At 42.9% G+C, this 576,716-nt stretch overlaps 13 protein-coding genes and 4 long non-coding RNA genes across 47 annotated transcripts in view; 10 read left to right on the forward strand and 7 right to left on the reverse strand.

Annotated features, from left to right (window-relative positions):
- Positions 1-371: 371 nt before the first annotated feature.
- On the reverse strand, positions 372-1,719 carry PTRH2 (peptidyl-tRNA hydrolase 2). 4 transcript variants are annotated; one of them, XM_055796698.1, is made up of 2 exons: positions 1,586-1,719; positions 372-1,031 (listed from the first exon to the last, which is right to left on the reverse strand). In XM_055796698.1, the coding sequence occupies exon 2, from the start codon at positions 1,010-1,012 to the stop codon at positions 494-496; it is 519 nt and encodes a 172-aa protein (XP_055652673.1). In that variant the 5' UTR covers positions 1,013-1,031; positions 1,586-1,719; the 3' UTR covers positions 372-493. The 4 variants fall into 4 exon arrangements, with proteins under 4 accessions (XP_055652673.1, XP_055652674.1, XP_055652672.1 ...); XM_055796699.1 differs by having other exon boundaries at positions 372-1,027; positions 1,586-1,645; XM_055796697.1 differs by lacking the exon at positions 1,586-1,719 and adding an exon at positions 1,151-1,326 and having other exon boundaries at positions 372-1,027.
- On the forward strand, positions 1,657-72,526 carry VMP1 (vacuole membrane protein 1). 6 transcript variants are annotated; one of them, XM_055796691.1, is made up of 13 exons: positions 1,673-1,768; positions 6,123-6,251; positions 10,561-10,662; positions 13,010-13,142; positions 15,448-15,538; positions 17,792-17,902; positions 30,616-30,783; positions 35,446-35,577; positions 50,284-50,364; positions 54,206-54,322; positions 56,812-56,873; positions 68,177-68,279; positions 69,598-72,526. In XM_055796691.1, the coding sequence occupies exons 3-13, from the start codon at positions 10,587-10,589 to the stop codon at positions 69,739-69,741; spliced, it is 1,218 nt and encodes a 405-aa protein (XP_055652666.1). In that variant the 5' UTR covers positions 1,673-1,768; positions 6,123-6,251; positions 10,561-10,586; the 3' UTR covers positions 69,742-72,526. The 6 variants fall into 6 exon arrangements, with proteins under 6 accessions (XP_055652667.1, XP_055652666.1, XP_005233726.1 ...); XM_005233669.4 differs by lacking the exon at positions 1,673-1,768 and adding an exon at positions 3,398-3,417; XM_055796692.1 differs by lacking the exon at positions 6,123-6,251 and having other exon boundaries at positions 1,657-1,768.
- Positions 72,527-81,014: 8,488 nt separating this feature from the next.
- Positions 81,015-90,327, reverse strand: TUBD1 (tubulin delta 1). Of its 5 annotated transcripts, none has more exons than XR_003552939.2 (10): positions 90,175-90,327; positions 88,727-88,921; positions 87,978-88,125; positions 87,308-87,524; positions 86,533-86,764; positions 85,567-85,731; positions 84,724-84,864; positions 84,096-84,279; positions 82,360-83,090; positions 81,015-81,311 (listed from the first exon to the last, which is right to left on the reverse strand). XR_003552939.2 is itself a non-coding variant. In XM_055796689.1 (9 exons), exons 2-9 carry the CDS (start codon positions 88,896-88,898, stop codon positions 82,988-82,990), a joined length of 1,362 nt encoding a protein of 453 aa, XP_055652664.1. In that variant the 5' UTR covers positions 88,899-88,921; positions 90,106-90,260; the 3' UTR covers positions 81,015-82,987. The 5 variants fall into 5 exon arrangements, 1 of the variants encoding a protein (XP_055652664.1); XR_008745912.1 differs by having other exon boundaries at positions 90,106-90,260; XR_008745913.1 differs by lacking the exon at positions 84,096-84,279 and having other exon boundaries at positions 90,106-90,260.
- A 111-nt stretch (positions 90,328-90,438) lies between these two features.
- RPS6KB1 (ribosomal protein S6 kinase B1) lies at positions 90,439-107,259 on the forward strand. 2 transcript variants are annotated; one of them, XM_055796687.1, is made up of 15 exons: positions 90,439-90,678; positions 93,865-93,914; positions 94,986-95,106; positions 95,469-95,537; positions 95,964-96,111; positions 96,759-96,816; positions 97,829-97,929; positions 98,839-98,929; positions 99,134-99,224; positions 99,532-99,639; positions 99,941-100,003; positions 100,838-100,915; positions 102,564-102,671; positions 103,274-103,386; positions 103,947-107,259. In XM_055796687.1, exons 1-15 carry the CDS (start codon positions 90,607-90,609, stop codon positions 104,182-104,184), a joined length of 1,509 nt encoding a protein of 502 aa, XP_055652662.1. In that variant the 5' UTR covers positions 90,439-90,606; the 3' UTR covers positions 104,185-107,259. The 2 variants fall into 2 exon arrangements, with proteins under 2 accessions (XP_055652662.1, XP_055652663.1); XM_055796688.1 differs by having other exon boundaries at positions 90,466-90,701.
- Positions 107,260-110,601: 3,342 nt separating this feature from the next.
- Positions 110,602-119,794, reverse strand: RNFT1 (ring finger protein, transmembrane 1). Of its 2 annotated transcripts, none has more exons than XM_055796696.1 (9): positions 119,668-119,794; positions 117,406-117,765; positions 116,950-117,026; positions 116,245-116,345; positions 115,463-115,616; positions 113,613-113,771; positions 112,700-112,765; positions 111,755-111,856; positions 110,602-111,593 (listed from the first exon to the last, which is right to left on the reverse strand). In XM_055796696.1, the coding sequence occupies exons 2-9, from the start codon at positions 117,722-117,724 to the stop codon at positions 111,459-111,461; spliced, it is 1,113 nt and encodes a 370-aa protein (XP_055652671.1). In that variant the 5' UTR covers positions 117,725-117,765; positions 119,668-119,794; the 3' UTR covers positions 110,602-111,458. The 2 variants fall into 2 exon arrangements, with proteins under 2 accessions (XP_055652671.1, XP_055652669.1); XM_055796694.1 differs by having other exon boundaries at positions 117,352-117,765.
- Positions 119,795-120,015: 221 nt separating this feature from the next.
- LOC106112261 (uncharacterized) lies at positions 120,016-147,319 on the forward strand. Of its 2 annotated transcripts, XR_008745914.1 has the most exons (4): positions 120,016-120,601; positions 121,354-121,394; positions 144,390-144,532; positions 146,445-147,319. It is a non-coding gene; the product is annotated as an uncharacterized LOC106112261 (long non-coding RNA). The 2 variants fall into 2 exon arrangements; XR_003552932.2 differs by lacking the exon at positions 146,445-147,319 and having other exon boundaries at positions 144,390-144,863.
- Positions 128,409-137,198, reverse strand: LOC129783875 (uncharacterized). Its single transcript, XR_008745915.1, has 3 exons — positions 134,523-137,198; positions 131,215-131,424; positions 128,409-130,901 (listed from the first exon to the last, which is right to left on the reverse strand). It is a non-coding gene; the product is annotated as an uncharacterized LOC129783875 (long non-coding RNA).
- A 4,892-nt stretch (positions 147,320-152,211) lies between the features above and the next one.
- MED13 (mediator complex subunit 13) lies at positions 152,212-212,668 on the forward strand. Its single transcript, XM_027781336.2, has 30 exons — positions 152,212-153,968; positions 155,873-156,107; positions 165,958-166,126; positions 180,676-180,821; positions 181,907-182,104; positions 183,025-183,219; positions 184,173-184,335; positions 184,533-184,643; positions 186,653-187,336; positions 191,295-191,511; positions 192,461-192,545; positions 192,917-193,038; positions 194,243-194,333; positions 194,515-194,729; positions 195,281-195,477; positions 196,685-197,601; positions 199,130-199,297; positions 200,430-200,653; positions 201,219-201,408; positions 201,917-202,382; positions 203,048-203,267; positions 203,917-204,108; positions 204,253-204,476; positions 204,930-205,072; positions 205,302-205,460; positions 205,553-205,738; positions 205,928-206,076; positions 206,326-206,499; positions 207,718-207,818; positions 208,536-212,668. The coding sequence occupies exons 1-30, from the start codon at positions 153,903-153,905 to the stop codon at positions 208,666-208,668; spliced, it is 6,540 nt and encodes a 2,179-aa protein (XP_027637137.1). The 5' UTR covers positions 152,212-153,902; the 3' UTR covers positions 208,669-212,668.
- A 131-nt stretch (positions 212,669-212,799) lies between these two features.
- On the forward strand, positions 212,800-232,329 carry INTS2 (integrator complex subunit 2). Its single transcript, XM_055794113.1, has 24 exons — positions 212,800-213,126; positions 213,698-213,836; positions 214,573-214,675; positions 214,917-215,030; positions 215,725-215,855; positions 215,953-216,126; positions 216,626-216,852; positions 217,649-217,774; positions 218,272-218,343; positions 218,439-218,553; positions 219,211-219,279; positions 219,735-219,869; positions 220,360-220,536; positions 221,238-221,346; positions 222,224-222,328; positions 222,814-222,978; positions 223,168-223,369; positions 223,914-224,039; positions 225,575-225,764; positions 226,694-226,936; positions 227,964-228,071; positions 229,403-229,508; positions 229,680-229,856; positions 230,711-232,329. The coding sequence occupies exons 1-24, from the start codon at positions 212,834-212,836 to the stop codon at positions 230,878-230,880; spliced, it is 3,576 nt and encodes a 1,191-aa protein (XP_055650088.1). The 5' UTR covers positions 212,800-212,833; the 3' UTR covers positions 230,881-232,329.
- A 334-nt stretch (positions 232,330-232,663) lies between these two features.
- Positions 232,664-296,237, forward strand: BRIP1 (BRCA1 interacting helicase 1). Of its 4 annotated transcripts, XM_055794110.1 has the most exons (21): positions 232,760-232,824; positions 233,376-233,458; positions 234,288-234,416; positions 235,215-235,326; positions 235,802-235,996; positions 236,275-236,402; positions 237,276-237,413; positions 243,809-244,102; positions 244,588-244,809; positions 245,355-245,554; positions 249,062-249,194; positions 249,715-249,866; positions 250,403-250,574; positions 250,720-250,857; positions 251,305-251,466; positions 274,847-275,006; positions 275,764-275,885; positions 289,347-289,459; positions 291,826-291,908; positions 293,579-293,905; positions 294,646-296,237. In XM_055794110.1, exons 3-21 carry the CDS (start codon positions 234,324-234,326, stop codon positions 295,515-295,517), a joined length of 3,816 nt encoding a protein of 1,271 aa, XP_055650085.1. In that variant the 5' UTR covers positions 232,760-232,824; positions 233,376-233,458; positions 234,288-234,323; the 3' UTR covers positions 295,518-296,237. The 4 variants fall into 4 exon arrangements, with proteins under 4 accessions (XP_055650084.1, XP_055650085.1, XP_055650087.1 ...); XM_055794109.1 differs by lacking the exon at positions 233,376-233,458 and having other exon boundaries at positions 232,664-232,824; XM_055794112.1 differs by lacking the exon at positions 232,760-232,824 and having other exon boundaries at positions 233,334-233,458; positions 294,658-296,237.
- Positions 296,238-297,980: 1,743 nt separating this feature from the next.
- LOC129783709 (uncharacterized) lies at positions 297,981-306,288 on the forward strand. Its single transcript, XR_008745542.1, has 2 exons — positions 297,981-298,720; positions 300,888-306,288. It is a non-coding gene; the product is annotated as an uncharacterized LOC129783709 (long non-coding RNA).
- Positions 306,289-344,685: 38,397 nt separating this feature from the next.
- On the forward strand, positions 344,686-354,052 carry LOC114011145 (uncharacterized). Its single transcript, XR_003552945.2, has 3 exons — positions 344,686-346,696; positions 346,987-348,072; positions 351,833-354,052. It is a non-coding gene; the product is annotated as an uncharacterized LOC114011145 (long non-coding RNA).
- Positions 354,053-365,055: 11,003 nt separating this feature from the next.
- TBX4 (T-box transcription factor 4) lies at positions 365,056-399,373 on the reverse strand. Its single transcript, XM_055798092.1, has 8 exons — positions 399,218-399,373; positions 398,242-398,336; positions 386,251-386,370; positions 384,331-384,478; positions 371,852-372,004; positions 368,218-368,306; positions 367,447-367,688; positions 365,056-366,075 (listed from the first exon to the last, which is right to left on the reverse strand). Exons 1-8 carry the CDS (start codon positions 399,371-399,373, stop codon positions 365,453-365,455), a joined length of 1,626 nt encoding a protein of 541 aa, XP_055654067.1. The 3' UTR covers positions 365,056-365,452.
- A 29,876-nt stretch (positions 399,374-429,249) lies between these two features.
- Positions 429,250-439,499, reverse strand: TBX2 (T-box transcription factor 2). Its single transcript, XM_005233675.3, is given in 8 exon segments — positions 429,250-430,884; positions 431,767-432,380; positions 433,633-433,802; positions 433,885-433,961; positions 435,102-435,248; positions 437,685-437,924; positions 437,926-437,953; positions 438,577-439,499. Coding segments are annotated over 8 exon segments (2,088 nt in total). The 5' UTR covers positions 438,942-439,499; the 3' UTR covers positions 429,250-430,437.
- Positions 439,500-439,770: 271 nt separating this feature from the next.
- LOC129783917 (translation initiation factor IF-2-like) lies at positions 439,771-458,016 on the forward strand. Its single transcript, XM_055797257.1, has 2 exons — positions 439,771-440,280; positions 457,312-458,016. Exons 1-2 carry the CDS (start codon positions 439,853-439,855, stop codon positions 457,406-457,408), a joined length of 525 nt encoding a protein of 174 aa, XP_055653232.1. The 5' UTR covers positions 439,771-439,852; the 3' UTR covers positions 457,409-458,016.
- Positions 440,970-443,938, forward strand: LOC129783916 (collagen alpha-1(I) chain-like). Its single transcript, XM_055797256.1, has one exon. The coding sequence runs from the start codon at positions 442,590-442,592 to the stop codon at positions 443,547-443,549; it is 960 nt and encodes a 319-aa protein (XP_055653231.1). The 5' UTR covers positions 440,970-442,589; the 3' UTR covers positions 443,550-443,938.
- Positions 453,437-576,716, reverse strand: part of BCAS3 (BCAS3 microtubule associated cell migration factor) — a 370,182-nt gene continuing 246,902 nt past the window's right edge. For 2 of the 13 annotated variants that reach the window (XM_055797240.1, XM_055797241.1), the window contains 3 exons: positions 476,897-477,064; positions 470,044-470,109; positions 453,437-454,318 (listed from right to left, as the gene is read on the reverse strand). In XM_055797240.1, coding sequence (XP_055653215.1) covers positions 454,170-454,318; positions 470,044-470,109; positions 476,897-477,064 — 383 coding nt within the window. In that variant the 3' untranslated portion in view covers positions 453,437-454,169. Of the gene's footprint in view, positions 454,319-468,406; positions 468,465-470,043; positions 470,110-476,849; positions 477,065-506,128; positions 506,236-521,847; positions 521,994-566,689; positions 567,235-569,894; positions 574,035-576,716 lie in introns of those variants that run through there. The other 11 variants (XM_055797244.1, XM_055797245.1, XM_055797243.1 and 8 more) reach the window with 10 other exon arrangements.

Genomic DNA, 576,716 nt, shown 5'->3' on the forward strand with positions numbered 1-576,716 from the left:
CTGGTGGTGAAGGAAGTTGGCTACAGCCTACCCCCAGCTGTGTGGGGCAATTTTTAACTGCTTCAGCAGATCTTTTCTGAATTGAAGAACATCTCTCTCAAAAAAACCAAAACAAAACCCTGCAAGGCAGGGAGGGGGAACCTGTCGTTTTTAGCACATGGGACAAACTCCACTAATGCTTCAACTGAGTCAGTAAGCCAAAGTGCAAAATCCTTGATCAATCACACAAGTCTTAGACTGGGTTTCTTCTTACGGCTAGTAAAACTCTGCCAGTTCTACTCTCCTCATCAACTCCACTGACTGTGCCATTTTCTTTCCTACTTTAGAACACAATACAGAAGCTAGAGAAACTCATGATTTGCAAATTAAAGTCTCTTACAAAGCCTGGTTGTTTTATTTATACTGAGAGAATATATGCAAAAATCCCCAAACCTGGATTTTATCCCTTTGGTACCAATACACCCCAATGCATTCAGATTTCTTTGGTCCCTGTTCAAAAGAGTTTCAGGTGACCAGAAACTTTATCTACTACATCAGCTGGTCCCGGTCCAATACCAAGGACTGTCTGGGAGCCCGGAGCGATCTGAGTACGACCTGCATCTTGTATTAAGCTCACGGTCAGTCCGAGGTGCTTTGCTTCAGACAGGAGTTGGATCAGAGTCTCTTCATCAGGAGCTTTAAGGACCACCTTAGGCTGTCCGCAGTATTCCCACTGCTTCAGGAGTTCAGGATTTCTTCTTTGAACTTGCTTGTAGGCAGAAACAGCAGCATGGGAACACTGTGCTGCTACTTTACCCTTTCCCATCTTCAAATCGTTGCGGACAATTAGCACCATCTTGAACTCCCCAGACTCTCCCATGATGCTGGCTTCGCTCCCCAGGCTATTGACAGGAGCAGTCATTCCAGCTTTGGTCTGCCTTAAAAGTCTCCCACGGATGCCCCATCCCAGGCACATGCCACACGCGACTCCGGCAATGACACTGAGCAACCCGGGTTTGGAGAGATAATCCATGATGGATTTTGGAGACTGGCTAGGAAAGAGGGGGAATAGAGCATTTTTCAGTCTGTTAGGGTGCACCTGCTTATTTGTTAAAAATTATATTACAACTAACAAAGCATTTGTATTTTTTTTTAAAAAGTACTATTCCACCTTCACGCGCTGGGAAAGGACGTTCAGAGACAAATTTCTGGGTGCATGATCCTCTCCTTCCGCACCACAAAGTCACCGGTGACGATGCACAACCCACCGCTGACGGGCTTCAGCTCAGGAAGCCGAACCAAGATAAAAATCGCCAATTATGGGGCAGTTACACTAAAACCGGTGACAGAAACGGTAAAACGGTGAAGGGTTTTTTAATTCAATACCCAAAAGCCCCTCGAGGCCTGCTTCCCGGAGGGAGAGAGGGGCGGGGCAGCGCCGCCCCCACCCCACCCCACCCCACCGAGGCCTGCGGCAGCTCGGGCGGCCCAAGGGGTAGCGGATGCAGTGGTCGAGCCGCACTGAGGACGCTCGCACCGGAGGGAAGAGGAAGGGCCGGGCGCCGGTGGTGCCGCCGGGGGAAGCGAGGCCCGCCGCCCCGCTTACCTGCCACACGCCCGCCAGGCCGCCACCCCCGCCGCCGTCGCCCGGATGTGAGGCAGGAGGGCGGGGCGCGAGGGCGGCGCGCCGGAAGTGATGCGTCCCGTTTGGGCGGGAAGGGGCGGCCCTGGCCCCGCCTGCACTTCCGGGTTGGCGCGGGCCCAGCGGGAGCTACCGGCGCGGAGCGTGGTGAGTGCGGCGCTGCGGGCCGCGCCTGGAGCCGGGCCTGGAGCCGAGGCTGGGGCTGTGGCTGTGGCTGTCGCAGGGTCTTTCTCGGGGGGTAGGGGCCTGCGCTGCCGCCCCCTTCAGCGGCCCCTGCCCGGCTTCCTCCGTCCCGCCCCCTCAGCGCCGCCCCCGGGGCCGCTCCCCTCAGGGCCGCTCCCCTCAGGGCCGCCCCGGGGTCGCGCTCTCGGCCCCCCGGCCCCCCGGAGGCAGTGCGCTGATGGGGGTCTGCGCGCCGCGAGGCTCGGCCGCATGTTTCCGTGGGGCTCAGGGGAGCCGCGGGGCGGGCGGGAGCGGTGGCCTGGGGCACCGTGACCCAGCGGCCGCCCGCGCCGTGTTGTGGCACGTAGGGGGCGGGGGAGGCCAGGCCCGGCCGGGAGGGCTGGCTGGCGGGCGGGACGGGCGGCCTGTGGGGGAAGCGGGAGGCGACCGGGGCCGAGCGCCGGGAGGGTGAAGGGGCTGGGGGCGGGGGAGCCGTCCCCGAGCCGCTGGAGGCGCGGGTGGAAGCCCGGCGCCGGTGCGGGCCCGGCTGGGGGCGGAGGCCGTGTTGCTGCTCGTTCATCCCCCGGCCCACCGGGACCTGCGCTGCTCGAGACCTTCGCGTCACGCCGGACGAGACCCCGGGAACCTGCGGGGCCTAATCGCCCTGCTTGGGCACGGTGCCGCACGGCAGAGTGAGAAATCCATCCTTCTGGCTGCGAGGAGTCGGAGGCCGGTCCGGTGGTCTTCGCCTCTCCAGCAGAAACGTGCTGTCCTCTGCTAGCGGGCTTGCTCACCGCATCCTCTACATCCTGCCGGCCGCCCTTCTTCCCATAGTTGTGCATTCCCTTCCAGGCTTGGCTGCTTAGGCCCAAATCCATGAAGACCCTTAATGTCTCGTTTCTGTTGGCTGAAGTTAAGCATGTGCATGTCTTTCCATGGTTTTTAGTTCTCTGGCAAATGTCATCTAGTGATTACAGAAGATAATAAAGCAGTAAGGTTCCCGTTTTGTTCTGGTTTTGCCTCTTGGATGTTTGGCAAATCATGTAGGTGACCTGAGGGAAGGGGTAATAAGTTTGATAGCGGCTGTTTATCTATAAAGTGCTGTGAATCCAGGTTATCCGCTTTGAACTGCATGTATGACACCTTTTCACAGCTCTCTCCTGTCCTTATTTCCTCTGCTGTGTGTTCACCAACAAGTGGGTATCCTGCTTTAGTTGATGTTAATTATATGGGTTGAGTGCTCTGAGCCGCAGAGAGTGTGATATTACTCTTTTATACCTTGGAGCACATGTATTTCGTTTGAGTGTGGCTTTTCATACTGTTCTGCTGTTAGAACTTGTGCTCTTTAAGGTTGTTTCACCCCACTTCCTGCCAGGTAGGTTGACTGGGGGTTCTCATGCTTTATACTGTCTTACCTTATGAGAGCATATATAAGCTTGTCTTAATGCATTAATTTGCCTGTTGAAATGCGCTTCATTATGTCAGTCCTCTTTCTTTCAATCCACTATTTCTACAGCATGAGGTGGATTTTTCTTTATTCCTTAATGGTCGTAAGTGACAGTTGTAATGATGGCTTCATTCCATGTTTTCAGATGAGAGCTTGAAAAAATGTGTTCCCAGTTGTGCAAGGGGAGGTGAGCACTAATTATTAATTTGAGCTAAGCTTCTTGTCCTACTTAACAGCTGAAATCAATGGTACTTATAACTTCTGTGGGAAAGGATAGGAGGAGATTTAGTAGCTTTTAAGTGGGTAGTAGCAATGAGGAGGGTATGCTGGAAGCAAGCCTCTTAGCTGGAATTTCTGCGCTGTTTCTACCTTAAAGCTTTTTTCCTGATGTTGTCTTTGAATATCTTTTGTATGTCATGGCTGTTTCTGACTACATCTTGTGAATACCTCTCCTTAGAATGTTCTGTGTAATTAATGCATGTTTCAAGATCTGCTCTTATTTCTTAACAAGCTTTTGTTTTAAAGCAAGAAACTATTACTTCTGATCTATAGTAAGAGTAAGCCAGTGCCAGTTTTACTGGTATAATAAAATGTGACAGGAAACATACTATTATCTGCAGGTTAGAACTTTAACTTCTGTTATTTATGGAGAAGAGTGAGCTGGATGGACTTTGCTATCCTGTGAGAACAAAGGGCATGGCCCTGAAGCTGTTGCCACACCAAGCTTTTTGTATTCAACTACAGTCATGGGGCAGCACCTTGCTGTTTTAGGTGCTGCACTGACCAGATGGACCCAGGAGACAGTAAGGTGTTATTAGTGAGGCAGGCAGTTGTTCAGTGTGTTTTAAACTTGTTAAAAGAGTATTCTTTCGTACAAGGCTCAGAATTAGCCTCTGTGATTTACCTTGTACAGGCAGCGTATTCTCATTGAATGGCCGGGGCAGCCATAGTGTAACTCGAACTGGTTCCAGTTAGAGACTGTTAATGTCTATGAAAAGCAGCAGTCGTTATCTCAGGAGCATGTTTCAGCTACTGTTTTCTGTGAGGTCTGTTAGGTACTTCTGTCTGTCCCCTTTCATCAGTGCCATGCCTCTTACAGGAGAAGCACTCCGGATATAATGGTTGGGCAGGTTCAAGCATCCTCTTGTGGGGAAACCGTATCCCAGCACTTAAAAGATAGTATAAAGGCAAAGTTCCGACCAAATCTGCACTCTCCCCCAGCTGCTGGAGGAGTCGGGTGACGATTCTTCAGTTTTGTACTCCTATGTTTCTAACTCTTTGTTCTTTCCTAGTCAAATTCTAGCAGGCCATTTTTTGTGCAGGATGCGTTATCATCTTGTGACAATTCCTGTGACCTTTCTTTGTGCCTTTAGGCAGCATAGGGAGGCCGACGGAGAGCTTGCCTGCCACCTTCTGAATGCAGAATGCAGACTGAGGGCTGCGAGACAAACAGCTTGGCAGATAGTATGTGTGTGGATTTCTACAGAGGTCTCTGGAACTAAGGATGTGAAAGATGCCGTGTCTGTTTAGCCACCTGAATGTTAACTTTACAGTCGTCTTTGCAATGTGGCGTGGCCTCTCTCTTCTGTCAGTCTCTCCAAGTCATCAATTTTGGTGAAAGGGCTGCTTGGGCATACATGATGTGCCCTCCCCAAGAGGTTTGTTGTGGTGCTGATCGGCGCTGTGGTAGTACTTGTCACTGAATCCCTGTTTGAGAGAGGATGTGAAGTGCAGTGTATTAGAATGCTGTCTCGTTCAATATCTGGGTATAGTTGAGCAGGGCACTTGGGAAACCGAAGTTAGCATAGCAGCACAGCAATAGCACTGGGGAGGTCTCCTGTGATCTCCCCAGGTCACCCTCTCAGCAGCTTATTTCACCCTTTCTGATAACCTTGAAGGGGTTTTCTGGGCAGCTGGTTGAGCACCATCCCAGTCTGCAGAGGAGCAGTCTCATTCTGTGAGCTGTGATCTGCACCCCAGGCTTGCTGCCCCCTGCCAGGGTGAGGAGCACAGAACTGATCTGTGACTTGCATGGTAGCATGAGATGCTACATAATAGCAATGGATAATGTTCATGTTTCCGGTTTTCCTTCATTTTCCTTTCTTTTATTTAATTTTTTTTTTGAGGGAAGTTTTTCGGTGAGAGATCACTGCGAAGACCTGAACAATGTGGATTTTGTCTTTTCTACCATCTTCCATGTCTTTTCATCTCTGTAGTGTGCAGTGACTTTGTTGCATTGTTATAGCATGTGATTCTACTGCTGGATCTATGCAGACAACCATCAGTATTCATGTTTCACCTGAGAAGATCTGCCAAGAGAACAGTTTTAATATACGTGGCTTTAATGGCAGGGGCAGAACTTTTAGTCACCTCAAATGAAAATGTGCGGCATCCCTGACACTCATGTTACAACAATATTAAATCATTCTTTCCTTAAAGATGTCCCAAAGTCTTTTTGGGAAAATGGAAATTTTAACTCTAAATTGTAAGATGATTTTTTTGAAATGGTATTTGGCTAGGAATTGGAAAATAGGTCTGGTGTACAGAGGCATAACCCACAAAATTGAAACCTGTGGTCTTTAACTGAATTACTTTTCCCTTGAGGGATTAAACTATTTTAGTTAGAAAAACATTTTTAGTATGGGAATAAATGCACTCCTATCAAAGTGTAACCCGTTACAGCTAAATCTATGGGGATTTTAAACATCTTTCAGATGTGTCCTAATTTATTTTAATTGAATGCTTCCCATGAGTGTTAAAGGACTGGAAAAAAAAATCACACAGTTACTTTTTCTATTTTCTGTCGTCTTTTAGGAAAGTTATTAACCTTCAAGTTAGGGACTGCGTCTGTTTTGTGTATCACATGATGAACAGTATTATCTTACTCTGTAGGGACAGGAGGTTTGGAAGAGCAGTCGCTTTGGTCTTGAATGTCTGCGGAGCTGAGGACGTAGTTGTCTGTTCCACTGGCTTCAAATACTGAAGTAGTGAAGAGTGATATAGTTGTACGGAACTGAAAGGGTATGTAATGTTTCACTTTGAGACTGATCTCATCCTTTACCTAAATGTGTTCATGTGCCAGGCCGTCTTTGACTTTAGAGGGAAAGTGCTCTCCAAACTGTTACTTTGCCAAGAAACTGTTAACTTATTCCCTGTGTAAATTGTTGCTTATATGTAGAGCATTTGATGACTGAAACAAAACCGTATTACAGATGTGTAACGCTGTCTGCTTTAGTGCAATCACTTACCCACCTGTAAAAAGTCTTACTTTTTACTCTTGTGTTCATTGTAATTGAAAAACAGTGACGTAGATAAAGAAGAAGGAATGGTTATCAGGACAGTTGAGGAAAAAATAAGCAGCAGGATACTGGCAGAACTGGAGTGTTTGGCTTAAAATGCAAGAAATGACAAAAGACTGCAAATGGTGTGTTGCTAAGGTGGCTGGGAGGAAACAGCAGCAAAACGGTCTAAGCTATAAATCTGGTTCTAGCAGCTGCGTGACAAGTAACTCTGATGGAGATAAGAGTCAGGGTTCCAGGGTCTGCCTAAGTTAGAAGTGGTAAGAATTAACGATTCAAACAAAGTCTGGGAAAGCAGTGAGATCATTAAAATAGTTTTAACAGCTTCCTTGGTGTTCCAGCACATTGGAAAGGAGTCCTCAAAAGATCCTTGGTACAGAATGTGAATCCACATTGTGCTCCTCCAAGGGGGAGTGCAAGCACCCAGCTGCCTTGTCTTGAACAGTTTCCTTTTACGTAAGCACACCCAACACTTGTGTGCTTCGGCGGCCTCCCCAAGAGCTTCAGAAAGAGGACACTTTTGTCCTTTTCTCTGATTACGGAGGGCAGAGGTTGCAGTGCCTAATTTTATGTTCTCATGCTCTAATAGCTTGTGTTGCTTTGTCTCACTTACGCTGTGAAGTGCCAGTCACAGTTACCATAAGCCCTATTTGTTGACCAATTTACATTTTTGACTAGCAATAATTGTCTTTTTATACTTAATGTTATGGATTGCACTAAAGCTGAATAGTGCTTTGTGGGCTATTTGTTCAGCCCCACAAAGAAGTTCTTGTGTGAGCACAGCTCTAACAAATGATCTAAGCAACCCTGATACAAAAACTGTTCAAAGTTGTTTTTCTCACTCTTTTAAATAGTTTATTTTTATGTTTGCTGGTAACTACTTCATGTAGTAGGCAAATTTATTTTTAGATATGGACTCTGTCTTTTTCAGCGTTCATAAGAAGTAAAGTTTTGTTTAGCAGATGGAATTTAATTTCCTGTGGTGAGCTGTCATGGATTTGGTGTAGACTTGAGAATGTGGACTCAGTTAATGAGACCATTTTGGGTCAGGCCCCGACGCCAGTTAATCTCTATGGGGAGACATTAGTGCAGGCCTAGGGATTCTAACAGGTGTCAACCAGAGCAACAGATCAAAAGAGATGAGCTTTCTGGATGCACATCCTCCAGTTCCTTACGCTAAGATGCTTTAAGTATAATTAGACTTTGGTAAACCAAGGAGTTTCTTCTGAAACCTGTAAGGGTTTGGTTTCTGAGTTGCAGCCCATTTGGATTTGCCATGTGATGGGTATCAAATCTTCTGGTCAACTGTATCGTTAAATACAAGTTTTTAGAGCTTTTCTGCAAAATGGTGGAACTTTAAGACCTTCTCAACAAGGATTTGCCCTACAGAAGTGTGCAAGAGGATTATTGTCTGCTTTGCTGTAAATGTTGACTTGTGCACTTGAGGTAGCGTTACGCAAAGCTAATCCCAGATTAGTGCCTTTCCAAGCAGGGAGGGTAAAACTGGCTCTGTTAGTTGAGCTTGTGAAAGCTGTAACATGTATGTAAGCATGCACCTGAGATCCCCAGGGAGTGATGATTTTGATGTGCCAGTAAGATGTTTAATGGATTGTGGCGGAATTCAGCTCATGGAGAGGGAGGGTTGTGCACAGGCTAGATCTTGGCATCAAACATGGAGAGTGGTTTGTGTTACAGCAAATTTGCTTGCCTGAAATGTAATTAAGCTGTGAGCAGAGACCAAGCCAATGGAGACTTTAATTTTGAAGCCTCAATTTGCACAAGGAGAAAAGATGAATTTTAAAATGAGGAACATGCGACTTCCACTGAAGCTGTTGGGGTTTTAGTAGTATTTGTTACTTTTAAGCCAGCAAAACGTGACTGCAGTTCCCTAAACCAGAACCTGTTTTTTAGTGTGGCTGTGTGCACAGGGGCTGGGATGGCTTCTGCTTCCGAAGCAGCTTTCTGTGAACATCAGGCTTTCTGACTGCTGGTGCCCAGTTTAAATATTTCCCTCTGCAGTGGGAGCTTTGGTGGGGGGTGCGTGTGAATGTGCAAGAAGTGTGTGTGATATACATATGCGTGTGTGTATATAAGCTTATATTTATTACATGTGTAAATATATATTTAAAAAATAAGCTCAAGTAAGTGCAGTCGGTACAAACAAAACACTTTACTGTCGACAGGGACTTACTGTCCAGATGAAATTAGGAGATGGCTGAACATTCGATCCTTGTATCACCATAGTAACCAGCCAGTTATACTCCACGACGTACTGGGGTAACTTCACTGACTTGCAGAGTGTCAGGCTGCTATAAAACTGATCTGGGGAGAGAGAGAGGTTCATGTTTCTCTGGTGTTTGACTAACATCAGAGCAAACCCTCGGTTGCAAGTGACTGCAGAATGATGCTGTAGAGCTCCTGCTGCAGCAGGTCAGTCCTCTGTTGTCCTTGGCTGACTATGGAGCCCTTCAGTATTTTTCAGAAGCAAACTTTTGCGTAGCAGTTTTATTAATTTTCCTGGTGGTTTGGGTATTCTGGGGACCACGTTTCAATGAATAGAAACTGTAGTATGCAAGAGATGAGTTTCTGCTAGCTAGTTTAACTAGACAGATTTCTATTTCTGCGCATTTCATTTCAGGAAGGAGGTGCTGGAGGAAGAACTCCTTCCCGAGACCTTGATGCTTTTAAACTATTGGGTTTTAAATAAAACCCCTTTGATGATCAATAATTCTAGCTAGCAATTTTATCTGTGTTACAAGTAATGCATAAGGCTCGTACCTGATTAGAGGCACATCTGTCTAAAACAGACTTGTGAAACCCTGGAAATATTAAACAAATACAGTATCTGAAATATTTTAACATTTTATTTAAAACATTGACAAAATTATTGCAGTCTGAATCAAGGGGTCAGTCTCGCTCCTCTTTATCAAACCTGAGTTGCTGCATGGCTGTTATGCCTGACATAAATCAAAGGGGAAGCATTTTTTCTGTAAAACTTGAATTTCCTCCACGAGACAGTTTTATATAACCTGTCATTTTAATATTGCACTACTTTTTTTTCCAACAAAAGCAGCATATCAAAAACTGTAAATCATGTTTGCTTACAGGGAGAAATGCAATGCAAATAAGATACTTCAGCTTTGAGCGCACTCTTTTGCAAAATAAAAATTCCAGAAACTGTTTTAAGATTCAAGAGAGGATTTTTAAAGCAAGAGGTCTGACCGGCTACTTTCTTTGTGTTTGATTGCATAAGAATTGTCAGCAGTTCAGGTTTTTGGGTTTGTTTTTTTTTTTAAGAGGAAAAAAACCCACGCTCTTGCAACATTCTGGTTTATGCTGGCTTCCAATTACTGTGCTATTTACTCTCCTGGATAAGGAAAACCACAGCTGTTCTTTCGGGCTTTTTAAGGCTGACCTCACTAGAGAGGGGCTAAATGAGCAGACAGAACGTACACTTCTCAAAAAAGCTTTTCATCACAGAGTTGTTGTCCACTGAAGAGTTTACCTTTTTTTGTTCAGAGATACTAGACTGAGCAAAACACGAGATGCAATTCTGTACCTTAGTTAGCATATTGAGGGCTAATTTTTTAGGTTGTGAGGTTTTTGAGGTTTGCTAACTAACCTGGAGGCTTAGTGCCAGAATAGATGCTTCCTAATATGAGAATCAAATCTTAATGCCTCTCTCTCAGGACTGAACTGAGGTTTGTATGAAGCTCTGCTGCTTCTGGAGCCCAAACAGTGGGCTGATTGCGAGAAGGGATTGTTTAACAAGCTTTTGTTTGCTTGTTAGCAGTGAGAGAGTTTTGTCATGTGAGTGAAAAATTTAGATTTCTGTAGGTGGAAATGTTTTAATCTTTGTCATTGTGGGAGTTGAAATACTTTCTCTCTTTTAATGGCGTAATGCAGGATAACTGTGATTTGGATTTGGAGAACTGCTGGGTGTTTGCCTGTATCCTTTGACTATGGAGTAAATGGAGTCTTCATAACCTGAAATGGAGACATTGTGCTTTTTGGTTTTCTTCTGCTATCAGATCCCCATACGTGACTGATCTATGAAATGGCAGAGAATGGAACAGATTGTGACCAGAGACGCATAGGAATGATCAAAGAACAGCACAATGGAAACTTCACAGGTAAGTGGAAAATGACTTAATGTTCTCAGCTGGTCAGCTTGGTGTAAATGCTGGTAAAATGACCAGCACAATACTGAAAAGGAATTTATGTTGCTGAGCTTCATGCCCAGATAATGCAATAGGCCTTGATGCCTGAATCGATCTTGGAAGCTTCAGTCATCTCTAAATCTGAAGTCTGGAGGATTTATGTATTGTAGAGTAGAGTAGTTTTATGCTGTATATTTCCATTCCATTTTCTATTATATTCTTTTCTCCTTCCAAACTTCTTATTCTGTAGTCCATATGCATGTAAGCCCTGTAAAGCTGACTTGGGTACCAACAGGGGCTGCAAGAGGACTGAGCTCAAAAACTGAACTGTGTTGGCAAATATGTGGCTGTAGAAGTCAGGCTATACAGCCCCACCCTTTGGCACTGAAAAGTTAGTACTTGGTAATAAAAATCTGTTTTACGCTGGGAAAAATCCAGTTATTAGTTTCCCAATTTCTAGCTTTTCTGCTGACATTTAGCTTCACCATAAATTATCAGTTTTAATGATAAATTACCAACAAAACAGTTAACCACTTTATCTCCTGGCTCACCTCTTGTTTTTCTAACTGATACATCTGAAGCAGGCTCGGGTTAATGTTTAGGACTCATGAAAAATGACCTGAGAAGATTTCATGAAGAGCCTTGTGTCAGTGAATTATCTGTGTTGTGTGTGTAGTAAGTATAGGATAGAAATTACAATGATCTTAGTTTGTTTCCTGTCAGCTTTGACTGTGCCAGTTCCATATTTAATTAAGTTTTGTAACAAAGTGATTTCTCAAGTTGTATGCAGTCTTACACCATTGTCTTTTTATGACCTTCACTAAAAACAAGGTCATAAAAAACAAGATTGAAGCATTTTTATTAGACGTACGAAGTGAAAAAATAGATAATAGAAATTCATGAAGCAATGAACGTGGCAAAATTTAAAGAGGAACTGTATGTATGTATGTATGGAACAAATCAAAGCCTTTTACTTAAACGCTTAAGTCATTCTGTAATTCTGAGGGAATGTGGGTGTTATCCAGTATTTGCCATTGTAGGTTTTCTGTTAATTCATCTAAAGCAATTGATGCTTACAGCTGAAGAGTACAAAATTAGATGGACTATGTGACTGATGAGGTATGCAATTTCTATGTAAATATTAGCATCTGATAAGGCAGCATGTTTCAGTTACTGGAATAAGACTGAAATAATACATCTTGGGTTACAATATGCTGGGGATTCAGATTAGATTAATATTTTAAGTGCAACAGCTTTTTACAAATTTAAAATTTATGAACATTATTGCAATGCTTTAAATGTATGCAAAACAATAAATATGTGCAGTAAATGATGCTTAAACAAGTTTATCTGTTTGGATACAAGAGTTATTCTCATGTATTTTTTCCATTGTTCTGTGCTATTATTTTTTTCTTTTATTTCAGAATTCATTTTCTTTAAAAGTTTAAAAACTATTACCGCTCATTAGCTTGATGACCTTTGAAGGAGCCATTCTCAGCCAAAAAAACAGCTAGGATTTTTATTAGCCTTGACTAGTATTGTAAATGCAAAATAACACGTTTATTAGAAGAACCTTTGTTCTGTGCTTATAGGGTAGTGTACAGCGACTGGTGTTACAGTGGTGCTGAGCTCTGCATCACAACTGAATCGCTGCAGTTAAAAGCAACCGAATGTATAGTGTCAGTCCAGCAAGGGGCAGCGGTATATAAGCAGGTCCTTCTCATGGGAACACTTCCAATCTGGTGAGCTCGTTGTGGAGAAGCTGAACAGTGTGGCAAGTCTTAACGTGGCCTGAGGATCCTGATTGGGAGGGTAGATGCGATTATCCAGTTACACGGTGGCTGAAGTGTATAAAGAGCACGTGTAATTCAATCTAGTTCGATTGGAGAACTCTGAGAATAGCTTTGGAAGAGAACCAAATTCAGACGTTCAAAGTGAAATGTGGTCTCTGGAGTGGGCGATCGTCATGTTTGAGCCAATACATTTGCTGATTTGTAACTAGTAGTGCAATACCTTCCATAAAGGCTAATAGATATGCCAGACTTTTTTGCACCCTGGGCCAATGAGATTCTTGAATGGCCCTCAGCTACTCAGAGGAAAAAAGCCACCTTATTTCCTTTGCTGGAGGTCACCTGATTTCTGATGTGATTGGAGCAAAAGTTTTGTGATGAGTAGAAAAGATGACTGGGAGCTCACGTTAACCTCCTAAACAACAAAAAAAACCCACATCCAAACAAAAAAAAGCCAGTATATTTTTAGGTAGGATAGAATCTAAACTGGCAGCCCGTGCTTTTACATTTCTATTGTTTTTCATTTGCAGATTCTTTGTTGAGTGAACGGAAGCGAAGGGACCGAGAAGAGAGGTTGAATATTGTACTGTGGAGACAACCGCTTGTTACCTTGCAGTATTTTTTCCTGGAAACTCTAATAAACTTGAAGGAATGGACCATAAAGTAAAGATCATTTCTTTAACTTCTACTAAGCGTTCTGGGGAAACCCATGCTCTGATTCAGTAGGTCATTCTGACATCTCGCTTTCCCTGATGATTTACAACTTTAAATTTCTTCTTTCAGACAGCATACTTATTTTTGTACCTTAAAGGTGGCTACTGGAACATACCACACTTCTAGCTGTGTACTCAGACCTTCTGCCTAAATTACATAAGTATAAACACAGTAAGGTGTCAGTGGAAGAAAATTGCAAACTTCCTTTCTGAAGAGTTGAATATTCCAGTTTGAAGGAGTGGGACAGCGTTTAGGGATCCTTAAGGCAAGAGATACTGTACTTACGACTGCAGTGTTAAGTACTGATCTATTAATGTATGTGTTAGTATCGCTGAATGACCTTCAAATAGCTCAGCCAGGGCAGGGCTCAGGATGACGTGGAACTTGCAGTGATGTTTATGATGCTGCAAGGAGGACTTTGCTTCTAAGCTACGTGGTCCCTTTCACAGCAGGAAATGATTTATTAAAGCGCTTTCCCTAAGCATCATTTATGCAGTGGATAAAATGGGCTTTTATTCAGTTAGAAAATTTGTAACATCCCTACTAATGCTGAGATGCATAGCTATTTCTTAACGCACTAGGCTTGAGGGCTTGGAGTGCCAAAAGGCAAACATGAGTAAAACTGGCAGCTGAAAAAGCCAGGAGTAGCAGCTGTCCTAGCGCTTGTGTTGGTAACTGGAATCGCTTGTGTTTGGGACCGAGTTTACAATCATTTTCCCAGTGAGAAGATAGCTAGAATCACCCAAGGTGATACTAGATCCTGTCGTACTGCTGCTTTGCAGGGAGCTGAGATTGATGGTAATGGGCTACGTGCACTGACCCTTCTGGGCTAGGTGTGAGGTGCTGACACGTCAGGTCCACTGAGAGAAACTTCTGGTGTCCATTTTGATCATCTGAATTGATACGCATGAAAAATACCAGGTTTACTTATTTTACTATGTGCATTCTTTCAACCATGGTTGGGAGTTGTTTCTTTGAGAACTGCTTTATTGAGTCTCATGTTAGCCATTTCTGACAGCCTCCAAGCATTTATTTAAACCCAGCAGGAATGACATTTGAGGTCTTTAAGACAACTATTACCTGGCTTCCTAGACATAACATTTTGTTACAGATAGGACTTGTATCCTCTGCTGTGCAGCATGTTTATGTTGTCTAGCACTAGCATGACAATATCTTTCCAGAAAACAACACTGCCTATTATAAGCTATTAAGTCGAGGCCTCAGATTGACTCTTAATGATCTCCTGTGTTCCACTTGAGTGAATTGTGATTTAAATGATGACAGTCACTTGAAAAGTCAATTGTCATACCAACATAAGCAGCACAAATTATTTTAAAATTAAAGGAAAGTTGGACTGACTTTCTTCTGCTTGCTTAATATGAAGCATTTGTGACTGTTCCTGTATTGCATTTCTCCTATTTCTGTCTTTTTTTGTCTGTCAAAATAGATAAGTTACGTTCATAATTTGCTATTTCATCTCTGAGATCAACTGATGCTAGCACTTGTTTTTTTATATCATTAATGACAGTATAATAGTGTTTCCCCAAAAATAATAAATGTATTTGATAATCTAACGTGTGTGGCCACATACACATTGGGTAGTATGTGTTTGTAAGAATAAACAGGCTCAAAATTAATTGGCTATCAGATTACGTAGGAAAATGCTTTCTTCTGCTTTCTGTGGTAGCTTCCGAACACTTCAGAATTAGATAAAACGTATTTATTAAACTTTAAGCTGTTATGAGAGATAATTTCAATAGATTGGGGAACCAAAATAGTGTAAAGATTTGTTCCTCTTACTGTTACCAGCACAGTTTGAAATTAGCACTTCTGTATTCCACCCACAGCTCATCCCTTGCCCAGGGCCAGTGCAGTGCCTGCTTTGCACTTCGCTTAACCGTGGATGTTGTTGATGGCCCTGTGTTTGAGACTGTCTTGGCTGCAGAAGCTGAATAATTTGTTTTCAGATTGTGTTTGTTTTCAGGCAGTTACTTTGTTTTTCTTGATTTAAAAAAAAATAATATGCATGGCTGAACTTTGATCTCACTTGACAGTGAAGTAGAGAATTTTCCGTAAAGAATAAAGGCTCCCCAACTATATTCTTGGGAGGTTTATGCTTTTACAATAGCCAGCTTGTCAGCTGCCTTTGTCCCTGCTAACTACATCTATGCAGACCCAGTCTACAGCGATAACTAAGTTACCTCGAAATGCATGCTAAATTATGAAAAACCCTAATTGCCATTTGTCTTTTAAGATTGTGGCATCGGCGAAGTATCTTGGTGTCTTTTTTACTGACGCTTGCAGTGCTTACAGCTACGTATTACATTGAAGGAACACATCAACAGGTATGAGGTTTTCAAGTTACTTTCCTTAGTGACTAATACTTCTGTCCATGTGCTAATGTAGATGTATTGGGAATTGGATGGGTCTTCATGAAATGATAATGTGTCTTTTGAACTGCTGCTTGTGAAGGGTGTTTGTTTCTCACGTCACGACTCCTCTCTCTTGTGTGTGGATGAGTTGCATTTTAGAGGTGGGGAATGATCAGCTGTACTGTTTGATCTATTCTGTTCCATCAGTAGGTGTTCCCCTTCTCATCTGTTCCTGAATAAGCACATCTCCGGTGCTGCAGCACCCCTTCACATCTGTTAACAAGCTTTTAATAGCGGTGCAAGCTCTTCAGATCCAACCTTAACTGAGTCATGATAGAACTTGGTGGTTCCCAAGAAATGTTTCTTCTGCTTTATGGAAGGGTTTCCTGGCTAGGATAGGCGTATACCTAGACATAAAGTGGTTTCATGGTTCAAATCTGGTTCTGTGTTATTTCTCGTCGCCCTGTTGTTTTCAAATAGTTGTTTAAAAACTCTTTGTGCTTTGGTGTACATGAAGCTGATGCTTTTGCATTACTTGAAGTGAAAGCCATTGCTTAAAACGTAAGGTGATGGTGTTGTCTACACCATTCACCTCCCCATTTCTCTTTGAGTTTCAGATTTTCCTTGAGGGCAGGCAGCCCTTTTAAACCGTGTGCAGCACTTCCTTGTGTAACTGAATCATCTTACCGCTCTGACTCTGAAATCAGCAGGTTCCCAGTTTCAGAGAACTTGTTTACATCCATACTGCTGCGGTGTGTCGCAGGCTGCCTGAGGGACGTGCAGGTCTGGATCAGGAGTTCTGGCTTCCCAGGAAAAGTCTTGAAATGCAGTGAAATGAGTTGCTGCAGCTCGTGGCGTTCTTGCTCGCTCAGGCCCACACTTCAGACCTAAGCACTTACATGCGGAGCAGTTAGGCAGATGGTGAATTGGTGGCCTGTTCCTGATGGGCAAATAGCTGCTTCATTAAAAACTGCCCTGCTTGGTGGCCTTGTGAGCGTGATGCGCTCGGCATTTGCCACTAGATGGCTCTTGCAAACTGGTGCTGAGCACATGGTCCTTGAGCCTGCTGGGAACAAACCTGTGCCTCTGGGACTGGTGAGGGGAGTGTGACCTGCAGGGTCCAGACAGTGCTTGGAAGTCTCTTGTCATCACAGAATGACAGAATGGTGGGGGGTTGGAAGGGACCTCTGGAGACCATCTAGTCCAACACCCCTGTGAAAGCAGGTTCTCCTGGACCAGGTTGCACAGAATTGCGTCCAGGCGGGTTTTGAATGTCACCAGAGAAGGACACGTATCGGTGGTCTCAGTCATGTGTGCCAGCAGGTCTCTGTCCATCCCCTTTCCTTCAGAGCTCCTTACCTGAAGCCCATGTCCTGCTGGTGCCTCTGCATATCTCTGTGCCATCAATGCATTCTTGAGTATGAGCTGCTTTCTTCCAAAACCATACTCAGAATGGCAAAGTGGATTTGTGGCTTTAACTTGGCATTTTCAGGACCTTTTTACATGCTAGCGGATTGAAGCCTGGTTAAGGACTGCTAAAGGTCATCTTGGGGCTGTTGGTCCATGGGTGGTATAAAATGGCACCTCTTGGGGCTGTGATAGACGAGTTGATGACCTGGCTCGTCCTCTTAGTATTGCTTTTGTGGCACTGAGAGGGAGATACTGCTTCCCGTTTCTCCAGTGTACCCAACTGGACTTTTTATGTCCAGTATTTGCTGTGACTTTCCCATATCCCCTCATTTACATGTGCAACACGTAACTAAATTTTAATCTTTTCTTAAAGGTAACAAACCTGGTTACTCACTGGTCTGAGATAAAACATTCAGCAGCCCAGCTGAGAGTGCAGCTAGTTCTGTTTCTTTATTTAATTTGTTCAGGCAATTCCCTGAGCTGTCTGCTCACTGCTTGGGCTCCAGTAGCCACTGTCTGGGGCTTGCTGCTCACACCCAGTGTGCCGGCTCTGGATTTCCACCCCCTACTATTGAACCTGAATTTTTCGTCTATCTCCTTGGAAACTTGCTGGTTCTAAGGCACGTGGGCTTTTCTTTTGAAAGTGCGCTATTTTCTTTACGTGTCTGTGCTGTAATTCTAATAAATCACAAATAGAATTACCTGGGATTCTATTTCAGTTGTGGTAATTATCTGTGTTAGTTTGTAGTTTTAACTTTCTCCCTTAGGAGATATAACCATTCTTGTTTTTTCTTCTTTTTTTTGTGACTTTTTCAGTATGTGCGGTATATGGAGAAAAAGTTCTTCTGGTGTGCCTACTGGGTAGGATTAGGCATTCTGTCCTCTGTTGGACTTGGAACAGGTCTCCACACCTTTCTGCTCTATTTGGTAAGGAAATTTCCATACTGTGCTTTTTCTGAATTGAACATTTTAATTGTTGCATATTTTTAAATATGTAAATAAAGAATATTCTGTAAATCCTAAACATTAAGTACTTTTGAAGGAAAAGAAATACTTGGTGTAATGCTTCTGGGCTCTAGTGAATACTAGTAATATTCTACATTGTATAACCTGGTTTTGTAGTTTGTGTGCTATATGTTTATTGAGCTGTAGATACCACCCTGCTGTTAATCCTCACTTTGAAACAGTGAGTCAAAATTTGCAAGTTCTGTCCTCTAATTTAATAATTTAAATTAAACATTTTCTAGTGTGCAGCTCAGATGTTTCCATTTAAAATTTTTCAGCATACTTTTTTTAGTAGCTTAAAATGATGATTTTTCTAGCTGACACCACTGAAATAGGCAGCTCTTTTAAAGTTCAGTCTGTATTACTTTGGCTTGGAAAATAATAGCAAGAAAAATATATGTCTATGAAGATAAAATAATATCTGTTCTGAAAATTTGCATGATGTTGTTTATCTCGACTTAGGAAAGTTAGGGAAATGTTTGGGTGTGTTTTGCTTTTGGCCATTGGATTAGTTCCTTGTTTATGAAACCACTGTCCTGGATTTAAGAAAAGGATTCATGGCCACAAAATAATTAAAACCAGTTTATGCAACAAATGTCATCTTGTATTTGGAACAATTACAGATGTTTACTTTCAGAACTGCTTTAATCATTAACAATAACACAGAAAACGCTACATGAAACAAGAAACCCGTGCTTTTCTACACGGCAGGGCAGTGCCTGTGAGATCGAACGACATCGGTATGGGCTGCGTTTGCAGGAGTCTTGGACTTATTCTTAGTGCAGCTTTTTGCCTCACGACTGTGGAGGTAGAAAGCGCAGGAGAAAGGAAACTATTGCTGAACAGGAACAAGTTTATGCATGCATAGCCTTCTAGGCAAAAATACTGCTGTCAGTCTAAATGATTGGAAATGGAAATTCAGTAGAGCTGATGAACACACTGTCTAAACATTTTTATGTAACGCTGGCTTGTGCTTGGACAGCAGGGAATTGACAATGCACGGATCTTTCTGGCTTGCAGAGATGCTGCTGCTAATAGCTTAGGGACAGTAAGACACATGGGCTGGACAGAGGGAGAGTCAATTGAAATAGTCCCGAACTGAGGTGCTCTGCCTCGCTGGAGAGGCAAACCAGCATGAAGTGGGGTGTGAGCTGGAGTCAGGCTCCCAAACTCAGTCGCTGTGGGTGCTCTGCCAGCCTGCCGTGGCAGTGAAAGCGCAGCAGGGTGGGATCACCAGCTCTTCAGCAGCACAGAGAGAGGAAGGGAAAGGAAAGCAATTCCAGGTCTACTGTAGAAACCAGTTGCTCATGATTTAAATCAGCAAGTAGGAGACAATTTAAATAGTAGATTTTAATCTTATTCTGCTTTTTGTGTATTTTCTTGGGCTATCAACCAGTGAGAGTCAACTTACATTTCTGCTAACCAAACATTTCCCATTATTTAGACGTTCTCTTTGAAGCAGTTTGGAGAGCTTATCATACAATTCCTATTGTTAATTTTTACACGTTGTCTCAGAAAACCAGTAAGTAAGAAATGCACCATTTTAAACTGTATTTGCAAGTGAGTAGTGTTTCTTCGCTGTACATTGATCTGACAGGGTAGCAAGAGTGCTGTCATTTTATACCCTGCGCCACTCCAAGATGTTTTTGTCACATAAAGAAGTCTTCATAGCACAGCACCGCTTTTTTTTCTAAAAGAAGGTGGAATGAATTGACCTTTATTTCACTCTGTGTTTAAAAATCCAGATGTTTAAATAGTGGTAAATTACTTGAATAGAAAACAAATGAAATTTCATAATATATCACTTAAGTTTTCCCGTGCGGGATGTGAACCTAACGGATTTATTTAGGCCATGACCTGAGCTGACATTAAAGTAATATATATACAAAATATACTGATAAACCAATAGAAAAGTTAGAACTTATGGTGTGTTTATAGGAGGTGAACAGCCTTCTGAAGATTACAGGTGTATCGCTTAAGAAATGTAGTTTCATATTGTTAACGAAGGTATTTATTTGGAACAAAAGAGGGGAGGATTCATGTGACTTTGTTAGGAGGGGAAGACCAAACAAAGGAGATTGCACTGAATAATTAGAAGGTGATTATAGAATAAAATGCAATGAAACTGTACCACCGATAACTAATTTGTAATGCTACAGGAGAAATACCTGTTGGCTTCAAAGATATAAGGCAGGTAAGCGTGCTTCTGTTATACTGAGGGAATTCCATAAAGACAGTGTAGGAAGAAAGGGAAGCAGGGATTCGTTTTCCTCTTTTTCCTATGCAAGATTTAGTGATTAACATGAACTGTACATTCAGGTCAGTTAACCCTTTCCGGGCACCGAAGGGCTGGTCACTGGGTGGGTTCCATGTGCTCTGTGGCCTCTAGATGGCAGTGGGAGTGTAAAAACAGCGGTTTAGTGCCCGAGCAGCCTGCTGCTACTGCTGTCGGTACGGCGGCATCAGCGACACGCGTGTGTAAGGTGCCAGCAGGGTGGTAGTATGCTGCTTCACATCTCCGGGGTTTGAGCCTACACCCTGTGTGAAAGGGTGCTAGCTGAAGACTGGTGCAACTTTTAGGGGTAAATAATTTCAGAATAGTGTTCTGGATTTAACCTGTCTGGAAACGATGCAATTAGGAGCTCCACCTTTCCAAAGGAGGAGTTTTAAACTGTTTTGCTTGGTTACTTGTGCAGCAGTTGCCTCTGAAAGTAGAAATACAACAGGTTTAGCGGGGAACTTGTTGTGTTAACTTTTACATTACTGGATATCTACTTCTCATGTTCCATATACTTTACATTTCTTCATTATGGTAAAACATGTTCCTCTATTGGTTCAAAGAAATGACAAGTTACAAAACAGCAAATCCTCTTCTGCCTGAGCACCTGGATTTGCTGGCAATAGAGAATAGGCTCAGTAAGTGTTCTAAAATTGCTTTTAATTAATTGCTCATTTTAAATCTCTATGTACAGTGAGATTGTTGGGAATGCAATTACATGCTTAGAGAACAATGCCTTTGGGCCCACCCATGTGCTGCTGAGGCTTGTGCTGTTGTCTCTGCCATTAAGGGCCAAGGGGTAGAATTGATGGCATGTAGGCACCTGTTCAGACACTGTGCCTGCACTTCTTCAGCTGTGACACAGGTGCATCTTTTTCAAATATAGCCTTCCATTTACTGCATGCCACTATTTTTACATTAAACTGTTCATAAGCACAGCCTGTTAGCTGGGCAGATCTAGCAGTAGTTACGCAATAGCTGCAGTATGTGAATGACTCTGGATGCTTGCTTCCCCTTGCCTGGGTTAGCTGTTTTTCCAGTGTTGCAAACTGTCACTTGTCTGGATTCTTCAGAGAATTTCTCACAAGCCACTTTTTGGAGCAGCATGATTTCAAGTGCCAGGGGAGATCCTGGGGTTAGCTGACAGGAGAGGACTTGGAAACAGTTTGCTTAAAGTAGATTTTACAGTCTAAAGCAGTCTCAGCGTGGGGGAGATGTTACTGCGCCTGGTTAATCACATCCAATTTGGATTTTGTTGGTCACCAGAACATTCTTGCTGCATACATCTCAGTGTAGGAGAGAGAGGTCAACTTTGTTCGTTTGATAATAGGCTTTTTATTGCTATTTCTGTGATTCGGGAACTTCCTATACATTATAAGGGCTCTGAACGTTGTCTGCTGTATTGATTCCCAGTTTAATGCTGCTTCTGTAGTTGTAGCCAGCACTAAATGCAAAATTTGACATGGCTTTTTGGGAAACAATTCTCCTGCTGCAGATTGGCACTGAGCTAAGGGCTGGCACAGTGCAGATCTTCAATGCAGAAATAGGGAAGCAGGCTGCTCTTCCAAGAATCCTTTTTATTCTGACACTTTCAAAACAAGTCTTCTGGCTTATTCTCCCAGAGTCCAATAAAGGTTTTTCGCAATTCTTTAAAAACAACACTTTAAAAATAGTAATCCTGATGTGGTTCTGTAGGAAATAAAGCTATTATGATTAATGACTCTAAATACTAGTTTTAGCAGCATGGAGTTTTTTTTTTTTAGTCCTGAGATGTTTTCTATTGGTGGTATGTTACAATATAAATGGCACGAATCACCTAATTACCAAAAGAAGATGACTCAGGGTGACTCGTTGGGAATCGTTGGGAAAGTCATGCCTCTGTACATCTTGGGGAGATCTGTCTGCTGCTGTGGAGGGCCAGCAGGCAGCAGGCTCTGGTGGAGCCAGGGGCACTAGGTGGAGAGCTCGGTGGGGACCATGCCACCATTGCCATCTTCACCCGATGCTCTGCCTCGTGATTTGGTTTCAGTTCACTTCTGGCGAGTGGATTGCAACAGATGCAGCTGAGGCAAACAAAACTCCGCTTAGAATCAAAGTCTATCAAAAAGCCTTGCGCGAGAAGCGGGTGATAAACGTCCCTCCTGTGTGTATGGTCCGTTATGTCTGTAGTGGTGGGGGATGAATGGAAGCAAATTCCTTACAGGTCAAAAGTGCAGACCCAGCTTCAGCTTTTTGCATTTGCTTGTGGTTTTGTTTCTGAAATGTGGATCTCTGCTCGCTCGCTGCTAGAGCCAAGTGGAGCAACTGCTGAAAAGGTTTGCATGGGTGGCAGGGCTGCGGAGCGGCACAAACAGGAAGCGCAAGGTACAATAGGAATGTTTTGTGAGCGGAGGTCACACAGGAGTTGGAATTTTTTCAGAACTCTGATATGTGGGTTTGTCCTTTCTTCCTAGGGAGTTCTGTAGCATCGTGGAAGAGAGCACAGCAATATTTTCAGGCTATGAAAAAGAACAAAACCCTGCCTTTAAGGAGAAGTGGATTGGAAAGACAGTGTTCTTATTGACAGGGCTGGCTTTAGAGAGCCCGTTGGAGTTTATCTGGGCTCGAGGGTTCAGTGTCTGGCTTTTGTCCTGAATTGGTTCCAGGGTTTGGCTTTGGCAAGGGGTCACATTCTGGCCTCCCAAAAGTGTGGTACTTTGCTGCTGAAGTGAGTCGTGTTTTAACCCTATCTGAAGATTTAACATGCAGACGCCTTGTGTGACAATAAGCCCACTAGCTTTTTTTTTTTAAAAAAAAAAAAAAAGAAAAGAAATTGTTTATGTCAATAGTTTTACAACTCTCACAAATAAAAAGAAAAACCTTTTCCTGCCAGGACTACAGAAAACTTTTTAAAATCAAACTTAATTCCTTTTAGTTGTCTGGTTCCAGGAGTTGAGCTTGTAAGGAGACTCGTAAAATTACTGTAGCTCATCTAAAGAAGAAAAGCTCACAGAACAGGGCTTACTCCACTTACGTGAAGCAGACAGAATAATTTGGAAATTCACAGAACCTACTCTCATCTTTTTTCTCCATTTATTTACTAGTGACTTGAATACAGAGGTGTTTTCGTGGTGATTGTCAGCTCCAGGTGACAAGCTGAAAAACAAAAAATCCAGTTTTGCTCTTTCCATGTGGATCATTCAAAATAAGTGTGAGGAACTCGGAAAACTATGGGTTCTGTGTGTAAAGGAAGAAGTGAGAAACAAAAGCTGAGCTGCCTCAGCCAGGTGGGAGGGTGCAGCAGTGCTCCCCTTCCCAGCACTGAATTATTTTTAAGTGAGGTGTACATTTCCAGTCCATACTGTTCTTCAATTGACATGTAAACTTGCAAGCCTAAAACAAATGAAATTTAAAAATGTTTTTTGTTATTATCTGTGCTCGGATTACTGCTCTTGACTTGTTAAGAGAGTTGAAAGAAAAATGCATGGTGGGCACAGGAGACAGAAATTAATTCTGAAATCAGTTGGGATGGATCCTGTTTGTGTGAGGGTTGTTTGTGACTCTTACTCTCTCACTTGTGTTTCCTTCATGCCTTTAAACCTACTTCCTCCAGCTGTCCTAAGCTTTCTGCAATGAACTAGAACATCCTGGAATACTTGAATCAACATATAACTTTAAAAAAAAAAAATATCACTTTTGCTAACCATCTCTTGACAGGAACTCATGCTTCCAACTCACGTGGGCTCTGTTCTGCTTGAAACTGCAGCATTGATATGAATAATGCACTGTGATCCACTGGAAGGGTCCAATGAATTAAGCTGGACGCCGCTGCCAGATGAGTTGTGTAACCTGGGTGTTTCTTAAATCTTCTGGTGGCTTGCTTGCACTAAAAGATCTGAGATGAAAATTGTGGGGTTTTTTTCCAAGACAGAACTATTCATTTGGAGTCTTAGTCCCTCTAAGTGCACCCATTGTTGTTGTATGTGTCGGATACCGATAGATACCTGCAGAGAATACGACCAACACCTGTGGTTTAGGTTACGCTGTGGAAGAAGGGTCCCTCCAACGGCTGTGGCTCTGGCTGGGGACCGTGCACTGAGCCCCCAGCCCCCAGCCTGGCACGTTCACAGGAGCTGGAAGCGCTGGTGGTTTAGGTTCTGGGGGGCACAATCCTGGCAACTGCCAAGCAGACACCGGCGGCCCTGCTGCCCTGCTCCGAGGGTGGTGAGCTCTGCCGTAGGGGCTGGTGGGACAGCTGGAAGCAATAACCTCCCACATAGCCCCACGGAGGATTGCCGGACCTCATGAGTCAGCGCCCGGGATGGTGTGGCTGCAAGTGCCATTTATGGCTCCTGCGCTGCTGGAAGTGGTGGACATCAGAGCCTGCGGGGTTTATCTAAAGTTGGAACTGTGGCAATGAACAGCTCGTGTGAAGTGCCCCTGTCTGTGCAGGATTAGCTACCTTACTTCGACTGTTCAGAAGTCCGCAAAATATCGGCGTCATGTTAATATTTAAGCTATGTGTAGTGATTTGAACTTGCATCAAGCTGAGGAGTTAGTAAGGTGATGGGTACACTCTTCTCCTCCTTTCGAAGGCTGATGGACTTTACCTTTTAAATGCTGGCACCTTGTTTTCATTATCTGCTTTTGACTTCCTCGTCCCTGGTTCTCTCTCTCATAACTCTACCAGGAGGTCACGTTATGCTTTCTCCTCGTTTGATCCCTTGGAGTTTCTGCTTGCTTTTTTTTTATGCATAGCCTGCACTTTGTGCTTTTCATGTCACTGCTTCCTTGAACAGGTTTTAAATAATGGTAATAGTGCAAGACAATCTCTAATTGGAGATGTTCAAGCCAGTCGTCACTACTCGTGTCAATTTGAATAGATGCTGTGATTTATTCTTCAGAATTAATAAGCGGGTGGCTAGGGAAGGATAAGGAGGGAATGCTGACAGATTATATCTGTATTCTGTCAGCACCGGAGCGTAAACTTGGATTCTTTCATTTGTGCCTTTCCCTGACATGAGTCTCTCTGCTCCTATAGAAAGTAGCATGGGTACAGCCTTAAAAAACATCTGCTTTTCATGTTACTCCTCAAAGTAGCAGCGTGGCCCTGTTATGTATGCAGTGGTACCGCGTGCCTGTTCCCTGGGTGGTTCTAGTTCAGTCATATTCAGAGCTTGGGGCTCACCATTTGGAATTTCTATCAGCTCTGCGCTGGGGGGCAAGGCTTGATTGAAGTGGGAATAGAAACTTGCTAACAAACACGTGATTGTAAAATTAATACATTGCTTGAAATGCCATGACAATGTGCTAAAACTAGCCCTGCCTAACTACTTGATGGATGTCTGTGTCACTTGAGGATGCTCTAGGTATGGGATCCTTCTTCGTTCTCAGCCCCCTACTACAGCCAGCACTGCATACCAGACATTATATAGAATCACGAGACGTTTTAATCTTGTAGCACAGACAGACAGACTGAATTGACATATTTACTAGCCACCTCCAGATCAAGCTTTTCTGTTCTTAATCACAGAGCAGTTTTCTTTGTGGGTAGTTGTCCACTGCTCTTGAAGATAAAAAAGATGCTGTAACATGGTGTTACTTTCTTGAGAGGTGTAATGACTTCATAGATAAGTATGAGATGAGTCGCAGCCTGGGGCAAGGCTTGAAGGATGTTTCCCATGAGAAGCAAGCTTTTGTTTTTCCAATTTATCTTAATCAAATATAGCATGACATGTTTCCCCCCTGTGGAAGGGCCGAGTCTTGAACCCAGTACGAACAGCAGTGTATCCATGGAGGAAAACAGATTTTTAGTGCATTAAGTTCAGCAATGAGTTCAGTGTAATATTTTTCTTGCTGGCAGACATATCGCTTTTCTTTGAGAAATGTTTCTAAATTAGAGCCAGTCTAAAATTATATCTTCCCCCAAAATAAAAAGGTTAAAATTAGATGTAGTTGGTGTGCTTGTATCACTTCAGCAGGGTGGCTGTGCTGTGAAGGGGCATGTGAGAAACCAACACTTGATGTGGAGTTTGTTTATAGCTTTGTGTTCATAGTCTGGGTGCTCAGAATGATTAATAATGTGAAAATATTATTCATTTTGGATATTCAGTCACTTATGGTAAAGATTTTTCTGTTGTAAGAATTATACATATCAGCATATTTTTAAGGGGTTTAACTTCTTGATTTTTTTTTACGTGTGCTTGTCGTCTCTTTCTACTTGCACTGATGAATTTTCAGGCATAATTTATAGATTAAAAGATTATACTTTCTAGAAATTTCATACTACAGTATTTAAAATAACACTTCTAAGGATTAGCAGTGTCTATTCTAACTTGGCTGCCTTCAGTCACTGAACTAAAACTTCTCTGAAGGCCTGTGAGTTCAGGAGTTCGTTACCTTCTGCGAGACATCGGGGTCGTATAGATAGGGATTTCCAAACTCCCCTAAATTACTATTGCTAAAAAACAGATTTATGTTGAGTTGATCTTGATGACCAGATCTTGTCTTGTTTGATTTGTAAATTGTACAGATATTTCTAACAAATCGCATTCCAGCCTAACCACGGGCTCCTTCTGGTCATCGGTAGTGGCAAGCAAATGTTTCTCACTTGAGCCAGCAGAAGGTCTCTCAATTTCCTCTCTGTTAGCTCTTGTTAGTGCCTCCTGCAATTTAAAAGGTGGGGGGGGAGGGGGGGGGGGGAGGAGGGGTGAATCGTTGGAAGAAGACGAGGGAAAGACAGTTGGTGTTCAGGATCTTACATGCCTTGACTTTCAGCGACTCTTCCTGGTTTGGCAAGCAACGTGTCTACTGAATTGCCTGGGTTTAATATTTGTTGTCTGGTATGACAAGGTTTGAAGTAGTTTTGCAAATGCCCTTTTCAAAGGCAGAGCTGCACTTGGACTCGAGGAGGGATATCTTCCAGGTTTTCCTAAAGTGTTGAAATAAACTGAGCTATTGCAGAGAGGCAAAACGCTGAGTATTTACTGCAGCCCCATGCAGAGAACTGGGAGGAAAGGGTGGAGGAGGTATTATTTGTGAAGAGGATTAAAAAATTGTATGAGAATTAATCCTTCTGGCATGGGGAGGAGTACAGAGAAAACATCTGAGTGTATAGTGACTGAGATTCTCCAAAGGTGACACCTAAAGCCCATTTGAAGCTGGCTCCCTGTTCCATTCAGAGTTCAACCATCACTTTGCTAGACAGAAAGCAAAAGGGCACCTCTGTTAAGAAACACCAGTGACCCTCCCGCTCTTCCTCCCACCCCATTGCAGCCATGGTCCTGTTTAGGCAACCATTGTTTTGAGGAGCTTGGTAACCAGGCGTTGTGGAAGTATAACGCTCTGGGTAAGCTTTCAGGGCTGAGCTAGAACAAAAGCAGATGTCGGAGAAGTTGCACGCGGCCTGCCAAGCTTGGGAGCCCTTGTCCGTCTGACTAGCAGGGCAGCTGGGCTCCGCTGCCAGGGGAGGACATGGGATTGTTCTCCTTTCCCTTGGCTCGCTCAGACTAACAGTACTCCACACTTCATCACTCTAAATGAACCGTTTATACTTTATTTCTTATTCCAGTTAAAATGTGGCTTCTGTGGGTTCCATAACTCCAACTTTTTTCCATTATAGAATTGTGTACATTGCAGTGGAAGGGTTACGTTCAATTGGCGTAGCCTTCAGGTGGCTCGTTGGCCACTTACAGCTGCTTTGTGAAAGGCCTTTTTTTTTTTCTTTCCATCGGCTACTTGTAAATTTTTTCCTGTTGGAGCCATTTGTGGAGGCTGGGAGAGCTCCCTTAACAGGAGCCAATGTTTTGAGACCTTCATGCCATTTCAAGGATGGCAGCTCTGTTGAGAGAAGCTGCTCATGGTAAGAGCCTCGTGGAGCCGTCTCCCACTAGCATTTTGGCATTGCTTGCTCTCCCGAGGTTGGGCAGCCACCTTCGCTGCAGTTCGAGATGAAACGCTACTAATGCCAGCACTGAAACCTTGCAAGGGCATGGGGACCTCGTATAGTAGTGATTAAATTGGTCTTTTGCTATTAGAAAACTGAAACCAACAGTCTGCCGCCGCAGCTGGCTGTAGTCACACTGTAGTGCGGTATGTCTTCTGAATTTTGTGGAACTGAAAACCGTACTTCTTGATTGACGCACTGTATCTCACTGCCTTGGCAACAACCTGACCCTTGTTCTCAAGGGAAGGTAGGAAATGGTCATTTACAACTCAAGGGGGGGGGGGGGGGGGAGGGGGATTTCCTCCATGCAAATTTGTTATTCAGGAGAATTTTATTGCAAATTTCTGCAGGTGAAAACCATTAATTTAAGGAAGATGGCCTGAGACCCTTTTTTTTCCCCCAAGGGAGCCGTCGGGGGGTGGGGGGGGGTGGGGGGTGGGGTGGGGTGTGTGCAAGCAAGGGATGGGATTGAAGTCCCTGAATGTCAGAGTACGGTGGAGAAAGAGGTTCCCAGGTTTGCCATGAGTGTACTTTATAATTCTAGGAAAGTTTCAACTCTCTCCTTGCATTTGTTTAGATATGAAGCTGCTGGGGACAGGGATGATCTTGTGACAAGTACCAACAAGGAGCTCATTGCCACTGGGGCAGACCTATAGAGATGTCGATAGTATACATTATTAGTCACTGGTTCATTCATCCGTTCTTTATTCTCCCTTCCATATCAAAGTCACGCTCGTGTATCAATTTCTGGATCCCCGCTTTTTCAGTTCTGCTTCAATGAACTTTTTTTCTTTTTTTTTTTGTGAGCGGGACTGTGTCTCGTTTTTCATTTCGGGAAGCTACACCTATGTGTTCACATAGTCTGAAGTATGCCAGAGCACTTTGAATTAGTCTCCTGTAAAGTAACAAGGAATAAATAATTTGCTTGGTGTCAGAGCAGCTTGCCCTTTACCAGTTGCTTGCCAGAAGAATGGGTTTGTTTTCAATTGGTTACGTATGACAACAGTAGTTGGAGCTGTCATACAGAAAAATATAACCGGCGTGGGTTTTTTTCAACATCCTTATTTCACTGCCTCTAAAAAAATGACCTTATCGATGTAATTGTGCTCTGCTCTCTTCAGTGGGACCTGAAATGTTACTGAGCGAACCCGACTAAAATCTTCTTCCCAGCCAGTCTAGAAAAAGCAGCTGAGCTTCACCTTTTGTGTGAGACCTGCTGTGGAATTTCAGCCTTTAATGTGCAAATGAAGCCTGCAGGGTCCTCTGAATGTATCTCTGGCTCCTGCATTTCAAAGTGAGCTTTGGAAGCCTGGTGCAGGGGAATGGCAGTGCTGAGGTCTATTTCATTTTCCCTTGTTACCCTGTATTAAATGGAGCTTTGATTTGGTTGGGGGTATGAGGCTCCCTTCTTGGTCTAATGAAACATGACTCATTTAAAGGAAAAAAAAAGTAGAATATTGTTGACAATGTTTCCCAGCATGATGTCAAGATCCATCACATAATAAATAGCAGAAGTTAAGGTGTTTGCAATTTGTTCTGCACCTGAAGAAAGGTTTAAGTTTTATTTAAATCTGTGCTTTTATGGTAAGACTTTAGTTGAACTCAGTAGTTTTCTGTTTTTCCTCCCCCTCCCTATTTTTTTCCCCTCCTCCTTCCCTGGACAGTGTTTCCCTGACCTTTTGCCAAGTGATTTCTTTTTTAATTACAACATCTAGTGTTCAGGCCATAGATGATTTGAATTGCTTCTCACTTGTTTTGTATTAAAATAATGGCAATTCTTTCAGGTTTTTTGCATATGTAGCAGTTCAGTTCTTGAATAGATCTTTATACCAGTTGTATTTGGAGGTCTCTCCAAAAAAATCTTTTAATGTAAGATGGAGACTAGAAGTAATTCAATTAAATGACAAATAACATTTAAGGTTTTGGCTTATATTTCAAACCATTTTTTGCAAACAGCAGTAAGGTCACTTCCTTGTATATGCAGAAAATCTAACACAAATTAAGCAACTGTGTTTTGGAGAAAGTTCCAAAAGTTAAGAAGGTCCACTGTAAGATGTTGTAAAGTCCCAGTCGTAAAAAATAAAAATAAAAAAATGTAACAGAATTTAAATGCCTCCATCCTCTAAAAGCAACAGTAGGGAAAACACCTGCTCTAATAAAGCTGTAGGCTATAAATACCTTAAGGAGAACATTTTAAAGTTTTGAAAATTTTCCTCTTTTTTTTAAGAAGTAAAGATTCTTATTTCTCCCTGGCAACCTCAAGCTACTGTACAACGGCATGACATTTTACATATATAACATTATTAATGGCCAAAGTGAGAAACACTAGGTTTTAGCCTAGGCTCTTTGCATCAGGGACAAAAGTGGGCTTTTCATTTTAACTTTTGTTCTAACTAACCTAAAATGCATTTGAAATTACTTGTGTTTTTTCAGGGTCCACACATAGCATCGGTTACTCTTGCTGCATATGAATGTAACTCAGTTAATTTTCCTGAGCCTCCTTACCCGGATCAAATTATCTGCCCTGATGAGGAGACGACTGAAGGATCCATTTCTTTATGGGCCATCATCTCAAAAGTCAGGCTGGAGGCCTGCATGTGGGTAAGGTTTGGTTTATAAAACTTCAGCAATTTTAATTTACACACTTATTTTCTCTGTCCAGCAATACACAACAATTCCTGAATTAGCAAAGTAATGATGGCTTACACTGCCAACAGTAATGTCTGTATCTGCAATGTGAATAGTTGCCTTAGTGATCAGCCTTCCAGCCCTGGATAATGTTAATGTCCTTTGAGGAGAAGTAATAGGATGTTACTGGGCTATCTTTCTATCAACTGCAGCATCCGCTGCTTTTCTAAATGCTAGCAGAAAACATGTACTTCAAAGCCGTTGATGTAAAAGGTAAGTTTCAGAAAGGGTATCTGCATCCCAAATGATCATGCAGCTGTCAGGTCTTGCACTGCATGCAGTTAAGCAATAAATTTCAAAAATGTTGAGCCTGTATGTTGAGTGAAGTTGCAGTTATTTGTATGAAGGACTCTGGCTCTAATATAGCTGAAATGTTTTTCTGGGTTGCATCAATAGATTGGATTAAATAAGAGAGTGTTATGTTGCACATTTATGTATTTTATTTCTGTTTCTCTGCCTGTTTCCATTATGGCAAACTTTTCACTTAAAACAGGAAAAGTACGTTAGCTTTTAAGTGAATCACAGTCTTAGGAAACGCTGTCATTGGAACTTCCCTTGCATTTTCCTTCTCCCCCCACCACCTCTGACCCCCCCACAGCTTTTTATAGAAGTTTGATTTTTGGAGAATTTTGGTCAGATTAGATGGTTTTTTCATTACATGTAGATTATTTTGAATCACAGTTTACACAGACGCATCTGCTGTGAACTGCATGCCAAATGAACTTTATTTTACTACTGACTTCCTGTTCTAGCTGATGATTTTATTATGGAATTCTTGGTTGTCCAGTTCAAATGTAGAGACTGGAAATTCTGAAAATACATGGTATCTCATGTCTGCCCTTGTATTCCTTCTAATGATATGAAGAAGAAAAAAAAAAAATATTAAGGCAACTTGGGTCACTACAACTTTTTAAATTATCAGCAGCTGTGTTACTTAACAGAAATTCCAGTTAGGTTGTACGCATTGCAGACTGAAGTAATGTGTGGCAGTACCAAAGTCAAAATAGTGAGAAAGAAAGTGGACTTAAAGCCCTCTCAAGAAGCAAAGTACATCTTGCATTTCACTTTTTCTAATGAGAAGACAGAATTGCCGGAGTGCTTGATAAGTAGCTAAACATGCAAGTACTTTTAAGACTGTAAATATAAGATTTCTTTTTATTTTCTTCCTGTTCCCCCTCTGCTTAAGTTTGTTTAATGGGGACTAGAGTAATAAAAATGGCATTTACAATTAGGTTTCTAGGGTTGCAAAATAAAAATGTAGCTCAGCGTAAGCATCCATTGCTTAATCTTAAGCATGTAAAATAGCTGAACTATGATGAGAATTACGTAGTTTAGAAATGAGTTAATGGAGCTGCAAGCCCTGAAAGCTTGTATCCTTCTGAGCAGCCATGAGGGAGAACAAATGGTACTTTGGGTCTCTTGTTTGAGTTGTGTTTCTTGGTTCAGGCAAGGGAAAGGCCAAGGGAATAGGACCGAGCCGGAATGTTTGTATCCCACTTTTTCCCCTCTTTCTTTCTTCTCGCCTTCAAATTCACTGTCAGCTACCTTTTCACTGAACTCTGTCTCCACTAGATTTTCCCTTGGGAGCATCCTCTGTCTACCAGTGGTGTCTAGTGTAATGTTATGCTTTCTTGGAATGTTTCATGAGTACATAAACATTGCTTGCTAATTTCCTGTAAGCCAAATCAAGTTGGCAATTGCTGCTGCTTCTTCCAGTCTGTTTCTTTTGTCCTAATTCCAGTTCAGTTTTTATGGAAGCTGTTGAAGAAAATTATTTTTTATTCTGTCACACTCAAACCAAATGTCCACTTAACAGGAAAGTAACAATGACTTCCAGAAAGGGAAAATGCTGATTTTTGCAAATCAAAACCTTAGTTTTAAAAAATAAAATAAAATTTTCTGCTTTTAAACTAAAATCAGGAATATTAAGTTTAATTCCTAATCTGGGTGTGATTGAATGAGCTCACAAAATCTTTTTTTTTTTATGGGACCAGCAGCTTCTAATTAGATGTAAAATCTGAAGTTATGATAAATACTGGATAAATGAAAAAGAAAAGGAATTATTGGATGTATACAGATGTGCTGCTAATGCAACACATGGAGCCCTGTGAGGAATGGGTCCAACACCACCAACAGCCCGTTTCCTTTAGACTTGTAAAGTGAAATTATGTTGAAAGGCTCCAGCGTGAAATCTTGCCAATCTCCTTGATTATTTGGAGGGAGACAGGAGGGTGGTAGCAATATAAGTTTTCATGTGAAATGTTGAAAGCAGGTCGGTCCCAGTGGGGACTTTGCAGACCTCCGACTATAAAGCTGCCCAGACTAAGTATCCTGCAAGGTTTGAATGTGGGGATTTATCTGCACAAGGGATTTGATTCAGATCACAAAAACATCAGCGGCTGTTTCAGCCAACTTAAACCAGGTACGTTTTTTTCCAGAGATTAAAATCATTACTGTTCCCCTGCATGTCAGTGATAGCCCTTTTTGCTGATAATGAGTGTTATGAGGATTAAATATCACTGAATCTAAGGAATTATTGGGTGAAATGAAAATGATGAATTTTTCAATCACTGTAATAGTTGGCTCCACCAGTCCTGGCCTGCAGAAGGACTTTCAAAAACAATCTGCTAGGTGTATGCCAGTTTTCACAGCCTTCCATCCCACAGGGACGAGGAATTCAATAGTGCCCTACATTTTTAATGTGTTGCAGCTTTTTTTGTTTTTTTTACAAGAAATAAGGGGAAAGAATAAAAATGTTTAATTGCTCAGGATTAGCAGAACAGGCGGCCTGTGTCCTGACCAGGATAAAATCTGTTTAAAAGACTCTTTCTAGTAGAGTAATTTCCCAGTTTCCTTTTCTGAATGTATTTGTGTAAAAGAATTTTGATTAGCATTTGCCTTTCCAATTTGTTGTTAGTCCAAGGAATCTCCATGTAAAACTGGTATTCAAAGTGAAATGGTGAAAATGGACAGCTAATGATACAAAAAGCAGTTAAATGGTTACTGGGTTGGATCCCTTAATTGCTGCTTTTTTTTTTAATGCACTTAAAGAACGTATCTCCAGCAGACATGAAATCATATGATTTTTGTTGCACTTTTGAAATGTTTTGTAATAATGAGCATGTGACCTACCCAATTTAAAGAAAGTTCATGTCCAGTACACGCATGCAGCCCTCTTCCTCGGTTAATAAAATGAAGCCAAAGCAAATTGGCAGAGGCTGGAGAAGCAATGTGACTTTTTGTTCTTGCATCACCCTGAGAACATAACCTCAAGTTAATTTTTCTGAAACGTTGTTGCTACTGTTTTCAGGCTTATCTCCCCTTGTGCCAGAAATAGGCAGATTAATGAAGTTGAGCTTGTTGCACTGGTGTAATTTTTTTCTTCTGTGGAAAACAAGGGCATAAACATACGAGGCTGTGCGCTTTATATGCTTACACCAAGAATTTAACAGTTTGGGTAACTACAGAGAGCGGCGGCTTTTCAGACCACGACCTGTTGATTTGGAATAGCCACAGCAGCTGGAATTCTCCCTTGCTTGCAGCTGCATATAGAGCAGGAACAAAGGAAATTGAAAAGCTTTCACATTGCTTCAAAGGAGTGGAAAAGCATTTGTTACTCACTCTTGACCCTAAGAGAGAAAAGCCATCTGCATGTAGCTAAGTTTTAGCACTTTTCCAGTGTGGTGCCCGACTATTGTGCTATTACCTGTCCTATATTTAAACCATTCTGAGTTTAGTCCAAGTTCCTGTTTCATTAGCCTCTGTTTATCCATATGTTCAATCTTAGCTGTCTCTCTGGTTTTTTCCTTGGTTAAGCTAAAGTTGCAGTTACCCACAAGATGGAGATGAGTCATTTGATGTCCTGAGAAAACAAATATAATTTTCCTGTGGTGAGAAAGCAACGCTACTTTCATCTCGAGTTCTCTTGGCTTGCTTTATTCCATGTAAAGGAGAGAGAAGACTTGAGATCAGACTTTGCTTAACCTTATTTTCCTTGGTCATAGCTGTAGTAAAACTCGAGCCTGTTTTCTAATAAACACTTGCACAAGGTCTCATGACTGAACAAGTAAACTACGTGACGGCACCAGGGAGGAGTTCCCAGATCATTTTGAAGCCAGGGCTGTCACATGCCGGCGAATGTGTCTGGCATCATGCGGTGGGGTGAGATGGCAGCGCTGTGCTGAGTCAGGGATGGTGTCAGCGAGCGGGGCCCCCAGCCTGGCCGGCTCCCCAGCTGCAGCCTCCCCAGCACAGCTGGCCACCGGCTGCCAGCTCGGCTGGGCCCCAGGGATGCTCACGCCGTGGCGTTCTGACCTTGCAGACTGCAGCTTGGGAGCCGCTGGCTTGCAGCGTGGTGGTCTGCACTGAGAGAGGCTGTCTTGTGCTAAACAAGGGGAAGAGCAGCAGCATTCTGTTTGAAACAGTGAGGAATGGGACCTGGTGGGGAAAAGCAAACTTCTCAAAGCAGTGGTCTCATCAGTTCTAATAACCTGAAATGTCCACGGGACTGTGCATATCGCATGTTTCCTATTCAAGAATAAATACAAAAATAAATCCGAATTATTTTTTTCTCAGGGTGCTGGCACAGCCATTGGAGAGCTGCCCCCATATTTTATGGCCCGGGCGGCCCGACTCTCTGGTGCTGAACCTGATGATGAAGAGTATCAGGAATTTGAGGAGATGCTGGAACATGCAGAGACTGCACAAGTAAGAACAGTGCAAAACAACAGAATTAATAAAACAGAACAACTAGATGAAGTAAATAATCATTCCAACGAAATGGGAATGGGCCAAAAATCAGTCGATGTGAGTTCGCAAGGGGGATGGAAAAAGATCCTGCACTGGGTAGAGGTACCTCTGGTGATGGGAGGACAAGAACGCAGCTTGTTGAAGCACATACAGATAGCGCTGCCAAAGTGTTTGCTACAAATACTGCATTTATTTAGACTTCTAGCACAATAAAGGTAGGAAGAAAGTGGGCTAACAAACCAGTGGTCCAGTCGGTGCTACTCCGTGATTATGGCTGTTACAGCTGCCTTTAAAGCCTCCCTGGGCCAGGAGATGGTTTTTTAGTCTCAGCTCATCCCCTCGAGGTGACATTTGCCTGCCTTGCCACTAACACCCTCAGAGGCCAGTGCATGACCTATTCATCAGCCTGAGGAAACATACATTTTTTTTTTTTCCCCTCCCCTGATGTGAAGATGCAACCAAACTGCTCTGAATCCCTTTTTATTGCTCTTGTCATTTATTTTCTTGATGGATTAAATAGTGCTTGTGTTACAGCATTGTTTGCGACTGATGCTGTACATGAGTCAGATATTATGTTGATAATTTTTCATTCAGGTTTGGAGTTTGGATCCTGTTCATGAGTTAGTGATACTGTTTTAGAGGAAATCAAATGTTTTTTCCTCAAACTACTTGCCACTGAATTTTTCTTCTGTATTTTTCCTTCTTGTCCTGTTTTGTCTGCTACTAAGTTGAAACAGGTCATGAGACTGCTATTAAAAAACCAGCAGATGCTATTTACCATCCACTGATGTCTTTAAAATGTTCTGCCAGGGTATTTTCTTGGTATAAGTATATACTTTTTTTTTTCTCCTTTTCAAAAAATGGGTGAAGCTTTTCCATGAAAGAAAGTGGTTTGTCTGGAAATACTGAGTGCAATCTAGTAATTCTAACAGTAAACCCTGTGCTTCCCGAGAGCCTCCCCCTACTAGAAAGTTCCAAAGGGTTTTTCTGCTATTGTAAGTAGTAAATTCTTTAAACGTGCAGGGTGGGGATATCTTTGGTTTTTATCATCAGTCTTTGCTTTGCGAAGTAATCCCTAACTGTATAAAAATTAAGTCATGGAAAAAAAAAACCCCAAACCAAACAGTGAAACCCGCTGAATACATGACTTGCTAGCTGAAATGCTATCTGTGTTTACTGAAACTCTCCCAGCAAATTATATGCGTGTACAGTTGTGGGAGCAGCCAGAGTTGGTTTCCAGAAGGCACAGTAAGATTCTTGGGAAGAAAATTTTTGCTAGAGAGCATTTTGTCAGGACAGGCCAAAATATAGCTAGCTGTATTGACTGCCCTTAGTAAACGAATGGCATTGTGTAATTAATTAAGAAAAATTATGGTGTTATTTACCAGTACTTTTGATTTTATTTTCTTGGCAATTGAATTTGGATTGAAGCATGTTGTTTTGAGGATGGATGGCCAGGAAAAAGAAAAAATCTTTTTAAACTCCACTTGTGGTTTGGTTTCTATAAAACTCTTAACATGAGGCTTTGGCAATCGGATTAAATTGTATTGCAGTCATAAAACTGACAGTTCAGTTTTTTCCATTTGCTAATATGACTTCCTTTTTGCTTTTGGCTTCAATCGTGTTTTTGCTAGATGTCTGTGGGAGACAGGCCTGCCTTTTCCTATGACCTTTAGTAAATCCCAATCTTCAGCAGAGCTTATCACTCTTTGTTCTGTAATTGCTATTCATGAGCAGTTACAATGTCTATTTTTAAATTGCTCAATAACAATTTTTATTACCTACAGCAGCTTCTCCCACTCTCCCAAGTCGAAGCCTTATGCTTAAAACACGGGGGATGTGACAAGTGTCTCATGCCACAGAGACTACTACAAATGTTTGACGTCAAGTGACAGGAGCCTTCTTTTCAGTAGAAAGGTCTCGCTTCATCCTTGCCTTTTTGAAAGGCATGAAAATGGGTGTTGGATTTTGAAGAATAGCTTCCCCCTCTACTTCTGCTGAGCTGCTGTATGCCTACAAGGCAAAGCCAAATGCCTTGACGTTTCTGCGTGCGTGTGTTTTGTTTAGAAAGCTTGTCGCTGCTATTTCTCAAAAACAATGGTGATTTTGAGAAACAGATGAGGATCTTCTATGGTGAGAATAGACCACGAATATAATATCCAGCCTGAAGGATCTGTGAGGGTGAATGTGCCTGCTAGCTTGGCACTTTAAAAAAACAACCAAAAAAAGGATTAAACAACATAAAGGTTTAGTGCCCCATTCGGTGTTACACAGCATAAAATACTGTTTACTTTAAAGAGTCTGTTGATGGATTTTCTGTCCTAAATCTCAGACCTAAGTGACCTGTCTCCTTGAGCTACATTTGGAGAAAACTCATTAGCCTGCAGATGATGGGTAAGCCTGTTGTACTTTGCATTAGCATACTTGAGAAAAAGCCCCTCATTTTAAAGGAGCACTCACTTCTCCTTTCTCTGCGTCCTTGTGTGTGCACACCAGTTAGTCCTGGTTACATTATGGGAGTGTCTTGAGTTTCTCTTGCCTTGTGGCTGCTCTTGTTAAAATTCAGTGACTTTGCCCTGGAGGAGGAGTGTGGTTTACAAGCAGGGCTCTCTTTTTCATTTTCCCCTCGGAGCTCCACACAATGCAGAGCCCAGCACACTATAGGAACAGAGCAACTGGGTCTGATTCGTTAAGGCAGTATTTAAAAATTATGAATATTTGAAATGGTACCTCAGTTGCTGTTAATTCTTTTCCAGATGAATTCCAGAGCAAAGGAGTTGTGGGGTTTTTTTATCAGAGCTCCCCATTTAGCCACTGGGAGTATCTCCAGTGCTGCCGTGCAAACCAACCTCTCAATTAGGGGAAGTGAATCTACTACTTAGTGCTGGGGCAGCACATTGGTAATAATACGGTGCAGGCATACTTTTGTACAGTTTCATGTCTACACGCACGTGTGCAGGGACTCTCTTTTGCCCGTTTAATAGTTGCTGGTTGTTAAGCATTCTCATCTTGTTGCTGTCATGGGGAAACACTTAAAGCTGATGGGGGTTTCTGGTGAAAATGAAGCGTTTAATGCCAGCTTCCCTCAAGGTACTTTGTGATAATGCATAATGCGTGGGCCCTTGCTGTAGCATGGTACTGCTTGCTAAGAGGAGAAAGTACTAATATCTTTGCTGTGTATCTAATCGTTAATGGCTCTAAGTGTTTGGATTCATTAAGTGGCATATTCTTAAGAACTAATGATTTACACATCGGGCTTTGCTTCTGTGCAGCGTTGCTGCAGCCAAATTTCCATGTAAAAATATTTGCTAGTTGCCTATGTTACTATCTGCCAGGGCTGTTTGTTTATATTCCAAACTGTGCCCTCCCTCTGAAGGAGTACAAGCTTGAAAAAGGGTTAAATCGATCTAAATGCTGAGGTGCAGCAGGACTGGTTTGTAAATGATCGAGTGCCATCTGCACACTGACTGTCAGTTGTTGCTGGGACCTGTTTTTGACTCCACTGAACCTTTACTGGTTGTGGTTTGTCTGGCCATCACATGACTTCTCTGAAAATTCCCCCTCCCCTCCATTTCCAGTAAACTGTTTGAACTGGAGTGACTCAGACTGAAACCAGCTTCCCTGTAACCACAGGGCTTGTTAAAGAATTTGTCAACGTGGACTCAAGAGGGTTTGTATTAAGCTAAGCTGCAACTGCTCGGGTTTGCATTGCGTCAGGAGTTCCACCGAACAACTTCCTGCTCCGAGAGTCGCCTTCTTGTCTGCAAGGAGTTAAACTGGTGAACTTTTGCAATAGTGACAGTTAGACGGGTGTTAAATCCATCTTTCCAGCCTTTCTGAAGGGTCTGCTGCCTTGAGCTGGGTTGCTTTTCTGCATCTTCATGTGGGGTTTCTCTTTGCAGAAGCAGAACAAAGTACGCTACCACACCCAGCCATGGTTACTCGAGAACCCAGCACTGTGTTCTGACATGACACTGTGACTTCACTCAAATGGAATGATTAGGTTCAACTAGTAAGCAAAATGTTACTTAATTAGCAGTTTAAAAGAAGGTGGCCCAATTAAAAATGGATCTCTCCTGTGATTAAATTAACAGCTAGTATCTGATAAGTTCCTGCTTGAAAAGAATTCCCTGGCTGCTGGCTTGTTTAATCCAAAGGTTTTCAGGGTATTTGGGACAAGAAATAAGAAGTTCCAGCAGACCACAGGCAGGGTTTTATAAAGCAGTTATCATAAAAATGGAAGTGGCAGAGTCACATACAATAACTGGAACAGCTTTACTTTTTTTTTTTCTTCTTTCCCAGAAATAACTTGTTTAAACCCAACATCCAATTCCATTTGTAATTTCTCTTGCTCAGTCTTCCAGTCACCCCCTTCCCTCTCCGGCTTCCTCACAGGATCAGTTGTGCGGTACAAGGAGATTGCTGGTGTTTGGTCTGAGCTGCCTGATGGGTGGCCACCAGGAGGCTTGTCTTCACCCACTGCATTCCTGAAGTTTGATTGCCTGGCTTTGTTAATAGATGTAGGGGAGGTATCTTACCTCTTTTAATTAATTAAATGGAAATCCAAAACTAATCAAACCTTGAAGCTTTGCTTTAGAAACTTGCTGTGAATGCTTGATAGTGAGATGGCAGACTGACAGTGAACAGATGGTGACATGTGGTGGTTTTTTTTCCACAGAGGGTGTGTGAAGCAGTGAATGTACTAAGGAACAGCTTAGTTTTAAATTGTTCTCCAAAATTCCTGAGTTGAAATAAGCTTTGGAACGAGTCAATGAAAGCTTTAGATAAGGGAACTCCTTATAGAAGCCTTCCTGAGAGCAGAGGTAGCAAAGAGTTAATACAGGCAGAGGATGGACAATAGGAGCTATGAGTAACAACTGTGTAAGCCACCTCCTTGCTGGATTTCTTTGGACACTGGCAAGAGAATAGGGCAGTCTTGTGCCTGCATTGTTCTATTCATTTGCACACCTGCTTACAGATAAGGAAAAAACAGCAATGAGCATTACATTGCATTTGCTAATGGTAACAGAGAGATGACTTTTTCACATTCTTCTTTCAACGGCTCTTTGTGATAAGATCTGTTCCCTAAAACTCCTTTACTTGGCCCTCTGTCATTTTAATGTTTAGCAAGTAAGCATGTACATCAGAAATTAGCCACTGGAAAAATCTGGATTACTTTGCAATATTTTTGCTCAATATTAGGATACTAGCTCAGATGAATTTTTTCAGTAACAAATCTCGAACTTTACAACAGAAAGTAGCCTTTTCAGAAAGGATGCCACCAAGTTTACTGGAAATCTTGCAAGCTACATTTGCACCATCGTTGTGGAGCAGCACTTAGTCAAACTCTGCCATTGGATTTGCATGTTCTATGTGTGTTGGGAATGCTCAATGCAAGTTTCTAAGGGAAAAACTTGGTCCTAAATACTTGGGATTTCACTTCCCGCTATTCTGAGAAAGACCAATAAAAGATCAAAAGTTTGGATCAGATAAACCGCTTCAAAAATATTTTTTCAGGGGCAGCCTTCAATAACTGATAGAAATTAATTATGGTATCGTAATCAAGAAAATGGATACTTTTTTTTTTTTTGCCTCTGCTCCAGACACTGTTTAAATATCTGTGTTGTACAAGAGTCTGGTATGCAGACCACTTCTCTAAGCTGTCTGGGAACCTCTGCTACTTCCGAGGGAGAACAAGCGAGAGGTATGCTTAGCGCTGCACATCTGCTGGCTAGGCTGAGTAGGAAGCCTTGTGTGTGCAAAAGGATTCGTCAGCTGTGTTAAAGTTGTTCACTTTTATCCTACAAATTATTTTTCTGTGCGTGGGTTTTCTTCCTGAATTTATTTCTAAGTTCTTTGTGGAGGGACAGTGTATTTTTTTTTTTTTTTCAGTGCTGGTGATTTTGGCTCTGATTTGTCAGAGATTGATAAGGGTCAGTCTACTTGTCTGGTTATCAGAAATTCCTTCCTTTCTCGATGATAGTAGCTAAAGCAAAGCAGTAACTTGCTTCATTCCAGCAAGCATGAGCCCTTCCTTGTAACGTCTGGCTCTTAAACCACCCAAAAATAGAACTTGATAATTTGTAATGGATTAAAAGAAACTGACAATGTCCTGGCATTGCTCGTCACGCCAGCATAACTAGATGGGCAGCCCTGTGGCCACACACAATAACTAATTGCAGTTGTAGCTTTGAGATAAATGAGCACTCCACCGTGCAGCTGCAGTGGTATTTCAGGCAGCCGGCACACCAGTGGAGGCAATACCAGTGCACACGTTCAACTGTAGAAGCAAAAGCTGTGGAGGTCAATGGGAACCAGAGGGACAGGTTGTTGCTTTACTTCATTCTTCTCTCTGTAGGTGGCTGCTAGTATCTCCTTATGGAATCGCAGAAAAATTCATCTGGACAGGGACCTGAAGCAGTTTCTAGTCCCAGCTGTTTTGTTCAGAGCAGTGTCATCTGTGAGATCAGCTCAGGTTCTCGGGGCATTGTCAAGTGTGGTCTTGAAGCCCTCCAAGACCGGAGGCTGCACAGCCCCTCTAGGTTATCTCTTCCAAGCTGGACTGTCCTAACGGCCTTGCTGCTTCCCTGACATGCCAAACTGACAGCTCGCTTCCATGAAATAGATTGCAGGATCTGCTCACTGCCAGATCTCCAACGAGATGTGAAGAGAAAGTAGTTCTTTAGCAAGCAAAGAAATAATATGTTTTATTTCACATTTTCATGCACCACTGTGGAATTGCAAAGTGTCAAGGGGACATGTTGCTTCATGCTACTGCACAGGCGTGAACTGAGGAGCAGAGATGGCAGGGGATGTGGCTGAAAGGGCTACTGCTGTACAGGACAGATCTGATAAGACTGAAAGGACGTGCTCCTTCCTCTTCCTTCAGACGGTTTCCTTTAATTGTGTCTTATTCTTTACAAAATTTCTTACAGTGTGAAGCAAAAGGACTTCTTATGTTAAAGTCTGAGAGTTTCAGTTCTAGTTGTGGAAAATGCTGGCATTGAGAGTGCTTACTAAGTCATTGAGATCTGTAATCTGTGTTCAGTTTGGTACGTCGCTTCCAAACTTGTGTATGGTGCTGGATTGTAAGAGTCTAAAATCTTGAAACTAAAGCACCTGGGATAGAGTTTATTATGAAAAAGCATTTGCTGTTGCTTCCCCCAAGGTCTAGGGGAGAGTGAGAAGTGAGGGAAGTAAAATGTTCTTCCATTTACAGTTAGTTAATGAAATTAAGGAAATGCCTACAAGTTCCTAATGCTAATAGTTTAATCTGGAGCTGGTTGACTGAGATCCTGCTCATGTTAACGGGAGGTCTTACTTATGTATAATGAATTGGGAGTTTCACACTTTTGCTCCACAACGGGTTCAAATAAAATGACCAGGAAAGCAAAGCTTGCTGTGGGAACGAATGCTGCATTCTGTTAGGCTCTGCTCACATACAGCTTGCAAAAGGTTCAGCTCTGCACCCGGCTCCATCTATGGCTTTGTAAGTCTTTGTCTTCTAACAGCGGTTTTAAAATCTGATTATGAGGACAATAGGTTTAACTGTATTTTCTATGGAAAAACTTCAGTTTTTCTGGCACAAGAACTAGTTGTAGTTACTCATATGTCTGAGTTTACAAAGTCCCACAGATGAGCATCTTTCCAATTATCTTTGTGGATTGCAGCGTCACCCCTTAACATGCAGCCAGCCTCAAGAATTTGAGCACAAACAGATGTGGAAATAAATCTGTGCAGTCCTTTAACAATCTATATTCGGTATTCTTGCCCTAGGAAAGGCTAGTAGAAGAATTCACCTGTGTATTTGATTTCTTGTTGACTTGGGATCGGTATGTAGTACCTACTGTATGTTCATCCTTGCCTACAAATATTCTGAATAATGGTTTGAAATCTTACTAGCTTGAAGTCCTCGGGTCTCTGACGCGATCTGTTTAATAAGGTTTTGTAGGTACTGCTCTCTTGTCTTTCCACAGTTCTTTGGTAAAGCCTGTGATGTCAAGGGCCTTGTTTCACTGCTGTTCAGTCGTCTTCATATTGTACTTTTTAAAACTGTGTTTTCATTGTCAATGTGGACCGCTTGTCACTTTCCCATATGATTACCCTGTTCCTTTTCCAGTATTTAGTGTCTCAGAACACCCAGAGGTCTTGTGAAGTGAAATTTACCTCCCTCTCCAGCTTAGAATTTTAGCCAGTCCTCTTAATCTGGAATGCCTGTCCTATGCCTATTGTATGTAAATAACTTTTTATCAAACTTTGTTACTTGCTTAGATCTGCCACCTTCCCTTAGCTGCTTTCAGCAATCCTTAAAAACCTCTTTTAACTTTGTCTTTTGACAGCTCGGTTTCCAAGACAGGGCCTTTCTTTCCCGGAGTTTCAAGTGATAAGTAAGTTTAAACCGTACCTCACACACCCTCTTCTACCCAGGCATCAAGCTGGAAATATCCCCTTTTAGTTTGCCCCTTGTTTGTGTTAAGCTGGAAGGATTTTTGAGAAAGCTAGAACAGAGATCCACAGCCCTTTCCATTGGCGTTGTGATGTTGAGAGTCACCGCAGCTGATGGAGTGGGAGATCAGTACCACCGTGAACCACTGTCAAAATATTCCTGCTTGCAACTTACTGGAACCTTACTCATGAGATCTGTTACCTTTGATGTCTTGCAGGAGAGGTATGAAATGGTTTCTTTGGTCACTGAGTAATGAACTACTCACAGTGATAGGCAGTGACTATCGGCTCTATCTTGATCTCTGTTCTCCTCATCTTAACCCCGGGTTACTGTGTTGATTGTTAAACGTCATTGCTGATCTGCTCTCTGAGCGTGGAGGTATGTTGTAACCTCTCAGCCTGTAGGTAGCTCTCTGACTTCTTTAAAACTGCTCTTCTGCAGTTAATACGTTATTTCAATGAGTTAATAATTCTTCCCAGTCCTCTGAAATTCTAGAGTTCATTGCCTAACCACAAGTGGTCATTCTCCCATAAGTTGTGTTTGATTCCATTGTGCTGTAATAGAAAGCCAGAAGAAACAAAATATTGTGCAGCTCATTTTTAACATAACTCAGATTTTTACATAAAAAGGAGCACTGTCTTTGTAGGCAGCTTTTTAAATGTTAAGGAATTTATAATTTTAATAATCTGAGGCAGTAGCTTCATACATCATCTTCAATCTTTGGGGAAAAAAGTTCTCTTCAGATTATTATTTTGATAATTAGACTTTCTAGTAAGAACGTATTACAGGAATTGTAGAAATCATATTTGAATCTTGAAGGATTGTCCACTGCTTCCTCACAGTCAAGTTACACACTCGCATCAGGGGAGTCTGCTGGCACTCGGATGAGTATCTGTCTCCACAGCAACCTCGGTATTCTACTTGCTTGTAGAGGACCATCAAGGTGCAGCACGTTCCATTGAGATCTCTGGTTATGCCTCTGTATTTTTGTAAACATTCATTCACGATCCTGGTTTTTGTTAAGAGTAAGAAATGCTGTATAACCCTTCCCAAACCTTCCAGAAATTTATTTTGAATTTCTTAAAGCTACCATCTGCCAGGTGATTAATATCCTGCTTGAGCAATTGCATTGATACTCCGTCACTGACTTCCACCTGATCCTACATCAAGGCACTGGCTGTTCTTGCTAGCAGGGAGTGCATGTGCTCTGAGCTTAGGATAGAATTTCGTCTCATAGATTCCTTCCCTTCTCTACCGGCCTTCCTCTCTGTGCTATATCCACCAATATACCGATATTGCCCATATATTGGTAAAGTGCTTAAGGTATTTACAGCAGGAAAAAAAATTGTGATAGGAGTATTTCTGGGCCTTGAATCATTCAAACTCCGAATCGTATCTTTCAGAGATTGACGGCTATCATCGCTGCTGCGTGCGAGGAAGAGTTGAGTTGTGATAGGCAGTCATAGCTTGCTTGATGCTCCTAAAAACTGATAGCAACTTCATGGTAGAAAATAAACCATTACGTTACATAATCGTTATATGCCCATCTGTGCAGTCTTTCAAGCAAATACCTTCTGTCAAAGTCCTCGGGGTTGTTTCTGTGAGGACGATGGGATTCGATCCAAGGCTGATTATTCAGAGTTCCTTGGTAACCATCGGCTGGGTACTTGCGATGGATCCATCGACTCTCTTCTTTGAGACTAAGAAGAAAAGAGGCTTTGCAGTTCTGGTGCACACAATAAATTGTGCCCGTTCTCTTTTCTGATAATAAAGCAGTGTTACAGAGGGGAAAGAGTAAAAATGGGTATTTGACATTTTTTTGCTCTCGAGCTTGTTAACTAAATCTGGTGAGGTGTTCTTCATTCGAGTACAGAAGAGCTTGTGCAATGTGCTTGACAATGAAGGGAGAAAGAAGAAATATTTAATTATAAATGGAAACAAAATAAACAGGGGGGTGGGATGAAACCTAGTAGTTAAGATTGTCCATTCACTCTTTCTAGAAGGGGGGCTTTTTCCTGGGGGCAAATGGTCCATGTTAAGTTACACTCAAAACTGCACCATAGTGCATATTGAAAGGAGGAACGTTGGGCTAAATCTTACTGAGCAGCAAAACTTGTAATTTCTCTTTACTCTCCCTTTATGTTTGGAAGATTGGGAGGGTTTTTTGCTTTGCCAACATGTAAAAATGAAATGCTGGTACCAATAAAATGTCCGTTTACTGAAGGCAGATATGAAACGAATTTCTTCAAGCCACCAGCTGAGACGTGTGAATCAGTATTTCGCCACTGATCTTTTTATGCCTCTTACTTCTATTCCAGTTCTTAAGATCCGATGATTAACCCAATGAAGTAATGTTTAATCATTTAACCTTCCTTTGCCTGTATTGTAGCAGTCACAGGAAATCTATTTCCAAACAAAAAAAAAAAAAAAAACCCAAATCATCTTTGAAAGGGACATAGTGAACTAAAGGATCCTGAAATGTTATAGAGAATGAATCATATTAGCTGAGAGTCGGATCCTGTCTAGATACTTTAATTTGGGGGGAAAATGTTTTGCCTGTAAGTAGCTGAACTTTTATGTCTTTTTATTTTACTTTATTTAAATCAGTTGATTTATGAAAATTGTTTTGCTTCTATTTCAAATGCTTAAAAAAGTAGAGAAAAGATTGTTCCCTGTGCAGGCTTTATAACAGAAAAATTATATTGTGAAATAGGTAAAAGTTGTGAAACTGATGATTGTGTTCTCTGAGAAATGAAACTCTTAAGTTTTTTTTTTTTATTATTATTGCAGATGTCGCAAAGATTTGACAAACAAAACTTAAGGAAGCAACTAAACAAGTATTTCTGAGCTTGTTTTCATTAAAGTAAATGTTGTGACTGCAAATATGTAGTTTTGTTGCAGCCCTGATGTGTATATTACCATGCAAATTATTTGTAGCTATGATTGTTAGATCATAGAAAATAGGAAAAAAGATCCTTAATTTATCTCTTAGCTTATTTAGAAAGCTTGAAAAAGGAAGACAAACTAGAATTTCTTGACTGAAATTTTTAGAACTATGGCTGTGCTTTCCATAGAGTACTTTGTAATAGACAATGAATGTAAAAAAACTTGAAAGAAGAAACTGAGTAAAAATATTTTTTATTAAAAAAAAGTTATGAATTAATAAGGTGAGAAAAATTGCCCCGAAATTAGTTTGGGTTTGGGGTTTTTTTGAGGGACAGACTTGTTACACTTTTTCAACACTTTCATCATTGGTTTTATAACAAAAATTGTATGTTTTTAGCTGGAGGGAAAAAATTAGTTTGAAAGCAGCCTTGAATTTTGCAGCAGTCTGGAAATGTGGGTGAGGAAAGCTGTTTATTTTTAAGAAATTTGATGAAAAATGGTGCAATGTGCTTATACTAGGTTAATACAGTCAATCTATATGTAATTATAATAATATATTTTATTAAACCAGCTGTGCTGCAAGCATTAGTTTATAGGTCACTTGTTAGAGTTTGTTTCCAATGCCAGCTTGTGAAAATTAATACAACAGTGTATTAGCACTGCAGTCTAAGATAATGGGTAAATATGTTAAAATTGGGGTAGGAACAATTTCCACTGAAATAAATCGTGGATCTATTTTGAATAATTGGATTGTAGTGTTTTATTTTAAAGATCCTTTACAATGAGATTTATAGAGCTGTGAAAAAAATCTTTATTGCCTTATAAAAGTGAAAATATTGTTCTAACCCCATGAGCATTGTGAAATGGTGAATAAAATAGGAACTGAAAATACCATGGTCACATTCAGCTTTGTTATAGAGCACAGGGCGAGACATCTTATGAAATGCCTACTTAAGGCACTGCTTTTTCAGTTCACCTTTTCAAAGCAAAAAATCTCTTGCTGAAAGGACAGTGTTACTGTGTTAGCACACTTTTGCACTTCAAATGAATTTGTAGAGAAATTCTGAAGACATATTTGTACTTCTGTACTTGGTTAAGGAATCGGGATACCCGTTGTCTCCTTAGTGGGAGTTTTATTTCCTATGCCGATAGCTGTGTGGTCACAGTCGGCAGAGGAGTGTTGTGTCCTTTTCATTGCGTGTCCTAAATCCTCAGTGGGACTGGAGGAGTATTTTAGTGCTGACCCTCTTAGGGATCCTGTATTACCTTGTTTCAGTTTTGCGTAGTAACTTGGAAATACTCGTGAGGGAATTTTAGTTTGAGAAGGAACTGCCCTTGATGTTGCAAGATTTTTGGACTTGGTTCACTGGTAAATGATCATGTTTTGTTATTTATCACAACTTATGTCAAAATGCACTTTTTAACAGAAAAACGTGAAAAAATTTACTGTACTTGGGATGTAGGCATGTTCTAGCCCTGTTTCTGCTAACACAAGCTCAAGTGTTTGGTATCAGCCTCACTGGGAGTGGGTTTGAATCACTCACGCTTGCCGTATGTATCCCAGAAGTTAAACAGAAAAATATCAGGAATGAGTTTTCAACAGAGAGTAAATATCTCATCTGTTCCATTTTGCAGTAGGACACGCATGATCCCAAGGTGTTACTCCTGATGAAAGTTAGCAAATTCTCCCCTTACAGAATATTCTAAAGTTTTTTTTTATATTCTCCTGTGTCCCACTGTAGGATGTAGGAAATCTCATTCATTTGGCATTTTTTTTTAAGTTGAAACATTTGTATTAATTTGGGTTATTTTCTCAAACATGCAGTATAATAAATAACATTACTCTGATTTCAATAAGAATTGGTGGGGTTTTTTAATTTGAGAATTTAACTATTTTTAAAGCACTGTAATGGAGAAAAATTGCTACTTGAAAAAGGTGTGTAAAAAGATAGTAAATGGCCTTAGCACGGTTTTTTTTTTTATTAGTCATCCAGCGTAGACAGTTATGTCAGTTCTGTAGTTCAGAATTTAAATAATATGCAAGAACATTGTCAAGTAGTTGTAATTTACTTGTGTTGGTGTATAGTATTGAAGGCTTCAAGAGAATTGTAATAAAGATACAATGGCATACATTTAATTTTTCTGGATTATCTTGTAGTTGCTTTAATAATTAATGACATTCTAAATTCTGGAATTTAGAATGTCATTAATGATTAAAGCCATTCCCTTGAGAAATTTATCTGATAGTTTTGTACAAAATGTAAATCGGTGAATATTACATTGCTAGTGGAAAAATCAGCTTTTTATTGCTTAACTGTAGGTTTTTTAAAAAGAATTTGTAATCCCTTTTCAAAGTTTGCTATTACCAAAGATAGTCAGCTTTCTTTAACTACTGTTGCCAAGCCTGAATCGGTAATACTGACCCTGTGTGTAACTTTGACAGGTTTGCTTCAAAAGAATTTTATTCTCATGTAAATTCACTTCTCGCATTCAAATAAAACTGCTTGTGAGAATCCTTATTTTTTCTTTTTAAAATGTTTACTGTGTATTTGGTAAACTTTGAGACTCAGGAGTTTGTCACAAGTTTGTTTGAAAGTTTTATGGTCACAAAATAAAAGTAGGCAGCATGTTCTTAGCATGGCCTTGTAAAGAACAGCTAAGGTGTCATATGGTCTGCCACATTTGCTTTGAAAGTATTTTAGATTCAGCTCTATAGATTTAATGAATTTTACAGGTCTGTTGTAGAAAATAGCTGGAATTAGCTATTTTGATTAAGATCCTGGGTTTGAGAGAAAATATCTAAGGGTATTATATCCATATAGTATTATATAATATATATGTTTTTATATAATTATATATATAATATTTTATCCCATTATATCCTGTTCTTGTGTTTTGAGAAAGTACCTTTTTAACCCTGTAAGTGGTATTGCAGGAATTGGTTCCCTTTGCTTGTTTAAGGAATAAGGCACAAGCAGCACTGGCATTTCAAAGAGAGGGGAAATAAATACTAGAAAACCTGTTTCCATAGTAGTGTGAACTAAGTGCCACTTGCAGAGTTTTGAAAAACAAAACTCAATACATGTGGGTGGTCAGATTTTCATGCTGAGCATTGTGAATTTCTCTGCCATCCCTCTAAGCCCAGAGTTTGAAACTGGCTTTTTTTGTTTTAAAAAATCTCCCATTGCCAGTTAGAAAATCCCAAAGTATGGAGGACATTGAAATCACATACAAAGAACCATAGAGTCATTTAGGTTAGAAAAGACCTCTTTGAGGTTTTTTTGGGTAATTTTGACTTTTGCCTCATTAATGCTTCATTTTCTTGTTGGCAGGATTTTGCTTCCCGGGCTAAACTGGCTGTCCAGAACCTGGTGCAGAAGGTTGGGTTCTTCGGCATTTTGGCCTGTGCTTCAGTAAGTTCGTTTGGTTTATCATCACAAATTGCAGATCAGATGTATTGCAGTGAAATTAACGCTGTGAATTGTGACTCGGTTTTATTTGACTTTATTTGCATCTTTGTGCCCTGTTAGCTCTTTCTGTGTTCTCTGTGGTGCTTAGAGAAACGGAATGGCTGTGGGACTGGCAAGTGCAATAGCATGGAGAAACTCCAGTCCTAGATTAGTACCAAACACGTCGAATTCTGTATAAAAGCACAGCCAACAGTCATGATTGCTTCCTTCAGCTTCATCGCTGGGCTTCTTGACACTAGTTCTCCTTGGAAGATAATGAGTTTGGGATAGTGCTGTTTCCTTTTTAATCCATCAGAACAGAATGGTGCGGGAAGGGATCCCATTTTTTAAAAAGATAAAGCAATTCATTTTGTAGTGTGGTGAAACCCCATAAAAATGGGTCAGTTTACTAAAGATGCAAAAGGCCTGTTGCAGTGAGGAGGACTTACAAGAGACAGAACTAAGGCATTCTTAAAATTCAAGAAGTTTCTATGTTTCCGTTTCAGACCGGGGATGTTCCCTGCATTTGATGTTGAGGCCGTGTCTTCTCTAACGGAGGCACAGGCACGCTGCTGCTCACTGCACTGCCATAGTGGATATTTGGCAGAACAGATCTTGTGCCTGCTGACAGTTACCCTGTTGAGACCTTCCCAGCCCAGATTATTAGCTGGCAAGATACACCAAGAGCTGTGTTACTACCTATAGGTTCTGCTGGAACTGTATAATAATTTCTTTACGTGTTTATGTACTGTAGCTTACAGTGCTTGACATCTTCAAATTCAAAGGTATACGTAGACTGAAGAGCGGAAAACTACCTGCATAAATCCTCATTAGGGTATCCATCGATATTAATTGTTCTAAGTCTGATCAGGCGATATCTTTGGGTCATTAGGAACCAGAGAGAGAGAGAGAGAGAATGAGGAAGCAAGTTTGAGTCATGGCTGTATGAACTTCAAACTTTTTTTTTCTTGTATCTTTCTTACTTAGAGAGAAAAAAAGTGGCTTTTTTTCTCTCTAAGTAAGAGGTGATACAAGCATCTCCACTGATGACATTCTAGTATTTAAGTAGGATAATACTGTTGTTTTAGCTTAGAAAAATATGGGACCATTTGAGGTTTAAATGTCTTGCTGGAAGCTTAATGGGAACTGGTCAGAATGGTGTGCCTTACTCTTCCATCCCACACACAGAAGTGGGCTGTGATGCACAGAAATGCGATTACAGCGAAGAGGGGAAGTGTAGGTCCCCTATGATTCCATTCTTCCGGAATACCCACGGCCATTAACCAGCTGCTCAGCTGATGAGGTATTAATTCCACCCTTGTCTAGCATCTCTTCTAGTTTCCTAAATTGTAGAGACGACCGTGCTAACTATTTTCTCAAATGTAAGTAACTTGTGTTAGCTGGAAAGAATTAATCCGATTATAGTTGCTGACATACAACTTCTGTTTACTAATTTTGTGAACTGTCTTAATGTTTAGAGTGGAGACGTAGGTACAAGCTGTTCTTTAAATCTTTCCAGTAAGCTCTTAGGCTGCTCCTTCGCTGCCTCTGACTCATTACTCTCTAGTCCCCATCTTGTGAGCCATCGCTGCATGGGCTGTTCTCTCTGCCTTGTGCAATCCAAACAGTTTGTAGATGGCAGGGATGAGTTACTGGGGTTGCTGGACAAGGTGAAGCGTGGGTAAATGGAGAACATGAGGAAGGAGTTGGTAAACACAAGAGGTGATGTGTTAAGTCTTCGTAATTCCTGCTTAGAAACATTTGTTTAACTTCTTACCTACTTACTGTGCTGTTCTTCACCGTGCTCTGTGCTCCAGCTTCCCTCTGCTTAACTGGGCTGCCGGAGGGATGCAGAATCACGAGTCCACCACAGTCCACTTGAGGATTTGTAAATGTGTGTACAGAACAACTGCAGAGGAGCGGTAAAAAGGGTGAGGTTCAACATGGCAGAGGCAATGAGAAAGCACAGGGATCCACAGTTGGATGTGTTTGTTGCATCCGTAGGTGAGGAAGGCAGTGCCGCGTGCGTGCTCCTGCATTTGTGCGTCCCCCCATGGGCTTCAGGGCGTCTCTTGCTTGTTGCTGCTTCTCCGTATGCTAGAGGGTGTCTCCTTTACTTGCTGCCCTTGTAATTGTGATCGTACTTTCAGATTTTGAACAGTATTTTAGTGGAGTGTATTTTTTACGATTAGGGAGCTTGCTTGTGGAGTGGGAATAAGCTGCAGGTTGCTGCTGTGTGCCAAGCAGTGCCTTCTCAGTAAAAGTACAATCAAGTTGAATTTAAAACTGCGCAGATTTATCCAGTGAAGTCAACCAAATGTTATGTTGTTTAATGGCAATAAGAAAGCCATGTTACTGTCTGGAGCTTATTTCCTACCTAAAGGCAGCTCTGGGGAAGGAATAAAACAGGAATTAGCCCTGGAAGATCCTTGCTGTGACTTGTGAGAATTTGCCCTCCTGTCTTTGTGGGCTTTCTTGGCAACTCTCAGTACTGCGTGTGCGTGTTTTTTCAAAAAAAAAAAAAAAAAAAAAAGAACAAAGAGAAACCTCTCTGGCCTGCTGATGGACCCTGCTGTGGACTCGTCGAGTACCTTTGTACTGCGATATCTGTAATGTATGGGTGACATCCACGGTTACCCCTACCTGAAGTGTGCTGCTCCCTCTAAGGTGACAGTGATGCAGTAGTTAAAATGTACTCTGAACTTAGGGGAAAAAAAAACCCTTAAACCAGCCAACAGAGACCATACTTGAGACCTAGAGCAGGCTTGGCTCAGAAGAGCAAAATTATCTGGCTGTGGTATAAGTAAATAATTTACTAGCCTCCCATGCCTAAGACAGCTGTCACAGGTAAAGAATCATTTTAGCTGAAGCAGAGCATGTTTAGAGACCGTTTCGGGGCATGATTAGAGACCGTTTCAGATTTCTTCCTATGCAGGTGGTGTTGTGGGTGCTCATAAATTCGAATTGCTAGTTTATAACAGCTAAGTATAACCCTCATAAGCTTTCTCGCAGATTTCAGGTTTCCATTCAGTCAGTTGCAAGTTACTGTTTTTTAAGGTGTTTAGCAGTCTACATTCTTATTTGTTTGTGTAACAAAAGGACACAAATACTGCAGGATATTAGCCCAGTAATACACTGCTACTGTGAGTTATACATAACCCCATGTGTTTACTCAGACAGTCTGCCCTGGTACTGCATGCTTAGTGTGAAAGGTTGGAATCTGGATACTTTCTTGGTTTAATTTCAAAAATATTTTACAGATAGTATCACAATAGCAAACATCAAGCCAATGGTTTAAAAATAATAAAAAAAAACCTTTTAATTTTAAATGAAATGCATATGCTTAATAAAATCTAATCAGTGCTTTTAAACTGGATACATATGACTGTAAATGCCAGTTTTTAATGTACTTTCTCAGATGGAAATCACTGGGGATCATTTTGAACACCGGCTTCCAAGAGTGATGTGCTTGTCAGTGAGAAAATTTGATAAATCACTCAAAACGGCTTTACTGTGGTTTCAGTGCATTTCACATGGAAAACTTTTTGTTAGCTTCTTTAAAATCCAGGGGTAAGGAAGGGACCATGAGAATGGAATTGTCTGGGACACTGTCTAGCAGAATCCCAGAGACTTAAGTTATGTGGTGCGACATTAACATTTTTATAAGTATTAAGACACAAGAGTTTTGGATCAAGTTGAATAAGGGGAAAATGTTCATTTTTCAAAGCTTCAAAGTCTGTCATATTCCTATTCATCTCGGTAAATGCTGCAATTCCTGAGCTTCTCTCTCCCTTGCACTTCATAGATTCCAAACCCTCTGTTTGACCTGGCTGGGATAACATGTGGACACTTTCTGGTTCCCTTCTGGACCTTCTTTGGTGCAACCTTGATTGGGAAAGCAGTAATTAAAATGCACATCCAGGCAAGTACTACAGCTCCCTCAGGGCTCTGGGGTGAAGACTTTTTTTGGGGTTTTTTGACTGTTACACTGTGTTACTCTAATGAATTCTGGAGTCTCCCTTCCTGACCTGAAGTAATGGAAATTAATTTGGTGCAAAGGATTTACAATAAAGGATCTGCTAGGCTTCTTAGGCTCAAAACTTAGGCAACTGAATAATTTATAGCTACAAACTAATGAGCTCGCTGCCTACACCACTCAGGAAATTGGTGGTTAGCCAAGTTATTTACCTACGGTTTTTACCAGACTGACAGGACTTCGTACTCATAATGAACTTGACTTTTTGGTAACAAATACTCATTTCAAAGAGCGCTGCAACCAGCCTTTGCCAGTGAAGCGGCGCTTTTGAATGCTGCCTTTTATCTCAGTTGAGTGTGTAGAGAAAACCTTGCTCCTTTCAGGCCCTGCAGAAAGCAGGCCGAGGGCACGGCTCTGGCCATGTTGTCTGTTGCTTCCAAGCACGGTCAGCAATTTTTGGTGTCTGTGTTACCCTGAACGGGCTAGATTTCAGCCTGTGGCCAGTTTTTTCTTGCTAACTCAAAGCTTTACTGGATGTTCTGAATTTGGCCATCAGAATCTCCAGTTGCTTTCAAAACTTTTTGAGTCTCACTTTCAAAATTTTTGAGTCTCACTTTGAAAATGCATTACCGTTTTGTGCAGTGGAAGATGAAGTATTGATTCTCTGGCGATTCTTCACTGGTGGCGGGGTGGTTAGTACTAGATCATGAACTACATTCCTTTATTTGTAATGATTAGAACCAATGTTATCAGCTGGGGCTTGGTTTTTTTAGCATCTCCATAGGACTGGTGCCATGCCTGTAGCTGTATTGCTTGGAAATCTTTGCTGTTACTACATTAAAATAGCAGAAGCTATTAGTAGTATAAAATTACTCGTGTAGTACCCTCATCAAGCTGCTTTAAAATCCTTCTTTTGCCCTGAACAGAATATTTCAACCTTCAACCCTTTTTTTCCCCCCCTTTTGTATTTTTTTTTCACTTTCCCCAGTCCTGAAACAGAAAGTAACTAAAAGATCTGAATATTCCTTCATTTACTGTGATAGAACAACTTTTTCTCCACACTTAATTTTGTATTATCTGAATTTTTTTTCTTTTAAGTCTGTGTACTGTTAGAATTTGTTCTGGCAACACAGAAAAGTGGAATAGTTATTGTTTAATATTCCTTTAATGATTTCATTTGTCTTGTTTAGCTAGCAGAATGATTGTTATGTAATTTATAGTGCTCCACACTCAGATCAAATGTAAGTGGAAAAAATATTTCCCAGTGTCTTGTACAGTTGGTAAATCATCTTATTTTGTAATACATTTAGCTATTAGAATGCTTTTTTCTGCGATGCTTGATTTCAAGCATACTCTTGTGCAATAGCCTTGATTTTTGTAGTGATCTTGCTGCAATTTGGAATTTCGGAAATGTAAGAGTCATGGAAAAGGCTTTTAATGAAATCTTTCTCTAGACAGGAAGCGAGTGAGTGGTGCAGTGACCACCCTGGAACTGCTTTTAACTGGCCTCTTCCTCTGGACCACAAAATCATTTTGTGTAGTCGTAGTCACATTCCCAATTTCCAGACTGGTGAATGCAGTTCTCCTTAGCTCATGTTTAAATTGATCTAAGGAGACTGTGGGAACTGTGTGTGTGTGCGTACGCATCTACACCCAGTCTGGCTCACTCTGCAAAGGAACAAACTGTCAAATAGGACAAAAGTGGAATTAGCAAAGGCTATTTTAACAAAATTTTAGCTTATTTTATCGCTCCCTTCTTTTCTAAAACGATGGACATTTGGATTTTCTGCAACATAAGCTGTGTTAGAGAAGTTTCTCCCATTTATTTTACTTCGTTCTAAATAGTCTGTTGCATTAGAGATGGTGACAGTTAAGTTTTTTGAACAGACAGGTACCCGCTGGCTCTTACTTTGTTGTTCACCCACACGGACTAGGAGATACATTATGTAAATTTTACATATATATTTCTATTTACATAATACATATACATTAAATAATGTAAAAGATACGTTATTTTTCACTTCTGTGATCTTTAAGTACGTGCGTTTGTGTAAGGGGATGTGAATTGTTCTACACAGTGATGACTGGTTTTCCATTAAAACTTTGTTGACCGAGTAAAGTGGCATTCAGCTTCTGGGAATCTTAAAATTCACATCTGGGAGGATGCGAATGGTTAGGAACACAGGCTACAAAAACATTGCAAGAAATGAAATCTATGAGGAAATAGAATAATAAAGTAAACAGCTTTTCTCCCTCCAGCCTGTTTTTGAGGAGAGTATTGAAAAAAAAAGACCTTTAAAGAAAAGGGAAGGGAAAACTATGTGTGACTGCTGCAGAAGCTGTCTGGTTGGAAAGGAACGTGAACTGTCGTACCCCATTGTCTCTGCTTCCCTTTTGATCCCATGTTTCTCTAACTGATGTTTTCCTTCCTACAGAAACTTTTCGTTATTATAACATTCAGCAAACATATAGTGGAGCAGATGGTGTCCCTAATCGGGTGAGTAATTCTTTAATGCAGTAATACTTTCGCTTATTAAGTGGAAAAATACTGGAGGAGTCAAATTAGATGTGCTGAAAATTGTGTTTTGCTTCAAAGTGCAAGCTTTGGCCAACATGTGATTTAGGTCTTATTTGCAACTTCATTCCTCACCTCAAAGGCTTCAAGTATTTCAAGAAATGTAATAGCACCGAAGGTCAGATGGCCCAAGTGTATGGTACCAACAGTTAACTTTCACCCAGAAATATGATACAGCTCTCCCAATGCAGATTGCTAGACTTTTAGCTGCAAATAGACTGTTTTTTATAGACTTTCTTCAGTGTTGTAGTGTGACCCTATGACAAAAATGAAAGATCTGTTGTGATTTACGCAGTTCCCCAAGATGACATTAAACATCTTCAGTAATTTGAGCTATCTTACACATTTAAAATATTTAAATATCTCATAAAATGTCAGAAAGAAAAATTTGGTGTGTAGAGCTTTATCTTTTAAGTTAAAAGCTCAGTTTAAAACAAGAAAACTAAGCAAAAACCCAGCTAACAACAGTTGGGGGGCGGGCGGAGGGGGAGACAATTGAAAAAACATACTTAGATGATGGCTCCGTGGGTTTGAATGAAGATTGGATACTGATGATGAAGGGTTAGATTTTTTTCTTCATATCTACCTGTTCAGTCTTGAAATTCTGTGTAATTTTAACATCCATTAAATGTCAATATTTCCTGCCCGGTAATCCAGCAAATAAGATCGCAACAGTGCCTCTCTAACCATGCAGAAGTTTCACAAATTACTTGAGTGCAAACCAAGAATGCAACTTAATTTACATGTAGGCAACTAGATCAAATCATATGGATTTCATCAAGAAGCCATGCTTAATTGTTCAAAGTAAAAATTGTGTTCTTCAAGGGAAGGCTGCTGCCTGTTGTCAGTACATGGACCACATTCGGGTCAGGGATACAGGTTTAAAGTTTTAAATACAAGTCTTAAATAGAAAGCTTTATTGTTGTGGGGTTTGTGCTTGCTTTTTTTTTTTTTTTTTTCAAAACTAGATACCTAATGTGGATCTGTAAAATAAATTCTAAGGTGTTCCTACTTTTCCAAGGTCTTTCACTTGTTATATAGGGCAAATTGATGGATACGTTGCTATCCAAACTGTAATAATTATTTTCACATATAATCCAAAAAGCCAAAGTCCTCAAGAACAGTTTCAGGGGAGGAATGTCCGGAAATAATTCCTGTTAAAAATATGTAAACTTGAAGTAGTAATGCTATACAAAGAAAAAGGAGTGTCAGAAGAAACATTCTAGTAGGGCATTTCGCTAATGAAACAAATCCTGACTTTATTACTTCCTGATCTTCTGATTGGGTGTCTGGTTTGTAACAAACTTCAAAATTAATTTGTTGCTTTGAATATTATTTAAAAAAAGAGAAATGTGGGTACTTTTAACCATCGTTAGTTAGATTTTCTTCGTATCAATCCCACTAAACAATTTACTACTAACTTTTGATCTGCACTGCTGCTAGGTCAGGTATATTTCCAAAGATCTACTCTCCTACAAATCTTTGAGCCAAAACTAGTAGTTTTTTCCTACTTCATCTGTCTTGGAGATAATTTTGCATCAAATTACTTTGAATGCATTCACAAGACCTCTGCTGGATTCAGATTTTATTAGATGGTTGATGTCAGAGTTAAAAAATGTTCTCGGGAGACAGTAAGATTTTTGGAATGTCCCGGTATCCTTGACTTTTCTCAAGCTGTCTGCTAGCATTACCTCATCAATTTCTTCTAGAGTGGAGTATAAAACTTGTTAAACAATGGTTTGCATTAAATCCCTTATTAAATTAAAATATAGCTCTGTTTAATGGTCAGTAACTGTTTTAATCAAATTCTGTCTGACACAATGACTTAGGAGGGTTTTTTTTTTGTCTGGGATATTGCTCTTACACAATAGGAAATGTCTAAGCACAATACTTTAAAATAACGAACCTATTAATATACAGGATAACTAAAATCTAGACAGAAGATTAAGTTATGAGATAAAGTCTGAGAATATTTGATTTTATAAGCCGGAGAGAATTTCTTGATAACTACGTGAGTCTTAGTCAAAAAGCAAAAATGATTCACCTGCAGACCTTGTTTACTTCTGTTACTGGCTGCTGCTGGCATCGCATGCCAAGCCTGCCATAACCAGGCTTTTTTAATATAATTTAAGGTAATTTGATTTTAGAATTTTGTCTAGGTCTCCATTACAAAAGAATCATAAAATACTGCTTTATTTTTTATATTTTATTTTATTTTAAATATTTTTAAATTATTTATTTTACTTTAAATATTAATTAAATAATGAAAAGGCAAAGAAATTGAAATGTGGCAGGAAATTAAGAAGCTATTTACAAAAAAATTTAGAAAGCATCGGTGGTAGCAGGTAAAAACAAGAAAAAAAAGCAGGCTAAGGTGGTGGCAGCAGCAGGGCGAAGGGCAGCAGCGCTGCAGCAGTCTCCTTGGGAGGAACAGGGAGGCATGGATGGGTTTAAGAACCTGGTTAGAATGAGTCTTGAAATCAAAGCTGAAGAGGATTACAAAGACAGTGGTAGCTCACACTGGGCTGGTAATTATCAACCTGTTCTACCAGTTAATAGTTGCAAGTTGTATTGTTGCTGTCTAAAATGCCAGGAGAGGAGAACGTTTTCTCTCGGGTTGTATTACATCCAGAAGCTTTTGTGAGGAGAGACGGTGTGTGAGTTTTGTCTTGTGTTCTGTCACCAAAGAAGAATTTAACTTACTGATCATCCCTGTAAAACACTTCGACGCTGGGTTTAAGCCAAACCTAGCCCATTTAACGTTTTAATTATCATGTGTGTTGTGGGTTTCATTTTGGCTCTTAAATTTTTCCATTTAAGTTGGTTTTTTTTACCTACAGCTGCAGGATTGTTTATGAAGCCACACCAAGCACATTGCTTTTAGGCACAATTGTATTTTCTTGGAAGTGCCCGTTTGATATGTGGATTAAGAATTCCCAGAAAACTACTAAAGAAATAGTTCTCAAAGCACACACCATCCACAAAACTGTCTGCCATCAATTCTGGTTAAATGTTCAGAAAGAAAAAAAAAAATCTTAATTTTTTTCCTCTTTTTGTAGTTCAGCACACTGTTCGTATGTTGTGATAATGAGCTAATAATTTTAGAACTTCAATAGACATCTAAAAAAATCATAAACATGTTTTATATAGCATTAGACAGCACATGGCCTTCACCTCTGAAGCATCTGAACTTCAGTGGCAAGCCGTAGGGCTGCATCCCTTTTGGACAAATCCCACCCTTAGGGCACAGAGATTCCCTCTGACTATTGTTAAGTTAATGATAAACTCCTGTAGGCTGCAGAATGTCTTAATTACAGAGGCTGTGATAAGTTACTCAGAAGGGAGGCAGGCACCCTGGGAGCTGCTCATGTGATACACCAGGTATGCTAGTGCACTGCTGCTGGTAGCAAATGATGCCTTGCTGACTTTAAGAGAAGTAGAAACTAATTTATTCAGTTCATTAACCGAGTCAATAGACTAATTTGAAGTTTAAATAGAAGCCGGTCAAATGCATGTAAAAAGTCTGCATACTTCCACAGATTTTTCAAAGTTAATCAGTTAGCACCCATGTTCCGTGGGTGAGTCGTGTTAATGCGGTGAACGAACTCTGGAAATCTGCCCCCAAATCCCACTGCTTCTGGAGGGTTTCTTAACCTGGTGGCGTTTGTGGAACAATTTCCATGCTTAGCGGTTATGCAGGCCAGTTTGAATGACTGCACATCTGAAAGGAAAAATAGTTTTCTGGTAACAGGTACTTGAACCGTGTCCTTGACAAACCAGTTTACTGCTATTTATTGTGCCATAATTATTTGCTTCACAACTTCATCGTGGTTGATTCTTGTAAGGAGCTTTCAAAAAAAAGTACAATTGAAATCACGGTGACTGATGTAACCGGAAAAATTGCTTAAAGGTTGTATTTTTTTTTTTTTCCCCGAAATAATTTACTATATAGGTTTAGGTTATTTCTTTAAGTCAAGAAGCTACCGTGAGAGAAAGGGCTGCACCAGAAGTCAGTTGTCCTGGGCTGGGAAAAGCCCCTTTTATTGATTCATGTTGTGCCGTGCGATTGCCTGGGTCTGGGGGCTCCAGCAGGGTCTGAGCGCAGCACATGGCCTCTGCCAGCTCATCTCCAGGGCTTGGTGTCCCTCTGCCCTGGGCAGCGCGGCATGGACGAGTCCAGGCTCCACGTGCCAGCCGCACCTTCTGGTGGGGCGGACCTTTCCTTGGCGTGTAAGCCAGGAACTCCAGATCCTGTTAAATTGGTGTCTTCATTGAAAGATATTTCGAAAAATAGGTTCCAATCAATATTTAAAATAAAACCTGTGTAGCAGAATACAACCAAGCATGACCTGAAGTGGCTGAGAGTGGCTAACGGAGCATGACTTAAAAACCTCTTGAGCGCAGCGCTTCTGGAAGGTTACACCAATCCACCTGACGTTTTTTGGTACAATAAATCAACGGCTCTCCTCCCACAAGTATATCAGAAACCTGTGGGACTGTGCCCTCGTAATACACCCTGTACACAACAGAACAGCTCTGCACAAAAAAGGCTTTAGTGCCTTGAAAGGGACACAGATGTGGATGAAACTTGAGTAACTTTGGTGTTGAAAACCTTCCAGTGGATCACAACAGAATTAGAAGAGTTTATTTGCAAAAGGCTTGTAGGACTTAACTCTGAACAAACAAGCTGCTTCTTTTTTTTCTGAATTGTGTACAAAAATATATCTTCACAACAGAAATAGAAGTTGCCATGCAAAGAGCAATATTGAGTTAAGAACCAGCAGTTCAGAGATGTTGCAATTCCTGTTTGTGAAAGCACTGATGTTAACATAACAGAATGTCCCAAGAAAGAAAGTTTTACAGCCAGCTTGGTTAGCGTGGGTATTGGAGCGTAGCTCCAGGTAGAAATGACGTCAAACATCTAACAATTTTAGCTTAGTAATCTTTAAGTAAGATACTCTCTTTCTTCATCTCTTACAGCAAGCGAATCTGCCAAGTAGCCTTTTAACCCCCAAAACGTTTCTGTTTGTCCTGACCATGAACCAGCTTTATTTTCTGCAGTTTCAGAAGGCTGAGGGCAGATAACATCTAAGTTTCGCCGAGGCCGGTGGTAGAAGCCGAAGGCTGTGGTTGCTCCCTGTGGGCTTGGGGAACCCAGGTTTTGCTGCTGGACTCCCAGCCAGGGTCCAGGTTTGCTGCAGCATCAGCTGGGGGCCGAGGGCCACTGAGTCACCGCAGGGTCCTGGTATTGGCGGAGCCTCAGGGAAACGGATGGTTTAAATACTGTGAGAATCTTTATCAGCACAGGAAATGACAGCTCATTAAAATACTAACCGTTAAGCCTGTTTAGATCACTGTCTGGAAAAAAATTAACCATTGCAGGTTCAGATAACTTGCAGGAAGAAAGGTGCTCTGTGTAGGCAGCAAACATGGAATGCAGATTAATCAGTTTTGCTACTTGTCCAGCCACGTGAAAATATTTCCCTTGGAATCTATTTTTCAGAGGTTTATAAAACATCTAATTTCCAAAGAAGTTGATACCGTGCTGGAGCAAAACTTCCAGTTTCTTTTGAGAGAGGGGTGGCTGAAATAACCCAGTTGGGTGCCTCCTGCCAAGTGCCACACGCACGGCTTGTGAGCTGCGGGGTGGCTTTTCCTCGTGTTCTTACAGGGGAATGGAGAAATGTGAAGCTAATACAGAGAAACTCTGTGTGGGAGGAATGGGTGTTGGGTGTGATGATTTAATGGTGTTTTGCATAATTGTTTGGAAGGTGGAAGCCTTTGCTTTGGCCCTCTGGCCTAGCTATGATAGCTAGTCTGATCCAAATAAATCAATAAAAAAGGAATTGGAGGTCCTGGGAGGGGAGGCTGCAGCCCAGCACTCTTCCTCCTTCGTTTGTCACATTCTTCAGTGGTACTTGCTCCTTTTTTGTGGAAGGAGGTAATCCCTGGCCTCGGGCCATGCTCACGCCAGGGCAGCAGGGTTCTGGATGTGTGCAAGGGTTGTGCTAACAAAACACACAATGACCTTTCCCTCCTAGTTTGGTTTTCTGTTGTTTCAAAATTTATTTTGCTGTTGTCTTCGTATGGAATTGTAGTGCTGGCATTTCCTAAAAGGATGTTTTTCTGTAGCTGGACTCGCCCAAATAGCTGAATCTGAGCAAATGTATATACGATGCCGTTTGTCCCCAGGCCCCCAGAGTCCGGACGAGGACAAAATGTGCATGCCAGAGAGTCTGACAAAACCTGTTAACAGTTAAACGATTTTTCCAAATTAACAGCCGTGGATATTAGAGAGATCATCCATAAAATGGGGTTGTGACTCAATATTGCATCACCTTTCCAAGCAGGGCTTCGGTGTTTCAGCCTGGGAGGCTGGTGGCTTGTTTGCACCACCTCTTCAAGGACCGTGGTTCTTATTTCCCTTCACATTATTATTTCCATGATAACATAGATTTCCATATTTTTAAACCTGTAGTACTTAATGCTTCTTGATCATTGCAACTGGGGGACTGATGCCAGTTGCTCCTGACTCAAAGAGCTGCTGAACAGGGTATAAAATTCAGAACTGAATGCCACTGAAGCTCTTATTTACATTTTTAAATTCTGTCAGAATAAATGGAGTTTACGTACTACCTAGAGTTAATCAGCAGCTTAATCATCACTTGCTGTTAGAGGCCTCTTACAAATGAGAAACTTTCATTAACAGTAGAAAACCCACCCTATTAATGTTCCTAAATGTGAGTCGACAACTGCAGCTTCAGTGTTCCTTGAAAATGCTTGTTCATTCTAACACTTCTCTCTGGAAAAGTAGGCAAATATACACATGCATTTGTACAAGATGGGAACTTTATGTCCCAAGTTATGGACTAACAGATTAATTTTTTTGTGTGCGAAATACAGCACAATGATACTAAAATGCAGCATTTGAGAGAAACTGTACTGCACCATTTAACATTTCTGAACGTTCACAACTTGTAAAAGCAATGGTTATGACATTTCAGTAACTCAAGGGTAACCTATACTCTTAAAGATCTTGTAAGATGAAAAAAAAATGCCTCTCGAAAGCGCAAATATCATGATTAGATGGTTTTCAAGAAGTATTTTTAATAATAGTAAAAATGCAGTTGGCTGGCTGGCATAGGGAAAATACTTTTTCTTTTTTTACCCCCACCTTTTGGTTTGGTGCTTCATCCACGTGTGCTGGAGAAAACTCCTGCCTGTAGTGCCAAAGAGTCTGTTAAAAAGAGAAGTTTCCTCAAAATCTTTCCTCCCCCTTTCATGACTAGTGACATGCATTTGAGGTTCAACTGCTGACAGTCATTCTTTAAAAAGCAAAATTAACAATTTTGTATTTTTCTATTTTATATATATATAAAATACAGTGTATTTTAATAAACAGGGCTTTGCTGTAACTGGAACAGAAGTTTCAGGAGTCATAGTGTCAGAGGCTGGAAGTTGGTGTAACTTTTAAACTGATCCTACAAAAACTTTGCTGAATCTCTGTAGTGTGGCGCTTCAGAGAGATGTGAAGTTTTATTTGTTGGGAAAAAATCTATATAATTTTTCATTTGGATGGAAATGATGGTTCTTAAAAAAAATATCAAAGCTGCCTCTATTTAATTACAAATACTAGGTAAGACTTCTGAAAACAGGCTTCAACAGTGTTTTGTTCCATGAAGCAAAATTCTTAATGGTTGTTTATGTTGTAGTATTAGAATGCAAGCGTTGTTTTTTACTGAAATATTCAGATTTTAATGAATTGAGGCTAGTGCAATCTTTTGGAAGTCTGTTTCCAGTTTCAGTTCCTTGTGAAACATTCAATTGTAGTGGAGAATCAGAATCAATAAAACAAAAATTTGTGTTTAATGTTGACTGTTTCTAAAATCTATCTAAAATTAATATTCTCTCCTCCCCCTTCCAAAAAAATAAACCCAAAGCACTTTTTCCTGAATCTTAGGATAAAACTCTAGCTGGTCTCTTCTGTTTTTCAAGTACATTTTGTTGAATTTACTTGAATTTGTTGAATTTACAGAATACACAAGAACAGCACCTCTCGTCCTATGGGTGCATCTTTGTTCCTGATTAACTGCAAAATTCATTAAGTGATAGCAACTAGTACAATATATTTCGTTGCTTATTTGGACAGAAAACATCTAGTGAATGACTTTTTTATTTTTTGATATTTTTTTTTAATTGAAGGCCTTAAGCAGCTCGCCAAGACCTACATTTTAAGCCTTTAAGAAGGGACAGCAGGTTGTGCATTTGGGGTTTTTTTGTGTGTGGTGTTTTGGCAGATAGAGACTACAAAGTGTGGATAAGCAGAGGTCTGTTGTGTGCTAAGGTCCTTTTTTCTTATCCTTTCATATTCTTTATTTGAAAGACAATAGGCTTGGTTCTCAAAGCAAAATGCAAGGAATTGGGTTTAGATTCTTCTACCAAATAGGTTTATCTTCCAGCATCTTCCTTTCTGAAGTCCGATGTGTAAATACACTTGTGGTTTGCATCTAGACTCCTGAAACTGCAGCAGCCTTTTGAAGGTGTATTTTAAAGTCATTGCTAAGTGGCACAGAATTATGATGCAAATCTGCCCCTTCTGCCTGTGTACCTGCCTTAGTTTGAGTGTAAGCTTTGAAAATTTGTCCTGAAGCCTTCCCCCTCCTCTGCTAAGAACAGGGTGAGTGAGCTGAACTGCCCGAGGTTTGCAGGGGGATACTATTCATGTGTAGTTAAAGGAAATGAAAACCAATTTTTATGACTTTTAGATCTAAGATTATGTCTGTGCTTTGGATATGAGGTGACACGTGTATGTTAGCTGGCTGATTAAATGATTGAATTTTGTTGGAAAAGTACAAGTAACCGATACTGTGCTGCTGAAATGGGATTTCAGGAATTTTTTTCCTAGTACTGTGGATTTGTGATTTTCTAGATGTTACTTTCCTTCATTTTACTCCCTATTTAAATTTATGCATACTTTTTCACAATTAAAGTCTTTGCGAATGTGCAAAATATTGCCGACTTTCAGAAGCCAAGGTCCTTGCATTCAAGATCTTACAGTTCTTCAAAAGAGCGTTAATAAAATGAATATTGTGCACTTAATTAGTCATGCTCACAAAGGAAAAATAAGCTAAATACTTGTAGTGAAAAAAAAATTAGAAATACAGTGTGATCTTCAAGCCCTCTGAACTTGGTTTTCATGTCTTTGTTCTGTTGTTTAATGCTAATTGGGCACTGACTTAGTTCAGTTTTCAGAAAAAAATGGAGGCATTTGAACAACCATTCTGTTAATCATTCATCTCTCATCATTTAAATATTCCTTATTTCATAATCATGCAGAAACTTAAAAGTAAACATTACCTTTCAGTAGCTTTTCCGGGCTTCCGAGTGTTCCTTGAAAAAGAAACCTCAAAATGTAACTGATTTCTACAACTGTGACTCGCTCCGATGGCGAGTCATTAGGAGAATTTTTACCACGAATACGCAGCTTCGTAAGGGACGGTTCTGAAAAGCTGGAAATTGTTTGTAAAAGTTGACATAGTCATGTATAAAATGTGTAATAGATGTGCTTTAGGCTCTGCTCTTTTTTCTCACCCCCCCCCCCCCCCCCCCCCCGAAACTTTACCAGTCCAGGCACAGAATTTACTCACCCATTTGTATCATTGTGACGGTGAATCATGAGGGAAGCAATCCTTTTCTTGTAAATAAGTTCACAAAAATTATTTGCCCCAGGCTACTGATACATTTCGTGGAAGAGAGTGAGCTACTTTGTTTCTTCAGTGTGTGCATTTTCATAATTCCTTAAGATTAGAAAACTGGGGTTTTTTTAAATTGGTCTTTAGCCTGGAAAAGGGACTATCATGTCACATCAGGAGACTCAGGAAGATAATTTGAAGGACCTAGCTCAGCCGCAGGCATTTGGAGGGATAGTTTGTAAAACACTGTGTGTATTTTGGTGTCTGGTGTGCTTTGCAGTAGTGTAAAGAATCAAAACTGAAGTGATGAAATCTAGTTGACTGTTTTTAATGTAGCCCACCATATTTAATTTCTTTAAAATTAGAAAAAAATAATTAAAATCTCTCTTCTTTTTGAAATTAAAATGGTGTTTGTCAGTAATGGGGACTCCCCCATAGCTGGAGTTAGTGTAATATAGGAGTAGAGTGTATATATGTGGATCAAACCTTGGGAGCCTTCGGCTTGTGTGTGAGTTCTCACCACACCAGCTCAGCTAGTGTTGTACCTCAGCTGTGTAGTAGGGATTTTTATTTTTTTTTTTAAAGTATTGTGACAGTTATTAAAGCTCCTCAGGCCTCCTGCTTAAAGCATGGGGTGTGGGTTTGAAGGCTGGTCTCCCAGGTTGGTTTGGATCAGAGGCCGGCCAGGCCAGGCCGCGGTTGCAGGCCGCGGTGCCACCACCTTCCCACTCCAAGGCGGGAGCCACTCGTCCCCCCAGCGCCCCGTCAGCTCTGGCACCTTGGCGGGAGAACGAGGTGTTCGGTAACATGTCGTAGCTTTTGTGCAAGTCATCTGCCATAACCCATGGCATGATTCAGAGCAGGGTTCATAGTTCCTTCTTTGTTCCTTTGTTAATCCCTGGCGGGTGGGAGGGGCCTGCACAATTTGCTAATGCATTCTTTTTGGGGAAGGATGACGCACAGATTGGCCTAATAAGGACTTAGTTTGAGAAAGGGGCCGTCTTCTTGGAGGAGATAGGGGCAAGTCATAGGGCCAGCAGTTTCTTTTTTAACAGAGGGATGACACAAGCACAAGTCATTTCCTTATTAATCGGTTCAAACCAGTTCTTACAGGAACTGCTGGTGATAAATGTGGGACTTCTGAGAAGTCATTCATTTCATTCTTAGCGCTGCCCCAGCGCACAGCCCCAGCTGGCTTCTCCCTGCCTTTAAGGAAATGCTCTAGCTCAGCTCCTTTCTGTTACCAGCACTCTAGTGTCACTGGCTTGCTCTGAGATATTTTTCTTTTTCAGCACTTTTTGAGGATCTGAGGAAACGTGTCCCTTTCAGAAGTATCAGATAAAAAGATGAAATACACTTTACTTCTTGGTTATCTGTTTTCTCAAGTAGCAATGCCTTTTTGAGCTGTAGCTCAGTCAGAACTTTGTTCTGTTTGGGTCAAAGTGGTAAGTTGAAAAAAAAAATGTTTTTTGTTTTTGTCTTTTTTTTTTCTCCCCTATTTTGTCTTGTTCTCTGGGATGAACTTTGCATCAGTGCTATTCCAAGTATAGGTCCTTCTCTTCAGAAGCCATTTCAAGAATATTTGGAAGCTCAGAGGATAAAACTTCACCACAAACCTGACAGTGGCGTGCCACAGGTAAGAACCTCTCTGCCTCTCTCCCCAGTTAATTTTTCCCCTTCTCTGGCTGCCTGTTGACCTGTCAGGTTTATCGATGTAACTCTTGGTTCTGTTTTTCAAAGATTTGTAGTGGCCCAGGGAATAGATAAAAGTTTCATTTTAAAAGCAACTTGGGAATTAAAAATAACACTGTAATTATATGAAATTGGGACTTAAACCTCTTCAAGAGTAGAGAAAACAATAAAGCAAGACTAGTCACATGTCTTGCCGCTGTAATATCAGCTGCCTATTTGGGAAGATAAGTTTTAAGCAAGAAAAAGTTGCATTTATGTGTGAGATGGTAACAGACTGTGCAGCACCAGCACTTCAGAAGCCAGTAGGATCTGTGGCTTAATGGCAAGTAAGAGAAACAGAACCCCCAAGCCTGGGGTGTTCTAAAGGAAAAGAAAAATATGGTGTTTAGAGCTGGTACAAAGGGGCAGAAGTGTTCTTTCACACAAAAGAAGTCTTAAAAACCAAAAACAATATTTCAGAAAACATTCCCTCAACTTACAGTGGGGACAGAGCAACTTTGACATTAAATTCCTTAGGATTCTAAACATAAAGATAAAATCCATTAATCGAACTTGCATTTCACATGTAATACTTGTAGCTCTTGCAAATACTTCTTGGACCAGTTCTTACCACAAAAGAGACTAAATTAGGGAGGATCGGGCTGGAATAACTAAATATGCAGATTCCTTTTATGCACATTGAAGTAATTTTGGTGCAGTGCATTGCTGCCCTCCTTTGACAAAAAAAATGCAAGTTAAGAGTAGCCGTGGAAAGCGCTCGAAGTGGGACTGCCGAGGTCATCGCTTTAACTTCTAGTGACACCACAAGAATCGGATGCTAATTGGAAGATAACACAGTATATGCCGTTTAGGAAAAAAACATTGTTAACCAATGACCTTATTGTTTTCTTTGCAATGAACATGACAGGGAATGACAGGCAGGGGTTTGCCAATTCCAAACTCTACGAATTGTTAGCAAAGACGAAACAATACTCGGAATAATAAATTACTGCATTAGCACACTAGTAACGATCAAGGATTCAGCATCTGCCCTGCGGTGTGTTTGGCAAGCCCTCCTGCATTGTCTTTCAAGGGACCAAAGTCAGCTTCACAGAGGGACCTGCAGGAATCCTGTCGGCTTGCACTTGGTTCCTGTTTTTAATTTGATAAATTACATAATAAAAAAAAATGGTTAGGTTTTTCCCTTTCACCCAGAAAATGGAGAATTCTCCATTGTGCCGTCCACTAATTTTCATTTTCCTCGTTCTGTTTTGTCTCTTCAGGGGGAAAACTGGCTATCCTGGATGTTTGAAAAATTGGTGATTGTCATGGTTTGTTATTTTATCTTATCTATTATCAACTCCATGGCCCAAAGCTATGCCAAACGACTGCAACAGAAGATGTACTCTGAAGAAAAAACCAAATGAGCTTGGAAAAAGCCCCTTGCAATGGGTTTTAGCAGACATGAAAAATGACGCATCTTTCATATGTTTAAAAATCAGCATTATTCAAAGTGGGGGAAAACTTTTTAACATCGATTTTCAACTATAACAAATTTTTATTTAATTTCAAAGTAATTCGGATAGTAGAGCAAACGTTGCATTGACAAACTTATAAATGTTAAGGTAAGGTATAAATGCTTTACAAGTCTGAGTTGTGTTATACAAGATGGACAATGTGATGTTAAATGGTGTTTAACACAAATGTTGTCCATCCAAATTACTTCTAAACTGGCTGGTTTAATACTCTCCATTTCCTGATTTAACTTCAGACTGACCTAAGGGTAACTTTTTATTTTGAAGGGTGGCTGTTTTGCTTTTTCCATAACTTTCCAAGACCATCAAAATGTATATAAATGAATACAGATTGGATATGAACTGTTGCATGTCCCTCATGGTAAGGCTATTCCATCTGAATTCTCCAGTGTCCCATTGCATTGCACGTGCTCTCGGTTGGAGAAGCCACCCTCTTAAACTTCATGATGTTAGCAGAGATGATTGATGTCAGAATGCTGAAGTTGACGTTTTTTATTCTGTATATTTAGAATGAAGTTAAGATAAAACTTTATAAAGTCATCTTTGATCATTCCAGAATTTCTTGTGTCAGTCTTTTTAAGCTGTTTCTTTTCCTCTCCACTTTTGTATGCTCAGTTTCTTTTGTTTCTTTATTAAGCCTTAATCCCATGAATCGCATGCTTTACTCATCCTTCCTGCACAAATGGTGCTGAAGCCCTTTGTTCTTTTCTTTTTTTTCTTAAGAACTTCTTACTTAGCAGAAGGAAGTGCAAAGGATATTGCTTGCTTGAAGGATGGCGCGCTGGTTAAAATAGGCAAGTTATTAAATAGCTAGCAGTGCTCGTTACTATCAGTTCCTCTCAGGTGTTTGCACTGAGCACAGCACCATGGGCAATGAAGAGGAGAGGTTATAGTAAATATTCCAATTACAATAAAGATTCCAGCTGAAACCAGATTTGATGTTAAACCCAGCAATGATGCAGAGAACTTCAGAGAACCTTAACCTTAGGCTTTTCAAGTCAGGTATTTTAAAAACAGTGTTATGAATCGATGTGTTCCAGTTCTACTGTACATAAACATGACTGATATTACACTGGATCTTTTCCCTCTTCAGTAAGTAGGTATCCAGTCCACTGCTACTGTATATGTGTGACTACTGTAATAATTTTAGAACTATTGTTTATTTTTATCCTAGGGATAAGTCACAAGAATTAATTTAACTTTCAGTTAGTGTCATCAAAAGGTGGCATATGTGCACAAAGTAGGTTAGATCATGCTCTTGCTGAGGTGAAGATTTATCCCTGCGTCAGGTTAGGGCAAGGTGTGAGAATATATATTTTGTTCAATCCTGCCTGAATGTCCTCTTGTGTTGCCAACCGTCGTGACATCTCCATGGCTGTACCATCCTGTCGGATAGCTTATCAGACTGATGTTGACTGTTGGATCTCATGGCAACAACAGTCGGTAGGCTGTCTGACATTTTGGTATCTTTCATCTGACCGTTTGCTCATCCATCTCCAACTGTTTTCATTGAACATCAACAGCATATAAATGTTTTTCAGTTTAGATGGAAATGAGTTCAGAAGTCATGCAGTGCAGCTGTCTACATAAGAAACATCTTTTAAAGTTTCATCTCAGTCGTGTGTGAGGTTTGTAACGTTTCTCTTGTATGCTTCATATATAACTTCAAACAATGTTACCGAATGAATGGGGAGGCTTTTTTAGTATGGACTCCTCTCAGCAGTGCTGCTGAAATACTGATAAGTCTGAGTGCTGGGAGGTAGTATGAGATTGTTAAAAGCACAGAGGCCATTCATTTGCCCCTGTTGGTTTTTAAAAGATGAACAGTATTTCTTAACTCTTGGCCCTAGCAGCTTTTTTACTCTTTGGCCTAAATGTGGTCTTTGAAAATAACTTAGCAAAGAACTTGTTCTAATACAATACACGTTCAAAAAGATCACAGCAGCGTTTGCTGCTTTGCTTTTTTCAGTCTACTGAAACTTTAGTTCTGCACCTTGTCAGAGATCACATCAGCAGTTCATAGCTGCTTTGTTTTTCTTCAGGATACTTGGATTAGTGAAAGAGCTGTTTGCCACTTTCCCCAGTTCTAGTGGCAGTGGTTTTTCCTCAGATCTGCCATTCACCTGAGGGACACTGGTATTTACTTCATACAGTTCTGGTGGTGTCTTAAAGCCTTTTGTGAGAGTCAGTGACATTTATGTCCTGTTGAAGTCCCCGTATGCTGTGAGATTGAAATGAGGAGACTGTAACAAGAATGAATAAGAAAAAAAACCTTCTTCCTAGAGCTTGAGCCAATAAACTACACGTTGCTGAATACTTTAGCAGGCTCCTTACAATGATGCGTCCTTGCCTGCTGAAAAACCACGAGACAAATTGAAAGCTTTCTCCCAGTTCTATTTCAATATATGTAGACACATATAGTGTGAAATATATCTCTATTGTTCTGCAACTCATGATTGCATGTGTCCATTCCAATAAGCTGTGCTTTATTTTGAAGCTTTCTAACACTATTTAAAGAAGGGACTGGTCATTCTGCTTGCTTCTACCTGTTCAGCCGCTGGGAGATAGTAAGACTTGGCAAAAGGTAAAAATAATAGAAATGAAAGTTATGCAAACTTGATGAGATTTGCAAATGGATAGTTTTATGTTTGCTTAAATAAACAAAAAAATAACTGTTTCCCGGTGTTTATTTCAGCTGGATTGTTTCAGTTTCTGTTTCAATTTCTGTATATGGAGCTTGGTGGTTAGGCTTTAGTCCCAGGCATTTTGCAGTGAGTGTGAATCTGGAAGATGCACATTTTGTGCTGTTGCATTTTCTAGCTTCAAAGAAAGACCCAGAGCCTTTAGCACTTCTGCTGCCTTAATCCAGAGTTTCCTTTTGTTGTTCATATTTTCAGTTACACATTGGAAGCTGTCAGTCATCTATAAAGTGTGTTAGAGAAAAATCCAAAGCAAGCTCTGTTGCAAAAGAAACAGTCTTAGCATAGATCACTATTTTTAGCTGATTCTTCTTGTAGTTTAGACACCGAATAAAGTATCTTGGTTTTTTCTTGGAATTACTGAAAATCACAGGGAAGTAACAGCCCTTGTAACAACAAGTAATGTTTGGTTAAAGATCAAATACGACTTGGAGGTGATAGAGATTTTTGGTTTGTCTCATCAACTGCGGAACATGGCTAAAGCTCCACTTCCCCAGGTGCAGCGTAAATCGGAAGCAAAACAAACTTGGCTGTATTTCCAGCCTACAAATTCAGAGAAGCCCATCAGGGCTGAGGTCAGGTAGGGTTGCAGCTAATCCTCTTAATTCACTACTTGTTGCCTGGCCTGTGACATGTGCCTTGGAAGGCCATCTGAGATGTAAGCGCACTGGTGTGCCCCTCTCCGTGGCAGGTGTGATGTTCCCCATCAGGGCAGGAATTGTGTTGATGTAAGCAAAGCTAAAAAGGTCGCAGTGCTCTGTGCCAGGCTGAGCTGTGAGGCTGGCACTGGCCCTGTCGGGTTGAATCATCCTGTTCCACACTTGCCTCGGCTCCATCCAAACCATCGGAACCGCCTGCTGCCCCTCTCTGGAGCTTCTTGCCTCCACCCCGTGTCACACCGTGTTTCTTAAAGCAGCTCCCTCTGAAATCACCCAGCTGCCTGTTCATGCTGAAGGACACTTGTCATTAATATCCGAAGGTGGCTTAATGCTGTTCCAGAAAGTCCTTCCCTGCTGTGCTTTTGGGTTTCATTATTGAATTTGTTAGAACCAGCCTCCTGCTCGCTCCAGGCAGTGCTAATTGCAAGCACAAATTCTGTGGCTGTTTCCCTGATTATCAAGCACAAATATAAATATTAGTGAAAAAAAAATTGATTGCAGGTGTAAAAATAAGTGGTGATTGGGTGCGTTCCTTGCAGGTACAAGTAATTCAGTTTTTCTTTGAAGCACATGGTTAAAAAATACTTTGTAATCAGTAGTTAAAAGGTTGAATGTAGTTATAAGTAAGTTAATTGAAATTGCTCTTCTGAGATTTAAAATTCTAGGGGGTTTCTGTAAATTTCTGGGTTTGGGGTGGTTTGGGGTTTTTTTGCAGGGGTTCAGGGGGTGGGGTGTTTTTTTGGAGTAGAAGAAGAAAAAGCAGTAAGGACTTGGTCCAGCCTTCTCCAGGTTGCAGCACTAAGTACAGTGTGAAAGTGGGCGAGCAAGAGCCAGGGAGGGCTGCCTGCTGGGCTGTCACCCCTGGCTAAGAGCAGGCTGATCCCCGGGAGGGTTTAATTGCTGAAGCTGTGGTGGATTGCCATAGCCTCTTCAGGAAACGGGGAGTGAAGCAATCGTCCTCCCTGTGAAACACCCAGCTAACGCATTCAGAACTAGATCGAGGGTAAATATTTGCATATGCTCTTGCAAACTCGTTTTTAAAAGGATTATACTGAAAAACTCTTGGAGCTTGCTGTGACTTCCCTAATCCAAGTGTCTAATTGATGCCATGAAATACTGGCATTTCTTTCTTTATCTGTTTCGCTTGCTTATTGATGCACCCACTGGGCTTTCATAAAAGGCAGCGGAGCGATGCTGGGGCAGTGGTGTGAGTGGGAGCGGCTGGGACAACCTGGGTCACTTGTCAGAAGAGTGAAAGGAACGCAACTGCAGGAACTGTCATCAAATGTCCAAAAGCCCTCTGGCTCTCAGGTACAGGTAGGCGGGAAGAGCCCGGCAATCTGTGACAGGCCTTTTGGCATGTGTCAGGAATTCAGCAAAATGGTGTTTTGCTCATAAAAGTTGACTGTTGCTCTGTGCTGAAGTTACAGTGCAGAGAGGCTGTTGAGCTCTGAAGTTACTCAGCCCATTCACTGCTGAGCTCAGTTGTGGTAAAGCAAACGTGCACATACAAACCTGTTAAATGGACCAGGCTTTGTTTTAGTTTGCCTTTAGCACTGGCCTTTATTGTGCTAGAGGATTTTTAAAATTATTTTTATTATTCACTTACAGAATGATTCAAAAAGCATTGACTACATTAGCATTAAATCAAAGGTCAACTTTCTTTAAACCTCATTTGATGAGCTGTTCAGATATGGGTAAGCGTGCTGCATCCTCCCTGTTTCAAGGGAGTTGCTGCCAGCTTAATTGTTCTTCTGGTTCCCCGAGAAGCTTAAATGAGTTGCCCAGGCAGCTGGTAATAAGGAAACTAGCTGCTATTTCCGGATGAAAGGCAAGAGATAGGACTTGTCAGCTCGGTGCATTGTTCCCTGCCCTGATGACTGCCCTGCAAGCCGCACCCTTCCCCCATGGCCTCGGAAACTGCTTTTTGGTCCTAGTAAAAAGGACAAGTTGGTGGTTTTGGTGACTGCTGTGCTGTTGCCGCTTGAGGGATCCTGCGAGGGAAGGGCTGGCTGTGCAGTACACGTACTTAAGGAACAATCCACGGGGTTTGGGGGTTGGTTGGCTTTTGTTTGGGTTTTTTTAATCCTAATGTGACAGAGCAGGCCACACAGGTCTGATTCTGCCTCCTCATGAGAGGTGGTTAGAACTTTCTGTTTCCTTGTGGCCTTGGTAGTGTGTCCTTTAGCTGCTTATCTCAAAGATATCTCCGTACGAACTACACTGAAGTGTTCGTCAGCCTGGCTTTACACAAGGTTGTGACCACAGTTCTGACCGAGGACATGGATCTGTAGGTAGCCGCCTGTCCCCTTACTTGGGTCCCAGCTGATCTGTATGACATTTCTAAGGATTAAAGGCTTCTCCCTGGAAGGTGGCGTGGCTTTGGGGAAGTTGTCAGCCAGAGCTCTAACCTGCTTGAGCACAAGCACCTCCAGTGCCCAGGGGTGCCTGAGGAGGTTAAACTCTGCCTCCAGCCATTTGATGAAGTTAAGAAATTCTTTAAGACACTGGTTGTATTTCCCAGAGCGTGTTCTATCTGCACACAATGACCTTGCGGTACCTCTGTTTTCCTTCCATATTGTCAGGAAAGAAACTGGCAGTTCTTTTGCAGAAGCTGCTTCTAACTAAACCACGTCAATACTTTGTTCAAGGCTTACATGTACGTGTAGAAACCATGTGAGTTCTAATAGACAGTGTCTTTCCTGAGACTGCATGTTCTGAGGCTCTTCCCATCTGTTGAAAAGGCTTGAAAAAGGTTTGTGTGCTCCGCATTTCCTTTGTCTCTGAATGAAACTGGGCCTGCGTGAAAACAGACATTTAGATTTACAGCACTGTACCAATCTAGCCACGGTCACAGAATCCCTCTGGTCTGTTCAGAAACGAGTCTTCTCTTGGTGCCTCTTGTTGCTGCAGCTGTTCTCTAGAGCTGCAATGTTCAGGCTATTTTCATAACAGATTTCATTTCTCAGATTCCTTGATTTTTATGTCTCACCTCAGTTCAGCTGACCTCTTGTGACATACAGTCACATGCTTCCACGTGTATTGCGCAAGACTCTAGGTGGGGAGCACTAAGGAAGAGAGAAACTTGTAAGATGCCTGAAGCCAGTAGTTAAGTTCAAAATAATGGAAATAAAATTGCTAAGCAATATTTCTACTAGATTTGCATTAATGCAATTGGTGGTTTTAATTCTGTTGCCTCCTTTAACTTCTACATAAACCTGTTTTAAACATTTCTGCATGTGCACAACCACCATGTGGGAAATCCCACTGCAGTATTCATCTATGCACGAACTAGAATTGTTACAGTGGCCTAGGAGGAGCCCCGTGTTTTTAGGTGAAGTGTGGGAATCTCCTGGGCTACCCTTTGGCAATAGATTTCCCAGGCGACTGAGAGGGGATCCTTCCAATTAGGTGAACAGGGGCAGTGTTTTAGGTGTTGTTTGGCAGAGCTGATCCTGGGAATCCTAGCTTAAAACTGTCGCTGGTGTCCCTCCTCGCAGTGCAGTTCTTGCAGCCCTGGCTGTCCGCGGTGCTTAGCCATTTTTGGACAAGTTCAGGCCCGTTGACCGGAGTTTCTGTTCAGCTTGAACCGGACCCCGCATGTACTGCGGCAAGTTCAGGTTTCCTTTACGTTGTCATTGAAGAATAAGCTCCCCTTTTGCAGCTCCACACTTTTGCAGCACAGCATCTATTTTTTATATAAAAATATCGCACTGTGAAAATACTGGCTTTGTGGAGAAGCCTGTCTAAATCATAGATGAAAATAACGTGGAAACCTGAGTTCATGTCTGGTAGGGAGGGAATGGAAGCTTTCTCCTTGGGAGAAGAGTATTTAATGGGATTTTTGTTCATCAGGTGCCAAATTTATGTTTTCAGCGATCAGTTGCATTAGGTTTCTTCACCAAAATTCACTCTAGGAAGGAGAAAGTGCTAGTTTACAATGTCAGATAACTACATAAATACAACTGCTGACGAGATGACCTGATCAGGTAATAATACAGGCTGAAGTTGCCCAAAGTGGGGCGGGGAGGAAACCTCCCAGTGTTTTCTTTGCAAGTGGCAGAAACGTCGTACACCAGCCAGCAGCGAGCAGTCTTACATGGAAATATGTGTTCTTGACCTCGGCATTGTTCTGCGCCATCTGGAGAGCAGTAGCTCTGAACTCTTGCCCAGCTCTCACCATACTTATTGAGGATATTATAACAAACAGCTATGGCCGCCCTTGCCAGCCAAGTACAGAGTCAGTATTTTATTACACCTTCAGCGTTTGGGATAAGGCTGCTTTCCATTTGGCTCCTTCAGTGGTGTTCTGCTTACATGCTCCTGTAAATGATTATTACATATTGGAGACTGCTGGGCAAAAGTTCAAATTAAATCATGCCATCTGACCACAATTACACCATTCTCAGGCAACTGAAGTGTGTTTTTGTGAGCCTTTAAATAAACATTACATTGAAGATGTAACCAAATATGTGCAATAATCATTTTTGCAGAACACACCCATTTAAATGCAAATGCACCATATGAGATGGTATTTATTTCTCATCACGTGTAACTAGTGAAACAAAAGCTTATAGCTTACTGAAGCTCCAGCAGTGTTTATTCTGTCTTTTTTGGTATTAAACAGAGGCTTACTATAACTAGTTTCTGTGCTTACTGCTCTTACTTTTAAAATAGGAATCCTGGCTTAGAGGGTGTCCTCATTTTACTTATTTTTCTATCTTATAGTGTAACATTCCATATTTTTTAAATTTTCCTTTTAAGACTAACAGACTAGGTTTCTGCGACCTGATTCACACCAAGAAGTACAGGAGCCTGTGCCTTTTGTTTAATACCACCAGACTCTCTTAGAAGTTACTGTTTAGAATCCTTCAGGTTTGTGTGAACCATGGGGCTACGGTTTAGACTCCTGCCACGATCTCTATCACGGAACACACATATAGCTCTAAAAACTCCCTTTAAGTTTTCTAATGAGCAGAAGCAGCTTCTCTGATCTTTTCTCCCGGGCTGCCTTCACCTTTGCCAGCGTGCTCTCTGTGGCTGGCAGAACCACCACCCTCTGCAGCTGTTTGCGCTTCTGGGAAAGGGTTAAGCAGGTTCTGCTGATTCACGGAGGTGGGTGACTCATTACCCCACCCGGGCAGAGGGGAAGTGGCTGTCTAGAGGGAGAGGATTCATACAATGTGAAATCAGAAGGGACCATTGTGAACTTGGAGTTTGACTGAAAGAGCCGGAAAGGCTCTGTAGTTAAAATTCAGGATTATCAGCTCTACATCCAGGCGAGTTCAAGCTGAGTGTCCAGGCTGTGCTTCTGGAGCGTGGGCAGAGGTGGGGTGGGAAGCGAGGCAGGAGGCTTGAGGAGGAAGCCCACACTGGAATTTGCTGCCTCGGTAAAGCCTTGTCTGAGCTGCCTTGAAAGCAGGGGAGGAAAGGCAGCCGCTCCAGTCCTTCTGGAAGTGTTTTGTACCATATCAGAGCCATAAATCACATTCCCGATGACTCTTGCGCAGTTTTTAGAGCGGTGTCCAGCAAAATCCAGATTTCTTTAAAGTACACTTCGACATCTGAGAGTATTTCCTTTTGGATGTTTGGTCCCTCATTTCATAACATTTATCTATGCTAAATTTATTAACAAATGCAGAGGGAAGCGCATTATTCATTCGATATCCTTTTGTACCTTAATGTTTCCTGGTAGTGTATCAGCTGGTAATCTGAATGTAACTTCCTTCTTTCTTATTGAGAAAATCCTGGTTGTTGTGGAAACCAGATTTTTTTTGTCCTTAAACCAGCTGTTTCAGTCTGGTAAGTCTGTGCCGGTGATCCTCTTGAAAACCCCTTACGCATTTACATTAAGATTCTGTCCTTTCTGTACTGGTCGTCAGTCTGACCTTGTAAGCACCGGTATATACTTAAGTCCAAATAAATTGTCTCTGTAACTACATTAGTGCCCTGTCGCTTGTCCAACAGTTACTATCTTTAAAGTATTTGTAACAGGTTGGTTTGATCCCGGTTTTTTTATTTTTGTTTCTGGCCAAATACAAGTTACCTATTCATTTAGTGTCTGCTATAGTTAGTCCTTGAATCAACTTCCAAGTGAGCTGCACCTGTCCATTACAAAAAACAATAGTGAGATTTGAGGCATTGTTCCTTGGTTTATGGACATCCTGTGGGTAGTTTGCCTAAAACCAGCTGGGTCAAGGCCACTCACTGGCCTTGTTCCTGCCTCAGTGAGCCACTGGCTTGTGCTGACCTTTGAACTACCTCATTCATTTTAATTTCTAATGAAATAAAGGCCTTCTTCCAGGCTCTGACTATTTACATAATTGGTTTTATCAATAAAATAGAAAATGACTACTCCACCTTCTAATATAACTGTAGGGGATGAATATTTGATAACAGCTGTTCACTTCCTGTCACTTTGACCCTCTTCACATCCTGGGGAAAAAAAAACAAACCACAGAGGAATCCAGCCATAGATCAAAAAATGAAGGCTTGGTTTGGGAAAGGGTGTGAGAATTTTAGAACTGAGGTCAGCAGTGAAAAACACTAACAGGAAGAAGCCTAGAGATGCCTGAAATAATTCCTGTCAATCTCTTCTCCAAAGCAACATAAGGGATTATAACAGCTAATGCAACAGGTACACTTTTATATTCACCTCTTTAAGCCATAAATAATAAATGTACTTGTATAAAGAATGAATAAACGGGTCTATGTCATTCATAGGTGCAATAAGCGCCTGCTGTATTTGCTTCATGCTCAGAATTGTAAATAGATAGTGATAACGTAAGGTTATTTCTGCAATAAAGTTACCTACTGATAGAGCAGTGTAATAACCCATTGCTTGCTTCCTTGTTTCTGAGAGGACCTAGCTGTAGCTGTCCTTAGCTTTTTAAAAATCTATTACGTGTCCTGTGGAACACCAAGAAAGAGTATGCATTCCTGGGACTTGGTTATTTTTTCAGATATGGAGTTACCTATTCTCATTTCTGATAGTGGTAGAAGTTCTCAGTCTGTTATTTGTTTAGAACACTAGGGAAAATAATTTCTATGTTGCTAAACATCCTGTGACTTTTGAAAGAGGGAGAACCTACCATACTGTCTCCCTTCCTGACCCTTTGTTCCTTTCAAACTTGAATTGCCTGTGCTGTTTATCTTAACTTCTTGTGCAATCTTTCCCCCAGTTTCTTCTGTGAAAATACCCAAGTTAAAGACAATGGTTGAAACTGAAAAAAACACACCACCAGAAAAGCCCTTGTGATCAGAACAGGCCCGAGCTCTGAGCTGCCAGAAAGTGATTTAGTGGGGGGAAAAAAAAATTAAATATCACAAATTATATTCTGTAACCACAGTTATATGTAGTTTTGAACTTCCAAACAACTCCCATTTTACTGAGCAGTATAGGGCTGGAAGCATGGCTGTGTAGCTGAACTATGTTTGTTGTGCCTTCCTCTTTTGAGAGAGAGTTCCTAAAACAGGAATTGGCAGAGCTGAGTGAAAACAAAGCAAACCAGACCGAGTTGTTGGATTATGTACTGTGGTCTGCAAGAATATTGTCAAAATGTTTTGCCATAAATGCCAAGTGTCTTTTTTGTAAGTTATTGGGTAAATATACCCAATCTGCTTTCCCCTCATCTTCCCTTTTGTGTTCTCCCCACTCACCCAGTGAACAATTCTCATTCCCCTGTATATTGAATGATTTAGCTGTTGAAGCACCAATATAGCTCTTAATTTACACAGGTGATTTTTCTGCATGAACTAGGACTAGACTCAACTCTAATGTGTGCTGAAGGTTGCCCTACTACTAACAGGCAGTTGAAACTTTTATTTTTTTGGCAGGAGAAGGCATGACATTAACATTGCTTGTGAAATTTATCAGAATCCATTGAGACCTGCATTGACACAACCATGCTGGTGACTGGCCATTACTAAGGGTGTATTTGAGCCATTATGAACTCGGCCTCAGTACTTCCTTATTTTCTTCAGATTCAACCGTACAGTCACTTGAATCCTGTCAGGAAGTCTGTTTGCTATTCCAGGTGGCGTGTGCCAGAGCTGCTTTGAGAACAGGGGCTCCAGGGGGGATTTTAGTGTTTCTGTACCTGGCCTGAACAAAAGTGAAAAGGTAAATTAAACTAGGCAAGGAAATAAGGGTAGCACAGAGTGTCTGCTGTGCTCTAACTGAAGCCTAGCAGAGTTACAACATCACTTTTGCATCCACCACTGATAATTCATTAATGATTTAAGATCTAAATCAGTATTTCTGACAGGGCAAGATTTCTATGTGGGCATTGCTAGTCATAATGCAAACGTCTTTGACGTATTATAGTGTCATACTATGTACATGCTCATCTTTGTAGTTAAAAGTTCCGAAATAAAAGGCCTCTATTTCATTAAAAACAGCACTAAAACCTAAAGGGAAACTGTAAGATTTGCCCATTTGTCAAAGGAAAAGTCCTTGAGACTTATTGTTTTAACTTTTTTTAACATACCTATTTAATAGTGAGTGAGATTATTTCTATGGGAGAACAGTGTGGAATAAGGGGAAGAACAGCAAGAATTCCAGAAGCTCTCCCTACCATTAAGTGAAGAGCTAACAGAGGCAGCAGAAAGCTTGGTGTTCCAACATAATCCTTAATTCTGCTGTACTCTTTTATTTTATAAGCAGCATCCAGTCTGTGCCCCCACAAGCTACTGCAGTCACCCCTTCCTGTCTAGCTGGTGCAGCTGAGTGTTCGCCGACTGCAGCTTCGCAGGGGCACCACCTTGTGGGGCTGGTAAAATTGTGCAAGAAAAGAGCCCATTTTTTAAACTGACTTTTACAATTATACAGTCTACTGTGTTTATTATATTACAGGCTCTTACAACTGAAATCTACCAGCAATTCTCCTCCCAAATATGTTTAAACTAATTAAAAACCCTACCTGCTTCTAACTTGTAGGAACAAGAGCAAGAGTTGAAGTTTTGCTTAAACCTACAGTTCCCCTATAACAAATAGCCAAGACCTCTGATGTGCTATAGGGAATATTTTTTTTTCAAGTGGTGGGTAACACCACTTGAAAACATAGCACAGAGAAGTGGCCAGCAAAGCCTATAACTCATTATAATCCCTAACATAATTTGAGGATGACAAGAAAATTAAGAACCCTTCATACCTTTTTTTAAAAGTTGCTTCAAAACTTCCACGATCTTGTCAAAGTTGAGGTCCTTAAAATAAAATTTAAGTCTTACTTGGCTTTACAGGAACAGGTGGCACACTATTGTACCTTGAATGATACCCAAATGGAATTTGGATTAAGAATTCTGATACTGGGCATTTTTATCAGTATTGAAACATTCGTAGGGCAAAGTGTTACAATGAAAAATTCCAACTGGAGGATCAAGAATGCCTTAGTACTGTAGTCAAGCAGAGATTTAATTTTTATCACACATTAGTTCGTGATAGTTTAGATGCTGGGAGTTTAGCCTGGAGAAAAATCCTTCTGTATAGACATTGTTTATGAAAAATATCCAAGGGCCAAAAATGATGTTTGAAGACGTAGCTACAGTACATAGCAAATGTGTTAAAAAGCAAGCTATTTATTATAGGAAATATGAATAATATCTGTCCATATTAATATATTCAGTTCTTACTATTCTACCACATGCACACACTGCTTGCAAGACTGAAAAATAGCTACAGTCCAGTGATTTATATACTTCAGGAAGCTGATCGAAGGTTTTCCAGTGCTGGGTTCTTTCAGGAAAGCTCTATTTCAGACCACTTAAAAAAAAAAAAAATAATCAAAGGATGGTGTAACTGGAAATAACTTGTTCCAGAGCTGTGAAGCTGTCCAGGAAATCTTCCTCTTCAATTCCGTATTTAGTATACTGGTGAATATAGGCTCTGTGTGTTGAAGTCACAGTTGGAAAACGGGTAAGACATTAGAAATCAGTGAAGACTATGACACATGAAATCAGATTGTATAGTTACTGTAAAAACTTCAAACAATGATTGATTTCCACCCAATAACCATGCTGGTTAGTTTTTACTGTGCTCTTTTGAACTCATTTTGTAATTCATGTTATTGGTAAGTCATGACTTGTTTCTAATAGGTTTTATAACTTTGTGTATTGCTTAAGGAAACAACATTGCCGCTAACAAAACTGGGCTGAGAAACCGAAAGAGAAGTGATTATTAAATGAGAAAAGTAATTTCTAGATTTGAGATGCAAAGCCTAAACCTGTGTGTGCAAGATAGCTTGCTTCTCATCACTGGTGGTTTTGTAACAGGTGGTAAAACTAGGAGCACAGTTAGTGGCAGCAGTTTTCCTCTTTTGGCTTTTAATTGCAGAATTTCTATGTTTGAAACTCATGTTTAGCAGACATCTGCTGTGACATGGAATAACCTTGGCTTCATGATGATCACAGTAAAGAGGCAATTCTTTTCTAGATTTCTTAGTTCTATTGAAAAATCAAACTAATAGCATAGGAGCCTTAGTAAACATGCAAATCCCCTATATGCTTCTGAATTGAGCAGGATCCTTTTTCCTGAACTGTGTCTGTACACCATTTAGAAATGATAGGATCAGTAAAAGAGTTTCTATATGTTATTTTTAGAATGGTCACACTGGAATGCACTAGATTTGGGGAGCTGAGAAACCAAACTGACAGCACTAGAATGTGTGGTCTCACTTAGCCACAGAACATAAGCACTGTTCTGCGTTCCTTCCCCTGCCATCACGTTTCAAGCACAAAAATGTTTCCCCTAAAGTGTGGGAACAGTCTCCATGCTAATTCACCATTACTTTACTTTCCTGAAAGAGCAAGCTGTATTCACAATGATTTTGCTACCACTGAAGAAGATACTGGCAGTTATTAGTGAAGTATTGGCATAATTATTTTCACTTACTTGGAAGCAAACATATTCCAAGCTTTTCCTACAACATTGTCAAGAGGTTTCAGCAGGAACTGGCTATTGCTGACCAAAGAAGCAGACTTTTCATACTTGTTAAATGCTCTTGGTGTTTTCCATGCATGAAAAGCATCCTGAGGGTTTAGCCATGATGTATATAACGAGGGATCCCAGAAACTTCCTGTAGCGGAATACAGCCCTTTTAACAAATGTAAAGCTACAAGGTCCTACATCTTGGCGTCAGTAGTCCTGTGTGACCTAACCAATGCTTGGCAGATCAGTTCAGGCCTTCAAAAAAACCTGCAGTGGTCAGCCTGTTGAAAATATAACTGTTTTAAACACTCATTAGATTAACTAGAAGCTTACTCTTGTATCAGTACTTCATCTGCAAGCTATGCTCGTCATTCCAGAAGCAGCTACATATATTTTCAGACAATACATCCAAGAATCCTCTCATATATGTGGATTTCAGTGTCTTCCTCCTTCCCTGAAGTGCTTCAGGGAACACAGAAGCTGGTTGTACATAGAGCAGCCCTAAGCAATTAGACAATTTGGCCTCGGACTTTAAAATGTTTCTAGAGATGTGAATCAAGAATCACCGAGGTACTGTGTTTTTCCATCTTACCTAAGTCTACGCTGTGCACATCTTTTCCTCGCAGGATAACCAGGTTGGCAATGGAAGTATTGAAATGCAGCGGCTTGTTTGTGGAACAGCCGGAGGGGATGGAGGAGCCTAGATGTGGTGGTCGTACTTGCCAATCAATACCTGTGAGATTTTTGGCAAAAAAGATACAAAAGCAAATTAACGTTTCATGAAATATGGATTCAGACTAGCTGAAGAGTTAGTGACCAACATTGTGCCCCAAGCTGAGATCGTATTAGTTTGTAGCTCCTGCATGATAATTAAGCAGCAATTACACAATTCTCAGAGAAAAACAGTGCTAATCCAGCAGTATTTGCCTGGTGGTCACTAGCCTTGTGAGAGAAAATGGATGCTTGTTTCTATACTTAGTGATCTGCCTGCCCATTCTTTGCATAACTGGAAACTACACTGAATTCCCCGTGTAAATGATATGGAAGAGCTAAACATGCTTTTTATTAGTAGAAGGTGTAAAAAGAAAAAGCATAGCAGAATGAACTATCCAAGGAATGTTCCAAATGAATCATGTAAATTAAGCGCAGGGCCAAGAACTGTTGATTTGTTTTGCGCATTTTCAATAGTTATAATTAACTGAGATGTCTGGGAGCAAAGACGGGAGCAAGCCAGGAGCTGCTGTGGCAGCTGAGTGAATAGTGAAAGGAGCAGCTGGCTATGTAGGGGCAAATTCCTGCTGTCTGAGGGCTGCAGCTCGCTTCTGAACTGACTAAAACTAGTCAGTGAGCTCCACAAAACAATAAGCTTTATTTCATCTGTAAAAATAAATGCTTAGAGAGTCATGGATACGGAAGATGCATGAATGCTTTTTACCTTCCTCCATTTTAGCATTCGCAATGAGCATCTGCCTTAAATGTTTGATGAGTCCGGGCCAAGTGAATGTGCTATAAGCGAGGGAGTTTTCAGGCATCTGAGGTATGTTACGAAGACCCAACATCTTGAATTCAGGATGTGGAACTAACGTCTCCATTAAGTCTCCTGAAAGAAGAAATTAACAGCTGCTCATGTTTGACAAAAATATTGCTTGGCCTAGCTAAAATAGGAGAAGAGAGTGAGGAATTTTACAAAGACCTAGCAAGTAAAGGTAAGAAAAAGTGGGTTATATGAAGTTTTAATTTGACAAATACATGGACACACATCTGACTAAGTAATGCAAACTTGCTGCGTACTACCAAGTTCTATACAAGCACATTAGTAGCTCTTACTTTGTAATTTAGACTTGTCTTGCTTTATAGTCTGGCTCAAAATCTCAAAGACCCTATGCACCACTAAAAAGATCAATAGACAAATATGAAAGTTTTAATTTCACAAGCAAAACTCTTGGCAATATGGGTAACTTTCTCTACTCCCTTGAAGATACAAAGGTCAGCTTGCTGCTACTAAGTGGTATACTAGCCTGTCTTCTGCCTGGGCAAAACACAACACTGATTTCATTTCAGTTCATACAAACTTCTAACCTAATGTGAAATGTAAAACTTGGTCCAAAATTGCTGTCCTGTACAAATTTCCTCTGAAATGTGTCTGTAATCTTTTGAAAAAGGAGAAACAGGGTTCTTTCAGTAAAGAATGAAACCAGAAGCTGGGGGATCTATTTTTGACTCTGCTACAAAACTGGGATTGAAGTTATGATTTAGTCTTTTGCTTCACTTTTCCTATCTTAAAACTTGGGATGTATCCGAAAACTTGAGGAAGAAGACTGAAGAACTTATATTCACAGCCTGAAATGATTACAGAAAGGTGTGTGAGAATGCATTAGGCAGCTATATTATAGTTAGATACCTAATGGGTTTCTGCTATAAAGCAAGCCACCTTCTCCTGCGTAAGTGGGCTGGAAAACACTCCCCAGCTGATGGGCAATGACTTGATTTACATCCCTGAAGGAGATCTGTTTAATATTCATCAGCTGAGCACAGATCTTGTGGATGACATCATTTTCATGAACAAGAAGAGCATCTGATGACTGGTACAGATGTGACAGAGTCAAAACAGAGTTGTAGTTTTGAACAATGACCTGGAGACAAACACACAAAAAACCACACACAAATGAGAGCCAACCAACTTAATCTCTTTCTAGTTTATAATCCTCTGGCTAGACATTTCCTCAGTTATGATTTAGGAATTGGTTCATTTTATTTGCCAAAGTGCAGAATGAGGTCAGGAGCTAGCAGATCTTTTTCATGGAAAAAGAGCAAGACCTGTGAAAACCATGTTATCCATCTCACTTCATACAAACATGCTAGAATAAAATCTGTCTGGGAACCGATTATAATGCTGAGATGCTATCATAACAGAAGATTTTCTCATGAAGAAAAGCTCCTCATGAAATTGCATTATACTTTAGCACTTTGACTATAAAGCATTTTTTTCTTTGTGAAATGACATGTGCCAAATATTAGGCAAACCATTCACTAGCTGTGTTACTTTCTGTCACATTTAACTTTTTAAAAGTAAAATGTACCTATGTTCTTGTTTATTTCAGTTGCAGATATTTTAGGTTTAAAAGTAAATAGCGATTATAAATTTGTAGAATATCTCTGGGAAATATGACATTCACCTCACCAGTGCCGTAGGGCCAGATAACATGGTTCAGTATAAATGAGGTTGGAAAAGCGTCTCTTAAGCACTGGGTCACAAATGCTCCCAAGCCCGATCCTGTACCACCGGCCATGCTCATTATTGTGAAAAATCCACTGAGTCGATCACATTTCTCTGCTTCTTTTTGTACCAGGTTCATTATTGCTTCTTTGTGTCTAGGCCCATGAACAGAATAACTGTTGAACAAACAAAAGAGCAAGATGTGGCAGGTTATATCAAAATAAAGGCAGAAATGGTGAAGCTATTCATAAAGCATACTTTTATTTTTATTATTTACATCACCTCGCATCGTGTCATCCATTCTATCTGCAGTAAACAATTCTCAGCAGTGACATCTATTTTGCAAGCCACCTGCTTATAAACTGTGCCTGTTGTTTCCTATTCTTAAACCAAATGTATTCACTCGATTGTAATGTTACATTTTCACTGTAAATACCAATTCCACCTTGCAAAAAGCAGTTTAGAAATTTCGCTGCTATATATATTACTACTTTAACTTAAAAATAAATCAAGTTAATGTAATGTACTCTGTACCTTGCACAGCTGCAACAGTACCATTCCTAGAGCGTCTAGACAGCTCATTAGCCTCTACAGTTCCCTTAGTGAAGCTTGAAAACAGTTGCCCGTACCCATTTGCCCAGTTGTTCCCAGACCCTTGCTTCTGACAGAAGTGTGAGTGATCATCGTATTTCCAGCAGCCAGACCTGGCAGCCATTGATAAGGTTTGGCCAATTACTTTAGGTTCCATGTCAACAAGCACAGCCCGGGCAACAGGTACTGGATAGGAAGGAAAACAAGAGAATAATGTTTGATAATGCCAATGTTAGAACTTGCTTACGTAAGATGGGTGGACTTGCACCACGGCCCAAACTGTATTCCTTCCACGCACGTCAGCCAGGCTATAAATGGGACAGTACAGGCAAGTACAGAAAGGAGGACTTGGCAATGCCCTGGATTTCTGGTTGTTTCAGAGACCAATTCAAATACTGTAAGTCTTTCAGGAAAGCAACCGCTTAATGCGTTTGGTAACACCAAATTCAGATACTCTGGGTCCTACGCTGTGTTATGATTTATCTACAGTAGAAAATGCAGATGTTTGGAAGGAAAGATTATGTGTATATATGTATATATATATATATGTTGTTTCCAGCTGTGTTACTGGCAGACTCACTCTGTGGTCTCAGACACTTTTTCTGTACTGATTTTGCTTCTGGGGTTGTTAGCAATGTCATGAAGGAAGATAGTTATGACAATTCTTCAAGACCAAAGGTAAAACTCATTCTTCAACTGAAGGTAAAAGACTTGTATTATTTCTGTACTCTTATCTGTACCAGACTGGAAACCAAGACTCTCTGTGGGAAACACTTAGATGCTGTACCTTCAGATTCCTCCTCAAAGAAAAAACGCTCTTTGCAAGTATCATGGTAGGATTCATTCTCCTTCTTTGAACACAACCCATGCGCACCACGGGCATCACTGCAGATAGTGTTAAACACCTCCCGACCAATCTGATTACCACACTGACCAAGCTGGACTGTGACTATTGACATTCTTCTTCACTTTGTATTTAAGCCTAAAAAAGAAAAGTATGCCTTTAGTAACTGTGGAAAAGATAGGGCGGGGAGAAATTCTGACAAATAGATCAGTTTTGCAACTTTTTGAGAACCTCTAGTGAGAAGGAAAAGGCTACCCTAGAGCCACTGGCTGTTTCTGGGGAAAAGCAGACTGTCAGCACTTTCTCCTGAATATCAGAAGAATGCAGATGGCAGTTTATAGGAAATCAATCCGTTTACCGTTGCTATACATCTGGAGGGAGCTGAAACCAACCACACAGCAAGCCATGTCTTTTGTTTCTTTCTTTTGCTTAGTAAGGCAGGATAGAAACAAATAATTGTAACTCAAACAAAGTTACAGGATTAGGCTGTAAAGGCATAATAAGAACGTGCCATATGCCTTTGGAAATATGAAGCCTGTTCAAAAATCGACCCGATTTCCAGTGCTGTACTGCTGCGGGCCTGATGACAAAATCTGCTGAGGTGACAAAAGGGTTCCCTAGAGCATCACCCTTGCTGCCAGCACAGAGCGCTTGACGCAGTACTGGTATGTTTTGACTTTTTTTTTTTTCCTCCACTCAACATTTTGCAGTAGCTCCTGTTTCTCACTTGTTTCCTTTTACACCAACAACGTCAATTTTTTTAAACGCACTTCATTATTCTGGGCTGCTATTTGCTCATTATCTGCCGAGCTGTGCTGCAGCCCTTCTGTAGCAGCAGCATTCCTGGGCAAGCGTCAGTGCCCGTCACCAGACCCTGCTGCATTTCGCAGCTATTTTTGATTCCTGTGCACGATTTCAGCGCTGCTGCCAGCCCGCCCCTCGCAGCCTGCGGCCGGCCGGGGCGTGTGTTACTGCCAGAGCCAGCTACGCCTCACCGCAGAAAATAAATAAATTATGTCAATGGTTTTCAGATAAGGCTCGTGTACGACACCCCCGCGCCTGCCATGTCGCTCGCCCCTCCGGTGCCGCAGCCCCAGCCCCAGCCCCAGCCCGCACGGGGACACCCCCGAGCCCCGCCGGGGCCTGGCCAGGGCCGCCCGCCCCCTCAGACCGCCATGTTCCCGCCCCCTCAGGCCGCCACGTTCCCGCCCCCCGGCCCTCACGTCGCTCGGCCACCTCGCCCTCTCCCCAGCCTTTCTCCCCGCTCGGCCCCCCCCGGGTGCCCGCGCCCCGTTGGCCGCCGGCCCCTCCTCAGGGCTGACCTCCGCACCCCGCGCTGAGGCGCCCGCGGCGCATGCGCAGCCGCCCGGCCCCACGATCCCCTGCCGTACCCGGACGCGCCTTCGAACGGCCCGCTCTGCGCATGCGCAGCGGGGCGCCGGGCAGGCCGGGTCCAAGGGTCAGGCCTGCGAGCTTCACCGAGGGCTCTGCGCATGCGCCCGACCGGAGGCCTCGCTGCGCGCTCCGCGCATGCTCTGTGCCAGGAACGAGGCAGGCGGGCGCGCAGGGCGCAGGCGCAGCCCCAGCCCGACGCCTGGTCTCCCGGCGGGGGCCCCGCCGCGCATGCTTGGGCCGCCGGCGGAAGGGGCCGTGCGCCTGCGCGGCGGCCGGAGTCGGGGCGGGGGCGCAGGCGCGCTGGGGCCGGGCAGCCGGTGATGGCGGCCGTGGTGGAGTTGGGGGGTGCGGGCCCATGAGGCGGCCCGAGCCCCGTGCAGCCAGCGCAGCCAGGGAGGGGCGGCGGCGCCGCGGCTTGCACCCGCGCTATGGCGGGCGTGTTCGACATCGACCTGGACCAGCCTGAGGAGGCGGCTTCGGACGAGGAGCTGGAGGAGGGGGTGAGAGGCGGCAGCCCGAGCCGGTGCGGGGCGGGAGCGGAGCGGCGGCGCCAGGGGCAGGCGTGAGGGGCGGGAGCGGCCGGCGGGCGCCCTGCCGGCGGGGGCGGGCCGGGCCGGGGCCGCGCGGGAGGCCGGGCGAGGCGGAGCGCGGGGCCGGCTGCCGGCCCGGGCCGCGCAGGTGAGGCGGCCGCGCCCTGCCCGGGGGGGGGCGGCGGGGCCTGCGCCCGGCCCGGCCAGGCCTGGGGCGCCCGGCGGCCTCCACCGCGCCCGGGGGCTGCCGTGGCGGCTGCGGGTGCGGGCAGGGCCGCCTGGCGGGCGGGCGCGGATCGCGCCGCCGGCGGGGTCGCCGCGCTCCGGGAGCCCCCTCCCGTGGAAGTTGTGCGGTGGGTTTCCCAGCCAAGTGCCGCAGCGGTGGGGTGTTTTTTTTTCTCTGTGTGTGTGTGTCTATTTTTTTTATTATTTTTTTTAATTGTCACATGTTGTAACGTGGGTGCAGAAGGGCTTGCTTTCTGGCACTGCATAATGTCGTTGCTCTAGCGCCAAAATTAAAAGCAAAGTTTCACCGTGCTGCGTTGGGCGCCTGTCCGTGCCTCTCCCATCTCTGCTTCCCAAAGGCTTCCCCCTGCAGCCTGTAGTCTGTCGTTTTGCAGTGCTCATCTAGGTCCAGTTCAGGCTTTGGAGGAATCTTGTTAAAAGATCCCTGTTCACATTTTTCTAGTGCTATTTGTTTTTGATACTCTTGCTTATTAAATATTTACTGTTGCTTAAATCGCTACCACATTTATTTTTTGCTATTTAAATACTAATGTCGGTCTTGAAGTCTTGGAGATAACCAGATACTATGCGTCACGGTTGGGATCCCCATGCTACGTATAAGTTGTAGAGACATTCTTTGACAGCCGAAGGCTTGGCCATTTCTCATTCCGCAGGAAAAAGCACTGTCACCTCAATAATCAATAAAGTACTTGGCTTAAAAAAATGTCACTTGCATCACTCTGTTAATGCTGCCAAGAACAGATCCGAAGCGGGGTGGCAAGAAAGTTGGATTTGTGCTCTGCCGTGTTCCAATAATTCAATCTCAGGGAACAGTTTTAGAAGTTCATTAGTTATTGTGGGTTGTAAAAAATGGCAGTGACTGTTTTTAATCATGCAGCTGTGGACTTGAAGGCACGTTGGCAACCTCATCTGGTTCTCAGGTGCCTTTTGGCAAACAGGTAAAGGAGGGTGTGAATGGACTTGAAATCAAAATGGAACTGAAAAGCAGGGAACGTAGGAGCAGGAAAGAAGGGGAAGTGTCAGGATCATGGAAGGGGAAAAATGTTTCACGGACAGTTATCTCTGTAGGCATTGTGCGTGTTTTAGAAGGATCAGAACTGTCTTGTCTGATCTCTGTGGTGCTGGCCCCTGATGCCTCCTGGAAGCTATAAGCCTAATAGTAGCAAGAGCAGAGCAGTTGGAGTTTTGAATAGCCGTGGCCATTCTAGAAAATCTGAAAAATTGTTTCAATGGAGTGTTTGCTCATAAGCCATGTGCTTGTTTGCACTAATTATTATGATTAAAAAAGCAGCCTTCATTTTTGTGTTTGTAATAAATGAAACAGTGTGCATGGACTGAAGGACTGATCGCCTCCCAGCCAGATCAGCATTGCGTTTCTTGGTTTTGTGAAATGAGAAAAAATCCTTAAAATAGCAGAACAGTGTCTATTGTGAATTCTGTTCAAGTTAATACTGAAAATAAAAACCATAGTTCAGAAGGGCAAGAAAAGCATGTGTCAGCTTTGCCAGAACCATTGGGTAACTTGAGAAGTTGCTCTACGAACATGATGGGTGTTTATTTTCAGTGTTTGTTGAATATTTTTTTTTTTAATTGGTTTGTTGGCATCTAATGGTAGGGTCAAGGGTAGCTTTAGTGGGTTTTATTGTGAAACAGATGTCAATAGGCTGGATTTCTCTAATAAATGTTATCGAGAGGACATGAGGTAGGAACTCTCTCAGCTGGAAACAAACTTGAACTTTTAGACTCCATAATTGCTTGTGGTGCTAGTAGCTGGAACCGTAGCTGGAACCAGCAGTTAAATTCCGCTCTAGATCGCTGACCAAAATAAAGCAGCCTCTGTAAACTTTAAATGGTTTGGAAGCTATTGAAAGTTTCTGATTTTCTTTGGTTAGTTTTTTTACTTACATAATATTTGAAAATGCACTCCTTGGCATGGTCTGCTTTTTGCAGATCTCGTGTGTTTTGGGGGTTTTTTTTGTTCTGTTTCTCTGAATTTCACACGTCACTCAGTAGATGGGTATTCAGTCTGTAGGTTCTGGGCTGTTTCTCATTATTTTGCAGTTGTTATTTTATGTACATATTTTTAAAAATAAAAATGTTAAGGTATAACCTAAAGCTTGTTAGAAGCATGCCCATTCAATTCTATTTGTATTCATTCCAGCTGTCTGCTTGGTTTGCACTTCTTTGGCCTTGTAGAGCCACAATCACAGTGAAGTATTATCTTGCATAAGGGATCAAGTTGAAAATCCTCTGAAGAAAATACCTCTTCAGAATTAACTACATTCTTTAATGATGACTAGTTCTGATGCTGAAGAGCTTGAACCTTCTTCAGTAATATTTGCTTGCGTTAATCTATCTGAATGATTATTGGCCAGAAAAGGTATTTAACATCAGAGTAAAGATTACCAATAGAATAATAAAAACTTCCCAGTAGATTATTTGGTTCTAGTACATATGAATCCCAGTTCATCTATTCACATAATCTTTACGTTCCAATTTGCATAGTATTGAATGAGGATTTTGTAAGAGCAACTGTAAAGAAAAATGCAGTACCTTAACATTTTTCAAATTCAAAATTTGTGTCTGTGAAACTGTTACCTCTAATACTGAAGTGGTTGAATAACAATGCGGCTGGGTGAAGGTGGTTGGTTCTCTGTGTCCCTGTTTGAGATATGTGGAAGTATTGCAGGTCTTGCACAGAATTTTGCAGATTTCTTTGTCTTCTGCTGATAACTTATTATTCCTGACCTTTAGATTTATTTAATTATATACTATAAACTAATTCTATATAAAATTATTTTTATATCTGTATAATTTAAGAAGTTGTAAAACACATCAGTCCATTTACTTTGAACACTTCTTTTTTTCTTCCGTTATAATTAATCTTCCTTCTACCCCTCCCATCCTCAGGGTCAATTAAGTGAGAGCATGGACCATGGAGGAGTTGGCCAATATGACCTGTAAGTTGCTGCTAGAAAATGTTCTGTATCATTCATGCGAGCTACATGTGACTTCTAATTTTGTTACATTGTTAAGTTAAATAGAAAATTTTGTCATTCTTGTTCAATTTTGAGTTGTTTCTAGTCGTTTCACTATTTCTTCACATTAAAATTTGTGAATTGTATCTTGAAGTAAAATAATAATAATAATAAAAAAAACTCTGGCAAAACTTGCTGTTTGTCTTTTAATCCTTGTTTCTCCTAATATATCTCTTGTACTTGAATAGTATTTGTAATATGAATCTCATGCCCTGTCTGCAGCACATTGTACGTTCTGGTCTTTTTATAAAGGCTCCAGTTGCAGATTTGCATAACAGTCTGTAGCAGATGAGAATTCAGAAATTCTGATTTGATGTTCAGGAGATGGCTACGTTTGGCATTGCTTCATTTATAGATTTCCAGTTTGTTTCAGCATACCATGTTGTGAGAAGAAAGCAGTGATAGTTAAAACAGTTCAGTTACGTTGAAGAGGATCAATCTGTTAAGTCTTTTGCAGAACTGTAGCATAATTTAGATGCATCATTAAATTTTGAATCAGTCATCTTTTGTGGCATGTTTAGAGTTGTGAGACTTTCTTGTTACAGCTTTCTCTGCAAAATATTTGTGTTACAGAAGTCTTACTGTGACTGTTGGGGCTGCTGAATGTGATCTGAAACTTCAACACGACTTATACCCTTGCCTTTGCTTGAGGTCTTGTAGGAATATCTTAAGTCAGTTTGAGGCTTTAGTCTTTTAAACTTAATTCTGGTGTAATACAGGGATTTATTGTGCATTAAAATGAAGGAATTTGAGGGAAATCTTGATAGTATAACCCCCCAAAATTTGCAGGCAGTCTTTTCTGTGCAAGTTGCAACTTACTGCAACACACCTAAGTAAAATTTCTGGTGCTGGGAATTCTCCAAATGTCCAAAGCAGTCATTCAGTTATGTCAGATATACTGTATGCTTTTCAGAAAGTAATTTGCTTGCTTACTTTCATTTGATTGTTTTTGAGTGTCAGGTAGTCTTATATGCTTGTTTTGGTTTTATCCAGTGGCATGGAACATTGTGAAAAATTTGAGATTTCAGAGACTAGTGTAAACAGAGGTCCAGAAAAGATCCGACCAGAGTGCTTTGAGTTACTGCGCGTACTTGGCAAAGGTGGCTATGGAAAGGTAAGGAACTCTTTTCTACGGAAGTAAATCCATTATACTGAAGGCAGTTAAAGCTCTCACTCGCTGCCTTTGGCAAGGTCTAATCTTCCCGTCCTGTTTTCTGAAAAGTTTGTTCTACCAGAAGGTAACCTCAGGGCTGCTAGGGCTGGTGTCATGGGAGCCTGGTGACCGGCAGAGCCGCACCGGCTGGTGGCAGTAGAAATGTCCCAAACTGGTTCTGGTTCAGGTCACTAGCTCTTCTCCTTCAGGCAGCGTTGCAGTTTGTAGGGATCACATTTCTCTTTTGCAGAACGTTGTTTTTTTAATTTACAATGGTTAATGTGGTTGCAATATGTGACTGCTTTTGTATCGGTGTTGTATAGGTGTTTCAAGTACGAAAAGTAACTGGAGCAAACACCGGGAAAATATTTGCCATGAAAGTTCTTAAAAAGGTAACCTAAACGTTCACATTTCACTGCTATCTAAATCTAAAAAAAATCTATCCCTCCATTTAGCTTTTACAATTACCTAATTACTTAATATACCTAAAAATAAACCTGATACCTAAAAAAAAAACCCAACAGGTACGGTTGGAATTAGAATTAAACTTTAAATTTTTCTGTCTGTGGTGTTCTTAGCAGCTAGTTTAAATAGGTAAGGATGTCCCTTCCAACCTAAATTACTGTGTAATTCTGTGAAATAAAGACTTAAACTTCCACAAAAAGACTCTCACGTTATGTATGTGGAGAAATTTTCTTTTTTATGCTGTTGCTGACTCATACATAGTGTTGTGGTTTAGTAAACTCAGGATTGAACTAAATATAAAAACCTGTGTTGTTTAGCATGTTCTTGTGCTCACGTATCTCTGCTTTTTGTAGGCAATGATTGTAAGGAACGCAAAGGATACAGCTCACACAAAAGCAGAGCGGAATATACTGGAGGAAGTGAAACATCCCTTCATTGTAGACTTAATTTATGCCTTTCAGACCGGTGGAAAACTCTACCTCATCCTTGAGTATCTCAGTGGTCAGTATGTGAAATTCTGTTAACTGCTTCTTGGTATCTTATATAATTGAGAATTTGGATTTCTCAGTCTAAAAGGCCACGCAGCTATTGGGATGGTACCTTAAAAATGTAAAATGGATTAGTAAAAATACATAGAATAACATACACAAACCTTCTAATTCAATACAATAAAGATGAATGAAGCATAAAATAGTTACTTTTCATGACAGTACAGGAGAGGAGGGTTTTTAATACCTTTCTTCCATCAGGCTTTTAATTCCTGTATGTTAGTCTTAGAATCTGTGTAGGAGTACCTGAGGTTTTAGTCCTTGCAGGGTCTCTGTGAAACAGGGAAGTATTATCTTTATTTCACAGACAGGGAAACAAATGCAGGTTAGGAGCAATTTGCTCAAGCTATAACAACAGCAGAAACAGGGACAGAAATGCTGCTGTTTGTTTGAGCAATTCTTTTGATTTTTTTTTTTATTTCTTTTGATTTTTTCTGCCATTTCTTTAGTTTGCTAGAGGAATAAGTTCTCAGCTGTTTTTTGTGAAACGACTTTTTGTAGAGCAGAATACCTGTTGCTTATAGTTTTTCTAGAAAATGGGAGTTTGACTGACTAAAAGTGATACTTTAATAGAGTATAACCTCATTTTTCTTATGACAGGAGGAGAACTATTTATGCAGTTAGAGAGAGAAGGGATATTTATGGAAGACACAGCTTGGTAAGTGAAACTATTTTGGTAAATTAATAGTTTCAGGTGTGGGGTTTTTTTTCCAAGTGCTTAAACTGTACACTCTGACTTGAAAAACTACATATAACTACTCATTCATTTCCCAGTCCAGTGAAAAAAGCAGTTAACTGGGTTTTGGGAAGATGTATGTGTTCCATTCTTGCCAGTTTGTGCTGGTGTAATTCCAGTCTAACTACAGAAGACGGTCCATTGCTGGTTGCTGAGTGAGGCTATAATCCATAGGGCTGTGGTAGAGGAGGTGGTTTAGGTGTTGAAGACAAGACTGTGAAAGACTTGCTGTAAATGCAGGTTTTGGTGGGGGGTTTTTTGTTACTGGTCCACGCACAATTTGACCAGCCAGTTACAGAATTTCCAAGTCACTGTGATGACTGTATTCTAATGATCAAATCTGTGAAGTGATAAAAGCAATTAAGCTAATGAAAGAGAAAAAGCCTTCTGAGTAGTGATATTTTACATATAAACAGCTTGAAATTATCCCTTATTGATTAAGCTTCACACAACTGAATACAGTCGTATCTTCCCACAGTGCATCCCGATAGTGCCTTAGGAAAGCTTTGATGCCCATATGGGGCTGTAATACTGTTCCACAGATAGCATTCTGGGTGCTGCTGGTTACCTTCTTAGCTTCCTTTTTTTTTTTTTTTTTTTTTTTTTCTCCTTCAATTTTGCCATCCAGACATGGTAGTACAGATTGAAGCATATTTTAACCACTAACTGGTAGATTCAGATTCTTCCAAATATATTCGCAAAACGGCTACTGAACAGGAAAACCTAATGCTGATGGCGTAATTTTAGTTCAGTGTGGAGTCTGTGTGCCTTTTGGCAAACCAACCTCAAAGGCATCGTTGTTTCTCTCATTTATTCTCTCATACACTTCTAATATACTTTCAAGGAACTGTTGCTATGTACATAATAGTCTTAGTGCTTAAGATGCTTTGCATGATTGGATATGTCTAATTTTGTGGCATATGTTTCCTTTCAGCTTTTACTTGGCAGAAATCTCAATGGCACTGGGGCATTTGCATCAAAAAGGAATCATCTACCGTGATCTGAAGCCAGAAAACATCATGCTTAATCACCAAGGTAGAAATATAGTAACAGTTGCGTTGCCAGTCATTTGAAAACAGTTCTTCAAAGGTCACAACACTTCTCTTACATGAATTTCCTTAGAACAATGGCATGTTTGTTATCACTCCTGGTATAACTGAAGAATTGCCAAAGCTAATTGCCTGCCCTTAAATACAGCTTCTTGGGCTTTAATAGGCCACAGCAGGCTCCGTGTGTACACACAGACTTTTTTTTTAATGGTTGACCTGCTATTTCTGCAGCTCTGGACTTTTTCTTCTGCTGGTCATTGTAAAGTGCATAAAGATCTGTGTCTTCAGTGTACTGTCGGTGACATTTTAGTCAGTGGGGCTGACTGAAGACATTTGTTAGGAAGGGCAGTTTAGGTAGGGTGCCAATTCATCCGTAGCTGAAATGACTGACTGAGCTGTTGACACTTTACCTGTCAGTAGTAGCTATTCCTGAATGCGTTTTTACGTTGCCCATATGACACTGATTGAGTCTGACAATCTGTACCATCCAGTATTTTCATGCTATCTTAAACAACTTACTTAGTCCAGGTCTTTGTACTGAATTATTCAGGGCACGTTACAATTTGTTGAAGGTTGTTACCTGAACTCTGAAGCAAGCGGTAAAATTTGATAGCCTGCCTTCTTGTCTGAATGATGCTCCACAATCTTTATATTTAAATACTTTTGTCTATATGTGAATAAGCACTTTGTTATGCAGGTATAATGCAGAGGTTTTATCTGTAAGTGTGATTACCTCATTCTGTTTTATAGCTGTATTGCTTTGTCAGACAACTGAAGGTATCTCGAAGTGGTTCAGAATTATTACATATTCATGTTAAAAATTCCTATTTTTTAATGTTACTTATACAAATGTCAGAATTCTGGCAAGTCTTAAATTTTATATATTTAATTTCAGGTCATGTAAAATTGACTGACTTCGGATTATGTAAAGAATCTATTCACGATGGAACAGTCACACACACATTCTGTGGAACAATTGAATACATGTGAGCTGCATGATGAAATAGAAAAGTATTACTCTGGTCTGGGGGGTAATGGCTAAATTTTGCCTTTTTCAACTAATGGTCCATATGTTCAGTCACTTAGGGAAATTTTACTTGATAAATGTGGTTTTGTTTGGAAACTAGTAGTCAGAATTAGTTATTAAGCTTGTTAAAATACTTTTGTATTTTCAATTTTTCTGATTATAGGGCCCCTGAAATCTTGATGAGGAGTGGGCATAATCGTGCTGTGGACTGGTGGAGTTTGGGGGCATTAATGTATGACATGCTGACTGGAGCAGTAGGTGCACAGTTATAATTGCATGTATTTCTCTTTATAGATTTTGTAGTTACCTGTATTCTAATTCAGATGCATGTATAAATACGTATGTATTTGTATATATACAGATTGCAAGTAAGAAATAACTAAGCTACAGCTACACTTATGTTGGCTACAGTCGTGAGATGCTCTCATCCAAACACTTATTTAAAAGTCCCATTTGCAGTAATTTTATCTGCTTTATAAAATACTGAAGTGAGTTCTGTGTACACAAATAAAAGATCTGAATGAGTCCCATTTTTCCTCCCGTTACAATGGTGCTTTCTAGCCTCCTTTCACTGGGGAGAACAGAAAGAAAACAATCGACAAGATTCTCAAGTGTAAACTCAACTTGCCTCCCTACCTCACACAAGAAGCCAGAGATCTGCTTAAAAAGGTAGAATTTTAATGAATGTCAGTACTACGTGCGTATGTAGAAAACAGAAATATTACAGTGGTACCACTATGGCTATTCAGTCCAAGTCTGGACTTATTACGAAGTCAGCCAGCCTTGTTTTGTGTGGTACAGAAGGTGCTTTTCCTTGCAAATACAATTGTTTTCTAATGTTAGTGCAGTTTTTCTAATTGTTCTGTAATCATTCTGCATGGTATTCATTCAAATGATGATTCATGTCAGAACTAGGCTAGTCATAACGGCATAACTAATTTTGCTCTTTTGGATGTTATTTCTCATTAAGCTGCTAAAAAGAAATGCTGCCTCACGTCTAGGAGCTGGTCCTGGAGATGCTGGAGAAGTTCAGGTAACTTTGGAACTCAAGAATTCTTGTATTAGTGCATTGAAAATAAAACAGCTTTGAGGGTGCATCAGGGAAGGAGAGTATATCTGTTGAAGTGTAACGAGTGAAAAGGCAGCCACATGTGACAGCTGATGCAAATTTGAATGCTTTAAAGCTTCACAAAAGCAGCTGTCGACCTATTTGATAATTTGAGATTTGAAAATTACTTTTTATTCTTTAACTCTTGTCTTCCAGTGGATCTTTTCTGCAGTTGCACAATGCTAATTGTACAGGCAACTATCTAAAGGCAATGATACTCTAGCAGTCCGACAAAATAACTGCCAGCCCTTGGATTTAGTGCAGCTCTTTCAAGGGAACAGTGTTGTTAGTTTGCACTCAGTGTTGTGCAGTGAAAAGTTAAGGCAGAGGCTTAGTTCCTGTGCTTCCAGCTTGGTTTTTTTTTTTTTGTGACGAGATTAATAATGTGTTAGAGAGTCCTTCTTATTACCCAATTCTGATAATTTGTCATTAATACAGTGCTTTGTCATTATTTTTAGATATCTGAGTTAAAGTTGAAAAATGTAGAGGTATTTTGCATGTAAACTTGGTTTTTCTAATACTTTCAAGGAAAACATGATAGGGATGTATGTTGTCTGACTTGGAGGTATGGTATCAATTTTCAGCTCTTCCAGCTTCTCTGATGTAGTGCTAGAGAATATATTATACTAGACCCATATGTGATTTTGGAAAGAAAGACACCACAGAGATGGTCTGAAAAGAACATGCCTCATTCTTAAATTGCTGTGATTTATATCCAAAAGGCGGATCATGACTCTGTGCTATTGCTGACTCTTGTAGGCTCACCCGTTCTTCAGACACATTAACTGGGATGAGCTGTTGGCACGAAAGGTGGAACCTCCTTTTAAACCCTTATTGGTATGTACTCAGAGTGCTGTGAGATATTACTCGTATGCCTTTAGGAAAGGTCTTAAAACAATGCGGAATCTAAAACTTAGAAATGTTCACTCTTACAAACTGGAGGGCCATGGTTTTCTGGTACTTCAAAACAGTTCAACTGATGTTACTGGTTCTCAGATCCACTCTTGTCAAATTAGAGATGGCAGATCTGCCACCTGATCTGCCAGATATACTGCCTGATGCAGACTGATTTTTTTTCTTTTTTTTTTCCTGAGAACTAAGCTGTATCAACATTAAAAAAACCCCAACTGTTTTAAGTCTTCACACAGTATGAAATACTGGCTGTCATGAGCATGCTGTTTTGTCGTATTACTCTGTGGTCATGGTGCTCATCCATCACTGGAATAGGATCTTGCTTTTTTAATGTGAGAAGGTGGCAAAAATCAGCTAGAAGCTAATTTGTCCTTCTGTTAAGTCTTCTGGAGGAAGAAGGTTCTGCTGCAGTTTTAATTCCTCCTGCTTCTAATCTGTAGGTTAAACAAACTTGCAAGTGCAGTTCTCTCTGAAGTCCTGTTTCTAAACATTATACAGCAAGCCCGTACTTGGATGAAACTAAGATGATAAATAGTTGCTAGGCAAAAGTAAATGAAATCACCTAATTAAGCATTTTGTATGTTTGCTTATTAATAGTTACAATGCATCTTGTCTATTATAGGCAGTAATTAAAGCTTACCTCAAACCAGTGATGTGATGAATATGCTTCTATTATCCTATGTTATATTTTGATGGTGTGGGGTGTCTGTCTTTCTCCACCCACCCCACCCCGGATACAGTGGGCTACAGCAGCAGTGGGTACTGCCACCCTGATAGATCCTGACTATTAAAAATCTCACTTTAAACTGACTTGGGCATCACTAATGTTGAGCATACTACAGCTTGGGGGCTCCAGACCCTTTTTTCCTCACAGTTTTGAATGAAATTCAGAATGACACAAGACTGATATTTCCAAATGAATTATCTGAAGATAGTTTTGGGTTCTTCTGCTATTAGCAAGTTTTATGAAAGTTATGTGTACAAACCAGATGGTTTTTGAAAACATGCTTCCATGGTTGCATGAAGGCCTGCAGAATACATACTGCCTTTTCGTAGGAATGAGAGAAAGGATCTTGGAATTATGTCTGTTGTTCTTTGGCTGAATTATAAATACTCTCCATAGTCACTTACTCCAGAGCTGTCACCTATCCCTCATAGTGTAATCACTTCTCTATGTGCAAAACCAGGATGAAATTATCTGGAGAGGCTGCCAAAAGCTAGAAGTTGCAACTGTTCTATACTGGTTGCTAAACTTGCAAGAAGCTGGCATTGTATTTCTAAAAGATTTTGTTTGTAATTTGAGATTTTTTTTTTAAAGGCATCTTTTTAATTTGTGTTCCTTTTTGATCCATAATTTTTGCCCCTCCCCCTTGCCTTTATTTCTCAGTGTCAGTGCCCATAGTGACCTCCCACTGGCAGCGACAGGATTCCGACACCACTCCAGGGTTTTACTACAGCAGAGCTCTGCCAAAAACCTATGGAATGAACTCCATCCAGAGGCTACACTGATCACCGCTAAGCCATTTGGTTGATATCTGTAATATAAACCCTTAATCATTTTGTTTTTGCAAAGCAATCTGAAGAGGATGTGAGCCAGTTTGATTCAAAGTTTACACGTCAGACACCTGTTGATAGCCCAGATGACTCTACTCTCAGTGAAAGTGCCAACCAGGTCTTTCTGGTAAGTGAGCCAGGGAAGAGTGTGTAATGACTGTAGAGAGGTATGTTGTGTTAATTGGAAACAGTAGGGCATTTCAGGTAAATTATTTCTAGGGAATCTTTAACACCTGATGCTTGAAGCAAACTCTTTAATTTTAAACTCATGTTCTGCAGCAGGTCTGAAATTTTTAAGGGCTTTGAAAATACTTTGTTTGATTGTTGCTGACATTTTCTTTTCATAGATAAACCAGCCAACAAATGTTGCTTGCTTTCTGAAATGTCAGCATTCTAATTCGTAGTTCCATTGTGAACCATGGACATGTGATTGCTTTCATACTCATGCAGAGAGGACAATGTCGGTTCTATAGATCAAAATTAATTACATTGAGTATGCCTGTGGGAATCTGATCTGGGCAGAGGTATCTGGGGTGTGCAGGCACCTGGGTGAGGAACTCCCTGAAGTCCTGCTGTTTGCTTCAAGCAGTGAGTAGAAGTTTATATATCTACATTTAATTCTCCTTTTTGTAATTCTCATTTACTATTTCATGCTTATCATAACTGCAGAAGTGATCATCAATGTAAATCTTGCCTGTAAGTTACAGTGCATTCATTCCTGTTTTGCAGGGTTTTACGTATGTGGCTCCATCTGTACTTGAAAGCGTAAAAGAGAAATTTTCTTTTGAACCAAAAATTCGATCACCTCGCAGATTCATAGGTAGCCCTAGGACGCCAGTCAGGTATCTTTGATTTTTTTTTTCTTTTCTTTTTTTTGTGTATTACACTTTTTGGCAAGTAGTTGAAATAGATCTGCACTAGAAATAAAAAACGTGGCATTACTTCTCAGTAAGCCCATCACTTCATTAGAAGTGCAGCATTGATCCTGTTTTACTGTTATTAGAGACAAATCCGTGGTGTTTGGCAGCACAAGAAGTACTAATTTGCTTGTTGTTCAGTGCTGATACAGCCTCACAGGCTGGTGACTTTGGTAGACCATTGCTCTAGAACTCTTTCAGAAGATCCTAAGTACTTATGTGCCGCTAAAGAATCATGTTAGTACAGAAAATTCCTCCTGCAATCATCTAGACGTAGATTCTCACTGCTCACATGAGAGAATTTTACTTTACAAGAGACTGTTGTAGAAGCTAGACATGGAAACTTTCTCAGACTTCTGGAAGTGGAAGGAAGAATTACAAATGCTTCTCAATAGGCATTTGAGTTCAGCTTCCTGCAGAGTAAAGGACATACCTTGGTGCTGTGTGTATCTTCATCTCTGATTTTTGTATTTCTTGTTTTAAAGCCCTGTAAAGTTTTCCCCTGGGGAATTCTGGGGAAGAGGTGCTTCTGCCAGCGCATCAAATACTCAGACACCTGTGGAATATCCAATGGAGACAAGCGGAATAGAACAAATGGATGTGACAGTCTGTGGAGAGGCCTCTGCACCACTTCCAATCCGGCAACCAAACTCTGGGCCATATAAAAAACAAGCTTTTCCCATGATTTCCAAACGACCAGAGCACTTGCGCATGAATCTATGACAACACAATTTTTTTAAGCCTTTGAAGGTGGAAAACAAAGAACGGACATAAGCCCCCTTGAAGTTGAAATATGAGGGCTTGTATGGTTTACTTTTAAAAAGTGACAGTATCAAAGAGTCAGTCATTGCACAGAGCGACTTGGAAAGCAAAGAAAAACAGATTTTTTTCTGTCAATCAATGGTGCATAAAAAAACTTTAGAAAATGGTATTGCAGAACTCTAGGCACATCATCTAACTGATTCGCAGTGACATCTTCTCACCTTATCAAGGATTTTTCAGCTTGATAGCTTGAAACTGACAGTATTAAGGGTCAGGATGTTGCTTCAGAATCACTGGTCTAGTTGTGAATGTGTCCAGGAGGGTTAGCCCTTTCACTAGGCAAAGTACGAAATGCCTCTATGCTTGCGGCTGAGGAATGATTAGCATGCAAGCTTGGTTAAGCTGTTTCCTACAATGGGGTGGAATCAAAGATGAAAGATAAAATTAATTGGTATTTCACATTCAAAACATAATGAGTTTTTTATATATATATAAAAAAAATATATTTTTCAAATAGACTTTTTGATTCAGCTCATTATGGAAAGTATCCCAAAATTAAAACCGCAGAATAATTGGTTGCTGTGAAGAAAGTAAAGGCTCTAGTTCTGATTCTTCTCCTCATGAAAGAACAAATCAATAAGCAAATCACTCAGTTACCAGCTTGGCAATGTGGGGTGGGAGAGAACGGTTTCACTTGCTTACCCAGCTGAAATACCTGTTCCTGCAAAGACAAATGGATCTAATCAAACGGCAATGCTGCTATGTTCTAGGCTTAACTGGAAGCCATGGGCTCACGTACATGTCCTGCTTATTTCATCCTTGTCCTCAGCAGACATTTCACTGGGAGACATCACTTTTGTATACACTAGTCCTTAGACGGAGACAGCTGAAGACGTTCAGATTCTTACCCATATAAAAGATCAGGAAAAAGTGCATCGGCATACAAGGTCACTAGAAACATATAGGAAGTACCACAGGAAACATACACGAATTCTACATAGTATAAGGTGATAAAACTTTTTGTAACCAGTGGGTAAGAATTTGAGGATTTTTTTTTTTTTTTACATACTTTGCTTATGGGAGTTCCCTGCCATTATACATTTCTAAATTTAGTAACATTTTTTTCGATGCTGGGGCAATAAGTTTGCTGATTGTATGAGAAAAGTGTTAAATGGCCTTTCAGTGAATGTCTTCCACAGTGGGTCAGAACTTTAGCAACTTAATTTAGGAAACATGTTCTAAGGACACTATTTATGTTTTTGAAATTGTCACAATCTGTACAAATGACTTACAGGTACAAAGAATAAAATAAAGGTAACTTTACCTTACTTAAAATACTTCCTGCCTTAAAGAAAGCATTTCCATGAACATAGCTGGTGAAAGGGTTAATATCTGCAGAGCTTTACACTAGTTAGAGTGTGTATGGTGTGTGCGTGTGTGTGTATATGATCATGCAACTGCATACAAGTCCTGTCACTTTTTGCCTGCCACACGTTGCATTATCTTTAGTCAAACTGTGCAAAGTCTACTTCTAGTGTTTCACAATAGTAGGGATTTTTTTATAGATTCTGCTTACTCTGTGTATACTGAATCTTTTTGAGCCATAGGATCCAAGCCATAAAACTCTAACCATGTTGAATCCAATCAGAGTGCTCTTTTTTAAAATTTGCAAGTCAGAAGGATTCATCAATACCTTGTTGATAGTAACAATGAACCAACAAAAAAGATGGTTATGATTGAGCAAAATTAGTATGTTATTTTTCTTCCTGATAAGACTTTTATTGGGAAACTTCATTTTTTAGATTTATAAGGAAAAGCAAGTTACCTTATAGTGACACAAATCGTACCGGAAGATTGCCATTTTTCATCTGGTAATGTGGCCACGGGTGACATGTTGTGAAACCGAAATCCAAGTGCTCATGTGTTTGTCTTATGCATATTTGCAAATACGCAGCACTTCAAGCTGTGCCTCTCTGTGCCACTTGTTAACATAGGTTTCCTAACATGTTTACTGGGTAAAAAGGAACTTAGTTTTTTTAAATTATTTTTTTTTCTTGGGAGGCAGATCTCTCTTGGTCCTAGTTACAGCTAATAGTTGCTTTTTGGTTGGCTGGATTTAATTGTCCAGTAGAATTGGTTTAATATGGCTGGCAAGAATGGCAAGAGTTGTTTGTCCGAGTTCACTGCTCATTACAAATAGAAATCATTTGTTTTAAAAGTAAATTTCATGTACTGTCATTGTTTCATCCCATAGATTATAAGTTTAATTCCCTACCATAACTGTGAAACTTTTGGAGTGTGACTCGGACAGCAAGCACACACTATGCAATATGGTTTATCCTGTATTTATTTGTAAAAATATCAGACATAGATCCTCTATATATATATATATAATAGTGTCAAAATTACTAGTCGTGAACTAAGGGGAGTGGAGATCTAGCTCCTGTCTGGCTATTTCAGATAAGTGCAGAATGCATTGAATATTGGAGAGCTTAACAAGTGCTTTCTTTCGTTCATTTAAAAATGTCTTAAATTTTTCATTAGAGTATAGAATCTTATTTTTTTTATTTTGTACAAGCTGCGCTTTTTTAATTATAATCACTGAAAAATTCACTATAATTTGATTTTATAGGATTTTTGTAGCATTACAAAAATATAGTAAAACTGAGGTTAATACCTGTTGTGGCTAACCATATAAAAGTATTAAACTTGAACAAAAGTCATATTTTTTTTTACTAGATGTTAAATAGGGGAATATTTTGTTCTGCAGGTCATTATCACAAAAGGTTTATAGGTCAGCTGTGTTACCAGCAGTTTTTCTTTTCCCATTTGATGCAGAAACTATTCTGGTATAAGATATTCAGAATTTCATAATTTTTCTCTGTGGGAGTGATGCATACATTTGATGCCATTCGTGTACTAAATTGTAATTTTGGGAATGCTGGAATAATTCCTACCAAGACTGTCTTAATTGTGCCATCTGACATTTGAATGTCATCCTGGTATTAGCTCATAATAAAAGATAAAAATAAATGAGTCAATTGTTCTTTTGAATATCCCTTTTTTTTGGGTTTTGCTATTTAAAAGCTGAACTGCTGGAGAACATTTAATATGAGTCCACTCTGATTATACAGCGGATGTTTACTTTGGGTCTGTTCTCTTTGTAATAACTCCCAACCTGCTCTTACTGTTAATCAAAAAGTGCATCAAACGCTGAGGGAGACTGCTACTGTTCTTAGGACAGATGCTTGGGATTTGGTGTTTTTTAAAAATTCTCTCTCTACAGCAGGAGAGTTGCCTTTTCCTTTGCTTCCCCCAGTTTATAGGGACATCCTTTCCCTAAGGGGTAAAGGAAGAGAAGCTACTAAGAACAAGGCAAATTACTTAAATATTCTTCCTGCAGATCCTTGATGGTACATTGTATACAGTTCCTATGCATGAACGTGTACAGATCGTTCTCTTCTAGATTAATTTGGCTTTGTAGCTGCTGTCAAGAAACAGACTTGAGCTGCCTTAGTAGAAATAAAGGTAATCCCCATTCTGTTTTTCATCTTTCACAGTTTACTGGAACTAAATATATTCAACTGCTGAATAAGACGGATGTGAATAGCAACTAAATGCAAATTTAAACATATGCTAATCCAAGTGACCTATTTTTTTTAAATTTTATTTTAGGAAGTAGGTAGGCCCTAAGTACAACTGTGCATCTAAATCGTTGTCTTTCATGACAGCTTTAAAGGGAAAGGGAGGGAGGAGGAATTCTGCTTAGAACTTAAAAGGACCACACAGATGCTAGTTCAGATCAATCTGTCTTGCCAGGGGCTGGTACCTTCACCTTGGTTCTTGGGCTCTTAAAAAGTGGCTGTTGATTGCCATTTGTCATCCTCTTCTCTGTTCTGTCCCCTGCAGAGTCAGACGTGTGCTGCGTGACTGTGTGTATGAGTGGAAAGCAGGGCAGCTACCCTAGCCTGAGTGGGCTGGATAAGGAAGAGTCGCACCCTAATAGCACAATGCTGACAAGCGGAGCAGAGAGGATGTCATTCATGGATGTAAGTTCCTTGCTTTTTTTTTCCTCTCTGTAACTAAGATGAGAATGACTTGTTTTATTTATGAAGTGTAAACCTGAACTGGTTGATCAAAATATCTTTTTAGCTCTTCGGTTTTTAATAAAATGTGTTTGATAATATTACTGGGTTTGGATAATTTTCATTGGATCTTAAAGGAAAAAAAAATGCATCCACAGAGAGAATAAAAGACAGAATTGTTCCCCTGGCCCTATCTCAGACCAACAGTCACCCTTGTTTCTAGTAAGGGCTTGTTACTACTCTGTGGTAGACCAAGACATCAGCAGCAGTCCAGGGTTGACTTAAAGCATTGCCACTGTGTTTTGTTGTGCTCTGTCAAAGTCTTGCTGAGCTTTACAGGCCAGGTGACACTGTTGAGTTCTTGTGTTGATTTTTTTTTTTTCTTAACCTCAAGTGTAATACTTTGAATTAGTTTCATAGTTTTTAGTAAAAATGACAGCCTTGTATACAGTCCTCGATGCCTTAATTCCTCCAGTGTGCAGTATCTGTCTCAGATACTGAACTACCTGTTCAAGTAAGCAGTTTATAAATACTTCTGTTCTATAGCAAAAGAGTATTTAGTTCAGGTTAATTTCTTTCAAATTTCCCTGCATACTTCGAAGGTGTATGTGTAAAGTAGCGTGTTTCTTGATCTGTAACTACCCTCCTAGTTCATCTTAGGCCTGCCAGCACAAGCTATTGGTCCTGACAGACCCCTGCAGCTTTGCACTGTCACCGAATTGCAGATTCCATGATTCTGTGATGGAACGGCAACCTGCTTTCTCACTTTTCCCTGCTGTATAAGTAATGGGGCTGCTGTTTGCTTAATAGCCAATCCAGGGTAAGTTAAAGTTGTTGGGTTTTTTTTTTTCATTTTTTCAGTTACAACTGTTATTCGGCCCAGTATTTTAGAAAGGGCTGGTTATTGTATCTGCTTTATAAACTGCGTATTGGGCTCAGTCACTCATTTTACTCACACAAGCAAGGCTTTTTAAAAGGTGCTGCCTGATGACTAAATTAAATATATAGCACTCATTGTTTACACAGTATTTATACAGTACTGGTATGAAGAAAAAACCTTAAACCACTCTTTAGCTAAACTGTATATTCATGATTAAGGTTGGGAAAGTTTGATTGTGTAACCAAGTGAGCTGCCAAAGTCTCTGTGGGCCCATCAGAGACTCAGAATCCAACCTTAAGTTCCCCCTGCTCTTTTTTTTTTGTTCCTTGACTGATACAATTCCTGTCCATCTCTCAAGGGAAGTTCTGCTGCCGCAGCAGCCTGAATATCACCAGTGATGAAATTCAAATAACAGTTCTGATCTTGTATGAGTTCCAACTGCAAGCTAAGGCATAGCTAGATCTCTCCGAGGAAATAAAGAGCGGTTTGTTCCGATGATACTGGAGGTACCAGTGCAAGCCCCTTACAGCACAGCTCTGGCTGTGGCCAAGCTTTAATTCTTCTTTGTCACCCTCAGGATTGCTCTTAATGCCATTCAGCCACACATTCTCCAGACTAAGTACCTCACCTGCTGGGAAAGGCTTCCATGAGAACCAGCCTCTTCTACTCCCGTAAGTTTCCAATTACAGACTCAGAAGCTTTTGCCTGTTTTCTTTACGCTGGAGTCTTTTTTTTTCCCCAGTCACTCAGCTACCATGGTGGAACAATCATAGGGCACACTTACACTCAACTGAAGTAAACTTCAAACAAAAATACAATTAGCAAATACAGAGCATGCTATAGCAAAACGCAGGCTGAACATAAAATGATACCTCTTAGCTTGACTCTTCCATCTCATTACATTTTTATTCAGAATACTAAATACTACTAGTAATGCACTTTCAGTTGTGCCTTTAAGGGCGTTCTCCCATCATGCCCTGTCAGCTATAAATCTGCCTGTGTCAGCTGCAACTTTACTCAGTCAGTCTGCCTGGCCCTCTGAGTTGCTACTTTATTCATCAAGTAAGTGTTTAACTTCGTAATTCTGGTTTCCCCCCCCCCAGTTTAGAAGTTTGCTAAAGGGATTCAGTTAAGACAAGCTCAACAGCAGGTCAATTTAACTTTGCTGTAACAGGGTAATTTGAGTCGGGGTTTTTTCAGTCTTACCTGAATAGCGAGGTGAAAAAAGACAAACACAAAAAAAGTTAAGATTATACGTAAGTTAGCTCTATAATTAACACAAAGACTAGTCACAAATAAGTTGTAGCATCTGGAGGGGTTTTGTTTTTCAGAGACATTAGTTTAACAGGAAAAGTATACCTAGCAGTGAGCTGTTGTTGTGTGCTTACATGTAAGTTAATACTGAAACAGTAATGAATCTTGTTTCTTTATTCAACATGCACCAAACAAATAGATTTAAATGCATTTATTCTCTCTGATTTTTATCCATGCTACAAATTGCAAATATAGTATAAAATAGATTCTCCCCTGTAAGAAAATCTGGTTCCTGTTATGACAAAAATACAGTATTAAAGATTTGTTTTAAAAATACCAACTTTATATATAAAGTTATAAGTAAAAACCTAACATCGGTGGTTGGTTTCTGTATTAAGCCAAAGATCCATCAGAAGTCTACAAGAACCTAAACAGGGAATGTCTTATTCTTGTGGCTTATCTCCAGGTACAGTAAGAAATAGTTGCTGTTACAGGTGCACGACTAAGCAGCTGCTTTCCCTCGTCTACTGGGCAAACATTAAAAGATCTTTAATGCCAAGTGTGACAAGTGGCTTTACTTCTCACTGTAGTCCAGAGTATAAAATTTGCTCATAATCTTAATAAAATTGGTAGGCTGACCTTTTGGGTTGAGTCATGTTAGAAGGATAAATACAATTTAGTAGAGTCTGGAACTCTACTTAAACTTTTAAATAAAATGTTGAATTAATAAGCTGCTGCAAGAAGTCATGCAGCGTTTTTCAAGCACTTGTTTCCTAAAAGAATCACAAGAGAAGCAATGCTGGCTTTTCTGCATTCATTCTGAAAACTTAAGTCTTCTCTACTTAAGAAGGTCAAGTGAATGTTTTCTGCACTGTTTTAAATACTGGCACATTTCATAGAAGCATGTTACCTAGAATTTGGAAACTTGTTCCTTGTGCCACCTACAGTTTAATTCTGCAGTAGGCTGAAAACCTTAGCTTGAACAAACAAACTGCAAACAAGTTGTTTGACATGCTTTAGAAAATCTGTAGATGCATAGATGTAGCTCCATCCTTCCACTTGTTAACATGGTCTGAAATAACAGTTCTGCAGAGTGGACACGTTTTTTCTCTATTAAACCATAAAGAGATGCATTCTTCACAAAATGTGTGCTGTAATGAAAAGAATAAGAACTTAGAGCTTCTAAGCTCTTCCATTTATAAGATGGTATATTATTTTCAAATTCTGATTTCTAAAAATAGTCAGAAGGCATATAAACTTTGTTTAAAATATTCTTAAGTTGGCAAAAAGTAATTCTGATTATGTGTATTACCTGACAGATGAGCAGAATAGGCTTCTGAAATTCAGCTTGGCAGATTGAACAAATATCATCCGATTCAGAACATTGTCTCTTGCTAGCTGTCACCCCATAGTGCTGTAAACCAAGGTATTTTCAGCAGACATTTGTTTCTGGGTGAGAGGGGGAAAGCCCCAAAACAAAAATACCAGGATAGAAAGGAACTGGGAATAAGGGCTGCCCTGCTGGGAAACCTATCAATCCCTAATCCAGTGAAATGTTGTTAAGTTTTTTAATAGTTTTCTTGGGGCCTAAAGTTTATATGCTCCTACTTACCACACTGCCTAGCTAGTATCTTCCCCTGATCGCAGTTTCTGGAAGAATCTAGCAGTTTTCTTTTAACAGTGACCTCTGAGCAAAACACTCTGGTAAGTTTCAATTTGATCAAGATGGCACTTAAAAAATGAGAAGTGCAGTACTTTTAAATGATGTTGTGCTCCTAAACGTTCTATACATTTTACTGAATGAATAGCAGACTGGAAACAATACCTCTTACTAGAGAAAGATTATCTAAAAACTTACAGTTCTAACAGAGGTTACTTGCATGTCAATTATTTTGGCAAGTTTCAATTCTGACTGTATTTCAGCATAAAGCTCTGCCTGCATCCACCCAATATTTATCCCAGTTAAAAAGTAGGAAGCAAGACAAAAAGGGTATCTTATTTCACATACGTTTATCTGAAGAGACATGCACAATAGGTTTTTTAATGTTGTTTGGTTTTTTTTGTTGTTGTTCAGATGACAATGTAATTATGTATTCAAGGAATTCAGACTGTGAAATGAGAGAACCAGTATACAGGGTTTTCTTCAATAATGCCGTTGTCTATTGCCAGAACAATGCAAATATAGGAGTGAGGTATTTAAAAAATAAGTATTTTCATGTAAATTGGGGGTTTTGTCATAAAAGAATTCAGTACTCACTGGTCGTGTACAAAATATCCGTAAGACCTGCCTGAAGTTTCTCAGTTGTCCAAAAAAGCTCAAAAGCTGAAATGGGAAAGAAAACCCAAGTTATGCTTAGAATTTTTCTGTGTGAACTGAAAAGCTTCCAAGTGTGCAGTTTCCAACACTAGAAGTCTCACCCTAGTTTGATGTTGGCAGGAACATAAGCAAAACTATAGTTCAGACTGACCCTACTTTGGTTGTTTAATATGTACCAAACAAAAAGAATTTAACCCAAAGTTTTTTTTTCCCCAGTAGGTATCTGCTCTTTAAAAGAAATACAGTGTTAAGGTTTGAAATGAAGTACTCAAGTGCCAGTCTGTCAGTATTATTATCATATACGCAATAGTCTTTAGGCTTGTAATTAAGATACTGTAGCATTATAAAGTATTTTTTCATGTTCAAAGCCAAACTTGAACTGAGTCTGGTTACATTTGGTGCAGATTAGCTCTTTGGTGAAGTAGACAGCCAATATGAACACTTAATTTTAACTTGTTGAGCATCACACAGGATACTCTATCAGAGAGAAAATCTAGCTTCCTGGAAAATGCTGATTCTTTTAGCCATGAATTTTAAACTATTTTTGCAAGCTCTTTTCCTTGATACCTGGTAACAGTCGTCTTAGTGTCTGATGTGAGGGGACCTATAGTAACAGTGTTCTTTGTTGTGCAACCCCAGTGCATTCCCAGAACAGATGCAGGAAAAAGATGATTTATCGTGGCCTGAGCCGGTTTTCTATCAGTTTTGGAAGGCCGTATCAGTTGCGCTGAAGCATCCACTTGCAAGTCAGTTCAAACACAGGGGACCTTTCAGAAATGTTAGTTCATATGTCTCTAGCCCTCTAGTGATAATTAGTGCAAAATAGTTTGAGAGGAATGTAAAGTTTACCTACTTTTAGGATGAGGTAGAGAAGGCCCAGCAGTATCCCAAGGGTCCATCCTAGTACACTGTCCAGCTCCCCATAGCCAATAAGATAACGGAACCAAACTGGTATGGGGACAAACATACGGTAATACTGGCAGAGTTCTTCTAACAGCATGTACCAGTAGCCCTAAGCAAGACATGCAAAGGAATCGCTCAAGATTTAAAACACAAAGGATTTTTAAAATATAGAGAAAAGATGCATTTTTATTCTTTTTGAGAAACTTATAGTTCTCCCATAGTATCTTGAAACAGCTAAATATGAAGCGTGAAAAAGAATGAAGACCAGATGATGAGTCTCACCACAACTGTATAAAACCAAAATTGATTGCTGTACTGCAGAAAATCAAATTAACAGACTGAAATAGGATGGCTTTTTCAGATGCCTACCTACTTAACAATGATATCACACTTAATTTCGTAAGCATTAAAAAAGAAAATAAAAGTTACATAAAAAAGGAAAGTAAGACAAATTTATTCCTATAGATCAGCTTGTCGTTAAGAGTAGTGTCCTGCATTCAGGATTAAAAAATGAGAGTAAGGGTCATTCTTTTATTAACATACATAAATTACAAACTGTTTTCCTGTAAATGTTATTTCATGCCTGTGTAAGGAACCTTATCTTGTGTCAATTAGGTCCTATATAGGATGGGGTGATAAGAAAATTGGAGGGGCCAGGAAAGAAGCCTAGGGTGTCTGGACTGAACAGGTAAATGGAGTTCAGTGACGCCCTAAAAATTACTGAATAATTACAAAGCACAAGCATCCTGCACAGAGCACTGTGTGTGTATGTGCATGTGCAATCACCGGTATTTAGCTTAGCTCTTAATTTATTTCCTTAAGTTAGTCTTTAAAACTGTACTTATAACAAAGAAGTGTTCTTTCTATAATGTATACTGGATAATGCCACAATTTGCCAATATTGACCAGATTCCTTCTTTAATTTAGCCACAGTATAAGTCACAGTTGGTGTAATGGAATTTTCACTAGCTGTATTTTGGATGTTATACCACTAGCTGTAGAAAGAAAAGAAAAAAAAAAAAAAGAGAGATCTTGATTATAAATTGGTATTTAGCGAAATCAGTTGTACCTGAGAAGAACTTGTTCTGGTACATTTTAAGAGATAAAACCTACCAAAACATCCTCTTAAATGCTACCATGTACAAACCATACTTGTTAATTTTTCTTTTTTAACCAGTACTAGTGTTTGCTATTTTGACATAAACTTTAATGGGTTTTGTCTGTCTCACCTCAGGAACCAAATAAATACCCCACCAACCACTGTAGGCATCTGTGAAAATTTATTAAACTTCACTGATCTGAGGATTTAAGCTATGATCAAATTCACATTGATCTCACACAATTATTAAGTTTATTAAGAAAAGGAAAATTCTGAATTATTTATTCAAGAGACAGAAAAAACAGGTGTTTGCATGCACAGATCTTAAAATCTTCTCGTGTCAGTTAGTGTCGAGCATGTAAAAAAATGTACTGTGCTTCCGCCGCTCGATGCTGACTGCCTGTATACAGATTCGTACATTGCAGCAAATAAAAGGTTTCTTCATCTCCCCCACTCAGAGACAGAAATAAACCCATTTATCCAACGACATAATACAAGTAATTGTTTCAGATCAGACTGTAAACCTTCCTCTTAGCACCAAGCAGGGAAGAACATGAAATCCACAGGGTTTTCTTGCCCACAGTGTAGTGATGGATTATATACAGACCTTTAATTAAAAAGACTTTTCTCTTTAATAGTTAGCTAATTTGACCGTAAAAGAATCTTCCTAAGGAAGCAAAAAATATAGCTTGTTTCCTTACCTTGGATTTAAAGGACATCATAAAAGAAGGCACCAAGAGAATAAAGCACTTGAAGCCCATGAAGAGGAATTTCAGAATAAAGTCTGTGACTCCCACAATCCAAAGTACCTCCCAGAAGTTCATAAAATCCACAGTAGGTTTTAAGAAGATTAAGCTACAAAAAGAAGTATCAGAAGTTACCGGAGTACCCTATTTAGAGGAAAGCATAACTAGAGATTATCACAGCAGGTTTAATTAGAAAAGGAAACCTGGTTTACACAGAGGGAAAATATTTGCTAAGAAAATGAACTCTTTATTGTAAATTGATCATTTATAATCTCTGACAGCCTTTCTATTTTTGAACCTTCTTTCCTGTATCCTCATCACAACCTCCACCCTCTAGAGACAGGCTTGCTGTCTCTTTAGCAATACAGCCTTTGACTGATTTGCAGCCAAGACCGTACCTACAGAATGCTAAGGGGAAAAAAATATAAATTGGACACAAACTCCATGGAGCCATATTCAGTATTCTGAAGGCAAGGCGGTAGGGTCAAACCCAGGTGCATTCCCCATGGTATAGTAGTGCTATTACATTGAGTATGGGGTCTAATCTTGCAAATTTCTACATATTATTGTTAAGGACAGCACCTGTTCAGTCTGGCAGAAGAGGAGGATTGGAGATTAAAATGAAAGAGAAACTGATGCTGCAACTAAAGAAAAACAGCAGCAGCCCATATAAAATGTTCCCAGTTAACATTTGAGTAATTTATGATGCGAGTAGAGATGTTCCTCTACTTACTTACCTGTAATACAGTGACTGAGAATGAAAGGTGTAATACAAGAGGAGAGATGATCCAGTTAGGTATACTAGTAACCAAGCACACTGCAACTTGGAGCACCGTTCCTGTAAGATAATTGTAAAGATGTATTACAGTCCTTGCATCACTATCAGCATCTGATCTCCAAAGTTCTTATGTCTGTTGCACCTGAACTACTAGAGGATTTTTTATCTTAGCGGTTTAAGGCCAAATAAAATAGAGAGCTCAATAGAAAGGTAAAACAGTAATTTTAATGTTTTCAACATAACAATTTCTATGTATATCAAGTTTTTTTCTAAAAACACAACCAAAACCCACCCCACTCTGAAGAAACACCAGATTTTCCTTTGGGAGTGAACAGAAACAGCTGAAAGGTTAAACTGTCAAGCCCTATTTGATTCCAGAAATATAGTTAAGAAGTTCTTCCATAAATTTCAAAAAACTTCTATCAGTTGAAGTGATTTCAATATTCAAAGGGAGGGGGGGCTGGAAATCCTTGAATTTTGCAGACCTTGCGCATCTGAGAAACTCTACACTGTACAAAAGCATTAAGACTTTCCATCTTGAAACCCTTGACACCTAGTATTATTAGATAAATAATACAGTATCTCCATTGACATTTGTTTCAAATACTGATGGATAAAGGTCTTGGTTAACTTACAGATTTTTGGTGCATAGGGTGATACTTACTCTTAGAAAAACCTGATTTACTATGCTTTTGTTTGCATACATATAAGTTGTTAGCAGCCCAATTCCAAGAGAAATGCCTATTAGGAAAAAAGGGTCAGTTATACACAAGAAAATAAAAAAAACCCAAAACTGAACTGGGTTAAAAAAACAGCCACTTCTTATATGTCTTTGTAATTACAATTAATCACTCAGACTGTCAAGCCAGAATAATTAAGCACATTGTACATGTGCCAGCAAAGGAAACAGAAGCCACTGAAATGTAGTTTAGTAAATCTCTTTCTGATGAATAAAGCAAATAAAAATAAAGCTAAAGATAAATCGAATTATATTTCAGGCATGGTTATTAGTATATATCTTTGGGGGAGGGTCTGTTCCCTCAGACCTTATTTTGTTATACTCTACCAATTATATGCTGCATGATCAGTTTGACACACAGAATCAAGATATACGGCAGACTTTTGTGCAGCCACTGGAGGAGGTATCTGAGCTCTGAGAGGGAGCTGCCGCTGTGTTCCTCTGAGTCTGGAGCAGAATCATCGAGCCCTGCTGCTTCGCTGTGGGCATGTCCGTGTGAGCGACTTTGGGAACCTGGCCTCGAGTGCCGGGAACTCGCATTTTCTCTGGATTCTCCCACAGCAGAATTTAGCTGTATGCGAATATCGCTGCTATGATGGCACGAGCCCTCTCCTGACAGCCTTGCTGCGTGGGTGCTCTGAGATGAAGAGTCATCACCGCTGCCTTGGATGTTGTGGAGGTGACTGCAGTTTGGTTGCATGGTGGGATTTTTTTGGGTCCAGATTCTTGCTCTTTTGTCTCCTAGAGTGGGACATAAAAAGTCACAGTTGAAGGAAGAGAGAACTAGTTCAGGGGGGAAAAAAACCCAAAAAAACCAACACAAAAATACAATAGATTGTACTGAGTGACTGTCTACGTGAAGATTGTCTTTCTGGGAAATGCTGTTGCTCTGTGTTCTGAAAGCTTGGCATGCTGGGTTTGCACCCAGTCTCCACCGGGCAGCTTTCTGTGTGCCATATTAAATGACTTCCTTTCATTCACATGCAGATTTTCTAGCCTGCAGTGAACCTGGCTGCCTTAGTGAAATCTCAAGTTGCTTCAGTGCAGATTGGAACAGCAAAAGCTGCTGAATAGGAGCCCAGCGCTCACTTGTATGGAAGAGATCTTGGAAGCACTGTGTAATTTCACAAAAATAGTAACAGTAGTAGGCCAGAGAAGGAGCAAACAGGGATGGGAAGGAGGCAAAGAGCACATTTACATGCATCCATAAAATGGTAAACATTTGTTCAGACACGTCTAGTCAAAAGCCAGTGCACGCTGAAAATTGAGGGCCATTAGGAGATTAACAAGATTATCCTGTCTGGGTAAGCAAGCAGAACCAGGTTAGTCTATTTCCTAAGAAGCATTTAAAAGAACCTGGACCATATGGTCTAGGTGAAAAAAGAAATGCAGCCACCAAGCAGTAACCCAGCAGCGAGACCACCCAAATGGGGTTTTATTTATCTTTCCTGTGGCATCTTTCTGTTGTCTTCCCAGGCAGTTTGTCACTTCTGCGTCAGTCCTGACACTGGTCAAATAGTATTAAATCTACCTCTGTGCACTGGTGTGATACCGGAGTAACGACTTCGGAGAATGCTTTGAAGCTGGATTTGCCACAGTAGTTGTTACTGCTAAAGGGCATTAATGAAACATTGGGAATTTTGTTATAATCCTTTTTTCTGTAATTCACACCCTTCCGGATTCCTCTTTGAAATTATTTTTTCCACAGCTTAGCATACATACACAGCTAGTTTCACTGAGATGCAAAAAGGTTAGAGCAAGGCTGGTTTTGCACTGTGAAAAGTTCTTAATATATTTGCAGAAACTTAGAATTCTTTAGCCTTTAAAGTGGAGATTATATTAGAAGAGTAAATTGCTAATTCAAACAATATATGGATATGGGAATGTGACTGTTTAGAAGTGCTTCTGCTGCCACTACTGTATTTTTGCTGGCCAAAGATTACATCGTGCTTCGATCTAGCCAAAATTCACCTGCTGTATGTAATTGTACGCACATGAATAAAGGGGAATAAACTGGAGATTGCGCTGACTCGTGTGGACAGTGTTACCAAGCGTGGCTGCGGGATCAGGCCACCAATGCTGCTTGTAAAAGGAGGGGAATAAGTAAGTGAGGAGGGGAATAAATGAGGCGATCTCTCCCGAGCGCCCTGCAGCTGGCGGTCCGGGCCCGCTCCTGCAGACCGGGACGGCTGGCAGCTCCAGGGCAGCAGCGATGGGCCCCGAGTGCGGCCGGGCTCTGCCTCACGGGCCGCCACGCCGGGAGCCGGGGCTGCCCCGCGCAGGGAACCCGCTTCGGCCCCGGTGAGGTTTGTGCCTGCATTGTTAGGGCTCTGGCGGGGGCTGCTCCCCTCGCCCGTCCCGCCGGCCCCTCAGGCCCGCTGCGGTGCGGCGGGGTCTGACAGGGCCTGCTCCCCTCGCCGGCCCCTCAGGCCCGCTGCCGCCCAGCTCTCGGGGAGCCGCTCCCGCGGCCTCGCCCGCGCCCCGCCAGGCGAGGAGGGGCCTCCGCGGAAGCCCCAGCGAAGGGCGCAGGCGGCCCCGCTCCCCCCCGCGCCGCCGCCGCCTGTGAGGGGAAGCGGCCGCGGGGAGCCCCTTTCCCGCCCTTCCCTGCCGGAACGCGGCCGGGCGGCAGCCCGCGGGCGGTACCTCGTCAGGCGGCCAGCGCCTCCCGCCCGGCGCCGCTGGCCAGGCCGCGGCCGCCCGCCACCTCCATCGCCGAGACCGAGTGGGTGGGAGAGGGCGCGGCAGGGGGAGGAAGAGGAGGAGCCGTGAGGGGGAGGAGGAGGAAGGCCCCGAGCTGGGCGTCGCGCTGTCAACAAGCGGCCGCGGCGCGCCGAGGCCTTGGCCCGGGAAGGCCCGTGCCGGGGCCGTGATGGGGCTCGCCTCAGCAGGGCCGGGAGGCCAGCGGCTCCTCTCGCTTTTCATTTAAAGTCTCGATTAAAATTTATTAGGGAAGGCAATAACAATGAAGGAAATTAAGACATAAATGTGTGTGTGTATATATATATATATATATATGTACTGCTCGGTGGCGATTAGCGCTCACCGCTGGGAAGCCTCGCTGCCTGGAAATTGGCTTTGCCTCCCAGGAAACCTGAGGAAAATGCTGCCCTAGTTACTGCTGCCGTAGGTCTTAGGAGAAGCTTGAAATGAGATAGATACAGGGTTTTCTTTCAAAATATGTTCTTGAATAAATTAGTTTGTATCCAGAAATGGCATCTGTTTTCCTTGGCTCAGATATTTTTCTAAAAGTTTTTAGGTATGCAGCTCACACTCAAACGGGTGCCTAATATCTGAGCAGTTTTTCTGAGCAGTTTTGAAAATCAGGCCTGTGTTATTCTGAGATAAAACAGAACTACTGTTTTAATTAAAAAAATTAAATACAGAAATGCTGTGGGGTCAGTAACCCCGGCAAAGGGAAAGGACAGGCACTTAGACATCAGGTCTCATGAGGTGAAAATTGTTTTTAAAAGTTAAGCAGCCTGGCATTTGGTAGCGCATACCATCTAACAATAAACCTTCTCATTTATACCTGAGGAAGAAGCTGAAAACACCAGACGCGTCTCTGTTTCTGTTGGAGGTAGGTTTTTACGGAGGCATCTGCAGCAATTTGGTTTACTTTGATGGTTTTGGAACTTGTATCTAGAGCTTCTTGACTGAGAATTTCAGGCCCTGTATCCTCTGCGTTTCACTTGGGCTGCAGCTGGTGTCTTGGAAGAAACCTGGGCTACTTGCTACAGATACACTTAAGTATTAAAAAAACCCACATGGTCTCCTGTTCCTGTAAGCCCTCTGGACTCAGAAGAGCTTCCAGTTTGTGTAGTACTTCTGCCCAGTAATCGCACTACTGCTGAGTAACAGCAGCACCAATGCAGATTTCAGATGCTTGGCTGGAAGCACTCTTAAGAATTACATGGGTATATCCTCATTCTTCCAAGGATAACACAAAACTGTTGAGTTTGACTTAAGCTGTGCCATCTTGTTCATTCTCTTACTCTTTGCTCAGTTAGTCATTTGCATAGTGTTTGGATTATGAAGGACAATGTGAAAAATTTAATTTGATTCTCAAATCAGGAAAAGCAATTATAAATCTTTGATTTTTAAATAGTATTTTATGGTTGGAAATTATGCATGCCTTCTGTACATTGCTTGAAAGTGTATAAATATAAACCCCTTGTTCAGCCGTTTCTTTTTTGTAATTAAAAAATGCATTAAAGTACAAGTGTAGTTTTAAATCAAAGTTGTTCTCATAGTGTTTCTCATTGTTACATGCGCTGGAAATATGAAATTAATTCGTGTCAGCTTATTAATCAATAACATTTGCTCATGCAGGTCACTTGCTGATTTATCTCCAATTCACAGTTCATTAGAAGGTATGTAACTCTTCAGTGATGCTGTTATTTAACAGATGTGTTGTCACGGTGCTATTAATGACCTCTGGATTTAGCAACTCCTGACACAAGAAAGATTTCAGAGATTATTAACATAAATTTGGAAGTCTTTTCCCATGGGTATTGCATACATTAGGTCATGTAGTATCTAGTAATAAATTTACCAATCTGTATTTTGGAGTCTCTTCCTAGGATGCCCGTGAATTTCATACAGATAGCTGAATCGATGGCCAGGCATGTTTTCAGGTATATGTATGTGCTCAGATATAGGTATCCCAGGCTTTCTCATCCTCCTAGGTATAGGTGGTACCTTCTTAATTGATGCTATCAGCAGATTGCATCAGTGTATACCTGCTTTTCCTGTGGTTGGTAAATGCATGAGACGAGACTGTATTGGAACAAACACTGATCCTTGCGGAACTCTGGCAGTGCAATATTTACCTTTTCAACAGTTACTTTGTTGAACTGAACTAAAAGTTGCTGAAAGGTAGTTCTATACATAGAAATATTAGAAGAAAATATTTTGTATCCTAGTCCTAATTCCTGAAGTAGCTCTGCAGAAGTCTTCCGCGGAGCGGATTAAGTGATTACAATCTACATCTTTTGTTTCTCCTAATAAACTAGTATTGCTGTTTTTCATCAAAAAGCATGGAAGGAACTAGTCCTTTAAAATTAGATGTACAGATATATCTTTGGTGAAATTTAAAGGAACTAACCTCAGATATGTGGAAGGGAATTATAGTTACTGATATAATAACAAAATTGGTTTTTTGCAACAGTCTGTAAAACAAGCAGAATGTCCTGAATAGTCAAAGGCTTTATTGGTTGTCTTCATTCTACACAAAATGTTATTTGAGCATGGATGACTTTTGCAAAATTAAGAGGGTTTAGTTTAAATTGTTTGAAGAATTTGAAAGTCTTGCCAGGAGGTTCAAATGACCTTGAAAATTTGAATGCTTCCTGAGCTTTGAATGCTCAATCTTTTTAAAACTAGCTCCTGCAGTTATACAACCTTTACTTCAATTTGGATTTTGAGCCCAAGAAAACAGCTACTGTACTCCCATATTAAAGGCACTGAAGAATAGAGACCAGTTTTGAAAACCCATCACTGGAGTGATGGCAGAGGAACCTGAATGTCACTGTTGAAGCCTGATCATGTAAGCAGACTCAAAAAGAGTTTGAACCAGATAGTCTTATAATGCAATGACATCATCTCGTTCCCTGAGGTTTCCAGAAACCTGACTAGCTCTCTGTGTACAGCAATGTGCTCGTTTTTGTTAAGTCATTCTAAACTGAGAGTAGTTCCACTGACATGGTGTCAGTTTTAAAACTGGTGAATTAGATCCCAGAGTCTTGGGTTTTGTATATAGATAGAGCCTTGAATGAAAATTAGATAGTGGAGCCACAAAGGGCAGTTGTAATTTTTGCTCACTGCACAGGAGGGTGCTCAGCCTCTGTCTTCATCGGTAAGAAAGAGCGATTCCCATGGTCATTAGAATGAAGTGGAGAAGCCGTTTTCTGAACTGGTCTTTTCTTGTAATGACATTGTAGGATCTGTTAAATACAATTACTCCAAAAATATGCAGCTGTTAAAGAATTTTAGAAGGTGTGTGTTAATTGCTGTTGTAAGAGCATTACAAAGGTATTTAGGTCAGAAGATGTACTGTAATGATCATCCACTGTGTGAGACACTGGTATTCTCTAATGGGTGTGATTAAAGGTGTCAGAATTTTCAATAGAAGCTTTGAAGTTTCTCAAAATTAGGGTGGTTTTTTCCCAATCTAATGTGTTAATCTGAATGTGTGAATCCTTGTGTGAATCATTCTATTGAATAATGACTTCTCATGTATGTAAAAACCTAGCAGGAGTGGATTTACTAGAAAGGGGTAGATAGGTTTGTTAATTTATAGTCAATCTGTAGTACCTGCTTATAGTTATATCCTTAATTATTCTTTATATTCCTTGGTAAATAGGTTAAAAAAATGAATGTTCTGATATAACTCATAAAACTGAAATGTTTAGAAGACATATTGGTTTATTAATTTAGGTGAGTTTGAGTTTTATAGCAAGTGGGAAAGGGTTTTATTGGGGGGGGGCTCCTGTGGCACATTGTCAATAGGAGCAAACACTGTTTTGCTGCAGCAGGTTGTGTTGATATCTCAGGCTGAGGTATTGCTCCCCGTAAGTGCTTTACACAACTGCTTTCTGTGTGCTCTGGTTAGGGTGGCAGCCTTTAACTCACAGAAGGAAAAAATTTCTCTGTAATTATTAAGATTGTCTGCCATAAAAAGTTTTATTTGACAGACTATAACCTGAACAAATGGTGAGACAAAGAATCTTCTTGCATTAGTTACCATTATAAGTGTAAGAAAAAAATTGGCTTATGAGTGGCTGAAAATTTACTAAATTTCTGTTTACCTTTTTAGAGATCAGTTAAGCAGAGGTCTTGGACATTGCTATCTGGTCAGATTTTAGTAAGTGAGTTAACGTGTTCTGTCTGAAAACAATTTGTTAAACCTCTGTCTTGTGCAAGGTCAAAATATTCTGGCCCTCTGAACACATGTCCATTTTAGTTGCTAAGGAAAACCAATTGTTTTTAAAATACATTACCATTGTCAGATTTCCAGATATGTCTTTTCAGAACTTTCAGAATAAATACAAACGCAGAAATATAGTAGGTAAAATGTTTGTCGTGTTGAACGGGACTAACGTCAGCATATAAATATTTGCTTCGCTTCAGTCAATATTTACCTCACTGGTCAATAAGACTTGTTTTGCACTTCACAAAGTTAATATTTACTTACTGGTTTTAGTTTGGTGACAATATATAAAATTCTCTGTTTCTAATGATATGGAGGGCTTTTTTACTTTTTTTCTAACAAAAAAAGATTTTGTATTAACAGATGTGTGTAAGTTTATTAGGAAGTCTTGCCCACAATTAAGACCGTGTTCATCATATAATAAGATTATCCAGGTTATGCCTATAACATTTTACAAGTACAGAAAGGATAATTAAAATTTAAAAAAAAAAGAGAAAATGAACAAATGTATTATACATTTATATAAATAAATATAAATTATAAAATGAATAAATATAAGACTGTAAATTAGAAATTCCACATTGCTTGTTTTATGCCAGTCAAGTTCTCTGGTAAAGGAAAATGTGTCACTGTTCGTTATATGGTGATTTGGTATTTTGTTTTTTAATGTTCCTTGCATAAGATAAAATAATTAGATTTAAGGAGGGCCTCAGAAACACCATGTAGATTTTTGGCTTATGCAAGTGTTTTTGAGAGATACATTTGGGTAACTCACCAACATGCCTTAAGGAAATGCTTGTCATCTAGATCCAGTGCCTAATTTCTTGCAAATCCAACTTCCCATGAAAGAACTGTAGAACCCTACTGCGGGTTTTGGGTTTTGTGGCATGTTTTTTGGGGTGGTTAATTTAAAATATTTTTTTTACTGTTGGCATTTTGAAAATCTGTACATGGTCAGATATATTAAAAAAGGAGAAAGAAACGTGAGGGGGGAAAAAAAGGAAAAAACTTAGTCTTCTGTGGTAGTTTGCCTTTGCATGATGCTATTGCTTTCATCTTTGCTTCTCTTCAGTTTTTTAATTTATTTTGTTGAACATTCTCATCTGATTGTAGGTGAGCACTGCCTGTATCCTTACTTCAGAAATCCTGCACTATGCCTAGATGCTCAGCTAGAGCCCTCGCTTACCAGTTTAGAGGTGTAATAGAAGTGAGCACTGGCTGCTTTTGAAAACTCAAGAACACCCTGTTTTGCTCCCTGTCATAAATAGACTCCAGTATTTTGAAGAAATTATACTCATGTCTTCTACAGTAGCTCTTGTTGACCATCACTAAATGAAAATTTCTTCTGTGCTTCCTTCGTTTCCTTCCCACCCATGCCAACTTTCTGGGGTCTGTTATTAGAGAGTGCAAAATTCTTCCTTGTTAAAACATTGGTATTCTGTTCATGTTTAGATTAATAATGTTAATATTTTTTTCTACTAATGTACTGTACAAACAATATGTTGCTGTTAAAATTGACTAATAGCCTAAACAGAATTGATTTGGTTTAACTAAAAGTCAAAGCTATTAATTGTGAGTATATTACAAATCAGTAGAGATGACTGCTGTAATGCAAAATGTAACACTATAAGATTTTTTTCAGCCCTGGGAAGCCAACATATTCTGCTGGTTTTGATTTATAATAATGGGAGGCTCAAACATTAGTAACTGTAAAAAATGGCATTAGGAGAAACTTCCCAGCTCTCTGAGGGCAAGATACCTCTCTTCTAGATGTTGATGGGAAAAGCCATGGCTAGATTAGAATAAGATCAGGCATAGCCTGCTGAATGGGATTTTCATGGACCAGACCTACTTAACAATGAAGTTGTCTGGCATTAGCATACTTGAGGAGGCTGCCTGAAAAAGAATGCTGAATGAAGATGCTTAATGTACTCTTAAAAATGAATAAACAAATAAATAAAAAGGCTGACAGGCTTTTAATTAAACTAAGTAATCCATTCAGAAAAGGAGCATGTACTAGTGAAGCTATTGGACACAGATTTTAAAATGTAAATGTTGTGGAGGAAAAAATTGTTTTTATACAGCTTTATTCTATTCATTAATGATAAATATATATCTTAATACAAACTTCTAGCCATGTCTAAGTACTTTCTGTTACAAAGGAGTCACCATGGAATCTGTGTCCGCTGGAGTTTATAGAAGTGTCAGAAACTATGCCTGTTGTGATTTTCAAGGAGGTTTATGGTTCTAGAGGCAAAGCTATATAACTTTTCTCTAATTTTATCAGAATCATAGGTAAAATTGAATACGCAAAGAACAAGTAAATTTTTCAAATGTGTTGGCAACAGTTTCCCCAAGAACTTTACTGTGCTTTCAGCAGTGTGGTCTACCTCTGCTGTAATTTTTAGGGCATAATCTTACAAATGTATATGATTAGCATACATAAGTGAGTAGTCTCATTAGAATAAGGGCTTCTTGTCTGTGAAGTTATTTGCATGAGTTTGTAGGGTCAAGGGCCCCTTTACCTCAGTGTTATATAAAAATAAAAATACTGCTTTGCCATTAGGAAACCCTTCTGCATATGCCCACATATAGCTCACTGTTTTCCAATTTCATTAAAAAAATTGTTTAGTTGGAGAGGAGATACTGATATTTGTGTTCATTACAGAATTTGTTAGGATATGTATCACACAGAAACATGTGTCTATAATTTTATCATGCGTGCCCTTGTTGAAATCAATGGTGGACTTCCCATTGACCTTAACAGCAACAGGCATGTGTTTCTAGATGTCTGTGCGGCTGGTAGTATAGTATGCAATAGTAACACTGTAGCTTGTGAAAAGTGAAAAAATAGTAACTGAATTATGCAAAATGAAGTATTACTTATTGCTGATATTATGGATATCCTTTGGCCCTAGTTACTGGAAAATCAGGTATAGACTTCAACACCTTGGTGAAGACGCAGCACATTTCTGAAGTAAATACTGAATAGGAAACTGGTATCGTTTAAGCAGTTGTTCATATTTCCCCATGCTTAACCATGCAGATGTTTTGGTTGTACAAATTAGAATGCAGGTGTTAATTCAGAAGGCAAAGGTTTCTGGAATAAAGTACTTTCCTCCTCCTAATTTGAAATTTGGTTTTTTTGGAAAGCAAGCACAAACATAGCCATTTTTCAATTAAGTCAGAGTAAATACAGTAGTCACACTTGTATGGTTTAGGAGGAAATGCACAGATGACCTTTAGATCCTTATAGTTGACTGGTCCACATTTCCGAATGTGACACTTCATTTCCATGGAAGAATTTTCTCCCATGCATTTCATATGTATGTCGTAGTTGGATGTATGCTTATTTTTCAGTGGTTTAGTTATAAGTCAATATATGATAGTGTGAGGTGTTTGACTTTCAACCTGCCAGAGGCCTTGTCTGCAGCATATTGTTAAGAGATAGTGCCATCTACTTGGTGTCTGGTCAAAGGAGATAACGCTGTTGTTTGTTAAGCAAGACACATTTGTTATTTTGCTGTGATGTACCCTTTCCTTGCAGTGGCATACTTAAACCCAGCTCTGAGGAGGCAGAGAAGATTCAGTATGTTTGCACTTATGTCATGAAACAAAACTAGTGTCTTTTTGCAAAGATCTCCAATTCTGTCCCTGAGAGTGGTGATTTTATGATTTATACAGTTAGAGATGAGGGTGGTGAGGTTATTTGATTAATTTAATCTTATGGTCTGAATCTTCAGTTGAGCTAAACTCTCTGAACTAAATCACAGCACACCCATATCCCTCAGACAGTCAAATAAAACATCTGTTGGATAATGATTATCTTAATTTAAGAGTGACTTCTAGCTCATACAGTACTTTACTTCATTAATAGAAAGAATTAATGGAAGACTACTTACAAAAGTACTTAACTAAGAACTACTTACAAAGTAAAACATTGGTGAAGGAATATTGAAATTAATCTTAGACTCATATATAACTTCTTTCAGAAGACATTATAATGATTAAGCATGTAAGCTTGCATGATTTGAAGTCTGGCGTTGTCTTCCCTATTTTCAGCAGAAAATTACTGGGCTGTCCATCAGTTTCAGCCAGGTCTCTGACTGCTCATAGATCAAAAATACAAACACTAAGTTTGCTGAGGGCCATTCAAGCTCCAGCCAGTTAGCAGGCTCATGTTTATTGATATGGTAGTTGAAGTGCCAGCGTTTTAGTGAAAATTGTAGGACTTGACTGTCTGAAGCTAGGCAAGAAATCATAGGCAAATGCCTAAATAAAAGGCCTTTTCTGAGTGGTCCAGAAAGTCCTAGTAACTTGGAGGCCTGAGCATGTCTGGTGAAAAACAGGTTTCCTAGTATGTGTAAATAAGGATCTGGATGTGTAACTTCAGGCATTCAAATTTGAAAAGTTTGGTCTGCCGCTCTATAATTTCTGCTTTTGATTCTGGGTTTGTCACACCACACTGCTTGTGTGTGTGTTCTTGTGTTTGTTTTGAAAACATTACAGTTATAATTTTGACAGTAGCTTCCTAGAGAAGACCAAGTGGAGATTTCAACTGTGTGAGCAGGGTCTGTGGACAAAGGAGCATGTGGTTGAGTATGTACAGACTGATAAAAGATCCTCTTCAGCTCAGTGAAAGGGGGGGAGAGCTGGAGGACAACAGCATGAGGGAAAGGGGACAGATACAGGTAGATTAACCTATAAATTAAATATGTCATAGCACTTTTAGGATTCCAGCTATAATGTACTAGATGCCCAAAACTTTTGTGTGTGTGTTTGTGTGCATACATACTTTTGCAAACTTCCCAGTTGTGCATCCCATCTCACAGAACTTCCTTATACAGAGGCTATTTCCTTGTGCCTTTTGGCAGCAAGGGTCTGCAGAACGTGTTCTGCACTGTCTTCCATAAGGCCAGTGTGGTGTTCCGTGCTTATGGAAAAACAACTAATTCAAGGCTTGCAGAAGAGTTGGCATGTTTGTTTAAATTTCTCAAATGCATCACAGCGATAACAGCAGCTGTACAACATCTCTCCTGTGCGTATTTCTGTGTGTAGTAAAACATTATTTTTTTCTATTAACGTATGAGAAAATATGAAACACTACAACAAATTAATATCTGTGAATCCTGCCCAGGGTCACTCTGATATCCATCTAACATTTTACAGTACATTCAGAGAAAGATGTGAGAGCAGATAAAAGGCATTAAGCAATGAAATTATAGTTAACAGAAATGTTTTGTATTTTTCATTGTTTGGATCCTGATACAGTAATTGTTCTCTATCATGCATAATTGCCATAGTGTTAAAATAATTGTAAAATGCATTACTCTTTGATCCATAATTTCAACCTTTATATAGGTCACATAGTTGTGTATGTACAGAACTGTTTGTCCATGACTGTTTAGCAGGTGCACATAATTAATGTCTGTTCTTTAAGTAAGCTGAACTTTAAGTAAGTTCTGTTGAACTTAACCAAGTTAACCATTTTTCAGCCTCCGATGTTGCAGTAAAAATGTACTTCCTTAAATCTGGTTTGCTTGCAGACAGTGTCTGACACAGTAGATTTAGTACAGCTGCAGTATTAACGTTCAAAACTCCCATGCTGCACAGTTTTCCCACATGCTACGTAAAAATGCTGTACAGTTTCTGTCTCCAAGGCTCCTCAATTAGGGCATTAACTGACTCTATGCCTCCAGTTTGGTTAATGTTTTTATTTATATATAATACAGTTTTACACACTCACTCAAATTACTGTTTATTGCAAAATAAGTATGGTAAAATAATAATTTTACCCAACATTGGCTTAACATTGATTTTCAAACTGTGAAAGTCAATGGAAGATAAATCTGGGAGAGGATTGGTGAGATGAAAGATGCAGAATCATGGACTAAATGAGTTGCTAGAGAATAACTTGTGCTTATATCTATTCTTAACTAGTTATAAGAAAATATAGTGGAAAATTTTTCTGCCATTATGAAGGAAGCAGCATGGATTTATGTATCCTTTGGCAGTGGGAAGTGGGGAAAATGCTCAATTAACTGGGCCATTGCTTTTATTGTCTCCTATTACAGCGTTGAGTTTTGTTAATGCAGTTTCAGAAGGGCAGCTTTTCCATGTTTTTGGTGGTTTTTGGGGAAGGCATACTGGCTTCAGAATGTATCAGCGAGGTTCTGAAGGTCAGTTTGTAAGTTACATTTTGAAAGGCGATGGAAGGAAATGTGGGTTTCTTTGAAGACTTGACCTGTAGAACCCTGATGGTTTGGCTGTTGTTGAGTTCCCAGTCAAGAACAAAATGGACCAAAACAGATTTCAGTCTTTGATCTTTCCATCTGCTCATACATGATAGGACCGTGCACTTTCACACTTTCATAGCAATCCGCCGCTATGTCATTTAATCCTTAAAGGCAGTGAATGGCTTCTGTGCCCGTTTACTTTTACCAAACTTGAGAGTAGTCTGCTATACTGAACAAAGCACTCAAATTCATGCTTCAAGCTCAAGTGTTTGCAAAATGTGCATTTTATAGACTGGATTTAGTTTAGGAAGATTTTTGGAAATGTAAATTATTGGTTTTAGGGAGTAGATGGATGTTAGAGCCCTGTGATAGTTAAATAACAACAGGAGTACAGCCTCCTCCATTTCTTTCCATGTCAAAAAAAGTTCTGTTATTTTTATCTTCTAAAGAAATACTTCCTAACCTTTATTTTACCAGGGGTGCTTTTTAGTGACCGACTAAATTTTTTGGACCTTTATCCATTTTTCAGTCCAGGTTTGGAAATTACGCCTTCCCTCTTTATTCAGCCTCTAGTGGTTCCTCCCCTTCACAAAAATCTCAGCTTTGATTCCTTACGGAGTTGGCAGTGGAAGATAGGGAGCCATGCAAAATTCTTGCTGGTGCTGCTGCCGCATCTCCCGACAGGAGTGCAGAGTCCTGCAGCTAGCAGAGCCCTGGAGGAGGAAATAGCGTAAACATTCTTTATAAAGCAGAGCAAATAGGTGCAGGCAAGTACTTTAAATTGAACTGTAATGAAATTATTGTTTATGGCCCAGCTTCTACCTTATATCCAGAATGTGTCATTTAGGTGATTGGGCCAGCAGGTGGCAAATATAATTGAATTCAAGAAGATAAATAAGGAAGTAGGCTGGGGATTGTTTGCTAAAAAGAAGACATCTAGTTTACTAATTAGGAGGATTTATAGGATGCTGTACTTAAAAATAGATGATTAGTGATAGCTCGTCTTAATCATGAAAGTTAACTTACAGTTTCAGTTTCCTGCAGCCAGCATTGCTGCAACAGTCAGGTGTGTGCTTAGGAGAGTGTGGGGAAGCTAACCTCATGTCAGTCCACCTGGCATGGAGAGCAATGGCTCGGAAACCGAGGGCAAGGGTCGTAGGCCGTGCTGCTGCAGCTGCACAGCTGTACAGCCAGAGTACCTGTGTGCCTTGGGTTGCACTTCTTACTGCAGTGTAGCTGTAGGTGTAGAAAAGAAAGAATCGTGTCCAGTTCTGTGTTAGTAGTCACCAGAAATGATGGACCCCCTGCACCAGACACTGTTATTTTCATCTGGAAACTCCGTGACAGGCTGCACAGAAACAGTGTTATTAATTTAGAGAGGAGGTAGCGAAAGATGCAGTGTATTACATCTGTCTTTGAATTAGGTAGAAAGGGAATAAAAGTTGGATTTTTTTTAATTAATTATAAGAGAGTGTAAAATTATAGACTATAGAAAACTAAGATGGAGATTGCTTTTGAAATTCTTATGTATCTAAGTAGCAATCTAAAGGTATTTTAATCGAAATCAGAAGTAGATATTAAACTAAAATGTTTGTCAGTGGAGGCTGAAGTGGATGTTAAATCAATGTTTGGGGTTTTTTTAAAGGAAATAGTGGTGAGAACTCTGGCATTTAGGTCAATATCATCTCTCATTAAAGTTATTTTAATGTTCAAAGCTGTATCAATTACTGGTGAGCTCGTCATGGCAGCCATGTATGAATTGCCCATTTCCTTACGCCCTTATCCAATTCATTTCTCTGTGCTACCCTTTGGAATAATTTGAATATGAAGTGTATCAGGAAAACAGAGTTGTTTTGTTCTAAGAACTCAAGCAGATCTGTTCTTCACAGAAAGTAACAAACAGCCAGAGTGAATGACCATGAAGGAGATTGCATCTGAGATTGTAAATATTATTTTGAGAGACTTAGATTTCCTTCTGAAAGAAAAAAGCATTAAGGGTTATTTTGAAAATGTAGAAGGGGAATAATAGCAAAAAAAATCCTGTAAGATAAATTTGGCTCACCAGCCTTTTTGCTATTTCATGTCTAACATTCATTTTGGAGATAGAACAGTTGCATCAAGCTGAGGCTAGTTTGGTTTTATGTGCCTGGTAAAATGGAGTTGAGTCACAAGGATCTGGTCCATTTTCTTCTGTCACCTAATACGCTGTTACATTGTCTTAGATTATTTCAGCCAACCAAATACTTTTTTATTTTTTTATAATTTGGAGAAAAATAAATAAAGTTTCAAAGTAAATATTTTTATATTCATTCTCATGTATTTAGATGTTCTACAGAGCTTCTTTATTGCATATACCTCCATGTAATTTGTACCAATAAAATGCAATGCTGAAGTAGAATAGTTAATTAAAATTTAGATTGGAAATAGATTAGTTTCATTTGGTATTTCAGAGAGTTATGATTTAAGCTTTTCTTAGGCCCAGCAACGAATAAATTAATATACAAGGAGTATGAAAGCCATGCACTTCAGTGTTGAAGCAAATGCTCATTAGGAGCTGTGGAATAAGAGGCTTCTTTAATACAGAAGACTTGCACTTTGCATTTGACAGAGCTGTTCCGAGCAGGGACTTAAAATAAATACCCCAGGAGACTGAATTTTTGTTGATTTGATAGGGACCAGTAGGCCTAGACATGTCTTGATCTATTTGCCATTCCTCAGTTGCCTCGGAAAGCACACTGCTTTGTTACTGGAACTTCGCTTTGGGTGTAGACTTCACTCCTGAAAGACTAATGTGTCTCATAGACAATCCAACTTAGTGTAAGAATTATTTTAGTTTATGTATGATTTCATTGTTCAGACATTATGTATTTTGAATGTAATACAAATTTAGATTTTTTAGTATTTGTGCTACCTGCTTTTTGTGTGTTTGTGTTTACTGCAGCTGAAAGTTATTATGTAAAATGAGTTAGTTGGCATCTTTAAGGGAACTGCCAACATGCATTTGCCTGAGTTACTTCAGCAGTGGAGAAGAGAGGAAGGATTCCAAACACGTCATCCTGATTTCACAAGTCTGCAGAGATTTCCAAAGTGACTTATCCGTGTTAGGTAGTAAATAGCACTCCACTTTTGTTACATACAAATGCCTGCATATGCGCACTCCCTCTCTGTACACATGTAATCTGTAGATCCTTATCTGTCTAGACATACATGTAACATGCACTTTCTGGACTTAAGTCACTAAACACTAAGAATAATTGTGTATAAAATATTTGAGCATTTATACACATATACAAGATACAGAGGAATTTAGTTATTTTTCATTTTGAAATAATGCAAATAGGAAGTAATGCTTGAGCAAATAAAATTGCAGTTTAGTTTTTGTTTCAGTTCACCGTGCTATTACATGGCCCTTGAAAACTGTAGAGTAAGAATGCGGTGATAAATAGGGAATGACAATCCATCTTGTTTTCATTGTGACCAATTTCTTACTACATTGATAAAGTAGATGTCTTTATTTGCATTCGGATATAAAGATTCCTTACTTTCAAAATTAATTCTGTGTAATAACTCAGGGTTGCAATTATTTTTAAAGGTGAGCGCTATATTCCAGTTCTCAGATGTTAATATGTATTCTGATATTAACAGCAATTACTATGCTAATTATCACTATGACTTTTTACTTTTTTAGCGGCATTTCTGAATGCTGTTGGTGGGACTGCAAACTCTGCCTACTTAAGAGTACCAGTTACCTTCTTCTCTTTTGGAGTCTGTGTTTAGTAGAGCCTTTGTAGGCCCTGGCTATGTAGATGAATCACCATGGTCTCTGTCCTGTACTGGTGATCTATGAGCCCTGTACCTACAAGTAACCCCTTAAGTGCACGCACAGGCTGAACTCAAAGGACATGTGAAGTAGCAGAGTAGAGAGAACGGGCTGTGGCTCCAGCTTATGGTTAATGCAGACAGGCACAGCTGGGAGAATACCTCATCTCAGACATCATATTCCACTGCTGCTGCGTGAAAGACTTTAGCCTGTACTAAATTTTAAGCATACCTACAAATTGGGCATTTTAGAAGGAAAACTATAGGAGAGAATCTCTTCCAGAATCTGCATGCACAACTATGTAAACATACTGATAGACTTTAGCAACTAAAATCTCGGATGGATCGGTTTACTGAGCTTGTTCCAGCTGTCACAGTTCCTTCCTGTGATCGAACTGTGCAGTGTACCATTCCAGGCAATAGAGCTGAAACTAGACTTTTCATTTAATGATGCTTTCATGTTGAGAGCCCAGTTAGTGATCGAATGTTGAAGAGCATGGCTTTATATAACTTACCTTTCATTGCACTGGAACTCCATGGTAGAAATAGCGGTAGTATTTAGTTCCCTAGATAGTATTCATCTGCCTTAATCATGAAACTTTCTCTTCTTTCATTTTCCTTTTCTATTCATTACACCTTTTTTTTTTTTTTAAATTTATGGAACAAATTAAGGCTGAATGCTATAAGTGACTTCTTAATTAGATAACTGATTTAGTTCCAGCACATAGCTTGTATTGTAATGTATATGAAACATGGTGGCCAAATACTGCATGGTACAGTACAGCACTGGATTAAGAGTATTGGTAGGCATAGGCAGTTGGTGTGATCCCACCACTAGCAGTCAGGTTATGATGGCTGTCTTGTGTTGCAGAAGCTTCTGCTACTTTGAATGTTCCCTGCATCACAAAGTCAGAGTTCAGCCCGGATCCCTCTATCACTCCCACTTCCTTCCTTGGTGGGTGTAACTCTGTAATTGCTTGGTCTGGACAAACTGCATTCTAAGTCAAAATGAATTACATCTTTCTCATTTCCTTGAATATACAAGAGTTTTCTCTGTTACAGAAGATAATTATATTTGTCTTTGTATTTCCAGTAGTACCTTGGATCTATTTAAGTAGTGGGAAATGTTTTTCCAGTGTCCTGTGTGATTGACTTGACAATTGCAGTTATAATTATCCTGCATTCCTTGGTTGTAGTGCAGGTGTAGAACTTCTCTCTAACTTTACTCCAGAACAGGAAAATTATTGCATCTTACCATTACTAATTAACTAAATGTTCAGAGGCAATACTTAGCTCATAATGACAGGCATTCCTCTATCTATCAGTTCCAAAAGGTCTAAATTTTTCTGTCTTCACCCATCCTGAAGTAACAAAGGGTAGGAGAGAGAGGAAAGGGGAAAGGGAAGCTTTGCTTGCTCAGATCTTGACTTCAAAAACAATGATGAAGAAAGCAACCCTTGTGTCCGGGTTTCAAAACCAAGGCACCAGGATAGCCAGCTGGTGATTTCTGAGCAACTGTGGTGGATACTGTTCACAGTTCTCTGCTTTGACAGTGTTTAAGCTTTGTTGTTCAATTTTGTGCATGAATCCACTGGCATCGCCGTCATCGTGGGAGAGCATTTCCCCTTCTAAAGAGCTTCTGTGGAATCTCCTGCAACACACAGAAATTGTGCTGTACCTTTCACCCAGGTCCTACAAATTAAAGCCTCTTAGTGCAGCAAAAGCATGTTCTCTTTGTTGTTGTTTCATGTTGTGTACCCATGAAGGGTCCTTCTGGACTTGATTCTAAAGGAATAATTATGCTATTTAAATATTAAACATCAAAGTTCTTCTTTTATTGTTAAACCAATATTAAAGTAGGACAAAACTGATTTACAGTTTATGGCATTGCATTCCAGAATTGCTGGCGTTGCAGCTGATGTCCTGTTTCAGCAATATTGGCACTGCCAGGAGGCTCAGAAATGTAGATTTTAATCAAAAACTTCATTTGAGATACACTTCAGTTAAATTATAAATTAATCTTTCCTTGTGAACTTCCAAGCTGTTAAAAAGGGCAAATGGCTGCAGCTTCCTTTGAAACAATTCAAAAGCCTGCTTTTTGTCAGTATATGATTTCAGTATAATGGAATTGAAAGTTGTGTGTCTTTTTCTCACAGATTGTTATTTAATCACTATATATTAGCTTTCATTGCCCTTTTGATATATTTAAGCTCATAAACTTATCATTGAATAGATTGAATTTACCATTATGTTGTTACATTTTATGAATAGAATAAATCAATATCAGATACGTTGGTTTGCACTGAATTGTTTATTTTAAGGGATGTTTAAACTTCATTGAAAGAAAATGGAAGGTCTGATGCCTAGTCCTCCACTTTAAAAACCACTAGTTGGTAACACTTTGAGATACAACCTCCCTCAACAAGCAAGTGCTATACATGTTATCCAGAGATGCAAGGCTAATTAAATCTCCTAACATCCTTCGAAACATAATATATTTTGCAGTATTCCAAAATATAATATTTAAATATTAGCAAGTTGTTTTATTATGGCAATAGAAAGCTTTCATTTCATTATTAGGGAAATATTCCAGAATAAGACTAGGTGGGGTTTTTTTGCCCATTGAAAATACCACTCTGCATTGAAAATGTCTGTCTGAGATCTCCTTTTTTATATGTGTATATATATATATATAAAATAAAATCTTCCATAACATGTAATCCCCATTCAGAAATCAGATGCTAGCAGATTAATGAGAACTACCCTCTAAAATGTATTGCCCAGTTCTTATATTTTTAGTACCTGCAAAACTTGAAAAACATCTGTTTTGCAGAGAAATAGCTATTAAAATACACTTAAGCAGGAAGAGCTGTCTCTTAATTCAGAGTCAGAACTTTGCTTTGCCAGGGGTTAGTTGAGCAGCTGTGATTCCAGAAAAAGTGATGAACATTTCTTAGTTCTTTTGATTATGAGGAAATGGTAACTTATTTCGCTTTAAGGCTGTAGTCCTCAAATAATCTGTACAAACCAGCTGACTTTGTCTATGAGTTTGAAGCACAGTGTTAAGAAAAATAATTGGGTTCATTGTATCATTGAATTTGAGGGATGTTGTTTGTTGCTTTTTTTGTTTGATACATGTTTATTATTATTAATCAGGTGAGTTTTTGCATAGGCAATTGCAAAAGTATGTATAGTGGATGTAAAAACTTGGGAATTCTTGTATCAGTGTAATCATGTAGTAACAGCCCAGACTTTGTGCTTGACGGGGGTATTTTGTTTGGATTCTGTGTTGTTTCTGCGGTCTTTTCCTCACCAATTATGTATGCATCTTTATTATTATATTAAGTAGCTAATTAAATTTGGTCAGGTTAACCTTTCTTGATGATTAGAAGTAGGCATCTCATCCACTGAAAAAGCTAATCATTTTGAGTGGAACATCTTGTTCTTGTTTGAATAATTATCTTTGTTTACATTCACACAGCATTAATCACTTGAACCAGACATCTTTTGGAAAAAAAGGGGGAGTGCCCATAGCAGGTTTTCAAATGCTGTATACGTAAGTTATAAGGAGGATGCATTTCCCTTCATTCCTCTCATTGAGCAAAACAGGAAGACATTTTGAATTCGTAATGCGGAATAAAAGCTGTATTTTCAAAGTACACAAAGAACTGTAGTTTGTTTTCAAATAACTTGTAAAAGAAAATCTTCCGAGCTGATCAGCTGAACTAAGTCTTGTTTCCTCTGTGAAAATTGTTCAGCAGTAGCATTGCAATATTTTCCTGGTGGAGTATTTTTCATTCTTTTCCAATTATTACTGTTATTATTTTATAACTCTATTTGTCTTTGTTCTGTGGTCTGTTCTGTTTTCGAATGCTAGTGAAAGCTTCTTGGTCATTTTCCCTATCCTTCCCCTTGGTTTGATATTTTCTGCCAACTCTTCTGTCTTAAAGGTGGGGTTTTTTTGGCCTGCAACGGCTAGCTCTTGCCTCAGTACAACCATTGCCTTTACTGCTCATGGAGGAGTGTATCCCTAACGAGTGCTCCATCTGTTGTGGCCTCTGTCATTGAGGTTGGAAAGACCAAAAAGAGAAACTGCAAAGTGACCTTCTGTTGGTTTTGCGGTGCTCCCTCCACCTTGCATCTAAGGCTTAAGAGCTCTTCTGATTCTTCTTTGAGGAGGACTCTATAGCTCAGTCAAAAGATATTCATACTGAAGACTCTTATTTTGATCATTAAATATTGTGATGGTTATAACCTATTGCTTCTCAGGAACAAGGTTGGGGGATTATAGGAGCTCTGTAAGCTCAATGCTCTGTGGTCCAGAGAGCAAGTAGGATACTAGGAATTATTAGAAAAGGAATAAAGAACAAACATGAGAAACTTTTTGATACCGCTATAAAACCTTCATATATTTGCATCTTGAGTACTGTGTGCCTTAAAAAGGATACGTTAAAACAGCAAAAGCTGTAGAGCAGGGCAACAAATGCAATCAAAGATATGGCAGATGTGATTGTGAACCGTATTCCCGTGTTCCTTCTAGAAAAGGCCTTGAAGTCATTTAAAGATATAACTTTTTTATGCTATTCCTTTTCTGATTAAAATCGTCTTCTGTAAGTGATTTTATGGTGCATATAAATATTATGGTTATCAGTCTTCACAGTTAAAATAAGACTTTTCTCTTTGGCAAGAGGAAAGCTATACATGCAAATTCATATTCCTAATGCATTTCCACTAACTGCCCTTATGTTCCAACAAAATTAGGAAAAACTGTATTTTTCACACCTTCTTTTTATTGGTTTCTTTATGCATCTTCTATTCTTTGATTCTCACTTTATTTCTTGTTTCCTTACCTTTCCTGTTCTTTTTCTTTTTGTGGGTACATTCTTGGCTACATTTTTCTCTTATATTTGTTTACTTTGCCTTGAACTTTCTCCCAAATCCTTCAGTTTTCCTCTTTTTAGCTAGACCGATATATACACATTGAATAATCATTTTTCTCTCCTTCCATTTCTGCTTCCTTTCCTCTTCTACTCCACATTTGCCTTTTCCTCCCTAATGTTACAATTTTTTTCTTGATGTTTGTTGATGTCTCTCTTTCCCATGTACTTTCCTCTCTTTTTCTCATTATTTTGTACTTTAGTTCAGAAGGAGAGACTGGATGGGGATTTGGGCCTTGAGCTTTTTCTTAATAGCGCAGATTGGGTAGAAACTACCTTAAAATTGTGGAAGGTAGGGTATCTGACCTGTGGCATGAAGATGACGGAGGGAAAATAAATTCCTTTTTAGCAAATTTAACTTCTCCTAAAAATTCAGGCTCCATCCTTGCAGCTGGAAACAAGATAATATAATGGGTTGTTACAAGCTGTTAAAATTTGAGTCTGAGGAGGGGGAATAGGCTAAGTTACTCTATGAATTGTTCTGTTCTTTGTGGGAGGCTGTTAAAATAAAGCAACAATATAAAAGATGAATTATATACAATTTAATGTAAAGCTGTCTGATGTCATTATGGTATTTCTTCCTTGATTGTCTAACATTTGTGTACTTTTAAAAAGTTTTACATTTTTTGGTTCTTTCTGAACATTATGAAAATTGTACTGAGAGGAGTAAATTCATCTGCATAAAATTGACTGCAAAGAGCAATTAGTCCTTCATTAATATGCAAATTCGGTCCAGTGCAAATTCATCTATATATGAGGCTTAAATATGCAAGTCAGTCTTGCTGTGCGAGAAGCCCAGATGCTTTTATTTACTTTGAAATTGAGGGATTTGGTTAATGATGTTGTTGACAGGAAAACTTGAATAAATTTGATGATCACCATCTTTCATATTAGACGAGGCCCACGGAAAAAAATTACCAAGTAAAATACCAATTTTATTTGGTAATTTCCTATTACCAATCTAGTAATAAAATGTAAGATACAAAGTAATAGAGTTAGATTTCCTGATGTAGTTATCCTGAGACTTAAACTGTTCCCCAAAGATAGAACCATTTTTCTTAAACTTTGTTTTTCCAGAGGGTAAAGACATCTACATAAGCTGTATGAATAACATACTGCATAGAGATTTAATATTGGAAAGTTAGCTTTGTTGCTTGTTTCATTTGGAGAGAGTATATATGCCTGGGAATGAAAAGGCAGGAGCTTTATAAATGACCGTCATCATCATCTCCCATTAATTATCAGTATCACCTTCACAAGGTTTGGTGTTGAGGCCTTTGCTCTGAACCTATGGAGCCAGACCGGAAGCCGTTCAGAACCCACAGCCAATTATATTTGGATCACCTAAGCTAATCAGTAAACATCTTCTTAAATATCTGTAAGTCTTTTACAGCCCTCAGTAACACAACTTTTTTACTGCTGTCACTCAACGTGGAGTGGCTCAGAGAAGCAGGATTTTTTCTTACCAATAAATCTAGGATGTGATGTGTCTTGCGTGTTTCCTCCTCTCCTTGCTTCTGCCCCAGCATGCCGTGGTTCTTTGGGCTCTTTGGTTTTGTTCATTAACGCCACAGCAGCAATCGCTCGGTTGTGAGTGGGTAGGGTTCCCTTGCATATTAGTCTTGTTTCGTCTGGAAGGAGAGGGTGCACATGCTGTTCCTCGTGGTGTTTCTTCCTTTTCCTTCCTCTGTAGTTGTGTCAGGCCTAAACTTAACTTTGGCTTAAGCAACCTGGTCTTTGACTTCAATTGTGCACGCTTTTTCCTGGACTGCACTTGTTCTGTCTTGCTGTGTATGTGGGACATGGACGGTTTCAGAATAACAGAGAAATGTAGTTTAAATGGCCTGAAGTCTGTGGCAGTTTATAAAGCTCTAGTTGTAACTACCTGAGGACCAGTTAATGGATTATGCCATTTGATTCCTTTAACTTCTTGGCACAGCTGTTTGGGATATAAATCCTCACAGTGGAGAACAGTTAGTTTCCAAATCCTTAATGTGCTATACTAGGCAAAAAGTTTATAAGAGCAATGTTGAGGAAAGAAAAAATGTAATGAGACGCTAAAATCGATGTGCTAGCTCACCACATGATGTGGTCTTGCAGGTGAATCCAAAAGCAGGAAAAAAGAGACAGAGTTGAGTGTTTGGGGGGAGCAGGGGAGGGGTCCATTACTGTTGTAAAGGCTCTGGTTATCCTACAAGGGAATCTGTCCTTTCTTACCATCAGAATAAGGCATTGACAGCTGTCAGAAGGCATAGTATAGAGGGTGTATTTGCAGTACTTAATAGTTTAGGTGAGAAATTGATTAAAAGGTGAAACTTTAAAAACAAAATATCTTCTGAGACTTAAACACTCTTTGCCTTTGAGAACACATAGTTGGCGGACAGTTTGTATTATTGTTCACAATGCTGTAGATGGTACTGGGCTTTCTGATCTAGCTCCCAAAAGAAGGAAAATATTAATTTTCAAATATTTAAACAATAGGCATCTCGGCACAACCTGAGGTTGTCTCCTATCAGCTATGTAATCTTTATATTCTAGATTAATAAACACTTCAGCCTTGGAGTTTATTAGTCCAAAATATATTTACTACCTCATAAATTCAAACCCCCTCCAGTTATCATCTAATTAAATTGCAGTATTGTGCATGCTATCTTTGGGGATGTATTAATAATGAAATTATCTTGTGAAACAGTAATTACATACTTCATGCATTCTTTTCCATACTTTTTTTTTTTTTTGGTGTCTATGTGATGAGTGAGGCACACAGTGATCCATTGTTTTGAGCTCCTCCAAACTCTGTAAGTATCCAAGGATAAGCAGATTTGGGTGTTTGGGTTTTTTCTCCTAGTAAAAGAGGGAGAAAAGTTTGTGCATTTTTGTACTTGGGGAAGGGAAGGGCCAATACCACTAGACTAGGAACAGTTATGAAACATGATTGTGCAAGTAATTTTAGCTCGTGTTTTCTCCTCACTCTTTGAGGAGATTATTCACAGGGATAAAACCTACTTACGGGATCTTTTTTGTAAGGCAGTTCTTACTGCAGTTGCCAAAAAGTGAAGACAACCACTTTGCAAGAGAAAGCTCCTTTACGGCTCTTCACTGATGATGTAGATTTGAAGAAAGGAAAATAGTCTTAAATCTCTCTCCTAAGGAAGGCTTTACTTACAGTTTTTTCAGTGGTAAGTGTACTTACTATATTCTGATTTATATATGTATTGGCCTTATCTGTGCTTGTGCTTTATCAGGGTTGTCCTCCCATCTTCTTGTAATACACTGGATGATTGTCTATTGACAAGATTTCTTTTACTCATTTTTATTCACTTAAAAAAGAATAAGGTGTTCTGAATCCTGGCTAGTGTGCATTTTCTTTACAATGAAAGAAGCACAAGAGGCAAAATAGTTTGCACATACCTTCCATGTACTTGAACTGGAGAGATAAGCTATTTGAAAAAATACATCTGTTGAGCAATAATATAAGTGTGTGATTCTTGTTGACACAGGCTCCTGCTCTACCTGCCAGAAGCGGGGTTTTATTCTCTGTTGTACTTCTGGGCACTGCAATCCAAAAGTTTTATTTTCAGGATCCATACATCAGTGGAGTGTCCTGCTCTGTGGCTGCCGTGTTGTCTTGTCATTTGTACAGCCTTTTGGTTGTTTCACTGCAGTTACTGTGGTTACGCAGGTATCCGCATTTAGAAGAAGGGCACTTCCCATCAGTTTCTTCACTGGATCTTTTTGGCCTTTCCAGCACAAGAAGTGTTTTGCCTTCTTTCTAGTTTCCTGCTGTAAAAGTTCTACGAGGTCTAAAACCTTGTTGGAATTACATTGAAAGTTGCCCTTTTGTGAAACATGCTAATATTCAGACCATGTCTGGTAATTAACAAGCATCAACCAGTCTTCCAGAAAGTTATTTATTTAAAGAAGTCCTTTTTTTGACTAAGTGTGCTAAACCTCTTGACATATGGACAGATAGAACCTGGTTTTATATTGGTCAGGTCATAGAATTTTTATTTATTTATTTAATATGATATTAGGTAGTAGTCATTCCCTTTGTACAAAGGGGTTTGATTCAACTTCCAGCTAGAACTCCATTCCTAGTTGCGACCTAAGGCTTTATTTACATTTCTCAGTCATTGTGGGGCCAAGTTTTCAAGTTTTCCACGTTTGGACTCTTTTCTATTTCACTACAGAATCCTGCAAGACTTCTGCGAACAAGAAGGCCCATTGTGTATGAAAGCAGATAGCATTTCTGGTACCTAATGCCTACTAAACCTGGTTGGGTTTGAGTATCTGAGTAGTAAGAGTGACTCAAAGCTTTAGCTGCCTGAGTAGATGAAAGCCTAGGACTTCAGAGGAACAATGGACATCTTACTAAGCCATTGTTACAGTACTTTCCCTTCTGACCTAGTGATGGGTAGCCAGGTCTTCCTGAGGCAAATTAAGTGAATTAGGCAACAAAGACAATAACACAAGTACTTTCCAGCTTATTGTAAAGCTTTATTTTCACACTCTGTGGTATATGTGATATATATGACTTCCAGGAGGTTGCAAAACAAGTCACAAGAGGTATTCTGATTTCTGTTTCCAATACATTCCAGTAAGGTACTATTTGCTTTATCCAGTAATGTGCATATGTGAGCAATCACAGTTATTTAAATGAGACTGTTTACATGGATAAGTGATACTCTTTGAAAATAAAGAATGTGTGACAAGCTTCTGTATTTTTGTGAATACATTTTTGTAAACTACGAAGTACAATGTAATTATTGTATGACATGCATTACAAAATCTCGAATGATTTTATCAGCCCAATGTCAAGGAATTTACACCTTTTGAGACTGAACAGTCTTGTGCTCACTGTCTTAGTAAAATTGGTGTCTGATACCACTTGGTCAGATGGAAGAAAACATTCTTTCTGTTGTTTTAAATAGCAAATGTCTGCAAAGAATAATTACACCTATGAGATATTGCTCAAACATACATTTTTTATTTGCTCGGGATTTATTACTGGTTTGTCAAAACCTGCTGATTTCCAAACTTTTGGGAGTCTAATCTTTCTTGTGGCTATTGGTGAAAAAGGCAGTCTGTGTGTCCACAAAACGGTAGAATGGCTCAAGTTTGTGTCTTGCCTATGCTGTCACACTAAATTGTTTGTCACTGCTGTCTTATTTGCAAACTTTTAAAATTAGACACTTTTCTAATGTTTTTTTTTCCTGTTGTGAATCAATTCACTGCAGAATACTTGCAGAGAAAGAGATGCTTGTTGTCAAGCAATTATATCAGATGAAACATACAGAAGGGTAATATTATGGTCTGAAAATGTTTTACCTAATTTACTGGCATGAAATCTGAAGATGAATTCTGGAAATTTAGGGAAGAAAAAAGACAGGGTTTTTGGTTTTCTTGATTTTTATTTTTTTTCTTCTTGTCCTCTGTATTTTGCAGTAATTATTCCGAGTCTTAAGTTCTCACCTTGTGAAAAACACTGTGGCTGAAGGTGTAAAGAAGACAACGTTAAAGCTTTTGCTCACTTATGGAAATTACTCTGGAGACAAACACAACTCAGAAGACAATGTTATGAGCTACCTGTAAGTTCTGGTTCACAAAACCGATAAGGAACCAGAGATACTTCGGAACTTGCAAATGAAATTTATTCTCAGTGTAATGGTTGAGCTCATTATCTGCCGCTCTTTCTAAATGTAAACTAAGGAGTGAAATACCCATATATTCTCTATATAACAGCTGACATGTTTTCTGCATTCCTGTGTTTGCCTAAAAAGTCATGAATAATCAGCTTAATTTGATGTGCAAAATACAATGCATGGATGAATTCTGATACATATCACTTGCCATGCCTGTGCTGTTATGAGAGGCAAAAAAGAAACAGAAATTAAAATCTTCCTGATAATTTTCTCATCAGTTTTTCTCCAAGGACATATCTGTAGGTGGGTTCTACAGACAGTGTTTGGGGAGGGGTGTGTGTGTGTCCCTCTGAATGCCTGGTCTTGTATGTGTCAGTTATTTTCTCATGGTCTTTCTTGCTGTATTAGAAATCAAACCTACCTTATCCCTTCAGATGTTTAGTCCCTGTAATCTTAACTAGGAAAAGCTAACCTGAAATATTTACTTTTCAAACTTTTTATTATTCAAATTTATGTTTAAAATAATTTTTACAAATTTCTACATGTATTACAAATAACTGCCCATGTTACTACTGTTGTAGTAGCAGAACAGGCAGGAACCAGCAGCAGAGACAGATGTGATTGTAACAGAGGTTAGCATTTTATAAGTAATAGCCTGGGTGTAATGAGACTTATGGTTTTAATTAACTCTTAAAATGTTTTTAACACAACTGAAGTAAGGAAGTTTAAACCCCAATTTACTTCTTCTAACTCTATCAGGTTTTTCCTTGCTTGTTTTGGATGACAAACCCCAAAATTTCTCTTATTTTTAGAGATTTTCTCACAGAATAGAATATCTATAGTTCTAGCAAAAAGGGAGATTTGTATGGGTAAAAAGGATGAGTGATAACCCCCATGAGGTGGGAAAAATAAATCAGTCTGTGAGGTTAGATTTAGTTCTATATTGGTCTGTTTCTTTCTTGGAAATCTGTACTTTTGCCAGAATATGCACCAGCATTATGTAGAATGACGAAATTTGGTCAGAGTATTTCATATAGTTGGTATATACTCTTGCTGGAAAGAAACAGCTGGGTATTTTCCGTCATAATGTGACCAATCCACCTCTGTTGTTGTCATTTTAATTGCTGTGGCTGTTTTTTTAAGTCCCCTACAGAAGGTCTTTGTAGTGACAAGCGAACAGTTTACGCTTCATAAGCAAACATAAAGAATGCTGCTGCTAATTGGAGAGGGAGTAATGCAGTTATGATTCCATCAACATTTAAGTTACATTGTTAAAGGACACGTTTTGGTCGTGTTTATGTTGCCACATAAAATTTTACTCAGGGTGAATTTGGTGGGGAAGATTTTATAACAGGAAAGACTAATGCTAGGATTAGGGGGAAGGGAGGGAGAGAGAGAAGTTAAATTTTTCTAACCCACATACACAGTATTAAAGATAAGCATTTTGTTACTTTTTGTTTATTATAACTCTTAATCACTGGCTTGTGGAATAGCTTGTCTATGAAAATGGAAAGACTGCCTCAGAAAAGCTCCCTTTGCCCTGCCCTGAAGAACTGTAGCCACAATGTTTCATGTTGGCAACTCTTTGAAAGTCACCCGTTTCCCAAAGGAAGGAGGTTGTTATTCAGTAATTTAGTCTTTTAGGGGTTTTTTTCCTAGATATTCTGCATGTTCTATCTGTAGACCTCCCAGCTTCTACAAGTCTGAAGGATCTTGTTTTAACCTTCATTTTTTTTCATAAATTACATTTTCATGGAATACTTGGCTATGGATTCATAGTTTTACAGCTACGTGCCCAAAGTTGTTTCCTCTTAACACTGATTTGTTTTTTCTTTGCTACTTACATCTCTCTTCTCAGGTAACAAAATGACTGGAGCCTCATCTCGAATAGTCTTGGGAGGGTCAAAGGCGTGTCCTTTTCCAGTTCACTGGCTAGCTTGTTGGGTTTTAGAAGATGCAATTTTTTAGCATCTAAACAGGGAAATATCATACTTACATGAGAAGAATCATAGAGATGACAGGGCTTCCCCCCAAAACACTTTCTGTGTAATTGCTGAAGACATTCCAACCCACTCTAATGAAGTGTACTGTCTGCCAGTCATTATGCTCTTCTTGGAAGACCATCTGTTGCACTTCAAATATGTAAAGGTCTGCTATCATTTATTGCACCAAACAAATAGGTTTCTTTGTCTGACATGCTGTAACTGGTGAATGTGGGCTAAAGGTAGTTTCACTTGCAAAATGCAGGATGTTCTCTTTTGTTGCACTGTAAATGAAAGGTACTCATTCATCTCAAATTTTGGAAGACAAACATACTGATTAAATTAATTTCAGTGCTTTTGAAGAATTTCAGTTTATTTGGCAACAAATTGTTAACAACAACAACAAAAACCTGAAATGTATTTTCTCTTAACTCAACCAGAAGCACATTGTAAGATTTTTGCTTCTGGTGAATGAGCCTAGCCATTGTACTGTTATCCAGATTTGATATACACTGACATTTGAATTAAACTTACTTTAACTAAATTCTTTAATTATTTTTATCTGAAAGTAGTAATTCAAAGAACCTTTCAGTGGTAAAAAATAGTCAGCAGCTAGAGATAACTAGAACCTTTCTTCTGATATGCATGAGTCATTTATATGGATGTAATACTTGGTTGTACAGCCTTTATTTATATGAGTTAACTAGGATCCTTTCCATGAGTAAAAGGTGCCAGATCAGGCATTAAATGATGATTTGTTTTGTTTTTCCTGCTGCAGATTTAAAGAGTATGTACAGTCATTCATCTCAGATTGGAGAAAATGAGCATTGTATTTTCACAGCAGAAAAGTTCTGTTCAGAGATTTCCAAGCGGAGAAATACGTAACAATTTCTATCTGATTAGGGAGTGGTCCTAACTTTTTCTTTCCCTTCTCCTTACTGCACAGCAGCTAATGTTCTGGTCAGAAGTAATAATATGTTAGTTCCTGAATGTCAGTAGCCCCAGAGATTCTGACAAGACTATTCATGTGCATTCATACGTCTTAACCAAAACTGACACTAAAGAGAGCAAGAATTCTCATATTCCTCTTTTTATTGCTGTGCATTAAATCTTCTTTTAGAGACCTCTGCTAAAAATGACATATTCACCATTTGAAAAAAGCATTCTTGCAAAATCTAAACAAAGCAGCTGAACATCAATATGGCACAGAGCAGTGTCTCTTGTGAAAACTCTTGGTGCAAATCTAAATTATGTTTTACATCACAATTATGGACACCTTACAAATGCTTTAAGATAAATACTAACGGGAAATAAACTGTCCCCCTAATCTTATCTCCTATGGGGGTTTTGCTATTGTCATTTTTAATTAGAAAGTAAGTGGTCTTCTAATATCTTGAAACTATATGGCATGTCCTTACAGGAATACTTGGATTCCAGTAACTTGAGCCAGTTGTTTTCTGAGAAACACACACTGTGTAAATATTCTGCTATACCTTTTACTCTGGACATGTTTATATATATACTTGTGGTATGGTGTACAGTACATATTTGGGTAACTTTGCAGGGATTTGATCATATTGTTAAAGCCAGATAGGCATTTCTTTGCAGCAATTATATTTTTAATCTTCTTTTTAAAATGGTTTGGTAGTAGTGACTAATGCAGACTAGGTGGCTCTGGGCATTTAGCCATTTTTAGGTAGTTTAATTTGTTAAAAATTATCTTTCTTCCCAACCAAATCCCTTTGAAACCATTTGGAGAAGAGAACTGTTGAACAGTTGCCAACAGTAAGTCCTGCTGAGACCTCTGTATCCTCCAGATAGAACTGTCGGTGCCAACTGGAGACTGACTGGCATGAGTTTGAACTCTATACTACTTGATATTTTTGCTTCACATGGACCAATTACAGTAATTACCACCTCTGTAGCTGAAGTTTAAGCATTCAGTCTGCACTTCATACTTCAGGTTGTTGCCAATATGCTCAATCCTATAATCTCAATTTTCTTTGAACTAATGAAGTAGAAAATAAATACTTGGAAAAAATGAGGAGAGAGTCTGAATGGAAATCAAAGGCAAAATAATGTGATTGTTTTTCATGTTGCTGTTGTTCTTAAGTGATATATCTTTCTTTTTAGTCTTTACTTCTTAAAGGTTGCACCTTCTTTTAAGTTTGTCTGCAGAGATTCACTAGGAGATGCTCTAGTCCATTGACCTTCTTACATTCAACAGTGGAGTATCTTTAAATGTGAATGAAGAAGCAATATGAAGCCCTACTTTTTGTTGTGATGTTTTTCAAAATATGGGGTTTTTTTCCTTTCAGAAGAAATAGCTTTGACTAAAGGGGAACACCGTCCATCCCCTACTGCTTTTGGCTAGATGTTTCGATGTGTGTGAGAGTAGAAGTTTGTAATACCAGGACGAGCGACTAGCATTAACTGCCCGGTTCCATCTCAACCCCACCCCTGCTACCGTTGTCTTTCCAAAAGACTAGTTAATTTTTAGATGGGATCAACAGCATTTTTTTAAACTGGTGAAGTTTATATTATATTATATTTATATTATATTATAAGATGAACCTCAGATCAAGCACAAACTTACTTAACTGTGTCTTTCCTAGCAATGAATGCACTGAACAGTATATATACTAAAATTTATATTAAAATTTCTTCATACAGTTTCCCTCTAGGGAGAGGAAGAGGGAAGGAAAAGGCTACATGTGACAGATGCTAATTATGCAGCTTAATGCACTTCTGGAAGTTGCAGACATAAGAACTGTGTAAGAACCCATCTGAAAAATAGAAAGCATATTTTCAATAGCATTTTTTCCACAGTGGTGGTGTTGGCTTTTTTTGTGTCTGCCTCCTCCCCAGTTTTTAAACAGGCTTTGTTTCCCAAATAGCACATACAGTATGCAAAGGGCAAGCAATGTCTCGGGTCCAAAATTTGCCCAACATGGATGTGACTGCTCTCCTGTGTGTCCTACTGTTACTTAGTGCTGTACATGTAATTGGGAAAGCGTGTAGGTTCTGTAATTCAGGATTGAAGCAGGAAGGGAATTACTTAAAAAAATCTCTAGTCGATGTGTTAGTTTTATTTCCTCTTTTGTCAATATTTTATTAGTTCTTTATCCTATATTTATGTTTACTGGAAAAATTATATTCTGTGCATGATGGTGCTGGGATGCTGTGTAAGTATTTATTGTGACTAATGTGTAAGTACTAACGAACCAGATCTCAAAATGCATTTTACAAATAAGTAAACTGAGACACAGAAGCTGAGTTCCTCAAAACTGTGAAGTGAATCAGTGCCAAAACCAGTGTTAGACACTAGATTAATCCTCTCTTCCAGACGTTGAGCTGTGCTGTTTCAGGCAAAAGACGTGGATTCTCAGCTAGTGAAAATTTGGTGTCATGCCGAAATCAGTGGGGAAATGCAAGAGTATGCAGTATTTGCTGCACGTCAAGCCCACACCAAGTCATCGCACCGGATTTCTGTTCCCGCTACAAAATTGCAGTTTTACCAAAGGATGCTTTTTGCTTTTAGAGGGAAAACCATACCGGATCTTTTGTACTAATGCTGAATATTGCTTTGTTTTATTGCCTTCAAAGCACTGGATTTCTCCTTTGGGAGGTGTGACTTAATAACTTCTCTGTGTGCAGTGAGATAATCGCTTTAACGACCAAAGCGGCACGCTGAAACTTCGGAGGGCCTTCGCGTGCCCCTCGGCATCCATGGCAGCGTGGAGGAGCGGGTTCTGAGTGCTGCCGCAGAGCAAATCCTCTTCGCACCGTGGTCCTCGTCTGTAGTCACCACGGAGAAAACCATCTGTTCCACTTGGAAAGGGGTTTGGTTCCACACGCCCTCCCCCCGCATCCCGGCTCCGTCCCCAGCTGCCGCGTTTCGATGAGCAGTGAGGGAATGAATCTCCTGTGTTAAAAATACTCTGGTTCTATTTAGATAAAAAGAAGAATCTTGCTTGCCTACACTGATGTACAAAAATAGTCTTAGTGTGAGTAAATCTTCAAAGTTTCTCTTGGTGAAAAAAAAAAAGCCTCACTTTTTTTTTTTTGACTTATCATATAAATTTATTTATAGAGTGTCCTTCTTTCCTCCTACTCAATCAAGACATTTGCAGAAGGTTGCCGCTTGTCTTGTTCATGAGTCCTGAAATAATTTGCAGGGCCTTTGAAACATCATCATGTTGCATAGTTGTGATGCAATGTGCTGCTGTTGCATGAACGTATCGTATTTTAATGTGAATGTCATGTTGGCTGAGACATTCAGGTCTTTCTTTTACTTTAGGCACTTTATATGGGTTTGTATTTTCACTTGAACTTTGCAGTCAAAAAATGATGTACGTACTAACTTAAAAATTTTACATTCTACATGCAACTATTGCACAGAAAATCTGTAATACGTGAGGATTAGCAAGATGTGTATGATTCCCAAATATCTCTTAAAAATAGCTTTTCCTGTTTCTGTAGCATCTTAATTCTGAATAATCTCAAAGTCCTTCTGCAAATCTGTGTATATAGTAACAGAGAACCCACCTACTTCATCCTCACAAACAGCACGTTACGGATCTGCGCATGAAGAAAAATGGAATTTTGGAATACAGTCCTGCTCCGGCAGACACGATGTCCGTGGGACTAGTGAAAGCATTAATGCTCCCATTAAATATTAATGCCAGCGCTTCCAACACTTGCCTGTCTGTTTAAAAAGGCTCCGAGGATTTGGTATGGAATTTGTTCCACGGTGCAAAGCACCAGCGCGGTGTTACTGAGCCCGGATCGTGGGAAGCCTCTGCCAAGGGGCGGAGGCTGGGGTCGAGAGCCGGGCTGCGCGGTGGCGGGCGATGGGGAGCGCCGCCGGCACCCGGGGAAGCAGCGGGGCCCGCGGGCCTGGCGGGGGGAGGCGGGCCTCGAACCGGCGGTGGCTGCCGCGCTGCGCCCAAACCTGCGGCGCAGCCCGCTGCGCCACGGCGCACGGCGGCCACTAGATGGCGGCCTCCCAACGAGGAAGGCGCGCGGCTCTCACTCGCCGTGCACGCGCCTAGCGGCCGCGCGGCGCCGCTGCACCCGCCTTCCCCCAGCGGCGGCGGCGGCCATCGCCGGGCGGCCCCACGTGACGGCGCGGCGGCCAATGGGAGCGCGGCAGGGGGGCCCCGACTCTCGTCCCTGTGGCCGCCATTAAAGAAAAAGGGGCTCGGAATTAAACGGCAGAGGAATCCCCCCCTCTCCCTCCCCGCTCCGGCCGCGACGCGACATGGGGAAGACGCGCTAAGGGGGAGCTGGCGGACCAGGATGCCGCGGCCGGGCAGCCGCCGACAGAGGCACCGCTGAGGGGAAGCGAGGAGGAGACCCGCCGGCGGGGGCTTACGGGGCACCGACTCCGCCAGCAGCAGCAGCAGCAGCAGCGGCCGCCGCGTCTCTCTGTCTCGGCGGCGGCGGCGGGGACGGGAATTGTGGGGCTCCGACCCCTTCCCCCGCGGCCCTTCCGGCTGAAGAGAGCCCGGGGCTCGGCCGCCGCCTCCCCGCCCTCCCGAGGAGACCTCGGGGAGGGGGCCCTCCGCCCACTGCCCCCGCGGGGACGCCGCAGCGGGGCGGCGCGGAGCCTTCCCGCGGCAGCCGCCGGCCCTCCCGGAGACCCCTCACCTGAGGAGAGCGGGGGCTCCCGCCCGGCCGCCGGGTCTTCTTCCCCCGCAGGAGACCGCTCCGTGTGAAGACTATCATTTTATATTTTTCTCCTCCCTTTTTTTTCTTCGCCCCGTGGTTGTTTTTTGTTTTTTTTTCCACCCCCCTCTTTTATTTTTTGAGGGACTAGCCTCGCAGCTGGGCTGGTCCCTCCCCGCCGCCCCCCCTCGCTCGCAGGGGTCTTGCGGGGTTTGGCGCGGTGGAGGGGGCCCTCCGTGCCCCGGAGCCCCCCCTGCCCCCGGCTGTCGGCGGTAACTTGGCGGGGTCCGGGCTCCCCTGAAGAGACCCACCCAGCCGTGTGGACTTTGTGGGGCTCCCTCGGCCCCGGAGGACAGCTGGGGGGGGGGGGGGCGAGCCTCCCCGAAGAGACTCTGCGATTTACCCCTTCCTCCTCCCCCGAACAGACTGGGGATCGGCTGCTGGGAGACTCCTCCATCCTTCCCCGAAGAGACTTCGAGGGTCACCCGCAATTTCCTCCTTCCACCCCGCTCCCCCTCCCTCCATTCCCCACGGAAGGATTTTTACCCAGCGGAGGATATTTTGGTTTCGCCCTCTCTGCGAAGAGTATTCCGTTTTGGGGAGGGGGGGTTTCCACAGGGGAATTTAATCCCCCGCTGGGCTGCTGAGGAGACTTTTGCGGCCTTTCTCTCTCAAGGAATACCTTCCCCCCTCCCCTGCCCCCGCAGATGTTTTTTTGGGGTACACCCCAGGAAATTTTTCTTGTCCTGCCTTTACGAATTCTTCCGACTCGCCTTGCTTTTGGCCCTTAAAGTTTGTTTTTATGATTTTAAATTTTAATTTATTTGGAATATTTTTGGAGCAGGGGAGAAGAATCTGACCCCCCGCCTCCACCCCCCCAACCCCCCCCCCCCCCCACCCTGTTGCCCTCGGACTCCGAAGAGACGAGACTGGATTTTTCTTTCTCCCATAGCAATCCTTCCCAGTCATTCCACAATTTGCCCCTTTCTCATCTGATGACTAAAGAAACAGGAGGAAGAGGAGGGAGGTTTCTGGATTAATTGCCCCCACTGGATTATTTATATTTTTTTCCCCCTACTTCTCTTGCTTGGCATCTGAGAAGAGAGGAAGGAGGGATGTCAACTGATTTTTACCCCTAGCCCCCCTGGATTAATTACCCCATTTTTATTCTCTTGTTGGATCAATTACCCCTTCACCTTACCCCCTCTCCCTCCCCTCCTTATGCGAATGAGAAGACAAGAGGAACAGGGAGGATTTTGATCTTAATCTCCCGTCGTCGTTGGATTACTTACCACCTCCCTCTCTCTGTTCTCCCCTTCCACAGTGGCTTGACCCCCCCCCTCCCCCTTTTGATATCTAGAAGAAGAGAAAACGTTCCGAGTTTCTCTAGATTTTTTTTTTATTTTTTTAATATTTTTTTTACCCCCCTCTCCGATACCACTCTCCTCCCGGGTTATTTATCCCACAACTATTTCGCGTGCGTGTGTGTCTGTGTGTAAATCCCTTATTTAATTGTATTATTATTTGTGCGTGTGCATAGTCCCCCCTCCCCCCTTTCCCTCTCGGTGTCTGTCTCTCTCTCTCCCTCTCTCTCTCTCTCTGTCTGTCTCTTTCTTTCTTGTCGGAGGCTGTGGGATAATGGCGTGTGGGTTGTGGCTGTGAGGATGAGTTCCTGCTTCGTGCCGAACGGGGCCAGCCTGGAGGATTGCCATTCCAACCTCTTCTGCCTGGTAAGTGTCGGCCACCGGCACACACACGCACGGCAGACACAGAGTGAAAGAGAGAGGAGGTTTGGGGGAGGGGAGGAAGGGGTAGTGGAAGCAAAGCAGCCATTTTTAGCATAGCTTCTGTTGGATGAGTCCTCAGAGTAGGCCCTGCCTGGAGCCAGCCAACTCTCCCATGCCCCTCTGGTTCCCCCTCCATCGCTGTCTGTCTAGCCTTGCCCCTCCCTCCGCTTTCTTCCTGGGTAGTATCCTCCCTGCACTCGCCTTTTCCTTCGCTTTCCTCGCCTGCAACTTTTCCTCCTTTCTCTCTATCTTCCTATCTCTGCTGCTGAACGTGATAATTTCTCGCAGGAGCTAAGGAGATGTGCTGCTCCTCCTCCTTTCAGCCCCGCATCTCCGGGAACTTTCTCCTTTCGCTCCCCACTCGTGACATCCCGGACAAATCTGAGCCGAGACCTCCCTTCTGCCTTGCTTTTGAAGTGATTTCTTTCTACTGCTTGTTTTTATTCTGGAGGTCTGCTTTTGGTGATGCACTCCCCGTGAAGTGGTGTTATCTTGTGTTTTGTTGTGCACCATTTTGTAGCCTTTTCTTAATTCGAGTACAAAATTGTTCAAATTGTTGATTTCGGTAGCTCCCAAAGTAAATGTGATGTGACTGGACTGTGATACAATTTTTGGAGGCTGTGCTGAGCTGTTTCATCTGCTTTTTAATGCAAATCAGCTAATCTTAGCTGACTGCCTGCGATTTATTATTCTAGAGATTGTTGTAAGTAAAAACCTGTGCCAAGCTATGGTACTCATATTTTTGGATGGGGGGGAATCTGGGCAGCCTGAACGTGTCTGCAGCCTGCATCAGGCCTGCAGATCCATGTTAGTAGTGCATTTTTAAATCTTAAAAGTCTTTCCAAACCATCAACTGTTGCAAAGAGTACCTTTTATCTAAATTGCTTCTCCTCCTGACGGTAGGAAGGCTGCCATGTTAGGCTTAGATGTTGCAGTAATCTCGGTGTTGTCATATTGGGAAGAAAACAAAATAGCGACTTCTTGGCAAATGCCAGCCTACCTCATTCTCCCGGGTAGTAGGAGAACCCCCGGGGCGATGCCTCCCCTACGTGCCTGCAGGTGACTGTCCTCATGTGAAAAAACTTAGCACTAAAACTTGGTGTGGCATTGCATTGTAGATAATCCAGCAATTGTCTCTTTCACATTACATAGAGTATTAAGTCTTCATAAAGCAGTCGTTTAACTAGGGCATTTAGTGGATTGTAATCGATGTGGACACGAGTCTGATATGTAAGTTAATGATAAAACTAGGGCTTAAATTCTTAAAAAACGGTGTGAGAAATGAGAAGGCTGATAGCTCTTGGTACCAATAAGTGTACTTGAGAGGCTTTCCGAGAGAGTGAGAGAGAGAGAGAGAGAATTTTTTACAATTGAGAAACTTGTGAAATTTTCTGAAGTAGTAGATGACTGGAAGAATGTATGCTTGAGTTGATTTACCATATTACCTATTTCCTTAAGAGTAATCTTGGATTGAAAAGGTAGTGTATACATAAGTAAGCAAAAAGAAAAACGTTCTTTGCTAAGGCAAGTGTTCAGCAGATTGGACAGTTGCAGCCTGCAGATAATTACATTATTCAGTTGTCTTTCACTTTTTAAATTTTAAATCAAATCTGACTTAAAGCTGCCATGAAAATGAACAGCTCTTGGTTTGCTGCCATTATTAAAGGAGATTTTTTTAGAACGGGGTACACAGAACTTACAAGTATGTTTTCTGTTAAATTTTATTGGATTGATCTTTTTTTCCTTCCACCCGCCTCTTCGTGTGCCATCACCTTGTTATAGCGGGATGTTTCTGTTGGGGGTGTACCGACCCTGCTGACTGACAGTTGTTCTTTTCCTTCCCTTAGGCTGATCTAACTGGGATTAAATGGAAGCGATACGTATGGCAGGGTCCAACATCTGCCCCAATTCTCTTTCCGGTCACGGAAGAGGACCCTATTTTGAGCAGTTTCAGTCGCTGTCTGAAGGCGGATGTACTCAGTGTTTGGCGCCGAGACCAGAGACCTGGACGCAGGGAGCTATGGATATTTTGGTGGGGTGATGACCCCAACTTTGCTGACCTTATTCATCATGATCTCTCAGGTAGGAAGAAATTAATACCTTCTTTTGGTCAGTGAAAGGATGCTGTTACTCAGGGCTGTCTTCTGCCAGCCCTTAGAAAATCCGTGCTAGATGGACTGTCGTCTATAGATAAGATAAATTTATTGCTACAAACTACACCAAATTATTATGGCAGCACAGTGATCAAACAGCTGCTGCCTGTGTTAAGGTTGTCTAGGACTGCTAGATTTTCAGGAAACGAATTTTTGCTCCCTGTTTGTTTCTTTGGGGAAAAAAACCACCACTGAAGCCTATATTTTTGACAGCTTCTTCACAAGAAATCTGTACCTGTGATTCATAAGTGATGTCTTAAATGTGTTTCGATAAGATTCCTTTTGTTGGGCAATTAGAACTTCCAAATTCAGTAGTAAACCACTTTTTATTATGCAATAGGAATTGTAGAGATCTGGGCAATTCTTAAGCCGTATGGAGCTGTTTTGATTGGAAGCCAAATTATTGATGGGAAGCCATCAAAAGAAGGCATCTGAAACTAGCTGGCTGTTTTTGTGCAAGAATCTCTAAACCTCATATTTCTATGATTTCTCTCTGCCCCTTTCCCAGGGCTCTGAACCTGCTGTACCTGCTTTCAGACTTAGACTTTTGAAGGACTGACAATATTTATATTTCTCAGTAGTGTTGTACCTCAAATTTGACACCTTGTTCTGAAAACGTTTACTTGTTGATCTCGATTCCCAAAGTAGATGGCTTTCCAGTTGCTTTAGTAAAGTGAAGGTAGTTTTTTAAACTGTGTAAGTCTAGCGGTGAGACTATACTAATTCTAGAAAAGAAAAAAAGTCACCTTACTCCAATTTCCTTGCAAATAATGTACAGTATTCAGATTACTGAAGTGTAAAATGAGACCAAGGGTTGGTGACCTGGTAACCAGAAATTGTTAATGCTGTCTGTGTTTGTGGATAAGCTGAAGAACAAATATGAGTTTGAAGTGCCACTGAGGAAGTTGACTTGAAACAGTTCAATAATGTGTGGAATTTTCACACAAAAATAATACTATCTGAAAACAATTGACGCACTAAAATGATGTTTATTTCTTTGAATAATTGACTTCAAAGATTGGGATGTTGACTGTATTCCTGTCCGTCCTGGAACAAGAAACTTTGCATCTTAAATGGCAGTTAAATTGTAGGTTGCTTGATATTTTAGTGCATTTAAGGCTTCCTTATTTTGCCCTATGAATAACCTCAGTCTTGACCTGAAGGGAACATCTATTGTGAGACTGCGATGTAACTTAGACTAAATGCTGGTTTTGGCCTGGGCTTGCCTTGAGTGAGGATCAATGCTTGTGCAAAACTATCTATGTGAATGTTGTATGCTATTGGCTGGTGGGATTACATTGAGACAAATATGTTAGAATTTTTTTTTTTTGAGTGGAAGATGAAATAGAGGTTAAGCCATTTAGAGAGTGCATTTCTGCACTACCAGGCCATCAAAATTATTTGAGCAACTTCCTTTGCATTCTCTCTTGAATCTATAGAGGTACCTTTTGAAAACAGTGGTGTCTTGCAGCTGAACTTTCAGATCAGAATGCACTTATGCTTTTATGGAATTGCACTTTTGTGTGTTATCATCCTAGGTACTTACCAACTCTTAACTTCTCTTAGGGTATAAGGGAGAGGGAGAGAGGATTAGAGTCTCTCAGCCATGTCTTTGCAGTTGTTTTGGGTATTTTCTTTGTTCAGGTCACCTGTGGATGTCCGTGCTTCAGTAGAGCTCTTTCGGGTGTCTTGCTGTTAGTTGTTTTTCTACCTAAATGCTTATCACTCATGCAACTCTTACCTATGTCTGTGTGTAGATGTATCTGGCATCTTGGTTCTTGCAGGTATGTTTTTGTCTCCTTTTAATTAAAAGGAGACATTATAACCTCTTAGTGTGCTAGTCTGCTTAGCTCTTCTGACCAGAAGTTGATAAAGATATTAATCAGCTGGGTTGTGGAGGAGGTGGCTAAGGACTACCTGCACTTTTTCTCTTTCCTGCTCACAAAATCTTAATGTGAGTGTTATATTAGAAAGAATTATGGCTGAACCCAAACAATGTTATCTGACCTTTGTCATAGACCTAATGGATTTTTTTTTCATTGGTGGCCAATTTCTTCTAGTAGTTCACATTGCCCAGTTCTCCCGATGATTGCTTGTTACATTTTTCAATGGGAAAGATAAATGACTTCTTAGCAGAGGCTTGTTACCTACAAAATTGATTGGCAATTGTTTGCTGCTGCAGGCTGAGGTACTGCCTCATTTAGAGCTTTTCTCCTTGGTAGGTGAAGTGTTGTCCTGAAGGATGGGGCGAGGGAGGAGGAGAGGAGCTACGAGCAGTCTGTCGCTGTGAGCCTGTCCTTTATTGCCCACGGACAGGCTGCTGTTGTACAAGTGGGCCTTGAAAGGAGCTGTAGTTAGAAGTGTGCCAGAGCAACGTTAATAACTTTTTGATTCTGGCTTCCTTTGGTATGAGACAATGCCTGTTAAGGAGAGGTTGGTATTTTGACAGTTTTTGACTTTTTTTGGTGACTTGTAGTTTCAGTGAACAATGAACACGCAGTTTCTGGAACACATCTTGGTTATCAACCCTCAGGGATTTGAAATATGGCAGCCTTCAAGAATCCTCTTGTCCCCTTCTCAAGCTCACTTCAAAAGGGAATGTACAGTTTTGTGGGAGTACATCTATGCCTATCAGATAAAAAAAATAAATGATACCTCTCTCTCTTCAGCCTGTACATTCTAGAAGTTCATTCTTTGCCCTAGAGATACGTTTGAATGCCTGCTACTGGCTATATCTGAACTCTTGCATCAAGAGCTGGATAACTGTCTTCTTGATGGCCAGGGATTGTTGTTGCCTGGGGGCATGTCAAAAGGAGACTTGTTCAGAGATGCTGATTGATCAGTAATATTGACTTTGCTCAATCATTATTTTTTTTCTTTTCCTTCCCTAGGAAGCTACTTATGGTATGCAATACCAAAAACCCTGTAAGTCTGTTTCTACTCCCAACATAGCTAGAGGCAGACAGAAGTTAGTGAAATGTTATTTTATCCTCTTAACAACCTCAAAGGTTATGTTTTTGTTGTGACAGTGAGGCTTGATTATAGTAATTCCTGCAACTCAAACCTTAAAGTAGGACATCTCTTCAAATTTCAGAACGCAATGGTGTCTCACTGGTCTGATCAGCAGTTACTTTATCAGATATGTTCTTTCCTGGTTTAAAGTGGTTACCTGTATACACTTGGATTGATTTGGTTTGTGTTTTTCTTTACGTTGGCAGTAGATAACCTCAAACCTGAGAACAGTCAGGTATGAATTACGTAAAGATTTAGTCCCAAGGAAATGGTTACAATTTGATTAATCCTTGGATAGGGGAACATTTTTATATGCCTTTGACCTTCAAATTGCATCTTTTATATGGTGAGCTATAAGATGTGTCCTTTTCGTTCTGGAGTCAATTAAGTCTTGTTAATTTACTTTAAAAATTAAAGACTTTTCACTGTACCTGTCATATATCAAGTTAATCAGGTTTTGTTTGCGGAACAGTCTTCCTCATGCTTCTGCAGGAGATAAATGTATGAAAATAATGCTAGTCTTAGCTCCTTGCTGGGCTTGTAGGAGAGCTTGAAAGAATGAGGAGCAAGATCTGTACTGATGCTTGTCTGTTGTTACAGTATGGTAAAAACAGCAGCAGTCATGGCAGCAAGGACTTCTCTGTGTTGTGTAGTTCTCGATAAATATGCATTATAGACCAAATCCTTGTCTCCAAACAAATCTGTGAATTGGTTGATATGTGCTGATGTCAGCATTGAGTGTCTCATTACTTTTAATACAATGGAAACTGGAGTGTGAGCCAGTTATCATACCGAGGGTTCTGCAAAAAAGCCTGCCAGTTGCAAGTAGTTGGCAAAGTGAGCTTTGAAAATAGTTCAGCTAGTGGCTTGCATTTTTTAAAAAATAACATTTGCTTCCTAAGACCATTTAACTCCTACAAAAAAACCCAAACATACCTCCTTAATTTGCACCCAATATTAGTATAGTGAGCTTAAGTAACTTGTCTGTGGGGGATATATCTGTTCGTGTGTATGTAATAAAGAAGGTGTTATGGATGTTCCTTGCTGCGTGGTGCATCGACGCTTTTAGCATTTCTTCAGTCCTCCATGTTAGAGCTGTGTCCATTTAAGCAAAACTGCTGATAAACATTATGCAAAAATGACTGAAGTGGTCTTTGTAAAACTTCTGTGATTTGGTGTGAGTACCAGCTTGAAGGTGATGTTTGAATTTTTTCCTTTTTTCCCTTTTCTCCAGAGCAACATGCATGTGAAATATCTGTGGAGTGTAAGGTGGAAAACACTTTTTCACAGTAAATGAGTATTTTGCCTCATATTATGTTGGTTGCATGTACAAGGTCACATGCATAATATACCTGTATAAGTAGAAACAATGACTTCATAGGCACTAAGTGTAAAATTTAACAATATAAGTAAAATATGTCTGCATATGGATTACTCGGAGACAGTGTGGAGGAGGATATTGGAACATTTAGCTAGAAAGTTTTTCAGATTTTTCTTTTCTTGTGGCTATGCAGCCCAGCCCAGCCCAACTTGCACTCAACAAATACTGAAGGAAAACTGTTACCTTGTTATCCTTATGAACAGGCATAGTCACAAACTTACAAAAAGGTCATACATTTTAAATATTTAGCAAAATATTCTGCTGGGTAGAGAAAGCATAAAACTTACATGTGTGATGCTGGTAAAGGGCTAGCACTACAAAAACTGACTTGTAATGGTGCTGAATATTTTGGGTATGGTATTTTGGACAGTAGCTCATGTTTTGGCTTCCTTCTCAGTTGATGAAATCTTCCAACTAGTTTGGGTATCTCGAATCTTATGTCCAGGCTGTTTTCAGTGAATATAGATAATGGACACAACTCTAATGGAAACAAACTTAAGTTGTCTCACTTGGGTTCTTAAGCTGGTATTTTTAAAATGTATTCAGTCCCTCTTTTCACGTAAAATCTTCTTCTCACTTATTTTGTTGGGGATATAGGCCCTCAAAATTATTTTTCAGTAGGTTACCTGGGTAGTTCTTGCTTTGAGCAATTTTATTTAATCTTAAAGTATTTGAATTCAAAAATTGTTTTTAAATAGAAAACTTTACTTGAAGTGTTTCTGTCATATTATTACAATATTGTATACAGCAGCAATTTCACACTACTTTGCTTATTATACTTCCCTTGTAATCTGAAGCTTACATAGGAAGTTTGATCGTATAAATGAGTTTTGCATCATTCTATTTCTATAACTGGCATGCTGTCAAATGATGACAGAAAGGAAGCCTATGAAGGTAAGTAATACTTCTGGAAGACGCGTCTCAGTCATACTAAGGAATGGATTTTTCCTCTCTGTAATTGAAGTAATTGGGAGAAGGGGGAGGGGTTGTAGTCCAAAGTGGAGGCTTGACTATGATTTGTTTCTTTGCACGGTTTATTTTAGAGGTTCAGTGAGCATTAGAAGATATTTTTAATGGTATGGTAAACATATTCAGCCTTTTCAAGAACTGATGCTTATTGGTGTTTTGCTGATGTGGCCAGCTATATGTTAAAAGGAAGAAGGGGGAATATCCACATTCTTCAAAAGTCTTCTTGAAAATGTAATTTTTAATATTGCAACAGATAAATATACAGTATTGATTAAGAAATTAAAAATTGGTTTTCTTGCAAAAAACATAGTTAAGCAAATATCTGTTTATTTGTTACCAGTCCTTGATTAATAAATTTGGCTAGAGTTCTCTGGGTAACAAATACGGTTCAAAACATCTGACGTGAATTAAATGGAAAGGTTTAAAGATACTGCTTTTTCAGAATTCACTAAAAATTGCAAGGCTTTTGTATTCTGAGCATGCTTCCAAACTCCTGCCTCACAGTATGCTTGCCCAGGAACACTGGAAAGACAGAAGGGCATAATCGGTAAAAATGAACTTTACTGTTTCAGGTGAACCATAAGAAGAATGTAAAGTAGAACATAAAAGTACTGGAAGCAAATCACTTTGTACAACTGTGTTTTTTTAAATCGGATGGTGGTAGTATTGAGGAGGTGTTGACTGAGAAAGATTGTTATTTATGTGTGGTATGAAAATTGCTTTTTCCTGGCCATTGTTTCTGTTAATTCTTCACTTCCTGATAATTTTTAGCTTTATTTAAGGAAAACTCTCCACCTAATATGTGGCGTAAAGAGAGAGGGAACTGAATTAATTATATTGGGGTGGTACATGTATAGCTTGTTTAATGGGTTAACATAAAAGTATGTCACAGAGGAGCTGAGTGGTTTGGGCAGCTAAGAGAACTAATAAAAAATAAAATATTTGTAACTTTAAGGTTTCAGGAGCACTTTTGTGGATAACACTCATCTGAAGTGAAATTGTGGCTTAACACCTTCTTAAATGAGTCAGCAACTTATTTTGGTTAGTTATCACTACCAGATTGAACATTTTTGTTTAAGGAAGATTAGAAGACAAAAGTGTCTCTTCCTTTCCCTCTCTTTTTCAAAATTTCTTACTTTGTACAATTCCTGTTAAGTAGGAGGATTTTTTTCATGTTAAGAAACAACAGTTTCAATTAAGAAGAAAAATATTTGAGAGATGTGAGCAGATGTTGTATTTCTTTCCTTCCATCTACCACCCTTTAAAAAAAGGGGGTGGGGGGTGGGGAGTGACTAAATAGATTTCAAAAAGACACAGAACACTTGCTGCTATTTTTTTTGCATGAATTTGAATAATGTTCTGAAATGAGGGTATCTTTAACTGTCACATTATTTAACCTTCCCTTTCTATAGCAAGGTGCATTTCAGTTTGAACAGATGGTCTTCTTTTGCGTACCAGTCATTCTTCCTGATCAGTCGGCATGCTTACAGAATGCTGTCTTTTTAAATATTAGAATTTTAATTGTGATTTCCATTTAATGCCTTATACTTTCTCCACGTAATATGCTCATTTAAGAGCTCTCTGTTTCACCAGTAGACCAAAGACAGCTAGGAGAGCACTTCAGAATTACAATCTCGTGGCAAGTTCTTGCATGTAAACTTTAGTTCATAACTTGGTTGTCGGCACAACTATTGATGTTAAATTAAATACTTTGTAGTGTCTTCAGAAAATTAAAACCTCTCCTTTGTGTCCATAGTGTGACCATCAAAATGCAAGCTTTAAATTACACTTCAGTATCATTGCAATTCCAGCATCTTTCTTCTCATTGATACGCTAATATGTCAAAACAAAATTAGGCATAAGGGCTGGAAATAGCTTTTTCTATTTCCTCTTACAGTAGGTAATTGATGCAGGGGATGTTCTTAGAATGACTTTTTTAAAAATACAAGAGCCATATAGAAACCAACTATTTAACCTTTGAAATGGTGTGGAGTTTATTGTGCAGTTAAAGTCCAATATCATTAAGCTTTGTAGTTAATGTTTGCTCTATTGAGCAGCTTGTTTGCCACCAGTTGAGCAGCATGTGCTGAACAGCAAAGCTGCCTGTAGGATAGGGCTGCTCCTCTGTGTATGTCTACAAATCTCTGTGCTGCGGAAAAGCGTGTCCTCTTGGCACAAACATTTTATACCCTTTGACTTTGGACCTTTGTTGCTTTTTGTTACAAGCTTCTTGTATGATGTTTCTTTAGCGAGTTACTGTATTATTTTGCAGCTTTTATGGTTCTCAAAAGCAAGTTTTTGATAAACTTCAAAGCTGAAATAGGGTGGTGGGGTGGGAAATTCGTGGTGAGGCCTCCTGTTTAGGAAATGTGGTTCCTTGCTTTTCCTTGTCTTTACCAGAAAAATATTTCATGCAGTGATTCATCTGTAATGATGGACACCTCCTCATTTATAAATTATTTGGCAGGTCTGTTTACGCTTACTTTGTCCCTCAGAGAAGGATGCTGGGAGTAATTTTATTTAACTGATAATACTGATCTGGAATGGAAGTGTACTTTTATTTGTGTGGAATCTAGCAATATAGAAATGTGGCCACCAGGTTCTGGTTGCAATAGTATTTTGAAATTCCTTTCTCTGTCATCTTTGTGTTACAGATTATTACAATAAACAATATTTAGGGTTTTTTTTCAGCAATAAAATTGCGAGGTGTCTGGTTTTCTGCATGCTCTCTAATTTAAGGGTATTGAGACTTTAGTTAATACTATTGCAACCTTTTAAGCTTGTAAGTGGCTTCCAGATAAAGGTGAAGGGGCTTATTTCAAAGGGGGATTTAAAATGCAAGGACTTGGCCGTATTACTGAGGTTTTCTGCCCATCGAGCAAACCAGTGGAAAACTATTTGAACCAAAATCCTCTGTGAAGAAGAGGTGAACAGACAGGTCACTATTGTAAGACCTGTTGTATGGAACTAAACCTCAACCCAAGCCTTGCTTCTTGGCGGTGTGCGGAGATGGCGTGAGGGGTGATAAATGTAAGATATGAGCAACCTGTTCTAACTTTGAACCCTGAGTGGGGGTTGGAGCGGATGACCTCCGCAGGTCCCTTTCAGCCTAAATTATTCCACGACTATCCAGAGACTGAAGTAAAAATATGTCTCCTTATCTATGTCAGACACAGTCTTCTAGTCTCTGCTGCTACCTGGAGTATAAAAGCAATGGCATTGTAAGAATAACTATGCTAGGTTAGTCCAAGGAGACCAGAAGCAGTCCTTAGGGATATACATAAAACACAATATGCCAGAATTGTAGGTGTAAAGATAGGACCTGATTGTCAGTAATTTCAGGATAAGATTGTGAGCTTTCTCATGTTATCCTCCATATTAAGTGTGTTGCTGGGAATGAATGTTATCACATACATACTGAGAGATACTACAGAAGCATTCAAATGTCCTTCATTTTTTGTGCGCAATGTAATTGTAATGCCATTGTAACACTTTGGGCCGGTGTATATACTTCGAGGGCCCGTAAACTATGTTCAAATGCTTACTATGAGCCAGAGTAGTTGAAGAGATTACAGCTGCTTGTAATGAATCTCGCTTTCCGATTTGGCAAATCAGCTTGGCTTGTGTAAGTTGGATTCCATGACTCTGATTTGTGGGGCACATAAGATCTCCGTGTTTCACTTCAGAATCCTATCAGTATGAACTGGGCTTTGCCTTTCTGTTTGCTCTTATTCTCTTCTGTTCTGTGTATAGGTTGGAAAGCAGGACTAGCCTGCTTAAATATTTTTCTTTTTTTAATTTTGAATTTAAAAGAAAAATTGCAGTTGGGAGCGTCTTCTGGGGAGAATCAGGTTGCTCTTACCAGTTTTTTGAACTGGGGAGTGTGTTTGTTTTTTTTTTTTTCCCCCTCCTCTAGCAAATTGTTGAATACTGAGGGTCAGTTGATCAATGATGTTTGTGCCCAGCTTTCCTCAGTCAGTGTTAGCTAAAGACACTGGGATATATTCAAAGTTTGGCTTTGGGCAATTTATTTTTAAGCGTAATTGTCAGCTAACTCTTCAGGATAGGTAATTCAGACTGCTCAAAACATTAGCCACCTTGCAGACAGATCGGTATACAGTGATGTTGCAAGCTGAAATATATAACTGGTGCTAGTTGTCTCTTTTTGTGTACAAATAGCTGTTGAGCCTTTTTTTCTTGTGGGAAACGAGATGTTTTTGTAGCGGATTACTTTTAGCAGTTATACTATTCTAAAGTGAGTAGACTTATCTGAATGTTACAGGCTTTTTTTGGTTGCACATTACACTGTGAATGTCTTAAAAGCTTGTGGGAGAGAAAAGGAAATTGTGATATGTGCATGCAATAATAGGATGGAATTTCAATGCTCATTTATTTTTTTTTTCCCTTTGCCTGATAGAAGAAGAAGATGGTGTTTGGGAGAATGGACTTTCTTATGAATGTCGCACTCTACTTTTCAAAGCTGTTCACAACCTGTTGGAGAGGTGTTTAATGAATCGAAATTTTGTACGCATTGGGAAATGGTTTGTGAAGCCTTATGAGAAAGATGAAAAACCTATAAACAAAAGGTAGGATGTTTTATTTTGTTTTATTAAAGTTGTAGGGTTTATTTGTGCTAAAATAAATGTGCTAAAAGAAATGTTGAATTAAGAGCATTCCATTTATGGCTTATTTGGGAACCTGAATCTCTACTTGTTCTTATTTTTCTGCCTTTTTAGAGTTCTTCAAAACTTCATTATGACATAAGGAAGTAATACAAAAGGTAGTAGGCCAGCTGTTCTGTGCTGGTACTCCTATACAGACCATGGATAATAGGGATGTTGGAAGAGAATGTAGAGTGTTCTAGAATGGAAGAAAAGGACACTAGTGTGAAGAGATACCTGCTCGCTATACTTGCCAGTATAGTGACTGGGACTAATTCTGATTGTAAATACTCAGAAAAATTCATTATTTGAGCAAGCGGGATCTAGAGAGCTATTTACAGGCACCACATAGAGTTTTTGCATCACATTGCATCGTATGGGAGATGTTGAGAAGAGTTTGAAATTCAGCTCCTGGTCAGAAAGAAGGTTTCATCTGGGAATGCTGGTGTTAAAGGAATACATGTGGCCCCCCACACTGAGGGGGAGGAGGGCGAGAAGAGAATTTTTGATCTAAATTGGAAGGACTTCTTCTCATGGTTCTAACATGGTTTGACACGGTCTATGTTGCCTAGCAATAAATAATGAAATGAATAAAAACTAGGTTAGCTGGAACAAGTTTAATCGCTGTTCCCAAATCAGCTTTTAAAATCCAAAGTAATTTAAAGCTTAGACGATGGGGTTTTGTGTGTGTGTGTATGGGTTTGTGGTGGGGTTCTTTTTTGGTGTGTGGGTTTGGGTTTTTGGTTTTTTTTTGTGTGTGTGTGTATATGTATGTATTAATCTTGCATGCAGGAAATTTTGAGACCAGTGGCTTTGCTTTTTGGGTGTGGAGTTGGCCATTGTTGGCATCTTCTGCAATAAATCTAAACTTGAAAGAAAATTAGAGCTGTTTTGGAGCAAAAGAAGCAGAAGCACATGTTTGTGTGTGTTTCTATTAGTTGTGAACTGCTGCTTTTAATTTATATATAAACTTGTCCTTCAGTTATAAGCATCTCTTTTTCTCCACACTGGTCAGGGAAAATGTTTCCTCTCTGGGGTGTCCTTGTCCATCCGTTTCTTCTGTGTGCAGTTGCTATAAATCAATAGTAAAGAGTTTACTTTTAACTATTTAGGCCAATATTGTCTTGGCACAGTCTGGTCTTTCCTCATTTGAGGAACTGGTTTTCCAAATTGCCATTTGAAACTAGCATTAGTTATGTCATGGCATCTCTTACAGTAATTCTATAAAGCTCTCTACAGCAGCTGGAAAAGCTGATGAAAGCTTTTAAAATAAAATAGCAGTGTGTGTTTAATTTGGAGACTCTTGATTCTTTTTTTTAAGAAGGTCAGAAGGTCAGCATGCTTGATGAAAATAACTGAAGGAGTTGTGTGCTTACCCACACAACAACTTCATCATAAGTAATCCAGAACTACTGGAAAAATATGTAGAAAGATTAGACAGATCTGTGTAAGGCAGTTTTATTGCAGAGAAATATTGGGTTTTTCCTACCAGATAGCTCAATACCACATGATATTCTAAGTACTGGCTTTTATGAAATGAAGTGAGGGGAATGGTTAGCAGATGTGCATACTCGTGGCATATTTGGCTCATCCCTTCTAGGAATATCTAGAATTTGGATAATGTGTACTTGCTGGAAAGTTAGGCAGTTCAGAGGTATCGGTTCAGGCTTCTGCTGCTCCCAGCAACTTCCTGGGGGGGGGAAGCCAAGTGATTGAAATAGGTGCTTTGTGATACCACCTCTGTCGCTAGAAAGTGCATCATGCTGTGATGGAGGAGGAAGTGTCAAGTGTAATGGTTTGAGTGGATTTTGGTCTCTTGTATAAATTGGAATATTCTTCTAGTCAAAAGGGACATTTCTTATCAACTGTTAAGCGTGACGCTGCAGCAAACTCAACATAAAGGGGCTTGCAGCCAGCCTGGAAAATGCTCTGAATGTTGGACCTGGGGTGCTAATGTGTTTCTTACCAGACAACTGGTCTAGAACTAACAAAATCTAAACCTTAATACAACTCTTGCATGCTTTTTGTTCCTTAGGATCCATTTAATCAACAAGACCTGTACTAAGTTTATCTTTTTTTGTAGATGTGGCTGACTTAAAACCCAAAACAAATTGCCAACAGCCCCTTCCCAAAGCCACTCTTTAGTTCATGATTATGGATGCACGTCTTAAGAATCAGAACAGTTTTGAAGCTATATTTTTGTCTTTTGACCATTTTCACCATCTTTAAAGTAATAGGAATAGTAGTATTCATCATGCTAATCTAAAAAGCATGTCATGCTAGCTTCCTGATGAAGGAAGAATAGTCTTTTTGAGAAGATTTTCTGTTTCTTCCTCTGTTAGAGATATGTATCATCTCCCCAAAAAGTAGTGCTGCTCCTATGCTGAAGTGGCCACAGGTGAATGTGGCAGATATTGCATCTGTCATAGGGAGTAAGGCCTTTCTGTTCATGAAGGTTTTAATTACTTCTCTATATTGCTTATGTTGATTAAATGTATATCTGATTCGTAAGGAAGGAAAAAGTTGCCCATGATGGTGTTGGTATATTTTTATTTATCCTTTCTTCCTTAGAAAATACTGAATAGTGGGAGAACTACGGAAAGAAACTGCGTGTGCCCAAAATTAGAAAGGCTTTGCCCCACTCTCTGGTATCCATCCCCGCATAAGTGTCATCTTGCTTCATTGTCTACTTCCATCCCATATTGTTACGTATGCTTTGCTTTCTTTGGGACTGCTTGTTGCATTAACATTCAGAAGCCCTGAGACAGAATTCATGTGCCTGTATAATTTAAAGGTGCTTAGTATACCGGCGATGTGAAGTCTGCTCCAGATCATAGTTTATGCTACCCTGTGCTTTGGGGCTTGGCTGGTTGCTATATAAACTTGTTCTCTGTGTATTATAACTACTGATTCTGGTAAGGTGGGTTGTTCTTGATGACAATCTTCGCTTTCAAAGACTTTGATTAGAAATTGAGTAGTTGGTGCTCTTGGTGGTGGAGGTAACTTCTTAGCATGTGCTTTCTGGAGCTATGATTGAGCAGCGTGCAGGACCTTACTCCCGCTTTTCCCTTTTTTCCTCTTTGAAGGATGTGCGAATAGAGCTATTTCCTTCATTTGAAGCTGATCCCACTTGGAATTTTCCGAGTTCTGTTTAAAAGCACGTGGTTCCGGAATGTGAGATTTTTCTGTTATCGGGTTTCCCAACAATAGAACTCAGTCATGTTGTGCTTTTCGTATGTATGTGGTAGTGCAACAGGCATAAGGCTGTGATTTCTAATAGCTGTTAGGCTGTGATGACAGATTCTCAGGCAGCTGTGGCTTCTTGTCTGTTGCTCTGTTATTTTTTCCTCCTTGTATAAGGTTATATTAAAAAAAGAAAAAGTTGTTTCATCATTGTGTTGTGTGCATCTTAATTTTAAAAGGACAGTTCTTAACATTAATCAACTGATGCCACTGTGGCATGTGAATAATGACCAAGAAAGTAAGAATTAGACAGTTTTCAGTGTTCATTGTTTAATTATGTTTAATGATGTGACTCCTAAAATAAACCCCCAAACTTATTAAAAACCCCTTATATTATTGTTTAATATCTCTTAAATCTTACTATGGAAAAAGTAAAAACCTCCTGTGTTTGCATTATGCAGTCACATGCTGCATGTTAACAAGATAGCAAGGTAATAACCATGACCTGCTCTTCCCTCCCTCCCCCTCTTCTCCCCAGTCTAAAACCAGCATTGAGAAAAGTGAGACAGTCATGTATTTGGTGAAATGTGATCTGTTAGAAGAAGTCGCGATTACCATGCCTGAGGAAACCGTCTGAGGTTTTCAAGTATGCTAGTTCCACTTCTGTTTATAGATAGGGCAGGAATGGAGTAGCTAACTCCCTATAACGTGTGGTGGCTTTTTTGTTGTTGCTCGTTTTTAAGTAGGCGATTTTCAGTTTTCTGGAGTGGATGATGGGGGTCAGCAGGAGAACAACAGTAGAATAAAAGACTAAAGAGAAGGTTTTGCTAATGGTTTTAGCTGTAACCAAACAGGAGGGGGGAAAAAAAAATCATTGCCTCCCTATTTATCACAACCTTTTTCAATCACTTAAAGCCAGGTAGTTTACAGAAGCTCAATAATGTGGTTTAAATGACTGCATATTAAATTACAAAGTTTGATAAATAGGAATGACGTTCTCTTTTCTCCTTTCCAACCCATTGTGTTACTGCCACGTTCAGAAATATCGTTGTTTGCTTTATTCAAAAATCCACCTTATAAATGTAAGAGACGGAGATTGTGATCTGGTGCATCCAGCTGTCTGTCTACATTTTCTGGTTAGACTGCTCAAATATCAGCCTTTGGATGAGACCTTTCCGCTTGCCAACTGAATGATAAAATAGATCAAATACCTACAGTGAGTATTAGGAAACTTGTAAGATTAAACACAATTTTAGATACAATTCCATAATGAAGATTAAATTTGGCAGTCCTAATGAAACTGAAGTATGAAGTGCTTACGTGGAGGATATCTCCTGAAGTTCTGGTAATAAGGACAACTTGCTAAACTTTAACGCAATTGAAATACCAGTAAGCAAATAATTGAGTAATCCTGATTTTGTGGGAGGGTCTGATAGACAGCTGAAAATCTGGAATACTAAAAGCTACTTTATTACATGTATGGTTGCTTTTTCTGGGTTTTGGGTTTTTTCCCTTTGCAAATAGGAAATAATATAACCAATTGCAGTGGCTGGCAATCCGGAACTTGTCTGATGGGTTCACTTAAGAAACAAAACACACAAAAAAACCCACCACACCCCCAAAACAAATGAGGGGGAAAAAATCCAAAAAACTACAACCCCACTTGGAAAATCATACATGATAAGCTTATCATAGCTTACAAAAATAAACTTGCTGCACAGGTTTCACAGGTAATGTTGGTCTGGGTACAGAATTTTATAATGCCAGCACACTGTTCTTCTATGTTTTCATGGAAATACTATTTTAGTACCTGATGTAAATAATAAGTATATGATTTCATTGGAAATGACCGCTGAAAAATATTCTAGATACAAATTTGGTTTTGCATAAGCCTTTGTACATGTAGTTACCTTGATCTAAAGGTGTGCTTATCATAGTTCTGAATAGATATTTTTTTTCTTCTTTTGACCTCATATTGCCGGGAGGAGGAGGTAAAACTAGCCACAATGGATGTGATTCCCGGTTTGGTGCAGATGTGTTGGTAAATCTGCAGTCTTGAATGACCATGGCTGCGATGGGGAGGGCGTCTATTTTTCTTCACTTGGGTTGTGGAAATTTTGCTGCTGCCTACTTCAGAAATGTTTGTATTGATAATGTAACAGCATGGATGAGATCAGCTATTGTCTGTCTGGTCTTGGCTGCCCTTAAGACAAAGGCAATGCTATGCTTTCCGTCCTGAGCCCACATGTCTGCCTTATTGCCCCTGTTTGGTTACCTTTTCCCCATTTCCCATGGGTCCTCTCTCCATAGGAGTGGAGTGGTTTGCTTCTTGATCACTCTAGAATGATACTGTGAATTATTATTAAGGAATAGAAGGTGGAGATTTCTGGGTGCTAAAGCTCAAAGATTTCCTCATACTTGAGACTTAACTATACAAGAACAACATGTAGCCACAGGTTTTGCGTTTATTTCTATATATTTAATTTGAAACCTTAATAGCTGGAGCTACGTGGCTTTTCCTTGATACTGCTGGAATATTTTTTGTTAAGTCTGCTCAACTCTTTTTGCAGTGTAAATTTCCTCCCTATGTTAATCTTTAAATCAAACAATGTCAACATTTTTTTTACAACAGCTCTAATGAGGCTGTTCTGGCATCATGTACCGGCAGGAGAGCAGGTGATGTTTTTCCTTTTACTGTAGACAGCTGGAATTGAGAGCTGCTGTAAGTAGGACAGTGCAGGATAAACAGCAGGAGCTGAGAGCATTGATCACATGATTGTCTCTTTGGAATATTGGGTTGCTACAGAGACTACAAGCAGACAAATTTAGCACTTTACATCACAAAGCAGTTTTCTCTTACTTAGCTTAAGTTACAGTGGTAGTTGGTTCATCAGTAAAAATGAAAAAATGACATGGTTCTTGGTATTCAGCTTTCAACAATAAATCTATGCTCTTTTTGTTCACTGAAGAGTAAGATAATAAAAAACCCATACAGATCCTTCAGATTTTGTTAAATGAAAATGTTATAATGCATTTCCATTTTGAACTTTGAAAAAAATCTGGCTTAACAAGATGTTTGTAAATGTTTCAGAATGGGAAAGAACAATACATTGAAAGCTGTTACCTTGTCTTTGAAATAGAGTGATGTCTAGCTATTACCCATTTTACAAATATGTTCTGAATTCTTATTCTTTATAGTGCACGTATGTTTCATTGTGAAAGCTCAAGTTCAGATAACTGTGATTTGCATCCTCAATAATTAAAAGATGCTAAAATATAAGATGACAGATTTATGAGTCTCATTTAAGTTCTGAAATGCAGGAACATGAGCAAACTCTTTTTGCAGTATTGCTTATAATCGTCCGATCTGGAGAAATTATACTTTCTTATGTGTGTGTATATATAAATATAAATAAATATATATATATATATAAATATATATATATATATGTGTGTATATAGTTGCATTCTGAAAAAAACCAGTTTTGCTTCTTTGTAAGGTGTCATGCTATAGTTTCAGTAGTGTACAAAAATAAAATAATTTTTTGTTTCAACCTTGCTTTTATTGGGATGAAGCTAAGCTCATTAATAATGAAGTTAATTTAAAAATCTGAAAGTCTTAGAGATGAATATGACTCTACTCTGCAATACAGGTTACTTGCTACATATGTATTTGTTTTAGTGCACATAAAAGTATTTATTTATTCCATAACCAAGTTAACTTGCAGGTCTAACTAAAATCAAGATATCCTCAGCTATTTGAAAAATATTTTGGAGAGCCTTTTGACAGTAGTCATTAATGATGTGCTTTGAACTGGAAGGTTTTTTTTACTTTGCTGTTAGCAATGTTTTTTGCTTTGTGTTATCATCAAAATCAGCTTTCTGCTATATTTACCTTCATGACCATAGGGAGTTACTCAGAGATGCTTAGAAAAATGTCTGTTGTTCTATCTTTTTTGTCAGTAGCTAGAGAAGCATCTGTATTTTGAGATCTTATTACTTCATGTTAAGATACAGAATATGTAACTTGCTGCAAAATGTAGATGTGCATTTGTTTACATTTCTTTGCGCTTCCACATTAAGGATATTAATGCCACTGTGTCTGCAGATGTTGTGATGGGGCTGATACGAACCCTGATGTTATAGGGGAGCTTGTAGCCAAGGGCAAGAAGGGCATGTTTGTGAATTGATTAATGATGATTCAAACTCTTATCATAAAAAGTAGTACTGCAATATAATGAGTATGTATGATAGCATGTTCTTCCTAGAGAACTAGGAACTAATTTATCTTACCCTGTATTTCCCTCAGCCCCCAGCGCTTCAAAAGCAAAACAATCCCCTCAAAAATAACTAAAACAAAACCAAAGAAAGCTTCTGAAACATTTAATAATTAAAACAATTTGTGTACTTGCCTTGTGGTTTTGTTTCTGTGTTTTTTCTTTTGTTTCATAAATGAAAGAGAAAGAAAAACTCATATGTTTTTCCTGGCAATTATTTTTGGTGCTGTGTAAATATAGCAATCTGATTTTAGTATTCTACTGATTTCATATTTTGGCTATTACAGCAAATGCATACTTAATTTCCTGCTCCCTTCTAGTCTGAATTGAGATTGTAGAGTTTCATAATTCAGGATTATGGGTGGTGAGTGGAAATTGAAGATGCCTTGTTTAAAAGCAGATTGACTGTTCAAGTGGCATAGGTGTGAAGGTGGCTGAAAAGAAAGCTTCTCTTCATCAGTGCATTGCAGTGTTATGGCTATACCTGGAAGATGTATATAGTCACAAAGAACTATTCTGAACACAATTGTACACAATAGTGTACAATTACAAAGAAAAGGTGGGAGATGGGTTGTCTTGAGGGAGTTGCTTCTGATTTTCTTCTGTTAGCTCAGAAAGCCTCAAGTGGCTTGGCAGCTTCACTCTTTCTTCTCTGTGATGAAAAGCCCTAGAGGGTCGCCTGACAAAGAACAGAGCGTATGGTGTAACGTATTGTAGAACAGAGGACGGTGTAGTGCATGTTGTGTGTGTGGTCAGGTATGTAATTCCTTGAGACTTATTCTTCGGCAGTTACATTTTGTTTTCTATCCTATGCAGGTCGCTATAGTGGTGTGTCTCAACCTGGTTAAAGGAAAAAGAAAAAAAACCCCAACAAATAACTGAAAATGAAGGGTCTTAGGGCTTCATGATGTGTGTGTGTAATCTTAAAACTTTTTTCTCTTTTTTTATTTCCAAAAGAGTCTATTTAATTGTAAGACTCTGTTCTCCAGCCCAAGAATTTACTATAGAAAGCAACTGTCACCTTTTAAAAAGGAACTTCTTTGATACTTTATGTTTATTTAAGTGACATACAGAAATAGTCTGTAGTGAAGAACAACTATTTGGAGGCACTTCTATCTGGGCAGCTGTGAGGCATCAGTCAGGAACTCTCAGGTCTGTTGCTGCTGCTTTTGGTTTTGTGTTGTTTGTTGTGTGGTGTGTGGGGTTTTTTTTGTTTGTTTGTTTGTTTTTTTTTTTTTGTGGCCAGCCAGTCATGATATATTGATTCTTGGTCAACATGCCCCAAGGGATGCTGGGTGCTGGCCAATATGTACCAATTTTTGGCAAACATAGCAGTCTGAAATAATGATGCATATTAATTAGTTGACTTAAAAATCTAGCTGATATATTTGCACTCCTCAGCAAGGTGTGTTCTACCCCATTGAAGGGGAAATAGTAGAATCCTAGTTGTGACAGCCATTAGTTCTGGGACAGTAATTTTATTCTGCAATGTTCATTTTCCGCACCTAAGAAACGGCAGTAGAAAGTATATAGTTAAAGATATGGTAGATAATTGATAAGTTCAGCAGTGCTTTGACTCCCTAAGCCACTCTTGGTTCGACTGAAAAGTAATTTACAAAGGCCATCTAGGAAAATAAGAGAATGGTAGTTATAAAAAAACCCAAACAAGCAACAAAAATGAAAAAGACCCCAACACTAACAAAAAAACCCCCAACAAACCAAACAAACAACAAAAATCCCCAAATGAACAAACACAATTTCTCTCTTTCAGTTGAAACATTTGGATGCTTTTTTGAATTTACTATTAAATGTGCTGTAGGGTTTTTTTAGTTGGAGACTTCCTTGTGGCTTCTGCTGTTGCAGTCTCCTTGCCTTTCAGCCTAGTGTGGTGCTGATTTGAAGTATGCAATTTCTTGAAGTGTGGATTAGTGAGGTTCTAATGCAGCTAATGTTTGTGAAGCACTTTGAAGATACAAAGCTCTACCTAAGTACTAATGTGGAAGAAAAAACAAACCTAATTACCTTTTTATCAAGAACGTATTTTCAGATTTGCTAATGGAGATGTAGAAACCTCATGTATATGTAAATTTTAGTGTGCTTTCCCCTCCTATTCTTCAGTTTCTCTTACACAGGTAGAAGTAGAAATTGCATTGAAATGTTCCACATCAGTTTATGATTCTATATGAAAAGAAACAGAACCTTTTGTCTCTGAAAGTAAAACATTTTTGTATCACTAGGGTGAAAAGAGCAGGGCTGAATCGGAGATGTTTTGTACAAATGTATTTTTTATGGAGCATAGATGAGGACTGAAGGTTGCTTTTCCAAAGAGTTTGTCTTTTTTTTTTAATTATTTCTTTTTTTAAAAAATATTTTTAAAACTGCTTTCAGTATTGGAACTCATTCTGACTGAATTCTGGTGTGTTCAAGTAAAAATGCATAAAGAATACTCATTCTGGTGACATCTCTTAACATTTGTGTTCAGATCAGCTGGAAACTAGATTACTGATATTTAAGTTCTGTGTTTAGGACTTCAATGAAATTACCCGAGTTAGAAATATTAGAAATGCTAATGGAGCAGCTTCATGTTCAGGGGCAGGCAAGAAAGTGAGATTTTTGGGTGAACTAGGATTTTGTTTTCAGAATTTTCTGTCAAAATCCTGTCCTCTGCTTTTACACACATAAAACACCACCATAATTGTAAAATAACAAAAAAAAAAGGGGGGGGGGGGGAGAGGGGGAAGGGGGAATATCAGTACAAGCCTTCAGACAAGCTGCTATTTTTTTTTTTCTGTATCTGTATGTTAAGGACTTGACTGATTCTCCCTGCATGCAGGACAAAAGCTCTCAGTGGTGAGGTATAGATATTTTCTTATGTTTCAATCACAAGATGCTGTGCAGAATTTATCTAATGATAGTCTGATCTACTTAAAAGTCTGCAAATAAACATACAGAATGAACTCTGTTAGCAGGCAGGAAACCACCAGCTTTCTTTGTTATTGTAAAGGTAATTTGCCTATTTACCCCAAAGTGATAAGTAGCTAGTTGTTTGGGTTTTTTTTACTTGATTAGTATTTTTGACTGTGAGGTGAGTTATTGAGAATATGATTTCGAGAAAGAGAAATGGTGGAGTGAGTTTGTTTGGGTTTGGTTTTGTTCTTAATATGTTATGGTAAGGTTTGAGATTCTTCCCAAGCTGAGGTTGAGGTGGCATTGGGTGCTAGCAGTCAGTGTCTAGAAACTTAGGGAATGGGAGAATGTACAAATGTATTAAAAAACAAACAAACAAACCAAACAAAAAACCCCCACAAAAAACCAAACATGCATGTTTATAGAGGTTCTTGCCAAGTCGGTAAAATGGTGTATGTAGGGGCATCCAGTTAACTTAGAGCTCTGGATCTTTGTTTTCCTTCCTCCTTCACTCCTTCCCGTGCAGAGCTTCAGTATGGGTTTGATTTTTTTTTTTTTTTTTTTTAATTAGGATTCTTCATTATATTTCTTGTGATTATTTCACATGCATTGATATTTCCTAAACTTCTGTAATGTAACAAATTATAACGTTAAATGTGAGGAAACAGTTTCTGAGCCTGACTAGCTAGGAAGAAATGTAGTGTTGTGTTTGAGTAGGTAAAGTGTTAGTTTTGCCTTTCACGTCCACCTTTAGTTCCAAGCCCACCCCTGTTTTCAGGAGGTGCTGTGTGTACCGCCTGCAAATCTCTTTCCCTTAGCTTGAGTTTAAGGACACATGGGTTTTACTACGTATTTCTGCTGTGAAACAATGTTATACTATTGTGAGAAACTATTGTGCATAAAATGACTGTGCTGCATCTCCGGAAGTACTGAAACAAAAACGCAAGGTGGTGTGCATCACTTCGCTGTTTAACGCTGAAATTTATAACCAGAATTAGTGAAAATTGTATAATGTTTGGATTTTCCAGAATGAATTGTGCCATAGCTGATCTGCTCGTGCAGCCGTGCAAGCAGCGTGCTTGCAGCTTGCATGCCAGAACTGGTTGAATGATGCCAGTGACAACAATGGCTACTCTCTTACTTTATTATTTTGTTGGAAACTTCTCCCCTGCTGAGTAAAGGGGAGAGAAGAGTTCTAATTTGGTTTGTTTGTTTGTTTGTTTTGGATTTTACTTTTGTGTGATGACCTTGAATTTTCCTTGCTACTTCTTAGAAGTAGTTTTGCAGTGTAATGAATTGAAACGCTTCTGTTGTTATGCTGATGCTTCTCTTTGTCTTGGTTTATCTGAATTCCATCAGATTATGCTACAATTGTCTATCCTTTATCTGTGTGATAATGTGGTGTTTACAGGAGACATAGCTTAATTGCATTTAAAGTGTATTTGAAGAATATGTGCTTTTATTTTTAACCTTTGCCTCACTTACACCAAGCTTCTAAATTGTTACCTGTCACTCAGAGCCAAGAACACTATCTGCTCTTTCACCTTAAACCATCCAATATGATTTTAAAATTAAAACCCATTTGAAAATCAGTCTATAGCTATTTGCATAAGGATTACTGTTTAATCAGATTTCTATATTCGAATTTAGTGGTGTGTGCTAGCCATGTGACTTGAACTTGAAATTGTCAACAAGATGCTTGGCTCTATTGTCGCTGCATTTTGGAAACTAAGTTTACTGGGATTGCTGACCAGTATGTTATTTCATCTGCAGGGAGTATTCTGTCTAGAGCTGGATTACTGAAGCAGTTGTGCTAAGTAGTTGTCAGTGAATTGGGCTAATTCTCTTGTCTGGATCCTGGCTTTTATTGTTCCTAAAACACAATTAAAATTGAACGGCAGATCAGCATACCACTGCAGCCTTGATGCACCTGGAAAACGGTTATGGTTCAGTCAGGGCCATCCACTTCAAGCAGTTCCTTACTGAGTTCACTTCGTGGCCTGCTTTAAGTTACTGTAATGAAAAACATGCTGCGCTTCCTGTTCCTCCTTGAACGGTTTGTGGGTTTTTTCATCCTTGGAGTGCTCTAGGTCCCTAATTTTAAATTGGCTGGTAGGCAAAGCTGTGTATTTGACTCTACAGCTGCCTTTCTCCTCATTGTGCTGACTGCCCTGGTGGCTGCTCTTCGAGTCTTTGGGGTGATACTCAGCGAATCACTTTATATCTCTTTTCATAGATTGAATGGACCTTGCCAATTCCAGAAACTTTTTCTTTTTCTCCCTTACTGTTTAACCGTCCCACCATTTACTTCTGGTGGAGGAAAGAAACGTCTTGGAAATGGCATTAAAGATGTATCCGGTAACTGCACCTGTGGAGGCTGCATTTTAATAAGGTTGCTGAGGTGCTTGGAGTTTGTCAGTTCTGCATGCCCTGGAGCAATGTGTGTTCTTGAGGAATACAAAACTTGCTTTGTGTTCTCTTGCTGTAGACTAAGAAATGCAAGCATTTCATGAGGTCAGAGAGCATGCATGCCATCCTGGGCATTAGTTAATGGGGTCTAATTTTATTTTTTGGGGAAACAGTGGTGTTGCATTCATAGTCTTTTTAGGCTACACTAGCTCGTAGACTGACCTTTCCATTTGACCTTGCGAAAAATGCACTAGTATCTGCTATTTTGACTGATTTAGTCTGTTTCCCTTGATTTGATGGGTTTTTTTCTTTCTCTGAGACTGAGCAGGTGCTTGATGCTACCCTCCTTACAGAGAAGGATTTATGTTCTGTTCGGTAGTTTATGAAGCACTTTTAAGGTTCTCCTTGACTTTCATTCTTCTGTTACTGAGATGGTGGACCTAATTTAATGTCCAATGTGAATAGCATCTTCTTGCTTTTAAACATCTGTTCTTATGGGAGTGTATTAGTCTGGCAGACACTTGCGATAACTTGTAGCTAAAATAACTGAAAACTGCTGTGCCTGTATAAGTTCTTTAAAAACAAAACAAAACAGTTGTGTTTTTTTCAGATTGAACTGGGTATGAAGATGTACTGCTTCTGCAGCATCCTGGCAGGGATCTGCTTTTTTTGCCTTCCTGCTCTATTTCTGCCTTTTAATTAAAACTTATAAAATATATTTCACATAAACCACTGAATTGATCTGGATGCAACATAAAATATTTCAGTAGTTGTACGTGCAGGAGTTTATCTGTAGTTTTGTAACAAAACAACAGCTAGCATAATTGCAAAAACTGGGAAGCCTCTGAAGCATTATCTTGGGAAGTAGATGATTTCATGGAGTTGCGAACTACTAAATATGTACAGTACTGTCAAAACAGCATTTAATTGAGATTTCTGTGAAGGGGAGAAATTTATTTCTGGGGTCTTTTGCTATACAGGACTGTATGGTTTGTTTTTTTTTTTCTAAAACACTGGACTGAGAGAAGCTGTCGGTGAAGCATCTGATCTTAAACATTGATACTTGATTTAATGACTAACAATAACTTGAGCTTGGTTTTGGTTTTGTTTTTAATTGATTGTCTTTTGTGTGTAGGTATGGGATTTAATTTTGAGTTAATTGATTGGCTTCAGGAGCGTGAAGATAAGATTAAATTTAAACACATAAAAAACCCAAAACAAAACTCAGAGCTGTTGCCATTCTTCTTCCTGCTTTTAAATAAGTGACTTTTGTTGGCTAGTGTTAAATCTAAATCTTCAAATATAAATTCTGCTTAGTGGATATATGGTAGGAGAAGCTAGATATGACCTCATTAAAAAGTAATATATGTTCAGAAATATTTTTTATAGATTATAAATAAATAAGGTACAAAAGTATTAACTTACACTTTTTTGTCTTGCTAAAGATTGTGTTTTAGTTTTCCTCTGGATCTTTGGTTTTGTCTTAATGCTGGATTACTTTGTAAATGCCACAAGGGAACATGTATTTAGCATTTTCTTGCTGTTTAGATAGAAGGGATTTTTGCTTACTTCATTAATGAATATTTTGTGAGGAAATGCCTTCAAACTAGTGAGAAAGCCATTAACTTATTTTAAGTTCTGTACTTAGGAATTTTTTTTTTCTCTCCCTTCCATCCCTTCACACTTCTGTTTCCCCAGCGAGCACTTGTCCTGCTCGTTCACCTTCTTCTTACATGGAGATAGCAATGTTTGCACCAGTGTGGAAATCAGTCAGCATCAACCTGTGTACCTGCTCAGTGAAGAACACCTCACGCTCGCCCAGCAGTCTAACAGCCCCTTTCAAGGTAGGTTTTGAGTATTAAAATGCATCGGCCCTTTGAGTTGCTCAGAATAAGGACTTCTGGTGAAGACTAGAAGGTGGGAGCAGAGAGGCGTTACCTGTTTTGTATCGGTTGCGTGTTCCTCCCCAGATGTCCCCTGTCTTGACGTAGTCAGAAGGCAGTTGGTGTGTCTCAGCTATTCTGCAGGTGGATGATTTCCACATTCATCTCTTGGCATGTAGCCATGTCATTGGTGTTCACGACACAATAAACCTAATTTCCAAGTACTGTCCTATTCGTGACTTAAATATTTTTCCTTTTGTAACATGTTTTACAGCCCCCACATATCTTCATCAACCCCTTTTCTAGAAATCCATTTCTGACTTGACGTACTTAACCTATTCACTCCTCCCTCTACCCCTTTTTATTTGGCTCTTCCTTGCCTGTAAATTCCTTTGGTTCCACCAGCAGATGCAGGCTATGCTCTCGAAGACAAAGGAGTGATGGGGCCTGAGTCTGGTTAGTGGGCTGTTTGATCATTCCCTCTCTTAGACACACTTGTGTTGGCTGTAGAAGTCAGTTCTCCTGCATGACCACATACTGCCCTTGTTTATTAATGCTCAGTGTCCAAACTTGCTTTTTTTGAATGCAATTTAACAGCAGCTGCACTTTCCTAATATGGGCAAGACTAAACATGAAACAGATTACTTCCCTGTATTTACATTGTTGTTGGAACTGTACCAGACAGAATGAAAGGATGAGGAAACACCTTAACTTTGTCAGAATTTGAAATAGTGTTTCTTTATCCCACCTGTATGGTAGAGACTCCTTGCTAGCCAAGATGAAAACTTGCTTGTTGCTTGTTAAAATAGATTAATTTGTAATAGTTATTGTGGTTCCTTCATTCTTACAGTACACATACACTTAACAATGTGTATCTATTACCAAAAACTTGTGCAATATAGTAAAATATGATTAGGGTGCATTTTGACTTACCAATGGTAAGTTGTCTACTTGGTGTGGCTGAAATAATTGTAATGCTATTTCAGTGGGGAAGAGTGAATTTTGTTTAGATGTAATCTCCAATGTATTTTTATTTATCTTTTTAGTTATTCTAAGTCCCTTCGGATTAAATGGCACGCTTACAGGGCAGTCATTCAAGCTTTCCGATTCATCAACAAAAAAGCTTATTGGTGAATGGAAACAATTCTATCCTGTCACATCAAACTTGAAGGAGGGATCTGAGGAAAAACAGGAAGAAATGGATTGGGAGGATGATTCTTTAGCTGCTGTTGAAGTCCTTGTTGGTGAGTGCTCCAGTTACCTTTTCATTACTGAAATAAACCGGCCAGTTACGTCTGCAAAATTCTAAATGTAAAAGTGAGCCCATTTTAGTATTTTTGCAACTCTTTGCATCTGCTGTTAGTTTTTTTGGTTTGTTTTTCTGTTTAATGCTCAGGACTATCTAAATGAGTTGCTGCTTAAAGTGGATTTTGCAGAGCTGGTGGTAGGAGGTGTTCCACTTTGTGCCCTGAGAAGCAAGATTGTTTAAAAAACAAATAAATAACCCTAGACTATCACTGTTGACATCTGAGATGCATCAAAAGCATGTTGTGCTGTTTCAGATTCTGTGCAAATTCAAACGGAACAGACGTGCCTTTCAGGGATGTCTTCAAAACCACAGTCCTGGAGAACCTAATGTACTCGGGCATTGTGTTTATCTGCTGCTCTTCCTAAAATCTAAGCCTCTGGGATGCCATAGTTTGTTCCTTTGCTGTGGGCTATTGACCCTTGATTTGCCAGCTAATGTAATCATTTCTCTGTAATGAGTGTTACAAGCTTGTATTGTAATGATGGCTGGAGACCCTGATGAAGATGGGGAGGGGAATATTGTCAGTTTTACGTGATACCAAAAAGTGTGTTCTCAGTTGTCTTTACAAAACAAAACGTTAGAAGCAAGTAGTAGCATGTAGACACCAGGGCTGTCTCTGCTTGTATATACAAAGCCCTTTATATTCATTCACCCAAATCTTCTGTGTAAAGCTAATCATGAAGTAATGATGAGGATGACATGACAACGGAGACTGTTTGTCCAAGGATAGCGCTTTAGGAGGTAGAAAGGGTAGTTAAACTTATGAGTGACTGGTAAAATGATCCATTTGTTGATGATTTTAAAGGTAAGCTTTTGGTAAACAACTGTAAAATCAGCTTGCTCCTTTTTTTTCAGCTGGTGTGCGAATGGTGTACCCAGCATGCTTCGTTCTAGTTCCTCAGACAGACATCCCTGCTCCTAGTACTGTAGGGGCATCGCACTGTTCAACTACTTGCTTGGGTGTCCACCAAGTGCCTGCTTCCACAAGAGATCCTGCCATGTCTTCGGTAACTCTGACTCCACCGACGTCCCCGGAGGAAGTTCAGACAGGTATAATACAATTAGCTTCTGCGTGTGAGGAATCATTTTGATGGCTGCTTTTTTAAATCTAGCACTGTTTGGTAAGGATTCAGGTGTTCTCTGTACAGCTGACTTTTTACCAAAAATCCCATTTCTTTAGTCATATGTCTGTTGTAGTGAAACCAATTTTTATCCTTCACTTGAGGGCAAAATTGAAGACTTTTGTAAGTTGGTGAATGAGGACTGCTTTTGTACCTGGTGTTATCCAGTACTTTAAATTTCTGTGGTCAAGTTTTTAGGTTTTTTTTCCACCTCTCAGAGTGTGTTTGTGTGCATGTATGCATTCTGGCATAGCTTTATAATCCTCATTGTGCCTCTCAGTCATTAGTGAGCAAGGTAATGTTTTCAGCTTTTTTCACAATCCAAGGAAGATTTTTTGTGTTTAAGTTACCATGAGGCTGTGTGCCCTCTGAACTGTGCGTAAGTAATGCTTATGGTAAACCGCTTTAAGTCAAAGCGGGTAAGGCTCACTGATGGTTTCAGGTGGCTTTACATACAGTTCTGCAAAAGAGGTTTTGTTTGGGACATCCCCATGTCCCCTCCTGTCCCCCAGGTCTTCTGTTACTTTAGTTTGACCTTTTTTTTTTTTTAATAATACTGTTAAATTTGCTAACAGGTAGCTTTGCTCAAGTTATCTTCTTTTGCAGGTCTATAGTTTCTTGGAAGATAAAGAATAGCCAGCCCAGTTATAGCATAAACATGTATGGTACTTTTTTTTTTTTTTTTTTTTTTTTTCCTTCCTCCCTATGAGAGGGAACCATGTTGTTATAATCTGCTACTATATCTAAATTTTCTGTTTGTTTTTGTTTCCTAACATTGAGTTAAGAAGATACTTACATTCCTTTGGTGGTTGAATTGGAACAATAGTGGTTGTGAGTGTATCACTTCATTGCCTAAACAATTCCTCTGATGCTGCTTTTCAGTTGATGCTCAATCTGCCCAGAAATGGGTGAAGTTTTCTTCAGTTTCTGATGGATTTATCTCTGACAGTACTAGCCATCATGGTGGCAAAATACCTAGAAAGCTAGCCAATCAAGTGGTGGACAGAGTTTGGCAAGAATGCAATATGAACAGAGCACAGAACAAGTATGTACTCATTTTGTGAAGCTGAAAATAGTTTATTCCTAACTAGTAGTTTTAATTCTCAGTTTAATATGTTAGTAAAAGGCTATTTATAATTTCTTTGCTGGATCTTGTGTCACAAAACGGCTCTTGAGGTTTGACAGAAGATAAAGAAAGAACATATGTTGATCGCAAATAACTCTCCTGATATTGAATCATAGGAGGAAGTATTCTGCTACATCAAATAGCTTGTGTGATGAAGAGATTGCTGACAAGATAGCATCCTGGGATTTTGTTGAAGCCACACAGAGGACAAATTGCAATTGTTCAAGGTACAGTACTTGGCAAACCGGCAGTCCAACAATGTACATTGAGATTGAAGTGCTCAGGAGAGGGCTTGTGATGACTCCTTTAGGTGTAATTAAGCAATAGCTGCTTGTAGGAAAGCTGTAACAAAATTTGTATCTCATATCCTAAATGTCATTGTAGGTCTTGAAACTCTGCCCGGTAAGGTAATGCGGAGGTTTTATTGAAGTGAATCATCTGAGCAGACCTACTGGCAGTTCAGTGACAATTCCTGAGTCTTGGGCTAGAATTCCTTACGCCTTTGTATGTGGATAGAAACTCTCTCATGGGCAACTTTGTTGGGCTGTAATGGAAAGGGAACACCTACTTGTTTAGGAGCCAAGAACCTTTTCTAGAGGGCTGTGGCATTAGCCTTGAAAGGAGAAAGCTGTTAATCAGCTATGAGACGATTGTAGCATTGTGTCTTGATGAATGTGAAAAAGAAACCCAAACCTGATTTTTTGGGGGGAAATATGGCATGCCATGGGTGGTTTTATATAAAACTGCTTTTACGTGAGTTGATTGCCAGTGTATGTTTTTTTTATACTAGCTGGAGGAAAAAAAGGATCAAAGCACAGGGGGAAAGTATGAATTTAACTTCCAGTTTTTGTTATGACTCTTGTTTTGAAACTACAGGAACACAGACTGTTCATGCAGGTGTTTAAATTAAATGGAAACATTAATTTCAGTGAACTCTCATTTTCTGTACTTATGGCAGAATACTAACGTTTAGGTGACTGAAGTATTGCAAAGGTTTTAAATGCTTTCTCCGATTTAAATGTTATGCTGATTACCTCACAATGAATATTGGAATCCTAAAAGAACCTAATGTTTGGAGGATGTAACATTTTGGAAGAAATGTATTTTTTTTTCCTCCGTTATTGAAATGGTTGGTTTAAGTTATGTGGAAACACTTGTGTCCTGAGAAGAGCTGAGACATGGAGGAGGTTTAAATACTCTGTTAAAGGAGAATTTAGATACGATAGCACTACTTAAGAGAAACAATCAATTAACTGTGTGAGGTGTGTATTAGAAATATGCAGTTGCTTAAAGAGAAACTGCAAAGACTTAAGCCCCCATATTGCTTTCAGTATTTTGAGTTCTAAGTGATGAAAAACATATGTATGATAGTTTAAATTAAAAATAGATTTTGATACCTCTTACCTTTTTTATTCCTGCCTAATCCTGTTTTTTTAATACCAGTTGTATGCTGCTTAACTTTCCTAATGGAAGAGTGGCAAAGAATAGCCAGGCACTAAGAATGTACGTGCAGTTCAATAGCTTAATCATAAACATTTAATTCTAGATTTCGGTATTTCTTGTCTCTCGTTCTGTCAGGTGATCTAGAAAGTGGGCATCTTGAACTTCAAGATGAAATGCTTAAGCTCAAGTGCATTTATACTGGAAAGAAACTTAACTGTATTAATGCAGTCGAGGCATTGAGTTTTTCTTTTTTCCACATTTGCTAAATTTGTAGGTAAATAGCTACAAAAGCTTCAAAATTGCTTCTGTAGGACTGAGCTTGGCTTCTAGATTCTTGGTGTTAGTTTTCTGTTTAACCCATAGAGACCTGGACAGCACTATTGGTTAGCATTGATGCTTGAATTCAGGAAGTCATTCACAAATTCTTATGTTCTACTGATTCATCAGTGTTGGCAGAAGTTAAAAGTAACAACGTGTTCATGTGACTATCTATTTCTGTTAAAAGCAGTTATAAAATAGTGTCTTTGGTTATGAGGATAATGTGGTGTTTGGCTTATAGGACAGCTTTTCCAGTTTTTTCACCAGTATTCTAGAATCTTGCAATGCTACTCAAGTCATTCAAATCAAGTCGTGGTCAGAAAGAGGCAGCTTTGCTTCAGAATGGTGTCAGTTTCAGACTTCTATAATCGGCTGTTTAATGGCTTAGAAGCGGGTTCTTATCTAGTGAAAAAGAACATGATAGACATATTTGAAAGATTGATGTGAAGTATTTTCCCCTGTATTAATTCTGCAGGCACAAAAATCTCAAACCAAGAAATTCAGGTCAACAGGGGCAGGCACCACCTGTGGGCCAACAACAGCAAGCAGCTCCAAAGCACAAGACAAATGAGAAGCAAGACAAAGGGGATAAGCCACAGAAACGCCCTTTGACTCCTTTTCATCATCGTGTATCTATCAGTGATGATGTTGCCATGGAGGCAGATTCAGCAAGTCAGAGGCTTGTGATGACTGCACCAGACAGTCAAGTGAGATTTTCAAATATCCGAACTAATGATGTAGCAAAGACTCCTCAGATGCATAATGCTGAAATGGCAAATTCACCTCAGCCACCACCACTTAGTCCTCACCCGTGTGATGTAGTTGATGAAGGGGTAGCTAAAGCACCTTCTACTCCTCAGAGTCAACATTTCTACCAGATGCCAACACCAGACCCCTTGGTTCCCACAAAAACAATGGAAGACAGACTCGATGGCTTGTCTCAGCCTTTTCCAGCTCAATTTCCTGAAGTTATAGAGCCTACAATGTATGTTGGTACCGCAGTGAATCTGGAGGAAGATGAAGCTGATAGTACTTGGAAGTATTATAAAGTTCCAAAGAAAAAGGATGTGGAATTCTTACCGCCTCAGCTTCCAAATGATAAGTTGAGAGATGATCCAGTAATACCTGCTGGACAGGAAAATGTAACATCAGTTACAGAGTAAGTACTACTTAATTCTATAGTAATAATGTGAGAAAGTGAGGAAACTGAAAGGCCAAAGGCAGTAGTTTCTTGGTGTAAGCAAGCTTGTCGCTAAAGCATAATGTTGTTTTCGTCAGCCCAAGCAGTAATGCTGAGTGTGTGAGCATAACTGTGCTGGCCGTATACAAGAAGGTAACACTTGTGAAATGCGAGCATGAAGCACAGTCAAATATGTAGTAAGACTTTCCAGCTTTTTCTTGTTAGAACTCTGATTTAGCAGATGGCAATGAAGTTTATTTTTCTACTGTGAAATTAATCTGTAGCCAAATTATGCCTATTTGGGACTTAAAGTGTCTGTCTTCCTCCTCCCAAATAACTTTTTCATTTTAACATTTGTTTTCTTCATTATTTGAAGCAAGCATGGATGGTCTCGGTTGCAGACTTACCTTGTTAAAGATGAAATTTCTTCTGCCTCAGTTCCCCTCTTGTTTTTATTCAGAAGAGCTGGTATTTAAATGGCTGATGGGAACAATGAGGAAGCTGGTCTGGTTTCCTGGAAGATGTTAACTTTAATGCAGGCTGCAGCTACTTTCTTGTATCAGAAATTTCTGTTTGGAGTAAGTAACAAACTGGCATTGTTGCACATGGCACATTCTGTCTGTGTTGCTCAAAAGGCTTAAGGATTTGAGGTTATCATCCAAAGAAAACAAGAGGCTGGTGTGTCGACTGTTACTGTTTGGACCTCAGATCATATGGGAAACCCTTGTTCTTTAAAGCTTGTCTAACCTGAAGAAATATTGAGGCAATCAGACTAGATCTTTATTAGAACCTTACCCTTTGAGCTACAGGAAATATATTTGAGAACATTTACTTATTTAATTATATTTTGACTTAAGCTAATATTGTCTTGAAATCAAGTATGTGTAGCATCTAACTATTTTAAAAAAGGTTTTTGCTGAATAAATAGAATTTATTTCTGAAAGCTAGTGTTACCTAGCACCAGGTCTTAAAATGTTCTTCTCTGCTGCTGTTTTGTTTTGTGTTTTTTTTTTTTTTAAATTAGGATAAAAGAATTGGTCACTTCCTTGATACTGCCTAAGTTTTAATAAATTATGGATCTTGGAGGCAATGGACGAAAAGAGAAACACTAGTGGTTTTAGTGTTAAAACTTACATTTGAGCTCTGTTTTACTGCAGAATGAATCAACATGGATTTTCTTTACCAGTTAAAGCAAAACCAAACTTCTCCAAAAAGATCACCATCAGAAAAAGAAACCCCAAACCACCGTCATACCAAAAAACCCAACCCTTAAGGACAAAAATCCTGAAACAAAACCACTTGGTCCTTCTGGGTTGTGCCTCTTTAGCTGCTGTACTGTGGAGGAAATTCTTCCTGACATCCATTTTTTATACCACTTCCTTGTGAGGATGCTGCAGAAAAAGGATGGTCATGGGAAGCAACAGGTGATCTTAGCAGCAGCCTGAGCTTAACATGATTGGGACCTGGATGCAGAGGTGACAAACTCTGGCTTAGGGTTGTGATTGAGGGATTAAAAAATGGCTCTTGAATGCACCCAGTGTTGTGTCTATCAACTCGCTGTTCATTATTTTTGGTCAAAAATATTTGGTTTTCCTGTTCAGGTGAAAGGAGACTTTTAATGTGATCAGTATATTTTAGCAGTTGCTGTACTTAATGTGTGGTAGAACAGTTGAAGCAGCTACTCACGAGACTGAACTTGTATGTTGATGTTCTGTTTGGTTGCTGGCAGTGGAAAGCCACTGATGGCAGTCACGTTGGCTCTGCTGTGTAGGAAAGCTGGGAGAAGAAGTAAATATGCTGTAGCTGTTGGTCTGTTCTCAGGCACATTTTCCTAGCCTTGTCTTTTGTGTTCACTGTTTGAGAGTTCACATTAGCTAGTGCATGTTTCAGCTCTTTCAAGATGTGCATTTATAGGATTTCTAGAGCCTTTTTTTGCCTTGTGTTTATTTCAGCCTTAACAGATAAAGATATGCTCTACTTGATGATTTTTTTTTTTTTTTCTGTTCAAGACATGGTCTTTCCTTCTATGGTTTCTAATTTGATTGAACTTATACTGAAATATTGAACATGTTCCCCCCCTCCCCCCCCACCCCCGACTATCTGGCTATTAACTTCTCATCCTCTTTGTGTTAAAGGTACTGGGAAGTGCAGTATACTTGCATTTGCTGTGTTTTTTTCCTGGTACTTAATTTTGTGTTCCTAGAAAGTTGTTCCCATCTTTTTTTTTTGCCTTCTCTTTTTTTTTTTTTTTTTTGCCTTCTCTCTTTTTTTTTTTTTGCCTTCTCTCTTTTTTTTTTTTTGCCTTATCTCTCTTTTTTTTTTTTGCCTTCTCTCTTTTTTTTTTTTTTTTTTTTTTCCCCCTGATGGTAATTTTTGCAAGATTTAGAAAAGGGAAGTCCTTAAGTCTATAGAGTGCTACTCCAGACAGAAATGCCAGTGGTGCTTGACACAAAGCCGTACCATTGCGCTGTTGGCTGGGGCAGTCATGCCTGGAACAAGATGTTACTGGGCAGGGGCAGCAGGCATGGATGGATTTGACAGTGGTGTTGGCTGTGAGATGTTTCTTTGGAAAGCTTATATCTAGGAAGTCTTTTTGAGAAAGTACAACTGGTGCTGTGTCCTTTCTCATACCACATAGTTGACAGGGACGTGCAAAGCGAGGAGGACTCTGAGGAATAACTGTGCCTTTTGTAGAATTTCAAGGTTGAACTCTTTGAATTGTTCTGTATTGCGCTTTTTTTTCCTGGCCTCTCAGAGGAGAAATGTAAGCCCATCTTACTCTAAACTCCAGGCTAGCGTGTGCATCTAGGCTGTCAAAAACAAGCCCTACTAATTGTGGGGCATGTTAGTTTCTTATAGGATAGTGTTTACTTTTGGATAGAGGCTTGGGAAGGGAAAGAATAGGTACGTTGGAACCTGTGTTTGGATTTGAAGAGTCCATGTGTAGTCTTCATCCTTGCAATGTCCCTCTTCCATTTCACATGTGACTCTTCTGTAAATGCTCCTCATTTGTCATTCTGTTGCTGTTTGGGAGGAAGGGGGTCTCAGAGCAAGAAGAAATTGTGTACTCACATTAGGCTGACACTCCTGAAATACTTGTCTTGTTTGAAGAATACCTTCCTCATATAGTCCCTTCTGTATATCAGGGTATATGAAACAAAATTTGTTTAGGGGCGGAAGGTAGAGTAGTGTATGTATGGCTAATAATCATAACATAGTTTTCTACTTGCCAGTATTGCTTTTTGCTGGTGCGATGTCGTATCTGTGAAACTAATAATCCTGATACAAAAACCTTAATTTCTGTGTACTTACCAACTCTGTTTTTGGCTCCAAATGTTAAGAAAAGAAAAATGCTGACAAAGGCAAACGTGGTTTTATTATCCTCATTAGTAAATTAGATATTGGTGTGTTGCAAGCTTCATCTGTATTGATAGGAGTGATATAAATGTCTGCTGAACATAGCGGCATTTGTGCGCTTTAGTAAGTGGTTGAAGAATTAGATTCTTAAAATATGGAAAATCCAGGTTTGATTGCTTCTTTCTAATAATTTGTTTGGACATGGATGGAGAATGGCAATGAATAATTTTTTTTAACATGGTGAGTTTCTTTTAGTGGATATAGATAGTTTTAATACATTTGTACTTTATAATAAATGACAGCTGTGACCTGGGATAAATTACTAATCTTTATCTGAATTGACAGTGCTTGAGGAAAGATGGGCAGAATGAATCACACTGCTGTATCTGACGTGTGTAAGGAGGTTATATTAAATGACTAATGATTTAATCTTTTTCCCAAAAAGTTTTCTGAAGCTGGGGTGGCAAGGAAGCAAGTGGGAAGGAAGATGAAGTTGGTCTTGCAAAGGCTGATAGCAGAAATATGTCCACATAATAAATGACAAATAATATTTTGTGATTTTTATTTTTCTTCTGTTCAGATTAATGGTGCAATGTAGGAAACCTTTAAAGGTTTCAGATGAACTTGTGCAACAGTATCAGAGTAAAAACCAATACCTAGCAGCAGTAGCGACGGATGCTGACCAGGAACCTGAAATCGATCCTTATGCCTTTGTTGATGGTGATGTGGAATTCTTATTTCCTGATAGTAAAAAAGATAGGCAGAACATTGAGAGGGAAGCTGGGAAGAAACACAAGGTGAGTAAAGGAGTGAGGATACAAATCAGTGATGAGTTTAAAACAAATTGCTTTAGTCACCAAATATAACTTAAATCCTTCGCTGTGTATTTAAAGTAGATAAAAAAAAAATATATTTGTATTCTAACAAAAATGATCCATGAAATTATGCAGCATGCCTCTAACTACACCTGAAACTTTTTTGGCTCACCGGTGGTGCTGTTGCATTAGGCTTTATAGTTTATACTGGGAGAACACTGCTGGATCAGAACAAAAATCAGTATGGCTCAGTACCCTTTCTGTAGAAATGGGTGATAGCTGGTGCTTGGGGAACAGAGGAAGAACAAGGCAAGTGCCTTGTTGATGTGTGGGAAGGTTTGGGTGTAGGTGAGGTGAACTCTTGACTAGATGCCCGGACAGTGAATTGAATTATTTCCTGCCCCCAACACCACTCATCCAGTACCACCTGTATGAGGCTTCTACTTAAAACAAAAGTATGCCCTCCAAAAGAGGAGAAATTAACAACTGCACTGGGAGCTTGTGTATGAAATAAACTTGCTTATTAAGACTGTTGTGTGCATATGCGCTTCTGGTATCGAGAGTTTCATTCAATAAACTAGTATAGTTAATGTATAGCATTTGATACCAAATGTTTTTTCAGTAAAGTGTTGTAGCAGGAATCCACAGCTTGCTCTTTAAATTTATCCCCAATGCAAAACCTAATATTTACATTCCTACCTGTGTTCCTCGTCTGCGTGTTGCTAGCATGTTGTCAGTTCCCAAGCTTCCTTCTTCCTGAGCCAGTACTGCTAACCAGCCCCCCAACTACACCTTGCTGTGAGCCAGAAGGCTAATGAGAACCTGATACCTCTGATATGTACAAAATTCCCATAGGGAGCTAAAATGCCTCCCACCCTACATATTAATTTAAGCAAACTTTCCTACCTTTTTTTTTTTTTTTTTTAAATAGACTGAGGACGGGACATCTAGTGTTACAGTTTTATCCCACGAAGGAGAGGATGCTATGTCTCTATTTAGTCCTTCTGTCAAGCAAGGTAAAGAGACTTTTTTCCTTTTAATTGTGCTATATTAATGATCTCTCGAACAGGCAATAGATTCTAATAGGCTACTGAGTTTTTACTTTCTGGTTTGTATTTCCTTGTCCCTTCAGAATTAGGAATCCGCTTGGAACATATCTTTGTTGCACCTTGCAAATAAACATTGGCTATAAAATCTAAATGTTATGAAATTGAAGGGACCTTGCTTATGTGTAAGATGGATGAGTGCAACTGAGACCATTCTCTCCACCCCCCCACTCACCCCTTTTCTTTTTTTCTTCAGTTGTGGAGATAGTCCTTAAGGTGTCTTTATTTTTTTAATGAATATATATTGCCAATGTTTTTGTAATGTTTGTTTTTCTTTATAGATGCCCAACGTATTGCTGCTCATGCTCGCACTGCATCAACTAGCCTGTTCCATGAAACAGACTTAGTGGTCTCTTACACTGACCTTGACAATCTCTTCAATTCTGATGAAGATGAACTAACAGTAAGTGATGTGCAAAACTAATGGCAGCTAATAGACAAAAAACTGCAAGTCTTTTTGTGGTTTGGGGTTTGGTTGGGTTTTTTTTAACCTTTATAGGCAAGGTTGCAAAACATGCATATAAGTGCATGCTGTGGCTCCTCTGTAGCAGACATACTTGTTCTAGTTGACTCATACAATCATATTTTTGATACAGACAACCTTTTAATACTATATCCTTACTGTCCAGACAGTATATGCTTCTCAAATATACCTTTATTTATAATTGTACAGATTCAGTAGTGGTACTAGTGCTCTTCTCCGATGGTCTAGGTTCTGTTTAACTAGTCAGTAAAGGAAATACTGAAATAAAACAAAAACTTCTGAAAGAGAAGAGGCATTTAAACACATGGACATTCTGCCAAATAAGCTGCTTCATTGCAGCAGCTATTATCTTGGAACAGTTTCTCCTGCAGTCTCTGATGGCTCTGAATCCATTATCTTTCTAGTTTCTATTTCAATACTATTTGTAATCAGTTGTCTCTTCTGAACTGTACTTTGCTCCATGCTTAATCCTAAATCCCCTTACCCAGACAAAATGCCCATCAACTTTAATGGGAGCTGTAGCTGAGTAAGGGCTGTGAAGGATCTTGACAGCCATCAAAGGTAATCATTATATAAAGCAAGTGTATTTGCTCTTAAACACGAAGACTTATTTTCTATAGATGTTAGTACTGTCTAAACACTGTAAAATGTATCTCTTTGTTTTTTGATTTCAGCAGCTTTTCTTCCCTGCACCTGTCTTTTTTCAGGATTCATGTTTCTCTGTCATTTCTGTTTCTGTTCATGTGGTAACATCAGTAATGTTAGCATGGCATTGGGAGGGTGTATGGGTTTTTTTTCCCCCCCGATAGATTGTGGGCAACCCTGTTGAGCTTTCTTTTTTTCATGTCTGCTAACAGGCTGAGAATTATTTTATAACTGATCTTTCATTTTAACAGCATCATGACTTGATGGGGGAGCATTCTCTGAGTTACAAGTATTAAGGGAGGACAAGCATAACCTTAACTACTAGCACTGGGTTTCTGATTTATATTAATTTTTCTAAATGTTACACAAAGTCTCAGCATTTTATGTCCACTGCACATGAAGTTTCCTGTTAGCAGGAAGCATGAACATGTGTTCATGTCTGAAGTGATTTTATTACAATACTACTTTTCTTTCTCAGCCTGGATCTAAAAGAACAGTGAATGGCGCTGATGACAAATCCAACTGCAAAGAGGCAAAAGCAGGAAATCTAGACCCACTCTCATGCATAAGTAAGCTTTATTGGTTTTTTTTTTCCTAAATAGAAGACTAGCTAAACATTTGATTGCTAATATTTTGTGGGAATTTGGAAGCATACGCTTCATTTGTCCTACTGAAGTTTTGAGACAAAGGAAATACGAAATACTTCAGAATGTTTTCATGCTCTAAAGCCTCCTCCTGATCTGAAATTAGGCACTGCAGATCTCCATAAAATGTATCCGACTCCACCTTCATTGGAACAACATATTATGGGATTTTCTCCAATGAACATGAATAATAAGGAATATGGCAGTATGGACACTACACTTGGAGGAACAGTACTTGAAGGGAATAGCTCTAGTGTGGGAGCTCAGTTCAGAATTGAAGTAGATGAGGGTTTCTGCAGCCCCAAACCTGCTGAAATAAAGGTAGGTAGTGCTTATAGTTCTGATAAACATTTCTAATAATTATTGTTCAGTTTATTACTTAATCCTGAATAGGAACTGTGTCTCCTTCTCTGGAGACGTTCAAAACCCACTGGGATGCGACTCTGTGCAACCTGCTTTAGATGAGCCTGCTTTACCAGGGGCTTGGACTAGATGATCTCCAGGTGTCCCTTCCAACCCTGACCCTTCTGTGAATTATGTATAGTTTTTAACTTGTGTCTTGCATTATACTGGGGTAGGTAATGCACATTTTAGTAAGTACTAATAGTATTTTGCTATTTAGCCATCAGTAAGCTGAAGGAATGCATTTCAGTAACTGCAGTTGATAGTTTTGTGTTGGCATGTTCCTTTTTAGAGAACTATGGGTGTGAATGATGTGTGTATAAATCTAACTTTGTCTTTTGTGGGTATATTGGGATTTAATATTAAAGAACTACTGTTTTACTGTTTGAACTTACATTTTTTTGAGAAGCATTTTAATTGCTGAAGTGATCTAATTTACATGCTGATGCTTTACCATATCTAACTTATAGGATTATTCTTATGTTTATAAACCTGAGAATTGTCAAGCTTTGGTGGGCTGTTCCATGTTTGCACCACTGAAGACACTTCCCAGCCAGTGTCTTCCTCCCATCAAACTGCCAGAAGAATGCATTTATCGCCAGAGTTGGACTGTGGGAAAGTTGGATTTACTTCCTCCGGGACCTGCCATGCCATTCATCAAAGATGGGTATGACCTGTGCCACAAATGTTTAAGCTTTGTAAGGTTATCCACAGGATAGGAAGTACCTCTAATTTATTTTTTTAAAAAAATCTGTAATGAGAGAGATTTGTAAAGACATGCTGTGTTTATACAACTGACAGGAGCCTTTAAAAAAATCCTTGTGATTAAACCTTACTGTAAGAGACTGTGTTCTCAAATAGCTTCTTAACTGTGCATACATTTTATTCGTTGTCTCATTTAAAGGTTTCTTGGGGAAGCTTAATGGTGCAAGTCCAGTTTTAATAAGTAATGAAGATGGTAACAGTCAAGATAAATGTAAACTTGGGACTTTGTTTTTGCAGTGGTGTTGTAGATACTGTAAGGGCTTAGTAGGTGTTGCTTCTGTTTCTTAAATTATTTTCTTAAATAGCAGTAATCTTGGCTGTATTGGGACTAGGAAAACATTGATTGGAAGCTATGCCCAGCGTGACATTTCCTGGTAACAGTGGTATTGCAGTGGGCATCTCTGTAATCTGCATTTGGTAGTGGTCTTGCTGGCAGATCTTTGTAAAGAAAATACTTATTCCTCTTTCTCATCTGCATTAGTAGCTGGTAAAAATGGATTAGGCAACAAGGAGGCTATGTATTTATTGATAAAATTATATGAATATTAAATCTTGGAGTAAATACTGAGATTGCTTCTGTTAGGGTCATTCAGAAGCAGTATGTTTCCAGGTCTCATTAGCCTTATAGGTCTTTGGAGATGCTCAGCTGCTTAGGAAAGAAAATGTCAGACGTTTCCAGGTGATACTTTCCTTGTGGATTCAGTTGAATCTGCTGTTGATAGATCTGGTATATTTTCTTAGTATGTGTCAACACAGTGTGTAAATAAAACATGAACAAAAAAGGTGTCCTCTAGACTCCATACAGCCACAGAATTTGTAATTTATTCTGACCACATTTGTTTCCTGGGAGCTTTGTGCAAAGGAAAAGACAAAAGGAGGCTGGGAAAGATTCTTTAACAGTGCTGTCAGTGGGAGTCCTGCAAAGTCATTTAGAACAAATGCTCTTGAAGTTCCTTAGGGAATGAAAATCTTGCTGTGGATTATGAAAGACTAGTTTAAAAAAGCAAATATTAATTAGGAAAGTCCTTCTTCAGAAACTTGAGACTTAAACTTCAAAACCAGTGTGTTGTGTACTTAAAATATTTCCTTCTTCTTGTGGCCGCTATTAGTGATGGAAGCACTATGGATCAAGAGTATGGCCCTGCATACACACCACAGACTCATACTCCATTTGGGATGCCACCAAGTAGCGCACCTCCCAGTAACAGCGGAGCTGGAATTCTCCCTTCTCCTTCCACCCCTCGTTTCCCAACTCCTAGAACACCAAGGACTCCTCGCACACCTCGTGGAGCTGGTGGACCTGCAAGTGCACAGGGTTCAGTCAAATACGAGAACTCTGATTTATACTCGCCAGCTTCCACACCATCGACATGTAGACCGCTTAATTCTGTTGAACCTGCAACTGTGCCTTCCATTCCAGAGGCACACAGTCTTTACGTGAATCTCATCCTCTCAGAGTCTGTAATGAATCTCTTCAAAGACTGTAACTTTGACAGCTGCTGCATATGTGTTTGCAATATGAACATCAAAGGTGCTGATGTTGGAGTTTACATTCCTGATCCAACGCAAGAGGCCCAGTATAGGTGTACCTGTGGTTTCAGTGCTGTTATGAATAGAAAATTTGGCAACAGTTCTGGACTGTTTCTTGAAGATGAATTGGATATTCTAGGACGTAATACAGAGTGCGGCAAAGAAGCAGAAAAACGCTTTGAAGCTCTCAGAGCTACTTCTATTGAACATGGTGGTGGAGGACTGAAAGAACCTGAGAAACTGCCCGATGAGTTAATACTGTTGCTGCAGGATCAATGCACCAACTTGTTCTCGCCGTTCGGAGCAGCAGATCAAGACTCCATTCCCAGAGTTGGTGCAGTTAGCAACCTGGTACGTGTAGAAGAAAGGGATTGTTGCAATGACTGCTACTTAGCCTTGGAACACGGACGGCAGTTCATGGACAATATGTCAGGAGGGAAAGTTGATGAAGCACTTGTGAAAACTACTTGCTTGCACCACTGGTCAAAAAGAAATGGTAAGTGAAAACAGCTTATTTTTATACTTGTCCACCTATGAATTTTTTTTGAGGGTTCATTTTCTTTGTGTTTTTCTTTCGTGAATATTGGACGCTTAAGACTGTTGTTTCTACCTGCACGCTTGCATAAAAATCTATTTTAGTGCTGTTCAGAATAACCGTTCCTTTCACGTTCTGTGCTGGTACGATGCGCCAAGCAGAGCGTAGGTGTCGGCTACCATCGGTTGTAAATTCCTAACATGAAGTGTAATGTAAGACCACAGTAGCTGTCCACAACACTTCACTAGGCTTATTCTTTTAAAGCAGTTTTTAGTGACTGCTTCTACAGAGGCTCTGTGGAATGAGCCTACGTAGGAAGTGTAGGTGGTTCAAATGGTGACTGTACTGTCACGGCTACTGTGGCAGAATTAAACAAGATCTATGATACAGTTGGCTTTTCCCCCTTCCTTAAGAGGGGGCAGTAGTTAATGGCATGTGTGGCAAGTAAAGCATTATCGTAGCCTTCATTGTATGTTGGATCTGCCAGAGATCCTTGGATTTTTTTTCTTCTGGGGCCTGACTAATGATATTATGTCTCATGGAATACCCTTTATTGCATGTATTTGCGTACTTCTCAATAACAGTCTTTAGAAGTAGCAACTCTAGCAGGGTGAAGAGTGAAATATGAAACTTTGATAGCAGTTAGCTGCGATTCGTAGTTGTTAATGAGGATGAGGAGGGCTAACAGCAAAGCACAGCTAGGTTTCTGTGTATTAGTGGAGGATTAAGTCTAAAACCCCAAGCTTTTAAAACATAAATCAATGTTTTTTCAGGCACCCAGGAAAAGTTTTAGTGTTACTGTGACCTTGATATTTAGGATAAAAAGATGTAAAGATACTTTTAAATGGACAGCTGTGAAATTATAGCCATACCAAATTTTGTGTCAGCCATTTATTGTTAAACGCTGCACATTCAATGGCATAGTGGTGGTGAGCTGATGAAATGGGCTGTGACTGTTTGAGGCTTCCCTTGACTTCTGTGAAGTGAGCACTGGGTGGCAGTCTGCCTAACCCTTCTTTCTTTGGAGGGGAAATCCTGTAGTTTAAGGATTGAACAACTTGTTTGTTGTCTTTTGTTTTTTGGTGTGTGTGGTTTTGGGTTTTTTTGTGTGTGTTTTTTTGTTATTGTTTTGTTGTTGGTGTTTTTTGTGGTTTTGGTTTTTTTAATTTTTAATTTTAGGGTTTTTTCCCTTAGTTTAAATCATAAGATGATAAGGCAAGGGAAAAAAACTCTACAGGGGGGAAAAAAACCCAACAACCCACCAAAAATCTGTCTGTGTTTCTTGTACATGGCTGAGAGGGGAAGAGAACTCTCCAAATCTGTGCGCTCAGCATTTTATATCATGGCCTTTGGGTGGACTGCATGGATGTTTCAGAAGAGAGTGACTTTGTTTAAAATCAAGGCTGTTTAAGATTCTAGGTTGTTTGTGGAGGGCTTCACTGTATTCTGTTGTTGCAGTAGGCCTTGACGATTTTTTTTGTCCTTTCAGTTGTGGATGTGAGCATGCAGTGTTCCCAGGACATCCTTCGTATGCTCCTCTCGCTCCAGCCAGTTCTTCAGGATGCAATTCAGAAAAAGCGAACGGTCCGGTCCTGGGGTGTGCAAGGACCCCTCACGTGGCAACAGTTTCACAAAATGGCTGGCAGAGGCTCATATGGTAAACGGCTGTGTAGACTCCTGTCTGTTAATCTCTACTTGATCCGGCCACCAAACCTTAGTGTCTGGATGCTGTTCAGCCTATTGGAATTCTAAACAGCATTTGACCTTTCCTTAAGCTATCAAGAGCTATTAGACAGGGGAGAATTCTTCTCTTGGAAAAAACAGAAAATATTTATATTCCTTAAAACAGTAAATGAATTAAAGATATGTGTATTTAAAATTAACATCTTCAATTGCACTGTTTATATACACCTGACACTTCTCCAAGTGAGGGAGTGAAATTGCAAAGATGGATTTAATGTTGAAAACAGAGTAATTGCTCTGTTCTGGTTTTTTACTCAAAAGAATGACTCCATTTTAATTACTCTAAAAATAGTGTAGTTAAAAAATACTAGCTTTTAAATGCTTGAAAAAGTGTGCTTTATTGCTCAGTAGTTTCAGAACTATGTTGAAGATCTGAGGTTATCCAGTGTGTTGTCTCTGATAAATATTTGGAGTGGCCAACACGTGATGCACATTTACAGATACAAGGTAAATTTTGTGCACTGAAGCTTTAAACTGACTTCATTAGCATATGAGATTGATTTACCACTATGTAGAAGGGTGACCTTTCACCAGCAGCTCTTTTGTAGCTATATTTAGAACATGGTAATTATACATTTAGAGTATTGTAAATGCATGTTCTTAAGTTTTTTTCCTTCTGTGGTCCTTTACGTATTTGCTTAGACTATTTGCATTTCTTCCCCCGCTTCTTTTTTTTTTTTTTTTTTTTTTTTTAAATTCACCTATTGCTTAGACTCTGTGGGAAAGGCTTCGTGGACAGTAAAGATCTGTTCCTAATTGTCCATATACTGATAGAAGTATTAAAACAACTATGGAGCTTCTTCATGAGGCCCTGAGAGATTTCAAATAAAAATAATTAGCTGATGCTTTTTTACAGAGGGTTGGATCATACATGCAGGTTTTTCATTTGTATCTGTTAAAATGGGAACTATTCCATTTATAATCAGTGCTACTTCCTGTTAGATGCTGGGAACACTAGTGTTTTTTCTATTCATATTTCCTAGAAGCAGAGTGTTAATTTTAAGCTTTCTGCTTAATATATTGGAAAATGTGTCTTGCTTTTCCAGGAACTGATGAGTCCCCGGAACCACTGCCAATCCCAACATTTTTGTTGGGATATGATTATGATTTTCTGGTGCTGTCTCCGTTTGCATTGCCGTATTGGGAGAGGCTGATGTTGGAACCTTACGGATCTCAAAGAGATGTTGCTTATGTTGTGGTGTGCCCCGAGAATGAGGCTCTGCTGAACGGAGCAAAAAGCTTCTTTAGGGATCTGACTGCAATATACGAGGTACATTATTTATGGCAGTTAGGAGTGAAATGGATTTTTGAAAGACTGTTTCTAATACATACTCATAACTACTTATCGGGCTTGTCTCAGACGATACAAACATTTGCACAGAATGCTATCTTGGAAATCAGCTGGAAAGGATTTTAGGAATGGGCACTTGGAAGATCAGGGTTGTTGAGGCTGCTCACCGTTGCTTTTAGTAGTAGCCGTTTTGAGAGTCTTTATCTGATAAACGCCGCCTAGTGGTAAAACTCTGTATTGCCACTTTAATTGTTTTAGCTACATTTAATGAAATACACGTATTATTTGCATTGTGATTAAGATGAGAGTAGATGATGTATCGACCCGTTTTTCTTGCATTTTGGAAAACGTGAAAATAAATCATAAAGTCCCTATAGAATATTTCATACCGGTGTAATATTCTAGAATTAAAATGTTACTTTGGAATATCATAACTAAGTTCTCTTGCTTTTTTTATATATAAATGATCCTTCATGTGATTCTTAACAGGTTTTAAGGCTTATAAATTCCTTATCTTGCATCTTCTATTTTACCTTCTTTGCAGTCATGCAGGCTTGGTCAGCACAGACCTATCTGTAAGCTATTGCCTGATGGGATCATGAGAGTTGGACCTACTGCTTCAAAGAAACTTTCTGAGAAGTTGGTCACAGAATGGTTCTCACAGACAGCTAACACCAACAATGAAGCATTTTCCAAACTCAAACTATATGCTCAAGTTTGCAGATATGAGCTGGGTATGAATTTTTTTTAGTGCTTCTTATTTCATACGATTACTACTTCCTCCATTCCAGTAGAGGAAAAGAAATCACTGTAGTTATTCATTGAGTCTTGTTATTTTTTGCAGGTTTCTGGCTTTAAGCTTGGGGAGGTGGGGGGCTGTCCAAAACCCCCATATATTTAGATATGTGCTAAAATGGCTTCTTACCATCTAGCAGTACCTTTAGGGAATAGCAGCATTGCTGCCCGACAGGGACTTTAGTTGTCTTTTTGTATTGGCGACTTAGATTCCAAAGCAGCGATTTCTAGCAATTCAGCATATCTGAAAAAAATTATTTTTAAAACTGATTTTTGGATTTTTCTGAACGAGTCTTATGAGAATACTAGAATTTGAAATGTAATGCAGGTATTTTAATTTTAATGTATGCTAAAGGCTTGCTCTGTTCTGTTAAAACTATAACTTAATAGATGAAGTATGTTTAAAACCAGCTGCAGTACAAAATTCATGCTTTTTTCTGGTTTTAGGTCCTTATCTTGCTTCTCAGCCTTTGGACAATTCTTTACTTTCCCAAACAAATCTGGTCACTCCCTCCAGCCAGCCAGCCTCTGCTTTGCCCCCAGTGACAGCCAGCGCTGCAAATCCGAACACTCCATCATCTACTCCTGCAGCTCCCACCACTAGTACTATTGCAGTGACATCAAACAGTGCCATGTCTTCTGCAGCTACTACAGCTAATTCAACACTGACTACCACCGCCCCGTCATCCTCTTCTGCCAGCCTAGGCAGCGGGATACCAACAAGCAAGCCTTCTTCATTTCCACCTTTTAGCAGTATGAACAATACCACTTCTGCCTCCCTGCCCGCTCAGGCTGCAACAGTCCAAAATGGGCAAACAGGGGGGCAGCAGCAACAGCCAACACTGCAAACAGCAGGGATGTCTGGAGATACTGCTTCAGCGCCTGCACAGCCCCACCCAGAGGTTTCTGAAAGGTAATCAACTGCAGAGTCAAACTTTCTTTGGCTAAAAAAAAAAAATAATCAAACCCTCAGCTCGATTAATGTGGACCTATTAATGCCACTCTGGTCCCCTCAATAAAAATCCTGTATTTCTTTTTTAGGCATCAAGCTGCTTTTTAGGGAGAATGTTCATTCATGGTGGAACTGAACTTTGGTTCCAGCCTTAGCTGCAGTTTCTAATTGCATCTCAGTGTCTGCTGTGGTACAAAAATAAACTTTCTCTGTTTTTCTTTTCTCTCTAAAGGGAGAAAATTCACTAAACTACTCACTTCTGTATTTTAAGGCTGGGGGGTGGGGAATAGATAACTGGCATCATCTTAAAGTTCTGGTTTCTGTTATCAACAGAAAGTATCCGTCATAGTAGTAAAGCCAGCTCTTGCTGGAGAGACTGACCTTGTAGATGTTCCTGTTCCCCAGTTGAAGCAATAGAACTATGTGCTGTTGAGCTTCTGTAATAAAGAATGCCAAAGAAAAGACAAATGATACCAAGTTGTTGATAAGCTCATGTACAAAAATGAAATAAAAAGACTGTTTCTTACAGTTGACTCAAAGGTATTTCAGATTGATATTTGACGGTTTGATCTGAGTTTAGAAGTAAAAATAAATTGTTGTAACTGTTCTCACAATTTCATTTCCAGCACTATGGATCGTGATAAAGTTGGAGTCCCTACAGATGGAGATTCACATGCTATCACCTATCCACCTGCAATTGTAGTTTACATAATTGATCCTTTTACATATGAAAAAAAGGATGAGAACAGTAGCTCATCTAGTTTGTGGACACTTGGACTTCTGCGCTGCTTTTTAGAGATGGTTCAGGTTCTTCCTTCTAACATAAAGAATATAATTTCTGTGCAGGTGAGCCATCATTTATAGAAATATGCCGAGTATCTATTTTGGCTTTGACTGTGTTTTGGAGGCAATAATGCCCTCGAGGTGAAAGTTTCATTTGCTGTGTAAGCATTACCCTACAGTTCTGCAGCTGTTAAATCATTAAGATTATAGTTTTTAGAGCAGTTTGGGCATTATTAACCAAAGCCAAATTCTGTAGGAGATTCCAAAATAGTCAGTCTTATTTCAGAGGAAATGTAGTGGCCCACTCCAATAATGACTGAAGCATAGGAAAGCTGCTTGTCCCATCACTGGAACCTGCACTGCCAGCCTGACCTGCTGGGCTTTAGACAGTGCTCCATCCTGATAGACACCCAACAGTAAGGTGGTCAGCAGCTGCAGAACTAGTTAACAGTGGGTATCTTTTCAAAGGAATCATTAAGACTCTCTTCTAAATAAATTATTTTTTTCTCTAAAGAAAATTTCAATGAGAACAATTGCTTGAAGTCCCACGTAGCTTTGGAAGAAGTGGCAGGAGATATCCAAGAACCAGAGAAAATTGATTGCAAAGTAGAGTTCTAAGATAGCATTTGGGTATGCTCCTTTATCTCAAAAACCATCTACTCCAATGATGAAACAGTAAAATTTTTTTCCTCCCCTCTGTAATCTGTTCTAGATTGTCCCATGTCAGTACCTTCTACAACCTGTGAAACATGAAGACCGGCAGATTTACACTCAGCATTTAAAATCTTTGGCGTTTTCAGCTTTTACTCAGTGTCGGAGACCTCTTCCCACTTCCACCAACGTGAAAACATTAACTGGCTTTGGCCCAGGTTTAGCCATGGAAACTGCTCTTAAGAGCCCTGATGTGAGTATTATTAACTTGACTGTGTAAATATGCAGATAAATATCCCTGTTTAGTAAATCACTGGCATCTTTCAAATTAACTAACTAGATTTCTTGGGAATAATTGCTTTGCAAAACTTCATTGTCTGTTCTGTCATCTTTACAGAGACCTGAGTGTATTCGACTATACACCCCTCCTTTTATACTGGCTCCTGTAAAGGACAAGCAAACAGAACTAGGAGAAACTTTTGGAGAAGCTGGCCAGAAGTATAATGTACTTTTTGTAGGCTACTGTTTGTCTCACGATCAAAGATGGCTCCTTGCATCCTGTACAGATCTCTATGGAGAACAGTTAGAAACTTGCATAATTAATATTGATGTACCAAACAGGTAAGAACAAAACTCTTAAATTGTTTTTTAGGATGTGTATCTTCTTTCATTCCGCTGAAGAATTAGTTTATGATGCTGTAAGAATAACTCTTGACTTTTCGTAGAGTTGCTGCGTTGCAAAAGTAGCTAAAGCCAATAGATACTTTCCATATTTATGCGTATATTGTTTTGAGTTAGATTTCAAGAAGAATGTTATTTGGTTTCATGTGATTCTTCAGTGGGTTTTTTATGCATGTTCGTATGCCCCCTGCCCTGCACTGTCTTTTGAATCAGTGTTAGAACATGGTTAAATAAAAAAACCCAAACAAACAAACTGAAGCTCCAGCTGATATAGTACAGTACTAATATTCTTGTGAATGTTCAGGTTAATACAAATAAGAAATTCCAAACATGGCAATAAAAACTTGTTGCAGATGGGTTCTAACTTTGTTTTCCCTTCTTTCTAAATTCTAGAGCTCGCAGGAAAAAGGGTTCTGCCCGCAGACTTGGTCTTCAGAAACTCTGGGAATGGTGCTTGGGACTTGTGCAAATGAGCTCTTTGCCATGGAGAGTTGTAATAGGCCGTTTAGGAAGAATAGGACATGGGGAATTAAAAGGTAACATTAGCTTTTCCTAGAGTCTAAAACTTGATTTGAAGCTTTCATTTTTCAGTCATGTAAAGTGTCTGTCCCCGTTTCTGGAAGAAAACCTAAATAATTTTAGAGTTCCTTTGCATATTCTGTATTAACAGCTGTGAGGTTTGCACCACACACTATTATATGTAAAATACATGTTTTGCAGCAAGCACTTTGCTTATAGACAAACAAATGTTCTTTGTATCCTCAGACTGGAGTTGTTTGCTGAGTCGACGAAACCTTCAGTCCCTTAGCAAGAGACTAAAAGACATGTGCAGAATGTGTGGTATCTCTGCTGCAGACTCTCCCAGCATTCTCAGTGCTTGTTTGGTGGCAATGGAACCACAGGGGTCCTTCATTATTATGCCAGGTATTTGAGAAACTTTGTCCCTTTTTTTTGGCAAGGGACCTAATAGTTCGGGTTGGGCAAAACTAAGGAAATACTTGATTTCTCTTCCAAAGATTCTGTATCGACCGGCTCTGTATTTGGACGCAGCACCACTTTAAATATGCAGACATCTCAGCTCAACACCCCCCAGGACACATCATGCACTCATATACTGGTGTTTCCCACATCTGCATCTGTGCAAGTAGCATCGTCAACTTATACCACTGAAAACTTGGATCTGGCCTTCAACACAAACAATGGTCAGTAGGTTGGATTTATTGTTGCTTTAAAAACAAAACAAACCAACCAAAAACCCCTCATCGCTTCCCATATAATAAGACTGTTTATTCTAATGAACCACAAGATTTATGTGGAAAATCACTTCAAAATGCGTTGTATCCTGTGTGTAGGGAAACTATAGAAATTCACTGGTCTTGTTCTTTTTCAAGATGGAGCAGATGGAATGGGAATCTTTGACTTGCTAGACACTGGAGACGATCTTGATCCTGATATTATAAATATTCTTCCTGCATCCCCTACGGGATCCCCTGTACATTCTCCAGGGTCCCACTACCCTCACGGAGGTGATATGGGCAAGGTAATTATTAGAGTAAATATAAAGGCGGGGGGTGTGTGGTTTTGGTTTGGTTTTTCTCCATCTGGTAATTTCCTTTCGTGGAATGAAGGGTTCCTATGAAATGTTTTGAAGCAATTGGATATTGGATTGTCTTGGCAAGATTCATGCAATGCTTGGATATTTCAAAATGCTTTGTGTTTTGAAAGCTACAGACAATTTCTATTAATTTTGTGCTCTCCTAATATGAAACCATTGCCGGTTGTTTTACAGGGTCAAGGTACAGATCGATTGCTTTCAACAGAATCTCATGATGAAGTAACAAATATACTGCAACAGCCATTGGCCCTTGGTTATTTTGTGTCAACTGCCAAAGCAGGTCCATTGCCTGACTGGTTTTGGTCAGCGTGTCCTCAAGCACAAAATCAGTGTCCCTTGTTTCTTAAGGTACTGTAACTTCAGCAGGCTGTACGGCCGTCTTCCTGGGCTGTCTGTCATAGAAAGCTGTGCGGCGTGCAGGGATTGGCGTTATGAGAACTTGTTCCATTTAAAACAAAGTTGGTGCATGTCTCTTGGAATTGTCCGCATTTGCTTCAGGAGAGGTTGGGGTTTAAACTTTTGCACTTAGGCTTTTTATGTTCCCCCTTTTTTTTTTTTTTTTTAAGAGAAGAAAAATGATGAGTGGAAGTAGCAAACGTTCTGAAGGGTTCTGCTGTTCAGTGTGTTTCTTCACAGTAGTGGTAGTGGTGGTAGTCTGGGCTCCTTCCTGGCTTTGTGCTACAGTATTTTGTAAGAATAGTTTTGAGTTTCTAGACAGATTGCTGGTTAATGCTTGACTCCCGTGGGGACCGGTGGTAAAGGGAAGTACACAAGTGTAATGTAATATATCAGTTACAGTGGCTAAAAAAAATATAAATGAACAAATCTCTTTATGTATTGCCCAAAGCATAAAAGCTACGTTTTCCATGTTGGCTGTTGCCAAGTGATAGCCATTGTATCATCTGCCTAGATATTGTCTGATCCCCTTATCTTTTTATGGCACAATCAGGACGTACTTGGCACTTCTAAGGCTATACATTAGTATACAGAGAAACTTTCTGTATTAATATTATTCACTTTTGACTTAAATTAGCATCTCTAATACTACACTGTATTTTCTAATGATACAGATATATCTTCCGCAGCCTTATTTGTGTCTGGATGAGCTGTTCCTCTTGGCCTAAGCTCAGCTGTACTTTTTGTCTAAGACATTTTTTTGAATAGAGGATTTATTATTTACCCTAAGCAGCCTCTATATATGGAATATAAATAGACCAGTCTTATGGAAAGCAACTGAACTTCCAAGTCTGTATTTTACTAGACATCTTGGGCCACTTCAGTTTTTTTTTAATAATCGCTTAATATAGCAAAAGGATTAAAAAAAAGAATAATTTCTAAAACACATTACACTACTAGCACTGTGCTTTTAGCAGAGGTCTGTGTGCAATTCCTTTATATTCTGATAATTCCTGAACTATTTGGTGGCATAAGGATAAGATTTGTTTTGGCTTGTGTGTCACGAGACTAGAAGGTGACTGCCATGGTACAGGTCAACAATACAGAGGGAAGAAAATATGCCGTAGTTGTATCGGGTGGTAACTGCTGGCATCTTCCTCCTTTTCTTAGGCCTCTTTGCACCTCCACGTGCCTTCAGTGCAATCAGACGAGCTACTCCACAGTAAACACTCCCATCCACTTGATTCTAATCAAACTTCTGATGTGCTCAGGTATTTATGATTGATCACTTGCAAAAATATTGTGCGTTTCTTTTTTTAATACTGCTGCAGTGAAGCTACCTATTTGTTTTTCTTGCTGTAAATTTTTTTTCTTTGTACTAAGGATACCAGCAGCACATCGCAGAGACAATCTAAATTGCTGTGCTTAGAGTGATTAAAAAATGGCTTTATCACAGAACAGTGCAATTAAAACCAAACATTTCTAAGCCCTCCTTTAACTAATCAGTGTTGATTACAACTGAAAATATTTGAAAGATGATGAATTCTTCAGACTAGAAGACAGTTTGAGGTGTAACACAGAACCTGTGCATAAATGAGTGGAAGATAGTTATAGTTAAGCCAGAATCTTGCATGGCGATCTTGTGGAAATACTGCAATGCTGAAATACGAGAGTCTAGACTCATGTAAACATACATATCTTGTAGAGAAAATGGCAGATTTTTTGCTTTGTGGTTTTTGGTGGTTTTTTTTTTTAATGCGTGAACCTCTTTACATTAATTAAGAATAGACAATTAAAATGACAGTTTTCCACTGAAAGGAAGTTTAGCTTTGAACTGCTTGTAATACTTCTGAAGGCATGTTATTTCAGAATGTTGGCAAACCTATTTTAAGTTTTTAACGCCAAAGAAACTGGGTTATAGTAAATCAGGACTGTAAAATACTGGTGAGAAAATCTGTTGGCTTGATGGAAGCTTGTTTGCTTTTCAGGTTTGTTCTGGAACAGTACAATGCACTCTCCTGGCTAACCTGTGATCCTGCAACCCAGGACAGACGGTCGTGTCTCCCAATTCATTTTGTGGTGCTGAATCAGTTGTATAACTTTATCATGAATATGCTGTGATCTTCATCTGAATTTTGCAAGACAAAAATGAGGAAAAGGGATATTTCACTGCAGGACTAAGTTATAATTCTTCTCACAGTGCAAGTTGTTTGTGACGGGGTATGAACCTTGTTACTTCCAGCAAATATTGTTTTGACTTGTGAGAGGGGCACCTACCGCCCCACTGTCTTTGAGTCATTGACTATGGGGGACGCTTTAGAATGATGATCAGAAAGTGTATTATAACATTTTTAGTAGCAAAATTAACCATTTTTCCCCAGCCACAGTATTTGTGAAGAGTAATGAGCCATAGTACCCAGTCATGGTTAATGAATATTAGAAGCATGGAGATGAGAAGAAACATGAGGAACAGTAAGTTTCAACCTATGGCTTCAGAACATCAAGATGTTCTTGTATTGGATTATAGTACCTAGTATTCAAAAATGCCTGCATCTCTTATTTATTGTAAGTTTTTAAATGTATAAATTGTCTTATATTTCTTAACCTCTTTTATAAAAATTTTCCTAGAAGGTTTATACTGCCTTCTTGCTTTAAAGCAATTGGTCTAAAATATATGTAATCGTCTTAATTAAAAGTTGCAGTAGGTTGCTTTTAGAGTATTATTTTTTTGTAAGGGGTGGGTGGGGACAGTAAATTTGTATTGTCTTGATGTACAGTTTAATGGGGATAGAGGGGTTAATGTCCATACCATTGTGTGTGGGGGATTTACAGCTAAGCTGTAGTTGCAGAGTACATGTACAGTAATGAAGTTCACTGTGTTTATATAAATTGAAAAGGTACCGGGTCTTACAGCATTTTATATCACACCTTTACAGAGTAACAATGGCAATATATAAGTGATATTGTAGGTGGTTTAACTTGTAGTGAGAATAAAATGAATAAACCCTTCAAATGAAGTTTGTGTTATGGTTCAGGGCTGTGGCTAGATTCTCAGATCTATTTCCAATATACAAGTTTTAATATTACAAGAATAGCTATTGAGCATTGTTGTTACCTAGATATTCTTGGCACTGTGGTGACTGCGTTGTTTTCTTCCACATTTGTGATAAAATGTGAATCTGAGGCGAAACACCCAGAAAACTGATCTTACCCAAAGCCTCCTGTAAGGCTGAGATTTAGCCCAGCTCTAGCCATTTTACAAATGCAAAAATAGTCAATCTTGACTTTAAGATTGGTGTGTGTTTAACTAAAATGTGGTGTATATAGATTCTCAGTGAATTCTGGTATTCAGATTTTATTCCACTAGTAAAAAACAGCACGAAACCCTGAACATTTTCCTTTTTCATGTATTTTTGGCACTGTGGTGAAGGTCCCAAGTATCAGTGTATGGCCTTCCCCATATTCCCTTTTCAGGCTCTGGCTGGTGCATGTGCCAAGGAGGCTTAGCCCTCCCAAAGGAAGGGACTGACAAATCACAAGGCTTTCCTAAATGTCTCCCTCTACAGTAACCGGTTTTTTTTTTCCTCAGTATTTTCCTTCCTTTCTCCTAGCACATGCCAAATGTCTGATGCTGCTCGAAAATAGCCCCTACGGGTGCTGAAGAGCAACCGCATAGGATTTTTCTGTGTTCCTCATCTGACTGCCAGATTAAAAACTGAACTCCTGCAGCGCTCACATGAGCCTGGTGCGATAACCCATGTCCTGGGTCTTAATACTGTCTGTCTCGCTGGTTTAAAACATTAAAGGAGCAAGTTTTAAGATCCATTTGTGCACCCGCTCTTAATCCTCTACAAGGAAGAATTCGCTTGCATTTACAAAACTTTCCTGTGTTATTGAAAATCATGTTTTGTAAATGCAAAGTACCTGCCTGAGATAATTTTTCATATAAACAGTCTCATTGCATCGTGTATATACAATATCAGCAACTTTTTTTGTTTTGTATAAAGAAGTTGTACAATTGGTGATGAAAATTTTCAGTCGTTTCTTCAAAATAACGAGTGCAATCAGAAGTCAGCATATTTTGATAAATAGAGTTAAAAACTGGGTCTGTCCAATTACTTTATATTGATAACGGTAGCGCACCGCAGATTAAACAGCACGTTATTGTCTTACAGGAGGTTTTTTCTCATTTGGCTGAGATTTTTGAAGTGGAGAAGTGCTCCTAAAACTGGAATTTTTAAAGCATATGTCCTATTTTTTTTTTTTTTTTTTTTTTTTTTTAAGCTCTGTTGCAAAGTGGTCATTTTTAACCCTGGCTCAGTTAGCCAAGTTCCAGGGGCTGGGCTTTGGTGTGGCTTTCTTTGTGTTAAAGCTGACTTGTATTCATAAAGGTAAGTGAATCGGCTGTCTGAGTGTTCGTGTAACTGTATTTTGTTACCTGGACCACAGCCTTCCCTGTGAAACTCTCCAACTGTGAAAGCTGCCAGTGTCCCCCTCCCATCCCACCCCCCCACCCCAAAATGCAGTTAAATTATAATATTGTGACCACTAGAAAAGATGAGGAGGGCCATTTCTGGAGCGATAGTCACAGCCGGCAATGTACATATCAAACCTGCCAGCACTGTGGAGCCAGCTACTTACATTAGGCATACTTTTTTGTTATCTACTTTCATTTAACTGTTTTAAGTGCACATAATAGCTGGTTACTAAGTAAAATTGTCACGATCCGGTAACTTGGGTTCTTTAGCAAGTACAAGCTTAAATATTTGAAAATTTCAGCTGCAGCTTTTCAAAATGGTCTTGCAAGAAAATATAGTTCCTGACAGTGCTCTGTTAAGTAGCTGTGGAGGTTTACCTCCTTTTAAGTATCCAGTGGAAGAAGAATCTGAGATCCTTCCATTCCGATTAAAAATATGTATTTTAACCTAGATATTACTGTATTTAAGCCATTTAGTCACCTTTGACTCTACTATTTTAATTAGATTTCTGAAAACCCTGTTGCTAGACCAGCAGGCCACCAATTGTACTTGCAAACAACCCTTACATTTTAAAGTAGGTGTAACGTTTAGATCTTTCTAACATTTCCTGAAATAATTAAAGATAAATGAATTTATATTTAAATCCTCAGCTATGTTCTTACTTAGCTGTCAGTTATGGCGCAGATTATTGTATTTCTATATTTACCTCTGATGGTAATTTTAACTTCATGTGTTGCTATGAAGACTTGCAGATGTCTTTAATCAAGCACTATTTGTTAATACTGTAATATCAAAATATTATGTTGCATTATTTTAAAGCTTTCAAAAATAAGAGTAAAATGTTTTTAAAAATGCTATTGCACCATATAATTTGCTGCACAACAGTATGGCAACAGCATATCAGTCTGTTTTGATAGTAATGCTGCATAAACAGTGTTTTGATCTGGGTTTCTTTTGAGAATTCATTAATTAGGTGACATTTTATGATACTGTCTCGACAACCTCCAGCTGGGAAGGTTTTTTGTTTTGGTTTGGTTTTGGATTTTTTTTTTGTAGGGCGGTGGTTTTTTTTTTTTTTTTCCTCCTGTTTTTATTTTTTAAGTAAAGGACCCAGGGCTATGCTTCATTCATACTTAAAGTTTGTTGGTTTTGTTTTTTCTTAATTATTGTTTGTGGGTGTACTTTTTATTTTTCAGTGGAGTAAAGCTTAATTTACAGTAAAACTGGATTTGGGACCTACCACAATCCTCAGGGTCACTTTTTCAGGACGATACTAATCTAGCTTTAGGTTTTTCCAAGCAAACTGGACGTGAGGACCTCGGGGCGCCATCGGGTTGGGACGACGCAGCCCACGGCCTCGTTACTGGACATGTCGCCCTCCCGGCACGGCTGGGTCACTCCGAGGGAGCTGTTCTGCCTTCTCACGCAGCCGCCACACGCCATGGGCCAAGTCGTCGTATTTATCATGACAAGGAGGAAAAAAACCCAACAAGTAAATGAAAATAAAAGCGATTAAAGGAACAAACACTATTGCTGCCGAATGCCATAAACACTGAGTTGTACAAATTGTGATTGAGGAAATGAAAAAGGTTTATACTTTTTAAAAAAATTTCAAATGGAATAAATTATTCATGAAGCCTTGATTGTGGTGTGGCCTTATTTCCAGCGGGCGGGCGGCGGGCAGCTCCCCTCGGCCCGGCCGCCTCACGCGCCGTGACCTCACTTCCGGTGCGCCGCCATGACGTGCTGCCCGCGCGCCGGAAGCGGGGGGGGGGGTGGAGGGGGCCGTGGGCCGGGAGGCGGCCGCCATGGCGGAGTGCTCCGGCCTGCAGTTCGTCAGCCCCTACGCCTTCGAGGCCATGCAGAAGGTGGACGTGGTGCGCCTGGCGGCGCTGAGCGACCCCGAGCTGCGGCTGCTGCTGCCCTGCCTGGTGCGCATGGCGCTCTGCGCCCCCGCCGACCAGAGCCAGAGCTGGGCGCAGGACAAGAAGCTGATCCTGCGGCTGCTCTCGGGCGTGGAGGCCGTCAACTCCATCGTGGCCTTGCTCTCCGTCGACTTCCACGCCCTGGAGCAGGACGCCAGCAAAGAGCAGCAACTCCGGTACCGCGCGGAACGGCTTCTCCGAGGGGGCCGCGGGCCTGAGGCGGCGGCTGGGGGGGGGGACGGAGCAGCCCGGCCTGGGGGAAGGGGCCCTGCCCCTGGCGGGGGGGGTGGAACCAGGCGCTCTGCTAAGCTCCCCCCCCGGCCCAAACTGGGCTGTGGCGCTGCGTCCCGCCATAACGACCTGTCAGCGCCCCCCGGGTTCGGCAGAGCAGCGCCGGGGGGCTGGGGCGGACTGGCTGCCTGGGGGCCCTTCTTCCCGCTGTGCTGCGGGGGGGCAGCGGCGGGGAGTTGCCCGCTTTGGGGGGGCAGGGGTGCGGCTGGCACCCCTCCTCGGGGGGAACAGGTCGGGTGGATGCGCTCGCTTGGCTGCCTGTGCTGCTGGGGAATGGAGGTGCCTGGAATTTGTATGCTGTTATTGAATCGCATTTCGTGATGTGCTACGGGTACAGCAGTCTTCTCCGATCGCTGGCGTGACAGAAGAAATCCCTATGGAATTACTGTCTTCCTTTAACTGATAACGTTTCTCTGTTTGCAGAAACATTAATAGTTGGTTTTAATTGTCTGTTAGGCACAAGCTGGGAGGAGGTAGCGGGGAAAGCATCTTGGTGTCGCAGCTTCAGCATGGGCTGACGCTGGAGTTCGAACACAGCGATTCACCTCGTCGACTTCGTCTTGTACTTAGCGAATTGCTAGCGATTATGAACAAGGTAAACTTCTCTACATCTGGACGGCTGCAAATTTTATGTCGTTGAAAATGTGCTCTGGATAGGTTGGTACCCTGTCTGGTTCTGTTTCTGGTGCTGCTGTTGTGTGTGAGCACTCTTCTCCAGTTCTTACCTGCTTTTTACCAAGCGCTCTTCTCCAGTTCTTACCAAGACTTAAACTGTCCGTGTGATTTAACGGTAGTTTGTGATTAAACTCCTTGTGAACCCAGCTTCCTAGGGGAAGTCTTTCTTCCTCAGAACAAATGAGGGTAATCTTTTCTAATATGATTCAGACTCTATATTCTGTAATATGCTGCACTGTAATGTGATTTTGTAATATATCAGTGCAGAAACCATATTTGAAAGCAAAATTATGACTTTTCTCCGTCAGTTCTTTACTTCTGTTGCACTACAATATTAGCCACGGTATTTCTTTTACTCTCCCTCCTCACCCCTCCCAGCACTTTATTTTCCTTGGGTAAACTTACTGGTTTTTTAGAACTATCAGCGAGCTATTTTTCTTTCTTCTGGAAAGAAGCAGTGATACCAGCCATATTGGAGGGTTTCCAGTAGTAAACGTCTCTTATTCTAAACACTGTTCTTGCCTGTTCTGTGTTTATAACTGTATGCTTTCGACAGTTTTTAACTTACTCAATCTGCTGCATTTAAAGCCATAAAAGACTGATGAGACAAGCTGCTTCATAAAACCTGTTCAGTGATGATGAATAATGTCTTGTAGGTGTCAGAATCAAATGGTGAGTTTTTTCTGAAATCTTCTGAGCTCTTCGAGAGTCCTGTTTATCTGGAAGAGGCAGCAGATGTTCTCTGCATTTTGCAAGCAGGTGTAGTAATCTGTATTTACAGTGTTTTCTAAACTCTTATGGTTGTAACAAAATAACTTCTGGAGCCTTTGTGGCTGATTTAAGGTTCATCAAAGCTCTCTAGCGCTTTGAAAAAGGAATAGATCATAGACTGCTTTTCCATTCATTGATCTGAGCATGTTATTTAAATGCATATTAAAAGCAAGGTTTTATTTGCTTCCCAGTGAAACACCATGACTTTTAAAACCCCCTTTTTATCCAGAGCTGCCGTCACTATTGCCGATAGTTGATGTGGCTGAAGCTCTGCTGCATGTTAAAAACGGAGCCTGGTTCCTCTGCCTGCTGGTGGCCAATGTTCCCGACAGCTTTAATGAGGGTGAGTTACAGTTTCGTATTGTCTAGCTTACTTTTTCTAAAGGTGTGAAATGATTTCTAGCAGTATAGTTAATTCTGGGCTCAAGTATGTGTGATACACGTTTGAACTGAAGAGCGTTTGGCTTGTGAAATACAATTTGAGTGCATTTATACCCAGAGGTGCTGATGGGCTCCCATGCTCATCGTGTTAATTCCTTTTTTGCAGCCTACTTATGGACTCGTTGTGTGCACGTTGTAGCTTTCCCTGTGTAGGTCGCCTTTGTAAAGGCTGGCTCAGGCACTGAATGCCTGCAGACTATGAACCTGGTCTAGCCTTGCTAATGGGTCTTGTCCCTTAGACTGACAAGTATTATGAGGTGAAAAATGTGTATTTGTGGTGCCTGTTTAGCATCCCTTACCCCTCAATAAGATTTTGGTCTCCAGGGCTGCCAGATGCACAGGTTACATTAGATAGAGTACAAGTAGTAATTGGATGACACATTAATCTGTAACGACCCTGTAATTTCTCTGAGGAGAAAGGCCATTTCCTTGTTCTTATGTAGTGTAATCATGAGTTCTTGCCCAGACAAGGTTTGCGTGGCCCAGCTAATAAATCATCATGAGCTGAACAGAACCGCTTGGCTTTGTGTGTTTATGCTTATGTGGCTTTCTGTTGGAAAGGGCGGGGTTGCTTACACCTCCTGTTGGGTATTTAGTCTGTAGAGGTTTGATTAAGAATGGTGAACGGCAGGATGAGGAAAGTGTTGGAGGCCGTCGTAGAACAGAAGCACTTCGCCACCTGTGTAAAATGAACCCTTCCCAAGCTCTGAGGGTCCGAGGCATGGTGGTAAGTCTGTCGTTGGTCTGTCATGGGAATCGCAATTATGACCCTTATTGGATCTTTAGAGACAGCGAAGATGATTGAGCCTGAGCATTTTGTGTAGGTGGAAGAGTGTCATCTACCAGGTCTTGGTGTGGCTTTGACCTTGGATCACACCAAAAACGAATCCTCAGATGATGGAGTGAGCGACCTGGTGTGTTTCGTGAGTGGTTTGCTACTTGGAACAAATGCGAAGGTTCGAACTTGGTTTGGAACTTTCATCCGAAATGGCCAACAGGTACGAATATCTTCGACTGTTCTGCTTTTAAAAAATACTCCTGCAGCTTATCCTGACTCTTCTGCATGTGGGCACCTGCGTTTGTCTGAATGTATATAAAGCCTGTGGTGTGTTTTGGAGCAGTGGGACCATCAGATCTATAAACGGTGGTCCTGCAGGCAGCCATTTGGTTGTTCCTCTGAGAGACTGTCAGGTGAGGAAACTGGGGAATTGTAAGTTTGCAGTGTTTACCTGGTAAATATGTTTATCCTCAGTGTTCACAATAGGATGTTGCATCTTGACTTGCTTAGTTGTGTTAGTTAAAGCTTGGGTTTGATGTAATAAGGTCACGTGTTGCCTGTTGCCCTGGTACTGAAAATTGTATTTTATAACAATTTCTGCCCCCCTGCCCCCTTCTTTTTTTTCCTTGATTTCATTGTTACGAAAGCTCTTATGTAATTACATTGTTTGATGGCATGAATTTTACATTGTTGTTCTTATCTTTTAACTTCTTACACAGAGAAAAAGAGATAACATCAGTTCTGTGCTTTGGCAAATGAGGAGGCAGCTGCTCCTGGAGCTCATGGGAATCCTTCCCACGGTTCGCAGCACACACATTGTTGAAGAAGCAGATGTTGATATGGAGCCAAATGTGTCTGTGTATTCAGGACTGAAGGAAGAGCATGTCGTGAAAGCCAGCTCATTGTTACGTCTCTATTGCGCTTTGATGGGAATTGCTGGGCTGAAGTAATGAATGTTTTAAGGCTCTTGTGTTTTTTATTCACTGTCCATCCGTTTAAACAGAGGTTGAGAGCTTTGGGCGCTTTTAACATGAGCTGTCTCTTAGTGCCGTTGTGTCCTTGAAACAGCCTTGGCCGGGTTGGCCAGCTTTAGTGCAGGGGGAGACCCTTCTCACGTGCCAGCTGATGGAAGTTTCTTCTTTATAGTATAGAGAGCAAATGCTACGTCATGCTAAGGTCTGTGGTGACAAGTATGTTTTTTACTTTCCAATACTGTTCTCAGCAGAAAAAAATTGTTACTCCAATAGTAAAGTTATTTATGAACTTTGCTGATTTTTAAAATTTGAAATAAGGCAAGAACTGTAGCGCTCTTTTTAATGCTGCAAAATCAGTTCTGCAGACTTTAAAAGAAGTCAGCCTAAGTGGTTGGAGCCGTGCATAGAGAAGTTAGGTGAAAACTCTAGCAACATGCACCGTATGAGTTTTGAATTTCTGTTCCTTTGCTTTTACTTTTTAGAGAGTGCTAATGTAGCATCTTTATGGATTGTTAGTTTTAATTTTTTTGTACTAATAGGCAGGATTATATCCTGGGGAAGTTTTCTCACTGGTGTTCTCTGCTAACAGATTTTAATATCTTTAAGTTGAAAGAATTACCAGTTAATCTTGATATTAATCTATTTATAGTAATTTCATAAACAGATTAAAAACCAGAGAAAATTTAATCTGTAACTATTATGATGAGATTGGAAATCTCAGCTTTTGAATTAGCAGCGTGGGTTTTGTTCTTTTTCTGTCCTGTTCAGGCCAACTGATGAAGAAGCTGAGCAGCTACTGCAGCTGATGACCAGCCGGCCTCCCGCGACTCCAGCTGGTGTTCGCTTTGTATCTCTTTCCTTTTGTATGCTTCTGGCCTTCTCCACTCTTGTCAGGTACCTCGTAGTAAAGGAGGAGTTTTGTAAAGATGTTGCTGTTCTAGCACTGTTAAGGCAATGACCTCCCCAGAGCTGCACAGTTTGTCTCTCCTAATTCTTCATACAAATCTCCATATGTTGATTGAAGGCTCTTGTGTCTTAGCTTAGTTTGGGGTGGTTTTTGAAGGCTAAAGCAAGCCTTACTAGGCCACTTTTCCATTTAACAAGTTTATGGCTGAGTTCTTTAGAGACCCTGTGCAGAAGAGTAGCGGTGTAGGTGTTTCATGGATGTAGCTTGCTGCTGTGTGCATTCAAGACAGGAAATTGCCTGAGAATGGGACTGGAGTTTGCACTGAATATCGGTGCTTAGTGGCTGTTTAATGCTGAAGTGAAAGTGACAGGATGTCTCCTGGCATAAGATTCCTCAAATACTGGCTTTTCTGCAAGTAATTGTTAGTAAAAGTAGCGGTAGTTGCTGGGAAAAGCATCTTTTATGATTGATTTTTTTTGTGCAGCACCCCAGAACAGGAGCAACTCATGGTAATGTGGCTTAGTTGGATGATAAAGGAAGAAGCTTACTTCGAAAGGTGAGAGCAGGCTTCTTCTGTGTTTAATGATTCCAGTAATCTCATGTGTATTTACGTCCTATTGGAGATTAACTCTTCCTCTTTGTTGTCATTAGCATTTCTGGTGTGTCTGCTTCTTTTGGAGAGATGCTTCTCTTGGTGGCCATGTATTTCCATAGTAATCAGCTCAGTGCTATCATTGATTTGGTCTGCTCCACCTTGGGAATGAAGGTAAATCTTAAGCTCTTTCTGGCACATGCATTTCTCTGTTAAAATTGACTTTTTACTGTGTATTTATGCTCTTGTATTTACTTTAGTTTTGATATGAAGAACTTCGGGTTTTCTAATACACTTAGAGCAAATGTAAAGTTAAAAAATGGGAATTAGTTCCTGTGGAAAAACATCTCGCTATGCGTACCCCTTGATACAAAGTGACGTCACGATGAAAGTATCTCCAAAAAGCGGTGACTTGTTGAAATACATCATTTGCAAATAACTTTTTTAGAGGACTAGTTGAAGTAGTTTCCAAACTGAGCTGCAAACTTCTTATTTTAAATAGAGAACTATCTATATATATGAGTTAATTTCTGAAAATTACCAAGGGAGACTTGCCTTCAATTTACTATTGTGAAACAGTCTCTCAAATATAAAAGCTAGGTAGGTAGTTTCTAGGCTAAGGAAGACATGGAGTGATGAACTTGTGACATTTGAAAATATTTTTTGTTTACATTGTTTACATTTAAAGTGTAGATGTGAATGTTTTCCTGGTATTCCAGTGAAGACAAGTCGAAAAAGCTTAAAAGTTAGCGGTTCATAAAACAAATTTGCAGCACTTATTTGTAAGAAAGCTAGAACTTAAAATTACAAGTACTTTGTTCTTTGTTTCAGATTGTCATTAAGCCCAGCTCACTCAGCAGAATGAAGACAATCTTCACACAGGAGATTTTCACTGAACAGGTATTTTAAACCTAGGTTGTCTTTCCCCTCTGCCCCCCTTTTTTAAATTTTCTTTCTTTTTTTCCTTCTTCTGTAATTGTTTCACTTTGACCTACAAGAAGAATCCAAGCCCTGCTGGTACTGAAGAGCCTTGGTTCTTTCTTTTTGTACTCTGTTCTGATTATGCTTTTTGAACACTTAGCTTTTTTGAATAATGGGGCAGCAAAGGAGAAAACTTGTCCACCATGACATTAGTTTTTGCAGTAGCAGGAAATTGTTCGTGATGTAGTATTTGTGCTACGGTTTTACAAATACTGTATTAAGCTACGTGAAAATGTTCTTCAGCTTCCAAAAAACCCCAAAATAAGGAAATGCCACAAAGAAAGTAGCTGTGCAACTTTGTCACCTCGTGCTTGTGCATTGTGGGAAGTTGAATATTTGTGGTATTTTTCTTGTTAATTATAACTTTCTTTTAGGTTGTTACAGCCCATGCAGTTCGCGTGCCTGTTACAGGCAATCTCAGTGCCAACATTACGGGGTTTTTACCTATTCACTGCATTTACCAGCTTTTAAAAAGTCGATCATTCACCAAGCACAAAGTATCTATTAAGGTATGTCCTTAATTTTATTTCTGTTTGTAATTTTGAATGTTGAATAGGTTTTGCAAGCTGTTTTTTTGGTTGAATTATAGGAACAGAATTCTCGATTAATCTTACAGCCTAGTACCATGTAATTTAATAAGGAATGGTGTATTAAGTTAAGGTACCTGGTTTTAGCTCCATAATCCAGACACGACAATTTAGTGAAGTTAAAAATAATATGAAAGTTATCTCTCTTCCCCCTGTCTACGCTTAATAAAATCATAGTCAGAATGATATTTCCAGCCAGGACAAGTTTTATTGGTGGGTCTGGACAGAGCAGGGTCCAGGATACAGAGTTTATCACCAAGCCCAACTCGGAACTGGTATTACACCTTCCAAAGACAAAGCCTTATTCAGCTACATCATTTTTTGTAACTAGTTAACAGGGGATGTACATGCAGACAAAAAGAATTGCCTTCCAGCTTCGAAGTGGAACTTGCAATGGCATGTTTTTTTCTAGGACTGGATCTATCGGCAGCTCTGTGAAACCACCACTCCACTCCATCCTCAGTTGCTTCCCCTTATTGATGTCTACATTAACTCTATTCTTAATCCTGCATCTAAATCCAACCCAGAGGCCACAAATCAGCCTGTCACGGAACAGGAGATACTGAATGTTTTTCAAGGACTTTCTGGGGTAAATAACTTTTTTGCTTCATTTGTGTACTTTAATGCTACCCTGTGGTTTGCTATTTGGTATATATGCTTGATGCAGATTCTGTAAGTTGCCTCGCTTTTTGTCTTTAACGCCTGTATAGTAAACTGCCTCCTACAGTTGTGGTCATGTGTTTCAAAGTGAATCTTGTTAGTGCTACTCAGATTTTTAGGAGGATTGCTAGTTGTCCCTGGTTTGCCCTTTTCCTTGGGAACTCACCGCCTCATGCTGTTCGAAATGCAAAGAAAGCGCTCTGTGGATTGAGAAGTGGAGGTGTTTATGTAGGATCTGCATAATTTTTGTATTGACTTGATCTTGTTGGATAAAAATACTATTTAACTGAAGCACTCTAGCTGTTTCTGAAAGAAGCATTTTCATTTTGATAGAAGTATGAGAATGGCCACTTGACATGTGTGGAATGAGTGGCAAGCATTGACTTGTATTGGAACCCTGGGATTACTCCTTATTAGTGTCCCAAGATACCAAAATACATTTTATGTTTGAAGTTGTTTTTTTTTTTTAAAAAAAAAAGGAAAGTTCCCTGCAGCTTTCAGCTTGGACCTCCTGTGGCTTGATATTTTTATACAAGGCCTTACCTTTCTTCGTATTCTCAGGTAAATCCAAATTTTTGTTCTCAAGAATCAGGAATGCAACATGACCTTTGTATGTGGTTTTATGTACAGGGAGAAAATACTCGTCTTAATCAGCGATACAGCATCACAACGCAATTGCTTGTCCTCTACTATGTCCTGTCGTACGAAGAAGCACTTCTGGCAAGCACAAAGATACTAGGTATGTGTATCACTGCATCAGTGGAAAACAGATTAACTGAAAAGTAGATGCAAAACAGTAATCAAAATTCATGTTGCTGTCAGATTCAAGCACAGCATAAGAAGTTTAGATTATTGTAATAAATACAGCATTGGTATGGAAATTCAGGACATAAAAGTTTCTCCTAAAACTCTGTAGTTGAACCATTTGCTTTCCAGATTAAAAAAGGTCCAAGGTGGCCAAAAAGTTACCAGAAATGTGTATGACCTTCTAATAATACAGCAGCAATTAACGAATTTTAAAAGAATGTTGTGTAGTTTATTGACAGAGTGTAATTTCAGTGAAAATACGGTGTCTGTATCTGGTGGCTGTTTTCACGTGCCCTTTTTAGGGTGCAGCTTCCAGCATTCAGCAACGCTGTTTTCTTCATGCTATTCAAGCAAGTCTGAGATAGTGTAAAATCAGTTACAGTTCTTCCTGCATTTATAACATCCACCTCACTGCGGGGTGTTGTGTGTGACAACAGTTTAAATTCCATGTACCAACTGATAATTGGGTTTTTTATGAATAAAAAACCTTGAATAAAGAAAATGCAGATTTGGGCTTTGATCTCAGAATCAGTTGGATTTGGTCAAAGGTAGTGTGGAGATCCTGCGAACAAATCAGAAAACGCCAGGAAGATCTGTAAATGGAAATGTTCACAGAAACGGTTTCCTGAAGAGCTTAATTTAGTACTTTTAAGAGGAATGAGGTCTGTTATTGGGGATTTTATCTGTTTAGCTGGATAGAGAGCAATATAGAGACAAGTGCTTTGCATTTTCTTTATTGATTCAGTTGGGGAAATAATTTTTTCCAACTGTAACTGTTAGACATGGTTGCTTGTCCTGTTCCCCTACAGCTGCCATGCAAAAAAAACCCAAGTCTTACTCCTCAGCATTAATGGATCAGATTCCAATCAAGTACCTCATCCGGCAGGCACAAGGACTGCAGCAGGAACTGGGAGGTATATCTGTGTGTGGAAGCCTGATGTGCGTGAAGAAGGCAGACGAAGGGGGCTTTTTAGTTCTGTGGCTGTCCTCTGTTTCGTAGTGTGCCTGCCTTTCCCATCCTTTGAAAATCTGTTGGTAGGGACTAGTGGGATTTACAGATATGTTTGAAGAGTAATAGTGAAAGTTTGAGAAAGGCAGTTCTTTTTAGAGTGGGTCTTGCCTATCTAGCATAGGTTATAGAATAGGAATTGGCTGAGAATTTTTAATTATTCCAGACAGAGTTTAAGAGTTAGTTACTGTAGGGTCCTCCCACCTTTCCAAAAGGTAACTTTTCCTTTCTGTTGGTGTTAGAATATCGGGCTGTAAACATGCAAGCTCTTTGAACTTCTTGGCAGTGATTCAGTTAAGGTCTGTCGTTGAAACGGTAGGCGCAAATACATTCAGATGACAGACGTAGCTACTCAAATCTAAGATGTATACTTTCTTAATCCCCCTAAAGGTTTGCATTCTGCACTGTTACGCCTTCTTGCAACTAACTATCCGCACCTCTGCATTGTGGACGACTGGATCTGTGAGGAACAGATCACGGGCACTGATGCCTTGCTGAGGAGGATGCTTCTTACAAACATTGCAAAGAATCACTCTCCCAAACAGCTCCAAGAAGGTAAAGAACTTCATTTGAACTAAACAGCGTTCTTTCCAAATTGGTTGGCATATAGTGGATTTGAAAGAGTGTAGCCATTTAATTCATTTGATCATACTGCATTTATATCATGAAAATTTTCTGCTGCCAAGTCAGAAAAAAATGTCAAAAATGCAGTTTTACCAAGATGCCATTGTCTTTATTTTATAGCATTTTCCATGCTGCCTGGAAATCATACCCAGCTGATGCAGATCTTAGAACATTTAACACTTCTGTCAGCTGGTGAATTGATCCCGTACGCAGAAGTATTGACATCCAATATGTATCGCTTGCTGAATGCTGGAGTCCCTCGGGGGATTCTTCAGACTGTCAATAAACTTTGGATGGTTCTTAACACTGTGATGCCAAGAAGGTAGGCTCAAAGTACTGCTGAGCTTGTTGCTGCAGGTAGGTGGAATGCCACTTTCTGTTTCAAAAATAATGACACAATGCCTGTAGGAAATTGGAGGCTGTGACTGAGTAGAATGTGTTGGAGTTGCATTCCATTTTGCTTTGTTGAATTTTTTGAACTTTGCCTTTAAAAGGAGAGTGCTTCTTGTTCTCAGGGGAAAGGAAGTCACGAGTGCACTTAAAATATAGGAGGATGGTTTTAGGGTTTATATCGTTTATGACAGATTACTGATGAACACAAACTCGCTGTGGTAAGAACATGCCTTTTCAGAGGAAGTGGATGCTCTGTTGCAGTGAAAACAGGTTGCTTGCTATAGTTTCAGTGAATGTAAGTTAACTGTATCTTGGTTAACTTCAGGGGCTGCAAATGAAGTATAGGGTTTTTGCTGCTCGATAGGCCTGGAAGAATAGAGCGAACTGAGAGAAGTGAGTGTCCAGATGCTTATGTGATCCCTTTTGTTTTACGGATTATCTATTAGAAAACCATAAAAATAATCTCATTTTAGGTTGTGGGTGATGACTGTTAATGCTCTGCAGCCTTCCGGAAAAATAGTCCGACAGCAGAAATACACTCAGAATGATCTGATGATTGATCCTTTGATCGTACTAAGATGCGATCAGAGAGTCCATAGGTAAGTGTCTCCCTCCTTTAGCTTTTTATGTGCTGTGGTACTTAGATTAATACATAGTGAATGCTAAACGGAAAAGTGTCTCACAGAAAACTTCTAAAAGCTTTCAGCACTTCAAAATGTATTTTCAAACTAATGGTATGAGCTTGTAAATTCCGTCTTTTTTGTATTAAGCTTAGTCTGGGGACTGAGTGAGCCATGCGTGCTGATTCAGCATGTCATGCTGTCTACTGGACAGCCTTACACCCAGTTCTGTATTGGAAACTTTGGGATTTGTACATAGTTCGTCCATTTTAGATTTGTATGTGTGTGATTTTTGTTCTACATAGACATTGCAGCGTGCTTAAAATGGCTGCTGCCACATGGTGGTGGTGGGGGTTGAGGTTGTAGCTGTAATACCCTTCCATTTCACCCTGTCTTTTGCCATCCCTCCTGGGCCTGCAGGTGTTCCATCTTTTTGGGTAACAGTTTCTGCCAGTGGGTGCTTGATGCGTGTGACAGAGTTGGATTTACTTAATTTCCCAAGAAAGTGTTTCAGTAGTACTTGGAAATTAGTTCCTCTAGATGTCAGTGATGACAGAGGAGGATGTGTAATGCTGCTCTGTGCCTCTGACGCAGAACAATAAGCTGAGAATTTCAGTAGTGAAAATGATCATAATCGATTGTAATGGACCAGCTTTTAAGGAGAATACAAAATAATGCAAACAGTAAGTCAAAATTTGTAAATTATAGCTTTGCTTTTTCATAGTAACGAACAAAATTGCATCTGTTATTCTAAAAAGATACAGTTAATCATTTTAAACATACTTTAGCCCCTAGCTTTATTCCTTGTGTATTCTTCTTCATGTTTTCTGTCAGTTGTGGTTTATTTCCCTCCTTTTTTATTATCCTTTTGTTCATAATAAATGCTGAACAGTCAATTTGATTTGTTTTTCGTATTCTTGTTTGTATTCTGTCCCCCCTTGCCTTTAGCAATTGAGCCATGAATCCAATTTTCATTTGAGTTGCTACAACTCTGCTAGACCTCAAGTTTCTGTTGATGACATCTTTAATCCCCAACCCGTAGGTGAAATATTTAAATGTATGTCCCTTCAGCCCTGGATGCAAATTGAAAAATCCTACATTTCTAAAACTAGGGAGATTTGTAATGCAATGTGATTTGCAAACTATCATCTTAGTATTGCGGAAGTAGTTCAGAGCTTGTCTGCCTTACTTGTCCCTGTCATTCAGAGAATTATTTTTCCTTATTTCACGTATAGCTGACCTGTTTTGGGTTTCCTTTGTTCCTCAGAAATCAGTCTCTCCAGCAGTTCCTTGGTTTTGTGGAGCGAATGCATCCGTGGGTGTGCCTGAGAGGAGCAGGGCTGAATGGCAGGGCAGCAGAAGGGGTTGTGACCTTTAGTATTTTGCCATGTTAGGGAAAAGAGCTTTAGCATTAACCAGACTACAGCAAAAGGAGCCTTTGAGGATGCTTTTAGTTTGTTCATATTGTTCTGCCTACTGAAATGCCTTTGTTTTATCACGTATTCCCATATCAGGAGTCCTCCTCTGATGGATATAACTTTGCACATGTTGAACGGATATCTTCTGGCTTCAAAAGCTTACCTCAATTCTCACCTGAAAGAAACAGCAGAGCAGGACATTAGGCCATCGCAAAACAATACCATGGGTCCAGAGGCCCCAGAGGTTACAAGGGAAGAATTAAAAAATGCATTGCTTGCTGCTCAGGTAAGGGGGAAGAAATGGCTATTAAATGATGCAAGGAAAGACAATGATAAAACAGAATTGCAGAAACAGGAAATTAAAAAAGGAGACCTTTTTACTTCTTTTTTTACTGGCTTCTGTTACCATGAAAACAGCCTCTGTATTCAGATGGTTAAAGTATTTTCTGGTCTGAAGTGTTCTGTTGGTTAACTGCCTTGTAAGTGTTTTTTTCTGTTAGTTAGTATAGAAGAGTTCTGCTTACTAACCCTTTTGCCTCGTCGCTTCTGTTATCCAGAAACTTTTCCTGTACTTGGATTTGGAGCAGTAAAACATGAATAAATGTGACAGATTTATGCATAATCTTTTGAGCTATGTTATTTAAGAGAAGCAGCAAGCATTGTAAAGTGTGAGGCTGAAGAATGGTTAACTTAGCTTGATGTTACGGAAATTCTTGACTAACCCTGTTTCACAGACAGTCTCTTCTTGCTTCTGTCTGGAAGAATGTCACATATATAGTCCCTATTAGAAGATGATTTTTTAATTAATAGGAAGTTTTATATTTAAATGAGTAGTGTTGTCTTCTCTGAATACTGTGAATTACATGACCATGTGCATATTTTCTCCAATCTGGATGCTTTAAGGCACAATGGCATGTTTATTTTGAAACAGTATGAGATTCCATTGAATTCATACTTTTTATCTGTGATTATGATTATCTGTTGCATTTAAGCTTTTTTTCACTTCTCAGATGAAGTGTTGGGGGTTTTGTAATGTTCTACAGGATTTGTGATTCTTGAACTGAGTTGTTTTTAAATCTATACATTAAAAAAAATCTATAGCTAGAAGTTCTAGCCACCTGACAGTTTTCCCTTTCTTAAATTGTCATTACTTCGTATTTGATTTCTTTGATCTCATTGGGGTTTTTAATGTGTGTTCTGTTGTTTTCTTCACAGGACAGTGCTGCTGTGCAGATTCTTCTAGAGATCTGCTTACCTACAGAAGAAGAAAAAGCCCAGAGCAGTAACACCCACAGCCTGCTAAAGACTGTTCATAGTACCACAGACCCAAAGAGTCCTGAGCTAGAAGAAGAAGATAGCTTGCTGTGTAATCTTCGAGAGGTCCAGTGTCTCATCTGCTGTCTGCTGCATCAGATGTACATAGCTGATCCCAACATAGTCAAACTAGTTCATTTCCAGGTCTGCTTTGCACTATTTTAGTTCTTTTCATGGTTCCTCTGGTTAAGAAAGAGCCAAATGAAGTGGTCAGAGCATACTGAATGCTGCTGCTGTGTTCCTCAGAAATTATACTGTCCCACTTTTCTGCTTCCCGTCTTGTCAAATCGGCGGTACCTACATTTCCTCCACGCTTCAGTGCTTGGACTCTGTGTTGTAGCCCAGAAGGGAGCACCTAAACTGAGTCTGTTCCTCATCGTTAAACACATGCTTTGTTTGTGCCTGTGCCCTTTTGTATGCCAAAAGACTTTGTCCATTCTAGGCCAAGGAAAACTGGCTTAATCATCTTATAATTACTTGTTCCACATCTTTTATGGGTTACTTTTTTCTGGCCATGTTTTTAAGTCAGTATACCCATTATTCAAAACTGTAATTTGGCTTCAAATGTAAACATCTTATCTTTCCTTTCTGGTAGGCCACAGTTTATCTCTTTATAGAGTGGAAGGAGAAAGGTTGTCCCTGCCAAAGCAGCTGTACACCTTCAAAAAAAGAAGAGGGGAAAGCGAGCAAATTTTTTAATATAAATGCATTTTTATTGTGTGTCGAATTGCTCATTGCCAGATGGCAGTCTCTTTAAAAGCAGTTAATTTGCCTTGACCTGGAACTGATTATGTGCTAAAAAAGTCATAACAGTGCAGTTGTGAAATAAGCAAGTTGGGGCCTGCGGTGAAGTCTGGAACGTGGGAAGGACACAGAAGGAAAGGGTCACTGCAGTCTCATTTAGTCTGGGGAGTGGAGGGAGAGTTTCTGTGCAAATCGTACATGGAGTATTGAGGATAAAGAACCGATTCAGACCCTGGGTTTGTCACCCAGCTTGCCCCTTGTTACCTTGGGATACAAGCCTGTTGCTTATAATTCTGAACAAAAGAGATTTACAAGTATATTGGTTTTGAAAAAAGCATGAACACAGATTTAATTTAAAGTCTTAATTGAAGCAGAATTTTTAAAACACCTTTGAAACATTGACAGATCTGTATTCTTAATCACACAGGGTTATCCATGTGAACTTCTGGCACTGACAGTGGCGGGGATTCCGTCAATGCACATCTGTCTGGATTTCATACCGGAGCTCATTGCCCAGCCTGAACTTGAAAAGCAGGTACTGTACAGTCATCTAATTTGAGAATCACTGTAAGCCATTAAACCTGATGAATTATTGGTTAAGGGGAGAAAATAAAAAGATCACTAAAAAAAGTCCTGTTCTAACTTGCCTGGGATTTTGAGGCAATATCTGGAGCACTTTTACCTTAAATTAAAAGCCCAGCCTTTAGATCCTCTTCAGATCACAGCTCTTGTAACACATCTCTGTACACTTGCTTAGGAAATACTCATGAATTTCAATATTACCTTCAAGAACATGAACAAAAGCGCTTTTCAGTAACGACTTTCATTCATTCTTTATGTTGAGTATAAGTCAGTTGGCAAAGTTTTACTTACTTAGTTTTCATCTGATACTTTATAGCTACAGGAACTTCTCTGAAGATTTAGGTTTTGAAAACCTTTTTTGCAAAGATATTCTGTAGAACAGATGAAGCAGCCTTGAAATAAAAATTTTTTTCATTCTCATGAGAAGCTTGACTACCGAGTCTCTTTCCAGGGAATATTACTGCTGTTTCTTGAAGCAAGCTTGGGAAAAAACTATAAGGCATGAATTTCTAAGTCAGTTTAGATTTCTCCTTTGCCAGTTGTCTTACCAGGTCCTTCCCTGGTCTTAACTGCAAGAGCAAAAGCAAGCTTTTGCAAACTTGCAAAAGCAAGAGCAAAGAATGACACGTGCAGCTTTCCTAAAAGTTAGACTGTTTCAGTCTGGAGAGTCATCGTTTCTTCTTACTACAGGCTCGGCAAAGGGAGAGTCAGGAGATTGATTTGAAATTTTTCACCAATATTTTTTAAGGTCTTCTCATGATGATTATGAAAAAAAATGGCAAATAATCATTACTGTTACTTCCTAAAGCAATGTGTAGACCCCGATTTAGTATACTGTGGCAAGGGGAGATAACGTATTTTGCTGGTTGTAGGTAACTGAAATTTGTTGGGCTAAAGACTCCTGTTCCTGCATCAGGCCATTTTTGTAGTTGCTCTTATTTAATCCCTTCTCAAATACTAAGTTACTGCAAGGGTTATATTGTAAATCATGTGTTTCTTTGTTGCTCATCATTAATTTGGAACAAACAGTGTCTGTGGGGGAGATTTTGAAATACTAACACTCATACTTCGATTAATGTTAAATACTTGTGGGGTTTTTTCTTCATGTCAGCAGAAAAAATTCAGAGTAACTATTATTAAGGCTTGTCAGGCTTTAGTTTCCTCATTGGTAAAATAGAGACTATTTACTAACTCATAAGTTACGTGAAGAGCTTTGGCTAGAAAGTGCAAAGCAATCTGTAACTTTATTGCTTATTCCTATTTTGCCTTTCATCTACTTAACAGATATTTGCCATCCAGTTACTGTCATTTTTGTGTATCCAGTACGCACTACCTAAATCTCTCAGCGTGGCTCGTTTAGCTATCAATGTGATGGGGACCCTACTCACAGGTAAGCACTCCAGCAACCCCTGCGTGCATGGTTGTGCAAGTTAGAATTATTTGTCTAGGTTGAATGTGTCTAAATGCCGCTGTGTTAATTGTGATTGTAGAAGTACAACAATTCTTGACAGGATTTTTATAATAATTCCTTTTTACTTAACCATTTCCTTTTCCTTCATAGTTTTAACCCAGTCGAAGCGCTATACTTTTTTTATGCCAACCCTGCCTTGTTTGGTGTCATTCTGTCAAGCCTTTCCTCCTTTGTATGAGGATATTATGTCTCTGCTGATACAAATAGGACAAGTTTGTGCCTCTGATGTTGCTACACAGACAAGAGACTTCGACCCAATTATTACACGTAAGTCCAGTACTTTGCATTTCAAAAGTAGCGTCATGGTCCAGGGAGAATATTATGTTAGTGTTTCAAAAGTTTGAGTGTAGTTGGAATGCAGTATGAATTTACTGCTGTTGTCCTGTAATGTAGAAGGAATAGGGAGGGGTGGGTTTACTGGATTGGAGGAGAGAGTTTAGAGGCTGCAGGGGCTGAAAGTACCCCTTTTATTAAACATCGTACTCCCTTCCATTTATTTCCTTGCTTGTATCATTCCAAGATGTATCCCTGCGTGCAGGTGTTGTGTGTAGGATTTGGAATTGCAGTCTAAGGATTAAAGACGTGAGTAAAGGCCACTGGCTTCTGAGAACGCAAGGATGGTTCCACCCCTCAGCTGAGGCGTAATGGCCACGTAAATCTTCCTAATCTGTCAGAAATGCAGTCACATGAGCTACCTGAAGTCTTACCCATGACATAGTATGGTTGGATAAATATGTAGTGACTGTGTGAACATGGATTAACTGTTTAAGTGTACCAGTTGATCTTGAGCATGTTTTTGTGTGTCTTTTTTTGTCAAGAGACAAATGCTCCATTCATGTGATACAGGGTTCCCTGATGCTATCTATGCTAGGATATTTATGTCAAAAGAAGTAAAAGGGAATATAAAAATCCCCAAATGAGTCAGACATAGGTGAATGAAAAGGAATGTTGTAGTGTCTCTAGAAATAATTTGTGGAGTTAGGTCTGGTGCATGAAGTAGTGATGGCTCAAATTTGCAGTTTCATAGCACACGTGTTTGTGTGTTATGGGTGTGGTATAACAAGTTTTAAAAATTATTTCTTTATTTTCATGTGCTCTTCGTCTTCTACTTAATTTTCTAGGTCTCCAGCAACTAAAGGAGAAACCACATGAAATGTCAGGACTTTGTACAGATTCATCTAACAAAAGTTGTTCAAGGGACATTGCAAGCGTGGACCCCGATGTTCAGTTATGCCAGTGTGTTGAAAATACTATCATTGATATAATTAACATGAGTGTAAGTGGAGTTTAGGAAAAAGGCAAATGAAATTGTACTGTAGCTAGTCCCATGGTCTGTGGTGCCTGAATTTTGAGAAAGCTGCAGAAGTGGACTGAGGAAGCAGAGCACAAGGAGTCCAAGGTTTTCATTTATTCAATCTAGTTATGGCTGAAAAGAAAATTCATTAAAGAGGCAAATGTTGCTTCCAGTGAAAACTTTTGAGGCTGATGGTGTCAGTAAATAATTTCCAGTGAAACTGAGCATGATTTTCAGGCTTGCTCGGTGTCTGAAGTGATACAGCAACACACCCAAAAGAGTTTTGTAACACTCTTGAAAAGTGAATACTTAATTTGTTGAGCAAACAGTAAAATGATGGGTCAGAAAAATTTGAGATTGAAGCGTTTTGCTTAAGTTAAATGAACTATTGTTCCAGAGCCTTGCAGAGCAAGAGGAAATAAAACACTCCAAGGAAGACTTGAAAAAGTGTAAGTAACTTGCAGCATCACATTGAGTACTAAGAAAATAGTTTATTTTTTTTTAATTTGTGTTTCAAACCATTGGTCACAGTTTCAGTTCATGAGATCGGGACCTTCGTTTAAAGATCAGCCAGCCTTTGTTAAAAGTTGGAAACTGGTTTAAAAGTTTCTTGAAAAGAAAGAACTAGTACTACAAAATGAGCTGAATAAAGGTGCTTTTTAAAGAGTATGTATTTTTCACACAGCTCAGATGGTTTAGTGTATTTTAACATCACTTAGTAGAAATGAGAAAGACTTCAAGAAACAAGTGAAAGATATCTCAGTTGTCATCAGGATAGGATTAAAAAAAGAAATTAGTGTTTGGGGTGACTGGCAGAAGGTAGATTTCTTTGTAATGAAAGGAATGGCAGGTGTCAGCCCTACGGAAGCGGCTACGTGCAGCTGAGCGCAGGAGAAGGCCGAACCCTTGGTGCCTCATGCAGCTGGTGGCAGTTTGATGGGGCGCAGCCAGGAGCCCAGCAGGGTGGCATGGCGGGGGGCACGGCGCCGTGTGCGGCAGAGGAAGAAAGCCGAGGTTTGGCTGCTGTGCCAGAAGCAAGCACAGTATTCAACACGCATGGGTCACTAAATTGTCAGTCCAGCCCTTACTATTCCCTTCAGTGACAGCAGCCAGGGTCCTTAAATAAATAAATACGTTATTTTTTTTATTAAAACCAGTTTCTATTCCAGAAATAATGGTCTGATCTTTAGCGCGGTCTTGAGAAAGACTTGCATAGCTGAGCTTCCACCCGTGCTGGGCAGGGATGGATGAGGGAGAACACAGAATTGCCAGACACTGACCGGCTCTGTGCTCACCAGCACGCCATAGCCAGTCGGCTGTGCCATTGTGCTCATCTTGATGTAAAGTGTGTAAATAATATAAATGTATTTTTTTTCTTTGTTCTAAGTGTAATTTTGTATGCTGTAGTGGTATTGAAATAAAAAAAAAACCTCATGTGTGACTTAATATAGGCAACTCCCTTGGAAATTAAGTTTTCCAGCTGCACACCCGGTGTGCCCCGAGGGAAGCTCCCCGGGGGCTCAGAGCAGCCCCTGGAATGGGAACAGCGGGGTGGTATTGAAAAGCCACTGAATTTTCTAAAAATAGTCTTTTTTTTTTTTTTTTTTTTTTTTTTTGTTCCCAATACAGTGTTTTCTGTGCACTGTGCCTAAAACACGGTAAATAAAAAAATGATATTATTGATATTATTAAATATACTGGATTAGAATATTATCATCATTATTATTCCCCCACGGTAAACACGTGGTTGCCTAGCAACGAGCACAACCCGGAAGGCAACAAGGCCCTCCGCCACTGGTTCTCGTAGCGCAGAGGTGGGAGGCGGGAGCGGCTCAGTGTGCGATTTGCTGATTGGCGGCGCAGGGCCCCTTCCCGTCAGCTGATTGGCGCCGGGGCGGAGGCGGGAAGGACGGACGGCGAAGAGGGCCGCCGTCGCCTGAGGTGAGCGGCCGCGCGCAGCCGCTCGTCGCCTGAAGGGGCGCGGAGCGCGGCTGTGAGGGGACCGGGCTCGCGTGGGGTGAGGGAGGAAGGGGGTTTTGGGGGGCCCTGCCGCTTAAAGAAGCGAAGGCCCAGGTGCCTTTGTGTAGGCTGGGGTGGGGCGGCGCTCAGAGGAGAATGGCAGCCGCTTTCCCTGCCCGCAGAGAAGCAGAACAATTCTCCCCAGGGCGGGAGTAGGGCCGAGGCGGCCTCGCGGTTTCCCTGCGGGGTGGCCCCGGTGCGCCCAGAGCCGCTCCCGGGACGAAGGTTTTCCTCCGAGGTCCAGGGCCCCCGCCGCCTCCTGCCCGCTGGGGTTGAACCTTCCCCGCGCCCGGCGGGGCTCGCTCGGCTCCGGGGCGAAGCTGGCCGCCAGGCAGCGCCCGTTGCGGGGAGCTCCCCGGGTGGCAGGGAAAGGCCTTTCGATGGGCTGCGGTTCCCTTCCTGCCAGCGGGGTGGGGTGTAAGCTCACGCTAGCAATCTCTTTTTGCTAGGATTTCTTTTTCTTGTTGAGGCAGTTGGTGATGAAACTGAATCATGCCATGCGTTCGTGGTTGCTTGATGTTTATATTTACTTATTAAAAGTCAGATGAGGACACAGGTTAGTGAGTTAATTTATCACACACATCTGCTAATTCAAAATTGCTCTTTTATTCTGTAAATGGTGAAAACCTATCAGAAGAAAACCAACTGTGTCGGTTAAAAAATGTAGTTGTCCTTTTTTTAAGCTGTCTGTGCCCCTTCAGGGTTTTTAATTCAATAATTTCAACAATTTTATGTCATACGGAAGCTGACTTTCTTTTATTACCCAGCATGAGAGAAATACAAGATAACACAGAGTAGTAAAAGGAATGACACCTCATTTCCCCCTGAATAATTACTCTATTATTAGTCGAAGAAAAGTATTAGTTTTTAAACATCTCATTTTTAAAGTAATTGTCCAGTTTTATTTTCTCATTGTTTTCAAATGAACAGTATAAGCTACTGTGGTCAACTGTATCTTTCTAGTTTGCAGTGTCATGGTGTTCAAGCTAATGGACATACAGGATTGAAAAACTGATGATATTTAGTTATTAAATATCCTAAAAGACTTTCCCCCTCCTTCCCCCAAGGATTTGGGTCTTATCTCTACCAATATTCAGTCTGAGAAGTAGAACCTGAAATGATGTGTGCAGTTATCGTACTTTTATTTAGATTGCTGATGTTACTCATCTGATGGTGGCAGCTTGCTCTTATTAGTAACAAGGATCTAGCCTGAACTGATGGTGTGTGGTATAAGTTTCCGTGTGCTAGTTCTGTTAATATCCTGAACTGCTTAGCCCCCCTTATCAGATTAGCAGTTTCTGCTTGATTTTATTTGGTGCTATATGTTGTTTCAGGCTTTGCCTGGTTGTTAGTGTTGACTTGTTAATACTATTCTTTTATTGCAGTTATAAACCTGAAATAAATGAGAGGAAAAAGCGGCAATGTCTTCTGATGTGTCAGAATATACTATTGGGGGAGTGAAGATCATATTCCCTTGTAAGGCTTACCCTTCACAACTTGCTATGATGAATGCTGTAAGTAGAATTTATCTTAACGTTCGCTAAACTAATAGCTTATGCTTTCCAATACCTATCAGCATTTAGAAAACTAGCATGTTAAATTCAGAGCCTCCAGTATCTTGACAATTTCAGTTGTAATGTAACTTACTGTTCTCTATGCTGCACAATGGTATCTGGCCCGTGACTGGGGAATGCTGAAGTACATTTTGCATTTTGTGAACATTTATGCTAAGAAACAAGTTGTGTGTTAGGTAATATGTACAATTCTTCAACTAGATATACTGTAATAGAAATTGTATGTAATTTTGCAGTTATATAAGGAGGGAATGATTTAGTAAAACATCAGTCTTTTAAACAGAGAATTCTAAGTTCACTAAGTTTTGACTTTTTGGAGAGTTTTTAATGATGAATTATTATACTTTCCATTTGAACAGTTTTAGCCATTTTTTCCTCTTTGGAACAAATGGTTTGGTTGTCTGACAGATGTTTTCAATGTTTTGGTTCTGTAAGACTAAAGGAAGCAAGCTAGCCCCATCAGGTCTTGCTGTTAGCAGGTACGTATTTCACAGTATTTCCCTCTCAGTATTGCCAATGAGGCATGTTCCTCTTGAGAGAAATACAGCTAAAGGCTGCATTAATAATAACCTGTTATGATTAAAAGTGATTGGTGAAGGGTGGTTTTGCTTTTCTTTACAAGACTGCAGGTGTCCTGATATTTTTAGAAGTTAATTCTAGCTTAGCTAAAGACATCCTTTTTGGGTTTCGGGTTTTTTTCTATTAATTCTGTGTTTGTTCTTGTTATTCTCCTTAAAGATTATTAAGGGCTTAAATAACAGGCAACACTGTTTATTGGAGAGCCCTACAGGCAGTGGCAAAAGTTTGGCATTACTTTGTTCTGCATTATCATGGCAGCAGTCTCTATATGGTAAGTTGTCTTAGTGTCTGTTTGCTCAGTTTTTATTACCAAAATATATTATAATGAGTTGTTGTTGCTGTTGTTTATCAGCCTTTAAACATGTGGTTTCAGGAATCTAACCATCTTGTTGTCCACCTTGCCTTATTGGCAATGTAAAACAGTAATGGCTAGTAATACTAAGCTGGATTTAGGTGTCTGTTATCATGAGGGAGTTATATGGCTGTTGGAACTTCGAAAGAAAATACTTCTAGGTTGTATTTATGAAGATTAAATTGAAGAAGAGGGGTATTTTTCATTTCTCCAGGTTTTTACAGTTCTGTGCACTGCAGTTCACAGGGTAATGACAGTTAGTTCAGACTTTATAGAGACTCAAGGTTTATAACTAGTACCTAAACAAAAGCTTTCCTCTTAACTGTTTTGAAAGTAGTTCTCATGTGTAGTCTTGACTAATTTCTAATGGGAGACAAATGACTGTGTCCTTCAGAGAAATCACAGCTTATGTCGTCGAGTGAAAAGGAAGACAGAAAGCCAGAGACCTCACCACCGTGTCGCTGCACGTGTCATTCCCAATCTAAGAGCAATGAGGCTGCAACAAGTGTAAATAATGGTGCTTCTTGTTCTTTTAATAATTATGAAATGGGAAGTTCCATAAAACCTGCAAGCCCGCTAACAAACACAGGTAATTTCATACATACGCAGTTAAAAATCTGTTCTGGAAGTAAAATACGTAGCCAGTGATGTCAGGGTTTGTTGCTTTCAAGTCAGGCACTTTTTTTATCATCATAATAGGGGAGTCCTACATAATTCTGCCCTGTATGGAAATGGTGGTTAATCGGTCTAGAAATGTCTAATACTATTTCCTACATCATATGTATTTACTATAAATTCTCTTTTTAAAATGTTGCCCTTATTTAATGCATTCCTCGTGGTGGACGTGCCTTTTATTTTTAATTACAGAATGTAAGGAAAATGAAACGCTAGCTTCGAAATTGTCTGTCAAAAAAAAGTTATCTCGATGTGACAATGAGAATGATGATTTTCAAGCAGACAGGAAAAGGATTCGTCCTTTAGAAACTGAGCAGCAGGTGAGCAAGGTTTATTGGCAGTAAAATAATGCAGTTGTAGCTCAATAAAGCTGTCAAGTATCAGTCAACATCATAGAAGGGCACAGAGATGTGTCACAGTTTAGATTGTCAGGTTTTTGTTCATTTTTATTGTTACAAAAGAGTCCATTGTTGCATTACATTGTTCATAATACCATGTCCTAACCTTGCATATTTAAACACCTAATAGCCCCAAAGTATATTTATCCCCAGTTGACTTGAAATGTTAAGTCAAAGTATGAGATTCTAGTGTTGAAAGTGCTCTTGCAAATATGTGTTAGAAATACATTCACAGCATTATTTCTATCAGAGTTCCGTTTTATAGCCTGTCAGTTGTAGTTATCTCTGGCCTAATGTGTGAAGTGCAATATTTCTGCAATGTTTTCATCTGTGTCGGTATTGGTAGCACGTGACTTACTACTCGTATTCAGAGGTGCCTTGTAAATAGCTTTGACGTTGCTTTAATGTATTGCTCAGATGGTTATTTCTGTTTAAGTTTTTAGAACAACATGGCTTGAATTTATTTCTTGTTTTACTTATGGAAGTTTTCTGCTTATATCTATGTCATAATTGCTGTCTGTTTGGTAACAGTGGGAAATTATAGAAGAAAAGCTCAGCAATAGTTTACAGATTTTGTTCTTGTGGTTGTTGCTGAACTTTGTCATTAAAGCTTTATAGCTTTCCCCAAATGACTTTTGTGTGGCTTAGATTTGGTTAGACTGCTAAGAAATATTAGTGATGCACTGTCTTACTGAAACAGACTCAGTGGAAAACAGTGGAAACAAAATCACTGACTGCCAGTGTAAGCACATACTTCTGTCCAGCATATTTGAACACAGTGCTGTTTTTCCCCAGCAGGTTAGAAAACGTCATTGTTTTGCAAAAGGAGTGCAGCTAGTTGATGCTTTAAACGTTCATAATCAGAGAAATAATGGAGAGCTGATTGCTCAATCTGAAAAAAGTGTGAAAACCACTACCTTTTCTGCCAAAACAGTAAGTAATAGAGTAATATGTTTTACATCAGGACTGTTAGTTCAAGAGCAATTAAAAAAAATTACCCTAAAGTGATTATGTATGAAATGCAACTTGTTGATGGATTCCTAGAAAACACTGTACTTCTGGCTGCATTACAGCCTGACGTAAAGCTTCCCAAGTATAAGTTGCTTTGAAGTAATATATTGTCGTTACCAATAGCCAGAACAGCACTGGCTTGTACTCCTTACGGTGCTGTCTAACCAACGTGGTTTGTAAAGTGTAAACTATTTCTGTGAAAGATGTTCTTCTAAACAGCGGGTTGAACTCTTACACTGTGGTTCCACAATAGCACAGAACCTGGCCCAGCAATTCAGCCTGTAAACTTCCGATATGTGACAGCAATTGTGGAACAAATATAAATCTGTGTTATATTCCAATTTATAGTAGATTTATGACATTATGGAAGAACTTGAAACTAGGACCATGGAAATTAAGTGACATCAGAGTTTGTAGATTTTATGCAACTTGCCATTCATTGTTTTGTGGCATATGTAGTAAATGAAAGACAGCATTTAATATTTATGCGTGTGCCTTTTAGACCTTAAGAAAGTAGTAGAGAGAAAGTCAGAGCTGATCATTACAATATGTTATAACCAAAAATGAGTAATAAATATTGCATGATAAAGAAGAAATCCTGTGTGTTACTGTGATAGATTTACGTTTGGGGTTTGTTTTTTCAGTTGGTTTGGGTTTGGTTTTTTTTTTTTAAATCGCCACTTTTCATAGGAGAAGTATCACATAAGAAGCTGAGATACAAATATGCAGCTGTTTCTGCAGCTTTCTGCTAGGCATTTTCTGTGTTTCTTGGTGTTTGAATCTTACTGGTTTTACATAAGTTTGTTGAAGCAAAACCAATAGAAGAAGAAATCTGAGACAGCAGAGAGAGATGAATGTCAGGTGCAAATGGCGTTAGTGATGTAGTTCCCTTGGATGCTTATCAAAGGCTACGACGTATTAGTTCTTATCAATGTTGAAATACAGGAGCATGCCATGAAATCATGCATCTGTATGCTTGAGAAACGTAAGAAAGGAGTGAGGTCTGACCTTTATTTCTTTCTTCAGTGCAGAAATCTACTTTTTTCTTTCAAAAGGCAAAGAACATTCTCCCTTTCCAATATACATATATGTAAGTGTTGTTGTTTAATGGTAGTACCCATCTGCAGGTAGCTTAGCTTCTAGTACAGGGGTTTTTATGCATGCTTGGAAATATGCTGTTTCAACAAGCATTAAAATTCTCTTTCAACCTCTTCAAACAGCACTTGGCTCTTTGTATGTCCTAAATTAGCTTATTTTTTAATCAATGTATGCTTTAACTTCAAGAGCTGTTTTCCAGTTTGCTATACCTTTGTAAACACAAAAGAAACCAAAAGCTTTGGTATTACTTCATGACATGGGGAGCTACATCTTTTCTTGACAGAAGTGAATCTGTGCTCTAGGACTTTTGATGGGAAATAGTTTTTATCAGTTTTGGAAAGCTCCATAGATTTTTGAGTAGGATTTTAAATGCCTCGTGTCACTGAACTTCAGTTGGTAGTTTGAAATACAAAGGCCAGCAGAGTGTGCTGTTGATTTTCTAATAAAAAGACCTTTCTTCTTTGATTGTAAAATTTGCTTTGGTACTTCAGTGTGGGTATCTGAAAAACTTGATTTACAACTTCTAAAACTTTCATGTGGTGAATAAAACTTTTATTTATATATATATTTATATATTTAAATATATAAATATATATATGACTTTTAGTATAGATCAGCGAACTGTTAAGTAATAAAATATTGAGCCGTAGTCTGATTTTTAAGGAAGCTGTTCATTTTTTTTGTAACAGTGGTTGAGCTGTACATGTGTGTGTTGTAATGTGTTGTCCGTGGGTCTGATCTTGCAGATAGACAGTACAGTATACTATTCAAAGTTCAAATGCTATACTATTTACTACTGCTTTAGAAAGAAGAAACCTAAGAAGAAATGAGTGTTTATTTCTGGTAGAGATTCTTTTTTTAGAATGAAAGGAGTGTTTATTGCTTTGTTTAAAAAAAAAAAAAAAAAAAAGTCTTTAAAAATGGAAGGATAAGGTGGTATTTTCCTGTGATGAATAATTTACTTCAGCAGACTGAGAACATGTCAGATATCAAGAAACAATTGCAGAAAGTTAGGCCTTTATTTATCATTAGTAGTTCTGCGGCTTAACTGCATTAAGTTTAGGACCTGAAGAGTACTGCAGCGTAGGCTGTTAGGTACTAAAATGCTTTTCTAGCATAGCTTATGAAATCAAGTCAGCTGAGGTTATGTTCAACACTTGTCATAATACACTGTATTTAGGATGATACAATAATGCAATAAAAATATTTTCTTAACCAGTGAGATAACCCTGCCTTTGTATAATTTGTTTTTTACTGTAGTCAATCCTGTGCTTAAAGCAACCTTAGTTTCCTGTAAAGTCCTTTTTTGTAGCCCAAGAGAGAGAATGGATTGGTTGTAAGAGAATGAGGGGTGCTTCCCAGCCTTGCTGCATCGGAACACCTGTAGGTCCAGTGGGTGAGGGTCTTCTGTCCCAGGTGACCGACTGTTCTTAGCTGCTTTCAGTCCAGAGCCTGGGAATCCACTTCTGTCCTTCTGCTGTTAATTCTTGCAAGAGAGGGCAGTTCTAGTGTGAGTTTAAATGAGAAATTATACCCTTATGGTACTTTCTTGATTACTTCTCTCAGAGCATACGCTCTGAGAACTGGGGCAGCTGGGTTAAGGAATCCCCATTTATACTAGGTTAAAAAAGTAAACAGTAAATGGAGAGTAGTGTAACAAACACTTGGGGTATCAAAAAACAACTGTGAAAAGAATCTGTCTTAATGTGCTAGCCCATTGCAGTTTAACATATTGCTTACAACCTTCACAATGGAGTTTGAGTGACTTCTGTTACACATTCCAGGAGACTGGCAGCCTGTTACAATCAGGGTCTGGACTCCAGAATAGGCTAATTTACCACGATGGGATGAAGAAAGTTGTGGATTTGTATTACACGCTCTCACCTGACACCGTATCTGATCCTTTTCCTGCTGATTGACATTTTGAATGAGCTCTTTGAAGCAAGTTCCAGCTTAATTAAAACGTTTGCTTGGTTAGCAGTGATCTGTGAATGCCTGTGATAAATATTGAACTGGGTTCACCTGCTGGTTACTGTGAGAGGATAAACAGCTGCTTTGTGTACTTTAATCAAGAGGCTGCAGCAGCAGCAGAATACTGTGCTTTTTGAGAGCTTATAAAGGAATAGCTGAAAAGCCTGGTAATGTCACTGCTGATACCTTACTAGATTGTGCTTGTGTGATATTTCACACAAGAGGTATTCACTGCTGTATCATTTAGATGGCTTTGTAACTGGGAAATGAAGATATGAAGAACTCCTCTTACCTCTTTGTGTTTCAAAGATCATAGCCTCAGTGTTTGTTTAGCTCTATTTTACACGTAGGACAGGTTGGTGGACTTGATTATTCCTTTTTTAATCAGACTTCCACGTTTTTGCCATATAAATATTGATGTGATAGGCTGTTTTATCTACTCCCTGACAGAAGTAAAAACAAGCTGGATTAGCCTAGGGTCCATATAGTCTGGTATCTGATCTCTAACAGCATCTGTTACTGGATGTTTCTGATTAAATACTGCAGGAAGTGGGAGTATATTTTCTCTCCCCCCCCCCCCCCCCCCCGAAAATCTCTATCCCAGATTAAAACAGCTGAGAACATGTTCAGTTCTGGAGCCAGAGGGTATTATGAATTAGTTTTCTATTATTTCTACTCAGCTTCCCTGCCGCCTCCCCCTCCCCAGTTATTTCATAAACAAATTGAAAGACTTTCTAATGTTGTTACAGTTACCAGTATCTCTGTTAGGAGTCTAAAAAATTTGTTCTTTGTGAGGCAACGCTACTCTGGACGCTGCTGTATGGAGTTACCACTTTGTTCAGCTGGAGAGTATTCTTTGTCCTTTTGCTATAGTAATGGGAGATGAACACCATGTTGGATTTTCTGTGTGACATGAACAGTAAATTCTTTTTATAGAAATAAAGAATTAAAATAGCTTGGCTTTAATAAAATTTAAAGATGGCCAAACTATTTTCTAAGGATAACAAGGAATTCAAGTGCAAATTGACAACTTGAATAATGTGCAAAGAACATGAAGAACTCAACTTTTAAACTGTTTTAACCATTTTCTTAAAGTTTCTCTTCATTATAAAGAACCTTCTAAAAAGGTTTGATTTTTTTATTTATGTATTTTGGGCTAATGCTGTCTGTGGCTTTCAGAAATATTAACGACCACTGCAGGCAGTTTTATACTCTTAATATTTACTATGAAATCAGTCTGAGTTTACAACTTTCTCAGTGTTGGGTTTTTTTTAAATGTATATACAAAACTTTTTTCAAAGTTAAAGGTAACATTTTAAAACTGGAATGCTGGCTAAAGTGCTTCTTAAAGCCGGTATTATACCAATTTCAAACCTTTTAAGAAAAACTTTTAAGACCATCTGTAAAATACTGTAATGTATAAGCCTTACACATAAGAACACTTTTAACTCTTTTCATAAAAAAGAAATGTATCTTTTTTTAAAAGCCATCATAGAAGAGTCTTCTGTTCATATTTATGTATATATTTTAACTGCCTTTTCCTGTTGTTAGAACAACTGTTACAAAATAGCTGCCCCATCGGTTGTAATATTTTTCTGTTACTTTTATTGGGCAAACTAAACGTGAGGCTTAGCAATAGGGTGAAGTATTGGTGGTATGGTATCATCTTGGAATTGTGTGTATTTTTTTTACCTCTGAAAACACGATTTGACTTAAATTAGAAATGAAAGATAAAGATGTTCTTAAAGGCCCTACGCAGCAACTGCTTCAGTTATATTAATTGTTAGCATGGTAATGTGTTTTTCATTATTTCAAAGAGCAAAACAGAATATAGATGATAGAAATAACAAGGTACAATTTGCATTGCCGTATTCTGTGTGACTACAGAGTTGAGTATTGCCACATATGTAACATATACCATATGTCAGCTGTTTTCCTGCTTTGCTGTTGACAAGAGCCCCATTCATAACTCTTCTTTTTATCCTTTCAGTGAATAAGTAATTATTCAATATAGAAGGCAGGATATTTGGAACTGGCTGTTTAATGTGGCAGCACACCGTAATGAAATCTGCTGTTACTGGCAACCTGAGAGGGGAATGTAACAATTCCAGCCTGGGTGTAACTTTATCTGCTTTGAGGGCCTGTTTATTTGGCACATCAGTGAACCTTTTATCCCAGTGAGTGACAGCTCCAGAAGGGTTGCATTTACATGCATTCTATCATGTATTGTCATATTTAATGGCGGACAAGGCTGAGTTGGGACTAAGGGTAATACGAACTTGCTTTTCCTCAGAGTGGGGGCTAAAAGGGAGCTTTAGAACCAGAACTGTGGTGTAACACACGGCATGACTTAGCTTTTGTTGATAATGGATAATCTTACTGATTACAATTAAAAGGGGAGGGAGGAGTATTTGAGTGGGCAACTACAAGTTGTTACTTGCACTATCACCTGAAAACCAAATACAAACTTTTACACTAGCAGAATTCATTGGTTTTTTTATGGGAGGTATCTGTGGACCGGGTTACTCATTTGTTTTTCTATGTGTCTTTTCACAGTAATTATTACAATTTCATGACAGTTGTTCCAGTATTTTGTATTATGAAAGATAGTGCTTCTCAGGAAGAAAAAAAATTGGCTTTTAACAAATACTTTGCAGGACTGGGTTCTGGTTAGATTTATTCCCTGTGTGTCTTTTATTCTCATAGTTATTAAATGGCCTTTTACATAATGGCACGGCAGACATGTTTCTAATGGAGAGTATATGACGTAGTCTATTTTTTTTTTATCTGCAAATAGATTTCATTAAACTAGATTTCTTCTGCTTTAAGGTAAAATGTTCTCAGTATTTTAGTTTGGATGTTTGGTGCCAAGGTTTTCTTCACTGAAGGTGCTGGACACTTCTTGCTCTGTTACAGAAGTGTCCTGATGCTGACGGTTAAACACGAGAAGTTTGTTTACATTATTCACGTGTGTAAATACTCCATTGGAATAATAATTCTTTCTACAATTGCGTTATGATAGTCGTATCTAGTGATTGCTAGCAGTTTTTTAAGATTTTTCAGGCATGAAGACACTGTGTGTATGCTTAAACATTTTTAAACTTTTTGCAGTTTGATAGGCCAACCTGGTGAATTAACCGGCTGTCTTGAACTATCCTAGACGGCATTTTCTAAATAGACCATAAGCAGATTTAGCACATTCATCTTATGGTGGGATTTTGTTAATCTTTCTTTGTCTTGGGTTGCAGTCTTCTGGACCTTGCACTGAGTGTTCCTGTTCTTCTGGAAAAGAAACTGGTAAAGATACTAGTAATGCAAAGAAGAAAGAAAATGGAGATCGGTCATTCATTCCCAAAATATTTTTTGGAACACGAACACACAAGCAAATATCCCAGATTACTAGAGAGCTGAAGAGAACAGCGTATTCCAGTGTTCCTATGACAATTCTTTCTAGCCGGGATTATACCTGTATTCATCCAGTGGTATCTAGTAGTGGTAGTAACAGGAACGAAATGTGTGTGGAATTGCTGGAAGGAAAACATGTGAGTAATTCCATTTCAGAAATTAAGCATTCATTAAACATAATCAAATGAAACGTAGTTGAACAGTTGGAATGAGTAACATTTTTTACTACTTTATACTATGTTGGTTAAATGCCTCCTGGTAATTTGGTTTAAATTAATTAGGTGTTAGAAAATGTTGATATATGGTATCAATATTGAAAAAAATTATGATTAAAGAAATAGTATTTGTGACTGCTACGTTAACATTCTTAGTAAGATTTAAATTGTCTTTGGTTTTCTCGATGAAGAAGCATCCTTTATTGATGCACGTTTTTAGGAACATGGATTTGCCTGTTTTCTCTCTGACATGGTATGTTTTTCGTTATTGTCTGACACAAAAAAATAACTGTTAGAAATGTTTCCAGGAAATAGTCAAATGCATGTATCAACTTGGAAGATTTAAGTTTACTTGGTTTTCATTATTTTTTGTAGCCACTAACTTGTCTGCATTTATTTGTTTTTAGGGCAAGTCCTGTCCTTACTATCATGGTGTTCGTAAACTCAGTGAACACAATGCCCTGCAGTTAGCACATGGGATGTATCAAGCTTGGGACATTGAAGATCTAGTGAGCCTGGGAAAAAAGCTTCGTGCCTGTGCGTATTTTGCAGCCAGAGAACTCATGGTGGGCGCAGATATTATATTTTGTCCTTATAATTATCTTCTCGACCCACAGATACGAGAGAGTGTAAGTATATTTATAAGAAAGAGATTACAATAACTGAAGTTAAAGGGAAGTTAAAAACTTAATGTTCAGTGGCTACGATCAACTGACATCTGATTTATATCCAAAATATTATCCAAAATAACTCCTGGGTTAAAGAATTTTTCCTCTTCTTTTTTTTTTCTTCTCTCTTTTTTTTTTTTTTTTTCTTTCCCATAATGAGCACTTCTGTATTCCAGGTAGTGGGTCTCATACTCCAGCTGATCAGTCGCATGTCTGTTTCAATCAGTGGAAAAGAAACCCTTGCTAAGTTCACAGTTGTTTGGTTTATGGAGACTGTAGTAAGTTCGAGTAGGTTCAGACTGTATTCATCCAGGCTGAGATAAGGTTTTGGGTTGTTTTCATCCCCCTAATTATTTTCTAGGTTACAGGAATTGCATCAAAAGCTGAAAACTTTGTTACTTGCGCCATGATGCAGAATAAGCACTTTTTTAACAGGGTCCTGTTAGCTGCTGTTTCTCATTAATGTCTTTTGGTCTGTTTTACAGATAATAATTTTTCTTTTTTAGATGGAAATTAACCTAAAAGACCAAGTAGTCATTTTAGACGAAGCCCATAATATTGAGGATTGTGCTCGGGAGTCAGTGAGCTATGGTGTTACAGAAAGACAACTAAGAGCTGCTCGCGAAGAGCTGGATTTCATGGTCAATAACAACATCAGACAGAAGGCTCATGAGCCCCTGCGGGCTGTGTGCTGCTCTTTGACAAAGTAAGGTAACTCTTTCTTGAATGCCATTATATCGATTAGTATTCTCTTAAAATTACATGTAGATTGCTTTTGCTGGTGCAGTTTACTGGTTACTATGGTTGCAGTAACAGAGATATACTTCAAACTATGCAGTAGCCTGATTTTTGTTCTTTTGAGTAATCCAGGGGTGTTAGATCTATTTAAAATAATACTCATCTTAAGGAAGCATTGAAATTCTGTTTTGGAAAGTACGTTACGCTTTTGAATGGTGTGCTGATCTTTATGGGGCTTACTGTCCTAGTTTATGAAGTTCTGTGTGAAAATTTTACTGAAGTTATATATTTTTTTCTTTCACATGCTTCTGTTTGCTTATTTGGGAAATAGTAATAGTATTATTTTGTCAAAGCATTAATTAGTTCACATGTGTAAAATGCTTTTGGAGTATGGGACAGGAAGTGTTTGGAACAGGTTGGAATCTGTTCTTGGAATCTGATTGGATTCTTCTTAGATGAAAGTGAAATTATCAGTCGTGGCCTTTGTTTTCCCTGTGAAACAACTTGAACTTGAGTGAAGAGATAAGGGTCTGAAAAACTGGGGTACATGCAGATTCTCAGAAGAGGCTTGCTGAAGTCTTTCAAGAATTCAGGTAGCAAACTCTTGGAACAGAGCGTGCATTATCCTCTTTGAATTTCTGATTATTCCTAGGCAAAAGTTGTCCACACAGGATGACTGATCATTCTTTCTCCCTGGACTATATCAGTAGAATGTGGTTTTGATGATTTGGTTTTGTACAGAAATTGAAATCCAGGATGTGCTGAATCTCTTAGTGCCTACCTTGTTGGAATACAGGGATCACGGAGTTCAGTGGGTAGAGAAATATGGATGATTGAGGGAGTGGTTTTGAAAGCAAGAGTTGATGAGTAAGGCGGAAAGCAGCTGAAAAAAACAGAAAATGTTCTCTTCTCTGCTTCTTTCAGTACTGTAAACCCCAGAAACTATGGAGACAGAATTGGAAGGGAAATACTTGAGCAGAAGTTGAAAATCATGAGAAGGGATGGAACAAAAGGAAATGGACGGGGGGCAGAAGCTCAGGAAGGAGAGAAAGAAATGAGGGGTCAAGGGCAAAAGTCTTTTGGGTGGAGTGGGAACTTCTGACATTGTTTCAACTTTCTCAAGAGTCTGTCACCACTAGAGAATTTGGAATTCAGCTCTGTAGCCCTTAATTTTTGAACCTTTCTTATGAGGGATTCAGGGACTGAAAGCCTTCAGAACTGTGGTGCTAATGAAATCTTGAACAACCAAGTCAGCAGAATAGAAGTGAATAATGATGCAAGTGGCTTTGAAGTAACTGAACTCTGATTCAGTGCATGTCAAATTGTCATTTTGTTGCACTAGTGGTTGGTGAAATAGACTGGAGTACACTAACAGCAAGTAGTTCGCCATTTTCCTTAGCCTTTCTCTATTCTGGGAGTTAATGTTTGTGTCATAGAGAGAAGTGAGTGTTTTTTCTTTTTTGCAGAAGCTAATTCTCCTACCTTGGATATTTCAAATGTTAAATTTTAGTAAAAGATAAGAGCGCCATGGCTGGAGATTTGATTGCCTCAAGCTTTTTAACCTTATCAGAAAAACTCAGGTTGATTGTCTTGGCAAATCTGCCAACAGCATGAAAAGCAGTTGTTGGAAAGCAGAAGACTGGGTGTAAATAGCCAGTAATCGGTACAATGCTGTTGCATAGTGACATGGCTTTGCCAAACCAATGGGTAATTAGAAAAATCTTATTTGAGTTCTAAAGATCCTGGGCCCTCATTCCAGAAAGCACTTAAGCATGGGCTTACTGCCACAGAGGTGCTAAAGTGACCTTTCTGAGGAATATGAAGACACACCAATAGAGGTATACTGGCAGGCTTTTCTCGTGAGGTGCAGATTTACCAGGACAAACTGCTTTGTTCAATGGAGTAAGCTGTATCAACAATGGGTTTTGCTGGTAGGGAGGGAAGGAGCAAATAAGCTTTCTTGAATTGAAGGCAGATATGTAACATCTGTATGCGATATTTTCAGGAAAAGATTTAACACCAATTTTCACTTCAAAATCATAGATAATCTTTCTAGAAATCAAGCTAATTTTATTTACACTTACTGCTTTACTCTAGAAATAAATTAACAGGTATTTCAAGTAATTGCTTTAATGTTGGATTTAGCTGGATGGAATTTATTCTTGTATTTGCTTTTTTTGTGCTCTTTCAGTATTGGGAAGGTCATTGTGTTGAGTTTGTATTTACATTTGTATAGCATGACCATTTCAAAAGTTGTGATGGTATTTGAAGTTCATAACAAGGAAACAAAGTTTTACTTTTCCTGAAATGTTTTATCCATTGTAAATCTGTTTCATTTCTGTTGTAGTGGCCTTTTCCTAATTCTAGTTCCAGGTCTTTGTGATGTTAGGTTCAAGGAAAAGGGGCAGAGTACTTCACTGGTGAAGTTCTGCCTGTCTTAGTGATAACTATTCTTTAATAATATAAAGCAAATTATGGCCAAAGAAGTGATTGTTATGGTAGTATTTATGGGGTTTTGCTTGCATTTAACCTGGCAAAAAGAAAGTTTTTTTTTAAATTGTTCTGTCAATCAGACTATTTGCCATGACAGGACAGGAAATCCGGAACCAAAACAGTCACTAAGTCTTGTTGCTTTAGTTGAGTGTGTTTAACTGATTTTACAGGTAAATATTTTGAACTGTTGTAGAAATGACAGCTGTCTTTCTGATGCCTCCTGCTGGTTGATGAAACGGACAGCTTCGGCATTTCCTGGGAGGGAGGAAACCTGCCTGCTTTTCTAGGTGGAGGGCAGGTCTTGGAATACTGCAAGGATGATGGAGGACACCTTCAGTTAGAGATAATTTTAGCTCTGCCGCAAATGAGATGATCATGTTTTTAGAAAGTCCTATCACATTTTGCATTTTACGTACAATTATAACTCTGCTTAATTTTCAAATTGTAGCAGAGTTACAGATACCTGTAGGTAGGTAAAAATGCGCACTTTTTATTGCCCCACTTTCCCTTACTTAGTATAAATAGGAAAAGTACTCATTTCATCCCTCAAGGTGTGTTCTTAATAGGAAAGCCTGCAGTTGACAGGGATGCTGAACTAACTTGCATTAGAGCGATAGTGAATGGCTTTAAAAGTACAGCAGAAATCTTAAATGAGCCTGACTTCTTGTATCATAAGAGCAGATTATATTTTAATCCTTCTTCTTTATTGTAAAGCTGTTATAGGATGATAAAATATAAATGTATAGGGACAAAATTTCTTCTCGCTTCAGTGAGCTGCATCAAGAGCAGTTCGGTAGAAGTTAGTTCAGCACTGAAAAACGGGTATAAAGAAAAGCAGAATATCTCTACTTAGGTGCAGTAAAATATTTATCATCATCATAGAAGTCTGATCCAATTTTTGAGGTTTGGTTTGTATGTGTAAAGTATCTCTAAATCTCTAAAATAAATGCGGAAATTACTTCTGATTTCTGTCTTTTTACAGCTGGTTACAGAAGAGCTCTAGTCAGCTCGTAGAAAGAGGGTATGAAACTGCCTGTAAGGTTTGGAGTGGAAGAGAAATGCTCACCAATTTGCATGAAATGGGAATAACTGGTATTACTTTTCCCATTTTACAGGTAATGTTGTACGCTATATAAATGAATACGAGAGTGCATAGTATTGATGATATTAAACACCTTAGCATCTAACTTATGTGCATTTTAACACATCTTTTAATTTACTGCCATACTGAAAAGCTGTCTGAAAACGATACCTGATGAAACCCAGGAGTAATCCACTTGAGCTACTGGAATCTGGGTAGTATCAGTGTTTTAAAGGATGTAATTGATCATTTACAATTATTTAAGGTGAACCACCGAGTCAGCTATAGTTTTGTCTGTTCTATTCATCTGCGCTTTTATTGACTGTTGAAATGTATTTATCCTATTTTCAAGTTTATTTCTCCTTTCTGTGTAAGCCAAATATGTTAAACGCATTGCTACTTTTCCTTTCCAGTTCTGCCTGCAGTCTGACTTTATAGGTATCTTAGGTGAATTTTAACAACAGTGTGCTGGTAGTCTTGTATCTGTATTCACTTTTTTTTTTTGAGAAGATATTTAGAATGTTGTTAATGTGGAATTTGTTTGTCTCTTACAGAAGCATCTTGCTACAGTCCTGGAAAAAGAAGAAAAAGTATCAGTGCTCGGTAAAGAGGAACTTATTGAGATACCAGTTGTGAGCCCTGCAACTCAGATTGTGCTGAAAGGGTTATTCATGGTTCTTTTGTGTCTTTTTAAAGATAATAGCAGGTCAGTGCAAATACATAGCCTGAGCTGTGTGGTGGTGTTTAATTCAGCTGCGTTGCCAAACTGCCTCTTTCATTTGTGAACATCTCGGTTATGGTGTCTGGCTTCTGAGCAAAACTAACATTTCCAAAAGCTTTGGAAAATCTATTGATGTGGGAAGAATTTAAACACTACCAAATCATTTTTTTCATTCATAACTGAATTCAAATATTGAAGAAATGTATTTGAAGGTTAGGTGTAAATTTTCTTGATGTGTTGCCGAGTTAAATATGCATAGGTTTTGTTTTTCCATTTAGCTCTTACTCTTTGAATGTCTTGATATCTTGACTACTAATGCCAGCAGTTACTAAAAATTTATTATTTAAGCCTTATTTTAAAATATTAATTATTGTAATGTTTCACTGGTTTTCTTGGAAAGTGTGAAATTATTTTTTATAATTAAATTGTAAATGCATTGTAGCGACACTGTCTTTGCTTTGTATGACCTTAATACTTAGGGTTTGATTGTTTAATTGTACTTTACTGATATTTCTATATAGGTATGCAGATGACTACAGAGTTGCTTTACAACAAACTTATGCTTGGATGGAGGAAAACCAACTTGATGTTTCAGATACAGGTGCCTTCTTTGCACGGCCCAAGCGTAAAAGGAGTTTGCGGCAGAAAACTGAAGTCCACATGCTTAATTTCTGGTGCTTGAATCCTGCCGTGGTAAGCTGAGTGTGAAGTAGAAGGCCCTTAAGTAATATGGGTGATAAGAAATACATACAATATCTTAAAGTGATTGTACTGATTTTCTGAAAATTTTTCTGAAAATTTCTGAAAAGAAATTCCTTCTTTTCTTTCTCCAACCTAGGCTTTTTCAGACCTACGAGGTGTTAGAACAATTGTTCTGACATCTGGTACACTTTCTCCGATGGATTCATTTTCTTCAGAGCTTGGCTTGAAGTTTTCTATTCAGTTGGAGGCAAATCACATTATTCGGAACTCACAGGTAAACTTTTGCATCATCATTCCCTCTCCTGAGGTGTAATGCTGACCATTGTAAAAGAAACAATAACTTGCAAATAAAAGTGATGATAAAATCATTCTGTAAGTAAAAAGAAATGTACAGGACAGACGATTGTTTGCATTTTAAAGCACTTGTAAAGTACATTAAAGTACTTTGTATAGTATATATTTATATACATAAAGTAAAATGGAAAAAGGGGCAATTTTTAGACACCTACCAGGAAAAGTTGAAGTCATGCTATTTTGGTAATAGCCATCTTATATAAGTTATTGCACTTTCTCTTCTGTTTTTAAGTACTGGAATTAATTTGTTTAGAAATACCTGGATATTTTCCTTCACACTTAAAATTTCATTATATAACCTGATGTAATTTAATACAGTTTGTGTTGCATATTTGAGAATTAACTTTTTTAGTATGAAACACGCCAGGTTTGGGTTGGCACTGTTGGAGCAGGCCCTAACGGTCGGAAGTTGTGTGCCACGTTCCAGCATGCAGAGACCTTTGAGTTCCAAGACGAGGTGGGAGCACTGCTGCTTTCAGTGTGTCACACAGTTGGCCAAGGTGTTTTGTGCTTTTTGCCATCCTATAAGGTAAGGAAATCTTAACTCGTATTCCTCCTGAAACCACACACACTCTGCTTGAAAATGTACTGTACAATATTTTGTTTTATGTATTGACATGTGTAAACGCTTATAAAATAAACTTGTAGTAATACATTGTGATTATATTGTATTGTAATTTCTTGGATCTCATATTGGCTGGCATATAAGTTTGTTTTCATGAGAGAACATGTTCATATTTCTTTTCAACAGACATCTGTATCTTAATGAGTACTATTGTTTCAATTAGTTAAAAAAAAAAAGAAGCCTGACTGATCTGCATTTTTTTCTTAAATTGTTTTCTGAAGGCTTTGAAAGTATTTAAAAGAAAAAAAATTTCCATGTATGCACACATCATGAAAGGAAACTTTGTGTGTAACTAGGCAGCAAGAATGCCTTTGCATGTTCTTTGTGTGCTATTTGAATGCAGTATTCATCCAGTTAATTTCTTCTTCCCTTGTTTCTTGTTCTATTTCACTGCATTAGAGATTCTAGTGTATTTTTCTTGAGGCAGGGGAGAAATGCTCACTGGCATTGGCTGAAAGGAATCAAATTTCTCAATTTCAAATTATGTAATATCTAATTTCACTGGCAACAGATACCTAATTATGGTTAATCTATACCTAGCAATAGTTCTGCTTTCTTGTCTACTAGTGCTTACTGTTATTTATGGTCAGCTGTGAGGAACAGGAATATAAAGCTGCAATATAATTTTGCAATTCATGCCCATTTTTCTTGTAATGCTTGCAAGAATGTGACTTTTTTTATCTTAAACCATCATTTATGATGTTAAAGAATCTTTTCAACAAAAAAACCCCCAAACCTCTCTAAAAACAAACCCCAGAAATTCCTATGAAATGAACAAAACCCCCAACATAATGGGAAAAAAAGGGAAAAGGTTTCACACCATTTCCCTCATCTTTAAGTTTCTTTCACAGAGACTATTTTAAAAAATGAAATGAAAGTGACTTTTTTATTTTTTACAAAACCTTCACATTAGTTTTATTATTTGACTGAAGAGGCGAGGGTTTTTTCTTTGCTGGGTGTCAATAAAAGTATTGCAGTCATCGGTGCAATTACTGACAGTAACCATTAGGTGACCACATTGCACCAGGTAATGTGCAGTCACTGAAAAAAGCAGATTACTGACTGCAAGTTTATTTAATCTAGCTCACAAAACTAGGCACATATATGCAGAGTTAATTATACGAAAATAAATTTTGTGCTGAATTTATTTAAGAATTTAAATGGGAACGTATTTCAGTTTTCAGTATCATTATTCTTTTACTAAAGTGTATAATGAACAGTACATGATAGTTGATCTTATGTATGCAGACCTGACAAATATTTATGAAAGTTTTTATGAGAATAGTAATCTGAATTGAAAGTATAGAGAGACTTTGTAATGACATTTAATAAAGAAGAAAAGAGATTGCTGGACAGCTCTGGTACCCTTCCCCCTCCCACTGCCCTTATGTTTTACTGAAAGGTCATCCAGCTAAACACGTTGAGTGTTTCTTTTTCTTTGTGGGAACACTTCCATGATCCTAGCGCAAGTATTGATAAATATAAATTGCAGACAATTGAAGGATGATATTTTAAAATCACATTGCCAATATTTTTCTACAGATGCCCTTTTTCTTTCTACTTGTTTTATTCTGGATTGGGTTGCCTTTAAGTCTGGGATTAATATGTTGAAAACATAGAATAATGTAAGCATAAGCATATTTATACAGGGAAAACAAGGTATTTTTCTTTCATCATCATACAGAATATTGCTTACCTGCACATTTGTGTTTCAAAGCTGATTTTCAGAGATATTAATGGGGAAATTGCTATGTCTTTTTAAAAAACTGCAGCTTTTAAAGGAAATGTTCAAGGCTATCAAGATCTGATTAATATACATGGTCGTGTACCTCACTAAATTAACAATTATGAGTCAAACAGATTTTTCAGGGGTTTAACCTGTTTAATGAATTGGAGTTTCAACTTTGGAATAAGTGAAAAATGCAGTCTTTTTAAATGTTCTGGATGGCTGAGGGCAGTGCTCTGAATTTTTACTCCTATCTATCCAGGTAATTTGATGGAACTTGAATGTAGGCCTGTACATTGGATTTCAGTTTGGTTACACTTACAGGTGCATTTTTCAGTGCAACATCCTCTCTTAGTTTTAAGAATTTGTGGCTCGGCAAAGATGTCCTTTGCTGTGCACCTCCAACAGAAGCCCTCCTTGGATGGCTCTGTCTTAGTACCCAACTTCCAGCACTCACACTGCACGTTTTTACCTGTTTGCCTGAAAACCTCTTTGACAATTATCTATATTATTTCCTTTTGTAAATATAGTTAATTTTATTTTTCTGGAAAGCCCTTTACAAATTTAAATCAGTTGGTAAATTGTATGTTACTTTCCTTGTATGTAAGGAGAGTGCAAGAGACAGAAATAGCATCTTACTGTACTTTCATTCAATTCCCTTCACTTTGAATTTCGTAGGCTTTTATTGACTTTGCTACAATAAAAGTATATGTTCTTTCTTGTTGAAAGAATGGTAAATCAACACTTTTTGGCCTCAGTCTATGGGAATAGAAAGAATAGAGGGTCATAGGAAGCAGAAATTGGGATGCTGCCTGAGACTGTTTGCAAAGGATGATGTTGGGACCCTAGGCCTAGCACCCAAGCAGTGTTCTCTTACTGCTTGTCCTGTTGTTCAAAACTTCATTATGTGATGTTGGAAATAAAATAAATTTATGGCAGAAATAGAATGAATGATACCATTTGAGATTCTCAGTCTAGAATTTTAAGGGGCTTTTTATGAGTAATATTTGTTTCTCTATATTTTGTCTAGAATTTCAGCTTGATTTGTACACATTAAAAAAGTGAACACTAATACCTGATGAAAGTGATGACCCCTGTATTCATGTTAAAGCTGGAAAAAAAGGCTCTGGCAGAAATTTAATGATTTGTTTCAGACTTCTGAAGTATATAATAGGAAAAGATACCTCATACTCACCTAGAAGATACCAACCTACTAGAAAGTTTCCATGCACAAATAAATAGAGGACAAGTGAAAATCTCTAAATGTCACCACATTAACCTAATAATAAAATGAGAAAACTGGATGATGCTTATAAAACATCTGAGATGAATGTTATAAATGTCAGTAGAGTACCTTGCTGCAGGAGCTACCATTTTAGTCACATACTTCTTCCAGTGCTAACGTGTGCAGAAAGCATCCATTAATGGCTTGCATTTTTCTCTTGTTAGTGTTTCTTCAGGTAGATTATTTCCTGGGAGATTCTAGATTTCTTTGAAGAAGCTGTCTACTGCCAGGAAGAAGTGGTAGTCACTTGTCTGTATTTTGCTCTGGAGCGCCCCTTACAACAAGATAGGCTGTGAAATGTTACTCAGCTGTTTTGTTAAGAATTTAAAGTCTGAGCATTGTAAGCCTACATCCTTTCCTAATGAACAGTTTAAGAAGATACTTTGTCAGGCTGAGAATGTACTTTCCAAAGACCTTTTTACCTAATGTATGAACTGCTGTTACTGCAAAAAAGCCTGAATTAAAAATAATTCACCAGTTATCTTTCTCTGTGCCCTTCCATCATCCCCTGTTGGTTGGGTTTGTTGGTTTTTTTTTTAACTGAAGCAGCTGTAGCAGAAAGAGCTCAGTGCTGTTTTGTGGGAAAAGTCTGCCACCTCGTTATCCCTGTGTACTAGATGCAATATGAATATGGAAAAAAGCAGTAGGAGAGAAACTTCCCTTTATCTCAGTGAGGATTTTGAATAAACATTTTTCATTGAAGAGTGACTGTTTAAATTATACATATGGCAAATATCAAGGTTAATAATGCAATGGAAAATATATGGATGAGAAGAAAACAATGCATATGATAAGCATCTCCACATTTGATAGGTGTCTTATGAACAGCTGTGATGCCATGTTTCATGAATGGGGTAATCTACAATAACATACAAATTTTATTGTCATTACTGGAGTTCTGGCACATTGACTTCTTTTTTTTAAAATAAGCTTGATCTTAACACTTACTAAATTGCAAACGTAGATAATTTTAGGGCTACTAAAACTGGTGATACTATGCAACAAAAATGCATTTATGTGAAAATCAGTAGCAACTCCAACAAAAACACTCTATAAAAGAGAATATCAGAAGGTGAAAAGATTACTCAGAAATCTAGGATGCTTTTAAACAAGATTAAGATAAGGACCATTAGGGTTCATGTTGCCGACCTGTCTGCATTAAGATATATCTTGCCTGGTGCCTGCATCTTAGATGATTCATTCAATATGTGTCATATCAAAGTCAAGGTATCCAGCAAGGAGAAAAATGCTAATGCTTATAAATTTTAGTGATAATCCATCATGATGAATTAACTGACCTTTCTTTAGTAGCTTTTTTCCAAAATGAGCTTTGGACAATAATGTTAATGGTGGTGGGTTTTGGTCTGGGGTTTGGCCTTTTTTTTTTTTTTTTTTTTTCTATGAGGCATTGTTGGGTTAATTTTTATCTGCTAATTGTTGAGCCATAACTTGGAAGTACAATTTTTAAAATAGTGTAGTTGCTCAAAAGGGTTTGAGTGACTGTTTTCAACACTAAAACTTATGAACTGATCAGTATTCTTTTCTTGAGAATCCAAAATTTGTTTACACTTCTTTCTTTTTCTCCTACACCTTTATGATGTGGTGTTCTCTATTGATTCAGGTGAATATGTTTCTTTTGTATCTGCTTTCCTTTACAAAGCTTTAACTTTTCAGGTGAAGTAGTAGTTTTACTCAGTATTTGCATAATATTGCTGTCCATTTTGCTTCTGTGTCAAATAGTTTTGTAGAAGGAAACGTCTTGGAAAAGCGAAGAGGATTGCAAGAAATACTAGCTTTAAAGATAGAAATAGTAACTGCTTTGTTGTCTGTCTTGTGAATCTTTTAGAAGTGGCTGAATGATCTAAATCTATGCTTCAAAAATTGTTTGCTATACTATCTATGAAGTATTTGCATTCAAATGTCTGTAAAAAAGACTTTTTTTCATACCAGTTGTTACAGCTTTAAAATGCAGGTGACAGTTGTTTGAGGTTTATAGCTGTGGTGTTACATGAATATTATCTCTGAATGATTAGTTACAAAAGTAGTGAAGATAATAGAAATGGGAAAGAAAACGAATGCAGAATTTTTAAGTGTTTCTTACACTGTATTAACATTGATTCTTTTTGTATATATAACTTCTAGCAAATTAATGTTTTTAGGAGAACTTTGTGGAGAATAATGAAAAAGTAGCAAGGCTTTCTTACAACTAAACAATATCTACTGGAAAATTGTTGAGCTTTCTAGAGTTTTTGCTGTGTAGTGCTGTGTAGTGCAATGATTCTAAGGGTTATTGAAGAGTAACTTCAGAGCAAAGTGGTCTAAGGCATTTGTTTCCTAGAACACTTCTTGTGGATGACTCCCCCCCCCCCCCCCCCCCCAACTTCTAGTAAGTTTAGTTGGTATATGCTACAGAAGATTCTCATACATCCTATATTAAGGAGTGGGTTTGAGTTTTGTTCCTGTTCGGTAGGACAAGGGGTAATGGTCTTGAACTTCACAGAGGGTAGATTTGGAATAGATACCAGGAAGAAATTTTTAACTGTGAGGGTGGTGAGACACTGGCACAGGCTGCCCATGGGAGGTGGTGGGTGCCCATCCCTGGAAACATCCAAGGCCAGGCTGGATGGGGCTCTGAGCAGCCTGCTCCAGCTGAAGGTGTCCCTGCTTGCTGCCGGAGGGTCGGACTAGATGGCCTGTAAAGGGCCCTTCAAACCCAAACCACTCTGTGATCGTAAATTGGCATTGCCGCATACTGTGTTGGTTAGGAAAGTGGAACTATTAATGTGTAGATACAGACCAGTTAATGCTGCACAGCATTTGCAGTTTCCCTTGAGAATTTTGGGGTAGGGTTATAATGATACGTGCATAGTAACTTTTGTCACTTGCAAAAAATAAACACTGACTTTCACATTTGAGTTTCTGTGTATCTCATAAATTTAATAGCTGCGAGTTCAGAGTTTAAATTCTGTGAATCTCTTCTCATTTTCCTTTTCTCTTGGCTGATGGTGAGGACAGGATTGGGTGACAGTAAATCTATTTGGTCTGGAACACCTCTGTTTGTTGTCTTGGCTCCCTTTCCGTGTTTAAGGTATCAATCAAAGCTTTAGTGAGGTTGCAGACAAGTGCTATTTACCGTTTTGTTGACAAACCATTCTTGGCAGTATTACACAACTTTAGGCAAGCAGGCCTTAATATTAATTAACGCTACGAGCTGTGCAGAGCGTGGCAATAGATGTAACCCGTGCTGTTTTCAAACAGACTGAGAACCTTCAGGTTCGGTGTAGGTAGTTATTTGGAATAAACAGGAGGGACCTCAGCTTACCCTCTGACTATTGCACTCTGGTGCCGTAGCACAGCAGTGCCCCTGCGCTGGATGTGAGCCTGAGTCCTTGAATATACTGTCTCCTCTCCTGGACGTAAACGTGCCACCCCTATATATGACAGGCTGAGGAAGGGATACGGTTTCAGTATTAATTCTGAGTGTCTGGCTGCTCTTAGTTGAAGACAGACCCCTTTTCTTACTGAGATTTGTATGATGTTGGTAGAAGTTTCTTTTTTTAAGAAGTAGTGGCGGAGTGGCAGAAAATGAATTGGTCATAACACTGAAAAAAGACCAGAATATTTTAATTTCTGAAACTTTCCTGAAACAGTTTTGTAAATAAATTGAGAAACTCATTTTTTTCCTGCCATCAATAAAAAAAACAACGCTCCTTCAGACAACTTTTACTTATTTAATAAATTACTTCAATAAATTTGCAAAAGATGGTAGTCTGTTTAGCCAGGCCTATTAAAAGCATTAAGATTTGAGCACTGGCTGTTAAAATGAGTAAATGGCAATATCACGAAGTTAAACAAATGCCAAAAAACATTTTCCAGAGTACTGGGATTGTAACAATACCATTAATGAGGGCAAAGAGGTTTTAATGCAATTTGCACATTCTAAAGTTTCAAAAAGAGGTTTTGAGTTAGTGCATTATTAATGTTCTGAACATCTGGAACTATGTAAGAGCCATAGACATTGAGCAAGTGCAGGGTTTCCCCACTAGGTCTGATGCTGACTGATTTCCTCCCTAGTGAAAAGCTTGTTTTAAGAAGTTTGAGACAGTAAAATGACAATATCCAGATAAGAGATAAACATTCCACAGTGTCTTTTTCTTGTAATGTGCATGGAGGAAAAATTGGAAACCATTATACTTATGCAGTTAAAAGGTGATTTTGAAATTAAATAGGAAAATAGTTACTTGCACCACAGATGGTTGCTCTGTGGTACAGTTGCACTGATTACAGAGTGCTTGTGTGAGGGATTATATAGTAACATCAGGTGGGTTCCATGAGATGGCTTAAATTTTTCTGTTAGGTGTATTTGGGTATTATAACCATGGATAAATGCTTTAACAAGAGTAATAGTCTCCTTGCTGTTCCTGTTGACAGCTGTAGGAGTACTTTGAGGAAGGGATTTACTCCTGTGTGTAAATAGTTGCAGGATGTAGGGATCTGTTCACACCAAGTAGGTTTTGTGACAGAAATGTGCTCTTTGAAGTTACATAAGCATTAACGTTCTGCATCATTTTAATGTTAGAAAATGTCATTTATGCTGTTACAGCTTTAAAATGATACAGGAGACAGAGTGTTTCAACATGTCATCTAGTTTTAGATGTTTTAACTATAGCTAATATCCAACATCACAGTCATTGGGATGAAAAGAAAGGAGGCTGACATATCAGGGGTAGGTTACGACATAATTGTAAATTAATAATGATACTCAGTTTCTGCACAGCATTTGCTTTCTAGTCTCAAGGGAAAGGCATTCTCTTACTCCAGAAGCCTTATTTGTTTGAGCCAAACAGCTGCAACGTTTCTTACATACTGTAATAGCACCCCTAAAAACATGAAAATACTTCAGGGAATAGAATTCTGTTATCCTTGCTATCTCAAATTATGTGCAAGTACCTTACAATAAAAGTAGAGCGAAATGATGGAAGACTAATTAAACAACATGTTGGAAGCACTCTGTGTCTCTTTCCTGGCGCTAACGACTCTCTGCAATGCCCCCTGGAAGTCACTGGAGTTTTTTTCCGTGCTTGCAGAGGGCTGAGGTGTAGAGCTCATGACACTGAAGTGACCCTGTATGTTTGTTTTCTTTTTCTTTGAAAAGAAAGGCTTATTGCCAGATTCTGAAGCTGTATCTTTTGCCTTACTCTGATGAAAGTCTTAGTAAAGTGGGTTTTGTCCGATGGGGCGTAATTTTGGGACAAAATCATCTAAAAAAGCCAAGTTCTAATGACTCAAAACCTATACATTTCAACATTTGTACCTAATAAATGTAGATAGAATTTTGTTTTACTTGATGTCCACTATTGTTTCTTCATTGGTTGTTTTTCACTCTTACTCTGCACTGGTAGTTTTCTCTCTGATCTTTTTCTCAGCTTCTTCATGTTTTATGGTGGTAGTGGTTTTTTCTCCCATTAATCGTATACAATATCTACTTTGAGTTTTATTCTCTATTTTTCTGTCATTTAAACATTTAAGTGTCCGCAATATAAACTGTCTGGCTATTTGGGCCCTTGCGTTCATCTGAAAGAACAATTCTCAGGCTTGGTGTACATTATCTGAGGTGTCTTCTGAGAGCTACAATAGCTCCTGTAAATCTTAACATGATTTCTGAAGTCTACAGTTTTGGTTTTTCCCATTGATTTGGGCACAGCGGCGCACATGTAAAAATCATTTTGTGTGATGGAAGATTTCAACCATTCCATCACGATGCTGTTTTCTTTGCCTCAGGCACTGAAGACTTGTGATGATACTAGTACAAAGAGAAGAACAGTAGCTGAAAGAATAGTAAAGTTCATGTAAAAATAATTAAAATAAGACTTTTTCTGTAACCACATATATAACCTTTATCCTCAAATTATTCTGGCAAGCCACATCCTTTCATGTCATCAGTTCAATCAAGTTACTCTGCCAGACTAAATCTGAAGATGGAGCTGGCAGTTCACACCCTGGCAAGATCATTTTGTGTGTAATTATAGAGGCTGGAGCAAGCCTGGAAATAAGAAAACCAGAATGCTGCTGAATTATGCACCAAAGGAATAATTGAAAATATCCTAAAATTTTAAAGCTGATTCTTGTTTTATGATCATTTGTTATAATGTTTTCACTTTGGATTTTTTAACCTCTTGAGTTGTTTGGGGGTTTTTCCCCACTGCTTGGTTACTGATGGCTAATTTCAGTGTTAACCATCCACATGTTATTCACAAGGCATGCCAAGAAAAATGTTGGGCTACATCAAGGAAGAAATTTTATCTTTGGGAGTTGATAACTGACAATCTGAATAGTTGCACAAAATACATATTTTCTTTCTTAAATAATATGACAGTATCCTAGAGATACACCCTGGTTATGGAGTAATTTTCCTGGTTTCTGGGAAATAAGAGACAATTAGGGATGCTTAGAAAAGTTAGAGGAGACGATCCAGCAGCTTGCTACTGAACGATGACGTTCTTCCCCTTTTCCTTGTGATTGTTCTTGTGCTGCTCTGAATTTTGTGTCAACTGATTCAGATCTCCAGAACAAAGGAAAAGTTTTTATCCTTCCTCCCGCTTCCCCAGGTTTTCTGCTGGCCTTTTGAGCTGAGTTGGCTCATCAGGCAGGCTCGCTTAAGGAAGGGAGCATGAGCATCCCTTTTACTGCTTTGCTGCTAGAGCTTCGTCTCAGGGATGAAACATTACTATGCTTTTTAAAAGCATGTGATTCAGTGGTTAACCCTAATGTAAGAATCTATAAAGATACTCGTTTGGAAATCCTGATCTTTTTATATATCATTTTATATAAACATAAATATGGTTTATGTTATGAAGCTGTTAGTATGAAATTGCAGCATTGTTAACTGAGTCTGTTTTTACCAGTTATTAACCAAATAAACTGGAGTTACTCAGGTGAATATTCTGGGTGAATGGAAATTTGTGTGAGGTGATATGAAAGGAATGAAGTGTTCTGACTTCTTGTTCTGTGGAGTCCTGCAGAAATGGTGGGAATGGAGGAGCTGTTTGCTCTGTTAGTTATTGCAACCAGACATTTTACACACAGCCACTCCTCAAGTACACCAGGGCCGTTGTGGCTGAGGGTTCTAGCAGTTCAGGGCTGGTGGCTCCGGGGAAATTCCTAGGTGTGATTTGGGTCCCACCTTATCTATTTGAATTACTGCCTGAAAAGAATGAACAAATATACTTTCCGTGGTGTACTGAACTGCTGCAGTGACCAGCAAGGGATGTGCAATTATTGAAGTGCCCTGTGGCACTTGCTTTTTACATAGAGCAGATACACTTTATGGTAGCATCTGCACATCGTATAAAGTAGAATCTGTAGCGACAGTTTGTGGCAGATTATTGGGTATTATGTCTAAAAAAATTATATGCCATACTGGCAGATGAGTGTTTTGCTTGTGAACTTCACACCCTGAGAGCTGTGCAGTTTAATATTTTATTATGCTGTTAGTTTAAATACCCTGAGCATACAGCATCAGGAAAATAAACTAAAAATCTATTATTGTTTCTCACTTCTGAGCTCTGACTTGTCAAAGTGCTGCAAGCTGAATTGTTGTATCTAGTTAACACATGCTTCACTTTCCCTTGTAATTAATACTTTCTGCTTGCATATTTTCCCTACCATTTAAGTAGTAACTGCACTGAGATTGAGTTTTCGCAGTCTAGAGGTTTACACTCTGTGAAGTATATAGTCCAAATAGTAAATAACAATTACAGTCAACACATGATTTTCCTCAAGAGCTTCTGATGAAGGGGAGAGAAAGCGGGATAGAAAACAGTAGTTATTAATAGGGGAAAATATACATAACCAACATTCTTTTTAAAAACAAGGTTTATCTTGCACAGGTTACTTTGGCGTTGCTGTTCTGAACCATTGCAACCTGCAGAGTTCCTGGTCGCTTTGGCATTTCTGAGAGGTTTGCTGCCTGATGTGGCAGGGATGGGACTCCTTCTGGTATGAAAAACAATATATGTGAGATGAAATATACTTGAAAGCATGTATTTAGGTGTTCTGTAACAGTATGTACCAGAAACTGAATATTGAATATATTGAAAGGAATACTTAGGCTATTTTAAATGCAGAGAAATTCTGCTTCATTGGAAAGTCAGGAAGCCTACCAAATCATGTCTTAGAAAATTATGCCTTAGACTTAGTTGCTAAGTGGGTAAGCAAGCTTCTTGGTGATAATATTTAATTGGTGAGATGGCATATTATTCTAAAGAGTATTCATTGCATTTTGATTAAGTTCACAGCTCATTAGTGGATTCTTTTTGGCAAAAATGTTTTGAAACAAATAACTTGCACAAAACATAAGATTTCTGATTTTGGCTTACCAATAAGCCACTTGGTTTGATGATAGCCAGCTGGCAGTGTGCTACAATTAAAACTTTGTTTTCAGCTTTTTCTTCCTGTTTTTGATCATGAGGTGAGAAATTATTTTCCTAAGAATCAGGTATGTGTAATATATGTGGTGAAAGTGTATCAAGAAATTACTGGTGGGGAAAAAAGATGGTCCAAGTTGCGTAAGGTCAGATAGAGAAGAAAGAATACTTAATTAAAAAAAAAAAAAAATCCAACCCACACCCCAAACCAGAAAAACATCTCCTTAGCATAACTTAGCACAGTTCCAATGAGGTCAGCAGATTTATGGTAATGTTTGTGGTTTTTAGGGATCCTGCTTTCAGGTTTTCCTTCCTGGCATCAGATTCTTTTCGTGGGATAGGAAACAGTTTATGACTCGTTCTTATTTGTGCTCTTTTATCTGCTGAACGCTATTTTATCTCTGTATTGTTATAGAAGTGTTATATACTTAGTTAACTTTGGCAGATTGCTGTAAAAATTTCATTCAGTAAAGCCATTGAATAGCTTCTTGCTGTGTGAGATTAATTGCTTATTGTTCCCTCCTTAATGGCTGCTGACTGAAGTATGTGTTTCTAGTATTAGTGACATTAGCGAGGGTCATTTGCATTGTCATGATTGCAGAAAGTTTTATCACTTTGCATTTCTGTATTTTAACATTTGCTTCATTCTTTGACGTAAGTCTGGAACTCTACTGACTTTTCTGTTTAGTGATCCTACTTTCCAAATGACAGGATTTGGGTATGTCGAAGAACCGGAGCTGATATTGTTCCCTCTTATCATAATTTATCATTGTGTAATTACCTATTTGGAGCTCAACGTCTTACATATAATACAGGGCTGTTGCCGAGAAAGTGTCTTAGGTTTTTACGTGCACTGATTTGCTGTATAACAGGGGAAAACTTGCTAATCTTTCTGAGAAAGTAAAGAGAACGCTAATCTTTCTTAAAATTACACAATTCCTACAGGTGTAAAATGCCTCATATAAATTTAAAAGTATTTTCCTTGTTAGTATTAATAGAGGACTAAAAACTGAAACCTGTTACTGTCCCACTGTTGCAGTAGTTTCCCCACGACAGGCATCTGCCTGCCCTCATTTACTGTGTGAGCATTCATGGACTTGGTCGGCCTCATGCCTAGGACTACACTGCATGTCTGTTTGAATCAGTTTTCCCAGATGGTACTGTGCTTCACTGCTGATGTGCCACTAAGACAACCCTGTCTTTTTTTATCTCTATTCTGAAAAAAAAAAAAGAGGTCAAAGATGACTGAGCTTGTTTTCTGACTGGTGAAGAAGAGGATGGCAGTGTAGGATGCTGACTTCATTCATTAACAGTTTTATAATTTTGTTTTTGATTCCAGACCAGGATCTAAACAATCCTTTTAAGAATAAATTTTTCTGGAGAGCTTTCTTTACGTGAAGGATTGCTCTCTCACTGGAATGTGAAAGTGTAATGATAGCCTAGGGTGAATGTACAAGCAGTTCTTGTAACACAGAAAGCTGTTGTCTTGGTTAATTTTAAAACCACAAAAGAAACCCTGTTTTGAACCAGGTTGTTTAGAAACAGCTGCGACAGAGCTCAAAGACTGCATACTTCAAAGGCTATCCAGATTGTTTTGTGGTAAAACATGCTGGGGTTTTGGGGAAAAGATTTTGTATTAAAAAAGCTTCTTTAACTGTAGAAGCAACATATTAACTGTGTTATTCTAGAGTCTTTGGCGTGCAAAACATTTCATTTTTCATTACTGTTGTCGCCGCTCACATATTCCATTATTTAAGGAGGTTATTGAAAAATTGATGGTATGTTGGTACCAGTGAGACATCCTGTAGGCTGCAGTGTTGATTTATGGCACATGGAACACAGTTCAGTGCTTCAGTTTCCTGCTGGTGAGCGGCACTTTGTCATTGTCCCTAAAGAAAAATCATACCAGTGAAATCCCCTGTGTTTCCCCCAAGTTGAGTGATGCATACTTTTTCTTTGAAAATGATTATGAATTATTCAACTTTTATTGTGCTGGAGTGTGCACATGGTGATCAGAATCTTGTTCATAATAAAGAGTTTTTCACCATGTTCAGGGTTTAGTTTAATTATGTAGTTGAGTTGGATGGTAGCTTTCTTTTTTTTTTTCCTCTTCTTCTTCCCGCCCCCCCCCCCCCCCCCCCCGCCAGTGTGTCTGCCGAGCCTGTGTGGGCTAGTACAGATTTTACCCTGCATTTCTGAGCATGCGAAGGTATCTCAACACATGAGTCTTGGTCCTAAATGTTTTTCTTTCATGTTTGTTTAAGATTTTCTTGAGAAAATAAGTACCGTACTTCCAAACTTAAGAAGACACTTTCCACACAAGTACTTGAAAATCATAGACACTTACATGGCTTTAAAGTTTTACTCTTCAAGCTTGTTTTTCTGTTGTGAAGAAATGGTAAGAGATGTCTTAGTGAAAAATCTCTTGAAACAGCACATGTAGTAGTGATATGGATTTCCAGTTGAGGGCAGCTTTCTCCCAGATGTGTTGAGGAAAGACTCCATAGTATAGACCACCTGTTAGGAAAATTAAAAGGCTGTATGATCTTTCTTCTTAACTCTGAAAGAAATGTAAAATGTCAGAACAAATGTGTGACTTGGGTCGAGGTCGCTTTGCAGCTTCCTGGATTCCATCTCTGGACTGTTGAAGTCTTTCCAATAAAATGAAACTTTCCTTATAGAACAGAATAACCTGCTGAGCAATTTTGTTGTAATTTTGGAATCATGATTATCTGTGCAAATTTAAGTATTTAAAATTGCTTTCCATTTAACTAGTTTTGCTTTAAATATACGCGTTCTTATTTTATGCACTTGATTTGATTTTTTGCTGTAACAGATGGTAAGGGTTAGCAGTTAAATACACATTAGAAAATCTTCCTCATCAGCTGAAAAAGAGAGGTTCTGAAAAAAGTGAGGAATGTGTGTTTTCCTCTGGAAGTTGTACTCAGATGAGCATATGTGCTGTTCTCATTACTTCGCAATGTCAACTTTTATTTCAGGACTTTTCTAAGGTCTTTCCACATTAAAATTCTTCCCTGTGTTGCCTAGTCTTCATATTCCTTAAAACAAAGAAATCGGAGTCTCTGAACATACTGTGTTACCCTGTATTCTTTAATTATTGGTTTTACAATAGGAATGCTTTCTTTTTCCTGATGGCAGGGAACATGTTTAATGTTTTTTTGGTTGGTTTTTTTTAATATTTTCTGTTTTGCAGCCATGGAGCATTTCATTACAGAGGCTCTGTGACACTTTGAGAAAGTAAATCAGATAGAAACTCATCTGGAGTTAGTACTCTGTAAACCAAGTCTGGTTCAAAAGAACACTTCTTTGCTTTGCTCGTTGTAGCCCCATGATGATGATAAATAGTTGGGGAAACATGCAGTAGGAAGGAGGCATAGCCTTTCCTCGATAAGAATCGCATCTTTGTGTGGCCTGTTTCCATTAAAATGCTTTATTAAATCAGTTTGTTTATGGCACATAAAAAAGTTTACCTATGCATATGTATTTATATGGGCATTTGGTATTTTTCTCCAGTTTCCCATTAACGGTGGGAAATTAACATTCTATTTTGAAAGTAGGTTTTAGTTCACAAATGGAATATTTTGGGCACAGATATTTTCATGCTCTTTTTAAATGAAATCTGCTAGGATTAGAAATGTAGAAAATGGAATTTGAAGCTTAAAATTGGTTTTGTGGTGTTTCTTTGTGACTAGATATGTTAGTACTTTGTATCAGCTTAGTCACTCAAAAGAATGAATTTTAAATACCTCCATGTATTACGTTAGATACGCCCATAAACATGAAGAGGTTTCTGTGAATCAGTCTATTACTTAACCTTTCATGAAAATCTAATTGAGTGCGAACAACTGCTTAAATAATTCAATGGCCTAAGTTATTCTTGGCTGGTATGGTCCCAGCCCAGTGCAGTGCAAATGTCTGGGTGTCAAGCAGACCTGAGGTTTTTTTTTTTTGTTTTTTTTTGTGAGGAATGTGATTAAGAATAAAATCACCATCGAAAATGCATACAGGTTGTTTAAGAAGGGAAAAAGGAAAAAAGATGAAATGTAATTTAGCTCTGCCAATTTGGTAAATTACTTGTGGCTAAAAGTGCGTATTTCAGTCCTTTTGAAAGCATGTAGTATTTTTGGTGATGTTGATAAATGTTACTGGGTTTCATTGCTTTCTTTTCATACATGTGACCTTTTATTCTTGTTAAGGGACATTGTGCTTTTTATAGTACTATTTATAATAGATCTAGAGTGCTATTCAAAATTTATTTTAAACGTTTGGATAACTGACATTAGATTTTATTGGGTAGTGGGCCCAAATATTTTCCCTGCTGTTTTTGGAAGGAAACTCAGCTTTTTCCTTTCACATGAATCCTTCCAGGCAGTTATCTCTTGAACCTTCTATCTTTTATTCCAATTTCATTACCCTGTTTGCTTTCTTCTTTCTACTGTTTCCTTTGTCTTCATTATTAACCTCAAAGGACTCTTTTTGTTGCTGCTGTTGTTGGGTTTGGGGTTTGGTTTTTTTTTGTTGTTGTTTCATTGGTTGTGTTTGGTGTTTTTTTTAAACTAAAGGTGGAAACAGAATTAATTCCTGATCCCATACCACCATGTTGGCTTTGTAAACTGTTGGTTCCCCCAAACTGAAGAGTTCCGACAGTCCTGGAGGTCAGTTTTATAGGATTCCAGGTCATTTAGTACAGATGCTTGGCAACCCTTTTAGTTCAGAGAACTGTCAAAATACTTTTGCTAATTCTGTACTTTTCCAAAACATCTTAGTTCATGAAGAAGTTAGTTTAATATGAGCCTGTAGTACCAGTGTATAAGTGATACAAAAAAAGTAGGTGGAGTCTGGCCAGATTCATTCTCCAGGGCAGCTTTGAAATAACATGAATTTAAGGCCACTAGTGTTTAAGTGATGTAGTAAATGCATTTATTTAATCACTGAATATATTTGGGGATTATCACTAATATAGACACAGTGTCATTCTTTCATAAGACAAGTAGAACATTCAACGAGGTAATTAATCTGAACATCATGCTGAACAGACTCTAGAGCTTTGAGACCAGATTTGAACAAAAAGTTACAGCTGTAGCTAACCAGCTGACTCAGCAAACTGCATCATCCTGGAAGCTTATTAAAGGTAATGCAATACCTATGGAATTAGATACCTTATAAAAACATCTGTGCCTTGAGATCATCAGAGGATTACTTTAGTGGAAAATATGATGTCCTCCATCCTAATAGCTTAAATTTGCAGAAGGATCTGTCAGAGTGTATAGTTTTTTTATTTTTTCTTTCTGAAAGGAAGAGAGGAGGCAGCTGATGCAGATGCAGGTTGATTTGTCCTGTGACAACTTGTAGTGTGTATGTCCTTTTTGGGTTTTTTTTCAGACAGTCCAAATGACAGGAAACATTTTGTAGTAAGACAAGAAAACAGTATTTTTTTTCTTGACACTATCTCTGAATGTAAGGGTTTTCAGTAGATGCAAAGGGAAAAAAGTCTCTTATTCATTTGGTTTTGACACCTGTTATTTTTCTGTCAAGATACAAGCACTGCATTGAAGCAAAAACTTTTGATAAAACTCAGTGTATAAATTTGGTATAAAATTTAAGTCCTCTGCCTCCTCCACTCCATTGCCACCTCCTCTTGCTTAGATAAGATAAAACCACTTGCTGAATGCCTGTGTTACTCTATGTCTTGAAGCAAAACAGATCCGTGAAAGAGGAAAGATACAGAAATTAATGTCCGCTGTTACTGAAGAAAGTATAAATTATATTTACATCTGGCTTAAAATTTAAAGGAAATATTTAAAATGTTAAGCACACTGCTAGTGAGGTCTGTCAAATAGTATGTTTTTAGAAGACTTTGATTCATCCACACTCTTAATGATAGATGAAAAACTTTTCTAATTGAAAAGATTTTTCAAAGAGCAGAAATTTTTTAATACTATTAAGTTTTGTTAGATGTTTAGAGCACTGTCTCTAGGTTATTTACCTTTTTTGGTTACTGAATTACAGTATCCATCAGATGCAGATTTACATCTCCCATGGTGTACTTTATGATGTGTTTTTTTCTCTTTTGTGTTATTGAAATGGAAATGCCAGTAGACATTATGTTGCATACTTTGGAAATTTGTAAGACCTTATTAATGTATGTTTAAAATGTGCAGGGACACCTGTTCCATTTTCATAAGCATGACTCAGATGAGAGTGGAAGAAGCGTTAGTTTTAAAATTAGAGCACCATGTATGGAAAAAGTTTGATTGTTTTATTTAAATGAGTAGGTTTTAGTTTTGTTCCCTTATCCTAGCTAGGTTTCTAGGCAGCTCGAATTGCCTTTGGATACAATTTCCTTACTTTGTGGTTGATTTTGCATACATGGGGAATTTATGGTCTTTTTCACAATGTAATATTGTGAAAGGACTAAAGAGCACAATTCAGTTTGACAGGTTCTGTTGTCTCCCTCTGAATCTAATTATGGTTGCTGAAATAGTTGTTCATCCTGTATGTGGAGAGAGGCACAGCTGGGTGCAGGTACATACATCTGCAGCTTCTTAAAATGTTTTTGGTGTTGCAGAGTTAAAAAAAGAATAAATCTGTAAGACAGTTCCAAAGTTATGTAGAAAAAGAAAATGTCTAGTTAGAGAATCTGTGATTTCCCTGGTCTGTGTACTAGGAAAATAATGATGTATTTCGATTTTGTAGATGTAGATTAAAAGTATATTCTTCTCCACCAGACAGAGCTTTGGGGATCCCTTTATTCTATGTTTGAAGTCCCTAATCTGCATGTCTGTAGTGTTCTAGTTTAGTCTACTTTCCCTTTGGAAATACTTTCTATAATCAGCTGTAGGTATGCAGCAGGGAATGGCCCAGGCCAAACTTCTCAATTTTTACATATAGCTGGAAATGATCTTAAGATGTCTATATTACCTTTCAAAGAAGGAAGACACACTACCATGTACTGCAGCCTTGAAATTGAAGGGAAAATGTTTGTATTGTGAGATTTTAGCTGCTTCTAAAACTGACACCACCTCTTCCTCATTCAGTTTCATGTAAATGTAGAACTTTGGTGTCTGTGTGTAGAATGTGCGTTAATAGACTGATACTTAAAAGATGATGTAAATGTACATCATTTTAGCAGTACTGTACATCTTAGTGTGTTACTTTTACATGTTGGTGGGTTGGATGATAACCCTGTTTTCTGCAAGCAACAGCTCTTTTATTCTCAAGTGTAGCACAGCCTTCTTAGTTCCACCCAAAAGGGGTCTAGGAAGTAAGTCCTATTGCTCAGCCTCTGTGCTGGCCGGAGATGTCTGTTTTCTGTTGCTGAAGTTTTATGCTGACTGCGTGTAGAACTTCTATTTGACCCTTCAAACACGTTTCCAGCCCACTGGAGACACACTTTGATTTGAAGCAGTGCTTATTCAAAAAGAAAATTCTGGTAGCAAACACATGAAGAGCTCTGCTTGGGAAAAAGCTTTTAGATCAATGTTAGTCCCTTGGGAATCTCTGACTCTTTGCACTAACAGTGGTGCCAATACTGTGATTTTCTTATTAAGAAAAACCTAATGGCTGCTTCCTTTCTCCCCCCTCAGCTGCCCTTCATATCTGAATAACAATGAAAAGTAGAACTTCATACTGTTATTAAAAAAAAAATATCTTAGATAGAAACAAGATGAAAAAAATACTGAAGTTTGAAGAAGTGGGTTTTTTTAGTGTATAATGGCAGACTTTTAAGAAGGTTACAAGATATGTGTAGATTTTGTGCACCTTGAAATAACTTTTGTTCAGTTATCATTATAGAAATGTATGGCTAACAAGACAGCATATAGATTTAAAGGTGCACAAGAATATACAGTCTAATTGTAACTGATAGTTATTATTCATTAGTTGTTAAACTAAGCAGTAAAGCCAGAGTTACTGTACTCTGCTGTCAGGTGCTGCTTAGGTTGTTATCCTTTTTGCCCTGTATCACTCTTGAACATCCTGTCGTATTTTCAAGTGTTCCATTGCTTCCCCAAGCACTTTCTGATGGAAGGATTGTTTCTGTGGTGCCTTTTTACTGTGCTGGCAAGGTACAATCCATTCACTACGTGAATCAATGCTAAAATATTCAAGGAATATTCTGTGTAAGGAAATTTAGTAGCAGGTGCTTGTAGCAGGAGAAGAGCTAGGGAACTGTAAACCAGAATAAGTAACTCATCGTGTTACAGCGTTTTCAGTTAGACCCTCTCTCATCTCAGGTAACTGCTACTTCAAAAATCACTGTCAGGAGGTAATAAATACTGCAGAAAAAGTGCATCCCCAGCAACTTGATTGCTGCAAGTTAACTTCTCAACTTTGTTAAGATGCTGGAAACTACAATGAGCTTGCCTTAGGGTAAAAGACATTAAACAAATCTTTGGTCTTGCTTCATGACATGGGAAACCCTAATGCAATTTTTGGCACTGTATAAAACAAAGTGGCAAATGGAAAGGGGCAAAGCTTATCCTTGGTGGACACAGGATGAGAGGATTTTGCCTAGGAGTGCAACATAATGGCAAGAGATGTTGAGAAAAGTTTCCCCCATTCCGGATCTTCAAGAGTGCTTCAAAAACTGCCTAACAAGGGGGATGCTGACAAAGATGAATGGTGAATCTAAATACTGAAGTCATAGTTTCTATGGATCATAGCTTACAGGTGTCTTTAAATTGCAGAAAGGAAAAAAAGGAGAAAGCTATCAAAGTAAACATCCTTCAGTGCATGGAAAGATGACAGATTCTTTTTAACAAGATTTTCTGCTCTCCTGGAGGAAGACCATTTGTTAATAAACCATTTGAGAATCCATTTTTAAGGGATTTAATAAAATATACACAGACTGCCTTCCACTGCAGAAACTATTATTCCCTTGGGTAGAAAAAGTGACTGTGGGCATTAATGGCTGCTTCCTCTGATTCCTGGATTATATCTTCTCCCATTTGCACTTTTTCAACCCGAAGTGAAATAATTTTTGATGAGAAACTTGCACTTGGTTCCTGGCTCTTATGAGGCAGGTATACACTCTATATTTTATTTATTTGTATTCGGTCATATCCGTAATTCTCATCATTTTAGTGTTTGTGTTTATAGCATGGGTATTGTGTTTGTGCATACTTTCCTGCATGCAAGAAGTTTCCTTATCTAGCAAACTCCACTAAATGGAAGAGGGTAATAGTTTTTGTGTGAACTAAATGAATTTTTCCATTCTTGCCAAAGATTTTAATGAATAATTCGCACATTTCCATCAAAAATAGTAGATTTTTCTGTTGTGGTGATTGCTGTCAATTGAATAAGAAACCTGAACCTACTTTGGTCTAAGAGATAGTTACCTGGAGGGGCTGGGTAACCCACAAAAGAGAAAATGTGTTTTCTTAAGAATTTGGAGGAATTTTCTACTGCCATCTTTTAAACTTCAAATATAAATTATAGTTCTTTCAAATATGAGAGAACAAATACATGGAACTGAGGGATTAAGTGATTTTTGTAAGCAATATTGCCCTTTCTTAGATTATCAACAGACTTCTGATTCTCTGAAGTTAAGAAACAATTTTTCTGCTAAGAACACTTCATAAAGGTGTGTTTCTGAAAAATACCAGTTAATTTCAGTATCTGCGATGATTTGAGGAGTAGAAGTCAGGGGCAAATGACCCTTAGAAGTCAAAGCATCGATAGTTTTATGTATGTAAATGTCAGATTCAGTTACACCCAAATATATTCTGTTTCTATTATCTTACTGGGCTCCTTTTGTCACGCATGGTGAACAGCAGGCAGTGCTAGAAGTGATTTTAGCATAGATTGCGAAGTGGACGCCCAGGCAGACATCAGTTTCGCAGAAGAAAGAATGAAATCCGGAAAGCTAATAATGTTACAGTCACTGGCAGCTCTAACAGATCCCAAATGGATGTACTTAGAGGCATAATATGCTTGATTCTTTTCTTTACCAGAATTATCTCCATATCATATCCAAGAACTGAACATAGTGACAGGCTGCGGATGGCAAGATGGACAGTCATTGCTTGGTCATAATATTACGACCTTTTATATAAAAAGAGATTACAGGCAGGATGCTGCCAGGAAATGACAGAGCTGGTAGAGAAGAGGATAAACAGTAGGACAGACACATTTAGGAGAGATGATTTATTCTGCAGTTAGATCTGTATGTGTAGGAAACTGTTCCTACTATTCATCACTTAGTCTCTCTGTGCTTGCTTGATGATGGTGTCTCATCAGTATTAAGCAAGTGTAATTCCCTCAGTAGAGGCTTGAACAAAGCTAGGGAAAATTTGAGAATAGCACAGCATTTGTCTGCTCTGAACCACATGTACCTCAGAAGGAACCGATCCAAATACTTAGGGTCAAAGAATAAGTTCAGATCTTTAATGCTGAGAACATGAAATATGCATGAGTTCTTGTAAACAGTTTCCTATAAATTTGCAAGTATTCTCCCTGTAAAGTCAAATGTGACAATTAGTTACCATTAGTTCTGCTTCACAGTAACACTTAAACTGTGTATTTGGACATGGGACAGATTAATTTTGTAACAACCTAACCATTCAAGATCCTGAGATCTTGGTTGGAGTGCATCAGTAAAAGCAAGTGCATTGGATGTAAGAGATGCCGTGGCTTTTTGAGGAATGAACCGGGGCAAGTGCAGCTTCCAGATGGAGCAGTTTATATAGCCTGAAGCAAATACTGAGAAAGTCTTCAGTGAGTGGACTCGAGGGAAGTGCAGCCCAATTAAGAGCATAACCCTTACTACAGAATCTGTGAATTTAAAATCTCTGTACGCACAAAACTCAGTAACTCTACTGCACAGTACTTAGTGACACACTAATGATCACTGAACGGTAAAAGGAGTGAAGCGGGGTATTTACTTCTGTCCACTGAACCAGATCTACTCAGTTCATTCTAAAATGTGTTGGTTGCCTTGCTTTTGTCTTGAGGACGGTATTGTGCCCCATCAAACAAATGTGTCAGGGGAAGGAGGGACTGTTTTGCTCTCTGTCTTGATAACATTCAGTCTAGAGATTGATGCACCTGATGACTGTTAACTGCGAAATGACCCCCACCCATCAGACTTCAGTTTCTGTGGTAATTTTAGAGTTTTCTTTTTGTAATGCAAGACATTTTAATTTATTTCATACCAAAGGTGGAACAAGCTTATTTGCTTGCAAGATTTGAACACGTACTGATTTGGACTAAAATGTGCACACTTCAGAATCTGGTAGATACAACAAAGCTGACAGGCCTTTCAAGAAGCAGAGGAGGCTGTTGATAAATCCTACATCAATACCTCCTCCCCCAACTTATCGATGTTCATTTTAAAATATTAAATTGTCAGAATTTAAGATATAAAGACATGATTCAGGTTAATTTAGAATTTGCTTCCAGTCTTACTTATGGATCTCTTGGTAACCACAAAAACAGTTAATTTCCTTTTTTCTTTGGATGACATTCCTCTTGCTTTGAGGAATACCAGAAGATGCTTTTCAGTGACCACTCTTGTAGATTCAGAGAATTTTGCCTTGTTAACTCAAAAATCTGCACTTTTTCTAGTTAGCAAAATTAGTGGCCATCATGTTTACAAAGTGTTGCATAGCTGTGGAACAGTGTGTATGGTTGGGAAACTTGTATTCATAAATACAAAATCTGAATTATATAATTTCACTAAAATAACTGTCTTATTTATCTATAAACTTTATATAAAATTTTATATTTATATATATAAACTTTATATATAAACTGTGCTTTATTTGAACAGTTTAAGTGATTGACCTTTCATTACGGCTCTTCTGGATTTTTCTGTTTGTTTTTCAGCTGTTGGACAAATTAAAAGATCGCTGGATGCACACTGGCTTATGGAGAAACCTAGAGCTGATTAAGACGGTCATTGCCGAGCCTCAAGGAGGGGCAAAGAGTGACTTTGATGAACTACTGAATATATACTATGATGCGATAAGATGTAAAGGAGAAAAAGGTATGTTCTTCAGACATACAAAATAGCTGTTACAGACTCTTAAAGGTTAAAAAAACCACCAAAATTATTCTTTGAGTGCTTAACTATTAGAAGGTATGGGTAAAGAGTTAAATAAACCTCAGCTTAGTAGGTATTGTGAGAAATGAGGAAGATTAACTGCTATTTATGTTGTTACATGAGGATATAGGAAAGTACAGGATGATGCATAATTCTAATAGTGATATTCAAAAGGCAGTGAGCTGTGCAAGGATGTGCAGTTGTGTGTCTAGCGAGTAGGGGCAGAGTGGCTTCTTAAAGAATCATTAGAGTACGTCACATAACTGTGATTTACCATCTTCTATTATGGGCACTATAAGATTTCTTCTCAAAATACTTAAATATTATTGTAGAGGATAAAGAATGATAGTATGTAAAAAAATAAATAGCGTGGTTATTGGAGTGCAAAATTCAAGGTTTAAAATTTAATATTTTGTTGTGGATACAGATGGTTCTTGCATAATTAAGTACCACTGTATTATGCAGTGCAAAATTATTTTGGTAGTTGATGTTCAAAATCACAATATTATTGATCGAAATGGAGTTAATCTCGTCCCTCTAACAAAGAAGTCTCTATTTTTCTATCCACTCACTTTTACAGACTGATACATGTATTATGCTGTATTTTGTTTAGATCTTTAAAAGATGTTACTGAAATTTTCTTCTGATACTCAGTTTATGACTGAGAATGATTTGTGTATTCCTCTCTGGCTTGTTCAAGATGGAGCACTCCTTATAGCTGTATGCAGAGGAAAAGTTAGCGAAGGCTTGGATTTCTGTGATGCGAATGCCCGTGCAGTTATAACCATAGGTATTCCGTTTCCAAATGTGAAAGACCTTCAGGTAGGATATAAATTTAAAGAGGTGTACTTAATTATTATGTCATGTTTAAAACACCAAATATGCAAAAAATATTTTTTCTAAATGTTCACCCTTGGACTCCTCTCAATCCCATTTGAATTCTTTACCTTCTACACAGGTAAGAGGAGGAGCAGGACAGCACATCTTGTGGGCTCATTTATGTCATTCTAAATAAATGTATATCATGCTCTGTGTATTGTAAATTTTTGTCTGACATTGCTAGTGAAGGCTATTGCATTGTTAAAATGCTTGTTAACTTAATACTCTACCAAGCAACAGTACATTTCCATCTTCACTTACCTGTTTTCATACACTGAAACTTAACGTCATTTGTATAGAAATGAAGTTACTTCCTGACTTACTGTAGTGAGGCTTTTGGTTGTGAAGATCTAGGGTAAACACTAGGAAAATGCTACTCTAAGTTCAGATTGAACAAAAGATTGTATCAGAAAACAGCTGGGAAGATGAAGATAGTTGTAACATAAAATAATAACATAATGAAGCAATGTGTTTCACACACTAGATCATTATTGATCGCAGTATATAATCTTTCTAATCTCTATTGCCTTCTTTAGTGTAACTATGTGTATGACACTTGCCACTTAGCGTGAAACTGTAAACCTTTTTGAAGCTAACACTGCTTTTATTAGCTTGCAATTTTGGGGTATGAAATTATGACATAATGTAACCTCATCCTGATACAGAGGATGTTACTATTTTGATAATTCAGGCTTCATCTAACTTTAGGCAAAAACTTCTAGAGTGCCTTCGAAAAATAGTATTTTGAAGTGCCTCCAATCAAAGAAATTTGAGACTATTTGTATTTTTCAGCAGCTGGCCAAAGTAGCATCCTGTTGCTTGCACTGCTGTGTGATTACCCTCATCAACACTTCCTTCCTTTTGAGCTCAACAGCTCTTGTCTTACAGATAGGTGATGTTCCATTAGAACAGGCACTTCGTAGTTGAAGCTAGGCATTCATAAAGGAAAAGAAACCCAATGAATATTGAAAAGTGTTTTTTCTAGACTTTCTTCTTACTGAAAAAGAACATTTATTATTGACTAGTTTGTAAGACCACTGATTTTGTAGTGGTCTGTGGATGCCAGTTAGCAGTCATCCAGTTGCTGGCACTTTTTCCGGTGATAATAGCCACTGTCACTGCTTTATCTTGCATGTACCTTTTAGAGCTTTTGGGGACTGCTTGGTGAAGCTAAGAAACAAAATGAAGTATCACAGAATAATACTAGGAACAGCTGGATTCTGGTTATTAGTAGTGCCAAATCAAACAAGAAAATCATAGGTTCACACTTAAAGCCCGAACAGACTCCGCTTTGGTTTTAGAGATGTGTTCTGAGCTTAAGGGAACAACCAAAGACTTCTTTGTTGTCTACAGTGTGTGCCTAATTACAGCCTTGCTGGAAAAAAACCACATCCTATAAGGACTAGTAAGGTTATATTAGTGGTGGCTGCCTAGCACAATGTTCTTTCAATGTTTGCATAACTTTCTTGAAGCACTTATTCAGCCACAACATTTTTTTTGTCTTACTGAAATATAATACACTCTAGTATAAAAACATTTACATTCAAAGAATACGTAGCATTCTAGAAAGAGTTGGAAATGCTTTGGTTTAGAAGCATATGCTGAAATGGTATTTTGGAAATACTTGGTCTGTAGTATGGCTGAAACTTTTACAATTTACTCCAAATTATTTCCAGAAAGTCAGTGGTTTTGTGCTCGAAATGATACACAATTAAGTTGAAAAGAATGTGTCAAAGATGAATTATGTTCACAGGGGATTATGTTCCTTAAGGTTAAAATAGTGTATTTGATTTCGCCTTGAGTTCATCCAAATATGTAACATAATAGAATCACAGGCAGTACATCCCATTACCGATAACTAAATTCCAAAAAATCAGTGTTGTGTTGAACTGTTTTTTTTTAATTAGACTGAAGAAAAGCTCTAAATTTTTAAGTAGATATAGAAACAGTAGCTGCCAAATTGCAAGCAGCTAAAGATTTGAGTGTATATATTTAGATGTGGTAATGCACAAAGCACTGCAGTGATCAATTCTAGATGAGAGAAGGGCATTCTCCAGTCTCTTAGCATCAAATTTGAGGTGCTGTCTGGTGCATGGCAGTGGTCCTAGAATAATGCTAGAGGAAACTTTTTATTGTAAATGTGTCTTTTGTGTACTTGGATCTAAAGTGGCATCCAGCCAGCAGCACTTCCCTTTAAACTGAACGACGTTTTGTTTTGTCCAAGGCTTTAGGTTTATCACATACCCCAAACAGTTCTGGATTAATGCACATTTCTTTTACCAGTTGAGCTCAATTGCGTGAAGAAGGATAGCGTGAGGGATAGTCACTCTGTTCTCTGAAGAAAATTACTTAGTAGCTTTGTAGAAATCTAAGTACACTTACAAAAGAAATTTGGAAGGTCAGGCATCTGTTTCACCAGCATGTCAGTTCAGGAAGGGAATTAGGTTTATATTTTTAAGGAAAACTGGCTGTTGAAAGTGAAGATTGGCATGTGAAATTAAAAATTAAAAGAGGGGAGGGGAGAGAGAATGGGACATGACACCAGTGTTCACCTGAAACTGTTCTTTTTGTATATTTCTGGGAGAGCTGGCCCAATAGTATTGCTTCCCAGAATGGAATGAAACAAATGTATTATAAGAGTACAGAAAAGTAAGCACTACACTGTAAATAAAAAAAAGGTTAACTTTTTATATAAAACCAACGTGATTTCCTATTTCTAATAGTCTGTGCATATTAACAAATGCAAACTGTTATTTATTACTTCAGTCCTCCTAAACCAACAGACCTCACTTGAACATTACAAAGGAAAACAACGTTTTATTCCTGTACACTGTATTATAGTTCCTCTGAATGCTTTGGAGTTATCTTCAGAGGGTAAAACCTCATAGAACTGGAGGAGTATTAATTTGTCAATAAGGAGAAAAAGTTTCATGAAACTGGTAGGGAGTGGAAGGGATACTATAAACCATGCTGTCATGTAGCAGGTAGTTATTAGTATTACCTGAAAAGAGATTTTTTTATTAATTACAGACAATTGTTTATAGTTAAGCCTTAACCTGTTGTCCTAACCAGCTACAGTTTGGCTGGCTGTGTTACTGTTTCATTAGCAGTTAGAATCCAAAAGTCACAAGCCCAGTTGCCAGGGGGTTAAATAATATTGTGCCATCTTGCTTATGAAGCCACTTCATCTTCTAACCATACTTTTGTGATCAAATATAAATTCTTTGGAACCGTGGTGGAAATAGAGTTGTGTTTTAAAGTGGTAGTGGATGTTCAAATGCTCCTTGCATTAAACAGTAGAAATAACTTACGATACAACTATCAGTTGTTTACTGATTACAGTATTCTATTCAAGTACCTTTTCCTATTCAGGGTTGTTTTCAAAGCATATCAGTAGTGCTTATCATACAAAGAAGATACAAATTCTCCCTTCCAAGTACAACCAAGTACCTTTCTTCCAGGGTGGCTGATTTTAAATGTTTCTCTGCATTAACAGTTTTTTCTATTGGCATTTTTTTTTCTTCTCGGGTTAGAAGAATTCCATTTTTTCAACATTAAAGGACACCATGAAGTTTATCTTTTTTTTTTGTAGGATTTTAGGATACATTAAGTTCTCAAATGAAACAGTTGAAGTTTACAAGGTAGTTATGACATTTGCTTTTATGATACAGTCAGTTAGTGTTTCTTCAGATTTGGTAGGCTAACCAGAAAACTGATTAAAACCTGGAAATTTTAAAACTTCCGTCTTTGAATCCTTGGGAGGAGCTTTAGTTTTGAGCAAACAGAAGAAAATTCAAAACACAGTGACACAAATCAAGTTACACCTAGATAGACATAAAGTTGTGAACACAAGTACATCTGTTGCTTTTACATAGCAATAGGTGTTAGTTGATATACCGAACGAAGAACTGATTAAATGTTTTAATGGTTAATAATGACATCCCTTTAAAAATGGGAAATACAAGTGATTACCAATTCCCTGGGAATACCCATGAATTATATACCTCTGGGATTGGTTTAAATCACTTAAAAAGTGCTCCACTTCTACGAGGAAATACGCTTGCATGTCTGCTTTTTGGGTTAATAAAAGTCCTCTTAAGACTCAATTCCATAACCCCTTACTCCTGCACATAGATTTTACGTGTGTGAGTAATCCCTTTAATACTTCTAGGACTGTGCACGATCATAAAGGTTTGTAGAATCATAGCTTTGGAGACCAATATTTCATGGTGGCAGTTTGATGTTGGCTCATCTCCACTAATATTCCTTGTCTGTGATCAGCCTGCTTTCTAAATATATTTTATGATTTGTAACTTGATTGAATACCAGTGAACTGTAATATTAGAGAACGTAAATAATGTGTCAGAAAAACATGTGTAATCCCATATACATGTTATCTGATGCTAGCTTACTATTCATTAACTTCTGTTATATATTTTGAATTGTAGCATTTTGGATTCAGACATCAGTCTTTACTTGAGCAAGAAACTCATTGTCAAGTGTGATGTATAATATCCAATTTTATTTTCTCCATATGTTTGTGCTAAGTACATGCCACAACTTCTGGTATTAAATGGCAAGCATTTGGTCTCCTTAAATAACTGTATGCTTTTTATAAGTTACATTATTTTCTGTAGAACCTTTAAAGAGTATCATTTAGTTTCACTTTAAAGATTTTAGGCATGTAGTATCTTAGGTTCACTCATTTTCCCAAAGAGAAGAGTCAACAACACTGTCTGTGTTAGGGAAAAAGAACTGATGAAGGCTCAGAAGTGTACTTGATAATAAGCAATACTTATTTAAGAAAGAGAGGCCAAAACCCTAATTCTGTGTTATTGAAAATGGTTTCATATTGCTGAAGAATCAGGTTGCTAAAGCAAAAATATATAAAAGAAATGTTAAAGTATTGCTTAAAGCTATGGTACTCTCAATGGTAGGGTTTGGCTGTAGTAAAGCAGGAAAATTTATTTCAGAGCCAAAAATGACTTCTTTGGCTGTGACCAGGATTTCCTCTGCCCACCTCTGGGACCTGAAACTAGAGGTAGGAAAATCTGATTTTGGAGCCAAGTGTGACTTGTTTAGTTCAAGCTATAATTTACTGTTCTTACCTTGGGGACCTGAAAATAAAGAAACTCGCTATGAAATGTTGATAATGGGCGACTCTGAAGTGCAAGCATTAAGCTAACTTTCCCAGAGAGCATTTCTTCACTTCCACCTTTCCAGATGCTTTTGATCGTAGTACAGTAGAGTGTACTTAATCATGCAGCAGCTAAGAGAACTTTACCAAAATACAGAGGAAAATGCAGTCAAACTCTTTTACATCAGTAGATGTGCAAGGAAAACAAACTTGATAAGGCTGGGATTTCTATGCAGTGACATTACTTGAGAACTGTAGCTGAGTTTGCCGTTAATGAGAAGTATTTCCCATAGCGTGAATATGAACTACGACAGCAAATAATTTCTTTATTGTTTCCAGTAACGTAATTTGTGAAACATGATGGAACACATAATTTCAATTACGATTTTGTAGGTTATATGTAGTTTAATGATACAAAGAGTTTGCAGCTATCTGGCTGAAGTTTCTTTCTCCTTTCTTGAGGGCTCAACAAATGGAGGTTTTTGTCACATTTCAGAATAATGGCATTTTTCCAAATATTTAATTTCTAGCCCTTGTGGCAATTTTTAAGCCTATATGCTTTTTCTCCTTTGAAAAGAGAAAGAATCTTGTGCTAGATAAGTGGTTGCTGAAATAATTCATTTCTTCTGGACTGTATTCTAGGAAAAGAAAATTTCTAAGAAAATTATTGGTGTTTCAGATGGTTAACCTGGGTTGAGAAACATACCATGCACTGTATGAATTTCATCATAGCTTTGCATCACTTAAAAATATTTTCACTTCTTATTCAAAATAAAGTATTGTGTTAAAATATGGACAAAGTGGTACAGAAAATTACATTTTTATGAGGAAGTCGTTGTTTAGTAAAATTTTAAAATTCCCAGTGAAGTTAAGAATTTTTTTAGAGATATAAAACTGTTCTGTTCTTGATGTGATTGTTTTAAGCAGGCTGAATGTTTCTGAGCAACGTTGCCACAACTATCTGTTCAAATCTGACGTTCATTTTGAAAGCCTTGAGACAGTGTCCCCTACTATTTCAAGTATGATTTAAATGTTTGTGAAAAGTGACGGATTTTTATGTTTGTTTGATTGTCTATCTTAATGGCTGTCTAAACCTGAGCCACTTTTACTTTTTTCTTCATTCCGTTACAATGGGTGGAAAAAATTGCAAATATAAAGTGGGGAGCACAAAAACATTTATGGAACTTTTACAGGAAAGCCAAATATCATGGTTTATTATTGATTGAATATTCTCTAAGGGAAATACTATACTTCTACCCTATTCAGTGTATGTATATGTTTGTATATATAAACGTGTATACACACACACTTGTCTGTCTTCTGTGCCCCACTTCATATTCAATTTTATTTTGCATTTTAATTGCAAAGTAGCTTTTTGAAACAATTAAAGATGTAAATAAGAAATATACTTACATCATTGAAATGTGCAGTTCCATGCAGCAAGCCTCTAGATGATAAATAACAATTATCGAGACAATGTACTTCTAAATTTTGTACAAGAGCATACTTTCAGACTACTCAGCCAGCATTGTTCTTGTCTCGCAGCAGTACACTGTAAATTATTGCAATCTGCTGTGATACTGCTTTCTAAGGGGTGAGGCAGTGTGCAGAATCACTTTGTAACAAGATGACTGGCTGGATATTGCAGATATCCATCTGCACTTTTTTGTTTATTTTCCCCAAAGGAAGTTATCAGGAGGTGTAGCTACCTGTGTTACAAAAAAACCCCCAAGCAATGCAGTAAACATGTGGTGGTTTGGTGATTTCTTACATCAGTTTGAAGCAGTAAGATATCTCAAAAGCCTTTTACTTCCCACTTTTCCAGAAATAAGAATGGTTATAAAAAGTCAAAGGCATCCACGGTCTTCTTTCATCCAACAGAAATTGTGTTAATTAAGAAAAAAATGTTTATGACAGAGGCTTAATTTGTAGGAGTAGCTGTAAAATCCTACGGAATACAGCATCTGTGTAGCGAAGAAAGGTAACGTTTAAGTTCAACTTAACCTGTAAGACTAGTGGATGGCATTTCTCTTCTACTGGTGCAAGGGTAATGTCAATATGTTGGCACAGATCACAGAAATCATCCCTGAATATATCCAGAAGTTAAGCCTTTGGATAAATAACGCAGCAAATCAAAACTTTTCCTTTACATTTAATAGTTTACTTTTGTGATCCATAAAAAATTCCGAAGTGATTTTCTTGTGTTTATCTTGTCCTTAGCAAGTAGCGTTGACCTTTAAGTTTTTACTTTACTGTCAAAGTATGTTGAAAGCTTTAAAAGTGAAGCTATCACCTTGGGGATTTGTAAGGATGACTGACACTTACTACTTCACCTTACACAGAGCAGCACGGAGCGTATGCAGCAGCGTTGTACCTCAGGGGAAGCCGTTTGATTTTTTTTTTTTTCACTTCTGCTTCACTGGAAATGGATTGAATTTTCTCTTCAGAGGAGAGTTTTGGTTGCAAGTCCCTCAAAGCTTACAAGACTGAGATGAGTAGATGGGCCTGGGGTGAATGTGCTACAAGATTTGTCAAACCGTAAAACTTCCAGATCTCTGGGATGCCACATGGTGTAGTTGACAATACTAAAAGTGTTCAGTGGTTACAACATCACGTAAGCTTCCCGTCTCTCTAACACTGGGATTAAGAGTGAGAATACTGGGGAAGCGTTTCATCATAAAATACCTTGAGAGCTCAAAATGAGAGCTTTGTATGCAGTGGTGGTGCTGGTCTTCTGCCCCAGAAAGTGGTCATTGACCAGTTAGTAGACTCTCATGGACGGTAGTTTGCTGTTGGGTTGTTTGGCTTTTCTGTTTCTAAGCCATATCTCTTATTTAAGCTTTTGGGTTACGGGGAAACAAGCTAGCATTGTTTTTCCGTATATAGATTTTATTTGCTGCTTTTGTGGGTTTTTTTTTGTATTTCATTAACATTTTCTAGCTTTGATTGTATCTTAATTCAGGCAACAAACATTGCGCTGTTTAAATTCCATGGCTGCCCGGTACCTTTTCAGGTGCGCTGCTTAGGCGCAACAGTCTGCGAGATGTAGCTTGTCCGAGATCTAGATCTGCAGAGAAGTCTTTCCTTATTTTATTCAGTATTATCTGAGGAAGGTAAATTTCTAAGTGCGCATGGAAATTTTCAGGCAGAAGAGGTCACCTGAGCTATTTTTAAGCTTCTGTGGCTTTGAAGCATGAGCTGTTAGTTTGAGCTGGTAGCCTCTGAGAGGGGCAGAGTTCAGCCTCAGCGACTCACCTGCTGTAGGGACTTTTGTAGGATGGAGGTGTGTAACAGAGCATCGGGAAGATAACTGAGCAGTGCAAAGTATCGATGGTGTGTCTAGCTGATAATGTCTTGTCACAGTATATATGGTATTGCCATGCTTGCAGTTTGGGGGGTTTGCTGTTTTTGTTTAAAGAAATGCAGTATTTGTGTGTGAAAGCAGAAGTGTGCGCTGTATTTGTGTCTGGTGACCACCTGTAGGTATATGAGATGGTTAGAATGGCCTTACTTAATTATTGTCATATATAGAATCTAGTTTGATAAATTCTAGGTAATAAGTATTTGCTTAGTTCAGACTGTTTTATATGTATTAACGCTGCACTTGGAATGCTTGGAGCACTTAAGATGAAGTCCTGCCCTAACATCTTTCTCCTGTGGGTTAATAAACTGAGACTTTGTGTTTAGATACAGCTTTTAGTAGGCCGACTGAGGAGCGAGGATGTTTGAAGCCTGTTCTATGACTCACCCGAGTCTTTACACGTGCATTATTTAGTCTTAAGTCTTGCAGATGTTGTTACCGCTTTTGAAGCGAGGAGGGGGGGAAGTTAAATGCTGCACCATTTAATGCTACTTCTATTTAAGGATTTTCAGATGTAAAAGAAAAGAAATGGGTTTTCATGTCTTTTACTTTCCTGCGCTTACAAATTTTTATGATTACTTGGCATTCATTAGGAGGAAAGTAGATGACAAGTATATTCTTGAAGAATTCTAATTATTGCTATTTCAGGTGGAAAAGAGACTCTAACTGGACACATGAGATTTTTAGGACGGTAGATTTGCTTAAAAAACATTTTTGTGTCTCGGGGATGAAAGCAGGTAATGACCACCTGGTATTTTTTGCTTGTTTGTTTTTAAGAGGTGAGGAATTAGTAGACGTTAAACATGAATGTGTCTTTTAAAGTTTTTTGGTTATATGAGCAATGGTCTTTGTTTTCATTGCTATTTTTCCTCTCCTGAAACCAGAGAAACAAGTCAGTGGAGTGCTAGAAAACATTTATATCCATTCTGATTTTTTTTTTTTTCTTTCCATGGAGGATAGAGGAGAGTGGTGGGGAGTGAAGGGCACGAGTTTACACGTGTGTGTACATGTACTTACCTAACGTGTGTGCGTGTATTGACACAGTTCCAAGTTTATTTGCCCTTTTTTCTTTCAGCAGTTGTCTCTTTCTTTAACCTGGGCTATCACAATGCTGCTAAGTGCTGATGTAAAGAGAAATGCAGATTTAGATGAGTGCTCTTTGTAACTGCTCACAATAGGGCCATTGTATTCACGAATTTCTGCCTTGTCTTTAGACTGCTGGGTAATCTGGTTTGTAATCCCACAGGTTATGAACTGGAGCTCATTTTTAATCTACCAGAGAGAATAGGAGGCAGTTGAAGATGTTTGTGAAGTGATGTCTTGTCAAAGAACAGGCCTGGCTTGTTAACTATTAGCAACAGCTCGGGATTTTTTTGTTTGTTTTTAGAAAGCAAAGTATAGCACTGCATTTGGTTAAGTAATGCATCTAAAAAAAAATAATCTCGAAACTTTGCTAGATGAAGTAAAACCAATTGCAGTGTATTTTGCTGATTTAAATCAAAATAAAAAATTGTATACCGCAGCTTAGCTCATTTAACCTTCATATTGCGATATTGGCACTGATAAATTGATTTACTATATTCTGATTATAAATGGTAAATGCCCCACATGCACATTCTCCAGTCCTGCTAGGCTTTGGTATTAGCTCTTGAGGTCTAAGGTCCTGTTCCTTGGCTTGAAATAAAATTATTCTAGATGCGTGTCTGCTGGACAATCTGCTTGTTTTTATGGAAGTAAAATTTTTAACAAAGGAATTAATTGTGTAGCACAGTAGTTTTTATTCTTTGTTGGTTAAATGCTTTCTCCTGAAAACTTCTTCACAGTTGAGATAGCATGTAGGACGCTGTGCAGACCTTTAGCTGAAAATACCTAAAATGTACTGAAATTGCTTCACATTTCCCTATCTTGGTTGTAATTGTGACTGCAAAACAAGGAGAAGCTTTATATTTACAGAATGGGAAGAACTCAGTTTAAAAGAGAAACTGTAATTTCCTTGTCTAACTGTTGGATTTTTTGGTAGAAACAAATAGTTCATAACACATTGTTATTTTTATAACTTGCTGTTAAATATATCTGTTTTTATTATTTTTGAGTAAATCTGTTTCAGCCTGGTGTGTTGCTAAAAAAGCATGCTGCAGTCTTCTGTATCTGAATTTACAGGTTATTTTGGCGTTGAAAAACAAGCTGTAGTTTTTGAGCTAGTCTTCTGAGTTTTGTGCCATAAACTAACTGATACAGTCCTTTGTCATCACAGTATGAATCCACTTTATGTACTTATATATATCACTTGAATCACAGACACTTGAATAACTCTGAGTTTCTTCATGTGAAGCAATGTTACCGCAGGTACATAAAATCTAATATAATGAGTGTTGTTTAATGTTGTTGTCGAAGAAAAAACTTGTATTGCTAATTTTGATTGGAAAATATGCTTGAAAATTCTTCTGAATTGTAGCAGAAACTGCCTCAACTTTTTTCCAAGTCGTTAAAAAAGAAAAAGTTTGTTCATGGCGTTTATTTTTTTGTTGATATTTCTCAGTTAATACTCTATAGTGAAAGATGTCGAACTAATTAAGCATTCAAAGAATGACTGGTTAGCAGGTATAATGTTGTTAGACTTCAGTTAATGTGAACGTGACCATGACCTCCCAGACAGATCAAAGCCTAATCTGTCTGACAGCTACAAGATGGCAGAGCTTGCCACAGGCCTTCTGCTGCTGCTTGCTGAAGCTATTTGTCTGTAAAGCATGCCTGATAGCTAAGAGTATATTTTTAAGGATGAACAGGTAAAAGTAAAAGGCTGTCTTTTGACATTTTAACTAATCCCTTCTAGCCTGTGGTTTACTGCACATTTAGGATATTTGCTAGCAGGAGAGACTGGCTTTTTCACATATGTAACATGTCATTTTGAATTGGGCGTTGATTTGATGCTTGATAATGTAAGAGTTATACAATGAAATAGATTCTGATTGCATTAAAATGACATGCCCTGGCCTTTTACCTTTAGTAGACTTATAATGAAAACTGAACTCTCAGCAATGTAACTTGTTGTCTCATGCCAAGACATGATCATTTAAGTGAGAAAACAGAATGCTTATTTTCTGTTAACCCTATTTTAATTAAGATAGAGAAGATGGGTTTTAAAGATACATTACATTTAGACCAAGAGAATACAGATTTTTATATATTTTGAGATATGAAATGTCGTTGTCTATGCACAGTACAAGCAATATAGATTTGCGTAATGCTAACATGTATTAGAAGAATGTAAAAATAATGTATCTTATTCACAGGGTAATGCAATACAATGCAGATGATCTGACTGGTTTGCATTTTTCTGTTACTTCAATGGTATAAATTTTATCAGTGTAAGACACATGACTAGTTATACTGTTTTGAACAGTCTGCTAACGAAGTAAGAAACTGTGGTAAAGCTACATGTGTTAAATTGGCCAAAATCTTACTGAAAACAGGAATTCTTCAAAAGAGGAAATTGTTAGAAAACTTACCAGGACTAGAAAACAAATGCAAAGTATGTACAGGAGTATGTTGTTATTGGTTGTTTTATAGACTTCAGTAAAATTTTCTGACATCATACCTCATTTCAAAGGGTGAGGAGTACCCTTTTGTTTTTCCATATAGTATTTCCATTTGTAGAAATGCACAGATACGTTCAAGAATGTTCAGAAGAAATAATCTTCTGTTTTGAAAATTACAAAGGAAACCTCACATGCCAGTCAATAAATTCTGAGTGACTGGAACAAATATTAAATCTGTGAAATCAAACTGAATTTACTTTCTGGCTGTAAAGACTGAATTTGTAAATTTGACAGGCAATTTAAAGGGCATAAGTACATAAAATAAAATTTCTTATCCAAATGCGTCTTGAAAGTTACCTGTCAGAAGAGGTTAGAAGTCTGCTGTTTTCTCTCCTGAAGCGTGTCCTTTCACTTGTCAGTTTAGAAAGGTTAATACTGTACAAAAGAGCAATGGAAGGACCCTTTCTGATGCAGTTTTGTGTTTATTTAAAAAAAAATAAAATTCAGTCACTCCCTCCCAGTAACAGTAATTTCTTTTGGTGTATGTTGGAACTGTGTATAATGTCCAAATACAAATTCTTGTTCAGGTTTGGATCAGACGTTCTATGTGTGTTCTCCATGTGGTTAGAAAGGGGAGGCAGGGATTTCTTTTGCAGTTAGATTGGCTTTGGAAGCAGTGAGGAGAGAGCGTTTTTAAAAAAGAGGAGTGTGCTCTTCTCTGCCTTATGCTAGCCCATGGGCCTGCAAACCTTAGCTGCCACCTTTGCTTCACATTTAGCCAGTGAAACACTTGCTTCCAAACTGCAGAAGGTGGTGTCAAGCCAGGAATTAAGAGTTGGTGTTGCTGACTTCTGGTACTTTGGCAAGGCCCTTCTCTCTCTTAGAGTACTTACTTAACATAACCCCTGAGAAGGGGTTATATTTGCTTAACCCTCATTTGAGAAAAGTATGGTCTGGCCCCAGTAATACCTTAGGAGTCAGCATTTGTGACAAAGGAAAGGATAAAGATCACCATTGTATCATTTACTTCCAGATAGGCAAATAAAACTGTAGTCTAGTTAGTTCATCTACTTGCATCTGGGGTTTTGCCTGTGTGAACAGCCTATCTTTTTCCTGCTAGCACAGAGATTTGGGTAAGCATGCGGTTGTTGTGTTATTACATAGAAATTATTGGAATAGATCACATCTTAAGAATAACTTCAGAAGGGTAAAAGCCAAGTTGGTCAGTATGCAAAATACAGAGTTGAAACACTGAAGAACACTTTATGTATTCATTTATTTAATCAACATTTGCTTGTATTCCCGTTTTAGGATATTTCCTTTTCAACATCATTATTAAAAACAATATTTTATTATTTCTTTCCTAGGTTGAATTAAAGAGGAAGTACAATGACCAGCACAAAAATACAAGAGGCCTTTTACCAGGGAGTCAGTGGTATGAAATTCAAGCTTATAGGGCTCTGAACCAAGCCCTGGGAAGGTGAGATAAATAGAACATGATTAAAAAAATATATATTTATAGAACGTTTTATGTGACATTTTTAAGGATTAATTCCTCACTGTTAATGTGAAGGGGATAAATCAGGCCAAAAACCTCATTTTACAGAAATCAGGTCTTCAACTGTTCTGTACTGGCAACTGTCTGCTTTTCAGTCTGTCGTGCATTTGCGCATTGTTTTAATTTAAATTTTTTGTCTTACATTCAGAATCCACTTTAGTTTTGTTGCAGGTTTTATTGATTGTAGTCCAGATACACAGAAAGGAAAGCATTTGCAGAGACCTAGTTCTTTAGCTTATAAACCAAATTAAAACTCTTCAGTCTTTCAAATGTATTAATTGTTCACACTCTTGGTGGGCTCAGAGCAGTTGTTTGATGTTTAACCTACAAGTATTTTTGAAAGGGAGAAATAGCAGGGGGATGGGGGGAGTTTCTCAGACCTTTGCAGAAGGTCAATTCAATTATCATGCTCACTGATCTCATTCCAGGTTTAGAAGTGGTATAGCTTACTTTCTCAAATGAGAAAATTCCCACCAATTTTTATTAACAGGATAGAATTAATTCATCCTTCTCCAACAAAATTTGTCATATACATAGATAAATATAGCTGTCATCCATATCTGTCATAGATGCCATACCTCTGTCATAGATACACAGAGGTAGGCACAGATTTATAAATGAGAAACATCAGTCGGAAGACTCTTGTTATTAGAATTAGACCTAATACAAATGTGATGACATAAATTAAGGTTTAGAAAGAAAACTGAGAGAAAATAGTCCATGTTAGTAAAATCTCATGGTAAATTCTTGTTGTTACAGGTCTGATTTCTTAGATTCCTCTTTGGAGAGTAAAAACATTAGTTAAAATTCATTGAGAAAAAGCTAAGAAAGTTGTGGAATGCTAATAGTAAGAAATGAGTTTGAAGTTTTGTCACTGTGAAATGAGTTTTAACTTAAGTCTAGTTTTAGTGAAAATTGCTTCTTGTATGATTTTTCATTTGACTGAAATTATGCTAGTCAAAACTGAAATGGAGAAAATAGACTTCCATTCTGACGTAAATGTATAAATTGTGTATAATACCATTAAAGTAACCTCTTACTGAACTGAGATTTGGCAAAGGATGACAGTGCATGATGACTATTTTTATAAAACCAGAATAGTCCACCAAGTTGATACTAAGTTATATAGTAGATAGGCAAGCTGCTTCTTACTGGGAAGGGGCCTGCAGCGATAGAAGTGTGCAGAAGCATGACAGTCTTCAGTCTGGCACTTATCTGTTAATTTAGTGCTGTTACATTATGTGAAGTAACACAGGTCCATGACATGAAATAGCAGCCTGTGGGAATACAACAGATGATGTGTGTGGCCAGGTGAAAATCATGCTATGAATTCCTTGCAGTGCCACTTTTTCTGAAAGTGTGGGATATGTCTCCAGTGGGCATAATTCATTTAAGCTGCAAGTTAAAAGAACATGTATTAAAGCAATGAAAAAATGAGACATTGGAAGAAATCTGTTTCTTGCAGATATGTTGGTAGCTTTTCTTATTATGGAGAGACTTCAAATATAAATAATAATATTTCTTTGGAAAGCTGGTCTTGTGGCTCCCATGTTAAGCCCTGACTGATATATTTGTGGCTTTATTTGTAAACATAATCTTCAAAAATTGTCCTCTTCTTATACAATGGAGATGATAATCCGAAACTACTACTGGCAGATTCTTTTCCATATTTCATTTATGTTACCACAGTTCTTTAATGATTTTCTTTTTTTGGCAGACAGTATAGAAATCCAATAACATGAAAAATAATACGAAAGCGTGTAAAGTGACTGTTGGTTTATTTCTGTAGGCCTCTAACAACTGAATAATGAACTCGGTGGTGTCACTCCCAATTTTGACCTGTCATGTTACCCATTTCGTTTCTACACTGAGTTAGGAATAACATGTGGTTTAGAAACTAAAAAGTGCACAGTTGTTTAAAAATCTGCTTGCAGTTACATCAGTTCAATTTCTTTTCCACTTTTACATGTTCTCCTTTCAGTATTTACCCAGTTAAGAGTGGAAAACAAATGACATGCGGTTTGATTAGCTGCTGAATATTTGTGTGTGTTGGGTTTTTTTCTTAATTTACCTTTTTTTGTGTAGTAAATTAAAGAAATTAGGGAAAATTAAGCTTCTGTGAGAACCAAAACAATTTTTGGTGCAAGACAATAGGAAAAGACTTCATGTATATTTTTGCATATTCTAGCTGACTCATTGCAATCATTGTTGTCTCATCCCTCCAGTTTTTTACTATATGCACTGTAATGATATATACACTCTTTTTTTTTTTTATTGCTCTCTTACAGGTGTATAAGACATAGAAATGACTGGGGTGCTCTTATTTTAGTTGATGACCGCTTCCGGAGTAACCCTAATAAGTACATAACTGGTAAGCTTTAAAAAATGTTTCTGGGAAAGTTCCCAGTATTAACAAATAGTGAAAAATCAAGATTGCAGAAATATACTTATACAAATACAAGTGAGTAGGGAAAAGTCATAATGAAATATATCCATTGAACTGCAATTCTGCAGTTGAGACTGAAAACTCTAAGCTGTACCCTGGTCTATTGCTATTACATTAAATACACTGAAACACGTGGGTACCAATGTTCAGTCAATTGAACTTCTTTCCCCTTTTGGATATATAGATAACGATATAGACATTTCAGTGTGCAGAATTTGAGAATTCTTTCTTAAAATGGGACCTATAAAAACTTGGGGACTCTTAATCTTTGCATATTAAATATGTATAATGTAAGTATATGTATGTGTGTATGTTAATGTGTGTGTGTAAATGTATATATTAAAAATTACTAGATTTTTATTTTGTCTTCGAATAAGTCTCTAGTGGATGTATACTTTATGCCTATAGGGAACTTTAATGATTAGGGTGTAGCAGTCTGAATTTAACATTCTGGCTTTTTAGGTAAGAAGAGGTAAAACTTGTGCCATTTGACACCACCAAATGCTCAATAGGCAAAAAAGTATTTTCTGTTTGTAGTTTTATACTGGATAGAAATAAATGCAGATAAAATAAAGCAGGTCATGCACACTACCTTGATAAATAAAAATGGGGAAAAAAAAGGAGTTTCAAGAATGCATTATGTATCTGTTTGTTCCCTGTTTAGAAGAGACCGGCAAAAAGATGATGTAAAGAGCTGCTGTTGCGGTCTAGTCAGCAGGTGGAGCTCAGCTGCTGTAGTAAAAGTCAAACCGCTTGTCTGGTCTGTCTGTACTGAAAATGCATTTAAATTATCTAAGTAAACAGAAGTAGCTCATGTAGTAATACAAATAAACTATATGTTCAAGACTTGATAACATTAGTACTTTTTCTAAAAAGTAAAACCTCACAGAAAAGTCAAGTTCTCTGTTGTTTTATTTTAATTGATATTAAAAGAATATTTAAATATATTTTAAAAACTCTTCTTAAAAATCAAGAAAGTTAGTATTTATTTCACTCTCGTGTGTTCCAACGTCTTCTAAACAGCTGTTATGCTCAAGACATCTGGTATTTGACAATTGAAAAAATTATTTCTGTGTAAGAACATACTGTATTTTAGCTATTGGGCAGTTGCAATTCTTTCTGAATATCTGAGTTATTGTTACTTAATCTGAAAAAAAGTTGTAAAAGCTTGATTATATTCTAATTTTTTGTCAGACCCTGTCAGTATGGTGATAAGTAGCTGTACTCTATGTAAGTTGCTTTTTAATGATTTATGGTAACAAGCAAAATGAGCACACAGGTGTAAAAGTAGTATAATGATGTTTCTGCAATGCAGCAGTTTGAACTTGAAAAAAAGTATTAGTGAAAAAGGCAAAGGTATTTAAATAAAAAGAATATTATTAGCATTACTTGTGAAAATACTACCATTGATTAAAATCAAATTCCCAGCCCTGGAAAGGAAGGCGTGCATGATCTTTCTTGAGCAACTTGTGGAATCTTCATGAATCTGCCTATACGTACGTAGAAGTATTAGGGTATTATTTACTGATATGAAATACCTGGTTTAGATTATGAAGTCTTACAGTAACTGTTGTGGGTTTTTTTTTTCCCATTAGGATTATCTAAATGGATTCGTCAACAAATCCAACACCATGAAAACTTTGGTAGTGCACTTGAATCCTTGCATGCGTTTGCTATAAGAAACCAGAAAAACATTGATAGTTCATCACAGTGCAGCAGTGAATTTCTCCATGTGCCTTCAAATTCAAAAGACCTGTCACAAGCCTCTCAGCTGGAGGCAACTATTCATCTGTCGCCAGATGTTCCTGCTAAAAGTGAAGAGCAAAATTTGGTTTCAGAAATTAATTTTACTACAACCATCAGCTCAGTTAATCCTGCAGCATCAAATCAGCCAAGTAACGTCAGGGCAACCATGAAACGAAGTATGTTAATTTCCTATGGAAAACACTTAATTAACAATTTTAAATGTGAAATTGCATCTTTTTTGTAAGAAACAAGTTATTTTTAGAACTACAGAAGTGCTATGGTGCAAAATTATAATTATTCCCGAATATGTGTGAGCTGTGCTCAACAGACTTAAGATTGTTATTCCATCTCATTGTCTTAAAACAATTGATGATGTTTGATAATATCACAGTAGAGTCAAAAATGTTTTCACTTAAATTTCTTTTAACATTGAAAATTATGAAAATAATATATTTGAAACACATAAAGATTAGCAGTATCGCAAGATGAGTGCCTTGGTTCAAGCTACATCTGTTGTTTAGATGTTGTTGTAAGACTCCTTTCACATAATCTCTTCTGGTACCAGCTTTACAAGTAAATATCTGTCCATTCCTAAATTTTAGGAAGGTTTATGACTTCGTTTCAGGCAAGAAAGATGTAAATAATGTAAGGGCACAATAGCAAAAAACCTACAAATTTAAAATCCAGTCATACTTTAACTTTACATGTGCCAGTTAATGAATTGATTTAATTAAGACAATTCACGTGCAAAGATAGTTGTAACATCTAGGCTTTTGTTTGTATTGAATCTTAATGAGTGTTATAAAATAAACTGTAAACCTAATCTAAACAATGGTAATTTTGATGTGCTAAACGTGCTGTAAATCAACAGGGAGAATGCATATACAATTAATTAATGTTTTGTGATTTTTCGCAGGTGGCCAGAAAGCTGATGTGGAGAGTCATTCTTGCCATGTAACACAAAAAAGAAAACATTTGGACTCCACACCCAAAAGGCCAGCAACTAAATTAGAGAGAGAGAAAAAGAATGGCCGGACTAATGATGATGATATGAAAGAACATTGCTGCTTTCAACCACTGACTTCAACGCCCTTGCCTGTAGCCAAGAACAGCACGTCCCCAGCTAGTAGTGAACAAGAGAATGTGAATATGGCTGGTGAACTTATTGATAGTGTAAATCAGTGCCCGTCAGCATTTGTTTCAGAACGTAAACGTGTACCAGAATCATGTTTCGAAACAACTAATTTTTCAGTTAAAGATACTGAGGCTCCAGTTGCTGAAGAGCATCCTGATGAGCTACAGCTTCAAGATGAACCCTGCAGTAAGTTTCCTTCAGCAGGAGGGAAATCTGAACTTTCAATGTTAAACATATCTGGAGAAGCTGAAGATGAGGATGAGAGTATCTACTACACACCAGAACTCTATGATGATGTAGAATCAGAGGAGCAGAAAATCAAACCACTGGTTCAAACCTGTAATATGAATGAGAATCAGATTGAATGTGGGAACTCCACAGTTGCTGATGATTTTTTTGCAGTCAACACCTCAGAAACACAAAGTGTGACTAAAAAAATAGATGATGATGATGGCAGAGGCATGAGTTTACATGGAATAATGCAAAATGAGTGTAGTAAGAATAGTGCAGTTCATAATGTAGAGATGACTCATGAAATAGAAGCACAGCAGGTAGCATCTCAAGAGGTGGACACCAAAAAACGGAAAATCAATCTTTCCAGATCACGAAATAAAGGTGTGTCATCGTTTCTACTGAACTATTCTAGCACGTAGTCACAGCTTCCATAGGAAATGTAGTGAGCAGCCTTTACAACATAGCCTCGCTATAGGATGGTGATGGCTTTATAGTTCTCAGTTAATATATGCTGCTGACAGTTTGGGTTTTTCATTACACTTCTTGGTTTTTCACTGTGGAAGTTACACAACATGCAGTTTTTTATAGATATAGTGGAGACTCTTCATCCTAACTGTGGGGAAAAAGGACATCTTATGTGGAAAGTCTAAATAGAAGCCCAAGTAGCATTTAACTTATTATAGGCTGAGGAGGTCTGTCTCTTACAGATTTAATCCACCATTAAATACAATCCAACAATTGGGATGTTCTCAGAAAGCAAAACACCCATATAATCAAGTTATGTTTTTCTGCATTTGTTAGGGTTTTTTTACAATTAAACATGTGGAACGGCATCTTTGCAGATCATGTGATAGATTGAGCCTAGACACCAAAATACATGTTATCTTCAGTACTGAAGTTTCTCTCAAATTTCTTTTGGCAGAATGTCATCTCAGATGATGATGAGAGGCTTCTTCAGAGGTCTCATACTTGTTTTATATAAAAGTTGAGTTGCTTTAAAATTTTTTTTTGTGAGTGGGTCTAATTTCTTTTGGTCAGTTCCTGTATATCAAAACATGTACTCATTTGTATGCCCTACAAACACATTTTCTATGCAATATATAACAATGTAAATTTGTACATAAAGGTCTTTAAATCTTCCTCAGTCTATTTTTTGAAGTGTTTTAAACATTTCCTTCATTTACTGCGATCGAAACAGCTAGGATGTTGCTGTAATAATACTATGCCTGATTTTTCAGAAAAAGATTGTTCATTTTTATCACATATTAATATGAAGATGCAGGATTTCTACTACCTTAAGATCCGTTCATAGGTATTTATATATTTTGACTGATAACAGAGATGAAATTATTAACTGGTCATTTTCTGTAGAAGATCATCTAAATAACATGCTGATGTCCACCTCTACAGAGCTGTGAATGTGTTGATATGAATAGGGTTAAATTTTTGTCTTTTCCTTACACGATAAATGCATCTTTATAAAATTAGATACTCTGTTGGCAAGAATGGCAAGAATACTGTTGAATATCTTTAACAAGCATTATCTTGCAGTCCCTAGTATAAGGCATGTGATTAACCTTTTTGTTACATTGATGCCACATAAGGATCATGTTTTCTTGGTTTAGGTTTCCCTGTACTTGCTTAGTCACTGGATGCTGGTGGTTTTGAACCAGTTGATAGGGCTCTAATATTGACAGCAATTTAAACATGTGACACATCTAAAGCGAAAAGTATTTTAGTTTTAAGTAACTGATTGAATATCAGGACTTAGGAGGGTAGGCGCTGTTCTGTTTGTAACTGGCTTCTGGACTAGAACTGTCCCATAGCCCACAGCAAATCCTGAGGCAGCCCATGGCAGGTGGCGTTGCAGCTACGCTCCCCAGAGTTGATCAGCTTGATTCTCATGAGCCTCTAATAGCTCAGTTTCCTTAAAATGAGTTTTCTGTAATAAACCACTTCTTATCTTTATGTGTATCTAAATAGATAATAGAAATCACTTAAGCTTTGTGGCTTGTCTGCTCATCTCATAGACCACTATCTCCTGTCTTTCAGAAGATTTGTCTGACTATAAATCCGTAACATTAAAAAAAAGAAAATCCATCTTCCTTTCCTTATCTGGAGCAGATTGTTCCTTTCTTGATCTTGTGTTTTTGCATCTTGCTTTGATTAGAAATCCTTTAAAACATGGCCTTCTTCATGTCAGATATTTTGAATTAATTTAAAACATCTACATTTTATATTTAAAATTATTATATTGAAATATCAGCATTTGGTCTACTAGATACTAGATTTTTCCTGACAAGTGTCTATCCGCGAGTTCACTAAACTCAAATCCTGACCACAGCTGTGTTGCTTGGGACAACTGACTGATAATAATCCTTTGTATTACTGCTGGGTTTTGGTGGGTGGGTGGTGGACAGTTTCTTCTGGTGTAAAAGCTGTGAAAATTCAGTCTTAATTAGTCTTTAACTACCTATGGTATTAAATATGTTAGTAGTAAGTATATTCTTTATAGTTAATATATTTATGGTGATTCCCAGTATTAAATTAAATAACCTGATGCCCAGCCTGCAAATAGAAGGGAAGTGAAGTCAGTGTACCAACTTTCCTAGAATTATTTGTTTGGATTTCCCAAATCTATAAAAGCTAAATTATTGAAAATTCCTCTCATACTTTGATATAATAGTTAGGTATGGTCTTCTGTCTAACATAATCATAAAATCTTAAATTTATTAAAGGATTGAGAGTTCAGAGACAATGCAGACGAAGAAAAGCTACCCTTAGGGAACATGGCTACAGCTGTGAGAGAAAGGTACCATGCAGATGGAATAAAGTACCTATTATGCAGTCGCTGCTGTTAAATGTTAAGTTGCAAGGGAAATAATTGTAGAATTGTAATTAATAATTGTGTAATCTTGTAAGTGAAATAATACAGATTAAATAGTTTATTCATGGTCTGTGTGGTTTGCTTTAGAGCTTTGTGATTTACACATTTGATAGATACCTTAGCTCATGGGAATCAAAAGCTCTGAATGTCTTGCAAGTCCTGTTAACACAGGTAGAAGCTGCAGATACGGACTGCCCATAGAGTCCAGCTCCGAACTTACTACAGATGTGATTCCTGTTTCAATAAAAGCAGTGCTTCCAGTTTCTGGTTAGTACATGATTTTTAGGGCAGGAGTTACAAATTGTAAGAATATAACCGTACTGAAACTCAGTGAGGGTTGAGCACCTATCATCCTAGGCTCCTTTGCAAAATTCCAAACAAAATCTTCGATAGCCTGGAGCACTATACCTCATATTTTGTGTGAAAATATTACTGTTTAAGTTAGGTTAAGCATTTTTAGCATGTTGTATATTTTAATTATTAGCTGATATAAATGATAAACATTAATTCAAATAGATTTCTTCGAGCATTTTAAGTAATACATTTCTCTGAAGCAGTTTTGGTGTATTTTTTTGTGTTTATATTTAAATGCTTCAGTCTGCATAGTTACTATATGCCAACTAGTACTTATATGAATTTGTATATTGTCTTGTTAGAAGGAAACCCACCACCAGCCTTGCAGGAAAGGACTTTATTGTATTGTCTGTGGAGCTGAAATACTGCCAAAAGCAGAGGGTAAGATCTGGTCATTTGTTTCAGGCTGGGCATGATAGGATTTTGAATCCATCCTTTTACTTCCACAGTTTTGGATACTGGAGGGATATTTTAGAATAATTGGTTGCTATATCCAGTGGAGAGATTAACCAGATAAATAAGTTGTTAGACATGTACCAGTGACCTGCAGAAAATCTTTTTTTGGGGAGAATGAGTTGTCACAATAACACAGCTATTATTTTTGCTTGTCATTTCAGTGAAAAATAAGTTACTATTATTTATTTCAGTGAAAATAAGTTACTCTTTCTGGCATATTTCTGTTGCTTGATTCAGTGGCCCTGGTACACAGACCTATCTTGAAGTACAATGGGAATCTGACTGGCATTTAAGAGTTAACTGAAGGCAACTGCTCCCGTCATTATGGGAGGGTGAGAGAAATTATTTGTAACATAGTGGCCCATTCACGGGGCTGTGGAGCTGTGCTCCTTCTAAAGGTTAGGTGTTAATTTGCTACCAGTTGCTGTTGGAAGTTTGGTAATATCTTGGCACAGTAACTCTGTGAATCTAATACAAGTCTAATGAAACTATCAGAAGTTTTACTGAAAAACCATATGATCACACCGTTATTCAGTGTGTAATCTACCTTGTATTAATTAAGTTTGGGTTTTAGTCCTTGGTTGACCCATTGCATAAAATGTGGATTAGATGTGCTTGGAAATTGTCTCAACGTTTTGGTGAGGCACTTCAATTTGGGAAGGCCTAAAAGCTGCTAATGGCAATAACAACTGCTACTTTTCAAAATGCACGCTTATCTTCAGGCTACTGGGCCATGTGTGGTAATGACCTAGTTCTCATCAGTTACGTGCAGAAACAATTAGATATAGATGCTTAGTACATTTAAACAATGTATAAAATGTTGTTGTCCAGGAGAATTTTGTGAGGGTTTAACTGGTCCCCAGTTTTACAAATCTGAAGGTGAAAGACATTTGGTTTTGTGCGCCTTGCAAGTATGTCTCAGGACCTTGAAAGGAAGCCAGAATGCTACATTTTTAGGAGGTGTTAGAAATGATATGGAGGTAGGGATGGAGAGGTGTGCATTAGACACAGAGCAGGGAACTGTTTCTTGTGCAGAATCTTGTTTATGGCAGCCCCTTCCTTACCAGACCCTTAAACATCCCCTCCTTTTCTCTAAGGTCCCTTCCACCTCCCCGGAAGCTCATTAAGTGATGAAATAAGCATCAACCAGTATCCAAGTGACACTAGGAAAAATAAAACAAACCACCACCTTGTCAAAGTCATCCTCTTCAGCAATGAAAGGGAGGGACGGCAGGCTTTGTAGGCACGGATCATGTGCTAGTGGCTCAGGACTCCATTGTAGCTGAACTGGGCATTAGGTTGTAAAACTAGACCAGGCGTTATCTGGATCAGATGAAATCGAGAAAGGACAAGTCTCTTCTTTCACAAACCAGGGCAGAGCCTGAGGGAGAGTGGGAGATACCCCTATTGCTTCTGGACCTTTTAAAATCATATGCCCGCTAGCAAAGTCCAGGTGAAAGAGGTAAAGGGAAGCCCAGGTGATGGAGGCCACTTGTTGCCTTTCTGTTTTCCCAGAGCAACCATAACAAATCTCCGTTAAGACTCATGTAATCTCATCAGTAGACTTTCATCCATTTCCTTAATTTATCAGCATCATCATAACTTTGCTGCTTGGTATAAAATCTGTGAAACGGAATCACTGTGTTAAATGAAAGCATTCTGAATCACTGAGGTACTTTAATGCCTACAGTTACCAAGGTGTCTGTTGTCAGCAAGAAGTTTTATGCTGTTTAAACTGAATCTCAGATGTCAGTTGATTGATGAAAGTTAAAAAATCTGCCACAGTTTGAAGAAAATGAAAAATAAATGACTTTATTCAAAGTGGATTCAAACTCACTGGTCAGTTTGGGAGTAATAGCAAGGGGAAAATTATCTGTTGAAAAGTAAATTTTTTAACGTGTTCAAAATTTAAATAAGGCCTTCTTCCAAGGTCCATTTACATCAATAGAAGTCTTTTCACTGACTTCAGTGGGTATTGGATCAGGGCCTAAATTACCATCTTGTAAATGTGGAAAGTTTGCAGAATGTTCAAACAGTACTGTATTCAAAGCCATGTATATGTAAGTCTTATACCCCACTTTTTAAATTATAGGAATTTTGAGAAAAGCTTGCTACAGTAATATTGAACTGAAAATAATCTGGAAACTCTTCAGAAATACTAATATAAGGAGTAAAGATTCCATTAGTAATTGTATGTGTGAACTAGATGCCATTTCAGAAGATGATAATATGATGTTGATCATCTCAGATGCTGCAAGTCTTAGTCATCTTAAAGAAACTTTGAAGGTGTATCAGATGCCAGTGAAAAATGAAGGTAAATCTTACTGATTACTGATAAACAGCACTTAACACTTGTCAAGTCCTTTAGCTTTACTTTATATACAACACATTGTTTTCTTTCATTTCCTGCAGATGCTTTTGATTTTGGTAACATGTTTTTATCTCTTGATCTATGTGCGAAATCTCCTCCTGTGGAGAGGACAAGTACAAGTCTCTTGCCCCACGTAGCCTCCAAAATAGCACTATACAGGTTTTGCAGATAGTTTTAATGGAAAACATTTTTAAGCCAAGAGAAACATGTGAGCTTTCAAAAAGACTATAACCTGTCTTTTGTTAAATTGTTACGTAGGTAGAATGTTCGAAGTTGTACTAAAGCTTTTTCATAGGAAGTTTCCTCCCTGTAAGGGACATGGAATGCCATGTTACAAACCATGCATTCTGCCTGTTTTCTTCTCTGTTAGCAATTGGCTGAGTGTAGTTGCTGCAAACACTTTTCTTTTTTGTGTCAGGAGGGTCTCGGTATTGATTTTTGCCCATCTACTGATGAGTAATTCTGACTTCATTTTTTGTGTGATCTTCATCTCTCAGCATCTTGCTTTGTTACATCTTTGTTGAAGAGATAGTTTGTTTAACAGTGTTTTGTTTATTGCCACAGTGTGGTGGTGGAGTGCATTGTTCTTTAACTTCCACACCTTTCCATTGCTCCTACTTCACTCTGAAGTAAGTTTGAAGGAAGTCTGGTAGTTCTTTACTCCATGTGGGTGAAATACTCTAGTTATTTGCTTTCTCCTTCAAGAACATCTTTCCTTGTCATAGCTTGTTGAAAGGAACAATTTTATTTCTTAAAGCAAATGAAATTATTTTTTTCCTGAACGGAAATACCAAATCTTTCAATGATACCGGTATTTCTGTGTCCCATTGCCAAGGATTGTGAATGTTTCTGAAAACTGCAGGAAATATTTGGAAGGTGAATCAGACATAGAAGTGATACTACCGTGTTGAAAGATGTTAGTGACAACTGTATACTATCTTTGACCTTGAATAAACAAGGAACATTATTTAAAGCTTATGAGGAGGAGTTTGGCCATTTTATGGAGTAAGGAAGCTGAAGGCAGTAGAAGCTTACTGTCCGAGGCACAGCGTTTGGCTAGAAAGCAGATAAACAGCAAAACTATGTGGGTCAGTGGTTTTTTTCGGGAAACTGGAAATACAGAAAATCGGATATTGACAGTTGTCCTTGGCCAAGAAAATACATTATATACATTTGTTTTCTCTTGACTGGCCTATTCACAAGACTTACAGCCTTTGCCTTTGACCTTTTGGGAAGTTGATGGAAAGATTTTTTCCTTTGAGATGCCATCTTGTTCCCTCAACCATCAAATTGAGAGAGCATTGGTTGACACACAAAAGGAGTGCCACACACAATTTACGGTTGACTGGAAGCAGGCAGAACTCCACTGAGATTTGTTGAGCTCTGCATGTTTAGCCAAACACTGAAGATGCATACCAGTTTACCCTCCACTCCCAAATTGCTTGGGCTCTTACGTAGTACTCTGATCAAAAAGAAAAGGTAAGGATAATGAGAACAGAACCATTTACTTATAACAAATTAAAATCCATGAATTGGAGGTATAGACCCAGCAGCCCCCGTGGTTCAAGCAGGGCTTTGCAGAAGCAGTGTATTTGCTGTGAAATGGTTCCTGGTGTCAGACCATGAACTGTTTAATCCTTTAGCAGCTTTCAGGTGACAGAAACCAAAAGTGAAGTACTTCCATTTGTTCATACGTGGGCAATTCTAGTGTTAGGGTAGCACAATTAATAATACATGTTGGGGTTTTTTTTTTCACAAGGACTTTATTCTAGAAGTTACTACAACTGCAGAGATTAGTAAACATTCTTTACCATGTTACTGTCTGGCAGAACAAGAGCATTACATTTTGAAATTTGAAGTGCAACTTGTGATCACTTGTCTGTTTTAAAATATCTCTCAATGCCTATATAAAGCACTTTTTCTTTCTTTTTGAAAGACTTGAATGCCAGTTTATCTTTAAATGCTGTTTGGAATGAGAAGGAATATTCTCTGACAAGTTACTTGCAATGCAGGAGCTGTGTCATTCAGTCGATTTCTCCATGTCCTTTGATAGGAGCTGAGGTTACTCATTTCAATAATAAAGTACAGTCATGGGTAAGTCAAATTATTTTGTATATTAAAATAAATAGAATGGCTTGTATAGTAAATATTAAAATACTATTTCTGTAAAGTTAGAATGAAAATTTTATTTTATCTAAATGAATTGTTCATGATTCATCTAACTTCTACCACAGAGATCTGGAATTATAGATGAGAGCTGAGTTCAGGTCACTTAATATATCTGTAATTGTCTATACCTAATTTGATGCAGTGTCTATAGTATTACGTCTTATGAAAAGGGACAGGAAAATAGCGATCCGTGTCTTTCAAGAAAGGAAAAATAGGGCAAGACATATTTCCACAAGTGGTATAGTCAGATTTGAATTTTCAAACATCTAGTTTTATGTTATTTCTGGCACTAAAAAAAGTGTTAATCAGAACCTGATGGATGAACATGGACAAGGTCTGACAGAGTCAACAGGAAGAAATTTATTTATAGGTATTGTATTTCTAACAATGTTAGCAAACTAAATTCTCAATAGAACTCTTTGAAATCTAGATGAGAAAGCTGTGGGTATTTTTACTGTATTCTTAGTAGTGCCTTAAGCTTAAGATAAAGACAGAGGGTGAGGCTCCATCCTGAATGAGCTGTGCAAGTAACCTTAGAACACCTATGTCTTTCCTGAATTTTCCTGCATTTATACTGTGGATATAAATACAATAGAATTCAATCAGAGATTTTTAAGACTAAAACTTTGCCAAAAATGGAATATGATCCTTATGTTTTGGCCTGTGTGCATCATTATCAACTGTACAAGGTATTTGAAATGCACTATATGACAGAGTGATGATGGAACAAAGTTTATGAAGCATTATACGCCGTGCATGCTGGTATTTCAAACACTATTACCAAGATTTCACGGTATTTTAGCATTTTTATATCGAAGATAATGAAATGTTACACTGAGGGAATTTATACTGAAAGAATATGCAATAATGTGTTCCTCTGCAGTATAATGAAATTATGTTTTTGTTTTATCTTCTTAACAGTCTCTTTCTGTACCTTTAAAATAAGGGGCTCTGTAACACTGCCAGGAAGTCAGAAGCATTGTGTTCCACTTCTTTGTTGCTTCCCATGACTGGCTGTGCAAACCAAACACTGTCAGCAGTTTTATTCATCCTGCTAGCTAGGTAGGCAGCTGACGGGGGAACGGGCTGTCTTTCATCCCAGGTGCGTCAGGTACAGTGTGTAATCAGCTGGTATTAGATTTAAAGTGTTGTGGTTTTATTAGTGTAAAATAAACAAGCATTATGTTCTTAGCCTGCCTGCAGATTTAACTACTCCTGTTTCTTTTAGCTAGAAAGACACTGTTAATTGTTGCAGGTTTTCTGAGTAAGTCTCTTCCTTTCCTATTATTTTCTTATATTCTGTTTCCACCCACTAGAAAGAAATTTTGGTAAACTTACAGGCCTGGAAGAGAAACATAGGCTAAAAAAGACCACATCTGGCTTTGGAGAGTCATTCTGAAAGCTAGTGGCTTTCGGTAGAGACACATCTAATCTCTTAATGCATGTCTTTGTTTCAAGGAGAGGCTCAGGGGGAAAAAATATCCCATCATCTTCAACAGACCTGTGAAACAATTGTCAGAACTGGCATCTATGCTTTGGATCTGTTGCAAACTGGATGCCTTATGACTGGGTTAATATGCCACATGACTTGAATGTGAGAGCTGTAGGGGTGAGGAAGGAAGCTACTATTTTGTGTGTGTGTGTGTATGAGAGAGAGAGAGAAAATAATACTACTTATTTAGAAAGGTAGAATGGACTAGGGATGATTGATGGTAAATACAACTTTAATTTTATCATCTCTTTGCTTTAAATCAAATGGCGATTGTTTTTTTGTAATTGGGAATATATGAATGTAAATGAAGACATGTAGAATGAGTCAAAGGAGTTTGAAATGGTGATTTATTATATGCTATCATATACCAGAGCAAACACACATGCATTAAAGTGTAGAAGCTGTGATTAAGTCAGTTTTAGCTCCCAGTTATATATTCTTGAATAAAAGATCCTGCTGTTGTTGAGCAACATATTTGTAGAGATAAAATCAACATTGTAGCTTATACTGCTGCCTACCCTGTGTTAAATCATGTACATTGTCATGAGGTATCATATGTCATCTTAAATTACTTCATGTCATGTGCTGTCTATAAATCAAGTACAGTTGATTCTGGAAGGAAAGGAATGGTTCATTTAACAGAAATCACATTGCTATAGCAAAGCAAGCTTAAAATAGAATCACTGGATTTAATATCTGTAATTTACTTCTAGATTTGGTAATCATTTAAAGAGGCAACACGATTTGCATGACTTAAATTTAAGGTGGGATTAACAAATTACATTCTGCAAATTTTTTAGCCTACTTTTTTATCAATTATACATTTATATTGGAAATTAGATTTTTAAATTTACTGCTACGTTTCTACAAATTCAATTACATCATGTGTTTGTCATTGACCTAGAAACCTCCATTAACTTATTCAGACATTATGCAAAATCAGTGGTATATAAATTATTTTTCACATTCCTTAAAATACCCTGAATAATTGTATATTCCTGTTTGCACTTGTCTTTGTGAAATGGCAACAACTTTATAGAAGACAGTACTTTGGAACTTAGAAAAAATATTCTGGTATTTTAATGTGCGGGATTCAGGGTGCTTTAAGATCTAGCTTAGCTAATGTAATATTGTCTGTATATTAAAAGGTGAATGAAACTGACAATTAAATTTTTAAACTTATTAGGGAGTTGTTGCTATAACTGATTAGACAGTCAGCTGTTGAGACAGTAGCTTTTATATAACAGGATATTGTTTTGTTCATCATGTTACCACATTTGGCAAACTTTTATCTTAATGCGCCTATCGGGAATACCAGTCTGACCTCAATCTGAGTAAAGCCTTAATAGTCGACGTGAGGGATGCTTGCAGGAGGTGGCACGGTCGTTTTCGCAGACTGTATATTTGTTATCGCATGTTAATCAGATTCATCATTCTGTTTAATAAAGATTTCATCTGCCACGCGAATGCATAATCGGCTATGTCTGAGTGACTGTCTTTTGTCTTGAGCAGATTGCTAAAACTGTATTAAGCATCATTAGACAAAAATGACGACCTTATTAATTTGTCCTTTATGTGTTTTCCAGCAGATTGGACCTCATTATTATGCAAACACAGTACACAGAGCAGCACCAGAAGTAGCTCATTAATGTTTCTTTCCCTTGGTACATAACAGATTATTATGGTGAAGTGTGCATGAAATAATTGCTAATTACGTACCTTAAATTGTACAGTGATTGTCTGGATTTTTTTCATATGGTTTAAGAGCACTGTAGAAGGCCATCGGAAGCTACAGGTTATCAGTACTGAAACAAGTAAACCAGAGGAAGTAAATCACCAAAGAGTCATCTTTTCACACATTTTCCTGCCTGTAAAGAGTAATTAGGACAGATACGGATTGCTTTGTAGTTACCTCTCACTATGCTGCTTATTGTAAAAGAAATGACTCTCAGCTGGCAAATAATTTAATAGATATGCCTGCCAATGAATCAATGCAAGCAAGCTCGAACTGTGGATTCTAGTAAAAAAATCTGTAGGTTCTGCAATGGTAATTCTTGAGTTCATAGATTTCTTACTTAAAACAGCACTAAAATCTTGCATATTTTTAAATAGTGTTCTTTCTACTATATGTTTTCCCAGCTATATTTTGCATTTCTTACAGGCTTTTTATCCAGTATGATTCTCCGTAAAATTTGTAAGCATGATAGAAATTACATGTTAGGATTTGGCACTCATCTGTAGTTTGGCAACTTTGTGCTAAGTGTGTAATTGGTTTAAGCTGGTAGTGCTTCATACTTATCCATGGCACATCTTCTGTAATCTGTCTGCCACTGTAGCTGATAAGACTTGGCCACAGCTGAAGTTTTTGCAACGCTAGAAATAAAATCCAGATCCATTAAGGGTTTGCATGGATTTAGCTTTATAATCTGGTTTAGAAATTGTGAGTGGTCAGATCTTAGATACAAGCTTTGTTGTCAAAAAGATGCTATGAAAACCATTACGTCAGCTTAAACTTTCTTAACGTTACCATTGTTGACAATATAACCTAAACAATATAGTGACTATTTCTGAAGAAAAGTATTTGTGACTGGCAATTATTTATTATACGTGAGCATTGAAACAGTTATCTTGAACTTAGGAGGATAATAACATTCATCTGACATTACTTACATTAAATAATTTTAGAGTCTAACTGCATTTGGTTGGTGTTAAAGTGTTGCCTATGTCAGCTGATACCACCATTTAAATATGGTGGCAACTTCATACAAGATAAGCTAAAAGAAATGGAGCATGCTAGATGTAAAATATTCTTTAAACATGGAACAGATCATTACTGAATATTTACGAAGGGCAGACATATTTTACACTTCAAAAAAATCAGAATGAAATTGTTCTGCAGAGACCAAATTCTCTGCACTGTTAGCTCTTGGGTATATGGATATTTACTTGGTAAGTCACTTAATTGAAAATAGTTGATGGATTATTTGAAATGTCTGGGAATGTATTGCTATGAACAGGCATAGGTACACTATTAATATAGAGGTTCTGCAACTGTGATTATCATAATTTTTTATGATTAAGTTTGATCTTTTCAAGTGATAATTTCCAAGTTTTCAGTGATAATATTGCACACCATAAATAATATGAGTGCATATAAACTCACTCCTTTCTATATAAGCATACATAAACGTTGCAGCTAATTGTTAAATCAAGCTGAAAAGGACTTGTATCTGGAATGGTTTGACACTGCACTTCTCCTTTTGCTTCACAATCCATGTTTTTCTGTTTCTCTAAGATGGCATTTTCTGCTCTGAATTTTTCCCCCCTGCTACTTTGAGTTTAACTGTTCTGTTTAGTTACCGATTTTAATTATCTGTGTGTTTTTCAGTGTGTGATTTTATTTCATACAGGTGACTACACCCTCACCACACCAATTCTTGAGCACTTGCATAAGTGACTTACCAGGAAATAACGTACTGACAGGCCAGGGGATATTGGAACTTACCTGAGTTTAAGTTTAAATGGAATAATTATTTTCAGCAAGTCTGAGTGCACACTGTCAGAAGGGAAGAGCCACAGATGACCTTGGAAAAGGTCTTTCATGTAGCTTCTTTCTGCTGGTGCCAGAATCAATTGTCTCCCAGGAGTTATCTGTCTGAATTGCTTTACTCTTATGCTTGATGTTGAATATGGTTATTTTCACTTGGCCAAAAATGCGTTTGTTCCTTCCCTCTGTGAGGTGATCCTCACTGTGGTCATTGCTGTTTTCAGCTGACGCTGCTGTTTGAATTGTATGAAATGCTCTGAAAATACTTGCAGGCTGCCACTAGCTTTTTCATTAAAAGAATGTTTGCAGAGTCTTTGTGAATATTGTTGTTTGCTGAAGATGTGGCCTTGTTAAAGAAGAAATATGGGTTTATAACTCCGGGACGAAGCTAAACAGTGTTTCAGCAAATCCCTCTGGATACTAGTGTATGCCATGCTGTTGTTGCAAAATCTGCCATGTGTTTATCATCATACCCATGCTTACAATGTTCTTTGGTAAGGCTGAAAGCTCTAGGTATCAGAGACTGAATATTTTATTCTTTAATTAATTCCTTGAGAGCTATATTTAAGTGAAACTAAATCCTATTTAGTGGGAAATACGTGTCAACCTATGAATGCCATCTTGCAGTTACTGGTGCTTTTGATGGCTTTTTTTTAAGATAGGAATTTTCCTTCTCTTGAATTATAGTACCAGATACTTTAAAGTTTACTTGTACAAATGTATATTTCCACAGTCACTGACAAGAAGGGGTAATAGTTAAGGAGTGTATTGCCCCGTAAACCCAATACAAGGAAGGATGCAGAAACTGGTGTGTGAAGCATGGGAATGAGGCCAGCTCCTAGATTGAGTCCATTCTTTCTCCTGGATGTTCTCATCGTACAACTTAGTCTTTAATTTTTAAATTTCAAAAGTACCATTTCTTCTCTTTCCACTGTGTAATTCTCATTAATCATAAATGTCCTCATGCACGTGAGGTGTCGTTAGGAGGGTCAGTAAGAAGATACTATCTGTAAAGTTTTTCAGTAGGTTGATGACAGCCACGTTTCTGTCTCCTCTGATAGAACTTGCTGATTGTCAGGTGTTAGACGTGAGTGAGAAAGCTGGTCAGCAGAGGTACAATCCAGACAAGAGTGAGAGTGGTTGGGGAAGCCAGTAAATGTACTAGTAGGTTATCTTTCCCACCTGGAAGGTTCTTTCCTTTGTTGGGTTAGAGACAAGATGCATAGGTTCCCCTCAGTATTGTACAATGATTTCATTGCATCTGATATGATGGTTTTACCAGGATGGTCTTTTAGTTGAGGATGGTTTTTATCGTTGGTACTGAGAGAGATTATTGCCGTTTAGATGTGGTACTAGATCCATAATCATGTGCTCTGTCACTCTAGGACTGCGCTGGTAAAATGGACCAGTCTGGGAGTGAGCCTGGCAGGCACACGTGACAGCATGTCGGTTTGTGGGGGGCCGCACAAAAGCGGTCTTTGAGAGAAACTGCCTGCAGGAGAGAAAGAAGAGTTTGGTGTTCACAAGCTAAGTATTTCTTAAATTCAAGGCTGGGCTTCCAGAGCCATTTTATGTAGGGTTTTTTTACTTTTATAGATTAATAACATAAATGAAGCATTGATTTATCTCGTGCCTCCCTACTTGTGCTAGCATTCTGCCTGCCAGAAAGATTCTGCTAGGTTAGTCATCAGGCTTGTTTGAATTCCAGCGTATTGAAATTTGCTTTAAAATATATATAATTTCTTTAAATATAATTTAAAGAGAGATAAACTTAACAATGTAGGAAACAAAAACTAGTGTTAGGCTTGCCCAACATGTATTAAAATTTTCCCAAAGTGCTGAGACAGTCACCAGTGCTGTGATTTATTGTCTACCTAGTACTGATAATCAAGTGATCTTTCATCAGACAAGGCCAAGGCTGAAGTCGTGAGTGGCAAAATGCAATCATTTCGCTTGCTGCCTTTGCAGTAGTGCTCTATTGATGCAAAAATAAAGTTTTGTGCATATAAACTCAGATCATCTTTGCAGGTGAAGCTGGCTTTGAAGGCAAGCCTGAGCTGGAAAGGTTCTGTCCTTCCGCTACTCCTGGGTCTCAATCTATGCGTCGGTCTGTTCCTCTGTACATTAAGGCAACTCTTTGAGGAGCTGCATTGTAAAATGCGTCTCTGGAATGGTTTGGATTAAGAATATTGGTATTTTTGTGGGATTATTTTTATACTGGATCATTTCAGGCATCTGATCCCATGGCAGAATCCCACAAATGGGTTTTATCGCTAAAACGAGATCTGGGATGTGAAGAAGCAGCAAGTTAGTGCACTGACAGCTGATGCTTAAAAGTTATGGAAAATGTACAGTAGCAGCTGCTGAAATTACAGATTCAACATTCTGATTGTTTTATATTCTAATGAGCAGCCATTGTTGCAAGCTAGTATTTTATACTGATTATGTCGGCCACATAGTGCAGCTGCCACTGACCCCTCAATCAGCAGTAACAAAACCCCTCTTTGTTATCAGTATGGGAAATGTCTTGGCCATTGTGGTGTGAATTCAAGATGGAATAGCAGTCATGCACAGGAAAAATGAAAAGCTCCACAATTCACTGACAAGAGTCTAAATGTAGCGTATAAATTATTATATTAATGTCTTTTTGAAAAAATGTACTTTATTGTACCTTGTTATGTAATTAAAATATAGATGAAGTAGTTAAAGCATCCAAATGCCATAGAATTTTTTTTTCACTAGATGCATCTAAACTTCTCATCAGTAATTTTGTATACTGACTCTCCCTCCTTGTATATTTCTCTTTTATCATAAAATGTAAATCTCCAGTCAAGGTAAGAACATTTGTAATTTAACTTTTCTTTTATTCTTAAAGTGACTGTACTTTCAAGTAGTTTGACACTAAGTTTACTAAGTGATAGCCATTTTTCACACTTTAAGAGCCAAGTGCCTGCAGTAGAATGAAAGAGTGAATTAGATTTGTTGCAGATGTTTTCTAAATCAGATACCTCTGGGTTCTGTAAGCCATTCCTCCTTTCTAGGAAATTAGAATAGAATTGATTTATATGACAAGAATATACTATTATAGATTTACATAATTAAACTCCACGGTTGTATCGGATGCCGCAGGCTGTGGTGTGCAGTGCGCAAGGATATTCTCTGTAGTAGTTAAGGCTGGCTAGTTCACTGTAGGAATTCTAGTTTGGGAACTTTTCTAGTTCTTAAATTGCAACCATACCGCAATAATATAAGGTAGGGGGGTGGAAAGACAGACAATTACCACCATTCTTCCATATGTAATTTGTATATGGTATTGGTTATTTTTATTGTTTAACTTCATAGTTTCTTCCTCTTGATGGAATACAAACATTTGGCCAAATTCTTTGCCCAAAGTAAGTGGAGCCAAGGATAAATTTGGTTCTTTCTCCTCTCTGAAGGGTTTGAAATAATAATAATAATAATAAAAACATTGGCTAAGATTTTAAAGATTTTTATGGTGTTTATAGATAGATGCGTAGCTATACAAAGATTTAGCTGCATCTTTTTTCAGGGGAGGAACAAGGCTCTCAGATAAAACAATACCTCAGCACATTTGAATTCACGTAAATCATACGTAACTCCAAACATGTTTGAGCTCTCTGTCCTACGGTTTCCTAGTACATAGATGGAAAAAAACTTCTGTGTGTATTTAGCTTGTGTCCATTAGGTGCCTTGAAATGGGCAGATTACAGTTTATATAGGAGCATGCGTTACTATTGCTTGGTGGACCTGTGTCAGTTTTCTACCATTTACATGCTTCCACAATTTATTTTTGAAGACTTAATCATTTAAAAATAGTTTTCGTTCTAATTGATCTTTCATGTATATGCAAGAGCTCTCATTTTTATATTTCTTTTGTTAATGCAGTGAAAAAAACAGTTGGTCTAGCTTTAGATAAAAGTAAAGAACTATTCTTGGGCAGTTTTGACATATAAGTTTTGTATTTTATAAACCTCAGCTGCAGTTCACACTTGTGGAAACTGTAAGTGTCCTTTTATTTTTAACAGCAGCCTAGGGTATGGTTGAAAGAGGCATATTTCCATTTTGGCTTTTGTTTGAGCAGCTTCCAAAACATCATTCTACTTTTTTTTTCTGGAAAATTTGCCAAGTCTAGCTCAGATTAAGTTTCTTTGTTAGATTTGTTCTTTTAAGCAGCTGGATCAGAAATTGTATCCCATACTATGTAGTAATGAAACATTTGGAAATCATCTAAGAAATAGTAGTAAGCCATGATAGTACTGTACATTCTTTATAAAAGTAAGAAATATGTAGCTTACAGAGTAGTTCGGTGTTTTTTTTCTGAGCAAATGTTACTTTGTTTGAACCACTCTACCAAGAGATTACACCTCATTCTTCTGGGACACAATCAGGTGTTAATATCTCTTGAACTGTTGTCATCCCTTTTGTCACTGTAAAATACCATTTAGCTTGATGCACATATATATTCCATGCCAATTTTTTTCTCCAGAAATATCCTAGAATGTTAAAATATATGTAAATAAAGGTTATTTTTGTTGTAACTCATAAAACTAGTATACCACAAGCTGGTGAATGATAGGATTTGTTTTTTCTGATGCATTGCACTACTTAACACCTTTAAAAGATTTAATCAATATTGTATATGCAAGTTCATCAATGGAACTAAAAAAAAATATTAAATCATTAGAATTTTTAGTAATAGAGAAAAATGCTTTTTTGTATGTCATAAACTTGAGAGCCGTTGCATAAAGTCAGTCTGCTCGTACCATACTTTCAGTATAAATTGTATTGAAGAATACAGTTTGTTGAAGAGAAACAGATCTGAATTCTAGTGGTAAAGAACTAGCATACCCTCTTAATTAGCTGTAAGACTACTAAATTGAAGCAATGTTTGTCCCTTAAATACAGTCCCTCAGAAAGGATAAGGGAAAAGAAGAGAAGGCACTTGGAGCTTGGAAAGGAGTATCTATGTTTTGCATTACTTTTGAAGCAAATGTATTTATTCACTGAAAAGAATTAGTGTTGTAGCCAAAACACTCATTACATTCTTCTGCAGTGCACTGTCCACATGATTGACTGTGATTAAGAACCAAGCTTTATTTTGGGTGTTTTGGTAAATGCAGATGTCTGAATGTTAATTTGAGTAGTTCTTTAACTTTTATTAATTTATTTCCCAGCTATTTTGTTGCTTTGAAAGTCATGCAAAGCAACAAGAGAACTACCATGAATGGAACCAGAATGTTTCCTTTCTTACAGCTAGATTTCAACTATCAGCTGATAAAACAGACCCCAAATCCAAACCACTTGTTGCTTTGGATTTTGTTATGAATGTCACCTTCAGGGAATGAATCGGAGCCAATTTTCTCTTCAAGAGAGTGGAATTTTTACTTCCTTTCTCTTTTAAGTTTGTGTTATCTACCGCCACATTGTTACATGGTCTGTCTCATAAAATTTCTTCCTCCACAGTATGTATTTCAGCCTTTCTATTAGAAACATTTAGCCTGCTTTTAGCAAGACACTAACATGGTGGGTAATCAGAGGAGGCAAGTCAAGAGAAGCATTTGTCAATAACACAAATTTGTCCTTCATCTCAAAGTTTATTCAGTAGCATTCAGGGAAATCTTGCTTTTTTGACATTGGCTTCTTTAAACTTTTTGCCCGCTGCTGTGTCAGATACTCTTACAAAAGAATTTACACAAATGTTGAATCTCTCTGCGTGTGAACAGTCAGTTTCCTCAATGGGATGTGCATCAGGCTGGGGGCCTCAGGGGTTCCTTGGTTCCCTGGCACTGGAGATAGCGTCTGCAGCAAGGGGTTGTTTCTCTGATTTCTGTACTGTGCTGGATTTGTTTTGGTTTCATTTTAAAGGCTGTTTTCTGGCACCCTTCTATGTCCTTCCCAGGTTTTGGGCCTATTTGGTCAATTGTGGGTGTCCTTGTATGAAGGAGAAAGTAGCACGAGTGGTTGAACAGTACATAACAAGCAGGAAAAAGCAGATGGCTGCTGCTCTGTTAATGGGGCTGCTCCACTTGATCTCACAGGGATAGAGACCTTTTCATTGTCCGAATTTCTCAAAGCTCATTGATTTTTCATTCTAGCAGGATTTATTTGCTTTTGACTCACTGCTGTGCTGTTATCATTAGATGCTGAACCTTTCACTGGACTGCACATTTCACTAGTTTTTTGATACTTGCTCTTTTAGGATTCCTGCACAGAACTTTTTGTTTCCCCCTTTGCATTAAGAATGCTCATTAGATGCTAAATAAACCAGGCACAGTTCTTTGGGGTTTTTTTTGTTTAAATGAATCTAAATGCAATATGATAATTTTTTACAGTTTTTGTTTAGTACTTCAAAATATTAAAATTAAAATTCACCAGAACAATTTTGCTTTCTAGTTCAGCAGCTACGTGTTTTTATATACCAGATTTTTTCAGAAAATCTTTTTAAATGCATTTCTTTTATTTAAACAAAACAAAACCCACAAAAGATATTCTAGATGAAAGGTTAGCCATGTTGTACAGCATTATCCAAGTTCTTCATCCTCTTCTGAAGGAAACCAGGATGGCATGCCTTGAGATCAAGGTTGCAAAACTGAACAAAGTTTTCTGAAGCTGTGTGCTTAAGCAGGAACAGCTGCAGTCTTGTACTGCTTCTTTTTTAATTAATCAAACCCACTTCCTGCACACTCTGCTTCCTGATGGTCTGGATCTGGAAAATATGAAAATAGGGATTTAATAGAGATTCATGTTTACTTACTTCTGCGTTTGGGTTTATAGAACAAATTAATATAACTACAGTGTGATTTTTCTCTTCTCCTCTATTTACCATCGTATTACTAATATTTTTATAATAAACTGAATCCTGATCCTTCAAAGCTTTATTTTCTGCAGCTTTACACATGCCAGCTGTCTCTTGGGCAGCAGTGGAGCCCTTTCGAGCAGGAGTTGTAGAGCCGTTCCTCTACTTCATAGCATATATTTTACTATGTTAACGCAGTCCTGTTCCTGTCACAGGAAGGTTCTCAACCAGTTCTTTGTTTTGATTAAAGATGATTGCTAGCCATTAAAGATGCTATTGATTTTCTTTTTCTATTTGGCAAAAGCTAGGAATGCCAGCTTATATAGCTCACTTGTCATCACTGAACTGGAGGCTGGATCTTCCTTCATTACTGTGCTTTTCAATCGCATGACTCTCATCTCCATGGAGTTTACATTGTCAGGACTTAATCCACATTAGAACAAAAAAGTCGTTTTGTAAAGGAGGGGGAAGTGTTCTTAGCTGCTTCTTCAAAAGAACATGAGTATCAGTAATTTTGATGCTTCGTGGCATACAAAAGAAAAAAGTTGAAATGTTAGCATTTAAAAGACACTTTCTTCCTCTTTGTGTTCTGTATTAAACTACAGGCACCACATTAGACCACTGAAAAGTTAACGTAACAAAAAGACATAGATCAGTTCTACCTCTAGTCTATGACTTTGCCATCTATTAATGATTTTATTAAAATTACTAAGTTTAGATGAGATACATAGATAATACTAAAAACTTCTTGTGGTTGAAATGCTTAACAATAACTTAAATCAACCTTTGCTTGCTGGTTTGCATTAGAGTTTGGACTCCTGATCTCTGCTGCATCATCCTGCTTATGCCCATCAGTGTGTTTTGGAGCAGATAGGTTGTGGGCATATGACAGTTTATTTGGGAGTGGGAAAACTGCTGAAGAAATAATTTGGATGTCAGTAAGGATGGAGGATGGCTGGAAAAACATGAAATAGCTGTAAGAAAAATGTTTAAAATAAATTGTATCTTGGATGGAGTGAAAATTTGCCTGAAAGGCAAGCTTGAAATGTAGAAATACCCCTGCTGGTGGTGATAGCAAAGGCTTAGGTGCAGGTAGCGCACAGTGTGCTCTTCAAAGAGATGGCTGTTTCCTTGTAAACAGCCAGGGTACTATTTTCCTTTCTTTTCTGTTGGTAATGTTATGGACACAATGTATATGGATTTTATTAGGTGTTCTCAGTTTTAATTCCTAGAAGTGCATGTGCATGTATGAATATCAGCTTTCTTTAAATTAAATTTCTGGTAGTCAGAATTGTACAGTAAAGATAAGCAACACAAATATACTTGAAAAACCTGAAAACAGAGATGGATAATTTATTCTTGTAGCCTAGATGATTTCCAGAGGTCCTTTCCACCCCTGATCATTTTATACTATTTCTAGCTTTCAGAGACCAGAGCTGTGACTTTGGACCCTGTCACTAATGCAATGATATATGCATAACTTATGAATTTTGGCTATGAAATTTCCATATTACTTGATGCTTTATTAAATTTGAAGTCAGCCATATCGTATCAACACTATACAATAAATCTCCAGAACCTGGGACAATGAAAGAAACTTTGATTTCCAATTTAAAATAGTGAGTGAACAGAAAGCTGTGAATGTGGAAGGGACACAGTTTCTCAAATGGGAACTCCCAGGAAGTAGTATATCCTTTGACTGATGTGAAGGATTGGATTGTAGGCAATCGTGCTGTAGCCAGGCTTCCAAGAGCCAAGGCTCTGGAGCCACGCAGGAACCAAAATAGCAGCCAAAGGTCTGGAAGTCTAAGCCAAAAACTGATATATAAATCAAAGGTCAGGAGTGGTGCTTGGAGCCACAGCTGCTGGCTTATATTGGTGACCAAAGGCTGCCTTAAATAGAATTACTACTCCTAATCCAGTGATATAGGGTGACTGTACTTGTAGTCGCCATTACCCACCTAGAAGGGCTGCCTTGTCCAGCTACTGCTGGTAGAGATTGCTGGAGCACTTACATTTGAGCCTATTAATTCTGGCAATGAGGTAGTGTCGTGATAATTGAGAAAATTAATTATTTTAGAGGGAGAGGTAGGAAAAGATTGAGAGAAACTTCATAATTCAGGCAGTAAATATGAGCCAAGATGTGAGGAATCCTGGACAACATTGAGAAATTTGATTGAAGCCTAGAAAATTCTCAAAAATTATGGGATGCTGAGCAATATTTATTGGGAGATTTATTTTTTTTTAATTCAAGTAAACCCCTTGTGTCCACTTTTTCTGTTATACGCTTGACGAGGCGACATGCCGTCTCCAATTCCACAAAGCTGAGGCTGTAGGGAAGGGTGTGCTTCCATCCCTAGAAACTGTGAGGGCTGTCACTGGGCTTGGGACAGTGGATTGTGAACTCCGATTTTAAAACGCTGTACTTAGGAAACGTGCCAGAGCACCACTGCTTTGTTCTTCTCAGGTCAAGGGAAGCATAAGATTATAGAGATCTAACATGGAAGAACCGCCTGGCCTGGAGAGGAGCATTTTAAGGAACACTTGACTCAGAGCAGCGCTGGGGTATGTCCCACTGACGGTTGTGGCTGGGGGTCTGGGGGACTTGACCACTGTGAGGTCAAACAGGCTTCGTTTTGTACATGGATTGAAGTGGCGCCTGAATGGAAGTCAAAGTAGTTTAGCCAAAACCAATGTGTCTGCAGTTTTATTCTGAAGGTGGAGCCAGGAAAGGCGTGTAGCAATGTGTCATTTATTAATTTACAATTAATTGTAAATGAAATGCGGATCCAGTGGAGCATGTGGAATGCTAAGCGTGAAAGATCAAACTTAGCCATATGTTCAATATGATAACGTTTTAGGCTTTAGTTTGTGGCTGATTTTTGCGTCAAGTTGCTTTCTATTTATTCTTTGCTTTCCTTGCTTTGAAAAAAGTGTGGAAGACAAAACAAATTAAATAAGATGAGAGGAAATTCCAGGTGGTCAGGCTATATAGTAAATAAGTGTGGTGGTACAAAGTCTGTACAAGAACATACTGGCTTCCCATTATATTTTACTTTGAATAACAGTGAATCTACTGAGCTATATAAATTTAGATTAAAGGTGTTGATGAAAGATTCTGGTTGCATTTTATAGTAGGGACAGTTATCATAAACTCAGTACGATTTGTTGAAATGCTTTTTAAGGGCTACTTCATAAAGTACAGGAGTGTGTGTGTGTCAAGTAGAATCAGTATCACAGTGAAAAAATTGTGGGGATACCTATGTTGATTCTTGGGCTTATAGTATAAAAAAATCTCTGCTTTGCAAAAGGTAACTGAGGTAGAAAAGGTTTTGAATACGAGTAATACGTTTGCAAACAAATATGTAAATTGCTGCTTATCTTGTCCCAAGTTACATTAAAAGCCCTATTCTAGAATATAGTGAAAAGAATTTATGGGAATCTCTGTTTCCATACTAATATTTTTTAGGTATAAGAGAGGAAATATGCCTGATGATATTAATTTGCTGTTAACTAATATAGTACAACATCAGTAACTGGCAGTTAATCTATCAAACTCATGCCATGACATCTTTCTTGTTGTTTTAATATGTTATAAGCATGAAATGTGTTTTTCAGGTATGTTTTACATTTGCACCAGGTAATGGAAAGTACAATATATTACGTGCTTGTGCCCCAGAGGAAACTTTTAAACAAAAATAATTGAATGCAATAAATCTTTCCCTGCCTTCCTTCTGGTATGCCTTCTGCATTGTATCTTTGAGTTCATACTTATAGTAAGCCTTGTTGGTAGTGACAGGATAACAGTGCTGATGCAAGGGACCACTGCTTTTGCCCACCATATGTTTGTTTTACGTTAGGAGTTCAGTTTAATTTTCTCTCTCTCTTTTATTATTCATTTCTTCAATAAGTGACTTCTTTTTTTCTGAGATTTAGAGTCTTGTTACAGATTGCTGTTACTATTGGTAGTAAGACTGTAGTTTTTCAAATAATTAGGAACATCCACAAGCTAATAAATCTGTCCCGAAATTTTCATTTGGTTGCATACATTGTATAGTTTGTATTTAACTGTGTCTCTGCATGAATGATTTATCAGGTGTTTATTTTCAAAAGTTTTCATCGTACACAGTGGTGAGATGATTTGATGCACAGTAGGTTTAATAACTTAAATGCTCAGATTATTATTCCTGTTTGGTGTATGGTTTATTTACTCCCTTATCAGATGCTATTCTTAAAGACTTCCTTGTCCTGTGAATATGCAACTTGGTTTAGTTGATGCCTAGCAAGTATAATAATCTCATAAGTCACCTTTCATAGCATCTGGTATACCAGTTGGTTAGCTGCTTCAGAAGGTATAGAGGTACATAATATACCATGTAGTGAATATAAGCTTAAATATAATAAATATTGCCCTCTTCTTTTTAAAAGTCAATGTACCATTTGATCATTTGGTGGCCACTGTTCTGTTGCGGGTTTTTCAAAGCAGCTTAAGTGTGCTTAGAAGTGATGATACGTTGGACTGAAAGTTTCTAAGAATATATAAACGGAAGAGTTTCAGAAAGAAGCGATGGTATGGATTATCAGTAATCCAGTAAAAATAAATGTAGCAGAGGCTTGTAGTCCTGGTTCATCCAGCTACTTTCCCCACCCAGGTGCATGTTTAGCAGGAAGCCTTCTTGAGACATGATGAGAGAGGAGTTTCACTCAGAACTGGTAGGACAAGTCCAGTGTCATGTAGTTTCAATGCCAGCAGCAGTCACGCTTTTCTAAACTATTTCCTCTAAATGCCTTAAATCATAGCTTGAGACAATTACTGATCTCTCAATGCAAAGAATTCTGTATTGGACTATAATATAAATAATAAACAAACAGTTGTAGGTGAGTTTGTAACTTCCTCTGAGCTTTTTTATTTCATAGAACTACAGATATTATACAAATGCAACCATTCTGATAATATTATAGAATGGAAAACCTTAACATTGTTTCTCAGAGTATCACTGCTGAATTAAACCTGTTTCAGAATATTCTCCTTCGTAGAAGTCTATTTAAAAAAAAAAATATCTTAAGTCCAGCTTAGCTTAGAATGCAAAATATTACCAGCAGACTAAAACATAGTAGCTGAAACCAATTGCAAACAGATGGGGTTTTCTTATTCTGATTGGCCATATGTTGCCATAGTAAAAAAAAAAAAAATGAAAAATCCAGTCAAAACATAACTCATCTAAAGGAAATGACCTTGATAGTTCTTGACTACTATATGGAATTTTTTAGAGCTAACATGCAGAATATATCAAATATTCTGTAAGAATGGTAGGTATTGGTAAAATAAGGGGTATAGTGTTTGTTTAGGTAGTTCAGAGGGAAAATACAGCTTTGGGCAGAAAAAAAAAAAACCCAAACCACAAAAACACCACCAAAAACTCTGCAACCTACACAGGTGTAAACAGAAAGTACAGAATTGGCGCAAGTTTAAGATGAATCATGCAAAGCCATTCTCCTGGGCATTGCTTCATGGAAATGAATAATAACTGTAAGTGTCTGAACAATGTAAATCACACTTGCACTTGGAAAACCTCTTAAAATACAAACGTGCTTTATTTCTAATGGACTGGGAAGTTTATGGCTTTAAAATGTTCAGGTTTATGTGACTGACTTTAAGAATAGCTCATATTCACTTACTTTCTAGACCTTAAATTCCCATATATGCATCCCTCTGATTATTTATAATAGTTACAGCTAAAAAGTACTGTTGCTTTAGAGGGAATACATATATTAAACATTTATAATGGTATGCAGCCTTATGATGCTTCCCCATTCCATAAGTGCTTGTATTGTTTGTTGTATCTTTTATCTGTAGGATGTATAGATCCATTAATAGAACTGGACTTGTCTGCTTTCTCTACCTAGATAGCAACCTCTTGAAAGCTCATTTTTTAATTGTCTAGACTACATGTAGCATATGACGGAGCTTCATCCTCTAGTGCCTTTGGGGAATTTGCAACTGAAAATAAGAATAAAACAGTGTTCGTAGTAACAATTTGATTAATTTCTACAATGCATGTATTTACAAATCTGTAATATACATACATGTACAAATCAGATGCACAATGTTCACATATTTAATATCCTGCATTATCTCTCTGTCATCTTTAAAGCTGGTACCTGGTGCTACAGACTTTTTAATTGTGTTACACATTTTAAACTTGTCATAGGACAAAATCCATACCTTGGCAAATCCATTTAGCCTAGATTTTAAACACTCTTCACAACATTTGAAAACTGATTGTACCTTGGGGACTACCTCAATGGACTTTGTGTGGATTAATAACAGAACATGCAAAGTAAGTTGACAGTAAAACTTTCACTTGTGTGTTTGGCTGAGCTCATGTAAATATGATACTGATGAAGTGTGACTAAATCCCTAGTTAAAAACTTAAACTCCTTTTGTATGTAAGTTTAAGATTATTATGTAGTGTCATTATGCATGCAGAAAGTAATTGAATATTTTTCCCAGTGGAGGTTTGCATATAATATAAAGGGGGTTGTGTTTAGATGAAATTATATTAAAAATACATTCAAGTAACACTGAATGTATTGTTGAAACTATCGACAAACTTCATAGTTCACTTTATCGTTTTGTTCTTAACTTGTCCTATTTTGCCTCCTTGATATAACTCCTGATTTTCTGAAAGTACATGCAAATGTCTTAATTTCGATTATGGCATTTTCAAGATTTCTTATTTCAGCAGCTTTGAAAATTCCAGTTTAAAGCTGGTTCTACAGGTTTAATTGAATAGTGTTTCCTTTTTACCTATCAAAGCCTTCTGGTTTAGAGCTGGTTTAGAGCCTTCTGGTTAGACCTTGCAATTACTATACTTTCCTTACTCTCTTAAAAAAGAAAAAACAAACTAAGAAAAAGTGATGCTACCAAATTATCTAGCTTGAGTAAAACTTTTGAAAATTATTTGTATTGGAATAAATAGTTTACGTCAAGTTATAGCCCATAGTAATTTAAAACAAATTTAAGCTAGCAGAATAAGGGAGTGCAGTAAATGCCATTGTTTCTGTAACTAGATTTTAAAAATTTATGTCTTTCTAGTTTCCTGGACTGTATTGGTCTCCGCATGAATGATAAATCTCTGAGGAGCATATTGAGACACTTCTAAAAGGGGACTAAGACAAAATTCTAGTGGTATACTTATCTTTACAAAGAAAAGAGCCCTGTGATTTACTAGAATTGCATAAAACTTCTTTAGACATGTTTAGAATTTGCATGGCATGCCCTGTCTCTTGCTTTGACAAACTTTGTAGTCTGATGAATGAGCAAGTGATTGGAGTGGTTTGAAATAAAAGTATTATTTGCACAATGCACAGAAGCTAAACTTTAAGAGAGTCGATCAATCATAGACATCACCGAGGGATGTAACTAGGCAGACATTTGGCCTCTTAAGCAAAGAGAAGATCAAATATAATTAGGCCATCTTTGTCAAATGTTTGTCATCTTAAAAATCTTCACTGAAAGAGATTGCATAGGTGGCTTGGGTAGCCTGCTCACGTGTTGTGCTACCTCCAGAGCTAGAAGGGCTTCCTGTACGCAGCCTTAATCTTTGCTGCAAATTAAGTTCATTTCTTGTGTATCCAGCAGCAGAGGAAAAGAACAGTTTTTCAATGAAAGGGAATCAGATGCATGTTGAAAGGTTTGGGAGGAGTCAGCTTCTGTCACAATGTGAAGTTAAATTTAGTGCAAATGTTCAGAAGAAGAGTATCTAATAGCTGTTGAAAGGCAACTGAGAGCGGGCTTTGATTGTTATTAACATGTCTTCTCTGGAACTGTCATAATGAGAAAGAATATTCAAAATAAGAAATTGCATCCAATACCAGATCCTAACCTGTGCCCCTCTGCCTGTGCTGCCGTGCCCCCATCCTGCCTGGCTCTGTGGCTGGTGCAGCCCGGCTGACCGAGCGGCACTGGAATGCCTTAGCTGGCTGCAGCAAGTGGTAGACCTCTCTGTAGGCTGGGGAGAGGAAAAAAACCAAACCTGAAAAGGACTTTTTTTTGCCTGTAATTATTGTTCAGGAAAAATCCAGTAGAGACCTGGTTGGAATCCAGGGGTTTAGACAGAGCCCTTGAGCAAACCAAAAGGGAACTCGTCTCTTTGTGAACAAACGCATTTGTTATGAATACTATCAATAACTTCTTAGTCCAATAGTGTCTCAGTTGTATCTAATCTTAGTATTTGAACTTTAAAGAGAAGAGATAAAAATGATTGACTACTATGGACCCAAAAGGGATTTTATCTCTGCTGCCTTTTTTCCAAGGTGACTGTTGCAAACTTGATTACATTTTGATTACTTAGTAAGAAAAAAGGGGGTTCTAATGAGGAAAAAATGAGCTCAACAATGAATGACATTTTTTATGTATATGAAAGACTGTGGTACTTTTAATTGTTGAATCAAATTGTGAGACTCCTTGAAACGGGTTGTAACATGTGCCTTGTGCATAAATGGATTTCAAAAGCAATTAAAAATACTCATGGAAGAAAACTCTGCAACAAGAATGGATTGAATTATTTCAAGACTTTAAAACAAGATGTTAATAAAGAAAAAACATCCTACCAGCTCTGGAAATCCATAAACTGGAACCTGGGCTATGGGTCATTATAATTCTCCTAATTTTTTTTTCTTTTCCTGGGCACTTCTGGCCACTCTCTGAAGAATGGTCTTGTGGATTCAGATGGATGATTAGCCTGGCCCAGAACAGCTTTATTCAGGTTGGTAGAGACCTTGGGAGATCAGTAGCCCAGCTGCCTGCTCAAAACAGGATTTAATTCAGACCAGGTTGCTTGGGACTTGTCCAGTCTCACCGACTTTGAAGGAAAGGTGATTCCCTACCTCTCTTGGTCCCTGCTGTACTGCTCAATTGTCCTCTCTGAATTTTTTTTGTTGTTGGTTGAGTTTCCTTATATCCAGTCAGAGCATCCAGTTTTAATTGATGAATACAGTTTCTTGTCCCACGCGTCAATGAGGAGCTTGGTTCCATCTTCTTGGTAACCTTCTTGTAGGTACTGGCAAGCTGCTGTTGTGCCCACCCTTTAAGCTTTCTCTTCTCCAGGCTAAACAAGCAAGTTCCTAGCTGCTGCCCTTCCTCCCGTTCCAGCAGCCTGCCCTTTTTGGTGACCCCCTGCTGAACTCGCTCCAGTTTATCAGAGTCTGTCTGTACTGGGGGGTCCAGAACTGTACACCTCGATTTTGTGGTTGCCTGTTACCTCAGTTCTGATGGAGTCTGAATCCAGTAGTGTTGGACACAGCTACAGATGGGCAAGGGGATTAAACTGCTGGGTAGATTCACCTGAATGGCATTTTGTGTATACCTGAGTCTTTACAGTCTTGTCATCTTAAAGCACTTCACATAGGCTCACATGCATGTATACGCTCAAACAGATCTACCCACGCTGTCTAAAATGTAGTCGGTTATAAGGACTCTCAGAATTTGGCCACTTTTGATGAAAAATTTCCAGCCAATTTCTAATCTCTCAAATCCAACTTAAATGTAAAGGTTCTATGTAGAGGGAAGAAAATAAAACCATCAGAGTTAAGCAATAAATAAATACATGCACTATGGACTGTGAGAAGTTGTTAGTATTCCAATGCAGTCTGTAATCTTTTAAAAAAAAATTCTCTACCAGATATTCCAATTAAATTACCAGCTTTGATGTGTGGTAGTCAGCATAGAGTGGATATTAATTTGTCCTTTGTGTTTGAGGAAAGAATGTAGTTACTATATTGACTTCATAGTAAGGTCTTTCTAAAATATTAATCTCTGGAATGAATATTATTATCATAGGGACACAGTGCTTACTGTTCATTGAAATGTAACTTATATATTCAGTAATCCTGCAGCTGATTGTTTAAATAAATAAAATCAATAGAAGTTTGATAGCTTTAGTAAAGTATAAGGCTTTCTATACATTGTGACAGAAAAGCAAAACTGGCTTTATTATGGAAGTTACTTTTTTATACTTTTCCCTGTGTCGTGAATTTAATTTTATTGTTCTGATCTGACTGAAATTAAAATGAAATTTAAAAAAAAAACATTAAATACATCAGACCTTTGAAGAGAGGGGATTTTCCACAACTTTGATTTCAATCATGCTGTACATTATAAAACACCTCAGTTATTCAACCTGGTTTGCAACTGGAGAATTCTCAGTAGTTTGGGATTGCTACTTTAGATTGATTCCTGTAAATTGTACTGCAAAATGCAGAGAATAAACTTGATAGTTATCAATAAAATGTATATTTAATTTTTGTTAAATATATGCAGATCTCAATTTGTGCTCTAGCATAAAATGGATGCAACAGGAACAGTTAGGAAAATCCTTGTCTCATGTTATAGTATTTTTGCAGGGTTGGTCAGCTTTTTTCCTGCAGGTGTACGGTATTCAGTTACTCAGTGTCAGAGTTAATTCTCATGCATAGTTTTTCTCTTCTAAATACCTTTAAATACTTTCCTCTCAGACGACGCTCGTCTTTTGGGTGTAGCGTATTGGATACATTTAGTAGGAAGAGTTTAGTGAAACCACTTTGTAAAAAAATAGTATAATATTTGCAGTAATAATTAAAGGGACTTGTCACCTGCTGATACTTAAGGAACAAGTGTAGGGTCTGTTTGCCAGGTGAAATCATGCAGAATGTACCAGGAGAAGACTTAACTGGGTTTTCAGAATGATACAGGAGAAATGTGCCAGAGGATTACCATAGTATTAATAAAGTTACTTTCCTCCTTGTCCCCGCAGATATAACCATGGTGGGAAGGGACTTTGCTTTTCCTTGATAATTGCCAGGTATTTATCTAAGCAAACAGCATATGAAAATGTGGATTTCTCTCATATAACACATCTTACACTCATGGATAATAGGAATAAAGCTGTTCTGGGCTGGTAGCAGGGGAATACTCGCCACCCCACCCAAAGTGGCCAAAATGCCTTGGGACCAGACCTTGGCAGGGGTGCAGGTACCTCAAATTTCTTGAAAGTCTTACTGTTACAAAGTATAGGCTTTTTGCTTTAATTGGTTCCATGGACTGTGTGCATTCACAGTGTACCGACGCAATGAAAATAATAGTAGTGTGGTACTATTATTATAGATTATGCGGAGAGTAAGGAGGAGGGGGATTTCTAGCCTCCCGTGTGTCTTGTGCACACATATTTCAAAACAATCTTTAGATGTATTTCATCATCTATATTCCCTTATTGTACTTAGCCTGGGGTCACTGTAATATTTCTTAGTTTTAATGCCTCCAGATTTATTAAAGGGTTGCTGATAAATTCTTTTAATTCAATGTGACTTATTGATTCAAGTATTTGAAAGATCTTTAATATCCTTTTTGTAGGTTTGATTCCATAAGTGTTGTAAAAAGGCAGAAATTGGTCGTTGTTGGTAACAAGATCTCTGGGCCTTAGAACTGTGTGTCATTCATTTAAAAGGGATTAGGAGAGGCATGAGCTCACAGACCAGGAGACAGTACAGAACAAAACCACAAATATAATTATGGATAGTACACACAATAGGTGGTTTAAGCATGTCAGTTGTAACGACAGGAATTGGGTAATCACGTATACTATGCTGGGAGAGGGCAGTTACCTTGGAAAAGAGCCCCTTGATCCAAATGCAGAGGAAAGGCAGTGATCAAATGGTTCCTGAATTACGGATGTTTACTTTCATTAGTTTATTTGATTAGGTTCACAATGGAAGAATGATGTGCTAAAATGAAAAAGCGTTTTTTGCAAGAAGGAAAAACTTGCTGCTACTGGATAGTCAGTTAATTCTTATCCAAACTACAACTGTGCATCTCTCCTTCACAAACTGAGTCACTGCTGAATTGCACTAAAGCCAGTAAAAGGATGAAGGAATTGTGTGTATATATATATCTATACGTACACAAAAGCAAAACTTGTCTAGGCACACAGCATTCAGACTTAAATTTAGCATTTAGATAAAAATGGTGAGCCATTTACTTCATTAAGTGACCATGCAGGAAACGCAAGTAGCTGATACAACCATAACATGGACTTGGCAGTTAAAGCAGTGGGAACTTGGGCTTTTTCCTAGTTGTTTTTTTTCTTTCTTTCTTTCTTTTTTCTTGTTTGGTTTTGGTTTGGTTTGGTTTTGGTTTTCCTCCAGTTCTATCATTTCCCCCCTGTTTTTCCATCAAAAAGAGGTTGGGATTGTTATTGTTCTGCTGGATAACTCATTTGGTCTTATATTTAGATACATCCCCAGAGAGACATGGGAAATCTGATGGCTATCCATCTTCTAATGAGTGGTCCAGGTAGGGCTACATGTAATGTGAGTGTACTTTACACTTTTTGACTGCGTTTGAATGTCACATGCACTAATACTCAGCTTATCTGGAAAAATGGGCATTAGCAGCTGTAGCAGGTCGCTCATCAGAAGAAGTTCCATGAGAAGAAATAGGAAGAAATTACCAAAAAATAGGAGTTGTTGTACAGTCAATCTGCAGTCTTGGTGTGTTATTTTTTTGGGTGTCAGAATATCAGTGCGAAAGAATGCTCAGATACGATCTGTCAGCGTGCGGGCAGGATTAAAAACATGAAACTTGCTTATGGACAAAAAAGCTTTATTGCTCTTGCAGTACACTTTGGTATATTTGTGGCCTCCTCAGTCATGAATAAGAAGGGTCAAGACACTTTTTATCACTCTTTGGGTGCACAGAATTGCATTACAGGATGGTATTGTGCCCAACTATGATTACAACCAGACGTGCATTTTTTTGCTATCAAGAATTTGCAATAAAACCAGCATGAGTTCATGTGAGTTTTTGTGGCATTCTTCCAGAATGGTTTCCCAGTGAACACCATGCCAGATACTTAAAGCAATAAGGATATCTGCCTGATAAGTTATTTTTCTCTCTGGAATCTAATGTTCAGATCCTTCTTTCAGCCGGAGTGTTCTCCAATTGCATTCCAAATTTAGCTAATGATCTTGCAATACTTTAGACAGAAAGTGGAAGTGAACACATGAAGTGCCAAAAGAAACTATGAAAGAAGTCTAGATGTAGCTCAGTAATAATTCACAGCTGATGACATTACCAGAGGTGATGAGTTTCACACACATAGACATTTGGAGATGTATTATTTCATCAAATGGAAAGCTGCAAAATCAATAGGAACAGCTATGGGATGGAGTGCCAGGAGCAGACATGGCATCCTCGTTGAATTTAATAAGCAAACGTTGCCTGATGGTTTTGTTGTTAGAGCATCGCGTTCTCCAACCCATCTCAGCATTAATGTGCATTAACTCAGCTGCTGAGAACTCCGCACGGTCTAGTGTCCTAGTGTCATTCGTGTGTGGGGGAATACTGAGCGCGGCTATGGGAGAGTGGGAGGGGGACTTCTTACAGGGGCATGTCATGATAGGACAAGGGGAAAGGACAAGGAAACAAGGATGAAAGAGGGGCGATTCAGATCAGACATTAAGGAGAAATTCTGTACCATGAGGGTGGCGAGGCACCGGGCCAGGCCGCCCAGAGCAGCGGTGGGTGCCCGTCCCTGGCAGGGCTCAGGGCCAGGTGGACAGGGCTGGGAGCCACTCGGGCTGGCGGGAGGTGGCCCTGTCCCCGCGGGGGGGACACTGGATGACCTTTAAGGTCCCTTCTGACCCAAACCATTCTACAATTCTGTGAATATAGAACACAGATCTCATTTCATTTCTGTCAAAGCTTTGCTAAGATACTGATACTAAATGACTTCTGATTATTGTAAACACATGCTATATTGGTTCATGTTGATTGACAAGCAAATCTTTGACAGCAGAAATCCAGGCCATGTCGATCACTGGCTGTCAGCTGACAGTCGCTCTTCTTTTTGTGATGATTAAATTATAATGCCATTAGGGGTTCACTACATTTTGTAAGACAGTAGCATTGACAGGAGAGCTAAGAAGCTGCAGTGGAGCTCGTGGCTCTGACGCCAGGAGGAGCAGACAGCACTAGTGACTGGAGGAGCCACTACTCCAGCCTGGCAGCCGGGATGCCCAGACTAGTAAATATTAAGCAGTCCCTGCTCATTTTCTGGGATCTCCACGGGATGCTTATCTTTCACGCACTGATACCACCTGTCACATTATTTGATGTCTGGGCACATTTTCTATGCTAATTTTCAAACACATGCTACTATTAGAAAATATTTTTTCAGAAGAGCATATGCTTTGTTTCTAGTTTATCTATTGTTTTGATTTAATATTGATGTCTGTTTATTTTCTTTGATTTTTATATCTTCTTGAAGCAGTGTGCGACAAGTCATACAAGACATGACCTATTTAATTTTTTGGTTGTTAATACCTTTGGGCTGCGTTGTTTTAGGGCTTCTTTTTTTTTAATAGGTGAATGTGTGTGTACACAAACATAAATGTATATATACATACATGCATAAGGATACGTTTGGGTGTGTGTATATGTATAAATTCCATTATATAAGAATTTAGGCCATTCAGAATTGAACATTCAAAGCTGTAGATCTGTTACAGAAAGTTTCTAGTTTAACCTGCAGCTTTCAGTGCCTTTCTTGGCAATTGCTTTATTTATTTTAAAGATTACAGATATATTAGGAATATTTCACACAACGCTGAAAGATGAGTGAGAGGTTGTTCATTTAATTTCTATGACTATGTGTCTTAAGACTTATATATGTCATTTCAGCTACGTGGCTGGGTTGGTTTCTGGATGTTAATAAATATTTAGAAATAACACGCCCAGGGAAAAGTATCAGGAAGTGGTAGGCAGCTGTAATAGATCTTTACAAGGACTACTACTGCCTCATTCCAGGGCAAACGACTGTCATCTCAAGAAGCCATTTCTATAGACTGTGGTGACAAGTAAAGCATAAGAAGTTGCAACAAGTACGTTTGTGATGGCTCTAGAAATATTTTGAGTGTTTTATTAATGAAAAGTTAAATAGATTAAAAGCTTGTAGAAATGATAAGAATAACAAGTAGCTAACGCCTTTCTTTTTGAACGCTTATAGGTTTTGAGCATGGCATGTTTACCTGGGGTTTCTTTCTTTACCCTTTTTTTGTTAATAGCTTGCTCTGAAGAAACAGAATGCTAATTTTATGTTACTTTGTTTGTCATTGCACATACAGAACAGCAATAAATTCTTATATCTTCTTCTATTTACTTCTGGTTTCTGTTGGGGAAGACCAAAAGGAAGCACAGAATATTACGGCATCCTCTAAAACGCCTCCCATACAAGCAGCTGTGCAAATGAAGTCAGAGGTAGCGCTTAATGAGTTAACACAGCTGATACAGAAGTTTTATGTCTCTTGTTAATGCATTTTTATAATATGGCTTTTAACACGCATTTTAATATTCTCTTTTATGCTGGTATGGATATTCACAACATTTTTTAAAAATGGAAGGGTAGAGTGAGATTAGCTGTTGTAGCAGCCAATATCCACTAGAGTTCTTTGTGAAAACTTTCAGTGGTTTTCAGCGAGAGTTTAGCTTCACTACAGCAGAATGTGTATCAATAATACTTTTCTGTCCTTGGGAGCCTGCAACATTTAAGTTTTGCAGCCTGAGACGCCCAAAGCATTATTAAGACCCTGTATACAGACAATAAATTAAGACTAATGAGGGACATATGTGATTCTTCTCCTGTTGGCACAGAGCAGTCCAGCTGCAGACAAGCGTGTATCTTGCGTGCTTGGAGTCTCTGCTGGCTGCCCCCCGTTCCCCCTGTGTTCTGAATGTGAATCGGTTTTGTTTAGCATAAAAATGAAAGTTTATTCATCCTGCACAGTTTCCTTAGCAAAGTGATAATAAAGCTTCTGAATGAGTTAAATTGCTTATGACGGTATGTACGGATAAGGACATTGGAAGTTTTAAAATACCCACGTTAACTTTAAAACTGTTAAATAAGGACCAGTTTGAAATATTCTTTCTGCAAGCGTCAAATGTTGCATGAAAAATTCTTTCTGCAAGTGTCAAATGTTGCATGTCCAATTGACTTGTATTTCATACCCTTCAAATCTTGTACTTTTCTCTCCTCCTAGTCTATTATGAATTGCTCAAGTGGGTGGACCAGCCTTTTGAATTTCTCACCAGTTTTATCTTCAGTAATGCTAGACAATAAAACTCGTAGAGGTTTGTGGATTATGGCCTAGACGAGATCGTTTTAACAGAAAACAGTATATAACTTCAGACACAAGCACTGGCCTTGGGGTGTTGCTGAAGAAACAAGCACTCTTCCTTCAGCTGCAGGTGGCAGCAGAACACTAGTGTTATCTTTACCCGGCCCCAGTGTCTAAATGGACTGCTATGAGGCTATTAATATAAAAGTTGATAATGCTGTTGATTTATTTTTTATATGCAGCTTGAATTCTTTTTTTGCAAATAAGGCTAACTGTTCTTTTCAGTATTACAGAGCTGACAAAAGTCTAAAATTTTATGGTCTGACAAAGTTCTAAAATTTTTATCCTGGTGCCTGCAGATATACATTTATGCGCTGAATCGTAAGTCAAGGTGATATGTTGTGTATATAGCCAGAACAGGGAATGTTAAGCATTAGCAAGATTAGCACTGTAACTTTAAATATAAGCAGGTAATTTGCCAGCTATATTTCTACAGAATCCTGCAAAATTTTGTAAAGTTTTGTAAGATTTTGATGAAATATTTGTAAGTGGCACCACAATACAAAATATAACCTACTTGTGAGTATTTTCAGTTATCCCTTAGCTTTTGTGTCATGCAAGTGAAATAAGGACAAGCAGCAGAAAGATGTGGTTAGAAAGTATGGTGTGTGTGTGTGAATTCTCCTTTGGGAAATACAAATAGAGGCTATTTGCAGAGCACATTGTCTAGGTGAATTGTTCAGAAAATGTTGCTACTGGCTTGTTGTCTAGCTGTGTGTGCCTATTCCTCATAGCAAGAGCAAGTATCAGACACACTGGAATGCTCACACTGTTTCTAGTGCTTTTTGCCTTATGTTCTCTGATGAGTAGGTTTGCATTCAGTGTCTTAAAATCAACATTGCGTGACCCGGGCGTGTGAATTATTGTAAAGGACAAAACCTTCCAGGTATGGAGAACAGGCCACTCTTTGGGGACCAGGAACCAGGAGGATCCTAAAACTAAATTTCAGAAGGACTGAAGGCTGTTTGATCTAGCATGTCCTGAGAAGGCTAAAGGCTGGTACTAAAGTTTGAAACCCCTGTATAGATGAGAAAGCTGCCGTGCTGTTGGGCTGCTATGGGACAGACATCTCTCTGTAGGCTTTCAATGATTGGAGCTCTTTCCCTTTTTCATGCAGCTTTTTAATTTCTGAAAATTGTTCAGCTTTGGTAAAGACAAGCTGTGGTTGGTGTGACGTACTTCTGGGGCACGGTGAAGAACTGGCTCCTAGAGAATGTCCTTTGGTCTCAGTAGGATTCCACCAAGCCTATCAAAATGGTAACTACCTCCAGTATAGTAAATACCTGTATCTGTCAGGTTTCTTTGTGTATATTTGTGAAGCAAGTGAAAAAAAACTTAAATCTGCAATGTGAAAATCTTACGCGTTGTAATTGTCTGTTACTAGTCTGGGTAAATATGAATGAATGGGTGATAAAGCCAGGAGTTAACCTATAGAGATACTCTTGTTCCATGTTAAGTCACCTTAGTAAGTAGGTATGACGTAGTAGACTGCTATAACTTCTAACTGCTCTGTGTTTAAACAAGAGTATTTTTCTCCAGAGCTGTCAACCTGGCACATTTGACTACAACTAAATCCCTTTCTGAAGAATGTGTGAATAATTTGTACGATCAGAGCTAGGAGAGAAAAAATGAAGTCTCTCTGGCAAAACATATAGGCATCTTCTGTGTATGGTCTCTGAGAGTAGTTTTACCTTATTTTGCTTTGGAGTCATTACTGGAAACAATAATACTGTGTCTACCATTTGTCAGAGTAGTTTCTTCTAGAAATCTGAAATACTATAGAAATATTTACAAAATAAATACAAATTACTTGTTGATGTGTACTGTGGATAGATTGGCAATGCTGTGACATGATTGTGACCATGAATCAAACCTTTTCATGACTATCTGTAAAGGAACTTCTCCTTAATACTGTAGTTCTTCCTAGCGGGGGTGGGAGGAAGTGCCATTGAGGACAATGGAGCTGTAAGTCAGAACACGGGCTGTGTTTGCTCTCTCCACTTTTTCTTGTTCTTTGCAGTCATCATTCACAGCAGGGGGAAGTTCAAAGCAAACTTTGAATATATTCTTTAGAACAAGCAAGCAATTCGCAGCTTTCATGGACTGCTTCAGATGTTCGTTTTCATCTGCCTTAGTCATACAGCACCCTGCTCTGTCATTGTCAGCACCGCATTGAACAGAAATAATAACTTGGCTTTATAATACCTTGAGCACTGGAAGGGCTTTTTCATGTATGATAAAGGTTTCATATAGAATTTAGTTATATCAATGGGCTAAAGTAATGATACATAATATTGAAGAGCTTCCGATTTTAGGTTACACCCAGTGCCACAAAAGTTACTGTGTTTTTGAAGATGCCTATATTTGATCACTAGTTATACTAAACTTTTCACAGGTTTTATGAACAGCAAGTTGCTAATAACAAAGACTTTGGGTAAGCACACCAGAACAACAGACAAAAGCACAGAACAGATCAACAGTCAGATGCAGATCATTGAAAAGGTACTACTGAAATAACCTTTTCAAATTAAGTTTTCAATGGTGTTGTAGCAAGAAACTGCAAAACCCAAACTCTTATTCCCCAAGTAAACATTAACTGAGGAATAATGTTTCAGCAGGTGTGCTTATATTGCTATTCAAACTGAAAACCACTCAACACTGCACAATGCTCAGCCCTTTGAACAGGCCGTGAAAACAGTTTCTTTCCCAGATTTCTGTTGGAATATGTTCTTGGGAGGAAGGTAAAATGGGCACATTAACCCATGGAGCTAAACTTGCATGCTTTAATCTTTTCTTTAATTTTCATTTAAATATGATGTTGTGGCTATTCCAAATCTTTTTACTGCTTTTACAAATAAACAGATTGGATATGCGTTCACCTCTAATCTAAAACATTTTAAAGTTTCTGAGTTTGTGCTTTTCTTTCTAGCCATTTCTGTTTTCTTTCCTTTTTTTTTTTTTTTTTTTTTTTTTTTTCTTTTGTGGGGGAGGGGAGCAGGGTTTTAACTATTGCACAGTGGTGTCAGCTATAGCAGACTTGCTTATATACCTAGGTGATTATTGTCTGGCCATCAAACTAGTAATAAAATTCCTGTTTAATGTACAAAACTTTATTTTTAAGATAGAAGAATATTTTTGCAAGGAAGTATTTCTTTTTGACCCTAATTAGGAGTGGTTCTTAGGATCAAAGCCAAATTGCCTTTGAGACATAGTTTGCATATTCCCTAGGCTGTTTTACTTAAAAGCTTATATCTGAAGCCAACTCTTCTGGCTTTAGAGTGCAAGGTTCCCACACGTCATTTAGGAGGACTTCTCTGGTTAAGGGACAAATACTGGTGGCAAGCGCAGAGGCATCCGCATCCCTGCCTTTCTGCGGACAGTGCGGCTGCACCTTACTAAGCGAACAAAAAATCAACTGTGAGATCTTCTGAGATGGAGGAAGCCCGAGGCCTAAGAAAAAAAAGAATAAAACATGTGTGCTTGTTTAGGAAGAACAGTGAACTCTTAAGGAATTAAGCATAGTAATAACAACTATCACAAATATTTATAAATCTTGACAAGAAAGGATGCTCTCCCTGGTTTGTATGGTAGCACCAACAGTGAGGATCTCCAGCGAGGTTACCTCTGCGGGGTTGCTTTCTCTCATTTTTTCCACACCTCTCTATAGCAGACCACTTGTTTTGCTCCTGATGTCATTGGGTCAGCAGAAGGTTCTGCCACCAGCAGAACTGAATTTACCTACATGAGCCAGCTATTTTTATTCCCCCAGCACATCCTCTGATAATAAGGGCTTCTCCCTCTCTGGCTGTTTGTCCCAGCTTCCTCCCATGGTCATTTTCACAGTCCCACTCCAGCGCTTACTTCAGCTTCATCCTGCTGTCCCTGAGGTGGATTTGTGGTGTGGGGGACTTGAGGGACACGTCCCAGCTTGCAGAGGCAAGCACGTGCTACAGTTGCAGTGTTCCTAAAGGGCGAGAGGCAGTCTGAAGCCTACAGGCATTAATGCTTCTTCTTGCACCAGTGAAGACTCGGCACAAATGTTTGAAATCCATTTCTTTCAATCCGTATATAGGTCAATATCGGCCTTGATTTCTCCCTCTTTGTTTTCTTTCAGGTTTTGTTGGGTTTGAGTGTGGTTTTTTTCTTCTTTTTCTTTTTCCCAGACTGTAACTTTCTGTTAAATTCAGCTTCTCAGTCCCGGTCATGACTTGTTGTTTGAGTTGGCTGCAGGTTCAGTTTTGTCTTTTTTTGTTCTGCTCAGGGTTTAATTATGAAATGAAAATTTCAGTTCACCAAAACAGCTTCCACTGGTTTATTGGAGACTTGAGTTTTATTAATGCCAAGCAGCTGTTGATGTTTGCACTGGGCACTGCTGGGTGTGGAACCATCCTGCAAATTCTAACCTGTTTGTGAGTGCTGAGTAGAGACTCGTTCGCATTCAGAGGGGGATGGAGCTTGGACTAGGGTGTGATGGAGCATGGGTCTCTGACAAGGCAAAAGGCAAACATCAACCTTCAAAAGCTTGCACAAATAAATTTATATTTTAATTAAATTACATAGATTCTATTCCCCTTCTAACCTCCTGATTTGCTTGCTGCAAAATTACTAGTTGCTAAATCTTTGAGTTCTAAACAAAACGTAGTATTGTCTTTACAAATGCTTTACGGCTTCTGTAATGTCAGGACTATCCTCTTTTGTTCCTCAAATACTTTGGAGGTCAAGTAATTCCAAAAGGATGAGTATTTAGTTTCATCATAACAAGAACTCCCTCGCTTTCTCTTTTAATTTCTGTAAATGTCTTAAGGTATTGAGATGACTCTGGTTTTTCTCACAATAATGATTTATTTTTGATTTGATTTTATAACGTTTTTTTGAAGTGGGACAGAAAAACATTTTCTTAAGTATCAAACACAGAAACTATAAACTTAACCTTTCAGATCAGTGTTTTCAGTGAAAAATCTAACAATTTTCCCTAGTAGAAGCTCAGACAAGTCTATAAACCTTTTATAACTTAATGAATGTTTCACACCAGATGCTGATTCCCTAGGTAAGCAAATCTGTAGTCAGCGAGACGCAATCTTTTCTCGTGATTTAAGTTTGCTGAAATCAGATTGAGACTTTCCAGACTTGAGAGTGGTCACATTTTTCATAGCTTAACTGTAAATCATCTTTCACTTTAGAAGATTTAGAGACAGACTGAGGAGCTAAATCTTTTGGTTTGCCTTCCTAACTAGTTGAAGCCATTAGATGAGCCTCATTATGGCGTTTCCTAAAGGATTAGAGAACACAGTTTGGTAATGTTCAAAGTAGGACAAATACCATTACAGGTATAACAACGTTACCCTTCTAATGATTTAGATGTAGAATTAGGTTTGGTTACAATACACTTGGAAATTGCATGGATTGACAGGGTTGATAATCAAAACCTTTCAGCTATGAAATTGATAGTAATAAATGATGCTGCCAATAATCGGTTGTAAAATTTTGAAATTGTAAAATGAAGTACTTTTATTCTGATACCAGTCAACAGCCAAAAAGTGCAGTTCTTAGTGTCAACGCTGGACTGTGCAAGGCTGCACTGGTGAGTAGAGCTGTAGGTGTCGATGAGCCTGCTACATACAAAGGCTTTAGAGAAAATGGCCTTTACTTCAGAATTTGTTTTATGACAATTGGCTGCTTAAATATTTGCTGTATGTGATATACATTGAAGAGTAGGACCTTTCAGTATGAAATAGGAATTCAACCGCTGTTAAATTGTGATGATAATAGGAATAACAATTTATTGGCAGTTCTGGATGTGTAATTTTTTTTCTGGGTTGAATGCGTTTCATTCTTTTTGAAATATTAGTATTCAAGCCATGTTACTTAGGCATCTTTATTGCTTCTTCAGGTTTGGGGTTTTTGTTTTAGTAATCATTTAAATGGTGGAGTACTCCCCAGTGACAATGCTGTTTATTTGTATGTATTTTGATTATCTCTGCTTTTAATGCTCCTATTTATAGTAGTATTCAATCAAAGCTCTTGGTTAAAGAAATGCAAAGTAAACGTCACAGATATTTTTTTTACAAAGTAGACGGAAGTTTGTAACAGAGCTGTAGATGTTATATTAACCCTAAAACAGAACCAAAAGTAAACATTTTTTCCCCTTCTCAGATTTTTCCTTTTGAAAGCAGAGAGAACTTCACGAAAATATAATTGTTCTTTTTTTTTTTGTCATATAAAACAAAGCTGAAAATAAGGTGTAATGCGACACTGCTCACTTGACCTTCTTTAAACATAATGCTTTGTAAGTTAAATCCGTAAGTGAGAAATATACCACTCTGTCATATTACATTAGAATTGCTTTATGCTTTTTTTTTTTTTTGTACAGACACAAAGATAAAGCAATGACCACATACTGCTGGTGTTATCTCAACACAGAAAAGGGGCGTTAGTGAGTGAGCCTTGTCAGTCTGATATCTTCCTTGAGAGAACATTTTATTTCTACTTCTTTTAGATAACAATTTAAACTAAAAGGACAGGTCTTGTTATCTTGTAACTTTCTACCTGGATATATTGTTTGAAACAAGAATGCTGCTTTATGTGTCCTGTGTAGTGAGATCTGGCTGCAATAAGCTCCAAACTCAACAGCCTAAGGAAAAGACTGGGAATATGATTTAGTGTTCCAATTAGAAGTTCTTTTGCTGGAAAATAGCAACTAAAAGTTAATTCTCCAATGCATGCTTGTGGATTTCCCCCTCTGTAAAATGGTAGTGTAATTTATTTGAAAGCTGCTTTTGTTTTATTTTTGATAGTATAGAGAAGCTCTTAGTATTATGAGCTTTGTCTGATTAAGTGCGCAAAATGACAAACAAGGTTGTCCTGTATTCATCTTCTTCCTTCTTTAAGGCAGATAATCACCTTTAGAAGCCTGGATCCTATTCAGCTACTCTGTCAGTCAGCAATACCAAGACCCTAGTAAGCCGCATTTATCAAACTAAACACTTGATCTGTATCGGCACATCAGCTGGTGGCAAGGCCTAAGACACAAGATGAAAGTTGCAATTAGGATTTAGGAGGACATTTTATTATCTGAGATTTGAAATAGGTTTTCTTAGTTAATCCAAACATCTTTCCACTCAGATATGTTGACAGAGCCCTTCTGTACATGTACTTACTTCAGCTTAAGTGGGAACTGCAATGGATGTTGCCAAGATTTAATACCTCTAAAAAGAGAATACTTGTCAAGGGCAGGACACCGCGGGGGGGTTAGCACGCTGCCTGCACCCCATTTGTGCCGGCTTGCTTCACGTGGCATTCAGAAGCCAAATAGCAAGTGATGGGGCCAAATTTTACCATCCGGCTAGCTTTTCCTGAGAAATAAAAACTGTTTCTTAATAAAGGGCAATTAGTAGCTTAAGCAAGATTAGCATATGCCCCAGCAGCTTTTGTAAGTCTGTAGCACATGCAAGTCTGTAGGCTGGCTATGAATTCTGCGTGCACAGTGCTCAGATGTCACGGAGACGATGGTTTTCCCAAAGCGTAAAGGGCAGAATAAAGCGCTTCACTTCCTCATGCTCCCTGAAAGTGCCTCCTTACTTTAATAACAAGATATTCTTTTCCCTATTGCCCTTTGTAGCCCTAGCTTAGGTCTTTCTCCTTGGTGTGTAAGAGCGGCTGGTGTCTGTAGCCAGCAACGTTCGGTCAGTGGTGGATCGATCAGGGTGGTTCCCAGGGAGCATCCTTGTGCCGTGCCAGCCTCGCTGGGCTATCATCGTTGTCCCCAGCTTCTGGGTGGTACATATTTTGATTTGCCATTGTCCTAAAAGATGGAGACTATGCCTATACAGAAGGAACTCTGTGAAGATTTTATCTTCAGTTGGATTTATCAGTGTACAGCTCACCAGGCTGTGTTTGCCATGTCTTCAGTGCAGCTCACCAGACTGTATCTACTGTATCTTTGGTGCTGTCATGTCTCCGGTGTTATCTGCAAGTCTCTTTTTACTCCACCCTATTTGAAATGGTGAAAAGGGAATATACACAGATCTCCAAGTTTCATCGTTAATATGCAAATTTAAGCAAGTGAATTGAAATACTGGCTATTTAAATTTTCATGGCAGTCTCTATAAGTGGTAGATAGCTGAAAAGATACTCTGTTACAAAAGTGCTGAGGTTGTTATACTAAATTGAATAATTTTTAAATTTTGAGTGCAACTCTGCAGCCAGAGTAATTTCTAAAGATAAGGCAAAATTGTAAGCATCGCTGTTGAGTGGAGATGATAATCTGGACACGCGGTCGTACAGTGCACTGCCTGAACAGCAGAGGTCCTCAAGACCTAGCTGTTCATGCTCAGCTGGAAATTTTGCAGCAATTACATTCCATTAGTCATTTTATAAAAGAATTTTACTCAAGGATTTTGTCAGGCAGTTAAACAAAATGGTCATCTTGTTTTCCTTAAATATTTTTTTAAGTATTGTGAAATATTATCTGTTATTATTTCTTTTACAGTGTTGCAGTAATATTTTAGAAAAACACTTGGGTGGTTTAATTACTACTCCATCAAGCCTTTTGAAGAAACATAGAGCAGTATTTTAGCAAAGTAGTTCCTGTGCCTCATTTATCATTAAATGGCAGTGCCGCTGTCTAGGAGCATAACTTTTTAATTATTATTAGGAAACACATAAGTATCTGAAATGTTATGGTAAAAATCTAACTCTGCTATCCAGAAATTATCAGTTCATGTTCAGTTGAGACTGTAAACTCGTTTTTACCTCACTGTAGAGATACTAATTCAAATTATTTGAATGTGTACAGCAAGTAAGGGGTTGGCGTGGGCTTGGACAAAACTTAAATATTTATGTACTGTGCAGGTAACTTTGTTCCCAGCCTCTCATTCATAGATTTATAGAAATATCTTACCAAAGACAATGGCATGCATGTGGAATCGTAAATATTCTTCTATGTAGCCTACTGGCTGAGTACCCTAACTAGCTCAGTCTGGCCTGAAAACCCTTCCAACTTTGTTGCTAGTAACTTCCCTGTAACCTGGACGACTAAGCTTTGAATAGAAAGCAAGAATATAAGTAAAAGTAACTGCAGTTTATTTTAAAATATTTTCCATGATTAACACATTCTTAATGGCAGGAAACGCTCAGATTTTGGCTTCATCATTAAATATGCTGGAGAATAGGTTCTGTGCTGGAGTAGCTGCTAGCTTTGTGTCTCCGCTTACAATTCTTTCCAAATTGTAGCACTGCTTACCCATGCTACTAGTATGGTTGGTTGTTGATTCACAGGTTTCCAGAAGGCTCCCTGCCTCCCCTCCCAGGAAAAAGAAAAAAAAAAAAAAAAAGAAGAAAAAAAAAAGGGGGGGGGGGCATTTTACTTCAAGTTGGTTCACTACTGTCTTTAACCTGTCGTGTTTTCTGGACAATCTCATGATAGTGCCTTTTTGTAAAAGCTCTCTGAATGATGGATTAAGATCTGTCTTGGATTTTACGTGGATTAAGTTTTAAATTAACATAAAAGAATAACAATGTGAATCAATTTGATCAAAGAAAAAGTGTCACTAATTATTTAAACAGGACACTTACTACAGAGGTTTAAAGGCAAAGAAGCGGATTTCCCTTGCATGTGGATCAAATCAGAAGTATCCCATAATTGACTCTTTACAAGACCTTGCTGCAGCGTAATGGACTAGATATTAAAGCCTTAAGTATTTAAAGCTAGTTTCCGTCTTTCTCTAAATGGAGGTCTACCACTAAGAGCTATTTTACAAGTCTGACACATTAGCTACATCACTGTGAAATACACTGGGCTCTGGCTTCTCTGGTCCGGAATTTCAAGAGCTTTCAATAGTTAAATGGTGTGAAATGGGTAGCATTGAACCTGTGAGAAGGAATGAGCATCCTAAAAATAAATTCCAGATGGAGATGTCTGTTGGAAAGGAACACAGATAGTGGATGTTCCTTTTTATAAGCATTTAATTAATTTTATCTTTGCCACCTATTTTTAATTTTGTTGGTGCCTCTTGGGAAAACTTGTTCTCTGGTAACAATGATTCTCAAGGCACGTGAGCCTTTTTTCTTTCTGGGTTTTGAAGACATCTTCTACATTTATTTCTGTTAAAAACTGGATCAGATGAATGCTACTACAAATAAAATACTGGTTTCTACTTGCAAGAATATTGTATTTTCTCATCTAAAGGAGCACATATCAGTTTTCTTTTGGAGAGGATGCAGTAAAGTCGTTCCAAAAAATGAGACTGCTGTCGTCTTGTCCAGTCCTTCTTGTTTGCACAAGGAGTATCGCATGACTTACACTGTCAAAAGATTAGAGATGTTATTCCTAAGGCAACTAAAGGCAGTACAGTTTATCCAATCTTATAAAAACAATCACAAATAAGACAGGAAAACATGAAAATGTTGCAGGTACTCCCATTAAAGACTTCACAGGATTAAGCCAATCCCTTTTTAAAAAAAAAAATTATTACTACATATAAAATGGTATGTCTCATACTAGGTAAGATTTTGTCAATATAAACTGTTACTTGTATTGATCTGTGTTTAATTTGTCAATGTGCTTTGTGCTAGAGTCAGCGAGCATCCTCCGTGCTCTTCATTTGCCATTAGTCTGTGCTCCCAGTAGTCTCTCCCGCCGTGTACCACAGCCTTTACCCCAGGCTGCGCCTTTTCAGACAGTCCTACATATGTGGTACGGTAGCGTTACGCTGATATAAGAAAGTTATGTGCTGTATTTCTTAATCAATTTCTCTTTGTATGGAAATAATTCATATATAAATATTCCTTTACTATAGTGGTTTATACCATATTGACTTATAGAATAATATTCCTTGGCAAGGAAAATAATCCTTAATATGATCCAGAATTTACTTGTAGCCAATTTCTGTCTTCTAATGTCAGGTAGAAATCAAATCATGCTGAAAGCAACTGGAGATCAGTCGGGCAAGGAGCCTTGGGAAGGAAGAAATTTTGTCCCATAGGCACAATTTAGAATTCCAAAAGATGTGAAAAATTTGCATATCGTAACTTCAATTTGTAACATCTGTGACTTCAAACCAGACATAAACAACACTGAATTAATTATATCTTTTTGTGTTTCCTCAAAATAACATTGTAAATATTAAAGCCACAAATTATACTTTCAAATGAGACTGGACATTGCCCACGATTACTCTGAAAGATGGAGTATTTCATACACAAAGATCAAAGCATGCTGTTTAACTGTTTCAAAGAAGAAATACTTCGTAAAAGTTAGTCAGAAACTTTGGCTTACGGATTTAACTGTTCCTTTTTGTGTAGGTGAAGAAAGAGAGCCAAGTTTTCAAGTATTTATTTTAACAATTATTCCTCGGCTTGTCATCTTCTCTGTGGAAAGGACCTCCCGTATTTTGGTTAAACCATGTGTTTGTCGTGGGAATGTTGGGGTTTCTTCACTCAGCTGCAGTCAAGGTTTGAGCAGCTAATAACAAGTAGCTTAACAAAACTTCATTTTTTTTCTATTTGGCAGGTTAACATTGTCCGCCCAGCAAGGCTTCTGCTAGGGTGAGCATAATATTTTCAGCAAACACTGGTTCTGCAAAGCTCTTTGAGTTTTGTGCTGTCCAACCATACACATGGTCAGATGTACCCAGCCGTGCGTCCTCTCCAGCCCTGGCAGTGGGGGACAGAGCCCATCTTCCCATAGTCTAGACAGGGCCTGAGAAACACATTTATCTTTGTCTGATTTTAGGGTTTGTTCTGCTCCATCCACGCTGAGTACAGACGACATGTTCGTAGATGCTGGATCAGTTCTCTGCCTCTGTGCAATGCACAGGTAAACGGGGTTTGTGTGCTGTAGGGTGGCCGTTTCGGGGAACACCAACGAAGCGGCTCTCCGAAATGCCCACTGCAGGCTCGGAGCTGCAACAGCTGCGCTCCCCCTGCTTGGGGTTGCATACATACTCACGGCTTTCGTCTCTCAATTTTCCCCTGATGATTTCAAAATGGAACAAAACGGAGTTCCTGTGGCACATGCTTTTTTCCAGTGACCTTCCAACTTTCCACATCCTGCTCCTATGCCATCGTGGAAATATTCTAGTTCTTCTGCTGCTTGGACTGTAGGGGTCTGAGTTGTTAAACCTTTTGCGTCTCAATGGTGAAAGTTGTGTATACTTCTTTAATATTCAGTTAATACTACTTAAGAAAAATCTCTTGAGTTAAATCATGTCAGAAGGAGATACTCAGACCCTCCAGGGTCCTAAGCATCACTGTGCCAAAAAAAAGGGTTTGTTAGTTTCTATTGTTTCCAAAGAAAGTAAAACCAAGAAACCCCTTAACTCTCAACTTGGTTTTAAAACCTTACCAGTCTAACTTTTCAGTCATGAGATTTCTGCCTGAAGTACTTTTCTTGGGCTATCTTTGTTTTACACCAAAGCAAATGTTTTTAAAAATCCATTTTCCATTGATTTTCTTACCCAGAAAAGCAGCTAGGAGCTAATAAAAGCGGGAGGGCTGGGCCAAAGAAAGCACTGTGGCTGGTGGAGGTTTGCAGAGCTGGTCGGGGCAGCAGCAAGAGCTGCTGTCAATCTCTTTCCCTTTCCTCATTTGCAAGGCACAGCTGGAGAAGACCTGGGCATGTACCCATGCTGGGGCTCCATTCCAATAGCATCCAAAAAGAGAGATTAAATTAACATAGACATTAATTTATATTTTAAAATTAACCTAAGTTAACCAACAAGGAACATATGAGACTAATCATAAAGAAAAGCCTGATCTCCACAAAAAGAAAAATAAACTCTCTTGCCAAAGACTCTTTCCTAGGCACATTGATGCTGTCCTTCAGCTGTTGCATCAGAACTGATCTTGTATTTTAAAAATTAATTTTAATTTCTAACTATGCCTCTGTGTGTATGCTTGGAGCACCCAAAAAGCTTACTGGGGTAAATAGTGCAAAGTGTACTGGGTAGCACTTGTTCAGGAAAGGTACGGAATGACAGCAGGAGGGAGGATCCTCTATTTCTGTTGATGGCAGAAGTTTGTCTGAACACAACCTCCGTTACCAAAATATTAAAAATACCCTTATCCATCTTTTGTCTACATAGAAACATGAAAAGGGCCACTAAAATAATTGACTTAAAGATACGTAGACCAGGTACATAGGTCTGCAGACTTTAAAGCTACATCGAGTAAGTAGAGTGGCAACACACTTTGTGCCGCATTCTGAAACAATATGGGCCGTAACTGATAAAAAAGGGGGGGGAGGGGGGGGGCGGTGTTTACCTTATAATGATCTCCTAATCCAGGCTAAAGCAGAGACATTTAAGTCTCGCATACCTGTTGTATTTCCAAAGAAAAACGCTAGAGCTCACAACCACTGCTGTGTTTCTGAGTTCAGCTAACTAGTAATGTCTTCAGCATGGAAAGCACAAGCTCGTGTAAGCATTGGCTTTCTCCTGAATGTGCAGCTCTTTGGAAACTTCCAACGACCTAATTACAGATGTATCTAGATGCATCTCTTTTGGATTCATTCATATGCTGTCTTTCTGTCAGCTCCCACCCGATTCTTGTGGTGGATTCAACTCTCTGGTTTGGTCAGTGGTGTTTCAGTCCTGGCTTAGATCTTTGCGTTTTGCAGAAAGTTCTGTGGAGACCCACAGAGGCTTTCAAATCTGAGACGAGCAGCCTGCTCGTCATTTGAAACAAAACAATGCCTTTTTTTAGCTTTGATTTAATCTCTAGGCATTCTGCAAATGTCCTTAGAATCTACCAGACTAAGCTAATGTAAATTTATGAATAATATCCTCAAGATGCAAGTAAAATTTGCTTATGTCTTTAAGCGGTTAGACTCTTTTAAAAACTGCAGCCTGTTAGTATGCCCCAGGCTGTGCTTCCCTCGACCCAGCATTCACTTTAGAACATTAATTTAATTGTGTTAAATTTCCTAGAGGTGTTAATTGAAGATGTTGGAAGTAAAGGTATGAAACCTGGTTCATAGTCACAAATGTTTTATTTCATCTCCAGATAGATTATTTTTAAGTAATGTGTAATTTGGTTTTCATTTCCTTTCCATTTTATTTAAAAGGAAAAGCTTTCTGCATTGTTACGTGCTGTTGCATACTTAATCTGTGCATTAAGAATAGCAAAAGTTAGTCTTACAGTATAGAAGGCTTGCATGCTACTTGGAAAGTTTAATCCATCACCCTGTGTTTATTTGTCAGCTGTTTAGATTTCATTCACTTTGAGTCACAATCTTTTCTCTCCAACTTGTGTATGAAGTATGAAATAAGTTCAAGATGTGTTTGTAAGTGTGTGTATGCATATCTCAACTTCTACCCTGCCAGTCAAAGATTGCCTTATTTCTTTCTTGGTTTTCCTGAAGAACGTGACTGCAAATCAAGATGCTCGGGGTGGGAAAAGTATCCGTAACCCCCCTAACTGTATTTGGAAATCTCAGGTTTGATACGTGCCATACAGACAGGTCAGATACGGAGAGCACATTCCATTGTTTTGAATAATGTCATCTTGAATATTGCTTATGGAAAATGGCTCTGCCTTTTCACACTTCTCCCTCCTGCTTTCCCTTGATATGTATAGATACAGATATGCTGTAAATGTTATGCTGATGGGAGGCTGCTAATGTGGGTGACCAGTTAGAGCATTTATTTGCAAATAAAACTGGCCCTTGTCTTTTTCCAAATTAGGGTGTTATTTTGTTAGGCACAGTATTTATTTGTATGACATTTCAGCCTTATGAGTTTCTTTTTAGTCCTTTATCATTATTACCAATATTTTTTTAATTATTATCAAATTCACTGCATGCCAATAATTTTTACGCCTATGGAAACTGATAGAATACCATAAATATTACTCAAGGTTGCTCCTTTCTCCCATCATGCATGGGCTGATCCATAGCTCTGGTACCAACAAGTTTCCACGGATGGTTTCTGATTGAGTTTCAAATTGAAAGGAAGATCTGCTCAGGCTCACAGTTCTGCCTGACCACAACACCCCGTCACCCTGTGGGAAGTGCCGCTCAAAAGGAACGGTGTCAACAGAAAACTCTCCTCTTCTGGCTGATGAAAGCTGCAGCCAAGTCAGTGCATATAGCTTCAGAACACCGCAGGCTCCAGTACTCTGCGAACTCCCAGTTGCTTTTCCCTGTAATCAGCCAGAAAAAGGTTTTGAAAGGCTCGGGAATGAATTGCAGAGTATGGCTGGACCCATCTGCCCCAAAACCATGCGGCTGACACAGGATGAGATAAAGGAGGGATCCTGCCATCAAAACGGACTTGTTCGGGCAGTACAGCTGACAGGTGAGTACCACAGCTGTCACATACTTACTTGCCACAACCAGTATGTTTCTGCTCTTAATATTAAAAGTGTGTCAGAATTTCCATTATAAACCACTTGTTTTGTGGGTTTATAGCTTGGCCATAAAAATACACCTTGAGTCTTGGCATATAGCCATTTGGCTGCTTCTAACACAATATTAATTCAGAACATCCAGTGTTTTTAAGTACCAGTATCTGAAAAGCTATTGCTTCCTTTTTCTTTTTTCTTTTTCTTTTTTTTTTTTTTTCATCGACTACCTTGTCTTCTGCAGGACTTGCAGAAACCAAAATGGCCAGATGTCACTTCAACAAGAACCTGCAGTGTCTGGAAGCCCTTTCTGGAAGGACTGAGAACTGTGACAAGAAAGATAGATCTGGGGACATCTACAAAATTCTCAGGCCAGATGGGAAGGCTGGATACAGACCTCCAAGACTGAATTGACAAGGTCACTGTCTCGTCCAGCAATCTGACTGCCATGACCCAGAAAGCTTACCAGGAGATAGCAGAAAGCAGGAAAGTTTTGGCCAGCCTGGAACTTGCTGGTGCAGATGAAGATATAAGCTAAAATATCAATTTTGGAATGAAATCAAAGAATCTTAGGTCACATTTGAAGTCTGAGGGTGACAAAATGATTGTCAGTCCATGATCTCTGTAAGAAGAGAAATCAGGAGAAAACAGTACTTGTCATTTGAAATTTACTGATGCTCAGGATATTTCAGATCAGCTCAAAAAATACCAAACCCTCTACTTCTGAGCTATGGGCTGAAAAGATGGACAGAAACTGGAGCTCCTAGCAGCCAAATCCTGTAACTCAAGTACTGTTTATAAAATGAATGATGAAAAGGGGTGATCCCGATCTGATCCCTGGCCTTACTGGATGTACAATTAGGAAAAGTGATAATCTTGGTTTGTAAAACAAGGAAATTTGGCAGCTATGGAAAAATTAAAGGAAGCAGTTCAGTTAAATATTAGACTTATGAAAAAATTGGCCATAAAAGCTGTTCTGAGGCTGGCCAGGTCAGAGCCTCAGAAACATTAGAGAAGGTTCTTCAATCACTTCAGGAAATGTGAAGACATGAAGCTGAAGGTGCTGAGCTCCAAAGGAATGAGGAGAAAGCTTATAGCTTTTCTCTAGGTTTGGTCAGTCTATTTTCTGAATGTATGTTAAGATCTGTGAAATGAATGGAATAAAGTTCCCTTTCTCAAACTGAAGTTATTGGACTAGGTGGACTGAAAAAGAATAAATTGGTCTCAAGCAGGGAGAATGACTACTGGCAAACATGAAATATCCAAAAAGTGGGAAAACTGATATTGAAAATTCATCCACTTCTGAGCAAGAAAGTAACTAAAATCATGGGTAAGCTATGCAAGGATTTGGATTTCATTACGATTAGTAATAGAATAATAATAGAAAAATAGAAAAATAAGCTGGAAGAAGACATACGTGTCTTACAAATCAAGTCTCCAGAAATTGTCTTTGATTACATGGCCCAGGTGAAGCATAGTATTTGTAGATAACTAATCTGCAATGAGCAGATTTTCCTAGTACAGCAGTGAACTAGTACAACAGCTACTTTTGCAGTATCTTTTTACCCAAGCAAAGGTAGAGTGATGGAAATCATATTTTAAGGGCCAAGCCTTTGCAGAAAACTTACCTGCTTAGCTGCTAGATCAGAAGGAGAGGTTAATTTTCTCTTGCACTAAGAAATTTAAATTCTAAATTCATTTAAATGCAGACCTGCAGCATGTTCTCAAGTGATTTCCTCACAGCATATGACAATGTAGGTAGGTGTACTTGCTCTGGCTTTAACCCAGCTAGCACAGCTACCTGTAACTTTGCAAATACAACAGCTCGGAGATCGATACAAGTCATAGAGGTCCACTGAGTACCTCCAGGCTACAACGAGCTTACGAGCCTCCACTGACGTTAGTCGCCATTGGTGTTGGTGCTTGCGCTAGCAGGGATAAAGACACATGGCTGTGCCACAATTACAGTTTCGGTGTACTGTTTAGATTCCCTAAAAGTTTTTTCCAGTTGAAAATCAGTTCTCTGGATCCAATAAATACACAGCCTGCACACAGTGGTCTGCCACAGATTGATTCTGAGGGAAACCAACCCATTACAGCACACCTTGCTGTTTAGCAAAAGCAAAGTGGCAAGGAGTACTACTGGGCATCACGGAAATGAACTGGAGTGGGATAAGTGAGCTTTCAATGATTTTTGGACATCACTCACAGTTCTGATTAAACTGAAACGGTGCCCCAAGCAGATTCTGTGGAGCCAAGTAGCAGGAAAACGGGGAGGGAACAGCTTTCAGAGCAGGACAAGACCTACTGCAATTTAAAAAGATGTCTTTTTGCTCAGCACCTGCTGTGTTTTAGGGGATGGGGAGCAGGTATGGCACAGCACACCTGTTTCAGATTATCTCGAGATGATATCTTGGTATGAAGTAAAACATTTGAACAGGAACTGACGTATTTACAAATGGTCTGTAATACATTGAAAGTCATCAACCTGAAATAAAATTCAAAGACAAGTGAATCATTGCAAGCAGAAGTAATTAATTATGAGTACACAGCCAGCCAGGGAATGGTTTTCACAGACAAAAAGAAAATGGAGGCAGGACAATCCTGACCAGCTCACCAGACAACGGCAGTCAGGTACAGGTTTCTGAGTCTTTTTAAGGATTTAAAGATACTGCTATTTCAGGCAGTTTATTTGTGGCTTTGTTAATGCTGTAAAACCACTGCATGAGTTTGGGGAGAAGAAAACAGTCTCAGTGGCTAGCATAGTGTGATTTAATATTTTCAGTTTTTAAAAAAAAGCTTTTGTAACTGCTCCCGTTTTAGCCTCCCTATGTTTCAGACACCTTTCAGGCTGGACACAGATGCTAGCGCTTACGGTCTGGGGGCAGTATTGACAGAGGAAATCAAAGGGCTGGAGAGGATGGTGGCTTATTACAGCAAAAAGTTCATGTTCTCGGGAGAGAAATTAATATTCTGCTCAAAGAACATCTGACAGTGGTTAAATCTATAGAACATTTTCACTACTGTTTCTTTGGGAAAAGATATATGGTTTGGAGAAATCCTTCACGGGCTGCAGGGACTTGGAAGGGCTCGTTGCTCCTGATGGCAGGAGGGAGGAGAGTTGTGCTGCCAGGGGTGAAACAGGCTTGAGCACACGATCAGCTGGAGAGCAACGCTGGAGGTTCGTTACCAGCGCTGCCCTAGCCCAGAACACGGAACAGGTCGCCTTGCGAAACCGTGGCCCTCCTGAGTGCCTGGGTTCCTCTGGGATGGGGGATTGGAGCAGTAGGCAATGGCATCATCTCCCGTTACAGGATTCCTGCTGGGCACAGAATTATGGACGACTTCTTTTATAAACAAGCATAATTGTATTGAAGAAACACGTGACTATCATCCATTAGTTTCTTCTGACATAAATATGGTACAATAAATTGAATTTTACCAATTTGTTAGTATTCAAAGAGGCAAGCTGCTATTAAATCCTCCACCTCTACTGTTAGACAAAGCAAAGCAGATCTGTACCTTAGTGAAAGGCTGATACAATACCATATGGCTGAAACATGTGATTTTATACCTACCTATCTGTAAAATATCGTGATGATTTCTGGCATCCATGCACGTGAACTAAGTAATTGATAATTTTCTTGCTATGTTAAACCAAGTGCTATGACATTTTGAGGGCTTTTTGATACAGCAGAGATCCAGCTTTAGAATTTTTGTACCTAAAGCCATGCTTTCCTAAATGTCTTGGGTTTCTATACCTGAGGATCACAGAGCCGTCATATTAAATTTCTAGTGTCTCACTGACATGTGCCACAACAGACTGCAATACCAGAGTTCCAGAAGCAAAGGGAAATAAGTGCATGGCTTTAAACATGTTTGTCTGTTTAAAACACAGATATCTCAACTTCAGGACATCATAGGCAGCTGCAAACTGAAAGGTCAAAAGCTAAAAAAAGTGGGTACTCAGGAATAACCTGATTTTAACACATTTCTTTCAATTTAAATCTATTTGAAGCTTTCTTCAGGCAGTAGGGAGGAACAAAACACTGAAAAATCAGTTGGGTAAAGGTTTTCATCACTTTGTAAAACCTCTGTTGAATAAGCTGGCATGTAAATCAGCGGTACTGCTAGGTTACTATGAGTTGTCCAGTAATACTGACCTACCTCAGTGGGGGTACATTTCATGAAACATGAAGCAGGGGTGTTTTTTTCATGTGTGAGCTGTTGATGTGTTTTTAATGCAGCTTAAGTGCCAAGTGCATTTTAAAAACAGGAGTGGGAAGGAGAGCATCAGAAAGCTGATTCTGAATGTGGGGAGCCCGCTGCCGTTAAATAGCAGGCTTGGGTAGCTGCTCTGTGTGCCTGGAACTGGGGCCTCCGAATCCGTGACGCCAGACACGTGTGTACGCGGGAGGTGCTTGTATCAGGAGTAATGCGAGATCCCAGCACCTGGGCAGGATTCAAAGTAATTTGTGCTTTAAAATCTGACCTATTGGGGGCTGTAAGGAAGGTTTGAGGTTACTTGATGTTTCTGATTTTGTGCCTTGGTCTCCGTTCTCGCTTCCCCTTTGTTGTGCCTGCTTAGCTGCTGCTCGGAGTGCTCTGTCCTCCAGCGGGATCCTCAGGGTAGAGTTGCTAGGAGCTGCGTAGGCACGTGGAGCTCGCTTGTGTACCTACTTCGTGGGCTTGGTGCAGGACACCGTGATGCGGGCCATGCTGAATGTCAGATTTAGGTGATTTCTTCTGGATCCCTTGAAAGTCCATTAATCTTAAGAGCTGGGACTCGAATGGCTAACGGTCCATTCCAGCAAAGTGCTGAGCTCCCTCAATTCAAAACATCTTGCAGAATGAGGCCAAAGACTATGAGTTAGGAAGAGGTGTGAGGAGAGCTTTATTGGTATGGCACATATTTAACCCATAGGAAAACCCACAAATTTTACTCATTTTAAGTGTATTTCACACTTTTTGACTATTTGAAATAACCACATTTGTAAAAACTTCTTTTAATGAATAGAGCTCTTTATGTACAAAGGCAAACCTTTTTTCCCCCTAAGTACAGTACTTTTAAAATACTATTTCTTTTGTAGGTCTGGCTGCTTCCATCGTCTGTTCGTTATTGCTTGCTGCTGCAGAACCCTCAAGAACTGAAAACAGGCAATTTAGATAAAGTATAATCTTGACAGATTTTTGCTGATCCATACCACACGTTCGTCGGGACTAATAAGACAGATAAGTAAAGGACTTTGTTATTTAATGCCAACTCTGGTAAAGCTGTTCTTCGGCACAAGTGGTGAGGTGGTACAGTCTTGGTGTTCAAGTGATGGGAGAGAGCTACCTGGTTACAGATTCTGGCCCCACTGAAGACAGTGGGGGTTCTGCCATTTGACTTCCGCAAAGCGAGGGCTTCACCACACGTTTAAAAGAATTATTTCACTGGGACCCTTGTCAGAATGCTGGTAAACGCATCATTTTTAAATCTACCTTCCTTCTCACATTTGAATGTTTGTTTGCCTTACATGCGCTTCAGAGTAACTTGGTATATAAACTTCTCATCGATTTCATTTTTATTTCAAGTTAATTTTGAATCCGTTCATTTTTTGTATTTCTTGTGCATTTAGAGACACCCCCCCATGGCAATGTCTGGGCTAAAAACATGGTAGGGGAGTGTTCGCATATTTTGTATTGCTGGGATTTAAGCTGAATTAAAGAAAGACAGAAATGAAAACATTTGCATTTGTTTATGTAATTAAAAAAAGTCACATAAAATTGGGCCCAAGCTAGCGAGCATATCCCTTTAATGAACACAAACCTTCACCTTTTTTTGCAAGCACACCGTAAATGGAGAGGCATACATGTCATATCTGCCGTATCAATGTCATTTTAGAGTATGTAAAAAACCACTCTATTTGTCTTAGGAAATATCGAAAACTTTTATAGGGAATTTGGAAAATATTTTTTTGGCTAGCATGAAAGGTAAAATCCTGCAGCACAAAGTACAGACATGGGCACAGAGACTGAACAGACGGGCTGCTGTAAAACAACCATTTAATAAGGCATTAAAATGCCATCGACTTGGACACATAAAAAAAAAGCTATGAAAACAAATGCCTTTCAAATAATTAGGATCTTATGCTTGAGACCAGTGTTGATCTCTATGCAGAGATTTTCCTGCTGAAATCAGACCAGTCTAAGTCTGATCGTCTAAGGAAGGAATTAGCAGCGTATAAATCGGCTGCTGCTTGAGATTTTTCTGTTTCTGCCATACATAACCATTCATATAAATGATCACTTCAGCCTTTCTATCTCCTTTCTGTTTCCTAAAGTATTTTGGAATACGTTTGATTTAGGATGCCAGAATAATTTTTTAATTGAATCTCAGATTTTTATCATGAGCATGTGAAATGGTTGAGTTACTAGCTTTTAGCCATGCTGTGTGAGTGAACCTGAGCCAGGCTAACAGATGCAGCCAGAAATAGCAGCAGAACCCATTTCTGTGCCTGAAAATGTAGTGTGACTTTGCTTTCATTTGAAGGAATGTACTTGTATTGATTTTAATATTTAACAATAGTTTGTAGTGGTAGCTGGTGTGTACAATATATCAAACCGTTGTATAAATTTATCCTTTAATAAAAAAAAGTTATTCAAGAACAAACTTATCACCTATAATGTGTACAAATACAAAAGTAATTATGATAATTGACCTTTTATGTCTGTGTGTTTAAGCCTGGCTCACAAATATAATGATATTCCTCATTAGCACAGCTCAGAAAAGCTACAGTATTCAAAAAGAACTTCTTTAGAAGGATGTGCATCTGTGAGAACGTAATCAACGCGATAAAACAAAACAATAGAGCTGGTGTTGAAGAGATGAGCATCAGATTCTCAACTTTAAGTTGGAATTTAATAGATTTTATTGCAAAAGTAGTGTTAAATGAATATTGTTTTCCTTATATACTACAATTACTGTTTTGATCTTCATTTTGCTGAGTACTAACATCAGTAATCTTGGAGAAACTAATGTTTGTCCCTTCTGTATTTCACGTTGTTTCCTGTTTTGTCATTAGCCAGCTGTTAGCCCCTAAGGCACGTATTTTTAAACTTCTAGTCCAGCACGTGTCTTCCTTTCAGGTCTCTCATTTCAGATACTCTTCGATTTTGTGGTTTTCACATGTAGAACTGGGTCCCATGGTGAGAGCCCATCTCCCAAACCATCAGAATGGGAAATCTTTCTATTGATGCTGTGATTTCATCTGCTAATCAGTTTTATATGACTTTCTGCTAGCCTAGTTTTTCAAGGTGTGAAAATTTGCACTACAGAGATATTTTATGGATTGCAACTGTAATTTCAGATTCTAAATAGCTGATCTGATTATAAAGCTTTGGGCAGAATTTTTAGGATCCTATGAATTGCTGCTAAACCGATGTTGGCATTTGGCTGGAAGTACATCCCAATTAGTAACCCTTCTATCTAGCAGTAGCAGTATGCAAGTGATTTTTTTTTTTTTTTTTTAAAGTCAGTCGTAAATGATTAGTCCAAAAGAGTAGCATAAAACTAACTTCGGACTAGTCCCCTGCAGGAGTCGGCTGGAGGAAATTAAAGGATCAACAACAGAAGGGAAGCACTGAGGTAGGATTGTTCCAGGCTGCAGCCACAGGCTCTCACATGCACTCAGGAAATTGACTTCATCAAAAGCCGAGGATGCAGGCATGAGGATGAGGAGGATAATGCAGGTGATGATTCTAAATCATGGCTCAATATCACATCATTTTCCAAGGGAGAGGTTTCATCCCCACCTCAAAAAAAGCAGTTTTTTCTATATAAAAATTGAATCTTCTCCTTATGAATTAATAAAAGTTCAGCACAAATCTGAGCTATAAATCTGATATAACTTAATAAATAATGAAGACTCAGTTTCCCCCAAAATAATATCAGTTGGAAGGGTTTTTTGCACAAGTAAAAGAAGGACTCCTTGTAAGCTCCACTGCTTATTCCAGTCACTGCACTGTGCCCCATGTGTGGATTTGTGTATCTGTGTGTGTGAGAGCTGTAAAAGCAATGACTCAGGAGTGCTTGGGACTCGCAGTCTGGCATTTTCTTTAATGTCTTAATTCACGCTGCAGAAATGTGGATCTTCTGGGCCTGGGATGAAGCTGAAACCTTTCTAGTGGAGCAGGAAAGAATCACAAGAAGGGAAATGCATAAATCTACATCTGGACCCAAGTATGCTGGGAAGGCGTAAAGAGATGGGGGAGCAGGAGTGCCAGAGCAGGGCTGAGAGAGAGCAGAATTCCAAGGGGAGAAGTGGAAGAAAGAAAGAGGAATGTCCCAGGAATGAAGCTCTTATAATGTTCAAAACTTTCATCAGAAATAAAACACTGGAAGGCTATAATCCAAATAAGGAAATTAGAAAAAAATTAACAATATTCAGCTATTCAGATGTCAAAAGAAATGGCAGCGTTATTGGTGTTAGAGGTTATTGCCAGGAGGGAAAATCTCAGCATGTCTTGGGTAATTAAGCTTCATTGGAGAGCATGGATCCCTTCTCCAGGTAAGAAATGCTTTTATAACATGGCATCTTTTGCTATTGTAATTAAACACCATGGGCTATTCTGCATATGAAGTCTTAAACACTTTAGTCCTTTATCAGGGGATTTTACTGGCCAGGCATGTGTGTTCTTATGGCAAAAAACATTGACTGCTATAAAAAAAGAAACCCAAACATTTCTTTTTATGACTTGACTTGCTGTATTTTTATATATATTGAGCCAAATTCATCCCTTGTGTAGCTCAGTTGAAGCCAATAAGGATAGATTTGGCCCATGTCTATATGAAAAAGGTGGTGACAATTAAAATATATTGTTTAATAATGAGAGCTATGGTAGTGAAGTGTCTTTGTGTCTATGAAATTATACACCATGACACCATGTATAGAGTGGGGCTAGCAAAACATATAAGACCAGTTTCTGATGGAAAGGCAAAAGCACTCTAACTTTTATTATTACGATTAAATATCACAAAGGCATTTGAACAAGACTAATTTAGGTAACATCTCCAGAAATCTCATTTATAGTGTAGTATTTTACCGTAGAGCAAGCCATTTTAAAATATTTCTTGAATGGGTTTTTATATGTGGCTATCAAGGACAGTATGACGGGCTGTTATTAGCAGTAAGTAAAAGAACAGTTTTTATTTCGCTTATATTCTAGTGATATTCAGTAATATTACAAAAAGAAATGTACCCTGTTAAACAAAACGTGCAGACAGCCGTTATTATCACTTTATATGGGTAATTCCCAGTTGTTCCTTTGCAGAAGGCATTGTTCATAGCTGAAGCTCTGGAGGTGGTGCCTATGCGCTGGCACGGTGTGCCTTCGTAGCGCTCTTGGTGAGGTACAGTGACTTGCAGAAGCCAAAGCCTTACTCTTCTGGCGAACCCCTCCTGACCTCCTGCTGGAGGTGTGGGCACCGGCCCTGCCCCGCTCCGGGCTCCCCGCCAGCCTTGCTCTGCACCCCAACTGTCCGGAGCCAGGCCAAGCGCTCCGGTGGGCGCTGGGTCACCGAGGGGGATAACCAGAGCGATTGCCCTGGGGCCTGGAGGGCTCAGGAAAAGTCTTTTACCCCGGGGCCCCCCTGCTCCTTCCCCTCTGCTCTGACCCTTTGCAGCTGCCTCTGGGCTACCTGTCAGTATGCTTTAGGAACTGGGGTGGGAAAGGTCAGGGCAGTAAGAGGACAGCTATTTTGTCGACCCAGGAACTGAATGAGCTGTTGCTGGCCCTGCCCAGGAGCATGCAGACGACAGCAATACCTAGCCTGCCTAGCTAACGGACTCCAGCAGAAAAGGTAGCTCTTAGATGAGAATAAGGATATAAAATAGAACAGATGCAATGAGTTGCTCAGTTCCTCTAGTGCTACTGGTCTTCTGAGGAGCCCCTGACCCCCTAAAAATGAGGCGGGATGGAGGGAGGAACACAGAACAACAAAAAATCATTTTTGCTGTACTTATTGCTCTTCTGAATCTCTTTTACAGAAATCTGGCTTTGGCATTGAATCCAGATAATATTTTATTAGAAGAAAGCATGATTCATTGAAATAGTGCACTTTAGTATCTATGTAAAGGAAAACTGGGAAAGACACAAAAGCAGCTAGGCGGTGGAAAACCAATTCAAGGAACCATTGCCACACAAAGAATCTCAATCTGCAGTAAGAAACAACAGAAAGGAACAAAATATTTCCAAGGAAACATCTGAGCATGGTGTTGGAGCCAAGTAAGGAATTATTACTGTATTAGCCTGTCAGGAAAGGGTCGTGCAGTATATGTGGTAGCAGAATACCTTGTCATTTTGAAATTAATCTGAATATTTTTTTGTATTAGCATCAATGTGATGATCAGGACTAGCCCATGTACCTGTAAAATTGAAACTTAACCAAAGGAGTAATAAGGGATCCCAGGAGGAAGGGGCATGTTTAGTCTGTCTTAAATAGGATAAAAGTTACTTTTCTCCTTTTTTGCACATTTTCAGAGGCCTGTTTTTCATAGCACGCAAAGCACGGCTGTGTTACCCACGGTTCCTTACATACTATCAGAAGTGGTTAAAGCAAGTGAACCTGGAGAAGAACCTAAACCTGTCTCCGTGATGCTAAAGCTGTTGACCCCATGCTAGGTGATGTTGCGGTGTACACAGCTCATAGCCTCATCCAACACTGCCAAAGTTCGCAATGTTGAACCGGGGTCCCAGCTTCCATCACACAGAACTGGGAGCTTCACCTTGCCCTGCGTGTAGCTGCGCTCGGGGCCACTGCGTTACTCACAGCACGTAAGCACAAGCGTGCGCATTCACCAGCACTGTCAGGTCCTCAGGCAACTTGTCTGCACGTTACCAGTAGCTTTTGCTCTTTTGCAAGAAGAGGGGGGTTATATTTTTTTAATTATTTCTCACTTTCTCTCCTCTTTTTTGGTTTTCCAGTTCACGTTTCCCTTGTATCTAGTTCCTGGCCACTGACTTCCTGCTGTTAGTAGGACGAAAATGATTTAATTAACTACTTCCCAGAGGTGAGTGAATATTATTTTCATGTTACGCATGAAAGAAGCAAGTAGTTCACTGATGGCTGTGGGCTGAATCATTGCCGAGGGCAGTAGCGTTTGTAAATCCCAAATTTCACTGGAGTCCTTGGCCTGCAGCAGAAGCTGTTTTCTCCTTTGAAACCACAGCTAAGAGGAATACAAGTAAGTAATATTTTTTAGCTTCACACGTGCTGATTTTTGTTAGTAGCTGGTCTAAACAAGGACTTAGTCGCAGCTTCTTTGCATGTTTAACTTGGCATTTGTTAGGAGGGAAGCAAGCTATGTGTGCAGGAGGCGTTAAAGCACACGGCGAGCTAGCGGCAGCACTCGGTCACCCTGCGAGCGCCCTGTCACGCTTTGGTGGGACATGCCCTGGGTGGGGTGTGCACGCTGGGTCCTCATTTCCCCTGGCTTCTCGGAGCTTTGGGTATTGCTCTTCCTAGGTTCTTGATGTAACGTCTCTGCCGCTCCTGAGTTTCTGTATCACTCTGGGGAGGATGGCCAGTGGATCCATCGGGACCTCAGTATTCCAGCCCTCACTCACCTCACCCTAAGTATTCTGGATCTGGTGAAGTACAGGTTTTGCCACCTTGATTTTTCAAGCACACCTCCCCAGCCTACTGGCGTTGGCACCTTCCAGTCTTGACATGCTCAGGCGATGTTCATACAGATCTTGCTCCTTACACCTTACTGAGGAAGAAATGTAGAAAAGCTGTGGGTTGTCCAAGCGTCTAGGCAACAGGCATGTGCTCAGCTCTAACACCGAGTATAAATCTAGTCCTTCTGTGTGATACTGGACAGAAATCCCAGTGGAAGCTTTTTCTACCTCTAACCTGTCTACTTGCCTTCATAATGATGAATGGTGGGAGGGAAAGGGGAGGTGGGGGACGACACTATCTCAGCTTTGAACTGGCTGTTTCTTGAGAAGGAAGCATGCAGATTCATTTAAAACAGAATTTTTATATGGCTAAAATCCTTGGCATTTTTCTCCTTTTGGTCACTTTGGTGTTCTCATAAATAAGTCTTAGATCAAATCCTTACCTGAAGACGTCTAATCATTGCAGGTGAGACATTGTGGCTACTTTTATTTTTTACTATAAATTGAGTTGATTACCTGTCCCCGCTTCCATTTTTGTCCTGCACATAGCGGCTCAGTAGCCACCACCTTTGCTTTCAGGCTAGGTATCCATTGCACGCTGACTGTTTTACATTACTTCTGATGAACAGAGCGAGTTCATCACCTTTCCAGGATGTCTCGTGATTGATTCCTCATGTCTGGGGCAATCTGCTCTAAAGTTTCAGGCTAACGTGAAGTACTTGGATTTAGTGGGAATAATTAATGGTTTGAGGCTTATTCTTCTTATGTTTTGAGCTTTGGATTTGTGTATTAGATTCACAACTGATATTAAATAAAATAGAATGCATTAGATTCAGAATTTTATTATTCTCTCAGTAGCTGCTCGGATGCACTGAGCGTGAGTAAACTATAATTTGCAGAGTGTGGCTGTGTCATCCATCAAACTGAAATGCACTGTGCCTCATACCTAAACGACACTGCCCAGCCAAGGCTGCAAGCTGGGCTTGTTGAAAAGCAGATTAGAGGGCTGGTCTTGCTATGCTGAAGTCTGTAAAAGTTTTCCTATTGACTTCAACAGAAATAGGACTGAGCCTTATGATTTTGGCACAAAAATATTCTTTTTCATCTCTGCTGAACGCTGAACTGCAGCATGCATTGTTGTCTGCCTTACGTAAGACAGAGGCTGTTAAGGAGAAATAGTTTTGCACATATTGTTCTCTGCACATGTTGTTCTCTAGTAAATACTTGTTAAAAGATGCGTCCATTCCCACTGACAGTGTCTAAGGCTTAGTACACAAATTTGGCCCAGATCCGCACTATCAATGTAAACCTCCTAACTAGAAGCTACATCTGTCAAATTTTGCCTTTCAGATTCATTAAAATCATTGCTGTGGTGTCGACGTTCCACCTAATTCTCTTTTTAAAAAAACAACAAACTTCTTCCAGTTTGTAAATACAACCCCATTGAAAATGTTCATCAAAACTGTAACAATGTATGGCTGAAAGACAAAAATTAGCGTTTGCTGAAAAATAAGGAAAACAGCAACAAAAAAAAGCAGATGAAAGATGCTGGCATTTGAAAAATACTCAGACCTCTTACCCATCGGTATTTTTCTGTGGAACAAGAGCCTTTTGACCTGTCGTAGCTATTCCTCCTGTTTTCATTGCAGTGGGTTTTGCTTTTCTTTTGTTAAACTGGTTTCTAACTGGCAGAAATTAAAATTATGATGTTAATTGAACTAACATTATCAGCCCTTCACACTAATTCATAACTTCTTTAATTTCTTTCTCTCAGGACCCAGTTCCAAAGGTGGACTCAGGCTCAGGATGCCATTTCCAGCCCCGAGGCACCTTGCTGCACACCCTCCGTAAATCCACCATGACATTTGAAAAATCACTCTCAAAAGTGGCCAGACAGGCAGGTTTGCTGGTCGTGACTGGAATAACGGTCCTTCTGATGGAAGGCAGGTACGCGGGCTTGCTTGGCGGCCGCAACTGCCCAGCACCATGGCACAAGGCTCCAAGGGTATTAACTCCCCTTGCCGTTACCCAAGCATGCCAAGTTTAATATTAAACTTCACTTTAAAAAAAAAAAAAATATATATATATTTCAACACAACAGAGGCTGGTCTATACGGCGCAGCGCTGATGCAAGGAGTGGCTGTGAATCCTAGCGTGAAGCTGCCATCTAAACACCAGCGCCTGCAGTGACGGTTTTATAGGCAGAGCCCGAGGGGCAGTTCCTCTCGTGAGAGTGTTTTCACATGAAAACACAGCTCATATTGGACAAGGCTTTTTGCTTTTGTTGTACCGTTCCCAATATTTTCTTCTCGTTCATTTTTAATATAGATCCTGTACTTTGTGACTAGGAAATCAGCTCAAACTCTTATGTTCTCCACCAGCAAGTCTCATGATTTCTCTTCCAACCTACTATCACAGCTATAAAAACCCTCAAATCACATTGTATTTAGGCTGCCTCTTGTCACAGTCAAGTGCATGGCACCTCCTTGGAGCAGGTCCTTAAATTAAAATTTTGTAATTTTTTTTCTGCTCTTCAAAAACTACTGCAGAAACATGATTGGCAAGGAGAGAGGACTTTTTTTTTTTCCCTCCTCCTGGAATTTTTCACTGTAACCATCCTCAGGGGAGTTCTCATCTTCAAAAGAAACATTCTTTCTATACAAGCTGCAAAAAGAATTATTTAATGACATCATAAATTAATACAGAGCGGCACAAATTTTCCAAAATGTGGAGAGAGAGGGAAAAAAAAATTAGCGTTTGCCAAAAACACCCCAGCTCTTCCAGACTTAGGCCTCTCTTGAGCCTGTGAGCTGCCAATGATACCAAATTGAATGGTGGGGCTTTTGGCATGACTTAAGTTTAGCTTGTTTAAATTTTGGCAAATATTCGTATTACTCACATACTCAGCAAGCTGATACAAATATTTGTTCTATTTAGAGTGAAGTCCAAACGCAGTGCTGGCATAAGTGCTGCTGGGCTTGGTGGAATTAAGCTTGCTTGTGCCAATATTAAATTTGGACATCTACCTTAAAGAAAAACAGAATTAAAAAATCCCTGAGCCTTTTAGTACAGATTAGAATACATCAATGGAAAACAGACCTCGTGTGTACCCAAGTTTTCCTCGCTTGCTAATTTTTTGCCTTAATCTGATTTGAAATGGACCTAGTTTTTCTGTGCTTGGCTTGCCATTCCCTGCTGCAACGCCACAAGCCATCTAACCCGAGCTAGAGCTGAAAAAGCCTCCACACACATGAAGTACTCGACATTCTTGAGAAGTAAAAGCTGTTTAAACTGTAGTAAACGAAAGCCGGACCCAGTAAGCATACTTGATCTATTTTAATGCTGTGCAGGTTGTTGGGATTTTTTTTAACTGATGTCCACAGTTTAGTGTTTCTGATTTGAAAAACAAATAGCCCAGCTCCTCAAGGATACTTCGCTCTTGCTGCGCTCTCTGGTTCCGAATGGCTGCAGCCGCGCAGCACCCTGCCAGGCAGGCACCACTGGGACCGATGCTGCTCCGCCGGGAGTCGCACACTCAGCAGCTGCCGAACCTGCCCAGCCGTGAAACGCACGAGGAATTAACTGGAACCTGGGTGCCTCATCTGGCCGGAGCAGTGCCGCCTGCCTTGCCCTTGAACTTGCTCTTGGCGTTGGATACATGCACAGGCCAGAAATTTTGCAATGGGGGGCGGGGGTGGGGTGGGAGGGAAATCAAAATGAAAAAGAATGACCCATTTCTATTCCATAAATGAATACAACTAGAATGTGCTTTGGGGTTGTGCTAGCTACGGATCTGTGCCTGGGTCAAATGTGGTTTGTAAGCTGACCGCTGTTTAATGCTGTCTAAATTCTTTTATCGATGTCACGTAGAAGGGGGATCCCACCAACTTAACTTTAGCTATATAGAAATGAGAAATCTAGCCTAAGTGGCTGAGCTAGATTCCTCTCTGAGTGGAAAAAAATCATCACCAGAGAATGATTCATCCCATTTTAATCTAAATGTCTGATCTCTCTCCATTGACTATAAAAGGAGCCCAGATTAGCATATATCCAAATTTTGCACATTTATGTGCTAACTCAGCCTTTTACAATCAGGTCCTGTACTCGCAAGTATCACGTACTATTTTTACAACCAAAAGCTTGTGCTTTGCCACAGGGTTGCGGAGGACACATGCTCTGCTCCAGTGGCTGGTTGGAGACTGCGCCTCGGCTGCCCCCCGACACGGCTGTGTGCTCACAGTTAAACCCTGCATTAATTACGTGTTCAAGTCTCCTCTACATCCCCTGCATTAACTAAAGCTGCTGGAACATTTCTTGTAGGAGTTACTTTTTTAAACTGCCTTAAATCATAAATACCGCATTGATGAGCAGAAGGTAGCTGAAAAATGGTTAAAAATAGAAGCAATGATTATTCGTTAAAGATGACATCATTATTCAGTTAATCATATTTGTAAAACAGGCAAAACCTCCAGCCTAGCTTGTCATTTGGACTCTGGGCTGCTGACCCCATTACTTTTTAGGTTATAGTGGCAGCATTTGTCTCGTTTAGTGTTGATTCAGTGTCACTGTGAGAAATGAACTGAGCATTTCAACTTATGGGCAGTGACACCCTCAGACCTCTCTCCCTGCCTCCACCCCTTAATTCTTCCCCATCACCATTGTAACTGAGCCGCACGTAAGTACAGGAGCATCATTTGAGTGCGCTTGTTATCAGGCCTGCGCCTGCCTGTACCTTAGCCTAGCAGTGCATGGGCTGTTCTGATCAGTTGGTGTGTCCATTAAAACAAAGAAACAAAAGATGTCGTGAACAAATCAAAACCCCTTCGTCTTGCCATGGGCAGTTAAAATTTGACGATGTAGCTTTGGGACGATAAAAAAAAAGGGGCCAAGTGTGCACCCTGGGAAACTGTGAGGTTGGTGTACTCGCACAGTAGGAGACAGAAGAGAGACCAGGCATCCAGTAATTCACCGCAGAACATTTTTATACTAATTATTGAAATGCACCCAGAGACAGCTTATAGTAGTAAAATGACTTTATGTTCTGATATGTAAAATAAAATGTCCATGCTATGTAACAAACATTTCAAAATTCCATACCACCTTTATCTAATGTGGTTTCTAATAAAGATTTATCTGTAGCATATATGTTTTTTTTATCTAACCAATTCTTAGTTTTTACATCAAAGGTGTGTAATAAAAAAAAAAAATCTTAAATAGATGTCTTTCCAAAAAAACCTTGCAACATTCATTTTTATTAAGTATTTCATTCGTAAAAAGCAAAGCTGAATTGGACACGTGGCCTGCATTTGTGATATATATATAATTTTATATATATATATATATATAATATATATGTATATAAATAGCTATTCAGCATGCAAAAATTGTAGTGATTTCCAAAACCTGATGACAAAATCCACACCAGTCACACACGTAGTCTGCTGAAGGGGGGTATGAGATTGTCCTGTTGGAACATGACCTCCGCTTTGTCTCACTGCAAGCAGCTGCCCTCATCCATCAGCACCTCTTCCTTGGGATGGATTCACCAAAACGCAGAAGCACCTCTCAACTTCCAAATTGGTATTTCAGCTTTTTGCCTTTGCCTGTTTGGGGAGCAGGGAGGGGGAAAAAAAACCCTGCTGTGCATGACTAACTTTCCATACCGTGCTCTGTAGCAGAACCAGGCTCCCAGCATCACCTCTGCGTGGCATCCCTTGGGGCAGTGTCACTTGGGAGCTCAGTGGGATGGACACACTGCAGCCCGGAGGAGGACACAGCCCAGCTCAGGATGAAGGCAATGGGAGTTTTGTTCCAAAAAGAGCGCAGTTTGCTCTCCCAGGCGAGGCTGCTTCTCACCTGGGCTGTCGGCTGAGTGAGCCCCCCGCACCTCACAGGGACACCCCGGTAGGCAAAGCCGGTGCTGAAGGAGTCAGTTCAAGATACTTCCACAGTAAACAATAGTAGCAATGTATACACTGGTTACAGATTTTTACCTGTTCTACAAATATTTGTACACTGTAAAGCCTGACAGGTAATGGGACCTCTTCCCACCCCACCCCACAATTAAGAAAATACTCCTCTATGCCTCCTTTATGCTGAAAACAACTTTCCGAGTTAGCTGCGAAAGAAAAAAACATAGCACAAAAGGCACGTTTCAGCTGAATACGAAAGAAATCAAGGACCAGCAAATACAAAAATCATTTCTGGAAAGTATTAGCGACTTTTAAGCTTAAACTTCATAAATATATTGCAATAAGCAAGTGTGATTCAATCAACGGATGGGAGTCTGAAGACACTGGGTCTGTTCCTAACGCTGCAATTAATTTGCTGTTTGGCCTCGGGCGTAACACTTCACTTCTTCGTTTCCCACAGCCACGAACGATGGTGCTGTGGGGGGAAGAAGAGACATTTGTGCATCGGTGCCTTCTCTTCTCCGCGCCATGGCACGAACCCTGCGCTGTGCCGGGGAGATACCGGAGCGGCACCGCAGCTCCCTGACCCCCTGCTGAGCCTCCCTGCTGGCCCCTGCGCTCCTACGGCTCCGTCACTTCCAGGGGAAGAAGTAATTTCTACAGGCAAAAAGAGCTAAAGCAGCGCTGCCACAGCAGTCCTTGAACTATGCAACTGACCAGATCACTTTTTCCTTGGAGTGGTGGGATACTGTGACTTCATGGACCGAGTACCATAAAAGTGAAGCTCGTATTTTTCCAATAGCCAAAATTTGCTCATGGATGTTTAATGTTATAAGCAAAAGAAAATGACTAGCTACTTCACTCATTAGTCAAGAAGATGGTTTCTACTGGATCAGTAATGACCATGTGAGAATTAATTTACTCAGGAGTCAGTCAGAGACTGATGAATCCAGCCCGCTGAGACAGGAGATGGAATGCTCTGTGTGCCTGAAGATACAAGCTCTTCACCCACACAAATCCCTCTGGAAATGCACATTTGTCTCACCGAAGTGCAAGTTACCCACAGGTATCAACACTGATCGAACACAGTCCCGGAGCAGTAACGTTGGCTGTGGCATCGCTTGGCCGTCAGAGTCACCCATCAGTCCAGTTCTCCACAGTCCCCATCCCTGAATGATACTGCAGCGACGACTCCCTCGACAAGGAGAAGCTTTGTGAGTACAGGAACTCGTTCGCCGCGTTTAGGTGCGGAGAGGGGGGTTTTCTCTCACACACAGACGGGTGCACCCTTTCCCTCGGGAAAGATGAAGAAGGAACGCGCTCCCGAACCTGAGACTGGGACAGCTGGTTGTAGACACTGAAGTGGCTGTTACCTGGTGGCTGTGAGCCTTGACCCGTGATGGACGGGAGCCGTGGCATCATGGTGGCGGCAGTGAAATGAGCAGGGAAAGGCTGGTAAGGGACAGTTTCCATTGTCTGAACGCTGTAGCTGGTGTAAGGTGCGACAGAAGTCCACATATTGCAGCTCAAGGGGGGAGGCGGGGGTGGCAAGTCATCGACCGTCGAGACACCAGCAATTTCAGCCCCCGACCCAGAGTACATGCAGGCGTCCCTCGGTGCCACCTCGCTGCAGTAGGACGGGCTCAGCATCTGCTGGTCGTAGGGCGGCGGGGAACGGAAATAGTGATCGTCCCCTACGGAAGAGGAGGCTTCCAGGTAGGAGCGCTTGCAGGGCAGGTCCAGGTGCCGAGCACTTTCTGCAAACAAGAAAAGGGCATTGTCAGGGGCTCCCAGAGCCTGTCACAGCCGCCTGCTAAGAGCCCGGGGCATTACAGAGTCCCCGCCAAAGCCCAGCATGCGATCCGTGACTGTCGCACGACAACTGGTGCTCTTTTTCAGATTAATCCAGTTAAACCATTTTAGCTCGGAAAGACAATGTACAACATCAAAAAGACATCATGTTGCAAATGTCAGGCTAATCCCCTCAGCCTCAAAGCGTTCTGGTGACATTTGTCAGGTTAAGTGAGTGACTCGGGCTACCAGCCTCACATCGGAGATTACTGCACCTTCATCCAGATAACGGGGGCCCTGACGCTCCCGCAGTGTTACTCCTGACAAATTCAAGAAGTCCCTTAAAGGGTCTTATTGCCGCCTGCCTTCCTGTCGTTACAAAAATGACTATACATTTCCCAGATATTCACACTGAAAGCTGCAGAAATATTTCCAGATAAAGGCGCCCCTTCCCAGCCATCAGCCCTCCCCCTCAGCTTTACGCAGAGGAGCTGCAGCCCCTCTCCTACCCATCACCACTGCGGCCGTGTTTACCCCCAGCTTTCTGCTACTTGCAAGGAATAGTCTCCAGATAAATTAGTGAATTCATCTGCAGATTAAACATCTGCTAAAATTACACATTTGGCTTGCAGGTCCTCATTACTGGTGCTGTTAGATTCTTCATTAGACCATGATCAGAGGACTCTCACAGCTTAAATAAATTAGTGGTCAATGAGACATGCAAATAGAAGGATATTTTTTTTCTGTGCAAAATTTTTCCGTTTAACTTAAAACATGTCATGATCTCATCTGATGCAGGACTAAAAGGAAAAGAATGTAGTTACAGCTCACTTAGACTTGAGGACTAGTGGAGAAGAGGGAAGGGATGCTTACACCCAGCTACCACAGCCCCATAATCTGCAGGCATCGAGAGAATTGCTTAATGGCTTCATCCTGGAAAAGTGCTGGATGCGTATAACTTCATTAATGCTAATGGCAGTGTCAGAGCATCTCAGGACAGATCAGGCCTCCTCCAAACAATTATTAATTTAGCTGATCCTAACAATGGATAATTTTCTAGCATAGCTTCATGCCGTCTAAGTGATGCATTCTGATTATTTTTTTCGGCTCTAACTCCGGGTCTCAATTTGCCTTTTATGGGACAAAAGCACTAATAACTGCCCCAAAACCCAGCTCTTGGACCCTGACCCTCCAAAACCCTTTGATCATATCAGTATCCTTGAAAAGCAACAGCTAAGAGACTGATGCAAAATGAATTGGAATTAGCAGTGAGCTTCCAGTGCCGCACTCTTAGGTTTATTTGCCGTCATATTTTTCTAGCTGTAAACGCGAGTTACCTCTTCTTTTTAGGCAATGATAGAAGAGCCCTGAATCCCTCTGCGCTGTGAAGGTGTTGAGTGGCAGATCTTGAGTATCTGAAGCCGCAAATTGCATGTGAGCACCGTTCTCATACTGATAATGTTGAAGGGTCTGGTGATTCCCATGAAGTGGGTTAACATCTGGCTTTGTTGAAAGCTGGCCGTGACTGGACACCAACCTCTGCCTCATGATGCTTTTGGAAATTACTGGATATTCTTTGCTAAAAGAGGTGAGAAAAATATTACCAGTTAGCGATCAGCATTAACAGAAAGATGAAATATTAGTTTGGCTTCTCTAGAGCATCTCCATCCGATGACTTCACCACCCTTTGCCAAACGTGATGAACTCATGCTCATCACATGCTGCTGGGTGTGGGCAAGCATTACAGCAACACACTGAGCAGTCACTGAACTACAGGAAGAGCTTTGCAGCTCCTAAATGGCATGAAGAGCCCCAATGCCCTCAAGCACAAGAAACGTGATGCCCCCCAAGGTATTTTAACCCCTTTCCCGACAAGGTGCAGCACAGCAGCAGCAGCCCAAGGATGAAAGCCTGTTTCTGCATCTCTGCCCAGGACACGCCTGTGCTTCTGGCCGCGTGTCACCCACCGCCTGCCTGTAGGCGCTGCCTGGGGTCAGTGCACACGTGTGCACGAGCGTGCCCACTTCAGCAGCTCCCCAGCCCCAACAATGCGGGTGGGAGCGCGCCCCTGCTGCCACACCTCCCCTCCCCAACACCGTCCCTCCTACCTCTGCAGCCGTGCCACACGCAGGTCGCTGTCGTCGCTCCCCCGGAATCCCTTGGCGAAGGGGTTGTTTTCGATTTTCAGCTGGGTGATCTTTAAAAGTAGGACACCGAGCATCAAGCGTGTGACAGCGGCTCAGCCCAAAAGGTGCAGCCGCAGGTCTGTGGCTGTAGGACTCGTGGTGCCCCGTCCTATGTGACACCCCATGAAAGGCAGAGACCACTGGTTTCAGGCATTTAAAGACAGTGTCTCTGCATTCTGCACTGAGACTGAGCCGGGAAGCTCAGCGCTAGAGCTTGTGGAAGCAGCTTTTAAAGGGGACAAAATCATCAATTATAAATGAGGACAGGAATGAGATTTTCGTTCAGTCTGGGTCTTATTCTGGCTCCTGTGTTCTCATTCTGGGCTCTTGTTAGCGAGACTGTATCTGTCGGATTTAAAAGGTTTCCTCTTTCTGTGTTAGAGAGCCCTGTTCCTTATGGAGTGGCTCTCCCGCATTCCCACAACAATTTTCTATATCTTTCTGTCTGTCATTCAGTCATTTTTCCTCTGTGAAAAGAACCGTAACTCAAATAGCGCTTTATCTCTGGGCAAGAGAAAGCTGCTGTGTTTTGGCAAGAGATGCCTTTCTCCCCAGAGTTACGGTGCATTAAAAGGGTCAAAATGCCTTAGAATTCACTTAACTAGACTTAATTTTGCTGGAGCTCACCTTTTGTAAGGGAACCATGAAAGACCTGCCAATTCATGAAAATTCTATTAAAACAATCACATGTGAAATTTCATTTTAAAATAGTCGTTAGTCTGTCTCACAGCTTACAGCAAATATCGCTCTCCCTCACCAATCCTGCCCCCTGGTCCCTTCCCTCTGCAAGGCAGGTACAAACCAAAGCCAGACTGTGGCCAGGAATGTGGGAAGAGGTGCTTGGCTGTTCAGTGAGAAATAAGAACCACCTCTTTTAACAAAGGATTTTTTAAGGCAAACAGCCAGCAAACGAGATCACCTGAGAGGGTTTCAGGAGCTAGAAAATGCCAGAACAGCACCAGAACATTGGTAGGGACACAGGAGCTCCTGCAAGTATCCCTTGTCTGTCTCCCAAAGAGATGGACTTGTGTCTGCAGGGCCACACGCCCGGGCGCTTTGACAGGGAGGTCACAGACAGGTCTAACACGTGTTATGGCCAGAACAGGCCAGAACCAGCTCTCATGGCTGTCCCTCCCCACTAAGGGATGCCAGCGGGTGGGACCATCTCCCTGGGCATCCAATTGTCAGTGAAAAGCCCTTTCCCAGGAGCAGGTGAGGTGACAGCATGGCAGGACAGCAGTGGGGGTGAGGACACATACCTCCCTGCGGACCCGCTGCCCTCGGGTCCCCGCTCTGCCCGAGGCAGCGCAGCCCTGCTCCCGCTGCCAGGCTGGCACCAGCCTGCGTCCCATTCCAGCGGCCAGGATGACAAGCAAGGTCTGCGTTCGCACCATTCGGCACCAGTGTTGCTATAACTAACAACTACACTTTTAACGAAGTTGAAAAATACCCCTTACCAAAAAACTCCTGAGAAAACAGCTCACCAGTATCTGTGATGGAGAAGGAAGGTGGTGACATCCAAATTTAAGCAGCCCTGAGGGCCAGAGCTTTTCCTCTCTGCTCCCACAGCCCACAGTGGCTGCTGCCCATCAGCTGATGAACCACAAGAAACACAGGGCCCTTCCTAACCCACAGCCTGACAGCAGGTTTGTACATCTTAATTTAATTTTTTTATTTTAGTGACTGTGGTTTTCCTCTAACCCAAGCAGAATCAAGGCTTCAGTCCCTCGTTGTCACCTTCGCCTGGCTTCATCCAACTTGGGAGGGAGTTTGGGGTAAACACCTGCACCTTCCTCACTGATTGTGCTCACGGTAGCCCCCATCATCAGTTTTCTATCTCTGGGGGCCCACAAGCAGCTCCATGACCAAGACTCTCATTTTTTTGTTTAAAAAGACGATTATTCACAAGGATACTTCTTGCTAACTGGGTATTTCTGAGCTAAAAATGGTTTGGTAGTTTGTTTCTTCTAAAAGATACCCAGAGCAGGTTTTCAGTTGCTCATGCCTAGGAGGATAAGCAAGACCATCTCCTCGCAGGATCTTCGCAGAAGGATTAGGGCTCGTCTGGGGCATTTTCCTTAAATCTGTCACATCCACCCTGCGCTGCCACCCAGCTCCCAGCCTCCCCCCAGCAGCAGTTGTACAGCAATGACAGTGGAAATATTAACTTTAGGAAGCACTTTGAGAACCTTAGGGATGAAAGGCACTATTGACATACAAGACATTTTAAGTAGGTATTAAATAAGCTCTTTAGAGCCTTTTTGGTTAACCATGTTTGGGCAACTGGTCATTTTACACCAACAGCTACAACTTTTCAAACAGGATTCACTTCACTGTCCAAGTAGGGACGTCTGGGCTCTTTTCCCCGTCTTACCATAACACACACATCCATGCTCCTGCTCTGAGCCTTTTAACTGGCTCACTAATTGCAAAATCTTGCAAGGGCTCTATGCTTCCAGCATCAAAGGGTGTATAGTCACCCTGCTTGGGAGGAAAAGGTCTGGTCAGATTATTGGGCAGGAAGAATTTCACATGTGTTCCTGTTCCTGCAGTATTTTCCTATAGCTGTGTAGAAAAGGAGCTGATACATTCACACATGGCAGATTCCGCGTTTCGGGTGACAGGAGGGCTCCAGCGGTGCTGCTTCACTCTGCCCCTTTATTTATGAATCCTGCTGCACTTTAAAACCCCCAGCTGGTACAGCCCTGCAGGCAGAGCACGCCGCCAGGAGCCGTGCAGGGCAGCAGGAGCCCATGCCCAGGCAGGCACTGGGAGCAGCATGCTGCCACCCTGCCCGGCACCCTGCCCGCTCCCGACCCGGCTGACAGCGCACCCGCTGTCACAGGGAGGTGACAATTCCCTGTCACACCGCTGTCCATCCTGCTCTTCACCTGGGTTGGCAAATCCTCAGAAGGAACACTACCCACTGCCACGACCAACACGCTCAAAAACAGGAGAGCAGCCAACCCTGCAGAACGTGGGTATCTGCAACACCCCCGCGGTGCAGAACCAAGCCCTTTGTACTTCATATTCCCCCCCAAAACAAACCCAACCCCCCTCCTGCCTTCATGTGCTAGCCACAGAGCAGGCTCTTAGCTGTGTTTTTATGGTTACATTCCTCGTATGTCTCACTAAATACACATACTATAATTACTTTTCACTGTAGATTTATGAGCAAGCTTTACTAGTCATTATTAGATTTGCTTGCTGCTTTGAATGACATCTCAGCGTTTATGAGCACGCCGATTCATTAGGGTCTGGACTCACGGGGTTTGCCAAGATATTGTTACCCAGCGATGCCCACGCTGCCCCTCAGCTGCATCCCCTGGCTCATCACCAGTGTAAGGCTGGGGTGGAAACTTGCCTTTTAAAGCAGGATTTTTCTGCTGCACAACACCCCTCAGAGCAAACAGCTGCTGCTCATCGACACACAGCACTGCAGCAACATCGCTGTGCAATGTGGAAGATCATTTAGCAGCCGCCGGCAGCAGAGGGCTGCGAGTTGCAGAAGCCCGTGAACAGAAATTAAGCACTTTTAGGCGGAAAAGCAGCCTACCTTGTGATTCTGGTAGGAGGTCACTGATATAAAGGACGTCTCCGGAAAAACATGGGTGCAGAAGGCTGTGTTCTTCGACCCGAAAGCGTTGTTCTCGTCTGCCTTCACAATATGCAGTCGTGGTTGGTATTTATGCATTGAATTCAGAATGATCTGAAAAACAATTGATGTTAAAGTAAGAAAACCAATTAAAAAAACCCAAACAAAACAACAAAAAACCCGAGCCATAGCTATTTGACAGATTTTACTAGCAGGACACAAAAGCCCACCAGTGCTTAGCTTTAGCTTAGCTTTCAAATTAGAGGGGAAAATTACATTATATAAATGCACATGAACCAAGACAGAAAAGGTATCTGCTGCTCTGGCAAGCAGAACTGAACTTAAAGCTTTCCTGGTAAACCCTCATTTTCTTATTGCTATTGGATAGAGCCAGTCTGGGTGGAAAAAAAGTCATAATTTTTTTTTTCCCAGCTCATGCTGAAGCTGTACAATATATATAATTCACCAGCAGACTGGTCCGTAAAGATTCCTAATAAATACTTTACTGAGCTGAAAAATACACAGTTTAGCAGAGGCAAAAAAAAAAACATCACAGAAACCACAGGAGGAGGAAAAAAAAAAATAAAGCAAGCTATTTTTCTTTTATCTGCTGGTAAAACTACAAAAGAGCAGATTTTTTTCCCCTGCTGTTTGTGGAGCAGCTCGGGGCGGGTGCCGGAGTCCGGGCACCCCTCGCAGCCCCCCCAGCTGCAGCCCCCGCTCAGCTGCCCCAGCACAGATCCCCACAAAGGGGGGCAGCACCCACATGCTGCAGAAGAAAAGGGGGTTAAGAAATAGCATTTCTTTAAGAGTTGGGATGGTTCTAAGAAAAGCCTCTATTCCTGTTACTTGGCAAAGCAGCAGCACTGCTTTCACCCTGTTCCCTTGGCACAACCCTTCCTGATCTCTTCTTCCCTCTCCCAGACTGGCTGAGCCTGCTCCCCCCCAGCCCCTGGTCCCAGAGGCGAGGGACTCTCCAGCCAGGCTGACACCCCGGGGTGCCTGAAGGCTGCCAAGGGCACGTCCATCCCCAATGGAGACACAGGCAAAGGGCCAAGACCGCAACGGGTGGTGACATCAACCTGGTGGTAGGTAGGTGGATGGATGGACAGATGGACGCACGCAATGCAGCACAGCAGCAGCAGTTTACACCAATTGTGTATTTAGCCAATTTTAAATGAGAATTACTAAGAAACAGAAGATATTGGCTTCATGATTGGCTTTTGTGCCCGGGAACCCTATTTCATGCCTGTCCGTGCTGAGGAGCCCCAGCTGGGACGGGAGGCAGCACATGGAGCTGGTGCTCTTTAAACCCCTTCATCTGGCTGCACGTAACTCTGCCCACAGTAGCTGGCTGCATTATATACCACTTAAATGCAATTTTTATTGTTGACATTTTCCAGACAACCCTCCCTGCTCCCCAAGAGAGAGAATGAGGAATTTTTGGCATTTTATCAGCTTTGCATCAAGTCTCTTAACCACTTTGCGGCTGTTGATGTGCAGGGTGTAGATCTGAGAGGGTCGGCTCAGGTTTTGGGCTGGAGCCTTTTCTCTGCTTTCATGTATCAGCCACTCATAAAACAAAGCCAAGAAGAACAACGCCAGAGGGCTGAGAGTTTCATAAGAAGGAGCATTTTAATTTTCAATAAGTAAGAGTTGAGCCAAGCTGATAAATAACCATTGTCTGGAGGAGAAGCCGGGGTGTGCCAAGCTCCTCACCGCCTGCCCCGAACTGCCCAGGTCTAGCAAGGACGGGTGACTTGACCTCAGAGTCAGTGCAAGTCAACAGCAGAACAAAGCAAACAACCTTAAACTGAGATTTCCGAAGGGAAAATTAGGAGCCCAAGTTTTGATACACTCTGGATGAATAGTCTGTATTCCCCCTCCAAAGTAGTATCCGCTGAGCTTTAACGACCCCTTTAAAAATCTTCGGGTTTTTTAATAATGTCTTCTAAACTCAAGGAGTCCAAAAAATTTCCAAAACTAACAGGATATTACTTTTTGGAGCCTGATAGAAGCATTCAGGAAAGGCTTTTTGACAGATACTCAAGGATACAGTTGTGACTGCAAACCTGCCTGGAGGTTCACGTGAACTGCTTGATACCTGTGGGATGTTTGGAAGGGGGAAAACAACCCCCCTAAACACCTTAATTTAGCCCCTGCGTTTACAAGGTTGGGCATTGCTGTCCCTGGCACCAAACGGAATATTTGCCCACACGCCCCAGTGCAAGTACCTGTTGGAAAACGCTGGATTTCTTTGAGTGTGTGACCACGAAAGGAGAACTCCTTGAGATGTGCCAGATCAAAGCCTACCATCCATCACTGGGTGTGAAACATTAGTCACAGACACAAGAACTGCAGAGCCCTGAGGTTAACCATCAAGTCAGCGTCCACAGATGCGGATGGGGAACAGCTTCCAGCAAAGCAAAGCCCCATAAAAACAGTCCATTCTCATACGACGAAGGAAAAAAAAACCATCGGCTATGTGGTGGGGCGGTCAGCATGTCAGATTGGGGACGAAAAGGGGAAGTTGTGGTGCTTCAGACGCCTCCCTGCGCTCCCCACCAGCTGCACAGGTGACTCCTCACCTCTTTTTGGGGGGGCAGCGACCACCCTCTGCATACTCACAACCAACACTTTGCAGGTTTGAAACGAGCACAGAGGTTGTGGCTGCACAGGAACACACCACTTGTGCTTGCTGTGCACCTCGGGCGTTCGGAAACCCTACAAACCGTGCAAAACCGCCCCCCAGCCTGCAGCTGCAAAACGCTGCGCCTGCGCAAAGCCAAATGCCAGCGATTCAGGCTAAATAGTTTTCAAGGCCACTGTGGAAAACTGGTCACTGGCTAAAAATACACAAAACAAATGTAAATTCCACTCTGATGACGAACCTCAGTGGAAAGATTAACTTAAAGAATTGTGTCAAAAATGAGAAGTATTTTAATTGACAGGGCAAAGCACAGCTGCTGCTGGGCAGTGCTGGGCAGGCAGGGCTCCAGTGGCAGCACCAAGCAGGACAAAAGGTGATGCAGCAGCTCCCAGCCTCAAAGATGATGGTAAAATGATAATTATATATTTTCCTGCACTTACCTTTTTCACTGCAACGCTACAGGGAGATGAAGTCAGGGTCAAACACTGTCACGCACATTTTTAAATTGTTTTCGCTACAAAATGTAAGTAGTTTGAAACAGGTGAGCTGCTAAAAAAGAAACAGTTTGCCTCGTCTTGCCACTGAAAATAGTTACTGGTGTATTGGTTAGAGGGGAATTTTAACGTGATAAAAGGACAAGGACACAAAACCAGTAAGGGAAACTGGAAAACAGTGTTTCCTGGGCAGCACTGAGCACACTGGCTCAGTAACTGAAAGCCTCTCCCTGCAACTTGGTGATCTTGTCAGTTTGCCTACAAAAGAACCAGCTCGGCTTACATGGAATGGCAGCATATTTAGGAGTCTAATCAATACTTTTTTTTCTGTATTTAAAAAAAGACCAAACAAACAAACAACAAAATCAACAAAAGGTAATCAAACACATCCCAACTAGAATCCTCAAATTATATGGACATCCCCAAATTTAGGAAGTGGATTTTCGCTCAACATCCCAACACAGGCACCGGTGGGGATGCCATCTCCCACCACCGCCACCCAAGCACACACCCTGCCTGGAAAATACACATTTTCAATAACAAAATGGCTGGTAAAACATACCCAGGTGGGTAACGGCCGCTTCATCCCCAAAAGCATCACTGGGGGTGGCACACAAGGCTGTGAGGCACCACTTGTGCTGCTGCAGGGACCCGGCAGCAGGGACCCTCAGGGGGCTGCGCCTGCCAGGACCCAAACACCTCCTCTGGCACCTGGGAACCATTTTACATCTCCTGCCCTCCAAGGCGGTCACCGTGGCGCACAGCCCGGGCAGGCAGGGGTGCCTCCCCCTGCCGCGACCCCCCTGCCTCGCCGCCTTATTGCTGGCCAGAGGGGAGCCAAAGCAGCTCTCGAAGGTGATGTCACTCCTACCCCCTCAACATCACACGTGCAGACCAGATTGCGCCAGAGACCGACTCCAAAGTCAAATGTGAGCTTACAAAAACATTTATTTTTTTTTTTTTACCCCCCACCCCCCCATCTCCCTCCTTTGTGCTGATCACACAGTTGGCAGCTGGAACTTAAGCTGTAATGTAGCTCAACTTCTTTATTTTTTTGGCATTCCCCAGTCAGCAACAAATGTCAAAAAAAACCTGGTGTCATTTGCTCCTTCCATTTAATTTCACTTAGGAAAACATACTCCTTTAGCATCTAATCTCACACGCTGCTGAGTAATGTCGGCTTCACGGCTTGAAGACATTTGCCAGTTTGCAGGATTGGGCCCAGAGGCCAGAGCTTAGCGGGGTAATGGTACCGCATCGCTCGTCGCGGTGCAAACCTGCCTTGAAATCACCAGTAAAATGTATTTACTTTCATATGAAATTTGGGGAGTTGATTTAAGAGCACTCCCTGTTTCGCCAAGGTATCGAATGTCATATGATGCAGTGGTTGTTATGGCAACTACCCTTTTTATATTGAATAGTAAATGGCTACGAAAAAGCCACATAATTTTATGGTTGCTCCCAGGGGATCACATAACTAATATAAAATCTCTCATTTTAATGTATTTTCTGCTTCTTTCTTCCTTCCTTCTATTCTTTCAAAGTGAAAAAGCCTTTAAGCTGAGGCTGGCCCCTGTCCCGCACCAGGACACCGAGCTGGGGTGCGAAGGACCAGAACAAAAACCTGACAATTTGGTCCCCCACACGCCAAAAAGAGCGCGTTAACCAAGGAGGCTCCTCCAGCGCGGCAGCCACTGGGGCAGTCCATCTCAACCGACATTTAGAGCATTTGATGGCACAAGCCACCCAAAGCTAACTTTATGGTGGATGGGCCAGGGATGCCACACACTGACGCAGGAGCTGCCCCAGAGGGGTGATGGGAGCGCAGTGCCACTGCGCCGGGAGCGCTGCCCTCCTGCATCCCCCGCAGGGCTGCATCCCCCCAACGCAAACCGCTAAAATCATAGAATCATCTAGCTGGGAAAAACCCCTTCGGATCATCAAGTCCAACCAAATAAAACACTGTGCGCAAACAACCTCCACAGCACCTAAAACACGAGCTCTAAAATTACCTAAACCTCACTCGATTTATTTTCGGTCACCCGCAGGGAACGATGCACCTGGCAGAGCCACCCGGGGCAGGGCTGTGGCTGTGCCCCGGTGTGGGAAGGGGTCTGTCCAGCCCACCCCAGCCCCAGCCCCAGCCGGGGGAGCAGCCTCCCAGGCCCACACATTTGTCCTGGCAATCTGCACAATGTGGGGAGGAAAAGAGGGGGGGAAAAAAAACAAACCAAAAAAAGGCTGGAAAATCCTAGGAAAAGCTTCAGCGTGAGCTCAGACAAATTGTTCCTTATGGAATGGCCAAAGCTGGGATTTATTCTAGCTAAACGTTACCAAAATCCACTGCCTTCGACTTGCATAAACTAGTAACAACCAAAAGATCTAGCACAAGAGATGTAAACCTTCTCCACTCAGAGCCCCGCTGGTCATTTCCCGCCCGGCTACCAAAGGTGCACATGGGGACCCAGCCCCCCCAGTGCCCAGCCCCCCTCCTGGGGTGGGAACGTGCAGGAGCAGAGCAGACCATGTAAAGCATCACATCAGGCTTTGTAAGTTATTTGGGCACCGCTATTTCTCAGGTCAGCTGTAAGATGTTTCCTAGAATAGATGGGTTAAAGAACAAAAGAACCTTTCCACGGATATTCTTTCAGTAGAAGACTTAAGTGACGCGCCAAAAAAATTAACTTCAAATGTAGGATCCAACAAAAGGGTTTTTTTCAAGTTTTAAATGGACTGAAAAAAAGCTAGTTTAGTAACAGGAGCAACATGTATATATATATAAGAAATTCTTATATATTTCTTATTTTTTATAGAACTATAAGAAAAATATTTATTATATATATTCCTTATATAGATTTAATAAATCATATCTATACAGAAAAGAAACCACATATATATATATACAAGAAATCTTATATATAAATTTAAGAAATCTTTAGCTGAGAATAAACTAAAGATTCTCGCCATAGCCGTCTTGCTACAGAGATCCTACGGCCTTGCTCTCGGCAAGGACAAGCAGGGTGCAGCCCCCCGGTGGGACCCCGGCCCTTTGGCCGCAGGCGATCCCCGCGCCACAGCTGCCGAGGCAGCACGTAAAGCTACTACCAGCACCCGCCGAGGAAACTGCTTGGCCGCAAGTCATAAAGCAAACAAATAAAAAAACTTCTAAATAAAATTCAGGGTTTCATAAGATTGGTAGGAGATTAACCTAATTAAAGTGGCTGAGTGCGCCTGACGAGCAAAGACAGAAACATGCTAAAATTGAATTAATAGACAAACGAGAGGGAAACCCCAAGACTACGGGAAAAATGAAGTCTTTCAGTGATAATCAAATAAAACCAAGTGTGCAAATAATAAATCTGAAGAGAAATAACAAGTTCATCAGCATTAAAGAAGTAAAGCCATCAGCATTAAAGCGTAAAGCCAGTAAATAGCAGATTTGGGTCAAGAAAACCAGCAATATCACTTAAAACGCTATCACAAGTGACAGACCCTCTATAATACCCTGTAGCTCTAAACCTCAGTAGGCCACATCTCAAACTAAAATAACCCCACATTTTAAGAGCAGATAAAGTCCGTTATGGCAATTAAAAGGCAGCAGCAGCAGGAGTGAGGTATGTACAGGGTACGTAACATAACCAAACTCAGCAATGCTGTGTTGAAGGGGGGATTATTACTTGTCACAACCTCCACTTCTATTCTTCATTTACTACTTGTCTTTTTATTTTTTCCTGCAGGAATATCTTCATATATTCTCTAAAAAAAAAAATTATAATAATAAGTTCCAATTGCTCTGGTCCCAGCTGAAGCCTGCCAGAAATACTGCTGTGGTGCTATCGCCCTTCCCAGGCTGCAGGAGCCCAGGAGAATGGCTGAACCCTCTTTTTTTCAACGGAGAATTTCAGCGGAGTCATTAACAGCAACAACCAAAGCCGGAGCCCCTGACACGACGCACCTGCTCCTTCACGTCCTCCGGTGTTACCGCACACGCCTGCGAGTGCTGCCCTTCACATGGCTCCGCGTGTTCACAGCGTGCCCAGAACAGGGGGAGGGGGTCTGTGAGTAACCATTGCGTTTTCTTCCAGCTGCACTGCATCTGGTGAGACCGGCCTTCCCAGGAGCTGGTCCCCGGGAGCAAGATGCCAGCCAGGCTGGTCTCCAGCACGGCTCCGGAGCCACTGCAGCCCACCCTGAGCCGTTCCAAAAGCTGGCACCCTTCGTGGCCACACCGGTGCCTGCAAGGTGTCCGCATGTCCTGCCCAGCTATCATCTGCAGGGTGTGAAACCACATTAAAGTCCACCCTGATGAACAGCCTCTGCCTCCTGGCAGCACCCCTCGTGTTTAAGGACACTGGTCACCCTCACCATCCCTCAAGGTATATTAAACGCCTTTATCTTTATGTACATTATTATGTACATTATTATGTACCACTAGGAGGAGGGCTGGCTGTTTGCTGCCCGGCACGGCACACCGTTGGGTGCTGCAGAGCAGATGACCCGTGCCCCACGCGATCCCGTGGGAGCAGGGACCTTCCTGGCACCCTCACCAGCTTGGCCAGCTGCTCCAGGGTCTCAGGGAGCCAGGGCTGAAGTCCTGCATGTGCTATGGTGTCATTACAGCTACCTGTGCCACCGCCGTGCCCTGGGCACACGTGCTGTGCTGCCCAGCACCGCAGGTGGGAGAGAAACAAGGTGGGTTTTCCTTCAGAGCTGCCAGTCTCAGCACCTTAAATCATACCTTGAGTCAAGAAAAGCCCAAACAGCGAAACAACAAAAAAAAACCAATTAAATGAAACAAGTCGCACAGAACCACCTCACCACGGGTCGGGGCTGAAGCCCCTCAGCAAACCACCCCTGTGCCCCTTCGGCAGCTTCACACCCGCCCTGAGCATCCTTCACCTGCCGGGGCCAGAGTGGGAGCACAGCTCCCGGCCACGAGGACGATCTCACAGTCACCCTCTGCTCCGGCTGTTTACATACTTCAGACCTCTGAAGAAAGTGGAATTCCATTCATGAGCATGTATCACTACAGGGATACTCACTTGATAGTTCCCCATATGCCCTGAATTAACCTCCTGAAAGAAACACAAGTATTATGTTATCCTTTCCAACACAGAGGTTATTTTTGTGCAGCATCTCCAGCTGCTATTAGCCAACTGATCTGTTAGCACTTGCAGTGATCTAACCTGGTTCACAATGAAGGAGTCATTCCCATCTTTCACCTGGAAAACACAGCTGGGCGCTTCCCAGGCAGAATACACAGGGAATGGGTAAGGGATGTGACAGCCTGGCACTGGAGAGAGCATCCTTGTCTCCACAGACAGACTATACGCAGCTGCTGATCACGCACATGGTGTTAGAGAGCAAAGCGTTGGCTCTGCCAGAATCACTAACCCTGTCACTCAGCAACCCCACATAAATCACAAGCTCTATCAGGCTGATTATCTCTGCATGTAAAGATTTGAAAATACATAAATTAAGATTTTACTCTAAGCACAGGTGGCTTACAATGCTTTCTTTAGGATCAGATAGACCTCGCCGCAGCTAAACATTACAGCGGCTGCTGATTTCTTAATCCATTCTCAACACGGGCATTTTGCAGTTGTTAAGCCTGGTGTGAAAGAAGCCTTTCATGGTCAAAAAATCCCCCAAGAGGAAAATATACAGCCCACATTTTCAGGCCGTGGTGCATGAGCTGGGCACTGGCTTACCTGCCACCAAACCTACTCAGCCAGAGGGATTTGCAGGCAGATGACAGAGCCCTGCACTTCATTTCTTTTTATTTAAAGCCTGCGTGTTTTTACCTGACTGCATTGAAAAATGCCTCCCATGCCTCTGACTGTAATTAATAATTTAACGCAATAGATAAGCGGTAATCAAAGCAGGAGGGAGGGGTGCGAGGCTGAAGAGGGGCGGTTGGTGGCTGGGTTTATGGGCTGGGTGTCAGAAAGCCAGGCTTCCCGGTGCAGCCTGTCGGGCATCCCCTCCCGCCAGCACAGTAAATAATCTTCAATCTAATTCTGTGGATTGCAGCAAGGGCTACTGCTCCACGGCTTACTAATTAAGCTGTTTAACTTACTTATTTTAAGCCTCAAATGTACCTACACTTCTCTTTATGAACTCCATGGGGCTGCTCGTCCCTGATGTTAAGCAGCTATTACACCGCACAGAGTCAGGGCAGGGATTCGTTTATCAATTAATTCATTGAAATGATGCAAAATTTCTGACTGTCTGCTTTTCAGGTGAGATCCCCCATGCCCAGGAGCCAGGCTCAGAGGAGCTACACCCCACACTGTGATATCTTTGCCCTTCACACCAGCATCCCCCCCACATCAGGCGTGGCGGCTGGGGATGGAGCCCAGCAGCCTGGCGTGCCCCAGCTGCATCTGCCACCATGAGCCCATAAAATCCACCACGTCCTGCTTGTGAGAGCCCCGCAACACCGCACCTGCTCCAGCCTGACCCCAGGATCAGCTCCCCACGCTCAATATTAACCAGCAGGTAAACAGAGAGGGAGCTGGAAAAGCTCCTTTGCTTCGTTTTTTTTTCCCCCAAGTGCCTACTTTAAACACAGTTAATGCAGAAAAGGAATACTTAGCGCAAAGATATTTTGCCCAGCACCTCTTCCCCGGCTTCGAGCCCCTCCTGCCCCCAAGCAGCCACAAGCGGTTTGCGTCCCAGCCCCGCACATAGCAGCGTGGGCTGGAGGGGATTGCTCGCGGGCAGTGAAGAGCTGCGGGCAGGGATGCGCTCCGCGGGATTTCAGGGCACCCGTAGGAGCTGGAGCCCAGGAGGGTGGGAGCCAGGTAGGGAGCGTGGTGCCACGGCACCTGCGGGCCCCCGCAGCGCTGAGGGTGCCGGGGAGGGCGAGCCAGCCCGGCTGTGGCTGGGCAGCTACCCGCACACCACAAAAAGCCCCAGCAGCAGCCTGCAGAAGTCATCGCCCCGCGTGGTTTTGAGGTTTGGAGAAAATCAAAGACAAAAGGAAATGGCAGGCAGGCTTCGCTGGAGCACGAGAAGGCAAACAAACCCTGTGGGTTTGCTGCCTTGTTTTGCTCTGGGAGCTTTGAGAGACCATTTGCAGTCGCTGGGAACAAATTCCTAGAAATGAGAAGCTGTTACTATTCATACTGTAACGCCTTCACAAGCAGGGCTGGGAGGGCTGTGCCGTGCCACTGCCTGCCCCAGGGCCACCAGCCACCGCAGGAGAGCAGTGCTCAGCGTGGACCGGGAGGAGAATCCACCCTCACCGCCACAGAGCCCAGCTCTCCTGCGTGTGCACAGCAAGAAGTGGAGTGCCACTTCTCTAAAGCAGATTAATTTAGAAGCCTAACGAGGAACTGTCTGAGGAAGGGCTAAATGCCATTTAGCCCGGCAGGTTGTCAGTGCCCGAACCGCACAGCGACCTGGCCACTCTGAAATGGGTTATTTCAGGCATTTTCCCAGCAGCATGAGGCAGAGCATGCCGGGGTGGGCTGCCAGGCTCGTACGGCATGAGAGGGCTGCGCAGGGCTCACCCAGAGCACGACCACCGCGTCTTGCTGCAGGTATCGCCCCAAAACACAAACCAGAGCCCCCCACCCCCCTCACTAGGGAAGTTCCGTGGGAGGACAAATAGGCTGTCTATTAAAAGGGGAGGGAAGAAAAATCTTCCCTGTTAAAATGCAGTGTTAAAATCACAGTTAAATCACAAAGTCAGGAAAAGCGAACGTTTAAAGTTGCAAAACCAGCGCTGCACATCCTGTTTGTTTTACGGCCACATCGAACATCCTGTATGTTTTACGGTTTACATTTTACAACGTAAACAGTCATATATTAAGCTGCACAGTTAACCAAGAGAAAAACACGGGAGTAGAAAAATGCCACATGCAAAGCCGGCAGGTCGGTACGGCTGCTGACACCGAAACGTCAGCATCTAGGGGCTTTACACAATTTTTACTGTGCAACCCGCGGCACAGTTATTTCATTTCATTTCCGTGGTGCTTTCCCCCTTGAAGAAGAGTGAAAGGGAGAGATCGCCTGTGATTAATAACACCAGCATTAAATGGCCCTGATTAGTCTTTGAAGTTCACACATGTTTCACTGGGGTCAGTAGGTTGGGGAAGAGGGTCAGCTGCCGGCACTGCTGACAGCTCAGCGCAGGGCTGGGTTATCCCCGTGTCACGCTGCCAGAGCCCGGCTCTGCCACAGCACCGCAGCACCCATGCACGGCACCAGTGCGCTGCCTGCCACAATTCGAAATCAGCAGAAAATTATGAACACGGCACAAAAATTCTGGATTTTTTACAGTGGTTTCAGCTGGTAGGGTCATCCCACCTCTGGAATCAACCCCCTAAAGCTCCGTCTGGTTTAGCGATGTCAGAATCGCACTTTCTGTACAGCTTTAGGTGGCATCAGGACAAACAACTGCCCATGAAAGCCTGCTGCTTTAGAAGCTCGATGCACAATCACTTTGCACCAGACAGATACAGCCCTTCTCGTTCTGCACCCTTGTTCAGGACCTTCCCACAGCCCCCCTCACCCCTCCAAACTGCTGCTGGTCAAAAACCACATTTGATAATACAAAGCAGTTTCTCTTACCTGTGGTACTAGGAGGAGCTGATGGGACTAAACCTAAAAGGATTTTAAACTCTATCTTCCCTTCCTCCAGCCAGCGAGGTTTGTTTATTTTTACATGACTTTCAGCTTGGACAGTGCAAACCACACAGGTCTGTATTTTATATAAAAATATAAAGATTTATATAAAGAGCATTATCTAAGCACCCGTTTGCCTGGCAGGCTAGAGAGACCCTTGTTCTCAGTTATTAAATGCACTGTGGTAGACAACTCTGTACATCCCACTTCTGCATTCGCAATACACATGAATTAAGATTTTCCAAATAAAATACTTCATCTTTTACAGGGCTGCCAAAGCCAGCTTGGAAAATAATGAGTTTATGCAACCTGTTTCTGTGAGCTGTATGTACCATGCACAGCAACAGCCGGGCTGAAAATCCCACAGCGCTGCCTGGAAAGTTCCGGGGCAGAAAATAAAAGGTCGGTGGCATCCGGCAGGACACAACCAAGCAAGTCAGAGGCGGCATTTCCAAGAGCAGGGGAAGCATGCAGGCACCCACAGTGGCCCCCCTCCCTCAATGCCAAACACTCCCCCACCCTGCTGCACTGGCGGCAGAGAATAAATGTCGCTCCTCGTTATTAAATTAGCCGCGACATCCCCACCAGCATCCCAGTCCAGCCACAAAGCCAGCACTGCAGGCCCACCTCTGACCACAGCCCTTGCAGAATATCTCTCTTACATGTCCAAAGGGATCCAGGTGGTTGTTGGTGAGTTTGAGCTTCTGAAAGGACACCAGCTGCCGCATCCAGTGCGCTCCCGTGGCCGGTGAGTCGGGGTGCACGTACAGCCGCCCTGGCATGGCCGGCTCTGCCTTCCCAGCCACCATCCTGCAAACACAGTGGTTACAGATTGTGTCACCTCGGCAGCACTTGCCAGCCCGGACGCAGGACAGCATCATGTCCATGCGCTCAACCCAGCAACCCTCCCGCCAGCCCTGGGGGGACGCGCTGGGGCGCAGGGCTCAGAGGGGCTTGAGGGGCTTCCAGGGCTCCTCGTTCCAGCATCGCAGACTGGCAGAGCAACCCCACCGCTGCTGCCATGCGGTATTTCCTTGGGGCACTGTCTCTGCATGGCATTTGTGTTGACATTGGTCAAGGAGGAAATCTCATCTGGGTTTTTGGAGAGGATGAAGCCTTCAAAGGCCATTCTGCAAGGGGAGATGGTCTCACACCCTTCCCCAGGAGAAGGTACCTGTGAGCAGGAGCAGTACTGGTGCGGGTACATGCAGAGCTCCCCTAGCCCCTGGCCGGGCAGCAGCTCTGGTGGGAAGGAGCTGCTCCCAGAGCTGTGTGCTGGCACACAGTGCTGCTCCTCGTACCCCTCTGCCTGCTCCCCTTGCCCCCACACCACCACCACCACCTCCCATGGACACGACCCAGCTATGGGACATCACTTAATGGCAGCTCCCTCATTACTGTGCATTGTTCGCCTCTTACAAACCACCAATAAAGCCATATTACCAAAAGCAACAGAGACTTTCCAGCATCAATAAAAGGAAAAGGGGAAACAGCTCTAGGGCTGGCAAAAGCTAAATTAAACAGAGTTAACAACTATCCATCATCTAGGGCTTAATGTTTAAAAGACAAAGTGGCCGCCCCGCTGCAGAGGCCCTCAGCCTGCTCCTCATACCCAGCGGCACTCCAGGACAAAAGCGAACGGAAAAGGGATTTCTTAAAACTGGAGCAGCCCTAATGCGCAAGTAAATTATTACTGTTTTATAGGATGTCACCAGGTTCGTTCCCATTAAGATGACTATGAAATTTTCCATTGCTTGTCTTTTCACCAGGCTGCAGTGGGTGGAAGGGTTTGGGAAAACCACAGCAAATAGTCACAGCGCGAGAGGCTGCCGGGCGTGTTTGGGGAGGAAAATCAAAAGACAAAACAGCATTTCCCTCGTCAGAAAACAAAAATCATAGCTGCCTCTCCGGTAAGAAACTTTGCTATCAAAGGCACAGAGAAGGGAGGAATAATAGAAAAGAAAGAAACTCCAGAGGAAGAATGAATTAAAAGGAAAACACAACTCTAAGCAGGATCCGGCATTGGACTGCGAGAAAGGACTTGCTGCTCCCTTCGCCTGCCGCATCCGCAGGGCTGAAGTGGGGCTCTTCTTACACCACCCCACGTTCTGCTTTATAGCTGAGCTCCTAAAAGCAAAACATTACTAGAGAAGAAAGGAATTTAAAACTTTTCTCGACTCACATCGTTACCTAATTTTTAAGGTGAAAACGGACCATGAGAGCACCTAGTGAGGCCTCTGGTACAGCGTAGGCTGCGGCTTTACCCTCTCACACCTGCGCACGGCCTAGAGCATCTCCTCCAAGAAGACATCCAGCCTTGAGAGCTTTGGAGATAGGCAATCCACCACCTCCATTAGCAGTTTGCTCCAGCAGTTAATCACCCAGCCTGTTAAGAGTATTTTATTTTATATTTGTCTGGTTTTAACTTCCAGCCATTGGCTGCTCCACCAAAGAGAGCTCTGGGATGTTGGCATCCCTCCCATGGGAAGGTATTTCTGTTGGCTTCCGAGTTTGCACAGCAAACGGTCGATCCAATTGGAATTTTCTTATGGAAAAGGAGGTAAACAGAGATGTTCTCTTACCATTTATTGTCACAGAATTTATACCGGTGGTCATCAGCTGGGACGATGTCAATCAACAAGATGTACTTGGTCTTGGGGTTCATTCCGGTCACTTTAACCTTGTAACTAGGAAACATCCTCCTTAGGAAAAGCAAAGGGTTAACACATTAGTGAGCGACCTGGAGCTGGGCCAGAACTGATGGAAACTTGGAGCAGCACCCCAAAAGGCAGATCCACCATGTGATGAATTCACGCTAGGACAAATGAGCTACAAAACACTATTGCTGCTTATATGTCACCTGAATTAAACTCACTCTTTCCAGAGCATGGGCTGCACAGGGCTAGTGCAACATGGGGCACAAACTGGGTATATAGAGGGGGGTTATGGGCCAGTGCCAGGAAAAGGTGGGTGTAGGGAGAGATACACGGGGGGTCAACACATCCCTCCTTACAGGAGGCTCCAACAGGGAGCCCTCACTGCCCCGGGGGGCTCCATGGGGCTCATGGCAGCCTCAAAAATGCAGATTTCTTGTTGCCATGAAAGTGCGTGAAAAGCAATGAGATGTGACCACACTTCAGCAGAAACTAAGCACAGGCAGCTCTCCCATGTCCACACCACCACGTCCCATCACGGCGCCTACACTGAGCCTGTGCTCCCTTCAACAGGCTGAAAACTGGGGATCAGTAAAGCCTGGGGGGAGGCTAAGGGTTAAACCCTGCGATGGATCGGCCAGCCATTGCTCCTCTGGCTTTCCCAGATGTCCCCAACTCACAGCAGCCTGTTAAACCTCGTCCAAGGCAGGAGCACTGCAGAGCTCCCATGGAAAACACGCCCGTCCCACCGATCTACCACTGACTTTAGCAGACACGTAGCAACCAAACGGGGAACGTCACGTAAACCAGTGTACCATGAAAGAACACTTATATATATATATATAACATTATTAAAGAATCTCGGCAGTATTAAAGAGTATTTTTTTATAAATCTATGGCCATGAAACCAGTATATACCATCATGCTCTAGTCTTGTGATCCAAAGATAGCCCTGATGGGTACGGGCATGGCCATGGGCTTTAAGACTGCATCAGGAACCAGGATCTGCAGGATCAGGCACTTCACATCCTCGGAGTAACTATTTTCTTGGCTCCATCTTCCCAACCTCCTCCTCATCCAGTAAAAAAAAACAAGTCAATGGAGCAAACTGGCTCACCGCAGCCTTCAAGCAACCAGCCAGAACAGAAAATTCTCCTTTCCACCGCGGGAAGGGGATGGTGGATGAGAACTGCTACATCCCGGACTCATTCTAATCACCCAAACTCAGAAGGGCCCAAATCCCGATGCCGTTTCTCCATCGAGCGCCGAGGTTGCTTTGCCCCCACCCGATCCCCCCCTCCCCCGCCCGCTGCCCCCGCGCCCGGCCGGGCTGGCCCAGCACCATTTTGTCACTGCTCAGGGAAAAGGCAACAAAATGGGCCCTGTTCGAAATCAGTTCAATTGACTCTTTTAACCGCCCTGCATAAATTCCAGATGTTTACCATGTAATTAGCCGGGGCTAAAAAGGGGTGGTTTACCAATGCCCGTATTTGATTTTCATTCATAAACTCTGCACTCCTCTTAACCTTGTCCTCCTCCAGGTAAGCACCTGGATAAATACAGTAGGACATTTCAATTTGTGAATACACAGCCCAATTCACACATTGAAAAAAATTGCATAAGGAATCCAATCTGAATGCCAAGATATTTTTTTTTTAAATTAGGCCTTTAAATGACATTTTAAAACGCAACAAAAAAAGAGGAGAAATTGATTAAAAACCAGGAACGAGATGGACATGATTTGGCAGTTACTGCCTCGTACCAGGCAAACGTCCTGCATCAGGGATTTTTATAACATCTAGCTTCTGAATTTCCTTTTTTCTCAATCATTTCATTTACTGTAGTACATCTAAGCTGCTAAAGTAGCCGGACTGATATATTGTAAATGTTAAGTGCTTTTTTAATGGCATTTAAAATTAAGCTTCAGCATATGGAGTTCATATAGCATGGACATGCCTGAGTTTATAATGTTCTTTAGTATAGCCCTCTAAAATAAATACAAAGAGCCAAAGTACTACTATAATATATACAGCTGAAATTCTTTAAGGATAACAAATGGGGACTCACATCTGATTGAAGGTGTTGCTTAACTTGCAAACCGCTCGCTATCTCGCAGTAGTAGCATTGTGCTCAACGGTCGACAAACCCAGCTACAACCAAGTTTGCCAACTCTCCGCATTCTTTTCCAGGAAAACACAGGGTAGATTTTAGTAATTTGGCTGTGCACGGACATTTCATCATTATTATTAGCTGCTGCATTTTGGCCTTAAAAAAAAAATATGCCACTAATGTGCTGTCCAGGGACTTGTCATTTTAATTTTCTTAATGAAAACATATTTCTCAACCCCTTGGCAGAGACTCATTTAGTAAATATCTCTTTGCAATACGATGCAAACATGGGTTGTGCATTTCTGGTGGGAAGGCATGACAAACCAAAGAGCTAGGTCCAAGAAAATGCAGTCATAGAGTTTCAATTAAAAAAAAAAAAAAAAAAAAAGCAAAAGAGAGCACCTAATATCATGTCCTGGCCCTTATTAAATGTCCCATTTGAAAGAGGGGAGCAGAAAACCACGGCGGAGGCAGCGGGCTGCACCAGCTCTGCCCAGGAGCGAGGCTGTGCCTACAGTGGGTCTATACAGCTCCCCGTCAGCCCTGGGAAGGGGCCAAAAACCTGCCTGTTTCCCCGAATTTACTACAGGTCAATGGAGCTACTCACAGCCATGGGCTCTACACTCAGTAGTAGCTTTGCATAACCAGCCCCTCTGCCAAATCTCTGCAGGCAGGAGCTCTGGGGTGGATGGGCGTCTCCACAGAGGATGCTTCGCCTGGGCCAGCTAACCCTGACAATAGCTTGCTTCATCATCCATTGCTCGGGGACCAGCAGCCACAGAAGAATAGCCCAATGCTGCAATAAATCCTTGCCAACGGCTTGCCAAGCTCTGGGAAAGCTCAGCCTGGCTTTGGTGGGAGGTTTGAAGCAAGACCCGTGCAGAGCCACGTTTTACCCGCTCTCCTTCCCGCTGCCACGCGCGACTCCAAACCAGGCAAGAGCTTCGCTGTGCAGAAACCAGTTACAAAAATTGGGAATTTGGGGCTTTCCAGGAAGCGTGACCAAGCAGGTGGCATCCAATCCCCAGCAACACCATCTGCACCAGAGGCAGCTGCCGTCGGGCTGTGGCCGTGCAAACGGGGAAGCTCAGCAATGTTAAGCACTGGGCACATGTGCAGCACAGGATCAACCAACTACTAGTGAATTGTAGGCCACCAGTAATCAGGAGATTAAGAGCAGCAGTTCCTGGCCTCATCATCTTTTGTACAAACCCAAAGTCTGGTTGGACGCGGTGTCCAGAGGCTGCAGCAAACACCCTGAACATGCAAACGCGGCCAGCATCCCTGTAGTGGAGGAGACCAGGACCGGACCAATTTCTCCCCCCTTATGCTCATTTTTTGGAAGCCACACAAGGAGAGGGGTGTCTGACCCACCCACATGCATTAGGTGTGACAGCTGCTCCCAGCCAACACAGGGCAGCCGACGGGGCCACTCGCTGAGCATGGAGCCAGCAGCAGCCCCACAGCTCCCTTACCCACATGGGACCGGCCACGAGCCCATGGCACGCCTGTGCCACAGCTGGCGATGCACGGGGGATGCAGCACAAGCAGCAGCCCCAACAGCCTCTTCCACAAAACACTGAGTCAGTAAGACTCCAATTTTGGACACGTTCACAACCCACTTGTCCCTCCCTAGCTCAAGCCAATGAAGAAGGGACCATCCAGACTCCTCAGCACCATCCTGACGCTCTCCTGCACCCCGCAAAGCTCTCTGCTGGGCTTAGCTGCTCCGACAGGCACCTTCCTCCCTCCCTCCCCGCACGGGCACAGCACTGGGATGCCCTTCAGAGGGGAGAACAGATCAGTTTTTACATTTACACAAGAAAACTGCCCTCAGAGAAAGCAATCATGGGAGAAAGGCTACAGTGCCCCACTGAGACAGCATTAAAACACCACGGTCTGGCACCCAGTCACTGGGGGCTGAAGCGCAGGTGGTGCCCTGGGGAGGGCAGTGGGGCTCAGCCCTGCTCTGGGGACCGCGGGCGGTGGGAGCAAGACCAGCATCACCGGGGCCTGGCACCACACAGCCCCGGCTGAACCCTTCCCTGCAGCTCTGCGCAGATGAAATGTAGCAAAAAGAGTAAAAGCCAGGAAAATAAACAAGCAGCACAATTCTGCAGCCCTCCCAAGATTCAAAGATGATGTGCGAGTGAATTATTTGTTCTGATAATGAAGCAGTCATTGCTTAGCTAAGTTTATGCTAGGCACATTTTATCTCTACATGATATTCACAAATTGTTTTAAAATGAACTGTTAGAATAAGCATCTCTTGTTTATTTATTTATTCTATTACTATCCAATCCCCTTAGCCATGGAGCAGTTACTGACACGGAGCCAAAGCCTCTATTATGTTCAAACAAAGTTTAATTAATGTGTAATTGGTCGGTTGGATTTGGAAGCGAGCGATAAGAAGAAAGTTTGCTTTCCTTGGGGGCAGCAGTTCCCAGCCTTTCGGGCTCTCCAGGCTTGGCCACTTCGCGGGCATCTGACTTGTGTTTTAACCCCCATCTGAGCAGGCATGGCTGGTCCTGGGGAGGTAGGCAGCTGCGAGGCTCCCAGGTCCAATAAAGTCTTATTTTCTGGGCAAGGGACAGCAAGCCAGAAAAGCCGAGCACGTCAAAGCTGATCAGAGCTCAAAACCCTCCTGAGCGCCCTGTGCCATGCTGCACGCCGGTACCCGTGTGTCCCAGGGACACTGGCTCATGCGTTGGTGCTGCTGGGTGACAAGGTGGCCTCTGCAAATCCCTCAGGCCTCACCGCATCCTGCTCACACGGACTTGATCTGACCTTCCTTGTTTAGATGCAAAAAATAATTTCTGATGCCCCTGCCTGATGCATTAGCTGGGAAGGGGTTTCTCCAACCAGCACGTGGTAAGCAGGCAAGCCATGGGGACCTCAACCGGTATTGCCGTAGAGAAAACTGTGTGGAAACAAGGTACCCAAGTCCTGTTGGAGCAACCCAAGTCATGTCCTCACCACAAGCTGTCGGTGCTCTCTGAAGCCCATGGAAATGTGCAGACTGGTGCTCCCTGCATGTCCCTGTGGTGTGGGTGGTGCTTCAGATACTACCGAGCGCTTCCTTCTGTCCTTTCAGGGGGTAAAAATGCCCCCAAGCCCTTCAGCAGCTGAAGTCCTATTTTCAAAAGGACAAAGATTTCCACAGACAGACAGCAATTTTACAATCCTTGATTTTTGGGGTAGCCAAGTAAAGCGACGACTGGATTTTCAGAAGCTCCCTTACGGTGCTGTCTGGAAGGGTGATGCTCATGGCATATCAGGTTGTGAAAGGATCAGAAAAACAAGAAATCACTCAACATCTTGGCTAACAAGCTGTATTACAGCTGAAAGACCACCTCCTCAAAAGCTGCTGGGCATGCCAAGATGCCTCCAGCGATGGTTTCAAAGCACTGAGGCAGATGACATGCCTGTGTGCCTGATAATGACTAATGTGACCCCAAATTCTTCTTGAGAATTGTCCATGCCTGCTTAAGGATGCTTCCCCTTGTCTTCATTGTTACGAGGGAAAGGAATGGTGTGCAGAGGCTTCAAGAACCATGTTTCCATTCTGATGACCTTTCTTCTTTTTTCTGATTTCCCTTCTTCTGACAAGTATTTCTTCCACTGACTTAACGCATCTTTAGAAATAATACTCTCCGGGGCAGATTAAAACAAATTTGGGGATGTCAGCTGTTTCTTTTAGCCTTTTAAATGGCATTTCCTTTTTGATAGATTCTTGCTTTCAGAAAATACTTTAAAGAGATCAAAGACTTTTTCAACAGGGTCCCATTTTCCCAGTGTATCCTAACCCTCAGTCCCTTATTTCTCTTATCACCCACGCCACTCCGCTATGACGCTCTGTATACAAAGTAAGAGCAGTTAACTTTGAAGTGCTGGATTAGCCCATGCCAGATCCTTGCCTCAGAATAACAAACAATACAGGTTCAACAGGAGTTCTCATCAGTAGTTCATTTTTCAGCCCCAAATTCACTGTCACTAACACAAGCAACATTGAACTCTCAGTCTATGGACAGATAGGAGAGATTTATCTGGTGGCAGGACCATGACCTAGTGATGAGAAGGTCAGACAGTTAAGGGATTTTTATATTTTGGAATGGCGAGGTTGTATTTTTTCCTTCTGGCTAGCGCATCTAATTTTTAAATAAAACATTGTTTCTCACATACTTGAGAACTTGGTTAGCTGGGTGGCTGCTTTCATGGTCTAGAAACATTTCCTCTTTTTGCCCCACAGTAACTTGAAACACGGGCAGGCTTCTTGCTGTGGGATGCTTCCCTGGGGCTTTCATTTTGCCACAGCTGAAGTTGGGCAGAAAAGGTCCCAATGTGCTGGAGGATGGAGAGGTGGGTGCCAGCAGCCTCAGGCAACACCAGCAGCATGGCACAAAGGTACCTCAGAGAGAAGCTGTGCAAGAGTGTGGCCAGCAACCTGATGCTGCAGTGTCTTGGGCCAGGTTTGCCCCCTCGCTGGGCCAGGCTGGACCCTGCCTGGGGTCCGCAGGGGCTTTTGGAGAAGCCGTGGGCAACCTTGGCTTTGGTGCCAGGCCATGTGCCAGATCATCAGCGCCAAGCAGGAGCTGATCGGCAGCCCCTGTGCCCGGGAGCAATCCATGCAGAGGCAGAGCCCAAGCGATGGTGGGGATCTTCCCCAGCTGGTTTGGGCTTGGCCAAACCCTCCCCTGCAGCCCTGGCCAGCACTGCTGCAGCTCCAGCCTAAGGACAAGCGGGGAAAGCTTTGGGAACACCCTTAATTGTGGGCATCCCGCATCTTTAACAAAAGCTAGCATTGCTGTTTGAAGAGAGAGGCATATTAGAAACTAGAATCCCATCCCTGCCCTACTCGGCGTGCACAAGCTCTGTCTTCCTTGCCAAAGCTGTCGACATCTTTAGCAGCACGGCCAAGAGCCATTGCAGTTTGCTCCTGCTCCTTTCTCTAAAAGCAGGAGTTTGCCCGAACAGGGTAATTCCAGGACCCCGAATTTAGGACTAAGCAGATCAAACATTCCTTAAATATCTACTTTATTTCCAAGTTTTAAATTGACGGCTCACATTCCATCACTGATCTTGGATATAAAGGTTTGCTTTTGGATCAAAAACCTTTAGCAGAAATTCTTGTAACTGCCTCAAAAGATTCTGGACAAATATTTCCCTTTAATTGTAATGAGAACTGGGCATCCATATGCCCTACAGAGCCATGGAAAATTCAACTTTTAAAGGATTATTCACAGAGGAAAGCTGCACCAGCTTAGCCAAAGCATTTATACTTCTTCAGACCTTGATGTCCTAAAAACTAGTTTTATTTTGGTTTACTAAAGTTGATTAAGAACAGATTTTTTTAAACTGAAATAAGCCACTTTTAAAATGAAACTTGAACATCTAAAGGGGGTTTGCGTCTTTTCCACACATGCAAGCTGCTTTATTGATTTTTTTTTTCCTGTGCAATATTTTCCTACATATGCTTCTTAAAACCTGCTACCATAAAGACTGAAGCTATCTTTGTACCTGTGCACATCCTGCACTCCAGCCAGAACTCAGTTTCAGTATCTTGAGCCTCCTGTTCACATCTCTGGGATTGTTACATTTCCATAGAGGAATGACACATTATTTTCTCTTCAGTAACTGTTCAGAAAAATGTGACCAGACATCCTGTGAACTGGTTTTTTTTTTTACTGATTAGCCATAAACTTCATCAAACTGTTGGTCCCTGGCAATCTCTGGATTGAAACTGCAATGCTGCAAAGACTGGCACCTTGGAAAAAAATCGGGAACAGCTAGAGCTAAATAAAAATAACAGAAAGAAAGAAACCCTGAGCCAGGAGACTGTGTAAGCAAAGATTAACTCCCTGCAGAAATAAGGCCTGGAGGATGAGATTTCACTAAGAATCACGAGAGGCAAAGCGGGGTTTGCCACAAGGTTAAAAAATAATTGCAATTGTTCGGTTAAATAATAGCACATAAGAGTGAGCAGATGAAATGGCAAAGCAAGCTTTATAACGAAGTCTCCCGGTTGCTGTCTGCTTTACCCACCCTTCCCACAGCTTCATCCCTGCGGAATGCCCGCAGTCCAGCGGGAAACGTGTGCGCTGGGAGCCGCAGCCGGAGGGAGCAGATCGGATGCACATCTGCATCCCTATCCTCCGTGTCCCTGTCCCCTTCACTGCCCCTGCACTGATGTTATTAAAAATTAAAAATTATTTAATAGGACTTCGACGCCTGGAAAATGCCTTTTTTTTTTTTTTATAAACGGGGGGGGGGGGGGTGTGTGTGTGTGAACGATGATAACCTTATTTATAAACACATGCCCGCACAGCGCGATGTGGGTGCTGGGATCGTTCACCCGCCCCGGGTGCGGGAGCGGCTGCAGCCGCAGCGGTGCGGGGATCGCAGCCCCCCCCGCACAGCGGGTTTCCACCGAGCCACGCTGCCTTCCGAACGAGCGGCTCCGCAAAACGCCACCGGCGACCGCCAGCGCCTCTATACACCCTGGAGAGTCCCCTCCCCGCTCCCGTCGGGCTCAGGCGGCCCCCGGGTACCCCCAGCTGCAGGCAACCACCGGGCAAGTTCTGTGCTACATCTAATTCAGCCTTGAAAAAACCATCACCAGAAAAATCCTCTGGAGGAAAAAAAACGTAATTAGAACAAACCTCAAATAGGAGGAAGGAGACACAAGTTGTGATGGACCGAGCCCCGCTCCCGGGCGCTGCCAGGGGCGGGGGGCTCTGCTGAGCGGTTTTATGCAAAGTTCAGGGAACTTTGCTAACATAAACTTTTTATCTTTTGATGATCCTTTTAATATAAAATAATCTCTCCTTTTTTCCCCTCCCACAATGAAGCAGGCGAACATTAAAAAGATAGCGAGCGCATTTTAAAGATGTTTCCACTTTATAAATCAAGCTTTTTGGCAACAACATGATTTCTATTTCAATGCTGAGCTTGCTGTGTTCTCCTAATATCTCCTACAGATCAGTCCTAAGAGGGAGTAATAATCCCCCAAAGTAATTCTCAGCCCTAAATTCTCGATAATTTATAGTTGGCTCGTTCTGTGGAGCTCTACAAAGAATGAAACAAATGACTCCCCCTCTCCCCCCCACTAAGTTATCAATATTTGCCTTGTTTATACAAAAAGGCTATTTTACACCATTGCCTTGGAATTAACGCTTCCGCTGAGCTTTACATTTCCTCTTCATTGAGTGAACTTGTCATTAAAGTCACTTTTTTTTGTTGTTGTTTGAAATTTAAAAATCGGGCTTCAATTTCTTTTCGTTTGTGCCCCTTGAGGTCAGAGAGACCGACATTTAAGTGATTTCAACTAACTGCATTCAGGGGCATCTCTGTGCCTGCTGGGAGGGGGATTACAGTCCTAATTAGTGCCTGCAATTAGCCGTTTTCCCTCTTCCTCCCACCCCACCCACCCCGCCCCCCAACGCTACATGCAAGTGCATACAAATCTCCGTTAACCATTATATTTTTTAATTGGATCAAGAGGAGGTTTATTATTGCTACTTTTTATTTAAATAGCTTGGGTAAAATAAAATCTCCATGAAGTAACGATTTTCATTTCGTTATTTGCACTGGGATGGCGGGCACAGCCCAGCTTGCGGGCGGCCCCGTCGGGGCACGGACACGGACACGCGTGGCTCAGCCTGGCGCTGCCTGCGGGCGGGCAGGATCGGGCCAGCCGCGGCTGGAGCGGTTCCCTTTTCCTGCCCCTCCTCATGCTCATCTACATTTTTTTTTCTTTGTTATCGGGGCTGCCGGCGAGCCCGGCCTGGGATAAGAACAGGGCTCGGCTCAGCACCCCAGGCAGCAGCAGCCCCGGTCCGGGTAGCCCTCGGTCTCACCGCGAACACCGACAGCAACAGCAACGTCCCCTTTCATTTCGACACTATTTGCAACTGGGCACGGAGAAAAGCAGCGAAGCGACTGCTTTGTTTCATGTTATGCACCAGCAATGTTGATTTTTTTAATTAAAAACTATTTCTAAAAAAAATAAATAAAACAGCGGCGAGCTTGATGGTGCTGCACTGAGTGCTCACAAACGGTGAAATCTCGCTTCGAGAAGTCAAAACTCAACGTTTTGTAGAACTCGGGGTCAATCCCCCCATCCCCTCAGTCCCGTGCTCGTGGAAGGTGACTACGTGTGCACTGCCAGCTCCACCGGACAAAGAATGTGGGACTGAGCCCTATACATATGGATTTGTTTAAACAATCCACGTTAAGACTTACAAAGAGATAACATGCACATTTGGGATGCTTAGGGTATAGAATTTGGTAAAGATATTACACGTCCCGCACAGACACACTCAGATACTATAAATTAAGGGTGAAATATCTGAGGTCTTGATCCCCTAGTCTTAGCTGACTTAGGTAGCAGACCTATCAAAATGAATCCGGCTCTTCACATCAGTAGACGCTACAGAACAAGCCCTAAGATCTTACACACCAAAATGTAGTGTGATAAGGTTACCTGCACAATCACTTCATAAATAGGCCAAATAGCAAACAAATTGAAGATCCCCGGGACCGGGACATACACCCCCTCTCCAGGGAGACTAATGGGAATATCTTGGTTATTAGAGTAAAGCTTCCCTACGCTGGCCAGCTGCTGCACAGAGCGGCACTGCTGGGGATGGGGGAGAGCAGAGGGAAAGTGCTCAGCGGTCCCCAAATCCAAAGCCTGGGCTTGGGGTCTGGGTTTTGCAGGGTGAGCACCAAACAGAGGAGAAAAACACACAGCCCCTCCCGAGCCCCCCAGCTGCCCTGCATCAGGGATCGGGAAAAAGGCTGCATAGATATAGTGTAGGATTATATTTTTTTCTGTTTTCTCCCCATTATTTGAGTGTTCTCCTCCACAGCTCTCTAGCACAATGTAAAATCAGCAATCGTGGGGCATGGCAGAACTATACAGCTGTGTTAGAATTAAATGGATTTTAATATCTAAGTCCGGCAATTTTTCTTTTCCAGCAGCAGCGACGCGAGCCCGCCGCTGCAGGAGCCAAGGACAGATACTGCAGTGCCCACAGTGGGAGCTGGCTGGTTTTGTTGGGAACCATCTGATTCCCGGGCTGGGTATGGTCTGAGGTTTAATTCTGATGTTTAATTTCCTGACATTAATTCTGCCCTCTCCCACCTGAGCAGCCGGGTGGGAAGGGAGCCCTGAGCAGCCGCAGGATGGGTTTCCCAGGGAAGCGAAGCCTCTGCAAGCGGCTGCGCTCCCTCTGGCCCGGGCCTGGGGGTGGCATGCTGAGGGGGCTCCACTCTGCTAAAAATCATAGTTTTGTTTCCAAGAGAAGGCAGAATTTTTTTCCCCACACCTCACAGGATAAAAGCGGTACCCGTCTCTCTCAGTTTTGAGATTAAGAGCATAGCCTAAGCCCTCATATTGCTAAAACTTTGGTGCAAACTAAGCCAGCACAGGTCTGAATGCACTGTGCAGAAAAGGGGAACAGGGTTTGCTTTGGGAAAAAGGAAAAACAACAACAAAAAAAAAAGTAGACCCACAATCACGCTAAAATCTTTAAAAACCCCAAATAATAAAACGAAGAATTACCAAAGTGAATGGGGACTAAATATAACAAACGACTCTGCAACTTTCTTCCATCCCCAGGCTCGCTGGCACACTCAAACACACGCACAGTTTATGCCGAAAAAAATTATCTTACTGAAATCTGCAGTCAAATAATAATTATTTTAAATGCCACCGCTTGCAGTAGCCCTGCAAAACCCAGTCTCGGCAAACAAGGACATGTCATATGGACCAAGAGCAACACATGTCCGCGGAGAATTTTCACTAACCTGCCTGCTTTGGTTATTATCATTTCGGTGCCAGCTTCATGAAATTTCTTCCATAGCTCCTTCTCATGGAGATAGACTTTGATATTTTCTATTGTCTGGAAAAATAAAGATAATGAGAATAGCAAGAAAGGGCTGAGGAACCCGAGGAGAGGGGCCGGGAGGCTGTGCACCCCGGACCAGCGCCGCAGCTGAGGCGCCGGGCAAAGCCACACTAGCCTCGGTGCTGCCTGTGCGGGAGGAGGATGGAGTCCCAAAAATTCCACTGCTCTTTGCCAAAAATAAGAGAAACAAACTGAGGACGGTTTTAATTGCAGGCTTCCACATCCAGGCGGGACACTGGGGCCAAAGGGATTTTTTTTTCCTTTTTTTCTTTTTTTTTTTTTTTTTTCTGTAGGGGTTTCTGTGCCCCCATGGGGCAGATGGGCCCCGCTGTCGCCCCGCGGCTCCCAAAACCCGGGGCCAGGAGCATCCGCGGGGACCCCCGGCTCCGCTGAGCGATACGCGCGGCCCCGGCCCCTTCCGCGGGATGCCGAGAGCAACGCTGAGGCGCCGGCCGGGCGCGGAGGCAGAGGAGCCGCGACGTGCCAAGAGGCCGCGGGCGGGCCCTGCCTTTTATTTAAAGGGGGACACACACACACCCCAAAAAAACAACGAAACCCACCGCCAGGCCATATCCTGCTCGGAGGAGCAGCCGCGGTCCGTCACCCGACGGGCCCCGATGGCCGCGGCTTCGCGGCGCTGGGGCTCGCCCTTACCGACCTGTCGCACCGACGGCGGGCGCGGGCGGCCTGCTTTGCACAGCGAAAAAAATTTAAAAAGAAAATAAAAGTAAAGCAAAATGCGAATTCCTCGCAATTCCACCCCGGGTCGTGGCCGAGGGAGATGCGCCGTCGCGGGAGGCCTGGATGCGGCCGGGCTGGCAAGGAGGGTGAGGGACAAGGCCATCGGGGCACTGCGCGGGGCGGGCGGTGCGTACCTGCTCGGGGTCGGGGAGCTGCGGGCTGCTGAGCGGCGTGCTGCTCCCCCCGGCTACGCCGAGGACGGGGGAGCCGGCAGAGGAGTCCGCATGGCCGGGCGCGGGGGCTGTTGGAAACCCTTCCTCGGTTTCAGACAGGCTTTTCTCCTGGAGCATTTCCTTGGGGGGAGAGAGGCGCACCGTTAGCTCGCAGCACCGGGGGCCACCTCCAGCCCCTGCTTCCCCCCCCCGGCCCAGCCCCGGGCACGGCCACCTGCGGGGTCAGACCCTCCCAGCCCGGCCCGCGGTCCTTCCTCAGGCGGCGGCACTCGGCGGGACTGGGACGTGCCACCCCCGGCCCCGGGGGAAAGCCGCAGTGCCCGGGAGAGCCGTGCTGCCGCCGCGGGGGAACCGCCCACGCGTGGCTGCGCTCCCGCTTGAGGCCCGAGCAGACCATCTCAGCTGTGGCTGCAGCCCCCCAGCTCCGAGCCTTTCTCCTCTCCCCCCACCCCACACCCCGGCTTTTTGCCACCGTGTGGGGCCGGTACCCGTCGCGGGGGGCAGCCCGGCCTGGCCGGTCGCTCTGCCCTGCCCCGTCCCGTCGGGGCTCCGGGGACTTGGCGACAGCGCTCGGGGCCGCGGAGCAGCGCTACGGCGGAGCCGGGCGGTATAAACAGGCGGAGTGCTGGGCTCCGAGATAAAAGGGCCCCTCTTAAACTTGGACGGAGACTGGGAAAAGCCAATAAAGATAAGGCCTGACAGCTCCGCCGGGGCTGCCGCGCATCAACCCCGACTTTTACAGCGCGGAGGGACGCGGCCGCCCGCCCCGCTCGACGGACGGACGGGCAGCGGGACCAGCCCCCAAGGCAGCTGCGGGGTCCCGGCCCCGGAAACCGAAAGCGGTGCTCCCTATAGGGAAACGCGCACAGCACCCGCGACTACCGACGGAGCGGTCCTGCCACCCGGCCCTCGACACCACGCCGCCACGGCAGAGGCGGAGTGCGGGGCTGGGACCCCCCGGCTCCGGCCACGGCAGAGCTTCGGGGAGAGCTGCAGCCACACTGACGGACGGCCAGCCCGGCTCCGTGCGAGCGACCCGCGGGCGCGGGCCGCCACGCAGCCCCTGGCCACCGCAGCTCGCGCGGGGCCCGGAGCGCACCGCCGGGGGGACGGGGCGGCCCCAGCCCGGATGGTCCCTGCGCGGCGGGGCCGCCTGCCCCGGGGGAGCACAGGTTGCGACCCCCGAGGGCCCGGCTCCTGCCCGCGGCCGGGGCCGCCGGTGCTCCGGGGCAGCCTGGCGGCGGCCGCACCGACACAAGCCGGGGGCTCAGCAGGCTGCGGGAAGCCCCACACCCGCGGACCCCCTGCTCCCTCCCTTCCTTCCCTCCGCACCCCGGGAACTCACACGGCCGGCCGGGGGGCAGGAGGCGCAGCGGGGGGCTCCGAGCTTCGCCTGGGGGCGGCTGCGGCATGAAGGGCATCCGCGGGGCAGCGCGGCGGCTGCGCGGGGCGCTCAGGCCGGGCGCGGCTCCACGGACCCCGATGGCAGCGACGTGCGGGACATCCCCCGCTGCGCGGATTCACTTTCCCTTGATCTTGGCGGAAAATGTTCCATAAAGATCCAGTTTGGGGCCTTTCGACTCCCTCCCTCTTTGTCTACCCCCTCCCTTTTCCCTTCCCCTCCTGTTGCTGACGTTGCCGCTGTCAATCACGTCCCCATAGACCGGCTCTGGCCCGCTCCACCCGGCCCGGCCCGCTCGCCCCGGCGCCCGCCCGACGGTCCGCAGCGTGGGGCACCGGCCGGGGACACCGACCGCCCGGCCCCACGCACTGGGCCCAGCCGCGGCCTTCCCCGGCCTTCCCCGGCCTGCTTCGGCGCTGCGCCGGGCCTGGCGGCGTGCGGAGCCGCTCGCTGCTCGGGAGCGAGCCCGGGGGGGACGGCCTCCCCCAGCCCCACCGCCCCCGCCCAGCCCCGACGGTCCCGGCGCTGCCCACCGCCCGGGGGGAGCCGGGCCTGGCCGGCGACGGGGCTGGGGGGGTGGCGGCGGGCGCAGGCCGCGCTGGCGGAGCGCTGGGCTCGGCGGGCCGGGCGGTGCGGAGCGGCGGGACCCCGCGGCAGGGCCGGCGCGGCCCCGGGGAGGCGGTGGCGGAGAGCCGGGCCCTGGGGGGGGGTGTCACGCCTCGGGAGGGGCCACAGCCTCGGGCCGCTTCCCCGGCCCTACTGCGGGGCAGCCAAACTGCCTGTGTCCCGCCGGCCTGGGGCCGGTCTGCGGGTGGGGGGTCTCCCCGAGAGCCCGGGGAGAGGGACAGGGCTCCCCGTCCTCCCCCGATCGCGAGACCGAGCCCCCCAGCCTTGGCTCAGGGCGGGCAGGAGCCGGGCGGCCGCAGACAAAGCGGCGGCAAGGCCGGGCCGCTGGAGCCAGCTCCCACCGGGGCTGCCCCGAGGTGAGCGCGGCGGGGGAGAGAGGAGACGCCGGCCCCGCACACCCCCGCGGAGGAGCCCACGCACCCTCCGGGCCACGGGCACCGCCTGCCCGGGGCTCCCACGGCCAAGCCAAATCCCCAAATCACTTGGGAGAACCCCCTCGGGAAAGTCCCCGAGTGCTGTCGCGACTGAACGGGCCACTTCAGCTCTGCTGTCGCGACTACCAATACACACACATCCCGACGCACCGCCCCCGCAGCGGGTCTGTCGGTGTTGCCCGCCCAGTGCCGAGCCGCCCTTCGCATACAGCCGCGGCCGAAAGGCGGCCAGGCTCCCGCGCTACCCCCTTGTAGCTGTGCCTATCGTGACAACGCTACTGCTACACACCGCTCTATATCGAGACAACCCCGCCTGGCTCTGCTCTGCATCGCTCCCCCCGTACCCCCCGGCTCACCCGGCGGGCCGGAGCCCCTTACCCGAGCGGCCGGTCCCGGGCGGGCGCGGCGGTGCCGCTTGGCCCCCGCAGCCCCGGGCTCACAGGGACACCTCCATGAGCCGGCGGGGCTTCACGGGGCAGGATTTTTATCGGGGTTTTCTTGAAAGTGAATTTAAACCCAAACTCACTCCCACCGTCACGTGGTACCGAAATTGGGAACAGGAGCAGAATAAAAAGTAAACTGGGGTCAACCTCTTAATGAACCTTTTCCCCACTCCTACAAAAAAAAAAAAAAAAGGGGGGGGGGGGGGGCCGGGCAGACCGGGGGATGCGAGAGAAGGAGCAGCGAGCAATTCCCGCAGGAGCCGGCGGGCCGGGGCCGGCGGCAGGTGAGACCGGGCCGGCGGCAGGCCCCGACGTGCGCTCGCAGGGCCGGGGCCAGAGGGAACCCGCACCCGTCCTGCCCCCGCACAGACGGCGCAGCGGCTAGGGGAGCCCAGTGGCGAGGAGCCGTCCCGGAGCGGGGAGGCCCGGCTCGGCCCGGGGGGGGGGTCCCGGAGCTCCCCTCCCCGCCGCTGACCTGCTGCACTCGGCCCTGTACGCGGCCGCGGTAGTTTCTGCGCCTCGTAGCTGCCTCCGAGCCACGGACCGGCCCCGGCCCCACCCCGCGGGAGGGGAGAGCCCGCGCAGAGCTGCGGAGGATGCGCGCAGCCAGGTACCGCTCGGACCGCTCTGTCCCACCGGCGGGCCGGGGTCTCCCGCGTGCGGCGGGCCCGGGGCGGCCGCCGAGTGCCGGGCTCCACAGCCAGGTGAATTGTATTTACTCTGCGGCTGGTGCCGGTTGCTCGGCTTTGCTTGGGTGAGTCTCCCTCCACCCCTTCCTCCCGCATCCGCGGACACCGAGAATCACGGATGCTGCCTGCGGCTCCCTGCGTTAAATGCTGCTTCCCCCCCCCCCCCTCCCCTCGGCCTTGAACCGAAAAAGGGAGGAGGGGGCGATCCCCAGGTGAGGAGGATTTAATTAAAGCAAAGCTAAAGCCTCTCCCTCCTGCCCACGGCCCTCCCCGTCTGTGCGGCCGGGGATGCCGGAGCGGCGGTGGCGGGCCCTCTTCCGCAGTGCCGCAAGCCCGGGCAGCACCTGCCCGCAGGGGCCGGGCCCCTCGGGGCTCCCCCCGGCTGCCGCCCCGGGGTTGGTGCCGGTAAAGCTCAGCCGGGGCTGGGGGGCTTCAGTATCCCCTGGCCGGGGGGCTGGGGCCCACGCCGAGGAGCGAAGCGTCCCCGCCGGACGGGGTCCCCCGGCTGCGGCAGCGCCCTGCGCTTCCCCGAGGCTCCGGCAATTCACGGCGAGGCTCGAAACCAGCCCGACTGTCATCACCCGGCAGATAAACGGCCGGATCCCCGACGGCAGAGTGGCTCCTATTCACGGCTCATCATCGCCGAGTCAAAGGAGCAAGCAGGGGGAGGATAAGCCCCGCTTTCAGGGACCGGCGCTCCAAACCACTCATCACTGTCACCGAGCTCGCTCCTGCCTTGGCCCTAAACACCGGCGATTAATAAAAATTTACTGTCGCTTTTCTCCAATATTTACACTCAGGCTGCGGGCCGGGAAAAACCGAGCGGGCTACGATCCGCGGGGACGCTCCGCCGCCTGCCCGGCCGCGGCGGCCAGCGCCGCTCCCCCCGGGGAAAACCGGCTCCGCTTCCCCCAGAGAAATCCGGCGGCCGCGACGGAGGCGAGGGGCGAAGCGAGCCCCGAGCCCGCACCCGACGGCCCCCGACGGCAGCCGCGGCTCGGAGCCCCGGTGCGAGGCGGGGGAATCCCTGTGGAGCTCGCCTCCTGCGACGGCAGGACGGAGCCCCGGCCGCAGGGCCTGGCAGAGATCGACCGGCTGGAGCGGCAACTCACCGGTTTACACCGCTGAGGAGGGTTTGAATGGATGAGCACTGAGAAAAAGTTGTCAAGTTTGGCCAGTAATAAGGCTGGAAGAATGGAGTGCTAATACTGAATTATGCATGTACTCGGGAGGAATTACACAGCATCGGACTCGGGCTTCTAAACAGGGACAGTGCCAAATTTCTAATAACTGTGTAATATGCTTATTTATACCATACAAGGGCTTACAAACCTCATTGTGCATAGCAGCTGGGTCATATTTCTTTACCCTTCCATTCCTCAGGCTCTTTTGCCAAGAGACTGGTACCAAACACTCCAAACACTTCTAGGCTGAAAAAACACTTTTTTTTTTTGTTTAATTTTGCAAATTAATTTTGCAAATTAATTTTGCAAATTAAATTGCAAAGAAACGATGACAGGAACCATGGGTAAGATACGGGCTGACAAGCGGCCCTTTAATCTTAAGCATCTGCCTAAAATAGATGCACTAAGGGGCTATCGAAAATATGCACGGTTTTAAATGCAAGTGAGTCTCTGCCTCTAAATCGTTCAGTCGAATTATCCGCGTGTATTTGCCTGGCCAGGGCACATTTGTAAGCTTTAAGGCTTTGTTTTAGACCATTAAGTAAATATTTTAACGAATGTTTTAAAACGTTGTAAACTAACGTGTTACTCAGTCTTGCACCAAGCTCAACTGAAACTGGGTAAAGCAAACGAACAGCCACATTCCCGTTTGTTTTTAAATATTTGGGGGATATTTGATAATTTTGTCCCAGCGAACCAAGTGTACTTACCACTCGTAATTTCAAGCAAAGCTCTGTAGGATGATGCAAACAGGCAACGCTCACTACGTAACCAGTAATAATTAAACCATGAACGAATATTCTTGTAACTAGACATTTTTTAAAAGCTCAAGTATTTTACAAATAGAAGCAAACAATTGTGGAATTGTTTTAATTTTTAAAACTAACACTAATTTTGTCTAAAAGCTCTGGATATTTATTTTTTAATATACAGTCTTGTTAATTTTTAAATTAGCATCTAGAAAAACAACATTTTGAGTCTATTGCACGTTTTGTACAGAAGAGACTTTACTGTGCGCTCGGCACCACTCTGTGTAAGAATGAGTAGCCCAGAGATTGTTGCCCTGGCGAACTTCAGACCGAGAGAGTCCCCAATGGTCTTTCCTACCCAAAGATCTGATTTAACTTCAATACGTACAAAAAGAATTTGCTCCATCTGCTTTGCAATTACTTTTTTGTTTTTTAATGAAAAGAGCCCTAAAGCTACGGCATGTTGGAGCGTGGGAGCAGGCAAACAGGGCCACGCTGAAATGGGAATAATGGTTTAAAAAATAAAAGCAGAACAATGCCCGGCACTCAGCGCATTGTGATTTTTACGCAGCCTGGTTGCAAGCACCACAGCGGCTGCAGCTCCGCTTGCTGCACCAAGGCAAAATGGTGCCGCGTGGGTCGGGAAGCAGGCCCTGCCATCCCACGCGGCCCCCGGCACCGCCGTTTACGGCAGGTCAGTGGGTCAGTGCCTCTGGTCGCACAAGCCCCCGATTAGACGTGCTGCGGTCACCAGCACTGCCAGGCTGCCTTGGCCGAGACCTGGAGGAGGACAGCCCAGGAGAGAAGGGACTGGGGTGGCGGTGGGAGTCGGGGTGGCAGCCCCATGTGCGCACGGAGAGGGGAGAACAGCCCCAGGGCAGCTCAGCATCCTGTGGGGACCTTGGTGGAGTGGGAGGAGGATGCATGGAACCTCCTGGGTAAGTGCTCAGGAGCACATGGGCTATGAGCAAAAATGAGACGCGCATAAATCCACCGAGTGACAACACCGCGAGTCAGTTCTCACCAGGCAGGAAGAAAAGAGGAGAGGCTTGTCTCAGGAGCCTTGCAACCGAGCAAGAAACTGCCATAAGGTATTGCAAAACCAGAGCAGTGCACTCTCACAGCAGCACACTGTGGCTCTGCACGGCACACTTGGCATCATCTGCCTGGCCCTGTGCAGGGAACGAGGGGCTCTGAGTGAGTCCTGCGCAGAGTGATTATTTCATTTGTGCCGGGGAGGAGAAGGAGGTTATTGCTACGGGAAATCACTGTCCTCCGGGGTGAACAGGGGAAAATGCTGGCCTGAGTGAGAAATTCTCAGCAGGAGGGATGAAGGCAGCCAGCTGCCAGCACTGTCTGCCCTGGAGCTGGGCGCAGACCCTGTCCAGGTCTCCAGTGTGGCACAGCACACTGCTCTGCCACAGCAACGAGGGCTGGTTGGGTCAAACAGCCACATTTAAACACGAGACCCCAACGTGGACCCTCGCCTCTGGGACAGACCCCGCTGACCAACAGCCCGAGCGAGGCAGCACAGTGACTGAGGAGTGCGTGCCAGCAGCGCCTGCTGAGCACCGCCGTGCTTTGGGACACAGGCTGCAGCCCACGCTCCCGCTGTTTACCTTAGTGTCCCAGTTGCTATTTAGGCAAAAGCATCATCTCAGCCATCAGCAAAGCCACCACCTCCCAGGCCAGCGCATGCAACCTCTCGCTCCCCGCTGGAGCCTGCAGCTCTTCTTGGCCAGTCCCTTTCCACCATGGTGCTGCCCAGAGGGAAACCTCCTCCTTCCCCCTGCGCTGGGGGCAGACCCCGCAGCCCAGCGGTGGGCTGAAGCAGGGCTCAGCACTGTAGCTGTGAGCAGGGGGACAGCCCTTTTTGGGCTGATGGGATACACTAAGCCAGGAGAAAACAGGGACCTGGGGGATTTAAGCACTTGCCAGATGCCTACGGTAGCTGTGTATCGTACTCCTGGGCATCAGTCCTGTCCCGGCTCCTCACTAGGTCGCCCAGGGCAGATTTAAGGGGCATGAGGCTTTTGGGGCACGGGGAGGCAGCTGTGATTTAAAAGGGCGGAGGAGAGCGGCAAGTGGTGCAGGCAGCCAGCCTCCGAGCGTGGGGGCTCACAGGCTGGAACAGAGGCACAAACACGCGTCCGGATGCGGAGCTGCCAGCGAGGAGGCGGCCAGGCGGCTGGAGGAAGGCGAGGTGAGAGGCAGATGAGAGCAGGGAGGAAGGGAGCTGCTCAGGGGTCTTGGGGAGCAGGAGGCTGCGGAGGGAAGGGGCTGCCTTGAGGAGAGGTTTTGCTTTGTAGGGCGGCACTATGGCCTCCGGTTTCTGCCCCACAGATGAGGGTGGGGGGCAGCTGCAGGGCCAGCCCCAGCCCTGAGAGGCTGCAGAGCTGCTGGGGAGCTGGCGGTGGGGAGGAGGGAGGGGGGAACAAAAGCCTCTTCCTAGGAAGCAGGTCGGCAAAGCCCATCAAAATTCACCACGGCACCCTTCTGCCGTCAGGACACACCGGACAGGATTTCCCCTGAGCATCTCAAATAAAGAGGCAAACCCTAGGGCCGGCTTTGGTCCCCGCATTGCCAGCTGGCCTCCGGGATGTGGCAGCTCGCTCCCTGCAAGTCACATCCCTCCCACGCCTCAGTCCTGCCTGGGGGATGCTGCAATGAAACACATTCCTTGGGCTGCAGCAGGGCAGGGCCAGCTGGGACCAATGCTGTTCCCTACGTTGGGCATTTTCCACCTTGCCCAGCGCGGTCTGGAAGCCTTGCTCTGGAAGCAGGGCTCAGCCTCTGGGCTGGCTTTGCCCCCGTGGTAAGAGGGAACAGAGCTGCAAAAAGGCATCACACTCCCAGTCCTGGCGGAGGTTCTCAATAGGAGCAAATGGGAAGGGAAACGCTAGCCAACTGGGATGGGGCCGAGAAGCTGGGAATTTCCTCCTCATGGGACATGACTTGCTGTGGGACCCCAAACTTGCTGCAGGTAGAAGGAGGGAAACTGGAGAGAGGGCAGAGATGAAGTGCTGGAGCTGCATCTGCCCCTGGCTCCAGCAAGGAGAGAAAGGATGGCTGAGATTCATTAAATAAAGACAGGAAAACCTTGCTTACAGAGCTGTCTGGGAAAGGGGCCATTTCAGGCCTGCTGTATGCAAGTGCCAGTGATTTGGGGCCAGAACAGACAATTGCTAAATATTCTTCCAGGCTCTGCTGTGCAGGGAGCTGCTCTCAAGCATACCAGCTACAGAAAGTCACTGGGAGCGTCATGGTGCTTTTCTGCCTGGCATGGCAGCAAGTTGGCTCCATCAGGAGAAGGGAAGGAAAAAGATCCCCCCAAATTAGCAGTTTTCCTTCTCCCACAGCAGCTCAGGGCACTGACCTGGTGGTGCAGCAAGGCCGGGGTGGCTCCAGCTGGGGGGAGGGCATGGCACATCCGCAGCTGTGTGGAATGATGTGGGCACAAGCATCTTGCCATGCAGTGGGAACAGTGAGCAGGACAGAAAAGGGGCTTCTTGGTCCTCTTGGTCAATCTGTACTGGTCATAAATCAAGCAGACAAAATCTGGGGAGAAGCAGGAGCAGTGGGGACAGCAGGAGATGCTGCTCTTGCTCACACACCCGTTGCTCCGTGTGGTGGGATGAAGGAGGTTTGCACCACTGAGCTTCAGCACAACCGCTGCTACAGAGGGAGACCTGGGGCTTCTGCCCCGCCATTCCCTGCACTTATCTGGGAGCCAGCTCCGGGAGGGGGTGAAAGGGGCTCTGACCCGGACCCCCACCACTGCTCCACCACCATGAGCATGCATCCAGGCTGGCAGCAGGGACACCTTGCTGATCCCGATGCAGAGAAACCAGGAGCCAGGGGTCCCATCCCTCCTCTCCCCTGGTGTGCAGTGTTCCTCACCGCTCTGGGTTTAACCTTTAGCCCTAGAAAGTGTAAATAACATGGATAATAAATACCGGTCAGTGCTTTACGTACAAGCATCCTCCTCTGCGTACCACACATACTCAGCACTTCCAGCGAAGGAGAACCCTGTGGTTTTGGCTCTGTGCTGGTGCCACCGACACAGCGCAGAAAAGCCGCAGAGCTCAAGATAAACGCCCTGAAACAGATGAAATCATCTGGGAACACCTGATACTCATTCCCACAAGGTTATGGTAAAGGTTGCGAAATGAAGGAAGTGCTGCACTGGCATGCTGGCAGCAAATCAAAGCAAATGACATTAATTAAAGCATATGTTAGGAATAGGAAATTAAGCTAAAGCAACATTTCATCTGCGGCGTCTTCTCTGGGCACTTTAGAAAGGATATAAGTTTACTGTAGAGAAAGAGAAATGAGGAGGCTGGTGCAGAGGATAGATGTGTGGGAAGTTAAAAGAATTAGAGGAGAGTTTTAAAAGCTTTAGATTATACACTTAAGGTCATGTTCACTCCTGGTATTTATTTTGAATTGTGAGTGAACAGGACCGAGCGGCTGGCTGGCACTGCGGGGAGCCTCAGGCTCATGCAGACCCCTGTGTCCTTGGCAAGGGGCCTCAGCCCCAAAGCCGTGACCCTCCGCACTCCTCCCCGCACGGCTGCGCCAGGCACAGGTGGACCTTGGCACCCGTTTGCCTGGCTTTGCAAAAATACTCGTTCTTTCCCAGTTTTGCTTTTCTCCAGCTCACTCAGCCCCCGAACGGAGCAAAGCTCAGCCCACCACCTTGGGCACATGGGGACAGGGGCACCGCTGTCCTCCACACGGAGGGGAAACTGAGGCACAGCGCAACTAACAGCCCTGGGCATGCAGCAGGCGCGGGGCTGGGGGCTGCACCCCAACCCTGCAGGCCTTCCCCCACCAGATATGTCTCAGCCACAGGCCCTCCCTCCCGCTCCCACCCTTGGGGCTGGCAGAGATGCTGCAGTCCCGACCCATTGGGCGCGTTTCTGGGGCCGTACTGACTCACCAGCTGCCTGTGTCATCCCAGGTCACCCAGCTTTTTTTAATCAGCCATTTCAGGGCTGCCTGCCTGCCTCGCTGTGTCGGGGCTGTGGATGGGGCCAGCCCATGGCCATTTCACTGCTCCACATGGCCTCCAAGCCAGCTCACCACAAGCACCGGTGCATGGAGGTACCTGACAGTGAAAGGCAGCAGGGACCCAGATGTCCCCACGGTGGGGGGTGACATCCCCACTGCCCAGGCTGTGCCAGCAGCTGTGATGTGCAGTGGGACAGGAGTATGGCGTGCTTTCCACCCCATGCCCTGCTGCAGGTGTGCTCCTCACCTTCCCTGCTGCACCCACCATGCAGCCAGGGTGGCTGTGGCATGCACAAGAGAGCAACTGGCAGGGTCAACATTTGAACAAGTAGCTCTGAGTGAGAGAAACCAGACAGCAACCTGACCCCAGGTATGTTCCTCCTGCACATTGCTCTGCTCCCAAGCCGGCTGCTATTTTCCTCCTGGAGCCATAAATTGCACACCAGGGCCAGCGGCCCTTGCGCAGTCACCCACTGCCTCCCCACTGTGGGTGTCCATGTGATGAGTTACGAGGAGTGAGCACCGCAGCCGGGGTTTCACTCCAGAGCCCCAACACAAGTGAGGCGGCATGGTTCCCTCCACATGCACACACTGGAGCCCTTTTCCCTTTTCCTCCCATTCCCACCCAGACCACACTGCCACCCTGGCAGGGCTCACCCCATGGGACCCCTCCGTCTCATGGCTTTCCAAGGAGGGGCTGGCCGCAGCGCAGTGTTTACCTAGGGCGAGCAGGCAGATGGCTTGCTGACAGCTTCAGGAACACCTTGTAGCAGTTGTGGTGATTCCCGAGATCCGTTGCTTCCCATTTCAATTCACACATCATGATTTCTAAACTTCAGCTTGTACCTTCCCAGCAGAACTCCCCACCTCTGCCCCAGCCGCACGCACTCACCACTGGCTCAGGAGTGATGGAGAAGGGGGACCCACGGCAGCAGCAGCCATCCAGTCTCTGACACTGCCTCCTTTGATGGCCTGGGGCAAGTCCCTTAACCTGCCAAAGAAAGAGGCACAAGCAGTACATGAAAGCTGGAAAGCACCTTGAGAACGTGAAGGACTAAATGCTTATTAGGGCTGAAGAATTCTCTTCCCATCACCTTCTCCAGCTGAATAAAGGTTGCAATGCTATGGACTGAAAACAGGTGGTGGTGGGGTCTGAGCTCAGCACATGCTCTTGATGCAGAGCATCTCCACATGGGACAAACCCCTGTCATCAGCTGCTGGGGACCAGCACCAAGCCATCCTCACCAGGCTGCGGGAGCTTGGTCAGCTCCCAGTATCAGTTGGGATGAGCTCACAGAGGCAAAACCGGAGCTGGGACCAAGCTTGGCCATGGGGCTCCCAAACCAGTGTGGGTTAGGTCAGCAGCAGGCTCAGCCAGCCTTCCCACCCCGGACGGCCACTGCCTCCCCTGCCCCCCAGGAATCGCTTTCAGAGCCCGGTGGGACCCCAGAGCCGGCTGCAGTTGTGGGAGCCTCTGTGCTCCCACCGAACCCCCCCGAGCAGGCATGAACCAGAGCATCTCGCACTTGTGTACATTCCCCTGCCCTCCCTGTGCTGCTGTGGTAGAGTCTTGGCCTCAGGGTGATAAACGGAGTATGTTTTTCCAATTAAAAGAGCCAAATGTGTTTTCCTGCCAGTATTTAGTCCAGCCTAACATGCGATGTCTACATTTTAACCTTGAAGAAGCCTCTAGAGACACTGCAAAATAAATCAATACTAGTCCACGTGCTGGAAAAGAGAACCAATAAATAACTTCAGAACAGCTTTTCTGTTTACTGTATGAAATTCCCATTCTTGGCCATGCTCTTCAAAACAGCATCTCAAAATAAAATAGAAAAGAAAAACACCCCCCCAACCCCTTAATTAGAGGCACAGCGTGAGGCTCACCAGCCAGGCAGAGCTGGTTTCAGGTTGCAGGTGCAGGGCCAATTCTCCACTGACCTTGGGGCTGGGATTTGGGATGGAGATTGCCTGTGCAATGGTTTTAAAATATTAAATAAAAACAGGGGAAAAAAACCCACCCCATCCTGCATGGCTTCTTATGGCATAGAAGGTGCTGGAGCAAAAATGGGCACTTAGACATGCGTATCCCCAGCTTGGTGCCCGAGCCCTGACCCACAGCTCCACATGCTGCACCCAGGGCTCCCTGACCCCATCCCAGGCATGGGGGTCTGCGCCCCACCTGGTGTCACTGATGTGTCCCCAAATGTGTCACATGGTGAGGAACAACCTCAACCTGCTGCCTCTGCTCTTCCCAAGTCACCCAGTCTGGGGCCAGGCAGGGACTCACCAGTTCTTCCTCCTTTATGACAATAATAAATGTGTCTTTAGCTTTAGCATAAAACAAGATTTACAGGAGCTATTAAAAGGAAACTTAAAGGCATTTTTCTGCATCCTGTTGCAGAAAGGTCTCATGTGGGAGGCAGGTGGGTTTGCAGGACCCCAGCGTGGAGGTGCTGCCTTGGACCAGGCACGTGTGTGCAAGGGCACGCGGTGATGCACCGGCAGTGAGCAGGCAGCAGGGACCCACCTGTGCATGGGGGGGGTTGCAAACTCTTCCTCGAGCACACAGTATGCAGCAGTGAATAAAATACCGAAAGCCAGCGCTGCCATTAACAGCCTGTGCGGGTGACACCAGAGCTGAAGTGAACGCGTGGTGAGGTTGGGACGTACAGGGGCATCACCCACGGGCACCAGCCCACAGCATCCCCCGCACCGGGGCAGATCACAGCCCAAGGCGTCACTGCATTGCATCGAGTGGCCAGGGATGGACAGATGGACAGGCAGCTGGGGAGGGTGGCAGAAAGCAACCTGGGCTCCCCAGCCGCCTGCCCTGGCTTGGCGGGGATGTAACACCTACAGGGAAAACCCATCTAATGGCTGGGGGATAAATTGAAGCCATTTTCTTCATATCCCTCTATTTCTGTTCCCCTCCCCTGAGGCTCCTTGTTGTCAGTGTGCATTATGTAGCCAGGACAGTTCTATTAGTCATATGCTTAATGACTGGAAAAACACACACAGCCGTTATTAGCAGGGCTGCGCCGCACATGCACGGCCCACTCCAGGAGGACAAGCCCTGGCAGCATGGGGTATCCTGATGGAAAAGCATCCAGGGGAGCAGTGCCCCATGGGGACCCCTGGGATCCAGCCCCAGAAGGAAGCAGGGTGATTTTTTTACCTGGAGATTCAAGAGCTAAATCTCTGCCGTCCCATCCCCACTCGGAGCTGCTCCTACTGGTCTGGGATCCGTGTTTCCTCAGGGGCAGAAGCGGCTGACATCTCTCTGGGCTGGGCTCTGCCTCCAAAGCACGGACCATGTCCCAGGAACTCCTGATCTCCTTCCCGGAGAACTCATAGCAGGGAGGAGCGGGACCTGGAGTTAATCAGGTCAGAAAAATCAGAGCAACTGTTACAACCTCAGCATTCAGGCTGCTTTGGCACCCACCCCTGTGGTCAGTCTTGCAGAGCAGCTCAATTTTCACCAAGACATTGAAAGTCGCTGAGCTCTCCGAGAGCAGCAAACTCAACACCAAGCTCTTCCACAACCACCCCCCCAAGCTGCACAGCACAAGGTGCTGAGCACCCGAAATCCCAGCCCTACACCCACCTGCACAGCTGTTGTCCCCAAAGCCAAGGTCAGCAGGACACCAAACCCCTCCAGCCGCAGCCACAGGGCTCCCGGTTGCGCCATGGAGCACAGAGCAGGATGGGATGTGCCCACCGTGGGGGTGAAGGTGGAGCAGCTTCAGGCACTTGCTGCTGGAAGGGTCCACATCCCTGCGCGGCATGCAGAGGGGGGGTGCACGGGGGTACGTGTGAGCCCTGAGCGCAGTGGTGGGCTCTGCAGAGGGAGGTCTCAGTGCCCTACAGCAGGTCTCCAGGTGGTCTGTGGCCACTGGGAAATGGGACAGTGGTTGTGTCAGCTTTTTTTAATCGGATGCCAGAAGAGAAACACAGGGGAAAAGGGATAGACAAACCTGCAGCTCATACGCACCCTGAACACATCCTGGGCTGCGTTACACAGCTCACACATGCACATCCCTGTCCTGCGTCGGTGCCACTGCAGCAGCCCTAGGTCCTGGCAGCACCGCTGCCACCGCTCCTGTCCCTGTCCTGGGCAGCGAGCAGAGAGGGCACAACCTCGCAGTGCCACTAGTCCAGCCGCAGGCATGGTGTATGTCACACTCATCACACGCCTGCAAAAACATGCTGTGGATATAAACTGGACAGATTTAGCGACTGTGGGGCCTTCTGTTTTTCCTTACATCTCTGGACCATTTCCCCACCCCTTAAATGCTCTACATTATTTATTACGTTTCATTTAACCCCAGCCACGTCCTCCAAATAAAATTTATTTTGCAGCTGTCATTCAGGTTTACTCCAGCCTTAACCTCATAATCCTATTGATTCCCTCATTATTCTCGGAGCGCGGGATTGATTTCATGCCTTCTGTGTTATGGAGAAGCCTTTGCTCATTAATCTCACGCACATTTACAAACAGCCGATCCTGGCCATTCATTATTTTCTCATTCCCAACACAGACTCACAAACATTCTCAGCTTATCTGCTCTGCCTCCTCACTTTGGGGTACGGATGGAGACAGCACACGATCCCTCTCCTACAGAGCATCCACCCTGCACTCTTGCAACTCCATGCCCTGAGGCAGAGGGGGGTGATGGGCTCCTGTGCAGAGACAGGGCACCTGAAAAGCCCCCAGGTTTACGCTCTGCATCACCTTTGGGTGATGCCCTGGGACTACATCCCACTTGGAAGGGTCACTGCAACCAACTGAGCCAGGAAAAAACAGAGAACCAGGACAAATCTAGGCTGGAAAGGACCTTGGGGGTCTCCAGATCAACCTTCTGCACACACCAAGGAGCACCTTGGTCAGACCACGTTGCTCAGGACCCTACAAGTGCCTCGTGCACGGGGCAGCTGTACCTGTTGCTGGAGACAGTGCTCTGGTTGCTGACGCACACACACGTGCACACCTCCAAACACAACAGAAGTGTGTTATTTATACAGTGTGATTAATCATCCTGAGTATTTAATATAGCCCCATCGGAGTGCACAGCGCTGTACAGTATATGGAGGAAGACATGACCCCTGTCATAGAGGCTTAGAATAAAAAATAGGCAGACACTATAGTTCAGACACGTAATAAATCCCACTGAAGGGCCAATCTCAAATATTTCAGCTGTTTCCCCCTCCCTCCATAATATATAATTGTCTTTGTTGGATCAATACAGAGGGGCTTTGTGGAAGGAGCATGTTTTAAGGGAAGATTAATGTAGTGAATTATATATGCAGCTAGGAAGAATTCTAATATTTAACTTCCAGGAGGAGAAACAAGGTTTATGTGATGAAATCCTCCTTCCAGGATGGGAACACAGTGCCCGGTGGTGCAGGCACGCGGAGGAGGTGCAAGCACCCCTTGCTCCCAAGGACCTGCTCCTGGAGGACAGTGGCAGGAGCTATCCCGAAGGAGTGGCCGGGATGGGTAGATTCCATCAGTGGTGGAGCTGAAAGCAGCCCAGGCCCAGCTGGGCAGGGGGCTCTGTCGAGGCCGGCCAGCCACGCACCGACATAGCAAGGACAGCAGCGGGGGCTGCCGTTTGTACTGCCGGGGGCATGGCACAGCCCAGCGTGCCTGGGCCATGTCCCTCAGCCCCACTCTGGCCCCACCTGGGGTTTTTGGCGGGTTGTGCCCCATCACACCTACCCGCGAGGCCATGCCGGACAGTGCGGGTGCGCGCTGTGCACGCCGTACAGCTGCAGCGCATCCCTCTGGATGCAGCCAGCCACGGGAGCGGGAGTATATTGGTTGCTAAATACATACTATTTATCCATGGTAAAGCCCCTGTGATCATTTCCCTAGGTACACATACACACACCCCATCTGCTGCTCAGAGCATCATACACAAATTAATACCCCTAATCTTATTAATGTGTAATGACACAGGGGGCTGAGCCCTCCCTCCGGTGAGCAGCGCAGAGTGCACCAAGCCGCACCAGCAACCTCAGCTAGGTGTGTACCATGCGAAGCGCACGGCTATCATATGGAATAAATTTAACTGAATCAAGTTTTGATTAAATGCAATAAATATGATTGATTTGGTTACATACCCTCCGTATGACAGTCTGTTTAATTTATTTTTTCATTCTGAGAAGGGATGTTGTATTGATCCAAAACATTAGCTTTGACTACCACCATAAATTCCCATTTTAGGGCAAGCCGCAGCAGCCTTATTAATATTTTTACACTTACCCAGCAGTTGCTGGGGTTAACCCTTCAACAACATACCCAAATTGTGCTGTGCTGTGGGGGCAGGTGGGGTGACCCAACCCCGCACTGGGGGCTGCAGCCAGTGGGGGAAAGTCACGTATTTTAATGCCACCACTACGAAGCCACCAGCCCTTCAGCAGCTCCTGAACTTGTTCCCAGGACCCCTTCAGGCCAGGGCAGTCAGCGTTACCCCTAAGTTAGCATCTGCTCTGGGCTGGGCTCCCTCCAGGAGCCCTCTGGCAGATGGGACCGTGCCCTTGGTGCTGCCGTAGCGTGTCCGGAGCAGGCTGTTTGCTATCGGAAAGCCCACAAACCCCAGCACACCGCTCGCCCTCCACACCATGCCGGCATTTGGACCAACACTACTACAGATTTACTTATAACAGCTTCTATATCTTTCTTTTTAACAAGAGGGGGAAAAATGCCCGAATATTTTTTATATTACTAATAAATTGGAAAAATGCTTTATGTTTTCAATATATTTTCAATTTACTGCCATGGTCAGTATCTTGATTGCTATGCATATTTTATAAGCCATGTCAATGATAACCAGATTTAGCTGTTCGTTTCTCCATAAATACCATGTTATCCACCAAAAGTGATCTCTGGTAACACAGTGCCATTAAAAATAATGCTGAAAAACATCAGGGAAACACCAAAAGCAAAAAGAATAAATCGCTTCCAAGCACATCTTTGAGATACAGGAATTTTTGAGGTTTTAGTTGGAAGATAAGCTGCTTTTTAACACACACTTCAGACAGATCCTGCAATCCCAGTATCCACAAAGCCCTGTAGAAACACAAACTCATTGCAGGCTCTCCCTGCCCACAGAAGAAAGAGTTTCTACATGCTTGCACTGAAGACAATGACAAAAGTCTCAAGAGTGGCTGGGGGCTGCAGGGTCCCACCCTGTCCCTGGCAGAGGGGGGCTCACCCAGCTCGCCAGTCCTGCAGCCAGGACCTGCTTTACAGGTTCCTCTCTCCTGCATCACTTCATATCGTTCCTCTCTCCTGCGTCACTGTGTATCACTCCTCTCCTGCAGGCAGCCTCACAGTGCGTTGCTTCACTCCGAGCAGCACCCAGCTCACTGAGTGTTTCAGGTTATTTGGCAGCTGCCTGAGCAGACTATGGGAAACCATCTAAATAGCCCCGACAAAATTCTGGGGAAACTCTTACCAACAGGCAAAGAAAACGCTACGGAGCAGAAGGCATCCCACCTGGGGGAGTCACTGGCTCTGGGGTGCCAGGGGAGCAGAGGGGCTGGTTATGGGGGGATGCTCCCCTGACAGCATCAGGTCTCTGCAGGAGCCACAAGCAAACAGCCCCATGGTGCAGCTCGCTAGATTAACACTCTGGCAACCCTAAAGGGGACAAATTTGGTCTGTATTTTACTGAATAATTTAACTCATGATGAAATCATTGACTTAACAGGCTCCAGATAAGGATTTGAACACAGCTGAGCAGGTCATGTGCTGTGAGGGCATCTCTAAATAATGAATTATTCAGCAAAAATGTTCCTTCTGTCTTCCCTCCCATCCAATTAAGCTATATGCTTAATTGCAAAGCACAGTCCTCTTATTTGCACACGACAGTGGGACCTGGGACTTGGTTCAGTGATGTCTTAGGGAGAAGTCAGCTGCAGCAAGGACTTTGCTTAAGAGGAAGATTTCTCCTACAAATCCAAGAGACCAGCCCAAGAAAGAGTTGAGGCAATGGAGTGATCTGCCCTCCAGGAGCAGAGCTGGAAGGGGGCCACTTTGTTTGGGCCGGGGCTTTCCACAGGGACGGACCCCACCTGCTCACCTCTTGCTTCTTGCTAGAGGCAAACAGCACAAATTCACCCAGACTCATGCAGATGCAGACCTGTGTCCCCCGCCAGACACATTTTAGTCTCGTTGCAGACAGATCTCTTGCTCACTACAGCTATCTTTTATGAGCTGGACAGTTTGTCCCCACTGGAGTCATGTCCATCTTTTCCAGCAGTGCTCTGCCATCAGGATGATCGAGGCAAAGCATCCAAACCACTTGGCAAATGACAGCACAGCCCGAAACACCGCAGCCCTTCAAATCACAAACTCAGCTGTCCCCAGCCAGCACCTGGAGCAGGGCTGGGCTGTAGCCCTTTAATTAATGAATTCACGAATGCTCTACTATTAATTCAGAAATTAATGACAGTCCCAGGCTTCCCAGGACCCCAACAAAGGCAACGCAGGAGGAGATAAACCATTGCACCGCCAAGCTCCAGCTACACAGGGGTGTGCATGAATGGGTGCCAGAGCCCAGCGAGCCCCTTTGAGCCTTGTGCTACAGCTCTGCTACAGCTTTGGAAATAAAAAACGCCAACACGAAGCCATGGCAGCACAAGGGGCTTGCCTCCCTTCACCCTTGGCAGCAGCCTGAAGAGCCTCAGCTCAAAAGCAGCAAAGTATTTTCCCATGGCATGCTGGCTTTCTTGTTTTTAAAAATAAAAATTAAAAAAATTAAAGCTAAAGCCCCTTTTCTTCTAGTATTTAACGTGTGAGAGTTTCTGCATGCCCAGGTTAGGTAAACATTAGAGAAGATTGTTTATAGAAATTATATACAGAGTGGTGCTAGTTTAATTTATCAAAAAAGGTTTTGTTGAAATAAATTCATTTTACAGTGAAGCCCACTTAAACCTGTTAAAGGGGTGACCTCGTTTAAATGACCCTGTTTGTGCTTCACCTCGGGGACAGCTCGCCCAGCACCACGATACCATCTTCCAGCATAAATACTCGCCCGCTCTCCTGGAGCAGGGACCTGGCCGGCAGCAGTGCTGCCAAGGAGCGGGGTGCTGTGGGCAGTGGTCCCGCAGGGCTGGGCAGGATGCGGCCTCCGAGCGGCCGCTGCAATGGAATGGCTGAACGCGTGTCTGCGCCGCGCACCAGCCAGCCGGGGCAGGTGGAGCAGCGGGTTCAGCGGCCGGGGGGCCGCGGGGTGTTGCAGCAGCAATGCAGCTCTTGGCACTCCTGGGGCTGACTTCCCACCTGGGGGGGACGAGGGATGGGGAAAGCCCCCCAGCCTCTGCCTGCCCCACTGCTTCACCTGACACTGCTGCTTTGCTATCGGGCCGATTGCTACCGACACCACTGCTACTACCAGCTTGACCGGATCACTCTTATTTGGGAAATAAAAATAAAAGTAAGCCAGTAGCCATTTCTCCCCTCTCCTGAAATCGAGATGAACGGGGAAAAGCAGGATCTCTGCTCTCGCCTCCCCTCTGCTGGCCCCGGGCAGCCGCAGCACCGGCTCCTAGCTTTGCTCCCCGCTTCGGTGGCGTTAAGCACAGCACGGCCACCAGGACCGCGCAGGATGCAGGGGACAAACCCACCCGCATGTCTCCCTCATGACACAGGCCACATTAACGGGGGAAAATTGATGCTAGCATGTTTAACGGAGATGAAATGCTTTACAAATGAGCAGATGCATTAATTTGAAGCACGTGCCTGTAAGAGTTAATCTTCGTACAGAGCGATGCAGGAAGCACATTCATTCACTCATTCATCCATCCAGGAGGCATCAGCCAGGTATGGGGCTTTGTGCGGTTCCCAGAGTCTGGCCTAAAGGTATTTATAGCCTAGAGCTGGGAGGAAACCAGCCAGAAAAAAAGGGATGGGATAAGGGAAGTGATGTACGCAAAATCCACCAAGGCAGGATTAATATTGCCGTGTTAACAGAGGCAGCAATTTGAAATTATCCAGGAAAGGTGGATAAAAACCTGGAAAGCCTAAGAGCCAGCTCTGATTTCAAAGTCCATGGGAGCATTCCAAGGCAGAGCTTTAAAATTAGAAACAGCATACAAAGTTACTTTTCCATTGAAATGTTATGTTTTCCTTGAAAAGAGCTTTTTCCATCTCAAGAACGTGTTTTGTCACTGAGCAGTAAGTGCATTTCCCCTGACAGATTTGCTAAAGCAAAAGCTCTTGCAAAAACCAGAGAATCGCATCCGGGCAGTTGGCAAACAAATAAAGGCCAAGAGAAGAGTCTGGGCAGCAAGTTCCCATCTAGGGAGGTTTGCTGCTCATCCTCTAGGCACTAGGGGAAGAAAAAAGTAGTGCATCCTTCCTTGGGCAGCCTGGGCGTCTGCCCTCGCCCCTCCGCTCCCCCCTGCAGCCCATCATTCCCAGCAGGGTGTCTGGGAGCATAGTCCCTGTGCCTGTACCACAGTGCGCTGCCTATCTGGTATTTCTCACTTGAGGGAGAGACAAAACGGAAAAGCAAATAAGACTGCTGACTCCGGGAATCTTCCAGTAAATCCACAGAAATCACCATCAACTGAATTCAGGACTTGCCTACAGCCTTAAACACGGGATTCAGACCCTCAAGCTCCTGCACAGAGTAGCACTGCTGGGGCAAAATCCCTCGTGCATGACCCAGGATGGAGCAGACCCCACGCCCAGCCTTCACTCAGACTGTGAGAGAGCCCCAGCACTTCGGGCAACATTCCCTCTGTAATAGCAGGGATCCATCAGGATCACCCGAGCTGCGATGGGCACAACACCCTGATGTTCAACATCATCACAGCTCCACCAAGCACTGCATCACTCGCTGTCCTCTCGTTTCCAAATGGTCTAAATGCCTAATCCCACAAGCACGCTTTGTAGTGCTGCGGGATCCCCAGCGTTCCCCCAGAAATGGCTATGTGACAGCAGGTGTCACCGACCACTCCTGGTGCTTGCCACACCACAGAGCATCACGGGGCAGAAGAAGAAATTTAGATAGGTGGGAATGTAAAAAGGGGATGTAAAACTCCAGGAGGTCACCAGTCCCTGGCTTAGAGGTGACCCCGCTCCCACTGCAAGGCTGAGCTTTGTGCTAGTGGGACAAGAAGGGTCTGGAGAAAGTGTATCCCTGGCATGCCCCCCACAAGCAGCCCTGTACCACCGTGCTTCCCTGGGAACCCACAGACCCACTGGGGGACAGGCTCCCAGTGCACGGGGAGGTCGCTGGAGGCCAGACCCTGGCAGTGCCAGGGATGTGGCTCCTGTGAGGCTGGCAGGTACTGTGGGACACAGCCCTCCCTCTCCTGCCTGCGCCTCTCCCTCCGGACCACCCCAAGTCAGCCCCGCTTTGAAGCCATGCCAGGGCTGGCGGCAGCGTCAGTGCTGGAATAAGATGGCTTTTAAACTCAAGAGTGAGATGAAAAGCAGCCAGAAACGCATCTGAAGGGTGACCGGAGGGCTAAGGCTGCTTTTCTCATGCTCGCTTATCCCGGGCTGCTCTGCCAGAGCCCAGGTCCCTGGGGAGCATCTTTCTCAAGCTCTGCTGCCTGCCCCAGTCCTTTGCCGCTCGCATCCTTCCTCTGCCAAGAGGTGAAGCAGCGACAGACCTTCAGCAGAGATGTAAAAAACACATTTTTTGTCATTGAAGCTCCCATGGCGTTTCCTGCTGTGACTCCCAGGAGCCCAACTCAGGCCCTGAAGCGCCAGCTGAGGTGCTTCATCCCAGGAACAGCTGCAGTTCTGGAGCAAGGGAGACTCCTGCATTGCTTCTCAGAGCAATTTGGGAGGAGGAATGGGAGACACGGAGGCCTGATGCTGCCCGGCAGCTGGCAGCCTTCAGCAGGCATGCACGGCATGGCACTAACAGGAGAACCCCATTCCCTTCCCCAAAGTGCTCCAGGCTGAACCTGCAGTTCAGAAAACAAACCCGTTTTCTGGGCACTGGCCACCTCTGCTGCTAAATTCTTCCCTGCAGAGCTATAAACCCCTGCCCAAGCAGCCCCGTTCCCCACAACAGCAGGCCCGCAGAGAGCTGGGGACGGGCACCGTGGGGCTGGTGCTGAGCACATCCCTGTGCACCTGCTGCCTCACAAGGAGGGAGATGAGGAGCCCCCCTGGGCAACAGCAGCTGAGTCACTGCACTAACAGAGTGACCAAAGCCTTAAATCGGGTTTAAAATACCCAAGGACCTGGAAGGGCTTTTTACCTATTAGATTGCTGCTCTCCCACCCATTAAGGTTAACAGAAATGGTTCTGCTAAAAGCCAACCCAAAATGCCACGGCTCCACGGGGACGCAGCCGTGAGCGCTGAGCACCCACAGCAGCAGCTTGGAGCTCGTTGGAAAGGTCCAGAGACAGCACAGAACCCGCGAGGCGGTGCTCCTGGCATTAGGAACACAGGAGGCCGGGAGAAGCACGGATCTAATGAGATTTGCACTAATTCACGTGATTGTTTGTAAGAACAATGCCGTGCTAAGCCTGTTAAGCCATTCTGGCTGGCCAGGGAGGGCTCTTTGCTCCCACCAGCTGCAGACTGGGCTGGCCCCGCAAAGCGGCCACACGCCCTCCAAAGCCTGAGGTTTGCTCGCAGGAGAGGGACATACAGTTTTGCCCAGGAGAACACAGCGTACTGAGAAATTTTTGCCATTTCACCTAACCAGAGCCCTCAGAGCACCCTCGGGGAAAAAAGTCTCACTCCAGTTTGATGAGGATGCCCTCCCCGCACAGTGCTGGGCTCCACGACCCAGCGCAAGCATTGCACCACGCACGCTCTGCAGGGCACATGCAACTGGGACAGCAAAGCAGGAGCAGCCCTGTGGCTTTTCTGCATCCTGCAGCTGCAAACCCACCATCTCTGGGCTTCTCACTGGGATCTCAATTGAGAATTTACAGCACCCAAGGGCAGCTGAAGAAGCACAGAGGATCAACACCCCCCCCAGTAACCCATTCCCTGCCCAGTGGGTCACAGCTTGCACAAACTGGCAGCACCTCAGAGATGCGCCTGAGTTTCTACCCATTGCCCTGGTGGAGGAGACTGTTGTTGTTGTTGTGTGCTCCCTTTCCTCTTATTTTTTTCTTTCCTTAATTGAAAATTGTCTGAGCCTTCCTCAAGATGCTCCCAGCAAAGGAAAAGGTTACCCCAGTAATCAGTCCCATGGTGCCAAAGAGTCTGCACCAAACTCAGCTCCAGCCCCCCCAGCTCTGGGGGAAGCAGACATAAATACGGGTCTCTAATCTCAGGCGCGGTTGCTGATAATCTGTTCTGCAATTTGCAGATAGGGTAGTCTGGGCGCTTGCAGGCTCCAGGGATGCGCAGAGAGGGCAGGGGGAGGCAGGACCTGGGCCCCCTCCGAGGGCTTGGGCTGGTCGTGGGTCTTTTTTGCCAACCACCCACAGCACACATGGCCACCAAGGCGCCTGGGCCTGATCCTGTGCCTCCAGAAGTGGGAGTTTTGGCCTTGGATTTGTGGCAGTTTCTCGGGAAGCCCTTGCCTGTTCTGGAGGCATCACAGGCATTGGTGGGGTCTCAAAGCAGCCAGACTTTGCAGAGGGGAGGACTGGGGGGGCACCCTAGTCCTGAAGTGGGGTCCCAGCAAACACCTAAGGTTACAGGGCAAGTGTGTGAGCTGCAAAATCCACGTTTTGCAACAAGGAGCCACACCGAGATACCCCAGAGTCAGGGTCCCTCTGACCATCCCCACCTGGGGGACTCTACCCACCAGCAAAGCACCTTCCAGTGCTCCCCATCATTGCTGCCTACAGTGGGGAGCTTGCTTGGCCACCCTCTCACAGCCCGAGCAGCTTCCTGCCCTGGCCCACACTTGACCAAGACCAGTCACAACACTCACCGGTCACCCCAATAAGAGCGACCTCTTCCCCCCTTTGACGAATGGGCCAAAAGGAGGAAAACACCCACCTGTTCCCCCAGGGGGACACAGGGACAGGACCATGCCACCCACTCGGGGAAGGAGCAGGATTCCCCCTCGTGTCACTGAAGCACGCAGCAGTATGACAGCACAACAATTCCCTCAGGAAAGGTGAGATTTCTGCCCAGTTCTCCCCCCACCCCAGGAAAATGGGCCTTTCACAGGCAAAGGGCTCCGACTGCCCCGGCTGTCAACCCAAGGCTGGCCCCAACCTGGAGGGATGTGTCCCTACTTGAAAACAACTGGTTTTAAACCAGTCCAGCTGGGATAAAAATCCCTGCAAACGCTCCCTCTCGTGGAGGTGGGCTCTCCCGCTGGCTGGGAGACTGGGAAAGGTCTTTGCCCAAAAACCATCCCAAGGGTGAGGGGCCCTGCAGGAACAAGGGGCCCCTCGCAGCATCCCCACGGAGCCAAGCCCTTGCTGCCCAGTGGGGATCTTCGGCACGAGCAGGAACAGGACTGGGCGGGCTGGGTGCTGGCTGCACCGCTGTATCCATCACTCGAGGACCTCAGAAGCTTTAACAGCCAGACCACCTTCCCCCCTCGCTGACATGGGCAGAAAGCACATGTATTTAGCATGTGGGGAGTAGAGGGAAATGCTGGGGATACACAGCTGTTGGTATTTACCTTGGCTGAACCCTACTGTGAGCGATTTGCCTCTTGTAAAGCCACTTTGAGGGTGTCCCCGAGCCCTGACACGGCCTGGGCAGGGAGGACAGCTCTCAAGCTGGAGCACGGCAGGGACAACAGCACTGCAGTGTCTCCACCAGCTCATTATTTCCCAAAAGTCTTTAACAGATTCCCCACAACTGCACAGGATTTTGCACTGACAACACCTTTCTCCTGGGAACCCAGCCAAGATCTCCACAAGGTCATTTTGCAAAGACAATTAGGTAGTCCCTCGACAGTGCTGTCTCATTTTAATTAGATCTTATTTCCAAAGAATTACCAAGTGTGCCAGGCCCAAGGCTGAAGGCAAGGACCATTTACAGAAATTGATGAGAGGCAAAGGGCAGATGTACCTGTGCTTATGTCACCGGTTACAGCAATGCCAACGTGGCAAGGGAAAGCAGAAGCCTTTCTTGCATGATTTCATCCCTTAATACTTCGTACAATACAAAACCCAGCGTGCACAAGACAAACCATCACCACTTCTGGCTGCTTGTTTGTGCTTAGGCATCTTGCAGCAAAGCGTTTGCTGCTCTCGGGGGGTGGGGTCTATGGGTGTGATGTACATTTTTAGGAGAACCCACAAAGCTGGGCGATCCACGGGACGGCTGCTCACACGTGTTTGTGTGTATACACAGGACACACGTATAGGAAAAGTGAACGTATACCGACATAACTGCCCTCAGCAAGGTGCACCACAGCAATGCAGGGGGCAGGGCCCAGGCTGCAGGAACAGATGGACCAGAGGCTGGGCACAGCCGGGGGATGCAGGGGAGTTACTGCTGCAGACGCCCCCCAATCTCTGTGGTCTGAGGGAAGCCAGACCCATGGGATCACTGGCAGTGCCACCAATACCAGCACCCCAGGACCCTGCCACCGGCTGCCCCCCCGGGGCCGCCCCCGCGGCGCGGCGCGATTGCGCCACCTGGCGGCCGAGCTCGGGCAGCGGCGGGCACGGCCGGGCCGGACAGGGCTGGGACGGGGCGGCCGCCCGGGCCTGGAGACACGTTTGGGAGCTGAGGCGCATCCCGGGGAAGAAAACCCTGCTTCTGCTGGCCCATTGGTTTGTGCTTCCCCGGTGAGCCCGGAGCAAAGCGGTGCGGCGCGGCCCTGTGCCGCCCTTCGGCGGGGGGCTGAGAGCGGTTTGGCCCCTCCGAGGAGAGGGGCGGAGGGGGCAGCGGGGCGCCCCATGGCAGCCTCCGGCCCCTCCCGTCGGATGTCCCGAGCAGAGACCCGCCGGGGCGCGCCCGCACCTCCTCCCTTCCCGGAGCGCCCCGGGCAGGGCTGGGTGGGGGGCATCCCCCGCCGCCGTAAACAACAGGAATAAACCGAGAGACTCCCTTTCCCCTTTCCCACTCCGCCTCAGCGCAACCCCGGAGCAAACGGTGCCGACGGCTAAGAACCGGCTTTGCTTCCAAATAAACAGCTGCTTTTCCCCTGATAATGTTTTTAAAGCCCACCGCCCACCGCCCCGGACACTCGCACAGATTAAAGCGGCTGTGGGAACCCTGTGGCAGGAAAGAGCCTGGACGGCTGTTCCGTCCTTCTCGCACCCCCGGCCCGGGGCTGCTATCTCCGGGGTTTAACGGGCTGGAACCGACTGCGGGGGATGGGGGGAGGTTAGAGTTTGGGGCTCGGGGGAAGGACCCGGACGAATACAAGGGAAAACCCTAGAGCAGACAAAGGGCGGGGGAGGCTCACCCGAGCGGGCTGCGGCAGAGACAAGCTGTACCTCCCAGCGGGGTTCTGGGACACCCCCTCGGGGCGCAGCCGCCCTCGGGGGGCCGGAGGGAAGGAGGTGCCCGCAGCCCCGCCGACCTTGCCTGGCCCAGCGAGAGCAGAACGCGCTCCGCGCAGCCCCGTAAATCACCGCCGGCCCAGGTGCGCAGCCCCGCCCCGAGGCGCAGGTGCCCTGCGCGGGTGCGCAGCGCCGAGGAGTGCCCCGCGCCGTGTGTGTGTGTGTGTCTGTGTGCAGGGTTCTGTGGCGTCCCCCGGCGCTGCCCCTTGGCCGTTGATCCGCGCTTGAGGGCGGCGGACAGAGGGTCCTCTTCCCCGACGACTGCGCCCCGTGCTCGCACCGCCGGGGCTGGCGGGCTCAGTTCACAAGGGGGATCCGAACTGCGTGTGGCACCGAGCGGCCCTGGGAGCCCCGCCACGGGGGGGTGGGGGTGCTCCCTTCGGGGGCAGGACCCTGGCACCACCGGGTGCCCAGCGTCATGGAATGGTTCTCGGGGTGCTGCCCTGTCAGCGCTTCCTCTGGGGTGCACAGTGGGTAGGTCCTATAAACCCCTCTCAGCAGTGACAAAAAAACCACATTTCCCACCCTCCCTGCCCAGCAGGCAGGGCCTGAGCCCCCCAGCACGGTGCCACCCCCCCTGCCCCTTCTGCCACGCACCAGTGACCCACCGTGCTGGGTGGCACTGGGATGACATGCAGGCACAGGGCCAGCAGCACAGCCCGGGCAAGGGCTGGCATGTCCTGCAAAGCCACTGCGGGCCTGTGTGGGGATGGGAGCCGTGGCAGCCAGCCCCCTCCCCAGGGCTGTGAGATGCTCCGGCCAGAACCCGTGTTCCTGTTTACAAACACCCGCCCGTGGACCCGTTCCAGCAGCGCCATTGTGCTGCACAGCGCCCGTGGCGGCCAAGTTCACCAGGGTTTGTCCACTGGGCCCACGGCGCCCTCTGGCCAGGAATGCTATTTTTAGTGTCTAAGCCAAGTACCTTGTGCATTTAGCTAAGAAATTCAAAAGCCACTGCTAGCCCTAGCAAAAACCCTCGGTGCTGGGGGATCTCACTGTGCTGGTGACCCTGCACCAGCATTACCTCCCGGTTAAACACCAGCACCAGACAGAGGTCACCCAAGCACCCAGCGCTTTATTTTTGTGACTTGAGGGTAACCACAGCACAGCCACATCAGGATTTGTTGGGTACATTGCAGGGTGCAGAGCAGCAGAGCCGGGGGGGCAGGGGGGCTGTGCCCCTGCGGGGCCTCCCAGAGCCTTTTCATAGCTGAGAAAAATAATCCCAGCGCAGTGCGTGACTAATCGGTAGCTGCTCGTCGAGCTGTTTGAATGGGGTTTCTCAGAGCCTGGGTTTGGCCTGGGCTTCTGCCATACTGCTCCGCTGCCCATACCCCGGCTGGGGGGCAGCCCTGCGCCCTGCCTTTGGGACTGTCCCTCGAGGGCACCGCCACGAGCCCACGCTGCAGGGAATGCTTTTTGTTCCCCGTGACGAGCAGTTTTGTGCTCAGTGGGCAGGTGGGGATGCCCTGCTGGCACCAGGGCTTAGCCCCTGAGGAGGAGGAGGTGACATTTAAACCTTCACCGTCCCTTGGAGCAGCTGGACAGCATGGGTGTCCCTAACCCACCCGGGTGGCAGGAACCCAGCATGAAGTTCCCCCGGTGCTGTCGGTGTTCAGCACCATCACCATCTCCTTGCCGTGCTCAACCCCAACAGCTTAGCCTAAACCCAGCATGGTTGGAAGGGTGGTGGAAAGGGCCAGGGGAGCCCCCCCACCGGCCTCCACCTCACTAAAATTAGAGCCCATTAAATTGTTACTCATCCTAAGCAATGTTTATTTGAAAATAATCCTGCAAGCCTAATTTTAGTAACTACACTTCCCTCCTCCTCGTTAAGCTGCTCCCACCCTGCCGGTCCATCCGTGTCCCACCCGGGCCTGCGGAAACAGCCCTGCTCCTCTCAATGAGGCACAGCAGCTCCTCTCCTGCCGTCGGGCAACCCAGCCCCAGCATCTCCCCTCAGATGCTGCCACGAGGTGGGGGGGTGTCCGCAGCCCCCTCCCTGCCTGCAGCCCCCGCGGCGCGCTGGGGTGGGGGTTCGGGAGGGAGCCCAAGGAGCAGCCGCGACCGCTCACGACCCTCCCCGTCGGGGCCGGGAGGCGGCGGGTGCGCGGCGGCACCAGCAGAGGGCGCCCTGCGCCCGGCACTGCGCCTCCGCGCCCGAGGGGGACGCGCCCCCCGCCCCGCCCGCAATTGGGCTCATAAATCTTCCCCGGAACGGGAGAAGGGTAATTGGTGAGGAAAAGGGCTGTTTGCGTCCTCCCCGGCCGCGCCCCGCAACGCCCCGAGCGGCTCCGGCTGCGGGGGGGACCTGGGGACTCACAGCCCCTGCCCCGCGGCAGCCCCATCCCCGACGGCGCCCGGCCATCGCTTCCCCGACGGTGCCGGTATGGCCAGCGCACCCCGACCCCGGCCGGTACGGGTGCACCTGAGCCTCTCCCGCCGCCGGCAGCACCGACGCACATCCCTGCCGCACGGCGGGACGGACCCGACGTGCCGGGGCCCTGCGCACCCCCGCACGGTCCCGCTCTGCCCCCGAGGACCGTGCGGACCGACCCGCACCCGCGGAGGGTCCCGGCGCCACATCCTGCCCCGCCGCACCCGGGAAACTCCCACACGCGCCTACTAGCGCACCCGCGGACGCCTCCGCGCCTCGCCCTGCGCACCTGCCGGTCCGCCCCCGCGGGGGGGGACTCGTGGAGCGGACGAAGGACCTGAAGGCAGAACCCCCCGACGGGCAAAGCCGGCGGAGGTTCCCCTTGCGCGGGAGCAGCTGCGAAGCGCTCCACGGACGCGGGGACCCTGCACCTCGGCGCGTTTCAATCTCTCCCCACCAAACGCTGGGCCCGGCAGCAGGCACACTGCGCACCCCGCTGCGCACACTGCGCACCCCGCTACGGGAGGCTCCGCGGCCACCGGGTGACGCGGTCCCTCGGGCCAGGCCGCCCCGCGGCGCTCCGCACCTGCGGAGAGTGGCGGCCCCGACGGGGCGGGAGGGCGGCGGGAATGAAACAGGCAGGAGCCGGCAGGGCTTCTCCGAGTAGGTTTTTTTATTGAAAGATGTGAGAATTCATCAAAACTGAACAGACAGATACCCGAGTAACCAGCACGTTGCAAATCATGTATCTTTTTATTTTAAAACAAATATAGAGCACAGTCCTGTGATATTTAAATTTATTATACTTTTTTTGTTGTTGTTCTGGAGTGAAAAATAAAAACCTGAGGTTTATTCCTGCATTTTCTATACCCCGCACTGTAGCAATATTTTAGTTACGTTTTGGATTCGTTTTTGTTTTGGTTTGGTTTTTTTCCTTGCAAAAGTCCGTTAAAGAACTGAACCCTTAGTTTCAATGACTCCAAAAATTGTTTTACCGGTGGCACATGATTGTCCTAGAGAACAGGCGGGATAAACAATATTTTAAAACACAGTTAAAGAAACCGGCATCTCCTTCGATCACAAAGAGCTAAATAGTTTTCATTTACAATATATATGTTCATGTAAAATGAAAAAAAAAACCCAACAAAAAACTTAAATGCGATGAGTTAAACTCTAAATATTATGTACACACCAATGTACAACTCTGAATAAATTAATACCAATTTGCATATTCTGGGATCCTTATAGCTTATTTACACAAATTACCATTTATTTCATAAATATCTGCCTGGATACCCACAGGGCTCTCCCCGCCGTACCTGCTCTGCGCGGTGGTGGCTGCCGAGGAGGTTTGTTTGCCATGTTTTGTTTCTTAATTCTTTCCCCCCCCCCCCCCTTATTAGCTTCCCCCCCCCCCCCCTCCCCTTGCACAGATGAGGTTTCAGCCCTGCTCACCTCCCCGGGGCAGGGGCTGGGATCGGGGCCGCCCCATCCATTGGGTGCCTCTGTATGGGCTCGCTGCCCCTCCCCCCCGCCCAGAGCTGCCCAGTGCCCAGAGCAGGGAACGGAGGGGCTGGGGGGGGGTGTCTGTGGCTGTGCTGGGGCGGGGGGAGCTGCTCCCAGTCCCACAGCCGGAGGGACAGGCGAGCCCTGCGCTCCCACCTCTTGCTCCTGGCTCTGGGGCAGTGGGTCCGCTTGGCCGGCGGGTCTCCATCCCTCTGCTCCAGCACCCGGCTTCCCGTCTGCCCCCACCCCTCGCTCCTCAATAAATATTTATACTGTGCTGTACAAAATACCAGTGCTTCTCCGCCCCGCCGGGAGGGCTCGCTGCCTGCCCCGTCGGTCACTTGGGGGACTCCCTGCCAGGTGACAACTCCCGCTGGCTCTCCAGCCCGCTCACCAGTCTCTGGATGTTTTGCAGTTCGTTGAGGGACTCCTTCAGCGAGCCCTTGGGGGAGGCAGCAGGGCGCTGGCTGCCCCCCTTGTGCAGGGGCACCTCGGGGAGGGGGCTGGATTCCCGGCTGCTGCTGGCCTTGGAGCCCTCGGAGCCGGGGTTGAGGCTGGCGGGCAGGCCAGTGGTCAGCAGGTTGGTGCTGGGTGGGATGGTGACCGGGAGCTGGTAAGGGCTGAAGCGCAGGCGGGGACGGCTGCTGCCCAGGAAGGGGTTGCGGGAGAGTGGCCCGGCGGCTGCCGCGCTGGTGGCCGGCATAGCTGAGGCGGCTGCCGCAGCTGCTGCCATGTAGGTGTAGGGGTAGGGGAAGAGTCCGCCAAAGGTGGGCATCGGGATTCCCTGCGGAGAGAGGAAGAGGGGTGAGAGCCGTGCTGATGCTCCACTGCATCCCCCCTCCTGCCTGCCCCCTGTGCTCCCCCAAGAAAGCTGAGGTGAAGACAGGACATCCTGGTGTCACCCTAAAAAACACAGCATGGGAATATCCCTGTAGGACAGGCCGAGGGAGGGGGTACAGCTGGGGAGCCCCACCTGCCCTGCACTAACCTGAGCTGGTGCCAATGGGCATGTACCCCCCCTCCAGGACCTGCCCCAGCACCCCCCTGCACCCTGGGTATCCTTGTCTGTGCAGCATCACAGACCTTTAACCACATTAAAACACATTGTTAAGTAAGATTGATAAATCAGGAGAGTTCAACGACATCTTTATATATTTCATTGTAGGGGCTGGGAAAGGCAACACAAGCGCAGGCATTGCGGGAGCCGTTTCAGGGGTGACAGAGAGACTGGGGGCTGCTGGATGGGGACAGCCAGGTCAAGCAGTGCCATAGCTCCTGACTCTGCCCCTGCCTATGGGGGGACAGTATCAGCTGCAAAACCATCACGGTTCCTCCTCACATCAGCCCCGAGGCCAATCTTCAAAATGTCCCCCATGTCCCACCTGTGTGGCACCAGGCAGCATGTCAGGGGTCTGAGGGAGCATCACCCCCCCCATCCCCATGGGCTGCAGGGGACACAGGGCAGGCTGGGGGCACCAGCAGCTCCTTACCTGCACTGGGACCACCCCACCTGTCCCCACACCAGCGTGATGCTGGCCAGGCCTGACCCGCATCCCCGAAGTGCTCTGCTCATTCAGGGGGTGTTGGGGGAGCACACGGAGAAGAATGCCCAGAGGCTGGCCAATGGGGATGGGGAGGGGGACGTGGGGTGGGCGCAGAAGCTTACCTGAGAGGCCAGCATGTGCTGGGAGAGGTGGAAAGGGAAGGGGGTGGCTGTCCCTGCCGCGCCAGGGGCGGACGAGAGTGCTCCGTTCTCCAGGCTGCCCCCGCCGGTCACCGAGGCCAGCAAGTGTCCCATGCCCATGGCAGAGAAGGCGCCGGGCGCCATGGCGAACTGTCCTGGGTGGATGAAGAGGGGCTGCCCAGCACCCAGCGGGCTGAAGAACTGCTGCCCATGGAGGCCGGAGAGCGCCAGGCTCTGCAGGTGCCCAGCACTCAGGTGCGGGGGACTGTCCGTGTGCACCATCAGCGGAGCAAAGGCCTCCTTGCCCAGCCCGCCGCCCTCCACGTCCTTCTTGCCAGGGTCCGGCTCTTTCCTCCGTCCTTCCACCTTGTCCTTCTCCAGGCCCCGTGTGCCAAACAGGCCCTCACCGGGACCCTCCCGGGGAGATGCACCATCCTTGACCTTCTCTGGGCTGCGCCTCTCCTTGCTCCGCTCCTCTAGGCACTGGGGGCTGCCACGGGGTGTTGCATCCTCCCCGCCAGGGGTGGCTGCTGCCACCGGCCGCTCCTCGGGCGCCTTCTCCACCTCCGCGTCACTGTCAGCTCCCAGCTTCTCCTCTGCAAAGGGATGGAGGGGCAGAGGGTCAGGGCAGAAGCACCCAGGGGAGGTGAGGAACGGGTCACTTGCAAGAGCCCTGGTGTCGGGGCGAGATTGCGGCAGCAAAGTCCCGGTCATTATTAATGGGAGAAACTCATTTCAGGGGCAGAAATGGGCCCTCGTGCCACGGTCGCTGCTCTGGGGAAAGGGGATTAACAACAGCAGTCCTGTTGCTCTGCCAAACAGGAAAAACATGTTTGATGGAGGACCAAAATCTATCACAGCATCGCTCTCAGCTGCAAACTCAAAGCGGGCTGCGGAGCGGGGGATGAAGAGCACACAGGCGGGTGGACAGCACTGGAGGAAATGGTCCTGTATATATTTAATTACATGGAGCTGATCAACAGCGTGCCGTGGATTTATTCCAAATGTGCAGGTTGAGGCAGGTTAAAGAGGCAGTTTTAAGCCAAGAGGTATGGCACAGACCTTCCTAAAAGGGGCTTTAATTGGAAAAAACCCATCGAGCTCTCAGTGGAGGAAGGGGGACGAGGGGCGAGGGGATGGTGAGGGTGAGGGGAGCGGAACCCCTGCCCAACTGGCTCCCACTAAACGAAAAAAACATTTTGGTGCGGGTTAGGTGAAGCTCTGCAGGCTGGGGTGAATATTCAGGGAAGCCTTTGAAAGAGGAGAGGGGTGTAATAAACCCTCCCACCAGCTCGAGGGGGGTGGGGGTGGGGGGGTGTTGCAGTTTTGATGAAGGTTTGCAGGGAATCAGGCTGGTGGAAAGTTTAAAGAGCAGATTGATAGTGCGGCAAGACAAAATCCAGCATCTAAAAACTGCAACGTGGGAACTGCTAGTTTATTTTCATTTACTAGCTTGAAACCCTGGAGTTACAACATTTTTTCCCCCTTTCAAATGTATTGATTTTTTTCTTCTTTTTTTTTTCTGTTGTTTTTTTTTTCTCCAGGGGAGTGTGAGCTAGCCATGAAAGGCAGGGCACACAGCGGCGAGGAACCGGGCAAACATGCGTAGCGCATAGGCTGCCTTGCCATTTCTTCATGTTTACATGGGTGTATAAACAGGAAAACGTTGCAACCCGTGCACGCCACTCGCCTTTGCTCTGCTCCTGCCCGCTCAACCCCTGGGCTCCTCCATGCCCATCCCCGTCCTTTTTCTCCTGGTGGTTTGCCTCACTGCCCCCAAGAAACCGGCCCCGGGGGAGCAGAGACCCGGCGTTTGGGGCAATGTGGGACCCACATCTCCTCCTTTACCTCTGCCGCTGCCCTTGAGGCGCAGGGGGCTGGGGAGGGTGCCCACGGGCGAGTGGAGGGCATCGCGGACTGCCGAGGGCTCGCAGGAGGAGGCGTCCGACTCACCGCCATCGCGGTCAGGCTTGCAGGGCTCCTCGTACATCCGCAGGGACGGCAGCGAGAGCTGCTTCCTACGGGGCAAGAGGCAGCGTCGGGCACCGCCGGACCCTCCGTGGGCACCGAGCGCGGGGCCGCGGTGCGGGCACCCCTTACCTCTTCTCCCGCCGGCCATTGCCCGTGTCCCGAAAGCCCTTGGCGAAGGGGTTGTTATCGATTTTCAGCTGGGTGATCTGGGGGGGGGGAGACGGAGAAAGGAGGCGGCATGAAGCCCTGCCCGTGTCCCCCCCCGTCCCCCCCCGCACCATCGGGGAGCCCGGGGTATGCTGCACAGGCTGCGAAACGCGCCGTGGCCCCGCTTTAACACACCGCATGCTTTATTAAAAATGATGCTGAGGTTTGGGCTTTAATTATTAATAGAGTCTTAATGATAGGAAGTTATTTTTCACGGCCCCCCGGAGGGAAGATGGCGACTGAGCCGTGCGGTGCTGGTTAAAAGCTATTCTTATCCCTCCCCGCCACCGGCTTCTGGGGCCAGTGACATTAGGGCGCTCAATAATTCATGGCTCCCAGATACGGCCCCGGGGGGGCTCTGCAAAAAGGCCCAGCCCTGCGCCCCCCCCCGCCTGGCTGGCCCGCAACATCCCCATCCCCTCCTGCCGCCCGACGGGGCCCACCGGCCGGCGGCTGCCCCGCGCAGCTTGCGGCGGCCGGGCAGACAAAGTGCTTTTTAATCGATTGTGACTCTTCGCCATAAACTTTACGAGGGAAACAAGCCCACCAGGACCCTCAGACAGAGCTGTCAATTAGCATCAGCAGCCAGGGGTGGAGGTGGGGGTCAGCTTTTGGGTTAAAACACACACACGCACAACCCTTGGAGGGGGCCGGCAGAGGCTCTCCACTCCCCACCGAGCTCTCCTGGCTCTGCTGCTCGCAGGGCAACACTTGCTAAATCATGAAAGCAACTAAAATTAACTTCTCTGGCTACTTTTTTGGCTCACCCTGAGCCCAGGGCAACTTCTCCCCGGGCTGCTCAGGCCACGGTGCTGGTCCCTGCGGCACAAACCCCCATGGCCCACAGAAGGGGCAACAAAGTCCAGGGGGAAAATATTAACAGTAATAATAGCATACTAATAATAGCATTAGCAATAGCAATGATAACAGTGTTAGCACGAAGGGCACCTCCTGCTCTGAGGGCTTGGTGTTTAACCTTTCTCCTGTTGCTGCCTTTTGGCCACGCTCCCCCCACATGTCCTTAGCACACAGAAATACACCCTGAGCAGGGGTAGGGGATGGGACAGGGGTGGGCGCAGGGCTGGGGGCAGGGGCCAGGGCATGGGCAGAAGGGAAGGGCAGGGGCTGCCCGGCCCTACCTTGTCGTTCTGGTAGGCAGTGACGGCAATGAAGTCAGTCTCAGGGAACACGTAGGTGCGGAAGGTGCTGTAGGGCAGCTTGAGGATGTCGTTGGCCCGGACTATGTGGAACCTGGGCTGGTACTTGTGCATGGAGTTCAGGATGGTCTGGGTGGGCGAGAGAGCACAGCCCGCAGCTGCCGTCAGCCTCACGGTCCACATTACGCGCGCTTCTAGCTACCTCCCGACAAAAATCCCTTCTCTCCCGAAATCAACCAGAAAAAAAAAAACAAAACCAAATTCACCGTGGGGAAGGAATGCCGGCGGATGCCAAGGAGGGAGATTTCTTGTTTTGTTTATGCCACTGCACGATCTGCCCCCACACAAGAAGGGCAGGGGAAGCAGGCACAGAAGCATCTTCGCGGGTGCTAAGCACGGCAATAAAGCGGCAAAAGGGATCTCCCCGTTTTATTACAACCCTGCAAACGCCAGGCGAGTTTTCGACACGTTTCTCGCCGCTTTTCACATTTCCGTCCTTTTTTTTTTTTTTTTTTAAAATACCCTACCTCACCACCACAAAAAAATAAAAAGCCTCTCGATCCGAGCCGGTGGCGGCAGAAACCCGTGCCAGCCCCGGCCAGCGCCTGCAACGTGAAAGGAGCATTTCACCATGAGCCATGTTAAATTTATGTCTCGGAGCAACGCTGCAGAAGGAACAGACATTTTTAATTTTTTTTTTCCCCAACCAGGTGTCTGAAAGCTTCGCCAACACTCCAAGCCATTCTTTACCTTTCCATTTTGTTTTTTTGTTGGGGTTTTTTTGTTTGTTTGTTTGTGGCTTGTTGTTTGGTTGGGGTTTTTAACCCGAATTCACCGCGATTTGGCTGAGGATTTTTGGAAGTGGCTGAACCCCCCGAGCCGCTCCAACCTCCTGCCCCTCACTGCCCGCCCCGGCAGCGCTGTCCTGCCCGACGGCGATTAAATAAACCCTGGTCGGGCTGAAATGCAGCGTTCACCGCCCGGGCTTGGTAGGGGAACGGTGAAAGCTTGAGTAATTATTGTCAAATACCGTCGGCCAAATGGCTAAATAATTATCACTTCATTTCGTTTTAGAAGGCAATAAAAAAAATCCCCCCTTTTTTAACCCCAGCAATAATCACCTGCTGATGAACTGTCGGATCGCTATTCTATTGATATCATCTAGACGGGATTTATCATGAAAACGGTGCAAAAAGTCTCATTCAGGCGTGCAAATCTGCATTCCTTCAAAAAAAAAAATCATCTCTCTCTGACCAGATGGGCACTGGCTAAACCCTCATCTCCCAGATTTAACACAGAGGCCGGATTTTGGACAACGACAGATACAAGAAATCTTTAATTGAAGGAGGCGAACCGTTAAAAACGCTGAATCAAACTACTTTTCCCCCGGTATTAAAAAAAAAAAAAGCTATTTTTTTAGACTCCCTCTCTATCGATTTACCTTGCTATCTATAAATAACCTCGCAATGTATTATTTAACAAAGATGCTGTTTCCTGCTTTAAGAGAGAGAGAGAAAAAAATCCACGTAAGAAGAGAGGAAAAGTTACCCGGGAGCAGCTGAGCTGCCCTGCACCTCGGTGCCGTGTCCCGCAGCCCGGCGGCTCCCGCTCACCGCCCTGTCGCCACCGCCGCCCACGGACTGGCCCTTTATCGCCCACAGCTTGCCCAGGGCCCGCAGATAGCTGCCTTCCACGCTGTGATTTTTTTTCCCCCCATGCATTTCACGCAGGATCACGCTCCCCTCGCGTTTTGACCCTGCTTTCTGCGGCTCTCTGCCCAACACGCTTCGGTTTCTTTCTTCCTTTTTTTTTTTTTTTTTTTCTTTCTTTCTTTGGGCTGTTAGTTTTTAGGCTTTATTTTTTGTTTTGACATTGTTTTACCTCCTTAAGGTGATGCAGATCAATAGGGAAACAAAAAGAATCTTTCAGAAGCAGACCGTGCTGCCGACGGCTCCCGCCCTGCTCCCGGCCGCGGAAACCCAGCACAGGTGCCACTGTCTCTAGCACCGCTCCCCCCGGCACGGCTCGGCACGGCACGGCTCGGCCATCAGCGGCAGCCCCGGCTGCACCTGCCCGGCCGCGGCCCTGCCGCCCCGTCGGGGCTGCCCCCGCTGCATCCCCCGGCACGGCTCGGCCCCGCACACCCACCCCGCTCCCCGCGGAGCCCCGGGGCCGGGCGAGGCGGCAGGACAGGCCGCGGAGGCCGGCAGGGTCGGGGGTACGGGCCGAGGGGACCCTGAGGCTGCCCGCAGCCCAGCCTCCCTCTCCCCCGAGGGAGCTGCCCCCCGGGGCCGGGCAGGAGCGGGGTCGGGGGGGCTACGGGACAGCCGGGCCACCGCAGGCCCCGGCAAGGCCCCGCCGTACAGCCTGGCCCCGGGTGCGCTGCTGCCGGCTGGAGAAGCCGTTATAGCCCCGCGGCACCCCCGGTCGACCCGGGCAGAGCAGGGCCGGGCAGCCCCGGCCCCGGGCGACCCCCGCGCCTGCCCGAGGGTCCCTGCCCATGGGTTCCCTCTGGGGGCAGGTGTGTGTGTGGGGGGCTCCGCTCTGCCCCGCAGCCGCACTTACAAAGCCATGCTTGTCCGAGATGTTGTTGGTGAGCTTGAGCTTGTGAAAGGCAACAGGTTTGGCCATCCACTGCTCCCCCGTGGCCGGGCTGTCGGGGTGGATGTACATGCGCTTGGGCATCTCCGGGTCGGCCTTGCCGGCGACCATCCAGCGGGAGTTGTGGAACTTGTACCGGCAATCGTCGGCCGCCACTATATCCATCAGCAAAATGTACTTGGCCTTCTTGTCCAGGCCGCTCACCCCGCACCTTGAACGGGGGGAACATCCTCCTGCGGAGAAACCCAGAGCGGTACAGGGCTGCGCCCGCCCGCCCGCCGCCGCCCCCCGACGGCCGCGGCCCCGCCGAGCCTCCCCGCACCGCCCGCCGCCCCGAAATCATCTTTTCGTTCCGCTTCCCCCAGGGTTTCCAGCCCCTCACGCCCCACTGCTTCCCACCCCGCTCTGCCGCCCCCGCCATGGCAGAAAGCTGGGGAAAAGCTCAAAAATCCTATTCCGGGAAATAAGGGGAGAAGACGCCTCCCGGATTACCCCCCGCCCCATCTCCGTGCCCTCCGACCGGGGCACGGGGCACGGGCAGGGCCGGGGGCGACCCCGGCCGCGGGGAAAGTTTGGCAGCGGCGAGAAGCGGCGTGAATAAATGCAGCGGGGGATTACGGGCGCTCAATTAGCGCGCACAAATTTAATTTGAGATCGCGCTCGGAAAAGTAGTAATTGGGGGGTGAGGGGGAAGCTCGGAGGGGGGTGAAATATCTCCGAAAAAACTCCAGGGATCGAAACTCGCCGCCTTAGTCCACCGGGGCGGGTTTGGCGAGCACCGGGGGATGGAACGGAGGGGCGAGGGCGCTGCGCGGCCGCGCAGGTGCGGGGCGGGCTGCGCGGGGCCGGCTCTTACCTCCCGGACTTGGTGATCACCATCTCGGTGCCCAGCTTGTGAAACTGGTCCCAAAGCTCCTTGGCTTCCAGCGTTACTTTGGGGTCGTCTTCGACCTCCTCCTCGGGCTCCAGGCTCTTGAGCGAGCGCAGATGGGCAGCTTGGTGGTGGTGTCCCAGGGCCGAGACGTGCAGCCCGGCCTCGGCCGCCCCGGCCAGCCCCGGGTCCGGCATGGGCTTCGCCAGCGCCGCCGGGGGCAGAGCCAGAGCGGGGAAAAAGGAAGGCTGGGCGGCTGCGAGGAAGGCGGACATGGGGAAGTCGGCCGGCCGGGGTGCGTGGAAGGGGTGGTAAGCCATGGCAGTCCCTGGGAAGGCTGGATCTCTCATCGGTGCATCCACAAATCCAGGAGAAAAAGAGGGATTCCCTTTACAAAAAATGTGTGTGGTTTGTTGGGTTGTTTGGGGTTTTTTTTCCCCCTCTCTCCTGCCCAGCGAACTCGCTGGAGTCTCTGGAAGAGGAAGGAAAATCAACAACACACACAAAAAAAACACATACACATACAAAAAAAAAAAAAAAAAGCCGAAAAACAGCGGAACTAGATCTGGGAAAAAAATAAAAAAGAAAGGAAAAAGAAGAAGAAGGAAAAAAAAAAAAAAAAGAGTCAGTTCCCGGCTCCTGGGACTCCCGGTCTGCGGAGGGGAGACAAGTAGGTCCTTATTTTTTGTTGTTGTTGTTGCAGCGAGGGAGAGCAATCGAGGGAGCGAGCCCTCCCGGTAACGTCCTTTCCCGGCACTAAAATAGAAACAAAAGCCGGCGCGGTGCTGCGCGGTGCTGCGCGGGCGCGGCAGGGCAGGGGCGGCCGCGGTGCCCTCACACCCCCGCGGGCCCGGGCTGCGCCCCGGCGGGGCCGGCCCGGCTCCGCGCTCCGCGGACGGCGCTGGGGCGAGGGCTGCTCATGGCCAAGGGAGCCCGAGTGGGAACGGCGAGATCTTGTCCTGATCTCTGTAAAACTGTGACTATCTCACATGTCCTTCCTGCTCTGATCCGCCCGCTAATGAGCCAAGCCCCCTTGATTGCTGATTTTACGCGTTTCAGACCAATTGTGGATCTGCATAGGCGTGGTTTTGACAGCTCCGGCCAAGCTCCGGGGCGCGGGGGGGCGGGGGGGGGGGGGCGCCGAGGGAGGGAGGAAAGGAAGAAGGAAAAAAAAAAAAAAAAAAAAGAGGTGGGGGGGAAGAAGAAGGTGTCGGAAGCATCGGCAGTAAGAAAACATGTCAACAGAATAAAATATTAACCAATGACAGAGAAAAGTGCTCGAAATCCCACCCCCGGCTCCTTTCCGCATACCGGGTCAGCCCTGGCTGCGCCGCGGCCGGGGAGCGGCCGCCGCCGGTGCGGGGCCGGCGCGGAGCCGCCTCGGCGGAGCGGGGAGCGGCGCCCGGGGCAGCCCGGGCCGGAGCCTCGGGGGCGGGGGGGCGCGGCAGAGGGGCCCGCCGGGCGTTGCGGGGGCGGCGGGCCGGGGCAGGGGGGAGCGGCCGGGGGAGCTCGGCGGCTGCCGTCTTACGACAGATCCTGGAGAGCGGATCGAGGTGGGGCGCGCCCCGCCCGTCGCTCCGCGCACAACCGCGCAGCGCCGCGCACCGCCGCCGGGGCGGCCGCCGGGAGCGCGGCCCGGCGGAGAGCTGCGGGCGGCGGGGAGGCCCCGAGCGGCGACCTCCAGCGCGGGTGAGTCGCTCCCTGCCGTCGCCCCCCGCCCTGCCGGCAGCCGCCCCGACCGGGGGTTTGGGGGGTGGTGGTGGACCCTTCCGCAGCCCCGCGCCCACGGCGGAGGCACAGACCGCGCCGTCGGGGCGCGTCGAGTGCGCGGCCGGGGGCCGGTGCGGCTGTGCCCGGCCGGAGGGGCTGTTTACCCGGGCGGGGGTGTGTGTGAGGCAGATAAGGAGGCGGGGGGACACTCTGGGGCTGTTTGCAGAGGGATTAGGGCCGGTCCCGCCGCGCCGGGGCCCGGGGGGGCGGCAGGCGCGGTGGGTGTCCCCGCGGAGAGGTCGGTTTGGAGATCTGCGCTGATTAACTGAGGGCCGCGGTGGCTGAAGAGGGCCCTGGCGCCAGGCGGCTGAGCCCTCACAATAAAGACCCGTCTCTTGTCACTTCATATTTACCCCCAAATCTTCAAAAAGCGCCCTGCCATCCTTCCAAGGCTCCTGCTCCCGCCGCCTCCGCTGCGCCCAGGCGGGACGGGGCGGGGGGGTGAGGGCCGGCCCCCTCCTCTGGCCCCCGGCCTGCCCCCCCACACCCCCGGCCCTCTCGCTCCGCGGATGCGCAGCGAGGCGCGGCTGCTGCAGTTCGGAGCCCACGGGGCCGCGTGTCGCGGCTGCTGCAGTTCGGAGCCCACGGGGCCGCGTGTCGCTGCACCTCGGGCGGGGTGGGACGCGGGGACTCCTGGGTGCCCCCTCCCCACCCCGACATCTCTTTAGCCCCCCCCGCCCCCCCCCGGTTCATCCCGCCGATAGCGATCCTTGCCCGCGCTGCCGTGCCCCGCCGATCCCAAAGCCAAGCCCCGGGCGCTCCGCCGAGGCGCCCAGAACCTGCCCGTGTCCCGCGGCAGGTTCATCTCTGCCTGCGCCGCCCGGCCCCGCACCGCGCCTGACGAGGCGGGCACAGCGTGGCCCCCCGCGGGGCTGCCCCGGGCGGCGGGGCCGGGGGGGTCCCGCTGACCATTGAACGGGGAACGGGGAGCGGGGACTGAAATTTAGACCCGATTTGGACTTTGCTTCCTTGCCGCCACGGAAAACTGCTGACGGCAGCTTTAGCAAAAAAAGGGGCTTGCTTGTATTTTTTTTTCTTTAATTCCCCCTCGCAAAGCAAAGCCGGAGCCTTGCGCCGCCCCCCGGGACGGCATCGCCCCACGCCGGGGGCGGCTCTCCCGTAGACCCCTAGCCCGGCGCTCCGAAGGCAGATGCGGGGACCGACCCGTTGGGGCCTGGAGGCAGCCGGGCCCCCACGAGTAAAGGTCGTCTCTCCTCCTGCCCCGGGCCCGGGGTCCCGCGCCGCGCCCCCCGCACCGCTCTAACGTCGCAACCGCCCTCGCCTGCAGAATAAAACCGATCCAGAGCAGCCTCGTCTCCCCGAGCCTCTGTAGCGGCGCCCGCCGATGGGACGGCCGGTGGCGGGGCCTAACGGGGACCGGGGCACCCGCTGCTCGGGGCAGGTCCGGCCGCGGCCACCGGCTCGACGGGTGCGGGGGACTCATGCCTGTGGTCGCCCGGTGTCGTCCCGTCCTCCCTGTCCATGACCGGGCACCAGGCAGGGAGAGAGGAGCCAGCAGCCCCTGGCACCGAGGCCAGCCCTGCCCCGGGGGTCGGGAACGAGAGGTGTCCCCGCACAGCCCCCTTCCAAGGGAGGGTTACCCCAGGGCCCAGCGCCGTGCTGGCGAGCGGTCCCCGGGCTGGGATGGTGGCGGCCGGGCTGGGGGGCCTGTCCCGTCCAGGCTGCCCCCGCACACCACCCGCTCCGCAGCGCGGCCCCGCTCGCTTTTCCCCTTTCATCTCTGCCCATCTCCACTCATCATCCCTTTTCTATTTTTAGCCGGTAGACTTAGGCCTTGGCGCCAGGCCGTTTAAGACCTGTCAAAGTCCTTCATATTTCCCTCATGTCACATGGACCTTTCGCTCCCTTCCCCGCGCCATGCGAGGGCCGTAATTTGGATCTGTGAGCTGGTGAGCAAATGCAATTTGCTCTTCTCCATCGCTGTGCTGTCTCCGTGACCCCAGCCAGCAGGACGGCTGGTGTCCTGTCCGGGGCACTTACACAAATTGCGGGTGATTGATGAAAAATAACAATTCTCACAAGCAGCCGGGCCTCCGCCTTCCCCTCCTCCCGGCTCCACCGGGCTGCGGCGGCCCCGCGCCCCGGGCAGCGCTGCCCCCCGACGGGGCTGCGTGGGGCGCACCGGCCGCGGGCGCTCTGGCTCCCAGGCCGAGGGGATTTTTTCCGTGCCAAAGGCGAGCCGTCGGGCCGCCCCTTTCCCGGCCCCGATGCCACGGCAAGGGGACTACCCCCGGGGCCTGGGGAGGGCAGCCCGGCGGGGCCGCAGAAAAGGCCGCTCGCACCTTTCCGAGCTGGGGGGGGACCCACCCGGGGGCGGGAAAAGGCCCTCCGTGGAGGGAGGGGGACGGTGCCGTTGGGCTGGGCTCTGCGCTGCTAGCCCGGGAGCAGCTGGACAGAGGGACCTGAGGATGGACAGACAGAAGGGCCCGGCAGGAGCCCTTCGCCCCACAGGAGAGGCCCGACGGCTGGCGGGCCCTCTCAGCCCCGGGGCCTCCCCCTTCGGTCCGGCCCCGCCACCGCTGGGCCGTGGGGCAGGCGGGGAGGGGGCGGGGAGCGGCTGCCCCGACAGCTTCCCCGGCCCCGCTTGGCCCGGAGTGGGAAATAAACATGAAGCTGCCCTCGTTTGCTCTCACCCACCCGCGTCAGGGACAGCTCTCCTCCGCCTCCCTTCCTCCCGGGGCGCCGCATCTCCCCCCACACCCCTCGGCGGGGTGGGAATCCCCCTACCCTCGGGAAACCCCCCGCCCCCCCGGTGCTCCGGTGCCCGGTGGCGGGGCCGGCGTGCGGCCGCGCTGTGTGGGCACATCCCAGGTTGTACCGGGCACCGGGGCCCGCCCGAGGCACTTTTACCGACCGGCACCGAGAGCTGCTCGAGCCGACACCGGCCCCGGCGCCGCCGCCCGCCCTCCTCCCTCCTCCCGCTACGCGGCCGCGGAGCCGGGCGCCCCGTCCGTGCGCGGCCCGGCGAGGGAAACCCGAGGAGCCCCGCCAGCGCGGCAGCCCCCGGGCCGCCCCCCCGAGCTCCCCCTGCCCTCAGACTGTTTAGATTTCGCTCCAGCTTTAAAGAAAATATTTCCAGTAATCCAGATTTCTGGAAAATAACAACAGTTGGGGAGACGCAGACACAAACGCCGCTGAAGTTTATCCAGAGTTTGAACAATTTATAAACACATTTTCCAGCCTGTTTGTCAGGGCGGGCGGCGACTGACCCCGGCCCGGCCGGGTGGCCGCTGCGCACCCCGCGCTGGGGGGGGGGCGCAACCTCCGCGCCCCTCCCGCACCCTGCCCTCATTACCTCCGCGCCGCTTTGATCCGGGAGCCCACTCAGCCCCGCCGCTGGATTGATTTTTTTCTAATTATTATTATTACTATTATTTTAATTGGGGAGGGCCCTCCCTGCGCGGGGCGGGCTGCCCCCCGGCCGCGCACCCCCGGCTCCCCACGTCGGGGCGCGGCGCCTCGCGAGCACCGAGCCCGCTGCCTTAAAAGGCGCCGGGAGCCCCGGCCGGGCCGGGCCAGCGCGGGGGGGGGCCGCGGCCTGAAACCCGAGCGGGCACCGCGGGGGGCGGGCGGGGACGGGGACGGGGCTCGGGGGGGGGATCATGCAAATCCTTCTGTTTAAAAAACTTCCATTTGAGAAAGCGTGTCACATCCCGGCGCGGGCCCGTAATCCCCGGACTAATGGCATTACCGCCGCCTCATCGCCGTCATGGGATGGGGCTGGGGGCGAGCCCACCGCCCCTACCCCCATACCCCCGCCACGCGTGACCGCGGCTCGGCTCCCGCGGGGAAGGGAGGCGCAGAGCCCCCAGCTCCGCCGGGCCGCCCCACGCTGGAACCCCAGCGGTCGGTGTCCGTCCCCCCTCGGCGTCGAGGGCCGTATCGGCGCTTATCGGTAACGGGTCCCGCTTGCCGCCCGGGCTCCCGAGCGAAGCCGGGGCTGCCCTCGTGTCCGGGCCGCCCCTCAAACCGATTCCAAAGAGCTTCGCCGACGGCGTTATCAGAAGGGAATAACGCTGCGGGGCCCCCGCCCACCCTCTCGGCAGGATGGAGATGCGGTTCGGGGCTGCCCCGCAGGCTCCGTGCAAGCGAGAGGAACAGCGGCAGGAGCGGAGGGGAAACCATGGGGGGGTCCGCATCCGGCGCAACCTCCGCGGGCCCCCAGCAATCCCCCCTCTGGGCAATGGGACCCCGCTCGTGCAGCAAAACCCGTGGGGCAGGGGATGTCCCAGGCTGTGTCCTGCCCCCCGGGTTCTCTCCCTCCTTCCTTTGATTTTTAAACGGGGGGTGCAGTCCCCCCCCGGTTGGCCCTGGAAGGGGGAAGGCGCAGGGCAGCCCCCAGCCCCATGGGGGTCACCCAGCCCAGCTGGCTCCATCCCTTCCACAGGGCAGGGGCCCTGCGCTGCCAGCACCCCCCTTCTCTCGGTTTGGGGTGCTGGACAGGAGTCCTAGCACCGAAGGAGGGGTGAGTGAAATGCCCCTGGGTGCGCAGGCTGGTGGGGGCTCCCACCCCGGCCTGGCTGCTTCAGACCGAACTGGGAATGGGTTTGAAATCACATCTAAAGCAGGATCTGACGCCGCTGTTGCCACATCACGTGAGTTGTGGTTTTGGTCTAGGTTTGACTTTTAGGATTGCAGAAAATCACTGTCTGGTGTTTACTGGAGAGTGGGTTTCGCTGCTGAGAAAATAAACCAGCCAGAATAAAGCATGAGCTGGCCATCGGCAGGAAAAACGCCGCCTTATTGCACCTGTCTGTTTTGTGGGTGTTTCATCATGAACAAATTTGATGTATACCCAAATGACCAATCCTCATAATTTTTATTCACCTTTTCTCAAAACCCCAGCACTCTGAGCCGCAATCTGTCAGAGGCACGGAAAGGTGGAGTGGGGCTCTACAGACAGGACTGACTCTTCCCATCTTTTAATTTTTAAAACAAGTCTGCAAACCCAATCCACTGTATGGCAAGGCCCCATCATGGTCCTGGCTCCAGCACCGTGCCCGCTGAGGTGCCTGGGCACCTCTGTGCTGCCTTTCATTTTCCCACTGCCCAGCTTTTCCCTGGCTTCTCTGGAGGTGCTGGGCTCTTGCACTGGCTGCCCCAGGGGATTCGGGGATCTCGGTCCGGGCACGCAGAGCGCACCCTGAAGTGCCTCCTCTCCCAGCCCCTGGCCCTTGTGTGCTCTGCAGCCCAGCAGATTGCTCTCCAGCCTGTTTTCCATGGATACCTCAAGGGAAGCAGCACCAAATAACAAGTAAATAACAGCCCCGACGCCGGGCTGCCAGCACAAAGCAAGCAATTGCCCTTCGTGCAGGTCACTAATCTCTTGACACATGGTCTTTGAGACCTGGGCCACGGGGAGGGAGGCTGAAAGGGAAGAAAAGATAGTGGGGACAATGGCAGGGCCGCCGGCTGGCTAATAACCCCGCTCCCGGCTTTGTCTGGGTACACTCAGCACTGCGCTGGGATCAGTTCATCTCAGCAGAAAAAACACACTCCTGCACCGCAAAGGGGCCGGTGCCTGCCCCCGCCGTGGGTGCCCCGTGAGGGTCCTGGCTTGCCAGGCTAAGTGCGGAGCTTGAGACGCTGCAGGTATTAATAGCCCCCATTTTGTAGCCAGCAGTAATTCCCTCCTGTGTTTTCCCCTCCATGCTGAAAACAAACCCTTCACTTGATCCGTTTGTCCTCTCCAGTTGCCATCTGTCTTCCATCCTTCAAATCTCACCTTAAAAACAGTGCCTCTTGAGCAAATCCTCCCTGCCGTCCCCGCGTGCTGTCTCGCCTGGCGCAGGCCTGACACTACAAGCGCTCATTGAAGTGAAGGGGATTTGAGAGCGCGCAGGACACGGCAGGATTAAGGCCACAGATTGCGCTCCCCGTGCCGCCCCGTGCCCGCAGAGCAAAGCCCTGGTGTGCGGCTCCGCCAGCCCCCAGCCCAGGGCTCTGCTGCTCCCACCACTCGCGTCGTGCTGCCAAGGTGGGGCTGTGCCGTGGTGGCCGGCGCGGAGGCACCCCCAGCCCTCTGCCCCTCGTGCGCTAGGGGGTGATGGGGAGCACCTGAGCCCCCCGCCCCCCGTGCCCCCGGGTACCGTCCTCTGCAGAGGGGAGCAGCAAGGGTCACCTCCCGAGCCCTGGCGAGGAGACACGGGGCACTGGGAGCGGGGGCTGCTGTTGGCACGGATGCGGTGGGTGCTGTCCCACCTGGCGTGCGGTCCCGCAGCACCCAGGGGGCAGCATCTGTGGGGCGGCCCCGGCCCAGCCTGTGAATCACGCGCACATCAAAGCCCCGCCATGGCGAGCACTAACAACCCTGGCAGCCAGCTCCGAGCGGACAGTGCCTGCGCAGATGTGCAGCAGCAGCTTTTCTCAATTACAAAGAGCAGCAGAATTTACCAGAAAACTCAGGGAAGGGAAGGGAAGGAGTCCTGGCCAGCGGAGGGGCCACTGCAATGAGCCCACGCATCCCTTGCAGCTCTGCAGGCCGGCTCAGACCAGCACATCGCCACCTCCCTCCATTTCAGCTCTGGTATTAGATCACCCCATGTGTCCCCACAGCCCTTGCTGTGGGCGTCACCCACTCCTATCAAAATCTTCCTCTTCTTTACAAAAACCCACCTTGCAGGGCTTCATGGGCGTACAGAAGAGCTCAGGCATGGCCACATCTGATCCAAAGCTTTGGAGCCACTGAGATTCCTCCTGGAAAATAAACCCACGTGATTTCAAAGCCAATCACACAACCTACAGCGGGGTGACACGCGGTGATTTTCAGCTGAGCCTGGCAAGGGCAATCCTGATTGTGCCCGGCTCCCATAGCCACCATGGACTACCAGGTGCAGGAGTCTTGTGGTCCGGCTGGCTGCCCGGGTGGGACGATGCCATTGCTCCCATATGACAGTTAGACTTTCCCCTTCCAACAGCAAAAGGAGAAAAATTCAACGTACCTCAAGAGGTGGCTGCAGTGTGGGCATCCCTTGGTTGGGAGGAAAGGCAGTGGGATGTGCCCGGTCCTCCCTGCCCGTGTCCTGCCCACGGAGGGAGTCGGGGGAGAGGGTGTGAGGTGGGGGGATGGGGCAGGGCACAGGGTCAGCTCTTCACCCCAGCTGCAGGTGCTGCCTCTGGTTTTCTGCTTCAATGAAGCCGCTGGTCTGAATGTGGCTTGTAACCTTCAGCCCGCGGCGAAACCCTGCCAAAGTCCTTTCCCCAGGTTGTTGAAAAATGAACACACTCGCCCATCATTTCCAGCCAGGACCGGCAGGTACGGCACATCGCAGGGGCTGGTGAAACGCTGCAGTGCTGGTGAGCCCTCCTCCTTGTGGTCCCTCCAAAACACATCGGGGGGTCCCCGTCACCCTGACCCCGAGGTGTATTTAAGCGAAAACACAACTGGTTCTTCCCCCATCCTGCTTCCCACGGTATGGAGCAGGAGCAGAGCCCCACGAGCCGGCACTTCTTACCTCCGCGGAGAAGGGGCCGGAGGCAGAGGGGCCAGGGGGGAGCAGGATTAGCGCCCAGCTGGCACAGGGCTGCTGCGCGGGCACGGCCAGCACTGGCCTTTTATTACCATCCTATAATAATATTGTAAATACTCACTGGGAAGTAATTACATCCTATAAAAGAAGCAGCAGCCTGTGGTTTGAGCCAGGACTGGTTCATGACACTTGTTTTAAAGAGACGTTCCGTGTCTTGTTTATAGATTAGATTTTAACCTGACAACCTTTTAACATTGTATTAAATTAGAAATTAACTTCGTATGACTGCTCACTGTATAATTGACCTACTGATAGCCTGAGTGCTAGAGAATATTTAAGATACCTTTCAGACAGTGAAGTTCACAAGAAAATTCAGAGCCTCCTCCTTGATCTAGACCAGGGCTTTGCTATTAATTAGTATTTATGGTCAGGTGGCAGGAGTGCTTCCCACAGAGGGAGGGCTCTCAGGAAGCAGCATCCCTTCTGCATTGTGCCCATCCCCAGGGACACGATAAAACCTGACGGGATGGAGGGAAGGAGGCGGGGAGGCTGCAAGCCCCCGACCCTGCCCGCTGCAGTGACCACCCAAGCGAGGCCAGTGGTCACCCTCCTGCAGTTGCCCCAGCCAGAGTGGCTGGGAGATGAGCTCATGGAGGATGGAGCCACCACCTTTGAGACAGCCAGATCCTGCAAGGTGCTGAGCGCATGCGAAGAACTGCTGAGCATCAGTAGTTCCCAGCAATAGCTGGGCACCCTGCACGACCTGGCTCACGGGGCCTTGGCCACAGGTGCAGGGCTGTCCCTGGCACGGCGTGGGGCAGGCAGCTCCGCTGCTGCAGGAATGGCCCCAGTGCAACAGCACACACAGGCCATGCACAGGCACCTTACCTTGGCTTGCTCAGATAACACCCATGCCTGTCACCTGCCCACAATCTGCCTGGGGCCATCAGTATTTTCCCCTAATTTCCTGCAGCAGAAATTCCCAAGAAAGGCAAAAATTCAGCCTGGGAACACGCTGACGGGACACACAGCTTCTAACTACATCCGAGCCCAGTCCGTGACAGGCTGGCATTGGATGGGGCAGTACCAATGCTCAGGCAGAGCCAGGACCGGCTGCGTGTCTGCAGGCGGAGGGGACACACAGCATGTCCCCCAGGCCCTGTCCTGCGGTGGGAAAAGTCAGCTCAAACGCTGTCCCCACCTGCAGACAGCGCTGGGACGAGGGTGCAGCCGGGCACTGCACAGGACGTGGGAGGCAGCAACTCTGCTGCGTCCATGCTCCAGCTCTGGAGCTGGGGACTTGTTACCCCTGCTGCGACCTGCCCTTTGCTTTCACCAGGGTAAAGGCACTTTCGGGTATAATTGAAACCTGCTCCCAACACATGCTGGAGCGGGAGCAAACCCCGTACCGTCAGCCAAAGGAGGTTCCACCCTGGTGTGCTGGGAAGATTCTTCAATACGAGGCTCAGTTTACGCTTGTATCAAGTAAAGTTAAGGAACAGCATGAGATTAAGCGGCCCCTGTGCTGTTTTATGAAAGGCTCAGAACGTGTTTACAAACAGCTTTGCATAAAATGGGGCCATCAACAGGTCCCTGCCGATCAGGGGTCCCTGCTGATGTCCCCATCTTATGATGGCGTGATGTCCCATGTCCCGGCATGTGTGCTTGCTGCTTTGCCCCTCGCTTTGGCTTTGGCTACGAAGCTGCGTGGGGCCGTGGCCACCATCTCTGCGCAGGGAGCCAGGCAGCCCCTCTCCGTAGCCATCAGCCCAGCTTTCAGCGGCTGCCTTTGCCCCACAGCCGCCTCACCAGCCGTGTGCGTTTTGGCCCAGCCGATGGTTTTCCCTGGCCTCGCTCCCAGCGCCGTCAGGGCTGCGGCAATGTGGCACCTGAAGCCCCTGGAGCCCTGCTGGTTCTGCTCTCACCGGTGCGCTCCGACAAACGAGAGCGGTGGGTCTGACAGCGGGTTCCTGCAGTTCCCAGGACAGAGGCGCTGCCACTGCTGACACGTGCTTGTCCTGGTGCCTTTTCCATCTGTGAAGCAGGCCAAGCAGTGGATTCAATTATTTTCTCCTAGCACATAAGCCACTAATCATTTATTGCATTAAAAAACCCCTCATCTCCACAACTTTTGTTCCCATTTTACCCTATTAAATCTTGGAAAATAAAAAAGTTTTATTTTCTCTTTTTGCAATCACGAAGAGCTGATCTCGGCTCCATTGACTCGCTAATTGTAAGCACTCAAATGGTTGGGTTTAAAGTTACACTTAGCAGCTGTGAAACATTAGGGTGAAGTGATTACAACCTACTGGAGGATACCGAACATTTTTACAATATCTCAGGAGCATAAGGGAAAGACAACAGGAAATGGCGCAAACTTTCCTACCCTGCACAGAAACAAGCCAGAGCAGAGAAGCGAGAAAATAAATGCAGGGACGTGGCGCAGATGCAGTTTGGATTCTCGGAAAGTTACTAAAGAAGCCTGGGTGAAAGCACCCTGTGTTTGCCCCCATGCTTGGAGGTGCAGAGAGGAGGGGGAGCAGGTCTGGGGATTTCACAGCTGCACTTTGCAGCAAAAGTCTTCTCGGGGCTCTTTGACAGGGCAGGAGGACAGAGATCTCGGCGGTATTTTGCCCTTGATCGGTTCCCCTCGCTGGCCTGCCTTCTCCCAGCTTCATCACCAGAAAACTTTGCTCTGGGGCTGGCTGAGGGGCTGGGGGCAGGACCACCAGAAGCTGCGCCCACGGGGGCACGGCTAGCAGGATGGGCTGGATTGGCACTGCTGGGGCAGAGCACCACGCTCCAGCAGGGCTGAGCTCCGCGAGCAAAGCCAACGAAGCTGGAGCCCCACGTGCCCCACGGACCCCCTGGTACCGACAGCCGACTGCATTTGACCTTCCAGCTGTTGCATTCGGAGAGCCTTTGGCTTTCCACTTTGCAACCAGCAAAATACTCCCCTCCCATGATTTAAGCCCACTACATGTGTGTATTACAGAAACCAGGGTAGGATAAGAAAGCAATATTTCATGTTAATTCATGAAATCTGAACTCAACTTTTAATAGAAGAGCTCCACTTTATGCGCAGGGTGATATACAGTCCGCCCTGCTTTAAATGAGACGTTTTGCCTTTTGAACTCAGCAGGAGGCCGCTGCTTACTACTACTGGAAACAGTTTAAAAACCTGCGAGTCCGGCATGTCTTTTGGGCTCTTTTGGAGCCAGTGGTTTATATCATGGCACAACATTCTTGCTGGGCTGCCTGTGACTGCCCGCCAGCTGCTGCATTTGAAAAACTGGCATTTCAGAAACTCACCTGGATAATTTCCACCATGACGGGACACACTTGTCTGAAGTCCTGTGAAGACTACGAGCCTCCGGCTACTTCTGCTTTAAGTGGGGTTTGGATCAGGTCCCTAGACTGAAAACCTGGCTGCATTAAAGCCAGGGGCAAACCTCCCTTAGGAGCAGCTTCTAGACATTATCAAGGAGCAGCAATATTCTCTCCTGGTGCCTGACAAGAGGATTGCGGCCGAGGGTAAGGTGGAGGGAAGGTGCTGCTGCAGGAAAGCATGTGGCACCCCCTTGAAATGGGGGGCTTCTGTATGTGCACTAAAGGAAGGGGCCATCGGTGGGAGCAGGCGTGCACGGACGTGCTGAATCAGACCCTACAGAGTTATTGTTGTATCAGACCCTACAGAGTTACTGTATCAGATCCTATAGTTATGGTTGTATCAGACCTTATAGAGTCATCCTTGTGTCAGACCCTATGGAGTTATCATTGCAACACACTCAGTTTTCACTGGCTCATTGAAGAGCTGGAACTCAGTGGTTATTCTGCTGGGTCATCTGTGAAAGTATCAAATTAAAGTTAAATTAGCCACCTCATAGCAGTGCTTGTTTTTTTTTTTTTTTTTTTCTTTCCCTTTTTTTAAGCTCTAGGTTTTTTTAACAGTTTGGCTACGGGGCTATCAACAGTGGGGAATTTAGGACATTCTTTTCAATGAACCAGACTGAAAATATTTTGGTACAGCCCCAGTTTGTAGGGTTCCCCCCCCCCCCCCCCCCCTCCTTTAAACAAAACATCCTGATTCAAAGGAGCTTCTTGCAGACTGGGAATTTCCACATGGCCATATTGCAGCACTTATAAAAAGTGATTTAATGCCTGCCAACAACAAATACATTTCCAGTGACACCACTCTGCGTTATGTGCTATCCTACTTTGTGTGTTCAGTACGAACCAGCAAGCAAGCTGTCCGGGGCAGCAGGGAGAAGAGCCCTCTTCCTTCCTTTGCAAGAACTTTGTCCCTTACGGCTGCTCCTTGGAAAGCATGAAAGGAAACAAGCATCACGGTGACAACACAATCCCTTCTGTATGTGTTAATCTGGATTTTGTTTGAACTTTTGGAGCTGACCTTGGCTTGAACTGTGTTAAAAAATCCTGACTGGTGTGGACTGACTTGACCCTGTGGTCCCATTTGTCTGCAGTGCCAGCCCTACCCTCAGCCCCTTACTTCAAGCCATTATTTTACAGACATAAAAGAAACACAGCATTACGGCAGATACAGCCAGCGGGCCGGAGCTGTGAGTACTTACTTACGGGCGAACTCTCCTCTGATTTCATCCCAAGGAAGGTGTTTTTTTTTTTTTTGCTTGAGAAAGGACTGACTGAAAACCAAGCAAGAAACTGAAATTACTGCTGCAGACTCTCAGTTTTTATTAGTGGTTTCCAAGCCTGAAGAGAGAGGGGAAAAAAAAAAAAAGCTTCTGAGATTTGAGTTGCTGCATTACAGTTAAGAACAACAACAAAAAAATCAAGCCCAAGACTGAATTTGGTATTTGGTGTTTGGGGATGGAGTAGGAAGAGGGTGGTCGGCTCTGCATCACTCAGCGTGGCTGGTTTAAGCTCTGAGAGTGTGAAAAGATTTGTGGGTTTAGATAGTTTCCTCTCATTGCCATGACTCAAACGGCTTCTATTAAAAACAAGTAGTGGGAAGGAAATTTCATAAGCTGACAGTCCCATCTCACTCTCTGCTTCTCGACACAAGTTGGCTGAGATGTAGGAATTCATGTGGTTACTATGTGTGAGCCCATGACTGTTTTATCAGCAGAGTTATGCGGCGCTAGGTTTGCCTGTGTGCGTTCAGCAGGGTATACAGGTTCAGGCAGCCATACGGGCTCTGCCAAACCTCTTATATGTGATCCTGTAATGCAACAGATGGGGGTGGGTGCTTCTGCGTCCAGCATGCCTGGTCCTCGTCCCACCGCAGCCTGTGGGATGGAGAAGCAGGACCCCGAGCAGCGCGAGGAGCTGGAGTCAGACACACAAACAGAGATGGGTGTTGATTTTCAGGGGGGCTAAGGGGGTGCAAGGCACACCACCCAAGTCTCGTTTTTAAAAAGCCTGTCCTTGCACACAGGGACAAGAAAGCAGGGAGGCAAAACCCAGCTAGATTGGCTGCATAACATCCACCGATGGCTTTAATTAAAGCCTTCGAGTTAGTAAATATGCACATAGTCTGGTCCAGGAAGATATACAAAGCCCACAGCCAGCCCAGTAACACTCCACGAACATTGCCATTTAAGCAGTTTCTTGTTTAACTTAGATTTATTCAATGACACATGCATTTCTGGACAGATATCTGAGTTCCAGTGAACAACTTTTATAACCAAATATGAGAAATTGGTGACTGCAGTTAGTCAATTAAGTACGTTTCTAAAATACATGACTAGAAGAAAACTGGAGCAACAGAGAGAATTCTTCTGAAGAACAAAAAGAAACATTTCCATTTGTAATACTCCTGGCATTGATGAGTATCAGTGGGGAAGGAGGGCAGCAAGAGACGCAATGAGGAAGGAATAACATTATCAACCCTGTCCACAGAAAGTCTTCCAGTTTCCACTCTCTCCAGTTCATTCATTAATGCTCGGCACTTCTGCAAATGGCGAGAGCTCCTCTGAGTTGCGGAGGTTTCCTTCATCTCTCAACACGAAAAAGCAGAGAATGGTTGTGAAACCATGTGCTTGACCAAAAATGGCTTAGAAATATTTCTTCTCAACCAACCTCTTCCTGAACACAGCGAAAAAAGAAGCCGCATAGCTATCAGGATTGAAGACAGAGTCTCTTCATATTGCACAGGAACACAAAGTCAAGATTTTGTGAGTATGTTTCAGGAAGGTTTAAGAGTCGTCAATATTTATCAGGGTAACGAGAACCATCCAGCGCAGTGGCGAACTGGCAGGTGACAGACACATTGGGATTGTTTAGGCGGAGAGGCGGCTCGTTACCCTGTCTGGATCTCTCCTTGGATGTTCGGCTAATTTAAGGGAATCCCGTGGGGAAAAGGCTGAGGGGCTGGTTTTCATTAGTCGGGAGGGGTGATCTGTAGCCATCAAAGTTGCGTGGGATACTGCCGCTGGTGGAACCAGAGCTGTTACTGAGCGTCTCTATGCTTCCCTCTCGCTGAAGCTCTGCAATGGGAAGAGAGAGCAGGTCCTGGTTAGCGCTTCAGAGAAACCCCGAGTGCCACCAGACGGCCGCTTTATTGACAAATCTGTTTATTGTATTATTGCTCTAACGTTTGCTCCTCGTCCATCTTTTCTGGGGTGATATGACGAATCACTCCAGAGGCATCCCAGCTCCTGGTTCTACTCCTCTGCCGGGCTCCTAGTGGAGCCGGACGGAGACGCCGCATGCTGCCTGGCAGAGCAGCCCCTTGCCGCTGACTCGTGACATGTCAGGACTCGATAGTGGGGATACCCACGGCTGAACTGAGCAGGGTGCAGAGGGTACGGTGGCAGGTGATGGAACATCTTCCCTCTGCAGCAAGGCTGCTGAGATGGCAGGGAGTGGCAGCACCACCGGTTCCCAGTGGTGTGTACCAGCAGTGCACAACCACTGCGATTCTCCACCTTGGGAACATCAGGGACTTTCCACAACCCTTTATCCTGCACAAATGGACACAAATAACTCTGCTTTTTCAAGCTAAAGAGAAAATATCCCCTTTCCTACATGCCTGAGCTGTGCCTCAAAGCAAAAAAGAACACAGGCCTGACTATGGCTCTCCCTCTCCTGGTCACACACCCCCAGACATCTCCCCTTGCTGACCTCCCAAAGCCTTTATTGCTCCCTAATCTTGAAACACGAGGATTTTTGTGCATGCGGAGCATCATTCCTAACCGTGGCCTCTCTGTGAGCCACTTGAACCCAACAGTTGACTCAGTGGCAGCGTGCAGCAGTGCTGCTGGGCAGCATCACCCCGGCCGGCACTCAGCGGTGGCATGCAGCGGTGAGATTAGGCAGAGCCCCACGTACATGACAAGAATCCTCTCCCAGACACGCGGTGACAGGCTACAAGAAATGTTCTGGCGAGTTGCAACACGCGGCCCCGAGTGCGACTTCCGTTGGCTGCCGCTGCGCAGCCTGTGCTGGAGGGGACGGGATGGGGACAGAAGCTTTGGGCAAACTCCTCTGCTGCTGAAGGGGGAAGAGAAAAATCCCTCCGGTCTGCTGCGTGCCGCAGTGGCGTGCATGTAAGGCATGGGGGCGGGGGGGCAAACCCGAAGAGGAGGCAGCAGCTTTGCCTGTCCCTGCAGCACGAGTTTTGCTTGGATGAGGGTGGAAAGAAGATGCAGACGCAGGAGATGGAGGAGCGCTGCCTGCTTTGCTCTCTGCTCAGCATTACTGCACCTTGGCCGTCTGCACACCTCTGTCTCACGCAGGGATATTTAACCTTTTGCAAACACCACGACAGTCCTTTTGCTGCAACAGGACTCCCTGATAAGGACCTATCTGTGCACCAAAAGCAGAAAGTCGGTTCCTCGGTATAACAAAAAGCATCCTGCCCCAGCATCCTTGCACGCCGCACAGCTCCCGTCTGCTGCCTGGGCACCGCAGGGACGCAGCCAGGCGAGCGCACACCTAGCAAACCAGGGTGAGGGGATTTAATCCTTTGGCACGGAGGTAACTTGCAATGGAGATAATCTGCCCAGGATACATGAAAAACAAATCAGCAGGAAACCAGTCACCCTACAAGCAGTGATGATAATGACTTCAGCTGTATTAATCACGGTTTCTTGCCAGTATTTGGTGAAGGAATGTCCATGTCTAAACCTCTTCATTTTCCTCACATCCTTACTCTCCCATGAGTTCAGGAAGTAAAAACAGTAATTTAAATCAGAAATGAGTGGCGTATCCCACACTAATACTGTGCTTATCCTGTCTGATTTGGGGCTTTTATCTCCCTCGGCACACAGCTGGCTTTGGTTAAGCGTCCCACGTCAGAGCTGCGGGGTGCTGGGCAGGCTGGGCTCCCCCAAACGCTGCTGCACTCCTCGTGGGGCTACTTCGCTCCCTCTTTTTAACCTAGAATTGACTTTCAGGCAAATAGGTTCCAGTAACCACGGCAAAAGAAGGGAAAAAGCGAGGGAGCGTTTGTTTCCCCACAGCCCCGCCGGCTTCTGTGGGGCTGAGCTCCTGCCTGTCCTTCGGTGACTTCTACAGGACCGCATACCCTGGTGGGATGGGATGTGGGGGAATTCGGGCTCACAGGGTGGCTTTCTGGGGGGGGCTATGGGATTTCTGCAGCCAGCGGCACTTGTCACCTCTGCGGGGGACTGCCAGGGGGTGGCACTGCAGAGACTGATGCCAGCCAGGGAAAAAAGCACGGACAGACCGTCGGGGAGGCAGAGCGGTGGGCGCAGAGCCTGGCTGGGGAGGCTGGGGTCCCATCCTGCCCGTGCCATTGGCACCGCCGCTCCTGCCCTGCCAACCGTCCGGGCGCAGCTGCCCCGAGCTCCCCTTGCTGCCGTCGGGCGCGCAACCCCCTTCAGTTAGCGACGGGGAGGGACAACAGAGAGGGGAAAAGTGATGCAAAGGCCCAAGAGGAACTGAAGGGAGAGTTTTCCAGCCCCCCAGCCTGCTTGGAGCCTGCTCGGGGCTTGGAGCAGGTCGGGATAAACCCAGGCAGCTCCCGCAGCCCAGCTGCCCTCCCAGGGGCTCCGGGTGGGAAACGCACGCGTTGCCCTGGGCGGGCGAGTCCCCGTGCTCTGACACAGCCCCGCACTGCGAACTCTCTCGCTCTGGAACTAATTACACGGTGAGGCAGACGAGCCATGTATTTTGATACCTAAGAAAGCATTGTAAAACTCCTGACCGCTGCAGCAGAGAGCACCGCTGAGCTCAGGAAATTGGGCTCTTGCCCTCGCCCGGGCTCTCGCACACGGCTGGGGCATGAGAGATGTGCCATTAGCCATGACACGGGCACCGGGGACTGCCCGCACTGCACGGATGACCCCTAGCACCACAGTCAGCACGTTTTCCTACGTTCCCCCAAAGTACTCCACTTTTTTCCCAGCTGTTTCATTAATAAAAAATATAGTTGAATTCCTATGCAAACTATGATTTTATATATTTATATATGTATTTATATATTTAATATAAAACTATTACTCTTTCCCCCCAGACCTCGCAGAAGACCAGGGCATGGCAGAAGCATGTGCACAGGAACATCAATGCCATCTCCATGGGAAGCTCAGACAAGACCAGGAACAGCTCCATGACACAGGGACACCCTTCCTGTTTCAGGGTAAAAACCGAGGGGCGGGCTGATTTCTGACAGACCCGGAGCCTGGACAGACCCAACAAGAGCAGAAGGAGCCACCATGGTGCAGTGGGGCTGCCTGGTATCAGAAGAGGCAGGTCCCTGCGGACAGGCAGCGCTGCACTGGGACGGAGCGGCCGAGCCCTGCGGCGCAGCTGGAAGGAGATGCAATACTTCCCAGACCTCGGTGAGACGTGCCATGTTCCCCTGTGCTGGGAACACGTGGGCTGAAAAACACAAAATAGAAGCAAACCCCGGGATCCCCCCCCCAAAAGACGGGGTGAGCGGCAGGAGAACCTGGAGCAGCGGCGGCCGTAAGGGATCAAGGCAGAGCAGGACACGGCTGCCCGGCGAGTGATTTCGTTTACTTCGGTGGAGTTACGCCAGGAATGGACTTGGCCCCAGCATGTCTGAGGGTTATTGTATCTGCATTCCCCCATGCATATACTGTCGAGATGTATTAACTTCCTTAAATGTACCAGTAAAACAACCTCTTATGATACACTTTAATGAACTTGTACAGTAGCCAACAAATTGTGCATCATATAAAACCCATTCGGCCTTATAGACTCTCTGGCTATTTTGTAATAACTGCAATTTGCTTCTGCTGAAGCAAGATAACCAGGGTTGAGAAGTCAAGCTTTGCAGAAACCTAAATATTTGATTTGGGGGGGAGTGGGTGGGAGAAGGAAGAAAGGGGCCTCTGGGAGCTATTTATGGGGTCAAAATAACATGAGACCTGCTCTTCTCGTAGCATTTCCACCATCAAGGAAATGAAATACTGTGAGAAGACCAGCACTTGCATTATTTTGGCCCCATAAATGGCTCCCTGAGGCTTTCAAAAGCCCGTGAAAAACAAACACAAATACAAATAAATGCTAATACTGGAAACGTAAATACTAAAACCTGCCCATGTCCCTGGAGGAAACGACTCGCAAAGTCCTGACTGCCCTAAAAACAAAACAAAAAAAATGACGGGGAAAAAAGGCAAAGGAGCAGGAACATCTGCTGAAGCCATGAGGAGAAAATCACTTCAGGGGAGCTGGGAACAGCCCTGCCTGCGCTTTTGACGGTAACAGTAATGGGCACCGCTGGCATCACCCGGGGTCCCAGAATAACCGGGATTTTCAGGGCACACGTGCTTTCCGCTGCGGTGAAGGCAGCAGCAGTAAAAATCCTCGTGGCTGCCGGCATGGGGAGGAGCAGCTGCCGAGAGCAGGGAGTGAAGGTGGCACGGCCAGCAGCCGGACGGGGTCCCCAGCCTGCTGGGGAGCTGCTGTCCCCCGGCACGGCCCTGCAGCACCCAGCACGCTCAGTGGCTGCGGGAACACCGGTGGTGCCTGGAGAGCTACGGGGCGCTACAGCGAGTGCTGGCGGCTCTCTGCTCGGCGTTACGTCCGGGGGTCTGTGCCCACAGGCTGGCACTGGCGCAGCCTTCCTGCGGGGCGCAGGCTGCTGCAGAGAAACTGAAAACAAAACTTCCCACAAAACAGTTCCCTCTGCTAATATCCCATCCCACCACGCTGCAGCCTGGCGCTCCCATCCCTTGCTCTGTTGCCCAAACCAGACTGCTCTCCACCAGCTGGCTGGCAAGGTGGAGACAGGAGGAGGAAGAGGAGGAGGATGAGGAGCTGCTCTGGGGACAGGTCCGCAGGTCGGGGGGAGCGGTGCTGTCCCCTGTCCAGTGAGGTGGCTGCAACCTCAGTTCCAGAAAGCTCTAGGAACTGTCAAAGGACCCCATCAAATCCAGAAAGGTACAAAGCCCTGCCAAGCTTAAATGTGAAACCATTTTATAGGGCGCATTAATTCAATGCCTGAAGAAAATCCATATAGCCCTCTTTTGCCCGGAACACTCATAAATTATGCTGCCTTTCTTATTTGTGCTCGCTCTGTAGTGGTCCACTTGAAGCCGTGGTATCTCCTTTATGTCTACTCAAAAATCTCATCTCCAGTGCATTATTTCTTCTAATGGTTTTTCCTTTCTCTCAGTTTGCTTTCCCCTGTTAAGCACAGTTTCAAAATATCCTCCAAAATCATTTGCTGGAAGAGCTGACCCTTTCCTCCTACCTACCGAGGGCTGCCCGGGCTCCCGCACAGCCCGGCGGAGCCGCAGCCAGGATAAATGATACAATGACAGCAGCCTGATGTGTCAGGGCAGCGGGGAAGCGGCAGCAACTCTGAATACAAGAATTATTCTTCATCATCTCAAACTGTCACAACACATTACCCTCAAAGCCGCAGCTCGCTGAAGGAGTGACCCTGGACTGAATGGGAGAGTGCTCGGGGAAAGAACTAATTGTAGCCTCTTTTCACACGTCAGTCACTTTTCACAGCACCAAGCCTTTCAAGCTCAACTAATGTCAAGTTCCCTTTTCCTTTTGCTGGGCTGAGTATTTCTGATTTTTAAGGATGGCATTTTTAAAGGAACAAGGTCTCTGGTGAGGGATGAGGCCAGGGAGGGGAGGGAAGGAAGCGTCAGAGTGAGCACACATCAGAAAGTCCATCAGACGCCTGACGACTCGTTAGGAATTAGACAATTAACAAGTAGGAATGCAGGAAGTGGGGTAATGGCCAGCAGGGCTTGAATCTCCTCGATTTCATTTCTGTCATTCACGGCAATTGTTTTGGGGAACTTTTCAGGCTCATGAGCACGGGAACGTCCTCGCCCCCTCCCCAAATCCAGGAGGCGAGAGGGGCGTCTTGCCGCAGCGGGGAAGAGGAACGGTGCTGCTTACCGAGGCCACCTTCCCCGGCCACTGGCAGTTTTCTGGAAGACAGCTAAAAGGCCAAAAAGAGAGCCTAATTTTAAACTCAGAAGATAATTCCCTTCGTTGGGAGGAGAGGTGAGACGGAACGACAGCCTGCCTGGCGCGCCCGGACCAAGGGCCCTTCACACCTGCTTGTCCTTAACCGAAGTCCTAAAATATTCTGCACTAAGGCCGGTTTTTGAACTTACATTTGCCCAATGCCTATCACAAGGGACCTGCAGAACTGACTGGGGCTTCCGAGTGTTACTTATTAACTGTAATGAATAATAATTACGTAGCTTCTGCCATCTGGATTCTCATTCAAAAGGATCCTATACAGAGCAAACACTAAAAGGCAATTTGTATTAATACAATGGAAGTCTTGAGGATCTCTTAAACTGTTTGTAATTTACACAGTGCTCCCCAGTGAATGGATTAGTTAAAACATTTTTATTTTACTGAGGGGAGCGGGACATGTTTCCCCAGAGGAGCTCACACCGGCCCCGACGCGCAGCCTCCGCTCCCCTGTACGCTGACACGCACTTGTACACGTAAGCTCTCCGTCTCTCAGTGTTTATAGACAATGTCCCAAACTCAGCTGGACGCTTCTGGCTCTATTTCTGCACGAACATGAACTACGAACATCCGAAGCGGCCCCCACAGGAGCTGGTGCTGCTGCCTGGAGCACGGATGGTGCAGCCCAAGGCAGAAAAGGGCTCAAAAGCCACTGACGGGTCATGAAACACCACCCCGACACCCAAGCTCGGAAATGGCATTGCTGCTGCTGCAGCTGTAGGTTGTTCTTGACTATCCTCCCACCCTTTTTTTTTTGAAATGCAATTATGCTAACGAGGAAGCTCTAATTATACCCCATCTCTCCACCCCGGGAGGCGAGGACCTGCGGCGCTGGCTCCAGCCCCGCTGGCGGCCGCAGCCCCCATGGACCTGCTGGCGGCGAGGGCAGAGGGGGGCACCACACCCCCAGGGGAACCCGAGCGCTGGGGTACTCGGATAAGCGAAAATCGTTTGTATCAAACTGCAGTGAAACGCAAGCCCCAAGTACTCATTAAAGCTCTTATTTTTTTTCCAAGCTCCTTTTCATTTGAGATGGCTGAAACCTAATTTCTGGCAAGTGTATTTTTTACATTGCTCCTTTCCAAAGGGAGCGCAGACAGAAAGGTGGTTCCCAGCTTTATATGTTACTATAATGTTTAAAAGTCAATTAAAGCTGCTCTCTGCCCCAAGCCTCACGCCCTGCCCCTGCCGAAGCCATTAACCTGTGCCAGCTCACCCCGCACTCCGGCAGCCAGCGCAGGCAGCTGCAGGGACCGATCCCTGCCGTGCTTTGGGCAGCCGTGACAAACCTGCTCCTAAGAAATGTCTCTCTCCCCCCCCCCCCTTTTTTTTTTTAACCCATCAATCTGAGAAGACAGATTTTAAACTCCATTCAAAAGAGCAAACGTAACGGTTGCTACGGCATTTGAACATTGAAAATCAATTCCCCTACTGAAGTCGTTTCATCCTGCTGCAACCTGAAAGATGCTGAGACTCCACAGAAGCACCTGCATTAAATTGCAAAGTAAAAAGAGAGTACCAAACGCTGCCTGAATGACTTCTCTGACACCAGAATTCAGTGGCCAATGTAAAAGAGTAGTTACTGTCAAACTCTCTTACAAGAGCTCTAATGCTGAATCCACAGAGTTTGCCACGACAGTGCACTTGGAGATGAGACCTGGCATGTTGGAAAAAAGGTGGCAGGATCTAGCCAGGAGAGGAGGAGGTACAGGAGGCAGGAGATAATCGGGGGAATGAAGACTGAGCTTTCTGAATGTCAGAGCCCCTCCGAGACCACAAATTTCACTTCTTGCATCTTATTTCAATGTGGCGACGCCGACCAACTAACACTCACAAAACGGGGAGGACATCTGAACTTCCATAAACGTCTGGGTTTACTTCAGGCACGAAGAGCTCGTTGAGACACGGACAAAACATTTGCATGCATCAACTTCCACAGAATTTTGTCTACCAAGAAAAAAAACCAAAGGCAAGCAGCTTGTTTTTTCCTTTAAAAAGAGAACCCCAAAACCTCCACACGTATGGAGCCCATGGAGTAGGAGACCCAAGACCTTGGCATCTTGCCAGGCTTGACTCTGAGTGTTTTATGGAAGGTTAAAAGTGCACTAGATAAAGGGCTAGCATTCAGAGGGAGAATATTCTTCGCGATAGGCACTTTCACAATGACTGCAGTGCTTTTAAAAAATAATCTCAAGTTTCCTAGAGCTGTATATTTTTGTAAAGAGGTTTAGGATGTTTATAAATGGCACTTCAGAAGGATGAGTTGCCGATTTTAGTCAGTATGTGAAATTTCAAAAGCTAGAACAGTCAAATGCTTATAGAAAACAATTTCTGTAGTCCATCCACACCATGCAAACCTACGACTCCTTGTGCAAGATTTCCAGAAAAGATTTTAAAATGAATATGCAGATACATTTGCTTGGGATTAAAGGAATTCTCTCCAACCCGATCCTGAAAGCTGCGCTATGTTGCTACTGTAATTTCCTACAATGTACCTTATATGTAATACATGCTTTCCTGTGCAAGCCAGTGTGTATATGCATTTTTTTAACATATTTAGGCAGTATTATCCTGTATCTTCAGTTACGAAGCAGCACATCTGCATATATCAGAGCAAAAGCCTTTGCAGAGAAAGCACTGTATTAAAATTCCTGGGTTTGGTCTCTTATTCCCAGGGTTATGGGAGTGCCTCAGATTGCTCAGCAGTGACCTCTCCGTCAGCCTCCGACTCCACAAAGGAAAACACAAATTCAGTGTAATCTGTGTGTTCACAACACCTACCAGCTCCATGTCCTGCAGCCTCCAGACTCTCTGGATCTCACTCAGAAGTTCTGGAGGCGACGCTCCTACTCCTAAGACCACCACACTTCTATCCAGAGCAGGTTCGGACCCAGCGCATGGATCTAAGCAGGGCATCCCACCAGAGCTGGAGCCACTCAAGATCTTGGGGCGGGGGGTCCTTCTCAAAGGTGGCTGCAGCAAAGCCCCCGTGCAGCAGTGTGATGACTGGGCATGCTGGGGGTCCCTCCTCCGCTGCCAGGCTCGGCCCAACAGCCCCAGCAAAAGAGCTGTGTAAGGAAACACTCCCTGAAGGTCAAAACCGCAAACCCGGTGACTACCTCAGGGTCTGGGCAGCCCCTCGCCAATACGCTGAATGGCGATTTCTGACATGCCTGACCCTCCAAACTCCAGCAGTTTCTTTCATGTCTAAGACCCATTTATTTTTCCCCCCTCCTGCGCTACCACCTCTGTGGTGGAGGCTCCTCGATGCCCCCGGCGAGGAGGACCAGGCACCCCGAGGTCACCTCCTGCGCTCCGGGCGTGCCCGGGCGCATCCCGCACGTGTGCGCTGCGTGCTGCCGACACAAACCTACTGCCAAGTTCATTTTCAAAGTATAATATTACAAAGCAAAATAATTCTGGCACAACTTCCACTACTTCTGACACGAAGTGGCCTTTCCGGCCAGCAAGGAAAGCTACTGGGAGGCTCTGGGCTGTCTCCCCGCTGCAGATTGATGCCGAGGAGGAAGCTAAACCGGACTGGAATTTGGGTTTCATTCAAAGGAAAAGTTAAAAGTTTGGGGGGAGCAGATGCTCAGCTGCTCCAAATCAGCAGAGTTTCGCTGAAGCTCACAAAATGATGTCACCGCAGACCGAGCCCTGTCTGCTCATCTAAACGATTCAAGGCTCTCGAGTCGGAAGAGCTCAGGTGGAGATCTGAGGAGCAGAGGTCTCCTCCTTCCCCTTCGCTTCCTGGTGCTAGTTGTAGTGTCGCTGAGAAACTCCAAACCCATCCAAATAATCCTAGTTGCAAACACAACTTATGTGGTCTATATGGTCAATTATTTTAAAGATTATGTTGGCATTGCTGCTTCAAGCAGAACAATCTTCTAAACACAGATTTTACGAAGCACTCCAAGCTCGTAGTTGTCCTCTTAAAATCACATCTCCACCTAGAGTAAGTATTAACCAAGCCTGGAAAACCAACGGGCCAACCTTGTGAGCTTGCTCTCTTGCAGGCTTGCTTGAGGCTCTTAATACACTCTGTCTTATTTATATAGCTCCAAATTCTGATGCTAGAAATAAATATGAAAGAGCCTTGACAACTGACATCCGAAGCGTTTGTTCTCATGAAACCAGAAGGCAGCTGAAAAAAGTACATTTGATGTTTTCACTTTTTAGAAGTCGTATTTTAAAACCTGCTCCCAGAACCACCTCCAATGGACTTTGCCTCCTTAGCGACACTCTTACAAACACCGTCAAACGTGTGAATGAGCTGCAGCCTATGGACGAGTGCGTGGCGGAGGAGAACTCTCGTGTGAAATCTAAAAGACCTAATGGGAAACCAAGGCATTCCTCTGGCCACAGTCCACATAAAAGGCAATTTAAATCATCTCAAGCTGTGCGGATTCTGCCTCGCACTTGGGCATCTGGCAGCGAAGTTAATATAACTACCTGCTCTTCACGTTGTGCGCTTTTGCAGACTTTTCACTTGCATTTTGATGGGTGACCAGCCGCGCTTCCAAAAGATAAAACTGAAAACACAACGCAATCTTGACATGATATAATCTAAAGTTTTTTTTTTTTTAAAGTGTGCGGATAAAAGTAACCCTGAGGGAAGGCAAAAGAGCACACGCAGACTGCAGGTTAGGGATCTGCCCCTGCGCAATTCACCTACCCACAGCTACAGGAGGGGGAGGGGGGCTGCTAGGTTAACCTGTCTTTTGATGAACGCCTCCAAGTGTTATTTCCACCTGGCAACACGGCCTCAGCAATGGTGTGCCCAGCGGGAACAGCTCCTCGGTGTGGCGCATGGGAGTAGATGGGAGATGCTGTCCACGGGCACGCGGTGCCTGCTTAGGAGAAAACCAGCACAGCAGCACACCTGAGCATCCTCCCGCGGCACAGCACCTGGCACCGCTGCTGGACCCCCCGGCATGGGGCTGCCAGTGCCTGCTAGGGAACTGCCACCCTGCCCGTCCTGCTCCCCTCGACCAGGCTCCGCATGTGCTCACCATCCGCAGCTGCTCACAGCCCCTTGTTCCCATGCCGTGCCACCGGTCTACAATGGAGGGGATGGCCAGGTCTGGGCTGCCGACCCTGCCGGCACCTTCCTGCCACGGCCTTCCCAGAAAAACATCTTTGGGAATACTTGGAGAAGTGATACTGACCCTTTGAATTTCACAACGCCATCGGCTTTTGATGTAAACACAGAGTTCATGTGTTGGGGAGATACTGGGAAAGCTGCTGACCAAGGAAATAACAAATAAACACCAAAAATAAATAAATTAAAAAAAGATGGTATTTTAGCTGTGGGGGTCTTCTTGGAAAACGGGATAAAATGCCTTGCATAGAACAAGCCAACAAATAGTTTACGTCCTGGAACAGCCATTTTACAGGGTGGGTGGCTTCCTGGTGCGTCAGGAGCTGACACGCCACCAGCCAGTCTCGGGCACTCCCAAATGCTGTATCTTTTCACAACAGCAAATGGTTGCTTAAAAAAATTCATCCCCTTCCCACCTATTTCTGTCTGCATAGAAACTAATTCCTTCCTGGGATGCGGGACAGCCTGCGGGGAAGCTGCTCCCTGCCTGTGATGGGAAATGCCTTGGAGAGATCTCAGAGGCTCTTGCTAACGCCGGAGGAACACGGAGCGAAGCCTAAAAGCCAGCCAGCAACAAAAGCACTGCCACCGTGTCTGAAGCGACAGGAACGAAATGCAGAATACAAACAACAGAAACGGGGAGAAAGCTATTTCCATTTTGGAGAAGTTTTACTCTTTTTCTAAATAGGCTCATGCAATACCAAGCATCTAATTGCCAGTGATGTAATTTAAGAGGGCACCAGAAGAAACAAAGAAAAAAGCAGCCGGTGTATTACCCCTCTGTCTTTACGTTTTGCCTCGACATCGTTTTCATTCTCTGTGAACACACAACTGTTACACAGCACCATTTTTACAGAAAATAGGCCTCTGAAGCTTTCACCCACTTGCATGAGCCTCTGCAGGGGTCCTGAACACCCTCCATCCCTGCCGGGGCAGCAGCCTGGATGGTTTCTCCATTTGCAAAATGCTTCCAACCAATTTATCATTTTTCTTCCTCTTAGGGTTTTTTTTTTGTCAGCCAATTGTGCACAGCATATTGAGCAATAATAAACAAAGGAGGATGAAAACTGCTGCAGCTTGAGAAGTGAGCTCAGGATATGATTCCTCCTCACCGGATGCCTGGAAGATGTCACTGAAATTCTCTCTCCCTTAGTGCAACCCGTGTGGAGCCAATATGAACTCCCAGCAAAGTGCTTAAAAACCCATTATTTATAATAACTGTTAAATGATGAGACATTGTTTACCCAGATCGCAAGATAAATTCTCACTTACAGAATGCTTGCCTGACCGTCCTGAACGTCATCTGGTTTTTATTTAAATGCAAAATGTAATTAGGCTCCCAATAACACAGCAGAAGAATTCAATAAGATAGGGCTTTTCACTTACAGTTTAATATTAACATTTTCCCATAAATGTTAATGAATAAAAGTCTACTGTTTTATATATTATCCATGGTGGGGAGACAGCAGGCTAGGAATGGAAGGAAAGCTAATCTTTTCATACCAGAAATTACGATATATACCTCACACAGAACTAACCATTCCCAGCATTGCCAGGGACCCGGCTACACCACCGCTCCTGCCGGGGGCAGCCACCAGCTCCGGTCCCACGGACATGCTCCCGGGAGTCTCCCTCCCCATCGATCAGGGAGATCCTTCCCCAGCCAAAATCCCCGTTGGGTTTTGTTTTTCTCTTCTACCCCGCTTTCTGCCTGACCATCCCCGCTAGGCACCCACAAGCATCAGAGAGCTCATGGCATTGCTGTTCGGCACGGATACAGCCCCAAGCCCTGATGCTCTCTGGCTCCACCGTGGATAGCAAGGCTAGATTATCAGAAAAATCAGGTTACTATTTGTCTGATATTCTGTTAGAGAAACGTGCAGGGGTGATGAGAGGTGATGGCAGGGCTGCAGACGGCAGCACGACGATAGGCAGTGATACGGTGCCCGAAGCGGTGGGAGAAGGGCCCTGGGGTGGGCGCAGGTGGCACTTTGGGAGCCCCTTTGTGCCTCCCGATGTCGAAGTGCGAGGAGCAGAGCTCGCGGTGGCACAGGGGCCTCTGCAGCTGCGAGGACTGAAAGCTGCAGGGCCAGGGGGCTGGCTCACGCTGGAACATTTTAATTGTTTTAGCTTTTGACCTTCCATTTATTGCTGGGGTTTTGCTGCGTTAATGCGTATTTTGCCGTTTGGTGACTCATACTTCATCGTCTCTCTCTAATAAGAAGCGTCCATTTTACAGTTCGACTGCTTAACTATTTATTGCATAAATGGGTTTCCATCCTACAGCCTCCTCTCCCATCTCCCCGGGTGAGGGCAATGCACAGTTTGTGAGAGCTCTGCAAGGACTCGGGCCGTCACCCTCCCACCAGCCAGGGGACAGCTGATGCCCCTGGCACCAGCGGGACGTTCATGCTCTGCATGGGCACAGAAGGGGAGCCGGCAAACTGGCCTCGCACTGTTCTCAGAGAAAGACAGGCTCAAACTTCTCCCAGAGTTAACGCAAGATGTGCAGGAGCTCCGCAGCAAGCTGAACGGGGAGCAGCCTCAGCCTGGCAGTGCCGACAGCGGGACGGGGGGATGGCAGCGGGGGGTGGCACGTTGGCCACACACCACCAGCTCCCCAGCCCGCAGCATGCCCTGCGCTGCGACCCCAGCTGCGGCTCGTCCTTAACGTCAGGGTCGCAGCAGGCATGGAAGGCTGTCCAGGGATTTCAGGGCGTGCTGGTGTCCCCGGGGCTCAGGTGGCAAAGCTGGAGCAGCAGAGCCGAGGGGCACTCGTGCCTGCCCCAGCCAATCCCGGCGTTAGGAGCAAGCGCCAGGCACCGCCGCACACCCCTACCATCGCTCCTGTAAAAACCAGCAAAATACCGAAAGGCTCTCTGGGGCTGCTGGGCTGGGCAGCAGTAAGAGGAACTGTCTTTTCTTTATTCTGCCACCACCTCAGCAGCTGCAACAAGTTTTCGCTCACGAAACAGCTGTAAAAATACCAGTCCTGATTCAAATGCTGGGAGACGGGGGCTCTTATACTTACGAAGAGAGATACGCTTGCTGTAAGTCGTATCCTACATAAGAATACCATGCAAAGACTCCTGAAAGGAATAACAAGGTAATTATAGAAACTAGAGATGGAAAAATCCTGTAGTCTCCTAGTCTCCTGCACCCTGCTCAGTGTGGGACCGCTCGGTGTGGGGCAGGCTTCAGCACTCGGACTTCTAAAGGGAAGATTTAATAAACACTGAGAAATGTTTCTAAATATTTAGAAAACTCAAAATAACAGATTTCCAAGCGAAGCTGTACAAACACAAAATTAATTAAGCAAACTGTTAAAAATCAACAGCTTTTGCATGCATCAAAATAAATTTCTTCGAATAGCAAGCATCACCTCGTGGGCATGATGCTGCAAACACAGCTGCATGGGTGCTCAGCCCTTTACAGAATCAGGCCTAAATGAATACCTACCGTGGCTTTCCTCTTGTTCCCCTTGAAATCAATAGCAGAAGCCTCAGTGATGCAAAAAGCTTAAGGCTTTAGGAGGTACTCAGCGAAACAATCCAATGTGAGCAAAGCCAAGCTAGACAGAACACAGCTTTACATTTTCCTGTGAAATACTGGGGTATTGCAGTAGGAAAATTAATTTGCTTAATCATTAGGAGGAAAAACCACAAACCAAAGCAAACCAAAACAAAACCCAATGCAATAACAAATCTCTAAGGAGAAAGGGAATTGTTTCTCTGTTAACTACTTTGAGACAAAGCACTGGAAGAAAAATGTCCAGTTCCAATAATGTCATAACCCAATTACAGCCTGCACAGAAGAGCTAAAACACTTGGAGAACAATGAGTAAGGAATTAAGTTTTAAATAGAGTGCTGGCCCTATCTTGTGTCACTTCTTTATATTCCAGTAGAAAGGACACTGCTGAGCTCATTTCGTATACAGCAGCGTGAGATGCCTGGATGCAGACATCATTTAGTCATCTCATATATGTTTCTCCTTATTTCTTTCTCCAGGAGGAATGACAAATCTAGAAATGTGACTGCACTTTGTTTTATTATGATATTGATTTTTCTGCAAAGGGAAAGTGCATTTATTCCCCAGGTCTGTATGCTGGCAAGAAAGGGTTAACAAAATGTTTATCACAAAGCTGGCTTCAGAGTTGAAAGTAATGTGATCAGTAATGAATTTTGTGTTACATTAGGTTGTATAAATGGACAGACAAGCGCAGACAACAAGTGGCCAGGAGTCGGGGCTAATCTAATGATGTAAAAATAGAGACAGCACCAATTATACTTGGGGCCAGCTCAGAGCTCCTGCAGGGACTGCAAATGAATAGGTACAAATCAAATTACTGACTAATAGACGCACTACAAGAGAGGGCAGTCAATGCTAAATACATTAGGGCCTTGTGACCTCTCTGCTCTGAACAGCAGAATCCTAAATTTGACTTAAAAAAAAATATCAAAGAAACTCTTGTTCGTTTAAGGAGGGAGATAGAACAATGTTATTTGTGAAATTATTTGAGACACTTAGATATTTTTTGTTTTGTTCCCCTATGGCCACGTTATGTACATAATCCTTTCAAAGCTGACAGACGGTTTGCTTTTAGAACAAGGAGAAATAGTCTTTGTGCAAAAGTTAAGACCTGATAACAACACAGTTATGTTACATACCAAAACATTTCAAAGCCATGTGCCTCTTTGCGGTGATGTTTTTTACTGCTACTTCACTGGCTGTGTCTGTATCAAAAATAAAATATTTCTTAAAAAACCGCCTTGATTTAATGGTAAGAAAAAGAAAAGGAATCTCCCCACACCACACCTGATAGTAAGCAAACACAGTTATCAACTTGTTATCAAATGGCAGAAAGGCAGAACCGCCTGGCGGTCCCTGCGCTCCCTTTGGAACCAGCAGTGGGCTTCCTCCACAAACACAGCCACCTAAAGCCACACCAGGCATGTCTGTGTATCAGCAGCCACCCCCTCACCCCCTTACCGTCCGACCTGGAAGAAATTCCCCTAAAAATTCCCGGGGCTGGTGGCAAGCTGGGAAATGGTTGGGAAGTGACAGGTGCTCTTGCTGGCCCTGGCAGGGCTGGGGACGGGGCAGGAGAGCATGAAGCGCCATAGCGCTGTCGTTGTGTGTTGCACGTGAGAAATAACAAAGAAAACGGTGTTAAAATGTGTGCAATGCAAATGCTGCTCTTCTTACCCTGCAGTTCAAAAATGGTGGCTCCTAAGGAGCCCTGAATTTTCATTTCTTTTAAACGAGGCTCATCCGAATAAATCTTTTGTCGGAAGAACTGTATTGAGCTCTTAAGACTTCTTTGAGGGGGTAATTTAATCTCTGACCCCAGGATGAATATTCTGAAAGTTCAAAGGCTGCTTTTAGCATCAACGTTATCTGATACACCAGTGTGTTTGCTGCCCAAGCTGATTTTGCATTGAACCTATGCAGAAATCTCTTTGCAGAAATGCTCTTCAGAGGGAAAATCAATTGGTCTGTGTTCCTGTGTTCCTATATCCAAGTTGGGATTATGACCAACTGAGGAGAGGGAAGGGAAAAATTGTTTTGTAAAAATTAAAAGGAAGAGCAAGGAAAGAAAAGAAAGTAAGAAGAAAGGGAGGGATGGCAAGGTACCCATTGAAGCTCTGACTCTATACAAGGGTAATCCTGCTCCTGACACTAAAGGTACAGGTACATCTACGTCCAGGTGGCTGCTCATCTCTGAACACAGTTTGTGACCACAGGCATTTTCTCTTTTTGAAGAAACCCAGGAAGGATGCTCCTTGCAGGGGATCAGGGGGCAGCGGTTCCCTCTCCTCCCTCCGGCGGCAGAGCATGCTCCCCATGCAGCCAGGCACGCCCAAAAGTGTGTGCCTTCATCTCTCCAAACCACAAATTTCACATAAAGATTTCAAAAACATCCCCCTGCGAAGCTCGAAGGTGTCAAGACCCCAGAGAGGCTCAGGCTGGTGTAACCACATGGCTTTGGCTGGGGACCAGGATCCCAACCGCCCTGAGCACTGATCCCGGGTTTTGCAAAGGCTATTCCCTAACAGCACGTCTAATTAGCTCCACTTACTTACATCCCATTAATCAGGTTAAAGAGTTTGCTTCAACATATGAGCTTTCTTCATCGCATTATGAATTTGTTCATGAAATTTGGAAGGAATCCAGATAGTTTCTTCCAATGGGCAGGCACAGGGTGCGGTGCGGCGTTTGCACCTCACTGCTGCACCTTTCCATGGGCGGGAGTTGACAGACTTGGAGTTTTGGAAGAAAACGAGCCTTTTTTACTTTTTAATTTTTTTTTTAAACTGAAACTTTTTAATGGGCTTTAAACACCTTGTTTTTAAATTCTTCAAATCTTGTGGGTTAGTATTGACCCTGATGGTGCCATACTCGCACCTTTCCCTGTTCAGACCTACAGTGCTGGTTCTGAGATGCCAAATTTGGGGGGTGCTCTGCAGTTTTTAATACAGGCTCCCACTGCAAGTTCATATGTATTCCTCAGACAGGCTAGATAGAGAAAAACGTCATTTTGCTCCACAAACTGCAGTGTAAACCAAGCCATTGTACGGTTCTAAATTTCACGATGAATTAAAAAAAGCAAAGGATACATGCCCACAAAAAGCAGTTCTGCTCTAGTGTGTCCACAGAACAGTTCCACCACTTGTAAAATGCTGCAGCAATGTGGATTTGGGTATGCTTTGTCAAAATAAATTAGATGTGAATATAAGTACAACATTCAGGCAGCCCAACAGATTGCAACTGAGGACGCAGCAGCCAGGCACGGACTGGGATCGCACACTGCACACACAATAAGCCCCATCCTGCACCTCCACAGCTGCCCTGACCCCAGCGGCACAAAAAACCAGGGGTCTGATGGTGGCAGCTGCACATTTATCACTAAAGTTTGTAGTGTTGCCTATCCTGACAAAATAACCTGAGCAGTGATAAATACTTATTTATTTTATATATTGACAAGTCTCCCTTGGAAACCTGTCTGTTGTGTCTCCCAAAGAATAAATCTACCCTTCTGTCACTGTGCTATGTGCTTTACAGTAATACACCCGAGAAAATGTAGAGGATGGGCTTTGATTTGGTAATCACATGGAAGTCAAGCCTGAAGATGTGCCTAGACTTAACATCCAGCTAAACCCTTCACCCAGGTCAAAGGAGGGAGGAGAAGATGGGACAAACTCCGCAAGATTGAGAGTATCTTCCCCCCTGGTGCTCCAGAGGCAGAGCCACTCCATTCCACGCTCACTGCTGCTGTCCTGGGGTTAGTGTCCCCTGCCTGGGACCGACTGACCCACTGTTTTTTTTTCAGGCCAGCCTACATCTTAAGTCAACCTGACTAGCAAACGTGTGTCCCTGGGATGTACACGGAACATGCTAGACTGCTGTAGGAAGAATCTATACCCACATCAGCATCACAGCTGTGGATGCCATCCTCAGCCCAGAGCGAACGAGCTGAGAACACAAGGGGAAGCTGTCTCCTGGGCTTCAGCATCCTTAACTCCCATGGCATGGGGACAGCCACAGAAATAGTCTTCCAAGGATGTATTTCAGAAAGTAGACTGTAAAGGCTTGGACCCCTATTGTAGGCTAATTTTCAATATTATCCCTAGAAATGACCAAAAGGCATTTGAAAACATAAGAAATGTACTTGTTGAAGGAATACATAAATCAGAGGATTTACTGATTACAGTACTTCTGGAGGGGAAGATTTCCAGCCTGGGCTGGCAGTTTCTGCATGTCCAGTTTGTGTGGAATATTGTCAGGGATATTTGTCTCCTGGAAGCACAGTTTCATAAATCACAATACTGTCGTATTTTTTTCGAGCATGCAATAGGAAGCTCCAGCACATACTCAGAAACTACACTGCAAATGTAAATACTGTAGCTGCTTGAAAGCAAAGCTGTGCAAGCAAAAGAGGTCACTGACCACTAACATTTTGTGAGTAGACCCTATTTTTTTTTTTTCAGTGAGAGCTTGACAGAAACTGAAACAGCAAAAACATCTTTTTGCATCTTTGCCAATTTACGACTTCTTTGGAATGAAATGTGTATCTAGGCTGACAGCTTATGTACAGCAGCCTCCACTTGAGATAGACACGGGTCGCCTGGATAATTGGATAACAAGGAGAAAAGCTGGTTTCCCAATCAAGTCAACTAGCTGGATGACTGGAGTTATCATTTAGGTCACAAGGAAAGTAGATTTTTGGGGGGTCATTTTCCAGACCTGGTTCTTCTCCCATCCGCTGTCTGACAGCCCCTTGGCAACTAGCTGGAGTCAGAGGTGGAAAAGACCCATCAGGCCATCTAACTCCCCTTCCTTGCAAACGCCAGATTATTCCTCATGTTTTTAGCATCCCCCAGTTCGATGTTTCCCATGTAACCCATCTTTGGGTCATTTCTGCCTCTGCCAGTAGCCAGGACCACTGAACCAGCGAGGCGTTGCCAGCCCTGCTCCGCAGTGCAAGGGGACAGGTAGGACAGACAGACAGGGCGAGTATCTATTCCCCAAAGCGGTCTCTGTACCAGCATGTGTTTCCCCCACGCTGCTGCAGCGTATCAGCCCTGATTACTATATAAATCTACGTGTCAGCTATGTCCTAACAGTTAAGGCATTAAAAGAATCTATTTATCTCTTGCCATTAAGTGCATGTCAGGACCAGCTGAGCACTTGATAGAGTCTCACTGTCCACCCTACTGCCCATTTTGTCTTTGCCCACGCAGCAGACCCAAGCACTGCACAGGCATGTATCTTCGTATTCAGAATGAGAAACTGTCATTAATTCATGGTTTCAGTTCAAATAAGCCTTTGCAAGTTTCATTACATCTCTGCAAAATCTATTTAAGGACTGAAGAGGACCCAAGGAGCACAGGCAGGGGTTAAAAGCATGCATAACATTAAGGCATGCATAATTTTAAAGAAGTCATTTTAGGATTATTAAAGGGAGGTTTACAACTTCCATAATTTTGGATCCAATGCAGAAATATAAATACTGTCTTTGGAACCACTACCAACATATAAATCAACTACCAACAAGCAAATTTACGGTGGCCTCTGCTGAACTCTTTGCTATCGTTTCATTGAGGTGAGCGGGCAGCAGAGAATCCAAGGAAGAAAAGTGAATGTTTTCCAAAGATAATTCGGTTCAGCCTAGGTTTGTTAAGATCTAAGTGGTTCTGGGGGAAGTAAAAACTATCCTACTTGTTATGAGCCAACAGAGACACTGCTTCTTTGTAGCAAGGGTAATGTACCTCCAAACTCATCTTTCCCCATTAATTAACCAGCAGACAGATGCCAGCACTTTCCCGTGCTCCACAGCCCGTGCAGCCACGCGTGCTGCATAGCCGCCTCCCCAGGCAAGTGCACTTCTCCAGGTATCATCCGAGCAGGAGAGAACTTCTGGCCATCTGCTGAGAACAGCTCAGGAGCCGCTGGGGGCTGGAAGCAGCAAGGGCATGGGAGTTCACAGCCTTATCGCTAGGTCCGCTCTGCTGCACTGAGTCACCATGTGCCCAAATCCCGAGAATCAAGTGTGTTAGTGGCAGAGAGAATCCCACGAGAGGCAGGAAAACACAGAGCGTAACAACAGCAAGAGGAGGGTGGTGGGATGGGGTGAGTTGGGTCAGTGCTCATGTTACTCGCTATTGCTGCTTACATTTGCTGCTTTGAGATGGCATCTATCTTATGCTCGTTATGAAGATTTATGTGTCTAGAGTAAAAGCAGGGAGAAATCTCTTCGGATTAATTTTAGCTCAGTGATGGCATCTCTATAAACAGTTCCTTTCTGTCTTTACACCTGCAGCACTGTGAGCCTGATCTTATGCCAGAGACGCTGGCACTCACTGCTATCAGCTGGGTTTGGTGAAAATGGAAGGAAAACACAGACCTCTGTCTATGGCAAAGCTCTCGGTTTACAATATAACATAACATCAAGTCTCTGGGGCAGGCAGTCACCTTAATTTGGCATGTCCAGATGGCTCCAGCTTTCAGGGGAAGTATCCCCCTCACCTTTCCCCTAATGTACACAGCCTGAGGGGAGCTGAACCCTTATCGGAAGCGGATACCATCCCAAAGTTCAGGCTGATCACAGTATGGGTCAATCAGTGATGAAATACGTGCCTTTGCCTATTCTCACAGCCTGTTTTTCCACCTTCCCAGCCCTGAGCTGATGGAACTCCACACCAGCAGTCTGAGGCAGCTCTACCCTCGCTGCCGTGACGGAGCACTGGGGTCACAGACACGTTAAGTGCCACATCCGAGGCAACAAGCTGGCGAGAATTTGCCCCAGATCTGTAACTGAGACCCATACTTAAGTGTTTCTGTTAATACCAAATCTTAAACAATCCCTTGCCTCCACCTTTTTCAAGATGGAAATCAGAGGGAAGACAGTTTGAAAGGTGACAAGGTGGGCTACGAAGGTGCTTCTGCACCACTCAGCACCTTGGCTACTGCTGTCTGTACTGGTACCAGGGCTTCAATCCTGCTTCTTTGCATCATCCTCCTGGCTGTGGGAGGCAGCAGTGGTTTGGTGACCTGCCGTGGGCTACGTGCTCAATAGCCACCCACCTGCAAAGATGGCCAAGCCCTGACGGGAGAGCCCCTGAGCCTTCCGCGGGAGCAGGGAGAGCTCGGAGCAGCACAAGGCTCTGGGCAATACATGAAGGTGACAGCAGAAGGAAGAGACAGCTTCTGCTCCACACAGCTTTCCTGTAATGTCCATGGGTTGGCGTTCCCATAAATTTCTGCTAGAGGTTGCCCTCTTTTCCATTCCCAGGCAAGCTGCCAGAAGAGTGACAAGCGAGCTGGCAGCTGATGTTAGAAGCCACCATTGCTATTAGCTGCTGGTCACAACACAAAAGGTGCACGGATCAAAGATGGGCCTAGTCCTTTCACTAGAGGACATTTTTTAAAACAAGTCAAAATTAATGGAGACAATAAAACCGCAATAACTGCACTTTAGCATTTCTGAGCATCTCCTGCCACTGGGCCCTTCTGAGCAGCATAATCTCGGACGTGCCGTTCCATTTACTTAAACAGATGATGTAATTTATCAATATAATGGACACTGATGAAGATGGATTAATTTGGATTACAGAACCAGCGCTTTGCAGTGGCTCTATTCAGGACACAAAATGAGGATGTGTGTGATTATGACATTGTTTGGAGCAGGGTGGGCAAGGGCAGCAGTCTGCACAGAGGCTCAGATTCCCCCCAGCTGGCAGGGGAGGGAGGAGAGCCCTCATCACAGCTGTATGATAAGGAAGCTTCAAGCACCAGTATTTTTCTTCAAGTTACTTTACGCTTTTCAGGCTGTGTTTATGTGGTCTACTACTAATTTCTTTTTATAAATGACTTCTCTTACACTAACCAAGATCCCAGTAAAAGTTAATTAATCAGAGAGGGAGCGTACAGAGAAAAGGAAAAGCAAAACTTAAAAAAAAAAAATAAAAATCACCATTGGGTGAGATGTACGTGATCTCTGATCACACCTCTTCTTTGTACCTGTTCCTGATCCCACTATGTCCCTGCTGGGAGATTCGCACATCGCATCGGCCAGGCGCTCCCGAAGGCCCTCTTCAGTGTGCTCCATGGAAGACATGTGGCGGAGACCGAAGTTCTCGGGCCAGCTCCCACACACCTCCAGCAAGGTCACGCTCCGGTCGAAGGCACCTTCAACAAACAAACGGGAGATGTTTGGGAGACTCTGGGACCAAACCACTTCCATACGTGTTGTTTATTGCACTGGAAAGAGAGAAGCCCTTGCCTTTGGAGTTTCTGAAGAGCTAATTGTGGCACATTAGTTAAAATGTTGGTGTTAACAGCAGAGCCCTGAGTACTGAACAACTTTGACCAAGTGGTTGTAAACAAAAAGGTTAAATTAAAAATACAGACTCGATTCTGCTCTCACAGTAGTGAGAGTCAGGAAAGCAGCGTAATGATGCTGACGTAAAATGACGTGTAACATTAAAAAGCTGTGTGTATGTTACTAAGTACACAAACTAGAAATTACTTTTGAAGTTGATCTTTCACCAGGCTGCTGTTGGGCACCCGCCTTCCCCCTTCTCATCTCGGATGATGGAAACAGTCAAACCGTTTTGACTTTGCTAGTGGGCACAAACTTCAGCTAAAATCCCTTCTCTTCGGCAGGGCAGTGCAACAGTGCAGCAGCCCGGCGAGGAAAGGACGGCTTGCTTTCAGCCGTGTGTTTGATGCATGTCTCCTGGAGGAAAAAAGCGTGCCCTTCCTTCAGCCCGGGGTATCTGTGGGTTTTCTCCGTTCCTGCACTGTGAAATGTTAGGTCAAACGTGAGTGAACAGAGACCCTTTCATCACCAGTGTCTCACTGAAGACGCTAGCTTTTGTGATGGAGTGCACGTACCTACAAAAGATACTTAAAATAATTCCTTAACTTGCAGTTATTACCTCATTCACAGCAGGGTATGGTGGTGTGCTGAATGCAGAGATTAGATTCTGAATTCAAGATCACTTCAAAGTACAAATTAAAATTATTCTACTTTATTATACAGCAAGTCTTCTGCAAAGGCTTACTTAAATCATTCCCACTTGGAACAAGATTACAGTTATGCTTTGTTGCTTCAAGCACATACCATTTATTCAACTATTAGGTAACTGAATACGCAGCGTTTATTGTGCCTGGTTTCTGCCAGCCTACCGAGGGGAAAAAATGCAAATGCCAACGTTTCTCAGAGTTAAAAGTACATGAAACACGTCCTTGTTATCAGGCTTTTGGTTTTCCCCTTTGATCAGCCGTCAGAAACTATCTACACTTGTAGTCTGTGACTGTACAGCTTCACAGCACACTCCCTGCCACTGACAGGTGGTAATAGAAAGGGTGAGAGACCAAGCCCCGCGGCAGGCGTCCCTTCCTCTGATAACGTCCAAAGTACCGGGTGATAACCGTTAGTAAACACTCGGGCAGCCGGTTAATCCATACATCAGCAAAGAGGGGCAGATAATTTTGAACTCTAATGGCATGGACTAAAGCACCGGGGCTGGCATTCAGGGATTTATATGGGCTGCAATGGTGACTTCTGGCTCCTGAATTTCATCAGCGCGCACAACTTTGATTTATCTCTTTGCCTGGCTGCAGAGTAGATTCCTGGCACTAGAAAACCATCAACACTAAAATGGACCTCTACAAAATGGGACCGTGGCTCTTATGTGATACATGCACTTGAACTCTGGATGAATCCCAGTTTAAACTGAGAGGAGGAACGACCAAATATTTCAACTTCTAATGGGTCTTTGGATGTGTAAGGTTACTCCAGTCTACCAATTTGTTTTAAAGCAAGGGTTCTTGAAGCTTGTTTGAGAAAATGCAGCAAGGAGGCAAAGTAATTTTGACAATGTTTAAGTCCCTGCAACACTTCCACATTGCCAGCTATCCTAACTGCAGGAGGAAAAGCAAAAATTGTCTTTTTACGAAGCTTCTTTTTTCAAGTCATCCTTCTGTGGTTGTGTGCAACCCTGAGATCCCCACTCTGCACATGCTCCAAGACCCCACCAATCTTAGTTGGGTTTGACAGGGCTCTTCCCGTACCTGGAGAGCTATCGGGGAGGGGGGCTTTGAAATCTGCATCCCAAAGCCCCAGGGTGGCAGCGGGGAGATGATGAGCTCCCACAGGTTTGCAGGGTTGTGCCAGAGATGAGAAATCTCTTTTTTACTAGTGCCTGCCCTTATTCTGAAAGTGAGAAATGGGAGCATTTCTGCTCCTATAAGCAGACATATGAATAATAAGGCAAATGGCTTTTGAAGCTCTGCCAAGATGCCTGCATATGTGTACAGGCAGAAACTTTGTGGAGTGCCGGGCTCTGGCTCCTGAGATACTTGAGTGAGAGCAAAGGAGACAAGTGCAGCGTTACCTCTGCAATCAGGGCCAAGAGCTGCCAGAACTTCTTAGCAGCAATGTGTGAGGTGGCAAGTGTTAATGCAAATGCAGGTTAGAGGGATTAACTGCACGGAAAGTTTTCTTGTAAAAAACCGTAAGGCTGGTGAAGCTCTAGTTTTATCTTTCCTCCCTTTTCACTCCTCCTCCGTGTCAGGAGCACACATCTGGCAATTCCATCCACGTCCAGGCATCCCGCTATGATTCACCGGCCACCGCTGTACCCCGCGGGTGAGTAACAGGCGGCGGGGGCAGAGGAGGTCTGCACACCATCATCTGCTCCGCGCTGCTGTGGAATCCACAAATCCCTCCTTATTTCAATATACACATTGATAAAAGGGGTTCCACGCACAGCTGAATGCGCAGATGTGTGACCAAGGTTACTGGGGGTGTGGGGGTAGAAAATGGGACCTTGCTTGAACAGGCAGGTCCCTTCCTACCAGAAAGTCCCTGCTCTGTCCCTCTCTGATGTAAATCAAAACTGCTTCAGGAAAAACAAGACTGACTGTCATGGACCTTCCTGTTCTTCTTGCCATTGCATCAGCAGACAGCGCGCGTATCAAAGTAAAATAACTCTTTTCAAGACAGAATGAAGTCCTGGGTATCTTTACACCTTGGGAAATTCTTTGGCCAAGCGTGTGAAATGGCCGATGGGCTGGTTGCTCCCCAGGAGCCTTGGGGTTCTCTGCCCTACATACGTCATTACCGACGGCACACGAGCTAATGGCATTAAACTTACACCGATAGCAGCTAACCACATCTTTGGTATTTATTACATTGTAATCTCTTTTTCTGGCTGCCTCTCTCTCCCCTTTTCAATCCCGGTATCTCAGTTGATAACGTATCCAATTCCCCATCATCGGCCGCAGAGAAGTTTACAAATAAACCCCAGTGGAGTGTCCTGCTCTCAAAATCCCCCAAACCCGCAGCCAGAAGGTAAGTGCAGAACCAAGGTGGCTGGGAAAGCTCCTGCTGATCGCAGGGATTACGGAAGGGTTGAGAGAAGGCAGGCTCTGCCCCATGCCCGTACTGACAGACGCTGAAGTCCCACTGACAGCCACCAGTATCAGACCCTGACGTGTGAAGCCGAGCCCCTCTTGTCCCCCGGCCCTAAGGCAGCTTTGAGAGTGAACCAGGTTCCACCTAAAAGGAGCAATTCATTTAGAAACAACTCAGGAAAGAAGCAAATGAGGTCTTATTTTAGTGAAGCAATTACTAGTGAAATCCTGGTGAAACCTCATTAAATCACTGAAAAAAATCCTGTTGACTTAAAACCGTGCCAATATTTCATTCCACTGCATGGTGCTTTCAAGTGAGCAGAACCTCTCCCCTTATCTACTGGAGATGAAACCGGGTGGATATCAAGACCATCACCCGCTTTGTACGACGCCCAAGCACCGTCCCAGACCCACGGCACTACCACCAAAACCCAACCCCAAATCAAACTGCGTGGGACAAGCAGCAACCTTGGCTCCAACATCTAGGCCGAAGGTGCTTCGTGTTTAGCTTTACGCTGCCCCTAACACTCCCCAAGCTAATTCCGCTCCACACGCAGGGCTTTCCTATCAAAACTTTAATTTTCTCCTGATGCCCATCTGCCACTTCTGTTCTTCCACTGACGTCTGCCTCCCCACCAGCACTGCCCTTTACTCGGGCTGCTGCTAGGTGGAGCAGAATCAGGCCCCCCATCTTTCTGCTAAACGTTTCTCACATTTTATTAATGGAAATGGCTTCTGTTATTACTCATACCAAATTACGTTGCTTACGAGCGCAGGATTTGTCTTTTGCATTGCAATTGTTTTGAGGCTTTTAATACTAAAGGAAAATAAATTCTACAAAGGAGAAAAAACAACCCAGACCTTGGAAATGTCCTTTCATTTCACAGCCCTACCAACCAAGACTGAGAAAACCAAAGCAGCTTATTTTCTTCTCTGAAAAAATCTAGTAGTAAAAAATATTTTTACAGAATATTTTAATGCTTCTAGCGTGTTATTTTTCTAAGTCAAAATAGCTAAGCTAAATCTTTCACCATAGCCCTTTAATTTGAAAGCCAGGGGAAATTTTTTTCATTAAACCTCTGGACGGCTTTGTTTAAAATATGAAATCAAGTAGCTCCATTTCCTGTCTTCTAAGGAACAGTAAATCAAAAAGAGTTCGTTCTCCAAAAATACAGTAATGGTTCTATTAAAGAGCCTGACAGTTTTGAGCCTCACCTTGCATATTGCAACATAAGTGTGAGCAAAAATAACAGGGTAAATAGGAGAGGAAATGACCTGCCAATTTTAACTGATAAAAGATGCATCCTTCTCAGGAGAGGGATGGGGGTCCGACCCCCGGGGGCCGCAGACCCCGGGGTGCGCCCAAGACGGTCTCGGAGGGAGGGGAGGGGCTGCCCATCCCAAGCCCCTGCCGTTTCTGGCCCCCTGGGAAGCAGAAGTGGACTCTGACGGGAGCTCCACTCCGCTCAGTGCCGGACGCGCTGGTAACCGCAGCGTGAGCGTGACAGCGCTGCCCAGAAAAGCCTCAGCTGGGAGTGAGAATCCCATGGGCGGGTGAGGAACCAGCACATGGAAATTCCTTGCCTGAAGTAGTGAGTCAAATCGTAACATACCCCGTTTAAATATTAAAGGTTGAACTTTCCTACAGGGTTTGCCAATTCGCTTCCACACCACGACTTTGTTACTCCAGGGGGAATGCCGCCCAGCAGCAGCTCTCCGCGCTCGGCTGGGGACCCACGGACATCTCAGCGTAGAGGAAGCGGCACCTCCCAGCCCTGTCCCGTGCCTGTGGCGTTGGAACATGTGCCCATGCTCGGCAGCACGTGCTGCCGGTGCTCTGCCGACGCTGCCCCGCACGGCTCACGCTGCCTGCCCGCCCCTCTCCTGCTGCACACACCGCCCGAGCTGGGACAGACCCTGCAACAGCCCACCTCCGCCTGTGGCTGTACAATCAGGGCGTGAGTGTTAATTACTGCCCTTGGAACCCACGGCAGGAGCTACAGCCTTTGTGAGTAACTCTCTTTCCCTGTCGTCTTTCCCTCCCACAGAGTTTCTTTTTTTCCAGAATCGCTCCCAGTTCTGCTATAAACAGGACATTACTCACCAGCTCTGTATCCTGTGAGTGCATTTAATTAATGGAGCCTTCAGCCGGGGTACCCACCCCACAGGCAACGAATGCTTTCAAATCCCTTTGAACTTTTGGCTAAACGAGGCCAAGAGGTTCCTACATCCCTCAGTGCGCTAAGGACTGGTAAACAAAAATGCTGTTTATTCCTCTGTCATTATTTCTAAATGAGTTTTAAGCAAATGCGCAGCTGCTGGGAGGAGCAAGCCCAGCGGCAGGGTGGACCAGGGAGCCCCCGTGCCCGGCGGCAGGGCAGGGATAAAGGCGACAGTTGGGCAGGAGGTTGCCCAGCCGTTGCCCGTGTCTGACACGGCAGTGGCCACACGCTGCCGCTGCCCAGCTCCGGACAGTGGCCAAGGTGGTGGATGGCAGCGTTGAAGATCACAGTGGTGCCGTGGTGTGAGCTGGGCAGATCCTTAGGGAGCACCTCGCCCTCCTCCCCGCCCCACAGACATTGTTCTCCTCTGGTCCTGCACAAGGGGTTAACCACGGGCTCAGGAGAAGCATTTCAGATGATTGGGAACATGGCCAGCGATCACAGCCATCCTGAAGGCTTTCAAATGTGAGCGAGGCTGCAATTTTCAGAGCTGGAGCAGTGAGATATTTTTATAAATACATAAATCTTTTCAAGGAAAAACAAATATAGAGGAAAGAATGTAAACATTATTGTAAAATGCATAATAAAATGTCTGTTGTTTGTTAATTTTGCTCCTTATTATCCAGTCTATCCGTACCACCGATGTTGAAACGTTTGCCTTTTCTATTTTTTTTTTTAAACTCCCTTATTCATTTAAAAATAGTTTCCTGCATGTTATATGAATAAGCAAAACCTAAGGTTCTAAATCCAGGAGAACTTTGAAGTATGAAACCCATGGTCTATGGGAACTATGTTTTCATTAATCAAAGTAGATGTTTCTAAAGCCATCAGATTTATCATGACTGGATTTCATATGTGAAACCCAATATACACACAGACATACACTGCTTGTCCTTTTGGATTAGTTCTGACCTTTTACTCTCCTTTCTGAAGGATCTGCCTTTCCTCAGAGCAAAGCTGCCCCGTTTTACCACTGCATCAGCCAAAGGAGCCTTGACAAAGTACGTTTTCAGCTCTCCGCTTTCTGTGCCTGAGTACGAGTCTAGGTGAAGGTCAAAACATAAATGATTAAGTATATTTATTAAACTCTGCCTTTGCCTTGAATGCTCCCTGCGACTGTTGTATGCCATCCAAACTGCAGCTTCACACCAGCCCGCTGGTAATACACCTGGCCACCAAACGAGGGACCCGAGTGTCACCGCAGTGCTGCCACCGAGCCCTGGGCTGGCAAAAGCTGAGCCAAGCCCCCCCAACCCCCCAGCATCACCCAGGGTGCCGGCAGCCCCCCCAGCCCCCCAGCATCACCCAGGGTGCCGGCAGCCCTGCCCGAGCCCCTGCCTTCCCCAGAGGTGCTGAGGTCAGCAAGAGGACGCGGGGTGGTTTAACAACCGGAGGCAGGCTGCGACATCCATCCAAGGCAGGACTTAAAAGATAAAATGCAAAAAATCTGTGTTTTTTTGTCATCAGCGGAAATTTACGCTGTGGTTTTGCAGTACCCGAAGGCCAGGGCTTTGCTGTCTTGCTTTGCGCAGGCTCTGCTGCTGTGTGCACCCATGGAGAAGGTGCGACTCGTCTGCCGCCTATGGAATATGGTGCATTGGAAAGTAACACAAGTGTATTTTGGTAACACTGGATGCAATTTATTTAGCGGTCTAAAAGCAAAAAGAGACGGAAACTACAGTATAACTGGATGCTTTTATGACATTAAAAACAAAATACCCCTTTGTAACAAAAATAATTTCCAAGAAAAAAATGTTTCCCCCCCCTTGAACAGCAAGATTCTGGCGTATTTTAACTCTTTATAGCTTTGCAGAATCACAATGCCTGGAAAAAAATCAGGAATGCTATGATCAGCCCCACGCCCCCTTTGAGATCAATATTTCTTTACGTTCAATCCTGACAGAAAGTAGAGTGTCCTGAAAACCTGAGAGCTCTGTACAAGTCGGGGTGGGTGCGCGTTACCAGGTACGATTCTGCACTGCAGAAAAACGTCACCTGATGTTCTTTCAACCTCCAGGTCTGGAAATTTCATTAAAAAAGGATTCACAAAAGATCTTCAGCACTTTTTAGTTCTTGCAAGGTTGGAACTGTTCTCCTGTGGTATTCACATACTTATAATTCTCAGCCCGGGTTAAAATTAGAAAATCCAGTAACTTTTTTTTCTCCTAGTAAAAGTTCCCACTCTCTGAAGATCTACGACTTAGGTCAAGCTTACAATAAGATGATTATTGAGATTTTCAGCAATGCCTAGGAAATTTAAACACACAATGAATTCCATTAAATCTCAGTGGAGGTTTTTTTAGACGAGGATTTTGTTTTACTTCTCATCTGAATAAAAGCTGCGACATTATGATGCTGAAGCCTTTGTTGCATTGTCTTCATTGGGAAAAGCTGCATAAGATGCAGGAAGGCTCCATTTGCTATTTCTGTGACACTACAGAACAATCCCTATTTGCTTATTTGTTTATAGGCCAAGTCATTTCTTAACTCTTCGGAAGAGGTTTGCAGGCATCCTCTGCGTCTTAGCAAGCTCACATCGAGAGGCAGAAATATGCCAATTCCACTGGAGGGACCTGAATAATATATTCCCTCCCTTAAGAAAACAGCAAGATTTATCTTACTTATTATCAATCTGGTGGCATGTGCAAATGCACGCATACATATACACGTACAAAGGACGCATAATGGATTATAAAAAGCTCACATTTACCCATAAGTAAGGAAAGATCTGACAACTCATTGGGGTTTTCTGGATAACTAAGATCTTATGTTACACTTTGAGACACAAGCGTGGATTTGTCACATTGCTTGAGAATTAGTGGTAACTGTCTGAGCCAAGGAATTTAATTCTGATTGTTTCATTTGAATTAAAGAAATCTTAGTGTTGAAAAAACATTGGAACTGTGCTATATACTAATATATCACTCAACTTGTAATAGGAGACTCTTGTGTAACAGAAACAGTGTAATGCTTGGAAAGGCCAAGTTCATCGCAGCTATGGTTCCTCCGCTGCTGAATGGCATTTTAAACCCACTGCAGAGGGGGGGCGAAGGCTTCCCCCGCCCAGTCCTGCCTGATGGAGCTGTGCAGCAGGGGGGATGTGCCTGGCACACCGCCCCAAACCCGGCCCGAGCATCCTCCACCTCCTCCTGCCCCGCACGCAGGGTCTCCCATGGACTTCTGCTGGGCTTCGGGTCATTGCTTCTTTGTGAGCAACGTGAGAGCAATGTTCAAAAACAAGGAGAGATAAAGGGACAGTTTCTTATCGCCTGGGAGAAAGCTTGCAGGAGAGAATCTGTAGGAAAGCAGCCATCGACGCTCAGGAAATGTGAAATTTGGTTTCCATCACTAGCAACCAGTTAAGAATGAAACTGAAATATTTTTCGCATTATAAGAACAACTGTTTCTCTGGTCTCGTATCACCTTTTCCAGATGAAACATTTCACAGCCCAGCTGACATATAAACAGAAACCAAATATTTTCCTAAGGTGCATCACTAATCCCACTCAGGGCCTCTAACTTGTAATTTATTTGTCTTACCTCACTATGAGATAATGTACACGTCGGCTCCAAGCTACTGTCTAATAACTACTTGTGCACAGGATAAATAAATCTCACTTGCAAATACGAGGCACTCGCCGGGTGTTTGGGAAGAGCTCGCCAGGCGATCTGTTTTCCTGCCCAGCACGCGCGTGGCAGCGCCGGGCTGCTGCCCGAAGCCGCATACCTGCCCGCAGCGCTCCTCAGCACCGTCAAAATTAGCGTCTCTGAGTCATTTACAGCAGGGGAGTCCATGTCAGTGGTCTAATCTGCTGCCAACACACCTATGCTGTAACCGGCTTTTCTTAGGGAATAACAGGAGCGATGACCTTCTGGCACTTTCTGCAGCAAATCTTGCCGTGTTAACATTCAGTTCATTAGGGTTCTGTCTGATACTATGTGCACAGCCTGCTGTATTCACAGCATCCCTACTGGTATTTTAATGTATTTCACAAACGGCATGAGACAGATTCAGGTATTAAATCAGAGCGATGGAAATGATTGTGTTCGGGGCAGCTGGGCGGCTGCCGTAAGGACACAGCACCATTACAGGAGGAACTGGTTTGGACAACTGCTCATGCTACTTCTTAATTGAGCGACTAAGATCAGGGAATGGAGGAGACGCCAAAATTCACCTAGAGGGCCAAATCCTCAGCTGAGGCAGAACGAGTTATCAGTGCTGATACGCAGAGTTTTATTGCTTGTGCCAGAGAAGAGCTGGAACGTCAAGGTTTAAGTAGCTCTCCCAAGGTCACCAGGCAAGTCTGTGCCAGGGCTGCCCAGAAAGAAACCTTCTGCCTAAGGACAGCCCAGTGCAATGCCACATCTTCCCAGAAGGCACAAAATCACGGCCGGCCCCTCCAGGGGCAGCGAGTCCTGCCCTGGCCCTGCAGCACGTCCCGGATACTTTTCCGTCAGCTCTGGGCGTTTCAGAAATTGCTCACTCCAAGTCTTTAGATTCCTCCAAGAACACTAGGAAAATGTGTTTCTTTAAGGACTACAGAGAAACGTGAAATTTTATGTTTAGAAAATAATAAAATTTCAAAAAAAACCCCTTAAAAGTTGTTTCCTTGTAAGCCTTCCAAGTCTGGGAAGATAAATTCTTTTGGCCCGATTATGAATTCATTAAAAGCAAGCGCCAAGTTGCATGAGCTAGTTATCTAAGCTCCAGCAAGGACAGGACCTACAAAGCACTGAAATCTCTGGTCCCAAGCCAGCTTAAGCATATACTCAATTTTAAGCATGCAAACCGCCCCAGTGACTCCAATGGCAGTATACATGTGCTGAAAGTTGTGTGTCTGCTTAAGTGTGCTGCTGGAGCGGGGCCAGAGCACTTGGGGACTCGCAGGACCAAGGTCTGATCCCCCACCATACCCTGTCCAAGGAGGGATTTCGCTCCAGCCAGGCAGGCTTTGGAAGGGACAGGCAGGACTCAGCTGGTCAGGAGCCAGCAGACCCGTCCTCGCTGTCTGAAGTTTTCCTCTGCATACATTGAGGAGGTTTTGCCCTTGTCACTTATATTATCCATCAAACATCTGGTGGCTGGATAAGGCAGAGCGACATTGCAAGGTGAGATGATGGAGTGAAAAAATTATTGCAACTGGCATGTCCTAGCCTAAGGCTTTCGGTCATTTAACTCATCTCACTCTCATCCTCGGCAAAGACTGTACGCAAAGGGCAGGAGATTTACCCTTCTACGTGCCTTGTGTTTGCACTTGGCAATCTGCAGTAACAACTCCAAATGCAAACAGGAGCTATGCAAAGCTGGCTCACTGTTCATGGCTGAAAGCAAAGCTTTCAGGAATAAGCAAGAACTACTTACAAAAGTCATACAAGGACTGTGACTGCCTTGAACACCACCACCACTTCTCTACTTGACAGTGGCACTCCGGCCTCTGGAATCACAAAAGGTGGCTAGAAGGGTGTGCCCACAGGCATTATTCTTACGGGGACAAATTAAAAAGAATTTTTTTCTTACTAACGTCCTTATCTTTGGAACTTCTTTGTCTTCTCCCCTCAGATCACTGCCTACGAGAAAGCTCCCGGCACACAGGTTTTTCAATAAACGGTAGATGACTGTTGGTGCACGGGTTACAGCCTGCTGCCAGATGCTCGGTGAAATGCCCTGACGCCAGACAAATGAGGCTGATGTTCCCCAGTGGAGATGCTGACCGAAGGGATCACGCCAGATCTCCCATCCCCTGCAGGCTCCTGCCCCCCAAGGAACTGCCTCACTGCTTCAGCCATCCCCTTTCACCCCTATCACTGAGACAAATGGATGTCCCACTAACCAGAAAAGGACAGAACTGGGTGCATCAGCCCAAAACAAATGAAAAAAAATAATCAAGGGTAAGAGGAAAGTCTGATAATTGATGTTGTGCTGTTAATTTATGGAATGCAGCGTGCTCTAACTCAGAAGCATGAGAAGGAGATTTTTATCGTAGATTTTTTTTATCTTCCTTCAATAACACCCATTTTGGAGCACTGATGGCAAGGACGTGCTTTGCTGTGATTTATGAAGCAACACAACCTATACCGTAATTTGAGATGAACCATTCAACCAGAAGTCCCCCAAAGGGATCAGGTACATGTAAAGGGATGGAGGAGAAACTCTGGTGTCTGGAAGTCCAAATCACGACACCCCAAACCCCTGCCTGGCCCTACAGGCGCTGCCCCTGTCTGCCAGATTTCTCTGGATCCAGGAAGAACCGCCACACTTTTTCCAGCACTGTGGCCCCTTCCCAGCACATCTGGGATGATCCAAGTGGGGGTTGCTCCCTGCCTGCTTCCCCCAGAGGGCCCAATTCAGCCAGTCACCTCTGCACACAAGTTATAGCAGCCTCTAAATACACTTTCTAGCACCCGTGGCTCAAGCACCCTGGCAAACACAGGACCGTTCCCACCCAGCGATGGAGCTGCCCCACGACACACGGCCCATCTGGCCAGGGGACAACAGCCCATCTCTCCCCAGGGACCCCGGCACCGCAAACCAGGTCCTGTGACCTTTGGGGCTGCAGTACCTAAATCCTGCTGGGAAACTAGCTTTAGTTCATATGAATAGCTTAATGATCATAACCACGTTGCTTGCCAAGGCAAGATGGATTCTGCAGACTACCATTCTCGTGGACAAGAAATATTCCACTTAAATCATAGCTCGTATACATTTGAAAGGATAAACCTGCTACTAATAAGCACGAATCAAAAGAGAAGACTCCAATTTTTATGCCAGAAAGCTAGCAAAAATCTTCAATGCATTATAAACAAGAATCTATCATTACAAACTAAGTTCAGCATGTAAAAATCCAAAGATGGAGTTTATTGTCTTTAATGGCTGCAAAATGACAAGTGTGTTTGCTTGAAAAGGAATTTAGCAAGAAGTAGTTCTGTACCAGAAAAAAAATCCATCTTAAAAAAAGAAAATCACTGCTGACAGTTTTACAGTAGAATTAAGCTGCTGTGAACTCTCAGAAGTGGGGCTAATCACAAGTTTCTGGGGAATTTAATATGGAAAAGAAATCTGATTATTAGGGAGAATCCCGTAACTCAGGTAGAAGCTGATCCTCCACCTTTTCCAGTATAAAATGATGAGTGAAACGGTGGATGTTTTGCAGAGGGGGTCGCTTTCAGACAGCCTCCCTTCTGCCAGCAGAGTGATGACCTGTGAGCCCAGCGCAGCGACCACCCTCCCACCCTGTGTCCCTGTGTCCCATCAGCACAAAGCCATTAACAAGGACACTTGGCACAAGGCATCGGGAGGAAAAACTTGCTTTAAAACCAGAGGAAAGCAAACCCAAGCAGGTGAGCAAGCGGGTCAGGTACTGGCTAATGAAGATATGAGAGGGATGCACCAGGTCTGATGATGTGGCTGTGTAAATGCAAGTGAAGTATTTCCTCCAGCGGGCAAGCTCAAAGGTGGAAGCTGTCCAAGGGGAATCTCTCAAAAACCCTGGACAGCAGCAAAATATGTGACAAAAAACTTGCCAAATGTTTTAGTGCTCTGCTGAAAGATCAAGGTGAAAGGAGCCTCTGCGCTGGAAGCCTTGGAAGAAAGACAGAATTTCCTGGAACAGAGCGCCTAACTGCTCAAACATCAACCCATCATCTCAGTTATGAACCGAAGAACTAACAATAACAATTTTACAGAGAGAGAAGAAAAAGGAAAGGGAGAGAAATGAAGTAAAATCTTTTGCCAGCTCCAGGTACACTGACCTCCCCATCTGCAGATTAATTTAAATCAAGGAAAGAGAAAAAAGCGGGACATGAGATGAAATGAAGAAAAGATTTCCAAGTACAGTAAGCGACCAGACTGGAAACCTATCCTGGGAGAAGTAACTGTTCCCAAGCACACCAGTATTACCTTTGATACATTAAAAGGTCAACAGAGGCACGAGTAGTTTCATATAGGGAGAACAGATTCAAAAGGTATGTTAGGGCACGTTCAAAGCACCGAGGGAAATGGTGGGGCAGCTCTGGTGTCTATCAAGCCATGTTTATTGATGTTCTTGCTAGCAGAGGCAAGGTTTCGGAACATGGATCATAACACCATTTTTATACCCTATAAAAGTACGCTGCAAAGCAATGAGAAATGGGGATTGTTGAGTTGTGCCAGGCAAGTCCATTATAAAGAAGGAGCGTACTTTTTCGTGAGGTTTTTTACAATGCAGAGAGCAATTCTCTTGCTGTGAAAAAACCTGGGAAGCCTCCAAAGCATATGTTTCACAAATCTCCAAAAAGTGGAAAACAAGATTCCGAGAGGAGAAGTGTAGGAGGTGCAGTGTGAGAACAGAAGTCGAGGATGAGCTTCCTCTGTGTCCCGCGTTGGGGACAGATGGGGCAGGGACCAGCCCAGCACCCCTGCTAGCACACTTGCAGCCTGTGCAGGGGCTCCCTCCCCAAGCTGTGTGCCTCGTAACTGATCTTAGGACAGGATTTGGGACTGCATGGGAAGCTGGTTCTCCTCCCTGCAATAACAGCAGATTTTGTTTAATTGCATTCAAAACAGGAGGCAAAAATACAGATGTTTAAGACCACCTGCATTTTCTGCTTAATCGAGCAGAGAACTGCCTTCTCATTTCAAGGGAGAGAATTAGCATCTTAGCACCTTGTTTCTCCCAGACATTTGACCTTTGTAGCTCTACAAACTAAGACACTGGCTAATTTTCATCTAGTTGGACACCGTCTGGAAACTACTGAGGAAGCTGGATATGTTGGAGGTGTTTTGGTGAAATATTTAAACTGGAGAGTTGCCACTGAGATGAAGGCACCTTTTCCCCAGAGCCCCTGGAGCCCTGCCAGGGCACAGCGGAAAGGAGACCTGGGGACGATAAAGACCTTCCAGTACGTAATTCCATCTTTTCCATGTCAACTTTGAAAGTCAGTCCCAAATCCACACCCATATCTCATGTTAGTTCGTCAGGTGGGACCAAGGAAAGCATCACCTAAAGAGGTTACATCAGTATGACCACCTTTGGGTAGATGCAAATAAGGCTGCAAGGATTTCCTGTCTGCGGTCGCTTCCCACACACTCTGAACACTGTGGAAACCAGAGTGAACGGAGATAGTAAACCAACTCTCCGGCTTCATGGCTGAATCCCATTAATAGCACTCTGATCTGCCTAGTAAAGTCATTTGTCCATTTTATACCTTAATTTCTCCACCTGTGTAATAGGCAAGAGACAATACAGCTACTTGACTTCAGTTTTCCAAAAATAAGTATCTAGGAGTGCTCTGAGGTCTCGGTAGCAAGTCAGCGTGTATCACTGCTCACATAAGACCCCCTGGAGCTAACAATATGACTTTGGAACACCTCGAAAATCCAAACCAGATGAGTGCTGTGCCCATCTACATCAAAAAGCTGCCATTTTTCAAACCACCCTATTGTTAGATCAGAAAGGCCATGAGGCTCGGCTTCTGCAGGCTGTAGCATCAAAAGTTTTAGGCAGGTTTAGAGAACCCATCCTAACGCTCACGGCAGCGAAGACGAACAGCACAAGCTGAGCTGGAAATCCTACTGTTCATGAAGAATGCAATTCACCTCCGTGCTGAGAGCAGGCGCAAGGCCAATATACCATTTAAGACCCATTTTCAGGGCTTAGTAAGACTTAAGCGGTGTGCAGACCTTGGGCTAGCCTTCGGCACGGGAAGGGATTTTACCCCTAATAAACTAGCAAGAGCCCGTGGTGCAAATTTCTGCCGGACCTTTGACAGGATGACAGCTTCAGGAACATAATAATCCAACAGACTTGTAACGACCGAGTCCACCTACCCTTCTCATATAAGTAACAGGTCCAAGACAAAGGAAGTGGTAATTAGATGCTTGTGGTGAATTGCAGAGAGCCAAAGACCTTATACGATACCCAGTACTTACATCTACACTTAAATTAGGAGTGAAACTGCAGACATGAGACCTCAACATGTGGTATTCACATGTGGGCTCAAAAATACTGTCGAAGCCAGTTTTCTTACGGATATGATGCAGAGGGAAGGTCTGGAGATGCCTGATGGACAGCCCAGCTGCCTGGGTAATGGCACACTGTGCTCTACCAACTCCAGCGCAGGGGCTGCTCCAGCGCTGTCAGCGCAGATGCCAAGTTTTACCCTTGCGCCCCGTGCAAGCCAGACAACTACAGAGAGGTCCCGAGATGTCTGTTGTATGTACCGATTGAACAGTTAAACCTAAACAAGAAAAAATCTGAAATTCAGATGTTGGTGTCAAAACTAATAGGAAACAGGATGCAGCTATAATGCAAACGCAGTGGTCCAAATTCTGGTCTCAGTTACGACCCAGTGAGTCCAATATGAGTGTGGGGAAAATGCATTCTGTTGTACATTAATGAAGAATTTTGTCTTGTAGACTTAAAAATAAACTTGTAACTTTTTTTGACCCTATGTAAAATCCTAGCAAGATTTTTTCCAGGAATAGGCACAGGACAAAACCACTTGTTCTCCTGATATCACTTGACTTCAGAGATGCCTGCAACAGAGTCGAGGGCTACTGCTGAAATCCCAGTTCCACCAAAACCAACAGGAGTTTGCCAAGGTACTCAGTAAAGGCAGGGCTTCACCCCAAATCTTTAAAGAAATATGATTTTCTGAAGAGAATAATACATTAATACACAAGCAAATGCTTTTCTATGAATTTTTTAAAGAAGGTATCAAAATTAAGAGTGCAAATACGTGGATGTCATCTTCACGTTGTGTATAAACAATCACAACTCACATTTCTGCAACACTGTAGTGAGTTGGACTAGCTCTCAGCAAACAAAACCAGAGACATCTGCAAATCGGATTTAAAATCTTTTTTTTTTTTTTAAACAAAATGATTAAAAGTTGAAGAAATACTTCCATATGGAAGAATCTTACCCCAACAGGTCACCACAAAGACACTTCAAACACAATAAAACAGGAAGTGCTAAAAAAAGCATAGCAGCTCACAAAAACCCCCACAACCTTTTCCACAGAAAAAATATATGTCACCCTGGGTAGAAAAACCATTTGGCAGTGTAATGTGTCTTTAATCTGCTCAATTTGCTTATTATAGTAAAGGGTTAGAGGAATTTTCAAGCAGTGGCCAAAAATACTACAATGACATCCTCCCCTTGAAAAGTAAACTTACTTAAAGTGAATTAACTTCTTCAACTTAAAATATTTCAAAGCTGAAAGTACCCTCACTGAAAAAAAAAAAAAAAAAAAAAAAGCTCCTGCCCACGAAGGATGGTTTCAGTGCTCAGACCCAGGACCAGCAACCATGTGGCCACGCCGGAGCGCGCCAGGCACCCGCTCTGCTCCCAAGGCAGCCCTGCCGCCCTTGCAGGGGGTGACCAGCAAACACCCAGCTGAGCTTTTTATTAGACTTTAGAAGGGCAAATGTCCTTTGAGGCACCACGGAAATACAGCATCCTACTATTTCCCTAATCCCAATGGTGGTGCAGCCAGGGCTGGAAGCGGAGCAGGCTGCAGCAGAGCACGGAGGCACTGCCAGCACCAGAGCCAAACTCGGGATTACCCGACACTAGGAACAAACTGATTTTGAGCCTACTGATTTGCCAAATTGCTTACTGGGCTTTGAGAGCCTTTAAAAACCAAGACCAAAGTTAGAGGAGATGGATATAACCCAGAAAAGCCACCTCTGAAGATGCACGGGGCGACTGGAGTTAATTTTACTCCCGATGTTCTCGACTCTACTGACTCAAGTATTTGGTCCTGCTAAACCCAAGAATTTATAAAACCACTACGTCAATTTTCCAGGTTATCTACAATTAGAAAACTCTGCACATGCCCAACTTGCATGTGCCTGTGGCACGGACGGGCACAGCACTGAACCGGGGGGAAAGCCAGCAGCATCTCTCCTCCTGGCTGCCGGCACTGCACAGATACCTGGAGGAGGCCAACACAGATAATCAGAGGAAAATTTAAGGAAATCAAGGCTGCCTGCTCTTGATACTTCATATCCACGAGTTAAAGACAGAAAGGTGCAAAAAGCTTAATAGCATTTGTGGCTGAAATTAAAACTTTAAAAGAAACTTATAGTGAACAGTAATGTATGCAATGACATCTGGGACTGCAATCAGCAAACTGCTTTCAAGAACTGCCAAAGCAAACAGCCAAATAACAAATCCACTTTACAGATCATCAATCTGGTCGGGCACTTGCCAAGGTAAATAGTACAAGGCTGAAGTTTGCTTTGCAAACCAGTGAGCTGGGAGTTTAGCGAGGCCTGCTTCCAGGACAGCACTGTGGGGCAGGGTCCTCGCAGGGCTGGCGCAGAGAGTTCAACAAGCCGGTCCTCAGCCAGGGCTTTGGGGTGCATAGAGAGATGAAATATAACCAACATTAGGGATGAAAAAAAATAAATAATTGCAGGTTATGCTCATAACTCATTTTTGTGATGACGGCTATTAACACTGGTACGAAGCGAACGCGAACCCGTAGATAAAGCAGAGTTTATTGTAATGCTGCTTTGCAGATCGGGCAACATTTCATGGGAACGCCAAACCTAAGACTGAAAAAAATTAGTAGGAAATGAACCTTCTTTTATTTTCAAATGAGATAAAATCTGGCTCCAACTACCATATTTTACATTTTAGGGAAGAGGATATAAAACATCAAACAGTGATTTTTTTTTCATTATGAATGCAAGAAAGATAATTTATGGCGGCTGCAAAACATTTATTTAAGAAGTCAAGCCTTTATGTTCTGTATACAATTTACAGGGTTGTAAAAGAAAGAAGTGAAACAACTGCAGCCATAACATATGCATTTATGAATAATAATTGTAAGTTCGTTTTGTTAAATACAACTTCTGCTTTGGAGTTCATTCTTCAGTTGATTGGGAAGTCCCTGAGTGCAGTTGCGGATTTGTTTAACGTTACACTCTTGGCTAAAAAGAAAAAGGGAGTCCAAGACAAAATTGCTTGGCAGTGTATGTCAAGAACTGAGCAGAGTAATAGCTCGATGCATGTATAATATTTTTCAACTGGTGAGAGACGGCATACTCCTGGTGGAAATTGCCTCAGCTCTGTCTTCGAGTACAAATATTTGATTTTTGCTGCAGTTGGGCGGGTGTGTTGCGACATGGGGAGAGGAGGAGAGCCTCCAGCCCGGCCACGCCGCATATGGCTTCTCACTCCCTCACCTCAGGGCTAGACAGAAATGGACTCTTTCCCTTATTGCAACTAAAACCCCATTGCTTAAGTGCTGTGTTGATAAACATAAACCAAATGTGATGAAATTGGCCCAATATTTACTGCAGGAAAGGTGACTATTAGCACAGCTGTAACATGACGTGGATGCACAGGCTGGGGCCATGCATGCATGTGTGCGTGGGCAATTAAATGCAGTTACCCCCCACCTCCCATTTTTTTTTTTCCTCATTAATTAGTCATTTATCCTGGGAAATGACATGCAGCAGGGCTCAGCACTTGGAAAGTGTGCAGATGACAGAGCTTTCCAGCACTCAGGAGCCCGTAAGGGGGCTGCCTGCCGCTGCCGTACCCCAAAGCACCAGCAGCCCCCGCTCCGTGCCCTGGGGTTTGATCGCTGTCACCTGTTTTGTAGTTATGGTAAGTGCCTCAAACAGTTACTCTTAAGATTTGAGCTAATCAAACCATGATGAAGCATGGGAACAATTTAGAGCTGTAGTTGGAAATCAGTAAGTGGATCCCCCACAGGCACAAAATAATTCTGATGACGAATCTTTCATGCTAATCAAGAGGTCCTGTATTCATAATGAGTCGAGTCTCACGAACGTCCGTGCAGTGGGGCCAAGATCCCAGTGGGGATTTATGGCACAGCCTGCTTTGAAGGGCTCAGCCCCCTACTCCTTTTCTCTTCTTGTCCAGCAGCCCGTTCTCTGCAGACTCCAAGGATTGTGCTGCCTTCTGCACACACGAGCGCTGCGCCACCGACCCCCCAGCATGCCCCGGTCTGCCCAGTGCCCACCGCCCAGCCACCCACCTCCATCCCTTCCTTACGCTCCAACTCGAACCAGCTAATGCTGACCCTCAGCTTCTCTCGGCGAGACGCTGTGTTTTACTTCTGTGGGTATTTTCTATTTTGGGGCAGTTTTCCTTTCTACTTCTGTTCCACTGAAAAAAGCCAGCATCTGGTATCACAATACAAACAGATATGGCTCCCCTAAACACCCAGCTTTCAGAGGCTTGGCAGGATCCCTGATCCGCGCTGTGAGGAGCTGCCGGTGGCCAAATACACTGATAAAAAGGATGTGTAAGTCCTCAACACTATCCATGATGGAAACAACTGCAGCTCTCACTGGAGGTCAGGACGCACACGAAAACAAGCCTACATGTGTAGCAGATTACAACAAACACATGGCCAAGATGGACTCGACAGATCAAATGTTGGAATCGTATGATGACACATGGAAAACTGGAGTTTAGCAGGGGGAAAAAAAGCAACTGAGAGCCCATATGTTCAATTAGCAAGATACAAAGCTTTTGTTGTATACCAAAAATAGCAAATAAAAGGCTGTTGTCATTTTTGGATATCCAGATGTGTTTCATTTCCAGCTTCACATCTGAATGTGTGGACCTGCCTGAAGATGAAAGAGAGGAAAGTGTGGCAATGGCTGAAGGGTATAATTACATCAAAACTCTTCCTTCCAAACAACGGGCGATTACGCTCCCCCGCACCTTACACAGCCCAGCCTGTGCACCAGCCCCGGCTGGCCGGCCTCCGGCAGGCTGCCGCCTACTTGCCCCAGCAGGGACAGCACCTTAGCAGGGATGGCATCTTATCAGGGGCAGCACCTCAGCAGGGATGGCACCTTAGCAGGGACAGCATCTTACCAGGGATGGCATCTCAGCAGGGACGTTATCACGCCTGAGGAACACGATTCCTCCTCAGGCCAACAGCTGTAGGGGCTGCCTCTCCCGTGTGCCATCAGCTCCATCACCTTGGCTCCCATGTTGCTGCAATGATATCCCCGTGGGAGCCACAGACTGCAAGAAGAACTTCTCAGTGACCAATTCAGAAAAGCTCTGTCTCGATGGTTACTTTAAAATAGGCCACCTTCCCAAAGACCCTGAGAAGACAGATTTATACCTCCTGAGCAAGACTCACAATGGGCAGAAGTGGATGCCAAGTCACGAGCACAACAGCTACCTGGCCAGAGACCGTATAAAGAAAACACCAGTCTATAACCAATAAACACAAGTTACTTAGGTAGCGCTCAAACAAAACCAGATGGTCTCATCTACAGCAGCTTTCCCTTTTCTCATTTCCCCCCCTCCCCCCCCCCTCCCTGTTTTTGAATTTAAATTATATTCGAACAAGGAGCATTTGCCAATGATGTGACTTCCCAGGCGATGCTTCAGGTGTGCTATCCTGGTCTGACATGCCATCTAATTAAGGCAGCAGCTAATTCCACCAGTCTCGAGAGAAGGAAAGGTAAAACTGCGAACACTGCCAATAGCAGTGCAGCACATACCCTCAGCACGGCACTGGGCTGAGACTCATCCTGGTGGTCACCCGCACCATCTCCAAGCCCACACCTCCCAAGCAGCCGTGCATTTATCCTCCGGGCATGGCTGTGGGGCAGGATTATTATCTCTCATTCACAAATGGAAAAACTGAAACACGATGAGATGAAGTTACATGCCCAGGATCACCCAAGAAGCCTGTGGCTGAGCTGGGATTAGACCTTCCGAGCTCCCCAGCCCTTGCCCAGCTCTTAACCACAACACCATCCTTCCTGAATGCTTTTATGTAGTTATATTTATCTTTATGTAGGGTCATCTTGGCTCCCTTTATGAAAAGCACATATGGTTTCCAGTCCCCAAATTGCCTGGGTAAGGGTTAAATATTCAAATATAATGTTATTCCTGGCATTTATGGAAAAGTTTCTCAGTGCCTATTCCAGAATCCCATGGCTTTTTTGGAGCTGCTGCTCTGCATCACTGATAGTTATAAACAGGCTTGTCACTTCCATGTCTGTGACTTGATAAAAACGAAGTACTTTATCCAAAGGATTAAAATCAAGCTAAATGATGAGAACGTGGCTACACATTTGCATTTGCTAATGTTCTAATACCAATTCTATGATCATAAAACTGGTATCAACAGAATTAGAGGAAGAAGGAAAGCCAGCAAATGGTGCTGCAATAACCTGGGCATGCCCAGCTTAATGTCATGAGCTCAAATCCCTTGTGTTAGAGTGTCTTTACCACAAATTCTCAAATCATGTAACTCCTCCGGGTTGCAGCGAACAGCTGTCGTACACACAAAGTTCATCAAAAAAGACATGACACTAATAACCACCAAAGGTAAACAAGCACCTCTCACCACCACGTCATTGGCACTGCTACAAAAATTACTACTAGAAGAAATTCAAATGGCAAAGCCACGAGCCCCAATCTGTACTTAAGGGTCTATTCTGGGCATCGTCTCCACCTGGGTGGGTGGTTAAGCACTTTATTGCTGACTCAGCTGAACAAGAATTGCTACGCTTTGTCCCACAGTCCCTTTGGTTGCATCCACAGCATTTGAGCAACCGCCCTGGGATCCTGAGCGAGGGTCAGCCAGCTCCCAGCCGCATGCAGGGGGACAGCAGACAGCTACACCAGCCAAGGCATGACCAACGTACAGACATTGGTTTTACACTCTGGCATGCATGCGAGCACTTACTTCCTCTTGCATTACTACAGCGTGTGGTACTGCTGCGTGTAAAGACCCGAAAGAAGAAAAAGGCAGATTTACTATCATGGTCTGTCTTCTAGATTAGTAATGATTGATGGACTCTGTGTTTAGATCTGATTTTTGTTTCCATTCTGTGTAATGTATAAAGGAATAAAGAGGAGCAAGTAATACATCTTGCTCCCAGAAAGCAGCAGACAAGCAAACCCATGCTGGGGCACTGTTGCCAGCACCGTGTGCCGCAGAGGGGGGACTCACCCCACAAGTGCCAAGGGATAGGAGCTCCCCGTATCACCCGAGCAGCCACAGCAAACCTCCAAGTCCCGGCCGCTTCCCCACCCAACACCAAACTGCAGCCCCGGGGAGGTTTCGTTACATGTCACCGTGTTTTTCAGCTCCTTTCGAAAGGATGTGGAATGCTATCGGCATGCATTGTTTGGAGGGCACTGATAACCACACCACATATGAAGGGAAGCTCGGTGTTTCCACCTAATCTGTACCACGTGCAGGTCAAAGATACCACGTTGTTTCTGCAACTGTTCACTTAATTATTTTTAAATAGATCAGCCACAAGATCCGTCCAGCCAAAACAAGGAGAAAACACATTCCACAGACCAAAGGCAGTTGGAGAAAAAACCTTCCTGCACTCATTAAATACCGTGTCAGACATTCAGCAGGCATCATGCGCTTAAAGATCTGTTTACTCCATCATTACTAATATTCAAGATACATTTAAAGTAAATAGGTTAGGAAAGCATTTGGTCTCATTGCTATGTAGCGCAGAATCCCAGCAGGCTGAATTTCCTGGTAAACTATTCTGAGATTCCTTGAAATCTCGACTTTGTCCTCTATTCCAATGCTGCTCTGGTGAAACCAAGCCGCTGTTAGGAACAAAAAAACATCAGTGCAATTTGGTTAATAACCTAATAGTTACTTCCCCAGTTCAGCAGAGGGCCAGGAACTGATTGCAACTGTGCTACATGCCTTGCTAACTCCAGGAGCCAAAGCCTCAGCCAACATCACAGGCTGCCCATGGGAGGTGGTGGGTGCCCATCCGTGAAAATGTCCAAGGCCAGGCTGGACGGGGCTCTGAGCAGCCTGCTCCAGCTGAAGGTGTCCCTGCTTGCTGCTCACTTGTCCTTCCTCGCTGTCGCTCTGCTACAGCACACCACGTGTGCTCTGTTCAACTCGTACGTGCGTTAAGGAAACACCTCTACTCAATCACTGAAACAATGCAAGAAAGGCAGAAAAAAACACCCCCGAACCCACAAAACCCAAAAAATTTCAGCAGCAGAGCTGAGGGGAAATGAACTGTGGGGTTGGAAGGAGAAGGCAGGGTCAGGGAAGGGCTGGGAGCCTCTTAAATGGGCTTTGCTGCGGGATAAGATGCTCATGTAACTACACCCTTATTAGTGTTATTTTTTTAAAGCTGGATCATTTCACAGATCTGCTTTAAAAACATGTCATAAATGAGATCTGCTGCAATGGAGCAGTAATATGTGCCTACAGCTGGAGCCTGGATGGAGCTGTGCTAATTTAGGCCAGCTGAGGGCCTGAGCCCGTATTACCCCAAACTTCACTCCATCAGTCTGAAGGGGGCAAAAAGTCCTAATTGCCTGTGCGCTGTTCTTCCCTCAAATGTAACCCCTGTCTAGAAGATTAATTTTCTTGGTACTAGAGATTAAAACCCAAAAATAAACACCTCCCTCCAAAGCTATCGTTTTCATTTAAGGCTTAATTTCCAAACAGTTGGAAAATTTCCAGATCTCCGAAGTTTTGCCCAAAAATAGAAAGTACGCTCTGCAACTGATTTTCAAGATCTGTTCTGTTTATTTACTAACTCTACTACTACCACAACTGCTCTTTTACAAACCGAACCCGACGGTGCTCCTTGCCACCCAGTCCCTGCCAGGCACCTGCACTTCTCAGCCGGCCGCCGCGCAGGTGGTGATGCTCTGGCAGGGAAACGCTGGTGACTACGTAAGGGGATTACCCGGCACGCTTTAAAAGGGTGCCAGGAGAGCCCTTCGGCTTTTTACAAACCTACATGCTTGCCAACTGCCAGCAGCGGCGTGAGAGGCGCAGGCCCGGCATCTCTGCGATGCTTTCCACCGCAAACCCGGTGGGGAGGCTGCAGTAAGGGCAGCCGTGGTCCCGTGGGAAGGCAGCCCACGGCATCGCTGCCCTGGGGTAGGACAGGTCCCTTCCTACCTACAGACCCTGCAGAGGAGGAAGAGAAGAAAAATAACACATGCACACAGAGACTATCTTGCAAAAGTCTCTACGTTTTCCCTCTGGAAGAGGCACAACCGCAGCTCCTGCCTCTGCTACAGCATCTGAAGTGAAGCCTCGGGCAGGTCACTTCATCCCAGAAGCTGGTTTACAGCTGTCTCAGCTGCACAGACAGTTCGTACCTCCTCGCACTGAAAAGCATAATTCACTAATGCCTATAAAACAGTTGGTGTTTTCCACATGCAAGTGTTAGGAGGAGGCGGGGTGTTGCTGCTCTTTCAAGGAAATGTTCTGTGGCAATTACATTGTGAGAGACACCCTGGCTTTGCCAAATGACAATATTAGGAAAGTATGTAGACAAAAGCCAAAAGAGAAAACCGTTTTAATTATAATTTTGGCACTTCAGCAGCGATTGGTATTTACAAGTCTCTGCGCCAGCCACTCGTGCTCCCGCGGGCGGACGTGCAGGGTGCAGGCTGCTGGTGGGGAGCGGCTGGGGCTGGGGGCTGCGCGAGCCTGGCACCTCCTCACACACCCCACCGGGTACGTGAGACATACCCCCCGTTCACAGCCGGAGAAACACGAGCTGGAGAGGGCAGAAGCCGTCCTGTGGCTCCTGCAGGACAGCAGAGTAAGCGGGCGATGGAGGCAGGACTCCCTCCCTGCCTGCTCACCAGCCTTTCCCCATCAATGTACAAACCAGCCCCTGAATATTTATTAGCCTCGTTTTTTCCAACCTTCTTGTTCATACCCCGGTAGCTGTTGGTCTAACGCTTCACGTATTTTTAAAGACATTCCGGTGTTTATAGGTGTTGGGGTGTTTCTAAGGGAGTGAGCGGGCTTCCACTGGAAGACTCCCACCAGCTGTGATGGGAAGCAGCACTGTTCCCCTAGGAAAAGCAAGAACACGACCAGAGCGGAGATCCTGAATCGCAGCTGGTGTCTCTGCCACCCGGCCAGGGCATCGGTGGGCAGCAGCACAACCCCCCTGCCTTCAGCCCACCACGGCGGCAAGTTTTACTGCTCTGCAACATATGCGTGTTTGACACATTCTGCATAAATAATTTATTATGGAGACAGATTAAAGTTACAAGGCATTAAATCTTGCACTTTCAGCGTCGCACAAGTTTTCAGTAGTGCTGGGCCTAGGGCTTGTTTTGAGTAGCCCAGAGGGAGAAAAATCCACAGTGCTCCCATGATATATGTTAAAGTAAGCTGCTTTTTATTTCAATTTGGAAAAAGTTAAGTAAAGCAAACCCTCAGATCTAAGCTACAGGATTGAAAGAACAGGTCGCAAGGAGAGGAGGAAATTCTACCATATCCACATGAATGACACCATTTTGGTTTCTAAACTCCTATCTGATTAACCAAAGACTTCCATTTTCATCTAGTGCCTATGTTAAATATAAACAGACATCAATCACAGAGAAAAAACAGTAATTACTGTTTCTGTCAGGTGAAGCCATCACTTCTATGCCATTCGGCAGAGACCTTTTCGTGACATCCACATAATTTGGCGTTTTGGGGCAGCAAGAGGTGGCTGCAGAGCCAAGAAGCCTCCCTTGGAGACGCTGCTCGACTCTGTGCTGCTGCAGCAGCCCTGTGGATTGCTCCATTTCCACAAAAAGCTGAGGAGCGCCATACTTCTTCATACCCCTGAGCATCAATACATTATAGTATTAGCGTAAAACTCTGGCCAGGCTCTTCCAACGCCCCCAAGTCACTGCTTTTTTCTCTCCTTTCTTTCTGAAGCAGCTTGCTGCACCCAGTGAGCTCTCTGCACTCTCATGGATCAGGCAGATATCTTTTGGTCCAAGTTCAGACCCACGATACGATGGTCTGACTGATGCAAAACGTAAACACTTGTCACCGAAGCCATCCTTTAGGAAGCTGTTTCAACACTTTGCTTTTGTGCTGAATAACATCCTTTCCAGAACTACCATTACCTGTGAAAAATCAGAATCAGTTTCTCAGAGACATTTAAAATAACAAAACCCAAACAGTGAACCTGTAACAGATCAAAATGTCACTAATACAAACGCATGTACTGGTATGAACACAGTCTAAGAATTATACGGGGTGTGTGTGGAGCTGATATTTTGTAAATTAGTCTGAAGAACTTCAAGACAAGACACTTGGGAGCTGGATTTCTCACAGAGCCCATTTTGCTGAGTTGTACCACGCCACCAGAGCCACAGAGAAACGGCAATGGAAATCATCACCTTCTGGTGGCCCTTCTGCACTTCATGGAAACAGAGTTAAGAGTCTCAATCCACTTAATAAAAGCATCAAAAATACCAACCAACCAAAAACCAACTAAACCACATAAAATTCTTCGATTTTGCATTCCAAACGGCTTTTTGCAGTTGTCATTAGATGGCACTTTTGTTTGCAGCCTCAGCAGAGACACCACAACCAGAGCAACTATGTGGAAGTAGGATTTCAGCTGTTTCTCCATCCTGAAAATGGTCCCTGCCAACGTGGGTGAAAGGCAGATGGGACCCCCCTACCTGCTCCTTGCACAGAGCCTTCCTGTGCGCAACGCTATCAATGCAGCACTCTTTCATGAACTCCAAATTCACTTATTTTAATAAAACATGCTACTCCAGCCATCTGACATTTATTATGCTTAAGCAACATAAAATGGGAAAGAAACATCTATGACCAGAAACAACCTTCAACTCGCTTTTATTGCCAAGGTTCTGAAATTCTTTTTTTTTTTTCTTCCTTTCTTTTTGCTAATAACAGAGCCTCCCTGCTTCACCTTGCCTGCTGCAATATTGCAGGAAATTCTCTGAAAGAAAATCTAATGTGGATCGCAGCTGTGCAGGTTAAAGCTGAACAAGCCTTACTGTCAGGGGTTCAGGCTGCACTAAACGCTCCTGTGCCCCGCTGCAAAGTTGCAAACGCTGTCCTGCTCCTTCAGAGCGTGCTTTGTTAGCAGGATGAATGTGCAGAGAGAGACGTGCTGGCTCCGGAAAATCTCATAGCAGCAAGGTGATGCCGTGGGACGTTAAACCTCGCTTGCTGGGCAGTCCTGCATCAAACGTGGGAGCCTGGCGGGCGCGGGCAGGCGAGCGGAGGAGCTGTGTCTTTAAAAGTGCAACCCTTTGCCTGTGCCCATATATCACTGCTCCATGCTGCGGTGGCTTTTCTGCCTGCTGCTCAAATTTGTCCAATTAGACACGGCCCCACAGGGTGGAATTCAGTGTGAAATGTGCCTACTGATGTCTGCAAATTAACCAACACAGACATGCTGCTTTAAGGCCTGTAAGTGACAGGCAGAAAAATGCCTGCCCAGGACAAAAGCAGGAGGACTGGCTGTGTAAAAGCCCGGATCAGCCTGTTAAGGGATTCCCAGACTCAGCTAGGTAAAGTGTGTGAGCCGCCGCGGCACTTCGCACCTCAAGCTGTGCTGTCTCACACCACTGACCCCTCCATGGCGACATAAGTCTCAAGAAGCAGCCAGGATTATCTGTCTAAGAGTCTTACATGTGTCATGTAAGGTCAGGTGCCAACTGCAATGTAAATTAGTAGTTAAGAGTATTGGTAGCTAGACAGATGCTGGGAGCCTCAATTAGAAAGAAAAGTCAGATTACAAGTAATTAAGAGATACAAAAAATGCTTCAGGGGCTAAATACCTAAACTGCCTCCAGCGTTTTTTTTTGGTTTTTTTTTTTTTTTTTTTTAATAAAGCACACATTCCTGAGCTCTCCCAGATTCTGCCTGAAACATCTCTGCAGACTCCAAAGCTGGTCTCCATGCAGACAAAAATCCCTGGCATGCTGGTGTCAAAAGCACCAGAAGGGGAATTATGGAAGCTGGGCGCCTTTACTGGGCAGAGCGCAACTCCAGTCATCAGTTTTGCTTCACAGCTGCTGGAAAAGGGTGAGCTTTTTCATCTTCTGCCATCAAGAGGTCTAACAAATACAGATTGAAAAACCACAAGAGAGGTCTTCAAATACACATGCAATTTAATAATTTCTGTTTTGAATATTGTTCAAGAGGAAGAGCAGCAGCTCTATCTCCTTTGAGAAGTGCTGCTGCTGCTGCTGTATCTCCCAGACACAATAACGCAGGCAGCTAACCATAAGCACATGCACTTACAAGTTGCTGATGACCTGGTGACCCTGAATCCATTTTATAAATATGAAGACCTATGATATCTGCACCACAGGAAGAATATAAAATCGTGAGTCTCATTTTTGAGACAGGCAAACCAGCACAGCAAGTCCGAACGGCACAGCCTGGGCCCCAGGTGAGTTTGCAGATGCGCTTGGAGGGGTCCCGCAGAATCCCACCTCCCCACCGGCTCGCACGCCCGCTGGCAGGGCCACCTGCCTTAGGTACGCGATGTTTTATTTAAATTCAGTTCTTTGCACCCTTGCCTTGAAAGATTTGTCACCAGACGTTCGGCCGGCTGAGAAGAGCACTTTAAAAGATATGCTTGATTTAGAGCCACTGAGATTTAAGAACTGTGCTTAAAAGCTTTCCATCGCATGAAAGAAGTTAAGCATACGCTTAAGTATATTATCGGAGCAAGGCTGGAGCGATTACGCCGGCAAGGTGGCGACTGTGGGGACCACCAGCCCCCCAGTGTTGGTGGGGCTGGGCTCTTACATTTCAGAAAGCGTTAAAACACATGGAAAACCATACACTTAGGTTACTTATCAGGGTGCTCCAGCTTTGAAGAAGCCACTCACTCTTTTAAGTGTTCTTCTTTTTTTGAGGTCAAAGGACTGTAATGGGTTCCGGAGAGCTCCGTGAGGCTACGGTAGCACCTGCGAAGGACTAAGAAACACTTACGTCAACAGGGAGCTCCATGCTAAGGCAAGCACTTCAAAATCCTGAGAAAATTCTTCCAAAATAGTTTCACATTTCAGTTTGCTATGTTTTCAAAATACCACATTCGGGGAGGGGGAGAAAGCTTTTTGTTATTTTACAAATCATTCTGTATTTTCACAACCATAAATCATGGAAGGAATTGACAATCTCCTGACGTTGATTAAATGGCAGCCGATCCCTGAAATTATATTGCTGTTATTTGTCTAACACCTAGGGTTCCCAAATGCTGTTATGCCCTGGACAGCCATACAAAAACCCTCCGGCCACAGACCTTGCTACCGTTTTATTGCACAGCACAGGATTCTGAGCAAACCAGCTCCAGCAGAAGAGGGTGGAACTGGAAACGCCGTTGCTACCACACAGATACAGCACTTGAACAGGGTAAAGAGGCATCATGTAAAATATACAGTCAATGTCAAAGGATAACTAGTTTTTTTCTTTTCCTTCCAAAAAAAGCATCTTTATGGTAAAAGCCTGGCAATGCCACTGTATGACCTTCCCACCAGAAGCAAAGCCCTGAACCATCCTGTTCTGTTGAAGGATGCCTGAGGCAGAAGCATCAATCACTCAGACAAATGCATCTGTCTCTGGATTTTTTAGTTTTTGTTGCTATTTAGAATCAAAGAATAGAACCACAGAGTGGTTTGGGTTTGAAGGGCCCTTTACAGGCCATCTAGTCCGACCCCCCGGCAGCGAGCAGGGACACCTTCAGCTGGAGCAGGCTGCTCAGAGCCCCATCCAGCCTGGCCTTGGATGTTTCCAGGGATGGGCACCCACCACCCCTCTGGGAAACCTGTGCCAGTGTCTCACCATTTCCCTGCTGGAAAGGGGATGTCTCTCCCTGAACTAAAGCTCTGGGAAGTTTGCCCATCAGCACAGCCCCTCTGCCCAGACTCAGCAGCTTTACCAAGGGGGTGGCCAAGAGGAGACTCATCGGAAAGGCTGTTTGGGAGCAGGCAGGGAGCCACCACTGGCACGGCTGCCGAGCACCCATACTGCAGGAACAAGCAGCTCGTGGTTATCGGATAACTGACGACCCTGTCTTATGCTCACAAGTTTTGCCATAGGACAAGGAGGACAAGAAACTTCTTTGTAATTTCGATCACAAGTTACAGAGATATTATCCTATGATGATAAAACTTGTCTTATGCAACAAGTAAGAGCTGAATATGGGCAAGGGAAAGACTAGAAAGTATTGTTAACATGAACCTTTGGAAGGATTTCTGCATATTTTTGTCACCCTTTTGTCCTTTCAGAAGCTGTGTGGATAGTTATGGCAGGGCTGACTATGTTATCTTATGTACTAAATCCGCCTAGATCTGTAGATGATGTCTTAGGGGGTGAAAAAGATTAATAAGGAATCACTCCAATGGCTTTAGGACAGCTAAGAATCTTAACCCATTTAACCTCCCCTAAAACACACAATCAGATCAGAGGAAGTTGTAGGAAACTCATTTCAAAGACTCCAGGCGACACTTTTTAGGTCAGATTTACAAAGCTCATTAGAATGAAGGTCTGTTACTTTAGATTTTAATACTAAGACATACTAGGAAACCCTCTTGCCCCATTTAGGAAAGATACCAAGCAAAGAATGCAAATTTTAAAAAGAAACTTAATCTTAATGCATGTGTTCTGCCACCAAATCTGAGTAAAACCTTCCTAGCTTATGTTCTTACAGAAAACAGGAGAAAACACATGAAAAAGGGTAAATAAATAGGCATTTGTTGTCATCTTTTTATCCTTTGAAGTAGCATGTAGGATGCACAGGGAACATAATTCTTTGCAATTATATTTGCTCTAGAAGGACCAGTACTACTTAGAGGTGTAAGTTACTGATTTTTCTTGTCCCTGTCAACTTCCTAAAAATTTGTTTTTCCCAAAGGTGCGAGCGTGCTGGGGAGCTGGAGCTGCAGCAGACGTTCATGTATTCACGGCCACTGGCACCGACCAGCATCTGCTCGTGTATCTGGGTCGGGTCCACGCAGCTATGGAGAGGGGGAAGAAACGACGGTGGTCAAGGCTCCTGCTCTCTGTTTTGTGCAGAAAGAGCAGGAAAACTGAAGGCCAGCTCTAGCTGATCTTCTTTGTGATAAGACAGTGCCTCTTAAGTAGAAGAATTAGGACAGAAAAATGGAAAAAAATACAACAGAAGTATGACATTTCGTAGCCTAATATGATTGTATGTATCCAGGCGGATTTTGGTCAAAGGGAAACGGTATACTGAACCTGAAGTAAAAAGGAAGAGCTTACTTTGTGCAGTATCGGAATGACAAGCCATCAGAATTTTGTGGTTAATTAGGAGGAAAAAGTCCTATGTAGAATGAAGTAGATGGCTTGGCAAACTTCAATCTTGCGATACCTCCTAATAACAAAAGGCCTCTATGATATATCAAACAAATTTATAAATGTATGATCAATACATTTGACATGTTATTTAATTATGATTCTTCATGACAGAGACAATATGAAAAACTAGTGTCAACATTCTGACAGTGGAATAAATAAATAGATGTAATTATTTCTTATACTGATCCCAGATGAATTGTAATGCATCAGGCCAGACTGCAGACCAGAGTTCTAAGGTTTCCTTAATATGATAGAGTTTGATGTAAGGGGTGTCATGTATCCAATATTTTGCTGTTTTATTAGAATAAAATGCTCTCTGGGGATTTCAAGTTCAAATGGTCACAAGTCTCCCCCTCCATTGCTATTGTGCTTAATGCAAGGATAAGCACTGAAATAAGTTTAGAAAAATGCTAGTACAGCTGGAAAAAGCAAAACATTAGTCTGCCTGGACCTGAAAAAAACCCTGAACTCTGGGGTTGTTCAGAATTTACCCCTAAATGTGATTTTTTGGTCATTTTTCTCTACCCTAAGCATATGCCAGTCTTGGAAGAGCGGTGTGGACACACCAGATAGCCAACGTGTAGAGACAATCCTCGGGGCTAGGCTCAGCCCAGAGCTTTTTGCAGGACAAACCCGCTCCCCGCAGCAGAGCTGAGCATTGACATTCCTTCTGGAGGAAAGAAAGGAGCTGCAGTGACGGGTCGGGCCGAAGGCAGCCAGCACACTTGTGGCCATTATCACACAGACAGGAAAGAATGCGCTATCTGCTGCTTTGGCCAAGAGAAATTACAGTTAACATTTAACATGAGGGAACTCACTTCAAAGGAAAGCCAGCTGGATTTGAATAATGGGAGATGAAAATGCTAACACCAGCACAAACTTGCAGGTGGTCATATTTGGCTGGAAATAATACATCCGCAGCGGAGGAGCCTGCTGCAGAGCAGTGAGAGCGGGCTGCTGCTCGCTGGGGAGCGCGGCACGGCTGGGGCGAGCTGCTGGGCTGGCCCAAGGTCGGCAGGAGCCCGGTGGTGGCCAAGCATCCCTGCACACCCTGACGGTGCTCATCTCGCAGCTGCCGTGGTCAGGGCACGGGGCACGGCCGGGGAAGCTCCACCTGCCAGAGCACAGTGCTCGAGCCAACAGGTTGGGAACTGATGGCAGCGTAAGGAAGAGCAATAGAAAAAACAAGAAAAAAACAAGAAAAAAATCAGAAAACCCCAAGAAAAACCAGGCAAGCAGCTGTCTGCTCCGCTACCATAGCACTCCAAGGGTTTCCATGCACCATTCCTTACGGCGCGCAGCCCCGCAAACGAAATAAAACAAAGCCACCAGGCCGACAGGCAACTGGCACCCAGCGTTTCTGCGCGATTCCCCACCACGAGCTGCAGAGCCACATCTTTCTGAGGGACTGCATCTCAAATAAAGCGTCGTGCCTTGCGTCACCGCCTCGCCAGGTCTGAAAGGGACGCCTGTGCGCTCCGAGCAGGCAGGGTGCGGTGCAGCTGGGTTTATTTCTGAAACTAAATGATCCAGTAGATCCTTTCAAGCCTGTCGATACAAAATCACTGACTTAATGTCTCCTTCCCCATCAGCTGGCTGCTTCTTACACAGCAGATCAACTGCATTCGAGTCAAATACTCATGTTCCCATAAATTACGTCAATTAAATCTGCTCAATTTAACACAGGTATAATAATTATACCAATTACTACTAGGAGAAAGCACTAGAAGCAACGAGAACATGCAGAAATCTTCCACCCAGGTGATTTTTTTCTAGATTTTTCCTTATTTCTTAAGGCAGCTGAACACTCTCCGACATCCCTGCTGACACTGACCTTACCGGAGAATTTATAAATGAAGAGCACCTATAAACCTGGGACAAGAGTCACCAGCCACTGCCTGCACATAGCATAAAAAATGATCAGCAGGTTTTAGCAAATTTGTTTCTTCTCTCTGCCTTCAGCCTCACTACTGGAGACAAATGGCAAATAAAGGGTGGCAACAGTCCCAAAGGGAATAGCCTCCAGCTCTATTAAACCCAAATGGAAGCGATTTGGAAGGGCACTGCACCAGGAACGCCTTTCCTCCGGTGGCTGTAGATTTAAGGGTTGTTTGTGAGAGGACAGAACTGTTCAAAGGTCTGAGACCTTGCAGTAATTACGTTCACGATGTGATATGCTGATTATTTCACTACAAAGTGCCGGAAATAAAATGAGCCGTGGTTCTGTCCTTCTCCGGGGTCTGAAATAACTGCCTCCAGTGGGAGTTACTGCTCCACGGAGTTTCCACGAGAAATAACTATCCAATTTATTACTGCATTTCTAAACGTTTTTGTAATTACATAGCCATTGCTTTATTTTACTTTTAAAAAATTCCTTCCTAAGGCAGCAAACATTTCAGTCTGGGTCACCATCAGAAGGCAAACAGATTGGGAAAACCAACTTACAGAAGCCTCCGATAGCGGTAGGAACCTGCCCATCCAGCATGGACGTCACCTGCAGATGAAGCAGAGGTGCGGGCTGTCCCCACCCCAGCTCGCTGCACGGGAGGCAGCAGCCCCTCGACCTGCCCAGCTTTCTGTGCCGGTGGAGCAGGGCCAGAGATACCTGCAGTGTAGTAGGAATTTAAAAAGGAATACGGCTAAAGGTTAACGCACCATATTAATATTGCTGTACAATGATTTTTAGACAATCTTGCACAACGCATTAGGGTAAGATTTGCAAGATTTGTTGCGGTGCCTGTTTTATGTATAAAGCAGTGTACCCTCAGTCATTAAGCAGATGATGCTAGTTTTAACAAATGAAGCTGGATTAATTTAAAGTATTTAAACTGATCAGCAGTCCTTAGGTTAAAGAACATATGTCATTTTCTTCTAAGTTTCTGTTTTGATGAAAATATACTGCCAATCTGGGCTCTTCTACAGCTTGGCGTGCAAGGTGGCTACCTGAACCCTTGGCTACCTGCCCCAGTACCTAGAAGCGGTTGCACCAGCAGCTGCTGCAGGATTAATGCGCAGCAACCTTCAGAGAGATGGATTGAGGAGGTCAGGGAGATACAAACGGCCGTGACACGTGTCATGTATCACTGTCTGCTCTGCCCACCCCAGCTCCCCATGCCCCCGCCCCGCCACTTGGAAAATGGCAGAGCTCGTCCAAGCAAGCCCACTTAAAGGACTAATGGGTAAATGCATAAAACTATTAAATGCATAAGAATCCTCTTCACCAAATGGCAAAATATAATGAAAGTTTAAACTGTTAATTGAATAAACCTCTTAAGGACAGAGTGCATCAATGCAGGACGTTTAGCAGTTTGCCGGTTGGGTGCTACGTTACTTCCAAGCCAGCGTGTGCGCCGCGGGAAGCGCGCCCGGGACCACTCACGTTTTGCAATACATGGACTCAGTGCCACCATCGCTGCTGCGAGCTGCTTTCCTCTGGTTGCTTTTAAATGCAGAAAGGCCTAAAAATGTTTTTAATGTATAGCTAAAGGCAATGAGCTGCCAAGGTGCTGATGCTCCGGGTACAGCACTGTGTCAGCCTTGGAGCACAGCTGGAAAAACCCTTCTCTCACAGCCTGAATTAGAGACACAGTGAAGGAGCTAAGAGCGAAGCAGAAATTCTCCGTCTGGATTTCTGAGAACGGGTCATTCTCGTTGGCATGGGCATGACGCGGCTTTGCCGAGCCGAAGGCTGCAGTGGCTCCATGAGCCCAGCCGGCTCTCCCATGCCACGGGCACGTGCGCGGCTCCGTGGGCTCGGGGGATGCTGGCCTTCCACCAAGCAAACCTCTTTCAGAAGCCTCTGAACTAATTGCAAAGGAATCCCACAAATATTGCATTTTGGTTCAACGGGCCCAACTTGATGGACTATTTTTGACGCCAAATCTTGTCGCTGGTATTTCCAAGGGGTGAAACCTGCGCTGTGATGGTGATAATTTGTGTTTGGGAGTGATTTCCTCAGCAATAACTGGCTTCTCCGGAGATAAGCGCTGCCTTTGGCCTCATGGTTTATCCTCATCGGAACAAGATTACTGCCTCATAAAACAATTGCAAAGCTACAGTACTATTATCCTTTAAACAGTAAAAGAAGAAAAAAATGATTTATGAAAAATACCCTGATCCTTCATAAACAGAGCCTGACTGACAGCAATTGCAGAGACAGTAACTAATCTAATGTTGCATTATAACAGCACAAAGAAGTAGATTTGGCCACTGAACCAAAGTCATTAAAGATTAGACCAGCTGGTTTAACAGTTAGGAAATGTTTTTGCCTATCTGAGCACAGGATACAATGAAAGTTGTTTTATGATTTAATGTCTCCGTTGTAAACAATATGACTTTTTGGATAAATCAATGGCTGACATTGACAGGACAGAAAACTTACTGAGCTGAGGGTAGCTTTTAAATCCAGCTTTCCAAAGCTAAGCTAACAAAAACAGTCAGAGTCCATCCCCAAATAAATCTGCATTAACATACAATAAAATAAATGTCATGCAATGACAGCCCATAACATTAATTTTTAAAAAATTGGTACAAAGACGGTATTTATTTATATCAAAAAGGAGTACACCTAACCATCCTTTATAAGAAAAAAATATTAAAAAAAGTAAGGAAAAGAAAGGAGAAAACAGGTAAAGAAGAAAAAAAAAGGAGAAGAATTAAAAAAAAAAAAAAAGGAAAAGAAGGGGGAAAAGCTGAAAGAGAGAAACTGGGAAACATTAACCAAGAAAGGTCTTAGTTGCAGATCTCTTGGCATTAGGTGCTAAAATATAGCTACACATTCTTGGGCAGAGAGGACCTTAAAGTCAGGCTGGAGAGGTTAACTGCTGGCTTTATTAGCGTCTGATCTTTGCATGGCTCCTTCCCATTGCCTTTATTGTGAGGTCGCCACCGGGTTGCATTCAAGTGAAAACATTTTGACCGTGTCATCAAATCTTCTGCAGAGCGTCCAAGCTCTTCTGCTGCTGACAAAGAGGTGAAACGAAGGGGCATGTTTCGCGGTGTCAGAATGAATCGAAACCAGCCAGCTCACAGACATCTTGCTGGTTTTCAAGGGACTGCAGACATCTAAATCTCTGTGTCCACAAAAACAAAAAGTAACCACAAGGAATCCGATGCTAGCCGGCGAGAAAGCTTAGCCTTTCATTCAGGGCTTCGGCTGCCAAACGTCAACAGAGGCTGAATGGATACAGCAAGGAAAACCATTTCATTACACTACTTTTTTTACGCATTAGCTATAGGCTATCCAGTGATCTAACATATCAAAATACATTAAAAAGAACGCAGGCGATTCTAACCGGCAGTGCCCAATTGTTAGACTTTGTGCTCAGGTGCAAGTGCCATCTCTCCTCCTGGTTTGCTGTTTTCCAAAACCTCTTCAGTCAAATCACTGGTTTGTTTTTGAAGGCGTTACACCAGGCCAAATACAGCTGCGACGTGAGGGGACAGGCTGTGACAGCCCTGTGAACAGGGAGAGGGCAGTGCTACAGCTTCGGTTTCGCTCACCTCCAAGCCTGCCCGTGGGATCAACAGTTGCTATTCTGTAATTTTTCCGTGTTATTACTGACGAAAATCACTCAACAAACCACTCACCAGCATTTAAACCTATTATGCATGCACCCACACTACATATACCAAACATATATAGCAAAATACATACCAACCCCCAATGTATTTGTTTCTGCCTCTATATATTGCAACAAAGGAGAGCAGCCTCGAAGGAAACTTGCCAGCAGCAGGGGCCTTTCCCTACAGAAAGCTTTTGCCTTTGAAGAACTATATGCTGTGTCAAGTATATTCAAGCAGTGTATGAACAGTAATTCTTTGCGTGTGGCCAGTAGCATCCCCAAAACGAGACTTCCCATAAGTGTAGAAGCATCACAGGACAGCAGATAAAATCCTTCAGCGTAACAAAGTTCTGAACATCCCAAGCCTTGGTGCTAGTCCTGATAAATATTCTTAGTTCAGAATCACATAAGAGGTGCTCTCTGCTCAGCCAAAATTGTAAAAAGGGACAGGAAACCATTTCAGTGCCCAAAAAATAGAGCCTCTGGGATGGAAGGTCACTAAGTAAGACCAATTGCTTTTGGCACTTAAGTGTCCAAAGGGGAATCCAGGAAAACAGTGCTGGATCTGGATCAAGATGCTATACTGCCACGAGTACACTGGGATATTGTTAATGGGACACAGGGAACTCAAACATAAATAGCGAGTGGGATTTTCCTTGCATTGGCCACAATACATATGTTTGTTCAAGAAAAAAATGGAGCAAGACGACGTGCACGTCTGGTGTTGAAGAAAAGCCTGTTTGTGTCAGATACAGTGGAGAAATTGTTCAAGAATAGTTCATCTTTAAATGAAGATCCCCCTAATAATGCTGCCAAGGTCCATGTCAGCTTGGATTTTTGGCTGTGTAACTGCCAGCAGCACAAGTAAAATCTGCCTTGGTAGGGGTTTTAAACACGGATATCTGACATTTTGCTGCATTTTCAAGAATTGGTTCAACTTCCTTCTCTGTCACCAGTGGTGCCATTGATCCTCATGCTTCCTCGGTTCTCTTGGGACTGGCCGTCTATCACTTACACAAGAAAAGTGACCACAGTATAGGCAAATGTCAGGTAAGAAAACAAGAGTTCAATTCCAGTTAAATAAAGAGTTCAGAAAGAGCAGCATTTGTCACAGTTAGGGGCAAACATTCAGAATTTGATCCTGGGTCATAATCAATGACTACGGTTAGGAATAAGAGCTAAAATGTTTCCCATCTTCATCTCACGTTGAATGTGCATCTACATATACATACGTACATCTCTCCTACTGTTTACAGGCAAATAACGTCTCCTTGCAGCAGCGCGACCCCCGAAACCAGCGCCGTACTCAGCTCCCTCGCCACGCTCACACTTCTCCAACGCCTTCTGCACTAAAAGGCAAAGGCGCCCTTCAAACGACTGAGCTCAGATATGGATCTTATGAACCCACAGACACTTGTAATTCATTACCAGCATTTTTCACTCATGACCTCTTTATTTGGAGTTCTCGATTTTCTTAATTATGTGTTTCTAATTTATCATAGTCTGAAGTGCTTCAAAAGCATTGCACATTCTGACACAACTACGGGCCACGTATTCCAAAGAAATATCTGAGCTGATTCATATTCCTTCCCCTCTGACACCAGAGGTTTGTGTAATTTAGGAATAACAAAGCTGCTAAAATTAATGGCTGAAGGGCAAGCCATTTTCTTTGTCACATTATATATAATGCTCTGGTTCAGCAAAAGAGTAGCTGGATTATTTTGATTCTTTACTCATAGTTAATTACAATTAAAAGTAAGACTGTAATTACTTTTCTTGTAAACTTTGGCCTTAAGTGCTGAACACAGCAAAACAGGAGGAGGCTCGGTTAACCTCAGTGGAAAAAAAAATAAAGGTTTTCTTCTGAAATAGCTGGAGCATGGGCATTTGGGAGGAACGTGTCTGGGAGGGGGAGACAAAAGCAAACGGAGAGCCGGTACCAGGGTGTCTGTTCCTGGACCCAGCATTTATAAACCCACAAAACTTCAGGTGCTGGGGCGGAAAAAAAGCTCGCCCGCCCCAGCTGCCCCCCAGCAGACTGCCCCGTGGGAAGCGCGGATGATCCATTTTCAATTGAGAGAATTCAATACACAACTTCCCCATCCTTATGGCTCACTTCTTATTTATTTGAACAGTTTACTGTTGTTGTTTCATGGGGAACCCAGGGGCTCCCTGCGCCTGCTGCACGCACCCCCTGGGTTGAACTGCTCCCCCCAGCCGGGTGCTGCAGGCTGGGCAAGCCACCCACACTGGCGGTTTGCCCGTGGGGACCCGGGGTCCCGGCGCTGCTGTGGGACTTCCAGCCCCCGCTTCAAATACAATCCTCCATTTCTCTCTCTGAACACCCAGAAGGCATCTCAAGGCACCTCTGACTTCAACAAAAGGGTTGTCTGGGGCATGCACAGGAGCGTCAAAGCGAGCAGCAGCCCGCCAGAAGAACAAAGACGTTCTAATGCCAGGCTGCCGCGTCCCTGAGCAGCCCCCGAGCTGCCCTGGCCCCTCGTGAAGCTGCAGATCTGGCTTTCCAGGAAGGAACCATCCGTAGGGAAGGGAGCCTGTATCTCAGTGGCCCAGGAACGCCTGTGCCAGGCCCAGCCTGCAGCCAACGCACAAGCCCAGGGCTGCACCGGGCCCAGCGGCAGGAGCTCAATGGCCCCATTAACGCTGACAAACGCACCATTGTGGCACCACCGCTGCGGATGGGCCGGCGGGCGGACGGAGGGAGGGAGGGAGGGAGGGAAGGAAGGAAGCAGCTCTTGGGGACAAAGTTGTGCTTTGGGTAGTAATTATAGATATTTAGAGATGTGAATTGATAGTCAGAGGGGGAACTTTTGATTTCGTGGTGTGTAAACACTTCCTGATCTATGATTCAACACGGAAGGTTCTGGAGGACACATTCAGCCTCGGAACAGGCTCTGTCGTAAGCACCGTTATTTTTCATTATTATTGAGAGAATATCTAAAATGTAAGTATGTAAAAAATTCCACTGCACCAGAAGTAATTTTTTAAACATTCCATTTCTCCAGATTTGGGGGTGGGTGGGTGTTGTGTTGGTCTTTTTTAAATCTTTACAAGCATTTGTATATAGATTTAGTAATAATAAGTGTAGAAGGAAAGAAACATAAAATAACCCAAATCCCTGCCCAACAAACGCTGCTAGTACATAAACTTTATAAATACAATGTTGGCAGATTCCGATATATAAAAAGGTAGCTAAAAAAAAGTAAGAGCCATAAATAATGCCAAGTAATAAAGGAGGTGAATGTTTTTGTTATTAGATTCTTTCATTGTATAAATCTGTTTAATAAGCTGGCTAGGAATCATTGATAGAAAACAGACTGCTCGTGGTGTTACAGATCAACCTGTTCTAAATGTTCTTTCCTAAACTCTATGCCAAGCAATACTTTTTACAGATACAATTTAAAAATTGAATGTTCTTTCATCATCCAAAGGGAGCAAATAGCACTAAAAGTCAGAATGCACCTTTTGAAGAATGTATGACACGTGTCTGTATCAGCAAAGCAGAAAATCTTTGTTTTCTAAACGCTTAAGACAGTTTGCTGTGTGTTCAGAGTAATTAATACCATACATCTGATTCATCAAATGTGATCAGTGTATGTGTAAAACTCTTGATTTAAAAGTCTTATTACCCAACATATGTGTATTTTTGGAAAGCCCTATCATATATTTTTCTTCAGAAGTTCATGTAAAAAGTATGCAGTAACATTTCACTGTAATGAAAACTAAATGTTGTGAAATGTTATTGAGGTCAGTGATGGGTTTGTGACGTTAATCTTTGTACACTATTGTTTCTCATTACTGTGTGGTATTTTTGGTTTTCATTATTCCTAGAGGAAAGGATAGAAAAAATGAGATGCTCTAAGCCAAATAAGGAAAAAGGAATAAACACTAAAATGCAAAAATGAAGATAATAAGGGGTGTGTGTGGAAAAAAGGAACCCATTAGGTCGTTACTGGTTAATAAACTGCTGAACTTAAACACCCCCCCCCCATTAAAATGTTAAAAAGCAGATAGGCTTTTTTGTATTATTATCAAGTAGATATCCTTATTTCTGCTTTACATTTTTTTGTTGCTGCATTAACTCCCAAAACAGGTGGTTAAAGCGCGCAGCTCTCAATATCTACAAAGCCATTTTAGGTTCTGACCCTGATTTTGATCACAGGGAGTACAGCTCAAACAGCTCCGGCTTCACCGTGCGAAGGGCTGCTCTACCTGGGGAACTTTGCTCAGTGCTTCACCAAGTCGTGCTCAGGAAGACACTCATGCCTCTAGGAAAGAGCCCCTCCTCGGAGTACACCAGAAATAGAAATCGTACCACCAGAAACAGAAATTCAGACAGGACGTGATCATTACTTTAATTTACCGTCAGTATATTTGCATCCAGTGGTAAAACTCAGTTGAAGCAAGAGCAAGACAGCCTCTGCCCACGCAGCCCACCCACTGAAATTACTGACAAATGCCCGGGCCACGATGCCCTGTGCATCACACCACCCCACCAGGAAAGCTGCCGGCACATCCCCACCGGGCTCCTTACAGTGGTGTGCCACACGCTCCCAGCCCGAGCCACCGGAGCCGCCGGGGCAGCGCCCACAGCCGAGAGCCCCCACTGCAGCCCCCATCAGAAACATCTTTTCAACCAGTTTCAACACCGTCCAGCGGCCGAGCACAAAACAGACTTTAAAAATTGAAATGACCCCTTTTTCAATTAACAGCCTCATCTCAAATGAGATGGAGATTTACCAGGAGTCCTTGGAGAAAGTGAAACAGACGAGAAGGGCGAACTTTGAGAAGCAAAACTCACTCTCGCCCATCAAACTAATGAGGTGTGCCCCGAGTACTCGGGGGCTCACGGGAATAGCTGAGAGACCTTCAGCTCTAAATCACTGGTATAAATCCAGCCCAGTTTGTCAGGATGGAAAGTGGCTACCACCTGGGACTACCGTGGCCTACAAGGAACTTGTTGGTGGTCTCACCCTTGCTTGGATGGGGCCATATAGCCAACATGGTCCTCCTGGCCAGGCGCCGGGCACCCTGGCTGCTGAGCTGGGGGGGCTGACCTGACATGGAATGATGTGGCAGATCGGGTGCTGATCCCGCACCTCCAGGGAGGGAGAGCAGCTCGTTCTACCCTGCTGCAGCCTGCGGTGGGATTCAGGCTGCTTCGGCTGCCACTTGCACGGCTCCCGTTTTGCTATTTCTGCCATACGGATGAGTGCTGCTTATAATACTTGCAGGAATGCAAAGATTTCCTAAAGAGTTGTGCACAAACATCATAATATAATCCTTGGAGCTTCAAAGCCAATCCCAACAACTAATCCCACAGATAAACAAAACTAAATCTCTATTTGCCTGCAAAAATAATGAGCAAACATTAGGGATATCAGTGTATTGAAGGCCTCCAGTCTTCCAAGGGAAGATCTCAACTTTTCACCCAGTTTGTACTGCGAAGCCCTACTCTGCTGTAAACTACAAAATCTAATTAAAATGAGGGAAACTGAGGTAGGCAAACCCTCCAGAGCACTCTGCTAAGATTCATAGCCGTGCTAGTCTTCACTTCAAATAACTGTTTGCAAACCTTGTGCTTCCTAGCATGGCGCTTAAGCCAGCTGCCTTGTCTAAGTGCTTCTTCATGTTGTATAGAATAGATTTATAGCTCAAATCCCTACTTAGGGTATAACATTATTTGTAAAGTTGCTATGACATGCTCAGGCTCTCTAAAGTAACAGCATTAAACATCATTCAGTCCCAAGAGATACTGAGATGGGTTTAAACTCTGTTGCAAAGGTCCCCTCCACACAGACACCAACCTATATATATTTACCACGGTCTTTAAAGGCATTAACAAGAAAGAGGAACCGTATTCGCATGACACTACATGGCTGATTGAATGGACATCCTTGTGGGAAAAGGAATTAATCTGCATAGGTGTCACTCCAACAACTGATTGATCACACTTCAAATCCAATGCTGCAGCAGCAAGACAAAGAGCAGATAAATCAGGCAGTTGCCAGAGGTCTACTGAATAATTAAAGAAAGTAACACACTGCAAAATAAACAAAGTTTTCATTTCTTTCCAGATACCTGCAGTGCAAATACATTTAAATCCAGCCCCAAAGCACTCCAGCAACTTTGTGCATCCCCTTAGGACTTCTTGTGTGGATAACGTTCCTCAGTGGAGATACCACAACCAAACCTGCTGTATTTGTTTCAAGATTTTCCGGCTCATGAGACTAAGAGCTTATCTGAAATAGAACCAGGACACAGGGCTAACCGAAAAGCATTACTGGATGACTCCCTCACTATGAGGTTAATTCTCCGCCTGCATTACTCCCCAGTATCGTTTTATCTTCAGATTTTTTTTTCAAAAAATAACAATCAAATTCCAGTGACAACAATAAATACCGATCTAACTGTAGTATCAGGGCCACAAAACCATGAACCACAGCAACTATGAAGTGATGTTTCTGTATCTCACCCAGCACGATAGCAAAGCTCACCCAATGCCTGGCTACCAGAGCAAGCGCTCTTCCCTTCCAACCATCAACTGAGTGCAACTGTGTGTGTGTGTGTGTGTTTTCTGAAAGCATCTCTTAAAGTCACCCAACTTTTGAGGCAGATTCCTTGAAAACAGCAGTTTCGACTGTTCTTTGCGTGGTGGTCCATAACCAAAGCTCTCGGAGGAGCTGCGGAAACCCAGCTCTGGTAGCAGTTCAGTTTCTCCTTGTAGCAACAAGCACTTGGGGTGTAAGCAAACACTGGGAGCTGATGACGCGTCAGATATACGAGTGTTTTCTTTATCAGTAAATGTTTGCTGACTGGGACTCCCCTGAGTTGAGGTTTCCTCTTTTCCTCTCCTTCAGATTTACTGATCTGAGCTGATAATGGCAACTCAACTTTTTTTCATCGCCAACTAGCAGAATCAAAGAGGAAATTTTGGTGAACAAGTAAAAAAATTGGTGTTGGTGGAACAAAGTTTGCCTTAAGAATATGAGGGTGGGAAGTGTCAGTGTGTTCAGGAAATTACATGTCAAAACTAGTAAAAACATGTTGAAGTAGATATTAGCGGATGCTTAAATCACCCTGAAATTCTTCAGAGATACAGATTTGTGTTACTATGAAAAAGTAAACACAGTTGGAGAATAAAGCGGTAAGGAAACTACTCTTGCCTTTTTAGTATCAAACAAAGCTCAAACATTCAGTAAAATCAGATTTGGAGTTATTCTAAACACAAGGAAATAGTGGAATAAAAAGCCTCTGTTTTTACTTGAAATAGTACTAAAGGGAAATTTAGCATTTTTTGCATGGTCTAATTATTCCCCCCCTCCCCAAAAGAAAACCCCAAAATAAAACATACTTTTACTGAATCCAACTGCAAAATACGACAACACCCATTTTCTCTAGGGACCACACAAGTTCCCTGTTCCAGCTGCCCATTCTCGATCCCCAGTGCAAATCTCATCCACACTACAACTGGAGGATCAGGTCAAAATACCGACCAGTGATTCCTGAACAGGCTGAGAGCAGAAATACAGCTGAGCAACCAACACAAGGTTTAAGCGAAAGAATCTGAAAGATGTACCTTTAAACTATGCTTTAATTACAACTGAATGAACTTTCAGTAAACTGAGGGCTACTCGTAGGCTCAATGATGGCAGGATCTAGCCAGCACGGCAGTCGTGTTGTGTGCCATGGACGCAGAGAATGCCTTGGCTACTTGAAGCGAAATCGGTGTATTTTTACGGATGTTGTCATCTGAAGGTGTAATCTGTAGATCTGGCAAGCACAAACAGGTTTAGAGATCAAATGGAAGGAGTTTTGTTGCAGAGGTTCAAGTTCAAGGATCTGTTCTTCCTTTGCAGGAACCGATAGCTTGACGCAATGCTTCGCAGACGAGGGAGCTGTATATAATACAGTGTTTTACTTATCTCTTACAGAAACAGCACAGTAGAAGGGAAGCACAAAGTAAATCCCTATTTGCTAATCTGGTAAATGTTATAAAAAGTAAAAAAAATATAAATAATTCTGATATTTGTCTGGTTTATCTCACTTCAAAGATCACAGAGCAGGGGAAGGGATTTTGGAGATGTAGGAAGAAGCTATTTTAAAAAGCAGTCACAGGACTGTGAAGTAAGATGTAGGGTTTATGGAAAAAGTGTTGCAGTGTTTTTGGCCACCCCACATCTCAAAACTAGATTCTTTCTAAGAGTTCTTACAGAGAATTAACGGTAAGTGACCATGAGTCTTTGAAAAAGATCTGATTAAGAAACGAAACACACAGGTTAGATGCCAAACCCGTGGTGAGGCTTCAGCCCCCAGGACTGGCTGGGGGCTTCCAGCTCTTGGCACTTCATCTGTTGGCACTTGTGCCTGGCTGTGGCACCGCAGGCAGAAAGAAGCAAGGGAGGAGAAAGAAGAGGAAAGGAGAGGCTCAGAACTGGGAAGGGAGAAGTGGTGGCCCCTGGGATGAGAGCACACAGCTCTGAACGGGACACGGAAGCTCAATCCCTTTTTTCTCTGCGCCAGGAGCTGAGGACAGTGCTTGGAAAGTGCTCAGTGTCTGCCGCGCTTGGCTTCCAACAAGACGAACGGTAAAGCTCCCTCGACTTCAAAGGAAACTGAATTAGGCCAATGTCAAGAGCTTTCAGAAGTTCCACCCTTAAATCCTTTGCGCTCATAACTCTCCCTGAAGGAAAGCAGATAGTCGCGCCACGTCACGCACAGGCACTGGAGACCTCAACCCAGGGACCCCTGGGAGCCCCATCAAGCCGGTTTCTCCTGCCGAACAAGCCTCAGCTCACCCAGTTTCCAATGCTGGGCACATCTGGGCGTGACAAGTCCCCAGGGAGGTGACAGAGCAACCCGTCAGGAGAGGCTGCAGGGTCCAGCACCCTGCCTTCCTTGGAGGAAGGCTCCCATGGAACAAAGGCTGTTACAGGGAAAAAGTCTGTTAAAAGACAGTCTCTTCTGGGAGATCCACTGCAATTTCATTTCCACCAAAGCTCCCCGCCCAGCGCTGGTCGCTGAAGCTGCTCTCCACACAGGGCACTCTGCATCCCCAGCGGGCAGCACCATGCGTGGAGCGGGCTACCAGCCTGCAGAGAGCAAGGTCTGCAAATGGCAGGGGGATGGCTCTGGGCTCAGTGAAGGGGTTGCACACATCTGGCCTTTCACTTCCAATAAAAACAATTGTTTCTGAAATGTAAAAATCTACATTCAAGCCAAATTAGACATGTGAAGATATGACCAAAACCTCCTCCTTGTTCAAATGCAAACTTGCACAGTAGCAGCCCTTACATGGCTGCTCTATGCCAGCAGCTCTGAAACCAGGAAAAGAATTAATCAATGCTTCTCTTCTCCGAGCAAACCTGAGAATCCCGAGCACACCTTCTGACACTATTTGACCTGTTTATTTTAAAAAGCACTCAGTCCTCAGCCTGCCTCGCAGGGCGGCTGCCAGGGCACTTTACGCTGCAGTACACCGGATCAGTGTTTAAGTCGCAGGTTCAACTTGAGAATGAGGGCATTTTTTTTTTCTTGTCTGATCAAGGTCAAAACTATTAAAATACCCTTAGGTTCTCAGTCTAGTGAAATGAACTGGTAATACATTTGGCAAGTTAATCTGTGGATTGCCTTCTCACATGAGACCAGCTGTTGTGTTTCTAAGTACAAGCAGTATTTACCTCCGATAATGAAATGACTGAATATAATATGAGGGGAAAAAAAAAAAAAAAGAATCGGTGTTCCCTTGCCTACTGCACAGTCCTGGGTTACATTTACAGTTCTAATAAACTGATTTGTCAAAACCGTCAGAATCAAGGATGATCATCTGGATACCAGATGAACTAAAAATACATGTAATTAGAAGTTGTCCATTTGTTCTCTTTTATCTCCCACATATCTATCCTTTGCTCTCAAATACGTGTGCATGTTCATGTGTAACTAACCGTTTAGCTATGGGCCTAAAATCCGGTCTTTTTATTACCACTTTTACTATAGTATAACACAAGTGGGTTCTGACTTCATAGCACACTCATGCAAAATAAAAATCAGGTCATGTTACTTTAGCATTTTACTGCACTGCATATGCACACAGACACACTGCACACATATGAAGAGATAAAGGCAGGCACACAATATACATATATACAGGCACACACCTACAGCTGGATATACCATTTCCAAAACCAAATACAGATTCAGCTCCACCTGTTACACGAGGCTCGTAGCTGAAATAGAATCAAACTTGCTAGTTCAATTCATTCCCTAAACAGTAGCAGTACTTTTTTCCTAATATTTATCCTTATGTAGAGGAGTAGCTGTCGGACCACACGGCTATGCAGGAGCCCGGGCTTTACCCAGGATCTCCACCAGCCAGCTAAGCTGACGCTGAGCTAGTCTCTTTGCCTCTTGTACCCTTTGAATTGAGATGTTAGAAAGCACCAGAGGTGTTCTGCTGAATATTTATAAAGGCTCAACATTCTCTTTCTCAAGGTTCTAATATGAGCAGTATTTCATAAGACGTATTTAAAGTATATATGGTAAAGAATAATCTGACCAGACACACTCCCTACCTTGCAGAATCTCTGACAGAAAAAGAGAGAACAGGACACAGAAAAAATGATACAGGAGGATGTGGAAGAGATATTAATGACAGCAAAGGAGGAAGAATTTCCCAGAAGACGTTAAAGAAAGGATCTGAGCGGATGGACGGCGTGCTGCTGCAAAGTGGTCAGAGACCTTCTTCTGCAAAGCTAAGGGAAGATACCTGCACAAGTGTAAGAAATGCCGAGGAGGAGAATGCAAATGAAGAACGACATGGAAGTAAAATAGGGCATGAAAAGCAGCCGGGGAAGATGCAGCACCAGAATATGACAAATGAGCTCAAATTCTGTGGGAGTCAACCCCACTCTAGTGAAAGAGGGAAGGGACTGGTGTGTCACACCAGGGTTCCCTGAAGCCTGCCTTGGAGAGAGGGGAGGGCTGAAATATTAAGACCAGTGGCTACAGTAATGAAAGGGTTTTACTAAACTCTATTATGCTAAGTAGTCAAAATAAACCATTTTCATGAACTTAGGGTACAAAGCTCACTATGTAAGTCTACCTGAAGCAAGCAGACTAAATTTATCCTAAATACTTATCTACAAGTGGGTTATTACTTCCATTAAAAAAGAAAGGACAACTACTTCAATGTCAGAACTGTTTAAGATTGCTTCTGAAAGTACTGGCTTAAAAAAATTTACTTGTAACTTTTTTTTTTTTTAAAAAAACTGATAAGGAAGATGTCTCTATACAGCATCTGCACACAGTCATCTGGGGTATCCAGTTGGTTTATAACATCCTGTTCAGATTAGCCATACAGAATTCAGTGACAACTGCAAAATCTTGGGATGCTGTTGTAGATTTGGAACTGTGTGAAGAGTCAGCTATTAAACATAAAATTATCTGACGATGATGGTAAACTCCAGGGGCTGCAGAGCAGCTTTTATCCATAGATCCCAAGGCTGTTAAGAAGGAAAGTTACGCGACCACAATCTCATTTTGAACGGGGGGAAACTGAAGCAGCAGGAGGGAGGTGACTCGTCCCAGCTCACCCGACGTGCAGCGCCCTGGGCAAGGGGAGCAGAGCTCACTTGTAAGGAGGAGGGTACTGCACCCCAGAAAGCCACCCCTCAGTAGGCAGTCACTCATCTGGGAAAGGCAGCAGTTTGTATTTCCAACAGCAACATTTATCAACACATGTTTTCCTTCCAGCACTTGTCCGACGCACATCGATACACGCAAAGGCAAGGAAATGTTCACCAGTGCAAGACAGGCAGCATTTCTAGTGATTCACACCAATGGTGAATAAAGGTATCTAGCTAATGCTGCAGCGTAGGGAGCATCTCCTTCAAGGTGCTTAAGATATTCATGTTTATAGAGCTGTTACAATGGCTCTGAAATGTCACTGCTCAAACTTTAGGCCAGAAGCTGTTGATCTCCTTCATCAAGTTGTAACCAAGTGCTCCAGAAGCAGAGAACAGCCGAGCTACTGGAGGGAGCTGGCATTTCGGACACTGGAATTACACACCACTGTAAACTAATCTAAAAAAGAAACATCCACTGCTAACAACAGACAAGAAAACATAATCTTTCTTCCTAAGGACTTAAGCATTTTTAAACTTTCCCTCGGAACCCAGACCAAATGCTCACCATGACCCTATAGCATTCAATCAGAGGAGGGAGTCCTGCCTCCACTGAAGGCAGCGCTGGTGTTGCCAGTGATTTCACTACACCCAGGATTTTGCTGCCTGAAGCACAACAGAGCTAGCAAAGCTCCCACTCATCTCTGAAGATCCAAAGGTTTTTTGCTCCAGCAAAATTCCCAGTACTTGCGTAAAGGTCTTTTGATTTGGCTCAAGCCAGTTAGTAAAAGTGTGATTTACACCAGCGCTGCTACCCAGAGAGAACTGGCTGCTCGGAGGTGACACAGTCAGTAACCAGTGCGTTTCACACCCCTGCTCCCAATGCCAAGCCAAACTCCTGCTTCCTAAGCGTGCAGCTCATCGAAGGTCTGGGCTTTCAGCTCCTCCATCACATCGATGCCAAAACTTCCTAACAGCGGTACAACGCCCCTCTACCTGGCTGCCTCACGGCAGATACTGCACAAACACACTGGACCCTGACAGCCACAGAATCTCCTCTATGTAAGCAAATCCGCAGAGAATAATAATGGTGAATTAAAGGAAGACCTTAATGACTGAGAGGAAGTGTTAAGGGCATTCAAAACACCACTCAGGACTGGGCTAAAAATTGGCAATCCTGGCAAAAGGAGCCCTCCAGAGATTATCAATTGTCCTTCAAACTGAATCATAAAGCGATAGCTTCTCATGAAGAACAGAAAGATCATTAGTACCTAAAACAGGGCAGGAGCTTCATTGTCAAGTCCTCATGGTTTGAGGATGACAGTGAATGGAACAAAATGCTTGAGGAGTCCAGATGAAAACAGAGCAATTCTCATCCTTGATACAGTTTGAAATTTACAATTTTGTGGGCTAATTTTTCTATTTGTTAGCTATGTGGAATCAAGAGAGCATCAGATTTCATTGCATGAAGACTTCCTATGTCTAGCTAAAGAATAACCAACCCATGCCAGTGAGAAAGCCCAGTGTGAAAAGCCAGACGGAAACTTAAACATATGTCAGTAGCTGAGGTTTAGACTCATCCCGCCTTGCTCCAGGCACAAAACTGGCGACTAAGTTACGGACACGGTTCCTTTAAGTTTCTTAAAAAGTCAGTGGAGAAGATGAAATCAATTCAAACATCTTTTCTCATGTGCTGAAACCCATATGGGATGGATCCTGGCCTCTGGGCATTCATAAACACCTACGATTTTTTCCAGTTCTAAATAAGTAACAGTTCACACCTACTGCCTCCCGTGTGGTCATTTTTAAACACTGTATGGAATTAGTCTTATTCTCAGTTTGTAAGAAGGAAGGGTGAATTCAAATCTATACCATGACAAATAGTGGAACAACCACAAATAAAACCAGTCTTCTGCATCTCACTTCTGCCTTCTGACCCCTAGACATCGTTTCTTCCCTCCTATCTGTGAATTTTTAATTACGCACACCGATAACAGGCTACAAATCCAGGTTTTATATCCCCCTCTCTCCCCCCAGTACTGAAACAACCCCGCGTTTATATACAAATAAAAGCTTGGAAAGGTGATTTTCTAGTCAGAAGCAATTCTCTCCCACGACATGCCGAGCGGGAAGAGGCAAGCGATGCCGGCAGGCACGCTGTGCGCTGAGCGGGAGCTGTGCACCACACAGGACATGCGGCCCTGGGTGCAGCATCTGGAAACTGCCGCCAGCACCACACGGTTGCTTGAAATAGATCTTTTCCACACACGAACCCCCAGTTTCTCCCTACACCTTTCTATATATTTAGCTCAACAGAAAGGCCCTTTGCAGAGGTGCTAGAACAGAAAACCAGGAAGGTATACTTCAACCCTTCCAGATAAACTGCAAGACTGAGCTTCCCAAACTTCTCCAGACTTCAAAGACTTTCAGATATTGTTTAATCAATGATAGAGCTGGAAGGCCAGCTGTGTTCTTCTGTTTGTTCTTAAATGCTAATCCAAGTTTACCAAAACGGAGGGATTTTGCATCTGGGGTATTTGGATTCAGGCCCACTCCTCTGGTAACCTGTCCTTGGCCTCTCCTTCCATCTCCCTGTCACGTCCCATCCTTCTCTCAGTTGTCCCCTGTGCTTTTTTAGCACTGCGTCCCCTTTCAGTGAGATCAATAATTGCTTTGTCATGCTTCATGACAAGCCCTCTCTCCTTCTGGGTTACCCAGCGAGCCCACTGTGTATGTAGACGTGGATGACATTTATAAACTACACATGAAAGCTCTTTGGGCCATTCCTTCATAAATCTCACAATGTATTTCAGTTCTCTGCAGCTTCCTGCATTGTGTTTTAGGCATGAAAATAATTACGCACTTAGAAGCACTTATATTCAAAACTGCAATACGTGAACCCTGAATCTTTGCAGGTTTCCGAGACCCTCGCACACATCATGTTTTTCCTGAAGTCTGAACTAGCATCAATCTTTTCTTGGCACTGCTTTGTCCTCTACTTTGTATTTTACCATTTCCTATCTTACCTTTTGTGAGAACCTGAACAGAAACAAAGTAGCCTGCAAAGTAAAATAAAGCAAAAACTGTGTTAGGTAAACAATCGCTTGGGGGCATAATGTTGTTTGGAGTTGGCACTCCCCAAGAACAATGTTGTTTGGCTGGTTGACTCCGCGGCAGGAAATAACCTTTGGGGGCCCGTGACCCCAACCGCTGCTGCTGAGAAAAACAACATGGTTAAAACCAGGATTCATTTTTCCAAACTGTAATGATTTGCCCGCTGCCAACCCCCCAGCAAGGGGCTGAGGGCTCCAGCGATGGCAGCCCAACTGCCGCACCAAGCGTTAAGCAGAAGAGGAATGCCTGATCCCTATTTTTGGCTTTTGTCTCCCCCTTTTTTTTTTTACTTCTTTCTACAGAACTAGTCTAACAGAAGGCAGCTTTTTTCCTGAGTGAGTGTTTTGCATTTTTCTAGCTTCGGTCGACTGTATTTCTAAATCCTTTCAAGATAATCATTCCGGGAGCACAGGTTCTTCCACAGGTTGCTTCAGCAAAGAGGATTCTTTGTCATAAAACTGCTCTTACTATTAGGGAGTGAAAAAACAGTGATCTCACAGGTTTTGGGAGTTCAAGACTAATTTCTCCCCTATCCCACCTCAGCTCCTGGCAGAAGCCAGGGAGAAGAGCAGACTCCAGCTCTCTGCTGGAAGGCCAGGAGGCTGGCCGGGGGTGTGATGGTGGCTCCAGGTCCTGGTTATCACGGCTCGTTTCTAACAGATGGTCCCTGCAACCACCGCAGCCCTTTCTTATGGTGCTCTATCTGAGAGGAAGGAAATTGAGATTCCACCCCAAATCCCAGCACATAGTTTTGAGGATTCCCACATCTTCCAAGGATTAAGTCACCACATGTATAGCCTAAAGTGCCTCGAGGACTAGAGAGAGGCACCATTTTTAGAAGGCTGTGTAAGAAGAACCGCTAAGAGGCTAAAATCCTTTGTAGTTTGCCCCAAAGACATATTCACGAAGAGATTTCAAGAGGAGGAATGAGATACAGCTCTGATGTTCGGGTGAAAGAAGGATCCAAGCGACCTAAAAAAGAGAAGGTCTTTTGACCGACAAATCACGGTACCTCAACAGAAGACACAGCCTATATCGAGCTACAGAGCAACCCATTTGTGGGTCTTCCAAGTGACAGTGCTCGCCAGCGGTGACTCAGAAGCCTTGCCAACATGTAGAGGACAAACCCTGAAAGAGGAGTGAACAAAGGCAATCGTCCCCTGTTTGAAAAAGCAAGATAGTGCTAAGTTAGAACGATGCAGAAGTCTGAAATAAATATCACTGTGAACTGGACTGACAACATTAAGCCTTCCAAAGAAATGTGGATGTGGTTATCTGGGGGACTTTTGATTATGAGTTTGTTTTTAATTTTGCCACTAGGCCTGTTATCTGTACTACTCGTAGAGAAAATACTCTATTCCCTACCCAAATACACTGATCCTGCTTCAGCAGGACTTCTGGGGCGGAGAAGGAAGGTTCATGTCCACGACACAATTTAGCTCAAAGCTCCAAGCAGTTTCTAAAATAAATCTCCTGCTATTTTCTAAATTGTTTTCAAGTCTTGGGAATATCTAAGTTATCTCCTAGAAAGCAGGAAGACAAAAGCGTAGAAGAGCATCATATTATTTTAATAGGGGGAAGACAACAGGTCAGAATTTATCCCTAATTTAAAATCAAAGCCGGTGTGTTTCAACCAGGGATGATGCATCCAGCACTTCTAGGCCATCCTTCCATACTTCTTCCACCCACCCACGAAGGCAGGCTGTGTATGTGCTGGCCAGACCCACCAGCGCTTGTCAAGCCACAGACCATTTGCACGGACTCGCTGCCAACCTCGGCACAGAGGGGCGAAGTCCAGAGGAAGCAGCCGATGATACCACAGCATGATCACGCTAGTAATCCCAACAAGATAATCACAGATGTCGTGACCCACTTAAAAATGAGTTCATTTTCCAGATATCCAATTTCAGTGGCTTTTTAGGACATTACCCCCCTGAAGGTTTATGGGCAAATGAGTGTTCAGCTTATTCTCCATCATTTTCTGCACCAGTAATGCTATGCTATGGTAAGTGTGAAATCAGTACATAATCTTTAAGCCATCTTGTTTTCAGGACAGATACTTGCTTTGCTAATAACCGCACCCTCCCCGCAGCGCTGTATCCCCTAGGAGCCAAAGCAGCACACTGTATTTTACGTTCCCTTGCCAGCCACAAATATGGGGGGGGGCACGACACCACGGGGGGGATGGACGGACACAGATGACAATGGCAAACACACCCCAATCTTTCAGGCATGCAAAAACTAGCTTCTTACATCAGTCGAATTCCTGTTCAATCTCCTTTGCATGGGATGCAGCACCAAAGAGAGACTAAGGGATTTCAAAAGGAGGGAAACCCAAGGAATCGAGGGGCAGAAGGAGCAAGACCACCGCAGCCTTTGTTTTTTTATCAAGTCATCCTCACAACTGCACTCTCTGTTGGAAAGGCCCAAACCATGCAAAATGCCCGGCAGCACGAATAGAAGATGGCCCAGGTGGCAGGGAGCTGCCGAAGGACAGACGATCCCCTCCTCCACAGCGGAGCTCGTTTTCTGTGTACCCGTGTCAGTGCCACCAGGTGCCCATTTTGAAGTCAATTTAATGCAATGCTGAGGCCAATAGTGGCAGCCTAGATTTCCTAATTCTACCTATGCTTCTGTTTTTTTTTTTCAAAAAATACAATCGGCATGGAATTTTTTAATAAAAAAAGGAATTCCAAACACTTACTGTTAACTATTTTGCCTCTACGTCTAGTACAGATAAATTAAAAAAGAAAGATTTGCTTGTTTGAGGTATTTTTTCAGTACTGGCGACTTCTTCCCCTTGTTGGGAAGCGATGCAAACCTGCATGCTAATTCTGAAATTTCCTTTACACGGTATTTCTGTTGTCCCTTTAGAAGCGAACGTATAGAAATTCCTGGTAATTACTCAGAAATCCCAGTGATACTAGTTTTAATTGTTCTTCTCCTCCCTGAGCCCCTTTTCACGCAGTGTATTTCTGGATGATAGCAACCTCTGTAAGAAGAATTAAAAAAAATGTTGTTTATTCCTAAATTAACATTACCTTCGACCAGGGAGCAGGTGACCTTTTGTTCCATAGACGACATACTACTTTCAGCCAAACTATACGTTAACTTTGGTTTTGGTCACAGGTGAGTATGCATTTGGCCAACCTTTTCTCTGAACAGCGATGCCACCCTCGCCGGTACTGCCGCCCTTTGGAAGTCCATCCTGGCGGCTGTCAATCACTTCCCAATTATGGCGAGGATATAGACTGCCGCGTGCCTGCCTCACATGAGAGCAGGCTTAAAGCTTCTCCCAGATTGGTTTAAAGAATGCAAATTTAACAGTCTACCTCAACTAATGAAGTAGCAAGGCTTCTAAAAACACATTCTTAAGCTAGACACGCCGCAGTATCCCATTTCTAAATGCTTCCAATTCACCAATTACTTGGGTTTAAGCAGTCCCAAGCTAAACCAGCTTTGGCACACAAAAGTTTACAATTTTTAAATGTTCCAGTCTTTGCCTTAAGATTTATAAGCGCTTTGCACCTCTCAGGACTTGGCTCATGGTCACGGGTATCGAAGGGAAAGAGCAGAAAGATGCAGCCAGCAGCGCCGGGGTCCAGCCGGTATTCCAGCAAGCAAAGCTGAATGCTGCTTCGTGTAAGGAACGGTGACTTATTAAACCACCAGGTATCAGGAAGAAATAAGGGGAAGAAAACTGCGTTTTTCTTTTCTCCTTTGAAATTGCATTTTACTTCTTTTACTCCCTAACTGGAGCACTTTCCCTTTTCAAAATGGCCTTTCTTGGAAGCATTTGCTTACACCAGCAAACCCCCTCCAGAAGTACACGCTCCGGCACTTCCCAGCGCATGCTTTATTCGCTCTCTTTCCAACCCGAACCACCAAACCGGTCATTGCTTCCCACTTCTCCCCAAACCACTTTCAGAAGAGAGTAGGAAAAACACACACAAACACACAGGGCGAGTGATCTTTCCCAGTTTTGACTGTGTGTGGTAACAAACGCCCAGCCCAGCCTTTCCGTGCGAGGCGACGGGGCTGCTCCAGAACGCAAATCCGCAGGGCTATGGCAGGTTCTGCTTTTTCCAAAACGATCTCCCCAGCTGCAGCACATTACTTGTGGCAACTTTTCTTGGATCTTAAATGGGTTTTGAAGCCATGCTGTCAGCTGCCTTCATGTCACCCCACTATATTATGATTGAATCTCCTGTTCCTTTTATAGAGTTGTTCTCTCCTAATAAAACACTAACTGCCGGTCTGAAAGTCGGCTTCGGGACCGCTGCTTACGGCCTCGTGATAACCTCCTGCTCCGCTCTTTTCTCCGCTAAAAAGTACACTTGTGAAATGTTAATCGCCGAGGCTGTATTCTTAAATCTGCATCTCTCCAGTCCCAGAAATTTGCTGTGTTTATACAATATCTTGACCCCACCCCCACTTCTAGTTATTTTAAGAGCTCATACTTTGGAACTGGGCAATATTCCTGAACACATGAAAGAACACACAGAGTACAAACAGCTATAAATGAATATCTGCAATTCATTGCAGCAGCCGCCTACAAAGGTGATACCTTCAAGCTGTTTGTCAGAATAAACTAGCAAAAAAGCTGTTACTTGTCAACTTTTGGATAAGATACATTGCAAAACAATATTCATTTTCCCTGGCAAATGCAAAACCACATTTTATAGGTGTGAACCATTTCCAAACTTCAAAACTGTACCATAAATGAACTGTGAACGCGTAGAAAAACACTCCCGAGTACGGTTGCAAATAAGCAAATGACTTCAAATGTACAGAATTAAAATAATCACAGTTTATTTTTCATACGCTTAAAGACTGAAAATATTTTCACCTTCCATTCTACTGCATTTGAACAGAATCCATCAACAAAAACCTATAAATCTGTTCTTCTTAATGGGTTTCATGCCAACGTTGTGTTTAAAGTCATGAGACTCAAAGAAAAACTACATTCCTGGGACATAATGCTGCACAGTTAAAAAGAAACGCTTTGCTGAAATCTAACTTGACAACATTTGCTGTTAGGATTTCCAGGACTTTCATCAGGGATGTTTCTCAAAGAATCCCATCTCTCAGAAATTGTTTTTGTCGTGGTAACAGACTTGACTATTAATGAGAAAACAGTAAGAAGCTTTAGTATCCTAATGGATACTAAATGACCTGGAGGATCTGAAACACTTATGTGCAGAAAATATACATATGTGCAATTCCTTTGGCTTCAAATATTTGTTAGCTGGGATGCAATGTATTAAATGAGGTAACTAACGTGTGAAAAAACAACAGTACTTTATGCATAAACAATCACGTTAACTTTGCACATTCAAAAAATATCATATCCTGCCTAATGTGACTTTTACAAATCAGAAGAAAATCAGGTCATAATAGTAGATAAATAGGCAGTGCCTAGCAGCCTCCGTATGTCCTCAAGACAGTGAGGCTACGAGCAAACACTGACATTTGACACAGATACAGCTGTTTAAAATATGTCTTCATCATACTCAGATGGAGATAAAGACAGAACAAAATTCAGCCAGAAGAAATCCAAAGTTGAAAAAAAAAAGTAATCTAAAACCAGATGCTGCAGAACGTGCAAAAATGAAGATGCAAATTTAATTTTGCAAGCCTGGAAGGAAATCCCCGTGAGCGTTCACACTCAGTCCACCTTTACTAAGAAGCCCGCAAAAGTTAGTCAAAATCAACAGCAATAAATATTTTGAAGGAGGAAAACTCTGTAAAGTCTATTCATTTTACTTTCTGAAATGGTGCAAAAATGTTACCTACTCCCTGTACAGTTATTAGTCTCCGTAATGTAACATAACAGATATTTTCTAAATCCTTTTAGGCCTTCTCCCCCTCACTGGAAAGATCATCATTTTTTTATTTCAAAGTGGATTTAATAAAGAAAAGGAGTGCTGTTAAAGTAATACGTGAGGCTTTGACATTAAGCAGCGCAACCCTGCAGAGTCGGCAAGAACAGGGTCTCTAATCTCCAGTGATTTATAGAGGGCTCTTCCTTCATCTCTGCACTCAGGGAGGGCCAAAAAGTTTAGAGACAGGCTGGCGTCCCCCCGCTCCAGCTCCTGCTGGCCAGTCTGCCGGCAGAAACCCTTAACCACTTCGCTGCCGGCTTCCCCCACGCCCATTAAAGGGGGCTTTATTTATTTGTATTTATAGAACAAAGTGATCTCAGAGTTAAGTCATGCCCATGGAGGTAAATGTTTATGTCTGTCATCAGAAATTTATAAGCAGAGGACGAGAAGCTAATAGGCAGAAAGTAAAGACCAAAACTGTGGAGTGTTTGATGCTCATCTAAGTAAGCTCTGAAAAGCTCTGAGTAGAAACACGTCTTAATTAAAAACTTACAGATATATACAGTTAATTTTAAAGCTAAATAACTGAATTACAGATAGCAGACAGCCTATTACCAACTGGAGAAGAATGTTTGCCTTATACTGGCTCAACGTTACACTAAAGTTCAAAGAATATGTTTCCAAACACAAATGCAAGAAGCTATTAAGCTCTTGTCACACGACACAAATATGTGCTTTTAATGGATTTCAAATTCATCATTTCTTAGGGAAATGACCAGTTGCTTCTGCACTGTAAAATCACAGAAGCCTCTGCTACTAATCTAAAAAATAAAACCCACTTCTAATATGAACTCAGTACTGGGAGATTCACCTCGCCACCAGGAATTCAATTGGGTCAAGAGGATTAGACGTGCAAAGAATAAAACTTAAGACCCCACTGAAGTAATGCTTAGGCACTCCGTCACCTTTGCCCATGCGGGTGACCCCACCGAGACCAATGGCGATTATAACCAGGTGCCTATAAAGTCGGGCGATGTTTTTCCCTGTAGGGTCAATGTACGTGTCTGTACCTCCTGACAGTCTGTCTCCTCTTTATTTAGGCTCTAAGTTCCTCACAGGAGCAGCTGCCCTTTTGTTCTGTGTTTTTACTGTACATTTGACAGCCAAGCCTTGGGTGCAGTGAGCACTTTTAGGAAAACTGAGGATGCAAATAAAGAGCAGGTATACAGACCCTAAAGGGCAGGGACAGACCCCGCAAAGCTATAGCAGCCCTGCAGCCTTCACGGAACTCTGTAGCATCGGCAGCTTGTGTGAACACAATCCTAATTGGTTTCAATGGAAATTATATGAACACGTAGACCAAATTTAGGCCACCTGAGATGCCATGGGTTTTAATTAACCCGTCCTCCACATACACGGTAGACAGACCATCTACAGGCTGTCTTCTCTCCCCAGAACCCTAGCAATCCCAGCATAGCAGGACCCCATATAAGAACAAGAAAATCAAGCTAAAATGCATCACAGCGTCACCAGGCTGTGATGTTCCCGTTTGGAGGAACACCCAGAGAAGCTGTGGAACACGTGCAGAACCACCCTGCAGTTCCCCACACCTCTGAAAGAGCCACCGCATCTTACTGCTGCCACCACTTGGGACCGGAAACTTTCTGGCCAGACCAAGCTGCCCTTGAAAACTGAACCCTGCACAAACACGTGCTGGATGTTTCAGTTTTTTGGATTCATGCTAAATTATGTCTTCCTTAAAAGGCTAGGGAATGGAAGTATTGACATACTGGTTTAACATTAATTAACCGGCATATTGTGACCTATACAAAATATTGGCAATCAAGACGCATTATTTTCAAGTTTGCCGAATCCTCCTTTGAGTGATTGAGCTCATTCCTTACCCCTCCTCCCACCAGTGAGGCTGCAATTGCTCTGTGTGGCTGTCTCAGGGATGAACTTGGGAGACTAAAGCTGCTCCTAGGCGGGGAGGTTGCGCTCTGCTTACAGGGCACTTCTCCCATGGTCGGAGCAGCCAGGCTGGGCTGGCACACGGCTCACACGAGCTGCTGGGGCCGAGCACTCGGTGTTTCTGGAGGTTATTACTGTGGGGGGTGTTGCAAAACGTTCATTATTCTGCTTCTAAGAAGCAATCATTTGCAATGACTGAATTGCAAAGGGCAATCCTTTATTTTATTTTTACCTTAGATTCTTTTTGTTTAATCTGATGAACAGATGTAATTTAGACAGTGATACTTTAAAACAAAAATTAGCTTGGACTTAAGAAAAGATAATCACAGGATGTTATTTTATCACAAAGGTTTTCCATAGGCTTCCACAAACACCCAGAATGACTGGGTTAGAAAACACAGGCCACAATGGTCCTTTTCTTCCCATTTAGGAAAAAGCAGCAATCCGTCCCTGCTGGGTCCCAGCCGTCCTGTACAACCAACCGTTCTCTTACAGAACAGCCCATGTACGAAAGGGGTTTCAAAGCTTTAGTGAAGACTCATTTTCACGCAAGGCATGGTTTAGAAGCATCGTTCACCTTCTGTAATGGTGCCTAACGACAACTTATTTTAAGGTACTGCTTTCTTGAAGTCGATTTGCACTCTGCAGACAACACAGAGGCAGCCACAAGCTCTTGAGGAAGATGGAAAAAGAAACATTATGGGCAGTAGGAAGGCAGTGGATCACATCACACCAGCCAGGTTGTGCCTCACACCACCTGCACACCCAGCAGCAGTACGGGGCCTCATCCTTCTCCTCACATGTGAGAGCAGCATGAAGCTTCTGGGGAAGGAAGGGTGCTCAGGCTGCCCGCAGATCCTACCCTTTCCCTCCCATCCCCATGCACGAGCATGTGCCTACAAAAGGAGTGGAAACTTGGCAGGCTGGAACCAAGAGCGCAGTCAAGGGTCGGGAGCAGAGATGAACTGCTCCCGTTCTGCTCCGTGGGAATTACACCAAAAAGGTAACAGAAGCTGGGGAACGCGCTGCCTTTTCCAGGGAGGCTCCCAGCACCATCCCTCACAGCCCAACAGGCAAGAACGGGTTCTTCACACGGACGGACCCTGTGGTCTGTGCAATCGCCTCTACAGACCAGCATCATGGAGCTTTGGTTTAATTTCCTAGCTCCAAAAAGGACTGATCAGGGTCACAGCTATTTCTTTAAAGCGTTCCAATGCTCTGTAACGGGCAGGGTCACTACATGCAGAGGTGGCAATAAGCAGCACAATGTTGTGAAAGGGGCAGACTGCCAGATTCAGCCCTTCATTAGGCTAAAAAAAAAGGTGTCAACAATTAAAAAGTCTTTGGCAAAACAAGTATGTTTAGAAGACTTAATCCCTTAACACTTCTGCTCCCTGGATGTCTCTGCAGAGAAGAATTTGAAATAGGAATTTCAGGTCTACAATCCCAAAGCAGAAAGCAGAAGGCATTTTGATTTCCTTCTGTATTAAACTGTTTTTGTGAAATAGTATGCAGAATCTGTAATCAACCCTTAAATCGCCAGGTCCTGATGCTCAGCAGGCATATGACAAACTGATCCAGCAGTAAACAAGTCTTATCAGGGCACTCACAATTAACTGCTGTAACTAGAGAATGTAAATCACTCCATCCCAGCAGACGTGTGATCCCAATTTGCACCTCATCCAAGTCAACTAGATCTACATTATTTACACAGCCACGGATCTCAGCTGTACCTGCTGTCAGATGAACGCTTGTATTTCATATAACTGCAACAGCAATACCTTTTAAAACTAGGGAGAAAAAGGATTTCCTAAGATGCCTCTCAGGGGGTCCCACTAAACAGCCCACTAGGTTTTGATCTGGCCAACAACCTATGACACAGCTTTTAACTCCATTCTCAAAGTAAGTTTTACTTTCCAGTAGCGAAGGGACACACTTTTGTTCTGCAGAATAAAAGGATACAACCTGGGAAGCCAGAACTTTCCTCAAGGCTCCTGAAGCAGCAATAATCTCCCGCTCTTTGCACAGCTCCTGGTGCATGTGAACCTACACGTACAGCTGGTGCCCAAGGATGCTACTCCAAAATAAATCTGAAATGCAAATAACTTATTTAAACTATAATACAATCACATTCATTTTTATAGTAAACATAAATCTCTCTATTATAATCGCATCTTATCACATATAAAGTAATTTAATACAAGATCTACCTTCCTACATATCATTGCATTAAGGAAAGCAAACTTTTTCACTTATTTATTTCAAGCAGAATCTCCAGGAGGCACTCTGGCTCTGGAAGGACTGTGTCCTAACTCGTATTTAGAATAAATTCTTTAGCCTCCATTATGTAAGAGTTGCTAAATGAGCTACAGTTAGAGCTTTCTGTAAGTGAAAGAGTTCCTGAACACCCAGAGCAATCTGAAAGACAACATGTGGGAGATGTGCACATCTTCTGTGAGATGGAAATAGACTCCCAAAACACAGCCTAACTTTCAGTAAGTGGCTGCACAACTGCTACGAACAGGCTGCAAATAAGAACAGCTTCGAGTCAACCCAGCATGAGAGGTTAAAGGGTAACCAGTAATTTGCTGGTTTGCTGCAGGAATCACCTTTACCTACTGCCCCCCCCCTAATAATCTGCTAAAAGAATGAGCACGAAAGCTATCTTGACGCTGTCGTGATTCGAATTCCAGTCTCTGCGGAGCTGCTGTTGTTTACTGCTGCTCTGTGAAGAGGGGAGGCTCTGGGCATGGAGGAGACCGAGATCTCTCCGAGACACGACCCTGCCAGCAGCCACCAGCCAAACCAAGCAAACAGCTAACGCCGAGGGAGCCCAGAGAGCGGAAAGCAAAGTCCTGCCCTACCGCAATCATCCAGGCTCCCGAAAAGATAGCCAACACCATGGCTTGTGGTTACCTGCCATACTCTGTTGCACAACAGGAGATTCGAATAACTGCTAGCCACTGTGGCACCACGGTTTAGTATACGATTAGGAACATATTTTGCAGCCCACATAATAAACACTTTATCCAACTTAGTAAAACAAGCCCCAAGGCAAAATGACTGTAAACATCGGCACAAAACAACTGATATGTGGACAAATACTTGACAATGTGAGTATCAAAATTTGCCAAGCGTCATTCTGAAAAGCCCATGACTTTCTAAAACAAGCTATGCTTTTTATCTTTGGTTTACCAAAGATTATACGCAGCAGCCATTATAGCATCAAAGCTTAAACCTCAAGTCACTGCAATCTCCTATCCATCAAAACATTTCCCATGGTTTTATTAGCACTAACAATGAAGTCAATGGGAGAAGAATTTGGCCAAAACCAAAACAAAAATCTCACATGCCATATTTTGCACAAAACGAGCAAAAGACTTGTGAGACAGTATCACCTAGCAGGGAAACACACATGTGGAGCCTATATATTATCCACTCCCTCCACAGCAAAGGCTGATAAAAATAAAGCTAAAAAACCATCATTAAATGCAAGAAAACCAAACCAAACCACCCTCTTGCTCACAGCAAACCCAAGGACTAGATGGGTAGATATAAATAGGCTGAAGCTCAGTGTGTCTGCAACAGGTACAAGGGAGAGAAATATAAAACTTCTTTTCAATAAAGGGTTAGGGTTTTGAAAACCAGCTGGTGATCTGTCAGCAGAGCTCCAGTCCCTCTGTTCTGAAAATCAATTTTGAAATCTCAAGGAGTGATTTGGAAAGGGCAAAATAAACTACTGCTGTCGAGCAGAAGGAAGTTTTATACAGCAGATTTAACAGCAGCAGAGATCCCTTCCCGTTCCATCTGTGCTGCTCTACCTGAGCCATGATTTACCCACAGCAGTGATGACTCACGGCATCATGGTGCCAGCCAGGATACCTACAAACACGCTGACAGGTGAGGTTGTTCCAGGTGACAATGATCAAAAGACAGAAAGGTTCAAACAACCCCTTTACAGACCCTTCTGCCTCTCACCGTCTCTGCCCTAAAATCACGACTGGCAGCTCAGTGTTTCTTAGCACTGGAAGACAAAACTACACCTCAACACTAAATGAGAAAAGGATCACTGCTGTAGTTGTTACTTAGACAGAAAGGCAACGGGGAGCGCTGACAATGGCAGATCACCTCCTCTTTTCCCCAGACTGATGGCTGTCCGTCTGCGTTCACTCCGGACCTCCCTTTGGTACCGACTGACGTTAGTACGTAACGAGCAGCACACAGCCATCACGGATATTCCTAAGCACGCTTCTCCTCTGATGACCCACTTGCTGAGGCCTGTTACCTCACCATGTCAGAAAAGAAACGCAGCAGTCATAGAGCAATCATGGTGCTACGTGCTGGGTGGGAATTTGGAGGCGAGAGGAAGGGAAGCTGGCGGGCAAGGGAGGAGGAAATCTCTGCAGCTGTCCTGACGTGAGCTGCTCGGCTCCGAACCACAGCACCGAATGGCATGCGGTGTTAACAGATAAAAAGATGACAGATCAGTGAAAAACAGCCCCCCTGAGCAGAACTCCATGGAAACTACAGTAGCAAACAACACGCCTGATACAAGAAAAAGTTGAGCTTTAATAATTGAAGAGCAAAGTAGTAACAATTACCATTCTCTTACTCTTAAAGATGCAAAGGAAAAAAACCCAGAAAGCTTACAGCATAAGGTCGTATTTTTGTGGAATGGGGGATGAAAAGGTGAACCCAGGAGCTTAAAGAAGAATATTTGGAGCACTATCACTGCTAAAACCAAGTTATTCCTATGCATCACAACCAAGTTCTATCTATTCACATTGCCTTTTTAGAATATGTGACTTTCCCTGAGATATAGCCTCTGTTTTTCATCATCATCTTCCTTTTAAAGTCTTAGCCAGAGTACCATCGCAAAATGACTCTGAACCCTTTTAAAATTTGTTTTTCCATTCTGCCCCCTTGGATGGCAGCACTTGTAACGCACACAGCCTGATGACACTCCCTTTTTAGAAGTTTATTTGAAGTAACTCTGTCATTTAATATTTCTCTTTCAGCGAGCAGCAACAGCTCATGTAGAAAGGCTACCTGCAGTCTGTCCTGCTTCTTTGCCTAGTTACAGTCTGTGGAGAACTAAAAACGCTGCAAGAAGAGAGGCTGTAAAACCTGTCCTTTAGTGAGTATCCAGCCTTTTGGGAGGCAAGTGGCATGAAATCCACAGACCTTCTATCACTGTTCAACTCCAGAGCCATTTGATACTTCAAATTACTTAGGACCATCCTCCTGGCTATAAGATCACAGAATCATAGAATTGTTTAGGTTGGAAAAGACCTTCAAGATCATTGAATCCAACCATTAACCCAGGACTGCCAAGCCCACCACTGTGCCACGTCCCCAAGCGCCACATCCACACGGCTTTTAAACACCTCCCAGGATGGTGACCCCACCGTGTCCCCTGTGCCTGTGCTTGGCCCCCCCCCGTCAGTGAAGAAATGTTTCCCCAAACCTCCCCCGGTGCAACCTGAGGCCGTTTCCTCTTGTCCTGTCGCTTGTCCCCTGGGAGAAGAGATGGGCACCCCCCTGCCCACAGCCCCCCGTCAGGCAGCTGCAGAGAGCGGTAAGGCCCCCCTGAGCTCCTTCCTCCAGGCTGAACCCCCCTGGTCCCCCAACCCCTTCCCCAGCCCCGCTGCCCATCTCTGGACATGCTCCAGTACCTCAAGGGCTTCCTTGTCCTGAGGGGCCCAAAACTGACCCAGGGTTCCAGGTCTGGCTCCACCAGTGGCGAGCACAGGGGGACGGTCGCTGCCCTGGTCCTGCTGGCCACACTGTTTCGCACACAAGCCAGGATGCTGTTGGCCACCTGGGCACTCTGTTGGCTCACGTTCAGCTGGCCATGACCAGCACCCCCAGGTCCTTTCCTGCAGGGCAGCTCCCCAGCCGCTCTGCCCCCAGCCCACAGCACTGCCTGGGGCTGGTGTGCCCCACAGGCAGGGCCCGGCATGGAGCCGTGTTGAACCTCATGCAGCTGGCCTTGGCCCCTCGGCCCAGCCTGCCCAGAGCCCCTGCAGAGCCTCCTGCCCCTGGCAGGCCAACACTCCCACCACAACCTGGCGCTGCCTGCAGCCTTACTGAGGGTGCGCTTGATCCCCTCGCCCAGATCACTGATACAGACATTACCCAGGGCCGGCCCCAGCACAGAGCCCAGGGAACCCCCGTGTGCCCGGCGACAGCGGGACGTGACTCCAGCCCCACCACGCTCTGGGCCCAGCCGCCCAGCCTGCCACCCAGCACAGGGCACCCCCGGCCCGGCCGCAGCAGCCAGCTTCTCCAGAGGATGCTGTGGGAGATACCGTCAAGGGCTTTACTAAGGTCCAGGCAGCACACCCACAGCCTTTCCCTCATCCACCAAGCCAGTCCCCTCGTCACAGAAGGAGATCAGGTTCATCAGGCAGGACCTGCCCTTCATAACCCCATGCTGGCTGGGCCTGATCCCCCGGCTGGCCTGCACATGCCTTGTGATGACACCCAAGATGAGCTGCTCCATCACCTTCCCCGGCACCCAGGTTGGGCTGACAGGCCCGTCACGCCCCAGATGCTCCTTCTGGCTCATCCTGTAGGTGGACACCACAGTGGCTAACCCTCCATCAGAAGGGACCCCCTGGTTAGCCAGGAGCGCTGAGCAGTGATGGGAAGTGGCTTGGTGAGCACTGCCACCAGCTCCCCCTGCACCCTTGGGTGACTCCTCCAGCCCCACAGACTGGTGTGTGTCTTGGTAGTGTGGCAGGTCACTGACTGTTTCCCCTTGGATTGTGGGGGCTTCATTCTGCTCCCCATCCCTGTCTTCCAGCTCAGGGGCTGGGTACCCTGAGAACAACTGCTCTGTTAAAGACTGAGGCAAAGAAGGCATTACGTACCTCAGCTTGTTCCTCATCCTTTGTCACTATGTTTCCCCCACTGCATGAAGCACGGAGATTCTTCTTTGCCCTCATTTTGTACTCTTTGCCCTCAGTATCTTTGTAGTCCTCCTGAGATGAACCGAATTAGAAGATTTGGTTCCTTTTGTAAGCACTCCAATGTTTGGTAGATTTAATTCCTTTCTGTGAAAGGGTGTGTGTATGTGTTATCAACACACATGAGTAAGTATATAATATACTTACACAAAAGTGATTTAAACAACGTTCACTGTCCTTTGAATCAGGAATTCTTCAGCACAAATTCCTTAGGATCTAGGGAAGCTAAAGATTGTCTCAGATACTGGTAAATACAGTAAAACAGCTGTGGACTGTGGAGATCCTACAAACAAGTTTTAATTTTCAGCAATGTTTTGCAGCCGTAAGGCTCCTGGCTGTTGCTGCCCGGCAGTCCCCCTCCAACTGTGATGTCCAAGGCTTGTGTGTTTGTCGTAGCCATAGCCAGAAGCTGCTTGATGGAACTTGTATTTGTTCAATTACAGCTTAGCAATTACAAGCAGAAATCCAAAGTATAAAATCAAACATTCTGGTTAGCTACAGAGTGTATCTTCTGAGTACTGAATCAAGCAATAAAGAGCCTTACAGTCTACTCCAACAAGTTCCTACTGCCGCAAACGGTGCCGTGTTTTGGATGAGACCAATGCCACCAGCAGCAGGCTCCAAAATACCAACTTGTAATTCCAAACTTTATTTACAAATTCAAGTACATAGTTTATTCATGGCAAGAAGTGCTTTGAACTTCTAAACAGCCAAGCTGAACAAAATGGTGGAAGTTTCCCCTTTGAATTTCTGAAGAGTTTACAGGCTGCTGCGTTTAGAAATCATGTTTCTTCATGAGAAGAAGAGGAGAGGCTGCCCGAGGACATTGTTTATTAAAGCCTTTTGTTCAATTTACAAATTGAAACAAATAATTGTGGAGACATTTGCAGCTATGGAAAAAACGTGTTTACAAAGTGGAATAAAATACAGACTAAATACGTTTGGATTATACTAGATCAAAACATATGAGTTTCTAACATAGCATAAAGGGCAGTCAACACTACGAGGACAGAAGGAAAGGCGCCACTGAGTCATGGTTTTTATAACAATCTGGTCACTTAAAAGGTTTTGGATAGTTACCCTCTGAGAGTCCTTAACATGCAAGAATCTTATGGCCACATTCACCAGCAACCAGCCCTTGCAATCAGAGGCAATCCATCCTAGAGACACCTACCCGCTCCTAACAACCACTCACACGGGTAAGAAAAACCCCTGAGTTCCAGCTAATATTCCATAGGAATATTTCTTGGTAACGTTTTACTTGGGTTTTGGTTCAGCCTTCCTCACGTGGTTTTACACGTGAACTCTAACTGGACTCAGAAACTGGAAAACCCTATTCGAGCATCTCACCTCTCCCCCCAACAAATATAGTATTGCTCTCTACAAAAACACTTGTCTCGCCTTACACGGTGAGGTTTCCACCACTTGGAAGATTACTCTGTAGTCTAATGCAACTTGGCAATCACAATTATTTCTCCAGTGTCCAAAATATATTTTCTCCAAAACATCAGGGTCTGTCTGAGCTGACATGTCAGTTCAACATCTTCAAAAAAATAAAATCACAGCCTGCCTTGACTGCACAGACCATAAAATTCCTAGTTATTTCATAAAGGTCCTCGTATTTGGCATGGAGTGAAGCAATTGTATCAGAGATAAATCTAGAAGAGCCCCACCAAGGCAGTGGAATTAGATCAGTGGAAAAATGGTAGAAGAGGGATGAAGCACTGTTCCTAAATGTCAGTTCTAAAAAGCTTATGTAAACAATAATTTCTGATAATGTCTTAATTAATAGCACAACGACGAAACCAAGCTCACTCTGTAACACTAACTGGAATTTCCAATAAAGGATATCTCACCATTAAAAAAATACGAGGAACATAATTAATCAGCCAAATTCTTCTACTAGTTTACAAACTAAATACAAAGGAAAACAGCCATTACTGCGAACCAAATACGATGACTAAGGATCGCTCTTGTAGCACAGAAGTATTTTCTTAACATCAGTAAAATATGTTAACTAATATTATATTTAGTTAGCTGAACTCCTCCAGGGATTAAAGGCCCACTGTGCCTAACAAAACTTTGTCTTGAAACAGACTAGCAAATGTTATTTTAGTACAGAGTATTTGATAGCTAATCATGCTTATAAAACTATAAAATAAAGTTCTGTTTATTGGTACAATTAATCCCTCCGTAGCCCACGGGGCTACATAAGAAAATGGGGGGATGAGGGAGTTCAGACCAAGGGGGGGGGGGGGTGAGAAAGGAGGGATTATTGGCAATAGGGAAAGACCAGGACTGAAGCAGTGGATGTGACTCACAGGGAACTATTACGATTATTCCAGTTGCAACCAAGAACATCATCTCCATCTGGGAGTGCCAGAGAGAAAAAAGGCAAATGCTTCACGTAGAAGGAAATTCACCCCCAGCCAGCGCTGACCGTGTGCTTGAAGATTTATGCAAGTCCACGAAGCACACATCAGTACCCAGCAAGGTTACAACACCTCCCCCCCCCCCAGTTCCAATAAATATATTCCCTAAAATAACGCAAACCGCAATTCTTTCTCGCTCTCTGAATTCGTTAAAAGGTTTTCCAGCTAAGAATAATCTGGTGTAAAGCATAAGAGAAAAAAAGCATTCTGTGACAGAGGAAACATATGCTTAAAATCTAGCTCGCATGTTAATTGTGGTTAATACGTGAATCAAATTAGGAATGTAAACAACACTAACACTCACAGCCTATACAGTGACTTCCTATTTTCATTTTTACAGTTTTGGCATTAATAACCAGCAATTGCTCACAGTTGCCAAAGGCTTCTCCTTCACTTCAAATACAGGTTACTGTATACTAATGGATAGCAAACGTTTATAAGACATGATGTCCAGTGCCTTCATCTTGAATAACAAAAAAAGAAAAAAGCACCCAAGGACAATAAGGAGCAGACTGCAAGTTTGAAAAATACAATTTGATACCACTTTGCAATAGTCTAACCAGGCTCTGTGTAGGACGTGATGATGGAGACTGAAGTCAGAAGTTTACTGCGCATACCTTCAGAGGGCCTTTGGGATGTACTTTGTATGCACAAACAGCTACAAACCTCCAGGGATTTACGCACTGATTCACAGAAGTGAAAATCACCTTTAGTGTAACGAACTATTCCCTAACCCTAAAGGAATGTGGCCTACGGAGACCTGTCTGGGTCTCCTAAAGCTACGCAGTGAGTCAGCACCAAGGCTGGCAGCAAAGCCACCGCTCCAGCCTAGATTACGTTCCCTCCCTGAGTTCGTCCGTCCCTCCCATCTCGACCAGGAAGACAATGGGCAGCTCTTCCCCGGATTTTGCAGCAAATGTGATTTGCATTTCCAAGGGTGATTAACTGCACAGAAATAATTTTCTCCTATCTATGAAGTGCCTATAGTCGTGATGACAGTAAGGAGAAACTAATGATAAACAGCATATGGCATGTTCTTGCATTCCTTATCTTAAACTCCAAGCTGGATTAAACACACGGGAACGCTGGTAACCCCACCTCGCGTCACCACATGGGATCTGTGCTCGCTATGCCCGAAGGGCCCAGGCCAACAAATGTTTTTTGACATTTTATTAATACAGAGCAAGCTCCCAAACACCCCACCATGAGACCCAAAACTACAGGTGGCAAAACTAACGGGCAGGCTTGCCACAGCCAGGTGAGACGGGACTGACGGCGAGGCTGGCAGGCGAGTCATGCACGTTTCAGGAGTGGCAGTGTCCTCGGGTAGTTGCTAGATCGGCCACGGGCTCAGGTTAATATTTGTATTAAGGAAAAGCTGTCAGCCTCAATCAGGATTAGGCCAATGTTGTGCTAGGTACTGTGCAAACACGTGGGGAGACAAAAGCTCTTCTCGGGAGAGCTTCCTTCTAAATGACGCTAAGTATCTGTATTATTATCCCAGGTTAATTGCAATTACAAATAGTATTCCCAACACAGCACCTCTGAACAGTCCTCGGCATTGACAGTGGTATCAGTCTACTGACAAAGCCAGTGCTAGAGACAATTAGTATGCAGGAAGAATTGGTAGACAGTGACTCTTCTAAAGTAAATCATCGTTTGATGGAGTCATTGCATTATTTCAAAAGATAAAAAAATAAAGTTGTGGGATGGAAATAAACACAGTATTTTAAATGAACCTAATAACATGAAAGTAATGAGTTTGGAAAACAGATGTGGACAAAGGAAAGCAAAGGCTACAATACACTCCACGCAATCTGGGAAGGAATGATAAAAAAATTTACAAGCTGTTTTGAGTCCCGAATAAAAGGGGTAATCAAGGCAGGCTGAGTTATAAGCGGGAAGGGTACAGCATCCTGCAGCAGAGACTAAGCAGAACACCTCACCCTTCTGCACTGTATGCCGAGGCTTTCCCGTGCCGCTGGAACTCCAGCCTAATCCTTGGTTAGGCAGTTCGTAATTCACATCACGTACCGTAAGGCCTTGTCACCCTTTCTTTTCCCTGTGTCTGTTTGATCTTTTGCATTCTGCTGGGCAGCAAACTGCTGGCGTACCTCTCTCACTGGCAGGCGGTGGAGCAAGAGGTGAAATAGTAAGGGGCGGGGGGGGACATGGGACAAAATCAAATCAAAAGGTAATGTAATATCCTAAGGAAAGGTACCTCGCTGCAAGACAAAGAACACACAGCGAGATTATTTCCATGATGCCCGGTTGCCTCTCCCATTAATCGTGATTTATGGTAAGATCCATGCAAGAGACCCATCGGTTAGCGAAACCATGTTACTCTGTACAAAGTGGCTTCTCAAAATGGCACTGTGAGAAAGCTCTCCTCTGCAGTTGTTTTACTTTGCCTCTGAAAGCTTTCAAATTGAACTGCTAAAGTTCAGCCAGCATCTAATTTTAACCGTGAGTTCCAGGAGAGAGTAAAGCTGGTGGGAAGATTACAGAGTTCCTTGAAGCTCTGACCTACAACAGGAAGAGAGTTGTCAGCCTGCATGTCTCTCACTCTAAATCCCAAGGGAAACAACACTGGCGGAATGTTTTATAACACGTTCCCACTGTAAAATTTTGTATTTGAGAAATATGATGCTTGCTCGCTCCTTCTCCTAGACCTTTGGTGTGTCAGTAAAAACAGATGACCTTAAACGAGTAATTTTACTTTTGCCTTTACACCACGGTTCGGGTACTCGGGGTTCACAGGGTTCTGTTTACACAATCATAGCGAACTGATATTACACAAGAGCAACACACGCACCCACACCTTTAAAATATTAGCAAGGAGCTGGCAGCTTGTAGCAATGTAATAATGTCTTTTTTTCTGCCTTCTCAGGTTAACTATATAACTCAAGAAATACCCTCACGGAAGGCTGCAATCTGTGATTTTCATAAGGAAGGTTAAAAGGCTCTTGTCAACGGGCCAAAAAGCAGCATCTGCTAAAGAGCTCAGGAACGAGAAATTAAAAATAAAATAATTGGATTATGGATCTCTCAACTAATGAAATCAGATACACTTTTCTTCCTTTGAGTCGTGGATTTCAGACAACATGCTGTGGTACAAGCCCGGTTTGGCACGGCTGCTAGTGGCCCGAAGGATCCCCACTTCAGGTGTTGCACAACACCAGGAAGCAAAACAGGAATACAGCAGAGAAACCGAATACGTTTTCATCCTGCCAGCGGGGAACAACTTTCCTGACAGTAATGAAGGTGTGGTGACAAATAACCAATAACTGGACAGGATATGAATAATAAATACGGGAAATCTGTTATTCCAGTAATAGGTCTTCAAGTACACAGGCAGCTGAAGGAATTCAGTCACCCTGGAACAGCTTAAAAACCCTTTTTCTCTGCTCCTTCTCACTTTGCAGCTTTTCTGTCCTGGGGAACAATCATTGGCCAGCTGAAGCCCGAGGACCCAAGGTGGAGGAAGCCCTGCAGCTCCCAGCGAGCCCACGTCCCACCAGGCACTGCCATGGACTGGCCACGGGCCACTGGGGGAGCAGCTCCCCGAACTCTCTCCTCTCCTCCGTTCCTTCAGATAACGAGAACCAGAAACACCATTCTGGGACTCGGAAGCATTCGGAATGATCCAACAGTTGTTACAGACCTCACGTTATCTGCTGCTGACCCTGAACTGAGACGTCTGTTAGTGAGGGATGATGATTTTTGTGCTGATGAACAATTAGTTTTGCTGGTTTTAAGAAAAAAACCCCAAACTTATCTTTTAATCAGAATCTAAATGAAAAATGCTAAAAGCTATTCCCCAACATCTGCCAGTTTAGCATAGATTTAGAAATAAAAATCAAGAGGTATAGTCTCATCCCAGGGAATTATGTGTTCAAATCCTCATTTATGGAGATGAGAATGTAAGTGTTAACATTTAGAGTCTTCTGCCGCATATCCGAGGCATTAGGATGGCTTAATGAGTCACTGTCTGAAACCAATAACAACTTAAAGTTCCTCTCTCGCATACACACATGCACACATTTCATTTTGTATATAATTACTCAGTTCTGAGTAATGACAATTTATTAGATTTTCCCATCAAACGTACGAGTCGCTAATGTACAACACGTTGATGACACACAATGCTCTTCCCAAGAAAGGCAGGAGTTATTATTAGCGTACCAAGTGTTAAATGTAACCATGCATTTTATCCCCCCTCATCTCTCCATAAAAATATTTTTGAAATTAACTTTGTGGCTGTGAAAAGCAGATTTTTGCTAACCAGGGGATGCATTTCTAAGGGTGAGAGAGCAGTTTGATAGCCACGATAACAGCCTCTACGAACGATCAGCATTTACTTAGTCAAATAAAGCACAGCCAAAGGACAATTGTGTCTTGAAGGAGCGACTGGAGAGCAACTGTTTTCTTTTTGCATTTAATACAAAATACACTGCTACAGCATTTAAGAAAAAGAAAAGCTGCTCTGCTGAATTATTTTACTTAACGCCTGGTGGGGTTGCACAGAGCTGGCTGCAAGGTACGAACGAGGACGTGTGGGCAATGGAGATCCTGAAAAGCAGCACATGCGCAGGTCAGTGGTGCTTTTCATTTGGACCTTTTCCTAATACAAAATAGCAACGAAAAAGCCACCGGCAAGTCCCAGCAGCTACCGTATTATGAGCTGAACTAAACCTGTACCAAAGGGCCACACTGGGGCTGAAGCCCCTGGCTAACCGAAGTGTGGGAACAGCGCTGCCGGGCTTCCTGCGACGGCACAACTTCTCAGGATTTTGCTCTGCCAGACAAACCCAGACCTGCCTCGTGCAGCTGGCCCAGCAGAGCCCCTCAGAGCCGGCACCACTGGCTTCAGGGAGGTGGAGAGGGAAAGCAGACGGAGCCTGGCTGGCAACACACAATTTGAGGCTTCGCCGGAGATCGCTCAGCAGAGTTCCTACCTTGGGAAAACTTTACGGAAACGCGGTACAGGTTACTAGGATAGATTAAATATGCTGTTTTCCCTCATTACTGTTGTTTAAAAAAGCAGCAAGACTATCACGTAGAGGAAATACTTTGGGATGAGAATGAGAATTCGTATGGTTACGTCGAGAAGAAATTCTTTCAGTGCCCCTTGGCGGGCAGGAGCAGAGTGCCAGTGCCCAGCCGCCCTGTGCCCCGCAGCCCCCAGCACCTCGACGGCCTCCCTCGCTCCGCTCCCATGTCCTGCCATCCAGAAGCCTGTTGGAGAGGAAAGCAAGGCCTGGAAAAACAAGCTGCCTGGCACAGGACTCGGAGGAACACCCTGCCTCTGCCGACCCGTGGGCTCGGGGCTCACAGCCCATCCATGCCAGCCCTGCGGGACAGTGCTCTGCATATCGCAGAGGAATCTCAATGGGACAACATCCCCGTGCTCCCCAGCTCGCTGCTGAGAGGTACGGCTTGCGCAAGGCCGCCGGGAAGGCAAGAGGAAGAGCTTCCTGGGAGGAAGGTGTGACCTCCCCCGCTGCGCCATCATCCAGCTCTCCCCCACCGAACGGCCGCCCTTGCCCTGTGGAGCCCGTCCTGCTACACCACAGCACCGGCACTGAGCAACCGCTCAATTCCCATGCTTTTTTTATTTATCCATTTCTATTTTAATAAGCAGCCTGTTCCCTTGGCCCCGGCGTGCCTCCCTCCCCTCTGGAGCCCTGGGTTATGTGAAAATGCATGTGCCAAGCGGCGGAGGCGTGGTGCAGCTCCTGGCTCGCCGTGACATGCTCCTGACGTACTGTGTGGTCAAGGAGCCGGGACTGGGGGGCCTGAATGAGGGCCAAGCCTTGCACTTCAGCTTCCTGACCTGGCAGCCATTCAGAGAGACCCTGCTAAGTGCTATTTCCTAAATACACTAGCTTTTCATAACAATCTTACCACATTGCTTTCCTTTACAAGCTCTCTTAAAAGAGAACTGGACTCCTTCTGGTTAATCTACACAGACTGCATTTGGAAGCCATCAGAAACTGAACTGTAAACAAAACGTTATTAATGTGTTGTAATCTGCCCTCAATGTTCCAGATGAAAAGAAAATGTTTTATAGTTTTGGAGTATACATTTTAATTGCCTTTTAGGAGTGCATATACTTTTAGTGCTCTCTGTTATAAAACTGCAGTATCTGTTTCTTGATAACTGTTGAATGATCTCAGCTATTTTTATTAGGTTTTCTCCCCCACCCTGGTCCCCTTCCTTAAGCTACCACCACTGTAAGGCTTTTTCAGACTGTTCCTCATGGCAAACGGTTTCAGTCTAAGATAAACTCCATTATAAACAACTTCTTTACAACATCCCCTCGCTATAAAAACACTTGGATCGAGAAAATTAGTTCTTTAAATGAACTTAGAACCCAGCTACTTTCAGTAAAAAAATCTGATCTAAGTAAGGGCTAAACCAAATTTCCCGGATTTTTAGCCCTTCCCTGCCCGGTTTGCTGTCAGTGCTTCGCTCCTGTGGCGGCTGGCAGCGCCTGGCTCGGGGCGGGATGCCGGGGCACAGCACAGAGCTGCGCTGGCGAGCCCCGCGGCAGCCGCTGGAGATGGGATGGCTGCCGCAGCTGGCAGGAGGCGCCTGGCAGCATCCCAACCCAAGCCCCCGACCAGGCGGGCTCGTGGCAAGACCCCGCCTGAGCTGTAAGCCCCCAGCTGCACAATGCAGTTCCCTGCTGGAAGCAGGGAGCAGAGCCGATGAGGTTTTATCACACCGAATCACCTTCCTTTGAAGCAGATGCTGCCCTGTACAAAAAGGTCTTTTAGTACTCTCGGGATAAATGGGAAGGGGATCACAAAGTCACCTGACATGCTTTCTGGGTATCTCCTTACTAGAAAAGTACTTGATAAAAATAAATAGAAATCCAGGGTCACAGAACTAACCATGGGTTTTGTTGTCCATTAAGCTGCAGTTTCAAAAGATGAAGGGAACCCTTACAAATAGTCCGTTTCAGGAAACAGCAGGCATCTGGACATCACCGTTATCGTGTTTGTATCAACAAATGTGCTAGAAAAGAATGGCTCTAGCTATCAAGTTTTAGATATGCACTCCTTAAAATACCAAAGCCTGCTTTACAGTGGTTGGTTCTTACACACCTTCACTATTACTTTCTTTTGAAGATGATTAACTTTCTCAACCCCCTCACATTAACTCCAACTCCTACTGTGATGTCTCTAACACCTCCCTAATACCTTTTTGACTTGCAAGATATTATTACTTGATACAATGCAGGCCAGGATATTTCGCAGTGGGAACTGCATTCAGTGCTTGGAAAACAATGACTTTTTCTCAAAGTTTTCCTTTTATGCAATTAAAATATTTTAAATGGCAAAGCCCCTCTCTCACATCGTACTGGGATTCACATAACGCAAGTAAACCACAGTTTATCGTTGCTCTTTTAGTTCTTTTTATCTTCAGAATTATCAGCGCTTGTTATTTTTTATGTTGTTTTTAAAAATATTTTTCAGTATGCAGATGTGCTTGTGAAGATTAATGGACTGGGAACACAAATCTTATATTAATCAACTACAGGGAAAGCGACTGCTAAGTAAAATTTTCCATAATGCTGCACACATGAGTCTAACCAGCATCTCTGCAGATTGCAGAGAGCCTCCCTCGTCCTGGAGGAGTTCTTCTGAGTCTTCTCTGAGGCAGTTTTAATTTAAGTTTTGCAATGATACCAGTCATGGGTGACCCTTGCTGCTAAGCTGTTCTCCGAACACTAAAAAAGCCACACCATGGGGAACCCTGTCAAGTGTGTGTCGTGGTTCCCGTTATTACAATTAGCCGATCCGTTCCGTGCACCCGTTAATCTTTCGGCACCACGATGGCCGCAGTCATCCCTGTTGGGGGCTCAGCTCTCCGAAGGGCAACTGAACACTGGGACCTCAGGCCAAGGGGTGCAGAGCCATGAGAGGTCCAAGTCCCTGAGAATCAGCAAAGTTATCCTCAAGACCACCCCCACGGCCTGGCAGAGAGACTCTCATCACAAATCCTTTAAGTAAAGATTACATATAGAGAAAGTGGCTTTCTGGAATGGGGTCATGCAAAACACCCCCTGCCCCAAAACACTGACAGAGCCAGTGTGCATGCACACATTTAATTAACGACTAGGTTAATTACACCAATTTCATTACCAATTGGGTCAGTTTAAACCTGCTACATTGAAAGTCACTTGACAGACAAAAATGTTACCATAATTACAAAAACAACTGGTTGCTTGAGTGAGGTAATGCTGCCAATTAAGTAATTCCACCATCTGTAAGGCAAACCCACCCTTCGCCGCTGGTGCAGTGTTGACTCATTTTCAGCAGCATGCTATTTCTCGGTGCTGATGGCTACGAAATCCAGCACCGTTACTCACAACAACCATTTCCGAGGATGGATCCATTCACGTGGGTTGAAATAACTGAATGGAATGTGCCGAAGTGACAGGGAAACAAGTTCTGTGAAAAGATCCTGGTAAAAGGAAAACCCATCTAAGCTTTCAAAATGCTGCTTTTGGTATAAACCTTTGAGGTTCGAAGAGCCTGATTGCCGTTTAAAGAATACCACCCCTGCTTTGAACCCTCTTACTTGGGATTGCTACAAAAAGCAATACTTTCCTCAGCAGCACGAGTCTCCAAAGAGCTCCGCATCTGCCAAAAGCAGAGAGAGCTGGAACCTCACTAGAAAACCTTGTTTTCACCGATTACGTTAAATAGGTTCATCAAGGCAAACTGCGGTGAATGGTAAAGGTGCTGGCTGATCATCCACTCTCACTAACAGGTACTGCTCAGGTCAGCTGAAAGTACTACAAGGAATAAATGCAAGTACGTGATAAGATTCTAAAAAATAAAAAGGCAAAGAACATTTTATTTTCTATTTTTAGCTTTGTAAGCCCATTTAAAAATTATATTTCTTTAGAAAATTAAAAACCACACACAAAAAAAAATATCCCTGTTCTTCACGTCTGACATTTTCTGTTCAAAGCCTAGGGACCTTTTGAATAAGTATTTGTAAGAATGCACTCCTGACAAGTTGCATCTTAATACTGATTGAACAGTTCCTATCGGCAGCAAAAGTTCTCAAGCATTTTCTTCAAGAAAGAAATTACAGAGCTCGATACGAAACAAAGAAAACCACAGAAATTGTATTTAGCTGATCTCTGTATCAGACAGTTTCACCTCTAGTGTGTTACTGCCATCACGCCTATAGTAAGAGATTTCATGTGAAATTCTGGAAGTCAGATGACGTTCCTATATACAAATCAGTATTAAGAGACTGTCTTTCCCTACATATGTTAATGCTGAACATTTATCTGCTGAAAAAAGCAGATAAATTAAACACCAGTGCAGTTTGTAAAAGAGCACTGCTTGGGAAGTAACCTTTTTAGCCACTGGAAAAATTCCGAGTTCAATCAACTTTATTTCCAGTACAAAAGCAATTTGATTTTTCCCATCAGAAATCAGATGAAGAAGTAAATTAAGATTTGCCAGTGATGGGAATTCTTAACTTGTGGCATAAATAGAATTTCCTTCTTATTTTCAGCTATGGCCATCTATGTAAACATCCACTCCGAACACAATTCGTGAGAGAAAAAGATATTACAGAGTTATCATAGATACCTATATTTAAATTCAATCCCCCCCCCCCCCTTCTTTTTAAGCAAAAGCTACTTTAATTAAACTTAAAACAACAATCAACCCACAAGAACCAAGAGACTTGGCTGCTGTTCACACAAGACCACGACTGCACCGAGAAATCAGATTTTAACAAAACCGAAACCGTCTGCATCCCCGTTAGCTTCGGAAGGCTGCAGCTGCTCCGTGCGCGCCAGCCAGTCCCGAGACATGCATGCACAGATAAAACTGCGACTTTTAAAATAGTTTTTGTATTCTAAAATGCTTTGCAGGAGTGTACATAATGTTAAATAAAGTTACATAAATAAATTTTTCTTTACAGGAAACGGCCTGAGGGTGTCCCTAACTGAGATCATTGCACAGTCTCCCGCAGCAGCTACGGTACATCGGGTTAGAACGAGGGACAGCGTCTCCTTTCCTGATGGAACACAGCTCAGGCTCCACGAGGAACTCTTTTTCTCTCCCAAGCACAGCCCTGTCAGATGACATTTTACTGAGGACCACTTTAACTCACACACTATCAACTTTTCTTTCTCTGTGATTTAACATGAATTGTTTTAAGGTCAAAGTGATTATTAGTTCACAATAAATCCATGATAAAAGAAAGAAAAAGAAAGGAGGGTGGAACCGTAGCTCAAAAGACCTCTGCAATGGCAACTCCTGCCCTGCTTCCTCTCCTTCACTCCCCTTGCTGATCCAGGAATAAATCTACCAAACAGAGGAGGAGGAAAAAAGAGAAGATGAATTAGATAAGACCACAGATGAGAAAAACTAAGACAGGGAATAATTTCTGAATGCACTGTTGGCTACCTAAAGTCTGATCCAAGACTGTTTCTTAATTAGTGTTTTAGAAAATATCTGAAAAGCAAGGCTGCCGGATGGAAACTGTCTCCTGCAGATACAGCACGCTGCTCTCACTTATTCACCAATCATTCCTGTTGACTTCTTCTTGGCAGCTGAAAATATATTCAGACCGTCTGAAGGCAGGTTCTAAAATTTTAGATTCCCTCTGTCAACAGCGAGGTGATCATCACATCTGCAGTACCTACCGGATCAGCTAACCTTTCTTTTCTCTTTTACTACCATGGTATTTTCTTGATGGGTATTACAGGTACTACAGACGTTTGTATCTAGGCTGTAAACCTGGGTCCCTTAAATCAGCAAGGCACGATTTCAATCATCTCACTACGGCACAAGGTGAGTCTATTCAATACAGGAAAAAAGCAAGGACAGCAGATGGAATAAATAAAGGATTTATTCTGGCCAGAAACCAAACGCTGTTGCTTGAAATGAAATATTGTCATGCAAAAGACTAATTGGGGCATCCCTACTTCTCAATGGCACGGCTAAGAACGAAGCAAAAAGCCCATGACAGAAGGGACACAGCAAGAATCAGGCTCCTTTCCACCGCCTCGATGGGCTCCCACGCGCACAGCTGGCAACCTCTGCAGGACACGAAGTCCAAACATGTGCCCTCCGAACCCAGGGTTCGGTTCCTCCTCCTGCAGCATCACCTCCCCTAGGCTCGGCAGTCCCCAACAAAAGTCAAAAGAGTTTTATGGAAAGTGGCTGTTGCCCAAAATCCTGGGTACGGAGGACGAAGTGCCTTAACAGAACCCTGGAGCCATGACCAGAAAACGTTGGTGTGTTTGACTGTAAAGCCCTTATGTGGGGCTCAGTGCCGAGCGTGGAGCCACCCAGCCCTGAGCTCAGGGTGCTGAGCGCAGGAGCCGCTCGGTGCTGTGCCCACCAGCGCTTTCCACAGGCCTGCGGCACACAAATATTCCTTTTTAAAATAGCTACAATTTAAAAGGTCATGTTGTAAAGTCATTCGATTAAAATAGTAATAAAAGACTAAACATTAACTCACAATTTTTCCTTAGGTCTTTCTTATTTCCAGTTGGTATCATTTCTCCCAGACTAAGTTGCACCTTATGAATCTGCAAGTTTATCTTGATTGAAAATCTTTAACTTCTCAGTTTTCAATGCAAGAAAACCAACGTCCTTCCATTCAGAAATACCTATGCCTTGCTCTCGTAACTCCCACGGTATCTTGACTGCAGCAATTATATTATCTGTATTTATTTGTCACTACTGAGACAAAGTACACTGAAACATGGTAAAACTGTCACAATAAAGGAAACCAACTTTTTCACGCTTTAATGAATGCTAGCTTTTATACTATGCAGAGATGACAAAAGATAAAGCTCCTGGTATAGGCTGGTAAATATTATCTAGCAGGTGGGCTCTTGCAAACATTCTGGGTAGTCTTGATTGCTTAAGTTGCAAGCATTATTACTCAGTAAGGTTTTCAGAAAATGCAAACAATAAACACTGTCCTAAAAAAGAAGCTGAGATAAACCTATGCACAAAAACCCCCACCGGGCAGATCAGGGAAAGCTGTAAATTGGCCCCGCTCCATATGAATTAATGCAAAGGCATTGATTTGTTCTAGGCTAACAATAAGGACACTTTGTTTAATTTTAGGAAAAGAGCTTCCATTTTTTCTGACTGGCAACCAGAGCTATACATTATACAACCAGAAAGCCAAAGTCTGGCTTTGCAAGTACCTAATCAAAGCCAATCCCCCTCTGTAGGAAGGAAGATGGGAAAACAAGTCTGGAATAGTCGACAGCAGTTTGTTAAAATGAAATGTCACTGCTGCCTGCACATCGCCTGCCACCTACCCAGCCCCGAGCAGCCCCATGGGGACGGTGGCAGGGAGAGCCAGCCTTGGGAGGTTTAGGGAAAAATTTGCTAAGTATTTGAAGCCAGTTTTCCAGCTCATCTGAGAGGTGAAAACTGGACTGACTCAAGGAACCGTCTACATCCTACAAGGACGTAAGCTTTATTTGTAGCAACAGGAAATACACAAAGAAGAGAAATTCAAATAAACCCACAGCAACGCTGTCAAAAAGACAGCAGCAAGATAAGGGAGATCAAACAACAAATTGCTTGTTGTGTTTAAAGAAATCCTGGAGGATAATGGATGTCCAGTACAAGTGCCCCAGCATCCACCCAAGTGCTGCCAAAGCAGCTCCCTTTGCCCTACGTCCTACAGAGCACGGATACAACTGTCTAATTGCATTTATTGGCCCAGAATAGTATGTCTAAGCAGGAACTGTAATATTTGGCACTTAGTTCTCTGTATTCAAAGAGTTAAGCTATGTCCTATAAAGATAAAAATCTCCACTTTTATTATTTTGTAAGGCTGCCTAACAAATGAGGATCCAGCTGTAATTGTAACATTCCAAGCTCTGAAGGCGCCAAGTTTTACTAACTATAATTTAACTGGTCCAGTTGATGCAGTCCAAATTCTTGTTTGGATAATCAGCCTTTGTTTAAATATGTACCAAAAAAAAAAAAAAAAGCATAGGCCAGCATTAGCCTCTAGGCATGTCATGTGAGCTTATTACCCTGAAGCCTGCAGTAGCAGACACTCATGCACAAGAGGAGGATTATTTTGCTAGTATTACTGTTACGGTAACGTATAATCAGACCTTCTCCTCCCCCAGCCCCCCCCCCCCCCTTCCTTTTTCTTTTCTTTTCTTTTTTTTTTTTTTTTTTTTCCCCTCCACAATTCACAAGTCTTCTTTCCAAGTTCAAATAAAGTTTAAAGGTGAAAAGGTCAAGAAAGTTTCATGACTGGCTGTTGAAAGAGGGAGAAATAACCAGGGTCTCCAAGTTTGCATATACTAAAAGCTCAACGATTTTGTATTTTGCTGCAATTCATAACTGTACAAATCCCTTTTGTTGGATCTGCTTGGCCTGAAATTAAACACTTGTTAATAACTTATAACTTAACATAATTAGAAAATAATAATAACTGTCAAGCAACTACATGTGCTACATAAAGCGGCTTGAGTGGGTCATTAGCTTATTTGTCAAAGCAACAATTTCTACGTATTTTAGCTTGCTTCTACTGGGAAGAGCGGTTAAAGAGCCACCCAGCTTGCTTGGAAATCATTTCTCCACCAGCTGGGAGCAATTCCCAAATTGCTGCACCTCACCCACATCCAAGTGATGCTGGCTCATTTTAAAAGCAGCTTAAGCCTGACTTCAGGAGGTGCCTTAACAGAACCAAAAGGAGGGATGGCCAAAGCATTACACTGCTCCATGGACAGAAAAATGCATCCCACAGCAATATGTTGCACATCATTTGCTCTAAATTTTACATCTGAATGGAAGTGTATCAGTGTTTGGCCAACAAACTGACCGTCAAAATGAGTCATTTGAGAAACAGAAAGTTCTTAATTCTTTATATATGTTGGTAAGGGGCCTTAGGCTCAGTAAACCACAAGGGCCAGGCACAAAGCTGCCTGGCAATTCAGAAGGTGCTTAATGCAAACAGAAGAAATACTCCTCTGGGTTTTTTTTCTGAGGAGTAAAACTGACTCTTAAAATGTCAGGGGCCATGGTTCTTGGGAAGCAGAAAGTGCGGCTGCCTACATTGGATAGTTTGGCTAGATTGAAAAAAAGTTATCTAAGTATTCAAATATTCTCTAAATACATATGGTTCCCCTAAATCATTAATATTGTTGTAAGAAATCTAATACGTTGAAGTGGAACAAAGCAAATTACAACTGTCAATATGGAGCCAGAACCTTGACTGATTAAAATCTATGTCATCTCACTTCAATCATGTCAATATTCATCAGCCAGAATATCTAGTCCACTCAAGACAAAAGTAGCCATGTAAATGTTCATTATAACTGATAAACTAACAGCTGTAATCCTCTGCCATCAAAGATCATGGAACACCAAGCAGGCAATCTTTTGTATCGCTCTTCTCTCCATGTGAGAACCTATTGCAATTCTATTTTTGTTACATATTAATTTATGATGTTAAAGAATGTCAAATTTAAGTATGCAAAGCAAGGAAGTCTAGATCAAAAAATTAGTCTCTGGTCTCCACTTAGGCAGTCTGTTCAGGTTCTGAGCTAGTGTAAACTGATTTGAAGTCAGTGGTGCCAGAACAACTTACATTAGTCAGGCATCTGCTCTTGTTTTCATCTATTTATCTGATGTAATTTCTAATTTACTTACTGAATAAGTCTTTTGTCTTTTCATTCCTTTCATCTCCTCCTCCTCTTGATTTTATTTCTTCTGCCCCATAGCCTGTAAATGGAAAGCTGAACACGTCTCTCCGCAGAGCCACCTTCCCCCCGCCCACAGCTCGCTGCATCACCTCTTCTTTTCTCACCCAGTTCTTCCCTTCCTAACCCTGCCCTGTTTTGTTCCTGTGCTTTGCCTGAACTTATTATCCATCTTTCTGTAGCGTTTCAAGGAGGGACAGAAGGGCTTCAAACGTTGCACACTGTTTAACAAGCCCAACAGCCCACAAAATATTGTCGAGTGTATCTTGAAGCTGAAGAGCTACCCCATTTCCTAATGTATGAACAGGCTGTGGGGTCCTTTAAAGCGACCGTGAAAATGACAAAAGCAGTAAAAGAAATGTTGGGTGGTTTTTTGGTTTTTCTTTTTTTGTTTGTTTGCTTGCTTTTTGTTGTTGTTGTTTTTAGTCTCCCATCTTCTCCCAGAAACCAAATGGTGCCTACAGAGGAACCAGAAGAAGATGTCATTCTGGCTAATTGGAGTAGGTCCTTATAATTCACCTTTTTTTACTTCTTGAATCATTAGCTAAATGTGAAAGGTTTCCCTTCTTTAAGTGAATCTTCTAAAACACATGGGAAAAAAGTATGAATCGATAAAATTGATCTATAACATATTTTTACTTGAAAAAGGATTACAAGGTTGGATCTCAACATTATATACCTAAACCCATTTCTTGTTCCACTGCCTTTATAGTTCCAAAAAAACGTACATTTTGGAGACAAAGGCCTTTATCCTCTTAAGTGCTGTGGATTTCATGCCAATCTCCCAATATAAAGCAGACTTCAGACTTATACCCAAGAGAAAAGGTCTTGGAAAGATTAGGTTTTCCACCACAAAATAAAACCCTTGTGTGGTGAACCATACCAGCTACGCGCTACCTTCCTTCTAAGTGCTTGTCTGACATGGAGAAACACACCCACCCTACCCGCTCTCTTCCAAAATGGAAGTGGGTTTATCATTCCTCTGCTCTTGTGCCAGCCAGCTTTTCCTAGTGTAAAATTTCCAGGACTGTCACATGTGCCTGAAAATCTATAGATTTTTATGGATTTTTTTTCTTATTCTGCACTGTTATGCAATACAGAATTTGGCATATGTCGCTCTTGGTACTAGAGTACAAAAATCATTCTCGTTCCTGACGTAATATAGAGAGAAGCAGTAGGAGTGAGAAACGATGAACATAACTGGATGAAAAGTTCTTTTATATCAGCAAGGTATTTTTGAGAGTTGCCCATCAGAGACTTGCACTTCTAACAGGAATAGTATATTGCAGGGAATTAATTTTGCTAAGTACTTAACAGCTCAACAAATAAGAGAGCAAACTTTCTGAAACTATACCTGTTTGGAAGAAAGGTATTTTATCAACCATCCCCATATTGGAAAACAGATTTTCAGGATATTTCAAAATCCATTGCTGGTAATAAAGTAGGGCACGCAAGGAAAGGAGAGAACTATAGACTTAATACAATGTAACTCCTGAGCATTGAATTTTAACACCACCAAAGCCACACAACAAAGAATGAATTCAAGAGTCAGAAGACTAAAACTGCACGTAGTCAGCTTTGGATTGCTATGCCACAGATGGAAACTTCCTTGACAACACACAGTTTAAATTCTAGTTAGGCTGTACTATGATTAAATGCTCCTACAATTTTTGAGTACATCGCTTTTTTCCTACCAGCTGCTGTAATACAAAAGACATCTCTAGCAAACATATAACTAGTATAAAAAGTGCAAGTAAAAAAAGCCATTTAGGTTTCCAGCAAAGACATAAAATCAAAACAGCTAATGGACATCCAGGGTAGTCAAATCATTTCTGCAAAATCCATTAGTTACTAAAAGTTCTGGAGGGCTCAGTTTTTACAGTAAAACCTGTAAAAACTCAGTATCCAGTTTCTCTGTTGGGACACTGAGGTGTGAAGGTCCAAACGATGCTGGAACTGAACTTGTATATTTGAACCTTTTGAACTCCATCTGCCCTTCATAAATTACTTTACCACTAGCTTTAACACGTTTCTAACCTACTGTGCTAGAAAAATAAGGAATCATTTAAATACCTAAAAGCGCAACTAACTTTGTAACACTTCCAATGGAATTTGTCTTTGTTCGAAAGACGCGCACCTATAACCAAACTGCGGGATGAGAAAGTGCTCCCGGATCATCTGGTGAAATAACATCTGTCTTCACGGTACTGAAAGCAAAGGAGTGGGCCCCGCTCCCCAGACTCAAACCCATTTAAAGTAAATGAAAACTGCACCCTACAGAAACAGACAGTTGCTCCTTTCCATCTGGAAACACTGTCAAATGGAAGCAAACTCCACCAAATTCTCAACTGATAGGAGAACTTCATTTTGCATTTGACACTAGCAACACAAGCGACCAGCAGCCCTCTGCTCAGCACACCATCAGCAGGGAAACACTTCTGCTGCTCTTCCACCTGAAGTACCTAGAGGTGACAAGAGAGGGGCACCAAAGCAGCACCCAGAGCACAGGGTCGCTATTTTGACGTCCCTTTTAGCCTTCTCCTTCATCCCGCAGCACTTCGGGGCCGCGCAGCAGGGCCAGCAGCACCAGGCAGCCGCGCACCAACCGCCTCCTGCAATGTTACACCCTGCCCAGCACAGAGGGTGGAATTTGTATCACTGGGGTTCTAACATCTGGGCAGTTAATTGTATTTTTTAGAATATTCTCTTCAAACAGCCCTAAGTTTTCTACAGCCAAATCTTACCCAGCGTGTGCTAAGAGAGCAAAGGGCCCTGCCATCCCCTCTGGCTCCTCACGAACACCTGTGGCAGCCCAGCACCTAGTAGAAATATCTGAGTTTGGCGAGGAACCCGGCATCATTTGCCTCGAATGCCACGGTCCCGCGTTCCCAACCCCCAGGAGACACAGCTGCACCTTCCAGTATGAAAAGCAACACTTGCTTCAGCCCTGGGGAGCAGGGGCAGTGCCGGGCTCACAGCACAGCCCCTGTCACAGATGTGCCACCTCGCTGCAGAAGACTCCAGTCAGCAGCAGGGGCCACACGGAGATCCTGCAGGATTCACTCTGGCACAGAGGACCCATCCGTGTCTCTGTGTGGGTGCAGATGACTTCTGGAGCTGCCCAGGCCCTTGGGGATCTGCTCCCCTCTGTACAAGGCAGATGGTGGATATGTTGGCTGGTCTGGCTGCTAACCTAAAACCTGGTGCTGGGTATTTTACTCGCACGTGGGCTGTACACCTTCCCCTAAAGAATTTGAAGTCTGTCTGTCCTTCAGAGGCATCACCATCTTGACCCAGAACTCCAGGTTTGAACTTGACTCATGCAAAGGACAAAACTCTTGCCATCTCCTCCGCCATTCCGAAATCAAAAACATAACCAGAAACAGCGCAGTAACACCAGCCTTTGCATTTTCCCCTGCAAGGAAGACAACTTCCCCTGCAGCAGCCGCGCTGGGTGTCAGGCAGCCCCGGGGACGCGGTGCTCCCCACAGCCCCCCCTCGCAGTGCAGGGGGTCCCACCTCCTCCCCCCCCACGCAGAGGCAGCGAGGGAAGAGGCTCAGGTCTCCTCTACAGGAGAGGTTCAGACCATTTAGATTGTAAAATTATTCCAACTTCAAGGCAATGCCCATAAAGATCGTTAATTAATTGTAAGCTGCCTTAAACCAAAAGGAGAGATCCCGCAAGAAGGCTGGGAAGACCGAAGAACAAGCCTCGGCACGGCGGCAGCCCACGCTCGGACACGGCACAGACCTTCCTGCCGGGCACACGCACAGCCAGCGCATTTCTCACTGCTGTCCAGACTGGCAGCGTGTTCACAGACACTCCATCACTGGGATTTAGGAGAAAAGCAAAGACTTTATTTGAAGTCCAGGAGGCCGGTGCACAGACCAGACAGCGCATTATCATAAGCAAAACAATCTGCAAAAGAGCTACCAACTTGCTCCTACACCTGCCCTGCCTGCCGAGAGCGCTCAGCACCCCTAGCCCTGTGCCTGCATGGGAACCCTTCAGCTTTCATCCTGCTTGCATAAGGAGTCTCTTCGGGTTCAGGAAAACCACTTTTTTTTTTTTTTTTTCTCTCCTGTCTCAGATTCATCACTTACAAATGAGGAAACTGCCCATCTCCATTATGAGAAAGAATTAACATCTGAATGTGCTTTCAAGAGGTCAACTAGTATAAAAATCCCTACTGTTTTTCTCTTTGGATTAAAATGTTATTATATTGTATCTGGAACTGTATTTCAGTTTCTCTTTAAAATGATCTTGCTAAGCAGCAAAGGGACACAGCAGCTCCCATTTACAGGTCACCTCAGGTCTCCTGAACCATGCCCCAGGGTTTTAGTGAAACTCAGGAATTCCAAAAGCAAAGCACATTGCCCTTGGTACATAAAATGCTTCTGATTCACAGATGACACAAATGTACAAGAAAAAAGGATGTCTGACGATTTTTTGCAACGGATGGCTTTTAGATTGACAGAATACACTTAAGCATTTCTTAAACTACCAAACAGCAAGTGATTTTTAACAATGGGCTTGTGTGAAGTGCTATTTGCTTCTCAAAGAGACTTGGAAAAAGAATTTCAGGGGTTGAACCCTCACTGTGTTTTAAGTCCTGAACAAAGAATAGGATGCTGTAGCTGCACAAGTGTGTGCTCCTTCATATTATGGGAAGGCAGCCTGCCCAAACTGTGCTCTGAGACACAATGCTACCACAAGTTTTTAATACTTCAGATTAATAAATCTGTATGAAATTATTTGAAATTTAGAAATGAAACGAATAAAGAAAATGACAAAACTTTCCGAGTGTTGCAGTTTTCCCGTGCAAGTTCATGTCACAGCTTGCCTGTTCTAGGAATAAGATGCATGCAACCTTGGGCAGTTAAATGTGTATTTGCCATTTCTGAAACTACCATCTCCATTAATTGTAACTCTTAATGAGATGTTGTAACTGACCATGTGAACAGTCCCAGCCATTTGAATGAACACAGGTGTTCAAAGAAATGATCAGCAAAGATTGTGTAAGTTAACCTGGTTTTCTTCATGCCAAGTAGGAAGTAAGACTTGTGGTTTTGCATTCCCTCTCCACCAGCACAGACTGGCTTTCTTTTCCTTGCTTCCTGGCTTGGAAATGAGCCACGTATCATTTATAGACTTCTGAGGTTTGATAGAGCGCTTTTTGAGGATCGCTTTGGAAAACCGTACCGCATTTCAGGCCAGAGGGATGCAGGTATAAGCCTTTAAAAAACAGGCCAAACTCCACAGTGGTCATCACTAATTTTTGTTTACATGTATTACCAACATAACCTAGAGTGTTGCAAATAAAGTATCTCACTATCGTGCATGGGATCTGCAGTCATTAGATCTTGTAAGCTAGAAAGGACCCACATTTCTGACATTACACAAAAAGCAGGACAAGGAACCAAGCCCAAATCAAAGCAACCACCCCCTCACCAAACCCAGACCCACAGAATTTAGCTGTTTCAGAAAACAAAGGTATGCACAGCCGAGTTTTTATCCCTCGGAGCTCATTGGTTTGGGAATCACAAGCAGCATCAATAGGTAAACGCACAGGCTGATCTCATCTACGCACTACGGGTTCATCTGCCGGGTACCTTACAAAATAGCAGAGATCAGTCCTGCCTGATGCAAATGTTAAGTCATAAGAATAACATTACATAATGTGCAACAAAACATTAATTTGCAAGAAGACAAATCTAATGTGTTTTTTTTTCCAGAAGCCCAGTGACATTCTAGAACACATTATACACACAACAAGACAGCATAAATGAATTAAATATTTTTAAAACCATTCTTTCATGTTATGCCATTTCAGTTTATATTTTGTTTCACTAGTTGATAATCTTACAGACAAGAAAAACCATGCCGCTGGTGAAGTACTAAATCACACCAAAAGAGCTAAGGTTTTTAGATGAAACAAGAAGCTGATTACTCATGCACCGAGTATACCAGCCACTAAGCGTTTCTGGATTGTAGGGATAAGATACTCTCTTTGCTTATTACTGCCTCCTTGATCCAAAGAGATTTAAGCAACTGTTTTCAATTAGATGTTTTTAAGCTAGTAAAACTACATCCATAAAGACATATTTATAGAACAACTTAAAACTAGAAGAATTAAAACGACTACAAAACTGATGAATTCCATTCCCCCACCCCCCAGAATCATTTACTGACCATTAACGAGCAAAAAGCACTGCAATTTTAAGAATTAATCCACTGTCGCAAAATTAAATCAGATACGCTAGTAGGGATAATGACAAACTGGTGGCTCCAGCGTTGTCAGTTTGCGGGTGATACAAGTTCAAGTCGTCTGTGCTAGTGGCCACTCTGTTGGAACAAACATGAACATAAAAGGTAACATTAAAAGTGCAGCAGCACCAACCGAATCAATTCTGTCGCTGAGGATGCAGACTGGTAATAAGTGGCATAGGGTCAATACTGCATTTTAGAAATGATCTGGCCAGTTCCGAGACTGCCAGACCTCAGCACATGGAAATAAAAGGAAGACACAGTAATGAAAGTAAATGAAAGGGAGACAATACTCATTTCCCTCTAAATTCCTGAACACAAGAGCCCAGCAGTGTGGCTTTGCTACACATGACTGCTTTCATCCTCCTTAACCTATGACGAATATTCCGAGATTTACAGGAACAAAACTGAGCTTTGATACTTTTCATCCGACAGTTGCTTAAACAAAATTTGCCTAAAAGCTCTGCAGCATGTGACTACAGATATTTGCAGGATGAGTCGCCTTCCCTCCAGCCCCTGAAGGATACGAGGCAGTGGCAGAGGCTTCCCCAGGAGCCTGCTCAGAGACGGCCGGAGCCACGAGCAGGCACAGCCTCTCCTCTCCAAGCCAGAAGCATCCAAAATCAGGTATGCCAACACCTGTATTCTATACCTGACTGCCGCAGGGCGTGCTCTAGTTGGAGGCAAAGCAGCCACAAGCGAAGTGACACAGCCATGGCAGGCAGGGGCATCCCACAGCCACGCTCCAGCCCAGCCTCCTGCCACAACACCCAGTGGAAGCAGCTCCAGTCCACCCCGCATCCCAAATTTCAACTTCCCTAAGCTTTTCCACAAGTCTGTTCCTACCCAAGCACATCGTGATGAAAACTCTTCAAAGCACATTAACAGCAGAGCGACTTTAAGAGTCAAATACATCATTTAAACATATTTTATACATCTAATACCCTTCAGAATCAGCCTATACATACAAATGGCTGTTACAAAGCACGAACCAGCATCTCAGCTTTCTTCTGGCAGTGCATGGCCTTCGCCTGGGCACCCTATGCTATGGGTGATGGGTGCTGTGCCAGGACAGTCCCTGACTGCATGGTGGATGCAGGAGATGCTCCAGGACACACGTGAATCTCAGCTAAATGCACGAGGCCCCGCAGGGAAGCATGACAGAGATTTTCTTTTACTGTTTTTTTAATTAAGGCCCTGCAACTTACATTTGCTTCATGTGCTGAAAAAGCACATGCTATGTAAAGGAAATTTTCAAAATTATTTTAGATGAATTAACCTATAGTTACACAGAGGGTCTAGATTAGGGCAACTCTTCAACCCTGAGGCAAGGAAGTGCCTTTTACTGGCTATACAGTACCTTGCCCATCCTTAGACATGCAGGATAAAAATGTATTTGTTTTACAGCCACATCCTGCCCATCCTGACAGAGCAACAGTAAACAGCAACTGGCAGCTGAAAACTTCTGCTGAGCCTGGGACAGTGGCAGGGGCCCCCTGCCCTGCCTCCCCCACCGCCTTCTGGTCTTGCAGGGGTCAAAGCCGGGTCCAAGGGCTTGGGGGAGCCTGAGGTACCCCCCTCCTCACGAGCTAGAGGGAAATAAAGGAAAGGAGGCAGAAAGAATTCAAGTAGTGATGAAACTCGTGCAATTGTACACTGTTTTCTGTTCCATGATGTTGAAACAGAGAGCTGCAGTGATGCGGTCACCTTTTAAATATCTCTGTATGGATCTTGCTAAAGCCCGAACCTGCTTGGGTGGGCAGATCGTTACGTATCTACTGAAAGCACAACATGCACCCAGAGAAGATGCATAACAACATCCAATTAGCCCTTTTGAATGAATGTGGCCCGATTTCCAATTGGTTTTGACCTTGTTCACAACATGTTAAGAAACAAGATTAAAAATATTAAGTTTTTGTAACAGGAAACTCTGTAATAACAAGGTTAGTCCGATGCCTTTTATTCACACAACTGTTGTAGCGTGGTAAAGGATGGCTCCCATAAGAAAAAGTTACAGGATAAAACCAAAAGCAAAGTTGCATACAATTATATTCAAATTGGCAGAGCAAAACTATGAAATAGAAGTGAACATAAAAGCAAGAGAAATAACATGAACAGTGAAGCAGTAAACAATTTTGCCTCAGGCACGACACTAATGCAAGACTAACTTCAAAGCATCAACTGAACCAACAAAGGTGACAAACAATATGCATAATAACAAATGTACACCGGCACTCGCTCCCTTTTCCTCCCTTACTCAAGATGAAACCCAACAGAAAGGAACACCACCCAGCATCAGCATCACCTAGCCGCGCACCACGGCTGCCTGACAAGTCACTGGCCCTGGCAGGACGGCAGGCAGGGAGGCATGCAGAGGGATAAGGACACTCAGCTCTTGTTAGTGGCTCCGGAGCTGGTGACACCGTAGGTACACCAAGCCTCTGGAAGACTTTCACAGGTCAGTAACAAGCTGGTATTTATGCATCTAACCCAGCAGTGGTATAAGCTATATAGATATATAACATACGGAGCATAGAAAACGTCACACAAACATACATATAGCTGATTCTAGAGCTCTCCCACTTGAGGCGTGCTCTCAGACAAATATTGCTAATTCTGTAATTCCAAATATGAGGTGAGCACATCTCAGAAACTTGTTTTGATAATAACTTCTGGAATTTAAACCTGATAATCCCCAAGAAAGTTCTGGTCTTGCTCATAAAACACTTTAAACACTCCATTTCATACATTGAACAATACATATAAACTAGATTACAGCATTTTGGCTACAAGCTTCTTCATATTAACTAGGCTGAGACGGTAACGTCACGAGAAGTCCACCACATCAGAGGCTTTACTCTGCCTATTTTTTTCCTTCTTCTAATTATAATTTATAATGAACCTCCTTCCCCAGTAAGCTGACTCAGGGAAAAACCACTCCGAAAGGCATCAGAGCTACTGATGAATTATTTTTATTAATTAAGTTAGAGAAACAAAAACCACAGTGGTTTTCAGTGCTGCAACTCACACAAGGACCCACCAGCTTGAAGGCAGAAAGAAGTGTGAAACAGCTCCTCCGCTTACAGAGGGGCTGGAATTCCAGAACAAGGGGGGAGGTTCTCTCCCTTAACCTATGGATCTGCTCCTTTGCACGGCTGCTTTGGACTTAATGAAGCACCACAAAAGCCACTGCCTTTACTGCACTAAAAACTGAAATAACGGGTACTAAGCAAAGTAGCTTTTAAAATATACTGATATTTAAGGAGTTTAGCTTCTGATGGGGTTTGCTGGAAGAAGAGTAGATAGAAGAACCGAGTTCAGAAGAGCATCTAATCCTGGCATGCTTCAAAGATCTTTAGGTTTCCCTTTTTAAGTTTTAGTAGCCAAGAGATTCACGTTTTACTTTTCACTTAGGATTTTAGAGGAGAATCTCCGCACTGAGCACATCGGTGCGAGCAAACGGCCGTCCGGGGCTGCTCCTCACACCAAGCACAGTGGCCTTGCCTTGCTGGGGATTTCTTCCTTGAAACATGCAGCAGATGGAGCAATTCTTAAGATTTTCAAGCAAACTTTGAGATTCTCTTATTGAAGCCAGAATCCTCTTTGAACAGCGATACTTTATATAATGAGCCCTATTTATAGCCTGCTCCTTCCTCTGGCCATTGGCCGCCCTCCTGCTTGCCCACTCGCCGCTTCAGCTCCTTCATCCAATCTCAGACGCCTCATGGAAAGATCTGAAATACCTGAAATTTGCACATGCAATGAAAAGGAGGCTTAGTCACACAGTTAGGACATGCTTTTCCATGCAAGGCTGGCTACAGGAAAGTTTAACTTTTTGTCCAAAAGGATAGAAATAAAACAAAACAGGAAAGTGGGTATTTTTCTTACTTCTTTTTCAAGTGTACAAATTTTGGGTAATTTTTTTTTCCCTGTGACACAGGGGGGAAAAAAAAAGTCACTTTTCTGGGGGACTGTAATACCCTTCAGTGTGTTTTCCACCAAGAATGCAAAAAGAAACACTTTTTCTGAAGAAGTCATGGAAACTGGTAAATTGAAGACACAAGCCCTCATTGAAAACCTATAATTTTTTAATTAAATTTACATGTCAGTGGATCTTTTGAGCTCCGCCTGTATGTTTTTTATAAAGTACGTTTCTAGCGCTTTTTCCCATGGGTATTATGCACTATTTCTAAACCGGGATTGCTCAAGTTGAAGTGTGATAAAGGGCACATTATAGTTATATTAAGCAAAACGGGGACGAGAAAGCTTTTACACAGCGCAAAGAAAGCTGTGCTCAGAGCCTCATTTCTGGTAACAAGCAGAGCAAGGCAACCAGTCAGCTAGAAACTGCTGCTATCAAATTAATGCTTTGTCTTGAGGAGTAGTGATTTATTTATCCTTTTTTTTGTGTTTTCTGCTAAAAAATAAAGGTTGTTTTCTTCAAAATCATTAACTTGCTCTGGGGCTTCACTGGAAATCTGCTGTGAGCAACAAAACAGAGAAGCTAGCTCTGTATAGTACTTTAGCTTAACTTGTACGATTACCCTTTGAAAGCGCTAAGAGAGGCGAAGAGGGGATTGCTGAACACAGTTTGGGTTACCATCTCATCCTGCCGCTCTTCCCAGCGGTTTCGCAACCGTGTTGTTATTCTTCACAGCTCACCCGAAAGATGCAGCAACTTGCTTAATTTGCATGGTCTCCACAGCGCCCAGGCCCAAATAAGAAGAACTTGTCAACAGTGCTGCAGCCACATAAACAAGCAGCAGCTGGATGAGAAAAGGAGGGCATGTCAGCTCAGAGCGGCAGAAAAGGTTTTTCACGGCAGCTATTTGCAACCCTCCAAGGAGCTACAGAGGCTGCCCATTAAAACCCTGTTAAAACACTTCTGATGTTGTCAGCAGTGGAGAGCTGAAATAGCACAGTGATCACCGAGATACTATCTGCCTCGAGCAGTTCAGTGGTACTGTCAATAATACGAGCAAGAAGGTACAAGATGAGCAACAACCTAATTCCTACATCAAAATTTCATAAACTCCCTCAGCTGGTAAACACTAGAGATGTGGGCAAACACAGGACAGCCAATAAACCACCCAGAAAAGACGACCTTTGGTCTGGAATCTTTCCCGAAAGCTTTGAACCTTTAAATTAATTTACACTTTGAAAGCAAAGCAGCGTAATGGCAAGGAGAAAGCAGGAGGAACGAGGCGATGGCTCTCCCATCAGTGCTCGTAATCTGCTCCCTGGCTTTGCGCTTCTGACAGAGCCCAAGGACAAACCACAGCAACACTTTCAGGCACATACACTTCCAAACGTCCCGTATCTATACCTGCAGCTCCTCCCCACTCGTCTCTGCTTCGATTTTCGAAAGCACCGACACAGTAGCCATTCCTTGGGGTAGTTTTTGCCCATATAGTCCTACCAGGCAAGAAAACTTTGCTACTTCTCCTCCAGTAGAGCGGTGCCTCATTTGCAAACAGACCTCCTGACATGCCAGGGTACTAAAACTGTGAGTAATGATAGCAGAATCATTTACTTCTCTGCTACTCCCTGCTCACGAGTAAGTGCTACTCACGGTGAATAATGGCTGGAGAAACAGGGCCAAGGTGAAGAGTTATTTATAATACAGTAGCCAATGAGTAAGCACTTAGCTATGAATTTACTGCCCTGGCTACAATTTCATGAGAAAACAAACTGAGCCAGCTTTCGGTTTTCCAGTATTAAAAGCTATACACCCACTAAAGACTAGTAAAAATAATTGGGGGAGGACTGGGGTAGTTATTTATAAAGCAGCCATGACAGCATTTGTGTGCATCTCGGCTAAATGGAAGATAATCGTTAGCTGCTTTTGTTTCTTGCTGTCCTCAGAATCGCTACAGCAGTCAGTGAAAGTCCCAGGCTCATCATCTTAAACCAGTATCAGATGCTTCCCCCTTTTTATACAATAAATATCCACTGCAGAGAGCCAAAAGACAGAGCTCACTCGAAATGAAGCAAAGAATTAAGACTGTCATCTGCTCAACAGTCCTGGGTTTAGAGGTCAGAATAGCTGTCTATTCTTAATCCGAAGTGACTGTACTAACTGTCTTACAGAACAAACTTCTGTCAAGCATACCCTGGATCTGCAGAAGATCCAGCATGCTCAGGACTAATCTTTAATTGTTTCTATCAGCCTAGAACAAGGCAAAGGTTATTTCTAGAAATACATTACTTTCACCCAAAGCAGTAATAATATCTTGGGGCATATAAAAGTATCTGACCAGGAAAATACCAGGAAGCATGACCAAGCTCACCACTCTCCTGAACCTCCTATGCAGGAACACACGATGTCCCAGTACACCCTGCAGAATAACTGGGTATTTTCCAATCCCCGCATTACCGGTCATGACCTACTGGTGCAAATTTGGATTCTGCTCATTGACTGAAGTTTGGATGGCATGACACAGCAAGAGCCTTGTAGCTTGCCATCACACATTTGAAGGCTGGTTTCACAGGGAAGGACTATATTTTAGTTCAGCCAGCATTTTACCCCCCAAGGACATATGGCTCAGATTTGTGATGGAAGCGAACAATTGGAAAAACAGAAGAAGTAATGATTCTACAGGTCTGCAATTTATTTCTGAATTGTAAACACAGAAGGGATGGCTTCTTATGAAATTTTTAAACGCAGCTGCTAGTTTTACTTTCTGCTGTGCTTCCAGTTTGGAGAGTCCGAGTGGTATATTTTCACCTTGACGTACCAAGAGTTATACATGAAGCTATGCTCTTCAATTTTTCTACGGGGAGTTGGTGTTAGCCGCATTATTTCACTGCTGCTGAGCTCGTTGCAACTGGCCTGACTTCACCTTGGTAGGCGAGTGCTGAACTTGGTTCGCAGCCATCTGAAAAGCCCAATTAGACACTCTTGAAAATCCAAAGTATCTTGTACATTTTCACACATCTTCAGATTTTAGAAAGCTGTCTGTTCCCTCTCCTTATCCAAAGGAAAATTAAAACCATTCAGTGTCAGAAAGAAGGAACGTAAAGAGTAATAACAGTCTTACTTCCCCGGCTCTCATGAGCCTGAAGTTAAATACCTGCCTTTGTGCAACTGTTTCCCCTTCTTTTATGAGCTAAATATTGTGGCACCATGCAATTAGAGCACAAAGAATAAAATTACAACAATTTGAGATGAGTGTAACTTTTACAAGAGTCAGATATCCCTAACAACCCAGACAGTCAATAACCCAGCACAAATTAACTCTGGCAAATAATAGGTGTGTTGACCCTAAATTCATGAGACAATAAAACCTACCAACAGCCCGTTGTTTTAAAATACTCAGGCACTTCTCAAAGACAATATAGTTTTTGTTTGTGAGCAAAAAGATCATTAATTAGGCAAGCTTTTAAAAAAGGGGTTTAGTATCATTAGCAAAAACTAATAGGAAAATAAATTAACCTACAACATCTGACACCAAGTTTGGAAAAAAAAAAAAGAAAAAAAAGGCAGGCATTAAAAACCCAAAGCTAACTAGTACCTGTCCCAAGGACTGCACCCTGTAGACCCACTTCCCCACAGTCCTCCATAACCACAATAAGAAAATGAAATTTCTCCCCTTCTTACTGCATTTTGAGTTAGAGACACATTGCTGTGAATGTAGGCCTGTCATACAGTGGAGTCACAGCGATATAATCTGAACCAACTCTGTTCGTCTCTTCAACTCCACAACAATGGAAACACACCTAAAACCACAAAGCAACGATCTGTTCTCTCAAATTTGCTTTCTTTCGGAGGGTTCTTTCACGATAACAGAGCTCAGGTAAAGTTACTATTCAAAAGCTGTCCTATGGTAGGCTCTGGTGCAAACCTGTGTTTCTTGAAGGAAAATACATTTTCTAACTATTTTGAGAGTCTGTTCAAACCTGCAGTATTTTGAAGTAACACACTGTGAAAGGTAGCCCAAAATATTTTATGGGTTTGAATAAAATTCCCTTTTTTCTTCCCCTGAACACTTGCTAAGCAACACCGTAATTAGCCTGCCAGTCACTACATACGAAGGAGGGCACGAAATTGTCCACTACGTTAACCATGCCAACTACAGAATTATGAAAGATTTATACCTACTTCATATTAAAATTATTTAGTAAATGTCACATAGCACAGCAAAAACCACGGGCATATCACTGAGAGGGAGTCAGGCTCAGTGCAGAGCTCTCAAAACCAACAGCCACCAAGAGCAGACTCTGCAAGCCAAGTGTTTATATGGCCATAAAACCATAGGGTGACACAAAACTATCCGCTGTTTTACTAGAAAGGAAGAAAATACAGAATTCAAATTTTACAAAAAGTAGTCATACAGAGAGTAAAATGAAATATTAATAACAGATATTGAATTTTGGAAAAGGAACTGAAACAATTAAAATGCACTTGTAACTGCAACTGCTTGGTAAATCAAATCCGCATTCCTGGATAGATTGCTTAATTTGAGCAGATGATGTACTTTCCTCCTCACTTTTGCTTCGAGCTTTCCCTCTATGAGAAGTAATTAACTTGCCAGGGGAAGAAATTTTCCTCTTCAATACCTTTACATTTGTGTAAAGCACAGTTATACAAAATGCTGATGCCAGCCCCTGTGGGAATCCCCCCGTGCTGTACAGCACCCCCTCGCCGAGACCACCTCAGCCCCGCCTGCGTCTGGCTCCAGCTCTGGACGTCCCAGCGATGCACCAGCGCCCGGTGTCTGCCTGCTGGGAGGGAGTTTCTTCACAGGAAATATGAAGGGAAAATTCACGCTCAGCTGCTTAACAAGAGCTGACATCGCATCTCCAGAGACAGAGAGAAACTTGGGATGTCAGGCAGGTTAGCACAGGGCAAGCAGACGGTCAATAAAATATTCAATAAAGTACTCTGATATGATAGATCTAATATTGTGGAAAAAGCCAGAAGTCCTTTTTTTGATAAGAAAATGAGTTTAAAATGGTGGCTAAAATGGCCTATACAATATTAATCTCCTAAAACTTGAAAAAAATTGCAGCTGGTTTTTGAACTTGTTGTAAAAGTCAAAACCAAACAAAGGCTCAGGTAGCACAGGACATGCTCCTGCAGACATGCAAAGCAGGTAATTTAGAACAACTGCATATATTACTTTTTTTTTACAAAATCTCTCCAAAATAATTTTACAATTAATTTTAACTATTTTTTTTCTAATTAAAATCTACTGATCACCTAAAATACATGATGCTCAGGGAAACAGGCAGAAGCCTCACCTAGCCTGAATCTCAGTGGACCCTGTGCTGACCCGGGAGCAGCCCCAGCATCGGGGCCAGAGTCCCAGGGCCAGCTTCTCTCCTCCCCTACCTGACCTCACCTGCTGCTCATTTTTCCAAGCAGGACACCTACCAGATTTCCTCTCCAAGCAACTTTTTCATGACAGCTCTTTCATGCCCTGCTGTCATCAACTTCTCAAATTCTGCCCCCCCACACCGAAGGGTTTGGTAGGAAAACCCTGGAGGGATCAAGAAGGCAGCAGGCCATATGCAGTGAATCCCTGCAATCATTCTAATGAAGCTAAATCTTTGAGTTT

Source organism: Falco peregrinus, chromosome 2, assembly GCF_023634155.1.
Source record: "Falco peregrinus isolate bFalPer1 chromosome 2, bFalPer1.pri, whole genome shotgun sequence".
Classification (NCBI taxonomy): Eukaryota; Metazoa; Chordata; class Aves; order Falconiformes; family Falconidae; genus Falco; species Falco peregrinus.

Coding starts and splice junctions, on each gene's coding strand:
- PTRH2 (XM_055796698.1), bottom strand. CDS start 1,012: ATGGATTATCTCTCCAAACCCGGGTTGCTCAGTGTCATTGCCGGAGTC.
- VMP1 (XM_055796692.1), top strand. CDS start 10,587: ATGGCAGAGAATGGAACAGATTGTGACCAGAGACGCATAGGAATGATC. Junction 17,903..30,615: donor ACACCTTTCTGCTCTATTTG/GTAAGGAAATTT, acceptor GTGTTTTTTCAG/GGTCCACACATAGCATCGGT. Junction 56,874..68,176: donor CAGATGGTGTCCCTAATCGG/GTGAGTAATTCT, acceptor ACTTTGCATCAG/TGCTATTCCAAGTATAGGTC.
- TUBD1 (XM_055796689.1), bottom strand. CDS start 88,898: ATGTCAATAGTCACAGTCCAGCTTGGTCAGTGTGGTAATCAGATTGGT. Junction 86,765..87,307: donor GGCCCTACGGCACTGGTGAG/GTGAATGTCATA, acceptor GTTTGTCTCCAG/GTCATTGTTCAAAACTACAA. Junction 83,091..84,095: donor TGGAATATGTTTGCTTCCAA/GTAAGTGAAAAT, acceptor TTCAACACACAG/AGCCTATATTCACCAGTATA.
- RPS6KB1 (XM_055796687.1), top strand. CDS start 90,607: ATGGCGGGCGTGTTCGACATCGACCTGGACCAGCCTGAGGAGGCGGCT. Junction 90,679..93,864: donor ACGAGGAGCTGGAGGAGGGG/GTGAGAGGCGGC, acceptor TCCCATCCTCAG/GGTCAATTAAGTGAGAGCAT. Junction 95,107..95,468: donor GCAAAGGTGGCTATGGAAAG/GTAAGGAACTCT, acceptor GGTGTTGTATAG/GTGTTTCAAGTACGAAAAGT.
- RNFT1 (XM_055796694.1), bottom strand. CDS start 117,724: ATGCAACCAAACTGCAGTCACCTCCACAACATCCAAGGCAGCGGTGAT. Junction 117,027..117,351: donor GATCATGCAGCATATAATTG/GTAGAGTATAAC, acceptor TTTTCCTAATAG/GCATTTCTCTTGGAATTGGG. Junction 116,346..116,949: donor TAAATCAGGTTTTTCTAAGA/GTAAGTATCACC, acceptor ATTATCTTACAG/GAACGGTGCTCCAAGTTGCA.
- MED13 (XM_027781336.2), top strand. CDS start 153,903: ATGAGTTCCTGCTTCGTGCCGAACGGGGCCAGCCTGGAGGATTGCCAT. Junction 202,383..203,047: donor CACCCAGAGGTTTCTGAAAG/GTAATCAACTGC, acceptor TTTCATTTCCAG/CACTATGGATCGTGATAAAG. Junction 206,077..206,325: donor ACGGAGGTGATATGGGCAAG/GTAATTATTAGA, acceptor GTTGTTTTACAG/GGTCAAGGTACAGATCGATT.
- INTS2 (XM_055794113.1), top strand. CDS start 212,834: ATGGCGGAGTGCTCCGGCCTGCAGTTCGTCAGCCCCTACGCCTTCGAG. Junction 213,127..213,697: donor AGCAAAGAGCAGCAACTCCG/GTACCGCGCGGA, acceptor ATTGTCTGTTAG/GCACAAGCTGGGAGGAGGTA. Junction 215,031..215,724: donor TCCCGACAGCTTTAATGAGG/GTGAGTTACAGT, acceptor TTGGGTATTTAG/TCTGTAGAGGTTTGATTAAG.
- BRIP1 (XM_055794109.1), top strand. CDS start 234,324: ATGTCTTCTGATGTGTCAGAATATACTATTGGGGGAGTGAAGATCATA. Junction 234,417..235,214: donor AACTTGCTATGATGAATGCT/GTAAGTAGAATT, acceptor TTCTCCTTAAAG/ATTATTAAGGGCTTAAATAA. Junction 251,467..274,846: donor GCTTTTTGCCATCCTATAAG/GTAAGGAAATCT, acceptor TTTGTTTTTCAG/CTGTTGGACAAATTAAAAGA.
- TBX4 (XM_055798092.1), bottom strand. CDS start 399,373: ATGCTCCAGGAGAAAAGCCTGTCTGAAACCGAGGAAGGGTTTCCAACA. Junction 398,337..399,217: donor AGCTCCCCGACCCCGAGCAG/GTACGCACCGCC, acceptor TTATTTTTCCAG/ACAATAGAAAATATCAAAGT. Junction 384,479..386,250: donor AAATTCTGTGACAATAAATG/GTAAGAGAACAT, acceptor CTGTGTTTGCAG/GATGGTGGCTGGGAAGGCAG.
- LOC129783917 (XM_055797257.1), top strand. CDS start 439,853: ATGACAGAGAAAAGTGCTCGAAATCCCACCCCCGGCTCCTTTCCGCAT. Junction 440,281..457,311: donor AGCGGCGACCTCCAGCGCGG/GTGAGTCGCTCC, acceptor CTTTCCCCCCAG/ACCTCGCAGAAGACCAGGGC.
- LOC129783916 (XM_055797256.1), top strand. CDS start 442,590: ATGCCACGGCAAGGGGACTACCCCCGGGGCCTGGGGAGGGCAGCCCGG.